The 576,716-nt window shown below is 42.6% G+C and overlaps 5 protein-coding genes and 1 non-coding gene across 31 annotated transcripts; 3 read left to right on the top strand and 3 right to left on the bottom strand.

The window, feature by feature from the left end:
- Nucleotides 1-27,036: 27,036 nt before the first annotated feature.
- Nucleotides 27,037-175,637, top strand: LOC140469666 (netrin-G2-like). 19 transcript variants are annotated; one of them, XM_072566388.1, is made up of 15 exons: nt 27,051-27,270; nt 27,686-28,273; nt 43,685-44,328; nt 119,787-119,959; nt 146,498-146,524; nt 149,380-149,448; nt 155,289-155,327; nt 155,653-155,688; nt 157,152-157,190; nt 158,069-158,155; nt 164,076-164,141; nt 166,582-166,653; nt 168,795-168,962; nt 173,269-173,403; nt 174,786-175,637. In XM_072566388.1, the coding sequence occupies exons 2-15, from the start codon at nt 28,019-28,021 to the stop codon at nt 175,010-175,012; spliced, it is 2,037 nt and encodes a 678-aa protein (XP_072422489.1). In that variant the 5' UTR covers nt 27,051-27,270; nt 27,686-28,018; the 3' UTR covers nt 175,013-175,637. The 19 variants fall into 19 exon arrangements, with proteins under 19 accessions (XP_072422506.1, XP_072422501.1, XP_072422504.1 ...); XM_072566389.1 differs by lacking the exon at nt 27,051-27,270 and adding an exon at nt 27,289-27,342; XM_072566391.1 differs by lacking the exon at nt 166,582-166,653.
- Nucleotides 175,638-196,562: 20,925 nt separating this feature from the next.
- setx (senataxin) lies at nt 196,563-295,230 on the bottom strand. Of its 4 annotated transcripts, none has more exons than XM_072566311.1 (26): nt 295,113-295,230; nt 266,561-266,781; nt 265,636-265,820; nt 262,574-262,784; nt 261,133-261,242; nt 259,592-259,811; nt 250,751-250,870; nt 249,160-249,325; nt 242,633-242,726; nt 235,076-239,623; nt 231,502-231,610; nt 229,848-230,021; nt 228,476-228,708; nt 227,702-227,854; nt 224,572-224,728; nt 223,976-224,077; nt 223,366-223,469; nt 217,797-217,868; nt 214,454-214,603; nt 212,067-212,174; nt 210,514-210,701; nt 209,444-209,536; nt 208,285-208,461; nt 205,669-205,767; nt 202,015-202,102; nt 196,563-198,841 (listed from the first exon to the last, which is right to left on the bottom strand). In XM_072566311.1, the coding sequence occupies exons 3-26, from the start codon at nt 265,813-265,815 to the stop codon at nt 198,107-198,109; spliced, it is 8,391 nt and encodes a 2,796-aa protein (XP_072422412.1). In that variant the 5' UTR covers nt 265,816-265,820; nt 266,561-266,781; nt 295,113-295,230; the 3' UTR covers nt 196,563-198,106. The 4 variants fall into 4 exon arrangements, with proteins under 4 accessions (XP_072422412.1, XP_072422414.1, XP_072422413.1 ...); XM_072566313.1 differs by lacking the exon at nt 295,113-295,230 and adding an exon at nt 294,886-294,905; XM_072566312.1 differs by lacking the exon at nt 295,113-295,230 and adding an exon at nt 288,487-288,616.
- cfap77 (cilia and flagella associated protein 77) lies at nt 295,050-532,557 on the top strand. 2 transcript variants are annotated; one of them, XM_072566320.1, is made up of 8 exons: nt 295,050-295,338; nt 308,394-308,468; nt 337,076-337,289; nt 436,919-437,018; nt 441,064-441,283; nt 480,757-480,862; nt 498,051-498,152; nt 532,167-532,557. In XM_072566320.1, exons 3-8 carry the CDS (start codon nt 337,206-337,208, stop codon nt 532,287-532,289), a joined length of 735 nt encoding a protein of 244 aa, XP_072422421.1. In that variant the 5' UTR covers nt 295,050-295,338; nt 308,394-308,468; nt 337,076-337,205; the 3' UTR covers nt 532,290-532,557. The 2 variants fall into 2 exon arrangements, with proteins under 2 accessions (XP_072422421.1, XP_072422420.1); XM_072566319.1 differs by lacking the exons at nt 295,050-295,338; nt 308,394-308,468 and adding an exon at nt 336,033-336,141.
- Nucleotides 299,864-336,034, bottom strand: LOC140469629 (uncharacterized). 4 transcript variants are annotated; one of them, XM_072566317.1, is made up of 10 exons: nt 335,954-336,034; nt 321,672-324,405; nt 318,557-318,742; nt 318,220-318,298; nt 316,586-316,716; nt 311,949-312,177; nt 309,587-309,673; nt 308,387-308,452; nt 307,623-307,708; nt 299,864-301,440 (listed from the first exon to the last, which is right to left on the bottom strand). In XM_072566317.1, the coding sequence occupies exons 2-10, from the start codon at nt 324,169-324,171 to the stop codon at nt 301,163-301,165; spliced, it is 3,642 nt and encodes a 1,213-aa protein (XP_072422418.1). In that variant the 5' UTR covers nt 324,172-324,405; nt 335,954-336,034; the 3' UTR covers nt 299,864-301,162. The 4 variants fall into 4 exon arrangements, with proteins under 4 accessions (XP_072422418.1, XP_072422416.1, XP_072422417.1 ...); XM_072566315.1 differs by having other exon boundaries at nt 335,636-335,973; XM_072566316.1 differs by having other exon boundaries at nt 335,886-335,955.
- On the bottom strand, nt 320,535-320,663 carry LOC140469711 (small nucleolar RNA SNORA11). The gene has a single exon (XR_011956218.1). It is a non-coding gene; the product is annotated as a small nucleolar RNA SNORA11 (small nucleolar RNA).
- A 27,270-nt stretch (nt 532,558-559,827) lies between the features above and the next one.
- barhl1a (BarH-like homeobox 1a) lies at nt 559,828-571,815 on the top strand. The gene is made up of 3 exons (XM_072566451.1): nt 559,828-560,556; nt 564,463-564,685; nt 569,433-571,815. The coding sequence occupies exons 1-3, from the start codon at nt 560,097-560,099 to the stop codon at nt 569,722-569,724; spliced, it is 975 nt and encodes a 324-aa protein (XP_072422552.1). The 5' UTR covers nt 559,828-560,096; the 3' UTR covers nt 569,725-571,815.
- Nucleotides 571,816-576,716: the final 4,901 nt, after the last annotated feature.

Raw genomic sequence — 576,716 nt, 5'->3', positions numbered from 1 at the left:
GAGAGAATGGGCAGCCCTGCCTGATTCTGGATACAATCAGGGAACTTTGTAATTCTTCATGGATTGAAACTGAACTACTGATGTTGGTGTAGAGCAGTTGGATCAAATTACGGATTCCCTCCCAAAGCCCATTTTGGAGAGCACGACCCACATGTCGACAGGCAATCTCCTGTTAAAGACCTTCTCCTGGTCCAGGCTGATGAGTCAGGTATCCACCCCAATGTCCAGCACATAAGCAATCATATTCCCAAGGAACTCAAGGTCCTCTGAGATTGTCCTGCTCAGTACAGCTTTGGTCAGGGTGAATCACCAATCCCAGAGCAGACCTGACCCAGTCGGCAATGACCTTAGACATGATTTTGTAATCCACAATCAGCAATGAGATTGGTCTCCAATTTCTAATTCTCTTACTCTCCCACTTCGGCTTGTCGGTGAGGGTGAAGATACCTTTCCTCGTGGATTCGCACATATTACCTTCCAGAAGTGTACTGTTGTACACCTCCAGCGGGTCCTGGGGCAATCAAGTCCCACGGAGCCAGATACAACTCAGCCAGTAAGCCTTTGTTTCTTGGAGTCTTATTTTTTTTTAAGGACTCGAGTGCCTTACTCAACTTGTCCAGAGGTAACCAAAAGAGAAAATGCTGGAAAATCTCAGCAGGTCTGGCAGCATCTGTAAGGAGAGAAAACAGCTGACGTTTCGAGTCTAACTGACCCTTTGTCAAATCTGGAGGTAACAGCTGGTCCCAGCCTCTCCCACGTGTCGTAGTCTAAGACCTCCAAGATAGAGAACAGGAATGACTGGGAGGCCTTGCTATCTCTGAGCTTTGAATCATAGACGAAGCTGAAAATATGTTGCTGGAAAAGCGCAGCAGGTCAGGCAGCATCCAAGGAACAGGAGAAGCGACGTTTCGGGCATAAGCCCTTCTTCAGGAATTCCTGAAGAAGGGCTTATGCCCGAAACGTCGCTTCTCCTGTTCCTTGGAATTCCTGAAGAAGGGCTTATGCCCGAAACAATGATTCTCCTGCTCCTTGGATGCTGCCTGACCTGCTGCGCTTTTCCAGCAACACATTTTCAGCTCTGATCTCCAGCATCTGCAGTCCTCACTTTCTCCTCCTTTGAATCATAAAATCTGACAAAGGATTTGCTGATCCTCAGGATGTCAGACTGCTGAGCACAGAGCTCTCCTTCTGTATCTTATGGAAGACGAAATGTCAGCACGTCTCATCCTGTTCCATGGAACAGACTCTGGATCGGAAGATTATCTTGGAGGCCTCTGAGGCAATTCACTCCATGAAATATTTCCACCCTGAACAGTAATCAGGGGATTATTTGAGCTGTAAGTAAAGACATTTAGACACACAAACACTAAATTATATTTCTCTCACACTCCTGAAAGCACGGTAGGAATGCAGCATTAACCAAACTGTGTTCTCTGCATTGCTTGGACCTCATTATAAAGGCTACCTTCAACTTAATCAATAATACAAAAGAATACATTATTAACACAATACCACAAAATTCAAATCGCGACTGGACTTCAAAATTAATTTTGGCCGATTGAAGCTCAATATTTAGGTTCCCTTTGTTAGTGAAAACTGCAACATGTACAAGTATGGACCACATACATACCTAGGCAAAAGTGGGTACTGTAGATGCTGGAGATTAGAGTCAAGATTAGAGTAATGTTGGAAAAGCACTGCAGGGCAGGCAGCATCCGAGGAGCAGGAAAATCGAAATGAGGCCTTATTCTTGATGAAGGGCTTTTGCCTGAAACATCGATTTTCTTGCTCCTCAGATGCTGCCTGACCTGCGGTGCTTTTCCAGCACATTCATACCTAATTCAGATAGAGTTGAGCTACATGAGAAGACATGCAAGTCATTAACAAACCGAGCTGTTGAGCAATTTCTTACTAGTGGTCCTATGATGGCCATTGAGATCTGATGCCGTGAGTTGAATATTTTCTTTGGAGAGTTACATATATCCAGGAAATCTAAAGTTTACATTCAAATTTACCTTCCATTGTAAAATAGCTGGGCTGATTATTTTCTGTCTCCAGTTTTCCCTAGTTCAGTGCCATGATGGGCGGCACGGTGGCATAGTGGTTAGCACTGCTGCCTCACAGCGCCAGAGATCCGGGTTCAATTCCCGCCTCAGGCGACTCTCTGTGTGGAGTTTGCACATTCTCCCCGTGTCTGCGTGGGTTTCCTCCGGGTGCTCCGGTTTCCTCCCACAATCCAAAGATGTGCAGGTCAGGTGAATTGGCCATGCTAAATTGCCCGTAGTGTTAGGTAAGGGGTGATGTAGGGGTATGGGTGGGTTGCGCTTTGGCGGGTGCGGTGTGGACTTGTTGGGCCGAAGGGCCTGTTGGCACACTGTAAAGTAATCTAATGATGCAGATAATGGAAGTCTCTCCCTCAGTTTTTGTTCCCTCTTATGAGAAGCAGCCTATAACCCTGCCTCTACTGGGATGTGTAATTGCAGTTGATGGATGTTCCCTATACCCACACAAGTAAACCAAGTGTTGATGACAATTATGAATGAAATTTGCTCATTCAGCCTTACTCATATACTCCAATCTGGGAATGCAATTAGGTACATAAGGGATGGTATTTCAGTTTATTTATTTATAGGGCTATTTATTTGATATTACCCCAGATTTATAAAAGAGAGTATGTAATATATTTCCTGCACAAGTCTCCATAAACTAAACACTACCCACTTAAGACTAGAGGACAGTCTGCCCTCTGTCAAAAAAACAAAATATCCCAAGAGAAGCTATTATTATTACATCTTCAGCATTGATACATAACAGGGAAAGGGAATTTGGTATGAAACCATTTCAAGTTTGAAAAGATTATGAGTCTGACTTGTTTAATGCCAACTCAGACTGTGATTTGAACTGTGCAGAGAATCCTTGGCTTGATGTCATTCTTTCCTTCCAGCCCATAGATTCTGTCAATTATAATTTAACAGGAACGTACCAATTTCTCAACCTTTTCTAGTTGCAATAACCTTCAACAGCAGAGTCATGGAAAATATTTTGTTACAACGCTATTGCTTTCCATAATGAATGAGTGTGTTTTGCCAATTTTCCACCCATTCCAAAGACAATGATTCCTCCCAGGGTAGAGCTCCACAGACACCAGCTGTATATAGTATCCTCTCTAAGTGCATATGCTCTTTAAGTGAGTGTTGTTAAGTTATATTCCCATGTGTTAGCAACACAGGAACACAGAAGAGGGAGAATGTCATTCACCCATTCAACCTTGTTCTGTTATTCTGGATAATGACTGATGATCTACCTCAATGCTATTTCTCTGCTCTATGTCCAAATCCATCGATGCCATTAGTATCTGGAAATCCATCGATTTCTTTCTGAATTTACTCACTGACTGAGCCACCAGAGTCCTCTCAGGTAGAGAATTCTGAAAATTCATACCTTCTGAGAATGTTTTCCTCATCTCAGTCTTAAATTGCTTATATCTTATTCTGAAACCATGTTCCCTGGCACTAGACCTCAAACTATGGAGAAAATTATTTTTGCATCTACCCTGTTGAAGCTTCTAGAAACGTTGTAAGTTTGATTGAGATCTCCTCTCATTCTTTTAAACTCCAGGGAATACAGAAGAATCAGAGAAATCAGGGCAGGATGTGTACATGTAATGGTAGGGTCCTGGTGAATATTGCCAAACAAAGAGACCCAGGGGTTAAGGCTCATAGTTCCTTTAAAGTGGAGTTGCAGGTAGATGGGTAGAGAAGAAGGCATTTGGTATGCTTGTCTTCATTGGCCACTGCATTGAGTATAGGAATTGGGAGGTCATGTTGTGACTATATAGGATATTGGTTAGACCAGTTTTAGAATACTGCAATTAATTCTGGTCCCCTGTTATCAGAAAGATATTGTGAAACTTGAAAGGGTTCAGAAAAGACTTACAAGGATGTTGCCAAAGTTAGACGGTTTGAGGTATGTGGAAAGGCTGAATAGGTTGGGGCTGTTTTCCCTGCAGCCTTGGAGGCTGAGGTGTGACCTTAGAGAAATTTATAAAATCATGAGCGCCATGGATAGGATACATAGAGAAAGTCTTTTCCCTGGGGTAGGGGAGTCCAGAACTAGATGACATAGGTTTAAGGTGAAAGAGGAAGATTTAAAAGGGATCTAGGGGGCAGCTTTTTCATGCAGAGGGTGGTGCGTGTATGGAATGAGCTGCCAGAGGAAGTAGTGAAGGCTGGTACAATTACAACATTTAAAGAGCATCTGGATGGGTATATGAATACAAAGGGTTTAGAGGGATATGGGCCAAATGCTGGCAAATGGGACCAGATTAACTTAGGATATCTGGTTGGTAAGAGTTGGATCGAAGAGTCTGTTTCTGTGTTGTACATCTCCATGACTCTATGACTCTATGACAGGCCCAGTTTCTTCAATCTCTCCTCAGAGAACAGTCCGACCATCCCAGGAACTAGACTGGAGAGCCTCCACTGCAATTCTTCCATTGAAAGTACATCCTTCTTTATGCAAAGGGATTAAAATGCAGAAAGTACTCCAGATGTGGTCTCACAAAGGCTCTATATAATTGGCATAATGAATCTTTACTCAAATCCTTTGTGATAAAGGTTAACATACCATTTGTCTGCACTTGCCTGTTAGCTTTCAATACTTATGAACAACGACATTCAGTTCTTTTGACAGCCGAACATCCCAATCTCTTAACATTTATAAAATACTCTGCACCTCCTTTACTCCTACCAGAGTGCACAACCTCATACAAATCCACATATCACAGCCACACTCACGTGATTCTCATACTTACCAACAAAAATTATTTTTGCTCTGTAGTCCAAGGACACTTATGCCAAATGAAGCAACCCTACTGACACAGGCTAAAACTGATCAGCTCAGCACATAACAGCAGTTGAATCTGGGACTTTCTGGTTTATACAGCTCACTTACATGCTGCTGCTGCCAAATAAGATATCAAGAGTGCCCTGACAACACATTTTTGTGTAATTCTAACTAAAGCGTTTCCTTCAAATTTCTCTGCAGCACCAGCTCCACTTTCTTTTCATATTCAGGAAAGAGAAGAATTTTAGCATGGGAATTGAAGCTCTTTCTGTGTGAGGTATGAAGCATTCTCAGATGGAGTGTGAAATTGACAGACACAGAGGGAGCCTCTCTCTGCTTCTCCCAGCAATGCACCACAAAATTAAAACTAGGAAGAGCATTCCCTGTGATATCAATTTTGCACTGATGTCAAGCCAGTTCACAATTGTGTTAAAGTCTTTCTGCCATTAAGATATCAACATATGGGTGAGATGATACCTGCACTAATTATGTTCACTATATCAGTTTCTGCAAAGGAAGTCACACCTAGCCGCCTTACTTTTGTCTCATGAGCAAATTTTGCTATCATTTTATGACTTATGCCTAAACTATACAAATATTACAGTGATGGCCTTATGTGATAAATCAAAACTGGTTCTCTATCCTATTCAAAATTATATGCGTTCCACAGATTCCATGGAATGAGTTCTTTAAAATGCCATATACCCTTTAATTTCTTTTTCACCTGCACTCCCAACATTAAAGTCCTATATATTTACACCACCTGAACTCTCTGCTCTTTCACCTTGTATGAAGCAAATCATTTATGGTATACTTGCTTTCACTGTTTTACAGAATATGCTACTTCACAATCTCTGACTTTGAGTCACCTCTGTCCCTCATTGCCTCCTTTGCTAATCTGTTTATATCCTGCATACTTCCTCAAAGCTGTCATGTCTCTAATTAGGTATCACCAGCAAATATCAATACCACTTCACTATGGTTGACGTAACGTCTGTAAAAAGAAAACAAGTCCCACCACAGATTCGTAGCATGTATCATTATGAAACCAATATTCTGGCAATGCAAACAACTTCCCCTTACCACGTGTTCTCTGCTTTCTGTTCCCTTGCTTTATTTCAACCAATCGCGTATTCTTTATATCATGCACCTTCGTTTACATGTGTCTTTTGCACATGTTTTGGAACACTCCTGAAAATTCAGGTACATAATGCGTTCACTGTTTTCTCATCAATAGTGATTTCCTACAGAAAAAAAAATCAGTTGCATTTGTCAATCATGATGTGTCTTGACGGTGATGGATAAGTTACAGCCGGTCTTAGATCAGGAATCCATAAATGTCTAATTGGGACTAAAGGCCATTAGAATGTGATAGAGAGCTGTTCTATTAAAAATGCTTGAAATTTTTATTTGAATTCATCATGGTGAAGGATATCATTGCTGGTTAGTGAAGCATTTTTTCATACCCTGTATTAATATCACTCTCTCCCAGTTCAAATGTCAAGCACACAAAATCCCAAATAAAACTCACTCTATTCCACATAATGCTCACTACCATAATATCAACTGGGAACCACAATTTTACCAGTTTGATATTTTCACACAACCTACCTGTTTTTGATTATGATTGTCATTGTGTTACTTAATGTAAAACAGGAATACACCTCTATTGGTATATGCATTGTATGGTGTGGTACTGAGTGGCAGAGGAAAGGAAGGCCTGGGTTTGATCCATAATCTGCACTGAAAGGGCTGTAAAACCCAGCATTTTTTTTATGCTCATGCAGGTCACAATCCCATCCTTATCTGCTCAAACACGATGTAGGATGCACCATAAATATGACATAAATTCCCAGTTAAAGAAGTGATTGAAAACAAGTAGGTGCCTATGGAATTATTTATCCACGTAGTGGATAATACCCATGTGGGTGGCATGTGGCTCAGTGATTAGCACTGCTGCCTCACAGCACCAGAGTCCCAGGTTCAATTCCAGCCTTGGGCAATTGTGTGTGGAGTTTGCACATTCTATCCATGTCTGTGTGGGTTTCCTTCCATGGTCCAAAGGTGTGCAGGTCAGGTGGATTGGCCATGCTAAATTGCATTAGTCAGAGGCTAAATGGGTCTGGGTGGGTTAATCTTCGGAGGGTCGGTATGGACTAGTTGGGCCAAAGGGCCTGTTTCCACACTGTAGGGAATCTAACCTAAACCACATGGGACTATGAGGGAAAGTTTGATATAATTTAATGGAACATATTTGGTTTACTAAAAGACTAGTTTGAGAGTACCCAACTTATTCCTAGTTGTAGGTCTCTGATTTTAAAAAAATGCTGTCTCCTTGTCTTCCATCAAATTACCATTTTTTCACTGTCACTGAGGTAAAATCTTGAAATTCTCTCCTTACCAGTACTATGAGTGTATCTATATCACAAGGACTGGAGCTGTTCCAAAAAAAAACAGCTCATTATCTCCTTTTCAAGGGCAATTAGGGATGGGCATGGAATGCAGATCTTGTCGATGACACTACCATGAACTTTTCTTTTAATTGCTGATTAATAGACTATTGCACTAGAACTGCCAGTTATAGGAATCAAAACCAATTTTTCACCTTTAAGATCAAAGACCTGACTCATTGGAAATGTGTTTAAGCAATCTCTGCATTATTCCAAATAGCACATGTCTGGACCACAAGGCTACAGAATAACTGATTTTGGAGGTAGAAAATGTCACACAAATACAGTATAGGGTGCTTTTCTAGAGTTGGTGCTGGAGCATCAGTTCCATCAGGGTTGAGCTATAGTGCTATACTTGACCTTAAAGTGCATACATCAGATGTCATGCAGCCAAGACGGTAACTGTTCCACTCAAAATATCAATGCCCTTCTGGAAACTGAACACAGACTAAAAGATTTTTATTGGGCGGCACGGTGGCACAGTGATTAGCACTGCTGCCTCACAGCGCCAGAGACCCGGGTTCAATTCCCGCCTCAGGCGAGTGACTGTGTGGAGTTTGCACGTTCTCCCCGTGTCTGCGTGGGTTTCCTCCGGGTGCTCCGATTTCCTCCCACAGTCCAAAGATGTGCGGGTCAGGTGAATTGGCCATGCTAAATTGCCTGTAGTGTTAGGTAAGGGGTAAATGTAGGGATATGGGTGGGTTGCGCTTCAGCGGGTCAGTGTGGACTTGTTGGGCCGAAGGGCCTGTTTCCACACTGTAAGTAATCTAATCTAATCTAATTTCGATCTTGACCTAATGAAGCAATTGGTGGTGTAGTGCACAGCCAAGAATGTCGCCTCAGAGTAAAATGAGGCCTTGATCAGATGGGTTGATGAGCCAAGGAGTGGCCAATACCGTATAATTTAGATAGGTTTGAAGTGTTACATTTAGAAAGGCAAATCAGGGCAGGACTTATACTCTTAATGGTAAGATCCTGGGGAGTGTTGCTGAACAAAAGGACCTTGGAGTGCAGGTTCATAGTTCCTTGAAATTAGAGTCAAAGGTAGACAGGATTGTGAAGAAGTCATTTGGTATGCTTGCCTTTAGTGGTCAGTGCATTGAGTATGGGAGTGGGGAGGTCATGTTGTGGCTGTACAGGACAACGGTTAGGCCAGTTTTGGAATACTACATTCAATTCTGGTCTCCCTCCTATAGGAAGAATATTGTGAAACTGAAAGGGTTCAGAAAAGATTTATATGGCTGTTGTTAGGGTTAGAGAGTTTGAGCTATAGAGAGAGGCTGAATGAGCTGGGGATATTTTCCCTTGAGCATTGGAGGCTGCAGAGTGACCTTATAGAGGTTTATAAAATGATGAGGGTGATCTTTTCTCCAGGTTGGGGAGTCCAAAACTAGAGTTAAGATGAGAGGGTAAAGATTTAAAAGGGACCTAAGGGGCAACATTTTCAGACAGGGTGGTGCATGTATAAATTCTGTATCTTATGATTGTGCCCCACTAGTTACCTGATGAAGTAACAGTGTTTTGAAAACTAGTATTCAAATAAACCTGGTGTTGTGTGATTTTTTTCTAACAATGTATGGATTGAGTTGCCAGAAGAAGTGGTGGAGGCTGGTACAACTACAATATTTAAAAGGCATCTAGATGGTACATGAATAGGAAGAGTTAGAGGGTTATGGTCTAAGTGCTGACAAATGGGACTAGATTAATTTAGGATAACTGGTCAGCATGGACAAGTTGGACTGAAGGGTCTGTTTTCGTGCTGTACAACTCTATGACTCTATGTTTCTAATGTCCTGCAAATTTTACTGTTTCCTTGTAATGCAAGTGACCCATGTACAGAAGAGATTGAGCTAAACATGCCACCTATCTCTTGCTCTTGTTTAAATTTATACTGCATATTAATTATACCATAGACAATTTAAATCTTCTAACTTGATCAACATGAAGCACACAAGGTTAATATGTAAGGTATTTTTCCAATGAAATCCTGATTAACATCTGACTGGTATCCAGGTAACTCTTTGTGTATCCTCTTCAATTATTCATCGCTTGGCTCAATTGAATAAAACCAAAAGAAAACACACTTTGTGCAGAAGTGATCAGTCTTGTAAACCATACTTGATTCAATGTTTAATTTAGTGAGGTGAGCACTCAAATACAATGACTGAGGAGAATTTTATACTTCAAGAAAGAATTCTACATAACCAAAATAGAAATGGTTTAATGTATTGAAATTTGATATCTGAATCAAGAACTACAGCAGAGAAGATTTCTCCCTGACTTTAGGGAAGAAAATAAATGTGATTTTGAAAATCGCTTTACTGAGATGTAACTTTGCAATGTTAATAACCAAAGCACAAACCCTCCAGAACAATCAGACCATGACAATGGGAAATTCCCATTGAAGATGGATTTTTCCTGTTTGTATTTGATTGATTGAATGAGCTGGTTCAATATTTTAATACATACAGATTGACAGGCTAGATTAATCCAATTACACTGAATGTTGAATCACTCAAGCAAGTTGTTTGGAAGAAGATAATATAGCTCACAAAGTATGAGAACTGACCTGAAAAGAATGGTTGTAAATTTAAAGGATTCTTGTGATAAAAATCATATGTTTAGATATTCAGCTTTCTAGCGATCTGGGGTGGCATTTTATTAACTTTGTCCCTGTAACAACGGGCTTTACCAAGAGTGTTAGCACCCTAGTGTTAGCACCCTACCTCCAGGTAGCTGCACCAATGTAGGGGCAGATTGCCAGGATGACAGGTCCATTCTGTCAAAGACAGGACATCTAATTAAAGGAACCACATTTGTTTGTCACAAGGACTTACCAGCACTTGGACTTTGTTTGCAGCAACAAACAGCAATGGAGAAAATATCTGGGAAAGCTGATTCCCAGCTCTCCCACTCTTACCAGGAGACTTTTCTGTGGACTTTGAGGGAATACCAAGAGGTCAGCTCTCTAATACAGGTGAGGAAGAGGGAAACCCCTACAAACAGGTATGTGTGGCTGGAGGTAGCTGAGGAAGTCACCAGCAGAAATTCAGTTCCTCCAACCAGGATCTCAGGAAGGTATGACAGGTGAGTTTTCATGTTCTGACTTTCCAAGTACTCTCCTACACAGCATTCCTCAGGACAATGCCTTTTTTCTGTTCCACTCATTCCTCAATCAGAAGGCACCTAAATCACCTTCATCTCCTCCCCCACTCACCCATTGTACTCTATGCTATTCTCTCCCCACCCCCACCCTCCTCTAGCTTATCTCTCCATGCTTCAGGCTCACTGCCTTTATTCCTGATAAAGGGCTTTTGCCCGAAACGTCGATTTCGCTGCTCGTTGGATGCTGCCTGAACTGCTGTGCTCTTCCAGCACCACTAATCCAGTATTTGGTTTTCAGCATCTGCAGTCATTGTTTTTACCTAAAAGCCCCATCTGAGGCCACAGTTACATTCAGCCTTTTCCTAACTCACCCCAACAAATGGTGACCTTTCCTCCTCTTCACACAAGCCATTTCGAAGACTCCTATTTACATGTATCCGCTTTTCCTCCTTGCAGAACACAAAGGTTCACAAATTGCCCTCATCTGTCACTGATAAGGTTTTCCTTAATGACCTGCTGAGAAAACCTGAACCTCCTGAGGCATTGATACACACACACGTGAAGAAAACTGACCCTCCACCTCTAGCTTGTGGTTTGGAGATTGCCCAGGTTCCAGCAGGATTTCAGTATCCATCATCTCTATGCTATGCAGCTCAGGAGTGGGCTGGCAGCTAGTGTTGCTCTGGTTGCTGATAGGGCTGGTGTTGTTTTTGCTCTTGCTCTTCGTCAAAGATGCAAGCTGCAGAAGAGGAAGAGGCTGCCAAATTGTGATGAAGGTTGATAGCAGGGTAATGCAGCTGAAGGTAGGTAAAATTCAAAATGGGTAAAATACCTTCTGATAATATAGTAATGAAGGGCTGGAAGCTATCTCTGAGAGAAGTGTTTTGAGTAGGAGTCTTTCCACTGTCCATGGATGAAACTCTTCAGTTTCACAGACTAAGGTGGTCCCAGCTTGATCAGTTTCAGTGAAGAACCTCCTCATGTTGTGTTCTTGGTGATCTGGCAGACTGCTGAAAAATAGCTGCCCTGACTTTCTCAAACTTTATGTACTTGCCAAGGTGATTTCCTATTCACCTTCAATGCCATCTCAGTTTATCCTGGAATAAAGTAGCATGTTGTTGAAATCCTAATCTGACATCAGTATCAGAAGATTTAACTCCTTTTCTACACTACACTTTACCTCAAATTCTGAAGTTTGAACATTTGTCTCATCCAATTAAGACGCTGAAATATTGTAAAATTAATTAAAAGTGCTGTTAGTACTAACTGTGTACAAGATAAATTTTACTAACGATTTGTAAGTTCTTAAGACCATAAGAAATAGGAACAGGAAGAGGCCAAATAGCCCCTTGAGCCCACTTTGCCTTCACTATACCTTCACTACCTTGTGCATTCTACAGAGTACCATCATTAAAGGACCTATTGTTTATCATTTGCTTGTTATCTGACTTATGGCATTCATATGGACCCAGGTTTCTGTTCACATGATATTATCTGCCCATGGGATTCTCTTTTTCACTTTTGCCCACAGAGCAAAAGAATTCAGAAAACTCCAAGTTGTCAGAATGCATGATGCACAATGTAGTCTTTACAAGGATTAAAGTTACAAAGAAAAGTTGGTAATCTCCTTTTCATGAAAATTGAAGACCCTGTTTGTCCACGTCGATACAAAGAACATTGTATTTCCTGAGAAGATCACAGCTACACTGTAAAGATCTTTGCATCAGAAATAGCTGACCCCTAGACAAATATTGTAATTGGGGAGCAATCATTCATCATATTGCAAATGATCCCACAAACCCTTATGCATCTTTTGAAAGGACATTTGGTCTAGTCATTAAGTAACTTTGAAATAAGTATTTTCTTGAGAATGTGGAAAATTTCCCAGGTACACATTAAATTTGTACAACTCCACGCCAGCTAATTACTGACCATCATCTTTCATCAATAGATAAATGGACAAAAATGACATTTAGGTGACCTGCTAACAAATAATGTTTCTACAGAAGCTCACTTCAAGCTCTACCAGAATTATTCAGCTCTATATGTATGTCTTCACTGTCTCGATCCAGACATAGGCACAAGAGCTGAATACCAAAGAAGAAGTGCGAATACATTTCCTCAACATCAAAACAGCAATCACAAACTCAAGCAGAAAAAATGTCCTATTAAAAGGTAGGTGAATGTCAAGCAATTCAAGTGACTGAAGCAATACCTAACTGTCAGGTAAAATTCTGTGGCTGTTGAATGCTGCAGCAGGATCCACATATCACCCAAGATTGGTAGATGGCCAGTAACACATGTCAGCTTAATGACAAGCAATTACCACTTTGAATAAGAGAATACTTAAACTGTTCCTCATTAGTACTACTAATAAAACTAGCATTTATGTAACACCTTTAATATAGCATACGATCCCAAGGCACTACACAGGAATGTTATCAAGCAGACTTTGATCGCAAGCCATATTAGGAGATATTCAGACAAATGTCTAAAAGTTTGATCAAAGAGAAAGGTTAAAACTTTGAGCATCCTCAAGGTGAAAAATGAAGTCAAGAAGCAAAGAAGTTTAAGTTGGAATTCCTGAGTTTAGTGGTACTGATGAGCAATACTTTTAATTGGACCACCTAAATAACAGAGTCATAACAAAAGCAGGGCAGAGTCTGGGTAATCTGCAACAAGTAGCTCATTGAGCTCAGTGGTAACATTACCCAACGTAAAGCACTTTCCTTGACTGGTACCTGCAGTTTTGGACTCAATATCCATCTCCAATATGTTAACTACAGGATAGAATGCAGCAATGACCAAGTTTACCAGATATGTATTTCATAGAACATAGAACATAGAAGAATACCGGCCCTTTGGCCCTCGATGTTGTGCCGATCCAAGCCCACCTAACCTACACTAGCCCACTATCCTCCATATGCCTATCCAATGCCCCTTTAAATGCCCATAAAGAGGGAGAGTCCACCACTGCTACTGGCAGGGTATTCCATGAACTCACGACTCGCTGAGTAAAGAACCTACCCCTAACATCCGTCCTATAACTACCACCCCTTAATTTAAAGCTATGCCCCCTTATAATAGCTGACTCCATACGTGGAAAAAGGTTCTCATGGTCAACCCTATCTAAACCCCTAATCATCTTGTACACCTCTATCAAGTCACCCCTAAATCTTCTTTTCTCTAATGAAAACAACCCCAAGTGCCTCAGCCTTTCCTCATACGATCTTCCTACCATACCAGGCAACATCCTGGTAAACCACCTCTGCACCCGTTCCAGTGCCTCCACATCCTTCCTATAGTATGGCGACCAAAACTGCACACAAATCTCCAGATGCGGCCGCACCAGAGTCATATACAACTGCAGCTGACCTCAGGACTCCGGAACTCAATTCCTCTACCAATAAAAGCCAGTACGCCATATGCCTTCTTCACCGCACTATTTACCTGGGTGGCAACTTTCAAAGATCTGTGTACATGGACACCAAGATCCCTCTGCTCATCCACACTACCAAGTATCCGACCATTAGCCCAGTACCCCATCTTTTTGTTACTCTTACCAAAGTGAATCACCTCACACTTAGCTACATTGAACTCCATTTGCCACCTTTCTGCCCAGCTCTGCAGCTTATCTATATCCCGCTGTAACCTGCCACATCCTTCCTCACTGTCAACAACTCCTCCGACTTTTGTATCATCCGCAAACTTGCTCACCCAACCTTCTAACCCCTCCTCCAGGTCATTTATAAAAATGACAAACAGCAATGGTCCCAAAACAGATCCTTGCGGAACACCACTGGTAACGGCACTCCAAGATGAACCTTTACCATCAACTACTACCCTCTGTCTTCTTCCAGCCAGCCAATTCCTAACCCAAACCTCCAACTCACCCTCAATGCCATACCTCCGTATTTTTTGCAGTAGCCTACCATGGGGAACCTTATCAAACGCCTTACTAAAATCCATATACACCACATCTACCACTTTCCCCTCGTCCACCTCCTTAGTCACCTTCTCAAAAGAATTCAATAAGGTTTGTGAGGCACGACTTGCCCTTCACAAAACCATGCTGACTATCCTTGATCACATTATTCCTATCCAGATGTTCATAAATCCTATCCCTTACAATTCTCTCTAAGACTTTGCCCACAACAGAAGTGAGACTCACCGGCCTATAGTTACTAGGGTTATCCCTACTCCCCTTCTTGAACAAGGGGACCACATTTGCTAGCTTCCAGTCTTCTGGCACTATTCCTGTAGACAACGAGGACATAAAAATCAAGGCCAATGGCTCTGCAATCTCCTCCCTTGCTTCCCAGAGAATCCTAGGATAAATGCCATCAGGCCCAAGGGACTTATCTATTTTCACCCTTTCCAGAATTTCCAACACCTCTTCCCTACATACCTCAAAGCCATCCATTCTACTTAATTGTGACTCAGTATTCACATCGGCAACAATGTCCTGTTCCTGAGTGAATAATGACGAAAAGTATTCATTCAGTGTCTCCCCAATCTCTTCAGCCTCCACACGCAACTTCCCACTACTATCCTTGACTGGACCTATTCCAACCCTAGTCATTCTTTTATTCCTGACATACCTATAGAAAGCCTTAGGATTTTCCCTAATCCTACCAAGTAAGGACCTTTCATGTCCCCTCCTTGCTGCTCTTAGCTCTCTCTTCAGGTCCTTCCTGGCTACCTTATAACTCTCAATCGCCCCAATTGAACCTTCACGCCTCATCTTTACATAGGCCGCTCTTCCATTTAACAAGGGATTCCAATTCCTTATTAAACCACAGCTCCCTCACACGACCCTTTCCTCCCTGCCTGACAGGTACATACTTATCAAGGACACTCAATAGTTGCTCCTTGAACAAGCTCCACATATCAATTACGCTATTGCCTTGAAGCCTACTTTTCCAAGCCACGCATCCTAAGTCATGCCTCACCGCATCATAATTTCCCTGCTCCCAGCTATAACCCTTACCCTGCAGTGCACACTTATCCCTCTCCATCACTAAAGTAAAAGTCACCGAATTGTGGTCACTGTCCCCAAAGTGCTCACCTACCTCTAATTCTAACACCTGGCCTGGTTCGTTACCCAGAACCAAATCCAGTATGGCCTCACCTCTTGTTGGCCTATCTACATATTGTGTCACAAAACCCTCCTGCACACATTGGACAAACACCGACCCATCTAACGAACTTGAGCTATAGCTTTCCCAGTCAATATCAGGAAAGTTAAAGACCCCATAACAACCACCCTATTACTTTCACTCTTCTCCTGAATCATCCTCGCAATCCTTTCTTCTATGTTTCTACACTCCAGGTCCTGCACCCTAAAGCTACAGTCTAGGTTCCCATGCCCCTGCAGAGTTAGTTTAAACCCCCCCCCCCCCCCCCCCCACAAAAGAGCACTAGCAAACCTCCCGCCAAGGATACTGGTGCCCCTCAGGTTCAGGTGTAGACCATCCTGTTTATAGAGGTCCCACCTTCCCCAGAAAGAACCCCAGTTATCCAGAAACCGGAATCCCTCCCTCCTGCACCATCCCTGTAGCCACGCATTTAACTGTTCTCTCTCCCTATTCCTTGACTCTCTATCACGTGGCACGGGTAACAAACCAGAGACAACAACTCTGTTCGTTCTAACTCTGAGCTTCCAACCTAGCTCCCTGAAAGCCTGCCTAACATCCTCAGCCCTCCTCCTACCTATGTCATTGGTGCCAATATGGACCACGACTTCAGGATGCTCCCCCTCCCTCTTAAGGACCTGGAAAACACGATCAGAGACATCATGTACCCTTGCACCTGGGAGGCAACATACCAGACATGAGTCTCTCTTGCCCCCACAAAACCGCCTATCTGTGCCCCAAACTATCGAGTCCCCAATTACTATTGCTCTGCTCTTCTCCACCCTTCCCTTCTGAGCAATGGGGACAGGCTCCATGCCAGAGGCCTGAGCCCCATTACTTACCCCTGGTAAGTCGTCCCTCCCACAAGTATCCAAAACGGTATACTTGTTTTAGAGGGGAATGACCACAGGGGGTCCCTGCACTGGCTGCTTCCTCCCAGTCCCCCTCACTGTCACCCATCTGTCTGCAATCTTTGGAGTTACTACTTCCCTAAAGCTCCGATTTCAGAAGAGACCTTTCACTTTTCTCATATTTTTAGGGTTGCTTCTGCTCTTGCAATTTCAAAAATGTCTTAATTTGTCTGATGGTGTGTGCATGGAAGTTTTAGAGTTAGCCATAGAGTCAAAGAGATGTACAGAACGGAAACAGACCCTTCAGTCCAACTCGTTCATACCGATCAGATATCCCAATCTAATCCAGTCCTACTTGCCAACATCCGGCCCATATCCCTCCAAACCCTTCCTATTCATGTACCCATCCAGATGCCTTTTAAATGTTGCAATTGTACAACCCTTCACCACTTCCTTTGGCAGCTCATTCCATACGCACACCACCTTCTGCATGAAAATGTTGCCCCTTAGGTCTCTCTTATATCTTTCCCCTCTAACCCTAAACCTATGCCATATAGTTCTGGACTCCCCTGCCCCAGGGGAAAGACTTTGGCTATTCATCCTATCCATGCCCTCATGATTTTATAAACCTCTATAAGGTCACCCCTCAGCCTCTGATGCTCCAGGGAAACAGCCCCAGCTTATTCAACCTTGCCCTATAGCTCAAGTCTTCCAACCCTGGCAACACCCTTGTAATCTTTTCTGCACCCTTTCAAATTTCACAACATCCTTCAGATAGGAGAGAGACCAGACTTGCATACAATATTCCTAAAGTGGCCTAACCAATGTCATGTACAGCTGCAACATGACCTCCCAACTCCTATACTCAATACTCTGACCAATAAAGGAAAGCATACCAAACGCCTTCTTCACTATCCTATCTACCTGCGACTCTACTTTTAAGGAGCTATGAACCTGCACTCCAAGGTCTCTTTGTTCAGCAACATAACTACCTTCCACCCCAGTCCCACCCCCTCCCATTTATCTCACAGTCCCCCTGGCCCACAACCCTCATTTCTGATGAAGGGCTGATACCCAAAATGTTGATGCTCCTAGGATGCTCGGATTCTCCAGCACCACACTCTCAACTCTGATTCCCCAGCACCTGCAGTTCTCACTTTCTCCTAGTGTATAAGTCCTGCTAAGATTTGCTTTCCCAAAATGCAATACCTCACACTTATCTTAGTTAAACTCCATCTACCACTCCTCAGCCCATTGGCCCATCTGATCAAGATCCCGTTGTAATCTGAAATATCCTTCTTCACTGTCCACTACATGTCTAATTTTGGTGTCATGTGCAAACTTACTAACTATACCTCCTATGTTCACATCCAAATCATTTATATAAATGACAAAAAGTAGTGGACCCAGCACTGATGTTTATGGCACTCCACTAGTCACAGGCCTCCAGTCTGAAAAACAACCCTCCATCACCACCCTCTGTCTTCTACCTTCGAGCCAATTCTGTATCCAAATGGTTAGTTCTCCCTGTATTCCACGTGATTTAACCTTACCAACCAGTTTCCCATGGGGAACCTTGTCGAACACCTTACTGAAGTCTATATAGATCACGTCCACCCCTCTGCCCTCATCAGGTTTTAGAGTCCACATTTCAAAGGTCTCAAATTTCTTCAAATATCTTTACTTATTGCCTAGGCTTCTAAGATATAAACAAAAGTTGGCAGACTGCAGCATCTTACACTATTTTTTGTTACACTCTTGAGTTTTCTTGTAGGTAACAAATTCTTCATCTTCACAAAACTATTTCTGCTAACTTTATCCTTCTTGTAACTCTTGTATCACATCTGCCATTTACCGTTATCATTTGTTTTCAATGAACATACTTATTGACTTGTTTCAATGTGCCACCATTCACTTCCATCTTCATTCTAGTTTCTTCTAATAGATTCCTCCTAACTACCATTGTTTCTTTGATGTCTGTACTCAATCCATATGCTAAACTTATAGATTTCTCTTATCTACAATATTTTGTACAGACTCTTCCAATTCCTCAAATAACACTGTGTCATCAGTATACCACAGGTTTATTAAATTCTTGCCTCTGATTGTTACCACAGGCGTACTTCTAATTCTGTGGATGTTCATTGTGTATGCAGTAATTTAGGTGACAGGACACAGCGTTGTTGCACCCCTCTTTACTCTTGAAACATGTCTGGTTGTCCCTCTTCTAGCCTGATGCTTATTAATGTCACATTTCAACAAGTTGTCTATCAGGTTTTGGTGATAAACACAAACTTTTTAAAATTATCTATGTAGCATATGCAAATGTTCTTGTTTATTTCTACATATTTATGCTCTTGAGTTAAACATTCCTTCCTCTGTTCCTACACCAGGTCAAAATCCAATCTGTATTTCACTAACCTCACTCTCAGCTTTGTTATTATTTCTTTCTATTATGGTTTTCAACATCACTTCAATGAGATCACTCATTAAGTTTAGGCTTCTAAAGTGATTGCAAGTAATCTCGCAAGCAAGGTCAGCTTCTGAATCCATTGTTTTCAATGGAATGAGAGTTCATTAGAATAAGAATGTGGAATATAAAGACAGTATATCAGACAGGGAAGCTTGACAACATTGACTTACTTGAACTTATTAGGATAGTTATCATCTGATCAGCTCCCGGGCAATTGAGAAACATAGGAAAATAGCAGGAATTCTCGCAAGTATAAGATACAAGAGATCAGTCCAAGGTCACTGGCCAATATCGGATAGAACGATCATGAATAAAATTGAAAGAAAGGATTTTGAACTTGTTTGTTGTACAGGTTCACACCCAAGACAAGATCAGTGAACAGGAAATAGATGTATTTTATGTTGACAGTCTTGAACAGTTATGATCAAGTTATATCAACCAATGTGGTAACTGTAATGGGCAAGATAAACAGTAAAGTCAGTGAATGAACATCAAGGACACTTGTCAAGCAATAAGACCTTGGATCAAGAAATGAAAGAGGAGAGAGTGTTATAAGTTTGTCAAGAAAATGATCTGATGATAGCGAACACTTCCATTAAGCAATCAAAAAGATGGCTGTGCACTTGGAGAAATTTAGGTGATGTATTTAGAAATCAATAGTTAATGTAATGGTGAAACAATATTTTAGAAACAGTGTAAAGAACATGTGTCCCAGCATGGATATAACTTTAAATCGTATCTCTTTGAAGCAAAGCAAATAATTTAAATGTACAAATATAAATAAGTTGAGATGAAAGATGTGCATTTATATAGAGCATTCCAAACATTGCAAAGTGTTTTAAAGCCAAAACAGCACTTTTGAAGTTTGGTCACTTATAACGTGAAATACAGAACAGCTAAATCTGCACAGCAAAGTCTCATAAACAGTAAAATGGTCAGATTATGAGCTTTTGTGATGCTTATTGAGAAATGAATACTGATCAGGACAGCAGCGTTAACTGCCTAGCTATCCTTTGGATTGGGATTGTTAAACATCTGATTGAAATTTGGCATCTCTGAAAATGCAGCTTTTCTTCAGTACAGCACTGGAGTGTCAGTCTAGCTTGATGTGCTCAAGTCCCCGGAGTGGAACTTGAACAAACCCCCTGACTATTGTTCATGTTCCTATTATGTCATATTTGTCAGTGTTAGCATCAAACTGCGTAACACAGACACACCCCCCCCCACCCCCACCTTAAAGCCACTGTGACAAATTCTAATCCAACAATTGCAACATCTCCAGCTCTCCCTGTCTTTGGGGATTAGCAAATTCCCTTTGGTTTTCTGTGGGGCGTTGAACCCCACCAACTATAATCCAGTACCTGCCAGGTCAGATTGATATCCAACAACTCAGGCAAGGCAGTACACCACTGGCTTTGCTCTCTTTCAATTATATATTTAAAAGTATGGACTCAGAGCAAGGACAAAAACGGCTCTTCCGTGTTTCGTCCTTTTTTTGTTGTTGTTGTGCACGTCCCTAAACCTGAGAGTGAATGACTGTGACTATCTTCTGTGCTGGAAAATAAGCCGCTCCTTTCTCTCCAGGACTATAGCATGGGCCTCTCGTTTTCCCCTCCAGTTTTGCTTTCACCAATCACATTCAGCTTGCCTCCTGGGCTGTTTCCCGCTAACACCTTTCCGATGGGACAGGATAGTCACTTGTGGACCTGCGGTTTGCCGGAGATTTCGAAAAGGGCGATAAACCTGGAAGGGGTTTGACCGGCATGTGACAAAAAAATAATTACTCGTCTCTTCAAGACGGGGCCAGATGTAAAACAAAACGAAGCATCTAAACAGCTTCAGATGGATGCGAACTGAACTGAAAAGAGACACTAATCCGAAACTGGATCGAGAGAAGTAAAGTCAAGTGGGAAATGACAATGAAATAATGGATAATAATTGGAAGATGCTCGGTGAAATGGCTCATGGACATGTTTAAAATACACAAAGTAACTAGAACGACAAGAACAGCTCCAGCACATTATATCCGAGCAGTCATCACTCATACATCTTAAATCAATCGAGGTGACATTTTACTGCAGGTTTCAGTGGATCTACTGGAATTAAATGCCTTACACCCTGTGACCTTGAAGGTGTCTTGCCAGGAAACCACAAAAAATACGATTGAACAAATAGTGCAACATGCAAGCTGCAAACCACCTGAGATCCACACCCTCTGCATTGATTTATTCTCTGCTACTAGGGTGACAATTGTAAGGGACAATGTTTAACCTGTAATCATCTTTAAAATATATTATCCTTTTTAAAAAATAATAACCAGCAAAATCCCGACAAGTGTAAATTCGGAAGCTATTAAATAGTGAAGGGCATGCATTTTCTTCTCTCTATTAGGATGTATGTTCGTGACTTGTTTTCTCAAACCTGACCTACAGATGTTGGAAAGCGTTGGTGACTGAACAACATGATGATCTTTGGCTAACTGCACCTCAACAGCAGTCGGATCTCACATCCATCGCAGATGTAATCAAATGTGAACTTTACAACCCACAAATAAAACTCGAGAGACCACCCCGTCGGAGCCAGAATTAAGTCTCAGAAGTTCGGGTTAATTTGTTAGGATTAGATGAAGAGATCAGTGATGCTGCAATTACTTGAAATTCCAATCCCGAAGTGGCACAGTCATCCAGAAATCAGCCCCACGGCAGCAACAGGAACAACCATTCCAGTGGTTTCCATGATATCAGCAGTGACCATAACGACATATACAAAGCGCATGTCACTGTCATGTTATGGGGGGGGCGAAGGGTGGAATATTGAAGTGAGTTTTAGAAAGGACTTAGTTATCTTCCGAAATATTGCCTCAAAACAACATGAGAATTTCGAACGAAAGTTAAAGCCACGCCAGCGAACCCCTGCTACAAAGATTATGAGAATAATGAAAATGATCACCATAATTTTTGGAGTAAAAAATAAAACTACAACCAGATTATGACATCGCTGATACCGCTGGAAGTGTGGGTACCGCACACAGACACAGATTACATTGGAGGACTGTTTGGATAGATTAAGGGGCAGTCAAGTTAATTACTCAATTGATGGCTGGATGGCTGGATAGATAGATAGATAGATAGATAGATAGATAGATAGATAGAATCTGTGATTCGAGAGCCAAAGATAAAAGATTTACTATTGTATGATGCTAAGGAACAATAGCCTATTTCTTAATATAAGTCAAAAATATTCCACTCTACATTTTTGATAAGAACATAAAATGCAAGAAGAGTAAAGACCATTCTCCTTCTGTCCCTGCCACATCAATCCTGACCTACAATGTGCTGAAATCCCTTTGAACTTCCTTGAAGGATAATAGAGATATGGACTTAAAGAGTTTTAAAATACTTAAAGTAGTCATCCTTCTTTTGAAAGTGGAAATTTATTCTGATACAATTGTAATTATTTTTTTACTCATTCATATTTCTGACTATTGAATTTAGGCAGCTCTATGTTAAAGCAAGATTGTGGGTTTAATTTAACTAAGCTACTTGGTATTTGCATACTTCAGTGAAACAATATCCTTATTCATCTCTCCAAAATATAAAACTGTATTTTCTAAAAATAATCTCTACTAATAGCTCATTCACATTAGAATGATTCTTACTGATGTTCTTTGCCCCTTTTCCAATCCTTGCACACTTTGTTCTTTTTCCACAGTGGTGACCAGAATTGTACACATTGAATATTCAAAAACATCTTCCCACTACTCACTAGGCACAAGTCAGAAGTGCATTAATACTCTTCACTTGTTCTGGATAAGTGTAGCTGCAACAAAATTCAAAAGATCTCAAAATCATCCCAGGCAAGGCAGAATGTATCATTGGCATGCCATTCGCCACTTTAAGCATCCAGTCCCTTCACTGTGGCTAAAGTCTGCAAAATGCACTGCAGCAACTCTCAAAGGCTCCTTCAATAGTATCTTCCAAACACATTATCTGTACCACCCAGGTGGATGACAACAAGTACAGGATAGGTTCCCCTTCAACTCAACATCATCCTGAATTGGAAAAATATCTCTGTTCATCACCATTGAGTCAACATCAACTAACTCCCTTTCTTACAGCACTAAGTAACTCCACCGCAGAGACTGGAATGGTTCAAGAAGACATCACATTAGCATCTCCTCATAGGCGTTTAGGGGTGGACAATAAGTGTTAGTCTAGTAGAAAAACCCACATCCAATGAATAAATAGAAAATCATATAATTCCACTCAATGCATTGTAAGCTGCTATATGTCCTCGGTATTTGCATTCTACCTTACAGGTCATTATGCTATTTCTTGTATTGATAATATCCAGTGAACCACATTCTGGATAGTGCACCCTTGTGTAATCTCCAAGTGGGACAGAAGTGTCAAGTCTGAGCACAAGTTTGGAGCTAAAGTAAATGATATCTTGACATTATAAAATGGCTATAGAATCTGATTAACATTCCAGACTCATTGCATTAAAGGGAACATTTCCGTTGTTTCCTTCAGCTTCCATGCTTCTTCTGTGCCTCATCCATTTGCTACAGTGTCCTCCTACACTGGATAAGTGCCCACTCCAAAACAAACAACCAGTAGCCCTTTGCATGCAAGTGGTACCTGATAGTGAATACTCCATACCTGCAATGAGTCAAATACACTATATGAGCCAGTAAATTATACCAAAGCTTTGACCTCGTATATCCACAATTTAGCCCCCTTTTGGAATCTTTCTGTGTCAATCCTGCTCCAGTTGTGTGCTTTTTACTCAATTTACACATTATATATCCCAAGTGCAATATTTTACATTTGTATAATTTTAAGTAAAACTGCATTTGTTACTGCATTGCCTGTTTGAATAAATGACCCAAATCCTCCTTGCTGAAATATCCCTGTTATCCACAACCATAATTTTCTAATAGTTGACAGAATGTGGAAATGATTGTACGCGGTTTGAGAATTAGGTCTTCAAATTCAGTGCATTTAGCCTAACTCGGACGGCAAGCTTTAGGAAGATAATAATCAGTCTGCTAGGTGTTATGGGATGTGGGCGTCACTGCCTGGGCCTCCAGTTGTTGCTACTTTGAATTGTTCGAAAAAAGTGATGGAAAGCTGCCTTCTTGTATTGCTGCAGCACCACCCACAAAGAGGTCTGCCCCATGGTGCATTTTGCCCCTTTCTACCAAGCCCTCTCCTCCATCCCTGCATTTTCTGACACCTTTCTCTGAGTTGTTGGAAATATGGTATCAAAATAGAAATTATTCAAATTGGTAGCAAGTTAATGGAAAATTAGTGAAGGGTTTGGGTCAAAAATCCTTGTCAAAACTGGTAGATAAGCTACACAACTTTTCTTTCGAGCTGCAGGGTGGAAAGAGGAAGTGTTGTCACGTTAACGTTTCATTGCTCGATCTCATGGTCCCGACCAAATCGTTAACCTGCCAGGTGATCATCCACCAACTCCGCTGGACCAATGTGTTAAATTTACTTCGCAGACCTAATTTAAGCCTGAGAAACATGAACACATACCCTGTTTACCCTCGTCTGTTCATTTCCCGGATGGTAGATAGTTGTTACACTAACCCTCATTAGTGCTACCTTCCAAATAAATTGTTCTGACTATTTCATTAACTTTTCCAGTTCAAAGACTCGGCACAGAGTCCAACTGGGTTTGAGGTCAGCATTGTAGAGTTGAACTGGGTTATAAGCGAACCAAGCCCAATTGGCACTTCCTTCTTCAACACCAATAGGGTGGCTTGCGTTACTTGCTATTGTAAAAAGCATGTGAGAGGCGGGTGGGCAGATTGGTTATGGGATTCAAAGACAGAAACTCCGTAGGATTGATCGCCCTTCCACCTGCCGGGCGGGTTTGACTGCAGGAAGAGCGGTGCAAGCTGCCTTAAGCTGTGTTTTCTCCTGTCGGTTTGCATGCTTCTGATTGGACGGCACCGCGATGGGGCCCAAATTTGCAATGAAAGGGTCCCCGAGGTTACTGTGATATTCTATTGCCCCCACCTCCAGGCCTTCCTGAGGGACTGAGCTCGCAAGGGTATTGGTATTGGTGAGTCAAAAACAAAGATTGGAAGGCTGTTGTGGGGCAGTGGTAGGCGGTACGGTGGCTCAGTGGTTAGCACTACTGCCTCAGTGCTAGGGAACCGGGTTCCTGTCTGTGTGGAGTTTACACATTCTCCCCGTGTATGTCTGGATTTCGTCCACATGCTCCGGTTTCCTCCCACAGTCCAAAAATGTGCAGGTCAGGTGAATTGGCCATGGGTAATGCGGGGCTATAAGAATGGGCTAAGTCTGGGAGGGGTGCTGTTTCGAGAGTTGATGTGGACTCGATGGGAAGAATGGCCAGTCCCCAACTGTAGGCGTTCAATGGCTCTAATGTCCATATCTCTGAGCCAGGATGCTTGGGTTCAAGTCCCCTTGTCATAACATCTCTGAACAAGTTGGTTTAAATTTAAATAGATTACACATATAAATGCTGTGGGCTTGAATTTTCCAACACGGTTTCATGAAAGGCAAGTCTTGCTTAGCAAACTTGCTGGAGTTCTTTGAGAATGGAACCAGCAAGGTGGAGAGTGGGAATCCAATGGATACTGTATATCTAGACTTCCAGAAGGCATTTGACGAGGTGCCACGTAAAAGACTGATCCAGAAGGTTCATTCCCAGGGAATTAGGTGGGGAGTATTGTCTTGTTAGAGTTTTGGCTGACTGACAGCACAGCGTGTGGATAAATTGGTCCTTCTCTGAGCGGTGGGGTGCCTCAGGGTTCAGAACATTTACAATCTGTATACAGTGAATGATCTGCAAGCAGGGGCAGTGTGTAACATAACAGAACTTGTGGATGATATTAAAATAAGTGGGAAAGCAGGCTGTGATGAAGAGATAAAGAGTTTACAGATGGATATTGATAGACTAGGAGAATGGACCAGAATTTGGCAGATGTCGTTTAATGTCGATAAGAACAAGGTTATCTATTTTGGCCAGAAAAATAAAAATGCAAATTATTATTTAAATAGAAAGCAGATCCAAAGTATGTCAGTGCAGAGGGATCTGGGTGTCCTTGTGTATGAAACACAGAAAGTGGGTATGCAGGTGCAGCACAGAATATGAAAGGTAAATGGAATCCTGGCATTTATTGAAAAAGAACTGGATTATAAAAGTAGTGTTCTTACAATTATATATGGCATTGGTGAGTATTATTTCCAGGTTTGGTCTCCTTACTTCAGGAAGGATGTGGTGGCATTGAGGGAAGTTCAGAGCAGATTCACCAGATTGACTCCAGGGATGAAAGCGCTGTGGTATGAGACGCGGTTGAATAGTTTAGGCGTGTACATGCTGGAGTTCAGTAGATTGAGGGGGGATCTGAGTGAGGTATATAAAATGTTAAAAGGGATTGGATAAGGTGGATGTTGAACAGATGTTCCCCCTTGTGGGACACTCTAGAACAAGAGGGCATCGATACAGGGTGAAAGGAGGTCGGTTCAAACCCGAGGTGAGGAGAACCTACTTCTCCCAGAGGGTTGTGGGTCTGTGGGACTCACTGTCCCAAAGTGCACTGGAGGCAGAATCAATCCAACAGATTCAAGAAAGAAATCGATATGTTTCTGATGACAAGCGGGATAAAGGGCTGTGGGGAGCAGGCGGAAAGTGGAACTGAGACCAGGATAAGATCAGCCACAACCGGATTAAATGGCGGAGAGGGTTCCAAGGGATGAATTGCCTAATTCCCAAGTTCCTGTGAATGTGATCCATCCACTTAGTTACCTGTGATCTTCAGGTGGTCTATTTAAATTGTTCCTTTGTGTTGGATTTTAAATGGGGCATTTATCAGAACTCCTCGCTTCTCCCTCAAAGTTGAGTAAAAGTTTGACACCATCCCCTTCCCCTGCAGTTTGGGAGGTCCGTTCCTGGTTGGCTCTCTCTCCTCCCTCCGGAAGAGGGAGTGAAGCTAGCTGCCTGGAATGAATTGACAACGACCCTTTCGTCCCCTTCAAATCGGTAAAGAGAGAAAGAGAGAGGGTTCTCGGTGGACCCTCCAGGGCGGGTTGGCCTTCAGGAGACCTGTACCTTTAAGAGTGATGGGAGCCCTGTGCTTCCCCTTTAAGCTGATTGGGGAGAGCGGAGCCTGGGGCTGTGCAGGAGGAAGTTGCGCAGACTTGAGGCAGTTCTGACATAAAAGCACAGATAGTGATTGAAAGTGATGTTAAAAAGGATTTAGCCTCCGCATTAAGTTGGACCAGAGCATTAGCCCAAAGTCCTGGCCATCTGCCCTTGAAGGTGCGAGGGGGAGGTCAGAAACTGGGAAAGCCTTCAAGGCAACACACACACACACACACGCTGCAGCAAGCGTTAGTTTCAAAATCCGGATCGCATCTTGGCTGCAGGTTAGTCTCTCTCTGTCTCTACTGTTCATTCTGTTAGTGTCTCTGTGACCCCAAGCTGTCCTCCTTCCCACAGTAAATCTGAGCCTGGCTCTGTGTGTGTGTGTGTGTGCATAGTGTGTCTGTATATGTGTGTATGTCTATATGTGTGTATATACGTGTCTGTGTGTGTGTAAAAATGTCTGTATGTATATTTGTCTGAGTGTGTGTGTCTATGAGTGTATGTGTGAGTGTGGCGGGGGTTATTTTGTGGAGGGGTAGGGTGTTGCTGGTTAAACCTCTGGGAGATGGCAGTACCTGGAGCTGGGGTGGGGGGCGGTTGGGCTGGGGGTCGGGTTTGGAGGGGGGGGGGCGGGGGAGAGACGGGCCGGAGAGTCACTTTGTCAGTGGTTGATCTTTGCTTATTGTATGTCCTCAGGTCATATCACATCCCCTCCCTTCGTTTTGTCGGTTATGAGGAAGTCCCCCCAGTGTGGAGAGGACGGGACAGCAGGAACAGCACAGAGACCTCGTCACTGAAGCCCCTGGTTGGATTTGGGAGGATTTCGAGCGGTCGGTTTGAAGTTGAGGCGAGCAGCCAGAGGGAGTGAGTGAGTGTGAGAGAGAGAGAGAGAGGGAGCCGAGTGCCCGTAGCCGGACAGGAGCCATGGAGTTGCTGGGACGGCTGGTTGCCCTGCTCAGGTACCAGCTGTGCCCATGCTGAGTGAGGCACGGTGCCCGCTGCGCCCTCTCCAGCCGCCCCGGGGGCTGTATGTGTGTGCGCTCCGCCCGGGGCACCATGCGCTCCGGCTCGATGCTGCAACTGGCCGCCCTGGTGTACTCGCTGCTCTCGGCCCGGAGCCAGTACGACAGCTGCAAGTCGCTGGTGAACACCGATGACGCCGGCCCTTCCTGGGAGTTTTACGCCTGCCAGCCCCGAGCCATGGCCATGAAGCGGTACCTGAGGGTGAAGGTGGAGCCGCCAGGGGTGACTTGCGGAAACCCACCGGAGAGGTTCTGTGCGCTGGTAAGGAGAGCCACGGGGAGGCGCTGCTGCCCGCTCCGCCAACAAACAGACCCCCCCACCCCCACCCCCCTCAGTAACCCGACCCGGGGTAAACTTTCAGCCGGATTAACATCTCGCCGTGAAACTGTGCAGCCTTATGTTTCAGGAAAGTTCACTCAGCAACGCCTATTTAGGGACAGAGAGAACCGAGACTGAAAAGGGAAATGGGGCGGGAGAGAGAGACAAAACCGGGGAGAGGGAGGCACATGGGGTTGGGGGGAGGGGGAAGTGGGGATAGAGAGAGAGAGAGAGACAAGGGGAGAAACAGACAAAGGGAGAGAGGGAGAGAGAGGCAGAGAAGGGGGAGATAGAAAAACGAGAGAGAAAGAGAAACAGAAGGTGGGTATAGAGACGGGAGCGAAAGGGGGGAGAGACAGAAACAGACAGAGAAGGGGAGGAGGAAAGGGATAGAGAGGAAGGGGGCAGAGAGGGTGAGGCAGAGAAGGCAGAGAGGGGCAGAGGGAGATGTTGGATGGAAGCGAGAGAGGGGTGCAAACACAGAGGAACATAGAGGTACAGCGGGAGCGGGATTGAGACAGGGGCACAGAGGTAGAGAGGGGGAGCTTTGGTGGTCGCTCTGCCGCTACCTTCAGCAGGCGGGGAGCACGGGAGGTCACATTCCCGGAGAGGAACCCGGAATATTTCGGTGTTGTGCCCTGTCCGACCCACCACCACGCAGACAGCTCCCATTGCATCTATCATTTTTAAATACTTTTCTTGGAGCATGTTCACTCCGGGTTCCAGCAACTTAGGAGTTGTCGATAAAATACACTTAAAAAGGAAACTCCAGCGAGAATGTGGATGTTGCCTCCAGAGTTTCCTCCATCCGCTGGAGCTGGGGGACTAGTGCAGAGAGCAGTCTGTCTGGCCTCCCCCCCCCCCCCCTCCCCCAGCTCCTCCACGTATACACACACTCTCAGACACACACACACCCCACACACACCCAGATACACACCCACACCCAGAGACACACACTCAGACGCACACACATACACAGACACACACCCCACACCCAGACCGAGACACACACTCAGACACACACCCATCACCAGACACACATACACACATACACCCAGACACATACACACCCACACCCAGACACACAGAGAGAGGTGGTGGGGGTGTGGGGAACTAGAAAGCCCCACCGATGAGAACAAGCTCCGCTGAGCGGACTCGGCCAGAACATCATGAACGGGGCCACCGGGGGGGGCTTATCCCTGTCCAAGCTTCTCACACTCCGGACAACCGTGGGTTTACTAAAACTGGGACACAGAGTTGCCCAGCCGAAATGAATGAATGAAAGCACTTTGCAACATTAATAATTCAGTTACGGGCGAGTGCGGTTGCTTTAGTTTAATACACACTGGACTAATAGACAGGCAGTTATTCAGAATGGATTATGAGAGACTAATGCACTTCACTGTCGCTGTACACAGTGTCCCGGATTAACGACAGATCGGCTTGTTAAAATCCCCGAATGTTATTTTTGATTCAATATCCTCAGATTTTCATAATGACCGCCGCGCACTGTAATGCCAGGCGATAGGAGGGCAGTGGGAACATTTGGACTGAAAGCCGTGAGTTCGGATCCAGGGGGCCCGTCAGTCAGCGCTGCCGCTGAACTTTGCTCATTTCCCGCTTTAACAATGTTAAAGAGACGGTGGAGGCGGCAGCGGGGAAGGTGAAGTCAACCTTCTGATAAGATTCCTCCCAAATGGAATTCCGAGCCCCCCTTTTTTTTATTGTCGAGACTGTAATGCTGGAAAAGCGCAGCAGGTCAGGCAGCATCCAGGAGCAGGAGAATCGAGGTTTCGGGCATAAGCCTTTCATCAGGAACAGACAGGAATTAGTCTTATTCCTGATGAAGGGCTTTTGCTTGAAATGTCGATTTTCCAGCTCCTCGGATGCTGCCTGACCTGCTGTGCTTTTCCAGCACCACTCTAATTTAAACTCTGGTTTCCAGCATCTGCAGTCCTCACTTCCTCCCGCCTTTGTTTGATCGAAGTCCCGTTTGAACTGACGGGATAACAATATGCATTTTGATTTCATTTTAATTAAAGTCCACTGCCTCACCTCGCTGCTTGTCTAGTTTAAAATTTGCTTCGGTCGGATCTAACTGGAGGGAAATCCTCACCTTGAGATTGAATTTGAGAGGGTGTAAAATGAGGAGAGTATGCCAGCGGTCAGGTAGCATTTATCAGCCACACTCAACCCCCCCCCCCCCCCCAAATATCTGAAGACCTATCACCAAATTTGCCCCCTTTTTTTGTGTTGTTGTTTTTGTAACAAGAGCCCTGTCCAATCACAGTCCTCTGGAGAAGCGGGAATCTCACCCAAAGGGGGGTAAAAGAAACAAAACTGAAAAGCTTTAAAATATTCTCGACTCCAGTCAGAATTGGTGCCAGATTAATCCTGAATTTGGAGGATGGAAATAATGGGGCCGACACACGGTCATGGTTCAACCAATTCCAGTGCATTCAGGAACCAATCTGTCTCCCATCCTGCTGGTCTCTCGGCAAGACTAGTAGCAACTCGGCAAATCCTGTCTTTATTAAGCCTGAGGCGCTGATTGTAAGAAGTCTTTTGTTAAAACTCTAAATCGCAGAAGCTCAAGGAAGTGGACCATATAATTTACCAGGAACGAAAAAACGCGGTCTGAAGTGAGCAGGAGCCGTAGCCTTGAACCATTTGTTGTGGTCAGTCGGAGGTGGTAAGGGGTCTGCTTCCTAATATTAGCCTGTCTCAGGAGGCCCCGCAGGATATGGATTTGAAAGCATGCCTTATTTGTTCATGGCTAGCCGCATCCCCGTAGTCAGATAACTTGGAGGAGCATGGACTAGCTCTCCGAGACAGGATTAAATACAAACCCTTGTAATTCGGAGAAGTAAACCCCAGTCCCTTGAAAACAGAAAATAAGTACATAGTCCCAAATTGTAGTTTAATTTGTTTCAGAAGTCTCCTGGGCTAACTTGTTTATTTTCCTGCACAACCGACCTCCTACTAAATAGGTACAAATTACAGTAACAAACGGTGAGAGCAGGTGGTTACATTTCAATGATTTGGCAGCCGGGACCCAATGTTCCGGGGTGGGGGATCAGAAACCGTTCCCTAACTCCAGATCCGTGTTCACTGTCAATGCTCAAGGGAAGGGAAGGCGTGACCATAGCCTGTCTGTGTGGGTGAGTGTCTGTGTGTGGGTAGGTGCCTGTGTGGGTGTGGGAGTGAGTGTCTATGCCTGTGTGGGTGTGGGTTTGTGCCTGTATGGGTGGGTGAATGTGTGTGGGTGAGTGTTTCTGTGTGGATATGTGTGGTTTCTGTGTGGATATGTGTGGTATCTGTGCCTGTATGTGTGTTTGTCTGTGTGGGTATCTGTGCTTGTATGTGTGTGTATGTGTGGGCGTGTGTCTGTATGGGTGGGTGAATGTGTGTGTGTTTCTGTGCGAATATTTGTGTCTGTGTGTCTGTGTGTGTGTGTCTGTGTCTGTGTGGGTATCTATGCCTGTATGTGTGTGTGTGTGGGTATCTGTGCCTGTGTGTGTGTGTGCCTGTATGGGTGGGTGAATGTGTGTATGTGTGTGTTTCTGTGTGTGGTGTGTGTGTGAGGATGGGGGTGAGTGAATGGATTTCTTTTTGTCTCGGGTTGATTTATTTTCCGAGGGGTGAATGAGAGCTCTCGGGTAGGGCGCTGCCCGCTGACCCAGGGTATCTCTAACTTCTACCTCTCGGCCCACCCGTACCTTCAGGACTCAGACGCTAGGAGCTGAAATCCTCTCCCCCGTGAACCTCCAAGTGTTTTCCAGCTGAACTACTCTTCTCAAATTCTGAATTTCTAAAATGCCTTTTAGCAGCTGTTCAGGAGTCAGGGTCAGCAGTGGTAGGTGACCTGGGAATCTTTGTTCAGTAGTTTTAAACTAACTGTACTCTGATGAGTTAGTTTTCAACCGCTCAATATTAAAAGGGATTTGGGAAAGATCTGAGTGATGAAAGGCACTACTGCATATCCTCATGCAGATCAGCACTTACAGACTGGTGCTATAAATAAACATGGCACGGCTGCGGGCACACAGACCAATCCACGCGAACGCATCTGAACCCCAGACTGTTCGGAAAAGAAATGGGTTCAGTTTTATCAGACAGAGTGCTACGGATGCTGGAAATCTGAAACAAAAACAGAAAGTGCTGAGGAAAGCCAGCAGGTCCAGTAGCATCTGTGGAGAGAGTCAGAGAGAACCAGAGTTCAAGTTCAGTCAGACCAGCTCCAGCACTATCTGTTTTCCTTTGGGGATTCTGAACTCTCGGTTGGGTACGGGGCTCCCGAACCCAGCAATGAAACCCCAGCAGCGGTGGGTTGGCATGGTGGGGAGGTGGGGGTGGGGGGGTTGGCAGATGCTGCCGCCGCAGGGTGGGGGCGCTCTTTCAGCTTGTGCCCAGTGCCACTGACTGAGGCAGGACCTACGTTCCCATCGCCAGAGACAACCCCCCCCCCCCCCCCTCCCACTGGCACCTCGTGTACACGGGCTGTGCCAGGCTGGCCCCACCCAGTCCATGGGCAGGGGCATTCACATAGAAGGAACTCCCCATCACATTACCACTCAGTCCAGGGAGTTGGGACGGTGTCTCCTGGAGTAGGTCGCCGGTTAGGGCAGAATGGCCGCAAACTGCTCGCTCACCATTCTGCCTCCTATAGGGAGAGTTGGAGTGTGGGAGATTGGTCGTTCCGGGGAGAATTGATCAGGGTATCATACCTCAATGAAATAACCAAGGTCAGGACGGTGTTGGGTCGCTCAGAGACAGGGGGGAGAGTCAGATCAGTTCCTTTCGCCAGCGAAGCCTCCTCTGGCCTGCTTGGAGGGGTCTGCAGCGGTTGTTAGTAATAAGGTAAAAACAGGGACTGCAGATGCTGGAAACCAGGGTCTAGATGAGAGTGGTGCTGGAAAAGCACAGCAGGTCAGGCAGCATCCGAGGATGCAGTTGTTAGTAATAACCAGAGGGGTTCGGCTGGAGGGGGTTCTCTCACCGCAGGGTGGGGTGGGGTTTCTGTCTTGTTGCGGCCGGTTCCAGCCTCGCCCCTGTTACCGACTTCACCGGCAGATTGCTGTACTGTCGGTGAATGTCGGAATGTTTCGGCCACTCAGCGCCTGTGACAAACTAAATCCGTGCAGAGGTGAAACGGGTCCATTATACTCTGTGGCTGCAAGGCTGTACTCCAGTGACCAGTGTGTCAGAGTGAGCGAGGGTGAGATAGTGAGTGAGGGTGAGTTACAGTGAGTGAGGGTTGCAGAGTGAGGGTGAGTTACAGTGACTGAGGGTTGCAGAGTGAGGGTGAGTTACGGAGTGAGGGCGAGTTACAATGAGAGGGTGAGTTACAGTGAGTGAGGGTGAGTTACAGTGACTGAGGGTTGCAGAGTGAGGTTGAGTTACAGTGAGTGAGGGTGAGTTACGGAGTGAGGGCGAGTTACAGTGAGTGAGGGTTGCAGAGTGAGGGTGAGTTACAGAGTGAGGGTTGCAGAGTAAGAGTGAGTTACAGTGAGTGAGGGTGAGTTACAGTGAGTGAGGGTGAGTTACAGAGTGAGGGTTGCAGAGTGAGGGTGAGTTACGGAGTGAGGGTGAGTTACAATGAGTGAGGGTGAGTTACAGAGTGAGGGTTGCAGAGTGAGGGTGAGTTACAGTGAGTGAGGGTCACAAAGTTGGTGAGGGTGAGTTACAGAATGAGTAAGTGTGAGGGGGTGAGTTACAGAATGAATTACAGCGTGAGTGCAAGTTTCAGTGAGTGTATGAGAATTACTTTCAAGTTCCATACAGGGGTCCGTTTCAATTTATTTTTGTTTTGCAAAGTAACAAATCGAGACTCTCGCTATTGTTCAGAGGGGAAACATGCTGACCCTCGCCTCACACACTGTGGGGCTCCCGAAACCAGTCAGGCTGTTGCAATCGTCAGACAGACAGTAGAAGGGACTTGGACAGTTTATGTTCAGTATTAGACAGGATTTCAACTGTCACTGAAACTCATTGATTTGAAGTTCATTGACTGGACCGGGAGCGGGGGGGCAGCACTGCTGTGAGAGGGGAGGGGAGGGGATGTGGAGGAGAAGGGAAGGAGGGGGTGTAGGGAATATGAAGAGGAGGGATGTGGGGGAGAAGGGGAGGAGGGGTGTGGGGGAGGAGCGGTGTAGGGGAGAAGGGGAGGGGTTGTAAGGGAAGTGAGGAAGAGGGGTATGGATGTGGGAAAGGAAGGGAGAAGGGGATGGTGGGTGACCCTTTGTGAGTTTGAACTTGAAATGATCGCCATTGCGGTGAGCTGCGGAGTTGTTGATAGTGTTGGAGCACTCCCTCACATGTTCCTTCCGACAGGAAAGATTCCCTATGTTTCCCACACTCCATCCGTCTCTCAAAGAAACAGTCTGTCAGTTTATGAAGAGCTCGGAATTAGACTTGAAAGGTTCTGAAGGGACTGGGAATGGGAAATGGAGCAGGCGCCAGGGTCTATGTGCGTGTTTCCCACAACTTTTCCAGTCAGTAATGAAAGTAACGCCGAATGCTTTCTATGGAATTGCCTGGCTGCGATTAGCTTTAGGTTAAAGTCCAGAACACAAGAGAAGGAAAGAGAAATGAGTAAGTATTCCCTGTTCGGTGAGGGACTGATGTCCATTCTGGGATTATACCCGGGGATCAAATTGATCACACGCACTTTGAGATTTTGGAGAGGATTTGTAGCTCAGGTTGTGGATCGGGTTGGAGGTTTACTCGCTGAGCTGGTGGAGGTGTTAAAATACTCCCAAGCTCCCGTCCTGATGCTGCCCACCCTGTCTCTGTGCAACGTCCCGGTTCCATGGTCATCGGCGCTGTTCCTGGCCCTCTCTCCTCCTGAGACCAACCCTCTCTCTCTCTCTCTCTCCCCCTTTCAATTCGCTTCCTCCATCCCTCTGTCCCACCCGCAGGCCAGTTCAGAGCCTGATGTCAGACCCGCTTCAGGTCGGCATCTGAACCCCAGTTTGTCCCGGTCTAACTTCCCAAGGGCATGGCGATGGTTTCCCGGAGCTCCCTGTTAAAACCGGAGCTTTCTCCCCCTCTGAGGGAGGCGTGAGAAAGCACCTTCAAACTTGGGCCTGGCTCACTGAGAGGAACTTTGGTACAACTCCCTGTTGAATCGCGACCTTGGATTCAAACGACCTCCCTTAAAGAATAAAATCAAATCGATGAAAACTTGAGTGAGAGCCGTTAGCCGCGCTGGAATTAGTAACTGACTGTTCAAGTCCTGTTCAAGAGGCGTTTCCGGGATATTTAATATTTAATCAAAGTTCAGAGTCTCGGCCCTTAAAGAGACACTTACCGACGGTAGGGGGGAGGTGGGCAACGCAGATTTCCAACAGAGAAAACCCCCTTTCAGTCAGACCGTGCTCAGGAAATACCGATTCAATCGCGTTTATATTAAGTGCATTCATTTGGCGCATTTTAAAGCATAAAGTTCTGTCCATTATATTCAATCGCCTTTGTATTTAATAACGAGATCGCAGGAAGTCAAGGACACAGTGAAGTAAATGAAAACCGAAAGAACTGCTGGAATTCAGAAACAAAACAGAAATTGCTGGCAATACATTCACCCGGCCTGGCAGCATCTGCGGAGAGGAAGCAGAGTTCAGGTTTCGGGTCCAGCGACCCTTCTAGGTTGACAGTGAAGTTCCAGCGGGATTTGAGTCTGATATTTGAGCTGGAAGTGGAGAACTCGTTTACATTTGTGAAAGAGAACCCCATTCAGATGTGGAAGGGAGGACGGCAGCTCGGACAGGGTTCAGAAAGCTTCCCAGGGAATGCTGTGTGTGTGTGTGAGCAGGGTGTGGGTTCACGATGATTCGAGCCAAATCGCTCAGTCTGCAGCTGCGTTAACCTTCGATTCTCAGAACACTGTCTCCCGCCTCCACCGTCAATCTTCCCAAGAGTCCAGATCCATGGAGATTTACTCCTGGACACGGCCAGACAGCACAAGCGCTCCTTTACATCCACACATTCAGTAATAACGAGCGAACTCCAGATCTGAATATGAATATTTTTTCATAAATATTTAACCACCTTATACTCCCAATCCTTCTGCCCGTGCAAATACAAATCGTTAAAACAGACAATTGGGAAAATCCACATGAAGCAGATGATACCGTTGGTGAAATTCCCCAAATTCTCGAATAAAATTAAACTACTGCGGATCTGACATAAAACCCGAAAGTGCTGGAGAATCTCAGCAGCTCAGGCAGCAGCTAAGGAGAGAGAAACAGAGTTAACGTTTCTCCAGCTCCTGTTCTAATTGCCCCTTCCCCAGCTCACTGTCTCTGGGTGGTCTCAGCAACTTATCACAAAACAAAAACACCGTGGCTGGAAATCAGAACTTGCTGGGGAAACTCAGAAGCTCTGGCAGCATCTGAGTCTCCAAACGTTAACTCTGCTTTCTCTCTCCACAGATGCTGCCAGACCTGCTGAGTTTCTCCAGCAATTTGCTACAGTAACTCATGCCTTCATTAGAATCACGACTTTAAAGCATTGTTATTAATTTGATGCAGCGGCTCTTCATTTAAACAGGTTCCAGAACAAACGCGCTATCAATAGCGCGAAACTCCGTGCTGTATGCATTTTAAATTCAGCTGATTTGTCTGTTGTTTATTTTATCGGTACATAGAGTCACAGAGATGTACAGCACGAAACAGACCTTCGGTCCAACTAGTCCACTTCCTCGGGCAACTTATTCCATATACGTACCACCCTCTGAGTGAAAAAGTTGCCCCTTAGGTCTCTTTTATATCTTTCCCCTCTCGCCCTAAACCTATGCCCTCTAGTTTTGGATTCCCCCCCACCCCAGGAAAAGACTTTGTCTATTTATCCTATCTATGCCCCTCATGATTTCAGAAACCTCCATAAGATCACCCCTCAGCCTCTGACGCTCCAGGGAAAACAGCCCATGTCTGTAAAAACATCCATTGTGCGGTGCTTTCCAGCTTCATGCTGTCAAACTCCTCTTTGTTATTTACTCGCCTGTGTAGGAGTCACTGGCCAGGCCAGCATTTATTGCCCATCTCGAGTTGCCCGAGATAAGTAATAGTGAGCTGTCTTCCTGAACCGCTGCAGATCAATCCCCCACTCCGTTAGAGAGGGAGTTTCTCAATGTTCTATTCCAGTTAAAGAGTCATAGTTTCCCGTTATTCCAGAGACAGCTCCAACATCTTGGTTATCACTGCCTCAGGTATGAATTAAGAGTAGAATCAGGCCATTCAGCCCATCTAACTTGATCCACCATTCAGTAAGATCGTGGCTAATCCAACGCGGTGGTAACTCCCCACTTCAACACTATCCCCATAACGTTCTGATTTCCTTCTATGTCAAGAATTCGTGCCCCATCATTCATGCAAGGATCAGTTCCTCTTACATGGCAAATGCTATATTTCAACACCTGGCCCATTCTCCTCCATTTCCATCAGATTAATTTATTCCATGCCCACATCCATGACTTGCTTCCAACTCAACCTAATCACTAGGCATGTCTTTTTTTCACAGTTGCAGGTTGTCTTACATTATTCCTTCCCAACAATTGCTGATTTGATTCATTATTGTCACCTAGTTACAGTGAAAAGTTTTGTTTTGTGTGCAGTACAGGCAGATCGTACCATACAAAGTGCATAAGGGTAATAGAACAGAATGAGGAATACAATGTGATGGCTGCAGAGAAGGTGCACAAACAGCAAAATCAACATTAAATTTGAAATTTTAGTGGTCCATTCTGAAGTCTAATAACAGCGGGGAAGAAGCTGTTCTTGAATCTATTGGTATGAGTGTTTGAGCTTTGTATCTTCTGCCCGATGGAAGAGGTTGGAATGGATTTTAACTGGGGTGGGAGGGACCTTTGATTATGTTGGCTACCTTTCTGACATTATCTCCATTTCCCACCACTTGGCAAATCTCAGATTGAACTGCAAACTACGAAGTATGTATAATGGTGCAAGCAAGCTGAAGAGAGATGAGATTTTACCCATTAAATAGTTAATATGTTGCATGGTAAAAATGAGACAATGTTCCTGTACATGAATATCTTTTCATGTCTTCTTCAAATCAATAAGCATTTTTTTAGTACCTTGCATCCTTCCACATACTTTCAGATTTGGGAGTTTTTTTAATGAGCGTAAAATGTTGTTAAAAATGCATCCCATATACCATTTCTAAACTTCAAAGTTGTCAGATCTAAGAGTAACTTATGCTAATCATTGCTCTGTCAATTTCCCAAGAGAATTTCCATTTTGTTTGAAGTACATTATATAAAAAAAACACTTGCATTTTTGCTAGCATCCAGTTAAAATATCCATGAATTGCTGCAGCACATTTGTAAATTGAAATCAAGAATTTCCAATCCAAAGTGCAAATGTTGAGAGGAACTCTTAGAAATATCTGACTTGCAAATTAGAGATACTAATGGGGCAAATCGAGAATTGCAGAAATAATGAAGTTGTAGAAATCTGTTACTGATTTGACAACGTCACAAAAGCCTCAGCTTTCCTCTTTTTAATAAAAACATAATTCCTTTGACCATTGAGAGATCCCAGCATCTGTTACCCTCTGAATGTACCTGCCAAATGAACTCTTCTTAATATGCAGACATTCCATGATGGTTCAAATGCTGTATTAATCTGTGAAAACAGAACACCAGTAATGGCAACTGAGGCGAGGTAATGGCTGAAATATTTAAAGATAACAACAATTGGAAATCTTAAAAATATTCAGTGACAATTATTTCATATCTATTCTCGAACATAGAATAGTTCAATTCTTTCAAGGAAGACTGCAACAAATTGTGAACCACAGATGCACCGAATAAATGCAAATCCTACACTTTTCAGTTTATTTTGTGAATGTAAAACCCAGCCAGTCCAGTTTGAATTACCCACCATGATATTAGTAAGGATTTTCTCTAGGTTTTTAGAATTCCATTAGTCCACAATAGGATAGAAAATCTCTACAATGAAGTTTAGTTCATCTGTTAACCACCCATTAATGGAATTGCTTCTCTAACTATTCTTTACTCGCTACAGTCAAGCTGAGAGGCTTCCCTCCAGATGCAGTCCATTCATACTGAGGCCTACTTACCACAAAATCATATTCATACAAGAATAATGGCTCATGTGTTCAATACATTGTAGCTGGAGTTGTTTTATACTATTAGGTTTCCTTTTACTGCGCGACATTTAGGTAGAAAGTAATAAGCTGGTCCACTGCCAAGCCATAATAATGACTGCTGCCAAAGAGGAATAAAATGTATTCTATCCTTACAAAGCATTCACCATTGCTAGCAATGTTAGCCAGGCTCTGTTTTAAAAGTATAATCTGACTTCTAGCTACAATATGCAGCATGAGCTTTTCTTTTCATTTGACTAACAGTTCATTCAATTTAATTTTTGATCTGCTGGGATTAAAGTGAAATCCAGTTTAGCCTTATTAAAAATGAAATCATTTTTCCATTTGAATATATGCAAATGTTTCTTATCCTTTTCACTCCTTAAGTCACACTGAACTTTCACCTCATCACATTTTAATATCCACATGGTCTCCTCAACCGAAAGCATTCATGAAGTGGGAAGTGTGTATATTCAACATTATTTAAAGTATGATTGCAGTAAAGTCTGAACTTAGTTCAGCAAGTAGCAGTTTGACCTCTCTGTCAGCTCCCACCAGACTATGACTGCATAGTTTTGGTGCAGACTGGATTATAATCAGAGATGCCATATTAGGAATGAAATGTTAAACAACTGCTTAAAACTATTTTTAAAAAAAAATTGGAAATGCTTCCCTTCTCACACAGATCTTCTTTTCATTGAGATGCTGACGAGAGTGTGGTGTTGGAAAAGCACAGCAGCTCAGGCAGCATCAGAGGAGCAGGCAAATCGGCATTTTGAGCACAAGCCCTTTATCAGGAAGCCGTGAAGGGCTTATGCCCAAAATGTCGGTTCTCCTGTTCCTCAGATGCTGCTTGACCTGCTTGTACCTTTCCAGTGCCACACTCTTGACTCTGATCTCCAACATCTGCAGTCCTCACTTTCTCCTCTTTCATTGAGATGCTGCCAAATTTGAGTAGCCAGCTTACTAAGGCATAGAAGGTGGACCCTATGGAGAAAGTTGAAATTGTTTCACTAGGGCATTGAAGATTTGAAGCAGCAGAGGTACTTGCCACAACCATACACAATGAGATACATACTAAACAATGATAGAATGGAGAACAATTCCAAACATCACCCTTATGGTGAAAGTATCTTGATCAGACGGCCATGACAGGTGCCTAAGGTGTTTCCACGGGAGAACGAAGAGAAGGAAAAGGGTGTATTATAAAATTATTAGAGTTTTCCTCATCAACTTGTTCCTTTTCTTTTCCTATTGCCTGACTGTGCTAGCCCATGTTGAGCTATGGGTCACCATTGTTAGCAGCTCTGCAGTCTCTTATCCAAGTGCTTTGTATTCCTTTGAAAATCCCTATAGTGTTTGAACATCACAAGTCAAACCTGATCCCTGGGGCCACATTGTACCTACACACATGCACATCCTCTGCTTCATATCAGACAATTATGATGCAAACTGATTTCCCCTTTTTGTTCCTCTCTCTTGGTGGATATTAAAGTCCATTTTAGACTCCTCACAACTCCAAAAGGAAGTCCAAACCTTTGAACATCTTGGCTTGTATGTCTCACTGCTACAAAAAAAGGGCTATATTTAGCCATTGAGCTACTGGAAAAGGGATGAATAAGGAATTTAAACCAAAGTCTGTGTCATGATTTATAATCGACGCTGAGATCAGATTTCAGATATGAAAAAATTGTACCAATTTCCTTGCTTTGCTTTTTTGTATTCCATACATTTTGATTATATTTGTCAGATTTCATTTGTTACTTCAGAAAGCATCACTGATAGCCTAGTTTGCACATCAACACGTGGTGTGGAATTGCGCCACACAGAATTGGAAATTCTAAAGGATGAGAGGTGATCTCGTTGAAACAACTCACCTTAAAAAGATGCCCCCTAGTTTTGAATTCCCCTGCCCTAGGGAAAAGACCTTTGTCACTCACCTTATCATTGCCCCTCATGATTTTATAAACCTCAATAGTGTCACCCCTCAACCTCCAATGAGAAAAGCCCCAGCACTTTCAGTATATTTTCATATCCCAAACCCTGCGACATCCCGGAAAATCGTTTCTGAACCCACTCCAGTTTAATCATATCCTTTCTAGAACAAAGCTATGAAAGAAAGAGTGAAGGGAAAACTTCTCCCAAGCCTGTGCACTACAGGAATGAATAAGTGATGAATACAACAATATAATTGCATATTTATTTTATTTAGGAGCACTTAAACAGCACAGAAGTAAAGGGAGAAGCAACCCATGCCTCACCCTCCTCATTCTATCCTGAGTCAGAAACTCCACCCCTCTCCTACAAGTGCTCACAGACCAAAGACTCTTTGAATTAGTCATTTGAATCCAAAGTCTCTAGATTCCTTTAAAAACACCCATGCCTCCCATAGCCTACTATGGTCAAACAGCCTTGACCTCCCAGGCCACCAAAATACAGAAGGTCCCTTAGTTTTCATTGCACCTGCCCAACCCTGTCTTTGCTTCATCATTGGCAGCAATGCTATTAGCTACTTAAACACCAGGCTGGAATTCCCTCTCTCCCATGGGATCTCTAATATCCACCTGAACAAGCAGGCAGGACCTTGCTTCGAAGTTTCATATGAAAAATGGCACTTTGAACAATGCAATATTTCTTTGGTGCTCCAATGAACGTACTGAGATTCTGGGGAGTTGAACCCACAACATTCTGACCCTCTCAGATTTGCTAAAACAAAGTCAGTGAGCTAAAATAGCCAGGGAAGCAGCTGGTTTATATCTAGCTCAGTACTCCAACAGGACATTGATGGTTTAGCAGAATGAGCAGGCATGCAGCCAGTGGAAGTTAGTAAAGAAATACGAAATGATTTACTTTGATGACAGGGACAGACTCAATAAATAGCACTGTTTAAAAAATATGTATAGAAATAAAGGGTCCAGGAAATGCCCAGGTATAAATCTTTGAAGGTGTCAAGGTATCTTGAGAGTCTGGTTAACAAAGCATATGGAATCTTGGGCTTCATAAATAGGGAAGTTCTGAGGAAGGGTCACTCAACCCAAAATGTTAACTCCAATTGCTCTCCACAGATGGTGCCAGACCTGCTGACCTTTCCAGCAATTTCTGTTTTTGTTTCTGATTTACAGCATCCGCAGTTCTTTTGGAAGTTATGCTGAACTTGTATAAAGCTCTAGCTGGGCCCCAGTTAGAGTATTGCATCCAGTTCTGGCCACCATTCTTTGGGAAGGATCCTTAAGGGGATACGGAGGAGATTTAGTAGATGGCTCCAGAGATTGGAGAGGGGTAGGGGTTGGGAGGGGGGTGGTTAGGTATTGACTAGTTTAGTTTGTGGAGCTTAAATAGGGTAGGTAGGAGTAGACTGTTGCTATATGCTGGTGGCGCAAGACGAAGGGATGTAGATTTTTGGTTTTGAGTAAATGCTGCAGGCAAAAGTGGGTGATGAACAACCTTTTTATGCAGAAAGTAATATTGACCTGACAAGGGTGGAAACAGATTCTGGATTAGTGGTGCTGGAAAAGCACAGCAGTTCAGACAGCATCCGGGGAGCAATAAAATCGACGTTTCGGGCAAAAGCCCTTCATCAGGAATAGAGGCAGAGTGCCTGAAGGGTGGAGAGATAAATGAGAGGAGGTTGGGGGTGGGGAGAAAGTAGCATAGAGTACAATCCCCTCCCCCACTCACCTATTGTACTCTATGCTACTTCCTCCCCACCCCCAACCTCCTCTCATTTATCTCTCCACCCTTCAGGCACTCTGCCTGTATTCCTGATGAAGGGCTTTTGCCCGAAACGTCGATTTTATTGCTCCCCGGATGCTGTCTGAACTGCTGTGCTTTTCCAGCACCACTAATGCAGAATCTGGTTTCCAGCATCTGCAGTCATTGTTTTTACCTAAGGGTAGAAACCTGGACTATGAATGATTTCAAAATAAAACTGTCGGAGCACTTCAAGGAATTAAATGAAAAGGACTGTGAGGATCAAAGCAGACGAATGGGTCATCGTACAGAAAGAGGCTAATTGGCAATTGCAGATTTACTGTAGAAATTATAATCTGAAACAAAGGCCTTGAAAAGAGAATATCACATTCTCAGGTCACATCCAAGGAACAGCACAATGCTTTGTGTAATAAAGTTTCTGTCCTGTTTATAGAAATGTCTTTGATGCATTTGTAAGTATGCTTTTAAAACAAGACCTCCAAACTAAACAATCTTTTCTCAACATTCTCATTTCAGGGCAATCCCTACATGTGCTTTAGTGAATGCGACTCTTCAAACCCAGATCTGGCTCACCCGCCCAAATTAATGTTTGATCAAGAGAATAATGGACCTGTAACTTACTGGCAAAGTGTGACTTGGAGCAAATACCCTGAACCTCTCTTGGCCAACATTACCCTCTCCTGGAATAAGAGCATACAGCTCACTGAGAATATAGTCATTACTTTTGAGGCAGGTCGACCCACCACCATGATATTGGAGAAGTCCCTAAACTATGGAAGGACATGGCAGCCTTACCAATACTACGCGGAGGATTGCATGGAGGCTTTCAGAATGGAGGCTAAAAACGTTCGGGATCTCTCGCCTGTGACTGCCCTCCAAGTCATCTGTACAGAAGACTACTCGAAGTGGGTGGGCTTTGAAAATGAGAAGAATTTGCACTTTGAGGTCAAGGAACGCTTTGCCATTTTTGCAGGCACACTCCTCCAGAACATGGAGGCTCTGTACAAGAGAATGGACATTAACAAGGGACTGAGGGACTTTTTCACCTTAACAGACCTTCGAATCAGGCTGATAAAACCTGCAACTGGAGGGACATTCGTTCAGAGGAAATATCTAAATACATACTTCTACGCCATTTCAAATGTTGAAATCATGGGCAGGTAAGATTATTGTTGGAATAGAGTTGTTCAAAGTCTCATTCGCTTTTTATTAAAGAGTTATAGAGATGTATAGCACGGAAACACACCCTGCAATCCAGCTCGTCCATGCTGACCAGATGCCCCAATCCAATCTTGTTCCTCCTGCCAGCCCTTGGCCCATATCCCTCCAAACCCTTCCTATTCATATACCCATCCAAATGCCTCTTAAATGTTGCAATTGTACTAGCCTCCACCACTTCCTCTGGCAGCTCATTCCATACATGTACCACCCTCTGCGTGAAAAAGTTGCCTCTTTGGTCTCTTTTGTATCTCTCCCCTCTCACCTCAAACCTACATCCTCGAGTTCTGGACTCCCTCACCCCAGGGAAAATACTTTGTCTATTTATCCTATCCATGTCCCTCACAATTTTATAAACCTCTATAAGGTCACCCCTCAGCCTCCAACACTCCAGAGAAAATAGCCCTAGCCTATTCAACCTCTCCCTATAGTTCAAATCCTCCAACTCAGGCAACATCCTTGTAAATCTTTTCTGCACCCTTTCAAGTTTCACAACATTCTTCTGATAAGCAGGAGACCAGAATTGCACACAATATTCCAACAGTGGCCTAACCAATGGTCTGTACAGCCACAGCATGACCTCCTAATCCCTGTGCTCAATAGTCTGACCAATAAGGGAAAGCATACCAAACACTTTTCTCACTATCCTATCTACATGTGACTCTACTTTTAAGGAGAACTCCAAGGTCTCTTTTTTCAGCAACACTCCCTAGGACCTTACCATTAAGTGTGTAAGTCCTGCTAAGATTTGTTTTCCCAAAATGCAGCACCTTGCATTTATCTGAATTAAACTCCATCTGCCACTTCTCAGCCCATTGGCCCATCTGATCAAGATCGCCTTGTAATCTGAGGTAACCTTTTTCGCTGTCCACTACACCTCCAATTTTGGTGTCATCTGCAAACTTACTAACTGTACCTTTTATGCTTGCATCCAAATAATTTATATGGAATAGATTGTACGAAATATCGGAGAAAGTAATGTTACTAACACTGGAATGTTGTAGTCATCAAGGTCTGGGGCAAAAGCTGAAAAAAAGGACTAGTGAAGCTTTGGATATAAGCCAGGGCTAACCGGTCTACTGACATATGGACAAGTTGGGACTGGACTGTCTTCATGCAGTTCATTCCAAATCTAAATGCCCAAGTTAGCACAAAAAAGAAACAATCAACTCCTGGGTTCACAGTTAGCTTTGGGTCCTGTTTACATGAACTATGAGGAGGAGAGGCCCAAAATGAATCAAGTTTGGATTTGCAATATTTGGAATAAGTTCACTTCCCTGATGGTAATAAACCCAACAAGGTTGGACAAGTGAGGAACTGAATGTAATCTACTTCAAAGCTTATTTCTGGTTTGCAAACATTATTTTTGAAAGAGTCCTTTGCTATCTTTCAATTCTCTTCGTTCTGAGCTTTGAATGTGCCTTTTGTTTCCGTTCAAAAGGACCATTTTGGCCACAGCTAATTTCAAGGCCAGAGAGTTTTTACCGCTTAGAAAGTGACTGCACAGGTCATCAAGAATCCATTAATTCTCTTCCCATTTTCTTGCAATCGGCCCCAACGATTTATATGCTGAGGCATTTCAGGTACTTATCTAAATACTTCATAAGTGCCTTTACCACCCTTGAAGGTAGTGAGTTCCATATACTCACCGCGCTTTATATGAGACTAATCTTCCTCAAAACACTCTAACCCTCCTGTTCCTTAAAGCCGTAACCCCTGTCTATTGGCCTTCTACTGAGGGGGAGAATTTCACTCTAAGCAACCATTTTTTGCTCAGAATGTATTAGTTACCATACTGTCTTTATTGAAATAATTACTCAAAACAGTGTGCTGTTCCTTGGATGTGACCTGAGAATATGATGTTCTTGTTTTGGGGTGCAGTGTCTGTGTGTGTTAATTTATTTAGTGAATGTGAATCTCAAAGCCAAGTGATCATGCCATCATATTGCTGACTTTAAGATGACTAAAGACAGGGTGGCATGATGGCTCAGTGGTTAGCACTGCTGCCTCATACCACCAGTGACCTGGGTTCAATTCCATGCTCAGGCAAGTGTCTGTGTGGAGTTTGCACGTTGTCTCTGTGGGTTTCCTCCGGGTGCTCCAGTTTCCTCCCACAGTCCAAAGATGTGCAGGTTAGGTGGATTGGCTGTGCTAAATTGCCCATAGTGTTCAGGGATGTATGAGTCAGGGGTAAATGAAGGGGAATGAGTTTGGGTGGGGTACACTTTGGAGTTTTAGTGTGAACTTGTTGGGCCAAAGGGCCTGTTTCCACACGACAGGGATTCTAACATAAAATATGTGATTAACCTGCTACTCAGTCTGTAGAAGGGACACCCCTCAGTAATGTGCAAGATTGTCTCTGACTCTTCAGAAGTACAGAAGCAGTTTGTATTGAGATCCTAGCAGGGCTATACAGGGGCCCTGGCCTATTCTAGGCCCATTGAGCAAGGACCAATCTCAATGTGATAACCCAAACAAATGGTTCAAATTCAACAGATGGGGTTTTTCACAGGAAACGTGTTAGCAACTTCCTTTATTTCTATTCCTTGATCAAAAGGATGTGCGCTAATGGATCTGGCTCAGGACAGTTGTTCCACAATGGAAAGCAAGCAGTAGAGAGGTTGAACAGGTTTTGATCATATAATAGAATTTAGACTAGAATCTCCCACAGATTGGAAACAGGCTCTTCGGCCCAAAACGTCCACACTGACCCCACCCAGACCCATTCACTGACTCTCCCATCTGATTTTGCTAATATCTAAAGATTGTTAGAAGTTTTGCAAAAAATATTCAGATTATCATAGTCCACTATCAGATAACCGCAACCGCCAAATGGTATCCAAAACAACCTAAAAGCAGATATTGCACTACTGAACTTCATTGCTGCGCATGGATCTGCTCCTAAAGCTGTCCAAAATTCTAATCAGGCTCACCACAGTTGTCAAATTTACTTCAGGAAGGGGGGTATAATTGGAATAGACTGGGCATGGATTTCCACAGGGCTCGGTGCCAGCCTGAATTGCATTCACCTCATAAACAACTGGCCTGGCAACAGCCATGTCCCACAAGTTCAGTCTATATTGATGACATCTGTTGTGCCACCCTAGCCCCATCCTAGTGCATCTTGGACCATTGTCCAATCCTTGCAACCATAGCTCTCTTACACATCAGCTGGTTGATGTGGGTGGCATGGTGGCTCAGTGGTTAGCACTGTTGCCTCACAGCAGCAGTGACCCGGGATCGATTCCATCCTCAGATGCCTGTCTGTGTGGAGTTTGCACATTCTCCCTGTGTATGCATGGGTTTCCTCCAGGTGCTCCAGTTTCCTCCCACAATCTAAAGATATGTAGGTTAGGTGCATTATTCAGGAGTAAATGTGGGATAATAGGGGTGGGAATGGGTCTTGGTGGGGTCAGTGTGGATGTTTTGGGCCGAAGAGCCTGTTTCCAATCTGTGGGAGATTCTAGTCTAAATTCTATTATATGATCAAAACCTGTTCAACCTCCCTACTGCTTGCTTTCCATTGTGGAACAACTGTCCTGAACCAGATCCAGCAGCGCACATTTGGATTTTTGGAAGGCTTTTAATAAAATTTCACGTGGTAAGTCTCTAGAAACAAAACTGGAGTAATTGGGGCCTGTATTGTGGATTGTTTAAGAGGCAGAAAGCAGAGTGTCGAAATGAATGGGTCATTTTCTGGTTAGAGGCTGTGACCAGTGGCACATTGTAACGATCAGTGCTTAGACTCCAGCTTTTCCACAATCTATGCCAATGATTTGGATGTGGGGACTCATTTTATTATTTCCAAGTTTGCTAATGATATAATATTCGGTGGGAATGTGTGTTGTGAGGAGAATGCAAAGAGGTTCAGGGAATTTCAGACAGACTGAGTGAAAGGGCAAGAGCATAGCAGCTGAATATAACATGGAGACTGTATTTAAATGGTGAAATAATGAATATGGAATTACAATCAAGCCTAATGGAGACTGTGTAACCATTGTCAATTATTAGCAAGGTTTGAGAAGATTTGTAGCTCAGGTTGAGGTTCTGAATGTAGGTTTGCTCGCTGAGCTGGAAGGTTCATTTCCAGACATTTCGTCACCCTACTAGGTAACATCTTAAGTCGGCCTCCAGGTGAAACACTGCTGATAGTTCCTGCTTTCTATTTATATGTTTGGGTTGCTTTGTATTGGTGATGTCATTACCTGTGGTGATGTCATTTCCTATGGGGAAGCTACTTCTTGTTCTTTTTCTCAGGGGTGGTAGATGGGGTCTAACTTGATGTTTGTCCAATGTAGTGCTTGTTACACAGGCAAAAAACTAGCCACCAGGATACATGAACACCAACTAGCACAAAAAGACATGACCCCCTCTCACTAGTATACTTACATACAGATGAGGAAGGGCATTACTTCGACTGGGACAACACATCCATCCCAGGACAATCCAAACAAAGACACGCACAAGAAATCCTTGAAGCATGGCATTCCAACCCGAACTCTATCAACAAACACATCGAGGTCGACCCCATCTCCCACCCCCTGAGAAAAAAACAGGAAGTGATGTCACCACAGGAAATGACATTACCAATCCAAAGAAACCCAAACATATAAATAGGAAGCAGGAACTATCAGCAGTGCTTCACCTGCAGCTCTAGTTTCCTAGTAGGGTGACGAAACATCTGGAAATGAAACTTCCAGCTCAGCGAGCAAACCTATATCCAGATTGCCAATTATCATAAAAACCCAACTGATTCACTAATCCTTTTAAAGAAGGAAATCTGTCATTCTTACCTGGTCTCACCTACATGTGACTCTAGGCCCACAACTATGTGATCGACTCTTAATGGGGAATAGGGATTGGCAGTAAATGCTGGCCTGGCCAGCAACATCAACACCTGTGAATGAATTGAAGTATAGAGTGAGATGCCCCTGCAGTTGCTGTCTCCTTTATTCTGTAAAATGTGACTTTTGCATCTTATTGTCTCCGGTGGAATGGAGCCTTCTTTCTGGCAGAGAAAGAGACAGTTGTAAAGGTGTCGCTATAAATGGGCTTGAACGGTTTGGGGGAATTCCAGCCCTCTGTTTGCTGAGCAGTCTATGGCTTTCTCAAGCTCCAGTGATGAGATGTTGTTCACTGAATACATCAATGGCAGTAAGCAGCAGGTCAGGCTCCCACATGGATTGAGACATGTTTGACTTACACTAGTACAGCTCAAAGCAATGCCAGCCCAGTGGGAAATCAGTTTATGTCCCTGGTGACTATGTCACCCTCTGCCAAATTCAGGCATCTTTGTTGATTGTCAGACCTAGCCCTCTTGATCCCTTAATACATAGCTCATAAATTTCCATTGTCATAGGCTGAATGGATTTCTTGACAGAAGTTGATGCATTGTTTATTTTCACTGTAGCTCCTAGTCTTTTGCACAACTGTCTTAGCTACTGTCAGGTCCTGTAGTGTTTTAGCTGTTGGGTTCATGCTATGCATCACGTAGACTGTATATTTTGCATTAATGATGGATGCCACCACAGCTCAGTAGGTCTTAAGCCAATCCTTGCTGTGGTTCCACCATTACCAAGTTATTCTGCTGCTGCTTCACAGATGATTGAAGTGAGTGACTAGCAAGCGTCATCAGAACCAGCATCAGCGCTTCCTGGTAACATTTTGAGAACAGCACTCTGGAAGTAGTGCAACGTTTTGGTATTTGGCAGCAGTAATTGTGTAAGGGATATTACTGCATGGCAGGCCATCCCATTTGTAACTGTGAAGCTTTTGTGGTCTATCTGCCTGTTGCTGCTAACACGAGAGTAGTTGTTGTTGCAATGTACCACGTTATTAGATGTAGGTGTGGAGAGCACTGGGCAGATCATGCCTTTCAAGATGAGCAGGTCTAGTTGGTGCCAATGTCCAGACCTTGGGAGACACTATGATATATTATGGTGGTGTGTGTGCCCTGAAAGAAGGTATGGAGGATGCAGAGGTCACTCAGGGCATAAACCTCAAGATAAGATTGTCCATTATTGTTGATCTTGCTTTGTTGATGGCACATTGGCCATAAATCACTCTTTGACTTAATGCGTGCATTGCAGTCATTGCCCTTGATATTTGAGTCACGCAAATGCTCTTTGAACTGTTGATGTACAGAGTTGGTGCACAGACACATATGATATTGACTGCTCTTATGTCAGATGACTGCCATAGGGAGATGAAGCATTCCAAAGTTGATATTGTGTCAGCTGGTGGTTCACTACAAAGCCTGTACCATATTCATAGTGGGCTTCAGTGTTTGCTCCATACGAAAATATAATATAATTAGCCTCACACATAGAACCTGTGATAGCTAATCTAGCTTCTTGTAGACCAATAGTGTGGCCCCCAAGCTCATGTGTCTCACAGTTAGCCAAGGCCATCTTGCTTATACTTGTTGTGGAATGTCAGTTATTGTTCTTGCTCATAGTCTTCACACCACAGCATCTGATCCAAACGATGATCTTCTTTTGCTGGACTAACAATTAATAGCAACCATTGGAAGGTGGAAAGCATCACCAAACTGAAAATGTTTTGTCCAGGCAATTGCTGTCCAGATTTATTTACACTTGATTTACAGAAATAGAGGCATAAGTACAACACTACACAGCACAATCAGTAACATACCTGACATACAGTTGGGTTCACTGTTTAAATAAGTCTTTTCTTCTTCTGGCAAGCAGTTAAATAGACAGTCTCTAATTATGTACATAAGAGTTACTAATGCACATACAGCAAATTCAGTACAATCAATTGAAATTAATCAGCATTAGAATACTTTACATTACAGAGTTAAAAATCACACAACAGCAGGCTATAGCCCAACAGGTTTATTTGGAAGCACTAGCTTTTGCAGCACTACTGATGGGGGAGCAGCACTCCAAAAGCTAGTGCTTCCAAACAAACCTGTTGGACTATAACCTGGTGTTGTGTGATTTTTAACTTTGTACACCACAGTCCAACACCAGCATCTCTAAGTCATTACAATATAGAGATATTTTCTTCCTTCAAATCCAAACATTTTTAAGATAAGGAAATCCATCAAGCTTGATTACATCAAAGAAAGAAACAATGGCAGGCCAGCTAATGGCAATATCAACCTTAAACCACAATTTATAAGAACCACATACTGTTGACATAAAATTCAAAGCACATCCATTCACAGATTAACATGACAAGATTACAGTAGGATGAATTCAATCGCCAGAGGGCTCAGATGAATATTCACAACAAAATATTCTTAATCAATCCAACATTGATGAGAACTATCTGCATTGCAGGCAGTTGTGTGGATTCACTTTCCACAGAACAAAAGAGATTTCACAAAGAGCTGCAATGGACACAGTAGGCTTGTGCCATTTTTTGAAACAATGACTTATCCTAACTATTTAAAAGCAGACACAAAACACATCGTTTATTCACTTAAGAATCCTATGCAAATTGGACAGGTCAGTCTAATCAGTTCCTAGTTCATACAGGCTAACTGTAATACTGACACCAATTAAGTGGAAATAGATAATCACAGTAGCCACATGATGGTTAGTCTGGGTCATGTAAAACCATCACAGTGAGTGTGGGGTGCGGAGTTGCTATTCTGGAGTTGTTGCAGCACCGTGGGACATAGCTGTACAATAAATACAATCTATGGATCTGACCATGTCTATTACTGGGCAAGAGCAAAAGATGTTTTCACTGTATCATCTCTGAACCAACTGTCCTTGACATTGACTGATAATCCAAAATGGACCATTTTGTTCCCAATACTAATAAGCTACGCCTTGATAAGACCATACATTAAAAATTTTTTTTTTGTTTACAAGACATTGTAATAGATAATAGAATTTGTGTCAAAATGCATCACATCACTTATTCTTGACATTACCATGGTGAAGAGACACATGGTTGTTCTTCATTCCTGTAATAATGGCTATGCTTCTTTTAAAATCAGCATCAAAAGACTGCAGTGACTTTGCAATGGACCTCTATCACTGACCCTTATGTTAATACAAGTCTGAATCTTGGTATGTGTCACATTTATGAAGCATTGATTCGATATCTTCAATAATTATACCCGTCATCCTGTCATTGCTTCTGTCCTTGGGTGAGTTTTGCTCCTTTGATATTTGTTGTAAGCACTGTATGTGCCAGCAATCAGAATATTTTCAGACGTGGAACTGGTGCAGATGGAGAGATTATGTAGGCTGCGATTGGAATCACTGCCTGTGCCTACACTGAGCATGGAGGAGGGAGAAGAGACAGGAGAAGAGGTGGCTGATGATTGTTTTTGCCTTTGTTTTCACATACACCGGGGCTATGTGATTGAGAGGCAAGAGAGAACCATTGGTGGAGGTGGCAGGAGCCTTCAGGAAGGGAAAGAGTGAAGATTGAGGATTGGGCTGGTGGTATAGGCAGAGTAGTTGGGTAAGAAAGAAAGTTGGCACAGAAATAAATCACGGAGTTAAGCAAGGAAGGATGAAATTTCAGCTTTTAAATAGAAGCTTACTATATTACAATTCAGATCTACAAACTGGTCACCATGAGAAAGACAGATTCCATCCAGTTCATTATATTCTGACAGACTCTATCGTATTATTGTCTACTTAAGTAATATTACTATAATCCTGATATAGGGAGTCAGCTGTTGTCCACAAGTGACAGTAGGTATCTCTCCATATTTGAGCAAGACAGTTGCTTATTATATTTGAGGGGAACCATACCACATCAAGTATGGGGCAGGAAAAGAGGAAGGTTCCCAGTTTATGATAAAACCACTGGAAATCTGAAACAGAATCTGAAAGTGCTGGAAAAACCCAACAGGGTCTGGCAGCATCTGTGGAGAGAGAAACAGAAACAACATTTTGGGTCCAGTGACCTGTTTGTGTTGGTTTTGTGGATTTCAGGAGAAAAGCCAGCACGATCTCATGAAAATCTCCACATGTTGAGTTAAACATATAGGTCAGGTCTTGCAATAGGTGTCCAAGCAGAGTAGACAGAGCTTACAGGAACATGCATAGTGCGGGATAATGGGAATTGCCTGGGGAAGCTGAATTTCCAATGGATAATTACCCGGCATCTGGAACCCTCCAAAGAGAACCCCAACTCAAAGTTACAGCTGGAGATTTCACATCGTTCTAACCACCCTACCTGAACAGTTCTCCAGGAGAGGTTGCAGTCTTGTAACTTGCTCTAACATCTGGCTAAAACTATACAACTGAGCACTGCCCACTAAACCACCCCCCACCAACTCCCACCCCCTGTCCCACCACAGACTCTCTATCCTGACCCAATGACTACCCTACACCCCCAACCTGACCCCTGCTCCCTTCCAAATCTAACACCCTGACCCTGCCATCCATCCTGACTTCAACAGTCCTCTGAATGACCTGTGATTCACCCCCATCTCTGACAGATTCAACACCCTCCAGATACTCGGATTGGCTGAATCTGACATGCTCTGCCTGCTGTCCGCCAATGATCCAACAACCACCCGATCTGACCCTGAGACTGTTGGACCTGACACACATCAAGATCAGACCTGATCCAATTCCTCATGGATGTGAACTCCACCCAACATGGACCTGACATGATTCACATCCACCTGCAAACCAGGACACTGACTGGACCCCTGCAGCAGCCCCCAACTTCCCTCCCACCCCGACCTATCCTGAGTCCTCATCCTTTCCTGCCAACCCTGTCCACTTTCCGGCTCCACCTTCACTCATCTGGCGCCTGTAACATTCACCCAGCTGACCCTATATCCCCAAATGACCTCATTGACAGCCCCCCATCCACCTGGAACCATACTTCCCACCCACCACGCACTAGTACTTTCAACCACCACTATACTGCCAATTAACCTGACACTATGCACCCTCCTTCCCATCAGCCATCTGCACTACTTATCCACCTGGCACTATACCCTCAACTGACCTACCGAATAGGGCACCACCTGCTGGAAAAGGAGAGTGTTTGCATCACCAATTGTCTCTGCGGCTGGCAGTAAGGATTCATGGATTCAGTCAACCACACTGCTTCAGCTAGGCAGGCTGCTGGTCTGAAGGCTGGAAAAACCTGGAAAAATAGCACCAAAGGTAAGTGGGCAACCTTTAGTCTGATGTGGGTTGAAAATATAGATTCTGACCCAGATGGAAGGTTCGGGTCAATATATTTGAGTTGAGTCAGTAGAGGGAAAAACATGGCCCTGTACCTCTGACCGCTGTTGGAATAGATCCATGTGAAGGTAACCAAATCTAAAATGGTCATTTATGTTGGTGTGTTATTTTGTGGTCAGTTATGTGAGTTTGGGTGGTGCCCGGCATTGCAGACTGCTGTCTCAGCCTCGATGCTGCTCAGGGAAGTGAAGCCATGTCTTCATGGCCTCGAAGAGCCTGGGAATGTCCCTTGTGAGTTGGGGCAAACATCACAGAGACGAACACAGTCTGGTAAATATAATGAGACATCTATAGTTATAGCATAGGCTTTTATTATTCTTTCTGTTACAATGATTTCAGCTAATATTATTACTGGATAGGGCAAATCCCTGACTGAAACCTGGCTTGATGGATCAAATTTTGATTATTTTGGTTTTAAAGAAAAAAGAGGTCTCTCATTGAGACATATGCCACAGGCTTTGGCCTAGTAACCAAAGAATTGAAAAGGGTTTCAACAGATATCACATCTGGGGGTCAGTGATGGGGGTTATTGCATGGCCTTTAGGTTATGGGATGGTGGAAGTAATTTTAATAATTACCCATGAATTAGAGCAGGATTTAATTCTTCTAGCTTCTTGTGCCTAACTATTAAGTGAAGGATGCTGGATCCATCTGAACTCTCTGACTCTAACTCAGAATTGGAGATATTTGTCCAGGGTTCTAGATGCTGGGTGGTCAATTGTTTGAAAGTTTCAATTTCCAGAGTACTTCCTAGTGAGGTAGTTACATCAGGAACTCCGCACAGTCCCAACACAAACCACCTCTCAATGCTATCTTCCAATTCTATGGGCCACAACACCATTGCTCATCATTTCATATAAACAATGTTTGGGAGAAGATTTGTAGCTCAGGTCCTCGTTGTTGTGGTTCTGTTCGCCGAGCTGGGAATTTGTCTTGTAAACGTTTCGTCCCCTGTCTCGGTGACATCCTCAGTGCTTGGGAGCCTCCTGTGAAGCGCTTCTGTGCTGTTATGTGTCAGATACAGACCACCAGTCGACAATCCACAAGCCAGGGACACAGCCAGGCAGAACGGATTCAGGATGATCCAGGTAATGATTACAGACGCTCACAACAGACTACACAAATACAGACAAGAAATTGCGCGCCAAAAATCGTTAATTTCAAAAACCACCAATCAGGAATGGACCCGGACCATAGAACAGGCCGTCACCATAGGACAGAACAGGACAACACACCGCAAAAAAACGGCACGAAAAGAAAAAAATGGCCGAACTAACACACAACAGAGAGGACACCACAACACACACCTGGGTTAAAAACCTCTCCCACAGACAGCTCACAGACATGGAAAGAACAATACTGGCCAAGGGACTCAACTACAACCACAGGGACGCCAAGACAGCAGACTTCCTAGCAGCACTAGAATGCACATTCAGGAACAATGGACTGACAGAAGAGACACAACAAACAGTGAGACAAAGTATCGTACCTCTGATAACAAGGAAAAGACAAACACGTAACCTCAACACCAAGGAGAGGGAAGCACTAAACTCACTAAGAAACGATAAGATCATAATTATACTACCAGCAGACAAAGGCAGAATGACGGTCATCCTAGACAAAGCAGAGTACATCCAAAAAGCACAACAACTACTTGCAGATACCAACACCTACCAAAAGAGGGAGTTTGACCCCACCCCACAGCTCACCAATAGGATAAACAACACACTGAGGAATCTACAAAAAAACGGACAGATAACCAGGTCTGACCTACAAAGAATGAAACCTGAAAGCAACAACACCTCCAGATTCTATGGACTACCCAAAGTGCACAAACCAGACATCCCACTCAGACCCATAGTTTCACTACCAGGGACACCATCACACAAACTGGCTAAAGAACTACAGCAGAAACTGAAAAACCTGATCAGCGGATCCAGACAATCTATACAATCGACACAGGAATTCTTGGACATCATCAGAAATATACATGTAGACAAGGAAGAAACTATGGTCTCATTTGATGTAACGGCACTGTTCACCTCTATCGACAAAACACTAGCCAAAGAAACAATAGCCAACCTGCTGGACAGACATAACAGACAACAGGACGGTGAACCTATCAACAAAGACGGCATACTTAAACTACTGGACCTGTGCCTCACGACACACTTCGCATCCAACAACCAAATATACGAACAAATCAACGGAACACCCATGGGCTCACCGATCTCTGGACTCATAGCAGAAGCAGTAATGCAAAGGTTAGAACAAACAGTCTTACCGCAAATTCAACCCAAACTCTGGGTCAGATATGTGGATGACACCTTTATAATAATTAAAAATACAGAAATAGAGAACACACACCAGATCATCAACGCCACACTCACAGGAATCCGATTCACTAGAGAGGAAGAAAAGGACAACCAACTCCCATTCCTAGACGTGATGGTACAGAGAACACCGAACGGAGAATTCACCACAAAGGTTTACAGGAAAGCTACACACACAGACCAAGTCCTAAACTATGAAAGCAACCACCCCAACACACACAAACGAAGTTGCATCAAGACACTATTCAAAAGGGCCACAACACACTGCAGCACACCAGAACTGCAAAAAAAAGAGCAAGGTATTCACCAAAAACGATACCCCCGCAATTTCATCAACAGATGCCTAAGGGAAAGACAATGGAACGAGGACATGCCGTAACCCAAAGGACTAGCCACACTACCATACATTAGGAGCATTTCCAAACTGACAGCCAGACTACTGCGACCACTAGGACTCATAACAGCACACAAACCAACAGCCACTCTCAGACAACAACTCACCAGAACGAAGGACCCGATACCCAACATGAGCAAAACCAATGTAGTGTACAAAGTCCCATGCAAGGACTGCACAAAACACCACATCGGACAAACAGGAAGACAGCTAACGATCCGCATCCATGAACACCAACTAGCCACGAAACGACACGACCAGCAATCCTTAGTAGCCACACACACAGACGACAAGCAACATGAATTCGACTGGGACAACACTACCATTATAGGGCAAGCCAAACAGAGAACAGCCAGGGAATTCCTAGAGGCATGGCTCTATCAACAAACACATCGACCTGGACCCAATATACCGGCCACTACAGCGGACAGCTGGAACTGACAACCGGAAGCGGCAGAGACAGGCCACTATAAATGCAGGAGGAAACAGCACAGAAGCGCTTCACAGGAGGCTCCCAAGCACTGAGGATGTCACCTAGACAGGGGGCGAAACGTTTGCAAGACAAATTCCCAGCTCGGCAAACAGAACCACAACAACGTATAAACAATGTTTACCTACTGGAAGCTGGTTGGGATAACAAAGGTTTTAATATCATAGAGTCATAGAGATGTGCAGCAGTCCAATTCTTCCATGCCGATCAGAATTAACCTAGTCCCATTTGCCAGCACTTGGCCCATATCCCTTCCTACTCATTTACCTATTCAAATGACTTTTAAATGTTGTAATTGTACCAGCCTCCACCACTTCCTCTGGCACTTCATTCCATACAGGCACCACCCTCTGCATAAAAAAGTTGCCTCTTAGGTCTCTTTTAAATCTTTCCCCTCTTAACTTAAACCTCTGCCCTTGAGTTTTGGACTCCCCCATCCCAGGGAAAAGACCTTGGCTATTTAATCTATGATTCTGTAAACCTCTAAATGATCACCTCAGCCTCCGTGCTTGAGGATCTATTCATGATGAAGGGCTTTTGCCCGAAACGTCGATTTTACTGCTCCTTGGATACTGCCTGAACTGCTGTGCTCTTCCAGCACCACTAATCCAGAATCTGGTTTCCAGCATCTGCAGTCATTGTTTTTACCTGGAAAATAGACCTAGCCTATTCAGCTTCTCCCTATAGCTCAAACCCTCCGGCCCTGGCAATATCCTTGTAAATGTTTTCCAAACACTTTCAAGTTTCACACATCCTTCCTATTGCAGGGATACCTGAATTACATGCAGTTTTCCAATAGTGGCCTAATCAATGTCCTGTACCCTCTTCACGGCTTTTTGATCATACATTCTCCTGTATGGTAAACGCTTGAGATCAGTTGTCTGTAATGGAAACTCAATTAGGCTGAGAATTGCTGACCCAAGTGTCAAAATATAGATTCTTTCAAGCACTCACTTTGAGATCTGGGGAGCTCTCTTTTGGCTTAGGGGTCTCATTTTTTGTGCTCACAACCTCATTAATTAGGAGATACAGCCACATAGGAACAATATTTCTGTATTTGTGTTGATGAGTGGGCGTGTTTAGATTCTCACAGAAACAGATTTGGAATCATACACCAACATCCTTAATAATAAACTCCCCATTAAACTTAAAGGCATAACACACAAGGAAATCATTAATTTCCTAGTTTCCACCATATTTCAATTGGCACAAGGCAACAGCATAAGTTAGCAACCAAAAAAAATTGTTTTCAAAATAACTGACAGGCTTCAGCAGACAAAGAACCATTATCCTGAACACAACTTGCATAAACTGGTGAGGTCTCAGCGAATATTCCATTGCATTTACAAAACTCTGAAACATTTTACTACCCTTTTAACTTGATCACCGTTCTCAAACTCAGATTTAAATCTAACAATTAGCACAATGGCCATTACAGTAGGATTCAGTACATTATTTCCATGTATAATAGCTCCTGATCTTGTGCAACCTTAAAATAGAGATTCCACCTTCATTTGCAAGGAATATTTTACGTCAGTGTTCTAAAGCATTCTTAGATCCCAGTTAGCTGAGTATTCCTTTTTTGATAGGTTTAAACTTGTTCCCTTGACCCTTGCGGCTTCCTTCTCCCCTTACAGCCTTTTTCCTTCCCCAGAGCCCCCTTGGAACTGCCTCACAAGGCTCCTGCAGCCTGCTTTTCCCCGACATTTCTCTTGCAGTTTTCCCTCCCCTCCCACCAGTTCTCCCTAGCGGCCTCCCCTTAGACTGAGCTTGCAGTATAGGCAAAAGGCAACCCCTGATCCTAGCATTGGTTAAATGTGGTGACCTGGTGACCTGGTGACCCCCCCCCCCTCACTGCTATCACTTACTTTCCTAATTCTCATTGCTCCTCCATTTACTGCTGCCTTCTCTCCTGTCTTTGTAATTGATAGGTTTACTAACAAGCCTATCAGGAGTGAGCACGGGACAGAATTGGTTTGTGATTGGAGGAGCAGTTCCTCTCATTTCCTTCCATTGTGTTTCCAGAGGGCTCTACTTTGACTGGATGCCCCATGAGTGACTTTCCTGGGCGGTTTATGGACATTTAGGGATGGATGAGCCCCCTGCTACTGTACATTTTGAGCACTCCCAGCCCCATTTCATACTTCCTATTTGTTAAGTTAGGAGTTTTGCAAAGTTTCCTTTTTGCCTAGCTTCTCAATTTTAATGTGTTGAATATTGTGGTATTAGTAGCCTTCTGGTCTGACAGGTTGGTGGATTTCAGTTCCATTCCCAAAACGATTTTCGAGTCCATCTTGGCAAAGGCTGCTGTCTGCTGGAGCCCCCACACAGAGTGCTGTGGAGAGAAATGTCATTTTGCTGATTAGTGGAAAATGTTATTGGAAATATTCCCCCCAGCCCCCAACTGCTTTTTCATTCATAGGGTTCCATGATGGAGAGAATAATTCTTCCACCATCCTTATTTCACGAAACAAATCAGTAAATCTGCCAGCCTCATGTTTAAAAACTCAAAATTCTCGTGTTAGAAATATTCCCAATGCTGCAGTATGTCTGTTCAGCTTGACACACTGCAATTCAGACACAGAGAAAGAAGGGCAGCTGATCACCTGCCACACTTTGTACAATAAACCCAACACCAATAGGCAAAAGGCTATGGAAGAAAGAACAAGTTACTTGTGAAAAGCAAGGACTAATCTATCACTCACTGTGTACTCTGTAACATTGACCTACGCCAGATGCCAGACATTTGATATTTTTAGCATTCTTCAAGATGTGAACACCACAGGTAAAACTGCCATGTATAGTCTGTCCCTAGGTACCCTTGAGAAGGTGATACTGGATGGCCTTCTCATACTGGTGTAGTACCCTCAGATTGCAATTATACAGTGAGTTTCAGTATACTGATGCAGCCACAAGGAACCTTAGCAACATGCACTAATGGGTAACGTAATGATCCAGGCTTTGTTTGAACCAAAGGCACTGAAATCCACTAACAGAACAATTTGCAGAATATCTGATAGCAAGAGGGGTGTGAACAGGGGAACAAACTTTAAACCACCCCTGCCAACCTCACATGATTACTCTTACACAACAGAATAATAGAAAAGAGAACACCAAACATCACAGTGTGAAAGCTATTGAAGAGTAATGATTTGGTGGTGCCCCAGGTGTTGGACTGGGGTGGACAAAGTTAAGAATCACACAACACCAGGTTATAGTCCAACAGGTCTGTTTGGAAGTACTAGCTTTTGGAACACTGCTCCTTCATCAGGTGATTGTAGAGTATAGACTTCAGCAGCGCTCTGAAAGCTAGTGCTTCCAAATGCAGAGGAACCTCAATTATCCAAAAGAGATGGGCGGGCACTATTTCGTTGGGATAATCGATTATTCAGTTAATTGATGAAATGCCTTTCCTCTGGGACTCGGAGTTTTTTAAGTCTGCGCCCCATTCAGCAGACGAGGCAGCAGCACACAGCACGCAAGCCCCCGACCCCGTCCAACGCCACCCCCCCACCTGACACCCGCCCTGTCCAATTCTGCCCCCATCCAACTCCGCCCCCCGCCCACCCCTGTCCAACACCGCCCCCGCCCCTGTACAACACCACCTCCCTAACCGGCCCTGTCCAACACTGCCCCCACCCAACCCCCTGCGCCACGACCCCCACCCCCGCCCCCTCTCTGGGGCAGCTGGACTGGACACCAACAACAAGACTGCTGCTGCTGCTGCCTTTTGGGGGAGGGAGGGAGTTTCCAAATAACGCTTGTGCACACACACAACTTTTTACTGCAACATTTTGACAGGTTCCACCTTTACCCTGTACAGGACAATGTTGGAGAGATTATCTGAGGAAGGGGGGGTTGAGGGTGCACCCCTGTGTGGAACTCCAGGGAAAGTATGGGGGGGGAGAGAGAGAGGGGGGGCGGGCAGTCAGTCATTTGGACACAGTGACTGTAAACAAAAGATGTCATCAGTGTTGGAAACAGTCTTTGATGTAATGTTTCTATCAGGACCTCGAGATCTCCTTCGGATAATTGATATTCGGATAATCAAGGTTCCTCTGTAAACCTGTTGGACGATAACCTGGTGTTGTGTGATTTTTAACTTCATTCAAGAGTAAGTAATTGGTTGTGGAACACTTTTGGATATTCTAAAGCCCTATAAAAGTGCAAGATCTTTCCATAAAGACATATCCATAGTGTTACAAGGTTAATTTTGTGTGTTGATACTAAGACACATTTTAATAGTGCTCAGTTTATCACCTTAAATCTGTTGTGAGCTTTTGACTTGTAACTATTTGTATGTCAACCTTGTGATTATACAAACTTCATTAGAAATAAGCAAGACCTGGATAAAATGGGCCAGTGAGTGGCAGATAGTTTTCGTGCTAGACAATGGCCATCTCAAAAAAGAGAGGATCTAACCTTCAGCCCCTGACATTCACTGGCACTATCATCACTGATTCCTGCCCTATGAGCATCCTGGGAGTTACCATTAACTGAGCTGGACAAGTCATAGGAGAAAGTGAGGATTGCAGATGCTGGAGATCAGAGTCGAAGAGTGTGGTGCTGGAAAAGCACAGCCGATCAGGCAGCATCCGAGGAGCAGGAGAATTGATGTTTCAGGCATAAACACTTCATCAGGAATATTCCCGATGAAGAACTTATGCTTGAAACGTTGATTCACCTGCTCCTGGGATGCTATCTGATCGGCTGTGCTTTTCCAGCACCACACTCTTCAGCTCTGGATAAGTCATATAACTACTCTGGCTACAAGAGCAAATCAGGGACTAGGAATTCTATAATGAATAATACATCTCCTGTATCCCTGAAGCTGTCCACCATCAACAAGGCATAAGTAAGGAGCCCATCCAGGGCAAAGCAACTCGTTTGATTGGCACCTCTCTCACATTTTCACTTTCACTTCCCCCAGCATGATGCACAGCAGCAACACTGCAGACTATCTGCAGGAATACACTGCAGAAATTCACCAAAGCTTCTTAGGATAATTCCTACCACCCAGAAGGATAAGGGCAGTAGTTACATACCTGCCACCTGCAAGTTCCTCTCCAAGCCACACACCATCGGAAGTTCGAAATATATTTTTGTTTGTTCACTATTGCTGGGTCAGAATCCTGGAACTCCATCCCTAATAGCATTGTGAGAGTTGCTACACCCAAAGGACTGCAGCTATTCTGGACCAGCAGCTTTTGAAGGGCAATTAGGAATGGTTATAAAAATGCAGCATCACAATGTGGGAGGTGAAATGGGAAAATATTCATACACCATGATTCTATCGGTTCTTTTGGATGTGTTAGTGTTGGCCACTCGAAGAGCCCTTCACTAGTTCATTATTTCTTATTATGAGTCCATGTCAAAAGAACAAATTGCAATGAAGAATAACAGAAAAAAATACTGTCTTAAACCTTCCAGAATTATTCATTTATATTGTTGTCATGATGTAGCTATATGGAAACAAAATGCTTTTCTCAAAGAAACAAACAATAGATGAAAGACAATTTTACTGAAGCAAGGGCTGTGTCTTCATGTTTAAATATACTCACTGCCCCAATTGCCACACAATGAAAGATCATGTGGACAAGACACTGGGAAACCATTAGCCATGGAACCAGCATCAGTAACTCACTGCCGTCTGTAAGACAGGGGCAAGGGGAGAAAGTTGGTGTGATAAATGAACATTTGTTTTATGTTCTACATTTGAATATGGCAGTCAAGCTAGCTCATTACTTCATAGATTTACTGAGAAGAAATACTAATTGAATCAAGGAAGAGGGATTGTAATGACCAAACTAACATGTTTCATCTAGATGGTTATTACCTGCAGTGTGGATTATATGTACAAACCTACATTCATGAGGAGCTCAATGGAGACCATTTAAAACCCATACCATGAGCATGAAGACATTTTCATGCTGTCGGTCTCAGTTAGTTACAAACCCAGGTCACAGAAATGTGCAAAACTCTTTTGAAGGTGTTAACATTAATAAAACATATAGCTTTTTGGGGCTTTAGATGCAATTGTGAAGTGTACAGTACAAGAGCCAGGAAGTTATACTGAACCAATATAAACTAATAGTTCAGCCTGGTTTGGACTATTGTATCTAATTCTCGGCATTGTTGTGATCTCAATTGATAGTACTATTAGACAAGACAGATCCCAAAATTAAGACCATAAGACCATAAGACATAGGAGTGGAAGTAAGGCCATTTGGCCCATCGAGTCCACTCCGCCATTCAATCATGGCTGATGGGCATTTCAACTCCACTTACCCGCATTCTCCCCGTAGCCCTTAATTCCTTGTGACATCAAGAATCTATCAATCTCGGCCTTGAAGACATTTAGCATCCCAGCCTCCACTGCACTCTGTGGCAATGAATTCCACAGGCCCACCACTCTCTGGCTGAAGAAATGTCTCCGCATTTCTGTTCTGAACTTACCCCCTCTAATTCTAAGGCTGTGTCTACGGGTCCTAGTCTCCTCGCCTAACGGAAAAAATTTCCTAGCGTCCGGCCTTTCCAAGCCATGTATTATCTTGTAAATTCCTATTAGATCTCCCCTTAATCTTCTAAATTCCAATGAATACAATCCCAGGATCCTCAGCTGTTCCTCGTATGTTAGACCTACCATTCTAGGTATTCATCCGTGTGAATCTCCGCTGGACACTCTCCAATGCCAGTATGTCCTTCCTGAGGTGTGGGGACCAAAACTGGACACAGTACTCCAAATGGGGCCTAACCGGAGCTTTATAAAGTCTCAGTAGCACAACAGTGCTTTTATATTCCAACCCTCTTGAGATAAATGACAACATTGCATTCACTTTCTTAATCACAGACTCTACCTGCATGTTTACCTTTAGAGAATCCTCAACTAGCACTCCCAGATCCCTTTGTACTTTGGCTTTACGAATTTTCTCACCGTTTAGAAAGTAGTCCATGCTTGTATTCTTTTTTCCAAAGTGCAAGACTTCGCATTTGCTCACATTGAATTCCATCAGCCATTTCCTGGACCACTCTCCCAAACTGTCGAGATCCTTCTGCAGCAAATTAGGTTTGGTAGGTTTCTTTTAATTTTGGTTAACACTGTGCTTATTCACTGAAATATAACACAGGCTATAGAGCCTTTTTAACAGCACAACAAAGTTTATTATACAAAAGGTGAAAACAAAAATAATGCAAGCTATCTAAATTTAAAAGACATTTAGCAGTATCTTAAAACACCCAACAAAACAAAGTTTCACCAATTCACCAACACCATCACTTTCTACAATGATTTAAATCCAGAAAAAACTACCCCCTATATCAAATATTTAAGTTAAACTTAATAGATTCTCTCTGTTTTCTGTCCTGTGAACTTGCACAAAATCCTCAAAAATCTGAAGAGTTTAGACTTTACCAGCTTCTAATAACCTGCAGATTTCCAACAAAACACACTTGGTCCAGAAGTTGCATCGACTGAGGTGACTCATTCCCTTAACTGTTCTGAAAAAACTCATTTCTAGGAGATAAACTATACTTGCCACTGATTCCAGTCAGGTCTATTCCAAGCTGGTCTAAAAATGTTCTGCATTTTCTAAATAATAGATTATTCTTAACTGAAATCAACATAATGGCCTTCACTGTCATAAATTAACTTGGTATGAACAATTTCCATTAACACACCAATACGACTAATCCCCTGCTTTCTGACACATCGTGAATATGGCACTGTTCTAGAAGGACAGTGACCTAAACCGTTCACAAAAGTAACCAAAACCCATATGTCACTATTCTAAAATGCAAACTGTAACAAATATATGTAAATTACATACCTTTCATCACAGCACTGCATTTTAAGAAACTTATGAAAGCTTTAGAGACAGTAGGGAAAACATTCACTGGGATGGTTTCAGAGATCAGTTACTTGAATGGACTGGAGAAAGAGGTGATGGAATAGAAAAGACAAAAGGAATATGCAATAGAGATGTCTTAAATCCTGAAAAGTTTCGATGAAGCAGGTTTATCGGCAGCCGTACTGATTGAAGGCGATTGTCAAAAGTACCTGAGGCAGTCTGAGGAGAAACTTATTTACACAATGAGTGGTTTGGAATGCACTATCTGATGGGATGGCGAAAATAGCATTGAATCTACTTTCAAAAAGGACAGACTAATTATTTGAAGGAGAAGAAAGTGCAGGATTATGGAGAAAGGTGGGGTGTGGAATTAACTGGGTTGCTCTTCAAAAGAGCCAGTGGAGATGCAACTGCCCCTTCTGTGCCTCTGATTCAATGAAAGAACATCCTGGCACCATAGAGCATAAAAACTACAAATAATTTCTTTTGGAAGAAGGAGCAAGACAAGGGAGACTCCATGAATGGAAAGACACTAGGAAGTTCAGATGAACAGAGGGATCCTGGGGAGCTTGTTTATAATCCCCTAAAAGTGGGACAACAGGTTAACAGGGTAGAAGACATTTGGATGCTTGCCTTTATCAATCATGAAATCGACTATAAGAGCAGGGAGGTCAAATTGAAGTCATACCAAATTTTGGTTAAGCCACAGCTGGAGTACTGTGTGCAGTTCTGATCACACCATAGGAAAGATGTGATTGCAGTGGAGGAGGTATGGGGAAAACTCACCAGGATGTTGCCTTTGATAGAGCATTTCAGCTATGAAGAGAGGAGCTGGATAAGCTCAGGTTATTTCCTTTGGAGCCGATTAGGTTAGGAGGGGACTTAATAGAGGTGTCTCAGATTATGAGGGGCATGGACAAGGTGGATAGAAAACAGCTGTTCACCTTAATTGAAGAGTCAATATCAAGGAGACATACTTTGAAGGTGAAAATCAGGGGGATAATAAGGAATTTGAGGGAAACATTTTCACCCAGAGGGCGGTAGAAGTCTGGAATGCACTGCACTGCTTTGCAGGTTAATTGATGTGCAAAATCTCAAGTTAAAGGTACTTGGATAAGCACTTGAAGTGCCATAATAGTCAAAGCTATGGGTCTGGTGCAGGTGGTAGTATGTTTTGGTAGTGCAGGCTTGATGGCTTGAAAGGCCTTTTCTGTACTGTATGATTCTGTGATTTGTCCTTTGTGTACAATTAGATTATCATACAGAGTCACAGTGATTTTACATCTCAGAAAGAGGCCCTTCAGCCCATTGAGTACTAGTAGTCATCAAACATCCATCTATTGGTGATCCCATTTTCCAGTTCTTGGCCCATAGCCTTGTGAGCTTTGGCCTTTTTAATGCACATCTCAATACTTCTTAAATGTCTTGAGAGTTCCCACCTCTGTCACTCTTCTAGGCAGTGGGTTTCAGATACCCACAATCCTTTTGGTGAGAAAAGAAATTCTCAAATACCCTCGAAACCTCCTCATAATGCACCTCAGTTATTGAAGCCTCTTCTAAGGGGAAAAGTTTCTCCCTATCTACTCTGTATGTGCTCCTCAGAACTTTGTACTCCTCAATTAGGTTCCTCCTCAGCCTTCGCTGCTTAAACAAAAACAACGTCAGCCTATCTAATGTCCTTTCATATATAGTTATTACTCCAACTATAAACAAACCAATATCATTCCTCTCATACTGGCACTTAATAGACACAAATTTAATTGATGTTAAACAAAAGCAGAATCTGCCATTTGGCAGTGGAGTCAGAATGTTGCCATTCCTGTCATTGTTCACTCAACTGCTCATTTTAAACTTTTCCTCTTTAATCTTTCTGTAATTTATGTATTTCAATAGATTTGAAAGACAGCTTATCTTAAATTTATAAAGGTTTTCTGATGGTATCTGACAAGTTTCCACTTGGAAGACATCTTCTAACAGATTCTAAGGCAGAGTTGAAGTTGGCTGAAGAGTGGGAAACGGAGAGAATATCAATGAGAAGCATTATGAAGGATTAGAGAAAGGTAGTAGAATCCCACAGGGGTCAATGGTTGATACCTGTGCTTTCTTTTATACATACCTGATTGAATGCAAACCCAAGGGTGTGAACTTTATAGATAGCATTAGAATGGGCAGGGTAATAGAAAATAAAGATATATCTGAGGATTGACAGGAGGATTTGCATAAATTTTTCAAGTATATTGACAAATGGAAAGGGAAAACTACTGGCAGATGTGAAGAAGTAACCATTGAACAAAATAAGCAATTAGCAAAGGGAGACCCTCAGTGTGAGTAATAGACAATAGACAATAGGTGCAGGAGTAGGCCATTCTGCCCTTCGAGCCAGCACCACCGTTCATTATGATCATGGCTGATCATCCTCAATCAGTATCCTGTTCCTGCCTTATCCCCATAACCCTTGATTCCACTATCCTTAAGAGCTCTATCCAACTCTTCTTTGAAAGTATCCAGAGACTTGGCCTCCACAGCCTTCTGGGGCAGAGCATTCCATACCCCCACCACTCTCTGGGTGAAGAAGTTTCTCCTGAACTCTGTTCTAAGTGGCCTACCCCTTATTTTTAAACTGTGTCCTCTGGTTCAGGACTCACCCATCAGCGGAAACATGCTTCCTGCCTCCAGAATGTCCATCCTTTAATAATCTTAAACGTCTCAATCAGATCCCCTCTCAGCCTTCTAAACTCAACCGTATACAAGCCCAGTCGCTCCAATCTTTCAGCGTAAGATAGTCCCGCCATTGCGGGAGTTGACCTTGTGAACCTACACTGCACTCCCTCAATAGCCAGAATGTCTTTCCTCAAATCTGGAGACCAAAACTGCGCACAATATTCCAGGTGCGGTCTCACCAGGGCCCGGTACAGCTGCAGAAGGTCCTCTTTGCTTCTATACTCAATTCATCTTGCTATGAAGGCCAGCATGCTATTAGCTTTCTTCACTGCCTGCTGTACCTGCATGCTTTCATTGACTGATGTACAAGAACACCTAGATCTCGTTGTACTGTCCCTTTACCTAACTTGGCTCCATTTAAGTAGCAATCTGCCTTCCTGTTCTTGCCACCAAAGTGGATAACCACACATTTATCCACATTAAACTGCATCTGCCATGCATCCGTCCATTCACCTAGCCTGTCCAGGTCACCCTGTAATCTCCTAACATCCTCCTCACATTTCACCCTGCCACCCAGCTTTGTGTCATCAGTAAATTTGCTCATATTACTTTTAATACCTTCATCTATATCATTAATGTACATTGTAAAAAGCTGCGGTCCCAGCACTGATCCCTGCAGCACACCACTGATAATTCTGAAGTGCCTGCCATTCTGAAAGGGAACCGTTTATCACTACTCTTTGTTTCCTGTCAGCCAACCAATTTTCAATCCATGTCAGTATTTTGCCCCTAATACCATGTGCCCTAATTTTGCTCACTAACCTCCTATGTGGGACTTTACCAAAGGCTTTCTGAAAATCCAGGTATACTACATCCACTGGATCTCCCTTGTCCATCCTCAGAGTTACATCTTCAAAAAATTCCAGAAGATTAGTCAAGCATGATTTCCCCTTCATAAATCCATGCTGACTCTGACCTATCCTGTTACTGCTATCCAGATGTGTCGTAATTTCGTCCTTTATAATTGACTCCAGCATTTTTCCCACTACTGAGGTCAGACTAACTGGTTTATAATTCTGTTTTCTCTCTCTCTCCCTCCTTTCTTAAAACGTGGGACAACATTAGCCACCCTCCAATCCGCAGGAACGGATCCTGAATCTATAGAACATTGGAAAATGATCACCAATGCATCCACGATTTCTAGAGCCACCTCCTTCAGTGCCCTGGGATGCAGATCATCAGGTCCCGGCAACTTATCAGCCTTCAGATCTAACAGTCTCTCCAACACCATTTCCTGCCTAATATAAATTCCCTTCAGTTCAGGTCCTTCAGCCAGTATTACATCTGGGAGATTGCGTGTGTCTTCCCCAGTGAAGACAGATTTAAAGTACCAATTCAACTCTTCTGCCATTTCTTTGTTCCCCAAAATAAATTCACCCGTTTCTGTCTTCAAGGGCCCAATTTTAGTCTTAACCTGTTTTTTGCCTTTCACATACCTAAAAAAACCTTTACTATCCTCCTTTATATTTTTGGCTAGCTTACCTTCGTACCTTATTTTTTCTTTGCATATTTCTTTTTTAGTTATCTTCTGTTGTTCTTTAAAAGCTTCCCAGTCCTCCGATTTCCCACTCATCTTTGCTATGTCATACTTTTTCCCTTTTGTCTTTATATGTCCTTAACTTCCCTCGTCAGCCACGGCCACCCTGCCTCCCCTTAGGATCTTTCTTCCTTTTTGGAATGAACTGATCCTGCACTTTCTGCATTATACCCAGAAATACCTGCCATTGTTGTTCCACTGCCATCCCTGCTAGGGTATTGCACCACTGAACTTTGGCCAGCTTCTCCCTCATAGCGCCCTAGTTCCCCTTATTCAACTGAAATATTGTCACTTCCGATTCTACCCTCTCCCTTACAAACTGCAGATTAAAGCTTATTGTATTGTGGTCACTACCTCCTTATGGCTCCTTTACTTCGAGGTCCCTGATCAAATCCGGTTTGTTGCACAACACCAGATCCAGAGTTGCTTTCTCCCTGGTAGGCTCCAGCACAAACTGTTCTAAGAATCCATCTCGGAAGCACTCCACAAACTCCCTTTCTTGGGGTCCAGTAACATCCTGATTCTCCCAGTTGACCTGCATGTGGAAATCCCCCATAACAACTTACTAATATCTTTGTGACAGGCCAATTTCAGCTCCTTATTCAACTTACACATTACATCCAGGCTACTGTTTGGGGGCCTGTAGATAACTCCCATTAGGGTCTTTCAACCCTTAGAATTTCTCAGCTGTATCCATACTGACTCTACATCCCCTGATTCTAGAACATCTCTCTCGAGCTAAGTGTCTTACTAATGTGGCAACATAATTGAAGTTTTGATGTATATGACCAGTGTAGTGGAATGAAGTCTACTGAGACTTTTTAAAAATTCATTCAGGAATGTGGTGTTGACTTGATGTGCCTGCATTTATTGCCCATCCCTAATTACCCTTGATAAGGTAGTGGTGAGCTGCCATTGCAGGTGTAGGTTACCAACAATGGGTGGCATGGTGGCACAGTGGTTAGCACTGCTGCCTCACAGCGCCAGAGACCTGGGTTCAATTCCCATCTCAGGCGACTAACTGTGTGGAGTTTGCACGTCCTCCCCGTGTCAGAGTGAGTTTCCTCCGGGTGCTCCGGTTTCCTCCCACAGTCTAAAGATGTGCAGGTCAGGTGAATTGGCCATGCTAAAAATAGGTAAGGGGTAAATGTAGGGGTATGGGTGGGTTGCGCTTCGGTGGGTCGGTGTGGACTTGTTGGGCCGAAGGGCCTGTTTCCACACTGTAAGTAATCTAATCAATGCTGTTAGGGAAGGAGTTCCAGGATTTTGACACTGAAGGAACAGCAATATGTCATAATCGTGAATTGCTTGAAGGAGAACTTGCAGACGGTGGTGTTCCCACGCACTTGCTGCCCCGGTCTTTCTCGATGGTAGTGATTGTGAGTTTCAAAGATATTGTCTAGGAAGCTTTGCTGAATTTCTGCAGTGCATTATGCCAATGCAACTTAGTAAACTCAAATATAATGAGGCATGGAATTGTGGGGAATGGTATACCTTTTATAAAAACGCCCTCAGTTGTGAGACAATAGAAAGAAACTATTTCAGATGAAACCTTGTAGAATTCTGTATAATTTTAAGTGGCATTCAAATGCAGATGGTATAAGGATGAGCATGAAAATAAAAGGTCAATTATGAAGAAGTACTTCTTCACCCAGGGAAAAATAAATGTTTTGAATTGTTGACTCTGTTAAATTTCCAATGTTAGGGGCATGTCATATGCAGCAAATGCTCAGCTGGGGGTATTAGAAAGAAGACAAAGGTTATTTATTTGCCACTGTTCTGTTGTGTACTTATTTAGGAATACAGGACCTACAAACTCATTGTTCTTTCATGGGCTAATCACACTGATCCAATTACACTTGTAGTTTCAGATTTGATGCTGCAACCTCTTCTGTCAGAACCAATTAAGATATTCATTTTTTTCTATACGTTTGTGGTAACAACCATAACCTTCATTTACAAAACACCTTTAACATAAGAAAACATCCCAAGACACTTCACAGGGGTTAGCAGTTAACATTCAACACTGAGCCATCTGAAGAGCTATTGGTACAGAATACAGCTTGGTCAAAATAAAAAGGAGTAAACAGAGGTTCAGTGAGGGAATTCTGAAGCTTAGGGTCTTGGCATCTGGAGTTAAACTGGGGCCATTGATTTGAAAGGATTATTTCTGTACTCTACATTGCTTGATGAATGCAACTGTAGTTCTTGGTGGAGTTTTAAGCAAATTATAAATCCTTGCAAAAGATAATAACCAGCGCTTTTGCCCTTCTCGCATGACATTTGTGCCACGTCTGAATTTCTTGATAGCCTCTGTTCTTCAACAGGGTTGTTATCCTCTCTGTAATAAACCATTTACTGCTGCTCCATGACCAAATCCTAGGACTGGGATGCAGGAGCTCACTGCGGTGGCACTTGGTCCTGACAATTTAAATGCAACTATGACTGGGTCAGGTCTCCAGTCTGGACAGAGTATAGTACAAGAAGTCAGATTTCAGTGAGGTGAACAAAATGACCAATGGGTGCCCATTGTATGGGCTCACTGGTAGAAAAGTGGCCAGCCCACCTGAGGAATCTGACCTCAGGAGGAGACATTGCCTTTAGAAAGAGGGTGAGAGAGGAAGGTTTGAGAAAAACTGAAATGGGAAAGATTCTATTTCTTACACTGGTGCAAGTCCTAACATATCCTTGGACTTGAGTTAAACGTTGAATCTTTTATAGACTGCATTATATATGCAAAACAAACTCTGCAAGAACGATTCCCTGAAGGGTTACGGCTGTGCTGAGGCTGCAGTTTCTGAGCTGGCTGAGTTCCGGACTGTGGACAGCAGCATTTGTTTTTCAATAAACGTCCTGTTCCTATTGATCTGGTGTGTAAGGGGAGACAGATGGAACTTATTAGAAGTGGAGCCCGAGCACGAAGATGATAGAACGTGCCCTTTCCATCTAACTCCAGAGCTACATTTTCACCCAATTTTAGTAACTAAATAAATTTAAATACTGATAAAGTGGACCCAGTTGGTTTATCCCTGCTCTTTGTAACATGAGACAGAATTGAAAGCTGGAAAAGGCAAGTAGCCAGACTCTCACTCTGGTGTCATCTATACTTTCTGCTCATTGATATAATATGACAGGCCCCTAACTTCTGGGAGAAAGACAAAGGACAAATTAAGCTCAGGATGCAGCTGCTATCTGGTGTCAGCAAGCTAATAATTGAGTGGAATCAGATTGCAGGCTTAATGAATGAGTGAGCTGGCAATTCTAAAGTTGCAACGTAGTCAAGGGTATATATTTTATTTGAAAAATGGTCTTCGAAATTTATTCCTACTTCCCATTTTCTCTGCAGCATGCAGAAGTCTGCTGAGTTTCTCCAGCACTTGGTTTTTATTGCAGAATTCCAGCGTCCATGATATTTTGATTTTCTATGAAGTGGATGTGGAAGCAGAGTGTCCATCGTTTTGGAATCCTGGAGGATTGGGTGGCACTGTGGCTCAGTGGTTAGCATTGCTGCCTCACAGCACCAAAGTCCCAGGTTCAAATCCAGCCTCGGGTGACTGTCTTTGTGGAGTTTGCATATTCTCCCCGTGTTTGTGTGGGCTTCCTCTGGGTGCTCCAGTTTCCTCCCACAGTCCAAAGATGTGCAGGTTAGGTGAATTGGCCATGCTAAATTGCCCGTAGTGTTAGGTGCATTAGTCAGAGGGAAATGGGCTGGTTGGGCCGAAGGGCCTGTTTCCACACTGCAGGTAATCTAATTAATATTAATTCCACTTTGTAACTGACTGACAAAAGGTACAAGTGAGAATGAACTGTCACATTTTCTCTGATCTAATACACAAGTGTGTATTACACCAGATAGAAACGTTAGTGACCAGTCCAGATACCCAGAGATGGAATCCTTGGTGACATAAGGCATTGGCCAGCTATGACATTTTCAGCTGCTTGCACACTTAAGACATTTTGACGCGGTCAATGACAGAATATTGCTGACCTCTTCCTGTCTTGGCTCAGGAACAGTAATGATCTGTTCCTGGATTTTTCCAGAACCAGTTCTCCTTTTGTTCAGCTCAATGACAGAGATAGAAGCAATAAAGGGGAAGCACGCAGTGCTACATATTAGTTCACATTTACAATTTCAAGTGTCCCTCTAGAAATTTGATTCTGAATTGTGGCTGTGGCCGGTCTTACACTTTCAATGGCAGAGATTATAGAATGGATGAATGACTCAGAAATACGCAACGAATATGTTCACGAAAATTATTTTTACCTCTCTTGTTAATACAGCATGTAATTAAGCGGGTGCTTTAGATTAATTAATTGAGAGGGTAGATATTAAGGGAGAACCAGTTTCCTCCCACAGTCCAAAGATGTGCAGGTTAGATGAAATTGGCCATGCTAAATTGGTCGTAGTGTTCAGGGATGTGTAGGTTAGGTGCATTAGTAAGGGATAAATGTAGAGTAATAGGGTAGGGGAATGGGTCTGAGTGGGTTACTCTTTGGAGGGTCGGTGTGGACTTGTTGGGCCGAAGGGCCTGTTTCCACATTGTAGGGATTGTATTCTGTTCTATTCTATGATTGACACTGGTGTGTGGAAAGAGCTGTAAAACTGAGTAGTCAATAAACACTATCCAAAATTTAGGAGCCTTGGTTTCTGTCTTACTGATTTGGCTTAGATCAAAATTGTAGCAGAGGCTGGCTGCCTGGAGTTGAAGATTGAGAATTAAGAGTTATTTTCAGATGTAAGATTGGAGCTACTTTGGAGGAGAAAGGTTGAAACCAAGTGCCAAGTGTTAGCATATGACTTCACACCAGTGTTTTGTGAAGTTGAAACTTATAATGAACAGAAAAATGAAGTATGTACGAGGACATAAGTTATATCTTTATTAAGAAAAAAGCAAGATATGGACCTGGCACTTTCATTTCCTTTTAGAAGCAAGATCAGGTGTAATACGACGCCTGGAGGAAGAACACCTCATCTTCCGCCTCGGAACACTTCAACCCCAGGGCATCAATGTGGACATCACCAGTTTCCTCATTTCCCCTGCCCCCACCTCACCCCAGTTCCTAACTTCCAGCTCAGCACCACCCTCATGACATGTCCTACCTGCCAATCTTCCTTCCCACCTATCCACTCCACCCTCCCCTCTGACCTATCGCCTTCATCCCCACCTCCATCCACCCATTCTACTCTTTGCTACCTTCCCCCACCCTCCTTTCTGACCTATCACCTTCATCCCCAGCACACCCACCAACCCCTGCTCCACCACACACCCCCCCTCCCCCATTTATCTCTCCACCCCAGAGGCTCCCTGCCTCCATTCCTGATGAAGGACTTTTGCCCGAAACGTCGATTTTCCTGCTCCTCGGATGCTGCTTGACCTGCTGTGCTTTTCCAGCACCACTCTAATCTAGATCAGGTGCATTGTCATCTCAGAACTATGGATTCAAAACATTGGACACCTACGAAGGTTTGGAATTTCTTCTAACATTTACAGACAAAATTTATCAGAAAGATGGCCTATTAATTACATATGAGGTAGGGTTAGACTTTGATAAATTTAGAAAGCAGGATGGATATTATATAGAAGAATCTTAATGGAATTTAACATGCAATATGCAAGACTGCAGAAATTCTAATTGAAGATATCTAATTCTGTACATGCCTTTAAATTATTGGACCGTATTCAGGGATTGAACATGGATAGGTTCCTGGTATGAACTGGAATTAGATTTTGAGAAGGAAGCATGCTTTTAGAAGAGGTATCAGAAGCTTTAAAAAATTCTTGGGAAAACATTCATTCCCAGAGCCTTCATGCTTCAAACAGAACAGTCAGCAGTAAAGCAAAGAATGGAGGATTCAATGGGAGCAACTATGTGAGACTTTGCAGCTGTACATGTGTTAATACAACATCAGAGTCATGATGAAAAGGAGTGATAGGAATTGGGGAATAAAATAGGAAGAATGAACTCCAGGAATGCCCAGGGAATCATCACTCAGTATTTTAGTTGTGACTTGAAATACCATTGTTCAGTGAATTGGCCTAAATGGAATGACAAGACCTTTGAAATTATGGACAATACAGAAGGGTCAGAAAGAGAAGATGGTGGGACTGACCAGGCAGAGCCCATTGTACTTATTGCAAGAAGCTTCAGCCCAGTTAATGCACATTTTACTGAAACACTCATTCAATTGCATTGTCTTGGACTGTGGATGTACATTCAATATGTAGAGTGGATTGGTTAAATATTACCTAGATTCTTTAAATAATTTGGACCAAAATTACATAAATTAAGTTGACAGTTCTCCCTGCTTCAAGTTATGGATGATATTGTGGTGAAATCATGAATAAAAGATAGTGATTCCCCATAATATACCTGGGGTAAATTATTTTATCAACAGGGACCCTTACTGTTGAGTAGACCATCCGTGAAAAGTCTCAAGTAAAACTTGACATGCAACATGACAAGACAATTGGTTTTGGGAAGACAATGAATTTACAGTTTACACAGTCAGGGTATTATTGTATTCCATTAACAAGGCCTAACTAGACTGATCAAAATGTTAAGCAGGTGTTATTGGCATTGGGTTATGGAGTCAGAGAGATGGACAGCATGGAAACAGACCCTTCGGTCCAACTCGTCCATGCTGACCAGATATCCCAACCCAATCTAGTCCCACCTGCCAGCACCCACCCCATATCCCTCCAAACCCTTCCTATTCATATACCAGATGCCTTTTAAATGTTGTAATTGTGCTAACCTCCACCACTTCCTCTGGCAGCTCATTCCACACACGTACCACCCTCTGCATGAAAACGTTGCCCAGTAGGTCTCTTTTATACATTTCCCCTCTCACCCTAAATCTATGCCCTCTAGTTCTGGACTTACCCACCCCAGGGAAAAGACTTTGTCTATTTATCCTATCCACGTGATTTTATAAACCTGAATATGGTCAGCCCTCAGCCTCCGACGCTCCAGGGAAAACAGCCCTAGTCTATTCAACCTATAGTTCAAATCCTCTAACACTTGCAACATCCTTGTAAATCTTTTCTGAACCCTTTCAAGTTTCACAACATCTTTCTGATAGGAAGGAGACCACAATTGCACACAATATTCTAACAGGGGCCTAACCAATGTCCTGTACAGCCACAACATGACCTCCCAATTCCTGTACTCAATACTCTGACCAATAAAGGAAAGCATACCAAACACCTTCTTCCCTGTCCTATCTACCTGCGACTCCACTTTCAAGGAGCTATGAACCTGCACTCCAAGGTCTCTTTGTTCAGCAACACTCCCTAGGACCTTACCATTAAGTGTGTAAGTCCTGCTAAGATTTGCTTTCCCAAAATGCAGCACCTCACATTTATCTGAATAAAACTCCATCTGCCACTTCTCAGCCCATTGGCCCATCTGGTCCAGATCCTGTTGTAATCTGATGTAACCCTCTTCGCTGTCCACTACACCTCCAATTTTGGTGTCATCTGCAAACTTACTAACTATATCTCTTATGCTCGCATCCAAATCATTTATGTAAATGATAAAAAGTAGAGGGCCCAGCACCGATCCTTGTGGCACTCCACTGATCACAGGCCTCCAGTCTGAAAAACAGCCCTGTAGGTAAAAACAATGACTGCAGATGCTGGAAGCCAGATTCTGGATTAGAACAGTGCTGGAAAAGCACAGCAGTTCAGGCAGCATCTGAGGAGCAGGAAATTTGGCGTTTCGGGCAAAAGCCCTTCATCAGGAATAAAGGCTCTATTCCTGATGAAGGGCTTTTGCCCAAAATGTCAATTTTCCTGCTCCTTGGATACTGCCTGAAAAACAACCCTCCACCATCACTCTCTGTCTTCTACCTTTGAGCCAGTTCTGTATCCAAATGGCTAGTTCTCCCTGTATTCCGTGAGATCTAACCTTGCTAATCAGTCTCCCATGGGGAATCTTGTCGAACACCTTACTGAAGTCCATATAGATCACATCTACCACTCTGCCCTCATCAATCCTCTTTGTTACTTCTTCAAAAAGCTCAATCAAGTTTGTGAGACATGATTTCCCGCACACAAAGCCACGTTCACTATCCCGCATCAGTCCTTGCCTTTCCAAATACATGTACATCCTGTCCCTCAGGATTCCCTCCAACAACTTGCCCACCACTGACACAAGGTTCACTGGTGTATAGTTCCCTGGCTTGTCCATACCACCCTTCTTAAACAGTGGCACCATGTTAGCCAATCTCCAGTCTTCCGACACCTCACCTGTGACTATCGATGATACAAGTATTTCAGCAATAGGCCCAGCAATCACTTCTCTAGCTTCCCACAGAGTTTTAGGGTACACCTGATCAGGTCCTGGGGATTTATTCACTTTTAACCGTTTCAAGGCATCCAGCATTTCCTCCTCTGTAATCTGGACATTTTTCAAAATGTCACCATCTATTTCCCTACAGTCTATATCTTCCATATCCTTTTCCACAGTAAATACTGATGCAAAATATTCATTTAGTATCTTCCCCATTTTCTGCGGCTCCACACAAAGGCTGCCTTGCTGATCTTTGAGGGGCCCTATTCTCCCTAGTTATCCCTTTTGTCCTTAATGTATTTGTAAAAACTCTTTGGATTCTCCTTAATTCTATTTGCCAAAGCTATCTCATGTCACCTTTTTGCCCTCCTGATTTCCCTCTGAAGTATACTCCTACTGCCTTTATATTCTTCTAAGGATTCACTTGATCTATCCTGTCTGTAGCTGACATATGCTTCCTTCTTTATCTTACCAAACCCTCACTTTCTTTAGTCATCCAGCATTCCCTATACCTACAACCTTCCCTTTCACCCTGACAGGAATATACTGTCTCTGGATTCTTGTTATCTCGTTTCTGAAGGCTTCCCATTTTCCAGCCGTCCCTTTACCTGCAAACATCTGCCCCCAGTCAGCTTTCGAAAGTTCTTGCCTAATACTGTCAAAATTGGCCTTTCTCCAATTTAGAACTTCAACTTTTAGATCTGGTCTATCCTTTTCCATCATTATTTTAAATCTAATATTTTAAATCTAAATTATGGTCGCTGGTCCCACTGATACCTCAGTCACCTGCCCTGCCTTATTTCCCAAGAGTAAGTCAAGTTTTGCACCTTCTCTAGTAGGTACATCCACATACTGAATCAGAAAATTGCCTTCTACACATTTGTCTCCCGATATTCCATGAGATCTAACCTTGCTCAACAGTCTCCCATGCGGAACCTTGTCAAACGCTTTATTATGTCCATATAGGTCACATCAACCGCCATGCCCTCATCAATCCTCTTTTGGAACTTTTTGGTTTCTAGGAGTTTAAAAGAAAAGGCTAATTGCATTAAAGCAACATAAACAGTTTGCCCATCCATCTTTTTACTGGCTATGCATCCTACTAAAGAATGCAAGAGTGAGATAGGGCGAGTGCACTAAACTTTCAGAAGAGATCAATGATAAATGCGAAAAATGTAAACAAAATGCAGGAGGTTTTCACAATGACCCTTAGTGAATCTCATATTAGCAAGTCTTTCAAAAGGTTGTATAGAGTAACTTGAAGGTATGGAAAAGAGAAAATATATTTTCATCTTGCACTTCTTAAATGTGGGAGCTAGATTTAATCAGTCTGCGGTAATATATAGTTAGCGAAAAGAGTAACAGTATAAAAGGTTCTGGAGAAATGAATAGGGATCAGATTGACGGCAATGACTAAATTCCTAAATGACAATGGAGAAGGCAGTGGAATTCACTAATAGTGGATTCAGGGATATTTATAAAAATATGAACATTGAGATAATAAGCAAGGCAACAGAAATCTCCTTTAGTAACTGAGTGTATGCAAGAGATCATGTGGTAATTGACTTGCAGATGACACAAATGGCTGCTATTATGCATTGGTACTGGAGATTGTGAGTGTTTAAGGAGGTGGAGGATCTGCTGAGGGCTCTAGTGCCTGAGTTTGTGTGGCTGGATTCTCTCTTGCTGGAGATGGCCATTATCAGGTACATGTCAAAAGCACATTATTTGCCACTTATTAATACAAGCATGAACTTTGCCCATGTTGGTATTGGTTGGTTCAGTATCTGAGGAGTTCAAAATGCTACTGAACAATACAGAACCACCAGAGAACCTACATTCTTCTGACCTTATGTTGGAGCAAATGTTCTTGATCAGCCACGATCATGTTGAATAGTAGTGTAGGCTCAAAGGTCTGAATGGCCTACTTGTACTCCTTTCTATAATATATCTATGTTTCTATAATGAAGATGCTGAAGATTGTTGAGTCTAAGCCATTACCTTGAGGAATTCTTGGGTCTGAAGTGATTGACTCCTAACAACCACAACAATCTTCCATTGAGAGAGAGTGAGCTAACGTTTCAAATCTAAATGACTCTCCATTAGAGTTAGTGTGAAGTGTAGAGGGGGCAGCATTTACGCAATATTTGGGGGGAGGGGAGTACTGGGAGGGAGGGAGCAGGGTGCTGATAGAGCAGATTAAGTGATCAAATGTGAGAATGACAGAGCAATGGTGTCTAGATTAGAGTGGTGCTGGAAAAGCACAGCAGGTCTGGCAGCATCCGAGGAGCAGGAAAATCGATGTTTCAGGCAAACACCCTTCATCAGGACTGAAGGCAGGGAGCTTCCAGGGTGGAGAGAAAAATGGGAGGGGGGTGGGGGTGGGGAGAAGGTAGCAAAGAGTAAATTAGGTGGATGGGGGTGGGGGTGAAGATGATAGGTCAGAGAGGAGGGTGGGGGAAGGTAGCAAAGAGTACAGTGGGTGGATGGAGGTGGGGATGGGGCTTTAGGTCAGAGAGGAGGGCAAAGCCGATAGGTGGGAAGGAAAATTGGCAGGTAGGACACGTCATGAGAATGGTGCTGAGCTGGAAGGTTGGAACTGGGGTAAGGTGGGGGGGAGGGGAAATGAGGAAATTGGTGAAGTCCTGCCAATCTCCCTTCCCACTTAACCGCTCCACCCTCCTCTCTGATCTATCACCTTCACCCCCACCCCCATCCACCTATTGTACTCTTTGCTACCTTCTCCCATTTTTCTCTCCACCTTGGAGGCTCCATGCCCCTATTCCTGATGAAGGGCTTTTGCCCAAAACATTGATTTTCCTGCTCCTCGGATGCTGCCTGACCTGCTGTGCTTTTCCAGCACCACTCTAATCTAGACTCTGATTTCCAGCATCTGCAGTCCTCACTTTTGCCTAGAGCAATGATGTGTCTAACTGTTAGACTGGAAAGAACAGATAGTCCTACTGGGTTGGAGGGAGGGGAGAGAGGACATGGTGATCGAGAATGCAACAAGTAAAGCTAAAAGAAAGGGAAGGCTTTAGTTGTTACATTTGCCGTCGCTATGTCCTCTCTCCTCTCTCCCTATTCCAACGGGGCTGTCTGTTTTTCAAATCCAGCAGTGTGACACACCAGTGTTCTGTCACTCTCACACCCGATCACTTAATCTGCTCTATCAGCACCCATCCCCCGCAGCACTCCAATCCTCTCACTATTGTATAAATGCTGCCCCCTCCACATTTCACATTAGTTCTAATCAAGTGTCATCTAGACTCAAAACGTTAGCTTGCTCTCTCTCCACGGGATGCTCTAACTTCCAACACTTTTTGTCTTCAGTGCAGACTTCAGCATCTGCAGAAACTGTCTTCCTTTGTGCCACATTTGACTCCAACTGTTGGGGAGATTTGTCCTCCAATACTCCCCAGTTCCTACTTCAGTTTTCACACACTCATTGATGCCACACTCAATTAAATGATGCGTTAATGTCTGTTTAAAATAAAGAAATAAAAATTCTGCTGCAAAGTCCTGGCACTGTGTCCTTAATATTATCTAGGCAACCAGCTGGAGCACCTGGTACAGCAGAGTACAGTTTTGCTTTGTGATGTTTGGCATTGGATACCAGGTCTGAGCAAAATATTCTCCACAATTAATGTTTGCCTAGCCATAGAGGTATTCAATGATTTAAAAAAGTCTGGGGAAAGCAGTTGGTGTTTTTTCTATTTTCAGTATTCTCAAAAGTATCCAAACAGATGAATATTATTTTGATTTTGAGGACTGCTCTCAATCCTCTTCCAATTCGTTTTAGCTCATTTTGTCCTTTCCCTAAGCTTCTAGTGCTATTGCCGTGCTGGTTTTCTTCAGCTTTGTAACTGGCTTATTCTGTGCTCGGGGAGGATGTGAAGCAGATGCAATAAATATTTTAACAAAACTATGAAAAATGTAACTGCCAATGAGGTACATTGAAATTTATAACTAGCAGGAATCCAAGCTGTTTCACATTGTGATGGATCAGGTGCTGCTGTAGGGTAAATATTGATTGCCTTGACCCTCTGTTAGTGGGGGTCGATAAAGTGGTAACTCAGTGCCAGCTGGCTTTGGATGAATAGCTAAAATATCATGTGGGTCTAATCTTACTCTCCTGCCCAACCAGTGCATCTTTAATATTGCTCTCATCAAACAATTCCCTTTTATAACAAGTGGCAGACTCTGCTTCAATAGTTGCTTGGTACAGGATTTCAAATTCTCACCACGCACTGCATAAAGATTTTTTCTGGGATTTTTGTTTTGTTCTTTGAGCACTTATGAGTGCGAAATGACATGGTCAGCTTGCACAAATGTAGTCGATCATGGAGTTGTCTAAATGAAGTTTTTATGATGGTCAGAAGATTGATTGGTAGCTGCAGAGATGCTGTTTCCTCCCATGTGTGAGATGTTATGATTTTCAGGCAGAGGGAGCCCATAAACTTCCGTGGCTGACACCCCCACTGTCTAAACACTCATCTTGAGCTCCCAGCAGGTATTGGGTGAGGCCCTCCACCCATCTCAGCCCCGATTGAGGGCTTTAAGTGGCCATTTTTGCAATGACATTGTCTCTCCAAGGTCTGCTCTGCCTCCAGTATTCCCTTTCCCTCTCAGCAGCCTTTTCACCACAGCTTTCACCCACCCTCTCACTTACACGCAATGGGCATCTAATTCTGGACAGACTGAAAAGCATCTGGTAACCCCCTGCCTCCACTCACTGAGATTGGGAGCAGTCCCAGCAGTGGCCACTGCTCCCGATGGCACTGTTGAGATTATTTAGATAGCCAGCAATCTTAACTAATCAGATGGTTGACAACTCTTGGGAGCTCACCTTCTGCCAGATGGGGACAGAAGATGCACCCTCCATCCACCTAACACTCCTCAAAATGTTCAATGGTGGCAAGGAGACTTTTCAGTAGTGGGGTATGTAGGGTCCTGTGAGACCTTTACAGGAGTGGGGTGGGATACCCTGCGAGTTGTTCAATTCCACCCCATCATTTCTTTGAAAAGTTAATTCATTAATGTTTTAAAAGAGGATTATTAAGGGATCTGAAGACAAGCCAGCAGAGTGGGATTAATTAAACCGCACCTTTTTCAGCGTGAATAGGATTTCATCTTAAATTGGAGCCAGCCCATTCCAGAGTGATATCAAGAAGCACTTCCTCATGCAAAGATAACGGATATCTGCAACGACCCTCTCCAAAACAACTGGGACTGGAGGACCAATTGAAAATTCTAAAACTGTGTTTGATCGATTTATTTGAGCAAGTTACTGAGGGTTATGGAACCAAAGTGGGTCAATAGAGTTGGTCATGACAGGATGAAAGAGCAGGGCTCAAGTCGTTCATATCTATGTCTCTTAAAGTTACAGATTACAGATTACTTACAGTATGGAAACAGGCCCTTCGGCCCAACAAGTCCACACCGACCCGCCGAAGTGCAACCCACCCATACCCCTACATTTACCCCTTCACCTAACACTATGGGCAATTTAGCATGGCCAATTCACCTGACCTGCACATCTTTGGACTGTGGGAGGAAACCGGAGCACCCAGAGGAAACCCACGCAGACACGGGGAGAATGTGCAAACTCCACAAAGTTGAGCTCTTTCATTATCATTTCGCTGGCTACTCGGGACACTGCCATTATTTACCATCTCACATTCTCAGAGAATCTTGAACAACTCCATATTAGGTCAGCATTTAACCTTCTTCACTTTAGAGACATGGAGCACGCCTTCTCAAATCTCATTGCAATTGGGAACATCATATTGTACTGAAAATTATAACTCTCTTCCTTTTAAATCCTTCCTATCCCAGGAAGCCAACACTGTACACAATACTCGAAATGCCATTCAACTATGGTCTTGTACAAGGTCAGTTTTGATGCCTTTATGTACAAAACCATGGATTCCAAATACATTTTTATGGCCTTATGCACTTGCATGTCACCTTCAGTCACCACTATATCTGCATGACAATATCTCTACTTAAAACCATTCTGATTTGTAAAATGCATTTTTTTCAACAGTTTGCTGAAACACAATGATAGCTCTGTTCATTTGAAGGGGAGATGGTGATGCAGTGGCAATGAAGTGAAGACAGTGAGCAACCTAAATGTAGGGGAACACTTGGAATGTAGCTGGGGATTTACTTAAAGTTTGGTGGGGGGTGGGGGGGTGGTAGCAGGAAGGACGTGGTGGGGTGAGAATGTTACAAACCATGCACCTTACAGCAAAGCAAACAAAGTAAATGTTCCTGCAGCTTGAGGTTCTGTGACTGAACATACATTTCACACCAAATTGAAGTTAAAAAAGAGAAACATTTGGTCCTAATGAGACAGGCATATAATGATGTATTTCAGGAACAAAACATAGGGAACAATACAGACCACAGACTATGAGTCTTCATAGACTCATTAGTAGAAAGAGCAAAATCAAAGTAGTGCTGGAGGCATGAAGTAATGAAAAAGATAAGTTTGGAATGGAATCTAGAGAAACATTTGAATAACACACCGGGGATTAAAAATGTAAAAGTATAGAAACCTTTAGGTTGTAAGATAGGGAGGTGGCAACATAGTGTTATGTTTGTGCATGAGTAATCCCGAGGCCTGGGTTAATACTCTGGGGACCCAGGGTGATCCCACCACAGCAGCTCATGGAATTTAAATTCAATTAATGAACCTGGACTTGAAAACTAGCTTGAAAAGAGGAGTTACTTTGCCTCCTCTCTCCACTTCATAATCCTGTGAAATCATCTAAGAAACATTAGTTTTAAGCCCATTCATCCTTTCTCCCTTCTCCAGCCAGGTTTATACACAGGTTTATGTGTTTGCCAATCGTATCGATGTTGCAGTAATACTTATTACATCTTGACTTCTGTTATACTCAATGACCCCAATAAACAAGCAAGCAATGATGTACTTCTAATGCAAATATTTTGAATATTGTCAATGCTTCAACATAAGAGTCAATAGTGGCCTAATCAGTGCTTGCCATCCTTCTATGCATTTCACCTCAGTATTTTAGTGAACAATATTAAGTCATAAATTGCCTTCATCAGTTGACTTGAAGAGAAGGCCATACTGGTGCTAAATGCATGACAGTGTCAACATTTAAGAAGATGAAACTTTGTCAGCTTCACACCTCTCATTGTAGAAATTCTTATCTCACTTCAGTTTCAATGTTTTATAAAAATGGTAACACTCAAAACGTTTTGACTAGTTGTCTCCTGCTGTTTTCAAATGATGACAAATTTAACTGCCGTGCTCCCTCATGCAGAGGTAATGACCCTTTGATTTTGGCTCCAGCCTCTCTTTAGCTGTTTAGTGGGTTATGAAGTTTGTTAGTGCGGCCAGTGTTTTGTTCACAGCTATCAGTTACCCAGTCTGGGCCATTGTCATCGAGCTCTCTGGATATAAATAGCACTTTATCAATACAGTCTGTGTTAGATGCAAATATTCAACCATTACTCAAAAAAGTTAATGTTGTTCAGTCAATAAAATGGAAAATGATATCTCTGGGTATGTTGAGTGCATGAAAGCTTCTTGGTAATGGTATTTTACCATTGATTAAAAAAAATTAACCTTGTTATATATTTAGCAACTCAACAGAGAAATGTTTTTCCTGTGCTCAGGGGAATGGTAATATTCTGTCAATAAATTGAATTTCTGCTGCTTATGTCGCAATCGAATACCACAGAACCATTCTGAGCTAGCTTGGGTGCTAGCATTAGCTTCAGTGCCCCAAACTGGTGGCTAGAGGGGTGAACAAACATTTCTTAGGGCTCTTACCCAGAATCTGAGCTACTGCATTCAAATAGTTGCTGGATGAGGTGAAGGAGCTGGTTTTACTGTTAGTGCCCTCTTCTGCTCAAATGGTTTGCCAACATTAAGTGTTTGATTTCAAAAAAATCGGGAAGAGGAAGGGACGAGAGGTGACCATATCAAGGGCATTAAAATTACGAATGGGTTTGATAGCGTAAGGTTAGAGAGGAGGGGAAGTCCAAAGCTAACACACCTTCTATCTGTAAATACTGTGTAAATAAAGAAAACTATTTATCAGTCTGCAAGATCAATACTTCACTTACCCTTTCTTTTTCCTCTTCAGTATTTTCCTCACTAATTTTCTTTGCTCCTGAGAGTATTGATGCTGTGCCAGGCTGCAGTTCCACAGGCATCCATTCTACTCTGAAATCTTGATCAATCAGCATTAATCAGATCCATGCCTGGGCAGAATGTCCTCAGAGCTGCACCCAATCCACCAACACACATTCCCCAGATACATGTGACAGAAATCCTGGTAACATCATAAATGGGCTTTCTGTTGCTCTTCTCATGATGCTCTGCAAACCACCTCTGGCCAATTTCCCATTGTCAAGGCTCCTGCGAATCTTGCTGCCTGTCGATGAATTACTTGGTGGGAGTTAGCTCACTAATGTAAGGGAAGAGTCGAGGTGGGGTGCAAGTCAACACCTCAGATGCTTGCCCTCAGACTTCAACATAAAAAAAGGGAAAAAAATAGTCTCAGAATTCTTTTCAGACAGGAGAATATGATGGAAGGTACTCTGAAGAAAAGCCAAATGTAAAACATCGGGCTATGACCTATCAAGATGTTTTGTGAAGCTAACTCCTATGATCAATGGAAAAGTGAGGTGAATGTCTGGGTGGGTATGGGTTGCATCCACACCAGAAAAAGAAAATGACCTTGTTATTATTGCTTCCTCCTAGAAGTAAGATCAGGTGTGAAGTATTTTCCAAACTAAAGGCTCAATAAATTGGACACTGAGGAAGGTTTGGAAATTCTTTTAAAATTTATGTGCAAAGTTTATAAGGAAGGTGACCTGATAAAACATCTGAGGCCTGGTGCTGCTTTATAAATTTAGAAAGCGGGATGGACATTTTATAGAAGAATGTTTAATAGAATTTAATAGAATGCAAGATTGCAAAATTTTCTGCTTTGAGATTCCTAATTCAGTGCATGCCTTTGAATTGTTGGTTTGTACTAATGTATTAAATATAGATAGGCTCCCAGTATTAATGTGTTCAATGTGGGTAGACTCTCAGTATTAATGTATTAAATGTAGACAAACTCCCAGTATTAATGTGCTGAATGTAGAGAGACTCCCGATATTAGCTGGAACTAGATTTTCAGAAAAAAACAGAAATAAATCATTTTTGGAGCCCATGTCTGAAACTTTCAAACTAATCCTGGGAAAACATTCATTCCCAACAAACTTCATGGTTGGAATGGGACATGGAGCAGTAACACGAAGAATGGAGGATTCAATAGTAGCAGTATAGTGAGACTGCCCAGATACCATTATGGTGACATGGAATGAGGATAGAGCTGCCTCTGCCAATTGTAATAGATGATAGGGATTGGCAAATAAAATAGAAGAATGAACTTCAGGAATGCCTGGGGAATGTTCACGATAAAAAGATCACAAACTTGTGAAAGGAATGCTGATCATATATGGGGCAGGTCTTGCAGCAGTAGTCCCAGTATTGGTGGAAGAGAGAGTTGAAGGCATAATCTGACAAAGAGAAAGGACTGCAGCACATTCTGGGAATATCACAGGAAGTGGAAGTCATTATGATTAGGATGTTTTAGTTACAATGCACAGTAAGAAAGTAAGTTGATAAAGGATTAAAAAAATGACTAAGTTTCAAAAGGGAATGTTTTGAAACCATCTAAGGAAGAAAGGCTGCCTTGGAAATTAAACAGGTGTTTCATGGGTAGACTGATATAGTGAGAGTGTGATATTTCTCAGTTTGGTCCTTCTTGCTGAAAGTAGATGGAATTGAGCTTAAAGCAGACCCAGCAATGTCCTACTGAGAGAGAAACTGGTGGGCATCTTTATGGTGCATGTTTTCGTGATTTTCTGTGGAGAGCTTCCATTGAACTTGTGAGCTTGGTGATGGATAACGTGGAAAAAAATGTAAGATTAGAAGTCTGGACCTTCAAATTTATAGGACCAGGCATTAAGCAAAATAAGTCAAGAGTATCTATGGATTAATAGTCTTACTTGGAAAGTGTTCATTGCATCCTGATAAATTGGGCCATGTCCTCACAGAATGATGATTTTGCAACCAAGGAATAAAGAGACCAATTAAGTAGTTTGATTGGACATTGACTTTGGTTGTGCATACAGACTAGTGTTACACCTCATTGAGGTGCAAGACCTTCCCCTCATATGATCAGAATTCCTTTCACAAGTTTGTGATCTTTTCCCAGGACCATGTCCACTTCCAGGTCCACTTTCAGAACTTGTACTGTGTCCTCTGGTTTTCTACTTTAGATTAGATTAGATTAGATTACTTACAGTGTGGAAACAGGCCCTTCGGCCCAACAAGTCCACACCGCACTCGCCGAAGCGCAACCCACCCATACCCCTACATCTACACCTTACCTAACACTACGGGCAATTTAGCATGGCCAATTCACCTGACCTGCACATCTTTGGAGTGTGGGAGGAAACCGGAGCACCCGGAGGAAACCCACGCAGACACGGGGAGAATGTGCAAACTCCACACAGAGAGTCGCCTGAGGCGGGAATTGAACCCGGATCTCTGGCGCTGTGAGGCAGCAGTGCTAACCACTGTGCCACCGTGCCGCCATACTTCTTGAACTCATTTTGCCAATCCATTGATCTTACTTCCTGTCCCACATTTTGCCAAAGTTTCTATTTGCTGGTGGTTTCCCCAGTCCCCTACAATGATGGCATTCTTCATTTACTGGCTCCTTCTGACATACATGTCACTTTGGTGGCAACTTTCAGATACTTTTCCTTTGAGGCAAGTAGCTTTGTCTCAGGATTGCTTTGTCCATTTTCTGACACTCTGTCATCTGCCAGAAACAGGTCTTCGTAAATATCCAATGTATGTGTATGCAAAATGGATGGTGCCTCGTCACTTTCTATGACTTAAATTGTGAAAGTGTGTAATCTAGTACCAATGGTGGAAATGGAGTACCCAGAAAAGTGAAAGATTTTAAAATGCACATAAAATTCCTCAACTTACCTGTCTTTTAGGTTGACCAAAGCATGTTTCCCTACTTAACAAGAATTATTACATATTACAGACTTTAGTTACATGAACCTTCAAACTATAACTCTACCAGTTAAAACTCGAACCACCTTATAAACTCCCCCCAACACGCACATACAGATAGGCAAACACAGGGAACAGAATGTGTCATGGTGGAGGAAAAGACTGGGAAGTCAGTTCAATATTCCCAAGGTTTGAGAAATGATCCTCTTGGCTTGTCAGAACTTGCTGTTCCTTGATCCTCCTTCCCAGGATACTTTTCACTTAACTTGCAGGTGGTACAGAGTGGCTGGTAAAGTCTCTCACTTGTTAAAAAGGCACATCTTACAGCAACTGATGAGGGAAAAATAAAATGGCTTTCTCAAACTTCAAGTTTGAGAACTTGCAGAGAAAAACACAGTTCCTTCCTCTTGTGGAGATCTGATGGCTTCTGCTTATCATTCACAACCTCAAGCTGTTCAGCTACCTGAGAGCCAATCACACTGTTGTTGTCAGGCAGAAGACCGTTGTCATTGCCAAGCGGTCTCTATGCCATAGACCAATCAGCTTCTCATTGCACGCTGAAGCTCCATCCAGGCTCACCTCCTGGTTCCAGCTTTTCTGGAGTAACCTTGCTGACTGGATGAAGAAATACTGTGGAAGCAACATTCGCGATGTCTCTCAGATCATTTTTTTTAAAAGTGCAGTAATCCTTCCACTGGCAGTGGTTCATAGATGGAAAACTACCATGGGTGAATTGTGATGGAATAAAAACTACTCAGTCACGTTTAAGAGTACTTCTGGATATGAGAAACACTCTGTCAGCGAGCACCCTTTCTCTCGGTGTGCCCTGGAGGTGGCTGGGACCATTCTACAAGAATTCAGTCCTGTGGAATGGGGGTTTTTAATTTTTCACCAAATGGGCTCCTGATTTGTCTGCAAGGCGCAAGTACCATAGAATAATTAAAGATAATTTTAACTTGAATACAGACAGTGTTGTGCAAAGGATGATCCCTCACCATGGAATCCATTTATTCTCTTGCTACTCAGAAATGCTGTTTTAAGATCCAATATTCATGACTAAATAATGCATCCCCATTGATTTGCTTAGCATTCTGCAGAGTATCTGTGTAATTGGGCCCAGACATTCGGCTAATATTTTTGCTGCAGATTGATGAGCCTCAAAGGCTGAAATCAAAAAGTAATTCCCCGAAAAATTGATCTCCTTGTCCCAACTTCAAAATGTGGACAGCCAGTAGAGATGTGCTCTGTAATTGGAAGTACAGTTCTAGTAATTGGGAATGTTAAGAGTACATTTCAAAAACAGAATAATTAATAAGGCTCAGGAAAACCAATCTCAAGTTACTGAGATTTTGTGTTGACTCTTATTCAATTTCAAATAATGACCAGTCTTTAGGAAAAGTTTGGACTAATTGTGGAACTTTCTGAAAATAATTTTTCCCCTAACTTGTTCCCCTTCTTTTCCCTGGAGTATGACTCCACACATGCTCGCAGCTCTGGGTGCAAAACCCCAGTTTTGTTATGTGCATTCATTTGCAGGATGTGGCAGTCGATAGCTAGACCAGCATTAACTGCCCATTGTTAATTGTCCACAGGGTGGCTAAGAGTCAACCACTTTGCTGTGAGTCTGGTTGCCTTAAAAGCAAAATATTGTAGATGCTGGAAATCTGAAACACTGAAAATGCTGGAGAAACTCCTTAGCCCTGGCCACATCTATAGAGAGAAAATTAGAGTTAGTATTTTGTGTTGGTAGGATTCTTTTTCATAGTTCTGAAGAGGACATATCAAACTAGAAATGTTAACTCTGTTTAAGTCTGCTGCCAGACCTGCTGAGTTTCTCCAGCATTCTCTGTGTTTATTACCCCAGTTGCTTATCCTGTGTAAAAAAAGTTGAGACAGCACAGTGGCTCAGTAGCTAGCACTGCCTTGCAGTACCAGGGACCTGGGTTTAATACCACCTATGAGCAATTGCCTGCATGGAGTTTGCATGTTTTTCTCGCGTGCTCTGGTTTCCTCGCATAGGACAAGCATGTGCAGGTTAGATGGATTGACCGTGATAAATTGTCCGTAATGTCCAGGGTTGTGTAGGCCTGGTTGACTAGCCATGGGAACTGCAGGGTTACAGGGATGGTGTGAGGGTGGCTCTGGACTTGTGTGGACTTGATGGGCCAAATGGCCTGCTTCTGCACTGTAAGGATCCTTAAGTGAAATTCTGAACAGCTGTTAGTTTCTTGTTACCTGGCTGCAGAAGGGGCTGATTCAACACAGAAACTGCAATCCTGTTCTTCAACCAATTTTCACACACATCTGAAGGCCCTGGCTCATTTAACTTCTCATTTTGAAGTTGAGCAATTCAGCTCAGAACTGCAGGGTTTCCTTGCTCAGTTCCACTTAGCCACTGAGTTCTTAGAAAGGTTAGGGCCCTACTTGCTCACTTTCTTGCTTTTCCTACTTTGTAGCAGTCTCCTGGTTGGAACAACTCAGCAAGTCAGGCAGCAACTGTGCAGAGAGAGAAACAGGGTTAATGCCTCGGGTCTGTGACCTTTCATTAGCACTGGGAACAGAAAGACAATAGGTGGTTTTGAGTGAGTAGAAGGTGGAGGTGCAGGTGGGGATAAAGAACAAAAGGAAATTCTATGATTTGGTTGAGGACTGAAGAGATTAAATAACGAAAATCTTGGACAGAGCAGGAAAAAAGGAATGGTAATTGGAAACGTAGAAAAACAAATAGTGTTCAAAGAGATGGTGTGAATGGCAGGATCCGAAAGAAAAAGGCAGAGGAGAGAAAGAAGACAAGGAATAAAAATCAAGCTAGCAAAGAAAAAGGAAACAAAACAGTGCAGAGGTTATGATCCTAAATTGTTGAACTTGACGTGGAGTCTAGAAAATTATAGATTTTTTTAGACTTTATTGTCTTGTGTATTCAAGTACAGAAGTACAGTGAAAAATGTCTAATGTACCACACCTAGGTACAATGAGAGTTTAGGTACAAGGTAGGAAGAGAAGCAAGAGTTAAAAAGTTAAGCATTGTTTCATAGAATAGTAGAAAAAGAAAAAAATAGGTTATAGTTTATATGAAAGTCTCTTGTCGTTCAAAGAAGGGAAATAAGGGAATAAGTTAAAAGATCGACAGTCTTTGATCTGTACTGCATTCATCTCGCTCAGCTGTCTGTCCTTGCTGCCACTGCCTCAAATACCATCACTGCTTCTGAAAGTGCTGCCTCTCTGATCTCCCCAGGTGTCTCGGGAACATACCTGGGCAGATTCCACTCCCATACTGAGCAAAGACACCGTCATGAGCTACCGAGAGACCATCCAACATACCACTGAGAGACTGGGCTGGGAGACAGTGAGAGACCGGGCTGGGAGACACCAAGAGACCAAGCTGGGAGATACCGAGAGACCAAGCTGGGAGACAGTGAGAGACCGGGCTGGGAGACACTGAGAGACCGGGCTGGGAGACACTGAGAGACCGGGCTGGGAGACACTGAGAGACCGGGCTGGGAAACACCGAGAGACCAGGCTTGGAGATACCGAGAGACTGGGTTGGGAGACAGTGAGAGACCAGGATGGGAGACAGAGAGAGACCAGGCTGGGAGACAGTGAGAGACTGGGCTGGGAGGCATTGAGAGATCAGGCTGGGAGACACTGAGAGACCAGTCTGGGAGACACTGAGAGACCAGGCTGGGAGACACAGAGAGACCGGGCTGGGAGACACTGGATGAGGTAAAAACAATGACTGCAGATGCTGGAAACCAGATTCTGGATTAGTGGTGCTGGAAGAGCATAGCAGTTTAGGCAGCATCCAAGGAGCAGCGAAATCGATGTTTCAGGCAAAAGCCCTTCATCAGGAATAAAGGCAGAGAGCCTGAAGCGTGGAGAGATAAGCTAGAGGAGGGTGGGGGTGGGGAGAAAGTAGCATAGAGTACAATAGGTGAGTGGGGGAGGGGATGAAGGTGATAGGTCAGGGAGAAGAGAGTAGAGTGGATAGATGGAAAAGGAGATAGGCAGGTAGGACAAGTCCGGGCAAGTCATGGGGACAGTGCTGAGCTGGAAGCTTGGAACTAGGGTGAGGTGGGGGAAGGGGAAATGAGGCAACTGTTGAAGTCCACATTGATGCCCTGGGGTTGAAGTGTTCCGAGGCGGAAGATGAGGCGTTCTTCCTCCAGGCGTCTGGTGGTGAGGGAGTGGCGGTGAAGGAGGCCCAGGGCCTCCATGTCCTCGGCAGAGTGGGAGGGGGAGTTGAAATGTTGGGCCATGGGGCGGTGTGGTTGATTGGTGCAGGTGTCCCGGAGATGTTCCCTATAGCGCTCTGCTAGGAGGTGCCCAGTCTCCCCAATGTAGAGGAGACCACATCGGGAGCAACGGATACAATAAATGATATTAGTGGATGTGCAGGTAAAACTTTGATGGATGTGGAAGGCTCCTTTAGGGCCTTGGATAGAGGTGAGGGAGGAGGTGTGGACGCAGGTTTTACAGTTCCTGCAGTGGCAGGGGAAGGTGCCAGGATGGGAGGGTGGGTTGTAGGGGGACATGGACCTGACCAGGTAGTCATGGAGGGAACAGTCTTTGAGGGAGGCGGAAAGGGGTGGGGAGGGAAATATATCCCTGGTGGTGGGGTCTTTTTGGAGGTGGCAGAAATGTCGGCGGATGATTTGGTTTATGCGAAGGTTGGTAAGGTGGAAGGTGAGCACCAGGGGCGTTCTGTCCTTGTTACGGTTGGAGGGGTGGGGACTGAGGGCGGAGGTGCGGGATGTGGACGAGATGCGTTGGAGGGCATCTTTAACCACGTGGGAAGGGAAATTGTGGTCTCTAAAGAAGGAGGCCATCTGGTGTGTTCTATGGTGGAACTGGTCCTCCTGGGAGCAGATACGGCAGAGGCGGAGGAATTGGGAATACGCGATGGGATTTTTGCAAAAGGTAGGGTGGGAAGAGGTGTAATCCAGGTAGCTGTGGGCGTTGGTGGGTTTGTAAAAAATGTAAGTGTCAAGTCGGTCGTCATTAATGGAGATGGAGAGGTCCAGGAAGGGGAGGGAGGTGTCAGAGATGGTCCAGGTAAATTTAAGGTCAGGGTGGAATGTTTTGGTGAAGTTGATCAACCTCCTCGTGGGAGCACGAGGTGACGCCAATGCACTCATCAATGTAGCGGAGGAAGAAGTGGGGAGTGGTGCCGGTGTAATTATGGAAGATCAACTATTCTATGTAGCCAACAAAGAGACAGGCATAGCTGGGGTCCATACGTGTGCCTATGGCTACCCCTTTGGCCTAGAGGAAGTGGGAGGATTCGAAGGAGAAATTGTTAAGGGTGAGGACCAGTTCGGCCAAACAAATGAGAGTGTCGGTGGAAGGGTACTGTTGGGATGTCTGGAGAGGAAAAAACCACAACTTCCCTTCCCATGTGGTTAAAGATGCCCTCCAACGCATCTCGTCCACATCCCACACCTCCGCCCTCAGACCCCACCCCTCCAACATAACAAGGACAGAACGCCCCTGGTGCTCACCTTCAACCCTTTTTTTAATAGATATTTTTATTAGAAATTTAACATTTTTACAAATTTACAAAAATAGACAAGACTCTCAAGTCCAAACATTGATATACAATTAAATCTTAAATAAATAATAACCAAAATTTAACAAAAGAAAAATACCGAGAAAGAAAACAAACAAAACTCAACTAACTACTAATCTAACCTACAACTAACCAGAGTGTATAATTAAGTCTCTTACCTTATTCAAATAAGAGAAAGAAAAAAAAACAGCGGATAATACAGAAATTGGGTAGTGAGATACATGCTCAGAATGTGTTAACTTCAAATGTAACAAAACCCGTATTTGTGCGGAATTCCTCTCCCAAGGGGCCCCGGACCAGCCAGGTTCGTAATCTCAATTAAATAAAAGCCCTTGTTAGGATAGCCAAAATATCTGTATTTATATAATTCAAGAAGGGCTGCCATATTTTATGAAATAATTCGGTCTTTCGGTGCACTATATTTGTAAGGAAGTCAAGGGGAATACATTCCATAATTAATCTGTGCCAACTTGAAAGTCCAGGGGGGCCCTCAGCCACCCAGCTTACCAAAGTATTTTTCCTTGCACAGAAAGAGAGAATAGAAAATAATCTCTTCCCATGCATGTCCAGGGACGGTAAGTTCGAAAAGCCCAAAAGGAGAGATACGGGGTCCACTTTAATTTCCGTTCCTAAAATTTCTGTCAGGGTACTTGCTACTTTAGTCCAGTATCTACAGATCTAATGACAGGTCCATAGACAATGTACAAGAGTATCCACCTCTATTTTACATTTGGGACACATTGGAGATGCTCCTGCCTTAAATTTTGCCAATCGATCCGGTGTTATATGGGCCCTATGAAGTATCTTCAGCTGGATAGCCTGAGTTCTGTTACAGATGGTGATTCTTCTGGCATTTTCCCAAATCTCATTCCACGTTTCTATAGAGATTTCTAGTCCCAAATCCTGATCCCATGTTTTAAGCAGATTGTCCATATCTCCCGATACTTTATGATGTAGTAAATGATAAATAGTACTGACGGAAGATACCCCCATTAGTCGTAGCACTCTACATTCTCTATCTGATTTATAAAGACTATCTAATAATGTAGTCTTCTTCTGTATATAGTCTCGAATTTGTAAGTATTGAAAGAGGTCTCCATTAGGTAATCCGAATTTCTGACGCTGCTGTTGAAAAGACATCAAGACCCCATCTTTAAATAGGTCCCCTAGACATGAGATACCCCTGGATCTCCAGAGTTTAAAAGTGGCATCTGTAAACCCTGGTTGGAATCCCCATGCTCCCACTATCGGCGCATAGGGAGACGTTTTATGTGAATTGCCCTCATTTTGCTGCATTATATTCCAAGCTTTAATTGTGTTTAGTATTATAGAGTTTTTACAGTGATCTGTAATGATTTTCCTCTTGTCTGAAAATAAAAGGTTAATAAGTGGGCATTTTACTTGAGAAGCCTCGATGTCCAGCCAGGTTGATTGCGGGTCAGACAAGACCCAATCAGCTATGTAACTTAATAAGGAACTTAACTGATATTTCCTAAAATCTGGGAAGTCCAATCCTCCCCTTGCTTGTGGAAGCTGTAGATTCTTCAGCTTAATAAAGGAACCCAACCAGCCATATAATTTACGTAGTGCCAGCCTCGGCAGCATCACCGGAAGCATTCTCATAGGGTATAGGAGACAGGACATTCATTTTAATCAGTGCTATTCTACCCAGCCAGGAAATTGGAAGGTCTCCCCATCGCTGGAGGTCCTGCCTTATCCTTTCCAGTAAATGCACAAAGTTAGCCTTGTACTACTGACCAAATACTGGGGTAATAAAAATGTCTAAATATAAGAAACCCTCCAGGATCCACCGAAAGGGAAAGTGGGATCTGTCCACTAAGTGGGGTATCATAGCAAGGCCACCCATTGGCATAGCCTCCGATTTTGAGAAATTAATTTTATAGCCTGAGAATGCGCTAAATGTATTAATAACTTGGATTAAGCGAGGTACAGATCTCAGAGGATTACTGAGGAATAGAAGAACATCATCTGCATAGAGGGTGATTTTATGTTTACCTGTAGCAATCCTCGGGGCCGTTATATTAGGATCAGCCCGTATAGCTTCTGCTAGTGGTTCAATTATTAGCGTAAATAACAATGGCGAGAGAGGACATCCCTGATGGCAGCCCCTACCCACACTGAAGCTATCCGAACCTAATCCATTGGTAACCACAACTGCTTTGGGATCACTATACAATGTTAAGACCCATTTGGTAAACACTTGTCCAACGCCAAACTTTTCCAACGTGTAAAACAAATATGACCATTCAACCCTATCAAATGCCTTTTCCGCGTCTAATGAAACTACTACTCCTGGTATCTTTCCCTGATGATAGGATTGAATCATATTCAAAACCCTTCTAATATTATTGGATGGTCTACGGCCCTTAATAAACCCCGTCTGATCCTCCTTTATGATATGTAGCAATACTCTTTCTCATCTCAATGCTAATGTTTTAGAAAGGATTTTAAAATCTACATTTAGCAAGGATATTGGTCTGTATGACGCACAATCTTCTGGGTCCTTACCTTTTTTAAGGATAAGAGAGATATTCGCCTCTTTCAGCGAAGGTGGGAGACAGCCCTGACTATATGCATAGTTATACATGTCCATAAGTGGACCAGCCAATATTTCTGTAAATTCTTTATCGAATTCAGTTTGAAAACCATCTGGGCCCGGTGCCTTACCGCTCTGAAGTTGCCTGATTGCGTCAAGTATTTCTTGGACTGTTAGGGGAGCATTTAGGACCGATACCTGTTCCGGAGTTAGGCCCGGAAAGGTCAAATTTTTAAAAAATGATTGCATCCTCCTAGTCCTGTCTTCACAATCCTGCGATTTATATAAATCAGAATAAAATTTTCTAAAGATTCCATTAATCCTTTTATGATCATGAGTCAAAATACCCGTACTTTCCTTAATAGACGTGATAGTTTGAGGGGCCTTTTCTTTCTTTGCAAGAAATGCTAAGTATCTACCCGATTTGTCGCCAAATTCATATAACCTTTGTTTTGCAAATAATATTTCCCTCTTAGCCGTTTGAGTAAGCGTAGTGTTTAGAGCTGTCCTAAGGGCCGTAATCCTTGGCAATTTGATAATAGAAGGTCTATCAATGTATGCTGTTTCAGCTGCTTTTAAGCGAGCTTCGAGCAGAAGCTGTTGTTCTCCCTTTAATTTTTTCTGGGTCACTGAGTAGGAGATGATCAAACCTCACACGTAAGCTTTGATGGTCTCCCACATCATTGATGGGTTGCTAGCCGTACCTAAATTAATTTCTAAAAAAGTTTTAAATTCTTGAGAGAAGTACTTTACAAGTTTACTATCTTTCATTAGGAAGGGGTCCATATGCCAATGCCGAGGGGATGTCCCATTGTTCCTCGCCTTGATTTCCATATATATAGCAGCGTGATCGGAAATTGCTATATTACCTATTTTACAGGATGATATGGAATTTTAAAAAATCGAGGGGGCAAAAAACATATCGATTCTGGTATGACATTTATGTGGATTGGAGTAAAAAGAAAAATCTCTGCCCTGTGGATGGAGACATCTCCATACATCGACTAGTCCTAATTCTTTATTCAGATCCACCAATTGTCTAGATCTGGGAGATACTCCTGCAGTACTCTTGGGAATCCTATCTCTTTCCGGATCCTTAGTACAATTAAAGTCTCCCCCTATAATTGTATGACAGGCACCAAGAGCCATCAATTTTGAGAAGGCTTCCGTTATAAATTTAAAGGGGTGTGCCGGGGGGCAGTACAAATTTAAAATCCCATATTCCTCTCCATTTATAAAGGCTTTAATCAGAATATATCATCCAGATTCATCTTTTATCTGATTTAGGATTTTGAAAGGGAAATTCTTCCGAATAAGAATAACAACTCCCCTACTTTTTGAGCTAAAAGAAGAAAAAAAGGCCTGATCAAATCCACCCTGTCGTAATTTCAAGTGTTCTTTATCCGACAGGTGTGTCTCCTGTAGGAGAGCTATATCAACTCTTTTTTTCTTAAGATTTGATAATATTTTCTTCCTTTAGACTGGCGAATTACTCCACTTGACATTCCAGGTGCACCACTTAACCGACTGATCAACCATAATCATCCGGGCAGATCCAAGACCCCTCGGGAGGGGAAACCCTATCCAAAACATCCCGAGCATAGAGCATATAAAATTCACAAAAATGAAGGCTCTCTAATACACTCACAACAGTATAATAAAAAACTATTTCTAAATAATAAAAAAACGTATTTAAATGGAGATTTTCCCCCTTGTTCCCAGGGGGTATCACTTCCTTTCCAAAGGTCCATTGTATCCTCTCCCAACCAGTGCCCCACCCTTGACCCAGGTGCTCCTCAATAGGATGAGGAGAATTCAAATATACTACAGAGCTAGAGTTAACAGTGAGCATCCTACAACACCCCCCCCACCCACACCAAGACCTGGATATATTTGGTAATGTTAATACCATGTATAAACATATATAACTATAAAATTACAATCTCAACAAGTAATAATTAAATATAATAGTACAAAATAACAAGGGAAAACAACCCAGCTCCTAGAGACAGAGGTAAAATCGAATAAGGTAACCACCTCCCCCCACCAACATTAACTAGACCCCCCCCCCGGCTTTTATATATGTATATAGAATAATAAAAAAAACCAAGGGGGGGAGAAAATCATTAAGTAGAGAACAAATAAATAAATTCCTCTCCCCACCCCCCAAGATAATATTAAACAGTAAGATAAAAAAAAGAAAAGGGGGGGTGTAAACCGGAGTGGGGGGGAAGGCAAACCAACATCCATTATCTCTTACAATTTATCTAAGAGAGTCCAAAAATTCCTTAGCCTTTTCCGGCGATCCGAAGTTATACACGATCCTTCATGATTAAAGCGTAGCTTCGCTGGGTAGCGTAAGGAGTATTGAATATTTAAGTCCCTTAAACACTTCTTCGCCTCATCGAATGCCTTCCTCTTTCGGACCAGAGCTGGGGAAAAGTCCTGGAATAACATAATCTTGGATCCTTTATAGATCATGGCTTGGGAATCTTTTCCAAGATTTCTAGAGGCTTCTAGGAGTATCTGCCTCTCCTTATAGCTCTGCAGCCGGAACAGGACCGGGCGGGGGCGCTGGTTCGAGCCGGGCCCACGTATTGCGACCCAGTAGGCCCATTCCACCCTTATGTGGCCTGATCCAGCCTCCAGATTTAAAAGCTGTGGAAGCAACCGTTTGAGGAACGCTGTAAGCTGGCCTTCCTCTTCCCGTTCGGGGAGGCCCAGCAAACGGATATTTTTTCGACGACCTCGATTATCGAGGTCATCAATGTGGTTCTCTAAGGTCTGGACTCACTGTTCGAGAGTCCGGACCCGATCCATGGCCGATTGTGCTGTAGTTTCGGAGGTCGCAGCCTTTAGCTCCGCCCCTCCGACTCGGCGCTCGATTTCCTTAATGTCTCGGTCGTGCTTTTGCAGCGCAGCCGAGAGTGAGTCCCATCGGCTTCGGGATTCTTCAATAAAAGCGTCGATCTTCGCATCGAGTTTAGAGATCATTTCCACGAGGCTCGCCACCGTAGGTTAGTCCCCCAGCGGCGGCTGTGGACGCCTCTGCTGCAGCTGGAGAGGGTGGGGGAGGGGGTCCTGCTTGCTGAGAGCTGCGGGCTCCCTTCCCTTTAGTCATTTTTACTGAAGATTAGATTGTTTAAATTTAATACTAAGCAACTAATTAAATTAAACAGCTATTTTAAATGATTTGGTGAGTGCGGTGGGGGTGGGTGACCCACTTTGCCCAAGTCTTGGGAGGAGCACTGTAGACTCAGATATGTTGGGTCGCCACCATCTTGGATTCCCACCTTCCACCCTACAAACCTTCGCATAAACCAAATCATCAGCCGACATTTTCGCCACCTCCAAAAAGACCATACCACCAGGGATATATTTCCCTCCCCACCCCTTTACGCCTTCCGCAAAGACTGTTCCCTCCGTGACTACCTGGTCAGGTCCATGCCCCCCTACTAATATCATTTATTGTATCCGTTGCTCCCGATGCGGTCTCCTCTACATTGGGGAGACTGGGCGCCTCCTAGCAGAGCGCTTTAGGGAACATCTCCGAAACACCCGCACCAATCAACCACACTGCCCTGTGGCCCAACATTTCAACTCCCCCTCCCACTCTGCCGAGGACATGGAGGTCCTGGGCCTCCTTCACCACCGCTCCCTCACCACCAGACGCCTGGAGAAAGAACGCCTCATCTTCCGCCTCGGAACACTTCAACCCCAGGGCATCAATGTGGACTTCAACAGTTTCCTTATTTCCCCTTCCCCCCCACCTCACCCTAGTTCTAAACTTCCAGCTCAGCACTGTCCCCATGACTTGTCCGGACTTGTCCTACCTGCCTATCTCCTTTTCCACCTATCCACTCCACCCTCTCCTCCCTGACCTATCACCTTTATCCCCTCCCCCACTCACCCATTGTACTCTATGCTACTTTCTCCCCACCCCCACCCTCCTCTAGCTTATCTCTCCATGCTTCAGGCTCACTGCCTTTATTCCTGATGAAGGGCTTTTGCCCGAAACGTCGATTTCGCTGCTTGTTGGATGCTGCCTAAACTGCTGTGCTCTTCCAGCACCACTAATCCAGAATCTGGGAGACACTGGATGGTCACTCAGCGTGAGTGTACAGTATTCAGAACAAGTTTCAGTGTGAGTGCCCTCCAGTCATACCCAGCATCAATGCCAAATTGGAAGATGAGATACTGTTCCTTCGGCTTGTGTTGAGCTTTATTGGAACACTGCGAGAGCTGAAAGGTCAGAGCAGGATCCAGGTAGAGAATGAAGATTATACAGGAATGATCACCCTTTCAGATTGTACAGGAATGTTCTGCACGGCATTTGGGCAGAATGCATTTGGCCCCAATAATGTAGAGGAGGCCACATTGTGAGCAGCGAATACATGTCAAGAAATTGAAAGAATTACAAAGTAAATGACTGTTTCACACCTGAAGAGTGGGCTGGGGAACTGGACAGATTGAAATGAGGACTCTGCCCCTCCTGTGCTTGCATGGAATGATACTGTAGGCAGGGAGGGGTATTGAGGGTGTGACTGAGGACTGGGGCAGGATGTCGTGTAGGTTTTCTGTTCTGTCAGACCACTGAAAGGGGGAGGGAGGGTGTGTTTGGTTGTGGAATCAGAAGTAGGAGGTTCCTTTGAATATAATATGAAGAAGAGTGGAAAATGGGGTCAAAGAGAAATTTCACGGGACAGAGGGAAGAGGTGGAAGCTGAAATACTTTGCAGCATTAGATTTATGGTTTTCTGCAGGTGAGGTATAACTTACGGTGTTTCTGCCGAAATTCCAGTCAAGTTGGAAAGGTTTCAATGGTTAAACAATTGCACGAATTTAAACAGACTAATTTGACTGGAAAACAAGCTCATTGGATAAATAAATCCACAAACAATGTGGAGGGACTAAGAGTTCAGCAATGATGCATACACCTGGACACAAAGGGGACCTTATGGCACAGTGGTAGTGTCCCCACTTCTAGGCCAGAAGGTCTGTCTTCACGCCCCACCTGCCCTGGGGGTGTGACATAGTGTGGTTGAACAGGTTCATTAAAATAATGAAAAGAAACCAAACCCTGGAATGTCTCACGGGGAGCCTGATGCGTAAGGGTTTTTGTGGTGCAGTGATAGCATCCCTACCAAAGGACCAGAAGCTCTGGGTTCAACTCCCAGCCTCCCCAGACAAGAGTTGTAATAGGCTATACAGATTGATTTTAAAAAAAAGTATACCTGCAAATAATTATCAGTTGGGCTGAAGGGCCTGTTTTCACACTGTAGGGGAGTTAACAAATAGGGGCAAGGCCAATTATCCTGGCCAATATCCTAGGGTCAGCCGCAGACAGTGGATTACCAGGGTAATTGAACTCCCAGTGAACACAATTTATTCCAGCCTTGATTCAGAATGGCCAATTTCAGAATCTCAACGCTGTCCACATTGAGTCTGCATAACCAGCAGGGATATACAACCTCATTTGATGGAAATACAAGCAATGCTAGGAAAACAGAGCAGAGAACCAGCTAACTGGCCAGTTCAGCAGAGAGGAATGAGATGTGTTAGTCACATCCTCAGCACCTTCTTTCCTGTATCTCACATTTGTCAGCTGCCTCTTTTTTTAAAAAAAAAATGTAATTTAATCCCCTGCTAAAAAAGAATATTTCTTTCTGGTCCCCTGCAGCTCCCCCTCTCAGGTTGTGCGCCGTTCCTGGGAAAAGAGGCTGAATAGGCAATTTGTTGTCAGTTTTCCTGCATTCTACAGTTAAGGAACTATCCTCTGATCTCCCCTTGATCTTTCCTGCTGGAGTGACTGGCTTCTGATCAGTGCTGTCCAGCTGAGATGGTGATGTACAAACTGTGCACATCACAGTCTCAAACATGTTCTGTGAGCCACATGTGTCTGTGCACCATTTTCTTTCAAATTCCTGTCTTCGTTTTAATGGTATTCTAATCTGCTCAGAGAAGGGTTGTGGCTATCATCCTGCAGGATAGTCTGATTGAATCAAAACGCATGATCATCACTGTTTCCATGAAAAGTATCATTATTCAAGTTATCGCTGTCGGTGATGTTGGAACAGAATGATCACAGTATGTCAGTCTGCATATCAGCAGTGGCTGTTTTCAAAGTAATTATTGTGTTAATGCATTGACAAATGTAACCATTTTAGGATGTTTGGCTTATTAAAGCGCTCCGATGATTCCTGAACAAGCACCACTCTAGAAATATGGGCGGCACGGTGGCACAGTGGATAGCACTGCTGCCTCACAGTGCCAGAGACCTGGGTTCAATTCCTACCTCAGGCAACTGTCTGTGTGGAGTTTGCATGTTCTCCTTGTGTCTGCATGGGTTTTCTCTGGGTGCTCCGGTTTCCTTCCACATTCCAAAAATGTGCAGGTTAGGTGAATCGGACATGCTAAATTGCCCGTAGTGTTAGGTGAAGGGGTGGATGTAGGGGAATGGGTCTGGGCGGGTTGCTCTTTGGAGGGTCGGTGGGACTTTTTGGGCTGAAAGGCCTGTTTCCACACTGTAAGTAATCTAATCTAATCTAAAATGTGGGTGCATAGTCTAGATCGATGCCCCAGCACTTGAGGGAATGCAGGAGTCTGTCTTTTGAGTGCAATGTAAAAGTGATCCTCCTGATAGGTGGACATAAAAGATTGTATTTCGGCAAGAGTTGGGGAGGTCGCCTAGATTTCTAGTCGATTCTTCTCCCAAACCAACATCAATGAGGGAGTAGATCCAGCTACTGATCTCCTTGCTGTATGCGGGACCATGCTTCAGCCAATCAGCTGCTGCTGTGTTTTCATGCATGACAATGTTGAGGACACTTGAGCAGTAGTTCACTGGTGGTGACATTCTCAGGGAAGTCCTGAGGTTATGAATGGTGCTAACTAAATGCATGATCATTCTTTCTGCTCCATGTGACTTAAAGGGGAATTGAAAGACAGAAGAAAGTAAACGTCAATGATGAGTAATTGCAGGAAAGGTGCATGAAGTTCTCCAGTCACTTCGCAGCCACTGCTGATGTCCTTGGTGCATTTCTTTCAGGCTCGTTTAAGTTAATTCCACATAGTTACTGGTTAACTAAGCAAATGGCACTGATAGCACGTGATCCAGTTTGATGTAAATGGGGTTTCCGTTCTCTAGTGCAGCTGATAACAGCCCTCTGAGGTCTCCCTCCAGAAAGTGAAGGTAACCTGCAGGAATCCACAATGCCTCATGTAGGGTAAGAACTTCTGTTCTTTCAAATATTCCACATATTGGTTCTTTAGGGGGAGCTATGTAGGAAGACAGTCCCTTTGAGGCAGGCTGTGATCATTGTGCCTCATCACAACACTGGGAATTGGCACAATTGGAGCAACATCATGTATGTGAGGTGGTTTGTTTCGAACTTGGCTGCATGGTGAACATTATCAGCATTATCACTGAGGATGGAACAGCTATAGTTAGAACTCTGAAGCATTCACAATATGTGGCAAGGTATAATTATTGAGAAAATGCAACCAAGCCCCTAGTGTTCTGAGAAAAGACCACACTTTGTGCGTTCTGATTACCATCCTGATTTGGACGTATATCGCCATCCCTTCATTGTAACTCAGTCAGAATCCATAATCCTCTAATTCGAGGCAGTTAGGAAGTAGCCTTACCACACAGTTCACAAAGGCAATCGAAACATGGGCAAAAGTGACTTTGGGGTTTGGGTCAGCTACATGATAACCCCTTTGTCACCACGAAAGGGAACAAATTAAAGGAAACCTACAACATCATCAACAACATCTTTACTGGCATAAATTTCACAAAAGAGGAGGAGAACAACAACAGACTCCCCTTCCTCGATGTCACAGTGGAACAAACAGTTAATGGAGAACTGCAGACCAGAATCTACAGGAAAGCCATACACACAGACCAGATACTCAACTACAGGAGCAATCATCCCAACACTCACAAATGGAGCTGCATCAGGACATTATTTAAACAGGCCTCAACACACTGCAGCACCCAGGAACTACGAGCAGCAGAAGAAAAATATCTATACAGCGTATTCACAACAAGCCCAGAAACTACGAGCCACATTACCATATAGCAAAGACATCTCGGAGATTACTACCAGATAACTCCAACCCTTTGGCATCATTGTAGCCCACAAACCCACCAACACACTGAAACAGTTACTGATGAACCTAAAGGAGCTTATACCAACAACTGGTAAAATGAATGTCATTTACAAAATACCATGAAAGGACTGTAACAAACACTCCGATATACGGACAGACAGGCAGAAAACTAGCCACCAGGATACATGAATACCAACTAGTCACCAAAAGGCATGACCCACTATCACTAGTATCCTTACATACAGACAAAGAAGGACATCACTTCAACTGGGACAACACATCCATCCTAGGACAGGCTAAACAGAGAAATGCACAGGAATTCCGAGAGGCATGGTATTCAAACTAGAACCCCATCAATAAACACATTGATTTGGACCCCATTTACCAACCTCTGAGAAAAAGAACTGGAAATGATATCACCCACTTTAACAGACCAAGACACATAAATAGAAAGTGGGATGTAACACCAGTGCTCCACTGGAGCTAACTGATGATCTCACTTAGCATGGTGATGAAACATCTGAGAACAAACCTGCCAGCTCAATGAGCAAACTTACAACCACAACAACCTAGTGACGAACTTTGTCAATGATGTCTGTGTTCTCAGAATGAGTAGTAAAAAAAATCAAAAACACACATTCAGACACACACACACGTGCATGCATGTGTACGCAACACACACACACAATCAGACACACTGAAACACAGAAGAAAGCACACACACACATATACATATACAGACACAGGTGCACACAGACAAGCACAAATGCGCACACACACACGCACACTTGTGCGCGCACACACACTCATAGACACACACACAGTTTTTAGAGCACTATCAGTACAAGCATGTTTTTCCTGGATGCAGTTCACTTTGTAACTTGTTGTGGGGGGGGGGGGTACTACACCAGGGCCTGTGAATGGAGATTGAGCACAGCAGCGATCATCCTGCCTCTAAAGCAAACTTCAAACGCTGTCAATAAGAATGAGACACATTTGCTGCACGAGACGTTCAGTTATTCTGCTACAGTGTGGTGGCTAAGAGTGAATGGCTTTTCCAAAAACATATTTTGAAGCAGCATTGTCCATTATGGGAGACAGCAGCTTCGATCTGTGTCTGATCAATGCATGGACTCAATCCGTGATTAAACAGGAAAAATAACATGAGCTCAATTGTTTTTCTGCTGCAGTGCGTCTCTGCAGATTGGAGACCTCACACCCTTTGCCCTGTTTCAAGCCCCTATTATCAATTAATAAGCTATATTCATGTAACAAAAGCCTCAGAGTGCATTAATAGACTCAGTGTAAAAGGAGAAAATGCACAGATAAGACACATCAACTGCAAATAGGCTCTTCCTAATGGACTATCTATGGACTATCAGCTGCCAAGGTTGCTTTAAATAAAAGATTAAGAGAAAAGTCAAGGATAAATAAGGGCCTTTTCCAGTAACTCATCCAGACAATCATTAGTCGCATGTTGAGAGCCTCTAGCATGTTTCCTTTACATTACCTGGAAACACAATCCGATCACTTATCACCCTTTGAGTAAAAACAATTGATCAAAAGTCTGTTTTGAGTTAACTTTTGACTAGTGTTGCTTCAAAGGAAGACTTTTCTTTGAAAGCTGCCATTTTCTCCTCTGTTTTATTTATTCATGGAATGTGTGTGTTGCTGTCTAGATCAGCACTTACTTTTATTCACTCGTGGGATGTGGGCATTGCTGGCTGGCTAGCATTTCTTGCCTGATAATAATTGCCTTGAAGGAGGTGATGATGGACTGGCTTTTGGAGACATTTGTGAAGTTCATGTGTGTAGGAACACCCACAATGCCATCGGGGTGGGAGTCCCAGGTTTTAAGCCAGCAGTAACGAGAAACAGCGATGTGGATCCAAGTCAGGCTGCTGTGTGGTTTTGGAGGGGAGGTTGCAGTTGCTGGAGTTCCTATTCTCCTGCTGCCCTTGTCTTTCCAGCTGGTAGAGGGTTTACAAGGTGCTGAGGAACCTTGTTGAGTTGTTGCGCATCTTCTGGACAGCATCCACTGTTGCCACAATGTGTTGGTGGTGGAGTGGGTGAATATTTATGGATATCCTGATAATCAAATGGGCTGCTTTATCCTGGATGGGCCTAACTTCTTGAATGTTGATAGAGCAGCATCCATTCAGGCAAGTGGACAATATTCCATCACCCTCCTGTCGATGGTGGACAGAATTTGGGGACACATGAAATGAATTATTTACCACAGAATTCTCACCCTCTGACCTGCTGTACAGTCACTGTACTTTTCTGGCCATCCAGTTCAGTTTTTGGTGAACGGTAACTTCCAGGATGTTGCTAATGGGGAATTCAGTAATAATTCAGTGATAATGCCGTTGAATGTCATTGAATGGTGGATTTTTTTTTGTTAGAGATGGGCCTGGCAATTGTGTGGCACAGATGGCACTTGGATAGCAGTGCTTTTTAGGAAATAATCTTAAAACTATTTTAAGCATGGTTTGACATATCCAAATTTACATCCAGTTTGATCTGGCATTTCGACTCAGATAAGGTTGGACTGGAATCTAAACTTCAGGTGAGCTACATTGGCCAAAATGGATCTGTTTTAACATGAGTGACCAGTTACAGAAGCTAAATGCACAAATAATGAACCTTGTAGGTTTGGAGGCATAACTCGTCATTACTGAGTGTCAGTCCAATTATATTCTTGTCTCAGGGTCAGACGTTGTGTGCCTGGCCCCACTGTAGGATTTAAGTAAATATTCAGGCAGTCAAGTTAGTGCTGTCTTTGGTCTAAGGTGTGAGCGCAAGGTACAGTCTGGTGTTGCAGTGGCTCAAGTGAACAGTATGCACCCTGTAACTATGAAGTAGCTCTGTCTACAAGTATCTCATTCCAAGCTAATTGCTGGGGATGGATTCAAGTTCATTCACTACTTCATATGATGATGATAACTGGTGGGTCTGGCACTTCAAAGGTGGGCTTGATAATAGATTGAGCTGAAGACAACTTGGTGTGGTGCTCTACACAACCACAAGCTTTGAAGGAGAAAAAGAGCAGACAGACGTCAGCAATCAATCACACATATCCTGTTCCAAGGCGAGTTGTGAAGTTTAAATTGCACTTGTACAAGGCCATCCCCACTTCCACAAAGAAAACACCACCTTTGCTGGTGACCATGGGAGACACAGGAGGTAGGTTTCATGAAGGCAGAGGGTGTCACGAGGAATGGCAGATCCTTTGCTTACCCTTTGACTTTAGGTGGCACACCCACTTACACCAACCTCACCAACTCGGTACAATTCAGCCTCCCCCACATAACACTGGGCACAAAACCACGATCAGTCTCTGGGCACAGACTTGTCAAAAGTGAACAGTCACCACAGCAACACACCGGCTGCAAAGATTGATCACAAAGATAACAGATGGCCTCTCGATTTATAAGATCCAACCTTCCCCAGAGATGCCAAATGGTGCCACTGTAATTGTACAGATGGAGAAATGCTTGGCTGGTATAGATAGGCAGCAAGTGGGGCTCAGGTGCAGAATTTGAATATCTTGTGAGGTATGTTTCCATAAAAAGAACTTGAAAAGAACAATCTGTTTACACTTTGCACAAACTAATTTGGTGTCTGTGCGGCAGTTCTGTATAATTGGGAATACTAGTGCACCAGATGTGCGCAAAACAACTTTGAAAACTTTGCGAGTATTTCTTGGCATCAGAATGTGCTGGGATTAGAGTTGTCACTTTTTTATGTTTTCATTTTCCTTCATGGTGAAACCTTCCTGACTTGGGTTGGGTTACACTTCCCGAGATGTGCAGACTTCCCTTCAGAAGCTCAGTCAACTGGTCATTTTACACGGTTCTCACTGGAGAAGGGTTTGGGGCAGGCTACTTAGTTAAGAAAGGCACTGATCTTGTTTTGAACTAGTTTCTACACTCTGCAGTATGAGATTACTGAGCAAAGCAGGGATCTGGGGATTCACCATAGCATTCCAGTTGCAATCCAGCTTGGTTTAACACCGACCGGAGTTCAAACAGAGAGCTGGGGAAGAGCTGGCTGGAGTACACAACTCAGTGCCCTGGAAACAGGAATAATCAACTTGATATTGATCATGGTGTCTACATTTAATAACCTTGTTCAAAAATTAAGATGCATTGTAATAGGGTAAAGAAGGGAAACGTAATTCTGCTGAATATCGATGGCCTGGGACCGAGTACTCTAAGATCATCACCAAAGGAAGGAGAGCAGAGGTGAGAAGAAACTATGAAGGGCCATAAGGATGTGGGTGTAAAGCAAGGAATGGGACTAAGTGAGACTTCCAGTGAGTGCACCAAAGCACACAGTGGCTTCTTTCGATCCTGTAAATGTCGGGTCGGGTTCTCAATGTAGAATGACGTGCAGCAATACCACAGAATAGTCAAAGAATAAAGAAGAACAAAGAACAAAGACAATTCACAGCCCAGGAACAGGCCCTTCGGCCCTCCAAGCCTGAGCCGATCCAAATCTACTGTCTAAACCTGTCGGTCAATTCCTAACCATCTGTATCCCTCTGCTCCCCACCTACTCATGTATCTGTCCAGACGCATCTTAAATGAACCTACCGTGCCTGCCTTTACCACCTCTGCTGGCAACGCGTTCCAGACACCCACCACCCTCTGTGTGAAGTACTTGCCACGTGTATCCCCCTTAAACTTTTCACCTCTCACCTTGAAAGTGTGACCTCTCATTATTGAATCCTTCACCCTGGGAAAAAGCTTGTCTCTATCCACCCTGTCTACACCCTTCATGATTTTGTAAACCTCAATCAGGTTCCCCCTCAATCTCCTTTTTTCTAATGAAAACAAATCTAACCTACTCAACCTCTCTTCATAGCTAGCACCTTCCATACCAGGCAACATCCTCGTAAACCTTCTCTGCACCATCTCCAAAGCGTCCACATCCTTTTGGTAACGTGGTGACCAGAACTGTATACAATATTCTAAATGCGGCCGAACAAATGTCTTGTACAATTACAACATGACTTGTCAGCTCTTATACTCAATATCCCATCCAATGAAGGCAAGCATACTATATGCCTTCTTGACCACTCTATCCACCTGTGCAGCAACCTTCACTCCCAGATCTCTCTGCCCATTAACTTTTCCCAAGTCTCTTCTGTTCACTGTATAACTCGCTCGAGGATTAGACAAAGAAATTGAAGCAACACACACACAGTTACACAGACACAGAATCACAGACACACACACACATAGATACACAGACACAGACACACACAGAGAATCACACAGACACACACACAGATACACAGACAGACACACACAGAGAATCACTCACACACATACACAGACACAGAATCACACACACACACACACATACACACAGAAACACAGACACAGACACACACAGAGAATCACACACACACGTACACAAACAGATAGACACACACACAGACACAAAGAATCACACACACACAGATACACAGACACAGGCACACACAGAGAATCACTCACACACACACACCTACACAGACACAGAATCTCACACACACAGATACACAGACAAAGACACACACAGAGAATCACTCACACACACACATACACAGACACAGAATCTCACACACACAGATACACAGACACAGACACACACACACACACAAAGATACACAGACACAGACACACAGAGAAAATCACACACACAGAAAATCACACACACACACAGATACACAGACACACACACACAGATAATCACACACACACAGATACACAGACACACACACAGAATCACACACACACATACATAGACACAGACACACACACACAGATACACAGACACAGACACACACAGAGAATCACTCTCACACACACACAGATACACAGATAGACACACACAGAGAATCACTCACACACATACACAGACACAGACACACACAGAGAATCACACACACACGTACACAAACAGACAGACACAGACACAGAATCACACACACACAGATACACAGACACAGACACACACAGATAATCACACACACAGATAATCACACACACATAGATACACAGACACACACAGAGAATCACACACACATACATAGACACAGACACACACACAGATACACAGACACAGACACACACAGAGAATCACTCACACGCACACAGATACACAGACACAGAATCACACACACACAGACACAGACACACACAGAGAATCACACACACACGTACACAAACAGACACACACACAGACACAGAATCACACACACACAGATACACAGACACAGACACACACAGAGAATCACTCTCACACACACACAGATACACAGATAGACACACACAGAGAATCACTCACACACATACACAGACACAGACACACACAGAGAATCACACACACACGTACACAAACAGACAGACACAGACACAGAATCACACACACACAGATACACAGACACAGACACACACAGATAATCACACACACAGATAATCACACACACATAGATACACAGACACACACAGAGAATCACACACACATATATAGACACAGACACACACACAGATACACAGACACAGACACACACAGAGAATCACTCACACACACACAGATACACAGACACAGAATCACACACACACAGACACAGACACACACAGAGAATCACACACACACGTACACAAACAGACACACACACAGACACAGATACACAGACACAGACACACACAGAGAATCACTCACACACACACATACACAGACACAGAATCACACACACACAGAAACACAGACACAGACACACACACAGAATCACACACACAGACGTACACAAACAGACAGACACACACATACAGACACAGACACAGAATCACTCACACACACACAGACACAGACACACACAGAAAATCACTCACACACACACATACACAGACACAGAATCTCACACACACACAGATACACAGACACAAACACACACAGAAAATCACACACACACAGAAGCACAGACACAGACATACACAGAGAATCACACACATACATAGACACTGACGCACAGACACAGACACACACAGAGAATCACTCACACACACAGATACACAGACAGACACAGAGAATCACTCACACACACACACACACATACAAAGACACAGAATCTCACACACACACGCAGAAACACAGACACAGACACACACAGAGAATCACACACACACGTACACAAACAGATAGACACACACACAGACACAGACAAAGAATTACACACACACAGATACACAGACACAGGCACACACAGAGAATCACTCACACACACACACCTACACAGACACAGAATCTCACACACACAGATACACAGACACAGACACACACAGAGAATCACTCACACACACAGATACACAGACAGACACAGAGAATCACTCACACACACACACACACACATACACAGACACAGAATCTCACACACACACACACAGAAACACAGACACAGACACACACAGAGAATCACACACACACGTACACAAACAGATAGACACACACACAGACACAGACAAAGAATCACACACACACAGATACACAGACACAGATACACACAGAAAATCACTCACACACACACACCTACACAGACACAGAATCTCACACACACAGATACACAGACACAGACACACACAGAGAATCACTCACACACACACATACACAGACACAGAATCTCACACACACTTAGATACACAGACACAGACACACACAGAAAATCACTCACACACACACACATACACAGACACAGAATCTCACACACACATAGATACACAGACACAGACACACACAGAAAATCACTCACACACACACACCTACACAGACACAGAATCTCACACACACAGATACACAGACACAGACACACACAGAGAATCACTCACACACACACATACACAGACACAGAATCTCACACACACACACCTACACAGACACAGAATCTCACACACACAGATACACAGACACAGACACACACAGAGAATCACTCACACACACACATACACAGACACAGAATCTCACACACACATAGATACACAGACACAGACACACACAGAAAATCACTCACACACACACACCTACACAGACACAGAATCTCACACACACAGATACACAGACACAGACACACACAGAGAATCACTCACACACACACATACACAGACACAGAATCTCACACACACATAGATACACAGACACAGACACACACAGAAAATCACACACACAGAAAATCACACACACACACACACACACAGATACACAGACACACACACACAGATAATCACATACACACAGATACACAGACACACACACAGAATCACACACACACATACATAGACACAGACGCACACACAGATACACAGACACAGAATCTCACACACACACACACAGATACACAGACACAGAATCTCACACACACACACACAGATACACAGACAAAGACACACACAGAGAATCACTCACACACACACATACACAGACACAGAATCACACACACACGTACGCAGACACAGAATCACACACACACAGATACACAGACACAGACACAGAAGCACACACAAAGATACACAGACACAGACACACACAGAGAATCACTCTCACACACACATACACAGACACAGAATCTCACACACACAGATACACAGACACAGACACACACAGAAAATCACTCACACACACACATAGATACACAGACACAGACACATACAGATAATCACACACACAGAAAATCCCACACACACAGATACACAGACACACACACAGAATCACACACACACACACACATAGACACAGACACACACACAGATACACAGACAGACACACACAGAGAATCACACACACACATACACAGACACAGAATCACACACACACAGACACAGACACACACAGAGAATCACACACACATGTACACAAACAGACAGACAGACACAGACACAGAATCACACACACAGATACACAGACACAGACACACACAGATAATCACACACACAGAAAATCACACACACACAGATACACAGACACTGACACACAGATAATCACACACACAGATACACAGACACACACAGAGAATCACACACACACATACATAGACACAGACACACACACAGATACACAGACACAGACACACACAGAGAATCACACACACACTTACACAAACAGACACACAGACACAGCATCACACACACAGATACACAGACACAGACACACACAGAGAATCACTCTCACACACACATACAGACACAGAATCACATACACGCACACAGAAACACAGACAGACACACACAGAATCACACACACACGTACACAAACTGACAGACACACACACTCACACAGACAGACACACACGTACACAGACATACACACTCACGTAGACAGATACGCACACACATACACAAACACACAGACACACACACATTCACACAGACAAATAGATAGACACAAACACACACATAGGCACAAAAGCACACAGACAGGCAGACACACACACTCACACACACAAACACTCTCTCTCTCTCTCTCACACACACAGGCTCACACACCCCAGTGCCCCCCAGTGTGATCCCCCTCTGTTAGTGACCAGGGAGCAGTCTCACTGCCAACTGAAGGAGGTTAGGTAGGAGCTTGCGAAGAGGGAAGGGTTAATCCAGGACCTTTCAGCAACAGTAGATTTGTCAGGGGCATGGCAGACAGGTCATCGCTGAGAGGACACAGAAAGGAGGGTGTGGGGTATCTATGACAGTGCTGCCTACACCACTGCCCAGAGCCCTGGGGACATTCTCCCAATCTCCCCCAACCCATCACAACACCACCTCCCCCCCACTTCACAGACCCCCATCCCACACATTCCAACCCACCTTATCCCACACACCCCAATCCACCCCGATCCCACACACCCCAATCCACCCCAATCCCACACACCCCAATCCATCCCAATCCCACACACCCCAATCCATCCCAATCCCACACACCCCAATCTACCCTTACCCCACACACCCTAATCCACCCTGATCCCACACACCCCAATCCATCTCAATCCCACACACCCCAATCCATCCAAATCCCACACATCCCAATGTACCTCAATCCCACACACCCAATCCATCCCAATCCCACACACCCCGATTCATCCCTATCCCACACACCCCAATCCGTCCCAATCCCACACACCCCAATCCACCCTGATCCCACACATCCCAATCCATCCCAATCCCACACTCTCCAGTCCACCCCATCCCACACACCCCAATCCCACACACCCCAATCCCACACACCCCAATCCATCCCAATCCCACACCCCAATCCGTCCCAATCCCACACACCCCAATCCACCCCAATCCCACACACCCCAATCCACCCCAATCCCACACACCCCAATCCACCCCAATCTCACACACCCCAATCCCACACACCCCAATCCACCCCAATCCCACACAGCCAATCCATCCCAATTCCACACACCCCAATCCATCCCAATCCTACACACCCCAAACCACCCTGATCCTACACACCCCAATCCATCCCAATCCCACACATCCCAATCCATCCCAATCCCACACTCCCCAATCCACCCCAATCCCACACATCCCAATCCACCCCAATCCACCCCAATCTCACACACCCCAATCCCACACACCCCAATCCACCCCAATCCCACACACCCCAATCCATCCCAATCCCACACACCCCAATCCATCCCAATCCCACACACCCCAATCCATCCCAATTCCACACACCCCAATGCATCTCAATCCCACACACCCTAATGCACCTCAATCCCACACACCCCAATCCATCCCAATCCCACACACCCCAAACCATCCCAATCCCACACACCCCAATTCCACACACCTCAATCCATCCCAATCCCACACACCCCAATCCATCCCAATTCCACACACATCAATCCATCCCAATCCCACACACCCCAATCCATCCCAATCCCACACACCCCAATACAGCCCAATCCCACACATTCCAATCCACCCCATCCCTTCATTGCAATACATTCTGGGTTGCACTGAATAATACAGCACTGAATGGGCCATTCGGCCCATCTAGTGTGTATCAGTCCTTTTGAAGAACGATCTAGTCAGACCGCTCCCCCACATATTGGTCTCTCCCTGTTCATTTCCTTCACATATTTATTCAATTTCCTTTGGAACACTGATGTGAATCTGTATCGACTTCAATATCAGGAACAGAGTGCATTCCAAATCCTCACCACCGTTTGTGTTAAACTGTTTCATTTTGTCAGCCTCTGGTTTGTTTTGACAATCAATTTAAATTAAGTTAAATCTCGGTCTATGGATGCTGCAGCTGTTGGCAGCAGTTTCTGTTTATTCTGCCTCTTTTGTTCTCTCTGCCCTCTTATAATCTACGCTCTTCTCTCCTCCCCATCCTGACCCTCTCTCTCCCTTACTTCTCTCTTTCTCCACCCCGTCTCTCTCTCTCTCTCTCTCTCTCTCTCTCTCTCACCTCGCCTCCTCTCCATCTCTCTTCCCCCAACCCACCATCTCCCCTACCCTTCTCTATTCCCTCCCCTTCTCTAACTCTCCTCCTCCCTCCAACTCTTTACCCACTCCTATCTCTCTCTGCTTTCCCCCCTCCCCAATGCTTCTTTCTCCTCCATCTCTCTCTCTCTCTCTTTCTCCCTTCCCCCCTCCCCTCACTTTAACTCTGTACCCCCTTCCCTTCCCTCCTTTCCCCCTCCCCTGGGGAAGAGGGGGTGCACAGTGCTGTCGGAAATTGGAAACCCCCACCTCCCAGGGCATGGCCCCTCTCCTGGGCCATACTGGGCCTACTCTATCACTGCTACATATTTGGGTTTTTACACTAAATATTTCGTTGGGTTCAAGGTCATTGCTCGCTACAATCTGAAGGGTGCCTTTAATTACCAAACACCAGAGAGAGGAAGAGATAATTGCATTGGTGGATCTTATCAATCGCTTTGACAAGTTAAATAATCATTTCAACACAAATGTATAAATAAACATCAAATCAACTATGATGAAAAAACAGGGACAGAATGTATTGTTTTGAAATGGGCACTATGTTTTGTCCCTACAGTTACCCTCACTTTTAATCCTCATTAATCTGTACTTTATAATTGATCTTAACTCTCCAGGTAATGTCTCAGGAAGTCAAAAACAAAAACACCCTTTCTGCACAATATCTTCCATTCTAACTAGAATTCAGAAAATGGGGTCTACTCCTTCCATGGGGAAACTGAACTACGATACCATACCAAAACACAAGGAGGGAACATGGATTGATGATGTTCTGTCCTCAAACCTACATCATTCAATCAGATTGGGTGGTCATTTACCGCATTGCTGCTTTGTGAGAGGTTGCTGTACAAGATTTGCTGTTGCATGTACGTCCAATGATTGGCTTTCAGAGGTGTTTCATTGGTGGCAAAGTATTTTGGTACATGCTGTACAACTCGATGACTTGATGCTGGAGCCATGAAAGCCGCTACAGAAATGCCTAACCCCAGGTTTAGTAACACCATTTTTGTTTTGCATGGCCACTAGGTGGAGCAATTCAATGGCGTCTCATGGGTTATTTTGCAGATGTGTTTATTGTCATCACAACCGTAGGGGGCGCACTCACTTCCCACGCAGTCACAATGCTTGTGATGTCTCTGTTAGTGATGACACAGGGAGGGGCCTGCCATAAAGAGACTGAATTGAAGCTGTAGTGAGAAATGTCAGAATTCCACTACGTCTTCTGTATCAACCTAGAGTACAAAATGGAAACAGTCCCTTTGGTCCACCTCATCCATGCCGACCAGATATCCCAATCTGACCTCGTCCCATTTGGCAGCATACCCCTCTAATCCCTTCCTATTTATTTACCCATCCCAATGCCTTTAAATGTTGTAAATGTGCCTGTTTTGTACTTGCTGTATTTACTCATAGGTAAGTTATGAACAAAGTATTTTTTTTGTAAATAAAAGTAAAGGGACAATAAAATGAGTGTTTTTGCAAACGCGTTGAATGAATTCCAGTGCTGGGATTTCCATCTGCACATTGTCCCATTCTAAACATCCGTCTGTCCCTCTCCTGACCCCTCACTGCCTCTTTCCTGCCTCGCTGTTCCCCCATTGCTAAGGGGGAGGGATGGAAAAGGGATGCAGGTGGCAGGGGGGGCATCAAGGAGTTAGGAGTGGGACATGTAGAAAGACAGCAAGCGGGGCTCCAAATGGGGGTGGGGGCAGGGTGGGGCGGGGGGTGGTGGAGGGTGCTGTTGAAGCAGTCAGCACGGGGGGGGGGGGGGTTGAGGTGGGGGAGTCATGAGGGGGGCTGAGAGTGTCGTGTGGAGTCAAGATGGTGAGCACTCCTTATGTCTCAGTGGCACAATGGTGCATACTGATGATGTCATCATTGCTGACATCCTCTGCCACCGCAGGGGCAAGAGTCACTCTGCTATTTTATTTTTTCAGTATAATCCTGTTATCTCTCAAAGCAACACCAGCAAAACACCTTGCAGATAAACATGGCTTGAACAAAGTTAGGGTCACTACTTTTTAAAGTCTAAAAGTGAACATGTGATGAGATGGGGGCAGGAGTTGGGATTTTGGCTTGAACCCTGGAGATTGGACTTGCTCAGGTTTAAAATGATTGGCAGCAGTGACCCTTTCAAAGGCAGTTCATTGACTGTGAAAAACAATGGATTCTCCTGAGCATGTGATTTGTATGATATACACATTCTACCTCTTCCTTTTCTCGAATTTAAAAAGTTGTATAGTTGTTTTGTTTACATTACGAAACGGTGTTTACGAGAAATCAACTTTTACTCTAAACGAATCTGATTTTGTATCCTGTTTAACATTGTCAGAATGTCTGGACTGGCTACTTTATGCACAATTTAGGGAACAGACTGCCCTTATTTACCTGAAGGATTGATTGTATGTGATTGAGGAACTCACTAGTAAGAGGTTGGGAGAGAACAAAGTCTGTCCAAATTACTACTTAATTATTTAGTTTTTAAATAACTGCGTCAATTAGGGGTTGATGAATACCAGAACCAACAATGCAGCTGCTATTTTAATTCTGGGTATTTCTGGCTGTTTGCTCTGAATCATGGGGGATGGCAGATGCTGTGGTTTTAATTGAAGTGGCAGATCCCAGAGCTGGCGTTCCCAAGGTGTGCAGCACACACCAATCCCAACCATTCCAATCATTGGCAGATTCTACACATGCAGAGATCCCAATTCCAAATAGCATCAGCAAGTAGCTGCTGTTCCATTGCTTCTTTTGGCTCTTTACACCCTCTCCTTCTCATTCCAGGTGTAAGTGCAACATGCACGCAAACAGCTGCCATTTCAAAGATGGGAATCTGATGTGTGAGTGTGAGCACAACACAACAGGTCAAGACTGTGGAAAGTGCAGGAAGAACTATAAAGCCAAGTCATGGCGACCAGGCAGCTACAATCCATACCCGATGGGAACAGCCAACAGCTGTATGTATACTCTTCCTATTTTCCAGGACACATGTCACCTTTCAATAGTCAACCAAAAAAGAATCAATAGAAAGTATTGCGAATAACTCTGTTCTGTTGTTCTGTCACTGTCATTTTGTAACCGTCCATTGCTGAAGGCTTGAAGGTTTGTGAAATAACTCCACAGGGGCGAGTATCCCATCATCAAGTCACTCTTTATTTACACATGGAGAGCCCTTCACACTGATCCAGCTCCCTCAGAGCCAGCTCTCAGAGTGTACAGGATGTCTGACATTCCTGTTCTTTTTTTTTCTTTTTTTTAAGGAGGAGAGTCCTTGCACGAACACGCACACACTCACTCACACACTGATCCGACTCTCCAGATAGGCAAACACCCGGGTGGCCAGTGACAAGTAGGGCCCTGACACTCCTTTTTTTAACCCCCACACTACCGCCTAACTGAGGTAATGCTTATTTTTTCCCCAGCACCCATGGTGTGTGTGTGCAGGTGTGAGACACAATGAAAGACACAAGGTGTGTGAATCTTTATTCAATTTCCACCACCAGGAAAATAGGAAACATTCCTGTTCTTACTTTTTTTTTTCGGGCTCTAATCCCCTCTTTTTTTAAAAATTTTTTTTTTTCCTTTATTCTTTTAACCCCCACACTACCGCCTAAGTGCGGCAGTGCTTATTTTTATTCCCCAGCACCCATGGTGTGTGTGTGTGTGTGCAGGTGTGAGACACAGTGAACGACACAAAGTGCATGAATCTTTATTCAATTTCCACCACCAGGAAGATATGAAAAACACCCAAGTGGCCAGTGACAAGCACTGCCCTTCACATCAAAGGGCAATGCTGTGTGATACATTCCTGTTCTTTTTTTTTTCTTTCTTTCTTTTTTTCTTTTACCGCCTAACTGCGGTAGTGCTTATTTTTTTCCCCAGCACCCATGGTGTGTGTGTGTGTGTAGATGTGAGACACAGTGAAAGACACAAAGTGCACAAATCTTTATTCAATTTCCACCACCAGGAAGATAGGAAAAACACCCGAGTGGCCAGTGACAAGCACTGCCCTTCACATCAAAGGGCAATGCTGTGTGATACATTCCTGTTCTTTTTTTTTTTCAAATCTGCTGGTTATATTTTTTTTTTTTTTTTAATTTTTTTTTTTTTTCTTTTTTTCCTTCTATCCCCACACTACCGCCTAAGTGCGGTAGTGCTTATTCTTTCCCCAGCACCCATGGTGTGTGTGTGCAGGTGTGAGACACAGTGAAAGACACAAAGTGCACGAATCTTTATTCAGTTTCCACCACCAGGAAGATATGAAAAACACCCGAGTGGCCAGTGACAAGCACTGCCCTTCAAACCACAGGGCAATGCTGTGTGAGCAAAACAGTGAAGGGGAGGGTAGGGACTAAATCAAAATAGAGTTGGAGGGAGAAATGATGCACTCCACTCCCTGCGGCGCCCACCTCTCCCTGAACGACTCCAGGGTGTCGGTGGACACCGCGTGCTCCTTCTCCAAGGACACCCGGGCTCTAACGTAACCCCGGAAGAGGGGCAGGCAGTCGGCCCTAACGACCCCCTCCACGGCCCGCTGCCTGGACCTGTTGATGGCCAGTTTGGCCAGGCCCAGGAGCAGACCCACGAGGAGGTCCTCGGACCTGCCCTCCCTCCTCCGTACCGGGTGCCCGAAGATCAGGAGCGTGGGACTGAAGTGCAGCCAGAAACAGAGGAGAAGGTTTTTAAGAAAATCAAAAAGGGAGTGCAGACGCCCACACCCAATGTATACATGGTCCACGGACTCCACAGCGCCACAGAACAAGCAGTTGGGCTGGGAGTCCGTGAACCACCGCAATCTGCGGTTGCAGGGGACTGCTGCGTGCAGCACCCTCCACCCCAGATCCCCGAGAGAAAGGGGGAGGACTCCCGCGTAGAGAGCCCTCCACTGGGGATCCCCACCGCCCGGTGGCAAATGGGCACGCCAAGGCGTGTCCGGACGGTGGATGAGGGAGAAGAGGTGGACGGTGTGCAGCAGCAGTCGATACAGGGCCTTCCTTTTTATATCCCTGAAAGGGACAAAATTAAAATTCCGGAGGCGGCTCAGGTTGTGGGGCACAGGCTCCCGCGGGAAGTACGGGACCTTGGGGCCAATGTGAAATTCCGTCCGGGCCGGGGTGAGCGCGGACGGGATCCCACCGCACACCTGAGCGTCCTCCAACCGGTGCACTACGTCGGGTCCGAGCACCGCCATTTTAAGGCGTCGGATGGCGGTGGCCACGTACCGGACGTCTACCGCTGCCCTGCTCGCTATGTCCTGCGGCAGCGTCCAGCCCAGGCCCCCGGCACCCAGCACGTCCCCGACCCTGGTCGCCCTCGCCGCCACGGCCCTCCCCTCCGACAGCCACTCGAACCCGCGAGTACGGAGGTGCGGATTCCTGAGCAACGGCTCCCTGACGACAGCCGCTACTCCAGCCGGAGGGTAGGCGCGACGCGATTCGACCATGTTCCAGACAGTGATCAGGTCCTGGTAAAAGACAGGCAGCACCTTGAGGGCGACCTCCAAACCGTCACGGTCGACGAACAGGAGCTGCGTGTCGTAGTTGAGGTTACGCACCTGGCGGAAAAAATCCGTCGCCAGGGCGCACCACCGAGGAGGAGGCTCGACGTAAAGGTATCGCCGCAAGGTCTGAAGGCGGAACGTCGCGACCTGGGTGCGGACGCACACCAGCGACTGACCGCCCTCCTCGATAGGGAGACTCAGAACCTGCGCGGCGACCCAGTGCATCTTTTTGTCCCAGAAGAAGTCGACCAACGTTCTCTGGATGTCAGCGACAAAGCCAGGAGGAGGGACCAAAGTGACCAGCCGGTACCACAGCATGGCGGCCACCAGCTGGTTTATGACCAGCACTCGACTCCTGTAAGATAGCACTCGGAGCAGTCCTGTCCAGCGGCCTAGGCGAGCCGAGACTTTGGCCTCCAGCTCCTGCCAGTTGGCCGGCCAGGATTCCTCAGCCGGGCTGAGGTAGACCCCCAGGTAGAGGAGATGGGTGGTACTCCAGCTGAACCCCCGTAACTCCTCCGGCAGAGAGTCCACCCGCCACGGGCCGACCAGTAGTCCGGAACACTTGGCCCAGTTGATCCTGGCGGAAGACGCCGCCGAGTACACGGCCTGGCACTCGCGCATCCTCCCCAGGTCAGCCGGGTCGGTGAAAGTGAGGAGCACGTCGTCGGCATAGGCCGAGAGGACCACCCCCGTGCCCGCGCCGCGCAGAACCAGCCCCGACAACCTCCTCCGCAAGAGGCGCAGGAAAGGCTCCACGCACAGGGAATACAGCTGGCCGGACAGGGGGCAGCCTTGACGCACTCCTCTCCCGAAGCGAAGGGGCGCCGTCAGGGACCCGTTAACTTTAACCAGACACTCTGCGGCGGCGTACAAAAGTCGGATCCGGGCGACGAACCGCGTCCCGAACCCGAACGCCCGCAGAGTCCCGAGCAGGTACTCGTGATCGACCCTGTCGAACGCCTTCTCCTGGTCGAGGGACAGGAAGGCGCTCGGCAGACCAGCCCGTCGACAGAAATGGATCAGGTCCCGGACCAGGTGGACGTTGTCGTGTATCCTCCGGCCCGGGACCGTGTAGGACTGGTCCGGGTGAATCATGTGGGCCAGCACGGAAGCCAGGCGAGAAGACAACACCCTGGCGAAGATTTTGTAGTCCGTGCTGAGGAGGGAGACCGGACGCCAGTTCTTCAAAGAACGAAGGTCCCCCTTCTTCGGCAGCAGGACGATGACCGCCCTGCGCCAAGAAAGGGGCAGCTGTCCGGCATTTAGACACTCCCCCAGGACCTGTGCGTAGTCGTTCCCCAGGACGTCCCAGAACGCCCTGAAGAACTCCACAGTCAGCCCGTCCAGCCCCGGGGTTTTGCCCCTCGAGAGCCGGTCGGCTCCTCTAAGGTGACGGGAGCGTCGAGCCTTCCGGCGTCCTCCGGGCTGAGCTGCAGCAGGTCCTCCCACAGAACTCTGCGAGCGTCCTCGCTGGACGGATCCGGAGAGAACAGAGCCGTGTAATAGTTTCGGACGTGGGCCCTGACGCCCTCCGGATCCGAGACGAGGGACCCGTCGTCGGCCAGCAGCACAAGGAGCTGCTGACGGGTGCCGCGCCTTTTTTCCAGCGAGTAGAAGAAGGGGGGAGCCGCGGTCCAGGTCCTGCAGGAGCTGGATCCGCGACCTCACGTACGCGCCCCGAGCCCCGACGAGCTGCAGGTCCCGGAGCGCGGCCTTCTTCTCTTCGTACACCCCGCGCAGGGCCGGGTCCGCATCGGGCTGACCGAGGCGTGACTCCAGGTCGAGCATCTCCCTCTCCAACTCCGCGATCCTGGATTTCCGCCTCTTGGTCGACCCCCTCGCGTACTCCTGACAGAAGACGCGGACGTGAGCCTTGCCCACGTCCCACCATAGCCTCAGGGAGGGGAAGCTTCCCCGCTTCCTTCTCCAGCCGGCCCAGAAACGACGAAACGAGTCCCGGAACCGCTCGTCCTCCAGCAGCAGGTTGTTAAAGTGCCAGTACGCGGAGCCGAGCCTGGCGCCGAATGGAAGGAGTTCCGCCCACACCAGGTGATGGTCCGTGCACGACACCTGCCGCGTGGAGGCCTTCGGAAAACAGGAGGCGTACGCCCGCGAAACATACAGGCGGTCGATTCTGGACGCTCCGACCCCAGGCCTCACGAAGGTGAAGGCGATGGAGTCGGGATGGAGAGTCCGCCAGACGTCCACCAGGTCGAAGGACTTGACCAAGTCCCCCAACCTCTTCCCCGACGCGCAGCCAGTGCGGGTACCGCCGTGGTCCCTGCCCTCGAGGACGCAGTTAAAATCTCCCCCGAGGACGACGCACTGGTTCTCGTCGATGGAAGCCAGATGAGCGGACAGTTCTTCGAAGAAGCTCGCTTGCCTCGGCCCGGCCAGGGGAGCGTATACGTTCACCAAGTGAAGCACCGCGCCCCCCAGCCGAACCGTCAGGTGAAGCAAACGGCCTGGCACCGGCTCCCTGACCCCCAAGATCTCGGGCTGAAAATGCGGGGCCAACAGGATAGCCACCCCGCCAGATCTGCGGGTGAGGTGACTCATGTAGACCCCCCCTCGCCACTCCAGGAGCCAGGTGGCTTCGTCTCCCGGGGTAGTGTGGGTTTCTTGCAGGAAGCACACCGCATACCTCCCGTCCCGAAGGACCGAGAGGGTCTGGAATCTGCGCTGTGACTCCCTGCTGCCGTTGATGTTGAGGCTGGCTATAGTAGTCTCCATGTCGGAAGCATTGTGCTACCACCACCAGTACAGTTAAAAACAAATACAATTACTGGGAGGACGAGGGAGGGGCACAGGAGTCCCTCGCCCTCACCAGGAGTGCCCCCAGGAAGTTCCTGACTCGCTTTCGCTCGTTGACGTCGAGCCCAGGCGCCTGGCGAGCAGCGTGGGCCGACCAATAAACTTTTTCATAAGAGCTCCAGCGGTCGAGCGCCAGTTGGGCTCTATCCCGGCGACCTCGAGTTTCCTCGACAAATTCCCGGAGTTCCTCGAGGGGGATGAGGGGGAGATCGGCGGGGGGCACCTGGGACTCAAAAACGTCACTGCAGACGGAGTCCGCGTCGTCCCCGGTGTCCGCCACCGATCCCGAACCCTCCTCCGGGAGGTCGCCCTCGGTCGCCGACCCCTCCCCCACCGAGGGGATGGGGGCTGGTCCGGCGCCGCCAACAGGCCTCGAACCCCCGGCGACCCCACCCCCAGGGTCACCGGCGGTACCTTCCTCGGCGCACCCCGTCCCGGAACGCCCCGAGTTCGGGTCGTCGGGCGGCGGAGGCTCGGGGCCCCGCTCTCCTCCCGACACCGGGACGCCTGGCTCCTCGGGGAAAAGGTCATCCCCCAGGAAAAGATCGTCCCCCAGGGCCAAGGCTCCCGGAAAAACAGTCTGGGAGGGAGGAGCGGGGATAACACCTACCTCCCCTCCGCCGCTCGGCGACCCAGTAAAGGGTCCTTTGTCGACGCCCGCACCGCGGCCCTCGTCGTCGTTGTTGGGCAGGTCAGGCCGCGGTGCGGGATCGTTGGTGGGTCCGTCCCCCGGAGAGGGGCAGCGCCGCCGGCGCGCTGCAGGACTGTCTCTCCCCTCCAAGGGCCAGCCCCTCTTCCCCAGAGAGACAGGGGGGGATTTATGGGCCTTTCCCTCCCCGCCCGCCTTGGTGGTCATGGGGCCTGAGGCCCCTCCCCCCAGCCTTTCCCGGAATACGATTGGCTGGGGGAAGGCAGGGGGCGTGGCCAGGGTGGGGAGGGTCAGCCGTGTCACTTCCTGCCCCGCCCCTGGTTTATCAGGTGACGGCGGGCGGGGCAGGGGCCCAGTTCCCTCTCCGGGGCCCGGAGACACGGTGGCTGCAGGAGATTGGGCAGCAGTGGTCCCCCCCAGGTTAGTGCCAGGGCGGGGCTGGGCGGGGCAGGGCTCGGGCTCGGGCTCGGGGTCCCCGGGGCCTGGTGTTGCAGGGCCTGGGGCAGGCGTCGCAGCCCCAGGGGTTTCTCCATCGGGGCAGGGGGTAGACGTGGGGTCAGGGTCGGGTACGGGTCCGGGGGTTTGGGGGTCAGGGTTCCCGCGCCGGGGCGACGCTGGCACGGCCGCAGGGGCATCGTCGTGCCGGGGCGGGGCAGGTCGTGGGCTGGGTGTCGGGGATGGGGATAGGGTGGTCTCCCCGTGGGCGGGCCTGACGCGTCGCGCCTTCCTGAGCGCCTTCCGGCCGGCTGGACGCTCACCCCCCTCCCTGCCGGAGGCTGGAGGATCGGAAGCCTCCGGCTCAGGCTCCGGTGCCGGGGCCTGTGGTGTTGACTTTGGGGGAGGGGGAGTGGGCGCGGCGGCACCACCGTCAGCCGTTGGCGAGGGCTGGGCGGCCTTCTGGGTGGGGCAGTTTCTTCTAATGTGCCCCACCTCGCGGCACAGGTGGCACCGCACGCCGTCCGCCGTCCAGAAGGCGCGGTAGGCCGCGCCCTCGTGGAGGAGGGTAAAGGAGCCCTCCGTGACCTCCTCCCGGGCCAGGCAAATAAACACCTGGCGACGGAAGGAGTAGATGTGCCGGAGGGCGGGGTCCCTCAGACCGAGCAGGAGCGGCTGGATCCCTGACCGGATCTCCCCCAAGGTGGTGAGGTGGGGGAGAAGGAGCTCGCTGGCAATAAAGGGCGGGACGTTGGAGATCACGACCCTCTGGGCCGTGACCTCCAGAGGGTCGACGGGCAAATGCGTCCCGCCCACAGCGAGCCCCCTCTCCACGGCCAGGTGGACCGCCTGCTCGGTCTTTAGGAAAAATACGGCCTTCCCGTACATCCGGGCCGCAGCGACTATGGCCAGTGGGCCGACCACACTAGCCATAGCCTTGCTGCAGGCCTCGATGCTCATATTGGGGTGGGGATAGGCCTTGACCCCCAGGCGTTTGGTCAGGTGCCTGAAGGGGGTGTGGTTCGCAGCCGGGGCTGGGCCAGCCGAGCCTAAGGCAGCGGCTACCCCGGCGTAGGTGCGGCTGGGCCCCGCGACCTTCGGGCTCGCCATCCTCTGCTGCCGGTGGTGGAGTCGGTCCTCTGGCAGCGGCAGTGGTGGAGGTCGCAGGGAGGGTCCCAGGCAGCGACGGTGGAGACCTGCCTCAGGTGACAACAGCGGTGGAGGCAGGCCTCAGGCGAGTCCCAGGTAGGCCCTCGGTCGCAGCGGTGTGGGGCAGACCTGTTAGGGAGGGTCCCCAAGGCAAGTCCCAGGCAGCCCCAAAATCAAGTCCCAGGCAGCAGATGTAGAGGCAGGCCTCAGGCAACAGCAGTGGTGGAAGGCAGGCCTCCGGCAAGTCCTGGGCAGTTCCTCGGTTGCAGCTGTGGTGGGGGGCAGGCCTGTTGGGGAAGGCCCCCAAGGCAAGTCCCAGGCAGCAGCAGTGGAGGCAGGCCTCCGGCAAGTCCCAGGCAGTTCCTCCAGTCACAGCAGTGGGGGGGGCAGGCCTGTTGGGGAGGGTCCCCAAGGGAAGTCCCAGGCAGCCCCAAAACCGAGCCCAAGGCAGCAGTGGTGGAGGTAGGCCTCAGGCAACAGCAGCAGCGGTGGTGGTGGAGGTCCTGGGGAGGGGCCCCAAGGCAAGTCCCAGGCAGCAAAGGCGGAGGCAGGCCCCGGGCAGCAGCAGTAGAGGCAGGCCTCTCCTCAGGCCACAGCAGCAGCAGTGGTGGTGGTGGAGGTCCTGGGGAGGGGCCCCAAGGCGAGTCCCAGGCAGCAAAGGCAGAGGCAGGCCCCGGGCAGCAGCAGCAGTAGAGGCAGGCCTCTCCTCAGGCCACAGCAGCAGCAGTGGTGGTGGTGGAGGTCCTGGGGAGGGGCCCCAAGGCGAGTCCCAGGCAGCGAAGGCAGAGGCAGGCCTCAGGCAGCAGCAGCAGAGGCAGGCCTCTCCAAAGTCCCAGGCGGCAGCAGGGAGGCAGGCCCCAAGCAGCAACAGGAACAGTCCTTGCACGTGTGCGCACACAGAGAGTCACAGTCCCACACTGATCCGATATCTCCACACAATGGGGGGGAAAAACACCCGAGTGACCAGTGACAAGCACTGCCCTTCACATCAAAGGGCAATGCTGTGTGATACATTCCTGTTCTTTTTTTTTTTTTTTTTTTTTTCTTTATTTAACCCCCACACTACCGCCTAAGTGCGGTAGTGCTTATTTTTATTCCCCAGCACCCATGGTGTGTGTGTGCAGGTGTGAGACACAGTGGAAGGACACAAAGTGCACAAATCTTTATTCAATTTCCACCACCAGGAAGATAGGAAAAACACCCGAGTGGCCAGTGACAAGCACTGCCCTTCAAACCACAGGGCAATGCTATGTGAGCAAAACAGTGAAGGGGAGGGTAGGGACTAAATCAAAATAGAGTTGGAGGGAGAAATGATGCACTCCACTCCCTGCGGCGCCCACCTCTCCCTGAACGACTCCAGGGTGTCGGTGGACACCGCGTGCTCCTTCTCCAAGGACACCCGGGCTCTAACGTAACCCCGGAAGAGGGGCAGGCAGTCGGCCCTAACGACCCCCTCCACGGCCCGCTGCCTGGACCTGTTGATGGCCAGTTTGGCCAGGCCCAGGAGCAGACCCACGAGGAGGTCCTCGGACCTGCCCTCCCTCCTCCGTACCGGGTGCCCGAAGATCAGGAGCGTGGGACTGAAGTGCAGCCAGAAACAGAGGAGAAGGTTTTGGAGAAAATCAAAAAGGGAGTGCAAACGCCCACACCCAATATATACATGGTCCACGGACTCCACAGCGCCACAGAACAAGCAGTTGGGCTGGGAGTCCGTGAACCACCGCAATCTGCGGTTGCAGGGGACTGCTGCGTGCAGCACCCTCCACCCCAGATCCCCGAGAGAAAGGGGGAGGACTCCCGCGTAGAGAGCCCTCCACTGGGGATCTCCACCGCCCGGTGGCAAATGGGCACGCCAAGGCGTGTCCGGACGGTGGATGAGGGAGAAGAGGTGGACGGTGTGCAGCAGCAGTCGATACAGGGCCCTCCTTTTTATGTCCCTAAAAGAAACAAAATTAAAATTCCGGAGGCGGCTCAGGTTGTGGGGCACAGGCTCCCGCGGGAAGTACGGGACCTTGGGGCCAATGTGAAATTCCGTCCGGGCCGGGGTGAGCGCGGACGGGATCCCGCCGCACACCTGAGCGTCCTCCAACCGGTGCACTACGTCGGGTCCGAGCACCGCCGTTTTAAGGCGTCGGATGGCGGTGGCCACGTACCGGACGTCTACCGCTGCCCTGCTAGCTATTCCTGCGGCAGCGTCCAGCCCAGGCCCCCGGCACCCAGCACGTCCCCGACCCTGGTCGCCCTCGCCGCCACGGCCCTCCCCTCCGACAGCCACTCGAACCCGCGAGTACGGAGGTGCGGATTCCTGAGCAACGGCTCCCTGACGACAGCCGCTACTCCAGCCGGAGGGTAGGCGCGACGCGATTCGACCATGTTCCAGACAGTGATCAGGTCCTGGTAAAAGACAGGCAGCACCTTGAGGGCGACCTCCAAACCGTCACGGTCGACGAACAGGAGCTGCGTGTCGTAGTTGAGGTTACGCACCTGGCGGAAAAAATACGTCGCCAGGGCGCACCACCTAGGAGGAGGCTCGACGTAAAGGTATCGCCGCAAGGTCTGAAGGCGGAACGTCGCGACCTGGGTGCGGACGCACACCAGCGACTGACCGCCCTCCTCGATAGGGAGACTCAGAACCTGCGCGGCGACCCAGTGCATCTTTTTGTCCCAGAAGAAGTCGACCAACGTTCTCTGGATGTCAGCGACAAAGCCAGGAGGAGGGACCAAAGTGACCAGCCGGTACCACAGCATGGCGGCCACCAGCTGGTTTATGACCAGCACTCGACTCCTGTAAGATAGCACTCGGAGCAGTCCTGTCCAGCGGCCTAGGCGAGCCGAGACTTTGGCCTCCAGCTCCTGCCAGTTGGCCGGCCAGGATTCCTCAGCCGGGCCGAGGTAGACCCCCAGGTAGAGGAGATGGGTGGTACTCCAGCTGAACCCCCGTAACTCCTCCGGCAGAGAGTCCACCCGCCACGGGCCGACCAGTAGTCCGGAACACTTGGCCCAGTTGATCCTGGCGGAAGACGCCGCCGAGTACACGGCCTGGCACTCGCGCATCCTCCCCAGGTCAGCCGGGTCGGTGAAAGTGAGGAGCACGTCGTCGGCGTAGGCCGAGAGGACCACCCCCGTGCCCGCGCCGCGCAGAACCAGCCCCGACAACCTCCTCCGCAAGAGGCGCAGGAAAGGCTCCACGCACAGGGAATACAGCTGGCCGGACAGGGGGCAGCCTTGACGCACTCCTCTCCCGAAGCGAAGGGGCGCCGTCAGGGACCCGTTAACTTTAACCAGACACTCTGCGGCGGCGTACAAAAGTCGGATCCGGGCGACGAACCGCGTCCCGAACCCGAACGCCCGCAGAGTCCCGAGCAGGTACTCGTGATCGACCCTGTCGAACGCCTTCTCCTGGTCGAGGGACAGGAAGGCGCTCGGCAGACCAGCCCGTCGACAGAAATGGATCAGGTCCCGGACCAGGTGGACGTTGTCGTGTATCCTCCGGCCCGGGACCGTGTAGGACTGGTCCGGGTGAATCATGTGGGCCAGCACGGAAGCCAGGCGAGAAGACAACACCCTGGCGAAAATTTTGTAATCCGTGCTGAGGAGGGAGACCGGACGCCAGTTCTTCAAAGAACGAAGGTCCCCCTTCTTCGGCAGCAGGACGATGACCGCCCTGCGCCAAGAAAGGGGCAGCTGTCCGGCATTGAGACACTCCCCCAGGACCTGTGCGTAGTCGTTCCCCAGGACGTCCCAGAACGCCCTGAAGAACTCCACAGTCAGCCCGTCCAGCCCCGGGGTTTTGCCCCTCGAGAGCCGGTCGAGGGCGCCGGTCAGCTCCTCTAAGGTGACGGGAGCGTCGAGCCTTCCGGCGTCCTCCGGGCTGAGCTGCGGCAGGTCCTCCCACAGAACTCTGCGAGCGTCCTCGCTGGACGGATCCGGAGAGAACAGAGCCGTGTAATAGTTTCGGACGTGGGCCCTGACGCCCTCCGGATCCGAGACGAGGGACCCGTCGTCGGCCAGCAGCACAAGGAGCTGCTGACGGGTGCCGCGCCTTTTTTCCAGCGAGTAGAAGAAGGGGGAGCCGCGGTCCAGGTCCTGCAGGAGCTGGATCCGCGACCTCACGTACGCGCCCCGAGCCCCGACGAGCTGCAGGTCCCGGAGCGCGGCCTTCTTCTCTTCGTACACCCCGCGCAGGGCCGGGTCCGCGTCGGGCTGACCGAGGCGTGACTCCAGGTCGAGCATCTCCCTCTCCAACTCCACGATCCTGGATTTCCGCCTCTTGGTCGACCCCCTCGCGTACTCCTGACAGAAGACGCGGACGTGAGCCTTGCCCACGTCCCACCATAGCCTCAGGGAGGGGAAGCTTCCCCGCTTCCTTCTCCAGCCGGCCCAGAAACGACGAAACGAGTCCCGGAACCGCTCGTCCTCCAGCAGCAGGTTGTTAAAGTGCCAGTACGCGGAGCCGAGCCTGGCGCCGAACGGAAGGAGTTCCGCCCACACCAGGTGATGGTCCGTGCACGACACCTGCCGCGTGGAGGCCTTCGGAAAACAGGAGGCGTACGCCCGCGAAACGTACAGGCGATCGATTCTGGACGCTCCGACCCCAGGCCTCACGAAGGTGAAGGCGATGGAGTCGGGATGGAGAGTCCGCCAGACGTCCACCAGGTCGAAGGACTTGACCAAGTCCCCCAACCTCTTCCCCGACGCGCAGCCAGTGCGGGTACCGCCGTGGTCCCTGCCCTCGAGGACGCAGTTAAAATCTCCCCCGAGGACGACGCACTGGTTCTCGTCGATGGAAGCCAGATGAGCGGACAGTTCTTCGAAGAAGCTCGCTTGCCTCGGCCCGGCCAGGGGAGCGTATACGTTCACCAAGTGAAGCACCGCGCCCCCCAGCCGAACCGTCAGGTGAAGCAAACGGCCTGGCACCGGCTCCCTGACCCCCAAGATCTCGGGCTGAAAATGCGGGGCCAACAGGATAGCCACCCCGCCAGATCCGCGGGTGAGGTGACTCATGTAGACCCCCCCTCGCCACTCCAGGAGCCAGGTGGCTTCGTCTCCCGGGGTAGTGTGGGTTTCTTGCAGGAAGCACACCGCATACCTCCCGTCCCGGAGGACCGAGAGGGTCTGGAATCTGCGCTGTGACTCCCTGCTGCCGTTGATGTTGAGGCTGGCTATAGTAGTCTCCATGTCGGAAGCATTGTGCTACCACCACCAGTACAGTTAAAAACAAATACAATTACTGGGAGGACGAGGGAGGGGCACAGGAGTCCCTCGCCCTCACCAGGAGTGCCCCCAGGAAGTTCCTGACTCGCTTTCGCTCGTTGACGTCGAGCCCAGGCGCCTGGCGAGCAGCGTGGGCCGACCAATAAACTTTTTCATAAGAGCTCCAGCGGTCGAGCGCCAGTTGGGCTCTATCCCGGCGACCTCGAGTTTCCTCGACAAATTCCCGGAGTTCCTCGAGGGGGATGAGGGGGAGATCGGCGGGGGGCACCTGGGACTCAAAAACGTCACTGCAGACGGAGTCCGCGTCGTCCCCGGTGTCCGCCACCGATCCCGAACCCTCCTCCGGGAGGTCGCCCTCGGTCGCCGACCCCTCCCCCACCGAGAGGATGGGGGCTGGTCCGGCGCCGCCAACAGGCCTCGAACCCCCGGCGACCCCACCCCCAGGGTCACCGGCGGTACCTTCCTCGGCGCACCCCGTCCCGGAACGCCCCGAGTTCGGGCCGTCGGGCGGCGGAGGCTCGGGGCCCCGCTCTCCTCCCGACACCGGGACGCCTGGCTCCTCGGGGAAAAGGTCATCCCCCAGGAAAAGGTCGTCCCCCAGGGCCAAGGCTCCCGGAAAAACAGTCTGGGAGGGAGGAGCGGGGATAACACCTACCTCCCCTCCGCCGCTCGGCGACCCAGTAAAGGGTCCTTTGTCGACGCCCGCACCGCGGCCCTCGTCGTCGTTGTTGTTGGGCAGGCCAGGCCGCGGTGCGGGATCGTTGGGGGGTCCCGTGGGCCCGTCCCCTGGAGAGGGGCAGCGCCGCCGGCGCGCTGCAGGACTGTCTCTCCCCTCCAAGGGCCAGCCCCTCTTCCCCAGAGAGACAGGGGGGGATTTGTGGGCCTTTCCCTCCCCGCCCGCCTTGGTGGTCATGGGGCCTGAGGCCCCTCCCCCCAGCCTTTCCCGGAATACGATTGGCTGGGGGAAGGCAGGGGGCGTGGCCAGGGTGGGGAGGGTCAGCCGTGTCACTTCCTGCCCCGCCCCTGGTTTATCAGGTGACGGCGGGCGGGGCAGGGGCCCAGTTCCCTCTCCGGGGCCCGGAGACACGGTGGCTGCAGGAGATTGGGCAGCAGTGGTCCCCCCCAGGTTAGTGCCAGGGTGTGGCTGGGCGGGGCAGGGCTCGGGCTCGGGCTCGGGGTCCCCGGGGCCTGGTGTTGCAGGGCCCGGGGCAGGCGTCGCAGCCCCAGGGGTTTCTCCATCGGGGCAGGGGGTAGACGTGGGGTCAGGGTCGGGTACGGGTCCGGGGGTTTGGGGGTCAGGGTTCCCGCGCCGGGGCGACGCTGGCACGGCCGCAGGGGCATCGTCGTGCCGGGGCGGGGCAGGTCGTGGGCTGGGTGTCGGGGATGGGGATAGGGTGGTCTCCCCGTGGGCGGGCCTGACGCGTCGCGCCTTCCTGAGCGCCTTCCGGCCGGCTGGACGCTCACCCCCCTCCCTGCCGGAGGCTGGAGGATCGGAAGCCTCCGGCTCAGGCTCCGGTGCCGGGGCCTGTGGTGTTGACTTTGGGGGAGGGGGAGTGGGCGCGGCGGCACCACCGTCAGCCGTTGGCGAGGGCTGGGCGGCCTTCTGGGTGGGGCAGTTTCTTCTAATGTGCCCCACCTCGCGGCACAGGTGGCACCGCACGCCGTCCGCCGTCCAGAAGGCGCGGTAGGCCGCGCCCTCGTGGAGGAGGGTAAAGGAGCCCTCCGTGACCTCCTCCCGGGCCAGGCAAATAAACACCTGGCGACGGAAGGAGTAGATGTGCCGGAGGGCGGGGTCCCTCAGACCGAGCAGGAGCGGCTGGATCCCCGACCGGATCTCCCCCAAGGTGGTGAGGTGGGGGAGAAGGAGCTCGCTGGCAATAAAGGGCGGGACGTTGGAGATCACGACCCTCTGGGCCGTGACCTCCAGAGGGTCGACGGGCAAATGCGTCCCGCCCACAGCGAGCCCCCTCTCCACGGCCAGGTGGACCGCCTGCTCGGTCTTTAGGAAAAATACGGCCTTCCCGTACATCCGGGCCGCAGCGACTATGGCCAGTGGGCCGACCACACTAGCCATAGCCTTGCTGCAGGCCTCGATGCTCATATTGGGGTGGGGATAGGCCTTGACCCCCAGGCGTTTGGTCAGGTGCCTGAAGGGGGTGTGGTTCGCAGCCGGGGCTGGGCCAGCCGAGCCTAAGGCAGCGGCTACCCCGGCGTAGGTGCGGCTGGGCCCCGCGACCTTCGGGCTCGCCATCCTCTGCTGCCGGTGGTGGAGTCGGTCCTCTGGCAGCGGCAGTGGTGGAGGTCGCAGGGAGGGTCCCAGGCAGCGACGGTGGAGACCTGCCTCAGGTGACAACAGCGGTGGAGGCAGGCCTCAGGCGAGTCCCAGGTAGGCCCTCGGTCGCAGCGGTGTGGGGCAGACCTGTTAGGGAGGGTCCCCAAGGCAAGTCCCAGGCAGCCCCAAAATCAAGTCCCAGGCAGCAGATGTAGAGGCAGGCCTCAGGCAACAGCAGTGGTGGAAGGCAGGCCTCCGGCAAGTCCTGGGCAGTTCCTCGGTTGCAGCTGTGGTGGGGGGCAGGCCTGTTGGGGAAGGCCCCCAAGGCAAGTCCCAGGCAGCAGCAGTGGAGGCAGGCCTCCGGCAAGTCCCAGGCAGTTCCTCCAGTCACAGCAGTGGGGGGGGCAGGCCTGTTGGGGAGGGTCCCCAAGGGAAGTCCCAGGCAGCCCCAAAACCGAGCCCAAGGCAGCAGTGGTGGAGGTAGGCCTCAGGCAACAGCAGCAGCGGTGGTGGTGGAGGTCCTGGGGAGGGGCCCCAAGGCGAGTCCCAGGCAGCAAAGGCGGAGGCAGGCCCCGGGCAGCAGCAGTAGAGGCAGGCCTCTCCTCAGGCCACAGCAGCAGCAGTGGTGGTGGTGGAGGTCCTGGGGAGGGGCCCCAAGGCGAGTCCCAGGCAGCAAAGGCGGAGGCAGGCCCCGGGCAGCAGCAGCAGTAGAGGCAGGCCTCTCCTCAGGCCACAGCAGCAGCAGTGGTGGTGGTGGAGGTCCTGGGGAGGGGCCCCAAGGCGAGTCCCAGGCAGCGAAGGCAGAGGCAGGCCTCAGGCAGCAGCAGCAGAGGCAGGCCTCTCCAAAGTCCCAGGCAGCAGCAGGGAGGCAGGCCCCAAGCAGCAACAGGAACAGTCCTTGCACGTGTGCGCACACAGAGAGTCACAGTCCCACACTGATCCGATATCTCCACACAATGGGGGGGAAAAACACCCGAGTGACCAGTGACAAGCACTGCCCTTCACATCAAAGGGCAATGCTGTGTGATACATTCCTGTTCTTCTTTTTTTTTTTTTTTTTTTTTTTTTTTTTTTCTTTTTTTTTAAATTAACCCCCACACTACCGCCTAAGTGCGGTAGTGCTTATTTTTTCCCCAGCACCCATGGTGTGTGTGTGCAGGTGTGAGACACAGTGAAAGACACAAAGTGTACGAATCTTTATTCAATTTCCACCACCAGGAAGATAGGAAAAACACCCGCGTGGCCAGTGACAAGCACTGCCCTTCAAACCACAGGGCAATGCTGTGTGATCAAAACAGTGAAGGGGAGGGTAGGGACTAAATCAAAATAGAGTTGGAGGGGGAAATGATGCACTCCACTCCCTGCGGCGCCCACCTCTCCCTGAACGACTCCAGGGTGTCGGTGGACACCGCGTGCTCCTTCTCCAAGGACACCCGGGCTCTAACGTAACCCCGGAAGAGGGGCAGGCAGTCGGCCCTAACGACCCCCTCCACGGCCCGCTGCCTGGACCTGTTGATGGCCAGTTTGGCCAGGCCCAGGAGCAGACCCACGAGGAGGTCCTCGGACCTGCCCTCCCTCCTCCGTACCGGGTGCCCGAAGATCAGGAGCGTGGGACTGAAGTGCAGCCAGAAACAGAGGAGAAGGTTCTTAAGAAAATCAAAAAGGGAGTGCAAACGCCCACAACCAATATATACATGGTCCACGGACTCCACAGCGCCACAGAACAAGCAGTTGGGCTGGGAGTCCGTGAACCACCGCAACCTGCGGTTGCAGGGGACTGCTGCGTGCAGCACCCTCCACCCCAGATCCCCGAGAGAAAGGGGGAGGACTCCCGCGTAGAGAGCCCTCCACTGGGGATCCCCACCGCCCGGTGGCAAATGGGCACGCCAAGGCGTGTCCGGACGGTGGATGAGGGAGAAGAGGTGGACGGTGTGCAGCAGCAGTCTATACAGGGCCTTCCTTTTAATATCCTTAAAAGAAACAAAATTAAAATTCCGGAGGCGGCTCAGGTTGTGGGGCACAGGCTCCCGCGGGAAGTACGGGACCTTGGGGCCAATGTGAAATTCCGTCCGGGCCGGGGTGAGCGCGGACGGGATCCCACCGCACACCTGAGCGTCCTCCAACTGGTGCACTACGTCGGGTCCGAGCACCGCCGTTTTAAGGCGTCGGATGGCGGTGGCCACGTACCGGACGTCTACCGCTGCCCTGCTAGCTATGTCCTGCGGCAGCGTCCAGCCCAGGCCCCCGGCACCCAGCACGTCCCCGACCCTGGTCGCCCTCGCCGCCACGGCCCTCCCCTCCGACAGCCACTCGAACCCGCGAGTACGGAGGTGCGGATTCCTGAGCAACGGCTCCCTGACGACAGCCGCTACTCCAGCCGGAGGGTAGGCGCGACGCGATTCGACCATGTTCCAGACAGTGATCAGGTCCTGGTAAAAGACAGGCAGCACCTTGAGGGCGACCTCCAAACCGTCACGGTCGACGAACAGGAGCTGCGTGTCGTAGTTGAGGTTACGCACCTGGCGGAAAAAATACGTCGCCAGGGCGCACCACCTAGGAGGAGGCTCGACGTAAAGGTATCGCCGCAAGGTCTGAAGGCGGAACGTCGCGACCTGGGTGCGGACGCACACCAGCGACTGACCGCCCTCCTCGATAGGGAGACTCAGAACCTGCGCGGCGACCCAGTGCATCTTTTTGTCCCAGAAGAAGTCGACCAACGTTCTCTGGATGTCAGCGACAAAGCCAGGAGGAGGGACCAAAGTGACCAGCCGGTACCACAGCATGGCGGCCACCAGCTGGTTTATGACCAGCACTCGACTCCTGTAAGATAGCACTCGGAGCAGTCCTGTCCAGCGGCCTAGGCGAGCCGAGACTTTGGCCTCCAGCTCCTGCCAGTTGGCCGGCCAGGATTCCTCAGCCGGGCCGAGGTAGACCCCCAGGTAGAGGAGATGGGTGGTACTCCAGCTGAACCCCCGTAACTCCTCCGGCAGAGAGTCCACCCGCCACGGGCCGACCAGTAGTCCGGAACACTTGGCCCAGTTGATCCTGGCGGAAGACGCCGCCGAGTACACGGCCTGGCACTCGCGCATCCTCCCCAGGTCAGCCGGGTCGGTGAAAGTGAGGAGCACGTCGTCGGCGTAGGCCGAGAGGACCACCCCCGTGCCCGCGCCGCGCAGAACCAGCCCCGACAACCTCCTCCGCAAGAGGCGCAGGAAAGGCTCCACGCACAGGGAATACAGCTGGCCGGACAGGGGGCAGCCTTGACGCACTCCTCTCCCGAAGCGAAGGGGCGCCGTCAGGGACCCGTTAACTTTAACCAGACACTCTGCGGCGGCGTACAAAAGTCGGATCCGGGCGACGAACCGCGTCCCGAACCCGAACGCCCGCAGAGTCCCGAGCAGGTACTCGTGATCGACCCTGTCGAACGCCTTCTCCTGGTCGAGGGACAGGAAGGCGCTCGGCAGACCAGCCCGTCGACAGAAATGGATCAGGTCCCGGACCAGGTGGACGTTGTCGTGTATCCTCCGGCCCGGGACCGTGTAGGACTGGTCCGGGTGAATCATGTGGGCCAGCACGGAAGCCAGGCGAGAAGACAACACCCTGGCGAAGATTTTGTAGTCCGTGCTGAGGAGGGAGACCGGACGCCAGTTCTTCAAAGAACGAAGGTCCCCCTTCTTCGGCAGCAGGACGATGACCGCCCTGCGCCAAGAAAGGGGCAGCTGTCCGGCATTTAGACACTCCCCCAGGACCTGTGCGTAGTCGTTCCCCAGGACGTCCCAGAACGCCCTGAAGAACTCCACAGTCAGCCCGTCCAGCCCCGGGGTTTTGCCCCTCGAGAGCCGGTCGAGGGCGCCGGTCAGCTCCTCTAAGGTGACGGGAGCGTCGAGCCTTCCGGCGTCCTCCGGGCTGAGCTGCGGCAGGTCCTCCCACAGAACTCTGCGAGCGTCCTCGCTGGACGGATCCGGAGAGAACAGAGCCGTGTAATAGTTTCGGACGTGGGCCCTGACGCCCTCCGGATCCGAGACGAGGGACCCGTCGTCGGCCAGCAGCACAAGGAGCTGCTGACGGGTGCCGCGCCTTTTTTCCAGCGAGTAGAAGAAGGGGGAGCCGCGGTCCAGGTCCTGAAGGAGCTGGATCCGCGACCTCACGTACGCGCCCCGAGCCCCGACGAGCTGCAGGTCCCGGAGCGCGGCCTTCTTCTCTTCGTACACCCCGCGCAGGGCCGGGTCCGCGTCGGGCTGACCGAGGCGTGACTCCAGGTCGAGCATCTCCCTCTCCAACTCCGCGATCCTGGATTTCCGCCTCTTGGTCGACCCCCTCGCGTACTCCTGACAGAAGACGCGGACGTGAGCCTTGCCCACGTCCCACCATAGCCTCAGGGAGGGGAAGCTTCCCCGCTTCCTTCTCCAGCCGGCCCAGAAACGACGAAACGAGTCCCGGAACCGCTCGTCCTCCAGCAGCAGGTTGTTAAAGTGCCAGTACGCGGAGCCGAGCCTGGCGCCGAACGGAAGGAGTTCCGCCCACACCAGGTGATGGTCCGTGCACGACACCTGCCGCGTGGAGGCCTTCGGAAAACAGGAGGCGTACGCCCGCGAAACGTACAGGCGGTCGATTCTGGACGCTCCGACCCCAGGCCTCACGAAGGTGAAGGCGATGGAGTCGGGATGGAGAGTCCGCCAGACGTCCACCAGGTCGAAGGACTTGACCAAGTCCCCCAACCTCTTCCCCGACGCGCAGCCAGTGCGGGTACCGCCGTGGTCCCTGCCCTCGAGGACGCAGTTAAAATCTCCCCCGAGGACGACGCACTGGTTCTCGTCGATGGAAGCCAGATGAGCGGACAGTTCTTCGAAGAAGCTCGCTTGCCTCGGCCCGGCCAGGGGAGCGTATACGTTCACCAAGTGAAGCACCGCGCCCCCCAGCCGAACCGTCAGGTGAAGCAAACGGCCTGGCACCGGCTCCCTGACCCCCAAGATCTCGGGCTGAAAACGCGGGGCCAACAGGATAGCCACCCCGCCAGATCTGCGGGTGAGGTGACTCATGTAGACCCCCCCTCGCCACTCCAGGAGCCAGGTGGCTTCGTCTCCCGGGGTAGTGTGGGTTTCTTGCAGGAAGCACACCGCATACCTCCCGTCCCGAAGGACCGAGAGGGTCTGGAATCTGCGCTGTGACTCCCTGCTGCCGTTGATGTTGAGGCTGGCTATAGTAGTCTCCATGTCGGAAGCATTGTGCTACCACCGCCAGTACAGTTAAAAACAAATACAATTACTGGGAGGACGAGGGAGGGGCACAGGAGTCCCTCGCCCTCACCAGGAGTGCCCCCAGGAAGTTCCTGACGCGCTTTCGCTCGTTGACGTCGAGCCCAGGCGCCTGGCGAGCAGCGTGGGCCGACCAATAAACTTTCTCAAAAGAGCTCCAGCGGTCGAGCGCCAGTTGGGCTCTATCCCGGCGACCTCGAGTTTCCTCGACAAATTCCCGGAGTTCCTCGAGGGGGATGAGGGGGAGATCGGCGGGGGGCACCTGGGACTCAAAAACGTCACTGCAGACGGAGTCCGCGTCGTCCCCGGTGTCCGCCACCGATCCCGAACCCTCCTCCGGGAGGTCGCCCTCGGTCGCCGACCCCTCCCCCACCGAGAGGATGGGGGCTGGTCCGGCGCCGCCAACAGGCCTCGAACCCCCGGCGACCCCACCCCCAGGGTCACCGGCGGTACCTTCCTCGGCGCACCCCGTCCCGGAACGCCCCGAGTTCGGGTCGTCGGGCGGCGGAGGCTCGGGGCCCCGCTCTCCTCCCGACACCGGGACGCCTGGCTCCTCGGGGAAAAGGTCATCCCCCAGGAAAAGATCGTCCCCCAGGGCCAAGGCTCCCGGAAAAACAGTCTGGGAGGGAGGAGCAGGGATAACACCTACCTCCCCTCCGCCGCTCGGCGACCCAGTAAAGGGTCCTTTGTCGACGCCCGCACCGCGGCCCTCGTCGTCGTTGTTGGGCAGGTCAGGCCGCGGTGCGGGATCGTTGGGGGGTCCCGTGGGCCCGTCCCCTGGAGAGGGGCAGCGCCGCCGGCGCGCTGCAGGACTGTCTCTCCCCTCCAAGGGCCAGCCCCTCTTCCCCAGAGAGACAGGGGGGGATTTATGGGCCTTCCCCTCCCCGCCCGCCTTGGTGGTCATGGGGCCTGAAGCCCCTCCCCCCAGCCTTTCCCGGAATACGATTGGCTGGGGGAAGGCAGGGGGCGTGGCCAGGGTGGGGAGGGTCAGCTGTGTCACTTCCTGCCCCGCCCCTGGTTTATCAGGTGACGGCGGGCGGGGCAGGGGCCCAGTTTCCTCTCCGGGGCCCGGAGACACGGTGGCTGCGGGAGGTCGGGCAATGGTGGTCCCCCCCAGGTTAGTGCCAGGGTGTGGCTGGGCGGGGCAGGGCTCGGGCTCGGGCTCGGGCTCAGGGTCCCCCGGGCCAGGTGTTGCAGCGCCCGGGGCGGGCGTCGCAGCCCCAGGGGTTTCTCCATCGGGGCGGGGGGTAGACGTGGGGTCAGGGTCGGGTACGGGTCCGGGGGTTTGGGGGTCAGGGTTCCCGCGCCGGGGCGACGCTGGCACGGCCGCAGGGGCATCGTCGTGCCGGGGCGGGGCAGGTCGTGGGCTGGGTGTCGGGGATGGGGATAGGGTGGTCTCCCCGTGGGCGGGCCTGACGCGTCGCGCCTTCCTGAGCGCCTTCCGGCCGGCTGGACGCTCACCCCCCTCCCTGCCGGAGGCTGGAGGATCGGAAGCCTCCGGCTCAGGCTCCGGTGCCGGGGCCTGTGGTGTTGACTTTGGGGGAGGGGGAGTGGGCGCGGCGGCACCACCGTCAGCCGTTGGCGAGGGCTGGGCGGCCTTCTGGGTGGGGCAGTTTCTTCTAATGTGCCCCACCTCGCGGCACAGGTGGCACCGCACGCCGTCCGCCGTCCAGAAGGCGCGGTAGGCCGCGCCCTCGTGGAGGAGGGTAAAGGAGCCCTCCGTGACCTCCTCCCGGGCCAGGCAAATAAACACCTGGCGACGGAAGGAGTAGATGTGCCGGAGGGCGGGGTCCCTCAGACCGAGCAGGAGCGGCTGGATCCCTGACCGGATCTCCCCCAAGGTGGTGAGGTGGGGGAGAAGGAGCTCGCTGGCAATAAAGGGCGGGACGTTGGAGATCACGACCCTCTGGGCCGTGACCTCCAGAGGGTCGACGGGCAAATGCGTCCCGCCCACAGCGAGCCCCCTCTCCACGGCCAGGTGGACCGCCTGCTCGGTCTTTAGGAAAAATACGGCCTTCCCGTACATCCGGGCCGCAGCGACTATGGCCAGTGGGCCGACCACACTAGCCATAGCCTTGCTGCAGGCCTCGATGCTCATATTGGGGTGGGGATAGGCCTTGACCCCCAGGCGTTTGGTCAGGTGCCTGAAGGGGGTGTGGTTCGCAGCCGGGGCTGGGCCAGCCGAGCCTAAGGCAGCGGCTACCCCGGCGTAGGTGCGGCTGGGCCCCGCGACCTTCGGGCTCGCCATCCTCTGCTGCCGGTGGTGGAGTCGGTCCTCTGGCAGCGGCAGTGGTGGAGGTCGCAGGGAGGGCCCCAGGCAGCGACGGTGGAGACCTGCCTCAGGTGACAACAGCGGTGGAGGCAGGCCTCAGGCGAGTCCCAGGTAGGCCCTCGGTCGCAGCGGTGTGGGGCAGACCTGTTAGGGAGGGTCCCCAAGGCAAGTCCCAGGCAGCCCCAAAATCAAGTCCCAGGCAGCAGATGTAGAGGCAGGCCTCAGGCAACAGCAGTGGTGGAAGGCAGGCCTCCGGCAAGTCCTGGGCAGTTCCTCGGTTGCAGCTGTGGTGGGGGGCAGGCCTGTTGGGGAGGGTCCCCAAGGAAAGTCCCAGCCAGCCCCAAACCCGAGCCCAAGGCAGCAGTGGTGGAGGTAGGCCTCAGGCAACAGCAGCAGCGGTGGTGGTGGAGGTCCTGGGGAGGGGCCCCAAGGCGAGTCCCAGGCAGCAAAGGCAGAGGCAGGCCCCGGGCAGCAGCAGCAGTAGAGGCAGGCCTCTCCTCAGGCCACAGCAGCAGCAGTGGTGGTGGTGGTGGAGGTCCTGGGGAGGGGCCCCAAGGCGAGTCCCAGGCAGCAAAGGCAGAGGCAGGCCCCGGGCAGCAGCAGCAGTAGAGGCAGGCCTTTCCTCAGGCCACAGCAGCAGCAGTGGTGGTGGTGGAGGTCCTGGGGAGGGGCCCCAAGGCGAGTCCCAGGCAGCAAAGGCGGAGGCAGGCCCCGGGCAGCAGCAGCAGTAGAGGCAGGCCTCTCCTCAGGCCACAGCAGCAGCAGTGGTGGTGGTGGAGGTCCTGGGGAGGGGCCCCAAGGCGAGTCCCAGGCAGCAAAGGCAGAGGCAGGCCTCAGGCAGCAGCAGCAGAGGCAGGCCTCTCCAAAGTCCCAGGCAGCAGCAGGGAGGCAGGCCCCAAGCAGCAACAGGAACAGTCCTTGCACGTGTGCGCACACAGAGAGTCACAGTCCCACACTGATCCGATATCTCCACACAATGGGGGGGAAAAACACCCGAGTGACCAGTGACAAGCACTGCCCTTCACATCAAAGGGCAATGCTGTGTGATACATTCCTGTTCTTATCTGTCAGCCAGGGCTCCCTGATTGGATCAGATTAACAACCCCAATCAGGGAATTTATATTCTATGAGGTCCACCTGGCTGATCTTGTTAAAGTCATTACAGATTGTTGAGCTTTCAAAAGTTCCACAGGTCCCAAACAGCCTCAGGTCTGGTCAAAGCCCAATATTTGGGACACACCAAGAAGGGAACCGTTAGTAATAAAGAGCTGGTCATCATTCAGCTTCTGTTGTAAAATTACAGAGTTCACATCATACCTAACATTATTAATGCAGTTTGGCAAATTTCTTGCCGAGTAATGAGGAGAGTTTGACATGAAAACAAAAAGATGTCTCCATCTGTGGTACACCAGTTGAAAACCAGATATAAATCTTATTATTTCATTGAAGTGAGGCATAAAGATGCAACTGATAGATTGCTTACTGTTACTTACTGTGGATGTGTAATATAAATATTATATATAGTGTACAATATAATACAAATATATGAATGTAAACATCAAATTTATACTCAATGTGTGAACAGTATGTGGTATCTAATGCAAAAAATGACCCAATAATCCAATAGAGAAGCAGGTCAGAGCAGGGCACTTACTGGGAGTATGGTTAATAACTGCCCGTTCCTCACCAAAAGTTAAAAATTAATAAGTTAGAACTATCTCAGTGTTCAGCCCAATTTCCAGTAGGGGCTGGAGGTTGCCCATGCCTTGCCCATTTTCCATTGACAAACAGATAAAAATCTGTCAGGTTTCAGCCAAGAGGCTGCATCACATCCTGGTCAGTTTGTTCTGTGCACAGTAGAACTGCAACACATTGATTTTGTCATTTCATTCCTGGGGAGCCCAGTCAATGGAGCTCAAACTGCTCCCTTTGGGAATATAGGAGCCCCCATACTCAATGGGTGGTTTCTCCAAAGGGCTCATAGTTGATTAAGTGGCCTCCAGGTTGAGGGGACACATTGAATGAGTTTGGTGTCTTTGTAGCATTGAGCACTAAGCCTCACTAGAAAATCTCTCACACCTAAAGTTTCCAGACTGTGTTTTCTCTCCCTGACCAACTCTAGATCAGGGAGAACTCTGGGTTGGTTACTGTTCCACAGTTACAGCTGGTGCTGATATCCCCATGCTCAGTCCAATCACAAAGATTCACTGGTCTCAAGCAAGCACGTTTTTAGAGATACTGGAGGAGCAAATGTTCTGGGGCAATGTTTAATTAAAAGCTAATAGGGCAGCTCAGGATTGTTAACCCTCTGACTGCTTCTTTTATATAATTAAAACACAGATGGCTGAAATTACCTAATATTTGTGAGACTGATACATCATATCTCATACAAAATGCAAAACAACTTCTACACTGGCTATTTGCTGTAGATGGAGAAGGTGTAAGAATGGAACAGACACTAGCAGATGGAATTCCCAAGCTTTGGGAGACGTTATTGAATGGAATTGGATTTTTGATTTGCTTTGATACATTTCCAGTATGATCCTGACATTGGCTTCTCAACCAGGAAGAGCATTATCAACCCAATGTTGGTCATTGATTTGTACTTCATGGCAGAATTTGCAAAAGAGTGTGGCGAGTATTCCTGCTTCATCCCCCTCATTCCCCCTTGCTCCAGCCTCAGGCCCCTACCCCTGCCTCATCACCCCCAGCCCTGCCTCATTCTCCCTCACTCCTGCCTCATTCTCCCTCGCTCCTGCCTCATCTCCCCCTATTCCTGTCTCATCTTCCCCACTCCTGCCTCATCTCCCCCCATTCCTGTCTCATCCCCCCCCATTCCTGTCTCATCCCCCCCCACTCCTGTCTCATTCCCTCCAACTCCTGCTTCATCTTCCCCACTCCTGTCTCATTCTCCCCCACTCCTGCCTCATCCCCCCCACTCCTGCCTCATTCTCCCCCCACTCCTGTCTCATTACCCCCCCCCACACCTGCCTCACCCCTCCCCCACTCCTGCCTCATTCCCCCTCACCTTCACTTTGGTCCCCCCACTGCTACTTTGTCCCCCTTACTCCTGCCTTATCCCTCCCAGTCCTGCCTCCTCCTCTCATTCCCAGCTCTTCCCCCTGACTCCTGCCTTGTCCCTTCACTCCTGCCTCATTGCCCTCACTCCTGCCTTGTCCCCATCACTCCTCCCCCCACAGGGACCATCCTTTAAAAATTTGCTAAAATTGAAAATTGCTTGTTGTTGCTGGCAACAATAGTTACTGAAACAGTCGTTGGGAACCCATCACTCAACAACCGAATCAAACACCTCATGGCACTTGACTACAAAGTAACAGAGACATAGAGGAAGAAATTAGGGCAAATGTTCCAAAGTTTATTCCGAGAGAGATTTTAAGGAGCAGCTGAATGGAGAAAAGCAGAGTAGATGAGAGCAGAGATTTACAGAGGGAATGCCAGAGTTAGAATAGGACGTAATTCAGAATGGAAGGGGCTAAGAGAGGAATCAGGCCCCTCATTTACTGTGCCTGGTGTAGGAGTTGCCTGCCACACCATCGTTGCCGGGACAACAGTACCTATAAAACAGGTAGGGACTGAGTGTGAGGCATGCTCCAGAAATGGCCTTCCCTGCTCTGGGAAGGCAAACACAAAGAGAATCTGTGTCACTGTCCTCCCCGAAGTCATATCAAAAGGCATCAACAGTTTTTAGCAAGTCCAAGAGTCTGCATCTATTAATAACAGCCATAAGACTGGACTCTGCTGTGTGAAATGTAACATTGTGAAGCCAGTGAGGGGTGGCCATGTTTTTCTCAGTCTGTAGGAACACGCAATACCCAGGCCACACTGGGTGAGAGGGAATTACAAAGTCTGTGTGAAGAGCAGCTCGATCACTGTCTGTGCTCCTCTAACACCATCCTCTGTTTCCCTTTCAGGTGTGGCTGCCAGCTCTGCTTATGGCAGTAAGTATAATCAGGCCATCTTCCCCCCAAACCCCACTTCCCTCTTTCTCATTCCCATTTACATCTCTTTGTTTTCCTACCAAAGGTCATTTTCAATGTTTTGTTTAGACTCTGCCTGTTCTGGTCTGCATGTTGTTTTTTTGTTTGCCGCACTTCTGGAAAAGTTTTTCCACAGTTTTTAGCCTAAATTGATGTTTGAAAAAAGGGGGCTTGGGGGAGGGACAAGTATCATTTAAAATGACACATCCGTATACTAGGGTTCCAGAAGATTCTTGATTTTTTTTTCTCTAATGTATTTTAATCTATTTTTGCTTACTGCTGTTCCCTGTGGTTTGCCAGGAGGGGTCTGGGTTCTGCCATAGATTCAGTTCCAGTTACACTGGAAGCAAAATTCAGCCTCGACCCCATGACTCCATTCAACATCAACAACTGCATCCAGATTTGATTCCTGAGTTACACAATGTAGACGTCACATGATGCTGACAAGACCAGTATTTGTTGCCTGTCCCTGCCTGCCCTTGAACTGAAGTGGCTTGCTAAAGACAGGGGGCAGTAACGAGTCAATCACACAGCTATGTATCTGGAGCCCCATGTAGACCAGACAGGTAAAGGACGGCAGGTTTCCTTCCCTAAAGGGCATTGGTGAACCACTGGAGTGACCACCATTTGGTAAAACATCCCAAGGCATTTTACTGCAAGAAATGGAATGCCTTTCAGGAAACAGGGGCATAGCATGGGGAGGGGACATGAAGGAACAGCCGAAGAAGGCAAGTTTTGAAGAGGTCTTCAAGGGTCGAGAGAACTTACTGGTAGCATCCCAGGGTACAAGAATCAACGAGGGTAAAGGATTTGTCACAGGTAATGGAGCAGAGACATGAGGACTACGAGCTTATAACGGAGCCTGGGTAAGAGAGGGAGTTCCCTTTGTTTTGTTTTGTCATTGTTTCAGACATCCATTCTCACCGCTGCCAAGGTGTGATCTGAAGAAACACGGAACCTTCCCACTGTTTATTGGGTGTTGATCTTAGTGGGAAATGCTCAAATAACCTTAGGCCACTTAGTGGGAGTAAGTTAAAGACTCCCAGCTCCATCCCTGAACACTACCTGGAGACCCTCAGGCAGGGAATTGTCCAGCTTGGGTAATGAATAGGATGGGATCAGCGCAGGCTCTTTTGATAATCTCTACTTTACCAACCCTCACAGCCCATAGGATCCCATAGATAGTGGCCTCATGGAGACACAGCCCATTTGATGGTTGAACATGGTGTGGGGATGGTGGTGGTGGAATGGACGGAAATTCTTTTGAAGTTAGAAAAGCAGTGCATTTTTTCCCAGGGTGAATAATAAAAGGATTCACCTTCCTCAATGTGCAAGCTTCAGACACTTCCTCCTCAACCCATCAGAAATGGGATTTCTTTACTAACCTCCAGAAGTTAAAAACAGGAAATTCTGCAAAGGCCAAGTTGAGTTCGGGAAGTACAGATGACCATAGCTATTAATTAGGGACAGGAGTAGGCCGTTCAACTCCTCAATCCTGTTCTACCATTCAATAATCTCCTGACTGTTCTCCTCTTTTAAAGTCCTTGTTGCCTACATTGAATTTTTACATTTGTAACACACACAGTTTTAGGTTTGCATGAGGTGAGCTTACATAGCAGGGGGGCAGAAGGAAAGGTTTTGAGGATTTATCACCAATACTCCTCGATTGACAAGACGTTCAATAGTTGCAACGATCCAAGATGCTCATATTTTCTTGGACCAATTCGCTGATTCTAAATCTGTGATTTGCTGAGAACCTGTCACTTGCTGTTGTTGGGGTCCGTCCTAAGCCAACAACCTCAGAACAGTACACAAAGTCTTTACTGCTTTCAGTATAGGACCTTAAAGAGTGACACTCTCCCCAGTGTGCATCAAGGAGACAAAAGCAGATGCCAAAGGTAGAATCGATCACTCTAAAAGAAGTGGATGGTTCAAATCGCTTAGGTCCCTTAACAGACGCATCAGCGAGCTTGTAGGGGCTTAGATTTAATGTAATTCGTAAAAGTATTAGAAGGCGGCTGAGGAGATTATTTTTCATCCAGAGGGCAGCGGAGATTTGGAACTCATTACCTGAATGTCAGGGCGGAAATATATATCACATTTAGAACATTTTTGCATGTACCCTTTAAGTGCAGTAACTTACAGGGATTTAGAAAAAGCAGTCTGAGACCCTTTACAAATGGCCATGCTTTGTGCTGTAAACTTTCAATGCTTCTTGCATGCAATGGTGGGAACAGGGTGTAAAGGAATACGACTAGAATGGAAAGTCAAGAAAGAATGCTTGAATCAGGATGGGGGAGAGGTTCCATCAATTATGTTGGGTTAAGGAATACATTGCAGAGTCTGGACCAATAGATAGACATATGCACAGAGACAGATACATACACACACAGATACATACACACACAGATACAGACACACAGACATGTACAGATACACGCACATACAGAGACAAATACAGATACACACAAACATATGCAGAAACACACACAGACAGACACAGGCACAGACATACAGATCCACGCACACACACAGACAAATACAGCTACATACACAGAGACAGACATATGCAGATACAGACACACACATACACAGAAATACACACACATACAGATACAGACACACACACACATGCACGTACACAAACACACACACTTGGACACATACAAACACAGGCAGATATAGACACACATACATACACATGTTCACACATTCTCGATGGAAGCAATGTCTAATGCTTTCAAACTGACCACAGGCTGTATAACCTAGGTGATTCTGTGCAGCTAAATGTTTCCTTTGTTTTTGTACATACACAGTTGTCCAGAAATCACGGGCAGTGATTCCATCCTTGGCAGCTGCCTCCCAGAAGCCACAGAAAGTGTCAGGTACTGTCACCATCTCCGAGTTTCCCACTAGAGAGTAGCTCAGTTAGAGAATAAAAACAAGAATGAGATCTAGAACAAGAATGGGCTGCTGTTTGAATGGTCACAAAAATGTGGAGGTAAAACCAATGAAATGATGTCTGAACTGTGATTTCCAATTTATTTTTAAATAAAATATGACATTGGTGACAATATCTGAAGATAGAGTCAACCATCACTTCAAGGATAGCATCCACAGAAGCAGAGAAAGATCTCACCGCGGCAAAGATCATTCGGGCCTTTCTTACACAACGATACTCAACAATGGAGCAAATTCTCCCAGTTGTAAGGATTTCATTTATTCGGGGGATACCTCAGGTGTTAAGGTCAAGGAACATGCTCAGCTCAGAGTTTCTGGGTGGAGGAGGAGCTCGTCATGAGTTTACTAAAACAAGAGAGACCCCGAGCTCATTTCTTAACTCAACCTTCACATATTTAAGACATCAAGAATGTGAGAATCTTAACACTGGATTACCTGGCTCACCATTTAATCAAGTTGGGTTCATATGAATGATCACAATGAGAGTACCTGTATTTAGGCAATGAGCCTTCAGGTGGAGGTCTCACTGTGCACAACAGTTTAGAACTGATTGTATCCATGGTTAAAGCATAAAACTGTTATAAATTGAACAGAAGGTGCCATTGCCTCCAGGGACTGTACAGCCTGTACTAAGTGAAGTTTTAGTATATCAGAACCAAAGAACTAGGAGCTGGAATGGACTCCCACCCCCTCAATATGGTCATGGCTGGCCTTCAGCCTCAGCCCTACCTCTCCCAATATCCTCACAGGCCAAGCATTTTCCTGTTATAGCCTTAAACCTTCTCAATGATGGAGCATCTTTATCCTTCAGGAGAAAATTCTGAAGATTCACAACCTTTTCATTGAAGAATCTGCGGCCTATCTCCATCATAAATGATCAAGTCTTTATCTCAAGATTATGCTCCCGTGTTTTATATTCCCCGGCCTCTCCCTTTTTAAAAAAAAATTCACTCACAGATCCTGGGCGTTGCTGGCTAGGCAAGTATTTATAGCTTTCCCTGGAGAAGATATTGGTGATTACCTTCTTGAGAACTCCTGTGCCTGAGGTACAGGAAATATCCTGGCGCCATTACTTTGTGAACCACCAACCTGTTGCTATCAGTTTAAAAGGAAAGTTTGGGAGATTTGTAGCTCGGGTGCTCGTTGTTGTGGTTCTGTTCACCGAGCTGGGAATTTGTCTTGCAAATGTTTCGTCCCCTGTCTAGGTGACATCCTCAGTGCTTGGGAACCTCCTGTGAAGCGCTTCTGTGCTGTTTCCTCCGGCATTCCACCTCCATCGACAAAACCCTAGCCAAAGAAACAATAGCCAACCTGCTGGACAGACATAACAGACAACAGGACGTTGAACCTATCAACAAAGATGGCATACTTAAACTACTGGACTTGTGCCTCACAACACACTTCACATTCAACAACCAAATATACGAACAAATCAACGGAACACCCATGGGCTCACCGATCTCTGGACTCATAGCAGAAGCAGTAATGCAAAGAGTAGAACAAACAGTCTTACCACAAATTCAACCCAAACTCTGGGTCAGATACGTGGATGACACCTTTGTAATAATTAAAAACACAGAAATAGATAACACACACCAGATCATCAACACCACACTCACAGGAATCCGATTCACTAGAGAGGAAGAAAAGGACAACCAACTCCCATTCCTAGACGTGATGGTACAGAGAACACCGAACGGAGAATTCACCACAAAGGTTTACAGGAAAGCCACACACACAGACCAAGTCCTAAACTATGAAAGCAACCACCCCAACACACACAAACGAAGTTGCATCAAGACACTATTCAAAAGGGCCACAACACACTGCAGCACACCAGAACTACAAAAAGAGGAAGAGGAACACCTATACAAGGTATTCGCCAAAAACGGATACCCTCGCAATTTCATCAACAGATGCCTAAGGGAGAGACAACGGAACGAGGACATGCTGCAACCCAAAGGACTAGCCACACTACCATACATCAGGAGCATTTCCGAACTGACAGCCAGACTACTGCGACCACTAGGACTCATAACAGCACACAAACCAACAGCCACTCTCAGACAACAACTCACCAGAACGAAGGACCCGATACCCAACATGAACAAAACCAATGTAGTGTACAAAGTCCCATGCAAGGACTGCACAAAACACTACACCAGACAAACAGGAAGACAGCTAACGATCCGTATCTATGAACACCAACTAGCCACGAAACGACACAACCAGCTATCCTTAGTAGCCACACACACAGACGACAAGCAACATGAATTTGACTGGGACAACACTACCATTATAGGGCAAGCCAAACAGAGAACAGCCAGGGAATTCCTAGAGGCATGGCACTCATCCACAGACTCTATCAACAAACACATCGACCTGGACCCAATATACCGGCCACTACAGCGGACAGCTCGAACTGACAACTGGAAGCGGCAGAGACAGGCCACTATAAATGCCGGAGGAAACAGCACAGAAGTGCTTCACAGGAGGCTCCCAAACACTGAGGATGTCACCTAGACAGGGGACGAAACGTTTGCAAGACAAATTCCCAGCTCGGCGAACAGAACCACAACAGTTTAAAAGGAAATATGCTTTCGGGAATAAAACCTTTTAAGCCCCTTCAGAATCCTCTGGGTTTCAATGAGATCATCTCTTATTCTTCTCAACTATAGTCAAAACAGTGCCAATATACTCCCTATCTCATCCTACTCATCCCAGGAACCATCTAAAGATCTTTCGCTGTATTGCTTCCAATTCAAGTACGGAGACTGAAACTGCACACAGTATTCCCATCTGGTATCACCAAAGCCCTGTACAATTGTAGCAGCATGTCCTAATTTTAGATATACAATCCCTCACAATAAAGACCACTGACACCAGAAGGGGCTTCAAATACAACCAGAATCCACGAGTAACCCACAAAACTGTCAGATCATCTCTTGTCACAATGATATGACAGTGCAGGAAGCTAACCAACCCATTTTGCCATGCCAACTCTTTGAAAGTGGTGTAATGTTTTGAGTGCAGTGACTCTTGTGGACTTGAAACTTTAAGTCTGCTTTCCTCTCCACAAATGCTGCCTGACCTGCTGAGTTTCTCCAGCAGTTTCTGTTTTTGTCCCAGCATCCTCTGTTCATTGTTTTATCTTTGAACGAGGTGCCCACTTAAACCTACTCTCTTGTTATAGAACTGTGTGATAGAGTTCATTTGAAACTGATGGTAACATATTGGCTGTTCACAAACATTTCCAACATTTCGTTCAAACTACGACATTGAAAGCATTTTAAAATCTCAAAAATCTGGTTTCGGCTTTGCAGTGGAATTTGTAGCAAAAGAAGTGAGTGCTTCCAGACTCAAGAGAAACCAGAAATGTCAGGTATGAAATAAATCAAGAGGAGTCAGGTCTGAAAACAAAAAAGATTTACAGATACTGTACCTACTCCTAATAATTGGTGTTAAATCAACTCATAGGGTACTAAGTCCCACAGTATGATGTGCATTACCAGTATAGAAGTTACTAACAAAAAAAAATCAAGAAAATAATAGCAGTGAGATTTATGAAGCAAGATGGATTGCAAGTAATATTTTTAAAGCAGAAATGAACATGGCTTGGACATATTACATCCCATTGGAAAACATTGAGTACCCGTGAATCAAAATCAGGTGTATGTAGGAATTAGCTATGGTATTGGAAAGGATCACATTCTAAGGCAGATTACTTATCAGACCCAGAATGAATGTCAGCTTCCATTATTCTAATGAGAATCATGAAAAGCACCACATTAAGAGATGGAAATGTCATCAGTTGGAATCCAGCTCAGCTGTCCAACTCACATCTCTTGTCGGTTTGCCTGAGAAAGATGTCTAGCAGCCCTTTTCTGTTAATAAAGCATGTTACCATTCTGTTACAGACCTTATTATTTCAAGAAGTTACTGAAATGCTTGTCCTCTTTGTTCTCCAATAAATTTACAAATCGTTCGCAAAGATCCATGTCACGGTGATGCAACTGTGAATGGAATAGTGAAGCAATTGTAATCTTGAATGTAAAGTGACAGTCTTGGTGACATTAGGGAAAGAGCCCATCAATAGCATTGATTTTTTTAAAAAGAAAGACTTAAGTAATTTTCCTTAATGCAGATTGATTCACAAAGCCAGAGGAAAGAAAGTTCTAATGGTGGTGTACAGTTCCTTTCACTTAGAACTGGGACTGAGCATTCCTTTAACGTGTGCTGTATTTTCTGGTACGATTGTTCAGAAAAGGCAGATTGTGCTAAACAATGGAAGACTGGTAATAGTGGTTAATGTGTGTTATCCACATTTGAATTAAGACTTAGTCAGTGTTGGTGCCATTGTTACTCTCTCTCTCTCTCTCTCTATAGCAAACATAATATGAATTTTCAAATGAGATATTAATTAGAGAAGTGTAGTCAATTATGAAGAGCACAAAGTGACTTCAGAAATATTTGGATTAATAAATATTTTGGGCAGACAGCTGTCAGATGAAACTTATTCCAAAGAACTGTGAGGTGGCGCATTTTAAAAGGAAAAATAAGCTCAAGGTAATGACAGTGAATATTTTTAAAAAGGCCCTAGATAGACTGATTTGGATTTTTCCAGCTCTTAAAAGTGAGGGAATAAATCGATAACTCTTTAATAATACATCGCATTAAGTTTTACAACATAGGGGAATTGAGTTAGAAATTAAGGGGACAATGTTAAACCAATGAAATTCATTGTTAAGGCGGTCAATGGAATAGTGCGTTATGCTTTGTACAAAGTTATGTTATGGAGAAAATGCAGACAGAAGTGACTAAGATGGTGCCAGGGCTGAGGAGTTTCAGTTTATGAAGGAGAATAGGGAAGCCGAGTTCTTCAGAATAGAACATGTGAAGGTGTGGGTGAAAAGGAAATCTGATCGGTCCAAATGATGTACAAAGGTAAAAATCATACAATGCCAGGTTATGGTTCAACAGGTTTATTTGGAAGCGCTAGCTTTCAGAGCACTGCTCCTTCATCAGCTGGTTGTGAAGTACTGATGAAGGAGCAGCGCTCCGAAAGCTAGTGTTTCCAAACAAACCTGTTGGATTATAAGCTGGTGTTGTGTGATTTTTAACTTTGTTCACCCCAGTCCAACACCGGCTCCTCCAGTGTCATGACTCCAAATGATGAGTGGTTTTGATGAAATAAACTCGCATTGATTGGTGAGTGGATGACACAAGCAGAAATTTAAATTATACAGCAAAAGATCAAAAAGGGCAGGTCAAGACTATCTTGTTGGTAAGTGGACATGGAAACAATGGTAGAAAGACAATTCACAACATCACTTTGCAAAGCGAAATGGGTAACTAGTTCAGAAAGGATAAACATTGAGGGAAAAGAGGGAATTGAGGGAAACACTTTGAGATGCTTCTTTTACTTATTCCTGCTGTAGACTAGGGATAGAAACATGAATAAAGGCCATTGATTTTCCTGCCACTTGAGTCAATCACTGGTGATACTCTGATCAGTTTTCTAAGAATAGTGTCACCAATGTGTGCACCAACCCACAACTGATCCACTTACTGTCGTGTTTGATGTGTGTGGTGTAATTTCTATAGTGAATAGTTAAACATTGAGTCATACTGAATAGTACAATTCTTCCAATGAAACCAGAAACCCTCAGAAATAAACATGTAAGTTAACAGTTAGGTTCTTTAATCAATTTTTTTCTCAGGTCGTTCTGCTCACTAATCTGTTGTTTTCCTGCTTTCGTAAAAGGAGAAACTAATCTACATCTTGATAAAGGAGTTAAGAGCAGTAAGTCTTTAAAACTTAACAGAAGTTTTAGCTTAGACCAACAGCTAGAATGGCAATCACTGGCAGACTGGGAGTATGGGTTACAGTTGTCTCTAGTACCAACATGAATTGGTTTTAAAACAAAACCATTAGACTACACATCTTCCTTCAAGACTAGTTACATTCCTCTCTCTGTTGATATCAGTATTCTCTCCCTTTTAACATTACTCATTATTTAAGAATACAGTCTATTTATCTGTAGCTCTAATGATTGAAACAAATTAGTTTGTAATGTGGATTCTGTAATCTGAAACAACCTCTCATTGTGCTTGTGTTCCTGTTGAAGGCCCTATACCAACTCCTCAGCGAGAAATTAAGAAGGGTGAGTTTATAATTGTAATTAGTTACTATTAGAATTTGAAGCCCCATAGCAGTAGTTATTAGTTATGAACAAACTCCTGGTGATACCTGTGCCCATTTATTGAATGTAAAGCGCTAGTTGAGATCCCTTCCTGTAGAATTGGTTCCCTGTGTAGATCATAACCACTTGTCACAGTTTATTTTCTGACCATTTCTCCCCTCCTTCCTGAGGTGGTGATCAGTCCTACACATACTGTCAGTCTTGGTCATTGTATGGAAGTCAGATAGGGAGGGTCATCAGACAATTCCATCACGGACGCTATCACCGTCAAGCCCAATTCTCTCCTAGCCGGAAGCTCTCTCTTAGTGGAGCTTGCCCAGCTCTAAGGCACTGGCTGCAGTTAGTCAGCTGCATTGTGCAGGCCACATTCCACACGCCTGACACAAGGTGTGTAAGATAAACTCTATACTCTGAGCTTCATCACAGCCAGCAGTTACGAGGAGGGCACAGGATGTCCTCAAAGTCTCCCTTAAAAAAATGTAACACCCCCACCAACTTGTGGGAGTCCCTTGCCCAAGAGTATGGAAGCTGGGAAGAAGCATCAGCGAAAATGCCAACCATCTTGGGCATGTCAGGCAGGGCCAGGTGGAGACTAAGCACAGGCGGGGAAGGACCGAGCAAAGATCTGAACATCCTACCCATCGGCCTCTTCAAACACCACCTTCCCCGTCCCTGGCAGCTGGGATGTGGAACTCTGTGCTTCCTGTTAGAAGGCCAGAGCAATAAATGTGGCTGAGATACAATTCTGCAAGTGAAGCAACCTCACAAAATGGCAGGTAGTTCAGCGCCCTGAACTCTTTGCTAGCTTTGTGCCGGTAAGTTATACATCCAAGATTAAGTTCAGTGTGTAATGCTCAAATAGCCCTTGTATACTCTGCAAACCATTAACATTGTAGTCTAAAGGCCAAAGCCTTCTGATCCCTGCTACACCATGGTGGCGGATTGTTTTGGTATCATCTAGTGTTAATAACATGATCATGTAATGAAGTGTGTGCTATAAGACTTGTCATCAGTTAAATTGACAACATGGACAGTACTAATTACTGACAGCACTGGTGATCTGTAGCTAGTGCTGATTTGTGTAAGGTACACTTCCTGAGACACTTACACTTTGCAAAATATTGATCTGAAAATAACTGAAGGATTAAAAAGAAGTATCCCATTCACTCCAAATTATTTTATTGGGATTCTTTACTATAAATATCTTATGGTAATATAGTAACTTGCGACGAGAAAGACTGCTGTTATGAGTGGGACAATATTACCAGAATGGAAATGCTTTTCTCTTGTTGGTTCACCTTTGCAAGTCTGAAAAAAAAAGCATTTGTCAGATGTCAAAGTTAAATAATCTACCGATAGAGTCTTCAATCTGACAGCTGTCTGTCCCATTGTACCTGTAACATGGTTCACTGTTTGCTCACAAGGAGGACCCATCTCAGTGCAAGGACAAGGAGTCAACAAAGGTAAGTTTATAACTTGAGTTACTAGCAATGACCTGTGATAATTGCATTGATTGCTATTTCAGAAATACAAGTTTTTAATAGCCTAGAGTGCTCTTGAAAGTATTGAGGCCTAACAGACTTGGAACTAGTGGTACATCCACTCAAATATAAACCTGATAACAGATGTTTCAGTTAAGTGAATGAGAATGGGAGATTTACTTGCTATAACTGTTAATGGATTCATTTCCTTTTGAAATCCCTCCAAGTGAGTAGTTTTATTGGCAAATTGCAACGTTCAGCAGGTTTCCTACCATGCGGTACTCCTCCTCTGGGTATATATCTCATGACTTCCTATTACTTCCAGTCACTTTGTATTCAGCTGGTAAGATGTGTGCACACATTTAACATGCCGAGTCTCACTCTCCCAGAGGAATGTTTATCTTCTACACAATATCCCACCTAATGATCTGATTCTGAGCAGTCACTGCCACAGGGAATCTCAACAGACTCACAGCCCGTCTAGTCATGAAGACCTCTGACATTATATATGAGAAAACGTCGCTGGACACCCTTCCCTACCAAACCCCGAGGCCGACAATACCATACCCCCCTCGACCTGCCAACAGTAAACAAGTTTACCATTCATGCTCATTCCTTGTGTTCAGTCATTTTGCTTGTCTGTAAGTGAAGAAAGAAACTCCTCCCCAGCCTTGCTCTCATTGCTGCACTGGATTGTCTCCACAGAGACTATTGTTCTGGCTTGTTGAATGATCAACATTGATATACGACATGAGAAGGTCAGGGCTTACACTATGAGTAATGAAGGGAGGGGATGCAGGACATTGCTGTACGTTGTCCCCGGAGACACACTCATTGACAAATTAATCCATCGTTCTCAGATTCTGCCCTGCCTCAAGCCCTCGCTGACAATATGAATGTTTTGCACGAGCTCTGGTACTCGCATAATGAGCAGCAATTTTCCTCAGGTATGCAGACTGACTATTCCTGTGTTTTACAAACCTAACACAGTGAGTTATTGATACCGGGCAGGCTGAGAGCATTTTCCAAGACAGCCTTGGTTGACTTCATAGATAGGTTCATGAAACATTATAAATTAAACATGTAAACTACTCTAATAGGGAGACTAGATCTGGAATATTTATTATTATTATTATTATTATTATTATTATTAATAATAATCCGTGTTTTTAAAAATTGATTAGAATGAGAAAAATCATAATGATGGCAATTGGGTCAACAACATTAAAATTATGACTGCACTTTTTATGAAGGTTACAACTAAAGCTCTTCCTAGGAATAAATACCAAAGGTATTAATCCAGCACCATCCTTTCTAGTCGCTGAACTGTCTTCTTTGTGAAGTTGTTGTAGCCTTAGTGTGAACTCGTGGAGTTCCTACTTGAACCAGCCCAGCTCCTTCAGATACACCTTTCTCTGTCCACATTTAAGAGCCATTACACTGGCCGATTTTATGAAGGGAGCAACGCATTCTGAAGAATAATAACAATAGCTTTCATTTATAAACCACCGACAACACAAACATCCCATGGGGTGTCACAAGACAGTTATCAACACAATCTAACCCAGATTCATATGAAGAGATGTTAGATCAGATGTCTGAAATGCTTAACCCAAAAGGTAGGCATGTGAACACTGCAGAGGGAGAGAGGTGCAGGATTTAGGGTCTAAATCTCAGTTCAATGATGGGAAGTGTGGAAGAGAAGGCAGAGAAATCAAGAAGGGTCTAAGTGATGCCGTGCTTAGCTTTTTTGCAAAGCCAGTGGATTGTCCGAGCAAGATTTTAGTCTTGCTGCTTGAGGACCTGAAAAATATAAAATATTTCATCAGAAATGGACCTTTCTGCATCCGCTGAGTTGTCTGATTAAGAACATTCATCTTGAGTGTACAAACTGGAGATATTCATTTGACTTCAGGGACAATTGTGCTTTTTAGTAAGTCATGAAGTACAATGACATACGTTTTAGTAAGTCATGAAGTATAATAGTATATTTTTCATCAGTGTTTGAGAATCCCATGAAGGATGACAGGGTGGACAGTACGTTCATGTAAAGTTCAAGTACAGAAATGAAATTGCCCAATGCCATGTCAAAGCCCAGAAGCTGATTGTGTAATTGCGAATACTTTGTGTCTTATTCTACAAGATTCTCAAGCTTTCCAAGTAGATGCATGGGAGCAGTACTACCTGTAGGTTCCCCTCCAAGCCAGCAACACTGGGACTTGGAAATGTATTGCCATTCTTTCACTGTCGCTGGGTCAAAATCCTGGAACTTCCTTTCAACAGCATCGTGGGTCTACCTGTAACACTTGGGCAGCAATGGTTCAAAAATGCAGCTCACCATCGTCTTCCAAAGGGCATTGGGGAGCAGCCACAGAGGCACACATCCCATGGAAAAATTACAAAAACCTACTGCCTTTCGAGCCTAGCTACCCATTACAGACAGACACGAGCCAAGGTGGTGACTGGGCTCAGCGCTAGTACCCTCCACAGGGACCATCTTTGACCATCACTATCAGGGGGTCCCACTGTCAGCTCACTTTCACTTTTGGCGATTGGTTTAAAAAAAAGCAGGTCATTGAAGTCCACTGAAAACTGGAAGCAATGAATCGGCAGCTGGTTCAACATTGCTCACTTTGCTCCAATACAAGTCAGGTTTATCCACAAAGAACAGCAGGAGAAAACGTCAGGCTCACATTCACAGTAATGTGTGACTGTTAGGGCAGCTTAAGCATTCCTGACATTTACTGCAGCTCATATTGCGTGGATCCCTGAATAATAAGGTATTAAGTGGATGTAACTTGATAAACAAATCAATAGATTAACATTTGGAAAGGTGAAAACAAAGGATATTTAATCTCCTTCTTCAGGTTATTTTCTGCCGAGATATATTTAAAGGATAATTCTACTCATTAATTAATTAAAAAGATCAAACCTTCATTGAAATAAATGGGAACATCCAGACTTCTTAAAAAGCTGCATCTCAAATATTAAATGGAACATTATTTGCAGGGTAAATAAAGGCACTAACCTCTGCTAAATGTTAATGAACCCCAAACCAATTTATGATCTGGAGTACAGGATATTTTTGTGCGGAGATTTGTTCCACAATAACCTAAGCCACCATTTTGGTCTGTGTTCATTAGGATTTAAAGCCAAAGATACAGTACAAACGCTGTGAAATCTGAAACAGAAAACACAGAATGTAGATATAATCTCATTGGCAACTTTTAAAATCAAAACACATTGGGAGCAGATCTTTTTGTTTGGAATTAGCTTTGTTGTACGTTCCCCATCAGTGCTGATGGATGGTCCCAGCACAAACACTATCCTGATGACCTGATTGCCCTCTTGTTTGTATATCAGATTTTCTTCTTTTTGTTAAAACTCCCTTGCAAGTGCAGAATGAACTTCGCTGCACAATCATCTGGGCACTGAATTTAGCAAGAGCCACATAATAATGATCTGTTGTAAATAGATTCATTCTGATGCATGTAAAAAAGTACTCAGCTTCATATTTCCAGTGAGACAAGTACCCAGATTTATCCCTATTAACTGGAGGAACTCCAGAACTTGTAACTGTACTTTTTACAATGCATGCACAGAGTATACAGAAATAATTTAATAATTCATGATATATTGAAAATTAAGAAGAACATTGGAATCTGATTAAATTTGGGTCTGAATTTTGAAATGTACATTCGATACTACCGTTTTCTTTTTGAAAAAGAAACAATTCATCTTAATTTTTAAATTCATGTCTTATTTGCTGACCCCAGCCTTAGTCCAGGAGATCTCTCTGTCCCTGCCTTTGATCCATTACATTCTTTCCTGTTGACTTGGGCGTTGCTGGCAAGGACATCATGTAAATATTTGTTTTAAAATATTTATTAAACCTATTTTTCCGAATCAACCTGTTCAGACATGCTATTGCACATCTCTGGAGCAGGTAGGACTTCAACCCAGACCTCCTAGATCAGGGGTAGGGACATTACCACTGCATCACAAGCAGGCCCCTCAAGGTCAGCATTTATTGCCTGTTCCTAATTGCCCTTGAGCTAAATGGCATCACCGGGCCATTAGGGAGTGAAGTTATGTGTTGCCGTGGGTGTGGAATCACATTACCCCAGGCTTCTGGATTCCTAACCGAATGACATTACCACTACATTCTTTTCATATGCATCTAGCTTTGTCTCTGAAATACATAGATCTCTCATTTTTCCAACAAAGCACACATTGCTGAAGTTCTCAAAATTTCTAACACTCCTCACATTTACAAAGAGATATTTTAAAGGTCCTTAAGAAGGAATGGAATGCAGGGCTGATTGAAACATATTACAGCTTCCATCCCAAATAATGGAGGCTACAATTTCTTTCATCCATACATGAGATGTGGGTGTCATTGGCTTGGTCAGTGTTTATTACCCAGAAGGTTGTTAAGAGTCCCTAGTGAATTTCCTCTGGAGTGCCTCCAAAAAGCTGCTCACAGTTCTCCAGCTGTGGCCTCACCAGCACCTTATATAACTGCAGTAAGACGTCCCTACTCATATTCAACTCCCCCCCTTGAAATCATGGCCAATCTTCCATTAGCCTTCCTGATTACGTACTGTAACTGTGGGCTAGCTTTCTGTGTTTTGTGCACAGGTATCCTCAAGTCCCTTTGTGTTGCAGTTTTCTGCAGCTTTTCTAATTTAAATAATATTGTATTCTATTGTTCTCCCTTCCACATTTTCCCACATTATACTCCATTTGCCATTTTTTGCCCACTTACTAAACCTATTAGCCCCTTTTATTTCTGTAAACATTTTGTGTCCCTCACTCAACCTACTTTTCCACCTTTTTTTGTGTTGTCTGCAAATTTGGCTACAGGACAGTTGCTTTCTTCCTCCAAGGCGTTAATGGATATGGTGAACAGTTGTGGTCCCAGCACTGATCCCGTGGAATCCCACTGGTCACGGGTTGCCAACCTACTAAGGAACCCTATTCATTGTTTTTGGTCCATGAGCCAATTTTCGATCCATGTCAGTATGCTATTTCCAACACCATGGGCTTCTGTCTTCTGACTTAACTTGTCATGAGGTACCTTTTCAAATTCTGGAAGTCCAAATCCAACACATTTACTGGCTTAGCTCTATCCACTCTGGTTGAGACTTGCTTGAAAATCTCTTAATAAATTAGTCACGGATATGATTATGATTTTCCAAATGTTCTGCTATTACTTCTTTAATAATCAATTCCAGTTCTTTTCAATAATAAATATGAAGCTAAATCGCCAATATTTACCAGCTTTTTTGCCCTTTGAACAGGGGGGGTCATATTAGCAGGTTTCCAGTCTTCTGGCTCTTCTCCAGAATCCAAGTATTTTTGGAAAAATTACAACCAATGCATCCACTATCTGTGTAGCAACCTCTGTTAGGGTCCTAGGATGAAAACTATCCAGGCCAATGAATTTATCTGCCTTAGTTTATCTAAATACAGAGGAAACTTGATTATCTGGTATTCAATTATCGGAATATCGGATTATCCGGCAAGATCACAAGGTTCTGATGCTCGGCTAAACTATGTTATCCAGCATTCAATTATCCGGAATTTGATTACCAAACGAAATACTCCCTGCCCGTGACCTTCAGATAACTGAGGTTCCCATGTTCTACTTCTTCGGTGATGGTGATGGTTATTAATTCCTCCCCTGTATTCTTTAGTATTAATGGAATGTTCGAAGGAGCTTTCACAGTAACTACACATGTAAGATATCCGGTTTATTTTATTTCCTCTTGGGATGTGGGTGTCTCTGGCCAGGGCAGCATTGATTGCCCAGAGGGCACTTAAGACTCAACCACATTGCTGTAGGTCTGGAGTCACATGTAGGCCAGACCAGATAAGAACAACAGATTTCCTTTCCTAAAGGACATGAGGAACCAGATGGGGCTTTCCCCCCAATAATTGGCCGTGGTTTTATGGTCAGCATTAGGGTCTTAATTACAGGTTCTTTTATTGAATTTAAATTCCACCATTTGCCATGGTGGAATTTGAAGCCAGGTCCCCAGAACGTTAGCTGAGTTTCTGGATTAATAGGGGAAAGTGAGGACTGCAGATGCTGGAGATCAGAGCTAAAAATGTGTTGCTGGAAAAGTGCAGCAGGTCAGGCAGCATCCAAGGAGCAGAAGAATCGACGTTTCGGGCATAAGCCCTGAAGAAGCGCTTATGCCCGAAACGTCAATTCTCCTGTTCCTTGGGTGCTGCCTGACCTGCTGCGCTTTTCCAGCAACACATTTTCAGCTCTGATCTCCAGCATCTGCAGTCCTCACTTTCTCCTCCTTAATAAGATCTGAGCCTAGATTATCTCTCACAACTGTCCTCACTTCATTTCTTATTAACAGTAGTATCCCGCCACCTTCCCATTCTTCCTGCCTCTCCAAAAGGTCTTTGAATGTTCAGTCCCCAGTTTTGATCTCCTTGTAACCATACTTCCATAATGGTTATGAGATCATATTAATTTACTTCAGTTTACACCGTCAATTTGTCTCCCTCATTTCAAAAGCTTTATGCTTTATGATACAAAGCCTGGAGGTTTGTTTGATTATCGAATTTCCTCACACGTTTATGGTTCCTTGGTACAATATAACTAGTCCAGTGGCATTACCATTATGACACCACGTCCCCTTGTGGGTGTTGTAAGTATCTAAAAATACCTGACATATTCAAATTGGGTACAGGTAAGAATGCAGAGACATTGATGAGTTTGATGTGCAGCAGAATATTCTGAATGTTTCTCAGCTGTGCACTTGAGGTGGAGCACACTTCTAGGAAGGCAAAACATGGCCAAGTTTGGAAAGTTCTTGTTACTAACCTGGTTTCTGATGTGTGCAGTTATTCCAAACAGAAAATCTGGGTATGGAATGCCCTCTAGTGGAGGACAATTGAAGAGACCACAAGGTATTAATCCGAGATAAATGGTGCAGCCAATTCTCAAACTGTTCAGATTTGTGGTGAAGATAAATGACTTAACAGCTGACAAATACATCAACATTTTCAGCAACTTCAGATAAAATTATATATTTGCAGTTTAAAAAAAGAAACAATTTAGTATAAGTTTTCAAATCTAAACAGTTTGTTTATTGTAGATTGTGCTGCATACATTTCATAGAATCGTACAGAGCATGAAGCTTAAAGAAAGAAATACTTGCATTTATGTAGTACCTATTTTGTCCTCAGGATGTTGCAAAGTGCTTTATAGAAACTCTTATCCATACTGCCATCTAGTTTAACTTTCCCATAGTCACTGTGCCTGCCGCCCAGGGTTCACTTTATCTGTCTTGCCCATATTCCTGACAGCATGGCATTCTGTTAACTGTTACCTGCCCACTCCCAGGGCTCTCCCATCTCAATCCAAAATCTTCACAAGTCATTTTCAGGCTTTGATGCATAATTGTCATAGCCTGCACTTTCAGCCTTGTGTAGATTTTCCATCCACCCCGTTCACTTCTGGCTTAAGCCAATTCTATCAATATTTGGATTTGTGTAATCACAGCATTGATTACCATAAGACCATAAGAATGGAAGTAAGACCATTCAGGCCACTGAGTCTACTCCGCCATTTAATCATGGCTGATGGGCACTTCAACTCCACTTATCCACACTCTCTCCGTTTCCCTTAATTCCTTGCGAGATCAAGAATTTATCAATCTCTGCCTTGAAGATGTTTAACATTCTGGCCTCCACTGCACTCCCTGGCAATGAATTTCACAGGCCCACCACTCTCTGACTGAAGAAATGTCTCCTCATTTCCATTCTAAATTGACCCCCTCTAATTCTAAGGCTGTGCCCTCCAATCCTAGTCTCCCCGCCTAACGGAAACAAGATTATGAGGCAGTGTTGAAGCATATAGAAAATAGGGGTAGGAGTTGGCCCTTGAACCTGCTTTTCCATTCAATATGACCAAGGCTGATTTGATTGTGGCTTAATTTCACATTCTTACCTTCGCCCAATAACTTTTGACTATGGACCATATCTGCTTTTACCTTTCCAACTTTGAGAGCAGCCTTATTGCTCCCAGAGGCGATATCACTTAATTCAGCACTGAGCAAACATTTCCGATCCAAATGTTCAATCTCCCATTATGCTGTATATTTACCCATCTGCAGAAAGGTACAATCCTGTTAAAGGACACACGAGTTTTAACATAACAGTCAAACAAAGTGATTGGACCAGATAAAAAAGGGTGAATCTGTTTCCCTCTTGTTAACCTCATCTGTTGGCCACAATAATGATTTTAAAATTCTTTTCCGCAGACAGCTATATCAGACTTCAATTAAAGCATCGTACTAGTAAAAATAAAGGAGCCAAGAACAAGGTTTACTTTAGTGAAAGGAAGAGGAATATTACTAAGCCTGAGAAAAAAATAATAAAACGCAACTTCAAAACAGACACAAACATCAGAGAATTTGCAAAAACAAAATCCCTCACATTCTTGAGGTGTTAGATTTTGAACTGAGACCATGGTTGTTCAATGGATATCTTGTACCTTCAGCGTGGCAAAATCTCTAAATATCCTGGAGACGTGAGTGAAAAGATGTTTCTCCGATTTGCATGATTACTGTTTTGAGAGGTTGATACAGACAGGGAAAGAGAGAACCACTTCAGTTCTGTGTTACAAATCTATTTTCCATCTCAGTCCTGCCCAAAAGCCGTTTGCTGAAATACACTTGTGTATTCCAAGTCGCTTTTCATTTTTTCAAACTGGATAATCTGCAAGTGCCTTTTCTCCCAATCTGTGAAACTTCCAGCAATGTCTAAAGCAAAAAATCTGAGATGAGGGCTACTCTATACCTGATTGAGTTTTACTGTCTTTTGATAAAAAGTTAAGTTCGACTCAGACTGTCTTTGTTTATCTCACATAGATTTCATGAGTTTGACTCAACCTGGCCAGGTAATCACTTCAGCTGTCTTAACTCAGTGATTTTGCTCCTTTTTTAAAAAGAACATTTTATTCCAGATATTTAACTGATCAACCTGTTCAGAAATGTTACTGTACACCTATGTAGCAGGTGGGACTTGAAGCTTGGCCTCCTGGCTCAGAAATAGAGACACTACCACTGTGTCACAGGGTCCTACACCTATTTTATTTCATCAAAGTTACAGGTATTATAATCAGATGATGGATGTTGAAAATTGATTGCCCATTCTCTACCTTTATCACAACAATAGTCTTCTCATGATTGCCACTAATTTCACTTGTTACCAGCTCCCTCACTATCACTCATGCTCAAATGTAGCATTGGTTAATTGCGTTTCTATCTCAGTACATTTAGATCCCTGATTATTCTAAAACCTTATGCATAGCAATAAAAGAAGTTTTTTTTTGAACTTTTTCAAGCACCAGAGAAAATATCAAAACCACCTCAAACACAGCCCAGGTTAAAACCAAGAGACCAGGGAAACATTAAAGGTACGGGCATAATTAGAATAGATGTTGCACGTCTAGTTTATGCATTTAGATTTTTCAGAGCTATTCTGTATTTAGATTTTGTTTATTTTCTATCCTTTTCCATATTTCCCTGCTTTGCACCCCTCAGAAAGTTATCACATTGAAATAAAATGTCCCATTCTGAAACTCCAGTTTCATTCCACGATTAAGACACTGGGGACCTCTCAACAAGTCAGGAGGTGGGTATTATCTTTGTGCTCAGTTTGTGCCATCATTCCTCAACCAGCAGCTTCTCATTTTCAGTCTGGCTAGATTTAAACTTGAAAGGATAAGCCTTGCAGACTGCTCATCGAGAGGACTCTTCACACTTGGCCATTCATGAACTGCACCACAGGATTGCTCCCCATCCAACAGCACTATTCCACAGTGAATATCAGGAACTTTGACTAATAAACGCCTGGACCACAGCTGGGGAATATTAAATGACAGTGACTTAACACATTGACAGTGACATAGGATATGAAATCTAACATCAGCTTTTTCTGTTTCTTTAAAAATCACCAGATAAAATCAAACTTACTTTAACCATTGGTTTTGTGAAGATAGTCCATCTCTAAACCAAAACTTTATGAAATAGCCGATAACAGTGTGCCATTATGGCTGATGATTGACTGTCAGCAGAGTAACTGAATTCCACTGTGAGCTTGTTGCCTGCAGTGTTACTCCTTGGAATTTGGAATGTTACAAAATTATTTGTAAATATTGCATCCTGAAGAACTTGACTCTTGAAGGGATCCATTGGGACTTTTATAGTCTCATCCCCCCAGTTAGTTCCAATATTTTGCTATTTTTAAGAAAGAAAGAAATAGTTTCAGGCTTCCCATTTAAATCCAAACCAGCAGGGAACATGGCCTCAGGCGAGATAGTGTCTTATGTTATTGAACAGGATATGGAGCTATGAGGAATCATGCTCTAGTTCTCTGTACCAATAGTATCCAGAGTACAGGTAAGACTTTGGATCTTACAAGTATTCTATAGATATAAATAGATACTGTTTATTTATTTAGGGTTTAAAGTTTCCCATCTATATATATATATATATATATATATATGTATAAAACAATAGCCAAAATAAACCACAATGGGCTACATTATGTTTCAGAAGTCTTTGATCATTACAAAGCCTTTCATTTATTCTGGTTGATGCAAAATAGACCAATAAATGAAGAAATAAGATAAATGCCTGCAGTTAATAAATGGAGCTAACTGTTTTTAAAAAGGATGAGTAGGAATGCATGGAGTGGGATAGTTATTTAGGTAAAAATAACTACTTAATCACCCATCCAATTGCCTAAACCTGATTCTGAATTATTTTCCTCAAAGATTATAATAAAAAGATGGCGGGGGGAGGTGGGGTGGGTTGGCAAAATGATCCAATGTTACAGAAATCATCTTTTAATTGAGTCAGCCAGATTTGATGGATGCTGATGAACTATCCTTAGCTGCTGATGAGAGGATTATTGTCTGTTATCTTCTGTTACCTTCCCATCTGCTTTCTCCTCCCAGAGAACTGAAGGCAATGCCTAATTGTTTTAGCTTTCCATAGAAACCACCAATGGCCCTGAAAACCATTCCAGGTATTAATCACAACATGAAGCGGTATTGGCTCTGATTTTGCTTAAAATCAGGATTTGAGTTAAGTTTATACTGTTGTTGTGAAAAAAAATTATTCTTTCACCGTGTTGGAGTCTACACTCTTAATTTTACTGATTCCAAAGGGAATTAAAACAGTGCACTGTGGAAAAATTTAGAGTCTGTTTTTCTACATTTTTCTGTTTAGCCCTTCAAACCCGTGAAAAATCTCTCTCATCTTTCTGTCACTTCTATTTCAAACTTATCATCAAATGTCTTCATGAATTCCTTCAACCAATTCTGTCAAATATGGAAACAATATCAATTTGCTAAATGAGAACTTAATATTGTTTCTGAAATTATACAGAGTAAATAAACTTTTAGCTTGAAATTGTTTCCTCTTGTTCGCGAACTTTCATCTTGACGTTTGCACTGATGTTTCTGTGGTTTGAATTTTCCTCACTCCCCACCCCCACCCCCACCCCCACCCCCCACCTCCATCCCCACCCCCGCCCCCACTTCCCCTCCAGACTGTGAGTGCTACGGGCACTCCAATCGTTGCAGTTACATCGAGTATCTCAAGATTGTGACTTGTGTCAGCTGCAAGCACAACACTCGAGGCCAGCACTGCCAGCACTGCAGACTGGGCTACTACCGCAACGCCTCAGCAGAACTCGATGATGAGAACGTCTGTATTGGTCAGTAAGCGCAGCCTTAACTCCAATCAGGTTGTACAGTTTTATTTTAACATTCACTCGGACAGAAGGCCTGCCTCCATCTTAAATTGCCAGCCCTACAACCTTTGATTGAGATCTCCAGTTTATTTTGAACTTTACAGCAAGTGCACGGTGGCTCAGTGGTTGACACTGCTGCCTCACAGCACGAGGGTCCCAGGTTCAATTCCAGCCTTGGGCAACTGTCCGTGTGGAGTTTGCACATTTTCCCCGTGTCTGCGTGGGTTTCCTCCGGGTGCTCCGGTTTCCTCCCACACTCCAAAGACGTGCAGGTCAGGTGAATTGACCATGTTAAATTGCCTGTAGTGTTAGGTGCATCAGTCATTGGGAAATGGGTCTGGGTGGGTTACTCTTCGGAGGGTCGGTGTAGACTTGTTGGGCTGAAGGGCCTGTTTCCACACTGTAGGGAATCTAATTTAATCTAATCTAAAGTGACTTTCAAGTAGATTCTTCCAGTAGTAGATAAGATTGTGAAACCAGAACAGAAATTTGCTGCAGAAATTCAGCAGGTCTGGCAGTATCCAAGGAGAGAGAAAGCGGAGTTAATGTTTCGAATCCAGTGACATTCAGGCTGTGAATTGGCTGATGCGATTTGATATGAAATGCCAGGGAATCTCACTTCTGGAAGGATTTGTCTTGAATTGGACAGAGTATTTGATGCAATAAAATAAGCTCAGTCAGTAACTGTGGAGAGTGCAGGTGGTTAAAATTCCTGATGCAGATCCGTTAAAGTTGGAAATGCAACAGAATACTGAACAAAAGAAAGGGGAGATAAAAGAAAAAAACCTAACACAACATCCAATAAAGAATCCACACCTGAAAGGTCCATGCCACTCTGCGGGAGTCTAGATTAGAGTGGTGCTGGAAGAGCACAGCAGGTCAGGCAGCATCCGAGGAGCAGAAAAATCGAGCAGGAATTCCTGAAGAAAGGCTTTTGCCCTAAATGTCAATTTTCCTGCTCCTCGGATGCTGTCTGACCTGCTGTGCTTTTCCAGCACCACTCTAATCCAGACTCTGGTTTCCAGCATCTGCAGTCCTCACGTTTGCCATACCACTCTGCTCCCAGTATTCTCTGTTTTTGTTTCAGACATCCCCCTCCCACCCGCACCCCCTCCCAGTCTTTTCCATTTTTGTTTTGCTTTTGAAAGATCAAACATTCTGTTCACTCTGTTGCAGCTCTCATCCTGCTGCTAATAGATGGTGTATGGAGGAGGAGCAAGGGAAGCACTTTGCAAACATTAAGCACTTACTGCTCTTCCTGAGCAAAGGCAGGTTGGAAGGTGGTGTTTCTGCCCTCAGTGCCCTAGCACTACCTCAACAAGGGGCTAAGTGGGACAGTGCCACGCTTTAATTACTTTTTTTTAGCAGGATCTCCACAATTTGTAAATCCTCATTTACAACATCCTAGTCTGTGAGCTTCTCAGGAAGACTATCAATGCAACTCCAAATATCAGGGCATGTGGTTGGTGTAGCAACATTAGGAGTTCTTCATAGAATGGTTGCAGCACAGAAGGAGGTTATTCAGTGTATTGTGTTTGCTGGCTCTCTGCAGAGTAATTCATCACTTCTCCCCATGAGATGGCACCTTCAGATAACCATCCAATTCCTTTTTGAGTGGTTTGATTGACTTTGCCACCATAACAGCCTTAGGCAGTGCATTCCAGACCCTAACCACTCAATACATGAGAGTAATGTTCCCCATGCTGCCATCACTTGTCAGTCACCTTAAAGTGTGTCCTCTCCTTCTTGAGCCTTCCACCACTGGGAATAGTTTCCCACTATCCACTTTCACCAAATCTCCTCTCAACCTTCCTCTCTCCATGGAGTACAGTCTCAACTTTTTCAATCCAGCAACATAACTCAAATAAGTGTCAAGGCAGATTGATAATGTGGGCAAACTGTAAGGAGGGAAATTTGACTTTTGTTTACAGCCTTGCTCAATTTTAATTTGGCTCATTTAATGGAAAAACAAGCTCCTCTCGAAATAAAAAAAATCCCTGCCCCTTGGTTTCGGAAACTCTTGCTCCATCTCCACCTTCCATTTTCTCGCTGAAGTTCCTGAACCTATTGTCAACACCCAATTTGTGTTCACCTCTCCCATTACTGTCCCACCCAGATCGCCACCCTTCTTATAAAACCTAGGCAGTCTTGCCCAAAGTCATGAATTACTTTCATTATGAGGTTCAGCAGCCTAGTTGTCCGTTCAACCTTGAACATACTGGATTACACCATCTGCACTGTCTGGTCCAGTGCACTTCCCTTACTTGGCTCCATGGAGAAATGGTCTCAACCAATGGTTTATCTTCCCACTCCTTCATTGACCTCCAAGTGTCCTCTTGGCAATATCATAGAAGAATTGGATCAGTTTCCATTATGTATGTAAATGAAACTCAGCTCTATAGTTTGCCCACATTTCGACTGGCCCAGCTATCGTTTCTGTATTACCAGGCTTCCTTGTTTGATATCCAGAGCTTAAAAGGCTAGAATTCCCTCTGGTAAGCACTGAGTAGGTTGAAACCATACTCTTCAGACTTTGCACAAAATGTTCACCTTATACATCAGCCCTACCCCACATCCCCCTTCCTCAACCCCCTGAACAGAACCCGAGAATGTCCACATCCTTGGTGGAGCATACGTTGAATTTCAGACCCTAAATCCTGTTCAGCTTCAGCAATTCTCCCTCCATGACATCACTTAGCTTCCTGTTTCCTAAGCATATGCTTCTAAATCCCTTGTCCTTAGCTTTGTGAATTCTAGGCTCGATGCCCAATTGATCACATGATCTCTCCCCATCCTCCACCTTCAATGCATATCAGTCGTTCTAAAACCCTGTTGCCTATATCCCAAGATCTTCTTACATCATTTCTGTTTACTTTTAATTCACAAACACCCAGAGGTTCAAACACTACTCCTGTATTTAAGGCCTTCCATGAGCTTCCCCCTTCCCCTTTCTGTTACTTCCTCCAGTATAACAAACCCCGGAAATTGGCTCTTGGCTTGCTTGAGACAGTCTAGAATGAGAGGTCATAGTTTTAGGATAAAGGGGCGGCAGATTTAAAAGAGCGATGAGGAGGAATTACTTATCTCAAAGGGTCATGAATCTATGGAATTCACTCCCCCAGAATGGGTGAATACTGGAAAACTGAATAAATTTGAGGAGGAGATAGACAGGTTTAGTAATGGGTTAATTAGTAATGGGCCAGCAAATTGGAGGTCAGCTGTGACCATATTAAATAGTGGAGCAGGCTGGAGCAGCTGAATTAACTCCTTCTGTTCTGAGTGCTTGTGTTCTTATAAAATGTGCTTTAAAACTCACTTATTTCGTCAATGTTTTCTTGATACAGCAACATTCAACATCATTAGTTGGGAAAATTTTTTTGACAATGATGGGGGGGAATGAGGCAGAGAGAGGGAAGCTGCTAAACACATGTGCACTTTAACAGGCGAACCATACAGCAAAGTAACTCCTGAGCATTCTTGCTGAGACCCTGCCATCAGGGACTCAGTGCGCTCTTCATTATTTTTGGATACTGCAGAATCTAAACTGGCACTGCCCGTTTAATCTTCATAAGCTTTACTCTTACATTTGCTTCTCCTCCATATGTCTCTAACCTGCAGCCCAGACAGCAAAGGCACCTGGCCACAAGATCCTGTATTCCTCAGAAGGTGCTTAGTCTTTGGTCATGTTGCTTTATGCCTGGATCTAAAAGTTCAAATTCAAGACAAACCGGTTCAGGAGAAGACAAAAACAGGGACTGTCTTCAGCCTTAGGCTTCTTTAGAACTCTGTTTATTGCAGATTAATACTAATTATTACTACTCATGGTAATCTGAGATGGACTGTTTTTACTGTTATGTACTTTAAAAAACTATTCTTGACATGTGCTCCTCTCTTCAAAGCTAATTAACTCCACCCACACTGTGCTATTTATACCCAGATGGAAGTACGTAAAATTTGGTGGGCGGCACAGTGGTTAGCACTGCTGCCTCACAGCGCCAGAGACCTGGGTTCAATTCCCAACTCAGGCGACTAACTGTGTGGAGTTTGCACATTCTCCTCATGTCTGTGTGGGTTTCCTCCGGGTGCTCCGGTTTCCTCCCACAGTCCAAAGATGTGCAGGTCAGGTGAATTGGCCATGCTAAATTGCCTGTACTGTTAGGTAAAAGGGGTAAATGTAGGGGAAAGGGTGGGTTGCGGGTCGGTGTGGACTTGTTGGGCCGAAGGGCCTGTTTCCACACTGTAAGTAATCTAATCTAATCTAATTTCACAGAATGTAACTGCAACCAGCTTGGATCAAGACATGACCGCTGCAATGAGACAGGGCATTGTGAGTGTAAAGCAGGAGCCACGGGCCTCAAATGTGAGGATTGTAAACCAGGATACTATTGGAGACTGGGTTGCTTCCGTAAGTATATATAGGACATTAACGGTGAGTTGGGAGAGCTACAGCAGACCATTAGCGCTAACCTCAGCTCCAGCTACTCTTCTGCAGAAGTGCCCATGGTGAAACTCAGTGAGATTGGTGGGCTTCCTCAATAAATAAGTTTAAAAACACCAGAGAATGGCTGATAGCACAGAGCGTTCCAAGAAAAGAGTAGAAATCACTCAGCCAAACTTGCATCAGATGCTGATGAAGCTGACTACAGTGTGGAGTGGTCTTTAGTCATCTGGATTTCACACTGTCTGCTATTGTAGCCAGCAACATCATGAAGTCAGACACTATATAACTGCTGAAGAGAGGTTTCAGAAAGAAGAAGTAAGAATCTCATCCATATAGTGCCTTTCATAGGGGGGGGGGGTTATTGAAGATGCTTCATAATTAGTGACGTGTAAAGTCATTGTTACAGAAGCAGCAAGTACCAACCAATAAATCACCAGTTCCCAGATCTTCTTCCAGTAATGTAACCTTTTAGGATCCATGACTTCCTGAGAGACAGCATTACCCTGCAGTGCCAGGCTGGATTTGTGTTCAACTTGGAGTGGGAGCTGAAGCACCTGATTTGAGCAAAGGTTGGAATGTAAACCAGAGAGTAGAAACCCTCTTACGGTGCAGTGGTAGTGTCCCTACCCCTGACCTGAGAGACCCAGGTTCAAGTCCCCCCTACTCCAGAGGTGTATCATACCATCTCTGAACAGGTTGATGAGAAAAGTAGGTTGAATGAGAAAAATGACAAAGTGAAATTGTGAGGGGTATAGGTAGAGTTAATGGTAGGTGCCCTTTCCCTAGGACGGGGAATTTCAAGACTAGATGGCACATTTTTGAGGAGAGAGATTTTTAAAAAGACACGAGGGGCAATTTTTTTACATAGAGGATGGTGCGTGTATGGAATGAACTTTCTGAGGAAGTGTGGGATGTGAGTACAATTATAACGTGTAAAAAACATTTGGATAAATACATGAATAGGAAAGATTTGGACGGATATGGGCCAGGAGCAGGCAAATGGAGCTAGTTTAGTTCGGGATTATGTTCAGTTGGACTAAAGGATCTGTTCCCGTGCAATATGTCTGTATGATAAAGTGACCTTATCCTGATAAGGGGTACTGCCAATTTTTCAATGGAAGAGACATTAGTACATCATGGATGGGGATCCCATTGATTTTAGGTAAGTCAAAATGTTCTGGACAACCATTGGATGTCTTAAACATTTCTTTAAAAAAAGTGTTGTTAACACACAGTGAGCCCGTCAGCAATGCTGTGAACTCCCAGCATGTACTGTGAAAGTGTCAGATCTCCCCTTTTCGTTATGACTTTCCTCTTTATTCTTTCTGAAAATGTACTCCCTGCAGCAAACGTTTGTGACAACGAGCTTCTGTTGTGTCAGAACGGTGGGACCTGTCACCAGAACCAGCGCTGTGTCTGCCCCAAAGGTTATACCGGCGTCCTGTGTGAAGCAGGGAGCTGTGACCCTGAAGGTGGGAACTGCAACGCGGCGTGCACCTCACTCCTGAGCCCATGGGTGGCCCTGTTCTCCGCATTGACAATGCTGCTACTGCTGGCCTCTCCCTATGAATAATCTCCAGGCAATTGGGCAAATCTACACCCAGGAGCTGGAACGGTGTCCGAGGCGCTCTCAGGAACAGGAGGCTCTTGGCGATGACATGGTGTCACCAGCGTGGCGTGACCCAATGGAAGTGTCACTTTGTAGGTTCCATGTATCTAACAAAAAAGGTGATGATGACAGACTGTATAAGTTGACACGTGTTGTACCGTATCCCACAGTGAACGTTGCTCATAATCAGTTTAGGGAGGGGTGGGGGGGAAAAGAGACATTGTAGGGAGTAATTCCATCAGTAAAGCCAATGGAGCATTTAGGAACTATCGTGGTGAGTAACTGCAAATCGAACTGTTCACATTTTGCTACATAATCCAATGTCATCTGTTGCCTAGATGTACTGATGCCTCAAACACTAGTGGCTGCTTTTTTTTGCGAAATACCAGTTTGACGGGAAAGAAAATGGTTCAGTCTGTGGTCAGATGGTTTCTCGAGGGTGGTATATAACATGACAAGCAGTATTATTCTACCAGATTGAATACCCTTTTTTTGTAGAAATGGTTATTTTTGCTCTACTTACATGTGAACATATTATGAACATTTTATTATACAGTGACAACATACAGTAAAAAGACTTGTTACATCATTACTCTGGCATTCCTCATATTATTTTTGATTTTCTTTTCTTTTCCTGACAGGACTGACATTTGACAGAATTGTGACATCAGGAGCTATTACAGGGTTTAGAAAGATTTTAAAAATTAATTTAATCTTTCATGGAATGTCAGCATCACCTGGAAAGGCCAGTATTTGTTGGCCATTACATAGTGCCCTGTGATGGAGTGGTTTGTGAGGCTATTTCAGAGCCAAGCGCATTGCTGTGGGTCTGCAGTCACATGTAGGTCAGATCAGGTAAAGACAGCAGACTATCTTCCCTAAAGTACAGGGTGGGGTTAACCACAATTGACTGTAATAGACTAGCTGCCAATGTGGATTTTGTTAGTGAAGCGTAAATATCACCTGCTGGCCTGGTAGAATTTGAGCCCACATTTGTATTATTAGCCCAGTGATATCACCAATACCCCACCAGCTTCACCTGACACAATAATATTGACATTGCTGCTGGTGGCTGTGTATAAATAAGATATTGAAAGTATTTAAGCTTGACCTCTTCACAAACATTGGATTCAGGCAGGGAGAGAGTCCCTTCTTTGTGCCTGAGGGGTTGGACCATCCTGTACAGATACTTTTAAATCCAATTGTTCAGACACAGCTCTGGATCAGGTGAGATTTGAACCTTATAGCCATCTAGCCCAAAGGTGGAGACACTATCATTGTACCATAAGACCCAGTATATCCAATCCATTCTTCTTAGCTGCTTGCATAGGTCAATTAGCAGGAAAAAGCAATTGTAGCCTTGATTGACTCAGTGACTGAAATCAGATTAATACAGGCCAGTGATCTGTCACACAGCATATTCCTGAGCTGCTTTGCATCACCTTTCTGTAGAATGTTTTCTCTACAGCTGGCCTGAGCCATTCTACAACAGGAGAATATCCTTTATCTTTTATAATAATGTTTCAACAATAATTAGCCATTTTACCAAATGGACTGTAACAGTTCAAGAGGGCAACTCAACACCTTCTCAAGGGGATCTAGGGATGGACAGTAAATGCTGGCCCAGCCAGTGACAGCCACATCCCATGGGTGGCCTTGTCTCCAATATATGGAACTGCATGTAAGCAAATAGGCACAGATCTGACACGCAACCACCCAATTTAAATCCATAACCTGGAAAAGGAGAAGCTGACAGAGAGTCCTATATCTGGCATATTAGAAAAGACTGGAATAATGTGAGTGAATGGCAGTAACTTCAATGCAGGTTCCTGTGTTAGAGATACTAGACTCACAGCTGAATCAGGATTTTTAAAAAACACACTTTCAACTTCTGCCAGATTATTGACAACCAGGACCTCTGCACTGAACAGCGTTCAAATAAACTGTGATCTAAGAACCATATGTCTTTGCGCAATCACTTGTTACTCCCTTGTTTATACATTTAGAAGCCACTAAGACCTCACTTCCCTATCAGAGCCACCATCTGATCTGATCCCCAATGAAAGTTAAACAGAGTTTGCAATATAAGACACGCAGTTTCTTCAAGAACTGGGGCTATAGAATGATAATTACGCTGGTATCTTTAAATATATATGAATGCACCTATGTTTGCTAAACATTGCAAACAGAACCACCTAGCCCCTATTGCTCAGGGGAGCATGGTATAGTAGTGGCACTGGTTTATGCTGTAAGCATGTCCTTGTGTAATAGATTCTACAGTTCCCACACTGTTTGACAGTAACATTCCTTTCTAATCACTAAAACACACAAGCATAGGAATATCCAGAACAACGCACTGAGAGAGATTAACTGCAAAAATAATCCCTACTCTATAAATACATCTTCAATTTCAGCTTTAAACCTTTTTAATCTCCTTAATCCACCTAAAAGGTTAAAGTGAGATCTTGTCGAAAAAATGGCAGTAATTGCTTGCTGGGAAACGAAGGGACTATTTTGATTAATTTCTGCTGTGTGGAGGATAGTAAGAAAAACAACCAGGACTATTCCAGCCTCCTGCTACATATTGTATTGCTGCAGCTGGGGCCTCTATCATTATCAGCCCCTAGTTAGTCTCGCAAAAATACAACATCTCACATTTATCTGAATTAAACGCTATGTGCCATTTCTCAATCCACTGGTCCAGTTGATTAAAGCCACCCTGCTATAGGAAGGATGTTATTAAACAGGAAAGGGTGCAAAGAAGGATGTTATGAAGACTAGTCAGTTCAAGTTATAAGGAGAGGCTGAATCGGCTGGAACTTTTGTCTTTAGAATATAGGAGGCTGAGGGGTAACCTTATAGAAGTTTCAAAATCATGAGTGGCATAGATAAGGTGGACAAAGTCAGAAATCACACAACACCAGGTGAGTGTCCATTAGGTTTATTTGAAATCACAAGTTTTCAGAGCACTGCTCCTTCAGGTGAAGTAGAGGGAAGCACACAGGCACAAAATTTATAGGTGGAGAGACTATTGCAAGATAATCCTAGATAATTAAGAGTGTCAGAAGGTGGTACAAATGGTGTGAGGGAAGTACCGATAGGTTGAATAACAAGTCTTTGTAGGTGACCAAAATTGCCAAATGGTATAAGTGAAATGTTTACAGCTGAATAGCAAGTGAATTGAGGCACTCATCACCAATCAATTGAGGCAGAGAGATAATTGCAAAAAATCAATCCTACATGTTGTATGACTCTATTACCTGGTGTCATGTGACTTCTGACTTTGTCCACCCCAGTCCAACACCAGCATCTCCACGACATAGATAAGATGAATAGCAAAGATTGTTTCCCCACAGTAGGGGAGTCAAAAATTAGGGGGCATAAGTTTGAAGTGAGAAGGAAAAGATTTAGAAGGGAGCTGAGGGGCAATCTTTTCACACAGAGGGTGGTGCGGATATCGAATGAGCCGTCAGAGGAAGTGGTAGAGGCTAGTGCAGTTACAACATTTATAAGACACTTGGACAGGTAAATGGATTGGAAAGGTTTAGAGAAATATGGGCCAAATGCAGACAGATGGGAGTGGTTCAATTTAGGAAATCTCGTCAGCATGGACGAGTTGTGTCAAAGGACCTGTTCCTGTGTTATACGACGATGGCTCCTTAATCAACCTCTTGCAATATGACACTGCATTTCTTGCACAAACTCACTCGTCCCTTTTAATAGTTGCAACTCTCATAATCCTACATCAACACACAAGGATCCAGTGCCCTTCAAATTGTGTACAGTCTAAGGACAGTGAAGGCGGTCATGGTGGAGTGGCCAAATTTGAAGAGGAAAGATGGATTGGAACACTGTTATAATGTATGTGGTGTCAGCCATGCCTCGGTTAGAAGCACTCCCACTGCAGTCAGAGAACATGAAAGTGTCTCCCCAGAGGCTTCTACACATTGTCTGTACTCCCCCTTTAGTGCAGTACTGAGCAAGTAAGACGTTAAACAAAAGCCCTTTCTGCCCTTTTGGGGACTGTAAAGATCCCAGGGTATTACTCAAGGAGTAGGGTCGTTCTCCAGGTGCCCTGGCCAATATTGAATAGAGTTTCAGTGAAAGGGTGAATGAACCTGGCAAAAGCTATTCACAAAGTGCCACTCTCTACAGCTCTACTTACTACTGCTGGTTGGATATTAATCCCAGTCCATTTAAAAACCATGACTGAATCTACTGCGTCCATTTTCAGGCAATGCCTACCAGAGTCTAACCATTTTCCTCAGGCCACCTTTGTTTGTTTTATCAATTATCTTAAATATATGCTGCCTAGTTCTTGGATCTTTTTCCCAATGGGAACAGCGTCTCTCTACTCTCACTGCAGGATTTCGAAAACCATCAAGTATCTCTTCAAACATTCCTGAGCTGATAACAGTCCCAGCTACTCCAATTTTACAGCAGTAGTATTTTGAGTCAGTGACCAATGCCAGCGCTGAGTTAAGATTGGGTTGGCACTCAGCAGCTGCCAGAGATAGGCTTAGCTGATAAGAATTACCACAACAATAAAACTGAAGATGCTGGAGATTGAAACAAACAAAAATAAAGTGCTGGGAAAATCTCAGCAGGCCTTGCCGCATCTCTGGAGAGAAAAAAAATTAACATTTTGTGGCCTTTTGAAAGCAGCAAGGAAATGGTAGTATTTCCGTGGACGTTGGTGAGTGGGAGTAGGGGAGATCACTGTGAGTAATAAACACAGTATGGGCGAAAGACGCACTGAGTAACTGCTTTGCTGAACACCTCCACTCTATCTATAAAAATAGCCCTGAGCTTCCAGGTAACACACTGCCATGTTGCCATGCCAACATTTCTATCTCTGTCCTACTGCAGAGCTCCAGCAAGGCTCAACCCAAACTAAAGGAACACCACCTTCATCATCCACCCAGGACTTCAGGACTCAACATTGAGTTTAATAATTTCAGAACATGAACACCCTCCTCCATGTTTATTACCCACTCCCATATCCCCAGGTCCTGTTCTACAAGGGCTCTCCCAGCACAGCCAACCCATTTTCAACAACACTCCGTCCTGCTTATCACTGATTCAGCATTAATTTCTTAACTGACATACTGTCAACAATTCCTTTCTGTTTCTTTTTTATTCTGTCTCTCTCTCTCTCTGTGCACCATCTACACATATTCGTCTCAATCATTTCCCCTCAACGACCTAACCCCACAGCCCCATCATCAGCATAAATAGCCCCTTTTCCCAACTGCATTCAGTTCTGACAAAAGGTAACTGGACTGGAAATATTAACTCTATACTTCTCTCCACAGATGCTGCCAGATTTGCTGAATTTCTCCAGTATTTAGTGATGGAACAAAAGAAATCCTGAAGCCAAAATTTCACATACAAATACTTCATATACTTCAAATGGAAATACTATCAACTGGTTGTGTATTGTTCACAATTAGTACTAAGGTGCTCAAACAAGACACTTGTGTCTAATGTGCAGATATAGGGCCAGGATTTAGAACAGACAGTCCACTGTTCTCTCTCGGTGTCCCAGCTTTTTTTCACCTCATGCCCTGCTCTTGATTGCCAAATTGTTCAAACACCTCAATTTCCACAGGACAGTTGAGTCTGCAAAACTACAGTACCTCACACGCAGCAACATTTATACCACATATTACAGCTGAGATAAGATAAAGATGTCTGAAACAAAAGCTATTATAAACAGCCATTAATGCTAAACTTTGATTTGAATGTCTCTGTTATTGTTGTCACATTTTCAAGCATCTTAGTTTTACAAGCATCTCTGAAAACTATTTACTTCAGCGTAGTGATTGAGTTGCTCACAGGACTGAAAAGTTAAAGTTTTAATGTAGTTAATTATCAATTTAAAAACTGCATTTACACAATCAGGAGCCAAAAGTAAAAGAAATATCAAATAATTAGTCTGACTAACTGAACTCAGGCGTGCAAAGTTGAAATCATTATAATTTTAATCAGTAAATACAGGAGCTTGAAAGCAGAGATTTTCAAAGAAGCCAGACTGGCAATTTTTTTTTTAAAAAAGTGCTTGGTTAGTAGCTGCTTGTCATGTTACAGTTCTGTTTAAACGTATAATCAGTACAGTAAATAAGAGAGCTCAGCGGATGCTGTGGTTTTCTGGTCAGCCTACACCTTGGCTCTTGTGTCCAGCTCTGGTCATTGGGCCAGCAGGAACATTAAATATCTGGTAGTAATATAGAGCAGAGGCACATAATTAATCCCCTGTGTCTAAGTACAGAGCCATGAGGGAAAAATTGAAACAAAAAACTACATTGACTGCCTTGTAAGATTAATGCACTCCAAAATGTGGAAACTTCAGAGTACATATTATTAAACAATAAATTAAATTCTCAGCTCTATTTCAAGTTAAGGCAGAAGCAGAAGGATACAGTAGAAGGTAACATTAAGACATTTTTTAGGAAGTGGTGTTCAATATTTGAAATACACTGACAATAAGAACCATAAAGATAAAGTGTTAAGTCACAGAGTTATGGAATTCCTAGACTGTAGAAGCATGCTATTCGACCCACCGAATCTACACTGACCCACCGAAGAACATCTCACCTAGACCCACCCACCCCACCTTATTGCTGTAACCCTGTATTTCCCATGGCTACTCCACCTAGCCTGCACACTATGGACAATTTAGCATGGCCAATCCACCTAACTTGCACATGTTTGGGCTATGGGAGGAAACCAGAGCACCTGGAGAAAACCTGCATAGACATGGGAAGAATAGGCAAACTTTACACAGACAGTCACCTGAGGCTGGAATCAAACCTGGTTCTCTGGCGTTGTGAGGCAGCAGTGCTAACCACTGAGTTGTTTAAGAGCTAAGTAATAGGGTGGGAAAGAAGCACTAAACTTTTTTTGCTTTCCTTTCTTTCCATTGATAAGTAACCATCACTGGTGGACTCAGAAATGTTCCTCGTTTGGTCACTCCACATCGAATTCTCGACCCACATCCCTAGCCTTCTCGTGGGTCAGTGACTGCAGAGGAGACAAAGAGCACCAAAGAAGACAACAGTTGACTTAACTTCAGTGTTAGATATAGGGAAGGCAATTCACTAGCAAGGCCCTTTGAAGCAAAGCAGTAACAGGAGAGATGCTGTACTTGGCAGAAAATATTCTTCATCTTTCATATTATACACTGACGACAGTGGGCAGCCCAGTCACTTTAACACAATAAGACCAAATCAAAATAATGCACTGGGTCAGAAAACAAATATTAAAAAGATGAGAATTGGAACACAAATATCTCTGGCAGTGATCATTACTAACGAACACATTCCATCATGATAAAAATGCTTTTGCAAAGTCAGAAGTATACTATACTAAATATGAAGGAAAATTTTTTAAAAATGTAGAGAAGAACTTTATCAAAGAAACCTGAAAAGGTAGAATGGAGGCTGGAAATATTATATTTGGAGAAATTTCCATAGAGGGTGCAAGTACATCCCAGGTCTGGAAATTTGATCCACAGTCTTCAAGCAAGACAGCAGGTGGTGAATGAGCTGAATCTGGTTCTCCATGGGAGATGTTAAATGTAACCTAATTGGCATTATCAATAGCAAATGTGCATTAATCATCAAGCCGCAGAGCTCCAGAGTTGGCTGAGCAACAGGAAGCACAGGATGATGATCAAAGGGTGTTTTTGTATCTGGATACTTGTGTCCAGAGTGGGGTTCCATAGGAATCATCGTTGAATTCCGTCACTGTTTGTGATATCGATAAATGATCAAGACTAGAATTTAGCAGGGTCAGCAAGTGGGTGAAAATTAGTGGACTGGCAAATAGTGAGGTGGATAGCCTTAGATTACAAGAGAATATAGATGGGCTGATCAGTGGCAAAGGGAATTTAACCTTGATCAGTGTGAAGTGATGCACTTGGACAAGACAAACATGGCAAGGGAATACGTGAAATGTAGCTTCCTGTGCAGCACTGAGAATCAGAGGGACCTTGGCGTACACGTCCACCAGCATCTTATGGTGTCAGGATTGGTAAATGAAGTGATTAAGGCAACTTTATTAGCTATGGCAATAGAGTTTCAGATCAAGGAGGGGATGCTGGAATAGTATAAAAATTTGGTTGGATCATAGTTAATGCATTGTGTGCAGTTCTGGAATCAACATTATAGGAGTGATGTGATAGTACTGCAGAAGGTGTAAAGGAGATTTACCAGGATATTGCCTAGGCTGGAGAGTTTCAATTATGAAGAGAGATTGGATATATGGGGTCGTTTTCCCTAGAGCAGAGGAGGACAAAGTGAGGACTGCAGATACCGGAGAGACAGAGTTGAAAAATGTGCTAGAAAAGCACAGCAAGTAGGCAGCATCAGAGAGAAGGAGAGTTGACGTTTCAGGCTTAAGCCCTTTTATCAGGAATGTGGAGGGGGAAGAGGGTGGAGGATGGAGGTGCCTTATCCCTCCAACTCAGTTCTGCCTCCTTTACCTGTCCATCTTCCTTCCCTCCTCTCCATTCCAGCCTCCCCACTGACCTATCATTGTCCAGTCTGCTGCTCCTCGGATGCTGCCTGACCTGCTGTGTTTTTCCAGCACCACACTTTTCGAGAGCAGAGGAGACTGCAGGTCGGAGGGGGCATAGATAATGCAGACAGGAAGTGATTTTGCCCTTCAGCAGAGAGATCAACACCCCGGGGGCATATATTTAAAGTAAGTGGCTAAAGTTTTAACAGAGTTGCAAGAAAAATCCTTTCTCCCATTGGGTGGTGGGAATATGGCACTCACTGCCTGAAAGGGTGGTTGAAGCAAAAACCCTCATAACATTTAAGAAGCATTATGATTCAAATGCATACAAGGTTATGGGGCAAGTGCTGGAAAATGGGATTAGAATAGGTAGGTGCTTGCTTTTGACTGGTGCAGGTCCAATGGACTTTTGTCTGTGCTGTTGACCTCTGACTCCAAATGGTTTAACCTTTCCAAATCACTGACGACTACCAAACTAGGGGAAGTTCAACAATTATTAAAGTTGTTAATTTATATCACCATCTTCAAATGATTCAAAAAATGAAATTGTACCCAAAAGAGTCAAATACAAAAGGAACAGGTTTCATGGAAATGTTAAATCTGCTCTAATCGTGGTTCTAATTTCCTGATGTAAAGTTGAATACTAATTTCTCCCTGATTGTTCCAGGGTAAAATAAACAAGCTCCAGACTATTAACTGGCTTTGCATTATTTATTTAAGTGGTTGTTGTCATTGAAATTTAATTTCCTGGTCAACACAATCCTGGTATAGTTTGCACCACCAGCCTGAAGAAAGAAAAGCGTGTAGAAGACACTCAGTATCGCACATACCTCTACCAAATGCATTGACGCAACATTATTACAATGATGTAGCTCTTCCCAGAGTCTTTTTCCTGCTTGGTTGATGTTCCAGAATTACAAAGCTGAAGACAAAAACCTTATCACCAGGTTCCATTCCAGAGGAGGCTTCAGGCCAATACACATCAAATAACTCACTCTGAAAACTCTTCTCACCTGTGCCAAATTCCCTGCGACAGAATCTGAAAATCTACAACTTGTTAAGGAACAAAATCAGTTTGCTCAATCTCCCAAAGTTAACTGATCCTGTAAAATATATCCACGATCCAAACCTGTACCCCTGCCAAAACTAACCAGCCTTTCTTTGGGTCATACACAGTGTACCAAGTTTAACTGAAACATGATGTGGAGGTGCCAGTGTTAGACTGGGGTGGACAAAATTAAAAATCACAATACCAGGTTATAGTCCAACAGGTTTATTTAAAAGTACTAGCTACCCGATGAAGGAGCTTCCAAATACACCTAGTGCTTCCAAATACATCCAGTACTTCCAAATATACCTGTTGGACTGTAACCTGGTGTTGTGCGATTTCTAACTGAAACATCACATTGGCAGGAATGACAAATAGACATATTTTATTTGATCTTTTATTGTCATATGTATCGAGATACTGTGAAAAGCATTTTGTGTGTTATGCAGACAAATCATGCCTCGTAACTACATCTGGGTAATCAAACAGAATCCAAAATATAGTGCAATAGCTACATAGAAAAAGCAGAGGAAGATCAACTTTGATAAATGAGAGGTTCATTCAAGAGTCTGATAACAGCAGGGAAGAAGCTGTTATGAATCTTTTGGTACAGGCTTTCAAACCTTTGAATCTTCTGCCTGATGGAAGAGGGTGGAAGAGTGTATATTGGGATGGGGGAGGGATCTTTCATTATGTTGGCTTCTTTCCCGAGGCAGTGGGAAGTATAGGCGAAGTCAACAGAAGGAAGGCAGATTTTCGTGATGGATAGGGCTATGTTCACAACTCTCCGTATATCAGATACCCTACCGAATTTTTAAATAAATACGTTAAAGATTAAGTTGATGCTGCTATATTGAAAAGTGCTGCAGTACTATACCACACACCTACATCTCACATAACAATCGGTAACCTTTTGTCGAGCAGTTGGCTGAGAGAAAAGCCAATTGCTCTTCAGATTGTTCCAAAAAGAAAACTTCTTTATTCACCTGAACAAATAAATGGGATGGTAATATAACAATATGCAGCACTCCCTTAGCAGTCAAAAGGTGTTAAGTCCCAGCTGAGATCAAGATTGCAGCTTATCCTCCAATAAAAGCCATGCAAATAGATAGGGCTGAATGGCCTGTTATCATCTTATATTTTCCATGCAATTCTTTGCACTGCATGGTACTGTCAGCCTGAGTTCTTTACCCAAATCCTGATGAGGCTTGATGGACAATCTAACTCAGTTGAATCTATTGTCACCTAATAACTATAAACATATAAACGCAAGCAACAGTGAGAGCTGCGTAACTTGGCCTCAGTCTGATCAGTAATTAATTCTTCTATTCCTGAATAAATTCTATAGCTAGCAGAACTTTGAATAACTTGAACAATGACAACCCTGACTTAAGATGATAGACATGGACATGGGCAAAGCGAAGGGAGGAGTGTCCAAAGACTGGTGGGAATATTTATATCGTTGAGAAATTGAAGGTGACAAGAATGCAGTTGACAGCATGTGGTAGAAAGGTTTGAGGCAACTCAGAGACATGGCTATGTCTTGGAGTGGATGTGGCAGATAATGTCCAGGTCAGAGCAGACAATGGACATGGGACTGTCCAGCAGACATGGAAGTAGAATGATAAGGAAGGTAACCCAATGAATGAAAGAGCAACAGGATGATGGTTAAATTAATTAGGAGTGCTGAGTCCAGGGTGGGAGATGAGGTAAGTAAGGAGACAATTTTGCAATGGTTTTATAAACATAGAGGCAATAGAAAACTGGAATCTTTACCACATATCTAACGTCCTTGTTCTCTCTTTGGCTTCATGAATTACTGACGGCTTGATATTCTTTGGTTAATATCATTACCTCCATGTTTTCTGGTGAAATTAAATGTCTTAGTTTCATCAATATTAATTTTCTTTTGGTTCAAGCAGTTTAGCTTGAATTGTTAGGACAAGCTGTAATGAAGGAAATCTCCCAGTAGAATTAGATTGAAGTTCTGGGCGTTGGCAAGGAATTAAAAACTCTATTAATAGATTTTGATTATGATGTGTTACCTTGCTATTGTAGCCAAATAGAAGAGAAAAAAGGGTGAGAAGGTGAAAAGGAGAGTGGTCAGAGAAAGGTTGAGAGAGAAAGGCAGACAGAGTAGGGGGCAGAAAAAGAGAAAGATGGGTAGAGAAAGTTGGGAGGAGTGGGAACAGAGACACAAGGATGAGGAGAAGGCTTAAAAAATACAGAAAGGAGACACAAGTGGATGAAAGAGACATACAAATATGGAATGTGTTTTAGAAATAAAATTCCAAACCATTAAAATCAGAAGACCCCTGATCCAAGATAAGGATGTCAGAGACACTGATGTTGGATGGCAAGTTTGGAGCCTTACATTTGGAGGATATTTGAAAGGACAACCTTGTCAAAAGTAAACTGAAAGTATAAAAATCCTCAACCCTTAAAAATCATTCTGGCACTCGACCCAGACAAAGCAGTTAATCTTCTAAGTTTTAATAAGTATCTGACTTAAGGGCTTTGCGGTACAGATTTAATGCTAAGAAATGGAGTTACAATATTTAATTTGGAGTATAAGTCATTGTGTTTATTGTATTTTATTATCCTTAATGTAACTACTATTGAATGCTATCATAGTTCATGTTCTTTTATTCTGATAAAATTCTTTTGTTTCAAATGTCAATGTTGTGGCTTCTTTTAGTAAATCCCTGGTTTTAGAAAAAATGTTGTTAGATCCCTTACCCACATTTAACAGCAAAACTGAAATGTGGATTAAAGTGGTGGTTGCAATGAAGATACAATGTCAGCTAAGAGACAGAAAGTAGCGAATAGTGGTGAAGTGTCTAACAGTCTAGAAAGAAGTTTATCATAGTGCTCCAGAGGGGTGAGTATTAGGGCCACTGAGCCTTTTGATGTATATTAGTGACCTGAACATCGGAATAGCAGCATTAATTCCATGTTTGCTGATGACACCAAGTGTGGAAATGGAATGAAAGATGAACAGAAAAATAGCAGACATCCGGAGAATATGTAAAATCCCATCAGATGTCGGGATGAAATGTTAAAGAGAAAGGTGGAGTGGTCTACTTTGCATGGTTGAAATCTATTTTAATCTTTGTCATTTCCAGATTTGATTGATCCAGTAGTTTCCTTGCTAACCTCAAATCCTTCAAACATTATGGCATCGAAACTCTGCTGCCTTCTTTCTATCCCAAAGTAATGCTTCACAATTATTGCCGTCTTTTGCTGACCAATATTGGCTTCCTATTGTTCACAGCTGGACCTCAAATTTAGCATTCTTCCCTTCTATGCCTAATTTTTCCTTATGTCTTTAATTTCCCAATCAGTCCTCAAAACATTTGAAATTCTCCACTGTTGCTGACCTTGTGTCCCCATTTCCGCTCCAGCGCCATTAGTTACTGTGCCTCCAATACTTAGGTCTCACTCACTAGGACTTCCTGAATAATTTCTTAGTTTCCACATTCCTGAATGCACTACTTTGACCAGTTTTTGATCATCTCCCTCTTAGGTTTCTCTTCCTTTGGCTCAACATCTATTTTCATTACAGATATGGGAAGCATCCTGGAATATTTTCCTACAATCAAAAAAGATATATAAATACAAGTTGTGCCTGTTGAAACCCCTCAGTCATCCCATAGCTCATTTGTTGAATTTTCCCTATTTTTAATTCAAGAAATTCTTGATGCAAGTGAATTATTGACGGTGTAATTCATACCTGAGTAATTATGGAATTTACCTCTCCCATAATTACCATCAACCAATAACTGGCATATTGGCTTGCACATATTTCACGACTATCAAAGCAAGATACTAAATAGCTACCCTGCCCACTAGTCACTTAAGGGATGATCATACTCCTGAACATGACATTTCACCTTGGCTAAACATACAAGCTATACATCACATAATAAACATAATCTCATTCCTTTCTTCAGTCTTTTATAGATTTTCTTTTTTAAAAAAAAAACTAATTACAGGACCTGGAAACTTAACCCAACACATCATGTCCCAGAATTATTGCTGGACATCTCTTATGATTTTAGTTGCACTCTCAAAGACAATTCATCAATCGCCTGTGTACATAGAATTCTTGTTCAATTCATTGGAATCTTTTAATTCAGAACACTCTTGAATGTGAAGGGCATTGCTACTTCTTGCATCATTGGTATACAGTCCCGTGCAGATTCAAGACTCCGCATGCTGTAAGAGATGCCAATCAAAAGCCAAGTATTGCCACAAGGTGAGTAAAAGTGGGAAGCAGTTTCAGAATGCCACTGGTGTTTGATCTAAACCATGATCACTTCACGTTTAGGGAAAAGGCAAAGACCCAAAAGCAGAGCAATCACCCACCCCCAGTGCTGCAGAAATCCAGCTGAGAGAAGCTGGAAAAGGTTTAAAAAATGTTTTTTAGGAAACAGGGGTGAAGACTGGAGAATAAACAGAAATAAATGAAAAATTGCACAGATTCCCTTAAATCAAAAATCTTCTGGTACTAAAAGGTACTTTTCTCTCTAGATTACTTCAAATCCAGGTCATTGCTCTTGGTACTCTCTTGCTTTGATATTCATTTTAAGAAGAAACAAATGTTAAAAAAAATCTATAATGCACAAAACGGATCATTTGTAAACATTATCAAACCCTAAAAAATATTGAAATGACCTGAGGAAATATGGAAGGAATTTTTTTTCCCCCCTCAGTAAACAATTGGAACATAGCTTTTGCAAGAATTTATGCACCAGATTCATTTCAGTTGAACAGATTTTAAGTTATCAGCCACAGTCCTTGGATGCCATCTACTGTCTTAACTAGGAAGTTGAAGACATTTTTTTCTCCAAGACTAGTGAAATATGAATGAGATTCTCCACAAGGATTACAGGAATGCAGCTATTGTAGCAAGTGTTTAATGCTGGAAACATATACTGCCATAGAATTGAGGTGTTAGATGAAAATCATGAATGTTTTGACCAATCAGATTCTGTTCAGATTGAAGTTTTTTCAGATTGAAATTTTTCCAGATTCCTGTGGTGTAGAAAACTTTTTTTCCTATCCATTTTATGCATAAATTTACATTTAGAGTCATAGAGATGTACAGCACGGAAACAGAACCTTCGGTCCAACTCATCCATGCCAACCGATACCCCAACCCAATCTAGTCCCACCTGCAAGCACCTGGCCTATATATCCCTCCAAACCCTTCCTATTCATATACCCATCCAAATGCTGTTTAAATGTTGCTATTGTACTTGCCTCCACCACTTCCTCTGGCAGCTCATTCCATACACGTACCACACTCAGTGAAAAAGTTGCCCCTTAGGTGTCTTTTATATCTTTCCCCTCTCACCCTTAAACTATGCCCTCTAGTTCTGGACTCCCTCACTCCAGGGAAAAGCCTTTGTCTATTTATCCTATCCATGACCCTCGTGATTTTATAAACATCTATATGGTCACCCCTCAGCCTCCGACGCTCCAGGGAAAACAGCCCTAGCTTATTCAACCTCTCCCTATAGCTCAAATCCTCCAATCCTGGCAACATCCTTGTAAATCTTTTCTGAACCATTTCAATTTTCATAATACCTTTCCGATAGGAAGACCAGAATTGCATGCAATATCCCAACAGTGGCCTAACCAATGTCCTGTACAGCCGCAACATGACCTCCCAACTCCTATACTCAATACTCAGACTAATAAAGGAAAGCATACCAAATGCCTACTTCACTACCTTACCTACGTGCGACTCTACTTTCAAGGAGCTATGAACCTGCACTTCAAGGTCTCTTTGTTCAGCAACACTCCCTAGGACCCTACCATTAAGTGTATAAGCCCTGCTAAGATTTGTTTTCCCAAAATGCAGCACCTCACATTTACCTAAATTTAACTCTATCTGCCACTTCTCAGCCCATCGGCCCATCTGGTCAAGATCCTGTTGTAATTTGAGGTAACCCTCTTCGCTGTCCACTACACCTCCAATTTTGGTGTCATCTGCAAACTTACTGAACCTCTTACCCTCATATCCAAATCATTTATATAAATGATGAAAAGTAGAGGACCCAGCACCAATCCTTGTGGCACTCCACTGGTCACAGGCCTCCAGTCTGAAAAACAACCCTCCACCACCACCCTCTGTCTTCTACCTTTAAGCCAGTTCTGTATCCAAATGGCTAGTTCTCCCTGTATTCCGTGAGATCTAACCTTGCTAATCAGTCTCCCATGGGGAACCTTGTCGAACACCTTACTGAAGTCCATATAGATCACATCTACCATTCTGCCCTCATCAATCCTCTTTGTTATTTCTTCAAAAAAACTCAATCAAGTTTGTGAGACATTATTTCCCACGCACAAAGCCATATTGATTATCCCGAATCAGTCCTTGTCTTTCCAAATACATGTACATCCTGTCCCTCAGGATTCCCTCCAACAACTTGCCCACCACCGACGTCAGGCTCACTGGTTTATAGTTCCATGGCTTGTCCTTACCACCTTTCTTAAACAGTGGCACCACGTTAGCCAACCTCCAGTCTTCCGGCACCTCACCTGTGACTATCGATGATACAAATATCTGAGTAAAAGGCCGATCAATCACTCTCTAGCTTTGCACAGAGTTCTACGGTACACCTGATCAGGTCCTGGAGATTTATCCACTTTTATCCGTTTCAAGACATCCAGCACTTCCTCCTCTGTAATATGGACATTTTTCAAGATGTCACCATCTATTTTCCTGCAGCCTATATCTTCCATATCCTTTTCCACAGTAAATACTGATGCAAAATACTCAGTTCTTGTTCAGTATCTCCCCCATCTTCTGCAGCTCCACACAAAGGCCACCTTGCTGATTTTTGAGGGGCCCTATTCTCTCCCTAGTTACCCTTTTGTCCCTCTTTGTAAAAACCCTTTGGAGTCACCTAACTCTACTTGCCAAAGCTATCTCATGAGCCCTTTTTGCCCTCCTGATTTCTCTAAGTATACTCTTACTGCCTTTATAGTCTAAGAATTCACTCAATCCATCCTGTCTATACCTGACATATGCTTCCTTCTTTTTCTTAACCAAACCCTCAATTTCTTTAGTTGTCGAGCATTCCCTATATCTACCAGTTGTGCCTTTCACCCTAACAGAAATATACTTTCTCTGGACTCTTGCTATCTAATTTCTGAAAGCTTCCTATTTTCCATCCGTCCCCTTACCTGCAAACATCTGCGCCCAATCAACTTTTGAAAGGTCTTGCCTAATACTGTCAAAATTGGCATTTCTCCAATTTAGAACTTCAACTTTTAGATCTGGTCTATCCTTTTCCATCATTATTTTAAAACTAATAGAATTATGGTTGCTTGCCCCAAAGTGCTCCTCCACTGATACGTCAGGCACCCACCCTATCTTAGTTCCCAAGGATGTAGTAGGTACATCCACATACTGAATCAGAAAATTTTCTTGTACACACTTAAATTCCTCTCCAGCTCAATCCTTAACACTATGGCAGTTCCAGTCTATGTTTGGAAAGTTAAAATCCCCTACCACCCTATTATTCTTACAGATAACTGACATCTCCTTACAAATATGTTTCTCAATTTCTGGAATTTAAGTTTATTAAGCTGTTTTAAGCAAAAATTAAAGGTATGTATTATTTAAAAAAGACAGACCTGGAAAAACTCACCAGGTCTGGTAGCATCCATAAAGAGAGATACAGAGGGTCCATTATTAGCCTCCTTCATAAATGGACAGAGGTGGAAAAGTCCTTTGGACACATCTTCACAAGACATGAATTCGTGCAAAGATGGGCTAAAATTAGAAAGTTGTATCACCTGAAAAGGAACAGTTAGTATATACATGTTTTGAAACATTGAAAAGTGGCAACTACGGCTGGGGAGTTGTATCGGAAGTCTGAATCACAACCTTTTGAGCACCAAGCCTCTATTATATGGACACCTTCTTGAGAGAGGTAGAGATGGCAGACAAGCATTGACAAGTAAGCAGCAATTGCCGAAAGCTGTAATGTCTGGCAGCTGGCTGTTTGAAAGTTATGGGCTGTTGAGATTTTCAATTTTTGTGTTGATTAAATGATAGGGACCATGTGAATTACCAGAAAGGACACATTATGGCAGCAACTACATGAAAAAAGCTCTTCATTGTTTGTAATGTGCCTTGGAACGTCATGACAGGTTCTAAATAAATGCAACTCATATTTGAAGTTAAGTTTGAATCTTCTCTTCCCCTAGTTCCCTCTTCTTCAATTGGGGCTATGCAGTGTTGGAATTTCTGAGAATCCTCTAGTACTTATTTAAGAATGAAAATCTAATCAAATAACAGTCATATAGTACAGAAGAGGCTCTTGGGCCTGTCAAGTCCATATGAACCTACCTGCACTAATCTCACTTTGTAGCATTTCGCCCATAAACCTGAATGTTATGACATCACAAGTGCTCATTCACATACTTTTTAAAGATTGAGGTTTTCCCACCTTTACAACCGCCCCCACACCTCTACAACCGCCAACCCCACCACCAAAACAATGCACATATGTGCTGGAGCATAGTTTCCTAAACATTTTCCCACTGCAATCAGGTTTTGAGGCTTGAAATTTTTTACAACACCTCAGCGGGTGCTGTTTGTGTTGGAGGAAGGTCAAGTGGGGAGGATCTTTGGGAACCTCTTACACTGTTGTTATAATTGAAGGCTTGAGAGAGCGAGAATCATAATATAATGCAGGTTGACAGGGGTATGAGAGGTATGACAATTATAAATCACACCATGCCAGCAATCCCTCTAATTTTCTTCCCAGCTGCGCAGGCTGAGGTCCATGCATGGCAGTAACTTCCAGGAGTGCAAGTCAACGTTGTAGTTAGCTAGCCAATGCCAATTCGTGTGCTTGAAATCTTGGAGTGGTTGTGTATAGCTTAGAATGAAACCTTGCACCTGGCCCAGTCAATATAAATGATGTATAAGAGCAATACCTGAACAAACATGGATATATTAGTCTTTAAAAAAATGCCACATACATGAAGTCAAGATGCTGACTGAATTGCCAATAAAATAAATAGTATTAATTTGGAAAAAGTTATAAAGAATGGGTCTGAATTAAAATAAGCAAATAATTTGAGGATTCAAGAGATTTTCAAAAGGTTGTGCCAGAAGGTGCAGCATTTATCAACTGTTAAGTGAGTAACTTAGTTTCAACATACCTTGAACAACAGTATTAATATTGGTAATATCAAATAATGTATTTCTTCAAATCCTGGTATTAAAAACATAACTGCTCATGCCCAGTTGTACTTAGATTACTTACTGTGGAAACAGACCCTTCGGCCCAACAAGTCCACACCGACCCTGCAAAGAGCAACCCATCCTGACCCATTCCCCTATATTTACCCCTTCACCTAACACTATGGGCAATTTAGCATGGCCAATTCACCTAACCTGCACATCTTTGGACTGTGGGAGGAAACGGGAGAACCCGGAGGAAACCCACACAGACACGGGGAGAATGTGCAAACTCCACACAGACAGTTGCCCGAGGCTGGAATTGAACCCGGGTCTCTGGCGCTGTGAGGCAGCAATGCTAGCCACTGTGCCACCGTGCCGCCCACAAATTCAAAATACATGGGGGTTGAAGGCAAGTTCACCCCTGAAATGCCCTGGATAATTCAATAATGGTGGTAACCAGAGAAGAGTAGAACTGAATTGGAGGAGCTTTTCCTCCAATCATTGCCTGTTTTTTTCTGTCTTCCAGTTGCTGCTGCTAAGCCTGAAGGGCTGCAAAGGGGGTGAGGGAAACTGCAAAAGAGAGTTAGAAATTTTAAACCTCTCAACAAAAGAATACTCAGCTTATACAGTAGTTCAGGAATCAATCTAGTAACAACCTGCTATAAATGAATGAGGAGTCTTGAGTTTAAGGCTGCAGAACTTCAGCAGCTACTATATAGGGGGAAGTATAGTGCATGTTGTTGAAATAAACACTTAATTGGATAACTTAATCGTGACCAGTTTCACTAGTGTAACAATTGAAAATAGTGATTCCTCTAATTCTGTTTCTGTGCAAATTCAAATGTCCGTCAACAAATACAGGAGGTAATATTACCTCATGACTGCATCATCTAATAGAGCAGTGAGAGCGAATGAAAAAGAGCACCCAAAAATCAAAAATAGCCTTAAAAAAATTCAATATGATTTTTAGGCACAATTATTTAGAGCGCAGAGGTATGTCTGATCACGGAGATAAAGTGGATACCAAATTTAGTCACAAGAATGTTGATTTGAGAACAGTAGATTGATGCTGTTCTATTAGATCTCTCTACTCTGGCTTCTTTTGTTACTTAGCCTCAACAACTTTCAGTATAGTTTCCCTAATTTCTGGATTATAGGCAAACTATTCCCCCCAAACATTTAATTTGACTTAATAGTTACAAATTCATTTATAAATGATGATAAGCATAAAGGCCAGGCTGACCCTTTATGAATTGAGGAATACAACCAAAAACATTAAATAGATCACTATTCAGACTCTCAAACATACTTCTTACAACCACAAAATCTGCCTAACCTATTTAATCTTGGGGGGGGGGGGGGGGGGGGAAGTCTCTGAAAAGATATTCATTAACACCTAAAGTAATGAAACTAATCTTGTGTTAAGCATGCCTTGAATTTTAACAGACTTGAATCCCAATCCAAAATATAAAGACAGCTTATATAACCATAATAATGAAGAAAGACAAGTCTGTTTCATTCAAAAGAGGAATATTTGTTCATTAAGTGTGAGAAGGTAATTAATTTTAGCAGAGTTTAAAAGTGTGGTCTCACCACTAAGCAGGAGCTGTGTTTTTACTGGGTTTTAAAGTGAATCAAGTCCAGATGTTCAAGTAGACGGACACTTCAGCGCAATGTCGAGGGGTAATTTGTTGGATAAGACAGTCATCTGAGGTTCTTGTCTGCCTTCACAGTAGATGTAGGATTTCCCATGGCACCATTTCAAAGAAGAACAGGGGAATAATGCCTGGTGTCATGGTCATGAAGTAGTATAATTATCAATATGCATAAAACATTTCTAGAGCTTTTTAACAAATCATTTGTTAGTCACAAATAGGAAGTTTAAAAGAATCCAACAAACTTTTGTAAAGTGCAAATGAGTATCAAATTTCACTTATTTCAGACATTAGAATTGTTGCGTGCACATTACAGAAACAAAAAAATTATTCAATTATACAAATAAGTTATGGATGGATCTCATTATACTTTACAATGCACAATTACTTAAAAATGAGAGAATAATTTGTTCCATTTTGAAATACATGTAAATCTTGTAAACTGATCATCAAACTACAGCCACAGCAGTTGAGGGGTCAGGGTTCTGCCTCTCATGTGACATCAACCCCTGTACTACCATTCTCACTGGGGAAGAAAGTGCAGTTTAATTTGACTTCTTGACAAGAGTTGCCAGTTTTAACTTCAATTAATTAATAGAGGCAAGATTCAAATGAGGTAAGTTGGGCGACATTAGATTCATCTTCTTTCCATCTTTCATCATGGTATAGATATAAATTCACAATCATGACAATTTTGTTCAAGCAATAGATTTCAAAATTAGTTGTTTCCCATGTGTTGAGTAGCTACCGAAATAAATTACTTGAGCCACTGCCTGGTATGTTGATGCTAACTTTATGTGAAATACAGAATAAGAGCCTTGCTCTAGACATTCCTGACAAGTAAGCGTATCACTGCTTTGCACAAGCCTCTAAATGGATTAATTTAAATAAATATTTCATAGGACACCTGGCTAAAAAAGTCTAACCTGTTAAAAATGTTAAGTACAGATTCATATTTTTATTCAGTTAGGGCGAGTGGAACTAGTAGACGAGAGACTAGAACTTATGTGTCATTTGTTCTAAACGTTCAGAATGCAGTTTCCCCAAAAGATGTCTCACACAAGCACAAGCTAATAAAACTTTTGTAAAAAAATCAAATTTTATTACGTACTAAAGAAAATAGTCAACTTATTTTACTGTTTGCATTACTCTAGTGACAGACTAGAGTACCAAGCATTGGGTAGTGGGGGATTACAACTATCTTAACTGCAAATTCAAACACAGATCTTCTTTATACAATGTCCAAGAATTCAAATTCTGACTTGTTCATTGTCTAAAACTAGAAAGCCTGGCAACCTATAATAGTGACTCAGCAGCATGAACATTCAGAAGGGATGCTGCAGATGACAAGCCTGTTCAGGGAGCACAGGAGACTATAGCAAATCGATACAACATGCAATGTATACATAAGCAGCCACTGTACAGTAATTACATTTCCATAAAATCCACTGGGCAAATCCATGAGGCATTATGATTTTTCTTTAACTTTACCTACAGACCCTGGCATCTTACTATTCTGCTGTAATTAAGACACAGAATTTTGTGATAATTATATACATATAATTCTAAAGGAAATTACCCAGTGCTATGAACTTATGAACTAAAGATGATATTAACCAGGTAACTGGTACAAACTGTTTGTAGTTATTAAGGAGTCTTCCAGATAGTATATGTCCACCATCCTCATTTATGCTTATATTTTTTTCCATATGTCACTGTAAATAAAATGCAAAAATGGAAAGGCAATGTCAAACAAAATTTAGTACAAGACACACACACAATGGCCAGAAATAATTTCTGTACAAAAAATTTATTAAGTGTCACAGCTGCTGAATTGTTTTAAGGGCTAAACTACAGTGATTGCAGCTTCTTCACAACTGTTAAAATCTATTTTTGTCAAAGCATGTATGCGAAATGGTCAAAACATAAATTCCTGTCTTACTATTCCTTTTCAAACTCCTGGTAAATGCTGCAGAATTCAGGGAAAATGTACTACTTTAGACTTTGTAAAATAAAGGTGGTTGTTAAATGTGGTTTAGGCATTGATTTTAGATACCATGATCCATACTAAGAAGGGCTGACATTTCAAACTTTTTGATTAAGTGAGATAGTGTATTTTCTACATTTGTCAAAAGTATTTAAACACTAGTGATGAATAGCACAACATGGTGGTACTGTACTTCAGTGCAAGTGGTAGAAAAATTCCTAAACAGGTAGATTCTTGACTATGTCACCCAGAGAAGGCACAAGGAAAGCAGCCAGGGAATTGCATCAAATAAATTTGTTTTTCTGTACAGGCAGCGTTTCTCACTTGCTGTTTCCTTTTGCACATATTCATGTGGCATACAGTCAAATGGAGTGGAAGCAGGTAACCTGCCTGCCCCCCAGTCAGGTAAATTGGGAAAATGGAAGAACATTTGCCAATAGAAAATAAAAGTAGTGCAACTTATTTTCAATATAACAACAAAAACAAACCATTCACCAATCAAACAATAAAAGCCTACAAAACCATTTTACCATTTATATATTATCCCCTGCTTCTGTAAGTTGGAAACACTCCATCAGCTCTGTCTGACAACAAAAAAATCAAACATATTGAGAGAAAACTTCTTAACTCAATCTTTTCATTTGTATCTCGGTTTCTGTTCTCCAGACCTATCTCCTTTTGCCTTTTCATCCTGTTGTTGCTTCCAGGAACCTGCACAATTGCTGACATTGTAGACTGTATTCTGATCATTTCTACATCCAGAAGACCCAGAAGGAAAGGTCAAACTTCTGTTCAGAGGAGAAGGATAAGGTTTATCAACATCAATCCTGGAAAGAGAATTTCTAGGAGGCTGACTAACATTTGAAGAATGAATAGCCCCATGCCCACCACCAGATGCAGAGGAATCTGGTGAACTTACTACACATGACTCTGAAAAAGTACGAGTGACTTTTAATTGTGGCTGAGTTTCTTTGAGCAAAGCTCTTCGGGCCAGTCTTGGATCCCTCGGTTTATCCTGAGCAGACAGCTCTGACCTAACTGATGTCTCAGGTTGTGCAGTAACAGATGATTGAGCATTATGTAAATGATGTTTTGAAACTGATTGAGAAGGAATCAGTGTTTTTGGAAATTGCCCAGTGCTGACATCAGCTGCTGAATGCATACTAGTTTCATTCCACGAGCTCTTCCATGCAAGATCAGGAACTTGTTTCTGTTCACCCGTTAATGCATCTGGATCAGAAATACTTCTCTGGACCGCAGACCTGGGTTTCAATATTTTTTGGCAGTCTTTCTTATAATCACTTTCACTTGTTTTCACTATAGCTCCTCTTTTCTGTGCATCCTGAATCAAAGCTTTCCAATCTTTATTTTCCTAAATATGCAACAGAAAATGACAGATTTCACAACCAGAAATTCCACCTTCACATGTTTTAATACAGCAGCTCATTAAAGAAAATACTTACTATTTAAAAAGTTGACAGATACAAAGTAAACATTGTAAAATGACTTATTCTGTGCTAATGGTTCTTACAATGAAACCATTGCAACAAAGAATTAGAGCAACTTAATGTGCAAAAATTACACATTTTATCTTGCATGCATCATCCTTTTGTAGTGCTTTGCTGCGAGCTTAAGGTTACTGCTTATCTCTCAGCGCAGTTCCAATTAATCCCTCAATTTCTCTTCCTTTTACTTTGACACACATTTTGAAATGCAAGACAGTCACTTCATGGTGGTGCATACACTGGATACATCACATACTTGCCTTTTAGTCTGGAAACAACTTAGAACTGGGGATGGGTCTGATGCGAGGTAAAGACACTGGGAAGAAAGTACTTGCTAAATGCTGGCATTACATTTGAAGGGCTCATTTAGATAGGGATCCTGTTCACAGGCAGCCTGAGTCTATGAGTGTAAGTAATTGCACTGGGAGGAAGTACCGGGTGGCACAGTGGTTAGCACTGCTGTTCTTCAGTGCCAGGGACCCAGGTTAGAGTCCAGCGTTGAATGACTGTCTGTGTACATTATGCCTGCTTCTGCATGGGTTTCCTCCAGTTTCCTCCCACAGTCCAAAGATATATAGGTTATGTAGACTGGCCATGCTAAATTGCCACACAGTGTCTGACATAGAGGCGAGGTGATTAGCCCATAGTAAATGTGGGATTATGGGGTAGAGTGGGGATGTGGGTCTGTGTGGGATTCAATGGGCCGAATGGCCTCTATCTACACTGTAGGGAATCCATGATTCTAATTTTAGATCTTAGGGTTTTATATCAGAGAGCCCTAAAATGGTGGGGAGAGATGGGGAGGTGATGGTCTGGAGGAAACCAGCATCAGGAATAAGGAAAGAGTCCAAGAAGGTTTACTGGATAAACGCAGAGGCTGAAGAAAGCCTTTCTGCTCCACCTGGCCCACAAGCTATGCTCTGAAGTAAACCATCTCCTGAATTTAACCCCTCTTACTTCATTTAAGCTGCTGAATTTCCCTGACGTCCGGAAATCCACCGCCTGAAGTTAAAATCAAATAACTGAAAGTGAAAAGAGACAGCCTCATATCTAACTTTCCAAGGAGCAGGATGGGGGTCACCTCTTACTCCTTCGCCAAAACAAACTGGTCTGATTCAAAGCAGGTGGAGCTCATGTTTCAATTTGTTGGGAGCTAAGATTCAGCCCTAACAATTCACAAGGAGGATCCACAAATATCACCACCCTCATTGATGGAGCAGCCCAGCACATTAATGCAAAAGGTTCGCAACAATCTTTATTGGATTGGATTGAATTGGACGATGCATCTTGACCTCCATCATTGGCCCCCAGTATCACAGATACCAGTCCTCCTTCAGCCAGTACAATTCATTCGACATGAAATCAAGAAACAGCACAGACATTGGATACTGCAAAGGCTATGGGCCGTAACAACATTCCAGCAGGAGTATGGAAGACTTCTGTCCAGAGATTAACACTCCCTTAGCCAAGCTTTTCTAGTACAGTTATACACTGGCAGCTACCTGACAATGTACAGAATTGCCCAGGCACGTCCTGTATGCAAAACACAAGACAATCCAACCCAGCCAATTATTGTCCCAGCAATCTAATCGCAATCATCAATAAAGTGATGGAAGGTGTCATAGTGCTTTTATGCTGAAACTACTGAGCAACAATCTGCTCACTAATGTCCAGTCTGGGTTCTGCCAGAGACACTTAGCTCCTGACCACGTAGAGGTCAAACATGGACATAACAGTTAAATTTTGGAGCTGAGATAAGTGTGACAGCCTTTGGCATCAAGGGCACATATGGAGGAGTGTGGCTTCCAAGAGCTCTAGCAAAACTGAAATCAATAAGAATCAGGACAAATGCTCCACTGGTTGGAGTCATACTTTTCTCATTGTTGAAGGTCACCCATCTCAGCTCCAGGACATCTCTGCAGGAGTTCCTTAAAGTAGAGTCCTGGGCCCAACCATCTTCAGCTACTTCAATGATAACTGCCCTCCATCGGAAGGTCAAAAGTGGGGACGTTCACCGATAACTGCACAATATTTAGCACCACTTGTAACTCCTCAGAAACTGAAGCACTCCATGTTCAAATGCAACAAAACCTGGACAATATCCAGACTTGGCCTGATAAGTGGCAAATATCATGCGCACTTCATAATTGCCAGGTAATAACCATCTCCAATGAGAAACAATCTGATCACCACCATTTAACATTCAATGGCATCACATTAATTGAAATCCCCACTATCAACATTTTATTGGGGGGGGGGGGGAGAAACTAAAAACTCACTTGGACTCTTCATATAATTACTGTGGCTTCAACAGCAGGTCATAGGCTAAGAATACTGCAGCATGTAACTCACTTCCTGACTCTCTGTAGCCTGTCCAGGTTAGGAATGTGGTGATGTACACTCCACTTTCCTGGATGAATACAACTCCAAAAACACTCAAGAAGCTTGAGACCATCCAGGACAAAGCAGCTCGCTTGATTACCACCACACCCACATGCCCTCAACCAACATTCAGTAGCAGCAATGTGTATTATCTACAAGATACACTGCAGAAATTCACCCAAGATCAGCACCTTCCAATCCCAGAACTATTTCCATTAGAAGGTCACCAGCACAGAAACGTAAAAACATCAGCAACTGCAAGTTCCCCTCCAAGCCACTCATTGTTCTGAATTGGAAATATACGGTTGGGTCAAAATCCAGGAATTCTCTCCCTAACAGCAGTGTGGGTTTATCTACAGCACATGGACTGCAAAGTTTCAAAAAGGTAGCTAACTATCACCATCTCAAGGACAACTAGGTACAGTCAATAAATGTTGGCCAGTTTGCGATGCTTACATTCCACAAAATAATTTTTAATATTCTCATTAGTAAATATAGTGAGCTGTATTAATTTGTGTAGAGTAGCATCACAAGACAGCTAAAATTAATTCCAGAACAGTTCAGAGAAAAAAATATTCCAACTATTGGTATTGCTCTACCAACTCAATTGATCAGCATTTTACCTACAAAATCATATGATCAACATTTTATTACAAACCAGGAGTGTTTTCAGATTTCCCAGAATGAAGAGACTCAGACGAGCTCGAGTAATTGTAACATTCAGTCTCTGCCGGTCTGCTAAGAATCTGAAAAAGAATCAAACAGAATGTTGAAAATAAAATCAATAATATCACTTCTTTTGACTCAATACATACCACACAGCTAAGTAGTAGTGCAATCTAGTGGGTCCATAAAATCTTCAGATTTCTGCATTTGTTAATTTAACACGTCAAATGCCAATAAAACATTTGTTGTATTAACAGATTTCCTTTGAAATAATGTAAATTTTCCAAAGACAGAGGAAGCCACTTCAGAGGCCTCACAGCACTAGGGACCCGGGTTTGATTCCAGCCTGGAGCAACTGGCTGTGTGGAGTTTGCACATTCTCCCCGTGTCTGCGAGTGTTTCCTCTGGGTACTCCAATTTCCTCCCACAATCCAAAGATGTGCAGGTTTGGTGAAATGGCTGTGCGAAATTGCCCCCAGTGTTCAGAGTGTGGGGTTTAGGTGCATTAGTCAGGCATAAATACTGAGTAATAGGGTAAGGTAATGGGTCGGGGTGGGTTACTTTTTGGAGAGGTGTGGACTTGTTAGGTCTAATGGCCTGTACCCACACTGTTAGAATACTACCAACTTGGGTCTCCATTCAGAAGGATGCTGATGGTTAGTACGTGTTCCGGAGAAGAAAGTGATTGTTGATATCTAAGTGGAGCTGTCACATTTGCAACAGACCTTAAACAAAAGGGTAAAAACTATGGCGAGGAGAAAGTGAGGACTGCAGATGCTGGAGATCAGAGCTGAAAATGTGTTGCTGGAAAAGCGCAGCAGGTCAGGCAGCATTCAAGGAGAATCGACGTTTTGGGCATGCCCGAAAATTCGATTCCCCTGCGCCTTGGATGCTGTCTGACCTGCTGCGCTTTTCCAGCAACACATTATCAGCTGTGAAAACTATGGCACCAATTTAAAAGTGAAGCAATGGCACTTAGCTTTTCTTATCATCATCCCTACAAGTGGGAACAAAATTAGATTCTTTGAATAAACTTGAATTTACTTTTCTCATGTTTGGGAGATGCACATGTATTTCCATATTATGAAAGCACCATGCATCATTCCATTTCCCCCTGATATCCAGCCCTTAAATTTGTAAAGTAGAAAAATGAAACAACTCCTCAAGCTAAAGACGTTCACAAGACTGAATCTGGGAATTGTTAAATAACGCTCCCGGTTCAAATTCATTTAGTTCGCCGCTCACTATCAACTGTCTGGGTTGACAGTGTGTTGCTGGAAAAGCACAGCAGGGCAGGCAGCATCCAAGGAGTAGGAAAATTGACACTTCGGGCAGGAACCCTTCATCAGGAATGAGGCTGGGAGCCTCGGGGGTGGAAAGATAAAGGGTGGGGCGGGGGCAGGAAATGAAGGCAGGAGTAAAGGCGATCGGTCGGAAAGGAAGGTGGAGAAGATAGGTGGGAAGGAAGATTGACAGGTGGGACAGGTCATGAGAACAATGCTGAGCTGCAGGGTTCGAACTGGGATAAGGTTGGGGGGAGGGAAAATGAGGAAACTGGTGAAGTCCATATTGATGCTGTGTGGTTGGAGGGTCTCAAGGTGGAAGATGAGGCGTTCTTCCTCCAGACATCGGGTGATGAGGGACCGGCGGTGGAGGAGACCCAGGACCTGCATGTCCTTGACAGAGTGGGAGGGGGAGTTGAAATGTTCAGCCCACCGGGCGGTGGGATTGGTTGGTGCGGGTGTCCCGGAGTTGTTGTCTAAAGCACTCTGCGAGAAGGCATCCAATCTCCTCAATGTAGAGGGGACCGCATCGGGAGCAACGGATATTACAAATGGCATGTGTGGAAGTACAGGCGAAACTTTGATGGATATGGAAGGAGGCAGCCCAGGACCTGGATATGCAGGTTCTGGGCCTCCTCCATCGCCACTCCTTCACCACCCAACACCTGGAGGAAGAATGCCTTATCTTCCGCCTCGGAACCCTTCAACCCAAGGGCATCAATGCAGACTTCACCGTTTTGTCATTTTCCCTCCCCCAACTTATCCCCAGTTCTAACCTTGCAGCTCAGCACCGCCCTCATGACCTGTCCCACCTGTCAATCTTCCTTCCCACCTATCCGCTCTGCCCTCCTCTTCAACCTCTCTCTCACCTCCATCCACCTATTGCACTCTTAGCTACCTTCTCCCCAGGCCCACCCCTTCCCTTTTATCTCTCCACTCCAGAGGCTCCCAGCCTCATTCCTGATGAAGGGCTCCGGCCCAAAACATCGATTTTCCTGCTCCTCGGATGCTGCCTGTCCTGCTGTGCTTTCCAGCAACACACTCTTAACTCTGACCCTCAGCATCTGCAGACTCACTGTCTCCTATCAACTGCCTAGTGCAACCTCTTATTCTACCTTACTTCTGGATATCACATGTGAGTGCGTTATGCTGGAAATCAAACCCCAATGTCCCTGGAGGCACCACAAAAGTTAGTTTTAAAATTATGAGAGGTTTTCCCAATCCCGTGTTAGACCCAGTTTGATCGAAAGGACAGATCAGGTTCCTGCACTTAATATGAATTACTACATATAATAAATAAATACTCCAACTACAGGCAAATAATGAGATGCTTGCATTTAACTCTACTGGTTAAAACCCAAACCCTCTTACAACCCCAGCCATTCCCCCCCACCAATAAAAAACACACAAACATAGACAAAGGGTAAAGGATGGTTGATATGGCTGGAGGAGAAGGTTGGGAAGGGATTTCAGTGCTTCCTGTTCACATGGCTTGCTGATCTTGTGCTGATCAGGACACTGCTTCTTAATCTTTATTCCCTGGATGCTTTTACTTGCTTGCAGGAGGCACAGGGTGACAATAATTGGTCACGAGTCCACTAATGAATCAGCTACTTGCGACGGTTTAAAGTGTCATATCTACACAGCCCTTGGTTCCAGATTGTCTGCAAACCACTTATTACTGTATGAACCAGCAGCAAGTAAACAGTACCCACAATGAGCGTCAAGTCACTTGTTTTCAAAAAATGCACTAATCCTCAAGTAATACTTGGTTTTAAAATAGTTTTTTTTCCCATTTCAGTTTACAATCAAAAATATTGATAAATAAAAAGAGACAGTCGATTGCAGCCTTGGGTGACTGTAGAGTTTGCACGTTCTCCCTGTGTCTTCGTGGTTTCCTTTGTGTTCCAGTTTCCTCCCAAAGCCCAAAGATGTGCAGGTTAGATGAACTGACCATGGGAAAGATAGGGTTACAGGGCTAGAGTAGAGGATATGGATCTGGGTGGGATGCTTTTCAGAGGGTCAGTGTGGACTTGATGGGGCAAATGGCTTGTTTTCACACAGTAGGGATTCTACAATTCTACCAAAAAGAGTACCAGAGGTCTGCAGCATAGAGCAAATTGGGTCAGCAATCGGGTCTGCGTCAGTTAAAGTAACCATCTAGAGGGTTAGGTTATGAAAGTGAGGTGCAAACTTCAGATGATTTCAAAGACCTGTTTCTCTTTGACTCGTCAAAATATCCTACCATCCTCAAATAAAGGAGAATCCATAAAAGAGGAATGACAAAACCAAAATAAAAACAACAGTAAAGCAGAGGGCCAAGAGGGGCCAAGTGGTAACAAGCCAGTGTAAAATCACTTCACCCAATAGACCCTTGAAAATTGCTTGCTCTGACGCAGGTAACAATGATGCAGTCCTTCTCGCAGCCTTGAAATCCATCCACTGTGCCCACCTGCACTGTCCTGAAAGAGGAAAACCTGTGCATTAAATATAATAACATGTATTTATCCCACTTCTAAGCTGAAATGTTGATCACAGATACCCATAAAAATTAAGAAATGTGCATCCTGAAGGTGGGAACATTATAAACAGATTCATATTTCAGTCTAAAAAAGCAGATCTGTGGAAAATAAACTCTGCTCCTCTCTGACTTTCATTCCCCTCACTTATGAAAGTACTGACCCTTTGCTAGTATAAGGTTGGACAGATAGCAGGTACTCTCCAGTACTTTACTGGACTTAAGCACCAACTATTAACATTGAAAAACTATTTTGAAAGTGAGGGGGAACACATGGCTGATTATGGCCTCATTCAACACTAAATAACCTCCAGACGGAGCCACAGGAAAGGGGCCAGAAGCAGAAATCCTCATCTGTTTCGACTTAACAAGAGATGCTGTGATCAATTATAACATCACTATAATTACCCACAACCTGTATTCTATTTCTCAGCTTTCAAAAGGATAAAGGGTCGACAACCAAGAGACACTGATGCAAGAGTCGAAAATGTGGCATTGACATTACAATCAGAGCAGCCACGATCTCAGTGAATGGTAGAGTTTGCAGGTAGGCTCAAAAAGGCGCCATGTGAGCAATTCCTAATCTTAACTTGCATGTTTGATCAACTGAATGGGGATTCATGAAAATTGTTCCTGAGCCACGGTCGATCATTTCATGCTTCATTTGGATTTGGATTTGCATTTGAAGTGAGCTTTTAACATTGAGGAAGTTCAATCCAATCAGGGTGTGCACAGGCTAGCATCTGACAGTCATCACAGGGTAAACCTGTAAAACAGAATCTATCATGCAAGTGCACCACCTACTGGCAAAAATGAGCTACAACTTGCTTTCTCATCATTTATGAGAAACGTCACACAGCACTTTAAATGCCAAATTAATTAAGTTACAGCAACCTTTTATAACACATTTTCTGAATTGTTCCTCCAGAAAACTGGTTTCCAGTTGCGTTGTAGCTGATCTCATGACTTTCACAAATGCTAATGGCCAGGACAAAGCAAACACTGCAAAATCAAAAAGGAGCTGAAAATGTGTTGCTGGAAAAGCGCAGCAGGTCAGGCAGCATCCAAGGAACAGGAGAATCGACGTTTCGGGCATCAGCCCTTCTTCAGGAATGAAGAGGGTGTGTCCAGCAGGCGAAGATAAAAAGGTAGGGAGGAGGGACTTGGGGGAGGGGCGTTGGGAATGTGATAGGTGGAGGGAGGTCAAGGTGAGGGTGATAGGCCGGAGTGGGGTGGGGGCGGAGAGGTCAGGAAGAAGATTGCAGGTTCAGAAGGCGGTGCTGAGTTCGAGGGATTTGACTGAGACAAGGTGGGGGGAGGGGAAATGAGGAAACTGGAGAAAATTTCCTCATTTCCCCTTCCCCCCACCTTGTCTCAGTCAAATCCCTCGAACTCAGCACCACCTTCCTAACCTGCAATCTTCTTCCTGACCTCTCCGCCCCCACCCCACTCCAGCCTATCACCCTCACCTTGACCTCCCTCCACCTATCACATTACCAACGCCCCTCCCCCAAGTCCCTCCTCCCTACTGTTTATCTTCGCCTGCTGGACACACCTTCCTCGTTCCTGAAGAAGGGCTCATGCCCGAAACGTCGATTCTCCTTGGATGCTGCCTGACCTGCTGCGCTTTTCCAGCAACACATTTTCAGCTCTGATCTCCAGCATCTGCAGTCCTCACTTTCTCCTCGAAAAACAAAAAGGAGGTAACTATGCAAATACCAGAAAACTGACTGGGAAAATGGGGACATATACAGAATTTTAAATATTAGTGTACATAGTCTTACTATTTTTATTACACGCTTAAAAGCCTAAAATGTCAGCCAAAACATCAGGTCAATCCAACAGCAACAAATTTGTAAACATTACTTTTTGTAACATTATGAATGAGACTCCCATCCATAAACCAGAACATTACACGATGTCTGCCTTAAAACGTCAGCAACCAAGTCAGTAGTATAGAGACTCAGTGATTAGCACTGCTGTCGCTCAATGCTAGGGACTGGGATTGATCAGTTTTGGGTCACTGTCTGTTGAATTTGGACTTTCTGTCAGGTGCACTGGTTTCCTCCCAAAGTCCAACGATGTTTAGGTTAAGTGTATTGACCGTGCTAAATTGCCTTGTAGTGTCAGAGATATGCAGATTATGTGGATTAGCCAGGGTAAGTGCTGGGTTACAGGATAGAGTGGGGAGTAGGTCTGGGTGGGATGCTCTTCGGAGAGTCAGCGCAGATTTGATGGGCCAAATGGCCTCTTCTGCACTGTAGGGATTCAATGATCCACATGTAACGTCCAAAACTATACTCCATTAAAATATGTGCATCTCAAGTTGCTGATACCAGAAGTGAAAAAATAAGTCACAAAATAAGTAATCAAATGTATTTTTTTTCCCAGAAAACATAAATGACATGAATATGTAATTAAAAGTCAGTATTCAAGTTTCAGATATCTTCCCTTCACATACCTGCCTTGTTCAAGGCCAGCAGTTCTCAACTCTTGATCAATCTGATTCATGATTTTCTGTTTCTGTGCATTATAGGGGGTAATTACTCCAATATTACGACAAACGCCTTTTTGTTTCTCTGCAATCATACTGATCAAAGCTATTACCAGTTTCACTTCCTGTGCATTGGTGTAAGAACTGTAAAGAAAAGGTACAATGGAGGTGAGATGCAAAGTCTAGGGTGAAGGATTTTGTGCCTTGCCTGACAATGCAGTTTCCAATAATACCAGAATGCTTCAGCTTAAATGATATGCAGTAGAATCATGACCAAATAATTGATTCTACTTTCTGCAGTTTGAAATGTCCAGAGATCACTTTTAAAATTAGAACTAGTTAGTGGTAACTAACACATTGAGGACAATCGATCCATCCTCAGTTCAATAGCTAGCACCATATTTAAAATGTAAAATGCCATCTAATTTCATCTGGATTAACAAAGACTACACAAGTCTCATGTTTTGTCCCAAGTATATGCTGAATTAGTAGAGATGGCACAAGGTCTGCTAACTTGGCCTCAGTTTGTCTGGGCTGGGATGGAGCAGCTGAGACAGCTGAGAAGTCTTCTCTACGCTTGCCAAAAATGTTGTTTTAGGATTGAATTGTAGAAAGCATCACTGTTGGCTTCTGCAACTCACATTAATCCCACAGCACGGATATCTTGGATCTATTTGGCACTTTGATACAATCTTCACACAAGGGAGTATTATTGAAAACCAAGAAATGTAAATGATAAACAGTCCTGAAAATGAAGCCAAAGAGAAAATGCTGGAAAATCTCAGCAGGTCTGGCAGCATCTGTAAGGAGAGAAAAGAGCTGACGTTTCGAGTCTAACTGACCCTTTGTCAAAGCTTTGACAAAGGGTCAGTTAGACTCGAAACGTCAGCTCTTTTCTCTCCTTACAGATGCTGCCAGACCTGCTGAGATTTTCCAGCATTTTCTCTTTTGGTTTCAGATTCCAGCATCCGCAGTAATCTGCTTTTATCCTGGAAACGAAGACTGCTCTGGTGAGAACTGTGCTGGTCCACATCTGCTTCACACAAGCATCAAATCTCCTGTCTTGTGCACAACAAATACGAGATAGAAATTACTTTGAAAAGAGATGATCAGGTTTAAAACATACTCATTCTCCCGGCATTCATATCCATCCGTCACATCAAACAACATGTATGACTGGAAAGGCCAGGTCAGAGAACAACGTTGCATCTCTGTCTTCCTGGAAAAACACAAGGGATTGGTGGGAGTAGAGGTGGAAAGAAATCAGAAATAATATCATGTTGACTAAAGCCATTAAGTGAAATTTGATATTATTTGAAAAATGCTAAATAAAACCAGGATAGATTTTGATGATTATATTTTAAAATAATATAGCATTGCAAAGTCACAAAAATATTTTATTGGATATCTACTATATCTCAACAGATTAATAGACTAAATCAATTTGAATCGGAGGCCAAAGGTTACTCCCATAATGTAAGGCTATAATTTGGTCACTTAAAAGAAAGCGAATAGCCCACAAGAGATTTATATATAGAAATAGCAAAATATAGAAGTAATCTTACCACACGATATCTCATTCAAGTTATTTCCTATATGTTGTTTATGTAAAGTTATGCAATTTTAAAAATGAAATAAGATGTGTTTTAAATGGAGGGGTGTATATAATAATTTACAACCTTCCAGTAATATCAGCGAAATAGTAATAAAAGGTTAAAATGAGAAACAACCTACTAAACTAAACATGCCATATCTACATGGGACACTGGTGTAACAACACTGCATACCCATTTACAAGAGCAACAGGGAATAAAAAATGAAAGTGCGAGAGAAACCCAGCAGGTCTGGCAGCATGTGTGGAGAAAGAGTTAATTTGTCAGTTGCAATATGACTCTTATTGGACTTGAGACATTAACTCTGTTTCTACACATGCTGCTAGATCTATGGAGTTTCTCCAGTGTTTTCAGTGTATTTCATGCCTCCAGCACCTGCAATTTTTTCTTATTTATTTTAGCAACAGGGAATCATTGTTTCACAATTGAACAAATAATAGTCAAATTTATCAAATGTGGACCAGGCTGTATACACAAGTAAATTGGTTGGGAATGTAGGGTGGAAGAGGATCACTAGAGATGGACAGAAATTAATTCTTGTGAAAGTAGCAATGCGCAAGTTTAATAATCTTTGTCTTCTTACTCATCTGTCTTCAACAAACTTCTATAGATGTACTTGGAGGGAAAATGGCAGATGTCAGGATGCATCCTGTACTGAGTTAATAGCATGATTACTGGGCTCCATCCAGAATTATTCTGCTTCACTTCATTCTGCAGGGACTTTTGCAACCGACACATCATTGAGCGACCATAGCGCAACTCCTTTGCTTTCTATAAGATGGGAAATGTGTTAATCGTTTTCCAATTATATTCAGTTTGAGAGATACATTTTAGCATGTTAATAACATAAATACATTTTAGTATTATTTTATACAGGATAAAACATTTAACAATGGTTTTATTTCAGCAGAACAATCTTGTTGCACTGACATCATATGGTTGGGGTTTAAATGAACACAATGCAAAGCAGGTAGGACAAACACCTCATGAATGTGATCCTGGCATTTATTAGGAGAACAGAAGACCAGGGCAAATAGGACCAGCTGTAAGTCATCCAATCCCTCAAGCCTATCTGCAAAGTAGTAAGACCCATGGATAACCCTCAATCTTGATAAATTACTGCCTCTCTCTTGTTCCAAGAGTCAAAACAAAATCTTTGATTTCAGCTCAAGCAAAAGATGGACCAGAACAGACTGAAAGGCACAGGGAACAGTTCCCTAACACTCTGACTAGAAAGCAGGATGCTGCCTTCACAACTATAATGAGATCGTAATTAGGTGCCAATAGCCTGTTGGTCCTCTGGTCTCAATGAACAAGCCTCAATTATTGCAGGCTGTACACTCTTGTTTAATTTATTAACGCATCATATGTAAACTACTGCTTCTTAAACTTATTAAAAGTACCTAAAAATTCCTTATGAATGGCTGACTGGCCTAACTCGGTAACTGGGATCACAAAGGCCCAAAACTTTTCATTGTTGCACTTTCTAATAATGATGGTTTAGGGTACTGTGGTTAATCTTCCAATCAAGCTCAGGATTTTGAAATGCCGGTATTGGACTGGGGTGTATAAAGTTAAAAATCAGACAACACCAGGTTATAGTCCAACAGGTTTAACTGGAAGCACACTAGCTTTCGGAGCAACGCTCCTTCATCAGGTGACTGTCAATCACACTGGCTCTGAAAGCTACTGTGCTTCCAATTAAACCTGTTGGACTATAACCTGGTGTTGTGAGATTTTTAATCAAGCTCAGAGTAGCAATATTGGTTGTGTGTCAAATAGGAACCATGTATATAGTTTCATTTGTTCTGCAGGCATAGGAACGCTCCCACTGTCGGTGGACAAAGAGGAAAATGACTTTCACCATTTGCACCAGGTTAGAGAAGGTCAACTGACTTAACTAGCAAGTTGCCTGCAGGGGTGAAAATAGATATAAAAAGTCTTACAGGAAAGGGAGCAACAGTAACCTGGTGTGTATGGTGGTGGCAGGAAGAATAAGGGATAGGTGGATATGGAGCAAAAATTGGAATTTAATATTTTTAAATCCAGTTACTGGAGTGCAGCAAACCATCGCAAAAAGCTGGTTAAAATTTCTTACATACAGGAGGAACTTAATATTTCTAAAGGCATTCTTACCATGGAGATAATGGTTGGTGGCAATTGTTCATGGTCTCCAACAAGAACAAGTTTAGGACAACGATATATCAAAGGAATCAGTATTTCTGTTTCGCATGCCTGCCCAGCCTGAAAAGAACAGGTGAAATAATTCAGGCCCCCAACTGTGCAGTGATAGCTAAGTATATGATTACCTCCCTGCTCGATCTCTTGAGAACGATCAACAAACAGGAACATTATGTGCTGTTTTTTCTGTTCTGAAACAACAGTTGCCACAGTGGGAGTGTTGTCACAGTGGGAGGTTATCTTCCATTAACACCTTCATTATCAGGTCGCTACCAAACCAAATTATCAGAGGAATAGCTCATTAATTGGTGGTTGCTAAGACCAAAACCAAAAGCAATAATTTGCTTGAGGGTCATCTGCTGATCTTAATAGAAGCACAAATATGGACGTTGCACTTCACTGCTTAATAGTTGATTACAAAAAAGCCGACACAATTAAGCATTTTGCAGTTCTTTTGTAAAACAATCTGAGTCACCTTTGATAACTAAAAGCAGCAATGCCTTAAGCCAATTGCTTTTCAGAAATCACCTGGAAGATTAGGTTTTACAGCAGGAATACTGGATTAGTGGTGCTGGAAGAGCATAGCAGTTCAGGCAGCATCCAATGAGCAGCGAAATCGACGTTTCGGGCAAAAGCCCTTCATCAGGAATAAAGGCAGTGAGCCTGAAGCACGGAGAGATAAGCTAGAGGAGGGTGGGGGTGGGGAGAGAGTAGCATAGAGTACAATGGGTGAGTGGGGGAGGAGATGAAGGTGATAGGTCAAGGAGGAGAGGGTGGAGTGGATAGGTGGAAAAGAAGATAGGCAGGTCGGACAAGTCAAGGAGACAGTAACTGAGCTGGAAGTTTGAAACTAGGATGAGGTGGGGGAAGGGGAAATGAGGAAGCTGTTGAAGTCCACATTGATGCCCTGGGGTTGAAGTGTTCCAAGGCGGAAGATGAGGCGTTCTTCCTCCAGGCGTCTGGTGGTGAGGGAGCGGCGGTGAAGGAGGCCCAGGACCTCCATGTCCTCGGCAGAGTGGGAGGGGGAGTTGAAATGTTGGGCCACGGGGCGGTTTGGTTGATTGGTGCAGGTGTCTCGGAGATGTTCCCTAAAGCACTCTGCTAGGAGGCGCCCAGTCTCCCCAATGTAGAGGAGACCACATCGGGAGCAACGGATACAATAAGTGATATTGGTGGATGTGCAGGTGAAACTTTGATGGATGTGGAAGGCTCCTTTAGGGCCTTGGATAGAGGTGAGGGAGGAGGTGTGGGCACAGGTTTTACAGTTCCTGCGGTGGCAGGGGAAAGTGCCAGAATGGGAGGGTGGGTCGTAGGGGGGTGTGGACCTGACCAGGTAGTCACGGAGGGAACGGTCTTTGCGGGAGGCGGAAAGAGGTGGGGAGGGAAATATATCCCTGGTGGTGGGGTCTTTTTCGAGGTGGCGGAAATGTCAATGAATGATTTGGTTGATGCGAAGGTTTGTAGGGTGGAAGGTGAGCACCAGGGGCGTTCTGTCCTTGTTACGGTTGGAGGGGTGGGGTCTGAGGGCGGAGGTGCGGGATGTGGACAAGATGCGTTGGAGGGCATCTTTAACCACGTGGGAAGGGAAATTGCGGTCTCTAAAGGAGGAGGCCATCTGGTGTGTCCTATGGTGGAACTGGTCCTCCTGGGAGCAGATACGGCGGAGGCGGAGAAATTGGGAATACGGGATGGCATTTTTGCAAGAGATAGGGTGGGAAGAGGTGTAATCCAGGTAGCTATGGGAGTTGGTGAGCTTGTAAAAAATGTCAGTGTCAAGTCGGTCGTCACTAATGGAGATGGAGGGGTCCAGGAAGGGGAGCGAGGTGTCAGAGATAGTCCAGGTAAATTTAAGGTCAGGGTGGAATGTGTTGGTGAAGTTGATGAATTGCTCAACCTCCTCGCGGGAGCACGAGGTGGCGCCAATGCAGTCATCAATGTAGCGGAGGAAGAGGTGGGGAGTGGTGCCGGTAGGAAGCCTAGGTACTGACTGTTTAAAGGAGTTCCTTACACTGAATATTCAATTTCTATTACTTCCCCTCAAAATATCTCCACACTATTCAATTGCAAAGTCATTAGATCTGATGTGAACTTTGACGAAGATTCAATGAGACTGGAAATGTTAGCTTGCTCTCTCTCCATTGATGCTGTCCGACCCACTGTGATCTGCAGCATTTGTTGTTTTCAGATCTGATGTGAGAATCACTTCCAAAATACTAACCTTTCTTGCCCTTTCAAATGTTGAATTACATACTCCATCCAATTTTATTGCAGACTGCTGACCTTTCTCTTTATCTTTGGTGCTTGACTCATTGGCTATCACTGTGAAATTTGTTTCCACTCACCTCATCCACAACAATACAACTAAATGGTTCATGTCCCAGTTTTCGGAATGACATCTCCAAAAGCATAATCCCACAGGTACTCAAAGTGCAGCAGATGATGTGTGCTTCCAGAATAATGTTTAGTTGCATGTCCTGGGTTTGTCCTCGAAGCTAGAAAAAAAGTGAGGAATTCATTCCAAAATTGCCTGGGTTTGAAAATGTGGGAGAAAGTCCACTTCCCTGCCCACCCACAGCATGGCCACAAAAGAGCATAAGGAACCATGTCTGCCTAAACCACAACAGAAACTACCAAGAGTGCCTCCGCCTTGACCAAACAGGCCAAGTAAGACACAATGCAGCAAACAGATGACTCAAGCCACTTCCAAACTAGGGTATACACTTCCCAAGACAGCCTGACAATAGACTTCCTAGCCCTCAGTAAGCACAACTGTTCCCGAAGCCTTAAGGACAGCCTTGCTGCTCACATGCTGGAACTCCACAAAGGATGCTCAGACTGAAAGGCACCAAAGTACCTCGCTTATGGACTAACCACAATGGAAACCCATTGATGCCAGGATGAGAAACGTTCGCATCTACCTCTCTCAGAAGATAGGAATCTCCTGACTCAATCACAGACTGAATGCTATGACCGGACGGCTGATTGTCCTCCCATTGATTGTGCCATAATTCACACCACATTACTGTCCCCCGATAAAACTGCCTGTGCCCACCGCTCCGGGTAGAGAACCCTTGATCTACCTGTATAGATTGTCAGTTTTGTGTCAGCCTAAGCAATTTCTCTTCTAGCCATATCGCTTGTAATGAACAGTTTGTCAATTTCACTAATGATCCTCATTTGTGGTCTCTGATCAATTGGGAGAAAGTGAGGACTGCAGATACTGGAGATCAGAGCTGAAAAATGTGTTGCTGCAAAAGTGCAGCAGGTCAGGCAGCAGGAAAATCGACGTTTCGGGCATAAGCCCTTCTTCAGGAATGAGGAGGGTGTGCCAAGCAGGCTAAGATAAAAGGTAGGGAGGAGGGACTTGGGGGAGGGGCATTGGGAATGTGTTAGGTGAAAGGAGGTTAAGGTGAGGGTGATAGGCCAGAGAGGGGGTGGGGGCGGAGAGGTCGGGAAGAAGATTGCAGGTCAACAAGGCAGTGCTGAGTCTGAAGGTTGGGACTGAGATAATTTCATTTCGTCATTTCCGCCACCTCCAAACAGACCCCACCACCAAGGATATATTTCCCTCCCCTCCCCTATCAGTGTTCCGGAAAGACCACTCCCTCCACGACTCCCTCGTCACGTCCACACCCCCCACCAACCCAACCTCCACTCCCGGCACCTTCCCCTGCAACTGCAAGAAATGCAAAACATGCGCCCACACCTCCCCCCCAAGGTCCCAAGGGATCCTTCCATATCCGTCACAAATTCACCTGCGCCTCCACATACATCATTTACTGCATCCGCTGCACCCGATGTGGCCTCCTATACATTGGGGAGACAGGCCGCCTACTTGCGGAACGTTTCAGAGAACACCTCTGGGACACCTGCACCAACCAACCCAACCACCCCGTGGCTGATTACTTTAACTCCCCGTCCCACTCCGCCAAGGACATGCAGGTCCTTGGCCGCCTCCATTGCCAGACCATGGCAACACGACGCCTGGAGGAAGAGCGCTTCATCTTCTGCTAGGAACCCTCCAACCACACGGGATGAATGCAGATTTCTCCAGCTCCCTCATTTCCCCTCCCCCTACTTTATCTCAGTCCCAACCCTCGGACTCAGCACCGCCTTCTTGACCTGCAATCTTCTTCCCGACCTCTCCACCCCCACCCCCTCTCCGGCCTATCACCCTCACCTTAACCTCCTTCCACTAATCGCATTTCCAACGCCCCTCCCCCAAGTCCCTCCTCCTTACCTTTTATCTTAGCCTGCTTGGCACACCCTCCTCATTCCTGGAGTAGGGCTTATGCCCGAAACATCGATTCTCCTGCTCCTTGGATGCTGCCTGACCTGCTGTGCTTTTCCAGCAACACATTTCTGATCAATTGGGCTCAATTCTCTGACAGAAAGTAAAACATTAGGCCACAGAAGTAGTTAAGAAAGAAGAGGATAATGATATTGTGGTGGATAGACGTTACTACATCGAAACCCAGAGGCTGCTATAACATGCCATCTCTACTAATGAGGTCTGGAACTGGTCTCAACTACTGCATAAGGACCTCAAACTTAGATGGAGGAAACGGAGAAAGAAAAGTTTCACTAATGGCACAATAATTAACAGTTTATCAAAAAAGTTATAAAACACCAAACATAAAACCAGAAGTCAAAAGACTAAAATTTGTATCCAAGCATATTCTGGTTACTTTGTTTGTCAATGTTTAAGTTCAAGATCAGACTAACATTTAACAAGTGAAATACCTATTGACCACATTGTCAATTAGCCCCTTAATGTTGTGAGCCAAACGTCAATGCTTCAGCAACCTGGAAAAATATCACTTGTGTTGCGTCCAAGTTCTTGTTCTTGCCTGAGCAACTTATTCTCTAGCATGTATTAACATTTAATAAAATGATACATACATTTAAAATGGCTTATTACACTAAATTCTTTTAAAAATTTCTTCATCCAGAGAGTGGTAAGCCTGTGGAATTCACTACCACAGAAAGCAATTGACGCCAAAACATTTCGAGGAGAAGTTAAGTACCTCATGACATGATTCAATTTCAGGATGCAGTGACTCTTATAGAGTTAGATTCATTCAGCACAGAAACAGACTCTTCAGTCCAACTTATCCATGCCTACCAAGTTTCCCAAACTAAACTAAACTTGTGCCCATACCCCAATAAACCTTTCCTATTCATGTGTCTATCCAAATGCTTTTTAAATGTTGAAACTGTACCTGCATCTACCACTTCCTCCGACAGTCCATTTCACACACTAACCACTATGTGTGCGTTAATAAAAAGCTCTTCAGTTTCCTTTTAAATCATTTTCCTCTCACCTTAAAAAGACCTCCCCTAGTTTTGAACTCACCCACCCTCAGGAAGAGACATTTGCTGTTCATTTTATTGAAGTCCCTCATGATTTTATAAATCTCTACAAACCTCAACCGCCTATGCTCAGTGAAGTCCCAGCCTATCTTTACAACTCAAACCCTCCAGTCCCAGCAACATCCTGGTAATTTCCAGAATATCAAAAGATAGATATTATCAAAAATCTGGACAATAATCAATATTTATTTAAATCAATAAAAAAGGACTGTTCAGTAAACTGCCAGGCAGCTGCTACTGTAAATTTCTGCAAATTGACAGGTTACAGATGTAATAGATGTTTGAAAAACAGCAAAATCTTTCATTTCTTACCTCCTTCAGTTTGCGTCCAAGTTCCTCCCTCTCTTTCTCCAATTGTCTCTTTTCTCGTGTTGCCACTTCAATCTGGAGAACAGATGGCAAGATAGAAAATCTTTGGTTTCCAAATGATCTCTGAAACTGCCACTCTAATGCTAATATCTTCACAGTAATCAAATAATTAATTTGTGAATAAGATGTATCCTTCTTTTAAAGCAGGAGTACAGCAACTTCAATATTCTGGAATTACAATACAAATTATTAAATATCCATTATTAAATTCACTACTTCTGCTGTTACAGGCATCCTAACAGACCCTACTGTGATTTCTCTTCCTGTACATGAACTCTACTAGATAGATTCATGTTTAGATGGAGGTCAAACTCGACTGTTCTCAGATCAATTCTTCAACAATTATGCCACTATATCCACAGTGACAAAAGCTTTCAATAAAAATAATTAAAACAAGGATAGCAATTTAAACATAGAATTAATATATTTCAGATGATAAATTCTCCAACTAAAATATGTTTTAAGGTGCAAATGATGCAACAGTACATTTAATCCTTTTGTGCAAGGTATTTTGGAAGAGAATCATTTTATCATATTGCTTGGGACTGACTATTTATTCATAGCACATAGGTCAAGGCAAGAATGGATACAGACAGAATCTAAAAGCAAATTATTAGATCAAACAGGTTTGCACTCATATCACTAAACTTGGGCCAGAATGTATGGTGACAAAATGACAACAGAACAAGAAGCAGGAGGCTAACTGGGAGAAAGTTATGATTCATGTAGAGTTGAAGAATGATCAAGGCAGGAATTATCTGCTTTTCATATTCACCTCTATGTTATCTAATATGATTGTATTTTGCTCATCAATAAAATTATTGCAGATCCATCACTCCTAGAATGCTTGCATCTTTCAAGAGGATTATACTGATCTTTGCACAGAAATGGACCATTTGGCCCAACAAGTCTGAACCAGAATGTAAATATCACACAAGCCTCCTCTTGCCCAACTTCAGCTTCAACTTTGTAGCGAATATGTCAACTGATAGACAAAGAAACGAGATTCCTTCTTCATATTAAATCAAAATAATTACTAGATAGTAAACAGGACTCCCTAGTTAATAATGTCACTTCTTGAATGCTTCTTTGACATTCTAATAATTCTCATTTATGATGACTCAATGGTATTATCGCTAGGCTATTAATTCAGAAACTCGAATGTCCTGGGGTCCAGGTTCGAATCCCGCCATGGCAGATAGTGGAATTTGAATTCCATAAAATAAAAAATAAAATCAGAATTAACAGTCTATTGATGATCATGAAACCATTGCTGATTGTGGGGGAAAAAAATCTGGTTCACTGCTGTCCTTCAAGGAAGGAAATCTGCCATCTTTTGGTCTAGCTTCGATGTTGTTGCTCGAGCCACAATAATGTGGCTGACTCCCACTCGCCCTCTGAAATGTCAGTTGTATCATTCACTACAAAGTCTCAATAAAGAAGTGAAACCAGAAGGACCACGTGGCATTGACGTAAGAACTGGAAACAACAACAACAGTAAAAACAGTCCTGACAACCCTGAAAATCTTACTGGGGCCGCGTGTCAAAATTGGGAGAACAGTCTCACAGACAGGTCAATCAGTTCTTCTCTATGTTGAGCAAGATTTGGAAGAAGCAATGAGGGTGGCAAGAGCACAAAATATACAGCTGCTAGACTGGGTCTGCAGCAGGTTGTAAAGGAAGCATCAAATAGGAAAACCATACATGACATCATCAATCTGCCTACTGTAGATGCATCTGCAAGTGACACAATCAGTAAGATTGACCAGCGCACATTCGTGCAAAGTTTAAATCCTTCTTTCATACTGAGAATGGCCACCATTGTGTTGTGTGGCACTAACACCAGGCTTAAATGGTATAGACTCTGAACAGATCTACCAACTCAAGTTTGGGCAAATACAAGACGCTTTCGAGCATCAACAGCAGAATTGCACTCTAACACAATCTTCACAACGACAGGGTGTTTAAAAAGGTGTTTAGCATGCTTGCCTTCTTTGCTCTTTGCTCAGTCCTTTGACAGAATAGCAGTTGGGAAGTTATGTTGGGGTTGCAGAGGACCTTGGTGAGGCATCTTCTGGAATACTGTGTTCAGTTAACTATACCAGCAACCATCCCAACACACACAAACGAAACAGAACACTATTCCAACCAGCCACCACACACCGCAGCACAGACGAACTTCGGAAAACAGAGGAGAACCACCTATACAACGTATTCAAGAAGAACGGATACTCCAATAATAGTGCGCAGATTCCTCAAGAACAAACCACGACAAGCAGACCAAACACAGCCAGAAACCCTAACCACCCTACCGTACATCAAAGAAGTTTCAGAAATGACAGCCAGACTACTAAGACCCCTAGGAATCCTAGTAGCACACAAACCTACCAACACACAAACAAAAACTAACAAACTTAAAAGACCCAGTACAATCCATGGACAAAACCAATGTCATCTACAAAATTCCATGCAAGGACTGCCACAAACACTACGTAGGACAAACAGGAAGAAAGTTAGCCACCAGAATACACGAACACCAGTTAACCACAAAAAGACACAACCCTCTCTCCCTCGTAGCCCTACACATGGATGAAAAAAACCCACCATTTCAACTGGGACAACACATCTATCCTGGGACAGGCTAAGCAAAGACATGCCAGAGAATTCCTAGAGGCCTGGCACTCCAACCACAACGCCATAAACAAACGCATAGATCAAGATGCCACCTATCAACCCCTCAGAAAACGAACAGAAAATGATATCACCACAAACCCCAGGAACCCCATCCAGGAGAAAGATATAAATAGAAAGCAGGAGACAATAGCTTTGCTTCACTTGGAGGTTGCCACTGATGATGTTACCTAGCCAAGTAATGAAACGTCTGGATATCAAACCTACAGCTCAGCGAGCAAACCTACACCCTAGTCCTGTACATCTTTCACTACAGCATAGGAGGTGAAGAGTTGACGTTTTATAAGTTTATAAAATCATGAGGGATACAGATAGGGTTAATGATAGGTCCTAGGATAGAGGATTTCAAGACTAGGGGGCATTGTTTTAAGTTGAGAGGAGGGAGATTTAAAAAAGATCATGAGGGGCAAATTATTTTTTTTTAAACAGAGTGGCTCATGCGTGGAATGAAGTTCCTGATGTTTAAAAGACATTTGGATAGGTACATGAATAGGAAAGGTTTGCAGGGATATGGGCCAACAGCAGGCAGGTGGGACTAGTTTAGTTTGGCATAGACTGGTTGGACCAAAGACTCTGTTTCCATGCTGTATGATCCTATGACTCAGGCCCAGCATATCACTCATTCAACCATTATCAAGGCAGGGAATTAACTCTGATTCAATGGAGAGTGCAAGAGTGCATGCCAGGAGCAGCATCAGACAGACCTAAAAAAATGTCAACCTGATGAAGCCACCAAACTGGACCACTTTCATTCCAAACAGCATAAAGCAGCAAGTGATAGATGGAGCCAAGTCATCCCACAAGCCAACAGATCAGATCTAATCTCTTGCAGTCTTTCCACATTCAGTCATGAATGATAAAGGACAATTAAATAACTTCCTAGAGGTGAAAGCACCACAAATATCCCCATCCTCAATGATGGAAAAGCCCAGAACATCAGCAGAAAAGGTAAGGTTGAAGCATTTGTAGCAATCTTCAGCCAGAAGTGCCAAATGGATGACCCATCGTGGCCTCTTCCTATGGTCCCCAGCATCACAAAAGCCGGTCTTCAGCGAACACGATTCACTCCACATGATATCAGTGGTTGGAGACACTGGATACTACAAAGGCTACAGGACCTGACAGCATTCTGGCAATACTACTGAAGACTTGTGCTCCAGAACTTCCTGTCTCCCTAGTCAAGCTTTTCCAGTACGGCTACAACACTGGCACCTAGCCAACAGTGTGCAAAATTGCCTAGGTTTGTCCTGTATACAAAAAGTAGGTCAAATCCAATCTTGCCAGTTACCATCCCATCAGTCTACTCTCGATCATCAGTGAAGTGATGGAAGAAGCATCTGCTCAGTGATAGCCAGTTTGGGTTCACTCAGTTCCTGACCTCATTATGACCTTAGTTAAAACATGGACAATACAGGTGAATTCCAGAGGTGAATGGAGAGTGGCAGTTCTTGACATCAAGACTGCATCCAAACAGAGTATGGCATCAAGGAGTCCTAATAAAGCTGAAATCAAATGGATATCGGGGACAAATTATTCACTGATTGGAGTCTTACCTGGCATATAGGAAGATGGCTGTGGTTGTTGGAGGTCAGTCATCTCAGCTCCAAGACATCAAATGCAACAAGACCTGGAAAATATCCAGGCTTGGACTGACAAGTGTCAAGCAACATTCACACAACACAAATGCCAGGCAATTATCATCGTCCACAAGGGACAGAGACAATATAATCACCTTTTGATATTCAATGCTGTTACTATACAGAATCCCCCACCATCAACATCCAGGCAATACCATTGACTAAAATATCAACTGGACTCACCATATAAATACTGTGCCTACAAGAGCAGGACAGAAGTAAGGAATACTGCAGCAAGTAACTCACCTCCTGACTCCTAAAAGTCTGTCCATCATCTAGAAGGACACAAGTCAGGAGTGTGGTGGAATACTCTCTACTTACCCTCTCATCCCTGATGACCAGTAACAGCAATGTGCACAATCTACAAGATGCACTGCAGACATTCACACTTGATTCTTAAACAGCACCTTCCAAGCCCATGACCACTTACATTTAGAAAGACAGGGCAGCATAAACATGGGAATACTACCACCTGCAATTTCCCTTCCAAATAACTCACCCGACAGATTTGGAAATATATCGCTGACCCTTTGCTGTCACTGGGTCAAAATCCTGGAATCCCCTCCTTTTTGGGTCTACCTACAGCACGTGAACTGTACCAACACTTCAAGGGTAACTAGTGACAGGCAATAAATGCTGGCCAGCCAGCAACACCGAAGTCACACGAGAGAATAAAAAATATTTGGATTTAATCACAGGCACACAAAAGTCTTCTACTAGATGAGCCCCGTATCCTTTAGATGTTAGGAGTTGCAGATTTAAAAGATACTTTGCTGTGTTGCTTATACTTTACAACATGCAAATTATAAAGACTGCTACCATTACACGTCAGTGGTGCAAATGGTGGGGGCTGAGGTGCCAATCAAGCTAGCTTCTTTATGTTGTTGAAGCTGCACTCATCTAAGCGAGTGGATTAGTAAACGTAGCTTAGTTATTCCTGTTATTTTTAGATTTGGTTACTTTATCCTTTATACATAACAAACAATGTAATAAAATTAAACTATAGTTTCACTTCAGGTTTGCTCCCAGACACATTATCTCCTACCACAGAGTATTGAAAGTCCAAACGATTTTGTGTATTCTTCAAAATAACTAAATATATGAAAAATTAAGTTCTTCAACCAGCTAGGTAATATATCAATTCTGAATGCTTTTAATCACAACAGAAAGAAATCAGAAATTACCTGTTCCTTGTCTTTTTTGATGATGGCGCATCTCTTCCCCAGTTCATCTAGCTTCCGGTCCAACCAATCCTTTCGCCTCTGATCAGCATCATATTGACCTCTCTCTGCACAGCCACAATTGACCATTTTGGAATTGATAGCAAGATAAATAACTTAGAGACATTTAAACTCCTAGAAAATATTTTATTCAAATGAAACAAAATCTACTCAACGATTATCCTCTCAGATCACTTGCAGCTTTAGTTCTATGTTTCCATGAATTAAAACGTCCTTCAAGTATTGGGAGGCAGCAAAATATCACATACTATCCAGACTCCTCTGCTATTTTAATACCAACTGATTTAACACTTGAAGAAATTGTAGGTGAATGAACTCTTCGTAAATAAAAACTCTTTCCTCCTCAACCCAAAGCGTGTTCTTACAACATTTTCAATCAACAATTTGCCTTTTAAAATTCTATGCTGGTTGTCCCCGATTAACTGACACATCTGCAACAGTTTGGTCACGTTATCTAATTCTCATCCCCAGCACAACCATTACACAATATAAATTTCAAAATGAAGAGCCGAACCTTAAAGTCTTGTTTACCTCTCAAACAGAAGACACTTACTGATCCTATGATTCACTTGGTAATCCAAACTGAACTTCATTACATCTGAGTGGATAGCTTTCTCACAGCCTAGTCTTACCAGGTTCACATCCCCACAGTTGCCTGAAGAAAAAAAGCACAGAATAATTAAAACTTTCCAGTGGTCAAATAAGCATTACACACTCAAAACCTGTCAACAACAATCAAATGGCACAACCACTATTCTCTTTAAAAAGTATACAGTCTGTGTATTAAGTAAATACTTTAAAATGAATAATTACACAATTCTAAATGCAGTAGTGCATTGATCACAAATGTCACTATTTCCTGGAAAATTTCTATTGCATACTTAATTTTTTTTATAATCTATTACCCGAGGGAAAGAAGGAATAGACAGCAAGCATAAATAGTATAGCAAGGAGAAAGATCTTCAATGACAATAATCATGACAAGTAACAGGACTCCATCCACTCTAGCCAACGGACATATATACACCACCCAGCAGATAACATAAGAATCATTAATCTGCAGTGAATGAATCAGTTAACTTTCAACAGTTAGCCCAACAGCTTTTGGATTTTTAAAAAATTATGATATGGACAATGAATTGCACATACCTAATGCGTTATTCTTATCTTTGCACTTTGACTTAAAATCAACAATGATTTTTTTCATGAGATCATCAATAGCTGCATTTGACGGTGCACATACAAGAATCCTGGTTCGTTTAGATCTTAAGTTCCTGCTGTCAGATGGTTTCACATTCTCTTGTTCCTGGATTTGGAAGGTACAAACAAGCAAAACAAGATAGTGGAAAGCATCTCTGGCAAATACTTTCTAGCTTAATGCCTTTTAAATAAAATTAGTTAAAAAGGATATTCGGGTTGGCATAATGGTCACCTCACTGTCATCTGACAGCGCCAGGGACCTGGGCTCAATTCCAGCCTCTTGTGACTGTCTGTATGGAGTTTGCACATTTTCCCTGTGTCAGCCTAGACTTCCGCCAGGTGCTCTGGCTTTCCCCCCCACACTCCAAAGATGTGCATGCTAAACATATTAGCCCTAGTTAATGCCGGGTTATGGTAGGGGTCTGGATGGGTTGCTCTTCAAAGGGTTGGTGTAGACTTGATGGACCGAATGGCCTCTTTCCACACTGTATGGTGTTTATGGTGAATATATGGTAAATCAAACAGTAGAGACAAGGCAAAGAAGAATGGTTATTAATAGATTACAAAAATATAAATAAACGATGCCAGAAATCGATTGTACACAACTGTCAACCACAGTGACGGCGAATCCTCCATTGACGAAAAAGATGGAATTTTTTTGAGGCCCCAGAAGGTGGCATCATGAGAACAGGTGCAACGGACACGAAGAAATTGAGAGAATGAAGTAGGGTGAAAACAAGTATAGTCAAGGTAACTATGGGAGTTGGTGGAGGTTTGTTGTGAATATCAATGGCCAGCTTATCCCCAGAAATTGAAACAGAGATGTCAAGGAAAGGAAGGGAAGGTAGATAGATCAGGTGAAGGTGAGTGCAGGATGGTAATTGGAAACAAAGTTGATAAACGTTTCCAATTCTGGATGAGAAGGACAAGCAACATTGATTATGGTCACTGACGTACCAAAGAAAGAGTTTTTTGGGGGGTGGGCAGGGGTGTGGAGACTTGAGTAGGTCTAAAAGAAGGAATGTTCCACTTAATCCATAAAGTGACAGGGTTAACAGGGTCAAGCAGGCACCCATGGCCCAAACTTCACCTTAAAGTGAGAAAGGAAAAGAATTGATAAAAGCATTGGGGAATCAACAGTTAAAAATCTCCATTTTGTAAGTCTCTATTTTGCAATAATAATTTGCCTTACAAGTTCAAAATGGGAGCTGCAGTCACAGTGTCCATGAGAACATGAATTGCATGAAGGCAGGGGTCTCTACATAACCTTGGAGATGCTCCTGTATACGCTTCTTCCCAGTACTATGATTAAGCTGCACAATAGAACATTGTTAAGCAGCTTGCTTTATCTACTTTTGACTAATGAGAACTCTGCTAGACGTAGTAACATTAAGTCATGTGGGAATGAGAAAAAGTAAATTAGTAACGCACATGAAGACTACAAAATGTACTGCTTTTAAGCTGGAGATCAGATATCTGTTTACGGTCCTCTAAAAGATAGCTTTGTTGCTAATCTGGGGATTGACCTCCGATTTCTCGGCGGCTTAACAGAAATAAAGTGTGTGCTGAAATTGAAACTTTTGTGCGGTCGGAGACTTTTTTTTGAGTCAACAGATTGGCCATGTTGAGGAGTATGGTGATGAATGGGAACAATTCGGGCCTTAAGGAAAATGTGGACAGCCCTCTGAGGTTTTTAAGAAGGCATTTTATAAAAAGTCAAACCAGAAATTGTCAAAAACAAAAGCTCATTGTGTTGGGAGGTAGCATATGAACTTGGATGTAGAAACTGGGCACAAATGAGTCATTTCAGATTGACAGAAAGTAATAAGTGGTACAGGGATCGATGCTGGGACCTTATATAAATGTTTTGGATGGAGGACAGAACGTATGTTTTAAAGAAGGGTCACTGGAGTTGAAATGTTAACTCTACTTTCTCTTCCCAGATGCTGACAGATTTTCAGCAATTTCTGCTTTTGATTTTGGACAGAAAGTATGGTTGCCTACTTTGTTGATGACATAAATACAATAGTGAAGTTATGAAGACCACATAAGAAAAAGATATATAACAGTCAAGTATTGCAGATGGTGGATCTCTGAAACCAAGTACTAAGTAGGAGAAACTCAGCAAGTCACACAGCATCTGGAGAAAGAAACAGAGTTAATGTTTCATGTCTCGTGCAACTCTTCCTTGGAACATTAACTCTGTTCTTCTCTCCACAGATACTGCCAGATCCACGAAGTTCTCCAGCACTTTTTAAAATGACAAATAAATAGATAGTTAAGTGAATGGGCAAAGAATTGTTAAATTGAACATGTGGAAAAATGTGAAACTGTCCACTCTGACAAGAATAATAAAAAACAGCACATTATCTAAGTGATTGCAGACTACATAGATGAGATAGAGGGAATCGGGTCCCCTAGTGCATGCATTGGGCCAGTTGCAACAAGAAATTGGAAAGCTTACAGAAGGTTTTCATTTATTGGAAGTGGATTTGAACAGAAAAGTACAGAGGTTATGCTTCAGCTTTAAAAGGTGTTGGTGTGAACACATCTGCAGCACTGTTTACAATGTCTCCTTGTTTGAGGAAAGATGTAAATGCATTGGAAGCAGTTCACATAAGGTTTATCAGACTAATAGCTGGAATGTCATAGGAGGAAAGAAATTAGACAGACAAGGCTTACATCTGCTGGACTTCAGAAGATTAAGGGTCAACCTGATTGCAACACAAGATCCCAGAAAGTTTTAACAGGGCAGAGGTTTGTGGAAGAATCCAGAACTATAATGTAAAGTCCATTTTAAACAGATTTAGAGATTGTGGAATTCTCTTCTTGAAAACAAAGCAGAGGCAGAATCATTGAACATCTTTAAGTTAGAGGTGGATAGATTTGTGGTAACCAAGGGATTAAAAGGTTATAGTGTTAGGGTGGGAAAGTGGATGAGGGTGTAATCAAATCAGCTATGATTATACTAAATAATGGAGTGAGGTTGAGAGACCAAAACACCCACACCTGTTGTGTGTGCCTATGTTTAGAAAACTCACTTTTCTCAGAATTATATTGTTACACTTCATCGTAGTACCTCATTGAGCAAACGATGCAGGAAACCAACGATTGTTTTTGATTTTCCTGTTCCAGGAGGTCCCTGTATGAGACAGATATTGGGAATTCTTGATTGTTTCACCATCGCATAAGCCGTGTGAATAGCTTTCTGCTGATGTTCATTGTAATCATCCTGCATTAAATGAAGAAAAATGTAAAAGCACTGCTGTCTAAATCAGAAACAACTGCAATTCTACAGAAATTGCCTTACCATAGAATCATTCTAATAAAATTATTATATATGCATTTATTGTATTTTAACTTCAAATGTCATGAATTTTATAAGATCACCTCAATGCATTTCATTACTACCATATTTCTGTAGGAGTGACTGAGCTGAACAGAAAACACAAGTTTACTGATCTGCAGTGGTTCGAGGTGGTGCCTTAAGGGCAATTAGGAATAGGTGATAAATGCCTAGCCAGCTGTGCCCACATCCCATGCATGAATAAAAAAATCTGTTAAGTTCCATTGACACAAATAGAAAAAATGGTTTAAAGTATTCTAATTTACATTCAACAGTTGCAACAGACAAATGTCATTATATATTAAAATTTGAGGCTCAGCTGCCAGGTTGCGTTTCAGAAAAGCAAACAACTTTTATCACAAATATTGATTAAAATAGAGTATACCATGCAATAACGAAAAATTTAGAGCATTAGTGGAATAAATGCACAAAAGGTTAGATTACAATATATTTACATTAATACAATAATTCCATTCCTATTTGTACTCATTTCTAGAATTTACTCACAGTATTGTCCAATTTTGGAAGTTCCACAAAACCTTTTTGAATAAAATATATAGAATTCGCTGAAAGAATTGGCCTGATCAGAGGCGTCTTGGCTAGAAAAAGCAATCCTTTGAACTGCCTCAAGGTGGTCACAAGGGAACCAATTACATCACACCTCACTGGCTGGTTTTTCACTGCACTAACATTTCCTCTCGTTTGGATTGAAAGGTGAAGAGTTGTCAATGAATCACGTCCTGTTCAAAAAGAAAACTGAGTGAAAAACAGTTGCAAAGGCATGAAAGGGAAAAAAAAACCATTGTGGGAAGAAGTTCAAGCTCAACCTGTTTTCAGCCCTGGAAACAAAAGAATTTTTGTTGGAAAACAAAAACAAGCTGCTAAAATGATTCAGTATGGAGAATGATCAGTTGTGAACAGAACAGATTTCATACTCAAAGACAATGATGGTTGCATGTCAAACATTTTAGACTAAACAGAGCTCCGGAAGACAAGATGATTCAACACAAAACAGTCCAAATAACTATGCTTATGGAAGCCTTCCTCAATATAATATAACCAATCCGATGCTTTTGCATGTTTACACTGCAGGTCCATGAAAATGTTCCTCTATGATCTGGTTGCCAATTAAGAATATCAGAAAGTGAAGGTGGATGCAAATTTAAGTAGAGTTGGTTATATCTCAATTGAGGACAAAGCAGGAAATGATACATGTATGATCATCACTGCATTGGAGAAAGAGGTAAGGGACCCAAATTAAACTATAATGAACTATGTTCCATTTATTAAGCTCAGTGAGAGCCTGAGAATTCATCTTTTAATTACACATTTTACAACCTGCAGTAATTACCTTCCCCAAGAGGTCACACAAACAAACCCGATCCAATATGCCAACCAATTTCCTTCCAAGGTGGGTTTCAGAATACTATTCTCTCAAACTAATGTAATGGCAGAGAAACAATATCTTGAATGGATACTTCAACCAAGCATTCCATAATTTTTCATTGCAATTATTGAGTTGGTTATCTAAAACATGAATTTAGATCAGTGGAATGTTTTATTTTGATTTTGTAAGCATCAGAAACTACTGAGAGACTTTAAGAGTCTTTCTCAATCACATTCTAGCTTTCATGGACATTGTAAAAATCTACTAATGTTGATTCAGGAAGGAAATTGGCCACCCATTCCCAGGCTGGGGCACATGTGACTCCAGACCCACATCAACATGGTAATCTCTTAACTGCCCTTTGAAAGTAACTGCCCTTTCAGTTCAAGGCATTAGGGACAGGCAACAAATACCAAACTGGCCATTGACACCCACATTGGTTATAATCTCCTACTTAAAACAACTATTTCTCTGCATTCCTATTAAACCCACCAGTTGAAAAACGCGATGTCTTTGAGATATGGCTTATATGTGGGACTGGATTATTATTCATTATTTCGCCCTCTTCTGGCATGTAGTAATTCTGATTTTGGGGCAACCACAGGAACACAACATCATCCTCTTTAGGGTGTAGTTGTTTTTCAATCTGGTGATCACGTAGAGAAACTGGTTGATCAAAAAAAATGCAGTCAGCAGATATCAAATGCAAAACTATTCTCCATATTCACAGTTCAAAACCATTTCTCCCACAATTAGATTGAAGTTTCAACCATTTTTATGGATTGAATGGATTCTTTCAGTCGATGCTAGTGTCACAAAGCTAGCCCCTTTTTTCTAAAAGCTGTTCCTTTTTTCAAGGAGACTGTGTCCTTGGTTTTTCTCACAGGGGTCGTAAAACATCTCCTGATTCCGATTAAACTAGTTTGGTACAGAGAATGAAGCATATTGAGAGGCCTTTTCATTTATATTTAAACAGATGAGACTTCAGTCCGAAGTGGTCATGTTTTAGAAGTGACCTGTATAATGGAAGGGAAATGATCAGCTCTCTAGCCGAGCAGTTCAGTCCAGAACAAGTTTGGAGTTCAGCTGTGAGAAAACAGGCTCTCTCTCTTTCTGCCCTTCTAACTTCAACCTGTAAGCATCTGTTCCTTTTTTTTGACTGTGTTTTTAAGAGGGTTCGCTTAGTGGGACTGTTATGTATATTCAAAACAGCATGATTAAGTCTAGTTTGGACAGACTGAGTTCTGTAGGGGTTCTCTATTCTGTTCTTTGTGTTTAATTGTGTAATTTTGTGAATAAATTTTTGTCTGTTTTAAAACCTGGTAGTCAACTTAGCTAACTTACTCCAGGTAATTTTCATTGGACACTTACCGAAACAAATTGCAAAGTTATGGTCTGCGCTGCCTGCTTAGGAATGTTTTGAGTGGTCTGGCCTAGCCCATAACACTACACTCAAATTAACTTGGATTATCAGCAACATAATACATCTTCAATAGGAATTCACATGCTAATCCACTGCATTTTTAATCAGTACTATTCAGCTGAAATGCAAAGCTATTGTCACAACCTCAGGATTTGCGATTAGACACAAATAAATTGTGCTTCTGTTGTAATAAAAAATAATCTCAATGTTCACCTCATTTAGGAAAACCTGGCTTCGCAGGAAATACTTTAAAGAGCACGTGTGAATAAGTAGTTCAATGGGATGCAATGAAACGATGAGTACCTTACAACATCGAAAACTAATTAGTTGCAGACTGAACACAATTGTCACAAACACATGCATTTAGTCATAGATTCATACAACATTTTCCCCAACTGAACTAGTCTCACTTGCCTGTGTTTGGCCTATATACTTCTAAACCTTTCCTATTCATTTATCTATCCAAATATGGTGTAATAACAAATTCTCAACTACATACAAACCAATTATTTACTACCTAGCTTTGTTTTCAACTGATACTAAATTTGTAATATAAATTTAATGCCCAACTTGGTTTTAGAAAAATTTCAAAGATGAAAGTGGGTTTGATCCACTCTGGAATTAGATTTTAATTCTGGGCATAACACATTAACATTATAACTCAGGAGACAGAAGGCAATCATGTGACTTGATTTAGAGTATATGCTCCATTTCTGTTCTCACCTTGAAATTCTGCACAGTATATTTTTCCTGCCACACGATAGTTCTTCAAAGTCAAAGAATTATGAATCATTCTATTTGTCTGCTTGGATTCCTTCAGTTTCTGAGCTAACTGTATAAACGAAATGCTGCAATTTAGTGTTATAATTAAGAATACTTCATTAAAATAGTCATTATAACTATTTAGTTCTTTGATGCAATCAGGACTATGCATACCAAACTGATTTCAGCTGATTTCTATCCTCCATGCAGTGCTGAGACATCACCATCTCTCTGCACTGTTGCCAAGTTAATTACTTTTAGGTTTCCTCAGCTCACCAAGCATAAAGATTGCTAGACAATATTAGGAAAGTGTGGTTATACAAAGAGATCTTGTACACCAATTAATTAAAGAGGCAGGTATAGCAATCAATTAGGAATGTGGAATTTACAGGGGCTTTCATTGCAAGAGGATGAGAGCTCAGAAGAAGATATGCCTACTGCAATTATAGAGTGTCTTGGTGAGACCAGACCTGAAGTGTTGTGTGCAGTTTTTGTCTCCCTAAGAGAGGATGATATTTGTTATAGAGTGAGTGTCATGAAGGTTCATTAGGCTGATACCAGAGATGTTGTATGAGGAGACATTGATCCGACTGAGCCTGTACATTCACAAGAGTTTAGAAGATTGAGAGGGGATATGATTGAAATGTATATAATTTTTAAAAGATTAAAACATACACAATTCAGGTAGGATGTTTTCCTTGAATGAGGAATCTAGAACTTGGGGTCAGTCTTAGGATATGACATCAGCAAGCTACACCAGAGATAAGGCAACATTTCTTTACCCAGAGAGAGTGGTCAATTTGTGGAATTCACAAGACTGTGGAGCCTGGGTCACTGAGTATATTCAAAAGATAGATATATATTTAGCTATTAAAAGGTATGAAGGGGTGCAGAGAGAGAAAGTGGGCATTTGACATTAAAAACAGAGTATCAGTTGTGATCATACTGAATGATGAAGCAGGCTCAAACAGCCTACTCCTGGGTTTCCATAATCTATCGCACATTGCGCCCTGAGAGATATTTGGATTTCTGTTAAACAACCTCAATGACTGAAATACACAGAATTCTGGAGAAACATGAGGATTTACTGTGTTTGTTTCAGATTTCCAGCATCAGTAATATTTTGGTTTTAACCACAATGACTGGTTTTGTTCTGGATATACTAACAAGGTACTGTTTTCACAAAACCTTTTTACCTGAAGGATTATCACAAAATACATTTCTGCTTCAGCTGAGGTAGCATTACAGACTTACATTCATATCCCAAACACCTTTTTAAAAATCAATATGGTAACGATCGTACTAACGCAATACCTCCAAATTTAAAAATGACACAGGTGGAAGGGCAAGTAAACTGTAGTGAGTATGCAGAGATGTTGCAGTGTGATTTGGGCAGGCTGAGTAAATGGGCCAATGCATGCCAGATTATTTTTTGAATGGCTGTAAATTGAGCGAGGGGATGGTTCAACAAGACCTGGGTGTCCGAGTGCACTAGAGTCAATAAAAGTAATCAAGCACGTGCAGCAGGAATAAGGAAAGCAAACTGTATGTTGGCCTTCATAATGAGAGGATTCAAATACTGGAACAAGGATGTCTACCTGCACTTGTACAGGACATTGGTGAGGCTACACCTGGAATATTGTGCGCAGTTTTGGTCTCCTTATCTGAAGTATGTTCTTGCCAAAGCAGGAGTGCAGTGAAGAATTTACCAAATTGATCCTTGGCATGACAGGACTGACATACAAAGAGCAATTGAGTTGGTTAGGATTTTATTCATTGGAGTTTAGAAGAAAGAAGAAACCTATTAACATTCTAACAGGACTAGATAGGTTAGGTGCAGGAAGGATGTTCCCAACGACCAGCGAGTCCATAACTAGGGGGCTCATAGTTTAAAAGGTAAGAGGCAAGCCTTTTAGCACAGGAATGGGGAGAGATTTCTTCACCTAGTGACTGGTGAGCCTGTGGAATTCGCTACCAAAGAACACGGTTGAGGCCAAAACATTGCGTGTTTCAACAAGGAGTTATAGCTCCTGTGGCTAAAGGAATATAATGAAGGACAGGATTAGGACATTGAGTTGGACGATCAGCAATCATATTGAATGGAGGAACAGGCTTGAGGTCAAATGGTCAAATACTCCTCCTCCTCTCTGTTTCTGTGCTTTTGTGCTATTGACCAAGGTACAGATATTGATCAGGACACAGGCAATACTTCTTCAAAATAGTACTTGGGATATTTGCAATCACCCGAAGAGACAGATCAGTCCTTGGTTAGGACAGCACTCCAATGGTGCGGTGCTCATTCAGGAATCTCAGCCTTGTGGAACTTCAACTTTTCAGTGGGACGTAAACCAAAGACTTTGGTTTAGAACAGAGCATGCTATCAACTGAGCCATAGCTGACACTTGCACATTTTGCAAATAAATCAATGGACACTAAACATTAACTGTTTATCCCTCTGCAGACGCTGCCCCTTTGCTCTCTGAATGTATTTATCCGTCAAAAACAAATAGATTTTGCTTTCATACAGCTTTCAAATTCGCTTAGAAAACTAACAGCACTTAATCAAATGTAAAGACTAGGTAAGGCAAGGTCTTTGATCTGGGAATGTTATGTGCTTGCTGACATTAAAAAGGTCAAGAGTATCATTGAGGGAGAAGGAGAAGTGTAATTAACTAGAATTCCTGATTCTGAACCCTACTCTGTCAAATTGGCTACTGAATGTGAAAAACAAGTAACGATATCTGAAAACATCAGTAAGGTGTAATGCAGACCAAACGCCATCGACTGAACTATTTCCGAGTAAGGATCTACATGCAGAAAGGAGTGAAATACTGACACAGCAGTTGTCTGAATGGGATGTAGCCACTTTGAATACTCTTAAGACTTTTGCACAATCTTCAGGACTTCAATCTCTCCGAGTGTAGTCAGCATATCATCAGTAAAGGTTCAACATTGTGCCTCATGCAGTGGACACTCAAGAATCTAGCTTTGGCTTTCTCCTTTCCCATGTCAACATATTTGCATTTGGTGGGGTCATTCGCAGGCAAAGGGTAAATTTTTGGTTATGTTGACATTATCAAGCACCCAATGGATTGAGTTCACATTGAATGAACTTTGTTGTATAATTCATGCACTTCATGGGCAATTTCCATTCTAATTACAGACTTAAGAAAAAGCTGACAAGTTAGCAGATCTTAATCATAGGGGCCTTTCTACCATGGAGCCTGTACCAGTTATTTATCAAAATAATCCAAAACTTTTCCTTCTTTCCTGCTCTTTCCATATAAACGTAGCTCCCACTTACACCTAAGTTAGTCACCCCTGTAATGATCAAGTGGAAACATAAAATTTTAGCACATTTGAACAATAAGCAGCTTCAATTACATTTAGCGATTACAGACTGTGCTGTGAACTCAGTCCATATGCTTCTCAAAATGCTCTCCCCATCATCATGCAATCAGAATATAGTCCAAACATTTAGTACGGGTCTCAATTGCTAATAAAACTTCTGATGCATTTAACTGCCTGTACTTACCTGCTCAAAAAGATTCAACATCAGTAAAGGGTAAAAAGTTTGAAAATATTCTTCATATGAGCGAAACTTTTCAGGCACCTCGCGTGGTGGAATTTCACAGAGAGAATCAGGTACTCCAAATTGATTTAATGAGTCAAACATCTGATAATCCCACTTAAGGACTGCATTGATAAGATAAGATTGGTCACGGTTTCGATGTTCTGTCAGATCCAAGTTGACGTTAGGTGAAGCCTGCCTGGATTTCCAAGGCGGCAGAGGTGCATTCGTCGGCAATGCTGTAACTGACGTTTGAAAACTTGGCTGTGGTCTGAAATTCATATCTTTATTTAGAGTTCGAAGAACATTAGGAGTTTCCACAGTCTTCATAACAGGAGTCTGTTTCGATACAAGTGACACAAGGTTTGCTACTGAAGGTCTTTGAACTTGCTGAACTTTGGAAGTTGCTCCTCCTGGACGTTTTGGGGGACACTGCATCTCGGTAGCAAGCTGAGCATTGCGTGAAGTAGAGCTGGAAGCAAACAGTTTGGTAGTTGCAGGTTTTGGGCTTTTCCAAATAGATGGAGGTAATTCTGGCTTAGGAAAGATATCTTTGGGTTCATTTAGAGAATGTTGCTTACAAAATTTCTCTGAAGATATAATTATATCAGAGCATCCTGTGTATTGACATCTGGTCTCATTTGCACTTAAAGGTGCTCTTCTGGAATCCTCCTCTTCAGAGTTGCCATCATCTATATCCATGTCTATGGGATCCCTCTGCGTCAACATTAATTCATTATCATCCAAGCTTTCATCCGTACTAACATCCATATCTAAAGGATCATGCTGTGTTAAATTCAAGTCATCAACTGCATTAATACTGGACAGTTTTTGCTGAGTTGAGGCCATGTCTATAGTTTTACTATGCTTCTTTTCTAACAAAATAGGAGCTGCAACATAAATATTGTCTGTTTCCACTGAAGCGGATTTGGGTTTCTGACTCCTTTGTACAGAAGCAGAAATAAAGCTGGAATTTCCTTCAGTTGAGACAGCTTTTTTTGGGAAAGCACTTTCATCATGAGTAGATGTACATTTCCTTTTCTTCTCATTATTGCTTAACTGAAGCTTAGACTGCCTTAGGTACTGGCGATCCTGAGAAATCAGTAATCGTTGATTTGTACGTACTGTTAATTTCTGTGGTGAAATGAGCTTTGCCTTCTTATTGTGTTTATGCTCAATAGTCCCCTTTTTTTGACCATAAGTACGCAATTTGTTCAAGGTGTCAAGGCTGCCCTGAGAAAGATCAAATGCTTTACGAACCTTCTTTTTGAGGCCAAGTTTTTCAACAGTTGAAGTAGGTTCAGGACGCTTTCGCACCTTCTTTGGAAGTGAGCTAGAATGGTGTTTCACTGAAGTTGAAGGAACTTCCATTTGTACATCCCTGGCAAGTGATTTGCAAATATTAGTTAATGACACCAGGGATGCTTTTTCCTTTGAATTTTTACTTGTTTTATTTTTAAACCTAGTTTTCTGGTCTGGGCCATTGCACTGAGATTGTTTTTTAAGGGTGGACTTGTTTGAATCTTTACTAGAAGTGGCTTTGGGTAATTGTTTTTCTCCTGCTCTAGCTTTTGATGAAACAAGATTATTTTTAAATCCATCTCTTTCTGCTCTATTTTTCACAGTTAACTTGCTTCCTTGCTGATACTCTGGCAATTCTTTTGTAGATTTGGACGTCCACTTGTATTTGTCAGATCTAATTAGAGATCGGAGGCTATTTATACCACTAATTATGGTTTTACTGCAGATTTCTTTCTCATTTTGAAGATTAGAGACAGTATCATCAGTAAACCCAGAATGTCGAACGTTGCTTTTGTCAATCGGTGTATCTTTAGCTGTAGAGCTGCTCAGAGAAGAAACTCTGAGCGATAATTGCTTTTCGGTATCCAGGCTACTCCGTTTTCGTTTCTGCTCTCCCATCAAACTTGCTTCTGCCTCCTCAGCAACCTTTTCAATTAATTCATCAGATACATAATCTGTATCATACCCCCATTCATTAAGCATACCATTAATTTCTTCTTCGTCAGATTGCCTGTGAAACTCATTGACAAGCCGAGTCTTTTTTTTGTTATCTGCTTTCTCTTGCTGTGGCTGAGAATCTTCCCAAACAGAATATACCTGTTCTTCACTTTCAAATTCAAAGAACTGGGAATCATTCTCAAAGACAGGGGGGGACTTGTTACACACTGACTTTTCTTGCAAACATGACTGATTTTCCTCAATTACGCCAAAGACACGCTGAATAGAGGTGGCATTGCCTTTTTTCTCTGCTTCTGAGGTAGAAACAATTAATGAGCTGGTAGATTCTTTTGATGTTTCGGAATCAGAGATAATTATCAATTCTGCATTATTGGCTTTGGTGGGCTTATTCATTGTTGAGTCAGATTCAAAATTTTCTTTATTCTGAATGGAATTGCACAACTGTCCCTGACAAAAAGCTTTTACTTTCCTATCAACCTTGTTCAGTGATTGGATTGTGTGTAACTCTGTGGGAAGCTCACTGGATAAATTAGCACTTACGGTAGAGACAGCTAGTGAGGGCTTAAAGTCTTCATCCTCCTTGGAATCATTTCTATTCACCTTGGAAGTTGAAGAAATCCTTCTCTTAAGTTTAAGCCTTAATAAACTGAATGGAATATCATCATCACTATCACTGCTATTGCTATGACAATAGTGAAGTGGGTTTGACAGACCAGGAGATTTGGATGCACTGCTAGATTCCGGCAGAGGAGATAATAATAAATCATCAGAACTTTGTGACTTGGCTCTTTTGTCAGAAATTGGAGACAATTGAGCTGTACACACTTGAGAGGAGAGCAAATTTTCAGTGGTCTTGTCATCTGTGATTTGATTTTTGCTGACATTAGGAACCTGACTTGAGTTTCTATTATTCATCTTATCGGATTGCCTATTGTCAGCTCCTGCATCAGCTATTTTCTCAAATGTCCTTTCTTTACTCGAAGAATTATTAATTTCTTTCATCTTGAGATTAATTGCTTGCATCTTTACCTTCAGATTGAGGAGTTTGCTTGGATCAATCTTAAACTTACTTGGTCCAGCACTGACTGATTCCAATGTTTGAGGCAAACCACAATCAGTTTCTGCATGATCAGAAGTTGAAGGGACATGAGAAATAACATGCTGATCTTTTTCAGAAGAGACAGCTTCAGGTTCTGTGGAATTCTTGTTCATAGATTCCTGAAACTCCAGTAGCATAGACCGTTTCCATTTTTCTTTACGTGGAACACGAGTGACTTCAAGAGGTTCAGCCTGCAAATTATTTTTATCCATGGAACTTGCGCTAAAATCCACATTGGAAGTGGATGTGAGTGCGAGTCCACCAGCTTGTTCTCGAATCTGTCTTTGTTTACTCTGTGGGTCATCCACTGTAACATCGCCCAAAGAATGGGAACGAGGGGCAGGAGAGGTTTCCATTTTGGTCACATGTGTAAGTAATTCTTCTTCATGAGTATTAGAAGAATCAGTATTGATCTTATTAAGGAAAGTAATATCATCATACAAGGTGAATTCAGTCTTAAATGGGAGAACTGCTACTTCAGATGATTCTTCAGGTTTGTTTTCTAGAGACTTGTGATCAGCCATTTCTTCTTGATTTGGAATAGCTTGGGGAATAGCTGAACCTTTGCAGTCTAATTTTAACATTGAAGGAGATGGTGGACCAGGACCACTATTGTAACATGCAGGCATTTTCCCCCACTCCTTTGAGTCTTTTTCACATTTAATCAGCGGGCCCTTCAGTCCACTTCCTCTTCCAACCGTGTCCATTTGTTTCATTTCAGCTGTTTTATTTTTTGAATTTTTAATAAATTGTGTCAAACAGGACTGTAATTCCTGTTGCTCCTTGGGACTTAGCTGCCAGCCTAGAATAAAGCTGCTTCGCAATTGTCGATTTAGTTTGTCAAGAAATTGCTGGAACATATTTCTTTGCTGTGACTGACATCCCTCTTTCAGAAAACTACGAATTAGTTGAACACATGCTTGTTGGACTGAGCTCGTGATACAGGAACATGCCGCAGAAGACATTCCTGCAAACGTGGTTGATGTGACCTTGACATTACTTGTTCCTGCAGCTTTCTCACTGTTTTGGTTAAACACTCTGGCAGGAAGCATGGCACATTTCACCAGTGCTTCCACCCACTTCTGCGAGCTGTACCATAGCAAATGAAGATTGTTTTTATTTCTGTGGAGTTCTACAACAGATACCAAGATGAGGATGAAAAACTCAGTTACTTTGTCACAAAATGCCACCTTCCGATTCAAAACATCCTTTATTTCTGAGTAAATATGGTGAATAACTTCTCCTATGTAGGCTATGCCAAGATCCTTTAGGTCCATGACAGAGTTAACAAATGGGATGAACCACAGAAAGGTACTGTTGTGTACACGCATATCTTGCCCAACATCACACTGTAGCACATTCACCAGAGTTTGCATTTCATCATACATGTTCGGGTAGTAATCTGGGCAGATAGCATTCTTCCAACCAGGACCCTGTAAGGACCAACAATAAAACAAAGTTACTTTCCATTTAGTTGTATAATAGTTATAAATGGATGTAAGTTTGTTTACTGAGCCGGATGGTTTGTTTTCAGATGTTTCGATGCCATACTAGGTAACGTCATCAGTGAGCCTCCAGTGAAGCACTGGTGTTATGTCTCGCTTTTATTTAGGTCTTGGTTTCTTAGAGTTGGTGAAATCATTTCCGTTTGTTTCCACATAAATAGAAAGTGGGATATAACACCAGCACTTCAACAGAGGCTCATTGCTGATATTACCTCTTATGGTGATGAAATGTCTGAAAATGAACCTTCCAGGTCAGCAAGCAAACTTCTATCCAGAACCTCAACCTGAGCTACAAATCTTCTCAAAAATCACAAAGTTATAAATTTATAATTGCTACACCGAAGAATGTGGATGAGTAGGCCCTTTGAGTCTTCTGTTTTTATGTAAAATATCTTCAACACTACTCCACCTTCCAGTATTTTGTATATCCATTAATTCCTTCAATATCCAAAAAACTACCACCAGTCTCTGTCTTGAACACAATGACTTGAGTATTCTTTGGAATACCCCATACAGGAAGCCTAAGATTGGTAATCATTTCCAGAACAATATTTCAAGTTTGAACATTACTTTTCAGATTTGTGAGAAGCATACTTCAATTTTAATAGAGCAACTGCAGAACAATCTAAAATGTTCTTATTTATTGCATCAATTATCCTTCTAGATTTCAAGTGGAAATGTCTGTTTAGTGCATATTTTGGCTAATTTACACCAAACTGCTGTTTCAGTTTTGCCACACAATTCCTCATGACCCAGAAGTGAAAGGCGGTTTCCACAGGGTAAACAAGGAAAATCAAAATGAGTTATGCCTCTGAATTTTGACACAATTTCCACAGGTGGGTTGAAAACAGCACTGACTGAGGACTGAAATTTACAATATCCAAAGAAAAATTACAACAAAAAACAGAAATTGCTAGTTAACTCTTTATCAGAATTCTGAGTCACTGGACTTAAAATGTTAACTCTGTTTTCTCTCCACTGCTGCTGACAGACCTGCTGAGTTTCTCCAATAACTTATGTTTTTGTTTCCTATTTCCATTATCTTGTTTTATTAAAGAAAAATAGCATTTCTACATAGTGAAGAGAGTCGTATTCTTCATCACAATTCTCAGAGTCTTACAGATAAACACAATAGTCAAAATTTCAAATAAACTGAAGGCATGGGGAGCCAGAAAAATAGCCTTTGGGCAAACAGGGATATGCAGATCAACTGTATGCTGTTCAAAGGTGGCTAGTAAACCTACATACATAAGACAGCGATTAGGGACCACTAGCGTGCTCACCAGCATTCTGCCAGCAGTATAGCCCCAAGCTGTTAGCTAAATAGAAGTGCTGGTTCAGGATACCATCAAAACTGGAGGCTTCAACGACCAAACAAAAAAGAAAGGAGTTAGAACATAGAACATTACAGTGCAGTACAGACCTTTCGGTCCTCGATGTTGCGCCAACCTGTGAAATCAATCTGATGCCCATCTAACCTACACTATTCCATTGTCATCCATATATTTATCCAATGACCATTTAAATGGCTGTAAAGTTGGCGAGCTTACTAGTGTTGCAGGCAGGACATTACTCGGAGAGTAGTAAGGGTGTGTAAAGAGCCCACCTCTATCACCTCTCAATTTAAAACTCTGTCCCCTCGTGCTAGACATCACCATCTGAGGAGTAGCTGGCAGTAAAGGCTGCACTGCAGACCAAAATGAGCACCAAAGGACTTTTCCTCTGAAAGGAAGGGCCTGTCTGTTGACCCATTTGAAAAAGAAACAGTATTGCCACTCAAGGGCCTCTACCTTGTTGACTCCCTCTCTCTCTCAGGGGTGACTGATGCTCTCAATTGCCAGCCCAGCGCTCTCCACAGCGGTCATTTGGCACCGGAGTCGCTTGTGAAATTTAAAGACAGGACTGTCTCCAATGTGCCCCAAGTGTAAAACAGATGTTGGTACTCTGACTCATTCCTTTTGGTCATGCCACTAGCTTCGTAGGTATTGGGGTGCTATAGTGAGTGTTTTGGAAAGGGTCTTGGGAATTGAGGTTAAGTTGGGTTCAGTGCCCCCACCCTTGGGCTTGCTGAACCTCCCTTCTTTAGATGCGCATGGGAAGAAACGGTTTAATATTCTTTCATTGTGTGCGAGGAAGAACATTCTAACGAGCTGGGCATTGGAGAATCCCCTGGGACTCTTGGGGTGGCGTAGATTAGTTATGGAGCACATCCCTCAGACATCCTTATGAGTATGGTGCACTAGAAAACGGAACTGTCTGATAGAACGTGGCAGCCCTTTCTGTACTATATAGACACAGACTTATCAGCTATATTGGTTAGGGTCTTTGTGTAGTCATGAGGGCTATGTCTGGCGGTCTGGGGGCCCCTGGGAGGAAGAATTCTGAACAAATGGGGTTTTGTCTGCTGATGTTCCCTGTAGTGGGGAGCTTTGGTGGGATTGCATGAAGTGTGGTAACTGAATGTAATTTAATTTGCCTTGGTTCAACTCTATTTAATTTAATGTTTTTTAAAATTATAAACTGAATTGTAGTTTGTGTAGTTTCTTTTCCTCCCTCCTCAGTGACGTGTGGAGTAGGGTAGTAGTTTGTTTACTGTTATTGTTGTTGTATTATAAGATTGTTAGACTGTTTTGTAGTGATTTTATAATTTTGTAAAAAATTTTAAATACTTTTCTCAATAAAAATATTTACAACAAAAAAATTGCCAGCCCTCTGACTGAACAGTAACATTAGAAGCTAACACCCGCAACTCCAACAACTGCCTTAATTGGAGAGTAAGCGTGGAGACAACCATTTAGAAGATGCCTCCTAAAAAACAAAGTTTTGGCAATCTGGGCGACCAAAAAGTGAGAGCAAAGAATCTCTATTTGGTCCCAATGCCCGCAGGGAAAATCCTGTCTGATCTGGGTGATTTTAGTTTACAGGTCAGTGGGTTACCTTGCTTTCCCTTTTCGAGTTGTAGTCATAGACAATCTGGCTGCATGAAACCATGTTGTCATCATCAGTATCGTAATTTACCTTTGTGTTGTTTCTAAAAAAAAAATTAGCACAAATTAGTTAAGATGTTAAACTAGACAAACTGTTTTTGGGTGAGAGATCAGAGGTTACTTATAGTTAGCAGCAAAATTTCAGAAAAACACCTAAATATAAACTTTTAACCATTATGTAATGCAAACTAAAGAAGTCTTCAAGCCAGTGAGAGAAAATATACATCCAGTCAATGTAGATTACATTCAAACAAATTCCATACAATTAAAGTCAATTTACTTGCATTTGTCACCAAGCTAGTAATTGGAGAAAAGGTGCATTTTTTTTCCATCCATTTGTTCAGGAGACTTGGACAAGGCAAGATTTATTGTCACTCAGTTATGCTAAAAAAAAATTGGGCTGCCTTCTTGAAACAATGCATTCGCATGCATTATTATCTAATCATGCATCAGTTTTAGGCAGTTTGTTAGTTTTCTGGATAGTAGAAAGAAACATGATGATGACAGCTCCCAACCTGAAAGTCTAAGTGAGATTTTTCTTCTTCTCTAATTTTCCTCCTGCGTACACCTCTGAGGCCCATGTACGACAGAAACTTCCAGAACTGGACATTAATGCCAGCACCAATTATTGCATGCAGAACCTTACAGCGAATGCACACAGCTTAGAGGGATGGATTGTCTAGCAGTTCCTGCTTGTCCTTTACTTCTTCAGTCATCTATTTTGGCAGTATCTGTCTGTACATTTTGCCCATGGAGACGGGTATCAAATATCCTTCGGTCTCACATTATTCTGGTGCATCTCAGACTCATTTGCAATGTGATTCATCAATGCTATACTCACCACTTTGCAACACATGAACACCTTTCACTGTAATACCGCGACCAGGCAATTTGGCACACACTGGGTTAGGTGCCCATCTCATGCATTGGAGCAAGGTCCATCTCAGGGCTCTTAGTTTTCTCTCTTAGCACCTACTTGGATAACCAGTGCATCCCTGCCATGTACTTTTGAACAGTGCCATCTCGTTCTGAACTTACATTTGCATTGTCTGAACTTTTAATGCACACACTATGCCTAGCAGCTTGCAATGCTGCTGACAGCAGTGATCAATCAAGGGAGGTGGACCCACTGTTGCACAGCTAGGTCAATATCACACCTACAGCAATTGCCAGCTGCTTGCACAGAAAACACACAATGTGATTCAGTCAAACAGCCAAGTACTTATTCCTAAACAGATTCAACTCTCAGTCCAGGATGACTGTCATCATTTTAAGGGTCATGCCACAGTCAACCACTGGTCTGATTTTAATCCAGGAGCTTGGATATATATTGAGCCACTATGGGTGGTTACAGTTCGTAATATTACAGTTCAGAAAGTGGATCACAATCATTCCTGACGGCCCAGCGCAACCAGTTAATTGGGGATCTGCCAGTCAGGGGTCTGGTCACTCATCAGTTGCAGCTATCACTCCAAGTCAGTCAAGCAGGGTGGGCCACAGTCAGTGGGGTTTCTTCACTGCACGTCAAGGCAGGCAATTAAGTGCTACTACTGTGGACAATTGTGGAAGACAATCATGAAGATTGGATGTGCAGGTGCCAGTGTTGGATTGGGGTGGATAAGGTCAGATGTGACACGACATCAGGATATAGCCCAGCAGGTGTATTTGTAATCAAAAGTTTTTGGAGCGCTGTCCCTTTGTCAGGAGCCACGTCGGGGGAATGGTCCATTGGCTTGGATGGGAAAGGGAGATTGAAGGAGAAAGTTGGTAATGTGCAGCCTCACTAAACTACAGGCCCAGGGCTCAGGAAGTGATATTGGGAGGTGAATGTAGGTGTTGGGTGGGAAACATGTAGTAGCTCAGAATTGATGAGGTCAACAGGGATAGCAAGGATGAAAAGAATATGGCAGTGAAAGCATGGGGTGCTGGAAAAGCACAGCTGGTCAGGCAGTATCTGAGGAGCAGGAGAATCAACGTTTTGAGCATTAGCTCTTCATCAGGGACGGAGAGACCCCTTCCTGATGAAGAGCTTATGCTTGAAACATCAGTTCTCCTGCTCCTCGGATCCTAGCATACTTTTCCAGTACCACATTCTTCGACACTGATCTCCAACATCTGCAGTCCTCACTTCTTCCCACTTCACTGGCAGTGGACAGACTTGATTTTCTTTTCTGTCCAAGGACACAGGCTCTACTTTTGGGCAATGCGAGGCCACACTTACACAGTACAGTACAGTTTTAAGATATTGGACATCATAAACTTCTGCATGTGAAACAGATGCAGTGGTCTATTATGTTAAAGACAAATCTTGGCCATAAGCAATCTCCAGCATATCACTGGTCATTATAAATAGATCATATTCATCTCTGTGAAGCAGAAGTAATCATGGGTGACCTCAGAAGTGTCACCTGTGGGCCACAATTCATAATGTCAAATCACGATTTCATCGGCTGCATTAGGGCACAAAGCTGATTTCCTGCTACTGTGAACTATAAACATTTGACAACATTTTATCTGCAATGCTGCTTTTCTTGGCTGATGGGGGAATAGATTTGGAGGGGCAAAAGATTTCAGTAATCCTTCACGTATGCTATGGCCCTCCTTATCAGAGTCCTCCATGTCCGACTTTACAAGTGTAATGCTAACTGCTTATATTGCTTAGGTCATGCTCGGTTTCTGATATTCCCCACATTGGTTCAATGGACTCAGCCACAGCATGGGGTTACCAACACGGTGGAGCAACAAAGGCATAGAAAAATTGAGCAAGAACAAATTTGCTAGTCAGACAGACAGGACCAGCAGCTGCTGTGGAGCCTCCACTCGAAGAAATTGCAGTTGAAGGTACCTGAGGATGTCCTAGGACACCACCTCAGAACTGTGTCATTAGCTGGAAGACTTACGTCCTGAACGAGTTGGGGGGGGGGAAGAAATGTCATCCTATCCCAGCGGCCAAAAGAATGGCAGCGACACTAAATATTTTTGCAACTGGCTGATTTCAAGGAGCAATGGGGGATCTTTTTGGGATCTCTCAAGTCTTGACCCAATGTTTCAAGGCTGTTATCATTGCAATTTGTGCCAAATCACAGCAATTCAGCTCACTGTTCCAAAGTTGGTGTTACAACCAGGGCAGTAGGCTGGTCAACATAGCTGGCTTGCCCCATGTGTGCCAACAATCACTCACGAACGAGCATGATTGTTTATCTCGGAAATACCGTGACACTCATCATAGACTCTATGGGGTCTTGCATGGCTGAGTCCAATCCTATAGCCACAACTTCTTCAACATATTTGACAGGTGTTTCTGGGAGGTGGAATTGAACCTTGGCCTGGAGATCATTGGCATTCCTTTCTCCGGTTCTGTACTTCTTCTGCTGGTGGGTGTTCTCAAAGAATTATGCCCCTTTTTACCGGAGCTTCCTTCAAGTGGGTTTCTTCTGAATGGGAGTCTCCCACACTCTGATATTCATGTTGCATTCAGGGAATCTTTGAAACACTTCTTTTGTCCTCCTCTCTTTAAAGTGCCTTCCTTGAGTTAAAGATTTACTTTAGCAGTCAAAACTCAAGTTTCTATGTATATTGCCAGCAGAGTTGGTTTCAGCTAATCATAGCACCAGCATCGAGGCCATCAGCTACTTCAAGAATGACATCAGTTTGCCTGTCCTCCCAGCTGAGGGCACAAAATCCAACACAAACAACATTGATAGTATTTCAAGGGCCTTAGGGTGGTGTCTATACACAGCCCAAGTTTTAAAGCCATATAGAAAGTGGGAAGGATGACTGTCTTACAAATAAGAACCTTGGTATCAGCATGGACATCATGGTCAAAGCTTCCAAATGTGCATTCATAGATCGATTGTGTTATCTCCATATCCATGTGAGCCTTAGCTGAGAGATGGCTTCCCAAGTAGGGGAATGGCCCACCTTTGGGAAGGTTTCTTCATTAATCATAATTGAAGGATAGACTGAAACTAGCTCTGGAATGTAAAGGATTCCCGTCTTCTTGAGATTGAGCCTAAGATAAATTCATCAATATGCTTCCGTGAAGGCATTAAGTGAGGCTTGAAATTGCTCCGAGAGGACCGATGACATTGTCATCTGCCTACTGAAGCTCCACAAGCAAGATTGTTGGTAGTTTTGAAAAAGTTTCTACCCATCTCACAGACCATGTCTGCACCACCGAGAAACTGGTTCTTGACAAGAAGAAGATGGAGGAAGAGTGGGGGTGATGATACATTCTGCTTGACCTCAAAGAACTGCCATACTATCAGCAAGGATCAGTGTTAACATCTTGCTGTGGAGAACATTCTTTAACAGGGTCTTCGGTAGCACTTCCTAAAAGACTGAGCCAATAGTTTCAGTCAGATCGATGAAGGTCATGTAGAGTGTTGACATTGTACCTAGCATTTCTGTTGGAGTTGCCGAGCTGTGAAAATCATTATCCATAGTTCCACAGTTTGTTCAGAAGACATACTGCCTTTCAGAAAGGATTCCCTCAGAGTCTGGGAGAAAGCACGTAGTGAAGATTCAGCTGATGATCTTCCCAGTGATAGAGACTGTATCCCATGTAGGGTGCTATTTAAATTACACACATTGCGTTGAGGGGGTCATGTCATAAAGCAGCTGACTTCATCCAAGAAAAGGTCGTCATTCAATAAATGCACAAATCACCTGGGATCATCAGTATCGCATCTTAGTGATCAGCACCAAATCTCTTGGGAACTTCATAATAATCAAGTTCCTGCTGTATTTTAAGTGCCAGGAATCTTGCAAGGAAGACTGCTGGGAGATGGCCTCCAGGGCTGGACTGAAGGACATATCTTAATGAAGAATGGTTGAGGGAGCTAGGGCTTAGCTCATTGGAGCAAAGAAGAGCGAGCAGCGACATGATAGAGATATACAAGATGATGAGAGGCATAGATAGAGTGGATAGCTAGAGTTTTTTTCCCCAGGGCAGAACTGGCTATCACAAGAGGGCATAATTTTTAAGGTGATTGGAGGAAGGTTCGGAGGAATGTCAGAGATAGGTTCTTCACACAGAGTGGTGGGTGCATGGAATGCACTGCCAGCAGTAGTAGTAGAGTCAGATACACTAAGGATCTTTAAGAGACCCTTGAATAAGCACAAGGGTGATAGTAAAATGAATGGTATGTAGATTAGTTTGATCTGAAGAGTAGGGTGCAAGGTCTGCACACATCGAGGGCGGAAGGGCCTATACTGTTCTATGACTATGCTACAACCATAACTGTTGACGCATACAATCCCAACTGAGGCCGATCGTAAATACAATGCATCCCATTGTACAATTCCAGGGATACTGTGGAGCAGACAATACTTCCTGAAGAGGTGCTTCCACTGCTTGGATCGAACTGTGACAGCCATGCAGTACAGTCCAGACAATGTGCCACATAACCCTTGCATTTTAGTCTCTGTACAACTGGAGTAGGCAAAGAGATGCCATGATGGACACTGAAGAGTTAAGAGAGCAGCAACAATTTTCCGAGGTGGAAGATGAGGACATCAAGTAGAAGAAACATTATCCTCAGCACACGAATAGAAATACAGCATCATGCACAACATGCTAGGCTGAACTTAACTAACACCTGGTTTCAATAATAGAAGTTGGGCAAGGTCATGATTCATTGACTGTAAATTTGTCATTGTTTGAAAGATAGACAGCCTCTGTTTACTTCTAAAAGCAAATGCAGCTTTATTGTTTTTCACGATTGGTCTTGTTATTCAATGAAAATTAATGTGATCAACTCATTGAAGACTTTGTGATGTACCCAAATTCAACACAGTTAAGATGTTATGCTATGCTGTGCAATTTGGACAAGAACAGTACTCCTTAACCAGGGTTCTAACATGGTACAGCTCTTAAGGGACAGTCGCTGTAGCTTCATTCTTGTCCTTGCAGTTACTATTACAGTCGATCAGACAGGTGATGTAAAGAGGCAACACATTTACAATTGAGAGATTCTAATCCCCATAAAGTGACACTTATATGCCCTCAGGTTTTCTTTTTCATTACCATGCCATTCTGTACACCAAGCTGGGTTATTCCTGGCTGGCAACATTTGACCTGATGCACATATAGGTTTTAAATATGGCTTTAGTGCTACAAATTCTATAACGTCCCAGTGGCAGGAGTATATCTGTTGCTAGTGAGCACACGATAGTGCACATGCCACTGGAACACAGTGCAAACATAATGGAGTGCGCAGCAGAGAACTGCAAGTGATAATGTGCTCAAGCTCACACAGAGAAACCCTCCATGAAATGCTCAAAATTCATACTTGGCCAATTTTTGGAAAAGTTTAGTCCAGTATCTCAACCTATTTTATATTCACCATGACTAAATTGGCACCACAGTAAGTCCAAGTGAAAGTATCGATATTACTCCAGGAAACAACATTATTAAATAGGTCTACGCCCTTCCTTCCTTCACTCTCCCTTCCCATCAGGATCCAACTTACCAACCTGGTATTACGAATTTTTTCTATCTCGTTGTTGTAACTCTGGCTACCAATAATAGCCTGGAATGCCTCTGTGGGGTCAATGAGTTGGCCCCAAACCTTTGATCCTAGTCGATCGAGAATTACCATGAAGCACTGCAGAGCTGGCCAAAATGGATCAGAAACATCATCTACAATACAAAGCATTGCAGAGAAATCAGTGTATAATTCCAACACTCCAAACTTTGACACATTATAAGAAAGAGCTTATGAGTCATTTTTTCAGTGGCAATATACACAGAGACATAAGCAAATTCTCAGCGGTCAGTTATTTCAACAGATATGCAAATGACAGAAAATCTAGGCCATCCTTCCCAATTAATTTTTGTGAATCGGTTTGAAAAAACCCTCAGTGACTTGGTCAAGAAATTAGACAAGTGCGTATAATTAAAAGCCTAGGACCTGGACAGTGAGCAAGGCTTATAATAGAAAATCTTTTTGACAATAGGTTTGCCAGGTCAAGTTTAGTTAAATTATTTATTTGTTATTCATTGCTGAGGAGAGAGGTACTGAAGTTATTCGTGCATTATAGTTTGAAATGAATAACTAAAATTTAAAAGTGATGGGCCATAAAGCTCAAGGTATTATTTTAAGCAAGGGGTATTAAATATTAAAAAAATGAAAAATGTGCAAGCCTTTATTTTAAAAAAAGTTTACTCGTGCCTCTGAAACATTCTCAGTACACACACCAAAATGTGCAGCGCTGGTACCAGTATTACAGTGACATTATTATGTCCAAATCACTCAGTTATTGTGCTTATTTAGGCACTATTTTTTTAAACTAGCCGAGCGTATCACCAAAATGCACATGCACAAAGAGAATCTTCCAGGAGTAATTGAAAAAAGCAACAACCCTAAATCTGGTCTAAAAAAAGATATTCAGAAACAGTCCTTTCAAGCATTTGTGTTTCCCCATCACTAACAGAAATGTTGCTAATGACTGGAAATGTCCATCAATGTCCACCAAGCTTCATCCTCAAAATTGAAAATCATGCCAAGGCTTGAAATTGAAAAGCATTTATTTTAATGTTTTTTTTGTAATGAAGTTGTTTAGTTTTGTTTTTGTTAAGATAGTGTGACATTTGACTAAACTACCCTGTGTTTATAAGATATTGTGCACACAGATAACCCAGAGGCACCATACTACTGGACACATATAGAAACCAACATCAAAAGCTTATTTTATATTCACTGTGACCAAATTTGCATAATGTGAAGTCAAAGTGAAAGTGTCACCATTCTGACTACAAGAAACATTATTAATTAGATCTACTTCCTCTTTCCTTCAAAGCAGGTCATTTGGTTCAGTAGTTTTTCCACTTGAAGCTACCCTTTCAAAAATATAACTAATATTGTTACCATAAAACACTGCAAATATGAAGTATTAAGTTCAGTTGGATGATTTAAAAGTATAAAACCTTACACAAACTAACTCTGCCTCATTGCCCCAAAATACAATACAGATTAACTCAATTAGTATCTACATTTCATGCAAACATACTTGCAGTCATTAACGTTTTATTCAACATCACATTTACAAATATATTCAGCTATACCTGGTTTACTTTTCATCATGGTGTTTAGAATTGACTTCACGAAGTCATTCTGTTTATCTTGGGCAAGTAGTAACGAGTCCATAGCTTGTTCATCCAATACCATCAACAGCATGCAGATACCTATGTATGAAAGCACCCGTGTGTCAGCAATAAAATAGGTTCTAATATTTAACTTAATTAACTAACTCCATTCTTTTCCCAAAAAGACGACAAGCATAACTTTATTTGAAAATAAGGGTATTCTTGTTCCTTTCAATGCATACAAACAGAATGCTTTGGTTTGGTATGCTCATACAGAATGGCAATGCTAAGTCAGATCAACATAGAAGATATAGCTCCCCTAAATATAAACCGATGGATCGGACACTTCTGCAAAATAAGGAGTTTATTTCAATCAGGGGAATTAGGGAAGGTCAGTTTTCAATTAAGGGTTAGTTTGAATTGCAAATAAAAACAGACAACAATCCTGAACAAGCACTCTTAACAACCCTATTGGAAATACATTTTACATAGTTGGCAAGAGTTTAGGAACAACAGTCCTTGAATAAGTTTGCAACAATATAGATGTGAGATGTGCGGAGATATCTCCACCTTAATGGAAGAGACTTTACTTTCTATTTCAACCTACACAAGTGCCACAGCGAATTGACACATCGGTCTGTTTGGACAGAATATTGGCTGCAAAATTGGAATATAACTATCTCAGATCATGCGCCAATGTGTTTAGATGTTAAAGTCAAGGGTGGGAGAATAGACACATGGCACTGGCACATGGACCCATTCCTGTTAAGGGATAGCAAATTTGCTGAGTACGTTACAAGAGAGTTCAGGTCCTTCTGGGATATCAATTCAGGTACAGCAAGTAATCTGTCGGTACTTTGGGAGACCACTAAGGCATATTTATGAGGCCTGACCATTTCATATTCAATGACTAGAAAGAGGCAGAGGGGGGAGCAGCAACAGATGCTGGAGGTAGGTGAAGAAGCATATTATAATAGGCCTGCAGTGGTTAAGCTGTAGCGGGGTCACGGCTCTCCGGGCTGCTCTTGACTCAGTGCACGCAAATGGCAAAAAAGTGGTCTCCTTTGCTAAACAAAGGTTGTTCGAATCTGGGGATAAGCCAGGTAGATATCTGACTTATCTGGCTAGAAAGAAAAGTGCTTCGCGGTCCATTATATCCATCAGAGAGAAGGCTGGCGCAGTTACCCGTGAGTTGAAGAAGATCAATACTAGATTTCGGGAATACTTTGCATACTAATACCGGTTGAAGGGTGGCGAAGATGGTGCAGTGAAAATGCAATCCTTTCTCAAGGACCTGGACCTCGCTGCTATAAACACGGAACAGGGCTCCCTATTAAATGCATCTATGATGATACAGGTACACAATCCTTTATCCAAAAAGCTCCAAAATCTGAAGCATTTATTGTGAAGATTCTTTCTCCATTACAAGGTTGTTTTGTATGCAAACAATTAACCCAACTCCACACCCACTCGACCCACATCACTCAGATGTGCTGTAGGGGCGTGTTCCAGCACTGGCAGGCATCAATTCTGTCTCAGGGCTCGTAGTATTCACAGGCGCACCTGTTGTTCCGTAAGATTTTTAAACATTTCACAGTTAAACTGTCATTTATTCCAAAATCTGAAAGATTCTGAATTCCAAAAACCATCCGGCCCAGAGGCTTTCGGATAAGGGATTGTGTACCTGTACAAGATGCACAGGAAGCAAGTGAGTTTTAAGGAATTCACAAATGTGTTGGCAGGGCCATTTTTGGGGATTTACAGGCCTTCATATACTGAGGGTTGTCTCCCATACTCTCGTAGAGAGGCTAATATCTCCCTCATTTTAAAGAAGGAGAAAGACCCCAAAGAATGTGCTTCATACAGACCAATTTTGTTGTTGTGTGGACTTTAAAATTCTGTCAAAGGTACTGGCTCTGAGGTTGGAAAATGTATTGCTCAATATTATAAAAGATCAGACGGCTTTCATCAAGGGCCATAGCTCTTCCAACAATATCAGGAGGGTACTGAACATAGTGCAAGTGTACCAACAAAGATTGATCGCTGGTTTGGTGATCTACCTAGATGTGGAAAAGGTGTTTGACCGGGTAGAATGGCTGTACTTGTTTGGGGTCCAAGAGCACTTTGGGCTGGGGGGGGCGGGGGTGGGGGGAGCCTTTGGTAGGTGGGTGGTGGCGTTGTACAATGATCCTAAGGTGGCAGTCATTACAAATGGTAATGAGTCAGATAACTTTTATATTGGGAGAGGAGGCCGACAGGGATGTCCTCTCACACCACTGTTATTTACCTTGGTAATTGAGTCGTTTGCTGAGGTTATCAGGAAGGACCCCGAAATAGTGGCGCCAAGGGTGGGAATGGGGAAACATGAGATCAACCTAGATGTTAATGACATCCTTTGGTTTTTGGCCAAAGCAGAGAAATCCAAATCCGGATTGATACAAAAAGAATTAATTTATTTGGCAGCTTTTCAGGATACAGGATCCTTCCGGACTTGAGGAGATATCAAATAAACGCGCTGTTAGCATACGTGAGTGATCGGGAACAAGGGGACTCGGGGTCAACTTGGCTTGACGTTGAAGCCTCGCAGTCAAAATGGCTCCAGGTTAATCTATTATTTATGGATAAGATGAAATCCGTGACCAAGCAGTGTAAGAGCCTAATCATTCTGAATACAGTGAAAGCTTGGAGGATAATGAGGCAAGACGAGGGCAATTGACTTAAGACCTCGCCATTTACCCTGTTGGCGGGAGCCCCAGGATTTAAACCTGGGACAATGGACTCCAGCTTTAAGTCATGGGAGAATAAGGGAATCTCTTATTTGAGAGATTTATTTGAGGGGGAGATCTTGATGTCGTTTCGTCAACTAAGTCAGAAATATGGATTGCCTAACAAGGACCTTGCCCAGTACTTTCAGATACGGGATTATATACAGAGGAGGACCAGGCTCCTGGCTCAGCCTTACAAGTCAGACATGAAGAAAAGAGCGTTCTCTTTTTGGGTGCCTTTTGATTAGTACCTTGTATCAATTACAGAAAGGGTGTGCCTGAGGAGATATGGAGAGACTCTGTGGTAATTGGAATGGGAAACCAGGAGAGGATGTGTCATTGGAAACATGGGAAGATATATGGGAAAATGTAAAGAAAATCTCAATATGTAACATAGCGCAGGCCATGCAATTGAAGATTTTACATAGGACTCACATGGCACCAGAGACGCTAGCTAAGTTCAAGAGAGGAGCATCTCCACGATGTTCCAAATGCAAAGTAAGTATAGGCACTCTTACACACTGCTACTGGTCATGTTACAAGATGCAGAGCCACGGAGTGCCATAGTAAGGGAGCTGAAGGAAATCCGGGGAATTGAAGTCAAGGTGGATTTTCTCCTGGGGTTGCCAAACTTGCCCTCTTTGGGGAAGATCGGGAGGAGGTTGTATACCATTCTTATGCACTGTGAGAGGAAGAACATTCTAATGAATTGGACGCTGGAAAAGTCCCTAGGTCTTATGGGATGGCATAGGCTGGTGATGGAGCATCTCCCCCAAGACTACCTTACAAATATGGTGCACCACAAAACTGAGCAGATCTATAAGACATAGCATCCTTTTCTAAATTATATACATTCAGACTTATCGGCAATATTAACTAGGTCCATAGTATAGCTGTGGGACAGCCAGTGGGGCCCTGGGAGGGAAAGCAGGGAAAATACTGGTACAATGACTGGTGCTCCCAGGGATAGGAGCTTCAGTGGACGTGCGGCAAGTGAAACAGAATAAAGTAATGTGATGTAATTTAAGTTAATTCAACTTAATTGAACTTTTAGTTAATTTGACTGTAGTTTAGTTTAAGTTATGTTTGTTCTGGTAGAATAATGGGAAGGTTATTATTGATAATATTGTGATATGACACTGTTGTACTACTTCTATTCTCTTGTTTTTTTTTAATAGGTTTTGCAAAAGATTTGACAAGTTTTTAATAACAATAATGAAAAAAGGACTGAAATGTCCAGGAAATGGCAAAAAAAAAGTGTTGATAAATCAATTGGTATTTAGAAGAGTGAGCATTTAGCTAATTCAAATATATAAGTTCCTTAGTGGTCTTGACAAGGTGAATATGGAAATGGGGTGTCCCTCTCCTGAAGAGAAACCCACACACTTTCAACCCAGAGTCATATGAACTTCAAGATATTAAAATGCATCGGAGAATTGTTGGGAAGTACTGTTTTAAACTGTCCCTCCAGTAGGGAATCAGTTTCCAAGAGGCAATTCAAAGTGATTCATAGGTTTGGAAGGTTCTGTTCCATTGCTCATCGTTTCTAGCCCTGTATCTTTTAAAACGAAAACTGTTTTTCACCATAAGGCTTTTTCATTGAGATTCTTCCTCCAGCACAAGCTAGGCAAAACTCCCTAGGTGCATTTCAATTGTCACAATCCAGATTCTTACATGCGTTCCTCAGTTCCAACTTCTATTCATGCATGATGTACCATGCCTCTACTGACCCCTCTCTCAGAACTGAGCAGATAAATATGTCGGTGAATTTCAGGAATATCATTAGGAAACCCTGTGATCTGATGTTGTAATGGTTTCCCAAGAATTCTCCTCCCTTCAAAAGTTTGAGATTCGCATGGATGCTGTTTTCAGGTAAAAATTCTGATGAGCTTTCTTTAGGCCTCAAACTTTTTTTGCCTTGGAATTAAACAAATAGTTTAAAATATAACTGCTTGTAACTTGACATACTTTATACTTTGCTGAACTTTTAAGACTTGTAAACATAGATGCCGCTGCTTTTGCCACCAAGTGTGAAAACATTACACCTCATTTCCAGCAAAACAAAACAAAACCCGAAATTCCCTTTAGGTTTTAACAGCTACACCCAGGTGTGGGGTCAGGCAGATTTCAGACAAGGTCACAAGGCTCCTTAACTTTATTTTAAAATTAAAGAGACAGTCCCAAAACACATGCCCTCAAATCTCAAAGTGGTAATTATCTCAATCCAAACAGAATATGCAACGTCAGCTAGATTTTAAGAAAAGATAAGGTAACTGGATAGATGCATGGAAAAAAGAAAGATCAACAGGGTGACCTTATAGAGGCATGAGGGGCATGGATAGGATAAAGAGACAAAGTCTTTTCCCTGGGGTGGGGGGAGTCCAGAACTAGAGGGCATAGGTTTAGGGTAAGAGGGGTAAGATATAAAAGAGACCTAAGGGGCAACTTTTTTCACTCAAGAGGGTGGTACATATATGGAATGGGCTGCCTGAGGAAGTGATGGAGGCTAGTACAATTGCAGCATTTAAAAGGCATCTGGATGAGTAGGAAGGGTTTGGAGGGATATGGGCCAGGTGCTGGCAGGTGGGATTGGGTTGGGTTGGGTTGGGATATCTGGTCAGCGTGGATGAGTTGGTCCGAAGGGTCTGTTTCCGTGCTGTACATCTTTATGACTCTATGAACAACAGATTTTAAACAAAAATACAAAACAGAAATTGCTGGAGAAACTCAGCAGGTCTGGCAGCATCTGTGGAGGGAAAACAGTTAACTCAGAAGGCACAAGCACAAGAAAGCTATGTTGTCAGCTATGGCCTAATTACTTGGTACAGCTAATCTCCCTCATGTTTTCCCCTTGGAAATTCAGTGTTCTGAAATTCAGTCTCCCTCAGTGGAAAAGATATTTGTTGATGTAGGATATCTCACAAACCATCTATGATAGTCTATATACGACCATAAACATGAACAAAATTAACATACTGAATGGTTATTTGAAATAACCAGTTCTTAATTTAATACAATTTCCCAACTGAATATATTTATACTTGCATGTTGATTTTGCTAAAGCACCTATCTTAAACTGGATGACTCCTAGTGCTAGAGGGCACTGCTTTTCCTTTGCACTTTACTTTGAAGTACACCTATTTCTAGACAAAATGCAGAAAGTGAGGACTGCAGATGATGGAGATCAGAGCTGAATGTGTTGCTGGAAAAGCACAGCAGGTCAGGCAGCATCAAAGGGGCAGAAGAATCGACGTTTCGGGCATAAGCCCTTCTTCAGGAATGAGGAGGGTGTGCCAAGCAGGCTAAGATAAAATGTAGGGAGGAGGGACTTGGGGGAGGGGCGCTGGGAATACGATAGGTGGATTGGAAGTTAAGGTGAGGGTGATAGGCCAGAGAGGGGGTGGGGGCAGAGAGGTCAGGAAGAAGATTGCAGGTCAAGAAGGCAGTGCTGAGTCCAAGGGTTGGGACTGAGATAAGGTGTGGGGGGGTGGGGGAGGCAGGGAATGAGAAAGCTGGTAATCTGCATTCATCCCTTGTGGTTGGAGGGTTCCTAGGCAGAAGATGAGTCGCTCTTCCTCCAGGCGTCATGTTGCCATGGTCTGGCGATGGAGGAGGCCAATGACCTGCATGTCCTTGGCGGAGTGGGACGGGGAGTTAAAGTGTTGAGCCACGGGGCAGTTGGGTTGGTTTGTGCGGGTGTCCCAGGTGTTCTCTGAAACATTCCGCAAGGAGGCGGCCTGTCTCCCCAATGTATAGGAGGCCACATCGGGTGCAGCGGATGCAGTAAATGATGTATGTGGAGGTGCAGGTGAACTGGTGATGGTTATAGAAGGATCCCTTGGGGCCTTGGAGGGAAGTGAGGGAGGAGGTGTGGGCGCAAGTTTTGCATTTCTTGCGGTTGCAGGGGAAGGTGCCGGGAGTGGAGGTTGGGTTGTTGGGGGGTGTGGACCTGACGAGGGAGTCGTGGAGGGAGTGGTCTTTCCGGAACACTGATAGGGGAGGGGAGGGAAATATATCCCTGGTGTTGGGGTCTGTTTGGAGGTGGCGGAAATGATGAAGGATGATACGATGTATCTGGAGGTTAGTGGGATGGTAGGTGAAGACCAGTGGGATTCCTCCTGGTGGTGATTGGAGGGGCGAGGTTCAAGGGCGGAGGAGCAGGAAGTGGAGGAGATGCAGTGGAAAGCATCGTCAACCACGTTGGAAGAGAAATTGCAGTTTTTGAAGAAAGAGGCCACCTGGGTTGTACGGTCCTCCTGGGAGCAGATGCAGTGGAGGCAAAGGAATTGGGAATATGGGATGGCATTTTTACAGAAGGCAGGGTGGGAGGAGGTGTAATCTAGGTAGCTGTGGGAGTCAGTCGGTTTATAGTAAACGTCCGTGCTGAGTTGGTCATCCGAGATAGAAATGGAGAGGTCTAGGAAGGGGAGGGAGGAATCTGAGACAGTCCAGTTAAATTTGAGGTCAGGGTGGAAGGTGTTAGTAGAGTGGATGAACTGTTCAACCTCCTCATGGGAGCACGAGGCAGCGCTGATACAGTCATTGATGTAGCAGAGGAAAAGATGGGGGTGGTGCCAATGTAGCTGTGGAAGATGGACTGTTCCACATATCCGACGAAGAGGCAGGCATAGCAGGGGCCCATGCGGGTGCCCATGGCTACTCCTTTGGTTTGGAGGAAGTAGGAAGATTGGAAAGAGAAGTTGTTCAGAGTGAGGACCAGTTCAGTCAATCGAAGGAGGGTGTCAGTGGAAGGGTACTGGTTGGTTTGGCAGGAAAGGAAGAAGTGGAGGGCTTTGAGTCCTTCGTGATGGGAGATGGAGGTGTATGGGGACTGGATGTCCATAGTGAAGATAAGGCATTGGGGGCCGTGGAAGCGAAAATCATGGAGGACATGGGGGCGTGGGTGGTGTCCCGAACATAGGTGGAGAGTTCTTGGACCAAGGGGGGCAGGACCGTGTCAAGGTATGCAGAGATGAATTTGGTGGGGCATGAGCAGGCTGAGACAATGGGTCGGCTGGGACAGTCAGGTTTGTGGATTTTGGGCAGGAGGTAGAAATGGGCGGTGCAGGATTGTGGGACTATGAGGTTGGAGGCGGTGGATGGGAGATCCCCGGAGGTGATGAGGTTATGGATAGTCTGAGAGATTTACTGTATCCGCTGCACCCAATGTGGCCTCCTATACATTGGGGAGACAGGCCGCCTACTTGCGGAACGTTTCAGAGAACACCTCTGGGACACCCGCACAAACCAACCCAACCGCCCTGTGGCTCAACACTTTAACTCTCCCTCCCACTCCGCCAAGGACATGCAGGTCTTTGGCCTCCTCCATCGCCAGACCATGGTAACACGACGCCTGGAGGAAGAGCGCATCATCTTCTGCCTAGAAACCCTCCAACCAAAAGGGATGAATGCAGATTTCTCCAGCTTTCTCATTTCCCCTCCCTCCACCTTATCTTAGTCCCAACCCTCGGACTCAGCACCGCCTTCTTGACCTGCAATCTTCTTCCCGACCTCTCCACCCCCACCCCCTCTCCGGCCTATCACCCTCACCTTAACCTCCTTCCACCTATCGCATTCCCAACCCCCCTCCCCCAAGTCCCTCCTCCCTACCTTTTATCTTAGCCTGCTTGGCACACCCTCCTCATTCCTGAAGGGCTTATGCCTGAAACGTCAATTCTCCTGCTCCTTGGATGCTGCCTGACCTGCTGCGCTTTTTTCACATTTTTCAGCTATTTCTAGACAGTCAAGTTAACAAAGTGAATTTGTCCTTAATTTCTAATGCAGCATCAGTATTTGTCAGCAATTAGCAAAGACAATGGCATCTTATTTATCTAAAATATACACAAAGCAATCAAATAATATTCTTTACCAACTTTTGAAATTTAATGAGAAAGAAACAACCATTTAGGGGCAAAATCTGTTTCAGGTACAAGCTTGCCCAACATTTTAAACAACAGTACACTCTCCACCAACGACCTGTCATTCAGACACTTCAGATTTTCTAGGTCAAACCTACAACAGATCTTCAAATCAATATGATCATCGCTATACTCACCAAGCCAGTAGTTCTTGTGGTTGGAAACATCATAAAGATGGGGTGGTAAAAGAATTAATTTTCCCTCTTCTATTCCATAACTGTTATAGAAATCTGTATTTTCAAAAAGATCCAGTTCAATGACCTTTAGTAGACAAGCTATCACTTCCTGCAAGTCATAGAAATCATCTCGCTCCACCTTCCCAAGAGATTTAGCAGCAAGGATTGCCCATCTCCTGATCTAAAAACAAACAAACATTAACAGAGTTAAAGGGTTAAAAAAAATAAACTGGCACATAGCCTTTGGTGTTCTTCACTGGCTATATAGGAATTGCTATTAAGAGGAGGTGACTTGATTTTTATAATGCCAAAGCTACTTTCAACCAATTGCTAGAAATTGCACTAGCTCAGGCTCTAATGCAAGCAATGACCCCCAAACATTCAAACACCAGTGTAGCAATGTAGTTAAGATGAAACGTGCAGATATCAAATGACACAATCATTTCTGAGAACCCAGACAGTGGAATGGACAAAACAATATAAATTTATCAATAACAATCATCTTCTTCATGAAATTTAAAAAGAATTACATGATGAAAAGTTCACATATCATTATACAAAATATAAGATGGGATGGATGAGTTACAGAGATCAAATGAAACCATTTTAAGAGAAAAGATCAACAGCCTAACTTTGGATTAAACAAATGGTGTCTGAATCGTGAGGCTATGTTTACTTTAGCATTTACTTACAAGAACATAATACCATTTGGTCCTCTGAGGTGCCACGATTCAAAGAAATCATGATTAATCTGAACGTGGCACTTCACTGCTTCCATAACCCTTGACTCACTTACCATATTAGACACTGTATAGAAAATTTAAATCAATAACCTTGAAATTTGTGTTTTACTCGTTGGCATTTTCAAACAATTTCAGAGTCTGTGCCAAAGAGCAGTTAACTATTGTGATTTCACTACCGCCAATTTACCCAAATAATTAGGTCAGGAGTTATGTGCACTTTACCAGTTTTGTGTTTGTAAGGCTGTTTTCAAGAGAAGAGGGTGGATGTACATTGCAAAGCATAAAAGTTTTAACACACACTCAAGACTTTTAGATAGGACACTTGTTCAATTTTAGTATTACTACACTGCTACTACACACTGTAGATCTCAAATCAAGTAACAAATTAGAGTCTTAAAAATATTGCCAAATTATTAACCTACTTGGATATTCCAAATCAAAATGCTAATAATAACAACATTCAGATTTTGTTAGGGTTTGGCATATGTAACAATTTTTTGAAGGCCATCCTAACGTTCTGTGGATTAGACAACAAAAATGTTCTATAAATCTGAATCAAAAGTTACAATTCTTGGAAATGGAAAATAGTTCATTACCAACTTCTTCATGTGCCATAGTTGGAGCGCAATGCATTTCATGCTTTTAACAAATTCTTTATTTACAGGTTACACTGTGTGTTTTTCATGTAAGTAACAGAAACAAACTTGTACAGAAAACTAATTGATAAGGTCAAACATGCTGTAGTCAGATTAGCCTTACTGTTTCATTTGGATGTACTAGAAGCAGATAGATGCCAGGATACATTTCAAACGCCTGAAAGGAGAAATTCACTTGCTCCATTTTACTGAGGGCCTCAACAAACAACTCACCTGAAACACAAAGCAAGTGTTAATTTCATGCTTGTGGAGGTTATTCGAAAATAGACTTTCACTGTTTCAGGCATAATGAAAACAGGAACCAAAATTTTAAAATAGTATGAGAACTCAATTACCACCTCAATGCACAAATGATCAAAGCTCCAAAAATTTTTAACAATTCTTATAACTTCCTTCTCTTCAATTTTTCAAATTATATGCCAATGCTTGCTGCACATCATTCAGATAGAAGACAGAAATGGTTTGAGATACAGCCTATTGCTATGAAATTCACATTCACAAATGAGCAAGTAGATTATCTGCCTCCATATATCTTGTTCTCTAATTGATAAGTAGCAAAACCTTCGCAAGAAATTGCACGTTAAAAGCATCTTTAACAGATTAAAACATGCCCTAGTGTTATCAAACAAACTTGGGCACTTGGAATGTTAGGCCATAAGATTAAAACCTGGTCAAAGCAGCAAATTTGATGGAGCACCTTAAACAGATACAAAGGGAAAGGGACTTAGGAAGGAATTCCAGAGCACTGAAAGCACTGCAGTCAATGGATGGGGCATGGATGTCAGGGACACCGTGGGAGGGCAGAACTTGACGAATGTAGAGTTCATAAAATCGTCCAGCACAGGAGCCATTTGGGCCATCGTGTGTGCCAGCTGTTTGAAAAGAGCTATCCAAATCTGCCTTGTTATCGATTACAATATTAGTGTCAAAAAGTCTATGAGAATCTCTCACCATTTGCTGAAGTTGAAGGCACAGGGAGATAGGATTAGGAAAACAGGTGGCAGTTGAGCATAGCTTGGAGTTCTATTTTCATGCCAATTTGCCCCGATTGCCCCTCTTACAGTCAGCATTTAAAGTACTACTAATAATATGGGCCAGCCAGGTACAGAAACGAAAGACCAAATAAAGTTTTGTATTATTTATGTTAAATACATAGTCTTCAGAGCAACATGGGGAGGTAGGATTGGGTGGGGTGGATGGGGTTCCTGGGAGAGCAGTCAGGGTAAGAGGTAGTAAATACATTGAAACAAGGACAAAAATGGAAGTGAAGAACATGTTTAGAATGGAATTCAATAGACATTTCCTATTTCATTACATTCAGAGAAACAAAGACAAGCTTGACTTCACTGACTTCAAAAAGTAATGAAAATATTTTGACCATTCAAATTCAAAGCAGGCCAAGATGTTTCTAAAAAGAAAATTTTAAGAAAAAAATTAATGTTAAGCCAGTTCTCTTAGAAAAAACAAGATGTAACACTTCACATTCACAGGGAGGAGGCTATTCCAATCTGTGAAATACTTGAAGCAATACTGTAATTACATACTTAGCCGTTCATGAAGCAGCAGATAAGGGTATTTCAGAATCTCCAGAGTGGGTACCCTTAGGTTGTTCTCAAAGTCTGGTCCCGTGTACCCATGGAGTTGAATTTCCTGCTCATCCTCAATTAGAAACAACTCATCATCTTCCTCCTGTTCTTCTTTCAGGGCACTTTCAAAATGCTCGATCAGACGTTTAGTCTCTAGTTTCCACAAATACTGCATAACACAACATTAATCTGATTCAACAATCAAAAATAAATTGAATTCTACTCCAAAAGCAAATTTTATATTTTGAGATTATTAAACAATTACAACAAAACTAGCCCAACACATTGGCACCCAAAGGGTACAGATACGTGTTTCATGATTTGTGAACTGCTGATTACCAATAGATTTTAGGAATTCCAAAACAGAGGATAGGTACTTTGCTATAGAGAGGATAAAGGCAGATGCAGCAGATAATAAACTGCAGAAGGTTTATTTGTCCATGTTTGACCTGATGCCATGAGATTTCATGGGCTCAAGTCAATACTGTCTGATCCCAAAATGAAATCTAGCTTGATAGATCTTTTCTAATTTTAGTTAACGTGATGGTCAGTCAGTGAAACAGTCACACAAGGCTTTTGACTTTCTTTAGAAAAAGAACAAATATTTATTACATAGAAGACAAAACAGAAACAAAAATCCATCTAGATATAGAGGCAGTTTAGAAACCTCTTTAAAAATACACAACAAAACAAAAGTTTGCCAGTTTTCCAACACCATCAATGGATAGAGTTTCAAGTCCAGACCAATTAACACTATATATCACACCCTTTTGTTTTGCTTAACTGGAATCCTCAGTATCTTTCCTATGATCTGTGGAGTCTTCTTACATGAAATCTCAAAAATGAGAGGTTCAACCTTCTTAGCTTCTAAAAACTTTCAGCTTTCTGACCAAAAACGCTTGGCTTGGAAGATTCAGGCTACTCATTTATTCCTTGAACTGCTCTGAAAAACATCTTCAAGGGAAACCGTGCTTCTGATTCCTGTCAGATTTCCTCCAAACTGGCCCAAGGCTTTTCAATCTGGGTTTTCTAAACTGAAATCAATCTACAATTGTTTTCAATTGAAAATAAGATCATGGTCTTCAATGTTTACCCATCTATCATAAACCACTACAATACAAACAATTTTCCATTTAGACACCAGCAGTTTATAGCCACTTACTGAGAAATACAGGGTTAAGTAGCTAATTGTGACCTTTCTTAAAACAATATTCTTCATAAAAGTAAACAAAGTAATCATATACTGTTATTCTGAAAACTGCACACCTTTCATTACAAGCCATGAAGTGATAAAAAATTACTGATTTTAGGCTAACATAAATATTCACATGACTGAGCGTCACTGGCTAGAGCAATGTTCATTACCTACCCCCTAATGATGAACGAGACATTTAAGAGACAAACCCATTGCTGTGGGTCTGGAGTCACATGTACATCAGACCAGGTAAGGATGGCAGATTTCCTTCCTTAAAGTACAAGTGAACCAGATGGAGTTTGAACATCAATAGTTGCCATCAAACTACCTTTTAATTCGAGATTTTTAGTTGAATTTAAATACCACCATCTGCCATGGTGTGGTTCAAACACATGCCCAAATCATTAATTTAGTGTTTTATATTACTAGCCCAGTGACTTTTCCACCGGCCATTGCCTCTCCAATATTATGAGAGATATCTGGTTTCGTTTAATTCTTACCCACCAACCAATTCTATTGCAATAAGTAAACACAAAGAAAGTACACAATATTTGAGAAAGGAAATGTAATAATACAGTTCTGCACATGCCACCAGACAGACTAAAATGATTCATTATTCACTATCACTTTAGACAAGTTCTGTTAAGAACTGAGTCATGGATTGTACAATGATAGTAAGGAAACTAACAGCTTTAAGACTGTGTGATCTTCTCTCATGGAATTTAGATCATTAAAGCAAAATCACATGTAGACAAGACCACTCAGAGTCATACAGCACAGAAACAGACTCTTTGGTCCAGCTCTTCCGCACTAACTAGGCATCCCAATTTCTAGTCCCCATTGCCAGCATTTGGCCCATATCCTTCTAAACCCTTTGTATTCATATAACCCTCTAGATACCCTTTAAATACTGTAATTGTATCAGCTTCCATCACTTTCTCTGGCAGCTCATCCCATGCGCATGCAAAAAGTTACCCCTCAGATCATTTTTAAATTTTTCTCCTCTCACCTTAAACCTATGGACTTTAGATGTGGATTCTCCCACTCGAGGAGAAAGACCTTGGCTTTTCACCCTATCCATGCCCCTCATGATTTCATAAACCTCTAAGGTCACCCCTCAGTCTCCAATGCTCCAGGTTAAAAAAAAATGTCCCAGCCTATTCAGCCTCACCCTTTAAATCAAACCCTCCAGCTCTTGCAATATCTTTGCAAATCTTCTCAAGTTTAATAACATCCTTCCTACAGGAAGGGACCAGAATTGTACACATTATTCTAACAGTGGTCTCACTAATTCCTGTATAGCTGCGACATGAATGTTCCAACTCCTATACTCAACGTTCTGACCAATGAAGGCAAGCATGCCAAATGCCTTCTTCACCACCTTATCTACCTGCAACTCCACATTGCACCTGCAGCCCTAGGTCTCTTGTTCAGCAATATTCCCTATTGTGTACCATTAATTGCCTTACCAACATGCAACATCTCACACTTATTGAACTCCATCTGCCACTCTTTCACGCATTGGCCCATCTGATCAAGGTCCTGTTGTACTGAGATAACCTTCTTCATTGTCCACTATACTACTTATTTTGGTTTTATTTATAAACTTACGAACCGTGTTTAACATACCCCACATTTCTTATGTACAAAATGTATGGCGCTACATTTTTCAAAATCTTTATATTCAAAACCACATAAGTAATTACATAATTTTAAAAGAAGTGCAGCAAAAGTCATCTTTTCGGCTACTAGCCCAGATCTGAAGGAAATTATATAGACCACATTCAAGTCCTACTACCACCTTCAGATTAACTCTTTATATTACCGTGTGTATTAACGGGAGTTGATCGCGTGCTTGGTGATAGTCCACCACGCATTCCAGGCAAAAACAAAGATCTTCATTAGCAGCTTGAAATTCCTGTGGAGGGAGCTCCTCAGAACTGTAGAGATGTAGAAACTGAAGTGTTGTCTTGCCTTGTGGTGTGCACCAACGACAAGTACTCATCTTGCCTTTTTGAACATGAAAAGCAAAATTAAAATTAGTGTAGAAAGTAAAATGTTATTGGGGCATAGGAGTAAATATACAATACAGAATGGTATTATAAGAATACAGTAACAATTTAATCCAGCAACAGCATAGCTAATTACAAAACTGTTTGCATCAGCTGTAGAAGAAAACAGCATCGTTTAATTGAGACAATTCCCTACCTGTCTCAAGTAACAGATGTGCTTAATTGTTTCTAATGAACACAATACTTGCAGTAATAATTACTGGGTGTTTAAAATCCCAAGGGCTTTTTGCAAAATAACCAGCACTTATTGTCGAAAGAATTGTACACTTTCGTTTATTCAATACAGGTGTTCTTAACCATAAACAAAATTAACTAAAATGATTTCTGAAGTCATAACTTTGCAACTAAAGTTATAAAATTAAATTCCATTTATTCATTAACTTTTCACTGTTGAGCTGTTCTGAATTAGCTCCTTGGCCTTTTCCTTTCTTTCAGTTAATCCTGCTCTTTAACCAAGATTTATAGGATTGAGTCAATCTCCCATAACCACATCTATTAATTTTCTCTTTTGTTTCTTTCAACACAGGAATTGTAAATAGCTTTTCATTGAGAAAGAGCAGGGAGAAGATTAATAAAAGAACAATATTCTGCACAAGTGATCGAATAATTTCAAGAGAAACATGGAATTCCTGGATAAAAAGTTGTTAGAATCTTAAACAACATTCCAACAGGGCCTACCTCCAGTAAAGCTTTTGCCTCAATTGCGTTTTTCTTTATTTTGGTCCTATTCTGTTGTAAGCAGATGTATTTTTTCTTCTCCTTTTCAAAGTTAGCCACAATATGTTCCATCAAAACCCTTTGTTTGTGAAGTCCAATTTTTAAACGACCCACAATTTCTCTTCTTTTGGTTATAACAGGTTCTTCAGGTTATCAAATCCACAAGACATAAAGAGAGGTCCCTGAAAGGAAGAAAGAGGTTAGAATTCAGAATAACTTAAAAACTCAATTTTACAATCATTAATTCATATGATTTTTGACCGGGTCAAGAAAGCCTGCGAGTGAAGTTTCTTTTCTTTGCTTGATCTCACAGAGTTCTTTCTCCTAATGGTTGGATGCCTAGCAATGTGGTCAGTCTATTTATCAGCAAGATCTACGTATCGCCTGGAAACCAAGTTTCAGAGTACTTGAGACTGAGAACAGGCTCAATTTGAGCATAGAGTCTGCTCTTCTGTAGACAGAATCTTGCAAACAATGTGTGATCAGTAGCGCAACTTTTTCTGGAACAAAGCAGGGTAGTCTAGAATTTACAGCTAAACTGTTCAGAGGGTCGGTGTTTATAGTCATTTGACAGATTTTTGAATGGATCACATTAGTTAATTACGGTCAAAATTCATATGACACCAGGTTACAATCCACGAGGCTTATTTGAAATCACAAGCTTTTAGAGCTCTGCTCCATCGTCAGGTGAAGAGAAGACAAGACACATGGGCACAGAACGAGAGATGGACGGGGGAGGGGGGGGGAGGGAGGGAACAAGAGATGGGGGGTGGGGGGGGGGTGGGAAAGAATGAGAGATGGAAAAACACTGTGCATACAATTTAACGTACGCTAGTAAATATAAATGTTAAAACTGCAAAGTCTCTTTACATATAGTCCCCTTGATTTAAAGCAGTCCATCCCCTTTTTCATCCACAATCCAAACATAAAGGGGAAAAAAATGTCAACTTTACATAAATGTGTTGGGAGTCTATTCAGAGGAGGTTTAATGGATTGATTTCTGGAATAAACAAGTTATCTTATGAAGAAAGACAATCTGTTTTCACTGGAGTTGAAAAGAGGGGTGACTGGAGTGAAGTTATCAGACCCTAAATGTCATCAACAAGGTGGTTATGAAAAGGATATTCACTTATGGGTGAGTCCTGATCTGCCCCCCCACCTTCCCCTTTTAAAGTTAGGAATCATCCATTTTGGATGAGAGGCAGGAAGTGGCAGATGCACGTACAGTTAAAAGACATTTGGACTGATACATGAATAGGAAAGATTTAGAGATATGAGTCAAATGCAGGCAAATGGGACTAGTTTAGTTTGAGAAAGCTGGCCAGCATGGACAAGTTGAACCAAAGGGCCCGTTTCCTTGTTGTAGGACTATGATTCACAGAGGGGTGTGTACTCCTGGAACTCTGTTCAGAAGGTGGTGAAGGCAGGGTCTTTGAATACTTTGAGACGAAGCTTGACAGATTTTTCTTAGATAAGAGAATCAAAGGTTATCAGGGATGATGGGAACGTAGAATTCAGAACACAAACAGATTAACCAGGACCTTAATAAAAGCTGACCAAGCTTGGAAAGTCGAATGCCAGGTTCTGTCCCTAAATGATAAGCTCATATGTAGGGCAGGAAGCACAGACATGGTGGATAAGCAGGACTTGGTCCCTTATGAAATCAATACCAGAGAAGGGCCCCATTCTCATGAGCCTCTCCAGCAAAAGAGAGACAGAAATTATGTCTCAAATTGAATTCACTCTGGTGACCTGTAATTCTTAACTCCCAAGAAAAGTCAATATAAAAAGATGAATTATTCAAGGGGAAATTCACTGATAATTTGGGACATGCAATTTGGGGCTCAGCAACAAATAGAGTGATGGGGAACTTAACTCTGCATCTTTTGTTCTAAGTGTATAGATATCTGAAATGGGGAAAAAAAACCTGTTCTCTGGCAAAATAATCCTCTCTCTAATGAGTACAAAATTCACAAGAATAATTATGATGATGTACAGGAAACCAAATAACTTAATCCTGTGGTCAAACTAAACACATATTTTTGAGTAACTATGGAACAATTAATAACTAGTTCTCTGATTTGAGATTGCTTGTGAATTGTCTTAAAAAGATAACTAAATAAACCAACCATCAAAAGTCTAAAACAAACATGACCTACTCTAAACTTGAGCTTGCATCACAAAATCATTTTCTTGGGAAGTTCTCTCTCCATATTACAAACCAGATAAAGTCAGATAGCATGAGAGTATCCAATTAGCGCAGGGAAGTGAAATCACAAGATCAAATAAGATAAGTTAGTTACTGGATTTACTGAAGCATTTTAATTTGACCTGTCGTCCACACTAGCCCCCTCAGTTTTAACAACACACTGGTTAAAATGAACAGTGCTCAAACAAAATAAATTACTAAAAACTGTTGAATTTAAGTTAAATATTTTGTTTATAAAAGGAAGCCAGTTGAGAAACTTTAATTTAGTTTAGTAAATTCAATCTAGTTCAGCATAGATGGGTGTGATTTTGCAAAGGCAGGTCATTTAATTTGTGGTTTTCCATTAAAAAAAAAGAAATACAATTCTGAAGGAGATATTCTTAAACCTTTAATGAGGTTTTGAGTGAGTCTTCAAATCAAATACTTGTTTCTGTATTACTGAGCAAAGATTTCTTACATAAAACACATAGAACCTGCTTGAATGTCAAGACTGAATCTTTATGTGGTCTGAAGAAAATAGTTAACACAACACAAAAACAACCAATTTCACAGAACTTAAAAACGTGAAACGCTCATGCCATAGATCTCTGGAGTTTACATTTAACTGCTGGTCGAGAGATACTTGTTGTACAGGTACCACCCTTACTTAACAGAAAACAACACTTTTACTTGGCCCCTCCTAACAGCTGTTTTCAACAGTGTGAAAATCTAGAAGAAACTGGACGTCAGCTAATTAGACAAAAATCAAAACAATTCGTCGCAACAAAAGTAGCATTTTTCAGTAAGCAATTTCTCCCCAATTTAGAGAAGCTCTTGTATATAAAATACATTTTGGCATATTTAGATTCAACAGAAAAATGTTAACACATATAGATACACAGTGTTATGAATTTTGTTACAAATATGAGGCGTACTATGGTACTTCTTAATTTAAGGTAAAATGAAGGTATTATGTGTTGTGTCTGGATAGTTTAAATGTTAAGAAAGTAAAGAGGTGTCAAGTTTTTTTTTTACTTGTAAAAAGGTGCATAATTTTTATATGTGGAGACAATGGCAGTATCTTGCTTGCTAACAGTAGATAGATATAGAGTCCCCAAGTCCAAGTTGCATTGTCAGGCTTAAGCTATGATCTGTCTATTTACTTCTGAGAGAGAGAATGTTGGAGCTTTAAGGATAGTTAATCAACATCTAGATACAAAAACCATTGAGATCAGGCTTTGAAACGGCAAAGATTTCCAAGGTATCCCTTAAAACAAGGCAAGTCTGCTAGGTGTCCTTCCGCATCTGTATATAGGAATACTAGTGAGAGTGGGTCATGTCTTTTTGTGGCTAGTTGATGTTGATGTATCCTGATGGCTAGTTTTCTGCCTGTTTGTCCAACGTAGTGCTTGTTACATTTCTTGCAATTTATTTTGCAAATGACATTGGTTTTGCTTGTCTGTACAGGGTCTTTCAAGTTCATTAGCTGTTGTTTTAGTGTGTTGGTGAGTTTGTGGGCTAGCTTACATTACATACAGATGAGGAAGGACACCACTTCAACTGGGACAACACATCCACCCTAGGACAAGCCAAACAGAGACATGCACGAGAATTCCGAGAACAATGGCATTCCAACCAGAACTCTATCAACAAACACACTGACTTGGATTCCATCAAACCACCCCCCGAGAAAAAGAACGAGAAATGACCTCACAAACACAAGGAAACCTAAACACATAAATGGAAAGCAGGTCATGCCACCAGTGCTTCATCTAGAGACTCACCAATGATATTACCTAGTATGATGACGAAACGTCTGAAAACAACCTTTCAGCTCGACAGGCAAACCTCCATCCAGCTACAAACCTTTTCAAAACTCACTAATTTTGTCACCATGCTAGGTAACATCTCCAATAAGCCTCCAGTGAAGCATTGGTGTTCTGTCCTGCTTGCTACTTATCAGCACCAGGATCCCGGGTTCAATTCCAGCTTGAGGCGACTGTCTGTGTGGAGTTTGCACATTCTCCCCGTGTCTGCGTGGGTTTCCTCCAGGTGCTAGTTTCCTCCCACAGTCCAAAGATGTGCAAGTTAGGTGAAGTGACCATGCTAAATTGCCCATTGTGCTAGTGCATTAGTCAGTCAGAGGGAAATGGGTCTGGGTAGGTTACTCTTCAGAGGGTCAATGTGGGCTGGTTGGGCCGAAGGGCCTGTTTCCACACTGTAGGGAATCTAATCTGTTAGATGGTGTGACCTACATGAGATTAATTCTTTATGCCCTTTGAACTGATTTAAAGAACTAATATTAGTTCAGGGGCAATTAAGGATGAACAATAAATGCTGGCCATTGCCAGCAATGCTCATACAAGAGTCATAGATGTACAGAATGGAAACAGACCCTTCGGTCCAACTCAGAATAAAGAGGGAAAAAATATCAAATTTATTTTTGATCAAAATGCTGCTATTTTGCGTCTTGTAATAACAGATTTTAGAAAAACAAAATATTAACACACAAAATTAAATTAAATTCGTAATTAAAATGTAACATATGTGCAGAAATAAAACAACTTTCTGAAAAAAATAAAACAACTTTTGACATGATAGCTAACTTACCAAACTCAAATTTAATGAGAAGATTGGGCTATTTAGGACCATGCCCTTTAAATACAGAAACATAGAAGATAGGTGCAGGAGGCAGCGATTCAGTCCTTCAAGCCTGCTCTACTATTCATCATAATCATGGCTGATTTTCCAACTCAATAGCCTAATCCTGCTTTCTCCCCATAATCTTTGGTTCCATTTGCCCCATCTAGCCATCCCTTGAACACATTCAATGTTCTGGTATCAACTACTTCCTGTGGCAATGAATTCCACAGGCCCATCACTGCGGGTGAAGAAGTGTCTCTTCATCTCTGTCCTAAATGGTACACCCCGAATCCTTAGACTGTGACCCGAGGTTCTGGACACCAACCACTGGGAACATCCTCCCTGCATCTACCCTTGAATTTTATAATCTTACATGAAATTCCTCCCCCACCCTTCCCTTGTCTGAACTTCAGCAAAAACAATCCTAACCTAGTCAGTCAATCTCTCTTCATGTCAACCCGAGCATCCCCTGAATCAGCCTAGTAAACCTTCACTGCACTCCCTCGAGAGCAACAACATCTTCCTCCGAAAAAGAGATCAAAACTTCACAGAATATTCTAGATGTGGCATCACCAAGGCTATTACTGCAGTAACATATCTCTGCTCCTGAACTCAAAACCTCTCGCAATGAAGGCTAACATACCAGTGACCTTCTTTATCACCTGCTGCACCTACATGCTTACCTTCAGCAACTGGTGCACAAGGACACCCAGTTTCTGCTGCATACTGCCCTCTCCTAATTTACAGCCATGTGGATAGTAATCAGCCTTCTTGTTTTTGCTTTTAAAAAGAATAACCTCGCATTATTCCAAATTATACTGCATATGCCATTGATTTGCCACTCACCCAACCTGTCCAGATCATGCTGAAGCATCTCTGCATTCTTGTCACAGTTCACCCTCCCACCCAACTTGGTGTCATCTGCAAACTTTGAGATGTTACATTTTGTTCCCTCATCCAAATCATCAATATATAGATATTGTGAATAGCTGGGGTCCTAGCACTAATCCCTGTAGCATTCCACTAGTTATTGCTTGCCAATTTGAAAAAGACCCATTAATTGTTCCAAGGATCTCTGTTTCCTCTCTGCCAACCAGTTTTCTATCTATCTCCATACACATCCGCCAATCCCATGCACTTTGATCTTGCACAATAATTTATTACGTGGGACTTTGTCAAACACAGTCCAAATATCCCACATTGAGTGGCTCCCCCTTGTTAACTCTAAAGTTTCCATCACGGATTTTTTTCTCCAATGGGTAATTATGTTAAATGTGCTGACAATATAAATATGTAGATGCTGGGGGCAAGAGTAAATATTTGCAGAAATAAATCATATACATTTATAAAGAGGAATAGTGTATTGCACTTCCCTAAGCAAAGAAGGCACTTTTACTAATTGAGATTGCACAAACAATACAAGGAGCCTAGGAAAAGATTAGAATTAACTATTGATCTATGTCACCACAAAGATTAAAAAGTCAGATCTTTAGACAAGATTAAACAACTCCAAACTTATGCTAGACAACAACACTTGTTAGCGAGTTTTGAGAAGATTTGTAGCTCAGGTTGAGGTGCTGGATATAAGTTTGCTCGCTGAACTGAAAGGCTCATTTCCAGACATTTCGTGACCATACTAGGTAATATCATCAGTGAGCCTCCAGTAAAGCACTGATGTTTTGTCCCACTTTCTATTTGTGTCTTGGCTTCCTTGGGTTGGTGATGTCATTTTGGTTGTTTTTCTCAGCGAGTGGTAGATGGTGTCCAAATCGATGTGTTTGTTGATAAGAGTTCCAGTTGGTATGCCATGCTTCTAGAAATTCTCGATCGTGTCCTATTCGGCTTGTCCGAGGATGGATGTGTTGTCCCAGACAAAAAGCACCCAGAATCCCTAGCCACTCTTCCCTACATCAAAGACATCTCAGAAATGATGGCCAGACCATTCAGACCTCTTGACATCGTGGTAGCCCACAAACCCACCAACACACTAAAACAGCAGCTAATGAACTTAAAAGACCCTATATCTACAACAAGCAAAACGAATGTCACTTACAAAATACCTTGCAAGAACTGTAACAAACACTTCATTGAACAAACAGGTAGAAAACTAGCCATTAGGTATATGAACATCAACAAGCCACAAAAAAGACATGATCCACTATCACTAGTATCCTTACATACAGGTGAGGAAGGACACCACTTTGACTGGGACAACACCAATTTGGATACTGTCCACCACCCACTGAGAAAAATAACCAGAAATGACACCAAAGGAAATGGCATTACCAACCCAAGGAAACCTAAACACAAACAGAAACCGGGACATAACACCAGCGCTTCACTGGATGCTCACTGATGACACTATCTATTATGGTGACAAAATGTCTGAAAACGTACCTTCCAGCTCAGCAAGCAAACTTACATCCAAAACAACACTTGTGGTTACTGGGGTTTCTACTCTTCATATATTGTGGAAGGAAAGATAAAATTAGGTTAATAGACAAAACATTTACTTGACTACGTCAAAGAGTCAGGACATGGAAGCAGACTCTTCAGTCCAACTCATCCACGTTGACCAGATATCCTAAACTGATCTAATCCCATTTGCCAGCAAATGGCCTATATCCCACTAAACTCTTTCCCTTCATGTACCCATCCAAATGCCTTTTAAATGTTGTAATTGTAACAGCTTCCACAACTGCCTCTGGCAGCTCATTCCATACATGCACCATCCTGAAAGTGACAAAGTTGCCCCTCAGTTCCCTTTTAAATCTTTTCCCTCTCACTTTAAACCTATGCCCTCCATTTTTGCACACCCCCTACCCTGGGTAAAAGACCTTGGCTGTTCACCTATCCATACCCTTTATGATTTTATCAAAGTCTACAAGGTCATCCCTCAGCCCCAAAGTGCCTGTGAAAAAGCCCCATACGATTCAGCCTCTCCCAAAGCTTAAACCCAGCAACATCCTTTTAAATCTTTTCTGAATCCTTTCAAGTTTCATAGCAGGGCAATCAGTAGTGAATGCAGTATTCCAAAAGTGGCCTCACTAATGTCCTCCCAACTCCTGTACTCAATACACTGACTAATGAAGCCAAGCATGTCTAGTTATGATTCCACTTTCAAGGAACTATGTATCTGCACCCCCAGGTGTCTTTGCTTTGACTAGTTTAGCTGGTTTTGACTAATCATAGCATTGACATTTTTCCAGCCAACAGTGGTTTTCACTTTGAATTCAAGGAAATGTTAACAAGTCTTCTGTATGTGGTGTCAGAGTGGCTCATTTCACCACTTAGACACAAAACTCTTCTTTCGTTCTAACCTTCCATACAGCCTCACTTCGAGTTGGTTGCAAAACACATTCAGATTTTTTTGTCAGTTTATAAACATTTTCTTTCAGATTTGAATGCTTAAAAAAGGGAAGTCTAGGAGTGAATTCATGACCATCTTCAAAAATCACAAAAATAAAAAGGGCTTTTTTAAAAAAAAAACTTGTGCGATATTACAATTCTCAATTGTTACCAGAATTCAAGGACACTACATTGAAGGGATCAAACAGCAGCTGTTTTAGAAAAAATATTTTTAAAAATTTGTTTGAGAGAAAAAATGAGTAAAAATGAAGAATGAATTAATCATTTTATTACTTGTTACTGTCACTAGACTAGTGAAACATTCAAAATTATCAGACATTTTATACAAAGATACAGTCACAATCATGCTTTCAGTGCTGTACTCTGAGTGGGTACTGTGTAAGCTGCATGACAACCCTAGTCCTCATTACAGGCACTGCATTGCTAGCTGGAGTACTCGATAGTGTAAACATAATCCTCAAAAACTGAAAACAGAATAAAATGCATTCAGCATTAATTTCAAAAGGAAGAGTCATATTTGGCCAACCTTATTTAATTAAGTAACAGGAAGGGAACCCAACCAATCCTCACAGTAAAGGAATTGCTTTTTGAAATACTTAGATGTATCATTTGGGATGACAGTTAATTACCAGGCATTGGTACTACATACTCTAAACAGATGCATTAATTGTTCATTAGTATCACTGTTATTAAAAGGAGATATCATATAAATTTATTCACATGTGACAATGAATTCAGAGACAGTAGGAAGTGATGTTGCTAAGATGATCGTTACGTTTTTCTTCCTTTATCCACTATCTGACTGCATGGTTACTGTTGGGGCATCTGCATATCACTCTCACAAGTGACTTATTTTAGCATTTAGGTTACCACTCCCCATTGTGCTAATAGCGTGATTAATTAACAGAGGAATCACTCCAACCTTTCCTGGTTTCATGTCATCCAAAATATCCTGTATGCTTCAGTATTTAGGTCTCAATATAATTCATTCTGCAGCCATATTTCTATAGCAGCTATCAGATTATATTTATTTACTTTTATTTGTGTAATAAGTTCAACATTTTTGTTCTGCACACAGCACGCATTTGGTTACAGAGTTTTAGTTTTGTCCATGTATTATTTTTAATAACCTCTAGCTTTGTATGTTACTTGCTTTCAATTTGTACTTCCCTGTCACAGTTTACATATCATTTCCATGTTAAGAACTTGCTCTTTTGCCTGGTTACCACATTTTCCTTATTTTAAACCTTTGCTATTGTTTAAAGACATTTCTACTTCCCGAGCTAAACAGTTTGCTAGATCACTGGCCTCTGCATGATTTAGGTGTAAACCCTCTCAAGAGTACAGATCCTGGTGCAGTGGCCCATGATTTGGACCCCATTTCTCCCACATTAATCTTCAAGCCACTCATTAGCTGACCTATGCTACATTCTTCCATGCTGGAGGCTCTACCACTTAGCACTGCTGCCTCACAGCACCAAAGACCTAGGCTCAAATTCCCACTTCAGGCAACTGACTGTATGGAGTTTGCACATTCTCCCCGTACCTACATGGGTTTCCTCCGGGTGCTCCGGTTTCCTCCCACAGTCCAAAAATGTGCAGGTCAGGTGAATTGGCCATGCTAAACTGCCCGTAGTGTTAGGTGAAGGGGTAAATGTAGGGGTATAGGTGGGTTGCGCTTCGGCGGGTCAGTGAGGACTTGTTGGGCCAAAGGGCCTGTTTCCACACTGTAAGTAATCTAATCTAAATAAGGACAGCACATCTTTGGAACAACATCACCTACAAACTTTCTACTAAGTTGTTTACCATGTAAAATCATCAAGAATAAATGGAAATATTTAGTCACTCGTTTTCATTGCTGAGCCAACATCCTGGTGCCGTCCCATTTCCATATCCCCGTATCAGTCGGAGCAAACACTCAGATACACAGTATGGCTTTACCTCCTTCATCTTTATTGGGGGGGGGGGGGGGGGGAAGAGAGGGGGGGGGAAGAGAGGGGGGGGAAGAGAGGGGGGGGGAAGAGAGGGGGGGGGGAAGAGAGGGGGGGGGGAAGAGAGGGGGGGGGGGAAGAGAGGGGGGGGGGAAGAGAGGGGGGGGGGAAGAGAGGGGGGGGGGGAAGAGAGGGGGGGGGAAGAGAGGGGGGGGGGAAGAGAGGGGGGGGGAAAGAGAGGGGGGGGGAAGAGAGGGGGGGGGGAAGAGAGGGGGGGGGGAAGAGAGGGGGGGGGGAAGAGAGGGGGGGGGGAAGAGAGGGGGGGGGGAAGAGAGGGGGGGGGAAGAGAGGGGGGGGGAAGAGAGGGGGGGGGGAAGAGGGGGGGGAAGAGAGGGGGGGGGAAGAGAGGGGGGGGGGGAAGAGAGGGGGGGGGGAAGAGAGGGGGGGGGAAGAGAGGGGGGGGGAAGAGAGGGGGGGGGAAGAGAGGGGGGGGGAAGAGAGGGGGGGGGAAGAGAGGGGGGGGGGAAGAGAGGGGGGGGGAAGAGAGGGGGGGGGAAGAGAGGGGGGGGGAAGAGAGGGGGGGGGGAAGAGAGGGGGGGGGAAGAGAGGGGGGGGGGAAGAGAGGGGGGGGGGAAGAGAGGGGGGGGGGGAAGAGAGGGGGGGGGGAAGAGAGGGGGGGGGGAAGAGAGGGGGGGGGGAAGAGAGGGGGGGGGGAAGAGAGGGGGGGGGGAAGAGAGGGGGGGGGGAAGAGAGGGGGGGGGAAGAGAGGGGGGGGAAGAGAGAGGGGGGGAAGAGAGGGGGGGAAGAGAGGGGGGGGAAGAGAGGGGGGGGGGAAGAGAGGGGGGGGGAAGAGAGGGGGGGGGAAGAGAGGGGGGGGGAAGAGAGGGGGGGGGAAGAGAGGGGGGGGGAAGAGAGGGGGGGGGAAGAGAGGGGGGGGGAAGAGAGGGGGGGGGGAAGAGAGGGGGGGGGAAGAGAGGGGGGGGAAGAGAGGGGGGGGAAGAGAGGGGGGGAAGAGAGGGGGGGGGAAGAGAGGGGGGGGGAAGAGAGGGGGGGGGAAGAGAGGGGGGGGAAGAGAGGGGGGGGGAAGAGAGGGGGGGGGAAGAGAGGGGGGGGGAAGAGAGGGGGGGGGAAGAGAGGGGGGGGGTAGAGAGGGGGGGGGAAGAGAGGGGGGGGGAAGAGAGGGGGGGGGAAGAGAGGGGGGGGAAGAGAGGGGGGGGGAGAGAGGGGGGGGGAAGAGAGGGGGGGGGAAGAGAGGGGGGGGGAAGAGAGGGGGGGGGAAGAGAGGGGGGGGAAGAGAGGGGGGGAAGAGAGGGGGGGGAAGAGAGGGGGGGGAAGAGAGGGGGGGGAAGAGAGAGATGAGAGAGAGAGAGAGAGAGAGAGAGAGAGAGAGAGAGAGAGAGAGGGAGGGTGAGAGAGAGAGGTGAGAGAGAGAGAGAGAGAGAGAGAGAGAGAGAGAGAGAGATGAGAGAGAGATGAGAGAGAGAGAGAGAGAGAGAGAGAGAGAGAGAGAGAGAGAGAGATGAGAGAGAGAGAGAGGTGAGAGGTGAGAGAGAGAGAGAGAGAGAGAGAGAGGTGAGAGGTGAGAGAGAGAGAGAGAGAGAGAGAGAGGTGAGAGAGAGAGAGAGATGAGAGAGATGAGAGATGAGAGAGAGGTGAGAGGTGAGAGAGAGGTGAGAGGTGAGAGAGAGGTGAGAGAGAGAGAGAGAGAGAGAGGTGAGAGAGAGGTGAGAGAGAGAGAGAGAGAGAGAGAGAGAGAGAGAGAGAGAAAGAGAGAACGATTGCCCATGTGCACAGAGACACAAGTTCTCAGTCTTCTCTCAAACCGCAGATTCTTAATGAATTATATAGTTATTTACAGGAAGCAGCCTCCAAATAAGGCAACATCTATATTGATTGGGTGTCTGTTACAATCAGCAAGCATCAACAGTAAAGATTAAACCATCTGACATTATAGAATGAATGTTCTTAACCTTGGTAACTGGCTTCACATAATGAATGTTTTTTGCCTTGTTAACTGACTTTACGTAATGAATGCTTTCTCATATTGTTAAATGGCTTTACATAAGGAATGCTTTTTCACCTCGTCAACCCACTATCCTTGCCTCCAGCACCTCAATGTTTACTGTACGTTCTTACTTGATCCAAGTCATGCTAGCTGAGCCTCTCTCTCTCTCACACAACCCAAAAACTTAACTCTTTCCCTAACTGCTCATACCTTACACACTTCCTTACTGGAACTCAATCCTCAACAGCAAGTGCATTCACCTCCAACACTTCAAGGGTGCAGCTCACTACCACCCTCACAACGGCAATTTGAGATGGCTAATAAATACTGGCCTTGACAGTTAAGTCCACATTCCACTTATGAATAAAGATAGAATAGAGTTTACATTTGGCTTACAATCAGCTGCGCAGGTCTTATGCTTCAGGAACCCAGTAGCACTAACATAATGTAAAAGCACCTGATATTTAAGTAGTGCAAGAATGGCTGCTTTGTTGCCCACTGTCATCTTTGACATCATAAACACTGTACCGTGTAAAATATTTTGTTGAATTTCCACACACTGAACACTAAATCAACAGTTCCTTTATAACTCCTTGTCAGAATACAGATTGCTCACTTTGTTTTAGCAAAAGATTGCAAGTAGTTCAAAAGGAAGTTGATTAAAACAATTCAGCTGGCCATGTAGCAGGTGATTTCATTTAATAGTCAAATAAGCTTAATTTATTTTCATAGTTCTCAAACTTCCCATTGGAATAGTTAGAATAATGAAGCAAGCTTATTTTAAAAAAACTACCTAAATTTAAATTTAAGCCTTATTGAAACCTGTAAGCAAGACGTCCTAATCAACTTTTTTCAGGCTCAAGTCAGCAGACTTTGTTTAGATTACTCTTCCTTTTCTAAAAAAAATTACATACAAGCAGAGGAATGGTTACTTTTTTTTTACTCGCACTTGCTGCCACCTCCCCTAGATTGATCTCAACTTTCATACCAATTAGAAATTACAGCAGTGCAATGGTGTCCTTTGAAGGCCACCAAAACACCCATTCAGGGTTCTGTTTAATTGGTCTTAGACTGTGGTAAATTGGAATATATTTGCCAATTTCAGGCTGCAGTTTGAAGCCACTCTGTTTTAAGACCGTTTTGTATATAGGTCTGTCATAGGTAGGAGTATTTGGAGGTAACCTAACACAACCTAACAAGTTCTGATGTCTTGTTTTCCTGATCCCGAATCCTCAGTAAGCTTTTGATATTGACATACAAAATTAATCAAGTGAGGTCACCGTATTATGATTCTTCTCCTGACTTCCAAATATTCTGTTAAAATCTCAGATAAGCAAAGACCGCCTTGCAGCGCTTGATCAGATACTGTACAGGGATCAGATTGACTTCATCTGCTGCCACCAGTGATCAATGATCAGTCAGAGAAAGTAAAAGTATATTGATTTGGTTGGCAACAGATATGTTTCAAAATAAATGCATATATGGCAAAAGACACACTCACTTAGTGCCTTTTGCAGCTAGGTAGGTCCCAATTACTACATAGCCAATACTTCTTAAAGGGTAGCCACTTTTGGAATGATAAAGCAGAGCAGCCCATTATACACAAGCAATAATGTGACAATGACCACATTTGTTTCCTCTTCACGTTGGTATTATTTCCTTTCCACTTGCTACACCTGCTAATTAGGCACTGGTATGAAAGTTGATATCGATCCACGGGAAGTGGCACACGAGTAGAAAAATAATGATTTCCTGTGCTTGTGTGTTTTTTTTGAAAAGGCAGAGCAATTTAAATGTCTGCTTCAGTTGAATCTGAAATTAGTTGATTAGGATTTCTTGTTTACAGGTCTAGATTAGAACTCAATTTTAAAATTAGGTAGTTCCCCAAATAAATTTGTTCAAAGTCATTTTAACCACTCCAATGGGAAATTTAAGAAATATGAAAATAAATTAAAGTTATTTGACTATTGAATAAGATCACCTGTTACTTGGCGTGCTGTTTTATTTTAATCCAATTTCCTTTCAAATTATTTGCAACTTTTTACAAACAAAAAACTGAACAATCTGTATTCAGACAAGGATTTAAAAAAGGAACCGTTTAGATTTAGTGTTATGTTGTGCAGAAATTTAATAAAATACTTCTTACAGTAATGACTATATTGTCAAAGATTACACTGGGCAAATAAAGAAGCAACCATTCCTGCAAAGGCACATATACTTAAATGCCGATCAGGTACTTAAGTATATGTATGCTAGCACTATTGGGGTCCTGAAGCACAAGACTTGCGCAGCTGACTCTGAGTCAAGTGTAAAACTGAATACTTTAAAGGTTCTATTATATCTTCATTCATGCATGGGATGTGAGCATACCTGGCAAGGCCATTATTTATTAACCATCTCAAGTTTGCCCTCGAGAAGTTGATAGTGAGCTGCCTCCTTGAACTGCAGTCTGTGTTGGAGGCAAATTCACGTGCTGTTGGGGATTAAGCTCCAGGATGTTGGCTCAGCAACAAAAGATGAATGGCTATATCTTTCCATTTATTCTCAACAGTTTTGCATGGTAAACAACTTGGAAGACAGTTTGCAGGTGATATTGTTCTTAAGATGTGCTGTCCTTATTTTTCTAGGTGGTGGACACCGCAACTTCGAAGGATTACAAGAGGATCTTGACCAGATGGGCCAATGGGCTGAGAAGTGGCAGATGGAGTTTAATTCAGATAAATGCCAGGTGCTGCATTTTGGGAAAGCAAATCTTAGCAGGACTTGTAGACTTAATGGTAAGGTCCTAGGGAGTGTTGCTGAACAAAGAGACCTTGGAGTGCAGGTTGATAGCTCTTTGAAAGTGGAGTCGCAGGTAGATAGGATAGTGAAGGCGGCATTTGGTATGCTTTCCTTTATTAGTCAGAGTATTGAGTATACGAGTTGGGAGGTCATGTTGCGGCTGTACAGGATATTGGTTAGGCCATTGTTAGAATGTTGCGTGCAATTCTGGTCTCCTTCCTATCGGAAAGATGTTGTGAAACTTGAAAGGGTTCAGAAAAGATTTACAAGGATGTAGCCAGGGTTGGAGGATTTGAGTCATAGGGAGAGGCTTAACAGGCTGAGGCTGTTTTCCCTGGAGCGTCGGAGGCTGAGGGGTGACCTTCTAGAGGTTTACAAAATTATGAGGGGTATGGATATGGTAAACAAAGTCTTTTCCCTGGGGTCAGGGAGTCCAGAACTAGAGGGCATAGGGTTAGGGTGAGAGAGGAAAGCTATAAAGAGACCTCAGGGTCAACGTTTTCCACACAGAGAGTGGTACATGTATGGAATGAGCTGCCAGAGGAAGTGGTGGAGGCTGGTACAATTGCAACATTTAAGAGGCATTTGGATGGGTATATGAATAGAAAGGGTTTGGAGGGATATGGGCCAGGCGCTTGCAGGTGGGATTAGATTGGGTTGGAATATCTGGTCGGAATGGACGGGTTGGACCGAAGGGTCTGTTTCCATGCTGTACATCTCGATGACCCTATGATTCTAATGCATGGCTTGAAGATTAATGGGAGAGTAATGGGTTCCAGCTCATGGGCCACTGCTTCAGGATCTGTACTGTTGGAAGGGTTTACACCTAATCAATGTAGAGGCCAATGATCTAGCAAGCTGTCTAGCTAGGGAAGTAGAAATTTCTCGAAACAATATAGCAAGGGCTCAAAGGAAGGAAAATGTAGTAAATCAGAGAGTAATGACCAGGCAAAAGAGCAAGTTCTTAATATGGAAATGATATATCAATTATGACAGCAAGTACATATTGAAAGCAAATGATATACAAAGCTAGAGGTTATTAAAATAATACACAGACAAAACTAAAGGCTCTGTAACTAAATGCATGTTGTGCGTGTGTAACAAAACCAATTGACTGATTGCAAAAATAGAAATAAATAAATAAATACAATCTGATAGCTACTAGAGAGACATGGCTGCAGGATGATGTAGATGGAGACCTAAATACTGAAGAGTACTGAACATTTATGGAGTACGTGAAAATCAGGAAAAGTTGGAGAGATGGCTCTAATAATTAATCATGCTATTAGCACAATGTGACCTAAATGCTAAAGACACCCTTGTCAGACATCCAAATAGGAACCATGCAGTAAAATAAAGTATACAGAAAGAAAACAAACATGATCACCATCATAACATCAAGTCCTATTGTCTCTGAATTCATTCTGTCACATATCAGTAATTTCATATCACTGTCTCTTTTATAACAGCTTCCCAATTCTATAGATCTTTACCAAGGTGAGGTGGCAGCAGTGAAGAATTAATGCATCTGTTCAAAACGTCTAGTCCCAATTCCTGGCGATTGTCATCCCAAATGGTTTATGTAAGTTCTGGATGTAGTTTTGCTCACTGAGCTGGAAGGTTTGTTTTCAGACGTTTCGTCACCATTTTAGGTAACATCTTCAGTGAGCCTCCAAATGAAGCAATGGTGATATAGCCCACTTTCGATTTAAATACCAACGGAACACCCATGGGACCTCCCATATCAGGGTTCTTAGCAGAGGCAGTAATGCGGAAACTCGAACAAACAGCTCTGCCAACCATCCAACCCAAACTCGGAGTCTGCTAAATGGATGACTCCTTTGTCATTACTAAATGAAACAAATTAGAGGAAACCTTCAAGACCATCAATAATACTCTTATTGGCATAAGATTCACTGAAGAGGAGGAAAACAACAAACCTCCATTCCTAGATGTCACAGTAGAGCAAACAATGGGGAACTTCAAACTAGCGTCTACAGGAAAACAACACATGGACCAAATATTGAACTACAGAAGCAATCATCTCAACATCCACAAACAAAGCTGCTTTAGAACATTATTTCAATGAGCCAACACAAACTGCAGCACATTGGAACTACACAGAGCAGAGGAAAATCACCAATGCAGTGCATTCAAAAGAACGGTTACCCAATGAACACAGTCCACCAATTTCTGAGCAACAAACCCAAACAAGCAGACAAAACACATCCAGAAACCCTAGCCACTCTCCCCTACATCAAAGACATCTCAGAAATGACTGCCAGACTACTCAGACCCCTTGGCGTCATGGTAGCCCACAAACCTACTAACTTTTGAGGTATTTTAGGTGTTAGAGGTGAGTTCCTCAAATTCCAGGACCAGCAATTACTGTTTTATATGCTGTTGCATTGTTTTGGAACTTTGGGGTAAAAAAAAAGTCAAAACAACAGCAGTTTAAAAGGGAGAAGAGCAGACAAAGGAAGCACATGGTGAGGACAGTGCAAGAGAGAGAGAGAGAGAGAGGGAGAGAGAACCTGCACAGTTACTGCCTTTGCTGTTTGAATTCATGTATCACTGGACACCAGAGTGCATCTTGGAAAATTAACAAACAGTGAATTTTCAAACTAAGCTTGGAGGAACCGTTGGGCGAAATTCACATCACAGAATCAGATAAGTTAATTGTTGTTTTAAGTCTGTCCAAGAGAAGGGTTGCAGTAGTGAGTATAGTGGATTCTCTCGATTATGTTTTTGTAGATAAGTCTCTTTTTTAAACTTAAAATATGAGACATAGCTAATAATTTAACCTGGGGCAGTGTTTGTAGAGGAATAAGACAGCGTTATTTTCTGGGTCTGTAGATTGTGAAGGAGCAAAAAATGGCCTTTGCAGCGATATGTACTTCTTGTCAGATGTGGGAGTTTAAAGGTTACTGCAGATTATATCTGCTATAAATGCTGTTTGATGCGAATCTTATCAGATCGAGTGGATCGTTTGGAGAGACAGACAGGAGTGAACAGGAATATGCAACAGCAACAGTTTGTGATGGATGGCAGTTATAGGAAGGGGGGAAAAGTCTCAGATACATAGATGGGTTAACTCCAGGAAGGGTGAGAGAGGTAGGCACCTAGGCCAGGAGTCTTTTGTGGATATACCCATTTCAAACAGGTATGCTGTTTTGGAAAATGTAGGGGATGATGGATTCTCAGGGGAATGTAACATGAACAGCCAAGTTTCTGGTATTGTGACTGGCTTTAATGCAACGAGGGGTATGTCGGCTTCCAAGAGGTCAATTATGTTAGGAGACTCTGTAGTCAGAGGTACAGGCAGACGTTTCTGTGGCCAGCAGAGAAAAAGATGAATGGTGTGTTGTTTCCCTGGTGCCAGGATCAAGGATGTCTCCGAGAGGGTGCAGAATGTTCTCACGGGGAAGAGGGGTCAGCAGGAGGTCATTGTCCACATTGGAACCAACGACATTGGAAGGGAAACGGTTAAGACTCTGAAGGGAGATTAGAGAGAGTTAGGCAGAAATTGAAAAAGGAGTTCCTCAAGGATAGTAATATTTGGCTTACTCCCAGTGCTACGAGCTAGTGAGGGCAGGAATAGGAGGATAGAGCAGATGAATGCATGGCTGAGGAGCTGGTGTATGGAAGAAGGATTCACATTTTTGGATCATTGGAATCTCTTCTGGGGTAGAAGTGACCTGTACAAGAAGGACAGACTGCACCTAAATTGGAAGGGGACTATTATACTGGCAGGGAAATTTGCTAGAACTGCTTGGGAGGATTTAAACTAGTAAGGTGGGGGGTGGGACCCAAGGAGATAGTGAGGAAAGAGATCGATCTGAGACGGGTACAGCTGAGAACAGACGTGAGTCAAGCAGTCAAGGCAGGCAGGGACAAGGTAGGACTAATAATTTAAACTGCAATTATTTCAATGCAAGGGGCCTAATAGGAAAGGCAGATAAACTCAGGGCATGGTTAGGAACATGGGACTGGGATATCATAGCAATTACGGAAACATGGCTCAGAGATGGGCAGGACTGGCAGCTTAATGTTCCAGGTTACAAACGCTACAGAAAGATAGAAAGGGAGGCAAGAGAGGAGAGGGAGTGGCATTTTTGATAAGGGATAGTATTACAACTGTGCTGAGGGAGGATATTCCCAGAAATACATCCAGGGAAGTTATTTGGGTGGAATTGAGAAATAAGAAAGAGGTGATCACCTTATTGGGATTGTATTATAGACCCTCCCAATAGTCAGAGGGAAATTGAGAAACAAACTTGTAAGGAGACCTCAGCTATCTGTAAGAATAATAGAGTAGTTATGGTAGGGGATTTTAACTTTCCAAACATCAACTGGGACTGCCATAGTGTCAAAGGTTTAGATGGAGAGGAATTTCACAAGTGTGTACAAGACAATTTTCTGATTCAGTATGTGGATGTACCTACTAGAGAAGGTGCAAAACTTGACCTACTCTTCGGAAATAAGGCAGGGCAGGTGACTGAGGTTTCAGTGGGGGAGCACTTTGGGGCCAGCGACCATAATTCTATTTGTTTTAAAATAGTGATGGAAAAGGATAGACCAGATCTAAAAGTTGAAGTTCTAAACTGGAGAAAGGCCAATTTTGACGGTATTAGGCAAGAACTTTCAAAAGCTGATTGGAGGCACATGTTTGCAGGTAAAGGGACAGCTGGAAAATGGGAAGCCTTCAGAAATTAGATAACAAGAATCCAGACAAAGAATATTCCTAGGTAAAAACAATGACTGCAGATGCTGGAAACCAGATTCTGGATTAGTGGTGCTGGAAGAGCACAGCAGTTCAGGCAGCATCCGAGGAGCAGTAAAATAGATGATTCGGACAAAAGCCCTTCATCAGGAATAAAGGCAGAGAGCCTGAAGCGTGGAGAGATAAGCTAGAGGAGGGTGGGGGTGGGGAGAAAGTAGCATAGAGTACAATGGGTGAGTGGGGGAGGAGATGAAGGTGATAGGTCAGGGAGGAGGGTGGAGTGGATAGGTGGAAAAGATGATAGGCAGGTAGGACAAGTCATGGGGACAGTGCTGAGCTGGAAGTTTGGAACTAGGGTGAGGTGGGGGAAGGGGAAATGAGGAAACTGTTGAAGTCCACATTGATGAGAAAGTGAGGACTGTAGATGCTGGAGATCAGAGCTGAAAATGTGTTGCTGGAAAAGCGCAGCAGGTCAGGCAGCATCCAAAGAACAGGAGAATCAACGTTTCGGCTGATGTCCGAAACGTCGATTCCGAAGTCCACATTGATGCCGTGGGGTTGAAGTGTTCCAAGGCAGAAGATGAGGCGTTCTTCCTCCAGGCTTCTGGTGGTGAGGGAGCGGCGGTGAAGGAGGCCCAGGATCTCCCTTGGGGAGGGGGGGGGGGGGGGGGGGGGTGTGGTGAACGTTGGGCCACAGGGCGGTGTGGTTGATTGGTGCGGGTGTCTCGGAGATGTTCCCTAAAGCGCTCTGCTAGGAGGTGTCCAGTCTCTCCAATGTAAAGGAGACCATGTCAGGAGCAACGGATACAATAAATGATATTAGTGGATGTGCAGGTAAAACTTTGATGGATGTGGAAGGCTCCTTTAGGGCCTTGGATAGAGGCGAGGGAGGAGGTGTGGGCGCAGGTTTTGCAGTTCCTGCGGTGGCAGGGGAAGGTGCCAGGATGGGTGGGTGGGTTGTGGGGGGGGCGTGGACCTGACCAGGTAGTCACGGAGGGAACGGTCTTTGTGGAAGGCGGAAAGGGGTGGGGAGGGAAATATATCCCTGGTGGTGGGGTCTTTTTGGAGGTGGCGGAAATGTCAGCAGATGATTTGGTTTATGCGAAGGTTGGTAGGGTGGAAGGTGAGCACCAGGGGCGTTCTGTCCTTGTTATGGTTGGAGGGGTGGGGTCTGAGGGTGGAGGTGTGGGATGTGGACGAGATGCGTTGGAGGGCATCTTTAACCACGTGGGAAGGGAAATTACGGTCTCTGAAGGAGGCCATCTGGTGTGTTCTGTGGTGGAACTAGTCCTCCTGGGATCAGATACGACGGAGGCGGAGGAATTGGGAATACGGGATGGCACTTTTGCAAGACGTAGGGTGTCCTGAAACAAACTTGCTACCACAGCCACATTTGGTTCCTCAATGCCTACTTCCGTAACCATCTCATCCCACACGGACTCCGGACCACCTTTAAAGCAGCAGAGTTTGGACCCGAACAGGACAAACAGTACAGACTACAGATTCAAAAACACCGGCAACAGTTCTCATTCAAGATCCTCCGCTTCATGCTTGCAGCAATGCGCTGGCACCTAACCTCTCTCCATTCAGCCCTGCCTCAGCTGAGAGCCACACTCTCTCAGAATTGCAAAGGACCCACTCTGTACTACATCCTCATGAGAATTCATACTCTCAACAAACAGTATTTCAACTCCATCTCAAACATCAAAACTCTAAGTACAACAAAATTTTACCTACCCACCTCCATTACCAGTGCTCCTCAAACATTCCAGAAGATTCCCCGGCCTCTGGAACTAATTAGACGCCATTTGCCATGCGGCTGGTGCAGTTGCCACCCCCACGCTGATTGATGATGTCACTTCCGCCCCCACAACCACTTCCGACCCTCAATTCCTCATGCATCACACATGACATCACTTTTGCCCCTCACATCATCGCTGATGTCACATGCTCAGTGACTTCCACCACCCCTACTGCTGTATCTGGCACCACTTCCGCCCCCACCAATGCCACCCACATATCCCACTGTCACTATTCCCGACCCCCAGAACCCTGAGGGGAACACCACTCCTGCTCATGACTCCACCCCCATTCCCCCCACCATCACACCTATTACTGGCTCCGCCCCCATTCCCAGCTCCACAACCACACCAGATCCCAACTCCCAGCCCTGCCAAGTTTTCACCACCCCCCCCCAGACCTTCCCCTCACTGAGGTCAAATGATCAGTCCTCAGCAAAGGACTCACCTTCATCCCCCTCCGTCCACACATCAATGAATTTAATACATGCCGTGACGTCGAACACTTCTTCTGCTGCCTCTGCCTCCGAGCTTACTTTTACAATCAGGACTCCAACCCACCTTCCGAGGACCCCTTTGCCCACCTCCAACACACTGCATCCACATGGACACCCCGCACTGGCCTATTACCTGCCCTCGACCTCTTCACTTCCAACTACCGCTGGGACATTAACCGCCTCAACCTGTCTACCCCCCTTCCCCCACTCCAACCCCTCACCCTCACAACGCGCAGCCCTCCAATTCCTCTGCTCCAATCCCAACCTCACCATCAAGCTAACAGATAAAGGGGTCGCAGTGGTAGTCTGGCGCAGGGTTGCTTTTCAGACAGGAGGCCTGTGACCAGTGGAGTGCCACAAGGATCGGTGCTGGGTCCACTACTTTTTGTCATTTATATAAATGATTTGGATGTGAACATAAAAGGTACACTTAGTAAGTTTGCAGATGACATCAAAATTGGAGGTGCAGTGGACAGCGAAGAAGGTTACCTCAGATTACAAGAGGATCTCGATCACTTTGGCCAATGGGCTGAGAAGTGGCAGACGGAGTTTAATTCAAATAAATGCGAGGTGCTGCATTTTGGGAAAGCAAATCTTAGCAGACTTGTACACTTAACGATAAGGTCCTGGGAAGTGTTGCTGAACAAAGTGACCAAGGAGTGCAGGTTCAGAGCTCCTTGAAAGTAAGGTCATAAGTACATAGGATAGTGAAGGTGATGTTTGGTATGCTTTCCTTTATTGGTCAGAGTACTGAGTACAAGAGTTGGGAGATCATGTTGTGGCTGTGCAGGATGTTGGTTTGCCCACTGTTGGAATATTGCATGCAATTCTGGTCTCCTTCCTATCGGAAAGATGTTGTGAAACTTGAAAGGGTTCAGAAAAGATTTACAAGGATGGTTAGATTAGATTAGATTAGATTCCCAACAGTGTGGAAACAGGCCCTTTGGCCTAGCAAGTCCATACCGATCCACCAAAGAGGAAACTGGAGCACCCAGAGGAAACCCACGCAGACACAGTGAGAATGTGCAAACACCAAACACAGTTGCCCAAGGCAGGATCGAACCTGGGTCCCTGGTGCTGTGAGGTAGCAGTGGTAACCACAGAGCCACCAGGTTGCCCTACGTGGCCAGGGTTGGAGGATTTGAGCTATGGGAGAGGCTGAATACGAAGGGGCTGTTTTCCCTGGAGCGTCAGAGGCTGACGTTATAGAGGTTTATAAAACCATGAGGGGCATGGATAGGGTAAATAGACAAGGTCTTTTCCCTGGGGTGGGGGGGGTAAGAAGGGAGTCCAGCACTAAAAGGCGCTGAGGTTTATGGTGATAGGGGATAGATATAAAACAGACCTAAAGAGCAACTTTTTCACGCAGAGAATGGTGCGTGTGTGGCATGGGCTGCCAGAGGAAGTGGTGGAGGCTAGTACAATTACAACATTTAAAAGGCATCTGGATGGGGTATGAATAGGAAGGCTTGGGAGGGATATGGGCCGGGTGCTGGCAGGTGGGACTAGATAGGGTTGGGATATCTGGTCAGCATGGACAAGTTGGACCGAAGGGTCTGTATCCGTGCTGTATATTTCTGTGATTGTAAAATACACGATGATAAATAAATCAAATACAGTCAAGCAAGGGGAGGGAAAGAGGAAAACCAGTCTCTGGTCCCAACGACTCTCAGAGACATACTGCACAGTAAGAGAGAGATTTATTCTTGATGACAGAAACAAACACCATGGTTTTATTTTGTTATGGACTCTACGTTTTCTGCAGTCAGCCTAGAAAACATGAAAGACTGTGATTAAATAACAGGAAGCCGGAGGCTTAACCTGATGAATTTAGCACTTTTTTTCAATAACCATTGCAATGGTTTTCTAGATCTTATCAATAGTCTGAAACAAAATGCCAGCAACAATGTACAATCTAAGATATACTTTCAAAGAATCATAACAAATTTGAAACTTTAACTATTTCTATCTCTGCAGATGCTGCCAGACCTACACAGTTCTCTCAATTCTTTTAATTTCAGACTTCCAGCATCCACAATAAAAGATTAGTGCAGCAACTTTACTAGAAAATATAATCAGGGCATTGACGAGCTGCAGGCTTGATACTTATAACTGCTAAAAATGCTACATGGTTGGGTGTGCAAGGGTGTGCAAGGGTGTTAAGCCAGAGAAATGAATCTATGTACCAGCATCCAGCAGGACCATCCAAATTAAAATGAGTTTTAAAAGTTCCAAGAACATTTTCCGTGATTGGTAATCTATTACATCAAAATGCTTAAGAGCTAAGCATGGCACATTAATGGCATAATGGAAACAGTCTGTATTCTACTCTACACTTATAATTTTACTCCTGAGGGAGGAATCGTTTGGGAAATGGCAAATAGGATATATTTGTCATGAAAGAGTCTGAGCAGCAAGATTGAAAAGGGCTTGATATGTACAAAGGAGAAAGTAAATGTGAGAAAGGGGTATGGGCATGTGGACGCTTCCGCAACTTGGATTCAATGGTGGAGTCAGTTGTGCCTGTAGGGATAAAACGTTACTACAGCATTTTCATTGCAGGAGTGAGATTGTCTGCAACTCAATGGGTATAGGTATAAGCAGGCAGGGAAACTGTTAAGTTCTGAGTTTTGTGAAATTAGAGGTTCAGCTGAGCATGACTCAGATCAGATAAGAACATACAGTTAACAATGGGATGCTGGAGCAAGGGTAATGGTTTAACAAGGTGGAAAAGCAGTCATTATGTCGAGCCATTTAACAAGACAAGGCAGCATTCAGTATGCGAGGTCAGTTTAACAAGGTGAAAAGTATTAGTCATGTAAAGCCAGTTATTCATTGTCTAAGAGCAGATGGCTTAATCTTTACTGTTGATGGTCGCTGATTGTAACGGTCAGCGATTAATATGTATGTTGCCTTATCAGGATGCTCCCCCCTGTAAAATGACGATATAGTTCATTGAGAAACTTGTTCCAGAGAAGACAGTGAACCCATGTCTCTGTGCACATGGACGAATCATTCCCTCTTCCTCCAGGGCCAGGAATAAAGATGAAGGAGATAAAACTACTCTTGTGTCTCTGAGCATTTTGCTTTGACTGAGAGGGAAGAACGGGACGACACCAGAAAATTTTGCAAGATAGGCATGAATTTTGCGCATACATATTAGAGATGCTATATATTTGAAAATTATCAAAGTAATTCTAAAATAATATTATTCCATAAAGGACATCTGCATAATTTACAAATTGCTTTCCTTAAGAGCTGTCAAAACCAATCATGCAAGGGTAGGAGAATCAGTTGAAGAATCTAGTTATTTTTCATTTCAATTGTTCAGAAATGTTATTGCACATCTGGAGATACATGCCAACATCTCAACTTCTCCAGAATTCCTTCCATTCCCACCTCTATATTGCTTTGCACCTCTATTCCCTTCACCTCTTCCCTCACCCACAACTCGCTAACTATCTGCATGTTGCTCTGCCGTCCTTTCCGTTTCAGACTCAGTCCTTTCACTGCTGCAAGCACTCAGTGTACCTGTCTCTATTAAAAAGCAAAATACTGAGGATGCTGAAAATCTGACATAAAAGTGAAGTACTGGAGAAACTCAACATGTCTGGCAGTATCCTCAAAGACAGAAACCAAGCTAAAAAGAGTCACAGTGGACTCAGAACATTTACACTTTCTCCACAGATTTGGAGGTGCCGATGTTGGACTGGGGTGGACAAAGTTAAAAAATCTAACTAGATTGTACTATGACCTGGTGTTGTGTGATTTTTAACTCTCGCCACAGATGCTGCCAGATCTAATGAATTTCTCCAACATTTTATTTTTGTTCTTCAACTCCACACCTTGATAGTCACAGGTGAGGTGCCAGAAGACTGGAGATTGGCTAACGTGATGCCACTGTATAAGAAAGGTGATAAGGACAAGCCAGGGAACTACAGATCAGTGAGCCTGACGTCAGTGGTGGGCAAGTTGTTGGAGGGAATCCTGAGAGACAGGATGTACATGTATTTGAAAAGGCAAGGACTGATTAGAGATAGTCAACATGGCTTTGTGCATGAGAAATCGTCTCACAAACTTGATTGAGTTTTCTGAAGTAACAAAGAGGATTGATGAGGGCAGAGTGGTAGACGCGATCTATATGGACTTCAGTAAGGCATTTGACAAGGTTCCCCATGACAGACTGGATAGCAAAGTTATATTTCATGGAATACAGGGAGAACTAGCCATTTGGATACAGAACCGGTTCAAAGGTAGAAGATGGAGGGTAGTGGTGGAGGGCTGTTTTTCAGACTGGAGGCCTGTGACCAGTGGAGTGCCACAAGGATTGGTGCTGGGTCCACTACTTTTCATCATTTTTATAAATGATTTGGATATGAGCATAACAGGTATAGTTAGTAAATTTGCTGATGACAGCAAAACTGGAGGTCATAGAGTCATACATACAGATGTATTGCACCGAAACAGACCCTTTGGTCCAAGAGGTGTAGTGGACAGCGAAGAAGGTTACCTCAGATTACAACGGGATATTGATCAGATGGGCCAAGGGGCTGAGAAGTGGCAGATGGAGTTTAATTTAGATAAATGTGAGGTGCTGCATTTTGGGAAAGCAAATCTTAGGAGGACTTATACACAATGGTAAGGATCCTCGGAGGCTGAGGGGGCGACCTTAGAGATTTATAAAATTATATGGGGCATGGATAGGATAAATAGACAAAGTCATTTCCCTGGGGTGCGCAAGTCCAGAACTAGAGAGCATAGGTTTAGAGTAAAAGGGGAAAGATATAAAATAGACCTAAGTGCAACTTTTCCATGCAAAAGGTGGTACGTGTATGGAATGAGCTGCCAGAGGAAGCGGTGGAGGCTAGTACAATAGCAACATTTAAAAGGCATCTAGATGGGTACATGAATAGGAAGGGTTTGGACGAATACGGGTCAGGTGCTGGCAGGAGGCACTACATTAGGTTGGGATATCTGGTTGGCATGGACAAATTGGACCAAAGGGTCTATTTCTGTACTGGGTAAAAACAATGACTGCAGATGCTGGAAACCAGATTCTGGATTAGTGGTGCTGGAAGAGCACAGCAGTTCAGGCAGCATCCAAGGAGCAGCGAAATCGACGTTTCGGGCAAAAGCCTTTCATCAGGAATAAAGGCAGAGAGCCTGAAACGTGGAGAGATATGCTAGAGGAGGGTAGGTGTGGGGAGAAAGTAGCATAGAGTACAATAGGTGAGTGGGGGAGGGGATGAAGGTGATAGGTCAGGGAGGAGAGGGTGGAGTGGATAGGTGGAAAAGGAGATAGGCAGGTAGGACAAGTCATGGGGACAGTGCTGAGCTGGAAGTTTGGAACTAGGGTGAGGTGGGGGAAAGGGAAATGAGGAAACTGTTGAAGTCCACATTGATGTCCTGGGGTTGAAGTGTTTCGAGGCGGAAGATGAGGCATTCTTCCTCCAGGCGTCTGGTGGTGAGGGAGCGGCGGTGAAGGAGGCCCAGGATCTCCATGTCCTCGGCAGAGTGGGAGGGGGAGTTGAAATGTTAGGCCACGGGGCGGTGTGGTTGACTGGTGCGGGTGTCCCGGAGATGTTCCCTAAAGCGCTCTGCTAGGAGGCGCCCAGTCTCCCCAATGTAGAGGAGACTGCATCGGGAGCAACAGATACAATAAGTGATATTAGTGGATGTGCAGATAAAACTTTGATGGATGTGGAAGGCTCCTTTAGGGCCTTGGATGGAGGTGAGGGAGGTGGTGTGGGCGCAGGTTTTGCAGTTCCTGCGGTGGCAGGGGAAGGTGCCAGGATGGGAGGGTGGGTTATAGGGGGACGTGGACCTGACCAGGTAGTCACAAAGGGAACGGTCTTTGCGGAAGGTGGAAAGGGGTGGGGAGGGAAATATATTCCTGGTGGTGGGGGCTGTTTGGAGGTGGCGGAAATGTCGGCGGATGATTTGGTTTGTGTGAAAGTTGGTAGGGTGGAAGGTGAACATCAGGGGCGTTCTGTCCTTGTTACGGTTGGAGGGGTGGGGTCTGAGGACAGAGGTGGGGGATGTGGACGAGATGTGTTGGAGGGCATCTTTAACCACATGGGAAGGGAAATTGCGGTCTCTAAAGAAGGAGGCCATCTGGTGGACTTCTCCATGACTGTATTACTCCTTCCTTACCCTGGCTTGCGCGTCTTTCACACGCCCCCTCACACCTCCCCCTTTTGTTTTCCATCCCACTGCCTCCGTGTCTCTCCCTTTTCTTTCTGTATCCTGACACCTTCCCCATCTTCGTGGCCGACTCCATCCATCCCTCCCTCCCTCCCTCTCTCCCTTCCCCACGTCCGTTGGGGTCTCCCATCCCTCGCTGCCTTCACCTCTCCTTCGAGCTCACCGGTCCCCCCGCCTCGCGTCCCCTGCTCCTTCCCACCGGAGCTCTGGGCCTCCTGTGTCAGCCCGTCACCCCCGACCTCTGCCCGCCCCCATGCCCTCCGGGAGGGGGGAGGGGCAAAAACCGACCGTCGCCGTCGCCGTCGCCGTCGCCTTCACCTGCCCGCGGCCCAACAGCCGCTCCTCGCCGACTCGGCCGGCCACACTGACTCACCATGTTGAGCTCCGACGCCGGCGACCCCCTTCACTCCGCTCCGGTGGAAACTTTAGCCTCCAACTTTGCTATTTGCGTCCGACGCCGGAAGTGACACCGAAAAGTGGAGGGGGTGGGGCACGCCGCGCAATCTGGACGGCGGCCGTCGAGTGACAGTACGCACCGGATCGCCTTCAAAACCGCCCTCCTCCCCCCCGCCAACACCCTCCTGTAGCTGCAAGGACAGGTAAGAGGTAGAAATACTGCACCAAATAATTCACCTCCTGACTGCCCAAAGCCTGTGCACTATCTACAACGCACAGGTCTAAGTTGAAACAGTCCCAACCTGCCCGCGTGAGTCCATCTCGAACAATATTCAAGAAACTTAATACCATCACATCCACAAACATTCATTCCCTTCACCCCGACTCTCGGCAGCAAAGTATATAATCTACAATTTGCACTGAAAAAAATCTCCAAGATGCCTACAGCACCACCTTCCAAACCCATGACCACTACCAGCTCAAGGACAGGGACAGCAGAGACATAAGAACAGCACATTCTTCAAGTTTCCCTACCAAGCCACTCACCATGCTGATGTGGGAATACATCACCATTCCTTCAGTATCACCAGTTCAAAATCCTGAAACTCTCTCCCTAATGGCATTGTGTGGTTACTAATAGCAATTGGTCTATGGGATCTAGCTCACCACCTTCTCAAAGACAACTAAAGTTGGATAATATGACAGCAGTGCCCACAACCCACAAATGATCGAAAACAAAGATAATCAGTTTTGGTAATGGTGGCTGATACATGCATATCAGACTGGGGTAACCTCCCTACTTCTCTAAAGTAATGACATGAAATCTTTTTTATAGAAACCAAACAGCCATTTGGTTATTGTTACTTCTGAAAGAGAACTGCTTTGGACCCCTAACGTTCCATCCAACTCAATTATTATTAGCTATTTTCTCCAAGTTGCTAGCTGAGAACTGCACTATTCATTCATGTTGTAGTAACCTCTACACTGGCGACATCAAATAAATATTGGGTGATTGCCAAGCATTGAGATTTGGTCCAGAACTATATTCTTGACTTGCATATGACTAGTCATAGAAATGTACAGCACAGAAACAGACCCTTCAGTCCAACTCCCGTTTTCCCAGTCCCCAAGGCCTCATCTTCACCATGGACATCCAATCCCTCTACACCTCCGTTTGACATGACCAGGGCCTCCAAGCCCTCCGTTTCTTCCTGTCCTGACGTCCCCAACAGTACCCTTCCACTGACACTCTCATTCGTTTGGCTGAACTTGTCCTCACACTTAACAATTTCTCCTTCGAATCCTCCCACTTCCTCCAGACCAAAGGGGTAGCCATGGGCCCCAGCTGTGCCTGTCTCTTTGTCGGCTACATAGAACAGTCGATCTTCCGTAGTTACACCGGCACCACTCACCATCTCTTCCTCCGCTATATTGATGACTGTATCGGCACCACCTCGTGCTCCCACGAGGAGGTTGAGCAGTTCATCAACTTCACCAACACATTCCACCCCGACCTTAAATTCACTTGGATCATCTCTGACACCTTCCTCCCCTTCTTGGACCTCTCCCTCTCCATTAATGACGACTGACTTAACGTTGACATTTTTACAAACCCACCGACTCCCATAGCTACCTGGACTACACCTCTTCCCACCCTACCTCCTGCAAAAATACCATCTCGTATTTCCAATTCCTCTGTCTTTGCCGAATCTGCTCCCTGGAAGACCAGTTCTACCACAGAACACACCAGATGGCCTCCTTCTTTAGGGATCGCAATTTCTCTTCTCATGTGGTTGAAGATGCCCTCTCATTCACATCCCGCACCTCCACCCTCAAAACCACCCCTCCAACCGTAACAAGGACAGAACACCCCCACCCCGGGCCTCACTTTCCACCCCACCAACCTTCACATAAACTGCATCATCCGCCGACATTTCCACCACCTCCAAATGGACCCCGCCACCAGAGATATATTTCCCTCCCACCCCTTTCCACAAAGACCATTCCCTCCATGACTACCTGGTCAGGTCTATGCCCCCCCCCAACACACCACCCTCCCATCCTAGCACCCTGCCTTGCCACCACAGGAATTGCAAAACCTGCACCCACACCTCCTTCCTCACCACCAAGGCCCCAAAGAAGTCTTCCACATCCATCAAAGTTTCATCTGCACATCCAGCAATGTAATTTATTGTATCCGCTGCTCCCGATGCGGTCTCCTCTACGTTGGGGAGACTGGACACCTCCTCGCAAACCACTTCAGGGAACATCTCTGGGCCATCCGCACCAATCAACCCCACTGCCCCGTGGCCCAACATTTCAACTCCAACTCCCACTCTGCTGAGGACATGCAGGTCTTGGGCCTCCTCCACCATCGCTCCCTCACCACCCGACGCCTGGAGGAAGAATGCTTCATCTTCCGCCTCGGAACACTTCAACCCCAGGGCATCAATGTAGACTTAACCAGTTTCCTCATTTCCCCTCCCCCCACCTTACCTCAGTTCCAAACTTCCAGCTCAGCACTTTGCTCATGGCCTGTCCTGCCAATCTCCCTTTCCACCTATCCGTTATACCCTACCCTCTGATCTATCACCTCCATCTCCACCCCCATTCACCCAACGTACTCTTTGCTACCTTCTCCCCAGCATCCCCCTCCCCACCCCTCCATTTATCTCTCCACCCTGGAGGCTTCCTGCCTCTATTCCTGATGAAGGACTTTTGCGCGACACATCGATTTTCCTGCTTCTTGGATGCTGCCTGACCTGCTGTGCTTTTCCAGCACCACTCTGATCTAAACTCTGGTTTCCAGCATCTGCAGTCCTTACGTTTGTCTATGCTGACCAGATATCCTTACCTAATCCAGTCCCATTTACCAGCACCTGGCCCAGATCCCTCTAAACTCTTCCAATTCATATAACCATCAAAATGCCCTTTAAATGTTGTAATTGTACCAACCTCCACCACTTCTTCTGGCAGCTCATTCCATACATACACCACCCTCTACATTAAAAAATGGCCCCTTTTAAATGTTTCCCATCAAACCATAAACCTATGCTCTCTAGTTCTGGATTTACCTCCTAGAACAATCCAGTCCATTTGGAATGGTGGTGAGATATTGGGTGAGCACTAAAGTAAGGATAATACTCTTATTAAATTACCATTCCACAGCTGAAAATTGGACAGAGAAGAGGGAAATAGTTGAATTGAATTAGCTTTGTTGTCTTTACTGTGGTTCTATAACAACCTGTAGATCATGTGCCTAACTACCAGCAGTGCCAATGTGTGAAATCTGAGATTTGAGCTCTTCATTAATTGTGGTCTCAATCTACAAAGATTCTTCTGCAAATTTATGCAGTTTTTCTCATGAAAAGAATTATTAGTATTCCAAACAGGCTTATTCTCGCAGAAAGTGCTGCTTTTTCCAACCTATCTTTGAGAACTGCATATCTCTTCCAGGCTAATCCATCTTACTTCAGGTATGGTGCCGAAAACTAAATACAGTTTGCAATTTTTGAGAAGATTTGTAGCTCAGGTTGAGATTCAGGTTGTAAGTTTGCTTGCTGAGCTGGCAGGTTTATTTTCAGACATTGTCACCATGCTAGGTAACATCATCAGTGAGCCTCCGGTGAAGTGCTGGTGTACTGTCTGCTTTCTATTTGTGTCTCTTGGTCTCCCCATAAGGTGGGTGATATCATTTCTGGTTCTTTTTCTCAGTTACAGTCCTTGCATCATATTTTGCAAATGACATTCGGAGATGACTACCAGACTACTCTGACCCCTTGACATCACGGTAGCCCATAAACCTACCAACATACTGAAACAGCTACTGATGCACCTAAAGGACCCCATACCAACAACACGAACATCATTTACAAAATACCATGCAAGGACTGTAACAAACACTACATTGGACAGAAGATTAGCCACCAGGATACATGAATACTAACTAGCCACCAAAAGACATGACCCACCCACATTAGTATCCTTAACATACAACACACCCCTCCTAGAACAGGCTAAACAGAGACATGCATGGGAAATCCTAGAGGCCTGGCATTCAAACTGGAACTCCATCAAATAAGCACATCGATTTGACCCCATTTACCAACTTCTGAGAAAAAGAACCGAAAATGATATAACCCACTTTATTTGGAGACCAAGACACAGAAACAGAAATCAGTGCAAAATACCAGTGCTTCACCGGAGACTCATTGATGATGTCACCTAACATGGTGATGAAATGTCTGAAAACAAACCTGCCAGCCGAGCGAGCAAACTTACAACCCAAACAAACTAAATACAGTTGTCACGATGGGCAGTGACAGGGAAGTACAGCTTTTCCATTTTTGTATTCCAACTCCCCTTTTGGAGAGATCAGTATTCCACTAGATGTTTTGATTGTCCATGAACACAAATCATTAGAAGCACTAGGTTTTAATGATTTGTATTAATGCCCTTCACTACTTCCTATCTCAAACTCTCAATATTTGCTCTTTTTGATTGGTACTTGTTAAGTCACTCGATTCAAGTAGGTTCCCCACAACTGTTGTTAAACTGACAGGTGTATGTCATTTGACCTCTTCTCTCCACCCCACCGACTTCAGTTCCTTCTAAATAATGGAGTGGTATCATGTTTAATCCATAGGAAGAACTTCCAGAACTTCATGCAAAAGGTGAAATAAGATTGGAACTCTCTTTTGCAAATGACAAGTGATGCTAGATCAACTGTTAATTTTAAAATTGATAGACATAAGTTTATTCACAAAGTATTAGGAACATGGACAACAACAGGTGTATAAATAAAAACCAATTTATACGAGTGTATAAATTTCAACAGTCTCATTAAATAGCTGCAGAACAGGCTGAAAAGGGCACAATAGCTTTTCTATTCCTATATTGCCCAGGTAAATGCATTAGCTCTCTCATGTCAGCATCTTTGTCTGTATAAATAGGTTGTAGGTTCATATGCCACTCTTTGAATGCATAATATATAATGAAAGAGTAGCAAAGCTGTACAACACTCTGGGTGTTGCGTCTCAACTGTGCTGAACTAATGTGCTGGTGGCTTTTAATACGTGAAAATGTAGGAAATTCCATCCTAGTGCTCAAACACGAACAGAAGGTTAACTGGTCATTCATCAAAGCTATTATATGTGGGACTGAGGACTGTATATGTAAGACAACTGCTCTATTTAGTCACTACATTCCAGTGTAATTCATTTTACAAAGCTCTTTTATACATTTGTAATGATTGCGTCTTTTTTTGTTTTCAGATTTATACAAATCCTTGAGATTTCCCAAGTGAAATAAGAACCAGGACACAGTAGACCTTAATTGTACAATTATTATCATAATTATACAGAAATTAAACTAAGTAGTTGAATAGAAACCTATAAGTTTTATCTTAACATTCCAAGCAAATCTTCTTTCTTCTTTCTTCTCACATAGCTTTAAAAGGAATCAAGGTGAACAACCTGAACACTATATAAAATATATTGTAAACACTCAACAGGTCTGGCAGCATCTGTACCAGGAAACAAAGATAACATGAAAGATCTTTTGTCAGATCTACACATTAACGTATTCTGTCTCCACAGATGTTGTCTGACCAACCAAGTATCTCCAGCTTTTGTTTTTATTTATATTTTGCTTTTCTATTATAAAAGACTTGAGCTAAACTAAATTCAATTTTAAAAGTATTTACATAAACCAAACATTAACATTATAGGTAATAGAGACAAAGTGTGTTTGTATCACATTTCTCAGTATCATTTACGTTGTTCATGAACAGAGATTGATGATTTTTATTTTCATACAATTTCTGCAAATGTTCTGAAGTTTAACCTTCTCACCAATGAGCATTTGATACAAATTAGAGATAGGCTACAAATGCTGCCCTTACCAGAAATGCCAACAATCGAAATTTTAAAAATCTACCGGTCATAGATTGTTGAATAATAAAAACATGAAAGTCTCAAGACACCACATAATGTGAGTGTCAACATTTTTGCATTGTCAGTGTGTCATTCAAAGCTGTTGCTTTATGTGGGGTCGATTTTCAACTGGTTTCTCTGACTGACTCTGAGATGAGGTTCCAATCATTTCTTCCAATTCATCTATTTTCTCAATTTCATCTTTCTCATCGTCGTCATCATCATCATCATCAAATATATCACTTAATTTGAACTCATGCTGTAGTGACTGATAAGGATCACTTGAAACATTAAAATTGCATTGGTCTTCCTTTTTCTTTATTATTTCTTCCAATTTTGGAACTATTTGATCATGCAGAAAGTCCACAATTCCTATAAAATGTTCAAAAAGTTAAAATCAACTTTTACTACTTGGCATTACTATAGCTTTCTAAAATTATAAATAAGCCTCAATTTAATATTCCTGAACAAAATCTCAGTTGCAATCTTTCACAAAATAAATATTAGATTAACAATATTAAGGATTCAAATTCATGGCAAATCAATGATCTATTTTGTACACTAAATGAACATAATGACTCGAAATATCGAGACATTTAAAAGCACATTAGAACCTGGATGCGGATTCCGCTTGAGACCATATGGTCGAGTAAGTTTCTAACTACTTTGCATTTCCAAGCATAATTTATTTGTTGATACAGTATCAGTGAACATGTCCATGAATTAAATGTGAAGTGAAAGTGACAGCCCTTGATATCAAGGTCACGTTTGACTGATTGTAGCATCAATGACACCTATAAAAACCAAAATCAAGGGAATTAGGACAAACTCTGCTGGTTACAGCGATATCTGGCACAGATAAAGATGGTGGTTGTGGGTCTGGAGGTCAATCACCTCAGCTCCAGGGTTTTTCTGCAGGGAATCATTGGAGTAATGTCCATGGCCCAAACATCTTCAGCTGCTTAAGCTTCCCTTCAACAAAAAGTGGAGATGTTCGCCAAAAATTGCACAATGTTCGGTGCCATTCACGAACTGCTTCAGTATCTGAGGAATCATGTTGAAATGCAACAAGACCTGAACAATATCCAGACTTCGGCTGACAAGTGGCAATAACACCTGCACCACATAAATGCCAGGCAATAACCATTTCCAATAAACAGACAATCTAACCACTGCCCTATGGCATTCAATGGCATTACCATTACTGAAGCCCCCACGATCAACATTCTGGACAAAGTTAAAAATTACATGACACCAGGTTACAGTCCGTTCAGGTTTATTTGGAAGTACAAACTTTCAGAGCACTGCTCCTTTGTCAGGTAGCTAGTGGGGCAGGATCATAGGACACAGTTTATAGTAAAAGATCAAAACATCGTACAACTAATGCAATGTATTGAACAAACCTAGATTGCTGTTAAGTCTTTAATGGATTACAGGCTTCGGTTCATTAATATGTAAACCCTAGAACTTCTTTCAAGTCACATTCCTGCGAGAACTTAAGGTTTTATACAAGAAATGCGACATCTCAGCTCAGACAATGCATTAAAGGTGTGAGGTTAGACTCTATCTGTATTCCGACCTTGAGTCAGACCGGTTCTATTTCCAAAGTAGGAATTTATAAATATGCAAACGTAAAGTCACCTCATAGGTTTGTGTGTATGTTCATGAGTGTGAGGGAGTGAGAGCGCACGTGCGCGTGTGTATGGTGGACAGAGGGAGCAGTTCTATGCATCTGTGTGAGCGCGCGAGTGTGACAGAGTATATGCCTGAGAGGGGGTGTGCGCATCAGTGAGAGTGTGTGTTTAAGAGAGAGGATCTGTGTGAATGTGATCGTGTGTAAAAGCGTGTGCAGTGTAGTGGGTCCTAATTGAGGCCATTCTCATGGGTATCTCTACTCAGCGACTCTGTTGTTGCATATCCCAAAGTTCATCTTGGAGGATGGTCACCTGAAGATCAGATGCCAAATGTCTTTGACTGCTGAAGTGTTCCCCAACTGGGAGGGAATACTTTTTTTTTGTGCGGTGTCTGTTCATCCACTGTCATAGCATCTGCTTGGTCTTGCCAACGTACCATGCCTTGGGGCATCCTTGCCTGCAGCATATGAGGTAGACAACATTGGCAGAGTCACATGGGTACCTGCCACGCACGTGGTGGGTGGTGTCCCCACGTATCATGGTAGTTTTCATTTCGACAATATGACAAAATGCAGTGGTTGGCATGACAAGATGGTATGGGGTTATGGTTGATGTTGTCCTGAAGGCTGGGCAGTTTGCTGCAAACAATGGTCTGTTCAAGGTTTGGCGTTGGTTTAAATGCAAGAAGTAGAGACATAGGGGAAATCTTGACGAGGTGCTCATCCTCATCGATCATGTGTTGCAGGCTGCAAAGAGGTAGTTTCTCTGCTCTCAGGAAGCATTGGACAACAAAGGTACCCTATCAGTCATATCCCACCTCCGTCCCCTGAGGAGGTCATTGTGGTTTCTCGATTAGTGAGTTGACCATCGTGTTCTGTTCTTCCGAGGGCATCCTTCAGCACTTTCAGGCGCCCTTTGCGTTCTTCCTTATCTGAACAGATCCTGTGTAAGCATAGGGCTTGTCCGTAGGGGATGTCTGTTTTAATATGTTTAGAGTATAACCTTGTGAAGTGCAGCATTCTGAGGTTATCCTTGGGCTTGCAATAGAGTGAGGTACTTAGGTACCTATCCTTCATGGAGATGTATGTATCTAAGAATGAAACTGATTCTGAAGAGCAGTGCATGGTAAGTCTGATAGTGGGATGAAACTTGTTGATATCATTATGTAGTTGTTTCAGTGACTCCTCGCCATGGATCCAGAGGAAGAAAATGTCGTAAATATATCTGGTGTATAGTGTTGGCTGGAGGTCCTGTGCAGCTAAGTATTCTTGTTTGGACTTGTGCATGAAAAATTTGGCATATTTGGGCACACAATCTGTAGGCAGTCAGTCCATGTGATATTTTATAATTTCCTACTTTGGAAACAGAACTGGTCTAACTCAAGGTTGGGATGCAGACAGACTAACCGTACACCTTTAATGTATTGCCTGAGCTGAGATGTCACTTTTTTAAAACATAAAACCTTAAGTTATCTCAGGAACGAGAGTTGAAAGAAGTTCTGGGATTTACATATTCATAAATCAAAACCTGCAACCCATTCCAAGTGATTAAAGACTTAACAGCAATCTAGGTTTGTTCAAAACATAGCATCAAGTTGTATGACACTTTGATCTTTTACTATAAATTCTGCGTCCTATGATCGTGCTCCACTAGCTACGTGATGAAGGAGCAGCGCTCCAAAAGCTTGTACTTCCAAACAAACCTGTTGGATTATAACCTAGTGTTGTGTGATTTTTAACTTTGTTCACCCCATTCTAACACTGCCAGCCCCACATCATAATATTCTGGGAGTTATTTTTGAACAGAAACTAAACCGGACACACCATATCAAGACTATGGCCGCAACAGCAGGTCAGAGTTAGGAATACTGCAGAAAGTAATTTACTCCTGACTCCCTAACACCGCTCCACCCTCCTCTCTGACCTATCACCTTCATCCCCACCTCCATCCACCCATTGTACTGTTGGTTAGCTTCTCCCCACCTCCAACCCTCTTCCATTTATCTCTCCACCCCGGAGGCTCCCTGCCTTCATTCCTGTTGTACGGGCTTTTGCCCGAAACGTCGATTTTCCTGCTCCTCGGATGCTGCCTCACCTGCTGTGCTTTTAAATCACTACTCTAATCTAGCCCCTTTTGCCTCCCTAACACCTGTCCATCATCTACAAGGCACAAGTCAGTTGTGTGATGGAATACTCTCCACTTGACTGGATGGGTGCAGCTCCAAAAACACTCAAAAAAAGCTCGTTATCATTCAGGGTAAAGCAGCCCATTTGATTAGCAGTGCATCCATTCCCTTTATGACTGATACTCAGTATCAGCAATATATACTATCTACAGGATGCACTACAAAGATTTGCCAAAGTTCTTTAGGCAGCACCTACCAAGGCCACAACCACTTCTATCTGGAAGGACAGGGGTAGTAGATACATGGGAACACCACCACCTATACCACCTCCAAACCCTTCCACTCACTATCCTGACTTGGAAAAGTATTGCTGTCCCTTCACTATCACTGGGTCAAAATTCTAGAATGCCCTTCCTAATGGCATTGTAGGTCTATATGCAATGGTTCAAAAATGTGGCTCATCACCATCTTCTCAAGGGCGACTAGAGTTGTGCAATAACTGCTGGCACAGCCAGCAACATCCATGTTCCATGAGAATTAAAAAAAAAGCCAAAGCTTACTGTTCTCCTGTAAGAGTCAGGATAATGACTCCCAGTTTACCAGTTATATATATTAAAAATTTTGAATCCAACAATACAAAGAGCAGTTTCAAACTACAAGTCTTAGATTTCAGTGTAGTTTCAGAGAAGCCAGACGTGTTTTATTTACTGAACAGAATAAAATGCAGGGTTCCAAAATTCAGAAACTAATATAAAACTTTCCGGGGTTGCTTCTGTTGATTTGCCGTCCAATCATGCATCTTCGTGCACAAAGATTCTAAGCATTGAAGCCTTTGCTAAAGGAGTCAGTTTTCCTCTCCAGTATACATACATATACTATGATCAAATTTTTGTCATCAATGGCAATTTGATGACGCTTGCTGTTCACACTTAAATATTTGATCCGTTCTTATTTATACGCAACTTGCAGTAATTACAGCATTTTTGTGCAGTGATTCACAAGAACCTTGTAACTGAGAGATCGGGCAAGCAATAGCATCTCTTCAGATTGTAAAATTTTATTGAGACATTCAGAACCTAAACCAAGAAGTTCAAATTGGGATACTTAATTTAATAGAAAATCAATTTAGAAAGAAGAATGAAAGAAAGATTGTGTTTTTTTAACATGTCCCAATAATTAAAATCTAAAGGAATGAGAAATTTTGTACAAGTAATTCTCCAGTAACAGACATTGTTTGGTGGCAATTAAGTCTTATCATATTGTCAATGAATTGAATGAACAAAGCCCAAGTTTTTCTGCTGTTTAGTGGCTACCAAGCAGTTAAGTACCAAAACGTCACATCTTTCGGTGCATTAGTCAGGGGTAAATGTAGCGAAATGAGTCTGGGTAGGTTACTCTTTGGAGAGTCAATGTGGACTCGTTCTGCTGAAGGGCCTGTTTCCACACCATAGGGAATCTAATTTAATAAGAGTGAAACACTAGCATAGTGAAGTTTTCAGCAAAGTAGTAAAACCTGGCTAACAACTTCCTGATTTATTAAGTACTGTTAGTGGAATTTGCTGTTTCATTAACAACGATAAGCAGAGGCAGCTTCACCTACCATTAATGCTGTAAAAAGCCACTGCAATTTTATGTTAATTTTCCTAAAAGCCATCTGCTTGGATTCTAACTCAGAACAAGCTTTGGTTAACTGTCACTAAAGATCCATTAGTATTTAATATAAAAACTAATTACAGAGCTTATGCCAGTTGGCTTTCTAGGATGAGTGTCAACATCACAAATGTCAGGTCATGCATTGAGATAGTGGCACAATAGCTTTGTCTGAAAGTCAAATGATGTCAACAACTATGGAGTCAAAGACTAAAGTACTGTTTTGCCTTCTGATGGTATTAGAATTGCCAACTCAAATGCTGCAATTTGAGTGAGTTTATTTCATGGTACATTATTCTTGTATACAGTACTTCATACAGAGCAAATAAATACCAAAATGGCACATTATCTTGCACTATGAATTTAGAGGCTTAATTAAACTTTTTAGTTATCTTGATTAAAATATCACACTAGATACAAAAACTTAAAGGCTACAAGGAAGCACTACAACTTAAAAGCAAATACCAGTGTAAAACTAGGATTACAGAAATATTAGAGACTACTACAGGATATTGTTCACAAACGTTCAGCATGAAAAGCCACACAGGTAATAGCTGTTACAGTTTTTTTCCTGCTCAAATGTAATGAAGTTCCTGAGGATACTATGTCTATGGTACCCACTTCATAATGATACATGATCATTTTAATTACAGACTGAAGTGAACTAGCCAATATAACTCTTGGTAAAATTTCAGAACCAACTGGAAAAAAAAATTAAGATTGAAAATTCTGTTTTCCCACAGGATCTCCAATTCCACATTATGAAATTACGGAGACATTTTTCTGATAAATTAAAGCCAATGGATCAAAAATAAATTTGTATCTTAAACCGTAAAGCAAATTCTTAAAGTCAAAAGGTTATGCATTGGAGATACAATATATGATCTAACAAGTGAATCAACACCAGCAATAATAGAAATACAGCAACAGCCATTTCCAATTCTAGAAGCAATTATGCCAAGGTCAGTTGTGCCATCCACCTGGCTGCCTTATTTCAGAGAGCGAATAACAAGGATGACTGGAAAATAAAGTTGATGCTTTCAACCTGCTCTTTTCATCAACAAGGTGAACATTTTCTGTTGTCATCAATATAAAATCAATATAATCATCAGTAAACTATTCAGTCACTGAATTTAGATACTAACCTCCAAAGGATTTTTTGGGCCAATCAGGTACATAACGAACTTTCAATTTATAAAACATCTTTTGAACGAATAAAGGAGGAACGTCTCTAGAAAAAAATAAGCAACATAATTGTACAATTAAATCTACATTATGGTAATCATCCTGTAAAAAGTAAATAAAATCACATTAACCTTGTTGAAAAATTGTTTTTTATTTCAAATTCCATTGTGAAATTCAAGCTAGAAAATCGAGAATAGAAATAATTGCAACAGACAGTAAATTCATACTTTCAATGCTACACAAAATTCTTCAGTCAGTAATGAAATGCTGTATTACATATCTGACCCATAGATTAAGTTTACCGGTATCAATCAAACAATAGGATGACAACTGAATGAGAATTAAGCATTACAATAATTAGCTCATCACTGAGGGCTACAACAGCTGCATTCCACCACGTAAATAGGTATCCAGAAATAATAACAGAGTAATCCAACGTTACAAATAACAATACCAGCATCAAAATCTTAGTGGTATCAACAAGAGTCTCAAGTGAGATGATATAAAACTACAGCACTGCATAAACTGTAGATTAAAATGATACGCATACACCTATTCCCCTAATCTCCCGGCCAAAGATTATTTTCGAACAGACCAAATATCATCCCACATACACCCTGCAATTATTGCCGTTAGCTTGTAGGCTGCAAAGCCAATTGTGTCCACTAGACCAATTGTCTTTATGTTACTGCATTATAAATATGAAAATTATAGTGTTATTTACCCAACAGCATTACAAAGATCGTCCCAGTCGACATCACCAACATCATCAATATTCAACAGGTACAACCTGGAAAATAAAGCGGGTAAGGTTCTTGCTACAGTTTTCATTAACAAACCTTTTGACAAATCTCTAAAGAAAGGTTGAACTGGATCCAATTTCATCAATGATTATGAATTTACATTGTTAAAAACCCAATTACACCTCATTCAACAGGTGCAAAACTTTTCTAAGGTTTTACTGTTTGGCTAATAACGTAAAGAGGAAGCTCTTGCCAGTTTAGTCATTTTTCTTTATTGCTATCTGTATGGTGAATTCAACAATACACCTGTAAGGAAGCGTATAATCTCGACACCAACTTTGCAATTTCCACATTTAATTGGGATTATGTACACTTTAAAAATTACTAAACAAAATCGCTAGAATTCAAAATTAAAATATAAACCCACTGAACACATAGCAGGTATGGCAGCATCTGTGACAAGAAAAAAAACTGATTTCAATTTTCAAGTTTAATCAGAACTGGAAAATGTTGAAATGTAACAGGTTTTAAATACATTTTCATTTACCAAACTTCCGCTCTCACCTCCTTCCATATCTCTAAGAACCATAAAAGAGTTCCGCAAGTTCTCAGCCATGATTTCATTGAAAGCCTGAGTCAGACAGTCACATGTTCAAGTCCCACGCCAGGACTTCAGCAAAATAATCAAGGTAAACACTTCAGTCAGTACTGAGGAAATGCAGCTAGGTGAAGTATTAAACCAAAATATATCCTCTTACTTGGGTACACTGGGGGCATGTTAACTCTACATCTCTCATCACAGATCCTATGTGACCTGCGAAGTAACTTTAGTTTTAAGTCCAGCAACTGCTGACAATTTCTGAGGAGTAACAAGAGCAAAAAAAAACTGAGAGTTTAGACATCATTAATGCTGCAAAATCAGGTCTATTATAATATGAGAATACCTTAATTTATACTACTAGTTGGCCTGCACTGTATACTATAAACCAGCCCCATGCTGCTGTTTTTAGTAAAGAGAGTACCTTTAAATTAATTACCCTGCAATTTATTTTTAACCAGCTGTTTAACTCAGCAATTAAATGTCCCATCTTATCATATGGCTGCTTTCATCAGACGCTTCTAAGTCAACAGTTACTTTACATTATTTTGTTGCCTCATATTAGTCTCTGCATACATTTTACCTTTTGATGAGATTAATTCTTGACTGGTGATGGTGAAATCGAATAGGTCTCACTCCTCCAGACATTTTTGTAGTCAGAATGTTCATCCTTTCAGAGAATAAAAATGAAATTAAAAATTTTGCATTCATGTTGATATTTTAAAAGGCACAGTGGCCAGCAGTGCCAGGGACTAGTTTCGATTCCATCTGTGGGTGAGTGTGGAGTTAGCGTGTTCTCCACGTGTATGCATGAGTTTCTGCAATGTAACCATATTGCATCAAGGAATTTAATTCCAGCTATAAATAGCTGTTTTTAGTTGGGTACCTTGGTGAACCAATGTATCAAATTATAATGCACCGATCTGTTACAGAATTGTGTGCAGAATCTAGGCACCCTCTCATATTCTAGATTTTCTTTGAAATGCTGACATAGCTTTCTTCCTTTCTTTCAATCACTCCTTCTTAGTACTTCATTATGAGTGTTGGATTACCGTATCTGTACTAGTCTTAACTCCATATATTTGTTTAGTGATTTAAACAGTTTATAAATGATTTCCAAAACATTTGGAATAGAGATGAGAAAAAATCTTGTTCAGTAATTTCTATAACAGTGACCCAAAGATTTCAGGCATTTGACAGTTTTAAGGTCTACACAATGCAGGGTTACATTGAAATTGTTTAATATTGGTAATTATTCTGAATAGTAAATCATCTTGTTACTGTTCAATGTCAATCACAAAGTAGAGAAAACAACTGCAGATGCTGGAATCCAAAGGAGACAGGCAGAAGACTGGAAGAACACAGCAAGCCAGGCATTATCAGGAGGCGCAGAAGTCAACGTTTTGGGTGTAACCCTTCTCCAAGACTGGGAGTGGGAGTGGGGAGAGCTGCAGATAAAGGGGGAGGCGGGTGCAGGGTGGTGAAGTGGGGACAGGTGAAGACAGGCAGAAGATGCAATCTGGTTAGTCAGTCAATGGGAGAAATGAATCCAGTTGGTGGAAGGGAGGGGGAAAGACTGAAGGGAGTTGGAAGGTGGGGAAGGAGGTTATTTGAAACTGGAGAACGCAATGTAGAGTCCTCCAGGCTGAAGGGTGCCCAGTCAAAAGATCTTGTTCAGTAATTTCTATAAGTGACCCAAAGATTTCAGGTATTTGACAGTTTTAAGGTCTACACAATGCAGGGTTGCATTGAAATTGTTTAATATTGGTAATTATTCTGAACAGTAAATCATCTTGTTACTGTTCAATGTCAATCACAAAGTAGAGAAAACAACAGCAGAACAACTCTGCTTTTCCTCCAAAAGGCGTTGTGGTTTGTTTTGGCAATGGAGAAGGCCAAGGATGGTCATGTCAGAAAGGGAGTGGTTGGGGGAATTGAAATGAACGATGACTGGGAGGTCTGGTCGGCCCTGCCAATCACTGAAAGTAAGCATGCAAGTGCAACAGGCAGCAAAGGGGGCAAATGGTACGTTGGTCTTCATAGGGAGAGGATTCAAACACAGGAGCAGGGATGTCTTGCAGCAATTGTACAGGGCCTTGAGGAGGCCAACCTAGAGTATGATGTGCAGTTTTGGATTCCTTATTTGAGGAAGGATACTTTACCTACAGAAGGACAGCAACAAAGTTTTACCAGATGGATTTCTGGAATGGTAGGACTGACGTATGGAGAGAGACTAGATTATTTTGGACTATATTTACTAGAGTTTAGAAGAACGGGGGAAACTGTCATAAAACCAATAAAATTTTAACAGGACAAGACAGAGTAAACGCCAGAAGTATGACACTGATGACCCAGGAGACCAGAACCAGCAGTTAGTCCAAGTATACAGGGTAGGCCATTTAGGATTTATTTGAGAAGAAATTTCTTCATCCAGAGTGGTGAGCTTGTTCAATTGACTGTCACAAAAAGCAGTTGAGGCCAAGTTATCGCATGTTTTCAAGAATGAGTTAGATACAGATTTTAGAGCCAAAAGGGAGAAAGAGGCAACAGGATACTGAATTGGTTGATCAGCCATGGTCCTACTGAATGGCAAAACAAACTCAAAGGTCTGAATGGCCTACTCATGCTCTTTAATATGTTTCAAAATTACAAAAGTTCAACCAGTAAAAATTGGTCAGAATAGCTAACCATGTGCGATTATGTGAAAATATGGTAATGAAATAAGTTTTAAGTATGTCAACTCTGTTGTGACCAAAACACAATGTAATTAACTAAAACAGCAAATTAAGGCAAAGCGTACCTGATAACAATTATGGTCATAGACCAAGATCTACAGAAATACAGACTATTTTCAAATTTACCTCGTATTTTATGCTCATTGCTTAATTGGAAAGAAACTTCTTGTAACTTCAAACCTTCACTAACAATCAGAAATATTAGCTCACCATTTCTGCCTACACTGCGTCCAGTTTCTGTGCTCCATTTTGTCTGCAACTGCAAACCAAGGAATTTCCCTGTATAGCTTTTCACGCAGAATTGAAATAAGTGCACTGGAATTTGGAACTGTACTCATTGGACTATAGGGTGCCTCTTGTATTTTTTTTCTCATTAGCTGCTCCATTATGTTCATTAACGCCCTCTCCTCCTCCTTGCTCCAAGGTCCAATTTTCAAAGCTGTTTAAAAAAGAAAACCTATTTAAGAAATTTATATTTCTGACCAAAACAGGTTGATCCAATAAGAAACTAAATGATTAGAGTTTCAATTTATAAAATACAATGTTGCTCAGTAGTTACTTTGCTGAATTTGTTGATATAACTACTACATTTACATAAAAGTTAAATAAACAATTTGGTTTTAAAATAATATTTTTAAACAAAGAAATCTTGTTTTTATGTAGTACCTTTAACACAGTAAGACTTTGTAAGTCACTCTAAAGGGGAGGAGAGAATAAGTGCCCTTTACAGCAAGGCAGTATTTGACCAACTGTGATATCAAGGAGCCCTATTGGAACTGGAATCAATGAGAATTGGAGCAAATTTCTCCACTGGTTGGGGTCATGCCTAGCACAAAAGTAGATGGTTGTGGTTGTTGGAGGTCAATCATCTCAGCCCCAGGACATCTCTGCCGACGTTTCTCTTTTTCATCAATTTCATTAAATCCTCCATCGTAAAGTCAGAAGTGGGGATGCTCACTGATGTTTGCACAATGTTTAACACCATTTGCGACTTTTCAGATACTGAAGCAATTTACATCTGCATAAAGCAAGACCTGCACAGCATCAATGATTATTCTGGATTAGTGGTGCTGGAAGAGCACAGCAGTTCAGACAGCATCCAAGGAGCTTCGAAATCGACGTTTCGGGCAAAAGCCCTTCATGCTTTTGCCCGAAACGTCGATTTCGAAGCTCCTTGGATGCTGCCTGACCTGCTGTGCTCTTCCAGCACCACTAATCCAGAATCTGGTTTCCAGCATCTGCAGTCATTGTTTTTACCTAGCATCAATGCTTAGACCATTAATTGGCAAATAATACTTGTGCCACACAAATACCAGGCAATGACCATCTCTAACAAGAGTGAATCTAACCATCGCTATGAGCATTCAATGGCAATACCATCACTGAATTTCCCACTATCACAATCTTGGGTGCTACCATTAACTAGAAATTTAAATGAACTAGCCATGTACATACCATGGCTACAAGATCAGGTCAGCAACTAAATTATTCTTTGGCAAGCAATTCACCTGCCTATCAATGCAAATCTGGAGTATAATGGAATTGTCTCCAATTGTCTGGATGGATATAACTCCAACAACACTGAAGAAACTTGACAAAATGCAGAACATAGCACACTGCTTGATTGGCACCCCACCTCCTATGAACATTCATTCCCTTCACACCTAATGCAGAGCGGCAGCAATACAGTCACTCACCAAGACTTCTTTGATAGTATCTTCAATTATGCAATCTCTGTCATCTAGAAGGGTCACATATGCATGGGAACACCACCAGCTACAAGTTCCTTGCCATGCTGAATATCATCCTGACTTGGAACTCTATCAATTCCTTTCCAACAACTGGTTAAAATTCTGCCTTCCTAAACATGGATGTTCCTATACCTCAAGGACTGAATCAGTTGTATAGGTCAGTTCACAACCACCTTCTTAAGGGCTATTAGCAATAGAAAATAAATGTAGGTCCAAACAGGAATGTTTAACATCACAAAAAGGAAGAAAAATTAAAACAAAAGTTCATATTGAGCCACATTAGGACCTATTAGGTAGATCAAAAACTTGGATCAATGAGTTTTTAAGTAGTACTTTATAGAGAGGTACACAGACAAATTAGTTTCAGCTGGAAATTCGAGAGCCTAAGGCCTTTGCAGGTGTAGACATGAATGGGATTAAAATTCAGATGCTTAAGAGGACAGAGTTAAAGCAGCACAGATATCTCAAGTGGATTGTAGGGCTGGAACAGATTATACATACAGGCGAGGGGAGACATTTGAGTGACTTTTACACCAGAATGAAAATTTTAAAAGTTTGAGGTAATGCTTTAAGGTCAACACAATGTAGTTTGGCAGAAACTGGGGATAGAGAGATCTTTTCAGGATGGCAGCCAGTGACTAGTGGAGTTCTGCAGGGGTCAGTGCTGGGTTCCACAACTATGCATGTTATACATTAATGATCCGGAAGAATGAACTAAGCACATTGTTGCTAAATTTGCAAATGACACAAAGATAGGTGGACAGGCAGGTAGCATTGAGGAAGCAGAGAGGCTGCATAAAAACATGGACAGATTAGGACATGGGTGAAGAAGCAGATGAAATACAATCTGGGAAAGTGTGAGGTTATGCACAGATTAGTTAAAGCATAGTCTATTTACTAACTGGGGAAAGGCTTTGGAAATCAGAAGTACAAAGGGCTTTGACGGTCTGGTTGAGGGATAAATATTGGTCAGGACACTACATGAAATCACTCTTGTGGTGAGGTATCAACAATGCAGACTGTGGTGGAGTTATGAATGGCAGACAGCAACTTCAGGATTTCTCCATTAATCTGTGCTTGTGCTAAAGTTCTAATTAGATTTGCAGGGGAATTGACAGTGAATTCTTGCCCTTCTATGAATAATGCCATGGTGTTCTTTTGTGTCCTCTTGTGCTTAGTTTAATGTTTCATGTTTAAAAAGAACCAGACAATAAAACATTATGACAGACATACAGTGAAATGTCAACTGAGATTATTTGTCTGTATCCATGACCTTTTGATTCATAGATCAGAGTGGTACCATGAGAAAAGATTAATATGCATTTAATTATTTCAACCTACTAGTCTTTGAAACACTTACATTTGGAAAACATGATGGGCTAGAATTTGCTGAAGATTTTGAATACAAACTGTTAGTAAATTGTTCACTGTCAATTCCCCTCCAAATCTAATTGGAACTTCAGGATTTAGTGCAAGCACAGATTAACGGAGAAATCCTGAAATTGTTATTAGTTGTTCATGAATCCACCACAGTCTGTGTTGTTGGTACCTCACCACATTAAGAGCCAGTGTCACTGAAATTAGTTGATGTGGTGACAAGGTTTCATTTTATCTTTTAACTTTTTAATTTTTTAGTGAAGAAGAGATTTTAATGGTGACCTCAGCAATAATGACTGTTGAACCATGGAGCTGACTGTGAAATATTTTAATAAATGTAATTAACCTTAATAGTGATATATAACAGACTCTACAATATAAAATAATAATTTAAAAGCAATTATTCAATAGTTTCACAATATTTCAGCTTCCATCTTCACTCTAGGTGTAATTACCAATACTTATTTTGCTATTTTTTTAATAAAGTGGTTTCACTTTAGTGCTCATCATTTCCCTGTTGGCTTTTTGAAGGAATTCTTTAATGTGAATGGCTGCCTTAAAAACCTTTGGTGACATCACTGCAGCTTCTTGCTGGGAATCATAGATACAGAAAATAGGAGCAGGAAATCGCCACACAGCCTTTTGAGCATGCTGCACCATTCAATATGATTAAGGCTAATCATCCAACTAAATACCCTATTCTCTTTCCAGACCGTTTGATCTCTTTAGCCCTCAAAACAATATCTAACTCCTTGAAAATGTTCAACAATTTGCCCTCAACTGATATCTGTAACAGAAACTTCCACAGGCTCACCAGTTTCTGGGTGAAGAAATTTCCCCTCATCTCAGTAAATGGTCTACTCACCTATTTAAACTGTGACTCCTGGTTCTGGACTCCCCAACCATTGGGAACATATTACCTCCATTTACCCTGCCTAGCCCTGTAGAATTTTACAGTTTTCTATGAGATCCCTTCTCATTCTTCCAAACTCCAGTGATTATAGTCCTAACCAATCCAGTCTGCCTTCATATGTCAGTCCTGTTATGCCAGGAACCAGTCTGATAAATTGTTGTACTCCCTCCAAAGCCAGAATATTCTTCCTCAGGTAAGGAGACTGAAACTCCAGATACAGTCTCACCAAGGCCCTGTACAATTGTAGCAAACTATCCCTGCTCAAATATGCAAGCGTTTTTGTTATGAAGACCAACATGCCATTTGCCTTCTTCAGTACCTGCTGAACATACATACTTACTTTCACTGATGGGTGTACAAGGACAGCCAGATCTCATTGCACCTTCCCCTTTCCCAATGCATCAGACAGTAATATCCTTCCTGTTTTGCTACCAAAGTGGATAATCTCATACTAATCTACATAATACTTCATCTACAATACATTTTCCCACTCAACTTCTTCAAATCACGCTGAAGCACCTTTGAATCCTCACTACAGTTTAATGCAGGGGAAGAGTTTCCTGCCATAGGGTTTGTTAGATCTCTGAGCAAGGCTATTTTAAGGAGGCAGTTTAAGTCATCTGGATTTTTTGTCATCTTTTAGATTAACCAGAATTACCTAACTACCCTGAACAATAAAATATTTCTACATATATTGTATTCCTATTAATTACTAGGCTATTGTAAATATCCAACAGAGATAGTGACTACACTTCCACAGAACTTCACAATAGGAAGGAGATGCATGTTTTATTAATCCAACTTACAATTTTTCATTGTTTTTGCTCGGCATATAACAGATCCATCAGAACGTTCCATGAATTGTGCAATTTTCTTCCAGTGATTTCCATACTGCATTTGCAAACGTTGCAATTTGTTCAGTTCTTCTTTGGAGTACCTAATAACAACACATCTATAGTTAATCTCAGAAGACCAAGTACAAAAATAAGAACAAATAAAATTAAGTAGTGCCAGGAACTATAGTGTCAGCTATGACTATAACTATAACCCAGCAAGATTGTAATCTGATGTTATATAAATCCTGGCCGGAACCAGCATATATTTAGGGAATGCTGCAAAAAGTGCTTTTCCTATGGGAAGGATTTAAAACAAAAAATACTCTCAGATCAAGGAACAGTCTGCACTAATAAACCAATGCAATTATATCAGTTTCATCTACATTTAAAAAGAAAGGCTTGAATTTTGACATCTACCAACAGAAGGGGCAATGAGATCTCATGAGTCAAAGAGATAAGTCAAAAGAAAAATCAAAAAGTAGAGAAATGGTGAGGTTTAGGGATAAATTGCAGTGTCTAGGGCCATGGCAGCAGAATGCCACCTATGGTGGAGGGATTGAAATCAGGAATGTTCAAAAGACCAGAATTGGAGAAGTGTGGATATCTAGGAAGGTTGTGGAGCAGTTCAGTGCAGCTTGCTGGTCAGTGGTAATGTATCACTAATTATGAATTATATCTGCTAGAAAATGCAGAAGCATAACCTGGAGCATCCTTCAACTCATATTCCCTGTGAAAAAGCATCTGATCTTGACACAAAATTTTCCAGAAGGAACTCGCTTTTTTGTAGCACAATTTGAGGTGCGGCAGTGGCTCAGCTGATGAATGCAACACATAATTGAGGTAAACAAACAAGGGTTTATTTCCAGTTTGTGCCACATTGTTAGTCTCGAATTTGGAGGGCATTAGGTGCACCGTCAGTGGTATTACCACACTGAGCTAGTGGGAAACAGGATGGTAAAGGGTGAAACTGATGGAATGGTATAGAATTTTCAACATTAAAATGGGTTATTAGGTTCAACCAGTTCATGCCTTTTTAAAACTCTATGTGAGCCACTTCTGTCACTATATCATCTAACTGTGTCAGCATATCCTTCCAATTTTCCTGCATTTTCTCCTATTTGATAATACTTGGTTACTTCTGGTGCAAAGTGAAGAAAACATGAAACTTCTCAACAAGAAGCTGTTGAAAACACTCCACCTATAAGCTCACACAACAAGAATGACAACTAAAAGTAAGGGAAAGGCAGAAAACTGACCAAAAAACACCTCAGATTTTTAAATTTCAGAGGAAGCATAAACAATCTCAGAGAGAGCAGAACTTAATTGAATGGAAACACACCAGTAATGTGACACTTAATTAAGAGGGCATTACATTCGCATCAATGACCAGCCACATAAAAAGCAAAGCACCAAATGCTAAAAAGTTACTGCCACCCCAACAAAATAATTTCAAATACAACTGGGCCAGAGTTGAATTTTATAATTTTGATTTATTTGATTTATTATTACAGAAGCTGAACACTGGCAAAGAAAACCTAACATGCAAATAATTAAATTGCTACACAAAGTAAATAACTGATGTGAGTTATTCCAGGTTAGCCCACCTGCCTTTACATCGATGAGGGTGATACATTCTCTTAGCTCGCTGATAAACACACTTCCATGGTCTTGGAATATTTTCAGCTATAAAAAGGAAATTTTCAAATATATAAAATTAATTTTGAATGCAAGTAAGGGAAGTGAAATTGAGTAAGATATTACTGGCAGCAACAAGAAGATTTGTAAATAACTATTGCTCAACAGGCATAAAAGGAGTGCAATCAGTATAAATACCTGGACGAGATGGTTGTCAGATGCTGCAAACCTAAAAAATGAGACATATCCACTGCTAATATATACAATAATATAGGCATAAAAATGAAATTAGAACTATAGAAATACCTAGTTTGCAACAGAATAAGTTATTCTGTTTCAGCCGTCTAATTCTTAACATCTCCTCAACAGATTCAGGAACATGTAACAGGTCCCATTCATTTTGAATTCCAGTTAGCTCCATTAATTCTTTCAGGTTTTTCTGCAATTGTTGATTCTCTTGCTCAGTAAACTTGCCTTGGCGGATGGAAATTCCTACATAGAGGACAAATTATACAATAATTCCAGTTTATGAAAAGTCTTTTAAAAACAAGTACAAGTTATATTTAGCACTAAATTCACTTCTTAGCTTTGTATTGTTATGGAGATGTGGGTGTACTGTATCTTTAAGAGAGTCAAAAGCTTGCAGCACTACCTGACAGCACCAAGTGTTCTGAATAAGGAACAATATAACATATTCAGTGTAGCTGGTTTCCTGGAGGCAAAAACAAGTTTGAATTAAGCCAATCAGTTTAAATTATACCCAACAAAAAACAAATTCCAATCAATTTTGAATTTAGTATATTAACAATATTAAAAGCCAATGACACAATCCAATGCTTTGGATGTATAAAACATGAAAAAAAATGAACAGTTGGGATAGAACTACCAAAAGACCAACAGATGTAGGCTGCTAGTCAGAACTCTCTAAGAGGTACCTGTCTAGGGAAGGAGTTTGCACAGAGAAAAGACATCAACACCGACCTGGAGAACAAACCTACAGAGGAAGACATAACGAGAATATTCTACCGTTGGCTGGTTTTCAAATTTGAATTTTTCAGTAAATCTTAATTGGGGGTTTTATTGGACTAGTATTACAGAAGGGAAATTAAAAGACAAGGTTAGAGGAAGGAATTATAAATAGTTGTCAGTTAATTATCCTCTGTTATACTTCGAGAAATAAAGTTGTTAATGTTTAAGTTGTTCTTGGCCTCTTGAATTTTCACAGATTACTGCATGGAATAAGTCTCTTCTGTGCTGCTGGTTTAAATTAAGCAGGAGGGTTTACCCCGTGTCATAATAGTATAAATGGGAGAAGGTTCAGTAGGAAAGTAATGAAAACCTGCTATGACATAGCACTTTTCACGACCCCCAAGTATTTTACCACCAATTAAGTAATTTATTTTTGAAAGGTTGGTCACTATAATGCAGACAATAAACTGCCACAAAAAGCTAAGGTGATAATAGAGGATGTTTTTAGGGAAGCTTTGCAAGGGATGAATATTGACTAGGAAATCTGTATTTCTTAGCATGGGATTTGTTATGTGAACCTAAGTGAGCAGAAAGAGTCTCAATTTAACTTATGAAAGCAGGCATGTCTGACAATGCAACACTCCCTCAGTACTGGATTTTGCAGTCAAGTCTCTAAAGTTGAAGGATGCTACCAATAAGCCATGAGCATAAATACCTGACCACCTAATTTGAACTGTCACAGCAGAGTATTCTTGATCGACTTTAATAGATAAATAGAATATTACCTCAGTGCAGGATGGTAGCATAGTGAAGAAATTAATGGAGTCTAATTTAAAGCAGGTTGGGAATAATCACAAGTCTGTTTATTTAAGCTGGTACATCTCACCATAGCGTTGAACATTCCAAGTTTGTGATCAACTGTGGGCTAGGAAATCTAGAGACACTTCATTACAGTGCATAACGATGGAATACAGTATGGTCAAATGCATTTTATCCACTTGTTTCGGAAGGAAGGATGTCTCAAAGTAATACATAATGTTCCTTCTAATTCAGAGGTAATAATTGATGGGCAATTATAGATTATTTACCAAATATCTTTAGTAATATACAAAGAAATCCTACAAATGGTAAAAATTATTTCTGCAGTCACAATCCTCAAGGTGTAATTCTTTAAAATAACTCATCCCCTTCAAACTCCACTTTTCACAACTTTCTAAATGATGGCACTAGATATGCTGGTGAGCAAAACATTAACAATTAAACAATACCAAGCGAACAATTGAGATATTTAAAAATGTCATTAAAAATACAAATATTGTTTGTTATCATTTAAAGCAGAATGGAATTTGACTCATCCATCCTCCTATTTGACAACATGTTTCTATATGGTGCGGTATAAACAGCTCACCCAGGATCTCCAAGGCAGCTGCTCTGTGCACACCAAACACACTGTTAACGTTGTTCCACCTTCACAAAGAGAGGTACAAACTTACGCACTCATACAGTGGTTTCTAAAAATATCCAGGGAACTACACATAGTCCACCCATCCTTACAGTTAAATAGTGGAAAACTGCTGTTTAAGCACAGCATTCCAATCAGGCAGGCCATAAACAGCCGAGAAAGGTGGAATTCATATTGCAAGATTCATTAACATTGATTATTGCTTTATGAACACTAAGCTCCTGAACACAAAGTATTATTGAGAACAAATAAATATCTTGAGTACAAACATTGATTGGCACATTCCATTGGTCTCTCAGCCTCTGCCATAAATGTAATACTGAATCTTCAATTCCTTCATAACAATGACAGCTTCCACTTTTTAAATCTGACAAAATTTCCATTTAAGGCACTCATTCCCATCGGAGGACTCTTTTCCCAACTCCAACTCCCCCTGCCCCCCTCTCCTATCCATTTCACCACTGTTCCTCACATTCAAATCGCAGGATTCTTTAGATTTTTCACAAACTGTTGGATTGTTCTCTTGGAATTTCCAAATTTTATCAGACCCCAAAACCTCCTTCTTTAATGTCACCTTATTCCAGAATCCCCTTCTCCAAATAATCCCATCCAACTGTCTCTAAAGAGTTAGAAACACAATTGAAGAACACTGCTTATACCTATCCTAGTGTGTTTCTGAGGAGAATAATTAATTTCCCTTGGAATGATGCTTGCCATAACACCCATTCTTATAAAAAGTCTCCAGCAGGCAATGACAACACCAGAGGAAATCTGCCCTATGAAGATGTTGAATAACTTTGATTGCGAACTCTTTAAGCATTTGTTTCAGAACATCAATACCTCCCCATATAATGTTAAATAATCTCAGTTTCCACAATATATTGAACCAGAACTTTATAACTGAAAGACTAAGATTATCCAACAAATTGTTCAGCAATAAATCTCGGTGTTGCTAAGTGAATAAAGCAATAGTTCTGTGATTAGTCTTACCTTCAGCTTTAAACTTTTGAAACCTTGGAAGGTCATATTTATATATGCTATACAGCGTATCATTTGTCAGCTTTTCCACATTAGGGATATACTCCTTGAGCAGCTCAGTCAATTTTGATTTGTCCATCTGACTACATTTAGTTTTATCTTGACAAACAGGCACTTCCTCCCACTTAAAGTTCTCAACAGTTGTGATGTTAGCACTATTATTACGTTCTGTCATACGCTGCTGTGGCTGTTTATTTTTCTGTCTTCTTAAAGTTGCAGGAGACTGTGTAGGTCCATCCTGCGTCAATTTTTTGGGTCTGCCAGAATTCTTACATCCGAGTGGACGGCCTCTCTTTTGTATGTAGTTCTTGGAGGTTTTAACAGTTTCCTCACAAGTGGTGCTAGAATCATGCACTATTTGCTCAATCTGCTCTCCAGTGATTGCTGCAATGCCACTAATATTCACAGCCTTGGAAGGTACTTTTGCTTCTTTCTCTACATTTTCACTTTCATTGCAACTTAATTTAGGTTTCTGGAAAGATTTGTTATTTATTCCCAGTAAGTCTGCACTACAATTTTCAAATGACAAAATGTTGCTTATTTTACGTTGCTTGATACGCTTTTGAGGAATTTCAGATCCACTGGGGGGAACATCTTGGTTTATGTTCTCAAACTGCATTTTCTTTTTTCTCCTTTTGCATTTTTGGGTTGATGTTTCTGTATCAACACCCACATATGCTGATATTGCACTTTCTAGATGTGCCTCTGCACAAGTCTCCAAATCGTCACTACCTTCTGCTGATTTACAATAGTTTTTCCCAACTCTCTCTTCTGTTGGATGGGAATGACACTTGCTTTTAGTCAGTAACTCAGGATTCCGTATTGTGTGCGGGGTCTCTTTTGTTGTAATCTCTATAGCAGTTTTTACTGCCGTGACATGGTCTCTTTCATTATTACCATTTTCCACTAATCCGGCATTTTGCAGTATTTGTTTAGTCTTTACCGCAGAGACTGAAACACCAGTCTCATCTGAGTAGGAATGATGTCTTAGTTTATTCATTTGGTTTCCTTGATTACCCATCAACTCAGAATGTTGACCCTCTTTCTTCATCTCTGTAGAGCTCACGTGCGTTGTAGCCTCCGTTATCAGTGACCCACAAAGATGAATTTTTTTTCTTTTCTCACCATCACCTCCTAACTGAAGATTTTGCATATCTGAACTGTCGCATTCTTCACTGAATATTGAACTGTTTCTGTCTTTTTTCCTTTTCTTCAGTTTGTTTTTATTACTCTGTGGAAGCTGGAAAGTTTGTAAGTCTTGATCATCAACCAAAACTGTCTCTGAATCACCACATGGTTCTAATGCTACGGCATATTTTTTCTTCTTCCCCTGTAGTTTATTTTCACCAAGATCAGATTTGCAGGGGTTTTGCATATCTGAGTCATCATCTTTATTTCCCAATTTAGAACTGTGCCCCTTATTTTTCTGATGCTTCCATTCCTTTCCGCAATTATCTACAAGCAGGAGATTGTTTATGTCTCGATCACTGTCCACTGTGTGTGTCTCTGAACTATCACATCCCCCCAATGACGCAGAAGCATCTTTCTTTTTCTTCCGTTTCTTTCCGCTATTACCTATGGACATGAAATGGTTTAAGTTCTGTTCAGTGTCTGCTGGAACAGTCTCAAGATTATCATAGCCCAATAACAAAGCAGAACAATCTTTTTTCTTCTTATGTTTCTGTTCACTATTATCTACAAACAGGAGATTGTTTAAGCCTTGTTCACTGTCCACTGCATGCATCTCTGAACTGTCACTGCCCCCTAATGATGCAGAACGGTCTCTCTTTTCCTTCCGTTTTTTTCCGCTATTACTTATAGATGTGAAATGGTTTAAGTCTTGTTCAATCTCTGCTGTAACAGTCTCTACATTATCATATCCTGATGATAAATCAGAAAAATGCTTTATCTGATGTTTCTTTTCACTTTTACCTCCAAACAGAAGATTGTTTATGTCTCGATCACTGTCCACTGTAGGTATCTCTGAACTGTCATAGCCCATTAATGATGCAGAACAGTCTTTCTTTTTCTTCCATTTTTTTCCGCTATTACCTACAGATGTGAAATGGTTTAAGTCTTGTTCAATCTCTGCTGGAACAGTCTTGAGATGCTCATACCCCAATAACAAAGCAGAACAATCCTTTTTCTTCTTATGTTTCTTTTCACTGTTATCTACAAACAGGAGATTTTTTATGTCTTGTTCACTGTCCACTGTATGTATCTCTGAACTATCACAGCCCTCTAATGATGCAGAATGGTTTTTCTTTCTTTTCTGTTTCTTTTTGCTATTACCTACGGACAGAAAATCGCTTACGTCGTGTTTTGTGTCTACTGTAACAGTCTCCAAATTATCATACTCCGACAACAAAGCAGAATATCCTTTCTTTTTCTTACGTTTCTTTTCACTATTACCTACATACAATTGAGTGTTTAAATTTTGTTCAGTGTCCATTGTAACAGTCTTGGAAGATTTTTTCAACCTTTTTCTTCTGCTTCTTTATACCTGGCTCTGCTAAACTGGGATAAGCACCTCTTGGTCAGTTTCTATGGTAGCAGTCTCTGGAAGACAGCTTTCAATGACATCAGAGAATGTTTCTTTCTTTGTGTTTTCGCTGTGCTTCCGCTTTTTGTTATGTAGTAAATATCACATCATGCTGCTGCCTCTTTGATTGTTCTCTTCTTATTGCTAAAAACGGGGAAAAAAAAATTGTCTGAACCAAACAAGAATTTGCATGATACAAAAGTTCAATTACTTTTTTCCTCCCTAGAAAGGCAGATGATGTATGGGAACACCACAATCTACAAGTTCCTTTTCAAGCCACACACCCCCTGACTTAGATCAATTTCACTGTTCCTTCACTATGGCGCATTGAGTCAAAATCCTGGAACTCCCTTCCTAACAGCACAGTGGGTGTAACTATGAACTTCAGCATTTCAGGAAGGCAGCTCACTATCACCTACCTACTCCAGGGTAATTAGGGATGGCCTCGCCAGCAATGCCCAAGCTCCAATGAGTAAATTAATATAAAAAATCCAGAGTTCACAACACAGGAAGTAGAAGTCTTAATTGTTGAAAACAGTACTTATTGCGCATCTGTAATGTCCCTGAAAAGGTGTTAGTGGAAGGTATTAGTCATGTATCTTCTAAGGTTTGATAAGCAATTTGTAAAGCCTTTTGAGAGCACAATTAAGAATCAACTATGTTAATGTGGAGGTAAGTTCACATCAAGACCAAACCACATAAGGAGAGCAATTTTCCTCTCCTAAAAAGTAGAAAAATAAAGCTTGTCCTCCACTAATATGAAACCAACTTCTGCCTGTACTATTCCATTGTGCCTCCTAATTATTGTCTATCTTTGTTATTTGTCTCACCAACTTTGACTCTAACATCACACAGTGAATCAACTCCATTGCGTTGCAGTCTCTTGTCTTTGTTATATTTATCACAATAAATGCATAACATTTTTGATGGTTTCATCTCCCCTGCCTCCAAAATGGAGAGAAAAAAAAGCTTCTTGGTCCTTTTTTTGTTCTGCTTTAAATGACCTTCATGAAAGATATACAGAAGTACAGGTTCAGTTTCAACACAGGAACTGATGGATCCTAGCTCTACATCCCTATCTTTTCCATTACAAAACATTTTAAAATATTCAACTGGACACTTGCTTGACATTAAGGGCAGAACTTCTGCAGCTTTAATTATAGGATCAAACAATGTAGGAAGCATTTTAGTCCACTGCATCTGTGACAGCTCTTTCAAAGAACTATTCAGTAAGTCCCATTTACTATTTCCACTCTAACATAATTTTCATTTTACAGTTTATTCAATTCTTTTTTAAACACTATTATGTTTATTTCACTTTTTTGGGGTGGTGCATTTCAGATCATAACTTTTAAACAAAAAAAAAACAATTTTGGCTACCTATGCTAAATCTTCCCCCTCTAGTTAGTGACCCTCTTGCCAGTAGAATCAGCTAGTTTTCTCAACATCTACTCCACCAAAAGCCCTTATGATTTTTAACACTGGTATCAACTCTCCCAATCACCTTCTCTGCTCTAATGAGACGATTGCAGCTTCCTACATCTCTCCATGAAACTGAACTGATTGTACAGTTAAATCTTCTCTGTACACTTTCAAAATAATTCTTTTCTAAAGCCTGCCCAATTCTAGACAACACAGCTCTCCAGTTGAGGCTTAACTTGTGACTTATTAAGATTTACCAAAATTCCCTTTTTTTTGTATAATGGTGGCAAAATTCTGAACATGTGCAATGATCACCTTAGTTCTCAACTCAGGTCAAAAGACACAATCTTCAGCACACTGTATTGCCAAGGTCCCTTCCCCATTATTTGTTCAAAGTTTTAAAATCTGCTCACCATTTTATCTTTAAATTTAATTTCTCAAATTATTCTGTACTTTTAAGAACATAGAACAGTCCAACACAGTATAGGCCCTTCATCCCTCAAAGTTGTGCCAACCTTTTATCCTACTCTAAAATCAAACTGACCTACACACCCTTCATGTTATTATCATCCACGTGCCTATCCAAGAGTCACTTGAATGTCCCTAATGCATCTGACTCTACTACCACTGATGGTAGTGCATTCTGCGCACCCACCACTTTCTGTGCAAAGAACCTACCTCTGACATCTCCCCAAACCTTCCATCAATCACCTTAAAATTATGCTCCCTTGGGATAGCCATATCCACCCTGGGAAAAAGTCTCTGGCTATCCACTCTATCTATGCATCCCATCATCTTTTACACCTCTATCAAGTTTACTGCTCATCCTTCTTCGCTCCAATTAGAAAAGCCCTAGCTCCCTGAACCTTTCTTCATAAAGATATGCCCTTCAGTCCAGGCAGCATCCTCTGCACCCTCTCTAAAACTTCCATATAAGCTTCGTATAATGAGGTCACGAGAACTGAACATAATTTTCCAAGTATGGTCTAACCAGGGCTTTATAGAGCTGCAGCATAACATCGTGGCATTTAAACTCAATCCCCTTGCTAATGAAAGCCAACACACCATATGTCTTCTTAACAACTCTATCAACTTGGGTGGCAACTTTGAGGGATCTATGGATGTGGACCCTAAGGTCTCTCTGTTCCTCCACACTGCTAAGAATCCTGCCTTTAACCCTGTATTCTTCATTCAAATTCAATCTTTCAAAATTAATCACTCCATACTTTTCCAGGTTGAACTCTATCTGCTACTTCTCAGTCCAGCTCTGCATCCTGTCAATGTCCCAATAGACAATAGACAATAGATGCAGGAGTAGGCCATTCTGCCCTTCGAGCCTGCACCGCCATTCAATATGATCATGGCTGATCAGTCCTAATCAGTATCCTGTTCCAGCCTTATCTCCATACCCCTTGACTCCACTATCTTTAAGAGCTCTATCCAATTCTTTCTTAAATGAATCCAGAGACTGGGCCTCCACTGTCCTCTGGGGCAGAGCATTCCACACAGCCACCACTCTCTGGGTGAAGTAGTTTCTCCTCATCTCTGTCCTAAATGATCTACCCCGTATTTTTAAGTTGTGTCCTCTGGTTCGGCATTCCCCCATCAACGGAAATATGTTCCCTCCTGCCAGAGTGTCCAGTCCTTTCATAATCCTATACGTTTCAATCAGATCCCCTCTCAGTCTTCTAAACTCAAGGGTATACAAGCCCAGTCGCTTCAGTCTTTCCGTGTAAGGCAATCCTGCCATTCCAGGAATTGACCTCGTGAACCTACGCTGCACTCCCTCAATAGCCAGAATGTCTTTCCTCAAATTTGGAGACCAGAACTGTACACAGTACTCCAGGTGTGGTCTCACCAGGGCCCTGTACAGCTGCAGAAGCACCTCTTTGCTTCTATACTCAATCCCTCTTGTTATGAAGGCCAGCATGCTATTAGCCTTCTTCACGACCTGCTGTACCTGCATGCTTGCCTTCATTGACTGGTGGACAAGAACACCCAGATCTCTCTGAACAGCCCCTTTACCTAATTTGATACCATTGAGGTAGTAATCTGCCTTCCTGTTCTTGCCACCAAAGTGGATAACCAGACATTTATCCACATTAAACTGCATCTGCCATGCATCTGCCCACTCACCTAACTTGTCCAGGTCACCCTGTAATCCCCTAACATCCTCATCACATTTCACCCTACCACCTAGCTTTGTGTCATCAGCAAATTTGCTGTATACCCTTGAGTCCTGTTGCATCCTAGAACAGCCCTCCACACTAGGGACCCTTCCACTTCCTCTTCCAAGTCATTTATAAAAGTCACAAAGTGAGGTCCCAGAACAGTTCCCTGTGGAACACAACTGGTCACCAAGTCCCAAGCTGAATACTTTCCATCTACTACCACTTTCTGTCTTCAATGGGACAGCCAATTCTGTATCCATAGCCAAGCTTCCCTGTGTCCCAAGCCTCCTTACTTTCTGAATAAGCCTAACATGGGTAACCTTATCAAACACCTTGCTAAAATCCATATACACCACATCCACTGCCTTACCTTGCTAAAATCCATATACACCACATCCTCAAAGAACTCAATAAGGTTTGTGATGCATACCCAGTCTGTCACAAAACTATGTCGACTATCTCTAGTCAAACAATACTTTTGCAAATCATAAATCCTGTCTCTCAGAATCCTCTCCAATATTTGCCCACCACCAATGTAAGGATGACTGGTCTGTAATTCTTAGGGTTAGCCCTAATCCTTTTCTTGAACAAGGCAAGAACATTTGCCACTCTCCAATCATCTGGTACTACTCCAGTGGACAGTGAGGACACAAAGATCATTGCTAAAAGTGCAGCAATCTCTTCCCTTGCTTCCCATAGTAACCTTGGGTATATCCCATCTGGCCCAGGGAACTTATCTATCCTTATGTTTTTCAAAATCTCCAGTACTTCCTTGTTTTTAACATCAGCCTGTTTGAGCATATCAGCCTGTTTCACACTGTCCACACAAACAACAAGGTCCCTCTCAGTAGTGAATACTGAAGCAAAGTATTATTAAGGACCTCTCCTACCTCCTTCGACTCCAGGCATAGGTTCCCTCCATTATTCCTAACCGGCCTTACCCCTACTCTTGCCATCTTCTTGTTCCTCACATAAGCGTAAATGCCTTGGGGTTTTCCTTAATACTATCCTCCAAGGCTTTTTCATGCCCCCTTCTAGCTCTATGTTGGGTTTAGGGTGAGAGGAGAAACATTTAAAAAGGGACTTAAGGGACAACTTTTTCACACAAAGGGTGGTGCGTGTATGAAATGAGCTGCCAGAGGAAGTGATGGAAGCCAGTACAATTACAACATTTAAAAGGCATCTGGATGGGTTTATGAATAGGAAAGATTTAGAGGGATATAGGTCAAGTGCTGGTAAATGGGAATAGATTAGGTTAGGATATCTGGTTGGCATGGATGAATAGGACCGAAGGGTCTGTATCCATGCTGTACATCTCTATGACTCTAAGTCCACTCTTCAGATCCTTCCTGGCTACCTTGTAACCTTCTAGAGACCTGTATTCCTTGCTTCATCAATCTTAAGTAAGCTTCGTTCTTCCTCTTGACTAGATGTTCCACATCTCGTCATCCAAGATTCTTTCACCCTACCACCCCTTCCTTGTCTCAGTGTGACAAAGGTATCAAGCACTCGCAGAAATAGCTCCCTAAACAACCTCCACATTCCTGTTATGCATTTTCCTGACAACAGCTGTTCCCAATTTATGCTCCACAGTTCCTGCCTAATAACATTGTAATTCCCTGTCCTCCAATTAAATACTTTTCCATACTGTCTGTTCCTATCCTTCTCCATGACTATAGGAAACGTCAGAGAATTGTGATCACTATCATCGAAAATGCTCTCCCGAGAGATCTGTCACCTGGTCTGGTTCATTACCAAGCGCCAAATCCAATACGGCCTCCTCGCTAGTTGACCTATCTACATACTGAGTCAGGAATCCTTCCTGGACACACCTGACAAAATCTGCTCCATCTAAACTATTTGCACTAAGGAGGTTCCAATCAATATTCGAGAAGTTGAAGTCACCCATGACAACAACCCTGACAGCAACAATTTTGACAATCTGAAATGCATTCGTACTGTATGTTGGACATACAAGGTATGTAAGTATTCTGTATGAATAAGGGCTGAGATGAAATTTTACAATCTAAACATTACATCTGCTTATCTTGAGCAAATAATCCTCCAAAATGTGAAGTCTAGATCTTGAATTATTTATGTCACCACAGGACATCAATTAAGAACAGCAAATTTATTCTATACGTCACACAATCTTCATTTGGGCATCAATACGATGACAATGCCAGGATACATTGTTTAAAACTAAGTAGGTTCGCATAATTGCTAAATGCTGCAAGTTCTCTTTCATACAGCCATAGCATTCACTGCTCCGTCAGACAAATCAGTTTAAAGAAACATAAACTGCCTATTTTGTAACATTAGAGGTTTTCCTCATTTGTTCATGTCTTTCAATGATAAAAATCAATGATTCATCAAACTTCAGCATTTTTCTATCTTATCCTTAAAAACTATTCCCATCATCCTTCCAATCCGCAGGATTCATCTTTCATCTTCTCTGGAGCTTCGCTGCTATCGGTGCCTATTTTCAAACTTTCCTGATGACTTTGTGGTTAATTCCTGGTATATCAATATCACTAACATTCATTGCTATTTCTTAACTGCTCAAGAAGATGGTAAGCTGCCTCCCTAAATCATAGCAGTCTATGTGGTACAGATGCGCAGTGATCTTATGAAGAGAGTTCCAGACTTTTAACCAAGTTTTAAATGGAAATGCGGTTCCAAGTCAGGAGTCTGGCTTGGAGAGGAAACTGCAGGTGCATATCCTTCCAGACCGGTGTAAGGAGGACAGATTGCACCTGAATTGGAAGGGGATTAATATACTGTCAGGAAGATTTACTAGAGCTGTTTGGGATGAGTTAAACAAGTAAGGTGAGGGGTGGGATCCAGAGAGATAGTGAGGAAAGAGATCAGTCTGAAACTGGTACAGTTGGGAAAGGGAACAAGTTAAACAGTCAAGGAAGGCAGGAACAAAGCAGAGAACAAGGTAAATTAAACTGCATTTATTTCAATGCAAGAGGCCTAACAGGGAATGCAGATGAACTCAGGGCATGGTTAGGAACATGGGACTGGGATATCATAACATTTACAGAAATGTGGCTCAGGGATGGACAGGACTGGCAGTTTGATGTTCAAGGATACAAATGCTGTAAATCAGATAGAAAAGGGTTAGAGAGAGGAAAGGAAGTGGCATTTTTGATAAGGGATAACTTTATGGCTGCACTTAGAGAGGATATTCTCGGGAATACATCCAGGTAAGTTATTTGGGTGGAATTGAGAAATAAGAAAGGGATTATCACCTTATTGGGATTGTACTATCGACCCACCCCAATAGTCAGCAGGAAATTGAGAAACAAAGTTGTAAGGAGATCTCAGTTATCTGTAAGGAAAGAAGGGTGTTATGGTAAGGGATTTTAACCTTTCAAACATAGACTGGGACTGTCATAGTGAGAAGGATTTAGATGGAGAGGAATTTGCTAAGTGTGTAAAGAAAATTTTCTGATTCAGTATATGGATGTACCTACAAGAGAAGGTGCTAAACTTGACCTACTCTTGGGAAATAAGGCAGGGCAAATGACTGAGGTGTCAGTGGGGGAACACTCTGGGTACGGTGACCATAATTCTATTAGATTTAAAATAGTGAGGGAAGAGGATAGACCAGATTTAAAAGTTGAAGTTCTAAATTGGAGGAAGGCCAATTTTGATGGTAATAGGCAAAAACTTTCGAAAGGTGACTGGGTGCAGATGTTCGCAGGTAAAGGATTCCCATTTCCAGCCGTCCCTTCAAAAATGAGATGAGAGTCCACAAACAAGATGTTCCTATTAGAGTGAAAGGCAGGGCTGGTAGGTGTAGGGAATGCTGGATAACATAGGGAAATTAGGCTGGCAAAAAGGGTTAAGGAGAATCCAAAGGGATTTCATAAATACAGTAAGAATAACAAGATAACTAGGGAAAGAATACAGCCCATCAAAGATCAGCAAGGCAGTCTATGCATGGAACCCCACAAGATGGGGGAAATATGAGTATTTTGCATCAGTATTTACTGTGGAGAAGGACATGGAAGATACAAAATATGGGGAAATAGATGGTGACATCTTGAAAAATGTCCATATTACTAAGGAGGTGGTGCTGGATGTCAAGTCATAGAGATGTACAACACGGAAACAGACCCTTCGGTCCAACTCGTCCATGCTGACCAGATATCCCAACCCAATCTTGACCCACCTATCAGCACCTGGCCCATATTCCTCCAAACACTTCCTATTCATATACCCATCCAGATGCCTTTTAAATGTTGCTATTGTACTAACCTCCACCACTTCCTCTGGCAGCTCATTCCATACCACCCTCTGCGTGAAAAAGTTGCCCCGTAGATCTCTTTTATATCTTTCCCCTCTCGCCCTAAACCTATGCCCTCTAGTTCTGGAATCCCCACCTCAGGGAAAAGACTTTGTCTATTTATCTATCCATGCCCCTGTTGATTTTATAAACCTCTATAAGGTCACCCCTCAGCCTCTGACACTCCACAGAAAACAGCGCCAGCCTATTCAACCTCACCCTGTAGCTCAAATCCTCCAACCCTGGTAACATCCTTGTAAATCTTTTCTGAACCCTTTCAAGTTCACAACATCTTTCCGATAGGCAGGAGACCAGAATTGCACGCAATATTCAAGAAGCACCCTAACCAATAGTACAGCCGCAACATGACCTCCCAATTCCTGTACTCAATACAGTGACCAATAAAGGAAAGCATACCAAATGCCTTCTTCATTATCCTATCTAACTACCAGCTTTTCCTTTCACCCTAACAGAAATATACTGTCTCTAGACTCTTGTTGTCTAATTTCTGAAAGCTTCCCATTTTTCAGCCATCCCTTTACCTGCGAACATCTGTCCCCAGTCAGCTTTTGAAAGCTCTTACCTAATATAAGGTCAAAATTGGCCTTTCTCCAATTTAGAAATTCAATTTTTAAATCTAGTCTATCTTTTTCCATCACTATTTTAAAACTAATAGAATTATGGTCTTGAAACACATAAGGGTGGATAAATCCCCAGGATCTGATCAGGTGTACCCTAGGACTCTGTGGAAAGCCAGGGAAATGATTGCTGGGCCCCTTGCTGAGATACGTGTATCATCGAAAGTGACAGGTGAGATGCCGGAAGACTGGAGGTTGGCTAGCGTGTTGCCACTATTTAAGAAAGATGGTAAGGAAAAGCCCAGGGAACCATAGACCGGTGAGCCTGACATTGCTGGTGGGTAAGTTGTTGGAGGGAATCCTGAGGGACAGGATTTACACGCATTTGGATAGGCAAGGACCGATTTGGGATAGACAACATGGGAAATCATGTCGCACTAACATGATTTGAGTTGTTTTGAAGTAGTAATGAAAAAGATTGATGAAGGCAGAGAGGTGGATGCGATCTATATGGACTTCAGTAAAGCATTTGATAATGTTGCCCATGGTAGTCTGGAAAGTAAGTTTAAATCACATGGAATACAGGGAGAACTAGCTATTTGTATACAGAACTGGCATGAAGTAGAAAACAGACAGTGATGGTTGAGGGTTGTTTCTCAGACTGGAGGTCTGTGACCAGTGGTGTGCCACAGGGATCAGTGCTGAGTCCACTGCGTTTCGTCATTTATTTAAATGAATTGGATGTGAACATGGGAAGTATAATTAGTACGTTTTCAGATGACACTAAAATTGGACGTGTAGTGAAAAGTGAAGGTTACCTCAGAGTACAACGCCATCTTGACCAGATGGGCCAATGGGTCAGGAGTGGAGATGGTATTTAATTTAGATAAATATGAGGTGTTGCATTTTGCAAAGGCAAATCATGACAGGACTTATGCACTTAATGGTAACGTCCTGGGGAGTGTTGTGACAAATAGACCTTGGAGTGTAGATTCATAGTTCCTTGAAAGTGGAGTCTCAGGTAGCTAAACTCGTGAGGAAGGCATTTAGTATGCTTTCCTTTATCGGTCAGAGCATTGAGTACATGAGTTGGGAGGTCATGTTGCATCTGTACAGAACATTGGTTAGGCCACTTTTGGAATATTTTGTGCAATTCTGGTCTTACTCCTACCCCCCAACCAGTACCCTTCCATTGACACTCTCATCTGCCTGGCTGAGCTGGTCCTAACCCTTAACAATTTCTCCTTCCAATCCTCCCACTTCCTCCAAACCAAAGGGTTGCCATGGGCACCCGGATGGTCCCAGCTATGCCTATCTCTTTGTCAGGTACATGGAACAGTCCATCTTCCGCAGCTTCACCGGCACTATCCCCCACCTTTTCCTCCGCTACGTTGATGGCTGTTTTGACGCTACCTCGTGCTCCCACAAGGAGGTTGAACAGTTAATCAACTTCACTAATACCTTTCACCCCGACCTCAAATTCACTTGGACCAACTCTGACACCTCCCCTCCCATTCCTGCACCTCTGTATCTCCATCACCAGTGACCGACGAACCACAGATCTACTAAAAGCCCATCGACTCTCACAGCTACCTGGATTACACCTCCTACCACCCTGCCTCCTGTAAAAATGCCATCCCTTATTCCAAACTCCTCCGCCGCTACTGTTCCCAGAATGACCAATTCCATCACAGAAAATCCCAAACGACCTCCTTTTTCAAAGACCGCAATTTCCCCTCCCACGTGGTTGACAATGTCCTCCAGCGCATCTTCCCCACTGCGCGCATCTCCATCCTTGAACCCCATCCCTCCAAATGCAACAAGAACAGAACCCTCCTATCCTTATCTTCCACCCCTCTAAGCTCCATACACATCACATCATCCTCCGCCACTTCCGCTACCTAAAAACAGACCCCACCATTGGGGATGTATTTCTCTCCCCAACCCTATCAGTGTTCCGGAGAGATCATTCCATTCGCAAATCCCTCGTCAGATCCATGCTCCTGACCAGCCCTCACCCCTGCTCCCAGCACCTTCCCCTGCCACCGCAGGAAGTGCAAAACCTGCGCTCACACCTCCCCCCCAGTTCCATCCAAGGCCCCAAAGGATCCTTCCACATCAGTCAGAAATTTACCTGTACCTCCACAAATGTCATCTACTGTATCCATTGCACCCGATGTGGTCTCCTCTACATCAGTGAATCAGGATGCCAACTTGCTGACTGTTTCAGAGAACACCACTGGGACACCCGCACCAACTAACCCCACCACTCTATGACTGAACACTTTATCATCCCCTCCCACTCCACCAAGGACATACAGGTCCTGGGCCTCCTCCATTGCCAAACCCTAACTATCCAATGCCTGGAGGAAGAATGCCTCATCTTCTGCCTTGGGACCCTGCAACTATATGGGATCAACGTGGATTTCACCAGTTTCTTCATTTCCCCTCCCACCTCCTTATCCCAGTCACTCAGCACCACCCTCTTTCCTTGTATTGCTAAGGAAATGAAATCCAATGCAAGTGAGATCAGATAAGAGCAGCAGATTTTTTTTCCGAATGGGTATTAATGAAACTAATAGTGTAAATAGCAATTGATGATAACTATATTATTACCATCAATGAGACTAGCCTTACATTCTAGATTTTCATAATCTATGTCTCCGCAGCATTAGGGCCTGTGGACTAACCGTTAGGAAACATTAACATTATGCTACCGTCTACACGAAAGTATCCAACCTAAAAGATTCACTCTGTTTCTCACTCCACAAATGCTGCCTGACCTGCTGAATATTTGCAGCAATCGATGGTAGTTTTTAAAAAAACATTTTTTGCTCACTCGCTCTCATCCATGAAGAAAGATTAAAACTCGTACAATATATTTTTCATTCCTCCATGATACTTACTGATGCGTCCAGGATTTTCTGCTGCTGCTTGAACAACTAAAAAGCATGAGAGTCAATTGATCACTCTCCTTAAAAACATAAAATTAGGGGGTTTTTTGATAAAAAGAAAGCTTGATGCTGAATGTGCAGCATGTTCAACAGGATATTGGCGCCTGCATTCAACTTGCAGGCCAACGAAAACTTTAAACTCCGACAATTTGCCAGGAAACATATAACCACCCTCTTGTAATTATTAAAAACTGGCAAACACCTTTATCAAGGAAAATCTAGGACCATTCAGAATTTTAAACAACGACTTGTCCCTTTTTCAAGACGTACCCACGTTTCTTGCCGGAAGCGGAAATGTCTCTCAGGTTAGAGGTCATCGAGCCTTAGCAACGGCATGGACGTTGGATACCGTCACCACGACAACAGGTTCCTAACAGCAGGAACCATCTGCTGAACGGAGCCTCTGTATCTGACATAGTGCGATATGTTTAAATGCCTGCCTTTCCTGCTAAATTAAGGTAAATAGTTAAGGAAAAATAGACATGTAAGAGTTCATGGACTTTTCAATTTTTATACGAGAAATCAACCCAAGGAAACAGGGATTTAAAATTTGTAGTGTTTTGTTGTGGTTAATTGTGGCTCTGGGGACATGGGTTCAACCCACCCCGATAACTGGTGAAATTTAAATCGAAGTAAATCTGGAATTGAAAACTGATCTCGAAACCAATGATATCAGTAATGGTGACCGTGAAGATGCTATCAATTCTAAATAAAACAGTCTAAGTCATGAATCTACCTACCCGGACTGGCTTGCATTAGACTCCAGGCACAGAGTAATGTGGATCACTCTTAATTGCCTTCTGAAATGACCTAGCAAGCCACTCATTTCAAGGATGATTTAGAAGATGAATAACAAATACTGCTGCCGATGAAAGAATAAAGAAAAAAGGATAGTGTTCCAGTGGGCGGCACGGTGGCACAGTGGTTAGCACTGCTGCCTCGCAGCGCCGGAGACCCGGGTTCAATTCCCGCCTCAGGCGACTGACTGTGTGGAGTTTGCACGTTCTCCCCGTGTCTGCGTGGGTTTCCTCCGGGTGCTCCGGTTTCCTCCCACAGTCCAAAGATGTGCAGGTCAGGTGAATTGGCCATGCTAAATTGCCCGTAGTGTTAGGTAAGGGGAAGATGTAGATGTAGGGGTATGGGTGGGTTACGCTTCGGCGGGGCGGTGTGGACTTGTTGGGCCGAAGGGCCTGTTTCCACATTGTAAGTAATCTAATCTAATCTAATCTAAGTTCAAATTGGATGGTTTCTGCTAACAACAGTGAAACAAGCTTCAGAAATCTGTCAAGTTCACTAAATCTGCTTAAAGTCACCTATTTAATTTCAATTAGAATGTTGGTGTATTATATAACATCACTTCAATTGTTCATAAATCTTTTTTTCTTCCCACAGTGAACTTGTCTAATTTTTGTCAAACAGCAAAGTTAATCTCTGCAGTCATTCAACAGTCATCAGCTAGCCTTCGGAAGCATTTGAATCTAAAATTCATCATCATTACTGATTAATCAGGTAGAAATAGAGAATGCAACTTGCTCCACTGTGGTCAGAGAATGATCGTGTTGGGGAGATCAGGGATTCTATGCTGACCAATCCTCTTCTAATAAAGGTAAGGATCTGAAGTGTCACGAAGCTGATAGAAAAGTAAAAAAAAAAGTGATATGAGTAATTACAAAGCAAAATACTGTCGATGCTGGATATCTGAAATAGAAACAGAAGATGCTAGAAATACTCTACCAGTCAGGTGGCATTTGAAGGCAAAGAGCCATAGAGATGTACAGCACGGAAACAGACCCTTTGGTCCAACTCATCCACGCCAACTAGATATCCTAACCTAATCTAGTCCCCTTTGCCAGCACTTGGCCCATATCCCTCCTATTCATGTACCCATCCAGATGCCTTTTAAATGCTGTAATTGTCCCAGCTTCTACACTTCCTCTGGCAGCTTATTCCATACACAACCACCCTCTGCGTGAAAAAGTTGGCCCTTATGTCCTTTATAAATTTTTCCGCTCTCACCCTAAATCTATGCCCTCTAGTTCTGGACTTCCTCACCATAGGGAAAAGACTTTGTCTATTTATCCCATCCTTGCCCCTCATGATTTTATAAATCTCTATAAGGTCACCTCTCAGCCTCCAAAACTCCAGGGAAAATAGCTCCAACCTATTCAACCTCTCCATATAGCTCAAACCCTCCAAACCTGGCAACCTTCTTGTAAATCTTTTCTGAAACCTTTCAAGTTTCACAACATCCTTCCGATAGGAAGAAGACCAGAATTGCACGCAATATTCCAAAAGTGACTTAACCAATGTCCTGTACAGCTGCAACCATGACCTCCCAACTCCTATACTCAATGGTCTGACCAGTAAAGGAAAGCATACCAAACACCGACTTCACTATCCTATCTACCTGTGACTCTACTTTCAAGGAACAATGAACCTGCATTCCAAGATCTCTTTGTTCAGCAATACTCTTCAAGAGCTTACAATTTGTGAGAGAAACAGAGGTAATATTCCTTCTATATAACCTGAAGCATTTATTCTGACCTAAACTTTTCCAGAAATTGGCCAAGTGCAAATTTTGGTGAGGGAGCCTAATGAGATTTTCATTTTATCTTCCCAAGCTCGCATCATTACCTATACACCATGTTGTGTTGGGCCCTGCATGCGAAGTGTTCTGAAAGCAGCATTATAACGAAAGGCACCTGTGCACTCCTTTGTGCAACATTGAAATGCAGATACATTGTACTTGGATTGGAGATCTGTCATAAAGGTGTGATGAAGCTAATGTATGCACAATGCCATTTCATGTTCGGAGTTGTGCAAATCTAATTTCTATCCATTGAGTTGAAGAATAGAAAACTGCATATAAGTGAGGCAAGACAAACTAATAAAAGGATCTGAATGCATGCTAAGACATGCAAATTGGCCTTTCACTACTCAGTTCCACGGTTGCTTGGAATATCGGACAATTTGACCTCGATATCAGGACTCTCCTTCCTGCTGGTCGCATACAATTTTCCAAATTTCTTACGTATGGCCACAGTGTTCTGCTCTTTGTCTCCACAGATGCTGCCTGACCTACTGACTATTTCCAGCATTTTATGTTTTGATTCGTAATATCAGCTCTGATTAATTGAAATGCACCAAGGAATACCAATGTACAAACAATACAGCTTCAAAGTTTGTAGTCTGTGCATGTATACTCTTGGAAAAGATGTAATTCTTAATGGAGCGATTCAACGCTAATGGATTATGGAGAATTTAAACATAGACAGGCACACTATCCTGTTTAATCCATAATTTACTGTTAACAATGATAAAACTTTGTATGTGTGGGTAAAAGTGAGACATATCACTGTTCCTCATCATTTATTTTGTTTAACAAAAAATTGAATTATTATTCTGTAATTGATTTTTTAGTTTAATTTGTTTGCATTTTATAATAATGACTATTTTGTGGAAGATATCACAAAGTGCTTCAATATGATTTTGATTTAGCCCTGGCTAAGTCTTTATCCCTGGATAAAACATTGCGTCGCTAATGATTAAGTACTTCATCCACTGAATACATTTTGGCCGAGATTATTTACTATTTCACCAACAAATAGAACTCTGTGAAAAACAGATTTGAATTTGGCTGCTGCACAGAAAGAGTCACTATTTTTCAGTTTCATGCAACAGGAAATAGAAACACTGCTGCTCTAAAATGTAAGAACATCTGATAGGTATTTAACAATAAAGTAAAGGAAAGCATTTGCATTTATATAATGCTTTTCAGGATACCCCAATATTTTTTCAGCCAAAAATGTACTTTTGAATTATAGCCACTGTTACAATGTAAAACAATGCTAGAGCCAATTTTCACGGAGCAAGAGTCCAGAACACCAGTGAGACACACGAGTAGATGATTGAATTTCTTGATATGGGTTTTATTGAAATAAATGGAAGTTTAAAGAAGGAAAATTAAACAGTGAAGTGTTGTGGAGAAAATACAGAGAATCACCAGGAGATGCAGAGAGTTCCTCAAGAAGTGGGTCTTTTATTTGCAAACAAAAATCGTGACACTGCGAAAGCAGATTCTCGAATGCCCACAAACCTCAGGGTCCATGGATTTTTATTTTTTTTTATCATGTTTCTGATAGCTTAACAGCATGTCCAATTATATAAATCAAAGTACCTCACTCTAGCTACACAATAAACCTGTGATGTTAGTTCCCATTATCTCTTTAGTTGTACATTCTACTTAATGTTATTCTAATATCACGGTTAGATATTTATTGCTAACTCTGCTACAGTGATCCTCCATTCCAGACTAACCTGTCATGATAGATATTTAGCTATTCCATCTATTACAATAATCTCCTGTCTCAAGCTGACTCTACTTACTATTAATTAGATATTATAATGTCGTGTACCAAATATTTATTGTCCCAATCCTGTCATAATAATACTTAACAGAGAAACTTGCTTTATTACTTGTGTTATCTCACCTCGCCATAGCAACCTTTCAGCCTTAACCGTACTCTGCTCATTGGTGTAAGAGCATTCCACTATTCTTATCCCATCCCGCCTTCCACAGACCACAAATTGCCAGTGGTCTTCATGCTTTAACCCTTCCCATGCTTTCATGTCCTTTATTTTCCATAGAAGCCAGTCAAAAAAAAAGTGGCTTCCATGATGGATCATCCAGTAAAGAAAATGATAGATATGAAGCCCAGAAAGATGCAAAGTCTGCTCCTAACATGTCCACAATCATAACCAGTTTGAAAGCAACAATTAGCCCCTTTGATTAAAGAGTGGCATATTGACAATAGATTCCACATCTAATTGCTACCAGTAATTTTTGGTAACAAATGTGTATATATGTTGAACAAGAACAGGATAGAACTTATGTGGTGTCCTCCACATTGGGGAGATGAAACGCAGACTGGGCATCCACTTTGCCAAACCCAGCATCCACTTTGCTGCAAAAATGACCCCGTGTTTCCAGTCTCCTACTTCAACACAGCATTGTGTTCCCTCACCAACATTTCTGTCTTTGGCCTGCCCTGGTGTAAGTTGGAAGAACAGCATCTCATTTTCTGCTTGGGAATCATGTGGCCTTCAAAACTTAATAATAAAGTTCAATAATTTTAGGACATGAAAGCTTTCACACAACACCATACCCTATGCCCTCATCATATGGGCTGCTTTCACCACAGCCAACCCGTTTTTCACGTACTTATGGTCCCCATTAACATTTCTTCTTTCTCTCTGGCTTACCATTATTAATCCCTCTGTCTACCTGATTTTTTTTTCTGTCCCTCTGGGGTCTATACCAGCTTTTCCTATCAGTTCTAAAGTTTACCAGCTACTATCCGTTCTCAAGAAGGGTCACCAGACCTGAAATGTTAATTGTTTTTTCTCCACAGACACTGCCAGACCTGCTGACTTTCTCCAGCAATTTTTGTTTTTGTGTTGGACTTCCAGCATCCACAGTTCTTTGTTTTATTTTAGAACTTGGTTACAATGCTGTAGGAATTAGAGTAGTAGGGAGCAGATTCTTTATTTTTTCACTGGGTGGCACTGGTGCTACAGCTAAGATCAGGGATTGCCTTACCCTATAATAAAATTCATTCTCTCCACAATAAGACTGAAAAACAAGTGGTGTATATTACAAAACATTCAAATGGTTGTTGAAATGTTAAGGTCTCTATGTTTTTCATTGCCTACACAAATTACAATCTAATAAAATGGTTGGTATGCAATAGGATTTGCAGAGGTTATGCAGCTTGAAAGGTAGACTTGATTATCAAATGGTAATCAACTCTGACAGGTACTGTGTCTTTCTCACTAGTGTATTCTAATTATATCTCAATTTCCTGCTGAGTAAGTTTCTTTTTAAGTTACTTAAAAGAATGTATGTAAAATTTACATTACCATGTCTCTACCTATAATGAATAATGAAAGGGTGAAATAAAAAGGACACTCATGTAGTGCATAAGTAGCTCAGTTGGGCCAAGTGATTTCTTTCAATGCTATAAGTAATTTTTGGAAAATTACATGGACTCACCTGATCTCAATATTGAAAGAAGGTAGCTGCAATCATGATTCCATTCAAAATGCCAGTCTGTAGCCAAATCAATTCACTCTGCATGACATCAAGAAATGGCTGAAGGCACTGGATACTGTAAAGGCAATGGGCCCTAACAATAATATTGAAGGTTTATACTCCAAAATTAGTGCGTCCCAGCCAAGCTCTACCAGTACAGTTACTGCACTGACATCTCCCCATGCAAAAAATTTTAAAAGTTATGACCTCTCCACAAAAAGCAGAATGAACCTAACCCAACCAATTCTTGCCCCATTCTCGATCATCAGTGAAATGATGCAAGAGTTGGTTAACAATGCTATTCAGCAGCACTTGCTTAGCAATAATCTGCTAACTGACACTCATTTAGGGGCACCCATGGCCATGCAGATCCTGACCTCATTATTGCCTCAGCCCAAATAAGAACAAAAATGCTGAATGGAGAAAGGGAAATTAGGGCATCAGGTAGCATTTAACCAAGTATGGCATCAAGGAGCCGAAGCAAAACTGGAATTACTTGGAATCTGAGGAAAGCTCTCCACTGGATGGCGTCATGCCTAGTACAGAGGAAAATGATTCTGATTGTTGGAGGCCAGTCATCTCAGGCACAGGACATCACTACATGATTTCCTCAGAATAGTTCCCTAGGCCCAACCATCTTCAGCTGCTTCGTTAATGATCTTCCCTTTATCATAATGTCAGAAGTGGGGAAGTTCTCTAATAATTGCACAATGTTCATCACAATTCACAACTCTTCAGATACTGAAGTAGTCCCTGTCCAGATTTAACAAAACCTGGATGATATTTAGATTTGGAGTGATAAGCAGCTTTTCAGGCCCTTTCATACAAATACCAAACAATGATCATCTCCAAAAATGGAGAATCCAACCATTGGCCCTTGACATTCAATCAATTGCCATCTCTGAATTATATAAAGATACGAATCCTCCACTATTAATATCCTTACCATTGACCAGAAACGGAACTAGACCAGCCATATAGCTATTATTGTTACAAAGGCTAGATAGACACTAGGAATTCAGTGGTGAATAATTCACTTCCTATTTCCTCAAAATTTGTTCAGATTCTACAAGATATAAGTTAGTGTGTAATGGAATACTCCTTGCACGACTGTTCAGAGAAAACAGTATCTCCAGGATGCACTGCAACATTTCACCAAGGATCCATAGAAAGCACCTTTAAAACCTCTAATCTCTACCACCGAGAAGGACAAGGGCAGCAAATATATAGGAAAATTACCACCTCCAAGTTTCCTCCAAGCCATACACCATTGTGACTTAGAACAATTTCACTGTTCCTTGAACTCCTGCTTGATAACACTAAGGCTATACCTATACCAAATGAACTGAGGCTATCCCAGGAGTGATTCATCAGCACTTTCTCAAGGACACTTAGAATGGGCAATGAATGCTGGCCTTGCCAGCAACAAACACGTCCATGAATGAATAAAAAAGAAAACCATCGGGTCCAGACGATTTATCCACTTTACGTCTCAATAATTTCTCTAGTACCACCTGTCTACCAATATCAATATCTAACAAGTCCTCATTTCCACTCAATCTCTAAATTCTACATTATTCCTAGGAGTTTTTAAAATCATATCTTCCTGTATAAGAACTAACACAAAGTATTAGCTGCTGTTTCCTTATTCCCTATTATAAGGTCTCCTGATCCATGTTTGTTTTGCTAATCTGTACCTTTTCATCATAACTATAGAAACTTATATACATCGTTTTTATGTTTCTAGCTGGTTTACTCTTATTCTCTCTTCCTTTTGATATTTTTAATTTGATCTTTCTTTTCAGAATTCTAAAAACATCCCGATCTTACGTTTTTGAGCAACTTTATTTGAACTTTTCCATTGATCTGATACAATCCTTGATTTCTTTTGTTAGCCACAATTGGAACACTTTTCTTGCTGAATTTTCTTTGCATTAAATGAATGTACTTTCGTTACATACTAAGTATTAGTTCTTTAAATGTTAGCCATTGGTTGTCTCCTTCATACCCTTTAACATAGTTTCCCAATCCACCATAGCCAATTTTCCCCTTTCAGCATACTGTAAAAATATAAATACCATAATAAAATAAGGATTTGATCTGACATCAAGTCAACATAAGCGCAAGCAACCTCAACAAAAATTGAACAGTTTATTAGTTAATTATGTAGTACACAAAAAAAAGACTCAAAAGGTTTCAGCAAAGTCCTGGTAACCTTTCATTCTTGTAATAAAATAAATTCCTCTAGATTGGAACTGACATCAACTCACGTGTAAGCAACCCCAACAATAATTGAATAGTTAATTTGTTAATTATGTAGTACACAAGAAAATAAGACTCAAAACGTTTCAGCAAAGTCTCAGTAACCATTAATTCTTCAAATCCTAAGTAGGGAATACTTTTGCACTATCCTTGGTTTTGTAACTGAATGCAGATCACAGAAGGATAGGCTCAATGTTATCATCATGACTTCAGGATTTTGAATATTCTCCATTTTGTCATCCTCTCCATATTTTAGATTTGCTATTTCTTAAACAATAAGATTTTGGCATCTTTAGAGACAGAATTTCTCAATAATAAATAAATTCACTCTTATACAAATGAACAAGTAAATTTTGATTTTAAGCAAAGTCATAAATTCCTAATTTGTTCACAAAGCCTTTAGTGATCTTTTTAACACTAGTCACAAAAAATGGTGAAAGTGGCCACATGATCTGTTACATTAGAAATCCTAATTTCCCAATCCCTTGTAATAACCAGTCTTTTTTTGAGAATATTTGTAGCTCAGGTTGAGATTCAGGTTTTAAGTTTTCTCACTGAACTGTCAGGTTTGTTTTCAAACATTTTGTAACCATGCTAGATAACATCATCAGTGAGGTAAAAACAATGACTGCAGATGCTGAAAACCAAATACTGGATTAGTGGTGCTGGAAGAGCACAGCAGTTCAGGCAGCATCCAACGAGCAGCGAAATCGACGTTTCGGGCAAAAGCCCTTCATCAGGAATAAAGGCAGTGAGCTGCCTTTATTCCTGATGAAGGGCTTTTGCCCGAAACGTCGATTTCGCTGCTCGTTGGATGCTGCCTGAACTGCTGTGCTCTTCCAGCACCACTAATCCAGCATCATCAGTGAGCCAACCGTGAAGCGCTGGTGTTCAGTCCTGCTTTCTATTTATGTGTCTTGGTCTCTTAAGGTGGATGATATAGTTTCCGGTTCTTTTTCTCAGAGGTTGGTTATTGGGGTCCAGATTAGTGTGTTTATTGGTGAAGTTCCAGTTGAATGCCAGGCCTCTAGGAATTCCCATGCGTGTCTCTGTTTAGCCTGTCCGAGGATGGATGTGTTGTCCCAGCCGAAGTGGTGTCCTTCTTTGTCTGTAAGTAAGATTTGATGGCTAGTTGGTATTCGTGTATCCTGGTGTCTAGTTTTCTGCCTGTCTGTCCGATGTAGTGTTTGTTACAGTCCTTGCATGACATCCGTTTTACTGGTTGTTGGTATAGGGTCCTTTAGGTTCATCAATAACTGTTTCAGTGTGTTTGATAGGTTTGTGGGCTACCATGATGCCAAGGAGTCGGGGTTGTCTGATAGTCAACTCCGAGATGTCTTTGACGTATGGTAGTGTGGCTAGAGTTTCTGGGCGTATTGTGTCAAGTTGTTTGGGTTTGTTTTTTAAGAATCAGCGGGCTGTGTTTCTTGGCTACCCGTTTTTCTTGAATACGCCGTATAGGTATTTTTCTTCTGCTGCTCGTAGTTCCTGCAGTGTGTTGTGGCCTGTTTAAATAATGTCCTGATGCAGCTTCATTTGTGGGTGTTGGGATGATTGCTTCTATAGTTAAGTAACTGGTCTGTGTGTGTTGCTTACCTGGAGATTCTAGTCTGCAGTTCCCCATTCGTTCCACTGTGACATCGAGGAAGGGGAGTCTGTTGTTGTTCTCCTCCACTTTTGTGAAATTTATGCCAGTAAGGATGTTGTTGATGATGTTGTAGGTTTCCTTTAATTTGTTCCCTTTCGTGGTGACAAAGGTGTCACCCACATAGCGGATCGAAAATTTGTGTTGGTTCAAGGGGAGGGCAGTTCATTCAAGTCTGCATCACTGCTTCTGCCAAAAAGCCTGATATTGGTGATCCCATGGGTGTTCCATTGATTTGTTTGTAGATCTTGTCATTGAAGGTGAAGTGGTTCATGAGGCACAGATCTACTAGCTTGACGATGTTGTCCTTGCTGATGAAGTTGGTTCTGTTGGTGTTTGTCTAGCGTTTCTTTGGTGAGGTTGACGTTAATTGATGGGAATAAGGCTGTTACATCAAAGGAGACCATTATTTCGTCCTCTTTTTCTTGGTGTCTTTGATAATGTTCAGGAATTCTTGGGTGGAGTGGCTGGAGTGGCATGAATCTTCTACTAGATATTTCAGTTTTCGGTGGAGTTCCTTTGCTAGTCTGTATGTTGGTGTGCAAGGGAGTGAGACTATGGGTCTCAGGGGGATTCCTGGTTTGTGTACCTTAGGTAATCTGTAGAAGTGGGGTGTGTTGCATTCATCAGGTTTCATTTTTTTGGAATGAAAACTTCTCCAAAGCTTTGGGTGTTGGTTGAAAAGATTTCTTTATAACTCAGGACCATGTACTTGAATACAAATATACAGATCTTATTTGCAGTCTGGAATTCTTTGTCTAAAGAGGGCATGTTCTAGATGTGGTCAATACTTTGAGGAAGTGGTCATTTTGAATACATACAGTTTTCCTCAATTTCAAGTCTGCTGGTCTCATTTTATACTTTCTACCTCTTTAACTACCCTCTAGATGCAGTATTGTTTTCTACTGTTATGCTTGAAGGATAGGCTCAATGTTATCATCATGACTTCAGGATTTTGAATATTCTCCATTTTGTCCTCCTCTCCATATTTTATGCTTGAATTTTAGCTGCCACATCTTTCTCTGGGTTTCTTGTTGTCATTCTGATCTCTCAGTTAGCATATTTCATTCCAGTGAGCCCTTCCACCCTTCAGGATTTATACAGCCCATCTTCTTGGTTTATCTCACTTTTCACTTATTAATTAATGCTCTCCATTGCATCTTCAAAGATAATTAACCCAACTTCTACAGAAGTGTAATAAAGCACCTTCCCCAGTTGATTTAACTGAATTGATTCTTACTTCATCAGATTTATTCCTTTTAAAAATGATCTGCATTTGTCATTGCCAGATGGTAGGCGGAGAGTTTTCATCCTACTGCAGTGTGAGTAAAGGTGAGAAAGGTGGGATAATATGGCAGGAATGAAAATTTCAGAGTCTCACATTGAGACAATCGTTACAATCTCTGTCTCATGGCATAACTGGTGACTTCAGAATCTCATTATTGAGCAGAGACCACTTTATTTCTATGAATTTGCACCACATTAAAGCTTTAACTTTCCTTCTTTATGTCCCATTTCTAATTCTTCTCTTCTTCCTCAAGAAATTAGACAGTGCAAATTCACAACCTGCAAATCAGAGCAGGCACCTGACAGCTGCAGCTTGCCAAATGCTTTGACCTGGCCTTCCACAACCATGTTCCTGTGAGTTCTAAAACCATCGTCTTGCTCAATTTTTCATCTGTAAGGGTTGTCAATGGCAAATGACAAGTCTCACCACATCATTGTACTTACTTTTGTACAAACTGACACACCCATTTCAGCCTTTCAACATTTTACTTTGGAGCTGAGAGAAATCTGTGGCTTGCATCGCTTCTTAGTACAGAGAGTAAAGCAGGGATCTTACCATGGTAAGGAATACTGAATGTTAAGAGGTGCACTTGTCTTTGTACATCACAGTGCGATGTCAACGTCCATCCACAGCATGGTTGCCTATAGTAAGCAAATAGCCATGAAAGTCAAAAGTCTTAATGACCGAAGTGGAACTATTGTCAGTAAAGGGACTTGTCCTTTTCAATTTAGGAGGTTGGCCATGATCAGCCAGGCATTTTCTTTGATATCAGTCAGGAGATGCATATAACTGCAGTTTGGATACTGAACTATGGTCAGTCCTGGAAGTTGTGCAAACAGTCCAGGGCTACAGGTAGGTAAGTTGACGTTCTGTAGAAACATTAATCCAATTGTGCGTGCCAATCTTCCATGCAATGGAAAAAAGAAGGGAATGAGTAAGATGGGAGAGTAGTTAGTGGTGGTGCATGAGCAGGAGAGATGGCAAGGTGTCTGCAATGAGAGTAAGAAGCCCAGAGTTCAGGAAATGTTAGTAGTTTGAGAGGATTTGATATTATAGTGAGTTCTGTAGTCCTAGAGACAGGCATGCTTCAAACCTGGCACCAGTGGCATGAATGAAAGAAAGTTGCAGCAGTGGCAAACATTTCTGTCTCTCCAGCCATGAAATTCCTCAAAACACGCACCCAATAACCCAGTTGCATAAGTAGTGAGGTGAAGAGTGGAAGATTATGTGAAAAAGGCCATTCTAAGTCATAGTGGAACAGCAGTCATAAATCTCACTTGGCAAAACATTAACGGAAAATGGAAAATTCTACCCATGTTGCATTTTGTCATTGTTTGGACATTACCAGGGATGCTACAACTTTCATATTTAGCATAAGTCTGGGTCATTAATGACTACTGGAATGAAATGAGCATTGTCTCTCTTGACTTTCATGACACATTGGATCAAGAAACTGTCTTGGACCCAATTTATCAATTGTATCTGCAGCCCATTTATTGGAGGTTTTTGCCTGTTTACAGTAGATTGACAAAACATATTCCTGTGGAAATTTTAGCCATTGACCTTTTCAGAATTTTTAAAGTTTTTAGATTTTCCTCTTAACTGCATTAAAAATTTGGCTACAACAATATGTTTGAATTAGGTTAGCAAGTAAGATGTTGGTGCTAGTTATGGTACTACTTAAGATGTGAAGCAATGGAGTTCTAACCTACAGGCCAATATTTCGTATCACAGCTTGGCTATTTTAATTGATTAGTAGAAACTGAATTACTTAAATATTTGAGAACAATCTAATGGTCTTAGGGTAAGTCTGAAAGGACATGAGGTTAGCAAAAATACTTTCCACTTGTATCAGCCTGAGCACCAATTCAGGCAGTCTAGTCTATGAATAATTTTTTAGTTTGTTTCAATGCATGCAACAAACAATGGAGAAAGAATACCTTGCTTTGTTTCCGCATGGCTTACTAATATTCTCCAATCATTTTAAAACTTAATAATCATTGTATAGAACATCATGCAGTTAAGCTGAACAATTTATTCGTACTGATCCCACAATACTTTGCAGGAATTATAGATCTACATACAAAGTAATGTATCATTATGTTAACTGTTTAGAAGTGCAGATTTGCCCCATTACATGGCTGCTTAGAATTCAGGTGTGTAGTGGATTTCCTGAAATCACTCGACTTACAGCTTTAATAGTATGCTTATACAATGTGTCTGCTACAGAAAGCAATTAAATTTGATTCAATCTACTGCAATATACATGCTGTCTTGTTGTTTATAATGTAAGAACAAGTTTTGTTAAGAAGACCAATGCTGGCATATTTTACTGGCATGCTCAAAATAAAGATGTTTAGACTTTAGAAAGACTTCCTTTTTTTCAGTCATTTACACAATGCATGTTTAACTGGTTAGGCCCATTTATTGTTCATCCATACTTGTCCTTGAGAAGGTTGTGGTGAGCTGACATCTTGAAATGCTGCAGTCTACGTGATGTAACTGCAAGCATAACCCACAATGCTGTTTGAAAGGCTGTCCCAGGATTTTGACCCAGTGTTAGAGGAGAATGATGTTGAGCTTCTTGGTTGATGTTGGCGCTGCACTCATTCAAGCAAATAGACATCATACTCCTGACTTTTGCCTTGTTGACAGGCAATAAGGCTTAGGAGGTCAGTTGTTCACCACAGAATTCCTAGCCTCCGACCTGCTATTTATAGTCATGCTGCCATATCAATGTTGCTGATCCAGTTTAGTTTGTGGTCAATGGTTCCCCTCCCAGGATGCTGATGGTGAGGAATTCAGCCATGGTAATGACATTGAATGTCATGGGGAGATAGATTCTGTCTTATTAGCTAGTCAATACCTGGGATTCGTGTGGTGCAAATGTTACTTGCCACTTAGCAGCCCAGTATTTGGCATTTGAAGGATTGGCATGAAAGTGCCTATCATTAGCTCCTTAAAACAATGAACTGAATTTTCAAGAAATCAGCAAAGTATCAATTTTGATAAGTTTCACAGAAGATTTTTCTCTGTGACCCCTATTGAGTTTTCTTACAATATTCTCTGCAACTCACACCATTGCCTTTACAACTTACCTCTATGCACCCCACTCATGCAATTCTCACTCTGTCAATAGACAATAGACAATAGGTGCAGGAGTAGGCCATTCTGCCCTTCGAGCATGCACCACCATTCATTATTATTATGGCTGATCACCCTCAATCAGTATCCTCTTCCTGCCTTATCTCTATAACCCTTGATTCCACTATCCTTGAGCGCTCTATCCAACTCTTTCTTAAATGAATCCAGAGACTTGGCCTCCACCGCCTTCTGGGGCAGAGCATTCCACACACCCACCACTCTCTGGGTGAAGAAGTTTCTCCTCATCTCTGTCCTAAATGGCCTACCCCTTATTTTTAAGCTATGTCCTCTGGTTTGGGACTCACCCATCAGCGGAAACATGTTTCCGGCCTCCAGAGTGTCCAATCCTTTAATAATCTTATATGTCTCAATCAGGTCCCCTCTCAGTCTTCTAAACTCAAAAGTATACAAGCCCAGTCGCTCCAATCTTTTAACATAAGATAATCTCGCCATTCCAGGAATTGACCTCGTGAACCTACGCTGCACTCCCTCAATAGCCAGAATGTCTTTCCTCAAATTCGGAGACCAGAATTGCACACAATATTCCAGGGTGCGGTCTCACCAGGGCCCTGTACAGCTGCAGAAGAACCTCTTTGCTTCTATACTCAATCCCTCTTGTTATGAAGGCCAGCATGCTATTAGCTTTCTTCACTACCTGCTGTACCTGCATGCTTGCCTTCATTGACTGGTGTACAAGAACACCCAGATCTCTTTGTACTGCCCCTTTACCTAACTTGACTCCATTTAGGTAGTAATCTGCCTTCCTGTTCTTGCCACCAAAGTGGATAACCATACATTTATCCACATTAAACTGCATCTGCCATGCATCTGTCCACTCACCTAACCTGTCCAGGTCACCCTGTAATCTCCTAACATCCTCCTCACATTTCACCCTGCCACCCAGCTTTGTATCATCAGCAAATTTGCTAATGTTACTATTAATACCATCTTCTATATCATTAATATATATTGTAAAAAGCTGCGGTCCCAGCACTGATCCCTGTGGTACCCCACTGGTCACCGCCTGCCATTCCGAAAGGGAGCCGTTTATCACTACTCTTTGTTTCCTGTCAGCCAACCAATTTTCAATCCAAGTCAGTACTTTGCCCCCAATACCATGTGCCCTAATTTTGCTCACTAACCTCCTAATGGGACTTTATATAAGGCTTTCTGAAAGTCCAGGTATACTACATCCACTGGATCTCCCTTGTCCATCTTCAGAGTTACATCCTCAAAAAATTCCAGAAGATTAGTCAAGCATGATTTCCCCTTCGTAAATCCATGTCCTGAGAAGGAAGTACTTGCTTCTGCTGGGACGTCCTAGGATTCCTGGCACCAGTGCCTTTTTTAAAGCACAGATACATACCAGGTCAAGCACTGCCAGTCAGGATTTGCCCTCACTTTGCATGTGCTAGGAGAGGAACCAAAAAGAAGTGCTTCTCTGCATATAATGCATGGTTGATACTTCATTGCAAATGCAGGCAGACATTAATCAATTACTGTTTTTTTAAAAAATATATTTATTAGCAAAAATAACTTCTCTTGACTTTACAAAGATATAAAATTATTGAAAATATAACAAATACCAGTATAGTAAAAAAACACAAATTGCAATACAACTACCGTGTACTAACCTACCCTATAATACAAAACAAAACCAAACACTGTGCAAAATAATGCCAATAAGTAAGTAAGTGACTAAGAAAACAAAAAAAAACAAAAGAACGCACAAGAACACAAAATAACAATGCTCAGCACAAAGGTCCCAAACAAAAAACTGCAACGTTGTACATATACCCGTATTAACTCAGGGCCCCTCCAGGGCCCAGAGCTCAGCAAACCTAACCATCCTAGTTAAACAAACACCCTAGTTAAGATAGCAGACAGATCTGTGTCTAAATAACTCAAAAAAGGCTGCCATATCTTATAAAAAAGGGATGTTGTGTGGTGCATCATATTTGTGAAAAATCCAAGGGAATGTGCTCCATAATTAATTACTGCCATCCCAACAAGCCCGATGGGTCCTCAGGCACCCAATTCGTCAGAATATTCTTCCGTGCACAGCAATGATTTTCAGTCAGAAGTGCCACGTGGATATCAATCGTCCGGTGGTCACCTGCATCACAGATACCAGTCTTCAGACAATTCAATTCGCTCCTCATGATACCAATAAACAGATGGAAGTACTGGATACTGCAATGACTATGGGCTTTAACAACATTCTGGTATTAGTACAGGGGATTTAGTACTAGGAATACTTGCTGCAGTCTCAGTCAGTTATAATACTGGCATTGACCCAAACATGTGGAAAATTGTCCAGCTATGTCCTGCGCCCAGAATGCAGGGCAATCCAGCCCAGCCAATTACCATCCTATTGGTCTACTCTCGATTATCAGTAAAGTGATAGAAGTTGTCAACAACAGTGCTATCAAGCAGCACCTGCTCATCGATGTCTCGTTTGGGTTCTGCCTAGCCCACTCAGCTCCTAACCTCATTGGAGACTTGGTTCAAACATTTTGTTTGAAAACTCTTTTGTTCGAGCTAAGTTCCAGAGGTGAGGTGAAAGTGACAGCCCCGAACATCAAAGTCACATTCAAACAAGTGTGACATCAAGGACCCTACAAAACTAAAATCAGTAGCTAACAGGGAGCAAATTCTCCACTGGTTGGAGTCATACCTGGCACGTGGGAAGATGGTTGTGGTTTTTGGAAGTCAGTCATCTCAGCTCCAGAATATCTTTGCAAGTGTTCCTCAGAGTAGTGTCCTGGGTCAAACAGTCTTTGGCTGCTTCATTAATGACCTCCCCTCCATCATAAAGAATGGGGATTGTTCGCCAATGATTGCAAAATGTTAGCACCATTCACGACTTAGAGTCATAGAGCCATAGAGATGTACAGCATGGAAACAGACCCTTTAGTCCAATTCATCCATGCCGATCAGATATCCCAACCTAACCTAGTCCCATTTGCCAGCACTTGGTCCATATCCCATTACACCTTTTCTATTCATATACCCATCATATGCCTTTTAAAGGTTGCAATTATATCAGCCTACATCACTTCCTCTGGCAGCTCATTTCATACACGCATGGTCCATATCCCTGTACACCTTTCCTATTCATATACCCATCATATGTCTTTTAAATGATGCAATTATACCAGCCTACACCACTTCCTCTGGCAGCTCATTCCATACTCTGCGTGGAAAGGTTTCCCCTGAGGTCCCTCTTTCCCCTCTCACCCTAAACCTATGCCCTCTAGTTCTGGACTCCCTCACCCCAGAAAAAAGACTTTGTCTATTTATCCTATCCATACCCCTCATGGTTTTATAAACCTCTATAAGGTCATCCCTCAGCCTCTGAAGCTCCAGGGAAAACAGCCCTAGCTTATTCAACCTCTCCCTATAGCTCAAATCCTCCAACCCTTGCAACATCCTTGTAAATCTTTTCTGAACCCTTTCAGGTTTCACAATATCCTTCCGATAGGAAGGAGACCAGAATTGCACACAACATTCCAACAGTGGCTGAACCAACAGCCTGTACAGCCGCAACATGACCTCCCAACTCCTATACTCAATACTCTAACCAATAAAGAAAAGCATATCCTATCTACCTGTGACTCTACTTTCAAGGAGCTATGAACCTGCGCTCCAAAGTCTCTTTGTTCAGCAACACTCCCGAGGACCTTACCACTAAATGTATAAGACCAGCTAAGATTTGCTTTCTCAAAATCCAGCACCTAGTATTTAACAAACTAAACTCCATCTGCCAGTCCTCAGTCCATTGGCACATCTGATCAAGATCCCATTGTAATCTGAGGTAATCTTCTTCACTGTCCACCACACCCCCAATTTTGGTGTCATCTGCAAATGTACGAACTATACCTCCTATGTTCACATCCAAATCATTTATATAAATGACAAGAAAATAGTAGACACAGCACCGATCCTTGTGGCACTCCACTGGTCACAGGTCTCCAGTCTGAAAAGCAACCCTCCACCACCTTGGAGCCAGTTCTGTATCCAAATGACTAGTTCTCCCTGTATTCCATGAGATCTAACCTTGCTAAACCAGTCTCCCATGGGGAACCTTATGGCAGTCCATATAGATCACGACCACTGCTCTGCCCTCATCAATCCTCTTTGCTACTTCTTCAAAAAACTCAATCAAGTTCATGAGACATGATTTCCCACACACAAAGCCATGTTGACTATCCATAATCAGTACTTTCCTTTCCAAATTCAAATCTTTAGCAGCACGGTGGCTCAGTGGTTAACACTGCTGCCTCACAATACCAAGGACCCAGGTTCAATTCCAACCTCTACATGGAGTTTGCACATTCTTCCCATGTCTTGTGGCTTTCCTCCAGGTGCTCCGGTTTCCTCCCATAATCCAAAGATGTGTAGGTTAGGTGAATTGGCCATGCTAAATTCCCATCGTGTTCAGGGATGTGTAAGTTAGGTACATTAGTCAGGGGTAAATATAAGGTAGGGGAATGGGTCTGGGTGGGTTACTCTTCAGACGGTCAGTGTGGATTTATTTGGACGAAGGGCCTGTTTCCACACTGCAGGGATTCAAATACGTATAAATCCTGTCCCTACGGATTCCCTCCAACAACGTGCCCACCACTGATGTCAGGCTCACCAGTCTATAGTTCCTTGGCTTGTCCTTACCACCTTTCTTAAATAGTGGTACCACATTAGTCAACCTCCAGTCTTTCACCACCTCACCCGTGACTATTGACAATACAAATAACTCAACAAGGGGCCCAGCAATCACTTCCCTAGTTTCCCACATAGTTCTGGGGTATACCTGATTAGGTCCAGGTGATTTATCTGCCTTTATGCATTTCAAGGCATCCAGCACCTCCTCCTCTGTAATACAGACATTTTTTCAAGATGTGACCATCTACTTCCCTACACTCTATATCTTCCATAACCTCCTCCACTGTAAACACTAATGCAAAATACTCATTTAGTACCTCTCCCATCTTCTGTGACTCCATACAAAGGCTGCCTTGCTGATCTTTGAGAGGCCCTATTTTCTCCCCAGTTACCCTTTTATCCTTAATGTATTTATTAAATCCCTTTGGATTCTCCTTAACCCTCTTTGCAAAACTATCTCATGTCCCCTTTTTGCCTTCCTGATTTCCCTCTTAAGTATACTCCTACTGCCTTTATATTCTCCTAAGGGTTCACTCAATCTCTCCTGTCTATAGCTGACATATACTTCCTTCCTTATCTTAGCCAAACCCTCAATTTATCTAGTCATCCAGCATTGCCTACAGCATTTCCTCTCACCGTAACAGGAATATTCTGTCTCTGGACTCTTATCGCATTTCTGAAGGCTTCCCATTTCCAGCCATCCCTTTATCTAAGAACATCTACCCCCAATCAGCTTTTGAGAGTTATTGCCTAATACCATCAAAATTAGCCTTCCTCAAATTTAGAACTTCAACTTTTAGATCTGGTCTATCCTTTTCCATCACTATTTTCAAACTAATAGAATTATGGTCACTGGCCCCAAAGTACTCCCCCACTGACACCTCAGTCACCTGCCCTGCCTTATTTCCCAAGAGCAGGTCAAGTTTTACACCTTCTCTAGTAGGTACATACTGACTCAGAAAATTTTCTTGTACATACTTAATAAATTCTGCTCTATCTAAATGCTTAACACTATGGCAGTCCCAGTCTATGTTTGGAAAGTTAAAATCCCCTACCATAACCAGTCTATTATTCTTACAGATAACTGAAATCTCCTTACAACTTTGTTTCTCAATTTTCAGCTGACTATTAGGGCATCCATAATACAATCCCAATAAGATGATCATCCCTTTCTTATTTCTCAGTTCCACCCAAATAACCTTCCTGACTTCTCCAAAACTGAAGCAGTCCATGTTCAAATGCAACAAGATCTGGACCATGTCCAGGCCTGGGCTGGCAAGTAGCAAGTAACATTTGCACCATAGAAATACCAGGCAATGGCCATCTCCAATAAAAGACAATTTCACCACCATCTCTTGACATGCAATGGCGTTGCCATCACTGAATCCCCCATTATCAACATCCTTGGGGTTACCGTTGACCAGAAACTCAATTGGACTTGCCATATATATACAGGGGCCACAGGAGCAGGTCAGAGGCTAGGAATGCTACAATGAGTAACTCACCTTCTGACTCCCCATAGCCTGTCCACCATTTACAAGGCACATGTCAGGGCAAGGCAAAAGTCAGGTTGGAATATTCCCCACTTACTTGTATGATGTACCTAAAACAACACTCAAGATGCTTGACACCTTCCAGGACACAACAGTCTGCTTGATTGGCACCAAATCTACTCCCTCCACCACTGAAGCTCAGTTGCAGCAGTGTGTACGATCTACAAGATGCACTGCAGAAATTCACTGAATTCCCTTAGAAAATACCATCCATACCCACGACCATTCCCATCTAGAAGAACAAGGGCAGCAGATACATGTGAACACATCAGCAAGTTCCCCATCAAGCCACACACCACCCTGACTTGGAAATACATCGCCATTCCTTCACTGTCGCTTGGTCACAATCCTGGAATTCCCTCCCTAAGGGTCAACCTACAGCATGTGGACTGCAACTGACTGGTTCATTCAGCAGTTCATCACCACCTTCTCAAGGGCAATTAGGAATGGACAATAACAGCTGGCCAGATGGAAATGCCCATGCCCCTCAAGTGAATAAAAGAAAATCCTATCTGGCTTGCTGCTCTTATACTGCAGCAATGCATGATAAGAAAATGATGTTCCTCCTGCTCATTACCTCATCTTCCTTCTTGGAAGACTGCTGCCGAACTCTCAACTCTTTCAGAGTCCTTCACACCTCTTCTTTGTCTGCTTTGCAGAGTTTTGCAGAGCACAGCATGCTAAGATGGCTGTCCTGAAAGGCTCCATCACATTGCTTCAAGGATCAGAACCTTATCTTCAGGCCTACTGTCTGCTCCCCAATGGCCCTTAAAAATGGGCTGCGTTGTATCTACTTGGCCTCAGTCCGGAGGGTTGACTAACAGTGTCATCAACCATGATTGCAAAGAGTAATACTAGTCTTCCATATACCACCCTTGTGAGTCATCTGGTCCTTGAACCGAAGTAGTGACATGAAAGTTTTCAAGATTAGAGGCATCATGGCATCTCTTAGGATACCTGTTGAAAACATCCAAGACGTAGTACCAATGTTCACAGAGGACTTATACATTGATGAAATGAAATCATTATCTATTCATGAAGTAGGCTGGAGTATGATATGGTGCTCTCAACACAACATGTTTACGGCCTATTGTGTCCTGCACCTGTAGAAAGCCAAACCTACTACTCCAACTGCAGCATTAACCTTGTCATGGTGAAATGAAATGAAGTAATGTGATTGGGCAGAACACCCTTGATATATATTTGAGTTGACTATTTGAGATTCCACACAGGTCCCAGTTTTTCCTTGGAAACAGCTGACTGCATAAAAGACTAGTACAGCTGTGACTTTCACAGTGATTAGGATAGAATGGACACCTGTCCAGGGATCAGAAAGGAAAGTTGGATGGTCATTGCTTCACAGAAAAGAGATCAAGGGAGCATGAGGTGGATTCATGGAGAATGAGTCCATAGACTCCTGAAATGAGTGAATTGCCTTATGAGGAAAAGCTAGACAGATTAGGCTGCATCTTCTAGGTTTAGAAGAATCAGATGTGACATAATTGAAATATACAAGACCCTGAGGGGATCTGACTGGGTGGATGTTAAAAGAATATTTTCTGTTCTGGGAGAATATAGAATTAGGGGTCAGAACTAAAAATAGGGGGGTGTGACCATTTAAAACAGAGATGAGGAAACGTTTTCTCTCAGAGTCATAGAGTAATAGAGATGTACAGCACAGAAATAGACCCTTCGGTCCAACTCGTCCATGCCAACCAGATATCCCAACCCAATCTAGGCCCATCTGCCAGCACCCGGTCCATATCCCTTCAAACCCTTCCTATTCATATACCCATCCAGGTGCCTTTTAAATGTTGCAATTGTACTAGCCTCCACCACTTCCTCTGGCAGCTCATTCCATACACATACCACCCTCTGCGGAAAAAGTTGCCCCTTAGGTCTCTTTTATATCTTGCCCCTCTCACCCTAAACCTATGCCCTCTAGTTCTAGACTCCCCCACCCCAGGGAAAAGCCTCATGATTTTTTTTGGAACTCTATAAGGTCACCCCTCAGTCTCCGATGCTCCAGGGAAAACAGTCCTAGCCTATTCAACCTCTCCCTATAGTTCAAATCCTCCAACCCTGGCAACATCCTTGTAAATCTTTTCTGAACCCTTTCAAGTTACACAACATCTTTCTGATAGGAAGGAGACCAGAATTGCCTGCAATATTCCAACAATGGCCTAACCAATGTCCTGTACAGCTGCAACATGACCTCCCAAATCCTGTGCTCAATACTCTGAGCAATAAGGGAGAGCATACCAAATGCCTTCTTCACTATCTATCTATCTGTGGCTCCACTTTCAGGGAACAATGAAATGTACTCCAAGGTCTCTTTGTTCAGCAACACTCCCTTGGACCTTACCATTAAGTGTATAAGTCCTGCTAAGATTTGCTTTCCCAAAATGCAGCACTTCACATTTATCTGAATTAAACTCCATCTGCCACTTCTCAGCCCATTGGCTCATCTGATCAAGATCCCTTAGTAATCTGAGATAACCTTCTTCGCTGTCCACAACATCTCCAATTTTGGTGTCATCTGCAAACTTACTAACTATACTTCTTATGCGCACATCCAAATCATTTATATAAATGATGAAAAGTAGTGGACCCAGCACCAACCCTTATGGCACTCCACTGGTCACAGGCCTCCAGTCTGAAAAGCAACCCTCCACCACCAAACTCTGTCTTCTATTTTTGAGCCAATTCTGTATCCAAATGGCTAGTTCTCCCTGTATTCCACGAGATCTAACCTTGCTAATCAGTCTCCCATGAGGAACCTTGTCAAATGCCTTACTGAAGTTCTTATAGATCAGGTCCACCAATCAAGTTTGTGAGACATGATTTCCCACACACAAAGCTGTGTTGACTATCCCTAATCAGTCCTTGACTTTCCAAAACATTCCAAAGACTTTCCAAGGCAGTGGATGCAGAATCTTTAAATGTTTTACCTCGGGTATGATTATTAAGGAATTGGAAGACTATCAGAATATGCAACAATTTAGATTTGAGGTTAGAATCAAGTCAGCCATGCTGAATGGCAGAGCAGATGCAAAGGACTGAGTGGCATATTTCTGTTCCTTGTTCATATGTTTGTATAAGGTCACAGAATTAGAGAAAAGAGAGAAACTAGAAAATAATGTGTGATCAGACCAAGAGAGAAATACCACAGGTTCAGTTTAGTTTGCTAGACAAAAAGAAGCATAAGGAAGAAGCAGGGATGGTGGAATGGATGGTTTCAAACGTAATGGCAAAGAATGAGCTCCTTGTACCTGTTGGCGTTGAGAATGGGGAAGAGAAAGTATGGGTACATTTGGTAGAACAGAGAAATCATAGAATCCCTACAGTGTAGAAACAGGCCTTTGGCCCAACATCCACACCAACCCTCCAGAGAGTATCCCACCCAAACCCATTCCATTCCCCTGTTACTTTACCTTTACTCCTGACTAATGCACCTAGCCTACACATCTCTGCACACTATGGGCAATTTAGCATGGCCAGTTCACCTAACCTGCACATCCTTGGATTGTAGGAGGAAACCGGACCATCTGGAGGAAACCTATGCAGACACGGGGAGAATGTGCAAACTCCACACAGTGACCGAGGCTGGAATTGAATGCTGGTCCCTGGCGCAGTGAGGCAGCAGTGCTAACCACTGAGCCAACGTGCCACCCCACTGTGTTCTGGGGAAGGATCAGCCCACCTGAAATGTTAATTTTGATTTCTCTCCACAGATGCTGACAGACCTGCTGAGCTTTTCTGGCAGTTTATGCTTTTATTTCTAATGTTCTACTAGGCTTGATATAAAACAGACACATTTGATGAACTAGTTGTTCAATAGATTTGCTAAAGGCTATGTTGGTGAGCTACACTGGAAGAACGGTACAGGATGGAAGAACGTAATGGTTTTACTGCGTAAATGAGGAGACAAAGTGATTGAGGTGTAAAAATTCATTACTTCATTGAGACAATATAGAATTAAAATAAAAAGTGCTGAAGAAACTCCGCAAGGCTAGCAGCATTTGTGTAGAGAGACACAGTTAACTTTTTAAGTCCAATGACTCTTTTTTGGAATTCTGTTGCAAAAATAATAAATATCTCTTGACTTAGATAATTCTCAACTTTTACTGCATTTTTTTGAAAAAAGCTTTTAGGTGAACTTATTTATTGGGTGTTCTCTCTAGTCCCTGTTCATTTCGTTGCCAACAAAGAAACCAAGACACAGTACTTCATAATACACCTTCTTTGCTTTGAGTAGAGGTCAGGGACAAAGCTACCTCACAATCTAATTTAGCTGTCAATTACAATCAAGTTGAAAACCACCAAAACTGCTCATCAAGTTTTCCAGATGGAATGTTTGTATTTATAAAACAATGTTCAGCAATATGAAATGATTAGCTGTCTCCTTACCAAAATGCAATAATTAGTATTAATTGTTTCTAACAGCCAAGTGTTACGAACAACACCGATTAATCTGCCCACCAAGACAGAGGTCGCTGAACTGACAGTCTGTGAATCTCATAGCATGATAAGATTTTTGTATATACAGATGTATTATTTCCAGCAAGCAGTAAGCAATATAAAATGTATACTGGCTAGCTAGCTATCAAAAATAGTGTTATGGTTTGAAATAAGACAGGTCTACAATTTGCTGTACAAAAGTTATCTAACAGTCTTTTGATTAACAATATGTTCTGAGGGGTTGACAATTTCTATACCTCAGAAAAGTTGCTGCAAATACTTTCAAAACAATGATGCATGGGCTTTGTTTGGTCTTCTGTACACCTATTTATGCTCCAAATAGATATTCAGTGTAAATTTGCTGCAAATAATTAAAATGCAAATGTAGCTTTGGTCCCTGCACATCACAGCACCAATACCATAATCAAAGGTCTTAAGTACTAAGTGGTACCAAAGCAAAAAAATGACATTATTTTAGACAAGTAGACATGTAGTGAAATAAATAATTCAAAATCTCTGGTAAGAGAATTTTCATTGTTCTTTTTTCCAGGCATTAAATATATGCTTTAGAAATCATACACGTTTTAATAGTTATCATTCCCCAAAGGGTTTAAAGGAGCTCTTTGGATAGCTAGGTCAATAATTAATGGAGATGAGCAACCAGTTGATAATCAAATTTATACCTCCATATTCTGATTAATGTTCTACCAAAAATAGAAGATATATTCCTATGAAATTAGGCTGCAGCTTTTCTTAAATAGTATAACTTTTCATCATATCAAAGGTTTGGAATTTCGCAAGCTTTCTACGGAAACACTGAGGCACAACAATAAGATTTCAAAGCCTGAATAGCTTTGGGGGCCGAAGAATAAATTGTGCTCATTTGTATGCATACTTCTAACCTTCTATAGGGATGCTAACGGGGCACATAATAGCACGACTCCCACAGTGCTACCAGGGTTCTGCTGCAAGCAACATCACCTCTGATTGGGAGTCAGCTGAATATCAGAACTTGCTGCTATCTGTACTGCAAAGGGAACATTATGGATGATTATGTTGCTGCTTTAGAATGTGGAGACTTTGCAGTTTTGCAGTAGAACTGTCCTTGTAACAAGTATATATGTGGCTCCACTTCTCCTACATTGTTACTAAACCCCTATTTCCATGGTTTTGTGCATTGAAGCAAATGGTGTTCTCTGACAGATATTCATTAGTGGAAAGTGTTATGAGGGAAGTGAAAATGACCTACAAACCTATCCAAACATAATAGGTATTTGTAACCCTTTCCCAGATCCCATATTAATCATCTGGCCTCTGCAAGCCACCTCTCCTTGATAACACAATGGGTGTCATTAATTTATAATACAATCACCAGCAGAAATATACATTGCTTCTTAAGTTGGGATAGGTCATGGAAGCTCCAGCAGAGTGCACTAATGCATCACCCTAATTTTGACCAATGCCTCAGTCAGTAATCATATCACTGCTCCAGTTTTATGCATTTCTAGATATAAATAACTTTAATGTATCCTAACACATTTCACAGAATTCCATTTTTAAAAACTACAGGTTGTTCTTTTGATCCTTTAGGAACATCCAAACTGGAGTAGCAGTAGGCTATTCAGCCCTTCAGGCCTGCTCTACTATTCAACTTTTGTTTTTCATTTATATAAACAATTTAACTTGAATAAAGACAGCATGGTTAGTAAGTTTGAGAATGACATCAAAATTGGTGGTATAGTGGACAGTGAAGAAGGATATCTGAGATTACAAAGAGATCTTGATCAATCAGGTCAATGGACTGAGGAATGGCAGATGGAGTTTAATTTGGATAAATGTGAGGTACTGTATTTTGGTAAAACAAACAAGGGCTGGACTTATTCAACTAAAGGTAAGGCCTTGATTACTGTTGTAGAACAGAGAGTCCTAGGGGTACTTGTACATAATTCTTTGAATATTGCAACATATGTAGACAGGGTAGTTAAGGAGGCATTTAGCACACTTGTCTTCATCACTCAGACCTTTGAGTAGAGGAGTAGGGACATCATGTTGAGGTTGTACAGGACGTTGGTGAGGCCTCTTCTGAAGTACTGTGTCCAGTTCTGGTCGCCCGATTATCGGAAGGATATTGATCAGCCAGAGAGGGTTCATAAAAGATTTACCAGGAATTGCCAGGAGTGAAGCATTGAGTTATAAGGAAGAGCTGAGATTTTTTTCACTGGAATGTAAATGGTTGAAGGGTGACCTTATAGAGGCTTGTAAAATCATGAGGGATATAGATAAGGTGAATGGCCGGTTTCTTTTACCTACAGTTGGGGATTTCAAGACAAGGGGGCATACTTTTATGGTGAGAGGAGAAAGATTTAAGAAAGACAGGAAGGCCAAAGTTTTTACACAGAAAATGGTTCATATATGGAATGAACCTCCAGACAAGGTGGTGGATGCAGGTACAGTTACAATGTTTAAAAGATATTTAGATAAGTATGTAAATAAGAAATGTTTGGAGGGATATGGGCCAAGTGCTGGTAGGTTGAACTAGTTTAGTTTGGGATTTTGGTCGGCATGAACTGGTTGGACAAAAGGGTCTGTTTCCATGCTCTATGACCTTTGATTCTATGACAATAATATCATGGTAAATCTGATTGTGATGTTAATTATCTTTCCTACCTGCCCCCATGTCTCTTGACTCCCTTGCACATCAAAAATCTGTCTAGCTCAGCCTTGATTATCTTCAATGATTCAGCCTCCTCTTGGAAGGGAATTCCAAAGGCCATTGACTCTCTGACAGAATAAATTCCTCCTCATCTTGGTCTTAAATTGGAAAACACTTATTTTGAAACTGCACTGCTAGATTCTAGATTCCATCACCAGACAAAATGTTTTCTAAGCTTCTATCCTGTCAAACAACCCTATATATTTCAATAAGATCACTTCTTATTCTGTGCGACTCCAATGAACATTAGCCAAATATTTCTTTCATAAGACAAATCCCTAATCGTAGGAATCAGCCTAATACACCTTCTCCAGGCTGTTTTCAAAGCAAGGATGTCCTTCCTTAAGTAAGGGGACCAAAACTGTAATCGGTACTCCAGGTGTGATATCATCGTTGCACCATCCAGTTGTAACAATACTTTCTTCCTTTTATACTCTATTCTCTTTGCAATAAAGACCAACATTTTGTTTATCTTCCTAGTCACTCACTGCACCTCCATGCTGACTTTATGACATTCATGTACAAGGATATTCAGATTCCTCTGCATCTTCCCTTTTCTCCTTAAATATTTCCTTCCAGTATCTGGTGCATTGTGAAATTCAAACTAAATTTTACTCTTTCAATAATGAACCACCATGTTTTTTTCACAAAGTTTGGCTAATAAGTTCTTAAATCTTAATATGTAATTTACAAACTTGATAGTAAAGCAAACACTCAAACATGGAGATTCAGTATACCATTCAGCCCCATGAAACTGCTTGCCTTTCAATAAGATTCTGGTCTCCATTCCACCTACTCAATACAAAACACTAAATATTAGCTGAGGCGGAGTCAGATTTATACAACACATTCACTATTCTCCACTTCAATGATTGATTTTAGCAGACTGTGGTCAGAGACTGTTAGCCACTGTTAAGATAAGTCAAATGAAATTGCTACACAAGCATGGAGTTTCAAATGTCTGCCTTCTTTTAAATCTTGTTCCAATGATTCTGAAAGAAGGGTGGTACACTACTTTTTAAAAACTATATCATTATATTCAGGACAAAGACAAATATTGATGAATATTTTCAAGCTATAAGGCAAGCCATTTCGCTTTCAATTTCAAATAAATGAAGTGATTTTGGTTAATATAACAAACTAAGCTCTAATGCAACCTTAGATCAATACTCCTCTATAATCAATACTCTGCTATAATTTAAAATCAGTATTCACAATCTGCTTGTTATAATCTTTTGGTTAGGAAGCAACAATGTTACAAAGAATATACAGAAATAATAATTCGTACTTCTGACTATAAAAATGCACCTTTTCTCCTTCTTTTCCTGATAGATTTGGCACCACACATTCTGGCAACACTTTGCTGCCTTAGTGGGCAATATTCAAGTGTAGGCCTAGACAGAGTGTTGGCAGACCATTCCATTTCAATATGTAACTGCACCCAAAGTCCAGCAAGTTAATTTTTCATGCATCACAGAATAGTAATTAAGAGTGGGAACTACGCCCACAGAAGTCAACTGTCATTCTGGTCCAGATCAATAAACTCAGCACAGGCTTGTGAATTAACCTGGAATGTTCTTGATTTCTGTGGCTCAATATCATGCTGCATTGTACCCCTAAATCCTCTGAGAGTTGTTTTAAAATATTTATCTTTTGATTTTTCTATCCATATCTTTTCAGAATTGCTGGATTTAAATTAACATGTCAAAATACATTGCATGTATGTGCCACATAGGTCATTCCTGAGTTTACTAGATGAAGGGGGATTGGCCTTCCGGATTAGACATATAAGAAATTGCTTGACTTGGAAAATTTCAGAAAAGATTTTGCATGTAATCCTATCACCCTGTGTTGTTACAGCTCAATTGAGGTAAAAATCAACTAGGTACTTTCCTGATCTTTCCTGATGAAGGCTTTTGCCCAAAACGTCGATTTTCCTGCTCCTCAGATGCTGCCTGACCTGCTGTGCTTTTCCAGCACCACTCTAATCTAGACTCACAGCTCGATTGAGGTTTAGCCATTAGCCATTCTGCAAGTCATGCAGTAACCCATTGGGGGAGCTCTATCCACAATATTTTGCAGCTATTGGCATCTTGGATTTTCTGATTGTGAAAATGGACCAAAAACTTGAGTTTTGACAAAAAATAAATAAAGGATGATTATGCAATTCTAAATGACTTTTTTTGTGGGTTCCAGTAGTATTCACGGAAGTGATGATGTGTTTAGGAGGACATAAATTCGGAATTGTTTTTATTTCAATGCAATGTTCTACTTCTGTTTTATAGCATTTATCTTTTAAAATCTACCAAAGAAAACACTTGTGTTTCTTGTGCTTGTATTCTGTCTCTGGTGCATGCTTTTCAAAGGTTCTTGTCACATTTTAAGACTATACTGTAGCAAAAAGATGGAAATTGTACTCTGCTTCCACATCAGGGACCTGGGTTTGATGGCAGTCTTGGGCAACTGGGTTTCCTCCGGTTTCCTCCCACAGTCCAAAGATGTGCAGGGCAGGTGAATTGGCCATGCTAAATTGCCCATAGTGTTAGGTGCATTAGTCAGAGGGAAATGGGTTGGTGGGTTACTCTTCAGAAGGTCTGTGTGGATTTGTTGGGCTGAAGGGCCTGTTTCCACACCGTAGGGAATCTAATCTAGTCTAATCTAATCAATTTTCTAACTCAAGGAAGACAGATCACAAGCTCACAAATGAGCAATGAGGAAAAACATTTCACAAATCTACAGCTTTACAATATGAAAATAATTCTATTTGGTTTGCGGTAAGAATGATTGTCTCTTGGTTGCGCATTTAGGATGGAATCTTAATGAGGTGTCGTATCTTGTCAACACTGGGAAACCAGTGAGAGAAGAGCACTACCAATTCCAGGGAAGGGCTGCAGAACCTTCTGTCAATCAGGCTTTGGTGACGCCACTAGTGGGACTTTGCTTGGAATAAGACGTTGGGGGTAGACGTCTTGCCTAATGAGAGCTACCAACAGAGATTGGAGTTCTTGCACTCAGCAGCGGCAAGGACGAGGCTGGTGATGGAAGGGAAGCCCAAGAATTGCAAGATTATTGAGGATCCAGGACAAAGGTGAGTCCATGAGTAGCATTTGGAGTGGGTGGTTCTCAGGTCGGGAATACGGGGAGAGGGATGGTGGGACGTTCAAAGTGGGCACCCCTCCCTGCACCCCCACTGGATGTTCGATCCCATGTTCAAGCACTGATTTCCTTTAATAATGCCTACACTGTGATTCTGAGGCGACAAGATGTCTATAGGGTAGTAGCAGTTGGGAACAGTGCATAGTGATAGGTCCACCTGCATCTGACTTAATCCCGGTGGAGGCCAGCTGATGCCCAAATGGACCGTAATGAGCTCTTTCTAGCCTGAATTAGTAGGAGGTAGAATGACAGCAGAGTTTGGTTACACCATCACCATCACCCATCGCCCCAACCACCCCTCAACACCTAATACCTCACCCCTCATCTAATTAACTGCCCTGCAGCTTCCACATTTGCTACCTCCAGGACTAGGAGATTCCATCCATTGAGTGAGCAACAAACCCACATAAGTAAACAAGTCAAATTTAGTTCATTGTTTTAGACCACTAAAATAAAGTATCTGATCAATCATGCTGTTACTTTAATACTACACGTGCAAAAATGCATTAAAGCTATAGTAAAATTAAATAAGGGTCCAAGTCTAAAAAAAATGAAAAAGTAAACTGGAGGACTGAAGTATTTATTTTTATTTTCTTTGTTAAACACATACCTATGGATTTTGTTACTAGCTGTTCTCTCTTTTGTACTCCTGTGCTATATTCAAGTAGTAGAACCCTAATATTTGTCCTCTGTAAAAGTTACATCTTTACATTTCCATTTATTTAAAATTGCAGCTAATTCTCAATGCAATCCCCAAGATCGGGAGCATACAATTATAATTAATTAAGAATATAAGCTGCCACCTTTAGGATGCACCTTTAAACTGCAAAGCAGAACATTTACATTAGACTGATATAAATGCAAATATTTTGAGAAACTACTGTTTCTGAGCAAATAAAAACTCAACATTTACACCAACCAATCTGTTAGGTTGTTACCAATTGATTCATGCTTCCATTTGTAGACCCTAGTGATCTGGATAATAAACATGACATCTATCTTAAATACCAAACTATAAATATATTCTATGGTAGATTTTTGGTGATAACAGTATCAGACCCCTTTTGTGACATTTTTAAAATGAATTTATTCTTCATTATGAGACATTTTATTCTAGAATTCAGGAAGTTATTGTTCTAAAAGAATTGCAGATGCTGAGATAAAAATTGAACATGCTGGAAACACAGCAGATCAATCAGCATGGTTGAAGAAGGCAGCCAAATTTATATTTTGGGCGTGAAACCTTCTTTTAAACTGAAAAAAACCCAGCATCCTTATATAACATCAGAGAAAGGAGAGTTGAAATGTTCATCATTCAGTCAAACTGAGAGGTTGTGTTATGTAATTTGGTTGGAAATTTCTTTTTGTGTTTGTGATTCCAATCTCCTTAGAATTATAGAATTTTACAATACAGAAGCAGGCCATTTGACCCATCGTGTCTGTACTGGCTCCAGAAAGAGCTACCCATCTAGTTCCTTTCTCCAGTCCTATCTCTGTGATCCTCTAAATTCATCACTTTCAAATATATGTAACTCTTTTAAAATCTCCAGTGGAATCCACCTCCACCATTCTCCCAGACAGCACATTCCAAATTCTAACAACTCTGAGTAAAGTAGTTTCTCCTCATGTCATTCCGAGCTCTCTTGCTGACAATTTTGAAATTGTGACCCTAGTTACTGACATAACTAGCTAGTGGAAACAGAATATCCTTCTTTACCCTGTGAAAATTATTCATAATTTGAATACCTGAATAAGGTCACCTCTTAATCTTCTCTGTTCCAAGATCATACCTGGTCTCTAAAAACCCTCATTCTTGGTATCATTGTAGTAAATGTCCTTTGACCTCTCCCTAGGATTTTAACATAATTCCTTAGTGTGCTTCCAATTAAACCTGTTGGACTATAACCTGATGTTGTGTGATTTTTAACTTTGTACACTCCAGTCCAACACTGGCATCTCCAAGTCATTCCTTAAATAAGATTGCCAGAACTGCACACAGTACTCCAAATATGGTCTGACTAATGATTTGTAGAGGTGTAGCAACACCTCCTTGCTTTTATACTCTATGTCTCTACTTATAACCACAATGATCCTGTAAGCCTCCTTAACAACTGTTTTAACTTGTGTGGCCACCTTCAGAGAATCATGCACATGAACCATAAGGTCCCTTTGCTTTTTGTTCTCCCCTCAAGGTTGTACAATTGAGGATGTATTGTCTCTCCATGTTTCCTCTATCAAAATGCATTACCTCACATTTCTCTGCATTAAAATTCATCTGTCAATTGTCTGCCCATTTAACCAACTTGTCAATGTCCCTCTAAAATTGCTCAGGCATCATCCTCACAATTCACTGTTGTCTCTAGTTTAGCATCATCCTTTAGAATCCCTAGCATTCTTCTTTACAATATTAATATACCTGTCTATTCTTCTCATTCATGCACACTGCCCTGACATTTTTTTTACAATTTTATGATCTTGATCCAAAATTAGTAATTGTTTTCAAAAATTTCATGCCAGTTAAGAAGTTTCCAAAATCTAACCACTATGACTAACTATTTCATCAATTAAGACAGAGTGAAAGCAAGTCCAAACAACAACCAAAGAGCAGCACAATCTACAAAGGACTATTGTATCTGGCCAAGTTGGTTTTCCCTTCACTGTGGCTAAGGGTCTATTTATTTGACTACAATAGCATCAGTAGAAAACATTTGTAGAGCCTGGTGGAACAGGTATCCCTCCTGCAGGCAGTCTAATTTTCTTTGCTCTGGAATCAGGTGATCCTGGATCAGTACTTACTTTATGACATTTTATCACTGATACCAAACACAACCACCTTCCAGCAATATTACCAGCTCCTAGGTATTTTGCAGTATGTATTTGGTAGCAAAGAATTGCTGTGGGAACTCGGTGGTATGGCTCAGAAAAGGATAGAGAAGAGGATAACCTTAATTGGTGTATCTGGTTCCAGAGGATGAAAATGGGCTCTTTTGCAGAGGGGTTAGGGTTAGAGTAAAGGAATAGTGGCCCAGCTTAAGCAAGTTGCTCAAGCCATGTATGGATTTTTTCTATTACTATATTATAGTGAGTGAAGGTAGTACAATATGAAGTCTTGAAAGGGTTAGAAATCTATCAAAATCAACAGAGACTAGATGCTTGAATTTTGGCAGCATGTGACAGGTGAGTCAGAGAATTTGCAGTGATGTGGTCATCTATCAATCCAACACAAATGAGTTGCCTTCTTAGTAGTGATCCTGAAAACATCAGTAAGGCCATCACCTGTCAGAATTGCAGTATATTTAATTTTGGGGACTATAGTTCAGTCAATGAACTATTTTTGCTGTATTGATTATCCTATTACTATTGAGTTTTAAATAATGTTAAAACTAACATTCCAAAACAGTACTTTTACTTTTTTTTAAATTAACAAGTTCAGGTTTTTGTTTACTTTCCTTTGGGTGATGGATATGAAATAATTATGATCTATGTCCAGGGTTGTTAAAGTTTGTATTTTGAAAGTCATGACACAAAACCTGACTATTGTCAAACTTCCCATGTTCTAGCCTCACCCAGTTCATCTGATAAAATGGTTATCAGATTAGGCACCAATGAAAAGTGCAATCCCTCTCGTAGTTAGCATTTAGATTGACAGGGCTGAGCTATAATGTGCTTCAAAGCTGAAGCCTGTCTGAATAAAGAGGATTAATTCTTGAGCCAGCATGCTTCGTTGGAGCTCTCATTACCAAACTTTGTCGGTGTCGATGTTAGATTTGATTGAAGATTATAGCATTTAGGCTCCCCCCATTTTCTACAGATATTGGACCCATTGAATTTTCATACAGCAGGGACACGGTCAATACTCTAGCCTTTATCCTCTAATTCTGCTTCATTGAAACTTCATCAACTTCCCCAATGAACTGGAAGAGGGAAATAGGCTTCACAAGAAACATCTTTCTTTTGTCAGATAATTTATTCGCTTCCCGCTCCCTGACGCTGAAAATTAGATTACAGTATTTACATGAAAATGATAATCGAATGGGAACCTTAATCAACCAGTGAGGTTAATATTTTTGAACAGAACAAAGACAAAAAGCGCAGGAGCATGACACACCCCAGGGAATTTCAACTTCAGATCTGCATTTCTCTTGTGTCTTACTTTTTTAGTTTTTCAACTTCAAAGCTTGGACTGCTGTTGTTTTTTATGTAATGATCTGATGATTAGTTGTAAGCTGGCAGAGCTGATCTTTCTGCTAGTGAGGGTGGTTTGAGTTTAAGTGATGTTTTACATTGCTAATAATTAAAGCGGTGGTTGGCTTCTCCTCTGTTAGTTAATGAAGTGGAAAACAAGGGAGAGGTTGCAGGAAACCTTTAGTTTAAAATTGTCTAATGCCTATTCTTGGAATTTTTACTATATACATCTCCTCTAACCAGGTGAATGATGTTTACTCTCCCTTTTGACTTTACCAAGTTTTACTATGCATTCAGCTGTAGGACACTATCGCAAAGATTTGTATTTTCCCCATAGCCATAATGCATTGCAAGGTAAACACAAATGTTCTCCTTTAATTGAGTAATTATAATTGATATTTTATATTCTTTGACAATTTTATTGAAGGTATGATTATTGACCCTTGTGATGTGGCTCATCTGTCCCTGTCAACCAGTATTGTCTTCTCCAAGCAGAATCAGACTCTGATAATTATTATATTCTTATTGCTAATGTAAAAATAATTGATTGAAAAATTGTTACAAAACCTCGCTCACAGTAAACCACTATCCCATCATCATATAGGATAACTTGTAATTTTCTGTCTCATTAACAAAAAATGAGCTATTTTCTTGATACCAGCAGGAAATTTGAGAAATTTATATTTCTAAATACTTTTCAATTGGGTATGACATTTCTGCTGTTTGAAAATCTGGCTTACAAAGATATTTCTCATGATTTGCTGTAATGTGAAGGGAAAGAAAAAGAAAAAACAACATGGATTTATCAGTTCTGAGGAAGGGTCACTAGACCCGAAACGTTAATTCTGATTTCTCTCCGCAGATGCTGCCACCACCTGCTGAGTTTTTTCAGCAGTTTCTGTTTTTGTTTTGGATTTATATGACACCTTTCACTACTGCAAGAGACACACAAAGATTGAGTAATAATAATATCCTTTTTCAGCACATATGTAGTGAAGTGTGAGGTAACAATGTTGTATGTAGCTCAGACCACAGGATGTAGGAACAGAAATAGGCCATTTGGCCCATAGAGTCTGCTCTGCCATTCAGTGAGATCATGTCTGATCAGATAATTCTTAACAATATTTTCCTGCATTTTTCTTATACTTCTTGACTCCATTACTGATTAAAAATATGCATATCTCGGCCTTGAACACTCTAAACAATCCAGCCTTGACAGCACTCTGTGGTAAAGAATTCCGTAGACTCACCACCCTCTGAGAAAAGAAATTCCTACTAAGCTCTGCATTAAATGGGTGGCTCTTTCATCTGTGGAAATAATAATGGACAAGCCATCAGGTCCAGTGAATTTAATCAACCTGCCGCCCCATTAGTTACCCCTGGTGCTTTTTCTCTAGTGGTAGTTAGTGTAATTATTTCCTCCCCACCTTTTGACTCTTGATTTAGTATTTATGTAATACTATTAAAGACTTCTACTGTAAAGATATGCAACATATTTATCCAATTCCTCTGTCATTTATTTCCTGTTTCCCTATTCTATTTCTCCAGCCTCATTCTCTAAGGAGCTTATGTTCACTTTGGCTTCTCTCTTCCTTTTTATATATTTAAAGAAGCTCTTAATGTCTATTTTATATAACTTATTAATTTATCTTCAGTTTTTTTCCTTCTTTATACTGGATACTAAGGGAAACAGTTGCAGAGATAGTGAATATACTAGTAGTAATCTTCCAAGAATCCTTATATTATGGAGAAGTCAGAGATTTGAAAAATTGCCAATGTACCATCCTTATTCATAAAGGCAAGGAAACAAAAAAAACTATAGGCCATTCGCTTAACATCTGTCATCAGACAACTGTTAGAGTCTTTACTAAAGTATATTATAGCACAGCATTTCAAAATACAAAAAATAATCCAAGCAGAATCAGCATGGCTTCATGAAGGGGAAATCATGCCTGGAAAAAAATTTGAAGTCTTTTAGATGATAACAAACAGCATAGATAAAGGGGAACCAAATAGATGTAATATAATTAGTTTTCCAAAAGGTATTTGATTAGGTCCTGAATGTAAGGCTACTTAATAATGGGGAATTAGTAATAGTTTAACCATTATTATTATATTAAAATGGATAGAGGAATTCCCATCTAACAGAAGGTAGAAACAAAAACAGAAGTTGCTGGAAAAGCTGAACAGGCCTGTCAGCATCTGTGAACAGAAATCAATGTTAACATTTCGGGTCCCGTGACTTTCCTCAGAAAGTTCTGAGAAAGGGCCACCAGACCCGAAATGTTAACTTTGATTTCTCTTATTGTGTCCAGTTCTGGTCGCCCTACTATTGGAAAGATACAGAGGCTTTGGAGAGGGTGCAAAGAAGGTTTACCAGGATGCTGCCTGGACTGGAGGGCTTGCCTTATGAAGAAGGGTTGAATAAGCTCGGACTTTTCTCTCTGGAGAGAAAGAGGAAGAGAGGAGACCTTATCGAGGTGTACAAAATAATGAGAGGAATAGATAGAGTCAATAGCCAGAGACTTTTCCCCAGGGCATGATTGACTGGTATGAGAAGTCATAGTTTGAAGATATTAGGAGGAAGGTATAAAGGAGACGACAGAGCTAGGTTCTTTACGCAGACAGTTGTGAATGCATGGAATGCGTCGCCAGCTGTGGTGGTGGAAGCAGAGTCATTGGGGATATTTAAGTGACTGCTGGAAATGCACATGGATAGCAGTGAGTTGAGGGGTGTGTAGGTTAAATCGCTATATTTTATATTAAGATTAAATCTCGACACAACATCGTGGACCAAAGGGCCTGTTCTGTGCTGTACTTTTCTATGTTCTATGTTCTGTGCTGCCAGACCTGATGAGTTTTTTCAGCAACTTCTGTTTTTGTTTCTGATTTACAGTATTTGCAGTTATTTCAGTTTTTAAAATAGGGTAGAGGTTTGGATAAAGGAGGCATTTTCAGGATGCTGGACGCACAATTATTTACAGTTTACTTTAATGACATGGATAAGGAAAGTGAATGTACAATCTTAAGTTTGCAGTCAATCCAAAAATCAGTGGGAAGGCAAGTAGTGATGAGGCTGACACAAAGAATCCACAGAAAAGTACCGATTATCTGGCATCCAATTATCCGAATTTTGGATTATCCAGCAAGATTGGAAGGTCGGTCCCAATGCTTGGCTAAACTATGTTATCCAGCATTTGATTCTCCGGAATTCGATTAACTGAACGAAATACTCCCCATCCATGTCCTTCGGATAATTGAGGTTCCTCTGAAGACAGGTTAAGTGAGTGGACAAAATCTCGGCATATGAAATACAACGTGGGTAAAAGTTAAGTTAGCAGGAAGAATAGAGCAGCTGAATATCATTTAAATAGAGAAATTTGCAAATAGTTGCAGCACAGTAGGTCCTCATGTGTAAATCACAAAAAGCTAGCGCCCAAGTTTAGCAGGTAATAGAGAAGGCAAATAGAATGTTGGCCTTTATTTCAAAAGTGAATGGAATATAAAAATAGAGAAGACTTGCTAAAACTATACATACACCAAGTCAAGTGCTACCAGCCAGGAGTTGCCTTCACAGTGCATGTAATGGGAGCTGGGGGGAGCAAAAGGAAATGCTTTCCAGGGCACCAAGATAGCACCATTGACAATTCATTGAAAATGCAAGTGGACATTTGTAAATATATTGCTGTTTAAATACCAGGCTACATGGGTTACCCTTTTCGGTTCATTCAAACTTACAACCCAGTCTGTGAGAGTGACCAGTGGAGCTTACATCATAGTTATGCTAACTATCATACTGCAAAGTCCCCATGTTGAAGCCAGGGTATTGTGATCATTGAAGACTGTGCCACCCCTGCAAAAATCCAAGTTCTCCAATGCACTATCGTCTCCCATCCTTGTATGTTGAGTTGCCCCTCTTCACAATTATTGTTCTCTCTACAATCTGCCTCCAATCCTCACAACTGACTTCCCAACTTCCTTGACCATCACCCCTCCCCCCCAAAAACTCTCCATGAGCTGACCTTCAGAACTGATCACACCCCTGCCCTGACTGACTTGTATTACTCCGACCTTGACCCTGCATACAGCTGCCTGGCTAACTTGCCACAAATCCTCCAGACTGGACTGACTGTGGTCCACTCCATGAACTGTAGATCTTGACCATGACTACCCAAGCAGCCAACCAACTGTGACATGCCCCTGGACATGTAACAGACAATGCCCAAGACTTACTGTGCTGGCACACCCTGACTGAAATCTGTCCCCCTGTGCCTGACTTACTGAAGCATAAGGTAAGTTTTTGTTTCTGTTTCAAGAGCACAAAGGCTTCAGAAGTGCTCAAACAATTTGTTTAATCCAAAAGCACCAGCAATCTAGATTAATATATTGTTTTCCTACCTCAAGAATGCCCCCAGAATACCTTGATCTGAAACTTTGTCACTTTGTTTCAGAAATGCAGAGTTCATCATTGCTTGTAGAATTACTAGAGAATGCATTAGGCAATTGAAGATCCATGATTTTCCTGCTGGTGCTCCTGTGCATAATTTTTGTACGTTTTGTTTATCTTTAATATACCTAAAATAGTTGATTCCATACAACTTCTGTTGCTTTTGACTACAATCTTTCACATCACATAAAATACTGTAAAATACCACCAAAGAGAAACAGTTTCAAGATCCTTATATGTAGTCATTTTCTTCCCTAATAACTTCAGAATTTGTTTTACAAATATTTTATTACATTAACAGTGCTATTTAAATGCAAGCAGTTCCGTGGGCAAAGTTTGCTTTTTCTGCCAATGCACAATGTTTTCTATTAAAGTAGTTGGATTGAGTGGTGCCTTAACATTTTAACCATTTAATTTTCACCCACAGGGAGCTAAGATGTTGTCGTAAGTGACCCTAAGTAGATTAGCAAGATAATCCAAAGTGAAACAAAGAAGAAAAATTAACTCCTTAAGGCTTTCAGAGGAAAGAGTAAAGCTATTCATGGGAAGACATCAGTAGCCTACCAAAAGGTTGACAAAGGAGCTGAAAGAGAATTAAATAAGTTTAAAAGCAGAAATTTATCGATGACCAAAGAGAGAAGAGAATAGTAAAGAAAGGAAAAATGAAAATTTACTTGAAACTGAAGATAAACAAAAAGAATATATATTTTTAAATAGTCAAACAAAACGACTATTCTAAAATGAACCAATAGCTGATGTCACAGACAGACATAGAGGGCTCAAATTTATCAAATCCCTTGAGATAGATAATATTGATCTCAGGATTCTAAGTCAGACTGGGCAAATAAAAGCTATGAAGTGCTGACCAGTCTGACTGTCCAAAATATCTCTGATCCATCCTCACTGTCCCTGATGCTTCCTGAAATCTGTGAGTCATACAATGTGAAAATTATTAAACTGCAAACAAACTATTAATATTTAAGAAAGGACATATTTAATCCATGCAACAACAGTTCTTAAAGTTTCATATTGATGTCCACTAAAAAAAAATTGGATTCTGTATGTCTTATATTACAAAATTGACCACACTTCAAAATTAAAGTAATTAATTGCCTGTAAAGCATTTTGGAATGTTATGAGGCCACAGAATATTTTATAAATGCAAATCATCTTTCTTTAAAGTAATGGAATTGAAGGTTTTCATTTGATAATAATATCAAAAATAGCAAACTATAGAAAAATTGTAGACAATCTGAGGGAGAAATGTTCTGTCTGAATAACCACCTGGTCTTTTTTTAATGAGAAGGTGACGCTCCAGGGAACAGGAAAAACCATGATGTAGTTTGCTGAGATTTTCAAATCATCATGTAAAGTTTTTTTGTGAAAGGCTTCCAATGAAACTAAATTCAAATAAAATCTTTTAAGGCAAATCTAAATGTGGAGTTCTTAGAAAAAAGCTGGGAACATTAAGAAAAGAGTGCAAAGGGAACTTAAATAGAAGATGAACGCAACTATTTGAATGATTATTTCCTCCAAGTGTTGACAAGAGAAGATGTGAACAACTCGCCCACCTGACTAGAGTCAACCAAAAAAAAATTAGCAACTTTAATACAAATGAGTTGAATGCCTTAGACAAGCTGACATGACTTCAAACAAACAATTCATGGGGTATAGACACTATACATCGTAGTGTGCAAAAGAAGACAAGGAAGATTTTGAGGCACTGACAGCTAATATGAAGGAGTCAGTGCTCACTAGTAATGTTAAAGCAAAGGGATAAAGCAGACACAGGCAACTATATACACGGGGTTCCATTTCCCATAAAATATGTGAATAAAACAAAAGGAGTAACTAGTAATGTTCCTATATATTAATAACCTAGTAAATACTAGTTAACTTAATTAATACTAGTTAAACAATGTCGAACCAGAATTTTAATTTATGTGAGCCATTGGCATACCAGATAAAATGTGGGAAATCCTACAAAGTAGGGTACAGAGATATAAGAGGATATTTATCAAAATCTCTTGCCACCCATCTAATTCCAAGTGGTGGATTCAGATCATACACAACAAACTAGTCCAAGACTAACAGACAGCAAATTCATTTGAAATGACAACAAAAAATGCTAGAGATTACAACAGGTTCAGGCAGCATCCATGTAGAGAAAGCAAACTAAAGGTCATATAGACTGGAAATGTTAGCTTGCTTTCTCTCCATGGATGCTGCCTGACCAGCTGTGATCTCAAGCATTTTTGTATTTCGTTAAGATCCCAGCATCTGCAGTAATTTGCTCCTTCCTTTAAAATGAGCTAATTTGGGATAAGAAGTACTAAATAGTGTGCCCTGGTGTACAGTTTTAATTGGTTGGGGCAGAGAAATTGGGGTAGCAGCTCAACAATTACACATCATGTTAGACAAAAGTATATAGAGAGATAAATGGCGGAATAAATTAAGTAAGTAAATATTCCTACACAAGGAATAAAAAGGTAAGTATCAAACAAGCTTTATGAATGATTTTAAAGAGCTAAGGAAGAAGTAGAAAGCAACACATAATTCATATTAGACTCATAAAAACGAGGAGCAAGGGAGGCTATTCATCCCTTCGAATTGCTTTGCCATTCAACGTGATCATGGGTGATCATCTTTCTTAATACTTTAGTTCAACTTTCTCCCTACACTCATTCATGCCTTTAAAATCCAAAACAAACTCTTTTTTGAATGTATTCAGTGACTTGGCCTGAACAGTTTCTGTGATAGAAACTTTCACAGATTCACTACCCTTTGAGTAAAGAAATCTTTCCTCATAGAGTCATACAGCATAGAAACAGACCCTTCAATCCAACTAGTGCACACCAACCATGCTCCCATTTCTCTCCAAACCTTTCCTATTCATGCATTTATCCAAATGTCTTTTAAATGTACCTACATCCACCACTTCCTCTGGCAGTTCGTTCCACATACAAACCAGACTCTCTGTAAAAAAAAGTTTACCCCTCATATCCTTTTCAAATTTTTCTCCTCTCACCTTAAAAATATGCCCCCTACTTTTGAACTCCCCACCCTAGGGAAAAGGCTTGCTATTTACCGTATCCATACCCCTTGTGATTTTATAAACCTCTTTAAGGTCAGTCCTCAATCTCCTACACTCCATTGAAAAAAGTCCCAGCCTTCCATTCCCGGCACATTCTGGTGAATCTTTTCTGAATCCTCTCCAATTTAATAATGTCCTTCCTATAGCAGGGCAACAGAACTATACACAGTACTCCAGAAGAGACCTCACTGACATCCGTACAACCTCAACTTGATGTCCAACTCCTATGCTCAAAGGTCTAAACAATGAAAGCAACCATGCTAAACACCTTCTTAACCTCCTGTCTACATGTGATGCAAATTTCAAAGAATTATGTACCTGAACCCCCTGTTGTACAGAATTACTCAGGGCTCTACCATGAATTATATAAGGTCCGCCCTTGTTTATTTTACCAAAATGCAAAATCTCACATTTATAGAAATTAAACTTCATCTGCCACTCCTCTACTCAATTCATCAAGATCTGTTTGTAATCTTAGATAACCTTCTTCACTGTCCATTATACCATAATTTTAGTGTCATCCACAAACTTACTAACCATGTAAATCTCATCCAAATTGTTTATATAAGTGACAAGCAAAAGTAGACCCAGTACCAATTCCTCTGGAACACTGCAGATCACAGCCCTCCAGTCCAAAAAACAACCCTTCACTTTCACTGTCTGTCTCCTAGCATCAAGCCAATTTTGTATTCAAATGAAAGCTCTCCTTCAATCCCACATGATCTAACTTTACAAATTAGTCTACGATGCAAAACCTTATCGAAGGCTTCACTAAAGCCTATGTAAAGAATGTCCACGGCTCTCCCCTCACCAATCTTTTTGGGGTTACTACCTCAAAAAACTCAATCAAGTTTCTGAGACATGATTTCCCTTGGACAAAGCCATACTGCCTATCCTTAATCAGTCCTTGCCTCTCTGAATGCATATTAATCCTATCTTTCAGCATCATCTCCAACAACTTACCCACTACTGATGTCAGACTCCCTAACTTCCCACAATGTTCTGGGAATACATTTGATCAAGTTCTGAAGACATATGCACCTTTATGTTTTCTAAGACCTCCAGCACTTGCTCTTCTGTAATGTGAATTGTATTTTAAAAAATTATTATTTATTTCTCTGAGTTTTCTAGCCTCCATTTCTTTCTCTACAGTAAAAACTGACACAACATATTCAGTTAGTATCTTTCCTATCTCTTGAGGTTGAACACATAAATGGCCTCATTGATCTTTAAGGGGCCCTATTCTCTCCCTAATTGCTCTTTTGTTCTTAAAGCATTTGTAGAGTCTCTTTGGATTATCCTAAATCTTATCTGCCAAGGCTATCTCGTATCCCTTTTTGCCCTCCTGAGTTCACTCTTAAGAATGCCCCTATACCCTTTATGTTCTTCAAGACATTCATTTGATCCCAGTTGTCTATATCTAATATATGACTTTATATTCTTGACTAGAACCTCAACATCTTTATTGATCTATTGTTCCCTACTCTTACTAGCGTTACCTTTCATCCTAACAGGAACATAATGCCTCTGAACTCTTGTTACCATATTTTTGAAAGCCTCCAACATGTCCCTTTACCTGCAAACATTCTACTCTCATCAACTTTTGAAAATCCTAGTCTCACTTCATTAAAATTTGCATTACTGCAATTAAGAACTTTAACCTTTATAGAAGATCTATCCTTTTGCATAACTATGTTAAAACTAATAGAATTATGATCACTAGTCCCAAATACTACTTCAGTCACTCGCCCTGCATTAATTCACAAGAGGTCAAGTTTTCTCCTTCTCTAGCAGGAACATTTACATATGGACAAAGAAAATTATCTTAAAAATATTTAACAAATTCCACACCCTCCAAACTCTTAATGCTATACCAGTTCCAGTCAATGTTTGGAAAATTAAAATCCTCTACTATCACAACCCTATTATTCCTACATATATATATCTGAGATGTCTCTACACATTTGCTCCTCAATTTCCCTCTGACTATTGGGGGTGGGTGGGTGGTGGGAGTGTGGGGTGCGGCAGCTATAGTACATTCCAGCCAAGGTGATCATCCTTTTCTTATTTCTAAGTTCTACCCATATAGCTTACTGGATGATCCCTCAGAAATATCCTAAGTTCAGTAGTAATGCTTTCCTTAACCAAAAATGCCACTCCCCCTCCTCTCTTGCCTCCCTTTGTATCCTTCCTATAGCATCTAGAAACCGGAACATTGAACTGCCAGTCCTGTCCTTCTCTAAGCCAAGTAATAGCTGTGACATCCCAGTCTCATTTTCCCATATATACCCTGAATACATCAGCCTTATCTGTAAGACTCTTTGCATTGAAATAAGTGTAGTTAATTCTTCAGAGTTACCTCATTCTTTGATTTGCCCTTGTCTGTCTTTTCTAATTAACTTGCACTTTTTTGACTTAGAACCATCGTCATCTGTCTTTCTATTTTCACTGCTACTCAGGAACATCCTACCAATTCCCCCTTCCTACTAGTTTAAAGGTATTTTTGCCTTGAAGAGATCACAGTGGTCCAAAAATCTGAATCCTTCCACAGTACGCAATCTCTTCAGCAGTTGATTTATCTGCTCTATCTTTAAGTAAACCAGAAATTACTACCTTTGAGGTTCTACTTTTCAACCTTCTACCTAACCTTGCATATTCACTCTGCAAAGTCATAACATTTTCCACAACTATGCAGTTCTTACCAATGTTACAACAACTTCCACTTCTTACTCTCCCCTTTGACAATATTCTTCAACTGTTTTGAGATGTCCTTACCCTGGCACCAGGAAGGCAACATACTGGATTCACAGTCACGGCCACAACTCACTTCAATCCTAAATGCTCCAGTTGATATCCTGAGACTGTGTCACTTAGATCTAGACTCCCCAGCTAAAAATAAAACACAGTCAGTCTGCATCCAGTTTTAGAATCACTACAGCATCATTTAGCCCATCATGTCTGCATCGACTCCCCATAACTTTACATTTACCATGGCTGGTCCATCTAACCTATACATCCCTGCATACTATCAGGCAATTTAACATTGCCAAAATATATAAGCTGCACATCTTTCGTGTGGGAAGAAAATAGAGCACTCAGTGGGAATCCATGCACACACAGGGAGAATGTGCAAACTTCATACCGACAGACATTCAAGGCTAGAATTGTACCCGGGTCCCTGGTGTTGAGAGACAGCTAACCACTAAGCCATCATGCTGCCCATAGTCTGTCCAGTTCTGTTAGAATTTTATACGTTTTATTCAGATCCCCTTTCATCCATGTAAGCTGTAGTAAATACAGGCCCAGTCAACCAATCTCTCCTCATAGTCCGACCATCCCTGGTATCAGCCTAACAAACCTCCACTGCACTCCGTCTTTGGCAAGTATGTTCTTTCTTAGGAAGGGAGACAAAAACTGCGCACAATTCTCCAGATCTGGTTTCATTAAAGACCTGTATAGCTGCAGTAAGGCAGCCCTAACGTTTGCAATGAAGGACTGCTTACAGTCTGCCTTTTTAATTGCTTGATGCACTTGCCTGTTTACTCCCATTGACTGTTATACAAGGATACCCAGTTCCCTTGTTCATCTCAATATATCATCTCTTATATAGCACCCTTCCTTTTGGTTTTTCATAAAGAAGAGTATAACTTCACATTTAGACACATTGTGCTACATCTGCCAGATGTTTACCCACTCACTCATTTATCTAAAATCACCTCAAAGCCTCCTTGTGTCCTCCTCACAACCCTGCCCAGTTTTGTGTTATCAGCAAACTTGAAAATTTTGCATTTAGTTTCCTAATCAAGGTTTTATATGACATATCTCTTGAATTGCAGGAATGCAATCCTTGTGGTACCCCACGAGTCATAGAAATTGTCTGTGTAGTGGACAGCGAAGAAGGTTACCTCAGAGTACAATGGGATCTTGATCAGATGGGCCAATGGGCTGAATAGTGGCAGATGGAGTTTAATTAAGATAAATGTGAGGAGCTGCATTTTGGAAAGACAAATCAGGGCACAACTTAATACAGGTAAAAGTAAGGTCCTGGGGAAAGTTGCTGAACAAAGAGACTTTGGAGTGCAAGTTCATAGTTTTTTGAAAGTGGAGTCTGCAGTAGATAGGATAGTGAAGAAGGTGTTTGGTATGCTTTCCTTTATTGGTCAGAGCATTGAGTAAAGGAGTTGGGAGGTCGTGTTGCTGCTGTGCTGGACATTGGTTAGGCACTTTTGGACTATTGTGTGCAATTCTGGTCTTCCTCCTATCAGGAGGATGTTGTGAAAGATTTACAAGGATGTTACCAGGGTTGGAGGATTTGAGCTTTCGGGAGAGGCTGAGTAGGCTAGGGCTGTTTTCCCTGTGGCATTGGAGGCTGATGGATGACCTTATAGAGGTTTATAAAATCATGAGGGGCATGGATAGGATAAATAGACAAGGTTTATTCCCTAGGATGGGGGAGTCCAGAACTCAAGGGTGAGAGAGGAAAAATTTAAAAGGGACATAAGGGGCAAATTTTTCATGCATAGAATGGTGCATGTGTGGAATGAGCTGCCAGAGGAAGTGGTGGAGGCTGTACAATAACAACATTTAAAAGGCATCTGGATGGGTATAAAGGTTAAGATATCTGGTCGGCATGGATGAGTTACACCAAAGAGTCTGTTTCCATGCTGTACATCTCTGTGACTCTACGGCTCTATGCAGCCATGACTCCGTAAACCCAAATATATGATTTATATCTTTTTGTGCTGTTAATTCAACAACCTTATTGCACAAATCCCATGCATTATGCCATAAAACCTTTAGACTTGTCTTTTTCACCCTGTTAATCATCTTTGCACAACAGCCTCATTTTTTTGCTGTTGTTTTTCCTTCTACTTTTGCTTCTGACCTTTCTGTCTTTTGTTTTTATCCTTGTTTCCCCCTCCTCTGCCTCCCGGCTCTGGTTCCTATCTCTGTGCCATTCTATCTTAAACCCTCCCCAATTCTGTGCTGCATTTAGCCAAACATTAGAAAGCAGTAATCAATAGGGTCAATAGAAAGATGTACTACTTAATTGCAACAGAAAAATAGAAGTCAGAGGAAATCATGAATGTTCTTAGTATTGCATCTAGTTCTGATATTCAAAACACAAGGAAAATATTTAGATTCTGGAGATAGTGCGAAGACGAGTCAAGAGGCTAATCATTGTTTGAGCAGGAAATACCTGATAGATGATGTTATGGAATGGTGATAACTGACAGTTCGAGTGGATAAAGAGTGGAGCTGGTAAAAGCACAGCAGGTCAAAGGGCATCAAAGGAGAAGGGGAGTCGATGTTTCAGGTCGGACTCAGGCTTAGCTCAAATTTAAACAAGGCAGATTGATTGTGATTGGTCAGCACAATATCCTCAGGAATTAACCAGAGAATGGCTGTTGCCTATTTTGTGCATTTGAAATGGGCACAGTGTGTACATTTCCTTTCTGTCTATAAAGAACTGGGTCCTGTATGTTATGTAGCTTTCACGCCACGTATGTGCATCACGTTGCAAAACTGACTAACAATCTTAATGAGTTGTAAGCATAATCATACAATTAGGATTATTTAGCAAATGTTGTCAAATCACTGAATCACAGCTAAGGATGGACACTGTTTAGAGTTTAACTAGGAGAAAGTGAGGACTGCAGATGCTGGATTACCAGAAAAATGTGGTGCTGCAAAAACACAGTAGGCCAAGCAGCATCCAAGGAGCAGGAGAATCGACGTTTTGGGCATAAACCCTTCTTCAGGAATGAGGCTGGTGTGCCAAGCAGGCTGAGATAAAAGGTAGGGGGGAGGGAATTTGGGGGAGGGGTGCTGGGAATACGATAGGTGGAAGGAGGTGAGGGTGAGGGTGATAGGACGGAGAGGGGGTGGTGGCACAGAGATCGGGAAGAAGATTGCAGGTCAAGAGGGCGGTGCTAAATCCGAGGGTTGGGACTGAGATAAAGTGGGGGGAGGGGAAATGAGGAAGCTGGAGAAATCTGCATTCATCCCATGTGGTTGGAGGGTTCCTAGGCGGAAGATGAGGCACTCTTCCTCCAGGCATCGTGTGGCCAGGGTCTGGCGATGGAGGAGGCCAAGGACCTGCATGTCATTGGCGGAGTGGGAGGGGGATCTAAAGTGTTCAGCCACGGGACGGTTGGGTTGGTTGTTGCGGGTGTCCCAGAGGTGTTCCCTGAAACATTCCACAAGTAGGCGGCCTGTCTCCCCAATGTGGAGGAGACCACATCGGGTGCAGCGAATACAGTAAATGATGTGTGTGGAGGTGCAGGTGAATTTGCGATGGATATGTAAGGATCCATTGGGGCCTTGGAGGGAGGTGAGGGGGGAGGTGTGGGCGCAAGTTTTGCACTTCTTGCAGTTGCAGGGGAAGGTGCCGGGAGTGGAGGTTGTGTTGGTGGGGAGTGTGGACCTGATGAGGGAGTCGCGGAGGGATTGGTCTCTCCAGAATGCTGATAGGGGTGGGGAGGGAAATATATCCCTGGTGGTGGGGTCTGTCTGGAGGTGGCGGAAATGATGGAGGATGATACGATGTATCCGGAGGTTGGTGGGGTGGAAGGTGAGGACCAGTGAGGTTCAGTCCTGGTGGCAATTGGAGGGGCGGGGTTCAAGGCCGGAGGTGCGGGAAGTGGAGGAGATGCGGTGGAGGGCATCGTTGATCATGTCTGGGGGAAATTGCGGTCTTTGAAGAAGGAGGCCGTTTGAGTTGTTCGGTAGTGGAATTGGTCCTCCTGGGACCATTTGCGGCGGAGGCGGAAGAATTGGGAATATAGGATGGCCTTATCTTCATGGACATCCAGTCCCTATACACTTCCATCCCCCATCACAAAGGCCTCCAAGCCCTCTGCTTCTTCCTCTCCCGCCGACCCAACCAGTACCCTTCCACTGACACCCTCCTTCGACTGACTGAACTGGTCCTCACTCTTAACAACAACTCTTTCCAATCCTCCCACTTCCTCCAAACCAAAGGAGTAGCCATGGGCACCCTCATGGGCCCCAGCTTTGCCTGCCTCTTCGTTGGATATGTGGAACAGTCAGGGGCAGGGTGGGAGGAGGTGTAATCTAGGTAGCTGTGGGAGTCAGTCGGTTTGTAGTAAATGTTTGTGTTGAGTCGGTCGCCCGAGATAGAAATGGAGAGGTCTAGGAAAGGGAGGGAGGAGTCTGAGATGGTCCAGGTAAACTTGAGGTCTGGGTGGAAGGTGTTAGTAAAGTGGATGAACTGTTCAACCTCCTCGTGGGAGCACGGGATCGCGCCAATACAATCATCACTGGAGCGGAGGAAAAGGTGGGAGGTGGTGCCAGTGTAGCTGCAGAAGATGGACTGTTCCACATATCCGACGACGAGGTGGAGGGCGTGGGTGGTGTCCCGAACGTAGGTGGGGAGTTCTTGGACTAAGGGGGACAGGACAGTGTCGAGGTATGCAGAGACGAGTTCAGTGGGGCAGGAGCAGGCTGAGACAATGGGTCAGCCGGGGCAGTCGGGTTTGTGGATTTTGGGTAGGAGGTAGAAACGGGCGGTGCGGGGTTGTGGGACTATGAGGTTAGAGGCGGTGGATAGGAGATCCTCTAAGGTGATGAGGTTATGGATGGTCTGGGAGATGATGGTTTGGTGGTGGGAGGTGGGGTCATGGTCAAGGGGGCAGTAGGAAGAGGTGTCTGCGAGTTGGCATCTAGCTTCAGCGGTGTAAAGATCGGTGCACCAAACCACTACCGCGCTTCCCTTCTCTGCCAGTTTGATGGTGAGATTGGGGTTGGAGTAGAGGGAGTGGAGGGCTGCGTGTTGTGAGGGTGAGAGGTTGGAGTTGGTGAGAGGGGTGGACAGATTGAGGTGGTCAATGTCATGGCGGCAGTTGGATATGAAGAGATCGAGGGCGGGTAAGAGGCCAGCACAGGATGTCCAGGTGAATGGGGTGTGTTGGAGGCGGGAGAAGGGGTCGTCAGAGGATGGGCGAGAGTCCTGATTGAAGAAGTAGGTGCGGAGGCGAAGGCGGCAGAAGAAATGCTCGATATCTAGCCGCATGTCGAACTCATTGATCCGGGAGCGTAGGGGGATGAAGGTGAGGCCTATGCTGAGGACTGATCGTTCATCCTCAGAGAGGGGGAGGTCTGGAGGGATAGAGTTTAGAGTTTTACAAGCAAGGACTAGTTGGTTACAGCCTGTAATAAACCTGTTGCAAATAGCCATAGCCATGTTGTTTAAAATGATCAGCCAATCTTTGGGACATATAGTTCACATTTCTAGCATCAGACCAACATGAAAAATCATGTGCCACATTACTCATTTTTGCGATCGGCAGAGCATCTTTTAGGCTTAAAGACAGTACTGTGTTAGTGGCAAATTCCATATTTGTTGTTACTGTGTAATAGCAGGGTAGAACAACTAGCTTCATCAGTTGTTTATATTGTTAATATATCTTATTGTCTGGCAGTTAACTGTGGGTTATCAGTCAACTGGTACATTCTCCACAATAATGCTCTACCAATCAGAGTCCACAGTTGCCAATCCACTTGTCAGCCTCCTTCGACTGACTGAACTGTTCCTCACTCTTAACAACTTCTCCTTCCAATCCTCCCATTTCCTCGAAACCAAAGGAGTAGCCATGGAGTAGCATCCTCATACAGGATAAATATATTATTCTCCTTTACATTAGCATTTCTTCCAAACAGCCTGATAAGCACAAGGTGAAAAGCTTTGTAAAAGTGTCTGCTTCACGTCAAACTATTAAAAGACATTGTTAAATCTAACATCAGGAAATTCATGTAAATTATAATCAACATTTGACATGAACAAATAGATTAGCACTGTTGAAAACACTGGATACATTTAAAGAATGACTGCTGGACTGTCCTGCCAGTCACTCAAAACATCTTCCTTTGATATTCAATGACATTGCAATTGCCCTTTTCTCCACCATCAACATCTTGGCAATGACTTGTGTAGAAACTCAATTAGGAGAAAGTGAGGACTACAGATGCTGGAGATCAGAGCTGAAAATGTGTTGCCTGCCTCTTCGTAGGAGCCAGCTATGCCTGCCTCTTCACGGGAGCCAGCTATGCCTGCCTCTTCGTAGGAGCCAGCTATGCCTGCCTCTTCGTAGGAAGCCATGGGCACCCGCATGGGCCCCAGCTATGCCTGCCTCTTCGTAGGACCTCCCACTTCCTCCAAACCAAAGGAGTAGCCATGGGCACCAGCATGGGCCCCAGCTATGCCTGCCTCTTCGTAGGATATGTGGAACAGTTCATCTTCCGCAGCTACACTGGCACCACCCCACACCTTTTCCTCCACTACATCGATGACTGTATCAGCGCTGCCTCGTGCTCCCACGAGGAGGTTGAACAGTTCATCCACTTTATCTACACCTTCCACCCCCCGACCTCAAATTCACCTGGACCGTCTCAGACTCCTCCCTCCCCTTCCTAGACCTTTCCATTTCTATCTCTGGCGACCGAATCAACACGGACATTTACTACAAGCCGACCGACTCCCACAGCTACCTACACTACATCTCCTCCCACCCTGGCCCCTGTAAAAACGCCATCCCATATTCCCAATTCCTTCGTCTCCGCCGCATCTGCTCCCAGGAGGATCAGTTCCAAAACCGTACAACCCAGATGATCTCCTTCTTCAAAGACCGCAATCTCCACCCAGACGTGATCGACGATGCCCTCCACTGCATCTCCTCCACTTCCCGCTCCTCCGCCATTGAGCCCCGCCCCTCCAACTGCCACCAGGACAGAACCCCACTGGTCCTCACCTACCACCCCACCAACCTCCATGTACAGCGTATCATCCGCCGTCATTTCCGCCGCCTCCAAATGGACCCCACCACCAGGGATATATTTCCCTTCCCTCCCCTATCAATGTTCCGAAAAGACCACTCCCTCCGTGACTCCCTCGTCAGGTCCACATCCTACCAACCCAACCTCCACTCCCGGCACCTTCCCCTGCAACCGCAAGAAATGCAAAACTTGCGCCCACACCTCCCCCCTTACTTCCCTCCAAGGCCCCAAGGGATACTTCCATATCCGCCACAAATTCACCGGCACCTCCACACACATCATCTATTGCGTCCGCTGCACCTGATGTGGCCTACCCTATTTTGGGGAGACAGGCCGCCTACTTGCGGAACGTTTCAGAGAACACCTCTGGGACACCCGGACCAACCAACCCAACCGCTCCGTGGCTGAACACTTCAACTCCCCCTCCCACTCCACCAAGGACATGCAGGTCCTTGGACTCCTCCATCGCCAGACCATAGCAACACGACGGTTGGAGGAAGAGCGCCTCATCTTCCGCCTAGGAACCCTCCAACCACAAGGGATGAACTCAGATTTCTCCAGTTTCCTCATTTCCCCTCCCCCCACCTTGTCTCATCAAATCCGTCGAACTCAGCACCGCCTTCCTAACATGCAATCTTCTTCCTGACCTCTCCGCCCCCACCCCACTCCGGCCTATCACCCTCACCTTGACCTCCTTCCACCTATTGCATTTCCAACACCCCTCCCCCAAGTCCCTCCTCCCTACCTTTTATCTTAGCCTGCTGGACACACTTTCATCATTCCTGAAGAAGGGCTTATGCCCGAAACGTTGATTCTCCTGTTCCTTGGATGCTGCCTGACCTGCTGCACTTTTCCAGCAACACATTTTCAGCTAGAAACTCAATTAGGCCAATATATAAATGCAAGACTGAATACTCTGCAATAAATGGATCACCCCATAACTCCCCAAGGTAACCTGCAACACACAAGCCGGGACTGTGAGAAAATGCTATTCATTTGACTGGATAGATGCAGCAGTAACAACATTCATGGTGCTCAGCTTTCTCCTGAAGAAAGTAATTTATACCACCAAGACCTTATTCAGATCCCTGCACAACCATCCTCCATTACCAAACTATAGTGGGTGGATACAGGAACATCTTCAAATTCTCCACCAAATCACATGGACATATATCACCATTACTTCATTGTCACTAGGTATAAATCCTGGAAGTCCTTCTCCATACAGCTGTTAGAGTTCAAGAAGAGGGCCTACCACCATCTTCTCTGGGCAACCAAGGCTACACAATAAATATCAGTTTCGCAGACTATAACCGCATTTTTAAAAAATTCGCTCCTTGGATCTGGGCATCGCTGGCTGGCCAGCATTTATTGCCCATTCTTAGTTGTCCTTGAGATGATGTTGGTGAACTGCCTTGTTGAACTGCTGCAGTCCAAATGCTATGTGCCATGTCCATATGCTAACATAGAGTTAGTAATTCTTTAAAACTACAAAGTAATTCTCATTTTCAAAAAAAATCTAGACTAGATGCTGTTGAGCTAAAAGTAGGGAAGGAAGGGTTCTGAAATTAGGGTAGATTTGATTCTCAACTTGAATTATCACGGAACAACAGTAAACAAGTCAAGTAGAATTGCTAAATGTAAAATTTGAAAAATATTATGAACTAGTGTCTTTTCTAAAATTTTTATTGCAAATTAATGCTGCACAACTAGAAAAGAAAATTTCATACCAAGTAGGTTTAAAAAGGAAGGAGCAGGCCAAATAAGATCCTAACCATGCTGATATACTGTTCCATTTCTGCAAAACAACCTGTGAACCTGGCTGCAAACTGTCAGGGTTTGCTCATTGATACGTGTGTCCTGTGTTTTTCCTCACAATTCACTAACATTTTTGTGTACATGCTCAAGTGGGATGCTAAACTTAGCAAAACTGATTTGAAAATGTAATGATTACTCCTTCACATAGGACAGTGATAATGTATGAATAATCGTTACACAATGAGCACTTATTGAAATCCCTGGGATGGAAAAAGAGAATTATATTTTACATATTTTTTTCTAGCTTAAAAATTGTTTGAATGTGCCATAAAGTGGTCTATCACTTGTTATTTTTTATTTTATATTTCAATAAATATCCCAGCTGCTACTGTCTTCTCCTCTACACTGTTGATCTATTAGTTTTCCACACAGAATGGGGTTTATAAATCATCATAATATAGCTTCAGAAATGACTGTGCTAAGGGCTGGAAAAGTAGATTCTAACTAACGGCCCCGGCAGGGAGAAAAAAACTCGCCTGTGCGCCATCTCCGACAGGTTACTGATGGTGTTTGTTTTCTGTGTCTGTGTGAGTGCCATCAGGGCAGGACTACTGGGATCCCTCAGCATGCTTCTCAGCCATATTTTACACTCTCCCTGCCATTTAGCAAGAAACAGCTTATTTCAAATCAGGGAAGAAGGGGGATGGGAGCGAGCGAATGCAGTAAAATAGGAAAGGAGGTATTGGGAAGAAACTATTAGAAACAGGGAAAGGAGGAACTGTATCAAGTAACTTAGAAAAGTCCTTGATTACAAGCTGGTATTAGTCTGGTTTGGATGGAAATTTCGATTTTAAGTAGTATGAAATGATCCTGTGCGACAAATAAATGATAAAGGTAGGGCTGCAGAAAACAAAGAAGCATATTTAGCATGGCAAAGTAATTTGAAAACAATAATGTATTTCCTGGTGGAATACGTGGTTCATCTCTCCCTGTAATTCAACATACTGAGCAGCCTTGCAAACAGAGAGTAATGGATCATCAACTATCTGGCAGTCTCTAATCTTTGACCAGAATCCATGTTTAATTAGTAGGCAGAAACACAGAACATATCATGTAGGCCAAGATCCTGACCTCTCATAATTCTTATATGTGAATTCTAGTTTTCAAATGAATTTTTGAACAATCTAAAGTTTACATTAAAAATGTTGATTTATATCTTTAAAATCATCTCCATAGTTTAAACAAAGGATTTTTTTTTCTCCCTGAAAAGAACATATTTTGAAAACTGTTGTTACCAACCTTGTGAAGAAATTATAACATGTAGTGGGACTTCTCAAGTATAATCATTTGGTCATAGATCCTCATATGAGGTCAACATTTATCAACAGAAAGTATTGTAACTATTCTGATGATTTTACCATATGTGATGTATAGTACATTCTCCTTTATTCTGCATGGAAAAAAAAATCCATTGACATCTACATTCAGTTCCATACATTTGTTTTATTATTTTTGACCAATGTAGTTTCAAACATGTTAGACTAGTGATGCATTACATAGAAAAAGTATTAAAAATAAGTAAGTTAAATATTAAATGGAAACCTTACATTTCATTATATGGAATCCCAAATAGCTGTATTAACTGAGAAACAAAAAGCAAAGAGAAAGAACAAACCGGTGCTTATATTGCGTTACTTGCAACCTCGGGATGCCTCAAAGCTCTTTACAACCAATTAGATTGAGGCAGCCAATTTGTGCTTTGCAAATCAGATAAACAACAATGAATAAATTACCGGATCATCTGTTTTATGTTTATTTGAGGGATATACACTGGCCAGAATTCCTCTGTTTTTCTTGAAATAATGTTGGGAGATCTTTAATATCCAGTGGAGAGGACAAATAAGGCCTCAATTTAAAGTTTATCTGAAACATGGCATGCCCAAGAGTGTTCTCTGTTCTGCACTGCATTGTCAGCCTATATTATGATCTCAAGTCTCTGCAATGGGACTTGAACCCAAAACCTTTAGATTCAAAGGCAAAACTCTGCCAGTGAGCCAAGCCTGACACTTCAATGAAGCTTAGTTCAATATTTTACTCGGCTTCATGTGCTGTTCAATTCTTGCCTTCACAGTTTGTGAGGTCATGTGAATCTGTTGACTGAATTTCTGTAGTTTTATTTCATCTTAGCTAACTAATTTATAATACACAATATATTTAACAATAATAGTTTGGAATTTACAATATAAATGATGAAAATGCCAGTGTTTATTGTCATTTTTACTGTGAAAGTGACAGGAACTTCTGGACTTCACGCATGTAGAAATCCAGTTGTTATTGTCAGTAATTTTATACTTCTCCAGGTTCCTACTATTTGCAATTAATTAAAAATTGCTAAACCGGTAGGAACTTGCTTTTTTTATGCTGTAAAACTCTCGAAAATACTTTATGGAATTAATCTTGAGTGTGTTTTAACAGCATGCTAAATTGATAATTGCTGCTTAGCAAGCTCTCTCCATATTCATGGAATGTCAAACTTTCTATTTCAATAATAAAAATCCAGACTTCTAAGATTTTTTAAACAAATTGAATTTTTCAACTTCTACTTTACTCTGAAATGTATGACCCATTTGTTATTTCAGTCTCTGTATCATGAAATAAAACGTGAAAATAAAATTAGCACATTTTACTTAGTAATTTGTTTCTATGATATTACTTCAATGTGATTGGCTGCTTATGCTACTTGATGACATTACTGTTGCTGGACTGTTGGCGCCAGAATCAAACGCTATCAAGAAAGAAGAGATACTTGCCACAGAAGTCACTAATTCCTGTGGGCAGCTTTCAGTGAAGTTACTAGCAAGCTGTATCACTATCGCACTGCTACACAATCCAGACTAATGTATTTATATGGGGTAGGGAACTGAGTTAACAACAGTACTTGATGTGTCCAAATGAAGGTGTAGATTGCAGATGATGTGACTGCATGCTTGGTGGCTCTGTTCTTCTGTGAGGTTAGCACCGCTGCCTCACAGCACCAGGATCCCAGGTTCAATTCTCAGCCTCGGATGACTGTCTGTGTGGAGTTTGCACATTCTCCCCGTGTCTGCGTGGGTTTCCTCCCACAGTCCAAAGGTGTGCAGGTCAGGTGAATTGGCCATGCTAAATTGCCTGTAGTGTTAGGTACATTAGTCAGAGGGAAATGGGTTGGGTGGGGTTACTTTTCGGAGGGTCAGTGTGAACTTGTTGGGCTAAAAGGGCCTGTTTCCACAGTGTAGGGAATCTAATCTAAAAATATAACCAAGGATCAAATTGAGACATCTGTTTCTTTGTTTTGAATGATTTGTATGTTCATGTCACAAAGTTTGGACTAAATTTTTCAATTTTTATAATTGTGTTGTGTAGATTTTTGCTCAGCCAATATTTGTAATCTTTTATGCAGAAACACCATTGCAATTCATACATTTGGCTGAGTTCCTCTTGTAAGGAAATTAAAATTCATTAGTGTTGTGGACTGATATACAATATTCAACTTAAACTTGCAGGGCCAGTATCATTGGGCCTAGAATTAAGAATAAATCACGATAAACAAATATGTCATTTTCTTGTAGATTTTCAAATTTCTGCCCTTTTTTGTAATAACTGTACCAATTAGAAGCTGCTTTAAATATGTGAATACAGAACACTTCCCTCTCTAATTGAAACACTTTTACAAAAATATAAACTATATGGGTCCAATGCACCAATGATACTTCTTTTTGTATCTCAAGGAAAAAGTAAAACAGTAGTAATTGTACTTCTGTGAGAAAAATCAAACTTGTATATGGTGCCTACACTAATTAAAGCTCCCTATAGTACGTTATTACAGAGATCCCTTCTTTGATTAAAATCTAAACTGAAATCTCTAAAACAGTTGCTGTCACCATAGTTTTCCTGCATCCAACCTCACTATTGATTGGGAACTAGCTTTAAGAAAGTAAGTTCTGGGATTTAAAACACTTTGAAAAATACTCAGTGTATAACTATATTTTCTTCTGCCATTTGTGATTTTGTATGCTTTACTAAAATACTTTTGTTTCTTACCTTCTTTCATGAATATTCTGTGTCAGGGTGAATTGACCATATTGATGAAGAGGTTACAGGCATGGAAGATATCTGACATTGCAAGCACAACAGTACAAATAGCATCAAATTATGAGATGAGAAATAAGAGAAATGATCCAGTTTACCAATAAGAATACAATTTTATATCAGTAAATACTTAAAAACAGAGGAATAAAGAAAATGAATTGTGGTGCTATCATGATATTTCTACTTCAACATGAATGAAGTGGTACCCCAATGTTCACCTGTCTGCTCTTTCTCAGACTGACACCATCAACTGGATGCTGAATGCTGATGTAGCAAGAAGCAGTTAATGGAATGCCACTTTCAAAACACAACAAGATCATCAATAATATTTTAATTATTCTCATCAATGTCAGAGAGTTGGCTATCCCCTGATAGCTGTCAGCAGCAGTTGGACTGGCTAAAAGAGGTTTGTCCCCCTGCTGCTTGGCTTTGATGGTGTTCAAAATAAATCCTTGCTCCTTTTCATTCCCAGAGCAAGTGTAAAGATGTGATTAGTACCAAGATGTACCTCTTGCTTCACTTTGTGGAACAAGACAGCTAAAAGAATATGTTCTATAGTATTACGTATCTTTCAAATTCTAGAATAGATTATGGAGTTAGTGATTATGTTTTCATTGGTGATCAATCAGCTCTGTGAAATGAACATTTCAAAGCTGTGAAATGAACATTTCAAAGCTGTGGTACCCTTTTCAGTCTGTTTACTTTGATTACTGTTAAGACAATCAAAGAAATGGTACTACAGCTAATTCTAAGTAAATCAATACTAATATAGCTGAGTTAACAAAACATCAATTTAAAAACTAGGAACCTCTAGTCTCAATTCCTGTTGTAATAATTCTTGTTAATTGTGTTCTAGCAATATCGTCTTCATTGCTTATAGTTTAATTCACACATATAATAGAAAAGCCTTAAAGAATGCACTAAATAATTGACAAGCGCCTCAAATGTATACTTCTTCAATTTTATCTGCATGGACACTAGCGTGTCTCTTAAAGTCAGAGGATATGTTGTTGAATAAGAACGTCAACGTTACACTACAAGTACTACATGTTATTCCCTGAAGGGAATAAGGAGAAGGAAATAAGATATCATTCTTAGAGCTAAAGGGATCATAGGTAAAGGGTGAAAGTAAGAACAAAGCATGAAATAGGATGATCAGCCATGATCATGTTGAACGGCGGAGCAGGCTGTTAAGGCTGAAAGGCCAACTCCTGTTCCTGTTTTTTTAATGTTCCCATGTTTCTATCAACTATTTTGTGTAAGTCAGCCAGTCTTTTTAGGTTCTTCCTCAGGTAAATCTTTAGATAAACTGCAGACTATTTGGTCTTAGAAAGATTCTGAGATCAATTAAAGGGAATTTTCTGTGATTACTGAAGTATTTTGATACCACAGAATATTATTAGTTTCAGTCTGCAACAGAAATTAACAAGTGTTATGCAAAGTATGACAAGTGTGTTACAAAGATTTTCCACATATATATCCATGGTTCATGGTTGAATATTAAATTATATCATAAAGTTGTTAGTAGCTGTCATTATTAATTAAATGATTGTTTATAATTGTTGCTTTAGGTGTTAATTGATATTATAAAGTTTATCTTTGCCTGATTTTTAGATTCCCATGTATTCATATATATTTTTCACTGTTGTGTAGGACTCCTTTGAATTATGTTTACACCTTGATATCATCTCTCAATTACTTTAAAACTGATACCTTTACACTGCACAGAAAGGACTGCTTCAAAAACTACAAAGTTAACTGACAGAATTAGACCTCCCAAATATGTAAATATGCACAAATGTATATAGTATACATAATATTATTAAAGAGCTGTACTTAGATGCATTTCAGGCATTGTGAATTTTTTTTTCTCATTGATGTCAACTGAGTAGGGTGGCGGCACGGTGGCTCAGTGGATAGTACTGCTGCCTCACAGAGCCAGAGACCTAGGTTCAATTCCAGCCTTGGGCAACTGTCTGTGTCGAGTTTGCACACTCTGCCCATGTCTGCGTTGTTTTCCTTCCGGTGCTCCGGTTTCCTCTCACAGTCCAAAGGTGTGCAGGTTAGGTGCTCAATTGCTGATATTGTTCAGGGACGTGTAGGTTGGGTGCATTAGTCAAGGGAAATACAGAGTAATATGGGTCTGGGTGGGATACTCTTTGGAGGGTCGCTATGGATTTGTTTGGCCAAATGATCTGTTTCTGCACTGTAGGGATTCTATGATTCTAGTATAAGAAAATCTCAAAGGTAAAATGAAAATCAGCAAATGCTATTACATAATAATACATCAGTAGAGAAACAGGAGAGGCCAAATGCAGTATCCTTTGGAAGTGAAGAGATTCTGACCTACATAAGTAGATGTTTTATAATTACCTTTACAAGTAAAGCAACACAAAGGTATCTGTGAAAATGTAATGTATAAATATAAACATAGAAATGTGTCCCAAGTTGTTCAGTTCTTTCAAACACTGACAAGATGACTTTGCCAAAATATGTTGGGCATAATTTTCATATTCTCAATTTGAATTCATAAAATAGAATCCAAGAAATGTGTAAAACCAGAAAACATTTCAGAACAAATATTCTTTTCTTGGGCTATAAACACTGGGACATTGTTCCTATATGTCTCAGACAGGTTACAAATAATTTCCATTTTAATCCCTTTCTACCCATAATTGCTGAAAAAAGTCATCAATTGCGAAAAGTGGTTTTGGAATTTTAATTAAAATATTTTCAATGCAGTAATAGTAATATTTTTATGCAATGTGATTTTATCATGAAACTACATTTGATGTTCTTCTCTTTTAAACTCCACCCTCAACCTTACATTATCCTCTTGCATTATCCTTTAATTAAAAGGGCCTGCTCCTATGTCTCTTGTTTGGGGAATTGAGAATATAGACCCCTAGGAAGTTGTTTGCTTTGTTTTCTCTCTGTCTGTCTGTCTGTCTTTATATTGAAAGAGCTACAGAGCCTCCACTAGATGGTACCTTCTTCCCCAGTAACATGGCTTGTACAAGAAATTCACTGTATGTATAATTAGGTATTGTTGCACTGCACGAGATTGTATGTTGAAACACAAATATAAAATCTAGTAAAGCTAGAAATAAAAAAATGTTGTGATATTGAGCTTAGACTGAGTTCAGTATTTTATAAGAACCAGTAAGTGTCTTTCTTCATGCCTCACTTGATAAACCCATTGTAAAATGTAGACAAGAGAAGTTCAGGTTGCAACAGTACAAATAAGATATTGCAGCAACTGAAATTATATGTATTAGATCAACCAAAATGTTGGATGGCATTAGTGTTAAGGAGCTGTATGTAAATTGGGCAAAGTCTTACAGAAAATAAAAGATTGAAATGTGATATGATTGCTGTTCTTAAAATTCTAAAGGAAATTGATGAGGACATACTATTTTACTTGCTCCAGAACAGTAGAATCAGAGCATATAGCATAACTTTGAAGGGGCGTAAGTTCAAATTTAATCTGCAGAAGCAATGAGCTGGATTTTGTGATCAGTGGAAAAGAGATGGCACTCACTGATGATCTCAAAGAAAGTTGCTCACTAAGACCTAATGATCTTGGTAGTGCGTATTTCCCTTTCTATATAGTAGCTTGAATCTAATGTTATGTCAAGGCAATTTCCAGACATAACAACAGTGATGTCATCAATGAGGACGAGCAGCCAATCCCTTTAAAGTATTCTCACTGACAGCAAATTAGGAAGTAATATGTCCAGTTAATCTTTCACTTTTCAAGATCACCTTACAGAGGCCAAAATAATTAATTATTGGGGTAAAGTAGAAGCTGAAATACAATAAACAAACTTTTAAGAAATCTTGAAAATGGAAATTTTTTAACATAATAGAAAAATTTGATACTCTATAAATATAAAATTAGTCTTCCAGGGACAGAGGTTCTTCACCAGTATATATGAACATAGTATATGTTAACAGATGGTTACATGTAATTCAACAGGACTTTTTCAAAGAGTTTTACATCAGGGCCCATAGCATAAAAGGGCAAAGTCTAACTTCAGTGATTTCTCACTGATTGCATTCTGTGGAGACTTCAACAGCATAGTTAAAGACGTTGGAAGTAATTTATAGCAATAAATACTAAATAAGAAATGGGTCAGTGGTATCCAAACTAATTTGACACATGCACCTTGGAACTGAGAGGAACCTCTCATACATTTTAAATGATCATTAAAAGAGTGTGACAACACACTTCCCATCCATTCTCCAGAAAGTACGCATATTAAGTACTTTATTAAGGATTCATAAATATAAGACATTCCATACACAGTAATATTATACTACAATGAAGATTGTAGCCAAATGAATTATTTTTTTTATTATTTAATAAATAAAAGTGCATGGAGAAGTGCAGTTCAAATCCAGACATGTCAAGTATACATGTAGCACTTAAAAGGAAAAGAGATTTAGAAATCTGGCTGTGTACATTGAAATGATTGTATTTGGCATGAAAAATATTTTGACATGCAATTGAAATACAACGTGTCTACTTTTTGAGTATTCAGAATTTCTCACTTATTCATAATGAGCAAGGAAACATTTGATCCTGGATGTCTTTGCAGCTTTCAAAGTTTGTGTTTCCTGTCACTTAATTGCAGCACCACAAATATTTTCCTGACAATTCCTAATGCTTAATATCATCCAATTAGACAACTGTACAAAGTCACAATGCATATGTATATTCATTGTTTACAGTTATTTCCCCAAGTTAAAAGAAGGAAATCTAGTTGTTGCACGTTTATTATTTTGGTTCAGGTGTTAGTGCCATTATGTCGAGGATAAATATGAGATAGGCATCTCTAACACTGTAAAAGCTTCCTAATGTAGATCAGCATGCTGTACATATTCCACTAACCTTGTTTTGTCAGGTATTTTCTCCCCCATCCCATTTTCGTCTGAATAATAACAAGTTGTTAAATAGGTGATTGGGGTTAATTGACTGATTAACTGTGTGTAGGTACAAAAGGAGCAGCAGTAGTGTAGGTAAAAACAATGACTGCAGATGCTGGAAACCAGATTCTGGATTAGTGGTGTTGGAAGAGCACAGCAGTTCGGGCAGCATCCGAGGAGCAGTAAAATTGACGTTTTGGACAAAAGCCCTTCATCAGGAATAAAGGCAGGGAGCCTGAAGCGTGGAGAGATAAGCTAGAGGAGGGTGGGGGTGCGTGGAAAGTAGCATAGAGTACAATAGGTGAGTGGGGGAGGGAATGAAGGTGATAGGTCAGGGAGGAGGGTGGAGTGGATAGGTGGAAAAGAAGATAGGCAGGTAGGACAAGTCATGGGAACAGTGCTGAGCTGGAAGTTTGGAACTAGGGTGAGGTGGGGGAAGGGGAAATGAGGAAGCTGTTGAAGTCCACATTGATGCCCTGGGGTTGAAGTGTTCCGAGGCAGAAGATGAGGCGTTCTTCCTCCAGGCGTCTGGTGGTGAGGGAGTGGCGGTGAAGGAGGCCCAGGACCCCCATGTCCTCAGCAGAGTGGGAGAGGGAGTTGAAATTTTGGGTGGTGTGGTTGATTGGTGCAGATGTCCCGGAGATGTTCCCTAAAGCGCTCTGCTAGGAGGCGTCCAGTCTCCCCAATGTAGAGGAGACCGCATCAGGAGCAACGGATACAATAAATGATATTAGTGGATGTGGAGGTAAAACTTTGATGGATATGCAAGGTTCCTTTAGGGCCTTGGCTGGAGGTGAGAGAAGAGGTGTGGGTGTAGGTTTTGCAGTTCCTGCGGTGGCAGGGGAAGGTGCGAGGATGGGAGGGTGGGTTGTAGGGGGGCGTGGACCTGACCAGGTAGTCACAGAGGGAACAGTCTTTGCGGAAGGCGGAAAGGGGTGGGGAGGGAAATATATCCCTAGTGGTGGGGTCTTTCTGGAGGTGGCGGAAATGTCAGCAGATGATTTGGTTTATGCGAAGGTTGGTAGGGTGGAAGATGAGCACCAGGAGCGTTCTGTCCTTGTTACAGTTGGAGGGGTGGGGTCTGAGGGTGGAGGTGCAGGATGTGGACGAGATGCGTTGGAGGGCATCTTTAACCACATGGGAAGGGAAATTGCGGTCTCTAAAGAAGGAGGCCATCTGGTGTGTTCTGTGGTGGAACTGGTCCTCCTGGGAGCAGATATGGCGGAGGCGGAGGAATTGGGAATACGGGATGGCATTTTTGCAAGAGGTAGGGTGGGAAGAGGTGTAATCCAGGTAGCTGTGGGTGTCGGTGGGTTTGTAAAAAATGTCAGTGTCAAGTCGGTCGTCATTAATGGAGATGGAGAGGTCCAGGAAGGGGAGGGAGGTGTCAGAGATGGTCCAGGTAAATTTAAGGTCAGGGTGGAATGTGTTGGTGAAGTTGATGAATTGCTCAACCTCCTTGCGGGAGCATGAGGTGGTGCCAATGCAGTCATCAATGTAGCGGAGGAAGAGGTGGGGAGTGGTGCCAGTATGATTACGGAAGAGCGACTGTTCTACGTAGCTAACAAAGAGACAGGCATAGCTGGGGCCCATACGTGTGCCCATGGCTACCCCTTTGGTCTGGAGGAAGTGGGAGGATTTGAAGGAGAAATTGTTAAAGGTGAGGACTAGTTCGGCCAAATGAATGAGAGTGTCGGTGGAAGGGTACTGTTGGGGACGTCGGGAGAGGAAAAAAATGGAGGGCTTGGAGGCCCTGGTCATGGCGGATGGAGGTGTAGAGGGATTGGATATCCATGGTGAAGCTGAGGCATTGGGGGCCGGGGAAACAGAAGTCTTGGAGGAGGTGGAGGGCATGGGTAGTGTCCCGAATGTATGTGGGGAGTTCCTGGACTCGGCGGGGATAGGACAGTATTGAGGTAGGTATAGATGAGTTCAGTGGGGCAGGAGCATGCTGAGACAATGGGTCGGCCAGGGTGGTCAGGCTGTGGATCTTGTGAAGGAGGTAGGACCGGGCAGTGCGGGGTTCCCGGACTATGAGGTTGGAAGCTGTGGGTGGGAGATCTGCTGAGGTGATGAGGTTCTGTATGGTCTGGGAGATGATGGTTTGGTGATGGGGGATGGGGTCATGGTCGAGGGGGCTGTAGGAAAAGGTGTCCTCGAGTTGGCATTTGGCTTCAGCGGTGTAGAGGTCTGTGCGCCAGACTACCACTGTGCCCCCTTGAGCTAAGAGGCCTGCATTCAAGTACCACTTGCTCCAGAGACATGTAATAACATCCCTGAACAGGTTTAATCAACTTTTATTTATTAAAATATATATTAAGAGGATTCGGCAAGAAGGTTCAATAGTTATTATGGTATGTGACTAGTTGAAATAAAATTCAAAAAGGAGAATAGAATGGGGCTCTCATGGCGCAATGGCAGTGTTCCTACCTCTGTATTCAAATCCCTCCCCATTTCAGAGGTGTGTCATGCTATCTCTGAACAGGTTGATTATAAAATATCTAAAAGGAGAACAGGCATGACTCATGTGTGGAAGGAAGTATGAATGGTCAATAAACTCTAGAAGAAAGGGATGCTGCACTTTCGAGAGTGTGGTGCTGGAAAAGCACAGCAGGTCAGGCAGCATCTGAGGAGCAGGAGAATCGATGTTTCAGGCATAAACCCTTCATCAGGAATGAGGCTTGAGGGCTGGGGGACTAAGAGATAAATGGGAGAGGGTGGGACTTGGGGGAAGGTAGCTGAGCATGCAATAGGTGGGGGAGAAGGTGATCGGTTGGAAAGAAGGGTGGAGTTGATAGATGGGAAGGACGATAGACAGGTCAAGAGGGACATGCCGAATTGGAGGCTTGGCACTGGGATAAGATGTGGGATGGGGAAATGATGAAACTGGTGAAATCCACATTAATCCTGTGTGGTTGCAGGGTCCCAAGGCGGAAGATGAGACGTACTTCCTCCAGGCATCGGGTGGTTAGGGTTTGGTGGTGGGGGAGGCCCAGGATCTCAATGTCCTTGGTGGAGTGGGAAGGGAGTTAGTGTTCAGCCACAGGGTGGTGGGCTTAGTTGGTGTGGTTGTCCTAGAGATGTTCTCTGAACAATCTGCAAGTTGGCGACCTGTCTACCCAATGTAGAGGAGACCACATTGGGTGCAACGGATACAGTAGATTACATTAGTGGTGGTACAGGGAAATTTCTGTCAGATGTAGAAGGATCCCTTGGGGCCCCCCTCACCTCTATCCAAGGCCCCAAAGGATCCTTCCACATCCAACAGAAATTTACCTGTGCCTCCATTAATGTCATCTACTGTGTCCATTGTACTGGATTTCACCAGTTTCCTCATTTCCCCTCCCCTCACCTTATCTCAGTCCCAAGCCTCCAGCTCGGCACCACCCTCTTGACCTGTCCGTCATCTTTCTCATCTATCCATCCACCCTCCTCTCCAACCTATCACTTCTCCCCCACCTTCATCTACATATTGCATTCTCAGATACCTTCTTCCCAGCCCCACCCCCTCCCATTTATCTCTCAGCCCCCTGGCCCACAAGCCTCATTCCTGATTAAGGGCTTATGTCTGAAACTTATCAGCTTATGTCGATTCTCCTGCTCCTTGGATGCAACCTGACCTGCTGTGCTTTTCCAGCACCACACTCTCGTCAAGAAACTCTAACCACAAAGAAAGGTAACTTGGTTTCTGTTTCACCAGCTGGCTTGCTTTGAAATTCATATTTGTAGCAAAGGATGGTTGCCTGAAGGTGAAGTTGAGAAACTAAGATTTTTTTTCTAACAGAAGATTGTAATTGGAGCTCTCCTGAAGAAGAACAGCTGAAACCAAATGTAAAGTGTCAGGGTATGAAATATCACCAAAGTTTTGTGAAGCTCGAAGCAAGATTAAATTACAGTATTCTCAGAGATAGAGGCTTAATGATTGCATACTAAGGAAGGTTTGGAAATTCTTTCAAAATTTCTATTAAATTTGTAAAAAAAACATGACTTATTAAATGAACACAAGACACAGTCAGACTTTGATCAATTTGGTAAATTCAGGATAGATGATCTCTAGAAGGAATGTATAAAAGAATTTAAGGTAAAGTCACCATAGCCTTATCTGACCATGTAGAGAGAGCTAACTGGTGGTAGTTTAACCTGAGGGTCATCACACCTCAAATAAGGAAAGAGGTTTAGAAGGAGAGTACTTTATGGTAAACCTCAGTTGGTGTAGGAATTGAACCCATGCTGTTGGCATCACTCTGCATCACAAACTAGCTGACCAGCCAACTGAGCTGATCAACCCCTAAATAGAATATAACAGATTAGATAAAAGATTGCAAAAATTCTACTTGGAGATTGAAATTCAGTAAGCTGTTGGACTGTGGTATGGTGTAGAACATGGATAGATGTACTAGGGTGGAATTTTCTCCTCCTTGGCATGGCAGGGACAGTGACAAGAAAGTTGGGAAAATACGGCAGGAATGAAAAAAACATAAGAATCTTGACATGAAGAAAGTGTTTTATGATTTCCCCTTAAACTATAAATAATACCTTCATGATCTAGCTGTTGAGCAGTGATTAGCTTATTGCCACCTCATTTCAAAAATTCATTCATGGGATTGGGTGTCATTGTTTGGGCAAACATTTATCGCCCAACTGGCTTGTTGGGACCATTTCAGAGGACAGTTAAGAGTCAACCACTTTGCTGGGGGCCTGAGTCTTTCTTATGCCAAATCAGGTAAGACCAATTGATTTTCTTCCTAAAGGACATCGTGAACTCAATGAGTTTTTTTGTTATGCTGTTCGGCACTGGTTATAATTAGGCTGTTTTTCTTAAATTCCAGTTTTTTTAGAAAACATTTAATTCGCATTTCAACATCTGCATGGTGGGATACAAATCCATTAGCCTGGGTGTCTGGTTTACCAGTCTAGTGACATTACCACTACGCCTCTGCCTAAATTTCAATGCTGATTCCAATTCTCCCTGTTTCCCCAAGAAACTAGATGTTATTATTTTGCAACATGGAAGTCAGGGCAGCTACTTGGCTGCGGAGCTCACTAATTGCTTGTACTAGACATCATCCAACAATATATGCAGTGCAAGGTTCCTTCTCCTCAACACTTCATCCACACAAATCAGCATCAACAAAGCACCAGCCTCACCATGTCATTATGAATGCTCTCGGAAAACCCTTGCACCACTTCAGCTTTTCAACATTTGACTTTGGAGTTCAGGGACATCTATGACTCACATGTTTCTGCAATGTTGTTTTGCATGAAGGGATTTCATGTATTTCATGCGTCTGCTAAGAATGCTTCTTAGGTCTGTTAGCTTACTCATTTTGTACTTACTCACATGTTACTCTGTGACATGCATTGCTTTTCTCATGCACAGTCTCCTCAGTTCTAAGTTATGGACTGCCAGCCTCTGAATTGCATTTGCTTTTTATTTAAAAAGAGCGCAGAAGCTTGTCACTACGGGGAGCACTGAGCAGTCAAGGGGATGGACATGTTGCTATACAGCATGAGCAGCTTACACGGCACACTGCATGTGCTTAAGCAAATGGCCATGTGTGAAAGTTAAATGGGAGTCCTTAGTGGAATCAAGTAGGTCTACAGCCATCCAGGGTGTATGATCATACTCAATCAAGAAGCTAGTCTGATTTCAGCCCAGGAATTGGACCACAGACTATGCTGTTGGTCACGTGTAATCAGTCCAGAGTTGAGAGGTAGGTCAGTCAGGTGCTGTAAAAATGTCAGTCCAGGAGATGGGCCGTACTTAATCAATGCTGACCTCCCAAGTCACTCCAGCCATGGTCTGTCCTGGGTGTTTTGGCAATAGTAGTCAGAGGACTCATCAGAAGCAAGTGCATGGAAACATGGGGAAATAGAAAAAATGGATGGGGGACATTGGACTCTAAGTCTCTCCTGAAACATTTAGGATTATTATGCCAAACATTCAACATGCTTTTGCTGAAGAGAGCATCATTAGTATTGTACCTAATATCTGGAATTCCAAAACATCAGTCTTGCCATAGCATTGAATTCTCAAACTAGTTTGTCCTCTTGGAATGAGCACAGTTCTGTCTCAGCCTTAACTTTACCTTTTGAGAGTTTCACTTTTTGGATTGTCATCTGGTATAACTTTACACAGGTCTGTGTAGCTCAGAATGTTACAGGAATCACCAATATCTATCTGGCACTTCATGTTCATTTGATGCTCTTGTTCTGCTTTCTTTATCACAATAGTTGCAAACCATGTACTCCTTCAGATTTGATGTTGCCAGCCTGATCTAAAGGTATAGTCTGAATTTTCACCAATGCATGTCAGATTTGTCATGCAATATCTTTGTAGTTTTTGTTTCAATGGTCTTTACAGGTTTGTTTGTCTTCTTTCTAACTAAATACTTGGTCCAAGATGGTTAAGCTTCTTGCAGTTAAAACACTACTTTCCTCAAATGGGGGAACATGCTTTCTTTTGTTTTTTTTAATGACTTCTGCAATATTTGCAACTTGTCCTTCAGCCTTCATCTTTCTTTTTGCCTTACTATGGATACGTATTGCATTTATCCGCAGTGAAAAGTTTGAAAAGCCCTTCTTTTCGACATAGTGCAGCAGGCTCAGTTGCTTATCAAAATAGTGTACAAGTTTAGGCTGCTTCTCCAACTGGCCTGTTCTTCCATGTATATATTTAGATGTTGACTTACAAGCTCAGAGCTTCTGCACATATTTATAATTTCAACACAAGTCAGATTCTATTCTCTTAGCAATGTTACTATAATGGCAGGGCGATATCTTTCAGATGCTTGAATTCACAGAATTCTGTGGACTGTATTAATATAGTCATATACAGAGGAACCTCAACTATCCAAACAAGATAGGTGGGCACTATTTCTTTCCGATAATTGATTATTCGGTTAATTGATTCAATGCCTCTTCTCTGGGGCTTTAGTTTTCTGAAGTTTCCTTTTTCCTCGCTCTGCCTGTCTTGCTCCCTTTCTCTATCTCAAGGTTTATTTCTGAGCAGACACACACTTGTGTGCAAGGGACCTGCAGCATTGCTGAAGCCTCCCACCCCCACCGCCACCCCCAACAATGCAATGAGATTGATACAGCGAGCACTTGCTATGTCCACTCCATTCAGGAGACTACATAGCAGCACATGAACAAGCCCCCTCCCGTTGTCCACCCCCTGCCCCGTCCAACACCACCCCCACCAAATCCATCCACCCCCAACCCCATCCACCCGTGGCCCCCCCACAGCTGATCCCCGTCTGCCCACACCTGACCCTGTCTGCCCCAACCCCCTGCCTCCCATCCATCCCCCCCCAACACCGCGCCCCTCCGTGCCCTCAACCTCGTCCAACTCCACCCCCCATCCACCCCCCCAACCCTGTCCAACACCTCCCACGTCCACCCCACCCACCGTCCACTCCCCTGACTGACCCAGCCACCCTGCCCTCACCCATCATCCTCTCCCCACCCCCTCCAGGCCATGGACTGGACACCAACAGTAAGACTGCTGCTGCGTTTGGTGGGGGGGGGGGGGGTGAGTCCCCCCACTAAATACACACACACACCTTTTTGACAGGTTCCTCCTTTGCCCTGTACAGGACAATGTTGGAGAGATTATCTGGGGAGCGGGGTTTAGGGTACACCCCTGTGTAGAACTCCAGGGGGAGAGAGAGATAGAGAGAGGGTGAGCAGTTAGTCATTTGGACATGGTGCATGCACTCCCATCGATGTCCAGGACTGTTCTCAGCAGCATTTCAGTAAGCTGAGTTCATTTTAAATCATTGTAAACAAAAGACGTGATCAGTCTTGAAATACCTCTTTGGTGTAATGTTTCTATCCGGGCCTTGAGATCTTCTTTGGATAATCTGAAATTCAGATAATTGATATTTGGATAATTGAGGTTCCTCTGTATCTATTAGGCTCTTTTTCACCTTGAGCTTCAATGTTGAACACATACTGCTCATTTCTTTCTTTCAATTTACGCTCAAATGCAAATTCATCTTAAAGTTGTTAAAATTTCGTAGTGTATTTTTCCTGTTCTTCGGGGAGTTTGAGGCTGGAATACGACCTATAACAAGTCTCTCCTAATCAGTGTTAAAAGTGCTACTCAGATTTCTCCAACTTGTCAATTAAATCTTCACAATCTTGTAGTTTGCCATTGCAAGTGGGAAAATGGCCATTTCTGTTTCATACCGCATTTTGTTTCAACTAGAGGTGAACATCTGCAACCATTGTGTCTTACACAGTACTTTCATATAACATAGAACATAGAACAGTACTGCACAGAACAGGCCCTTCAGCCCATGATGTTGTGCCGACCATTAATCCTCATGTGAGGTAAACCTAATGTACGAACTCTAAAATATGCATGTCCAGCAGTCTCTTAAATATCCCCAATGACCTCGCTTCCACAACTGCTGCTGGCAACGCATTCCATGCTCTCACAACTCTCTGTGTAAAGAACCCACCTCTGACATCCCCTCTATACTTTCCACCAAACAGCTTAAAACTATGATCCCTCATGTTAACAATTTCTGCCCTGGGAAAAAGTTTCTGGCTAACAACTCTATCTATGCCTCTCATTATCTTGTATACCTCAATTAGGTCCCCTCTCTTCCTTCTTTTTTCCAATGAAAAAAGTCCGAGCTCAGTCAACCTCTCTTCATAAGATAAGCCCTCCATTCCAGGCAGCATCCTGGTAAACTTCCTCTGAAATGTCTCCAAAGCATCCACATCTTTCCTATAATAGGGCGACCGGAATGGGACACAGTATTCCAAGTGCGGTCTAACCAAATTTTTATAGAGCTGCAACAAGATCTCATGGCTCTTAAACTCAATCCCCCTGTTAATGAAGGCCAAAACACCATATGCTTTCTTAACAAACTTGTCCACCTGTGTGGCAATTTTAAGGGACCTATGTACCTGCACACCAAGATTCCGCTGTTCCTCCACACTGCCAAGAATCCTGTCTTTAATCCTGTATTCAACTTTCAAGTTCGACCTTCCAAAATGCATCACCTCCCATTTATCCAGGTTGAACTCCATCGGCCACCTCTCAGCCCATCTCTGCATCCTGTCAATGTCATGCTGCAACCTACAGCAGTCCTCTATACTGTCAACGACACCTCTAACCTTTGTTTCATCTGCAAACTTGCTAACCCATCCTTCAATCTCCTCATCCAAGTCATTAATAAAAATTACAAAGAGTAGAGGCCCAAGCACAGAGCCCTGTGGAACACCACTCACCACTGACTTCAGGCAGAGTATTTTCCTTCCACTACCACTCGCTGTCTTCTGTCGACCAGCCAATTCTGTATCCAGACAGCTAAATTTCCTCCTGACCTTCTGAACGAGCCTACCATGGGGAACCTTATCAAATGCCTTACTGAAGTCCATATACACAACATCCATCGCTCGACCCTCATCAACTTGTCTAGTAACATCCTCAAAGAACTCAATAAGATTTGTGTGGCATGACCTGTCCCTCACAAAGCCATGCTGACTGCCTTTAATCAAGCCATGCTCTTCCAGATGGTCATAAATCCTATCCCTCAGAATCCTTTCTAACACCTTACAGACAACAGACGTGAGACTGACTGGTCTGTAATTGCTGGGGATTTCCCCATTTCCTTTCTTGAAGAGAGGAATTACATTTGCCTCCCTCCAGTCCTCTGGTACGACTCCGGTAGAGAGCGAGGATGCAAAGATCTTCGCAAGTGGCGAAGCAATCACATTTCTCGCTTCCCAAAGCAGCCGTAGACAAATCTGGTCTGGCCCTGGCGACTTGTCAATCTTAATGTTTGTCAAAATTTTCAACACATCTGCTTCCTCAATCTCTGTGTTCCAGCATGCTTACCTGCTCCTCAATGGTTTCATTCACTACAAGGTCCTTTTCTTTAGTAAAGACAGATGCAAAAAACTCACTAGGGCTTCCCCTACCTCCTCAGACTCTATACACAAGTTCTGGCAATTTTCTTTGTTCTTTTACTGTGGCTTTTAGCAGCTTTTTGCAGCTCTGATTATTTCCACTTTCCTCTTTTAGTAGTTGTGCTTCTATAAACTCAATTTCAGCTCCCCTCTGACACTATCTTACATGCTCATTGAACAAAAGACTTGTTTGCATTGTGTTTTCATTGAACTGGTTTTAAGATAGCTGCCTCCTTTGCCCCATGGTCACCTGACTATGGCAGACCAGGAAAGACAGTAAAGATGATTAAATTTCAATGCAAACATGGTTGCCCTCCTTTCTGTACTCGCCACAGAGAGACTCCTTGGTGATAATAGTTAATCCTTTGGCACTGACACGACTGCTGGATGACATTACTACTGACCACCACTACCCTTCCAATTACCAAGGCCTACCAGTCTGCATGTCCTGACACAGAGAAAGCATCCTTATTTGATCTGCAAGTATGTCTTAACAGAGGCTCCTTCTCCTTCCCATTGTAACCTCAGGAGTAGTTACCACTGACTGGGCCTACAGCCCTGAAAGTTGGGCCTTAACTTAGATGGCAGTCCGGAATAAAGTTTTATTGGGTCACCACTGATGACATTAGTGGGGAAGGACCCTAATTACTGGAGTCCTACCATTCACCTGCACAGGATCTGGTTCTGCTTTTGGCACCAGCAGTGAAACTACAGGTGTTTTGTAGACTCCAGTCACAGATGTTTCTGTCAAAAAATAATTCAGTGCTTGATTTCTTTTGAACAAGCTAATTCTGACTGATGTCATGATTTAGTGGGATTTATTTTGACATACTGAGTTCAAGATGTATTAAAACATATTAAAATTAACTGAAATCATTAAACAATTTCTTGAAATAGGTTTTTGTATACACAAAAATGTGCATTGGTGTTTCATTCAGATTATTTCAGTTGTTACAAATCAGTTTCACCACAACAGAGCTATTTGAGAAAACTGAAGTTTTAATAACAGTTTGACACTGGAACTCCTACTTCATTGCTGATTGAAGGGCTTTTGCCCGAAACGTCGATATTCCTGCTCCTCAGATGCTGCCTGACCTGCAGTGCTTTTCCAGCACCACTCTAATCTTGACTCTGATCTCCAGCATCTGCAGTCCTCACTTTTGCCTTCTCCTACTTCTAATACTCTCCCTGAATTATCTTCAGAAGAAGAAATTGAAAATCAATGTACATTCATAGGTTTTGTGTCATTCGTGGGATGTGTATAGTGATTATAATAATAGTATTTCTTCTGCAAGACATTTTCACATCCTTGTAATCTGCTTCAATTATACTGAATAGAATCATAGAGTCATAGAATTATACAGCATGAAACAGACCTTTAGTCTAACTCATCGATACCAACCAGGTGTCCTAATTAATCTAGTCCCGTTTGTCAGCATTTGGTCCATCTCTCTCTCAACCCTTCCTTTTCATATACCCATTCAGATGCCTTTTAAATGTTGTTATTGTAGCAGCCTCCACCATTTCCTTTGGCAGCTCACTCCATACACGAACCATCCTCCACATGAAAAAATTCCCTCTTAGGTCCCTTTTAAATCTTTCTCCTCTCACATTAAACTTATGCCCTCTAGTTCTGGACTTGTCCAATGCAGAGAAAAGACCTTGTTTATTCACCGTAGCCATGCCCCTCATGATTTTATAAACCTCTATAACATTACTCCTCAGCCTCTAAAAATAGCCTCAGCCTATTCAGCCTCTCCTTTTAGCTCAAACCCTTCAACCCTAGCAACACTCTTGTAAATCTTTTCTGAACCCTTTCAAGTTTCGCAACATCCTTTCTATAGCAGGAAGGCCGGAATTGCATACAATATTCCAAAAATGTCCAAACCAATGTCCTGTACAGTCACAACATGACCTCCTAACTCCTATACTCAATGCACTGACCATTAAAGGGAAACATACCAAATGCCTTCTTCTCTATCCTATCTACCTGGGACTTCACTTTCAAGGAATTATGAACCTGCACTCCAAGATCTCTTTGTTCAGTAACACTACCCAGGACCTTACCATTAAATGTATAAGTCCTGCCCTGATTTGCCTTTCCAAAATTAAACTCCATCTACCACTCCTTGGCCCATTGGCCCATCTGATGAAGATCCTGTTGTACTTTCAGGCAACCTCTTCATGTCCACGATATCTCCAATTTTGATGTAACCTGCAAACTTAATAATCATACCCCGTTTGTTCACATCCAAATCATTTATATACATGACGAAAAGCAGTGGACCCACCGGTCCTTGTGCACACCGCTGGTCACAACCCTCCATCACCACTTTGATGTATGGTATCAAAGACATATCAGAGATAACTACCTGACTACTCAGACACTCTGATATCTTAGTGGTCCACCAACCAGTAAACACCTTCCACCAAAGGTGGAAGCTCCTCACAAAGGTTAAAGACCTGATACCCACATCCAACAGGACAAACGTTATCAACATAAAGCCCTGCAAAGACCTTGAAAAACACTACATAGAACAAATTGGAAAAAAACTAACCATACGAGTGCAGAAACATCAGTTTACCACTGCCAGACAGGAGCAGCACTCTCTCATTTTCAACCACACAGACAACACAGTATACAAGTTCAAATGGGTTGATGTAACCATCCCAGCACAGGCAAAACAGAGACATGCCAGAGAATTCCTTGAAGCCTGGCACTCCAACTGGAATTCAATCAATAGACACATTGAACTGGACCCCATTTAGAAACACTCAGATACAGAACCTGAAATATCAATAAACAGCCACTTTTCTTCTGGTGTCTTTTACAAGATCTATCCTGCCCCTACTTTCCTTCCCAAAATTCTACTCATTGGCAGTACTATATATACATGAAGTCAACTTCCAGATGTGCACTGTTTGCAATGACTCCTAACCTTACTGTCTTCTTTACCCTTCTATGTCAGGCAATTAAAACACATGAACTGCACAATGACATAAAAAAGGGATTCTTCATGCCATTGGCGATGAATTGTTGTAGATAAAAGGATTGGTTAGCTCACTTGGCTGGATGGTTGGTTTGCCGAGAAATACCAACAGCTTGAGTTCAATTCCTGCACTGGCAGAGGTTACCATGAAGGACTCTCCTTCTTAACCTCTGTACTTGCCTGAGGTATCACTAAACCACCACCCGTTATCTCTTTCTGATGAGAAAGCAACTTTATGATCTGGTAGGACTAAGGTGACTTTACCTGAGGGGACCTTAACGGAAACATGTAACATAGATGAATGTACTAATTACAATGGATGCAGATCCATCAGAATATTATTGTGGAACTGGACTTCTGATTGCTAATCAGCTGGGTAACTAGTTCGCTTGGAGGAGTTCAGCTACTACTCATGACCACGTAACATCAATTACTTTGTCAGACACAAAGGGAATTTTTCTCCTTCCATGATCTTTCAAACTCAGGGATTTTGTCCAGGTTATTCATCTAGGTCTCCTGCAGCTGTTGGCTCACTCCACTACCATTTTCTAGTTTCTGGCCATCATCAGTATTATCCATGACCCTAACTCTTCAATACTGACCCACCTTGAAATCTACTTCAAGGCTGCTGCCTTGCACTCTCTAATGCATGCACACACACTTTCCATGAGGCTTTTCAACTAAGGGATGCTGTCAGACAGTCTGGCTAAGAATCCATCAGTTGCATGCCAGACCATCTGTTCCTTCTTCTTTGTCCCTACTATGGCCCCAACTCCTAGCGTGCAAAATATATTACTTCCTTGCAGAAAGGAGCCTAGAATAAATGATGAGCTCTCCCAACTATTGCCACTCATTTTTGGAGGCCCTGCTACACTTTCATAGATTTTGTGTTGTCAAAATGCTGGAGAAATATTATGTGTTTGATAAAATGCAATTTCCTTCTCACCCCACTTTCTCTTCATTATAAACTTACAATAAACATCTTAAAATTTAAATTCCATCATGACCTTGATTCTCCCAATATCTGTAATCACCTGCAGTCCTACAATAAAATTCCTCTATCCTCATAAACTCTCCATACTCTGATTCTTGCCTCCTCTGCATTCCCTTATTTCTTCCATCCCCCCTTACCACATTGTTGATAACCAGGCCTTTAGCTACATAAAACACATTCTGCAATTACCTTTAAAACTCCTCCAGCTCTTCCTTGTACCTTAAGATCCTCCCATAACCCACCTCTGACCAATGTGTTGGTCTAATTCTTTGGCCCATAATTTTCTTTGACAACTAAGTAGCCTTTTTATTTTGGAATATTTTTTCTCCATGATATCAATGCACATGATTTTATTTGTTGGCATGGTGAACTGATTATTCGATGGATGATATTGCACATTGTGAAGGAGAGCAAGTGGCATGAGTCAATGATAATGATACTCTCACCCAGGCAACGAATCATTGAATAAATGCAGACCTTGTAAGACAATAATAAGTTAAATTTGGGCAAGCTGGGGGAAATGGTATTTATTTTTTAAAAATCCAATTCTAAAAGAGTGAAAAAGTTTATTAAAAACAAGAGGAACTTTTTGCCCCAAATAGTTAATATGATTGCTTCACATTATACCATGCAGTACTAATGGTACCAAACAATTATCCTAGAATGCAATTATTCGCTTTCCATAAATTAAACGCTCCATAAATTATTTCAGGCTCTGTGGATTATTGATTCATAATGCAGGTTAGTGCTTAAGTAAACAGCTGAACTGTCAAAATAACTGAGGTGTGCTTTCCCAACCCTGGAGAGAACTGGAGACATTTGGGTAACAAATGAACTATAACTGCTTCAAAGACCAATTATTTACAAGGAAAGGTGTAAAATCGACATCATATTTCAGTAATCGTGATATTTTATTAATTATTATTCTTAAAAAAAATGTTTTGATTCCTAAGTTGGCAATTTCTAATTATAATTTTATAAAGTCTAGTTATAATGTAAATCCTGTAAATATTTTTATGCCATTCTATCTAAAATAACATTTTATTTTCATTTTCCGATCCATCTATCCTATCTATTATTTACAGTTAAAAGGTCGGGCAGGAAATATATTCCCCAACTGCTATTGCGGAGCACTAAGCCAGCTTAATATGGTATACAAAAATGGGTCAGGAGGCCAGGTTTTAATTTATTTCCACTTTTCATGTGCAGGCGCTGCCGCACCTTTGCTTGAATATCCAACAAAGCTCAGGACCTCATGATATGTGCTGCCATTCATGAAAACATTCCATACACTCCTCCATCTTGTACAGCTGAATATTGGCAGGCCGGGTTAGGTAACAGGAAGGCTGAGATGAGTTAATTTAAATTGGGACAGTTCCACAGGTATCAGCGTTAATTCACAAACTGAACCATGTGACTGTTCTTTGTGTGAATATCGACAACAGTCTGCAGACTGTTTTTTTTCATTGAAAAATATCCCATCAAACCTTTTCTATGTGCTTTTCCAGAAGCAAACACTAAACTGTGACCAAAGTTTACTCCTTTTGAGAAAAGTTCTAAAACCAGTTCAAAAGCGAAATGTGCTTCAGATATTAGAAATCTGACAACTACAGAAAATGATAGAAATACTGATGTAAAGTCTTAGACTTGAAACATTGAGAAAAATCTTCTGCTCTCCCCGCTTACATGTCTCACCAGTTCTACTCCTCCTTTGGCTATTTGTTTTCCTATAGATGACTTGAGTATTGCCTTTTATGTTGGCTATAAGATTATTCTCATAATTCTTCTTTGGTCTCATTTGTTTTTTCACCTTCCTTCTGAACCTTCTGTATTCAATCTGGTTCTCAGTTTTTAACCTGACGCCAGTCATAAGCACCCCTTTTTCTTCTTTATCTTAACTTATAGCTAATTTTTAATTCTGGGAATTCTGCATTTGTTTTCCCTACTCTTCTCTTTCAGTGAATATATCTGTACTGAGCCTGAACCATCCCTGCTTTGAAGGTAACCCATTTTTCAACTACATTTTTTTCCCACCAAGTTTTGGCTCCAGTTCAATTGGCCCAGTTCCTTTCTGGTTTCACTGAAGTTGGCTTTCCAGCAACTAGTTATTCTTGGTCTGGATTCTTGTTCTTTTCCTCTATCATCCTAAGCTTTATCATACAACGATCACCGTCCCCTAAATATTCTCCCACTGACACTTCATCTACTTGGGCCACCTCATTTCCAAAAGCCAGTGTGCTTTTTCTGAATGTACTGGATGCTGCCAACATCCTCCTTTTCTTCCTTTCCAATTTTCCTGGACACCTTATATCCAGGAATATTTAACACCTGACCCTGCTCTTCCTTGAGCCAGTTCTCATATTATAGCTACAACATCATAACTCCACATCTTCATCCATAATTCACCAGTCTTGTTTACTGTACTCTGTGATATTCACATCATGAACTGTAATATTTTAACTCATTCAGTCCAAATCCACCTATTAACTTACAGCTCTTTACTCTACTGCTAATTGTTTCTCCAAGTATTTTATGCACTCTGATATTCCTCTCTGATATTCTCTCCTAATTCCCATACCTCTGCCAATTCAATTTAAACATTCCATAATAGCATTAGCACAGTAGCCCACAGGGAACTCAGATGTAAGCCATCCAGCTAATATAGGTGCCATTTCCCCCAGAACCAGTTATATGATTCAGTGAGTCAGAAATGCAAAGCACATGCTCTTGCACTATATTTCCAGCTATACATTCATCTGTGTTTTCCTCCTATTTCTGTAATCACTTGCATGGGGCATTGGATGATTACAACTATTGAGGATCTGCTTGATAATGTTCGATTTAGCTCTGAAAATTCTGACTGCAGGAGCACATCCTTTTCCTACCTATGTCATTGGTACCAATATGAACCTCGACCTCTGACCTTGCCCAGAAGAATGCCTCTGACATACTTAACACCTGGCAAAAAGGAGGCCAAATAACATCAGAAATCATGTCTAAAGCTGCAGAAATGCCTGTCTTGTCTCCTGTTGAATCCCTTATTGTTCCTGTTCTCCCACACTTCTTCCATGCAATTTGTACAATGGAGCCATCTGAACTTTCATAGGCGTGTCTATTGCTGCACTACTCTGAGGAACAGTATCCAAAACAGAAATCCAATTAACTAGCAAAATTGTCTCAGGTGATTTCATTTGCTATATGCCTACATTGTAGCCACCTCCCTAAACATGAATGTAATCCTCTGCCTCTGGACGCAGTAAAGTGTCTCCAACTGCTGCTCAAGCTCCAAATCTGGAGCTCAAGTTCCTGCACTGGTTAACACTTGCAGCACATGCACTCAAGTAAGTTATATGAAGTATCCATGACTCACTACGAGCTACAGGAAGACAATTCCATGTGGCCGAAATACTCTGCCATACATAAACTTTCCTTTGAACTATTTACTTTAAATTAAAGATTAATCCGTAGAAAGTAGAATTACTTATTGTCACCTATCATTCAGCTCCTTTCCTCTCCCTTTAAATATAGACTCCTCAAGGTAAGAGAAAATTTAATTCTAAAAGAGTGAAAAGTTTATTTAAAAAATGGCAAATGGACAACCCTTTCTCATCCTTCCCTAACCCCAGAGCTTTGTTCAAACTTGATAATTACCCTGGAAATAATCCAGCTGCAGGTAGGCCTACCACCATGTGGCATTTCTGACTATTGCAACCCTGCTTGTCATTTCAAATTGTGGCCTGTGCATGGAGGGAGCCCAATCAAAGGCATTTTGATTAATGAAGGGACTGAATATCAGCCAGATGGGTGTCTACTGGAAGCCACACTTGCCCTAGCTTCCAACACCTGCAACCCCTTTCAACTCCCAACCTGACCCACATCACTTTCTTTGTCCTGGGGGTACTCTGTAAGTCTGAAACTCCAGAGGTGTTATTCAGCTAGAAGCCACAGCCTCTTTTGTGGTACTGCTGTACACAAGAGCTGCCAGTCTCAGATTCTGACTGGGTAGGAATTCTGCTCCTAGGATCTTGATTTGAAGGTAAAGTTCACAGTGGTATTGCTACTGCCTGTTTGGCATGTGATTAAGTGGACCTTCCCTGGTAGAGGTGGAATGGATACTTCATCAGCTACCCAACCAGCTGACATGACTGCTGATGCCTCAACAAAGTTCCGCTCATTATCTTTCTTTCTCTCTCCACACAGACTGACAGACCTGCTGAGTATTTCCATCGTTTTTTTATTTTTAGGTACATGTATGGAATGAGCTGCCAGAGGAAGTGGTGGAGGCTGGTACAATTGCAACATTTAAAAGGCATTTGGATGGGTATATGAATAGGAAGGGTTTGGAGGCATATGGGCTGGGTGCTGGCAGGTGGGACTAGATTGGGTTGGGATAGCTGATCGGCATGTACGGGTTGGACCGAAGGGTCTGTTTCCATGCTATACATTTCTATGACTCTATGACTCTAAGTCACAGACACAAGCTAAATATGATACCTCTGCTTTGTGAGGCTTAGTAGTACTGTAGGCATTGTACTTACTTATAGCACAATCATGAAAGATATTTTCCTAAGTAATTCTATCAACAACCCAAATTAATGCACACATTTCCACAACAAAATTGAGAGCATAATCTTTTCATAATGTATTCAGCATGGAACTGGGAGTGGTATCAGACGATTGGGAGATAACCAAGTTTGTTTCAATGTTTAAAAAAGGTCACAAAGAATGATTTTTATACAGATGTTAGCTGGAGATCCATAGGGATGAAAATACTTAGGTCTCATAATGGAAGCAATTTGAAGAAACATAGATTTAATGACAGGTATTTCATGTTCAAAATGTTGAATTCAAGAGGATGTAAGAGTCTGTGGATAATGTCAATGTCATAATCATAACTTGTAATAAAACTTTAATAAGATCCTTTCAAGAGGCTGACAATACTATGGAATAAAATAATACATTGTAAATTTAATAACAAAGTGCTTGAATAATAGAAATAAAAGCAACCATTCTAATTGGATAGCTGTGACCAGCAGCATACATGCATGTTTTAGTTTGTAGACCCCTGCTGTTTACAATATTTATAAGTAATCTTAATTGGAATATTTTATATATAATGACTTTATGCTAAAACCAACTGGTATAGCAAATCAAGATATTATAGAGAAATACAATCAAAAGAAACCAATAAAAAACTTATAACTGAACAGATAAACAGACCAAGTTATTGAAAACTGAGGATGTATAGTGGAAAAAAGAAATAAGATCATAAAAGGTAGAGTTGGTTTTTAAAGAAGGTAGATCATAAAGAAAACAAAATATAATAAATATAAATATGATCAGACACCAGAACATTACATTGCATGACAGCAATTTCCAAAGTAAACAGAATATGGAGTTACTTATCTGAATTAACTGTATTTCATAATGCTGTTTTTGATCTGTAGATTAGTCACTTTTGTACTTTCCGGACTCAATGTCAAGTTTAAAAATTTCAAACCATAATTTCAGTCCTCAATTTGTTTCCAATTTCTTGGAGAATTTTTTTAAAAATTGTTTTGTTATTTTGGTTGTTTGTGTCTGCTGTTGTGTACCTAAGATGGTGCAGGAAATGATGACTTTGTATACTTTTCGCTGTGCTCATGTATCCCTGTACTTGAGTACGTGTGACAACGTGTATAATTCTAATACTATTCATAGTTCTGCCATTCACATCTCTTCTGGACACTTCTTTTGTTCCTTTATTTCTTCCATTACAACTCTCCTTTGCACTGTTCAGCTATGTTGTCATTTAACCTGACTCACTTTCCATCCTTTATAGGCCTTTTCCTTTAATCAGAATCAGGAAAGATTAGCAATTATAACTGCACAGATATACATATCAATTGTAATTAAGCAAACAGTGTCCATGAAAGTAGGGAGATAGTTAAAGGATCAAGTCTGACTCTTTCCTTTTTCAAAGATGCTTCCAAGACTGCTGAGTATTTCCAACATTTTCGGAGTTGAGCCGATAGTCCAGCAGCTGTTTTAAAAGGAAAATCTTGAAAATACCCCTGAGACATCAACCATTTCACGGGTGATTTTATTTTGTTTTGGGTATCGCTTTTGGAAGATGTGGGTGTCATGATGGATTCTAATGTCCAGTGTTGAGATAATAATATGTTCAATCGCAAAAATGTTATCAGAAGATAACTGCAGGTTTATTGAGTAATTAAGGGTATTTGATGACAAGGAATGAAATGGTCTCTTTAGATTTTCTTTTGTAACAGTAAAGCTATATAGATGTTAAGATGCTTTCTATTAATACGATTTGGCATGAAAGGTGATTAAGAAATATTTGGAAAGATATCATCTTACCAGTGTTTGAAGATTTGATTGCCTTGGTTCTAGATGTTATGGAATGCAAGTTTTTTTTACTTGTTCATGGAATGTGGATGCATTTACTGCTATCCCTGACTGCCCTGGAGAAGGTGGTCATGAGCTGACTTCTTGAACAGCTGTGGTCCTTGGGATATGGGAGCACTCAGTGCCATTGGAAAGTGAATTCTGAGATTTTAACATGATGGCAGTGAAGGAATTACAATATAGTTCCAAGTCATGGTGTGTGACTAGGAGGATAACTTGCAAGTGCAACTGATGCAACTGATGCTCTGATGCAACTGCTGCCCTAGTCCTTCTACATGGTAGAGATCGTGAATTTAAAAGGTGCTAAGGAGCTTTGATGAGTTACAGCAGTGCATCTTGTAAATGGTGCAGAATGCTGTCATTGTGTGTCAATGGCATAGAGGATGAATTTTACAGGTGAATATGCTGCCTTCTTGAATCGCTGTTGTCCTTGGGATGTAGGAATGTTAGGAAACAAACGCCAGGTTTTGACCCAGCAACAGTGAAGGAATTGCAATATAGTTTCAAGTCAGGATGTGTGTGGATTGGAGGGGGAAATAGAACATAGAACATTACAGTACAGTACAGGCACTTCAGCCCTCAATGTTGTGCCAACCTGTGAAACCAATCTGAAGCCCATCTAACCTATACTATTACATTATCATACATATGTTTATCCAATGACCATTTAAATGCCCTTAAAGTTGGCGAGTCTACTCCCGTTAGGCAGGACATTCCATGCCCTTAATACTCTCTGAGTAAAGAAACTACCTCTGACATCTGTCCCCTCAGTTTAGCGCAATATCCCCTCATGCGAGCATCACCATTCAAGGAAGAAGGGTCTCACTGTACACCCTATCTAATCCTCTGATCATCTTATATGTCTCTTTTAAGTCACCTCTCAACCTTCTTCGCTGTAACGAAAATAGCCTCATGTCCCTCAGCCTTTCCTCATAAGACCTTCCCTCCATACCAGGCAACATCCTGGTAAATCTCCCCTGCACCATTTCCAATGCTTCCACATCCTTCCTGTAATCCGGCAACCAGAATTTATGCAATATTTCAAGTGCGGCCACACCAGAGTTTTGTACAGCTGTGACATGACCTCATGGCTCCGAAACTCAATCTCTCGACAAATAAAAGCTAACACACCATATGCCATCTTAACAACCCTATCAACCTGGATGGCAACTTTCAGGGATCTATGTACATGGACACCGAGATCTCTCTGCTCATCCACACTACCAAGAATCTTACCATTAGCCCAGTACTTTGTAATCCTGTTACTCTTTCCAAAGTGAATCATCAGACATTTTCCTACATTAAACTCTATTTTCCACCTCTCAGCCCAGCTTTGCAGCTTATCTATGTCACTCTGTATCCTGCAAAATCCTTCGGCACTGTCCACAACATCACTGACTTTAGTGTCATCCACAAATTTACTAACTCATCTTTCTACGCCCTCATCCAGATCATTTATAAAAATGGCAGACAGCAGTGGCCCCAAAACAGACCCTTGTGGTACACCACTAGTAACTAAACTCCAGGATGAACATTTCCCATCAACCACCACCCTCTGTCTTCTTTCAGCTAGCTAATTTCTAATCCAAACCACTAAATCACCTCAATCCCATGCCTCTAAATTAAGTACCTATTTTCTCCCTCTTCACTAATTTTCTGCAATGCTCTCTCCCACTTTGGGTGTATTCATTGAGACATAATTTGATAAGTAATGGCTGCACCATATGACTATTTTGTTTGGATCTGTTCAATTGTATAGAATATTATAGAAAAGCCTGATAGTGTTTTCTTCTGATATCCACAATTACATTCTTCTTGCAGACAAAAGTGACCATGAGTAGGAAACTCAGTTGTTTTTCCCTCCTGTATTCAGAAGCACTTAAATCACCTGAGAAGATTACCCATTAGCAGGTTGCAATCAGCCTGCTCAGCACTGGGGATAGAAGCAAGGATCTCTCTGATACAGACAATATATGTACTCATCAGTTTAACCTGCAAAAACATCAGAAAGATGATATTGCTGTTTAACTCGCTGTTAGGAAGATAGCTCAAGACAGGCTAGCTGAGATTTAAAACTGCAAGGGGAATATTCAAATTTACTATGCTATAGCATAATTTTCCTTATACTCTTTTATTCTTTTCTGAAGAAAATACTTGCTGCTGGAACACAGTCTCAATGACACTACAAGTTTGTCATATTTAATCTAATGGATCAGTATGAGCCCGGATAGTTTGCAATTAGTCCAATCTTCAAGAAAATTACAGCCGAACTTCATGTGGCATCCATATGCATACATTTTCCGGCAAGGCTCTTGGAATCCCAGCTGATTTTCCCCTTATTGCCCAACTATTGAAGCCAAATTTTTTTCAAATCCTAATATGGCTTTGCCCTCCATGTCTGTGCAATCTTGTTCGTCCCCCACAAACCTCCAAGATATCTCTGCTCCTCAAATTCTTCAGCATTCGGATTTTGATTGTCAATCCAGTGATTGCCTTACTTTCAGCTGTCAAGGCCATTGTCTGGAATTCTCTCCCTAAACTCTCTACCTCACTTCCTTTTAGATGTTCTTTAAATCTTAACTCATCAAGTATTTTGTGATCTGCTTTAACATTTCCTTATATGGATCAGCATCAAATTTTGCTTTATAATGGTCTTGTGAAACAATTTGGGATCTTTAATCACTTAAAAGAACTGTAATGTTGTTATATCCATCAATCTAACATGTCCAGTCTGAATCCAAAATCAAAACTAGGGTATTACTGGTTTATACTGCTTAATCTTACATGGCATATTTACTAAGCAAACCAATGGGTGAGTCTAGGGTTCCACTTCCAATGCCATAGTTTAAAGATCTGGTATAGATAGCTCATAACATTTTTGTAACTACTGGATTACAGCTACAGACATATTGATGTTTCGCAAAATGTCAGGAAAATTCAGTATGCAAACTGTTTTTAAAAATTGTGGTTGAACAATATAAAATGTTGATTTAAGAACACATTTCATTTCCATGAAGCTTTTGTTTTCAGCATCCTGAATATGACGGAGTGCTTGAGTCCCAGTGTAGCTCAGCCCTTTCGACAAGATGCATCCCGGCAGTTTGTAGCGCAGTGCATTATTGAAGTGTAATCAAACATCAGCTAAGTGGAAAATAAATATCCAGATCTCATAAGCAGCACAGCAAGATCATGTAAATGCAAATGAGGGGTTGGTTTAAAGCCATCATCAGGGGAAATCAGGCCTTGTCACTGCAATCACTTCATCGGGCAGCACAGTAAATCAATAGAAATAATAACCGCATGATGGCCGGCTTAACTGTACAAGAGGGTGTAATGAAAACTGGCAGTGGATGTTAGTGCAGAGAACAGAAAACTAGTGGTGAAAGAAGAAAGAACTGGAAGGAGAGAAAGCAAGAGCAAGGAAATTGAAATAATAATGAAGTATGAAGAAACAATGAGAATAAAAGAGTCCAGGAAGCAAACATGTCATCAGGAATTTAGAATTATGGAGAAGAATTCCAGAAATATAAGGGAATTAGCATTTTTGCTGTCATTGGATTGAATTGGTTAATCATTTTGGTCATAATTTTGGTGATCTGATAATATCAGATTGTTGTATCGCAGTTTAGAGAACATAAAGACACACATTACAGGTGTACAATGCAAAAAAAAGATTTAGGAACTTGCTTTGAGGAAAGCTAATTCTTTATATTTGGTGTTCGAAGAGAGAGGAATGCTGACGACTTCAAAACAGGTCAAAATTTATGACTCAGCAGAGGTGAAAATAAACACTTGTAGAGAATATATAAAATAAGGTACTTTTATACTTCTTTGATAAATAAGGTACATTTACAGCATTTTTGATTGAATGTAGTTTATGCCATTGTTTCCTGTGACCCTAGATTATTGATTGGATACCATCAAGTTTTTAGCTAGATAATTGTGATTCTGCTTTCCCTTGAGAAAAGATAAATTTAATCATATTGGTTCACCAAATATAAGCAGTTATATGCTATAATTGCATCTTGAAAGACTGAGTGAAACATCTGTAAAATTCTAAACAAATGTGTATCTGTAGTAATTTTACAGATGTGACTGGAAAGAGAAATGCTGATGGAAGAGTCAGACCAAACGTGTTCACCTAAATATCAATTTTGAGATATTTTTGACTAATCATTTGATATGCTTTAATAATAGGCAAGTAGAAGAGCTTTTAAAACTGTTGCTCAGACAGACTCAGAAAACAAACCAAGTTTTTATGACAGTTCCACAGAGACAATATTCATTTTACATCAAGATAATCTGAACCGAATACAATCTCCTATGGTTCACACTTAAATCTACACAGATTAAGTTAGTGTGGTTGGATACAGTATTACATTTTCATTCAAACACAAGTGATGAGTTCTTGCTCCCCCCAGCATTGTCAGTGTATGTAGAAACATGAATAGGCCACTCACCTTCTCAAGTCTGTTCCAGTATTCTATTAGATCATATCTGATCTCTGCCTCAATTACATAATCCACCTTTCTTCACAATCCCATTATATCCTGATGCAACAAAGATCTATGAGTTTTAGTCTTGAAAATTTATATTATCCAGCATCCAGATCTTCTGAAGAGAGATTCCAGATTTCCACTTTCACTTAGAAAATGCACATAATTACAAAGCAAATTTTCTAAAACTTGTTTTGTTGTAAATGAAAATTTTCAAGCTCAGATTAATGATTTTTAGTTGAGTGGTAAGTATACTCCACAAGGAACAACTTGCCAATGTGACATTAGTTACCTTGAGGTCATCAAGTTTATATAGCCAAATAAGATGGTCTGTCTTTCTTTTGCAGCTGTGCATTCTGCGTTCTCTCTAGTTGTTCCCTTCAGAACGATCACTGATTTATCATGAGCTTTGTGTGTCTCTAAAGCAAAACAACTACTGTAGCTTAGCTATCCTGAAGACCAGGCATAAATTCAGATCATCAACACATTGTTCTAGATGAGATGTTTGCAAAGTGCACAAGGATCATTAATTTGTTTCGGCTTTCTTATTGCCATCCAGTTTTTATTACCTTCCCCACTGAAAGTGAGCTGAGGGAATGTTCACCCCTGTCAGTATTTTAGTCTGTTTGTCTGTAGAAAATATATCTCAAATACTAAAAGATGGATTTCAACAAAACCTGACACACATATAGGGCATCGCCGTATTATGAAATGATTAGGTTTTGGCAAATATCTAGATATAGAGCCTGAAACTTTAAAAATAATCCATCTATTAATATTGGGATATAGAACAAATTTATTTTTTCTTCTATATGTTGATTAATTGATTTTGAATGCTGTTAATAGTTCTGGATTATCTCAGATGCTGGAATTTATTAAGTCTTTCAAAACGTAAACAGAGTTTTCAGAGCAGATTGCAGAATGTAGATTGACCCAAGGCCCCTTCAGTAAGATGGAAGCTCTTAAGGAAAATATTAATTTTTTCAGCTTTCTTCCGACAATCAACCAGACAGGGAAACACCTCAAGGAAGAGTTTCACACTTATAATAACTTTGAGTTGGCAAAACATGATAGAGGTATGAATTCTGCTGAGTGGCCCACTTGTAGACAGCTCATAACTGATCCTGTTGGAAGCAATAAATAAAGCTCCCATAATGTAAAGTCTGTAACATATGCAGAAAAGCATTGCTTACCCATCACAATGTTTAAATCCTAAAATCATGGATTTTTTGCCTATAACTCATAACTAAATAATTCATTAAGGATATGCAGCAAAGCACTTATATTTTCTCTGGTACTCTTGAACTTCACATGCTTTATGATTTATCTAATTGCAGATACAAACTAATCAAAGTTCAGTGGAACTTCTGAATTCTAAACCTGGAAATGCCACTAAAATCATAGAATGCTTACAACTCAGAAAGACATCATTCAGCTCATTATTCCAGTGCTGCCTCTCTGCAAAAGCAGCTCTGCTAGTTCCTACTCTTCCACATTTCATTGTGGCTCTGCAAGTGTGTTTTTTTCTAATTATCAAGTTCCCTTCTGAAAGCTACTTGAAAGCCATTCATGAAGAATCTGTCCATATCATACTCTCCAGAAATGCATTTCAGAGGTAAAGCACACATTATTAAATGAAGGTGTTTTATCATGTTGTCTGTTTTTACTTGCTGAGACCTTAAATCAGTGTCTTCATATTCATAATCTTTCCTCTAACGGGAGAGTTTTCCCTTATCGATTCTGTCCAGACCATTCATTGATTTTTGAACACTTCCATCAAATTTCCTCTCAAAATCTTTCCAGCTTTTCCAATCATCCACATAACTAAAGTGTCTCATCCTAAAACATTTCTGTATCCTTTCTAATGTCTTCACAACCCTTTCCAAAAGTGTTCTGACCATTACTGAATGCAACATTCTACTTAAAGTCAAACCAATGTTTTAAAGTTTAACCATAACTTTGTCACTTTTGTACTGTGCTTCAACTTATAAAACCCAAGACATCATGTGATTTGTTAAAAATTTTCTCAAAGTGTTGCCTTGCTACCTTCAGCAATCTGTGCAGATCCCTCTATTAGCGAGTTTTGAGAAGATTTGTAGCTCAGGTCGAGGTTTTGGATTTAAGTTTGCTCATTGAGCTGGAAGGGTAATTTTCAGATGTTTCGTCACCATATTAGATAACATCATCAGTGAGCCTCCGGTGAAGCACTAGTGTTAGTGATCTGCTTTCTAGACACATAAATAGAATGCGGGTCTCTAACACCAGTATTTCACCGGAGGCTCACTGATGGTGTTACCTCGTATGGTGATGAAATGTCTGAAAATGAATCTTCCAGCTCAGTGAGCAAACTTACATCCAGATCCCTCTACTTCTCCACTTCTTTAGAAACTTTGCATTTATATTGCTACTCCTTGTTCTTCCTCCCAACATGTATCACTTCACATATTTTTATATTAAATTCCACCCATTCCAGCAGTTTCACTATATCTTTTTGAAATGTATATCCTTCTCACTGTTCACAATGCTTCCAACCTTTGTGTCATTATGCAAACTTTGAAATTGGGCCTTGTGCACCAAGGTTTTGGAAGTCTATGTACACCACACCAACTCATTCTTTCATCACTAAAAATCTCAATTAAGTTAAACATGTTTTCTATTTAACAAATCCATACTATCTTTCCGTTGCCTCAGCTGTTATTTTGAAAATATAAAAAATGAAAACCATCTTTAAGATTCTTTATATTGTGATTTAAGGCAAATTTCTATCTATTTTAGAGCTGTATCTTATAAAGGGAACAAATATTCATTACTTTAATAACATAATTTAAAATTTATGAAGGTATTTTTCTCAATTTAAAATAGAATTTCTTCTCTCCTTTCTCCCTTGACACACAGCACTCTGCAGTAGAGAGGATAAGTAGAAGCTAGTATTAGGACTTTACCAGTGCTGCTAAAGGTTATTAACAAGATTATGGGCAGACAATGAATCTGCATTTAGATTCATGTTAACTTCTTAATGAGAGTCAATTGACCTATTCTCAATATTGTCTCCTGAAGATAGAACTGAGAGTACAAGTACACTTTATGGTCAACTGGTTATGGAAGCCCATGTTTTACCATGCCATTCAACACTAAACTGCATAGCAAATAATTTTACCCATGGACATAATTTGTAAAATTCTGCAATTTTGTATTGCGAAGTTAAGAACATTCTAAAATGAAATTTATATCTCTTTCCTTCATTGTGTTTGTGGTAAAATGGCAGAATTATACCTAGTATTGTGTTCCATGTTGTGCAATATGCCTCTTCATCATTATGTTTGACTACATACATTTAGCCAAAATTCTCTCCTATTCACACTAAATAGGAAAGTTATGTATTTGTAATATGGTCGAAACTTCTTAGAATTTGTTAAATAAAGGAAACTAAGTCCAAAATGATGAAAAAAGTAGTTTATTAAGCTACTCGTGCCAAAACGTAGGAGAATTTGATTTAAACATACACCAGTTTCTCAGGTCTTCCACACAATAATAGTCTACAATTGTGTGGTAAATATATAACCATTGGTGGACTCCAGCCACTAGAAGTATATTAGAAGAATTGAAATGACTTTTTTTTGCATTCTTTGCTTGCTCCCAGTGGGAAAGTATGGACCTTTATGTCAGTGTCTGCCTTGTTAGCTTGGTGAAATTGAGACAGGAATGATTTAAATATTTGCAAAGTACTTGCAGAAAAGTTTCAAAAATCCAGGAAATGAAGAATAAAAAAAACTAATGCATTCTAATTGAGTGTGTCCTCTTCCTCAATCAAAAAATCAAGTTACATTCAAGATCACAAGATACATTCCCCAGCTGTTTTAATAACAGCTTCCTCTGACCCACCTGCCTCTGCACAGCATTTATAACAGTGATCAGGGACTGACACCCTTAATTGGCTAGGTAAGGGCCTCAAAGAGCATGAGTATGATGCCTACTGGTGTCTTACCTAGGAACAGTTCATGGGTGGGCAGGAAGGAGATAGATTGACCTCTCAACCTATCCTCTTGTTGAAAGCCTGCATGGGGCCATAAAATCCAGTCTTGTGAGCCAGGACTATTCAACTGGTTGATCAAATATTTCAACATTTACAATTTTTAAAGAAATATGTTCTATTTGAGATAGATAAAGAAGGTAAAAAAGAGAAACAATGTGAAAAAAAGCTACAGTTCCCCAATTTCACTTCCCATGTAAAGCAAACTCATTCCCTTTTCCCATAATTATGGAAAACATGCTATACTGTCCCATTTTCCACTTACTCAGCACCAACTAAGAATTTTTTCTAAAACCTTTAAATGAGTCAGTTTGTGGATACAGCACTTTCTATTCAGGCAGGCAGACTGACAAAGCCACATAATTAAAGGAATTGTATACCAGGATGTTTGCAATATGTATTTAAAGAATAGTTGAAATACATTATTCACCACATTTTTCTCTAATTTCCAAAGATTATAAATATAAACATGCCTCCATATTCTAGTTTCTCTCAGTTACCCATGTTATGGGGTTTATAGCATACAGCAAATGAGTGAATGTTGCATGACAGCAAGCATTACGTAAAGATCACGAGGCTCCGTTCAGCTGCTCATTACCAAACAGAGTCAATTTATAACTGCATTTAATATTGCAAATAAACATGCAAAAGCTAGGTATGAATTACATGATTCTGGTTCTTATATACTCTAGATTTAATATTTTTCCAAAAAATATTTTACTTCAAACAGATCAGATGCAAATTGTGCATTTCTTTCTAAGATAATTTCAACTCAAATTTAAAATTATAAAAAAAATCATAATCTTAAAACTTCCTTCACAAATTTGTAGGAAACATACTTTGGTGCATAAGGTTAGTATTTAAATGTTTTACAATTTGAAAAGGAAAATAAACGTATCAAAGACAAGCAAAGAAACAGAACTCAAAGAAAAATGTACACCAAGAAGAAATAGCTGATTTAAATTGGAGGCAAAATTAAGAGCTCAGAGGTGGGAAGTAGGGCAGAAAGATGATGACTTAATGAGGCTTAATTAAGCTATCTACTAAAGGGACAGCTGTCAGCAAGATCTCTACACTCGAGCCAAACAGCTCAATCACAGCTTCAAACTATCGAGTGGGGAGTCACAAATTCCTTACTAGGAAGCACTGTGTTCAGGAACAAGCAATACTCACTAGGAGAGTACAGAGTACATTTCATTGAAATCTGACAACACATTCACTTAGAATGGAGCTGTCTATTTGTTGGACTTCATTTCTATACCAGAGAGTTGGCAGTGGTGGACTGTTGCAAATCTGCATCAGGTATTGAAAAGATATTGTTTGCTCACATAGCTCAACAATTGTAACACTAATACCTCAAAAGTTCTGTAAGGAAACGTAAATTTTATGATGTAGATCAGTGCCATACCAAAACCATTTCAGACAATTTGAACTTGTAATATATATGAGACCAATCCTTAATTTGTATCATTTAGATTTTTTGTACAATTGGGACAAGTTTACTGATATTACTCAATGGAAAAGTAATGGAGATAGTTAGAATTATATAGTTTATAATGAAGTGAGATTATAACAAAAATGAAAAGCATTTTAATATGTCTCAGTTGTGCTCTTTGACATAACTCTTGTTGCACTGACTCTTGAAAATCCACCTGGTTAACAAAAAAATTAAATTCAGAGGCTCGTTTCAACTCTGGTAGCAATGAATGCATAACCAATAAGTATTTATTGTTATCCAGCATACATAAAGAACAGCTACCTCACATCATAAGTATGATACTATGTAAGGAGCTTTAGAACATCACAGAATTAGGTGCAGTGTGGAGCTATTACATAACTCTTGCATTGTAGCTTGGCCCACCAATATGACTTCTTCATTCCGATGTCTATTCATGTGGTCTCTTTGAATGATAAATCAATCTGGGAATTGGATTAAAATAACCCAAACTAATTTCACACACATACAGCTAAAGTTAAATAGCAACAATTCCCTAATGATTTTTCCAGTAATTCTGAACTTGCATAGCATTTTCTATTGTCACTTTAAAAACTTGGACCATATATTCACTGCACACAGCTTGCTTTGTAAAGTCCTGTAGCACCAGATTAGTCATTCTCATTAATATTGTTTTAAATATGTAGCCAATTTTAACACACTCTGAAATTAATGAGGTGAGTTCGGCTGTCATCAAGCCATTTAACAAGCAATATTCTGCCTTAATTGACAACTCACCTCTGCCTAGGGAAAATGCACCATATCTCTTGTGAAAAGCATGAAGGGTAGTGCCCCAGAGTTGAGATGGGCTTTGCCAGACTTTTCTGAATCTGCTACATATCATACTGTAGCCCATGCTGTACAATCCCTTAAGGTTCTGCATTTTTGACCCCTTGGTTAGATGCTTAGAACCATGGGCGGGAGATGAGGCACAATTTAAAAGTAAGACAGATGCCATTTAGGACTGAGATGAGGAGAATTGTTTTTCATTCAGAGTTTTGTAAATCAGAGGGCTCTGGCAGGTCCATCTTTGAACATGTTTTGGCATGGACGAGCTGGACCAAAGGGTCTATTTCTGTGTTGTACAATTCTATAAATCTATGACTCTATGTTTAAAAGCAGAGATTGATAGATTTCTGATTACCAATGATATAAACTATTGTGGGGATAGCAAGGGTAAAGACATTGAATTGTTCAATTAGCTATGATTGTGTTAAGTGGCAAGCAGTTCAACAAGCTACATGGCCTATTCTTGTTCCTATATTCCTGACCTTCTTTCAGTTTTTCATTTGCCCTGCAAAGGCTGGTTGATGAGAATTAGAATTTTACCCTTTACTGTTAACAATCCTACTGCTCAGATCCAAGACCACAAGGAGGAAAAAATCAGTGCTAGTCCTGAAGACTGGGATAAATTCAGAATCCAGCAAAGGAGGACTGTAAAGATAATAAAGGGGGAGAAAATTTTAAAAATGAGGGTAAACTAGTGTGGAATGTAAAAATTGCCAATAAGATTTGATTTGATTTATTGTAGTCACATGTACCTAAGTAAAGTGAAAAGTTTTGTTTTGTGAGCAGTGCAGGTAGATCATAGCAAACAAGGACATACAGATCATAGATCTGCTTAGACAAAGTGAGGCATACAAAGTTACAGCTGCATGGAAGGCATTCAAAACAAAATCAATATTACTTGAAGTTAGAGAGGTCCATTCAGCAATCTAATAACAGCAGGGAAGCTGTTCTGTTTGTATGTGTCTTCAAACTTCTGTACCTTCTACCTGAAGAAGAGGTTAAAAGAGAGCATTACTGGTGTGGGAGTGGTTTTTGATGATGCTGGCAGCCTTTCTGCAGCGACAAGAAGTGTAAATGGAATCCATGGATGGGAGGTTGACTTCTCTGATGGTCTGGGCTGTGCACACAACTTTTTGTAGTTTCTTACAGTCCTGGGCCGGGCAATTGCCATACCAAGCCATTCTTTGCCCGGATAGATTTCTACTTGTAAAAGTTGATGGAAGTCCTTATGGACATGCTGAATTTTCTAGGCCACCTGTGAAAGAAGAGGTGTTGTGCCTTCGCATCTATGTGGGAGGTCTAGAACAGACTATTGGTTGTCATTACTCCTTGGAACTTGATGCTTTCAACCCTCTCCATCTCAGTTCCGTTGATATAGATAAAGAGCTTACTTAAATATATAAAAAGGAAGAGCGAGGTCAAAGTGAACATAGGCCCCTTATAAAATGAATCTGGGGAGATAATTATGGGGAACAAGGAAATGGCAGAGGAGTTAAACAGATGCTTTGCATCAGTCATCACCATGGAAGATACTTCAAACATCCTATTAATACTAAAGAATATGTGGGGAGGAATTTAGTACCATCACCATCACTAAAGAAGTATTGTTAGACAAATTAATGGGACTAAAGGCAGATAAACCTCCTGGATCTGATGGCTTGCATCTAAAAGAGGTAGCTACAAAGAGAATGAATACATTGGTTGTAATATTCCAAAAATCCTTGGATTTTGGACAAGTACCACAGGATTCGAAAAATGCCAATGTGAGATTCCTAAACAAAATGGAGGCAAAGCTGTAGGGTAACTATAGGCTGATTAGCTAACACCTATTGTTGGGAAAGTGTTAGAATTAATTAAGGAAGTAATAGCAGAACATTTGGAAAATCATAATGTAATCAAGGAGAGTCAACATAGCTTTATGAAAGGGAACATGAGTCTAACTAATTTATTAGAGTTTTTTGGAGGAAGTCTCAACTAAAGTGGAAAGAGGGGAATCAGTAGATATGTTGTATTTGGACTTCCAGAAGGCATTCATAAGGTACAATACAAAAGACTAAGTCATAATGTAAGAGCCCATGGTGTGGAGATAGTATATTAGCATGGACAGAGAATTGGCTGATGTGAAGTTATCAGGCAGAAAACAGCAAATGGGGATTAGGGGTTCTTTTTCAGGTTGGCAACTTGTACCCAATAGGAATCAAAGCTGGAACATGATTGTTTACAATACATACTAACGACTTGGAAAAATGAAGCAAATGTAATGTAGTCAAATTTGCAGACAATATAAAAATAGATGGAAAAGCAATTTGCATGAGGGATGCAAACAGTTTAGAGAGATATTAATAAGCAAGTGGGCAGAAAGCCAACAAATGGGGTATAATGAGGGAAAATTCAAGGGAGAACAAAACAGCAGTGTATTATTTAAATGGAGAAAAACTGCAGAAGGCTGCAAAAAAAGGGATTTGGGGGGACTTATGCACTAAACATAAAAAACTGGTGTATTTATCTTTGTAGCAGCTAATCAGGAAAGCTAATTGAATGTTGGTCCTTATTTCAAAGGACGTTGAAGTATGAGAGTAGGGAAGTCTTACTGCAATTGTATCAGGTTCTGGTGAGACATTACCTAGAGTACTGTGAGCAGTTTTAATCCCTGAGAATGTAGGACCAAAGGGCATAATCTCAGAACAAAGGGGCAACAATTTAAGACTAAGATGAAGAGGAATTTCTTCTCTCAGAGGATTGTGAATCTTTGGAACTTCTTCCCACAGACGGCTGTGGGGCACAGACATTGTATATATTTAAGGCTGAGATAGATTCTTGCTGAGGAGGGGAGTCAGGGTTATGGGGAAAGGGCAGGAAAATCAAATCATGAACATGAGGAATATCAAATCATGATCCTTTTGAATGGCAGACTGATTTGTGGGACTGAATAACCTACTCCATTTCCTATTTGTTATGGTTTTTACATGGGACCTGGAGTAAAAAGGATATCAGTCTTATGGGAACCAGAGACTATTGTACAGTACTTGCTGCATTGATGCTGTGACTGCTTCTGTGGCTTTCCATGCGTTGAATCTTCCCTTGTTTTTATATAGTTTGCAATCAGTCTCACTCTACGTTCTTACATCTTAAGTTTTTCACCTAGTGTCTGTCTATCTCTTACACCCCACCCCACCCTGAGATTGTAGCATGTAGTCTTTGGACTGTGAAGCAATCCCTCATGTGCAGTTGTATTCAGAGGAGATTCGATCAGCTTTAAGCAGCAGTAGAAACTTGTGCATGGAGAGTTATTGTATGAGATTAAATTTGGACAATTATTGAGTGGACTGAAGGTTAATTCAGGCAAATCATATTCGATCTCAACACTTCTTGAGAAGAGATTTACATTCCATTTGTCAGAATTGGGCTGAAATCAATTTTCAAAAAATAAAAGAATAAAGAGTACCATTTTCAATTTCTAAATTTTATTCTGTGAAATTTTTCAAGTGTGGAAATTTTAACAAAGTACAGGATATGGCATTTAAAAAAAGAAAATTCTGATCCTTGCTTATTTGTGGATATACAGGTACTACCAAAAGTGGTATCAAGGCTTTCAAGGGTTAAGTACAGGTTTGCCACACAGCGGTTAAAGTATTTTATCAGATTTCTTCACCAAAGAAGTTAACTGATGAGATTTTCACAGGAAAAGAACAATCTTCGCTTTTAGGCGTTCCTGAGCTCTTCTGAGCACCCAGAATAGATGACATGTAAATAAATGCAACTGCATTGGCTGTGAGAACATCCTATCAGACCTTTCAGTTCTGGTGACTGGAATCCTAGAATGGCTTCACCATGGAGACAGGTTAAAGAAATATAGATGCAGTCAGGGGGTCAGTTAATCCCTCAAATGCCGCAAAGCCAAAATGTTCACAGAGGGAATTCATTTTAAAACAAAATAACATGGATAATCTTTGTATCTGTTTCTTTCTTGTTTCAGCAGTTCTGACAAAACAGCAGTAACTTGCTTCACAATACAAATGTTACAATCTCTGCATTGGCACTGATTCAAGTGAATCAGTCTGTTAATACCATAAGTAAACATGAATGCAAATAAGTACTACATTTGATGAAATGGAAACTGTGTATCTGAAGAGCATTGAAGCTGTTCACAATACCATGAAATACCTTTTGATATCAGTTTCAGTTACGGCATTATAAGAGAAAGATATGTAATCTAATGGTGAATTAGTAAGTCTGAAGTTAGCAGCACTTAAAGCTAATACCAAAGAAAAAAACTGAAGATGGTAGAAATTGTAAATATGAACTGAAAGTGCTGGAGATACTCAGCAGGTCAGGCAGCATCCATGCAAGCCCAGCTTAGTGCTAAGGAGGCTCAGATGTCTGCCATCATAATTGTGAATGCTTGCGGTTAAAGGAGCTTTTTGAGGTCAAACAGCAGGCCAACCATCTGTTTCACAATAGTTTACTCAGATGGCCGAGGCACTCTGCTGGGATATTGGCAGTAGTACTATTTAGCACAACCTACTGATCTCTCTCAGGATGACAGCATCTGCACTCCCTATCAGCATTGCCCTTTCTGTGCCCCAGTCAGTCAATCAGCCAACTCAGGTTACTCACACCAAGGCTGAGGTGGATCAATCTAAAGCTCTTCAAATCCAAAGCATCTTGTGGACATATTGCAAAGCCCCTTGCAACCTCCCCTTTGAAAATCAGTAGCCTTCAATCAGTCATGCTGCAGCTACTAGAGTACAGTTGCATGAGCACAAAACCAAGCAGAGGCACTCACAAGACCAACAATAAGGGGATGCAGAAGGATTTTTGATGGATTGTTATGTGGAGTTTTAAGTGTTTTTGTTGGATAAAATTAGGAGGGAATGTTTCCTTTGTGATGGATTTTATTCCATAATTGTGACCAAGAGAACACTGGAATAATTCATAACAGAGAAAGGGTGAAGGGTGTGGAAATGGTAAACAATGACAATCTAGGGTTTTGTTCATAAATATCAGAAGTATATGTGTGCTCACAAGCAACCTGGCTAGAATGTGGATGTGCCGACTGCCTCATCCCTTCCTTTACTTCTTCCTGAGATATTTGTTGAATCTGTGGTGGCAAGTGCTGTTTCCTCATGGTGGGTAAGTGATGGAAGATGGAACTGACCAGCATGAAGTACTGCAGTGAGTACTGAGGGACCCTTTGCAGCTGTCAAGCGCACTACACCTGGCGTAAGTGCAAATAAGACAATTGCTTCATCTTATTCTGGTACTACTGCTCTGTAGCCAGCATGAACAGGCACAAAAGTTGATCTCAGAACTTATAGTAGCAAACGACACCTTCCGAAAACTTTTGACAACTTCTGCAAACACCCAAAACCTCAGCAACGTCTGTAGAAAGTAATAGGCAACTATTCTGAAACTTTGATGATGATCCCTTTAAACAATGCTGGTGATATGTCATTTCTGCTTGTTTAGTTGTTTAGGAACATAATTGGAACAGAGAAGCTAAGAGTGGTAGGTCAAACAGCAAATCATTAAATGCTGAATAATGTCACAATTTGTCCACTTCTACATACTATTTGTGCATGCTCCCACCCCCACCAAGGTACTGAGTGAGTATGAGCCACAGCAGAAGTGAGCAGAAGTCACACAACTAACATTTTTCTATTAAACCAACACCTGCTTCATCAAAATTACCAATGCTATAGAACCCACTTTTGAGGTCTTGATGTTAAAATTGTCATAACTTACCTGTCAATACAACTACTTGTTTTGGTGACTGTGCTGTACAACACTCCTATCTATCTCTTTCCACAAATAATGTTAAGAGATCAGATTTTAAAATGACTTCCAATGCAACTTTGATGAAGGTTCTATTTGCTATCACCTCGAAAGAGAATGGTAGATAGACAAATTTACAAGAGTGTCTTTCTCTTTCAATCTATTGTGTTAAAGAAGTTAGCTTAATTATGTAAACAAAAAGAAGCCCACTCCCTATCCTGAGAGAAAAACAGGAAGGAAATCTAGAAGGAAAACTAGGATATAAAGATGAGGGCAACCCATTACGGGTGAACCAGTCATCTGGATCGAGAGGAGTAATTGGGGTTGAGGGGAAGTAAATGGAAGGCTAACAGTGAATTGAGATATATAAGTGGGGCAAAGATTGTACAATTGAATGAATCCAGGAAGGAAAAGGTAAGAGTAGTAGGAGAATTGAGATGGTAACTGGAAGTGGAGCAGGTGCGTAATATGAGTAGATGAAGCACACAATAGTAGTGTGGGAAACATGAGTTAAGGGAGAAGGTAGGAAAAGAGACCTACCGAAATTTTGTCCCAGCATGCCAACCACCACATTCAGCCTGAAGATATTTGACAATGAGAATTTGGAAATGAAGGCATTGGCTGACCAGAAGCCAAGTTGACCAGTGATCACAAAATTGATGGGTGCAAGTTATTCAAAAGGCAGCAGCAGGTTAGAACAGCTGAATTTTACAGTGGATGGAAGGTGGGAAGCCAGCCAAGAAAGCACTGGAATAATTGAGTTTTGGAAACAGAGAGACTGAGGCAGGGCTGGAGATGAGTAATGTAAAGGACATGTAAATGCATGATTTTGGTGATGATGTAAATATTGGAAGTTCCTCTTCGTGTCAATGAGATGACAGACTGTGAATGATCTGCTTCAGCCTCATTATAAAATGGAGAGTGGGGCAGTGTCAAGAGTGAGAGAACTGATTTTGGCAGGATCTAAAATGTCCTTTACTATTCAGTTTGCAATCCTATTTGTTATTTTTTTTCTTATTTTAGTCCGAACTCGGCAAGGGAAAGCGAAGTGGTAATGCCCTACCAGGACCTACTCATGTGTATGGGACAGTTGAGCGAGTCTATGATGGTGGAGTTCCTGCAGGTAATAAGACACAGTTATCTGCTTTGTATATTATATTAGAAGAGAGTACTTTTTAAAATTACACAGAAATCAGCTCGTCTAAAATGACAATTCAAATTTCTGCAAATATATGACTCTATGACTCTATGATTAGAATGTCCTTTCTATAAAGTATGGCATACAATACTATAATGTCACAAAACCAGCGTTCACTTGAATGCAATTTGACTGCACCAATGGACTACAGCATTCAAAAAGGCAACTCACCAGTATCTTCTCAAGTCGAAAAGTGTGGTGCTGGAAAAAGCACAGCCGGTCAGGCAGCATCCGAGGAGGAGGAGAGTCGACGTTTCTGCATCTCCTGTCTGCTGAAAATAAGACCTATCTTTGTTTTATTTCCCACAGAAATGCCTCCAGGGCGGCATTGCTGAATCATGGAATGACCCTTGTCTGTGTTGAAGCCATTTTTCCACTCTCTCTGTTCTATTAGCCCTTGTCATTTTTTTAAAAATCTCTGCCTGCAATTGCCTGAATGCTGCATTTGTGAATTTTAAAATGACATCTGAACAAGCTGCTGCTGCTATAACTGTGAGCCATCCTCACATTGCCAAGCACCCTGCCTGCCAGCCCTTAATTGGCACTTCCTAATAATATTGTTGGGGAAGACCTGCCACCCAATCTTGTGTGCCAAATCGTCCCCTGATGTCAGGTCATCCTCCTGTTCAGAGAAATTCAAGCCTCTAATGTTTGATCCATGTTCTGAATTTCAAATTAACTTACAGGGAAAAAGAAACCTCAGTTTCAGTTTATTACTTTGATTACAGAAAACCATTTTGCATCTTTTGTACTTACAGACTTAATGTGATTTCTTCCCATGCTGAGCATCTCAGTTTTTCAACGTCATTGTTGATCATGTAAAAGTAATTTATAATAGCTGACTGCATCTCCATGACTTAGGCATGCTACAGGTGAAATGAGACATTGAGCCAGAAATTGATGCAATTGTGGATTTGGTGACAGAAGACATTAATTGGACCTTTATACTCGCCATTGATATTGCACTACATTTGTGCTCCAAATTGTTGGATAATTGATTCGATAAGGATACAATTTCAAAATTTACAGATGAGACGATATTGAAAACTTGTACCTTAGGTGCTCACAATATACGTTAATAATTTAGATGAGGGAATATCTCAAAATTTGGAGATAACACAAAACTGGGTGGCAGGGAGAGCTGTGATGAGGAAGCATATAGAGATGTTGCAGTGTGGTTTGTACAGGCGGAGTAAGTGGGCAAATGCATGTCAGATGCAGTATAATGTGGATAAACGTGAAGTTATTCACTTTGATAACAAAAATAGGAAGACGTTATTATTTGAATGGCTGTAAATTGAGAGAGGGGAATGTTCAACAAGACCTAGGTATCCTGGTGCACCAGTTGCTGAAAGTGAGGTGACAGGTACAGCCTGGCAGTAAAGAAAGCAAACTGTATGTTGACCTTCATAGTGAGAGGATTCAAGTTCAGGAACAAGGATGTCTTACTGCATTTATACAGGGCATTGTTGAGGCCACACCTGTAATATTATGTGCAGTTCTGGTCCCCTTATCTGAAGAAGGATGTTCTTGCTACAGAGGGAGTGCAGCAAGGGTTTAAAACTTGATTCCTGGAATGGCAGGACTGACATATGAGGAGACATTGAGTCAGTTAGGATTGCGTTTACTGGAATTTAGAGGAATGAGTGGAAGTCTCATCGACACCAATAAATTGGACACTGGAAGAATGTTCCCAATGGTGAAGGAGTCTCGATCCAAGCATCATAGTTTAAGGATAAGGAACACATATTTTAGGACTTAGATGAGAAATTTCCTCACCCAGGGAGTGGTGAGTGTGTGGAATTCACTATCACAGAAGTGTTGAGGCCAAAACCTTGTATTTTCAAGAAGGAGGTAGATATAGTTTTTATGATCAGAGGGATCAAGGGATATGGGGGTGATTAGGATTACAGTATTGAGCTCAATGATCAACCATTATCATATTGAATGGCAGAGCAGGCACAACTCATCAATTGGCCTATTCCTTTCCTTATCGTTTTATGTTTCAATGAAAGTATTGTGAACTGTGAGGACACTTCAAGCAGGCTTAGGTAGACTAACGGACAGACATGCAAAGAAGTGTAAATTGGAACATTTTAGTAGAAAGAGCAAGGATAGGCAATATAAAAAGACAAAATTCTGAAGCGAATGTAGGAACTGAGAGATCTGATGAAATGTATGCACAAATCACAATTGAGAGGGTTGTTAATAATCTGTATGAGATTCTGGGTTTATAGATAGAAGCATAGATTGCTAAATCAATGAAATAAAAATAAAAATTAAAAAACTATTAGTTTGGCCTCAACTGCAGCATTTTGTGCACCACACTTTAGTAAGGATGGAAAGATTTTAGAGACAGTGCAGAAAAGAATTACAGTTGGTTCTAATATTAATTGATAGTTCCGTTCTCGTGCGATCTTGCACTATAAGAAAATTGTGCTGTAGCCCCATTTAAACTAATGGGGCTGGAACAGAATCATTTTATAACCAATACAGGTGAGGAAAGTTCATGTTCTACAAATAATGATCTAAATTCTTCAATAGCATTAAAGCCAATTCGCATTTAAGAAACACGCATTACAGCACAATCGACTGTACAAAAATGGTGGGGTCTAGATTAGAGTGGTGCTGGAAAAGCACAGCAGGTCAGGCAGCATCCGAGGAGCAGAAAAATCGACGTTTCGGTCAAAATGGTTCCTGGAGTTCAGTGTGTGAATAAATTTGGGTAGTTGGGATTGTTCTCTTTAGAGAAGAGAAGATTGAGGAAAGATATAATAGATGACTTCAAAGTCCTGAGAGGTTCAGACAGAAAGGATAGAGAGAAACTAGTCAGTTCTGTCCGAGATTGATAGGTTCTTGTTGTCTAGAGGAATTAAGGGCTACGGGGAGAATGCTGGTAAGTGGAGCTGAAATGCGCATCAGCCATGATTAAATGGCGGAGTGGACTCGATGGGCCGAATGGCCTTACTTCCACTCCTATGTCTTATGGTCTTATGGTCTTAAGGCAGTAGTTCCATTCTCGTGCAATCCCGTGTTATAAGAAAATTGCGTAATAGCAGTACCATTTAAACTAATGGGGCTGGAACCGTGTTATAACCAATACACACTTTAAAAGTTTGCGCTTTAGAAACAGTGTCCCCGGTTCATCAATCATGTTATAGCGAATTTGCATTAATGAAACGAGTGTTATAGGAGAACGATTTGTATTCTAATTGCAGAAGGCTAAAAGACCAGAGGACACCACTTTAAAGTCAGGCAAAATCCCCAGTAGTAACTGATGGAAAAGCATTTTCTGCTATAATGGTAAGGATCCAGAATGCAGAACCTGAGATCATGATAGAAGCGAATGAAATCAAGGCTGTCAAAAGGGGATTAGATGAGCACCTGAAGTGAAAAGAAAAATGCAAAGATACACAAAGAGTGGAGGAGTGGAATTAGCATGAAGAGAACTATCATGGACACGTTAGGTTCAATGGCCTGCAACCAATCTTCAATGCAATAACACTGTAGCAACATCAGTGTCACAACTGGAATTTTGTGAATGCCGTACTCAAAGGTTTATGTCCCTAATCTTAAGAGTTAAGGTAGAGAAAAAGCATAATACAATGTGGAGTGAATGTGCTGATTTAGAAGAAGAGAGAAAGCTAAAAAGAATTGATTAAGCAAGGATAAAAATTGATGGAATATTGCATCAGCAGTAAACAATTCAACACAATCCAAAGTGTTAATAACAGAATTCAAAAAGTATTAGTCCAAAGTATGCAAGTATTTTTACTCTATAACAGATGGAGCAGAAAATAATTTATTCCCTTTGAGGTAAATAAAGGAATGAAGTCTATGCACTGTAGGTAGAATACCAATATAAGGAATGAAACTAATTCTCTTTATGCATTGTCAGGAAAAAACTATGTATTCCTTTGATCCTCAACCCTAATAATCATGTTATTTACTTTATCACTGTATCTCTCAGCTATTGGTCATTGGCATACAATGAAACCCAGAAAACAGGAAACTCTGCATAAACTCAGACGTGACTTTGCAGCATTAAATAAAGCAGCCATTAAAGCTGGATTGATTACTCCACGAGAGATCTACCAGTTTAGGGCAACGCACGACATTGGAATTCTGGGGAAAAAGGTAGAAAAAAAAGAAGGCATGCTCCCTGAAATAACTTTTGGAATGCCTGTAAGGTAAGAATATGTTTCTTCTCTTACTGCCTAATTCCTGAAGATGGCAAGACCAGTTTTAATTTTGAGTGAAGATCAAGTTGATGGTAGAGTGTCTAACTGTATTTAGTGCCTAATGTCACCAATAAGAAACCCCACTGATTTTGTTGATTCTGTCTAAACAAAATCAATGACCAATACTGCTATGCAAGTCCTGACAGGCAACTCACTGGGTGCGAATAGGGACAGCAAATTTGGTACTGCTCCAAGGAGCTGAACTGATCAGAAGACTTTAAAGGAATGTGAGGGCAGTGGGGGGCAGTATGGATGAATATGGAGTAACTGGCTGTGAACTGAAATTAAATTCAGTAAACAAAAAGCTACTGATATATTTTCCATGCAACTTTGCTGATCTATTTAAGGATTCCAGGTTTGGCCACATTCTGTTTCCCCTGCCATTCAATGAGATCATGACTAACCTGATCATAAAATCCCTACAATATGGAAACAGGCCATTCCCTTTAAGTTCACTTTCCTGGCTTTTCCCCATCATCCTCGATTCCCTTATTGAGTAAAAATCTTAGCCTTGAATGTACCTAATGACCCAGCCTCTGCAGCTCTCTGCAACAAAGAATTCCACAGATTCACTACCCCTATGAGAGAAGAAATTTTTCCTCATATTGGTTTATATTGGTAACCCACTTTTCTGAGATAATGATCCTCTGGTCCTGGATAGTCCCAAAAGGGGAAGCAACCTTTCTACATCTACCCTGTCAAGTCCCCTAAAAATCTTAGATGTTTCAAACCAATCACTTCTCATTCTTCTAAATTCCACAGTGTAATTACCTGTTTTTGTTCCCTTCCCTTTTTGAATAAAGTTGTTAAATTGGCAGTTTTCTAATCCTCTGGAACTTCTCCAGAATCTAAAGATTCTTGGAAGATTACTACAAGTGCATCCACTATTTTTGTAGCTACTTTTCTTAGTATCTTAAGAGACATCCATTCAGGTACAAGAGACATAGGTCTTAAGGCCCATTATTTTACTTTCCCTTGTACCTATTTGCCAGTGGTAGTTGTATATATTTCCTTGACTCCTTTTGACTCTTGAATATTTAGATTTTTGGAATGTTATTAGGATCTTCTATCATGAAGACTGGAGCAAAATAATTATTCAACTCTTTTGCCGTTTCATGGTTGAGCATAGCTTAGTTGAGAGCTCAATGTATCAATGTGTCACATTGGTTGACACACGTAGGTTATTGGGGAATTGGAGACATTTCCTCACTGTGGTAGAAACAACATTATGTTCCTGCATTCACTTTCTGTAAGACTAGGTGTTGTATTTGCCATGCTGTGGGACATGCTGTAATGTAAAGAAAATTGTCTGAGATCACTCCCAGCAGGGATAATCAAAATGTTACAGGTGAATTCAATGCTGTGTTAGAACTGTCAGTCAACATTCTAAGGATGGATTCAAATTTGACAGTAATTACTTCACCTGTTAGGACCCTCATATAGATATAAAATGTCGGAGCAGGAATAAGCCACTTAGTCCTCAAGCCTGCTCTGACATTCAGCAAGATCTGGCTGATCTGATTGCAAACTTAACTCTACATTCCCACCCACACCCAATAAACTTATAATAATGTTTACCAAGTATTATCTACCTGCCAGCCACAACACCTACTCTTGCAGGCCCCATAGAATTCCTCGCTGTGTATTCTAGTTATAGTGCTTTCTTTCTTAGCAAGAAGCCACGTCCATTAACAAAATAGTTATTTGTCCCATGTCATGAGGATAAATCAACCTGCCCCTTCCAATTTTCATACTTTAAGTTCTGATGACTTTGCCCAGCTCCACTAGCCCAGTCTCATCCAAACAGATCTATATTTTTGTGCTTTTAGAAGTACCAGGAAGGGATCCTTGAGCCATGTGAGGCAATTGAACTATTCCAGCTCTTTTTGGTAAACATCAGGGAGTTTAAAAAAAACAAAAATAGTTGCTACAAGTTTATAGTATGTAGATCACAATATAGAAAATAATCACATAACAACATTTCCTGGCTCCCATTGTTATTTCACCAGCTTCATTCTCTAAGGAGCCTCTATTCACTTTGGCCTCTCTCTTCCTTTTCATATATCTAAAGAAGCTCTTACTATTCATCTTAATATTACTTGAAGATTTACACTCAAAGTTTTTTTTTCCTTTTTTTGTTTTTGGTCATCTTTTATTAATTTTTAAAACTTTCCAACTCTGGTTTTCCACTATTTTTTGTGACTTTATATGTTTTCTTTCAATTTGGTGCTATCTTTAATTTATCTGGTTAACCATGATTGGCTTATCCCCTTCCCACAATCCTTCTCTTTCACTGGGATATATCTTTGTTGTGAGCCATGCACTCTTTTCTTGAATGTCTGTCATTGTTCCTCAATAGTTTTTGCTGCCAAAAGCCTTTCCCAGTCCAATCAGTCAGCTCTTCCCTCATTCCTTTGTACTATCATCATTTAAGTTTAGCACAGTTGTTTCTGACCCATGATTATCCCTCTCAAACTGAATGCCAATTTCTATCGTGTTAGAGTCATTATTTTCATGGGATCTTTTACTCTGACATAATGTATTGAAGTTGCCTCAGTACACTGACACATTACACCTGTGTTTACATCTATTGCTCCTGTTGTCAAGGACCTATGTTGGGAACATAAGGGACAGACAGGTACTTTCCTCAGAGAGGTTTCAGTGCTGACATACCTTGCAGATAACAGCTACACAAACACCTCCAAACAACAAGATACATTGTACCCCAACAATGAGTGCCAGATATGGTCTTCTCATGGTTCTTTGGGATAGCCACCCATTTGGCAAATGGATTGCACTGGATTAGTGAGAAACACAGAACAGTCTGTTGCGATTGTTCTATGCTCTGAACACGTCACTTCTCAGCCCAATATCAACAGAGAAAGTTACTATCACTGCAGGGAAAGAGCAAGTGAGTAGCTCTGAGAGGCTGAGGTGTCTTTCCCTGTGTGCAAAGTATCCCTGAAGCAGTATTTGATTGCTAGTTGCTGGTGAGTCCTGCAAGTGGATGAGCAAGATGCCATGACAGTGCTGAGAGGCTGGCAGTTATTGGATGCCAGTGTTTGTGGATGTGGGGTACATGTGGCTGGTGCTCTGACTGTGTCTTGAGGCATTGTTGCTGAGTGTTCAAGATGAAATGGCCCAGCACCACATCTGACAGCTATGTTAGGAATGTCAACATCTAGTTTCCTCATGGCAAGTGGAAGATAGCAAGTTGCATATCAATGAGGCGAGATTCACTGTTAGTGAAACTGTTAATAATCCCCATTAACATGCATCTCGCTGCTCTCTAGTGAGAATCTTTTTTACAAACTTTCAACAATTTACTCTTGACATCAACAAAGGCTTCCCCAACATCTCACGTGATTCTCCCAGTTTTCTTACCATGGCCCACTTTGTTCTAGGCCTGATAAAATTCCTCTTAATATAGTTATTCAATTTCTGTCATTTCCACATTCCCCATGATAATTTCTTTTGTCTCAATTTCTAAGGGACTCTCTCAGCAGAACATCTTCTCTGGTTCTACCTATGTTATTGGTTCCTATGTGGACTACAACAACTAGATCCTCCTCCTCCCAATCCAACTTTTTTTCCACCATGAGGCAATGTGTTAATCCTGGCATAATGCAAGCAGCACAAAATTCAGAGCTCTGGTTACATTGCAGAGAACAGAGTCTAATTCCCCAACCGTGCTGTTTCCCACCACTTCTATATGTTTATTTTTGCTAACTCCACTTGAATAGCAACCTATGCCATGGTCAGTATGTTCATCTATCTTGCAGCCGTATTTTTCATCTGTGCAGATAGCAACCACCTCATACTTTTCCTGCCTGGCTCAGATCCACACCCTTCAGTTTCTGATTATTGGTAAACTCTGAAATTCTGCCTGCTTCAGGGATATAACTGCTCTCAGAATAATGTGTTCAAATAAACTTGATGCCCTGGATTGTCTACAACTCAGAATCTAGTTCAGCGACTTTGAACTGAATTTTATTAATATCCAGATAATTATTTACTGCACTGCATGCCACAGAATTCAGCCACACCGCACCTGATCCTCCTGCCATTTCAGTCTTATTTAGTTAAACATAAGGCACCTGTGTGTTTCTGAGAGGAACACTTGGTGTCTAAGTCAAAGTTAGTTGAACAGCTATGTAAATAATGGCTGAAAGTGGCTCATTATTTTTAAATGAATTGATACCTCTGCTCAGTTAAAACATGGATTAATGCTTTTTTTAAATCTTGAGCAAAGGAGTGTCAAGTAAATGTGTAAGCATTCATCTGCTATTATTGACAACATTCATTCTGAGCCAATATTACTCTTCTGACTCTGCTCAAAGCATTTTTTTCCTAATACTAGGATTAAATATTTTTGTATGCTGTAGTCAATAAAATAAACATGTTTTTTACCATAAGGCATAGAGAGCTGAATTTGGGCTCTCAGGTGGACTGACTGCCTCAAACATGAGCTATATTTTTGTTGATTACTAAGATTATTGCTCACTTCCCCGTGATTAATATCCACTGTAATTCAGGTGTAGCTTCCAAAACAGGTTGCTACATGGTAGCAAAGAGACCCAATGTGAATTATGTAAACTAACTGAAAACAGATTATAACTTACAGAACAGAACTAGTTTTACATTCATTCAAAGAAAGGCCAGTAGGCTTCCATCACATTCATAGGAGGGCTCTTAGACAATACTAAAATATGTGAATCGTTTTAATTTCTTTAAATGAAGTTAAATTCATCAAATCTTTTAGTTTACTTCAAAAATCTAAGAATTCTACAAATGTACTGATCAGTATTATTAAAAGCAGCTTTGGAGAGTCTTGAAACAAAATAATTTTAGCCCAATAATTTCACCACCTAACTCAACTCTCTCTACCTCTATGTTGTCAGGCTTTGGTTGAGGCATGGTTTCCTACAGTTAAACATGGAGAAGGTCAAAATTCTAATTTTTGGCCATTTTTACAAAATCTGTACCCTTGTCACTGAGTCCATTCTCTATCTCAGACATTGTCTCAGCCTAAACAAGACCATTTGTGGTCTTCAGTATTACCTATTTACTACTCTATCCCTATGGAATTCAAGTATAATGTATGGCAAGTACTATGGTCAAAAAAGTGTGAATGTTCCCAGAAAAGGAGGTGAATTGGATTGCTACTTGGGAACAAGACGCATGACGGCCATCAAGCAATCATTCCACCGCCTGGAATATTCTACTTCCATCTTTTCTGACGTTAAGTGCTTCATTGTGAGTAAGTGAGCCATTAGGTTTATTTTCAAAAATAGCTGACTTGACCTGTCTGTTCAAGAGGTCAAATGTTTTCTAACTGTAGTACTCAAAACTAACCTGAAAATAGAAGTTTACAGATAGCTGACTCCAATAATCTCATGCAGTTGTAACACTGTAGCTGGAAATTCAAACAAATGAGGAAGAATGGTAGGTTACTGTAGTGATTAGAATGACGTGGATCTTATTGACTATGAGATCCTTGACTGAGGTTGTTAACCTCGCCCAATCAGGGAGCCCTGGCTAACAGATATAAACAGGAGATTCAGAGAGTTTTCTGACTTCAAGGATTGACTTTGAGCTGGCTAGCCACAAAATAAAGGGTGACTTGGGGACGGGATATCAGCCTCTGTGTAGTTATTTCAATTACATAATAGGAGTAGATCTTTCCTCATTCAGAATTCCCACCTGGTCAACTTCTCTTTGCTTTAGACCTCTTGTCAGCTGTTTATATTCTGTCTTGGTTTTGGGGTTGCAATGCATCTTAAAATGTTCTTGTTTTTCGCTATTGTGGCCTTTATGTTGTATACCTTGTTTATACAATCAAGGATCACTCTCTCTTGTTTCCAAAAGCAGAGAAGTATAGATGTGTCCAAATGAGACTGAACCAGTAGAGCTGGACAAAGTCACCAGAACTTAAAGTATGAAAATTGTTCCTTATGACTTGAAATGAGTATCTATTTTGTTTAAGGACATGAAGCTTCTTGCTAAGAAAAGAAATCGCAATAAATAAAAAATATAGAAAGCAATTATACAGGGCTGAAGGGGGCCTTAGGGGCTAAGTGGTAATCATACAATTTCCTTTACACTATCATACAGCCTTGGTTACAATACAAGACAGGCAAATCAGCATGACCTAAAACATAGCAAGTACAACACTGGACATAAACAGGAAAATCCAACAAAACGTGAATGCAGAATCACAGCATTCGTTATTGGGAAGGTAGAGACATTTCTTTACTGTGGAAGAAACAATCAAGAGGTACACCAATACATTTAGCTCTCAACTAAGCAATAAATAAGGATAATGCACACATGAATAATGTAAAATCAATGTCATTTGAAACATTTACAAGTGAAATTTAAATTTGAAAAACATTTGAAAAAGCTACCTTTCAGCTGTCATTAAGTCTTAAGGATAATGGTAATGCAGTTGGACAGGAAAGTTGTGGCAATTATGAAAAGTCTTCTGGTTTGCTGTTTTCTACCTCGCCCATACTTGCTGTACTGTCAGTTAATGGCAGGATTCACCAATGAAAACCTTCCCAACCACATGATCATACATGTCTACAGTGCACACCTCCCAGCACTCTCAATTTCAATTGGAATTGCATGAAACCCGCAAGAATCAAGAGAACAGCAGTGGCACCTAATCCAGTTCTGCTGTGATGAACAGAGTGCCGCAGTTAAGTTTTCATTCATAGTTAATAGCATTTTTGTTGTAAGGCTTTAAGTAGATTAATTAAAGAAGGTTGATCATTTTAAAGTAGAAATTCTATTGGAGAACAAGAAAATCTGTGTGGTGTGATGATACAAAGCACTAGAGCTGAAATGCAATGTGTTGGAGAATGGAATGACATGGATCGGCTCCCACAATTCCCCATGAAGCTATTAGCATTGCTGTTGGGGGATATGTCGAGTATAAGCCAGGTGTTCACCACAGGAAGGCATCCAAGGCTGTTCTCATACCTCTTAGTAGGTAGTTGCAGACATCATTGGCAAAGGTTTGTGAAGTGTGCTCAACACCCCCCCACCCCAACCCAACTCTGCCATAGTTGCAAAATTAAGAGGGGAAAGAGGAGAAAAATATAACATGGAAAATTCTAATGATTCCATACCTGTTGAGGTTCAGAGCAGTGTATAAGAGCCAAGTTCACAGTATGTGGATACAGTCTAATATTCTAAGAAGGAAGATGATCAAAATTTGGCACAATATATTTCCTTTGCAAACTGAGCTAAATGCACAGAACTTGCCAGAATATAGTATTTCCAGTGTGGTTTACAATTGATAATCCTGACTAATTTGAAAAACAATCAATAAGAAAAAAAATTGCATGTATAAATTATATGGGTAATGTAATGATAAATCAGGAATATGAGTGTTTAGTCTTATTAACATATTAGCAGACATGAACCTGCTGTATAATATAAAACATTTTCCCTTAGATAGAGGAACACTTTCCTTTTATCATACAAAACTCCTGGTGAGATGAAAGTGGATAGAAGTCACCATGGTGAATGAATCTGTGAGAGGAGTATGAGCCTTAGAATACAATAACATAGCACATAGTGCAAGCCAAATGATAATTAGTTCTGACATCAAGCTCCATCATCCTCAGCCAGCAAAGGTTAACAGAGGCAGACTCTTCTGCCATGGGGCCCAAACTGAGCTTGGCTGTCTTCCTTTGAAACTTAGCCACTGGTTTCAGTAGAATAGCTGCCAGGGATTCCCAAGCCACCAAACAACACATAATACATTGCAAACAAAACCTGGAGCTAATATAAAATAATGTTTCTGCATCCTTTTACCTGGAGCTTTACCTTTATTAACCACACATCAAAGGTGGTTTATATTTGCATTATCATCAACATTTCAAAACTTTGTGACAAAATTGTAGAATACTTCAGATAACTCTTACTAATTCATCTTCAAGAAATCTATTCTTTCAGTTCTGCTTGGCATGACTAAATACCAACAGTAACCAAATAAAATATGATGGTTAAACAAAAATGCATCTACCAAAAAGTCATGTTCTTACAGCTAACATGAAACCTTGGCTATAATTAGGTCTGTATAAATTGTCAGATAATGAAATGGTGAACAATTAATTTGCAATAACAGCATCAGAGACAGAAACAAAGGTTAAACTGAACAGGAAAAATGAGGTCTGATTAAAATTAAGGTTGAAGAGACAGGTTTTCTTTTCAATGTTTGGGAGAAAGGCAACTCAGTAGAGTGATTTAAGGAGGAAGTTCTTGAATGTAGGGCTCAGACAATTGATTTTCTCATGGAAGAAAAAGAATTAACTTGCAGTGGAGACCAGCGCAAAATAATGGTGGACCCTACACACTTGTACATTCCTGGGACAGTCGAAGAAATGGTGAAATAGGACTTCTCTCTGAGCTATTTGACCCAACTGGTAGATTTCATGTGGGTGCACTACAGAAAGCTTCCAGATAATGGGCAAATTAAAGGATTTACAAGTCACCAGCAACAACATGAGGAACACCATAACAAGTGCAATAATCCAGCTGATTTTTGCAACATTAAAATGTTATGAGGAGATCCCAAGAGCATCCAGAGTGACAGCAACCATAGCTTCCATTTATGCTTTGATAATCATGTTGGTTCAAGGCTCCCAGGACTCAATTAGAATTTGTTGGCCTGAACACTCACAACCTGAGCCCAGTACGAATAGTCTGTGAGGATGGTTGCAGATGTTGCTCTCTCTCATGATAGTGACAATGTAGCTGTATAAATCCATCTGCTGGCACAGAAGAAAGTTTCAGAACTGGGCACAATAGGAATCTATGGTACATGGCACCCGTACCAAGCCCTGCCAGGAAATTAGCATCACTGAGGAAACCACCACCTCAGTCCTTGAAGCCTACATTAAGACAATGCTCTAGGTAGGCCTGCAGACTTTCTGTGAATGCCTGCCTTCCTGGGGACTACAACAGACACATGCTGTCTGTAATGGGGATCCCTTTTTCCTATCTAGCATCCTCCCCTCTCAACTACATCAGAAGTATCCACAGGAACCATTCTTAAGTAAGGTTTTTTAAACCTGGGATGCATCCATGTTGAAGTGTCCACTTCGTTACTTTCCTGCCATCATCGCATGCTGCTTTTAAACTGCAAGGCCTCTGTTTCCAGCTTCAAGAGCCTACCTGTCACCCCTAAATAGACAGGGAACATATCAACCGTGTTGGCCACTCAGCTCCTTGGGCCTGCTCCATCATTCAGTAAGTTCTTGGCTGATCAGATCACTCTACATTCTTGCATGCCATGAAAATATAAATGGGTGGAATTTTAAGGACCATCCAAGAGTGGGCTCGCAGATGGAGGGTCAAAAACTACTCATACTGCCTACCTGCCTCTACTAGTATTTTACCAGGTCTTGGTTGGTGTTATGTGGCTTGTCTGTCCTTCGGCTAAATGAGACCCTTAATGGCCTATTAATTTACCTGTAGCAGGAGGTGTGGATACAACATGTTAGACATAAGTGGTTCCTTCCTAGTTAGGAACTTATGGCCAGACCATCATCTCCTCACACTATAATCCATTCCCAGCATGCTCCCTCCTCACCATCTTTACTAAGGCCTGCCAGTGAAGCCCTGGAAATGCACCAGACTCTTGTTCCATTGATGCACAGCATTTGGACACTGCCTATACTTTCTGTTCCTTAGGGGAAAAAAAATCAGCCATATAAATCCAAGTTGCGTTTATTTTTGTTGGACAGCCTTTTGAAGGCTAGCCTGAAACAACATTTATTCACTCTTTTCCAGATCATTTGATATATTAAGATATTAAGACATAGGAGTGAAAGTAAGGTAATTCAGCCCATCGAGTCCACCTGCTATTTAATCATGGCTGATGGGCATTTCAATGCCACTTACCCGCACTCTCCCTGTATCCCTTAATTCCTTGTGAGATTAAGAATTTATCAATCTTTGCCTTGAAGACACTTAACGTCACGTACTCCACTGCACTCCATGGCAATGAATTCCAAAGGCCCACCACTCTCTGGCTGAAGAAATGTCTCCTCATTTCCATTTTAAATTGACCCCTCTAATTCTAAGGTTGTGCCCACTGCCTGATGACAATGGAATGTTATATTTCAGAAAATATGAGTAAAGCAGCAGGCACTCTCACTCATAATTCTAGTTATCGACTGTCAAATACCACTGTCAGTGGTTTACATACACACGCCATAGGCATGTTTGGCCCACAAAGGTTGAAATGAGATGATTGGGAAAAACCTTCGATGTTGTTTGCTATATGGTGCCATTCTGGCCTATGCAGATATATGTACTTTGATCTTTGAGTCGTCATTGGCTACAGGTTTACTATCAGAGGAATGGAGGATTGCAAATGTTGTGTCCTTGTTCAAGAAGGGCAGTAGAGATGACTCAGGTAATTATAAACCTGTGAATCTTATGTCTGTTGTAGGAAAAGTTTTGGAAAGGATTATAATAGGATTATAATCATCTAGCAAGCAACAATTTGATTGCAGATAGTCAGCATGGTTTCGTCAAGGGTAGGTCATGTCTCCCAAACCTCTGGGTTTTTTCAGAATATGACCAAGCATGTAGATGAGGGTAGGGCAGTTGATGTGGTGTATGTGCACTTCAGTAAAGCCTTTGATAAAGTTGCACATGGTAGGCTGTTGGAGAAAATGCAGAGGCATGGGATTAAGGGTGATTTAGTAATTTGGATTAGAAACTGGCTTTCTGTAAGAAGGCAGTGAGTGGTGGTTGATGGAAAATATTCAGCCTGGAGTCTGGTTGCTAGTGGTGTGCCACAAGGATCTGTTTTGGGACCACTGCTGTTTGTCATTTTTATAAATGACTTAGACACAGGCATAGGTGGATGGGTTAGTAAGTTTACAGATAAACACTAAAGTCAGTGGAGTGGTGGGCAGTGTGGAAGAAAATTGCAGGTTGCAGGAGATTTGGAAAAACTGCAGAATTGGGCTGAGAGGTGGCAAATGGAGTTCAATGCAGCTAAATGTGAGGTGATGAACTTTAAGAAGAATAACAGGAAGGCAGAATACTGGAAAGATTCTTGGTAGTATGGATGTGCAGAGGAATCTTGGAGTCCACGTACGTAGATCCCTGAAAGTTGCCACCTTGGTTGATAGTGTTGTTAAGAAGACATATGGTATGTTAGGTTTTATTCATAGAAGGATTGAGTTCCAGAGCTGTAATGTCATGCTGCAACTATACAAAACGCTAGTGCGGCCACACTTGGAATATTGTATACAGTTCTGGTCGCCCCATTATAGGAAGCATGTGGAAGCATTAGAAAAGGTGCAGAGGAGATTTACCAGGATGTTGCCTGGTTGGAGGGAAGGTCTTATGAGGAAAGGCTGAGAGACTTGGGTCTGTTCTCATTGGAAAGAAGAAAGCTAAGAGGGGATTTGATAGAGACAGACAAGATTATCAGAGGATTAGATAGGGCAGACAGTGAGAGTCCGTTTCCTAGGATGATGATGTCAGCTTGTACAAGGGGTACGGAGGGGTGATAGATTTAAGACAGATGTTAGCGGCAGGTTCTTTACTCAGAGAGTGGTAAGGGTGTGAAATGCCCCACCTGCCAATGTAGTTAACTCAGCCACATTAGGGACATTTAAACAATCCTTGGATAAGCACATAGATGATGATGGGCTTACATTAGTTCACGGGTCAGTGCAACATCAAAGGCCGAAGGGCCTGTTCTGCGCTGTATTGTTCTATGTTCTATGTTCAAAATAGGCAATAATAATTTTTGCTTCTTTTCACGTATCCTTTGCTTGTCCTGCTACTAATTCCTTATTCCAATCATGAGTAGTCTTTTGGGCTCAAACTTTATTTTTCTAAATCAAAACATTGTGCTTCTCAATAATTTTCTTCATATAAGCTAGGTGATTTAGTAATTAATAATGATACTATTGAAAATGCCCACAGCAATAATTGCACATTTGTTTGGATATTTTTAATTAAAATTCATTAAGAAAATTGTAGGTTGACTGAAACTTCATTTCTAGGATGATTTATCATATTGCAAAACACTACATGTAGTTTTGAAATATTTTCCTTTCTGCTGATGCAAATGAAGTGAACTAGAACATAAAACATCGAACATAGAACATGACAGTGCAGTACAGGCCCTTCGGCCCTCAATGTTGCACCGACCTGTGAAATTAAATTGATGCCCATCTACGCTACACCATTCTATTGTTATCCATATGTATGCCCAGTGCCCATTTAAGTGCTCTTAACATTGGCAAGTCTAATTACTGTTGCAAGCAGGCTGTTCCATGCTCCTACTACTACTCTGAGTAAAGAAACCACCCCGATATCTATCTGAAATCTATCACCCCTCAATTTAAAGCTATGTACTTTCATTTTAGCCTTCACCATCAGAGGAAAAAGGCTCTCACTGTCCACCCTATCTAACCCTCTGATTATCTTATATGTCTTCATTAAGTCACCTCTTGACCTTCTTCTCTCCAATGAAAACAACCTCAATTCCCTCAGCTTTTCCTCATAAGACCTTCCTTCCATACCAAGCAACACCTTAGTAAATCTCCTCTTAACCCTTTCCAAAGCTTTCACATCCTTCCTATAATGCAGTGACCAGGACTGCAAGCAATACTCCAGGTGCGGCCTTACCAATGTCTTGTAGAGCTGAAGCATGACCTTGTGGCTCCAAACCTCAATCCCCTTACCAATAAACGCCAACACACCATATGCCTTCTTAACAACCCTACCAACCTGGGTGGCATCTTTCAGGGATTTATGCACTGATGACAAGATCTCTCTGATTATCTGCACTGCCAAGAATTTTACCATTAGCACAGTACTCTGCATTCCTGTTACTTCACACTTTTCTGTGTTAAACTCGATTTGCCACTTCTCAGCATCTTGTCTATGTCCCTCTGTAACCCACAACATCCTTCAGCACTATCCACAACTCTGCCTACCTTAGTGATATCTGCAAATTCACTACCCATCCTTCTGTGCCCACCTCCAGATAATTTATAACAATGACAAACAGCAGTGGTCCCAAAACTGATCCTTGCGGCACACCACTGGTAACTGAACTCCAGGATGAACATTTCACATCAACCACCACCCTCTCTTCTTTCAGCTAGCCAATTTCTGATCCAAACCGCTACATCATCTTCAATTCCCGAAACTCTGTATTTTGTGCAATAACCTACATGTGGAACCTTATCAAGCGCCTTACTGAAGTCCATATATACCAAATCAACTGCTTTACCTTCATCCACCTGTTTTGTCACTTTCTTGAAGTTAGTTAAGCATGACCTACTCTTCACAAAACCATGTTTACTATCTCTAATCAAATTATTCCTTTCCAGATGATTATAAATCCTATCTCTTATAACCTTTTCCAACACCTTACCCAAAACCAAAGTAAGGCTCACTGGCCTATTATTACCAGGGTTGTCCCAACTCCCCTTCTTAAAGAAGGGAACATTTGTATCCTCCAGTCTTTGGCACTACTCCTGTCAACAATGAGGACATAAAGATTGAAGTCAATCTGCTTCCTAGCTTCCCAGAGAATCCAAGGATAAATCCCATCCAGCCCAGGGGTCTTATCTATTTTCAGATCTTCCAAAATTGCTAAAACCTCCTCTTTGTCAACCTCAAACCCATCAAATCTTGTAACCTGTATCTCCATATTCTCACTAATACTGCCTTTTTCCAACATGAATACCAATTTCCTGAGAAATATTCATGCTTGTCCACTATAACTTCAGTATGGTTGCCACAGCTTTCTTTAAAGTCTTCTGGACTAGTTCAAGAACCCAAATGGAGATCCACCCAATAAATTTAAAACAAATGGTTAGATTATAAAGCAAGCTATAAAGTCTAATTTGCAAAATTTAAGCTATTGAAAAATCAGTATGGCAGTTGGGATTAGATATAGGGCCGTATGATTTAAAATGCTGTGGGGACTAACTCAAAGAAATAATTGGTCTTTTCCTATATATTATGCTTTCTGATATTCTTGTGATAAAGCTAGAAACTGCTGTATGCCTACTCTTCATTTTCTGTTCATGCTTATGCACTCTGACATGGTAGGCCTGTTTGATTTAAAGTGTTGTAGGGACTAATATATCTGGTAGTTCTGAGGAAGAGTCATTAGACCCAAAACGTAAACTGTGATTTCTATCCACAGATGCTGCCAGACCTGCTGAGTTTTTTCCAGCAATTTCAGTTTTTGTTTCTGATTTACTACAACCACAGTTCTTTTATTTCTTATTTGGTCCCTGTGTTAGGTATGACATTTCACCAATGCTTGCATGAATCAAGCTTAAAAATTTTGCACTAATGCTTGATTTTAGAAAAGATGATTACAAAAAGTCAAACCAATGAAAAGGTTTCGAAATGGGTCTTTTTCATTATCCTACCAATGTTGCCCTGTTTAAATGATACCATTTAAAAGTTAACTGGTCAATCATCAGGGATTCCAAGTCACTGCTACCCCACACCCACACTGACACCTGACACCAAAACCAAAATGTATGTTGCAGATGGTACTGAGATTAAAGTTATCAAGTTAATTGGAAAAGGACAGGAACAATGATTCATATTTTGTATGGGAACTGATAAGAATTGTTATCATAGAGCATTCAGAGATCAATCTAAAGTGCAAAAAAAGTGAAAATACAAACATCCCTAAGTTGCATAGGAATTGTTAATGACTAGTTGTCTATTAGAAGATGTCATGCTTCTCACAAATTAAACTACATATGCAGAAGAATATTTTATCTACAAGTGTGTGCAGCAGATCTCAGGAGAAGAAAAACAACAGTATGATATATCTGTACTGTTTCCTGATAACCAGGATAGTTCGCTTACATAATTCCATGGTAGCAGGAGCTGCCAGTGTGTTTTTGTGCATAAACAAAAACAAATTATCAGTTAACACTTGTATTTGGGATAGAACAGATTTTGAATGCAGTAACACAATGACCCAACCTATCTTATGACCCATAGCATTTAGAGTCATAGAGATGTACAGCACGGAAACAGACTCTTCAGTCCAACTTATCCAAGACAATCTGATATCCCAACCCAATCTAGTTCCACCAGCCAGCACCTGGCCCATATCCCTCCAAAACCTTCCTATTCGTATACCCATCCAGATGCCTTGTAAATGTTGCAATTGTACTAGCCTCCACCACTTTCTCTGGCAGCTCATTCCATACACTTACCACCACCTTCTATATGAAAAAGTTGCCCCTTAGGTCTCTTTTATATCTTTCCCCTCTCACCCTAAACCTATGCTGTCTAGTTCTGGACTCCCCCACCCCAAGGAAAATACTTTGTCTGTTTATCCTATCCATGCCCCTCATGATTTTATAAACCTCCATAAGGTCACCCCTCAGCCTCTGACACTCCAGGGAAAACAGCCCCAGCCTATTCAACCTCTCCCTATAGTTCAAATCCTCTAACCTTGGCAACATCCTTGTAGATCCTTTCTGAACCCTTTCAGGTTTCACAACATCTTTCTGATAGGAAGGAGACCAGAATTGCACGCAATATTCCAACAGTGGCCTAACCAATGTACTGTACAGCCGCAAATGACCTCCCAACTCCTGTACTCAATACACTGACCAATAAAGGAAAGCATACCAAACGCCTTCTTCACTATCCTATTTACCTGCGATTCCATTTTCAAGGAGCTATGTGTCTGCACTTCAAGGTCTCTTTGTTCAGCAACACTCCCTCGGACCTTACCATTAAGTGTATAAGTCCTGCTAAGATTTGCTTTCCTGAAATGCAGCACCTCATATTTATCTAAATTAAACTCCATCTGCCACTTCACAGCCCATTGGCCCATCTGATCAAGTTGTCTTTTATTGATTTTATAATCCATCCTGTTACAGATTGAAAAAAATTACTGCATTGATAGGGAACTGAAATTACAAGAGTCAGGTTTCTAGCAGTATAGACAAAGGAAGACTTATGGTTAACCTAATTTGCTCCATTGATGACTCACATTAAGAATTTTGCTTATTGAAAACGCTGTAAGAGTGCATATACAGATTGGGATTTTTAAAATCTTTTCCCTCTTCTCTCTTATTCTGTCAGTAAGAAATTTGTAGGTTCTTTTATAAGTAAATTGTTCTACACAAATTTCTTACAATCCTAGTTTCTCCTTATCAATGTTCTCCATCAAATCAATCCGTTGGCTATCTCGTATTGTTGACTCCATGGTGGACAGTAGTTCTAAGGTTGAGCATAGGTGTTATGTTGTTCCACCCAAGGTGGGCAAATTGCATTTTAGTGAATGTTAGCAGTTACTCAAGTGTGAAAGTGAGGACTGCAGATGCTGGAGATCAGAGCTGAAAATGTGTTGCTGGAAAAGCGCAGCAGGTCAGGCACCATCCAAAGAACAGGAGAATCGACGTTTCGGGCATAAGAAGAAGGGCTTATGCCCGAAACGTCGATTCTCCTGTTCCTTGGATGCTGCCTGACCTGCTGCGCTTTTCCAGCAACACATTTTCAGCAGTTACTCAAGTGTGCAGATTATCACAATTGCGTTAAATTGGGGGACCTACGACTTGTAAAACTTTATGGTTCACTTTTGCTTTAATTGTAATAACTAAATCAATAATAATTATAGACTGAATTTGAGGCAGCCAATCTAAAAGACAAGTTCTGATAAGTTACAAGACCCATTCCAGGTACAAGTATGTTTTCACAAGATTCACAGACTTTATTACATGCAAAAAAAATTATACTCTATAAGAATAAGTGTTTTTTTTTAGTTGATCTACTTTTGATACCAGTAGTATTTCTGGTGGGCTGATGTTATCACAGGCATACAGCTACCTCTGCGTTCACAGCACAGTAAAAATAGAGTCTTCAAAGGCCTTAAAAAATTACCCCACTGGTTTTTGAATAATCAATACTAGATTGATTATAACCAGTGAATAATCAATACTAGACACCTAGTTTAGATTAAACAAAAAAGTTCATTAACAATCCAGTAACTTTAGCAAAATTAAACAAAGTCATTTAAAGTCCATGATTTAAACCTAGTAACCTTTGTTTTCAGCCCCACTCACACAAAAGACAAATAAAGTTAAAGGAGTAAACATTTCTTTAAAAAAGAAGTAACAAAACTGGTCAGATTATTTAAGCAGTTTCCACAATGCATTGTTTCATTTCTCATTTGTTTGATTTTCTGAAGATGTCAATCAATGCCACCTTTTCCAGTTCACTGAGGAAGATTCAGTAACACTTTATAATTTAGTTTCTGTTATCTGAACTTCCAATAGCTGATAATGAGAAATTAGACAGGGAGCTTTCAAACCTTTATACTGTAGCATCAACAACCAAACTCCTCCTCTCTGAAATTCCTAGTTCAGGACAGCTTTAAAAATGCCAGCCCCCTCCCTCTGTTTGAGCATCAGATCTCTCTGACTTGCTGGTACCAATTCTTAGCTACTGATCTCATTAATGACCAAATATCTGCTATCTGATCAAGTATAAGGCCTCTCCTGAATCAACGGGTGTAGTGAGAAATTTATAAGAAGAAACTGTGCAATTAACTTTTAGGCCAGGCCACATGAACAAGTAACAGTTTGTTTTTTTTAAACAAAGCTGCTGCTCACAATGCATAGGTCACCTTTTATCTTACAGCTCACAGCTTCAAACCAAAAATGATTTAATAAACCCAATAGAATAATTAAAAAATCAGCAAGGGTTCTAACACTAGACACGTGTTCTCTTTTGTTGTCTGAAGTTGACCTTCTATATTCCATTTTCTTTAACGCCAAACCATTAAGAAACACCACATATTAATCCTTGCTCACCATTCCATCATGTGCATGATTAGAAATGTCCTGAACTCTGATTGGTTTGTCAACACATGTATAGCACAAGATCAATCTTAGATTGGCTAAACACTGTATACCCAGATCCTGACTGGTTAGTTTAGAAATAATGGTCATCATAGTGAAATCACTTCCTACTATTTCCTGCTTCAAAGTCTTTGACATCTTAAACATTTTATAAGATCACTATGTTGTAACAGCTTGCCTAAGTTGACCTGCCGATTTCTTAGATCTTTACAAAATAATGTGGCATTTGTAGAATAACTTATAATGAAGGGCTTGTGCCTGAAATGTCGATTCTCTTGCTCCTTGGATGCTGCCTGACATGCTGTGTTTTTCCAGCACCACATTCTCAACTCTGATATGCCAGCATCTGCAGTCCTCACTTTCTCCTAGAATAATTTATATGTCTATTTAGAATATATAGAATAGAATCATAGAATCCCTACAGTGTGAAAACAGGCCCATCAGCCCAACAAGTCCACACTGACCCTCTGAAGAGTAATCCACCCAGACCCATTGCTCTACCCTATGACTCTACATTTACTCCAGACTAATGCACCTAACCTACATATCCCTGAACACTACGGACAATTTAGCATGGTAACCTCACCTAACCTTTGGATTGTGGGAGGAAACCAGAACACCCGGAGGAAACCCATGCAGACACAGAGAAAATGTGCAAACTCCACACAGACAGTTGCCCGAGACTAGAATGGAACCCGGGTTCCTGGTGCTGTGAGGCAGCAGTGCTAACCACCAGTAATGATTTAATATCATTCCAAATGTTCTAATTGATGCATCTAAATATTCTCCAAACCCATCAAAATCTTAACTGAACCCATTAGTAAATTCACAGTAATTGTTTATGTCTAAAACTTGAAATATTCACACAAACTATATGCAAAACCAGTTCATATTTTAAATTACAGAACTAAACTATTTTGAAACTGCTGCTTTCTTCCTGAAAAGCCTTGTACATCAAATTATTTTCACATTTGCTAGACTGCGTTTATGTTAGCTTGAGCCATAGAAACAGCCATAAAATCATAAATCCATGGCCTTAGTTTTGAATTCGGTCTTATGACTATTCTTCCTTATGGAAAGTTTTTTACAGCTAACCACAACCAAACAGAATATAATTTAATCCCTCACTTGCTTAATCAAGGCAAAATTATTCATTGTTAAAACATAAGTCAATTCTAAACACTAACAGTCTTAGTCACAATTATAGCCTTATCGCCTGCAGCTCCACATCATTCTCCATCCAACTTGAAGCCAGGCCTGTCAAATCAGGCATGCTTCAAGTTGGGACCCTTCAAAAAAAAAGTTACATGCTGTCTGAAGTTAAAACTCCTCAGCATACAAATAATTCCAGATTTCTAACCTTCATGCCCAATTCCCCCTTCATCAACTTCACAACCCTGTCCTTGTCAATATGTAGGGCCAGGTGTTCAACCTGAGCTTCCTATATACATAGCTCAGAATAGATACTGTGATAGCTTCATGCGTCATTTGGATAGTAATTCATTTCTTTTCCAAATATTGACTTTGAAACAATTTGGGAAGCTTTAAATGTATACATGCAAACACAGTATAAATATACATTTTGATTTTGATATACAGTACATCATTGCAGGATATTCAGTATCCTGCTCAGATAATGACGCTTTGTAAAATGTGCTGAAAACAACAAAGGCACTAACTAGTGGCACTTATAGTGCTGATTTTCTTTGAGTGGCACATCCTCATGGTACCTACACCTTGTTATAATGACAGCTAGTTGATGGGATTCCTGCTACACTCAGTATGATCTGGATGATGCCAAGCAGACATTGTCACTGTATTTAGAGCCTATACTATTCTGAATGGTTACAAACAGTGTATGGGCTTCTCAGATATCTCACAATAGATCTTTAAATCCAAAAACAAAATATTAGGTTGAATAAGCAGTAAAATTATGGTATTCAAAGATAGATATAGGCTACAAGTTACTTATTATTAAAATTTCATAGATAATATCCTATTTGATACATATTGCCTTTGACCCTCATAAAAAAAGGACATTTTTATTCTGTCCTTTTTTTCAGGATCAGACACAGATTTATTCTCTCCCTGATGCCTGCAGTGTTCAGATCTGCGAGGGTCAGAGAGGTGGGAAGAGTACAATAATAGATAAGATAGGGGTTCCCATGGGACTTGTCCACCGCATACTCTATCCATCAGCTGCCTCTTTCTCTTACCAAGGTCAGCACTAATGAGGATGAGCCAGGGTCTCAGCCCCACGGGATCCTCCAATCAGCTCCCAGCAACGCTCATGTGCTAGCACTTATAAGGAACTGCTTGCATATGACAGAGATTGCGACAGAAAACATCAGCCAAATTACAGACATTTAAGAAATGACACTGTTTCTCCATTCAGCAGCACAAGTTCACATTAGCTGAGTTTAAAACAAAAGGAACAAGAAGATTAAGATCGTTAGAAACTTAACGCTGCCAGATCCTTGCTTTTAACTTGCCGTTGATAGACTCCTTCGTAATGCACCACAATCAATTTCACTTCAGTGCGTACTTGTGTGAACTTATTTTTGAGAGGTGAAATGGCACACAAATTGCAACTTCATATTGACCATTCTTTGTTTTACTAACAATAAATGCAAATGGCTAGCAGTAAAATTGCTCAGATATGGAATTATTGTTATTATAACTGAACTACCACAGATTGGCAACTAAGGTGTATAAATAGCTGTTTGTTGAAGACGTTCGCTAGAAGAAAGGTTGACCTGTTCTGGCCCATTATCGAGTGTTCAAGAAGTCCAGCAGATAGTATTTTAATTTGTTAGTCAGCGAGGTCTTAGTGCATTTTAAGACAGATTTCTTGAAGAAATGTTTCTGGTTTTTAAAAATTATATTTAAAACAAATTGAAAGAGCTTAACAGCATAGCAGTCAGAATAATAATGAGTAATAGTAACACATCCGTCTTCTGATTTGAACCACAGTAACCACTTGGATAACAAGAGTAAGTGGTGATACAAGGGATAGAAATAATGACTGCATCAAAAACTGATGCAAACACTCTAACATGCATCAAACCCACACCGTCCCTTTATGCCAAACCACAAAATGTGTCTTTCTTATTGGACATCATTGGAAAATTATATAGATAAACCTCAAGGATGTGATTAGTCTTTTAGTGGCATTATCTGAAAGTACAATATTAACTTCCCACGGGTATGCAGATGACACCTAAGTTAACCACTGCCTCTTTCATTGGCAAACAGATTAAAAAGTGCCTGTCTGTTTCAAGGGATTTATCAACAAATGGTGCCACATGTGTATATATATGTAAATATATTGCTAAAAGCACAGCTGATGGACCAATGTACTAAACTGCCCCTGCACCTAATGAAAAGTGACTACTTTGCATTATTCAGACACACTTGGTTACAGAAATCAGGGTTAAATTGGGGCATAGTTAATAGGCTAATAGACTCAACAACTATTTGCAAGATATTTTGGACAGGTATAAAGATGTTTTCAAGGGAATCCTGGGAGAAGTGAAAGGAACAGAAATTAAACTTTGGTTGAAGTGGGAGGCATGTTCAAGGAGACTGAAAGCACATCCAATACTGTACACCATCCGGCCTAAAGTGTAGGCAGAACTGGAACGGCTAGTGAACCTGGGAGTAGTGGAACCAGTAACCATGAATGAATGGGCCACTCCAGTCATTCCTGTCTTAAAAGTAGAAGGCATGGTAAGGATTTGTGATGACTTTAAGGCATGCTAGCAGAGAGCATATGAAAGAAATAGCCCGGAACTACTTTTGGTGTCCGAAGTGGACTCCCAGATTGAGAAGAAAGCAGAATCATGCAAATCCTATGCATGGTATGGGATGCGACCTATGCAAGGTGTCCCATTATCACCCCTTTACCCATGGGAATGGCCTCAATCACCATGGCAGCGGATTCACATTGAAATTGTGGTATCAGTAAAGGGACAGATGCTACTAGTGGTCATGGATGCTACTTCTAGTGGCATGAGGTGGTGGTCATGAAGTCTGTATCAGCGGAAGCAATGAAAGACCAACTGTATGAAATATTGGCCAGGTTTGGAAACCTTGTGAGTGACAGTGGTCCATAGTTTGTGATTGAAGAGTATAAAGAATGCCTGGAAAATCACAGTCAGAAAATGTGAGATTGGCTCAATATCACCCTGCGACAAATAGCCAGGCAGGGAGATTTCTACAAATCCTGAAGCGTGCCTTAAAGACTTCACAAGGGGAGCATTCATTAGGATGACAACTCAACAAGTTCCTCAGAATGTACAGGAACACATCACCAATGACAACTCAGTGCTCACTAACGTCCTTAATGTTCAACCACCAGCTGAGAATCATGTTTGACTTATTGCAGCGAGAAGAGTCCAGAGTGCTGGGAAAGTGAAACCAAGAGGGACAGATGGTCAGAAGGATGGGAGCCTCACAGTCAGAGATATTTCAAAGAGGAGAGACTTGGGGGTCTGGGGGTTGCTCAAACAGCACCGTTAACATGTTCACTGTGGGCTGGGGATGAACTAGTCTGGAAGAGACATGGTGACCAGTTGGTCACTGCCCCTCAGTAACAGAGGATTTCCCCCAGAACACCTAGCCAGTCCAAATGGGACCAGAGTGTCAACAAAGTCATGTGTCTCTGAGCCAGAGTTGGTCATACCCAGGAAGGGGACGATAGCATTGTCGCAGGGCAACAAAAGCCAATCAGAGAGGGACATATCGATGAAACAACAGTTTCTGGAAGCCCAGGAGACTGCACTAGAAAAGCTCCTGAGACAAAGACACTGTCTTCATGGAATTGCCCTCCCCTGAGAGACTGATCATGTCCACATAAACTATGGAAGGGTCATTTTCTTTGTCCATGTCTTTTTTTTGTAAATATTTCTGATGATGTATATCCGTTAGCTACAATGCCTGTATAATAGTTGTAATTGTTAGATGTACATATCTGGTTAAGGAGTGTAATTAAATAAAGGGGAGGAGTGTGATATGTGTGGGGAGGAGTGTTATATATGTGGGGAGGAGTGTTATATATGTAGGTGGGTGTGAGCTGCCCCTTTAAGAGAGTAGGTCAGGTGGCCTGGAAATGGGAGAGGCAGTTTAAATCTGACTGTGGAGCTGATGGATTCACCATAAAGTGTTCCCTCTTCAAATTTACTCGTTGTCTACCTTGTGTTCTATTTGTGGTTCTAGTGAACCAAAAACATAATGCTTTGCTTAACAAAAGACTGTTAATCTCAGATTTTGTTTAATCTATTTGCAACCTTGGTATCATATTTGATCCTGAGATAAGTTCTGACTTCAAATTTGTGCCATAGAAACATTTTTTTGTCCTTTGTAACATTGCTTAACTTTGCCATTTCAACTCATCTGTGATAGTCTATTTATGTGAGGCTCTTTGGTATGAGTGACTATAATATGATAAATGTCCTCATCCAAATGGAAAGCAATCTTTAACTAGGGTTCTGAATCTAAGTAGAAGAAACTACAATGGTATGGGGTTTGAGTTGGCTGGGTCAGATTGGAGAATGTTACTTAAAGGGACACTGGTGGAAAAGTAATGGCAAACATTCAAAGATCACATACGTGAACTGCAATAATTGTTCATTCCTGAATGGTGCAAAAGTAAAAATGGAAAAGTGTAAAAAGCGTGGTGCATTTATGGAATGAGCTGCCAGAGGAAGTAGTAGAGTTTGGTACAATTACAACATCTAAAAGGCATTTGGACAGGTACATGAATAGGAAGGTTTTAGTGAGATATGCACCAAATGTAGGCACATGGGTCTAGTTCAGTTTAGGAAACCCAGTTGGCATGGACAAATTGGGCCGAAGAGCCTGTTTCTGTGTTGTATGACTCTCCATATCTACAACTTTACTATTCCAATACCGACTGGTCTCTCACATTCTCAACTTTCATAAACCTGAGATCATACAAAACATTGCTGCCAAATGTCTTAGCTTGGAGCAAGTCTTATTCACTTACCTCACTGTACTTGTTGACCAACATTGGTTCCCAGTCAAGCAACATCTTGATTTTAATATTCTCATTCTTATTATGAATCTCTTTATGATCCTGCCCATTCCTACCTCACAAGCTTCTAACATATCTTTCCTCCTCTAATTCTGGCCACTTGTACATTCCCAAGCATATTTACTTCATTCATGACTATATTTGCCTAGATTCCAGGCTCTGCAATTTTTATGTTTCTCTGCCTCTCTACCTGAAGACATTTCTTAAGGCCTGCTTCTTTGTCCAAATTCTTGATCATTTGACCTCATATTTATTTTGTGGCTCAGTATCATACTTTGTTTAATAACACATCTTTGAAGCATCTAGGACATTTCATGATGTTAAAAGCCCTGTATCGATATGAGTTGGTGTTATTTTAATTCAAATTTAACAATTGATCACCATTAACTATTATTTGTGGAAGAGTATTCCAAAACTCTCTCACCAATATACAGTGGAACCTCAATTATCTGAACGTGATGGGCAGGCACTATTTCGTTCGGATAATCGATTATTCGATTAATCAATTAAATGCTTTTCCTCTGGGGCTCGGAGTTTTTAAAGTCTGCTCACCATTCAGGAGGTAAGGCAGCAAGACAGCGCGTGAGGCCCCGCCCAACACCATCCACTGCCCCCATGCAAACCCCTGCCCCCAACCCTGCCCAACACTGCCCCCCTTCCCCAGTGCAACACCACAACCCCACCCAACACCGTCCGCTGCCCCCGTGCAACATCCCCCCCGCTCCAAAACTATCTGACACCGCCCCCCACCTGCCCCCTCTCTGAGGCAGCTGGACTGGACATCAACAACAAGACTGCTGCTGCTGCTGCCTTAGTGGGGTAAGTCTCCAAACAGCACACACACATACACAGACACACGCAGCCACAGCCACACACACAACTTTTTGCTGCAACTTTTTGACAGGTTCCACCTTTGCCCTGTACAGGTCAATGTTGGAGGGATTATTTGGGGAAGGGGGGTTTAGGATACACCCCTCAGTAGAACTCCAAGGAAGGTGTTGAGGGGGGGGAGAGAGGGCGGGAGGTTAGTCATTTGGAGACGGTGCCTGTTTTATCACTGTAAACAAAAGATGTCTTTGATGTAATGTTTCCATCGGGACCTCGAGATCTCCTTCGGATAATCTGATTTTCGGATAATTGGTATTCGGATAACCAAGGTTCCTCTGTATCTAGAGGTGCTTCCTAATTTCATCACTGAAATGAACTTTTAGACTATGGCACTAGCAAAAGTAGTTTGTCTGCTGATAATCTAACTGTCCTCTCAATATCTTAACAAGTTTGTTTAAATCATCAATTAGACTCTAAAATTCCAGTGAATAAGACCCTAGGTTGTATACGGTCTCCTTTAAATTTAAACCTTTCAGTCAGGATATCATTGCAGTAAATCTATTCTGCATTTTGTCCTTTTGAAAGCCTGGTGCCCAGAATGAACACAGCATTCCTGACCTAATCAGGTCTCTGTACAGATAGAGACCTCTATCTTCTTGCGTTCTATTTCTCATGATATACAGGTCAGCATTTCATTAGCCTTTTTGCTTCTTTTTGTACCTGTCCCTGACATTTAATGATCTAAGTGTATGGATCCTTAAGTTTCTTTGTATCTCTATTGCTCCTTTCCTTCCATCATTTGGAAAGTACTTTTCAAGTACGATGCAGATGACCTCAAACTTGGCTTCATCAGAATCCATTTTCCACAATTTTCCCATTTGTTTAATCTATTAATACCTCTGTAATCTTATGCTTGCATCTACATTTCTACCTATCTTTGTGCCATCAGCAAACTTGTACATGTGGCTGTCATTCCATCATTTAAGTCATAGTAAGTGCAGGAAGTGGTTAGTTTAGTTGGCTGGACAACCGGTTTTAGATACAGAAGGACACCAACAATGTGGGTTCAATTCCTCGCTGAGGTCACCATGACTGCAGCTTGGCAATTCTTAGGTTAAACTCGCTATCAGTCATCTCTCTCCAATGAGATGGTGGGACTTTGGTGACTTTACCTTTACCTAATGGGTGAATAATTAAGATGGCAAGATGAATCTCTATGGGGTATCACAGTAATCAGAATACATGCCAATTATCCCCACTCTGTTTGTTGTGCTATTTGGACAATCTCCTAGCCAGGTAATAATTTGCTTTGAATTCCATGAGCTCCAACTTTAGCTACAGCATGAGGGTCTTAATTGAATACCTTCTGGCAGCCCAAATAAATAACATCTATCAACATTCCCCTGTCCATTACTTTAATTATCTCTTCAAAGATTGAAAACATTTTTTTGTCCAGTATGGCCTACATTTTCCAAATCAAGTATGCTCTTCTAATCATAACACCATAAGATATAGGAGCAGAATTAGGCCATTTGGCCATTGAGTCTGCTCCACCATTCAAAACTGGTTGATATGTTTCTCAAAACACATTCACCTACCTTGTCTCTGTATCCCATTACCAGTTCTAAAGAGGCATCCCTTCACTCTGAGCCCGTGGGCCCAAGTGTCTCCTATTAGTGGAAACATCATCTCCATGTCCACTAGTTCCAGTATCCTGTAAGTTTCAATCAGATTCCTCCCTTCATTCTTCTAAACTCCATCGAGTACAGATCCAGAGTCCTCAACCGCTCCTCATATAGCAAGCCCTTCAACCCTAAAATCATTCTTGAAAACCTTCTCTGCAACCACTCCAAAACCGGAACATTCTATGAGGCTGAAAACTGCTCACAATATTCCAGATGTAGAGCCCTGCAGAACTTCACCAGTTACCTGCTGCCATCTCAAAAAGACTCCACATTATGCCCACTCTCACCCTTTTGCCAGTCATAGAGCTGTACAGATGGGAACAGACCCTTCGGTCCCACTCATCCATGCTGACCAGATATCCTAAATTAATCTAGTCTCATTTGTCAGCACTTGGCCCATATCCCTCTAAATCCTTCTGTTTATGTACTCATCCAGATGCCTTTTAAATGTTGCAATTGTACCAGCCTCCACCACTTCCTCCGGAAGCTCATTCCATATGCACACCATCCTCTGCATGAAAAAGTTGCCCCTTGGGTTCCTTTTAAATCTTTCCTCTCTCACCATAAACCTATGCCCTGGACTCTCCCAGTCCATGCCCCTCATGATTTTACAAACCTCTATAAGGTCACCCCTCAGACTCTGAAGCTCCAGGGAAAACAGCCCCAACCTACTCTGCCTCTCTCTATAGCTCAAACCCTCCAACGCTGGCAACATCTTTGTAAATCTTTTCTTAACCCTTTCAAGTTTCACAATTTACTTCCTGTAGGAGGGAGACCAGAATGGCACACAATATTCCAAAGTGGAGAGTGCGGTGCTGGAAAAGCACAGCAGGTCAGTTAGCATCCAAGGAGCAGGAGAATCGATGTTTCAGGCAAAAGCCCACTTTCTCCATATTCCAAAGTGGCCTAACCAATGTCCTGTATAGCAGCAACATGACCTCCTAACTCCTATACTCAATGCTCTGACCAATCAAGGAAACATACCCAGTCAGCCAATCTTCTGTCCATGCTAGTGCCTTGCTCCTAAGACCATGGCCTCTTCTTTTATTTAGCAGCCTTCAGTGTGGCATCTTGTCAGTGGCCTTCTGGAAATCCAAATAGTTGAACGTTTAAGCTGCTCAGTCAAGTTTTTAACTATGAACTCTAATAATTTCCCTACAAGACATTAGACTAACTGGAGTATAATTCCTTGCTTTCCCTCTCTCACCTTGTTTGAATAGCAAGGTGACAAGCAATTTTCCAATCCAAAGGGATGATTCTTGAATTGTGACACATCAACCATGCTCTTACCTTTCGTTGAAAAACCTGAGATAAATATAAATTTTCCTTTTCTTCAACTGCAAATATCGTTGCAAAATAGTTATTCATCATCACTGTCACTTTCTTATTTTCATTTAGAATATCTCTGTTGTCAGCTCTTAAGGGCGCATTTTGCTTTGAACTACCCTGTTTCTCCCAAAATAATTGATACTGATATCTCTTAAAGGTTTTTTTGCATGTTCCCATTTTAGAATTATGTAGTTTTACAGCACAGAATAAGGCCCATGTATCTGTGTTATTCATTGAGTACCTGTCTACTCTAATCCCACTTAGCAGCACTTGATTCGTAGCCTTCTATGCTATGGCATTTCAAAGGTTCATCTAAATATTTCCTAAAATTTATGATGGTTCACACGTCAATCACCCTTTCAGTCAGGGTATCCGAGCCCCAAATACCAACCACACTCTGGGTAAAATTCAATTCCTTAATCCTCCTCTAAATCTCTCCCCCAAATTTAATTCTATGCCTCCTGATTATTGACCGCTCTGTTCTCCCTCATTAGTTTGTACACTTCATCACCTTAGCTTTCTCTGCTCTAAGGAAAACAACCCCAGCCTACGCGGTCTCTCTTCATAGCTGAAACACTCCAGCCAGGCAATATCCTGATGAATCTCCTCTGCAACCTCTCTAATGAAGTCACATCCTTCCTATCATGTGGTGACCAAAACTGCACACAGTACTCCAGCTGTGGCCTAACTAATGTCTTATTCAACTGCATCATAACCTTTTTGCTCTTGTATTCAATGGTTCAACTAATAAAGGCAAGTACACCTTATGCATTCTTAACCATCTTATCTACCTATTCTGTTGCCTTCAACGTTGGATAGACAGGTTCCTCTGACCTTCTGTACTTCCTAGGGTATAACAATTCATCATGTACCATTTGCCTTGTTAGTCTCACAGGTTGACTCTCTGCAATGATTCTTGTTTGAAGAGCTGGTGCAGGCACGATGGGCCAAATGGTCCCCTTCTGTTGTGCAACAATTCTGTGATCTCCTTTTGATCTTCTGTCATTATATCTCTGAATAGACTTGTCCAGTTTATTGCAGTCACTATCTCATCCTGAAGTCAGCTTTGACTTAAGTCAAGAAGCTTAGTAGCAACTTTTTGTTTCTATCTTCCAAACATAACATTGTACTGTCATACTATAGTCAATATCAGTTAAGTGTTTATGCACCATTAGTGGGCTAAACCAAATCATTAGTACGTTCTGTCTTTGTTGGGTTTGGAGCATATTGTTATAGAAAACTTTCCTGAAGAAATCTGCTGCCTTTGTGTCTTGAGTGTAAACCTTGTAGAAGCTTCAATTTATTCAAAACACTGCAGTCCAAACTTTTAGGAGAAAGTGAGAACTGCAGATGCTGGAGATCAGAGTCGAGAGTGTGGTGCAGGAATTCTGATGAAGGGGTCATGTCCGAAACGTCAATTCTTGTGCTTCTCGAATGCTGCCTGACCTGCTGCGTTATACCAGCACCACAGTCTGGAGGTCAAACTTTCAGCCAGGTTAACTCCTACATTTTCATCCTGTTCAACTCCTCTGCTTCTCATTTCTTTACATGTGTGATGAAGCTGCTCCTTTAACAAGGTTGAGAAAGTTGAAGTGGAATTAGCAGAGACCCTGTTTGACCAGATGATTGAGACAAGCGAGGAGCAGATAGATGACAATTCAGACATCTTTAGCTCAGATAAATTAACTGAGTTACAGCAGAAAGATAGAGTCATAGGGATGTACAGCATGGAAACAGACCCTTCGGTCCAACCCGTCCATGCTGACCACATATCCCAACCCAATCTAGTCAGCACCCGGCCCATATCCCTCCAAACCCTTCCTATTCATATACCCATCCAAATGCCTCTTAAATGTTGCAATTGTACCAGCCTCCACCACATCCTCCGGCAGCTCATTCCATACATGTACCACCCTCTGCATGAAAAATTTGCCCCTTAGGTCTCTTTTAGATCTTTCCCCTCCCACTCTAAACCTATGCCGTCTAGTTCTGGACTCCCCGACCCCAGGGAAAAGACTTTGTCTATTTATCCTATCCATGCCCCTCATAATTTTGTAAACCTCTATAAGGTCACCCCTCAGCCTCCGACGCTCCAGCATCTGACACTCCAGGGAAAACAGCCCCAGCCTGTTCAGCATCTCCCTGTAGCTCAGATCCTTCAACCCTGGCAACATGCTTGTAAATCTTTTCTGAACCCTTTCAAGTTTCACAACTTCTTTCCGATAGGAAGGAGACCAGAATTGCATGCAATATTCCAATAACTGGCCTAACCAATGACCTGTACAGCCGCAATATGACCTCCCAACTCCTGTACTCAATACTCTGACCAATAAAAGAAAGCATACCAAACGCCTTCTTCACTATCCTATCTACCTGCGACTCCACTTTCAAGGAACTATGAACCTGCACTCCAAGGTCTCTTTGTTCAGCAACACTCCTTAGGACCTTACCATTAAGTGTATAAGTCCTGCTAAGATTTGCTTTCCCAAAATGAAGCACTTCGCATTTATCTGAATTAAACTCCATCTGCCACTTCTCAGCCCATTGGCCCATCTGGTCCAGATCCTGTTCTAATCTGAGGTAACCCTCTCCGCTGTCCACTACACCTCCAATTTTGGTGTCATCTGCAAACTTGCTAACTGTACCTCTTATGCTCGCATCCAAATAATGTATGAAAATTTAAAGCAATTGTATCAAAAGGCATACACAGAAAAGGAATCCAAATGTATTCCTAAATGTTATTTTCTTAAAAACGGTGTCTTAATGAGGAAATGGTGACCATCACATATTCAGGCAGATGAGAAATAGAGAGAGGTTCATCAAATCGTATTGCCAGTGGATTATAGAAAGGATGTGTTGCGTGTGGCGCAAGAGCTACCACTTCGGGGTCATTTAGGAGTGAGAAAAACACAAGCTAAAATACAAAAACATTTTTACTGACCTGGACTGCACAAGGATGGAGTTGAATTTTGCCAGCTATGTCATGCATTTCAGGTAATTGGAAAACCACAGACAGTAATAAAACCTGCAATTTTTATACCTATTCCTGCATTTGAGGAACCTTCTACAAAAGTCTTAATTGATTGCATAAGTCCCCTACCTCAAATAAAAAGTGGGAATCAATCTTTCTTAACAATAACAGATGCATCCACTAGATTTCCAGAGGCTGTCCCATTATGCGATATCACAGCTAAAAAGATTGAGGAATTACTCAAATTTTTCACTAGATATCGACTACCGAGATACAAACAGATCAAAAGTCAAACTTCACATCAAAATTATTCAAGGAAGTTATGAACAGTTTAGGAATAAAACAATTCAAATCTACTGTGTACTATCCAGAGTTGCAGGGAGTGCTAGAAAGATAGCAGACATTAAAGACCATGTTGAGGGCTTATAGTCAGGACTATCCAGATGATTAGTATAAGGGAATACCATTTGTGATTTTTGCGATCAAATGCACCAAATAAATTGACCGAATTCAGTCCATTTGAATTAGTCTTGGGGCATGAAGTGAAAGGACCATTAAAATGGATTAAGAAGAAATTCGTAAGTCAGAATTCAGAGACCACATATTTGGACTATGTGTCAAATTTTAAGGAATGATTAAATAGAGCTGGGGAATTGGCTAGGCAGCATGTAAAAGTATCATAGCATACAATGAAAGAGGAAGCAGATAAGAAATCAAAAATTCACAATTTTGCCATCAGGGATAACGTATTAGTGTCACTTCCAGTGATAGGTGAACCTTTAAAAGCAAGGTTTAGTGAAGCTTATCAAGTCGAAAAGAAATTGAGTGGGGTGAAGTACTTGATAGGGACTCCAGACAGAAAGATATCTCACAGAGTGTGTCATGTCAATATGCTGAAAAGGTATTTTGATAGGGAAGGAAAGCAAGAGGAGAATGTGTTATTTATTACAACACAGAGGGAGAAACCAAGTTCAAAGGATTCTGAATTGGACATTCCTCAAACTAAATTAGTCAATAAGGAAGTTGTCAAAAATTGGGATAAATTATTGAGTTACCTTGCAGAGGAAAATCAAAATGACCTGAAAAAGCTATTACTATCACATGGGGAGACAAGTGGAAATAAGCTGGGAAGTACCATGGACAAATGGCCCCACGAATGCAAAAACAAAAGTAATTAGAGAATTTTCCATACCATCGACAAAAAAGAGCAGTACTATGGTTCCTGGGATTGAGTGGATTTCATCAAAAATTTGTACCAAATTTTCGCATGATGTAGACATAGGAGATGTTGTTCCAATTAAGCAAAATCCTTACAGGCATAATTGGCACAGATTCAGAAGGAGATTGAATGTATGCTTCAAGAAGACGTAATCAAAGTGACTTACAGTGACTGGAGCTCACCCATAGTAATGGTCCAAAAACCAAATGGTACCCAACGGTTATGTGTGGACTATCATAAAGTCAATGCAGTTACAAAGACTGATGCATATCCGATTCCATATTTGGAAGACTGTGTTGAGAAGGTGGGACAAGCAACTTGTATTTCTAAGTTGGACTTGCTCACAGGATACTGGCAGGTACCTTTATCAGAAAGAGCAAAGATAATTTTGGCTTTTGTAACGCCAAATGGACTGTTTCACTTTAAAGTCATGCCATTTGTGCCAGCTGCATTTCAGAGACTAACCAATAAGGTCATTGCCAGATTACCCAACTGTGTCATATATGATGATGACTTTGTGATTTTTAGTCACACAGGGACTAAACATTTCCAATATTTATCAGACTTATTTAATCGACTTCAAAAGGCAGGCTTGGTGATTAACCTGACTAAAAGTGAATTTGCCAAAGCCCAAGTCACCATCCTGGGTCATGTTATTGGACATGGACAAATGACCCCACAGGATGCAAAAACAAAGGTAATTGGGGAATTTCCCATACCAATGTCAAAAAGAATAGTACTACGGTTCCTGGGATTGAGTGGATTTCATCGAAAATTTGTACTAAATTTTAGCAGTGTGGCTGCTCCGCTCACTCAATTGCTTAAAGAAAGGCAAGAGGTTTCAGTGGACAGTGGACTGTCAGAAGGCACTTGACAGCCTGAAAGCTGTGTTAACCCACTGTCCCAGTATTAGCCACACCTAATTACACAAAGCCTTTCAAGGTGGCTATCGATGCAAGTGATGTGGGTGTCAGTGCTCTCCAGGAAGTTGAACATTCATCAGCAGAAATATTCAACATTTAAGAATGAGACTTTGAGCTTGGTGTTGGCATTACAACATTTCATTACCAGTTTACGTTACCAGTAACGTGTCTGAAACAATCATATACACTGATCATAACCCATTGAAGTTCGTAGAGACATTTAAGGACAAAAATATCAGGCTGTTTAGATGGAGCTTGTTGTTACAGCCATTCAGTTTGAAAATTATGCATGTGGCAGGACTAAAAAATGTGATTACCGAAACATTGTCGAAACTCAAATGAGAAATGGAGGCGTTTGGTGACAGGAGTACAACAGACTGAAACAGAATGTAGTTGTGCATGTTTGCATGTTTATAGTCAATGTAACGTATGTGGGTGTTTTCACGTACTATCAATTTAGGTTTAAGAGGTTTTAAAATGAAGCCATCTTTAGATATTGATGGTTCTTTCTTTTTAAGGGGGAAAGTGTGACAAAGCTGTTTCTTTAACAAGCTTATGCAGTCCTTGGCATTTTTTCAGACAGGACGTAAATAACACAGACTACGAAAAGTCTGGGGGTTAAAGGGTTTTAGGGCCAATTTGATAATAGCTAACAGATTAGAAAAAAACGCTTGGACAATGAAAGGGGTGTGGCCAGTTTTGTTTTAGCAGTAGTGTGAAGAAAGGCTGCTGGACCCAAAGAAGCAGGTCCAGACTGATACTCTCTCTCTGCCTTCAATCCTGTAAGAACTTGTGTTTGATTTTACCTTTTGTGCCAAGGGGTGTTTATGGGGATTGTTACAAGTATTTAGAACAGCATCATTAAGTTGGGATGATCAATTGGGTTTTCAGAGTGGTTAAGTTATTCGGTATTCTGTTTTCTGTTTGTGTTTCATTCAGCAATCTTGTAAATAAATTCTGTTTTGTTGAAAATTAAGTGGCTTGACCAGCTGATTCTCTCCTGGAATACCCACTTTACACCAATTAGTAAAGTTAAGGTATGGGCTAGCTTCTTGAAATGTTTTGGGGGGGTTTGGCCTGGCCCAAAACACATGGAAATTCCAAAATTCCTCTCCTTGCTTTGAAACCATTTCAAAGCCACACTGGATCAGTGATTTCTTCCTAGCATATTCCTTATATGCCACTCTCCTCTCTTCAATTCTCTTCCTTTTATTCTATCATTAGTGGCTGCATTTTTGCATTTTAGAGCCCCGATATCTGGAATTCCCTATACAGTTCCTTATCCCATGGCATCTCCATTCCTGCTTTCACAAACATCTTGAAAAGCTTCTTCGTTGATTGTGGTTACAGATTTCTACCCTAGAGTCTGTATTTCTTACCCTTTTCTCTTCAAGTTGCAGCTTTTCCTCCTTCTGGATATGCACATGGATAGTAGTGAGTTGAGGGGTGTGTAGGTTGTTACTATATTTTACCTTAGGATTAAATCTCGGCACAACATCATGGGCCAAAGGCCCTGTTCTGTTCTATGTTCTAACTTGTTTTCATGTATGTGGAGAATTCTCAGTGTTTATTATTGTTAAATGCTCCATAAGCGCTCAACCTCCATGATGTAAGTGTTCTTGTGATATTTCATGGTATTTTCTGATTAAGATAAAAGCGGTTTTTAATCCATTCACAGGATAACAGTTTCCTTCCCTAAAGAACATAGCGAACCAGAGACAAAAATAGCTTAGTGGATAGGTGCATAGGAAGGTGGACAGATTAGAATGGGTTGGCCTCATTCTGACAGTGGAGGAGGCCAAGTACGGACATGTTGTTGAGGGAGTGGAAATTAAAGTTACCATCCATTTTAATTGCCCCAGTTTTCAAATGGAAACTGGAGGATCAACACCTTATATTTTGCCTGGGACGCTTACAGCCCAACGGCCTCAACATCGACTTCACCAGCTTCAAAGTCCCTCCTTCTCCAGCCTTATCCCATGTCTAGCCCCACACCACCTCCTCACCTCCTGGAGCTGTTCTTATCGATCCATTTTCCTATGCACCTATTCACTCCACCCTTCCCACTGACCAATTACAGTAGCCCCCGACTTGCATCCACCTATCACCATCATCGTCAGCACACTGGGAGAACCCCTCCTTGAATAGTGCTGTAAAACCTTTTACATTCATCTGAGAAGGCCTTGGATAAGAGTCTCATCAAAGGACAGCACCCTATACAACACAGCAAACTCTCAATACTGCACCACAAAACTATGTAGAAACACGTATGCCTAAACACATTGGATAGGGACATTTATTAACGTCACTGCTAACTTTATCTATCTTTCAGCACCCATCTTTAGTATTATTCCTGCTGCTAATATAACAAGAATAATCTCTTGTACCGGACATCTGAAGATCAAAAATATCTTAGGACTGAAAGGATTGACACAAGTGTTTGATAGCAACCGATCCACAGCACTTGTGCCACATCATAACTACTTCAATATTGTGCAAGATCTTTTTCAAAATACAACTGAGGATATATTATTGCACAACCAAAATGAATATTTTAACTTTCTCCATTTTAAGGTTTTCCCATAAACCACAAATAATTAAATAGCCAAAGGCCCTCCCACACCTCCGTAATTAGTCACAGTATCCTGTTCATGTGTGTATTGCTAAGTACTTCAATTACCATCCTGCTACTGTCCTTGTTAGTACAGACAGACTGGGCCAGAAGGGAACAATTAGCTGAATAGAAGCATGCAGGTGGAAACCTGCATTGTGTACCTGGCCCCAAAGGAACAGCGTTATAGCATTGCACACTTCCTGCTGTGAATCAGTTCGAATGGACCATAGACAGATTTTAAGTTTTTCCATGCAAGGTACAAAAGGTGAGCACTGCTAATGTTTTGAATGTGAACACTGCTACTGCAGTAACAGTAACTTTTCACATCTCAGATAAGAACAGCACATTAATTCTTCAAGCCCCCTGCATTTTTCAAAATATGCGCATATGTTTTTCTAATATACATCTATAAAAAAGGTTTTCTGAAAATCTTTTCCAGTGAATAGAATTGTGGAATTGAAGAATTATACAGAACCAAAAAACATTTTCAATCCACAAACCATCAATTAGCTTAAATGTTTAGTCAGATACATTAACCAATTTTCTGTTTGGTCTGATTCTGTCTGTCATTTATAAAAAAAGGTTTTAATTCAGAATTTACATTTTTTTGAGAAATACAGAGAAATATCTGGAATTTTTGACCATCAATAAACAAAGTGTTTCAATGTTGGAAGTGAAGCTTGATTTTCAAGCATCAACATGATATATACTTGGATGTTTCTGCTAATTGAGTGCAGATTACCATTCAATCCATGTGTGATGATTATGCTACAATTGTTCCTCCTCCTGTGAGCAAGCTACATTTAGAATAGGGTGCTTCAACACTGTATCATACATCCAGACCCATGCACACATAACCATGCTCAGCACATATCATCTTGTTGGCAATTCCAAGTAACATCAGTTTGCATTATTTTAGAGGAATAACATAGAACATAGAAAAGTACAGGCCCTTTGGCCCTCGATGTTGCGCCGATCCAAGCCCACCTAACCTACACTAGCCCACTATCCTCCATATGCCTATCCAATGCCCCTTTAAATGCCCATAAAGAGGGAGAGTCCACCACTGCTACTGTCAGGGTATTCCATGAATTCACGACTCACTGAGTAAAGAACCTACCCCTAACATCTGTCCTATACCTACCACCCCTTAATTTAAAGCTATGCCCCCTCATAATAGCTGACTCCATACGTGGAAAAAAGGTTCTCACGGTCAAACCTATCTAAACCCCTAATCATCTTGTACACCTCTATCAAGTCACCCCTAAACCTTCTTTTCTCCAATGAAAACAGCCCCAAGTGCGTCAGCCTTTCCTCATACGATCTTCCTACCATACCAGGCAACATCCTGGTAAATCTCTTCTGCACCCGTTCCAGTGCCTCCACATCCTTCATATAGTATGGTGACCAAAACTGCACACAATACTCCAGAAACAGCCACACCAGAGTCTTATACAACTGCAACATGACCTCAGGACTCCGGAACTCAATTCCTCTACCAATAAAAGCCAGTATGCCATATGCCTTCTTCACCGCACTATTTACCTGGGTGGCAACTTTCAGAGATCTGTGTACATGGACACCAAGATCCCTCTGCTCATCCACACTACCAAGTATTCGACCATTAGCCCAGTACCCTATCTTTTTGTTACTCATACCAAAGTGAATGACCTCACACTTACCCACATTGAACTCCATTTGCCACCTTTCTGCCCAGCTCTGCAGCTTATCTATATCCCGCTGTAACCTGCCACATCCTTCCTCACTGTCAACAATTCCACCGACTTTCGTATCATCCGCAAACTTGCTCACCCAACCTTCTAGCCCCTCCCCCAGGTCATTTATAAAAATGACAAACAGCAATGGTTCCAAAACATATCCTTGCAGAATACCGCTAGTAACTGCACTCCAAGATGAACCTCTCCCATCAACTACTACCCTCTGTCTTCTTCCAGCCAGCCAATTCCTAATCCAAACCTCCAACTCACCCTCAATGCCATACCTCCGTATTTTTTGCAGTAGCCTACCATGGGAAACCTTATCAAACGCCTTACTAAAATCCATATACACCACATCTACTGCTTTACCCTCGTCCACCTCCTTAGTCACCTTCTCAAAGAATTCAATAAGGTTTGTGAGGCATGATCTGCCCTTCACAAAACCATGCTGACTATCCTTGATCACATTATTCCTATCCAGATGTTCATAAATCCTATCCCTTACAATTCTCTCTAAGACTTTGCCCACAACAGAAGTGAGGCTCACCGGCCTATAGTTTCTAGGGTTATCCCTACTCCCCTTCTTGAACAAGGGAATTATCCTGGAGTAGTTTCACCGTATAATCTTACTCCTGAGTTCAGTTGGTAGTTATACATCTTTCATGTTATACAAAAGTAGTTTTTTCATCATCCAGGCCTCTTGATGAGATTCAACATCAAAATACCATTAATCCTGAACATCTGAAATACAAACTAGAAATGCTGGAAAATACTCAGTATGTCAGGCAGCAGCTGTGGATAAAGACAGAATTAATATTAATGATGACCATTCACTCTTATGTTATAATCCCACTCATCTTTTCATGTATATCAACATTCATCAGAACTGTCATCATTTACCTGAAACATTAACTGTTTCTCACCACAGAATTCTTGATGAAAATAATGACTCCTAATTGCTAATATATTATTCTCGACAAAATACATAGCACAGTATATTTCCCAGTAATGAATTTGATTTTATTCCTCAATAAATATGCATTGTACAGCTTAATTTTCTTGCATGACTGACAAAATGCAAAACAAATTGGGTGGAGAAAACAAATTATTTATCACAAAAGTAGTTACTTCCACAAAATATCTGAGATCAAAGGTAAAATTATTTTCCACCACCAGCTTCCAGACACCCTGCCATCCAATATAAATGTATACAAAAAGAAAATTAAAATGCTGTGTAACTTTTGTGGTAGGTTACAGGAGATGATTCAAAGGCCAATCTCAGAAATTTAGGGGCCAATGGCATTGAAAGACTCTTTCTTGTCAATCATATTATCCAAGACCCTTGCCTGGTCTCATTTTTCAATATTTATCCTAAAATAATTTCAAATCAGCAATAGTTTTCATTTAATTTGGGTAAAGAGTAATCCAAAGACTATTACCTGAGAAAAGAAATTTAAACTTGGAATAATGGTCACATTTTTCTGCACATCTTAAGCATTAAAGCACAGCTTTCTGATAAGCACAACTGGAAGAGCTGAGGAGATAAATAAACATTTGCATTTTAACATTGGGAACACATCATGCAATAATTATTTTGAAGTGTAATGACTGTACTTATGAGGCTAAAATATAACTACCTTATGTAAAATCGCAAAAACCATGAGGTTACAAAATATTTACAGCACCAAAAGAGGTCAACAAGTCTATGCCAATGTTTATGCTCCACAGGAGCCGCTGTTCAATCCTCTTCATCTAATCTCATCAATATATCCTTGTACTTTTCTCTCTTATGTGCTTATCCAGCTTCCTCTTGAATTCATAAATGATATTCACCCCAGCTGCTCCCTGTAATTGTAAATTCCACATTCTACAGTAAATAAATTATTCTTGCATACTTATGAAATTTATTAGTGACTATCTTATATTTATGGCCTCTTGTTCTGTTCTTCTCACATGTGGAGATGTCTTCTCTATTAACTGACCTATGAAAATTGCTCATAGATTTTTGCAAGATTTTCCCATTCTTAGATAATGGTTACAAAATCTAACCTATTATTTTTTTCATATAAGAAGCAAGTTTCTGTTTTATTTTGCTCATCATCAGGGAATACACATTTGAACATCCTAATAGTCAAAGAAACTCAAGGTGATTATTGACTTGTAATGCTTTCCCCCAGGCCCTCAACCCCCATGTTTGACCTACTGGAGAATAAATTCCAGAAGGAATGGATGGACGAGCAAAAAGCAAGAGACCGGATCAGGCAGAAGAAAAAGACCCACCAGGTTTGTTTACAGCCTAACGTGTGTTTTATAAATGAAACATCTGCAGGGCATCTCATAACAAAAACTGGAATGGGACCCAGTTTAAACTGGAGTGGAAGAGGTTCACTTACTTTCAGAATAAATTGTAATACAGAATGACTCTAATTGAAGTTTATACTATTAATAAGAACATAAAAATTATATTTGCTTTTTTGTTACTTAAATTAATTTTATTAAGCATTATTAACACTACCCTTTACTTTCTACACTGTTTCATCAGCCTTATATGCTTATACTTAATGGATATTAATAAGACTTATACATGTTTTATATGTACAGATGAATATTGTAAGTTTGAACAAATATAATAATAACTTCTGTACAGATTTATTTGATGCTGAAAGCTGTTTTTGATAGTTTTAAGTTCAATTCAGGGCAAAATGTTGGGCTTCAGAACTGAAAGATTTGTGTACCTGCAAGCCAAGTGGAACATAGTTCATCAAGGACGCACACACACACAGACACACGAAGGGTACAACTTAGTTCCAGTCTGTTATGAGAAGCAGCTGGTTCAGTTACCACTGATTGTAGTAAAAGGCTCGGTCCCATGCTTGATGGGGCAAAATTGGTTGAGAAAGATTCAACTTGATTGACTCAAATTATTTCGATTAGAAAATGGCTGCCTGAATGAAGTCCTAATTAAATACTCAGAGGATTTTCAGGGAAGTTTTGGGACTATCAAAGGAGCCAAGGTCACCTCTTACATATTGACCAAGAAGTAATTCCACAATTCTGCTAGGCCCACCCAAAGCCATTTGCCTTACGGGCAAAGGTACAGGTTTAAATCAGGAGGCTGGAAAGCGAAGGTATCATTAAACCAGTACAGTTTGAGAATGGGCAGCACCAGTTGTACCGATTGTAAAGTCCAACAGGTTGGTTCACCTTTGTGGGGATTTCAAACAAGCAGTAAACCGCTTCTTGCTGCTGGATAAATGCCTAATTCCTTGCATAAAGGATTAATATGCAAAGGGAGTGGGGGAGTCTGTCCTTCACGAAGCTGGACATGAGCCATGCTTGCCCTCGGTTGGAATTAGATGAGGATCACCAGAGATATGCTACAATTTATACCCATGAGGGTTTGTACCAACATCTGCAATGCCTTTTGGGGTATTATCAGCTGTGCTATTTTCCAATAGATGATGGAGAACATTTTATAAGGTCTACCTCAGTTCGTCATTTATCTGGATGATGTGCTAATAACCAGGAAAACCAATAAAGAGCATTCAGAAAACTTGGATTAAATGCTTAAACATTGCTCCAAGGTGGGGGTACACCTTAGGAGGGAAAAATGTGTGTTCCAAGCATCCTAAGTGACCTACTTGGGCTACAGAGTCAAAAAGACTGGGTAATACCCACTGGAAGATAAAGTGAGGCAATCGAAGGTTCCAGAGTACCCTTGTCCATAACGAAACTTGTGTCTTTCCTTGGCTTGGTGAATTATTACAGAAAATGCATTCATAACATAGCCTCCATCCTGGCACCCTTACATTTGCTATTGAAAAAGGGTCAGCCTTGGGAATTGTCTTATAGCCATGATGTAGCCTTTAGGGAAGTAAAGAAACAGCTATCATTGTTTGGGGTAATTAATGATCCATCTTGGCCTCTTCCTGTTGTCCCAGCATTACAGAAACCAGTCTTCAGCTGATTTGATTCACTCCACAGGATATCAAAAAATGGTTGGAGACACTGGATACTACAAAGGCTAGGAATACTGCATTCAGTAACTCACCTCCTGATTCCCCAAAGCCTGTTCACCATCTACAAGGCACAAGTCAGGAGTGTGATAGAATACTCCCCACTTGCCTGGAATGCATAAAGCTCCAACAACACTCAAGAAGCTTGACACCATCCAGAGCAAAGCAACATGCTTGATTGGCACTACATCCACTTCATCCTTCATTGACACTCGGTAGCATCAGTATATACTACAAGATACACTGCAGAAATTCACCATTATGGGTCAAACACATTGCATTGGTTCAAGAAGGCAGCTCACCACCACCTTGTCAATTGCAACTGTTGACAGGCAACAAATGTTGGCCAGCCAATGACGCCCACGTTCCACAAGAATGAATTAAAAAAAAACAAAAGAAATAGAAACGCCAATAGCATGTGCTTCCTGGACTTTGGCTGATGATGTTCAAAGATATGCCCAGATAAAGAAGGATAGTTTGCCCATCATCTTTGGTGTGTGTAATAGTAATGGTCTACAAAGCCCTGATAAGGCTACTTAAAGAGGACAGGGCCATGCCACCCCATAGCTTCAGGTCAAGTTCTGCGGTGGGCTCTTATTCTAATGTGTATAATTACAAGCTGGAACACTATCTAGGAGTCTAGATTGGAGTGGTGCTGGAAAAGCACAGCAGGTCAGGCAGCATCCGAGGAGCAGGAAAATCAATGTTTCAGGCAAAAGCCCTTCATCAGGAATAGAGGCAGGGTGCCTCTACCCTGTCTAGGAGGCCAAGTAGCAAATGCTAATGCCTCGAGCTGCCTCCTTCTGGTGGATACACCACCAGTGGTGCTGCCACTACAAGATTTCATTCTGGTTTTAAACTTTCCAGACGCCCTTCCAGTCACCACTGACAATATTAGACTGTGGACTCAAAAAGATGCTATCCTGGCAAAACTGAAACAGCCAGTGGTGATGGGAGTAACAAAAGGGCCATTACAACCAGAATTGAAACCTTTCTGGATCTGGCAAGACCAGATCATAGAAAAGTCAGCATATTATTATGGGGAGCAAGAGTCATTGTCCGAGCAAAGGTTGCCACCGGCTACTAGCTAAACTCCCATCAGGTCATTCAGGGATTTCCAAAATGAAGATGTTGGTGAGAAGTTTTGTCTGGCGGTTGGGATTGGATGCCAACATAGCCACATTGGTGGGACAGTGTCTAGAGTGTCTGTAAGGATGAAAATGACCACTAGCAGCTCTCCCACATTCCTGGGAACAGCCTGGACTCAGTTACACATCAACTATGTAGGCCCTTTCATGGACTCAACGTTCTTAGTCATTGTGGACACCCACTCAAAGTAGTTGAATGTCCATACAGTTAATTTTTCAAACACAGGGATGACAATTAAAAGGTTGCGAGCATTTTTGCAATACAAGGACTCCTGCAGGTGTTAATCACTGTCTTGTCACCAGAAGAGGAGATTTTATTGCCCATTGTGTCTGTGCTGGCTCCATGAAGGAGTAATTCACCAAGTACCACGTCCCTACCATTGCCCTGTTGTCTGCAATTCTTTTCTTTTCAGATAATGATCAAACAGTCTTTGGAAAGCCTTAATTGACCCTTCATCTACCATGGAAAAGCGCAGCAGGTCAGGCAGCATCCAAGGAGCAGGAGAATCAACGTTTTGGGCATGGGCCCTTCTTCAGGAATGAGGAAAGTGTGTCCAGAAGGCTAAGATAAAAGGTAGGGAGGAGGGACTTGGGGGAGGGGCATTGAAAATGCGATAGGTGGAAGGAGGTTAAGGTGAGGGTGATAGGCTGGAGTAGGGGTGGGGGCAGAGAGGTCAGGAAGAAGATTGCAGGTTAGGAAGGCAGTGCTAAGTTCGAGGGATTTGACTGAGACAAGGTGGGGGGAGGGGAAATGAGGAAACTGGAGAAATCTGAGTACATCCCTTGTGGTTGGAGGGTTCCTAGGCAGAAGATGAGGCGCTCTTCCTCCAACTGTCGTGTTGCTATGGTCTGGCGATGGAGGAGTCCAAGGACCTGCATGTCCTTGGTGGAGTGGGAAGGGGAGTTGAAGTATTGAGCCACAGGGTGGTTGGATTGTTTGGTCCCGGTGTCCCAGAGGTATTCTCTGAAATGTTCTGTAAGTAGGCAGCCTGTCTCCCCAATATAGAGGAGGCCACATCGGGTGCAGCGGATGCAATAAATGATGTGTGTGGAGGTGCAGGTGAATTTGTGGCGGATATGGAAGGATCCCTTGGGGCCTTGGAGGGAAGTAGGTGGGAGGTGTGGGCGCAAGTTTTGCATTTTTTGCGGTTGCAGGGGAAGGTGCCGGGAGTGGAGGTTGGGTTGGTGGGGGGTGTGGACCTGACGAGGGAGTCACAGAGGGAGGTCTTTTCGGAATGCTGATAGGGGAGGGGAGGGAAATATATCCCTGGTGGTGGGGTCCGTTTGGAGGTGGCGGAAATAACGACAGATGATACGATGTATATGGAGGTTGGTGGGGTGGAAGGTGAGGACCAGTGGGGTTCTGTCCTGGTGGCGATTGGAGGGGCAGGGCTCAAGGGCGGAAGAGCGGGAAGTGGAGGAGATGCGGTGGAGGGCCTCGTTGATCACGTCTGGGGAGAAATTGCAGTCTTTGAAGAAGGGGGTCATCTGGGTTGTACGGTGTTGGAACTGGTCCTCCTGGGAGCAGATGCGGCGGAGACGAAGGAATTGGGAATATGGGATGGCGTTTTTACAGGGGACAGGGTGGAAGGAGGTGTAGTCTATGTAGGTGTGGGAGTCGGTCGGTTTATAGTAAATGTCCGTGTTGATTCGGTCGCCCGAGATAGAAATGGAAAGGTCTAGGAAGGGGAGGGAGGAGTCTGAGACGGTCCAGGTGAATTTGAGGTCGGGGTGGAAGGTGTGGTAAAGTGGATGAACTGTTCAATGTCCTCATGGGAGCACGAGGCAGCGCCGATACAGTCATCGATGTAGCGGAGGAAAAGGTGGGGGGTGGTGCCAGTGTAGCTGCGGAAGATGGACTGTTCCACATATCCTATGAACAAGCAGGCATAGCTGGGGCCCATGCGGGTGCCCATCGCTACTCCTTTGGTTTGGAGGATGTGGGAGGATTGGAAAGAGAAATTGTTCAGGGTGAGGACCAGTTCAGTCAATCGAAGGAGGGTGACAGTGGAAGGGTACTGATTGGTACGGCGGGAAAGGAAGAAGCGGAGGGCTTTGAGTCATTCGTGATGGGGGATGGAGGTGTACAGGGACTGGATGTCCATGGTGAAGATAAGGCGTTGGGGACCAGGGAAGCGAAAATCATGGAGGAGGTGGAGGGCGTGGGTGGTATCCCGAACGTAGGTGGGGAGATCTTGGACTAAGGGGGACAGGACTGTGTTGAGGTATGCAGAGATGAGTTCGGTGGGGCAGGAGCAGGCTGAGACAATGGGTCGGCCGGGACAGTCAGGTTTGTGGATTTTGGGCAGGAGGTCAAAACGGGCGGTGCGGGGTTGTGGGACTATGAGGTTGGAGGCGGTGGATGGGAGATCCCCTCAGGTGATGAGGTTATGGATGGTCTGGGAGATGATGGTTTGGTGATGGGAGGTGGGGTCATGGTCAAGGGGGCAGTAGGAGGAGGTGTCCGTGAGCTGCCGTTTAGCCTCAGCGGTGTTTAGCTTCAGGCTGCCTACTTGCGGAACGTTTCAGAGAACACCTTTGGGACACCCGGACCAACCAACCCAACCACCCCGTGGCTCAACACTTCAACTCCCCCTCCCACTCCACCAAGGACATGCAGGTCCTTGGACTCCTCCATCGCCAGACCATAGCAACACGATAGTTGGGGGGAAGAGTGCCTCATCTTCCGCCTAGGAACCTTCCAACCACATGGGATGAACTCAGATTTTTCCAGTTTCCTCATTTCCCCTCCCCCCACCTTGTCTCAGTCAAATCCCTCGATCTCAGCACTGCCTTCCTAACCTGCAGTCTTCTTCCTGACCTCTCCGCCCCCACCCCACTCCGGCCTATCACCCTCACCTTGACCTCCTTCCACCTATCGCATAACCAATGCCCCTCCCCCAAGTCCCTCCTCCCTACCTTTTATCTTAGCCTGCTGGACACACTTTCCTCATTCCTGAAGAAGGGCTCATGCCCGAAACGTCGACTCTCCTGCTCCTTGGATGCTGCCTGACCTGCTGTGCTTTTCCAGCAACACATTTTCAGTTCTGATCTCCAGCATCTGCAGTCCTCACTTTTTCCCTTCATCTACCATACTTTGTGGCAGTGCATTCAGATCCTAGCTACTCACTGCGTGACAAAATTTTTCTGCAAGTCGCTATTGCTTCTGTTGCCAATTAGTTTAATTTTGTGTTCTCTATTTCTCAATCTTTCCACCAATGGGGACAATTTCTCTTACTTACAATATCCAAGCCCTCATGATTTTGAATGCCTCTTTGAAATCTCCACTCAACTTTTTCTTTGCCAAGGAAAATTGTCCGAACTTCATTGATTTTCCTACATAACTGAAGTTCTTCAACCCTGGTGAATCTTTTCTGCATTGTGTTTTAAAGTATGATGCCTAGAACTGGACACAATAATCCAGTTGAAACCAAACCTGTATTTTTGGAGCTCCTTTGGTCAGAAATACAGCCACTGTGTCACATGGCAAGGACCGAGTTGGAAATCATGCTCAGCGGATTTACCACATGGGATATTTCTTTGTTAACCATCCCAGAAAGCTGATCACTTTGCTGGAACCCTGCCAAGTTATGAGCAAGACTCCAGCTGTTTCAGTCGAAGGGCAGTGTTTTCTTTTTAAAAATTAGCTTTGTAGTTTATTTAGAAAGCAAAGAGATGAGCTTTAAAACAAATCAACCCCAAATCAATTATGTTGCTGTTTGCCAGAATCAGTGACTACACCAGGAAAAAATATTTTTGCTCCAGAAACCTGTTACCAGGTAAATTCATGATGTGGAGGTGCTGGTATTAGAGTGGGATGGACAAGGCCAAAGGTCACATGACACCATGTTATAGTCCAGCAGGTCTATTTGAGATCACAAGCTTTCAGAGCACCGCTCCTTTGTCAGGTGGCTTGACCAGATAAATTCAGAGTACTTCCGCCAGATCAAACTTGGAGTCATGTTTAACTGTACATGGTTAAAAGTCGTGTTAGAGCCATAATTTGTGTTTGGTTGGAGGAATCAATTGATGATCCTAAATGACTGATGAAGTTTATGCTTATTGTTATGATCCCAGGTGATGTTATTACTGGACAAGTCAGATTCAAGTGTGAAATCAGGCTTGATTAGTCATAATTTATTTGTTTTTTTAGTTTTAATAAGATGTTATTTCACTGAAATACAGATTTGGATTTAACAATAAAATAGAAATTTATTTTGCAAAATGAATGAATAATAAAATAGAATAAACCAAACTAGTAACATATGGTAGAAGTTTGAAGATTTTGACCGGACTAAACATTTGTGCTTTTGGTTACACCTCTAAATCCCAATAGTATTTTTTTACAGTACACACTCTAGAGAGAATTTCCTTCTTTATCGCACCCACAAGGCTTTATTTAAATGTGCTTCAATAGTGTGGTCTTGAGAATCTAACCACCTCTTCCTTGTGTTCTTTATGCAATTGAACTTAGACTTTCTCAGCTAAAGATAACCCCTTTAGGGTTTTAACCAAATATTTATACTCTGGAACCTTCAAACTAAACTCCTTACAACAAGGCACCCTGTTTCTTTATAGTTCTAAATTATCTCCCTGGGATAACTGTTTTACACATCCAACTTCAGCCAAGTAAACCAAAACTGTCCAAGCTTTAGGTGCTTCACCTAAGACAAAAATAACCTGCAATTTTTGGACCCTTCTAATTGTAACCTAATGCACAAATGTTTAGTCTGGTCATAAAATTCATACAATTAAAATAAAACCAGAAAGTCTTTTATGTTGTCTTTTAAAAGAAATCAGTATGGCTACAGAAATATTCATAACTTAAACATTCCATTCCTTCATAGACACAGACCCAAACCACAAGCCACTAGTTCAAAATACAAACTTTAAAATAAATAATATTAAATCAAATATAAATCATGCACATTATTATCCCAGTAAAGAAAAATTATTCCATCTTGATGGAATTACTTTTAAAGTCCACAGTAATTGTCACTGTCAAATATCTGAATCACCCTTCGGAGTCAGAACCTTAGGAAACTCTTGGGGAACATAATAATTCACATTCAAAAATGAAGTCATGTGACACAAGCCAAGAAATAGCATTCAAAAGCAGTGATCTCACACTTCAGGAGCAGACTAAAAATCAAGAGCAAGTTAGAAGTATAAAAATTCAAACATCAATCTATTTAACAGCAATTAGATTTTGTAGCTCTAAACAGCAGGATGATGAATTCTGCAATATGTATCACAACCTTGGGTTAAATATTAAATTAAAATAGTGCCTGTTTACCCAATACAATGGCAAAGCAGCCTACTGAAGTTCCAAAATGGCATGCAGGAAAAATACTTCGCCTATTTTCAGCCAAAAAGCAAACTTGCTGTGATGCTGGGTGAAGAACAACAAAAACTAACTGTACCTTAGCCATGCCTGAAGGTGGTTTAGGACATTTGCAAATGCAAACATTGAGCCTGGGGCTTATTTGAGGTCCAACAACCAACTTCTTTTTTTCCCTGAAGCATACAATGCAATCAAGGCCAACACTTAGGAAAACTAGTTCTAAACAACACCTGCAAATAAAAACTAAGCAATTTGTATAAAAAAATAGAAAGTTCTCTCCCCTCCCATGTAGATGGATAAGTAATTAGCTATAGCTCACAAGGAACTATAGGGTATCTTTGATAAAGAGACACAGTTAGTTCAATAAATGTGGGACACCACACCACATTAAGTAAGAAACATGTCCTAAGTTGACTTCAGCCAAGATGGGAATTGAAACCACACTGTTGGCATTGTTCTGAATGACACATTAGCATCTAACCAGCTCCCACCTCTCCTCCCATATATTATTAACTAAGCACCAAACAGCTTACTGGATTTTACGAATGATACCTTGTTATTAATCCACAGGTACGAGTGAAAGAGCCTAAGACATTACTTTTTGTTAGTTGGCACCCCTAAAGCACGACTCAAATTGGAATTCTGTTGGATAGGAAACTGAGAGCTGTTATATTGCTACACCGTGAACATATATGCTATACCGTATGGATCAGCATTTTAATGTACCAATGCAAATGCTATTGGAGTAACTGTACATTATCCACCCTTGTACTAGTCTTGTTGTAAATCATAATTGGAAGATTTCATCTTTGCATTATTAAGTTAATCCCCATATGCTTTCCTACATCTGCATTTGACTATGTACTGTATCAGTAAAAAGATTCTATTGATTAGTCCATGTTAACATATGGGACAAAATTTTTCCAGGCCTTGAATGATGAATCATAAGACAGTTGGGAAACTTGGGAAAGAATGAAAAAATGAGATTCTGGACATCAACAAAAAAAAGGTCTTATTTTCCACATAAGGTTTCATAGCCTAAGTGAAAATCTCACTAATAAGTGGCAAGGGTCTCATTTCCAATTAATTAATTCTTTGCCTCAGTTTTAAACAGTTAGCTACTTTTCCCAGGCAGTGAACAGAAACTAGACAGCACCAATTTCTGACATAAAAGTCAAAATGATTACTTGGTAGTGTTGCGACACAGGGTAAACCCTCCTGCTTAATTTAAAACCAGCAACACAGCAAAGATTTTATCCCGTGCAGTAATCTGTAAAAATTCAAGTGGCCAACAACTACTTAAAGTAAAATTTAACAACTTTATTTCTTAAAGTATAACAGAGAATAATTAACGAACAACTATTTACCATCCCTTACTCTAACCTATCTATTACCTTCCCTTCTATAATACTAGTCCAATAAAACTTCCAATCAAGATTTAGAAAACCACCCCTCTTCTCTCAAAACCAGAGAGTTTTCATTCTTCTATTCAGATCTTCCTGTGTCTTCTTTTTCTTAGGAATTTCTGTGTCACAGGTTACTGATCAAAAAGATACTTTTAAGAGAGTTATTTTTCAATCAGTCTGTTTACATGCTGGGCTTGGCAGTTCTCCTCTCAACCATTAAAGTTTCCCCGGTCTTGTACCCACAAAGCATTGGATTGTGTCATTGGCTCTTAAGATTGTCAATATACTCGATTCAAATTGGATTGGAGTTTCATATTTTTCAAGGTATAATTTAAACTGATGGCTGAATTCAAATTAGTGTTTTCGTCTCACAGAAACTCAGCAAGTGCTGTTTGTTCTGAATCAAGTGTTACTTTGTAAATTCTCCAGCACTCGGTGTACTTGCCAAGTCCTTCACTCTCTTAAAGGTACAACCACATCTTCATAATAGTAGTTGCAGGTCACTGGCATCTTCTCCGGGTATCCGTCTAGGACAGCATCCTCCAACATCCCAGGGTACACTGCATGGGCAGCGACTGCCTGCACTCTCCATCCCGGGAGGTAGTTTTGGAAAAGCCAACCTCACCACATCATCATGGCGTATCTTGGACTCACTTATAATACATTTCAGTAGTTCATTACTACAATTTGGAGCTCACTGACAGCTTTCAGTGTAATTCTGCTGCTAGGCTGCTTTATATTCTGTGACATACCCATCTCAAACATTAGAACAGGTTGCATCTCAGAGCTTTTAGTTTGTTTTCTTAGAACTCATTTGCTTTGCGTTGACTTGGATGCTCACAACATCTCTGCCTTACTTTTTCTGCATTGGTGCTATTGAAAATCTGCATGCTCAGAACAGTTCTGTCTTTCCTTGCGTTTTAGTACAGATGGAAAGCCAAGCAGTTGGTCATGTTGGCCAACCACGATTAGTCAAGGGGACGGTCATGCTGCTGTACAGCACTGTGTTAAGTCAATATCATACCTGCAGCAGGTGTCAACAGCTTATTGCAGCAAACACTCTAAACATACTTCAACAAAATGAGCATGTCACACTACCTAAGGGGACTAGTCATACAAGAATATAATTGATACGATGCAGAAGGAGACTGTTTGGCTCATTGTCCCTGTACTGGTTCTTCAAAGAACATCATTATCTTGGACCAATCTCCTGCTTTTCCTCATACCTATGCACACTATTTCTATTCAAATAATCATCCAGTGCCTTCTTGAATGGCTCAATTGAACCTGCCTTCACTACATTTCCAAGCAGTGCATTCCATAGCCTAACTACTTGCTGCATGAAAAGGATTTATCTCACATCATCCTAGCCTCTTTTATATGTCACTTCAGTGTTGTTGGGCCAGAATCCTGGAGTTCCCTCCCCAGTGGCATTGTTGATCTACCTACAGAACATGGACTACAATGGTTCAAGAAGGCAGCTCACTTCCATCTTCTAAGGGCAATTAGGACAAACAATAAATGCTGGTCAAGTCAGTGACACCCACATCCCACAAGACAATAAAAGAAAGAGATACTGTCTTAAGTGTGTGACCCCTTATTCTGAGATTCTCCCAGAAAGGGAAACTATAAGACAATAAGAAATAGGAACAGGAGTAGGCCATTTGGCCTCTCAAACCTGCTCCATCATTCAATACGATTATAGCTGATCTAACATTCTTAATGTCCACTTTCCTGTCCTTTCCCCGTAATCCTTGATTCCTTTACTGCTTAAGGATCTATCTATCTATCTCAACCTTAAATATACACAACGACTCTCAGGATTTCTAAAGGCTCACAACTTTCTAAGAGAAGAAATTCTTCCTCATGCCAGTCTTAATTTGGCACCCTTTTATTTCTGAGACTATGCCCTCTGGTCCTAAATTCTCCCATGAGAGGAAGCATCATCTCAGCATTTACTCTTGTCTAGTTCCTTAAGAATCCTATATGTTTCAATTAGATCACCTCTCATTCTTCTAACTCCAGTGAACTTCCTACATCATTGGACCCAACGTGCCTCTTAACAATGGAGGTCCATGCTTGTAGTTCATACACCAAACTTTGGTCCCCAAGCAAACTGACTCTCTCACTTAGTGGAGTCTTATGTCAGACATTGGCATTTCTGATGTTTCATCCATTTCCCCTGGGTCCAGGAAGCTCAGATTTAACTTAGTGCTGAGTCTTCTCCCTATTAGCACCTATTAGCAATTTTGTTGGAATGATCCTTGTAGTTGCATGAGAGGTGGTCTTATAATCAAATAGGAAATGGGACATTTTGGTAACTAGTGAAGCTGTGGGCTGTTTCTTTGAGCCAGCCTTCAAATTTCAAATTTACATCCGTAAAGGTATTGGTGGAACTTGCTTATTCCAAATATGACCACCAAACCTTTCTTCTCTACCTGGCCATACTTACACTCTGCATGAGCCAAAGTCCTGAATGAGTACGATATTGGGCATTCCTCTCCTTTGGGCTACCTAGGAGCTAATACTACCTGATGCCATACAGAGAGGCATTGCACGTCAATACCAGATCTTATTTGGGATCATAGTGTGCTAACACCTTAGAAGATGGTAACTGTTTCCTCACTTCCCTAAAAGCTATGGCTTGGCCATGTGACCATTTCCAAGGCTGACTCTTTCTTAAGAGATGATGCAAAGGTGCCAGGATGGAGGCCAGGTCATGTATGAACTTTTTTGTAATAATTTTACCAACCTAAGGAAAGACCTAAGCTCTGGTACTGATGTGAGAGCAAAGCATCTTTGATCGCTCTCACTTTATCTTCCAATGGGTGTAACCCAGTTTTTGTCGATTCATTAGCCATAGTAGATCATTTAGGATGTCTGAAGCACACATTTTTCCCTTCTTAGGCTGAGAGAAACATCCAAACATGTTTTAAGTGCTCCTTATTGGTTTTCCCTGTTATTAGCATGTCATCAAGATAAATGGGGACCTGGAGCAGATCTTGTAAAACTTTCTTTATCGTCTGCTAAAAATTGCACAGGCTGGCGATACCCAAATCGCAGTGTCATATATTGATATAAATGATTATTAATTGGAGCATTCTTCTGGGAATCCTCACCTAGTCACAAAGTACGCATGGCTCATGTCCAGCTTCATGAAGGACAGCACACCCTACCTCCCTCCCCCTCCACCCCGTCCCACCACCCCACACCAGCTTTGCATATAAATCCTCCAAGTAAGGGATTGGGTATTTATCCAACTGCGAAACACGGATTATCATTTCAAAATGCACACAAAGGCAAACCAACTGTCGAGTTTCACAATCAGTACTACTAGTGCTGTCCTGTTTTAAACTGGACTGATTTAATGATTCCATCACTTCCCAGCCTTTTTTTGCCTGTATTTTTGCCCATAAGGCAAATGGCACTGGGTAGGCCTTGCAGAATCGTGGAATTGCTTCCTAGTCAACATGCAAGGTGGCCTTGACTCCCTTGATAGTCCTTTTGTGAAAAACATCCAGGTATTTGATTAGAATTTCACTCAGGCAGCCATTTTCTAATTGAAACATGTTCAGCCAATCGAGGTGAATCTTTCCAATTTTGCCCCATAATGTTTGGGCCTGAGCCTTTTATTACAATCTGTGGTAACTGAACCAGCTGCTTCTCATAATAGACTGAAACTGAGGTTGTACCATTAATGTGTAAAGGTTCCCTGGTATATGTTCTGAGGTCTTGCACAAATTTAAGGGTTGAAATCCGCAGTGAATTTTGTTAAAGACTAGTTCTGCAATCATTGAAACAGCCGCGCCAATATCAAACTCCAGTAGAACTGGGTGACCATTTAACCAGATATTTATTTTGATTGGTTCTGATTTGGATGTTGCTAAGCAATTTAACTATTCTAAAACAGATGCAGATGGACTTTCTAGGGTGTGCACACTCCTGGATACTGGCCTAGGAGTTCTCTTACTCCATTTCGGTCGAGTGAGACTCTTCTGCTGCCTCGAGTCTGCATATCAGCAGCAACTACAATGGCTTGCTGGCCTGGATCTTGAAGAAAATTTTAACTGTTTGGCCTGGGATTGGCTTTGTTTTGGAGTTTTACTGTGGGCTGACCTAGAGTCCCTTTGTTCAGGATATGTCCTGAGTCAGGCTATGCAATTGCCTTCACGCAATTGGTTTTCCCCAAACCCAATCAAACTGCTGAGGGTGTCCACTTCCATTGAATAATCTGCAACTCATATGCTCCACTCACCGCATTTTCCAATGATACAGCAAGTTGTAGTGGCTACTTAAGTCCAATTGGGCTTCAGCTTGTAAGCTGTTTTGCATGGTTACATCATTAATCCCATATACCAAACAGTCTCTCAGTATCTCATTAAGGGTTAAGCCAATTCACGTGCCTCTGTAAGTCATCTTAACCCAGTCAAAAATCTCAACATGAAATTCTTGAATTGCCAAATAAAACTAATAGTATCTCAGAATTAGAGGAGGTTTGAAGTTGTATTATTTCTTAACTAAATCTGAGAACTCTGTAAAGGTTTTATGGTATCTGGTGCTTCAGGGAAAGTTAAGCTCCTAAAAACTGAAAAAGCTGCAGATCCACAAGCTGGTAGGAGAATTACTCATTGCTTTTCATCTGCCCACTGTCATTTGCCTGGAAAAAATAACGTATTCTTTCCACATACTGGGCTCAATCTTTGAAGGTAAGATTGAAGAGTCAAGCTTCCCAAATAATGGCATGATGCCGAAAGGCCTACCCCAATTCAAAGATGACATTCCTCCAGACAGTGGACATTTCACCTGATTCCGGCTAGAGCCTCAGACCAAGCTGGCAGCATTTGTCATGATGTACAACTGATTTTTATACATAGAGTTCTCGGCATGAACATAGAAGGTTCCAGCACTGGCAATCATTTTGCTGTTGCTATTTACAGGATCGGGTGAGAGTGGCACCATGAAGTTGTGGTGCATACTTAATGAGGTGAAGCAGCAGAGAATTGTGTGAAGTAACTTGCTAGAGCTTACAAAGAAAACCCTTCATGAAATTTCCCAAAATAGAGTAAGATTAGGACTAATCAAAGATAGTAGTGGAAGGTTGTGTGTCGAATCTGAGGATATAGGGGAAGCATTTAATTAATATTTTTCATCAGTATTCACATTGGAAAAGGGCAATGTTAGTGATAACGTGGAGATATAGGCTATTAGATTAGATGGGATTGCAGTTGACAACAAGGAGGTTTTAGCAATTTTGAAAGATCTGAAAATAGATAAGAACCCTGGGCCAGATGGGATTTATCCTCGGGTTCTCTGGGAAGCCAGGGAGGAGATTGCAGAGCCTTTGGCTTTGATCTTTATGTCATCATTGTTGACAGCAGTAGTGCCGGAAGACTGGAGGACAGCAAATGTTCCCTTGTTTAAGAAGGGGAGTCAAGACATCCCTGGTAATCATAGGCCAGTGAGCCTTACTTGGGTTGTGGATAAGGTATTGGAAAAGGTTATAAGAAATAGGATTTATAATCATCTGGAAAGGAATAATTTGATTAGAGATAGCAAACATGGTTTTATGAAGGGTAGGTCGTGCCTAATTAACCTTATTGAGTTCTTCGAAAAGGTGACAAAACAGGTGGTTGCTGGGGTGTATGTGGACTCATAAGGTGATTGATAAGGTTCCACATGGTACACTATTGAACAAAATACAGAGTTTCGGGATTGAAGGTGATTTACCAAATTGGATCAGAAATTGGCTAGCCGAAAGAAAACAGAGGATGGTGGTTGATGGAAAATGTTCATCCTGGAGCTCAGTTACCAGTGGTGTGCCACAAGGATCTGATTTGGAGCCACTGCTGTTTGTCATTGTTATAAATGACCTGGAGGTGGGTGTAGAAGGATGGGTTTGTAAATTTGCGGATGAAACTAAGGTAGGCAGAGTTCGATAGTGCCGAAGGATGTTGTGGGTTACAGAGGGACGTAGATAAGGTGCAAAGATGGACTGAGAAGTGGTAAATGGAGTTTAATGCAGAAAAGTGTGAGCTAGTTCACTTCAGAAGAAACAACTGGAATGCAGAGTACTGGGCTGATGGTAAAATTCTTGTTAGTGAGATCTCGGTGTCCAGGTGTATAAATCCCTGAAAGTTGCCACCCAGTTTGATGGGGTTGTTAAGAAGGCATATGGTGTATTGATGTTTATTGGTAGGGGAATTGTGTTTTAGAGCCACGAGGTCATACTTCAGCTGTACAAGACACTGGGAAGGCCATACCTGGAGTATTGCATACAGTTCTGGTCACTGCATTATAGAAAGGATGTGGAAGCTTTGGAAAGGGTTCAGAGGAGATTTACTAGGACGTTGCCTGGTATAGAAGGAAGGTGTTACAAGGAAAGGCTGAGGGAACTGAGGCTGTTTTCGTTGGAGAGGAGGAGGTTGAGAGGTGACTTAATCGAAACGTATAAGATAATCACAGGGTTAGATAAAGTGAACAGTGAGAGCCTTTTTCCTCGGATGGTGAAGGCTAACATGAGGGTGGCACAGTGGCACAGCAGTTAGCACTGCTGCCTCATAGTGCCAGAGACCCGGGTTCAATTCCTGCTTCAGGCGACTGTGTGGAGTTTGTACATTCTCCCTGTGTCTGCGTGGATTTCTTCCGGGTGCTCTGGTTTGTTCCCACAATCCAAAAATGTGCAGGTCAGGTGAATTGGCCATGTTAAATTGCCTGTAGTGTTAGGTGTAGGGGAATGGGTCTGGGTGTGTTGCGCTTCGGCGGGTTGGTGTGGCTGAAGGGCCTGTTTCCACAGTGTAAGTAATCTAATCTAATCTAAATTGAGGGGTGATAGATTTAAAACAGATATCGGGGTAGTTTCTTTACTCAGCGACTAGTAGGGGCATGGAACATCCTGCCTGCAACAATAGTAGATTTGTCAAAGTTAAGAGCATTTAACTGGGCATTGGACGAACATATGGATAATAATGGAATGGTGTAGTTTAGATGGGCATCAGGTTAATTTCACAGATCGGCCCAACATCGAGGGTCGAAGGGCCTGTACTATCTTCTATGTTCCTCAGTTGATGCTTGTCATGATTCAACACTATGAAGATCTTGCATTATTTGAACTGGGGCACAGCTGAGATTTAAATACAGTATCGCAGGAGGTAATATGATGACAATATAATATAATACCGAAGGATCCCAGCACCAACAAGCACTCCCATCACTGGTCAGTGAAAGATAGTGCAAGAGCCGTGTGATGCATCCTTACTGAAGTGAACATTGTAAGATTGCACAAGGAAACTTGCTCGAACATTCAAAGAGAAACCATCCAAGAAACACCTCAAAATTGACATTTAACCAAATTTTGAAGAAATTCAGCCCATGTGTCTACCCATTATATTATGAAAGAACATTTTAAGCTAGGTTCCATATCTATAGAAATGTTTAATAAGAAGGTACTTAGCTGCTGGATCAGATTGAATTGACTTAACATTGGCTGCACCCTGATCTACTTGATGGTGTTGATTCTAATTCTACTGGTTTTCGTATTTCCACATTTTGCAATTGTAGGTCACTCTTGTAAAGAATTATCAAACCCGTGCAGCAGTGCTGAGTAAAGCTGTACCGAAAGTGGACCCTGCACCAATAGTACATCCAAAACGCTACCAAAAGGTGAGATTGTTGTTTTTCTGTACAATATTTATAAAGCTTCTATGCTTATTACTCATTGCTTCTTTCTTTAGTAATGCAGTGAACTATAAATGTGTGATCCCTGTTTCCACTATAATCTACAGAGATGCAATAAAAGTTTCTGTTAAAGAGATATATATGTAAAATTCAGTAACAACCCAGTATGGATACATGAATTTGCAGCATACTTTGGTTCCTCCGCAGCCTTTCCGACAATTATGACAGCCTTTCACTCATCATTGTAATATACGATATTTACTGAAGCACTTGAATCCATGAATTACACAAATTAAATATATTACATGCCTTACCAGTACTGGGGGGAATGATATAATGTGGATGATACAAAGGTTGGCCAGGTTGTTGACAGTGAGGAGAAGGTCTTATGTTAGAAGAGCATACAGTATAAACAAATTGATCATGTGGACAGATGGAATTTAAATGGAATTTAGGGTGGCATGGTGGCTCAGTGGTTAGCACTGCTACATCACAGCACCAGGGACCCGGGTTCAATTCCAGCCTCTGGCAACTGCCTATGTGGAGTTTACACATTCTCCGAGTGTCTGCATGGATTTCCTCCAGGTGCTCCAGTTTCGTCCTCCAATCCAAAGATGTGCAGGTCAGGTGAATTGGCCATGCTAAATTGCCCATAGTGTTCAGGGATGTGTAGGTTGGGTGCATTAGTCAGGGATAAATACAGGGTAGGGGAATGGGTCTGGGTGGGTTACTCTTTGGAGGATCAGTGTGGACTTGTAGAGCGGAAGGGCCTGTTTCCACACTACCAGAATTCTAATTCTGTAAGGATTCTAATTCTAATTCTAACCCAAGACAAAGAAATACTGTGAATGGGAGGACACTAAGAAGCTCTGAGAAAATCAGAAATAGTATGTTGAAAAGACAGGTCAGGCTGGAACACAACAGGGTGCAAGGAATATTTATTGGGTTAAACTGCATTTATTTCAATGCAAAGGGCTAACAGGTCAGGGCATACATAGGTACAGTATATGGGACTGGGATATTATAGCCATTACAGAAACATTGCTAATGGAGGGACCTTACTGGCATCTTAATGTGCCAGATTACAGGTGCTTTATGCAGGATAGAGGTGATGGAAGGAGAGGAGGAGGAGTTTTTGATTCAGGCGAGTATCACAGCAGTAGTCAGAGATTAACTAACTGAAGGATCATTAGTGAGGCTTTGTAGGTGGAGCTAAGAAATAAAGAGGGGATGGTGACATTATTTGGGTTGTACTATAGGCCCGAATAGTCAATGGGAATTAGAAGAACAAATATGCAGGGAGACTGGGGAGACTTGCAACAGCAATAAGGTTGTCACAGTAGGGGATTTTAATTTTCCTAACATAGGCTGGGACTGCCAGAGCTTTAAGGGCTTAGATGGTGTGGATTTTGTTAAGTGTGTTCAAGCAAGTTTCCTCAAGCAGTATATAGAGGGTCCTACTTGGGAAGGGGCAAAACACAACTCATTCTTGGAAAATAGGGCAGGATAGGTGATGGAGATGACAGTGGGAGAGCATTTTGGGACTAGTGACCATTTAAAATAGTTATGGAAGGGGACAAAATTCATCCACAGGTTCAAGTTCTAAATTGGGACAAGGCTAGAGAAGAAATTGCGGAGGCCCTGGCTGATATTTTTGCATCATTGTTAGCCACTGGTGAGGTCCCAAAAGACTGGAGGGTGGCAAATGTTGTGCCATTATTCAAAAAGGGCTGCAAAGTAAAGCCTGGAAACTATAGACCAGTAAGTTTAATGTCTGTGGTGGGTAAGTTACTTAAGAATTTTCTGAGAGACAAGATATACACGCATTTGGAAGGACAGGATTTGATTCAGAATAATCAGCAAGGCTTTGTGAGTGGGAGATTATACCTCACGAATTTGTTAGAATTCTTTGATAAAGTGACCAGGAAGGTTGATGAGGGCAGGGCAATAGACGTAGTCTATATGGATTTCAGTGAGGCCTTTGATAAGGTTCCACATGGTAGGCTGCTCTGGAAGATTAGATCACTTGGAATCCAGGGCAAGCTGGCAAATTGGATACAAAATTGGTTTGATGGTCGGAAGCAGAGGGTAATAGTGAAGGATGCTTGTCAGACTGGAGGCCTGTGACTAGTGGAGTGCCTCAGAGTCAGTGCTGGGCCCATTACTATTTGTTATCTACATCAACAATTTGATGAGAATGTATGAAGCATGATTAGTAAGTTTGCTGATGACACTAAATTAGGAGGTATTGTGGATAGTGATGGGCCGGGTGCTGGCAGGTGGGACTAGATTGGGTTGGGATATTTGGTCGGCATGGAGATTCCAAGAGGGATCTTGGAATTCACATTCACAGTTCTCTGAAAGTGGAGTCACATGTAGACAGGGCAGTGAAAAAGGCTTTTGGCACACTGGCCTTCATCAGTCAGGGCACTGAATATAGAATGTTGTAGTTGTACAAGACATTGGTGAGGCCGCACTTGGAGTATTATGTTCAGTTTAGTCACCTTGCTATAGGAAGGATGTTATTAAACTGGAAAAAGTGGACAAGAAATTTACAGAGATGTTGCCTGGATTCAATGGTCTGGGTTATAGGGAGAGATTGGACAATCTAGGGCCTTATCCTTGAGAGCATAGGAGACTGAGGGAGGACCTTATAGAAGTGTATAAGATCATGAGAGGCATGGTTAGAGTGAATGCACTCAGTCTTTTTCGCAGGGTTGGGGGAATCAAGAATCGGAGGCATGAGTTTAAGGATAGAGGGGAAAGAATAAAAGGGAACCAGAGGGGCAACATTTTTACACAGAGGGTGGTACGCATATGGAATGAACTGCCAGTGGAAATGGTTGAGGTGGACATTTAAAATTATTTGGACAAATACATGGATAGGAGAGGATGAGAAGGATATGGGCCAAGTGCAGGGAAATGAGCAGACATTTTGGTTGGCATGGACCAGTTTGGGCCAAAGGGCCTGTCTCCATGCTGTAGGACTTTATGACTCTATGAGGAACAAAAGGATCTTGGGGTCCTTGTCCACAAACCCCTGAAGGTGCAGGGTAGGTTAATAAAGTAGTTAAGAAGGCATATGGGTTATTTGCCTTTATCAGTTGAGGCATAGATTATCAGAGCAGAGAGATTATGTTGGAGCTGTACAGGTTGGTTAGGTCACAGCTGGAGTACTGTATGCAGTTCTGATTACTGCCCTACAGAAAAATATCTGATTACACTGGAATGTTGCAGAGGAGATTCACCAGGATGTTGCCTGGGATGGAGCGCTTTAGCTATGGAGAGGGGCTGGATAAGCACAGGTTGTTTTCTTTGGAGCTGAAAAGGTTAACGGGGCTCCTGATAGAGGTGTATAAGATGGTGAAGGGCATGGACACAGTGGGTAGAAAGCAGCTGTTCTTCTTAGGGTCATTAACAAGAGGGCATACTTTTAAGATGAAAGTCAGGATGTTTAGAGGGGAGTTGAGGAAAATTGTTTTCACCCAGACAGTGGTGAGGATCTGGAATGCATTGCCTGGGAGGGTAGCAGAGGGTAGCAGAGAACCTTTAAAAAGTATTTGGATGAGTACGTAAATGTTGCAAATTTAAAAGCTCTTGGACCAAGTGCTAGAAAGTAGGACTAGTGTAAATTTAGCATAGTTTTGGCAGTACAGAATCTATGGGCTCGAGTGTCTTTTCTATACTGTATGATTCTATAATTCTGTACAGATTTCACAGAATATTGAGACCTTACCTACCTCCTGACTCTCTCTCCCCATTATTCCAATTGTTGCATTCTATCCTCCCCTCCCATTCCCACAGAATCCAATCCTGTATCTAGGTTTCAATTCTTGAGGGCTGTTGTATTACCAGCCATGATTTAATCAAGGTTTCCTCTGGATTGTGCTGTTTGTGCAGTGATAACTCCATTGAAATGAAGCTTGAGGCCCTATTTGGTGACATCTCAAGCCTCAGCATTCAGATGGCAGGTACATATCAAAGTTTCCACCCTGTGAATTTGTAGCTCTTGCTGATATTGTAAAGTGTGTAATGACCAGACTTGGACAGCTATTAGTCACACTTCAGGCCTGACTGATGCCAACTTCCATGTCTGAACTCAGCACAGTAGAGCATCTGTATCCAGATGCAATTGTTAGGCCTTTCCAGCAAGATAAATTACTCTAATTTCAACAAAATATAGTTATTGTACAATATTCTTTTTAAGAGTCTAAAATTCATAAAAGACTGTATAAATTGAAATCATTTCATTCTTGGTGTTCTCTCCCTTCCTCACCAAATTTTATTTCACGGATCATGAGTGTTAAAACAAGTGAATATTCAGCCCAACACATTAATGCCATCACATTTGATTATTCACATGTTCCTTTCTCCTGTTCTTTCATAAACCATTTCAAATTTTAATTTTCCATTTATTTATCCTTCACTATTAACCACAGCTCACACCTTTAATGCCCTTGTCTTCACACTACTCTCTATCTCTCACTGTAACAATTCCCTGGTATAATTCAACCCTTCTGAAAAGACTGTATTTCTTATTATTTTTCTGTACTTTTGATTGTGGACTGAATGGGAAAAGATCTGTTATAAAAACCGAGAACTGTAGAAGGGACTGCTGTGCTTTTTTAAAAAAGCAAGTTATCAGTAGGCAGCACAGTGACCTAGTGGCTACCACTACTGCCTCACAGCACCAGGGACTCAGGTTTAATTCCAGGCTCAAGTGATTGTGTGGAGTTTACACATTCTTCCCGTGTCTCCATGGGTTTCCTCCAGGTACTCTGGTTTACTGTTGTAGTTCTGTTTGCCGAGCTGGGAATTTGTCTTGCAAACGTTTCATCCCCTGTCTAGGTGACATCCTCAGTGCTTGGGAGCCTCCTGTGAAGCGCTTCTGTGCTGTTTCCTCCGGTATTTATAGTGGCCTGTCTCTGCCGCTTCCGGTTGTCAGTTCGAGCTGTCCGCTGTAGTGGCCGGTATATTGGGTCCAGGTCGATGTGTTTGTTGATAGAGTTTGTGGAAGAGTGCCATGCCTCTAGGAATTTCCTGGCTGTTCTCTGTTTGGCTTGCCCTATAATGGTAGTGTTGTCCCAGTCGAATTCATGTTGCTTGTCGTCTGTGTGTGTGGCTACTAAGGATAGCTGGTCGTGTCGTTTCGTGGCTAGTTGGTGTTCGTGTATACGGATCGTTAGCTGTCTTCCTGTTTGTCTGGTGTAGTGTTTTGTGCAGTCCTTGCATGGGATTTTGTACACTACATTGGTTTTGTTCATGTTGGGTATCGGGTCCTTTGTTCTGGTGAATTGTTGTCTGAGCGTGGCTGTTGGTTTGTGTGCTGTTATGAGTCCTAGTGGTCGCAGTAGTCTGGCTATCAGTTCGGAAATGCTCCTAATATATGGTAGTGTGGCTAGTCCTTTGGGTTGCAGCATGTCCTCGTTCCGTTGTCTCTCCCTTAGGCATCTGTTGATGAAATTGCGAGGGTATCCGTTTTTGGCGAATACTTTGTATAGGTGTTCCTCTTCCTCTTTTTGTAGTTCTGGTGTGCTGCAGTGTGTTGTGGCCCTTTTGAATAGTGTCCTGATGCAACTTCGTTTGTGTGTGTTGGGGTGGTTGCTTTCATAGTTTAGGACTTGGTCTGTGTGTGTGGCTTTCCTGTAAACCTTTGTGGTGAATTCTCTGTTCGGTGTTCTCTGTACCATCACGTCTAGGAATGGGAGTTGGTTGTCCTTTTCTTCCTCTCTAGTGAATCGGATTCCTGTGAGTGTGGCGTTGATGATCTGGTGTGTGTTCTCTATTTCTGTGTTTTTAATTATTACAAAGGTGTCATCCACGTATCTGACCCAGAGTTTGGGTTGAATTTATGGTAAGACTGTTTGTTCTAACCTTTGCATTACTGCTTCTGCTATGAGTCCAGAGATCGGTGAGCCCATGGGTGTTCCGTTGATTTGTTCGTATATTTAGTTGTTGAATGTGAAGTGTGTTGTGAGGCACAAGTCCATCAACAAAACACTAGCCAAAGAAACAATAGCCAACATGCTGGACAGACATAACAGACAACAGGACGTTGAACCTATCAACAAAGACGGCATACTCAAACTACTGGACTTGTGCCTCACAACACTTACTTCCACAGTCCAAAGATGTGCAGGTTAGGTAAATTGGCCATGCTAAAATGCCCTACAATGTTCAGGGATGTGTAGTTAAGTGGGTTAGCCATGGGAAATGCAGGGTTAGAGGGATAGAATACAGGGGTTAGTCTGGCAGAAATGCTCTTCGGAAGATCAGTGTGGACTTGATGGGCCATATGACCTGATCCCATAGAGATTCTAAGTATTGTAAATGCTGTTTGCTCAACCAGACAAACTGGTGCCATGAGTGGATACAAATGAAATTCAGCTAGCAACAATTGGCTGATTAGTCTCTTGAGCTTTGACCAGTTTTTAATAACAAAGGCCTTCTGCTTATCAACAACTATATGATTGTTTCCTGTAGCTGATCAGCTTATTGATGTAATGGCTAGAAGCCATTAGAACTCTAGAAAGGGAGATTCTGTCTTTCTCTCAAAAAAAAAGAGTTTAAAGAAAGCCAGTTTATTTTTGCCCCACAATTGTAAGGTGTGGCTTTTAAACAATTCCTGAGAGACTTTCTAAGAACCAGCCTGTCTCTGCCAGCTGCAAGCAGGTGAAAGTAGCTGGAAAAGTTAGATCAAGGAGCAGCAAGTCCTGCTCAGCCAAAAGGATCAACTCATTAAAATCTCTGGACAGGGACCATTGAACTGCCTTCCCAGTTTTTCCATCCACTCAAAATACCAATGTTTTTCTGTGTCTGTCTTGAAATGTGTACCTCGAAGGGGTTAGTTAGTTAGAATTTTAATTAGCAGCATTTACCATTAACAGTTCATAGTTGTTTCCCTGTATTTGTAATAGCAGTCTGTTAAGTACAGAAACTTAGTCCACGCTTTATGTCAACCTGGGTGTAAAAAGACAGAAAAATTGTGAGGAGTTTTACATTCTTTTATAAAATCTTTAACTTTTGAAATGCCTCCGGGTATAGCAGGGCTTGATGTCCAGTACATTTGCCCAGTGAGTTGTTATACTTCACACTTTTAAGTTCAGAGATTAGTGTGTTTGTTTTTGTTCTGGTCTTTGCTGTTTCAAAACCTCTTCCTCAACCCCTTTAACATCATTTCTAGCTTCAAGAATAAGCATGCCATTATTTTTTCCATCTCCAAGTTTGAGACTATCTCTGTAGATTCTTAATGTTCTTCCTAACCATTGCCCTTAACCCTTCATTTACTTACGCCTGACCCTCTGATATTGTGTCCTTCCCTCTCTTTCCCTCCACCATGACAAGCTGTTCTCTTCCACAGAACACACCTCCTGTCTCCCACCATACAGTTAAGCCTGAATCCATATCCATACCAGCATGAATAAATGGCTTCCTTGGCTCAAATTGTTCAAAGTTGCAATGCTGACTTCTGCGAATGTGCCCATTATCTCACCTTGTTCTCCTGATTTCATACACATTTCATCAAGGAAGAATCCAGGCCTTTGTCTATACATGTTGCCTGTACATGTAAAAAAATTAAATTTTGCTGTTGAATTACGTTATATTGAATTCAGGTTTACTCAGCATTCAATCTCTAGAAATGTCTGGTATGGAGTCTGAGTGAATGGAGGACAAGATGGTTTATAATCAAAATAATTAAACTTAATTAAATTAAAATATTGAAGCACAGCAACTCTGACTAGTATACTCCAAGATGCCATGCATTCATATCATATTTCATTATCATTTGCAAAAACATGTAAAATACTGTCACTGCAACACACATTTCTGCATTTGCTAAAGTCACCATAGTCCCAGAGGACAGGAGGGCTGCTTTCTCATTAGAGAGCATGATGAGTTTAACTTGAGAATCATCATGCTTTGGGCAAGGGGTGAGGGTGAGAAGGCAGAACCTTCATAGTTTTGTGTTAGAGGGGTCATCAACTCCTTAAAAGCCACCAAACTGTATTACAAAATTTAAAGTGTTTGATGAGATTAGATTCCCTACAGTGTGGGAACAAGCCCTTCAGCCCAACAAGTCCACGTGAACCCTCCGAAGAACAACCCACCCAGACACATTCCCCTAACACTACAGGCAATTTAGCATGGCCAATTCACCTAACTTGCACATCTTTGGACTGTGGGAGGAAACCGGAGCACCCGGAGGAAGCCCACGCATACACAGGGAGAATGTGTAAACTCCACACAGACAGTTGCCTGAGGTAGGAATTGAACCCAGGTCCCTGTTGCTGTGAGGCAGCAGTGCTAACCACTGTACCACCTCTGACTTGTGGAGTTTTATGGGAACAAGGAAGTTATGTTTCCTTAATCTTCAAAATTTTAACCAACAATGCAGGTCAGCCAAGGTAATATGAAGAAGTTTCATCATGGTAGCTGGTGTTCTTTACACAATCAATGAAAAGCAATTTCAAAGATTTTTGGAAGTCACAGGAATTTCACTACATTTTAAAAAAATTCTTAGAAAAATAACAAACAAGTCTTAACATTTCAAAAGTACTAACAACACACTACAGCAGAACAAACAATGGTACCTGGTGACATAAGTAGATTCTAAAACATTATACATTTTCTAAATTTGGAAAGTAGTTTCCAAATTGTAATGCTTGTATTTTATCTCTACAACACTCAGTCTTGGCTATCGATTGTAATGTGTTTTTATATTATATAGCATCAATTAGAACAAAGACCTTTTATTTAAAGATATATAATACAATGCATATTCCCAATACTATTGCTATGAGTTTGACTGTAAGCAAAACAGCGATTTTTATTTGGAAGACTAGAAGTGCTGCTCATGTTGGAGAGGGGATGTCATTTGGGAATATTTGTTATTACTTCAGATACTGTTTTATTTCTCAATATTTTAATGAAATGGAAATTCAGGCAGTGAGTACTATGGCTTCTCAGCACTGTCTATTGAATATGATAGTCACTCAAAAAAAATGTTTTAAAGACTACTTTGCAAATCCTTTTCCCCAAACTGGCTTCATTGCCAAAAGGATGTTTTTCTATGAATATTAAAGACTTACCACTGGATGGCTCCCAATTTTTTTTTATGTTTTAATCAAGGTTAGGTGGTAAAACGGCTAAAAAAAAGTCCCCAGTTGGTCTGAGAATACATTGGCATCAGTGGTAGCAAAGGGACCCCCATGGCAGGTATCATTGGAATGTAGCTTGTCACTGGTTGAACACATAGAGGACAAGCAGCTCAATGGAGCAGTTCTTAGGATGCATGGCTACTTTTTAAAATAAGTATTAATGTTTTCTTTTTAAAAAAACTACAGGCAAGGGATGCATCTTGGATCCACAGAAACAATAAGAATTTCCTTCAGCTTTAATTCTGGCTCAATGAAATAAAGGGAACACATTTTTCTCAGTTTTTCAGTTTATTCTTGGAGGGGAAGATGATATTGCATTTATTTATATAGAGTGTGATGGATACAGAACAGTGTCATTATGCATGGGATAATCCACCTTGTATTACAAAGCATTTATTCATACATGAGAAAATGCAAGTCTATTAGTTTTAAATAATGTTGAGTGGCATAAGGATTCCTTGCTTTATCATGTGCTTGGTTTAGTATTTTTGCTTATTCCTGATGGCATGTCACTGAAGGGAGAAATAAAGGCTTTGAATTTGGTTCATACTGTCAGACTAGAGATGTAATATATTATCAGATTGTGCCTCATAATTTCATTGCAGTAAAGTAATACTGATACCCTTCTTGGTCTAATGATGTAAGGTGAGAGGTGAATCTCTGCTGTTGTCTGTCATATAAATATGCATCTCAAATCTATCAAATAATACCATAAACTGCAAAGACAGTATTTGAATGCTTTTGAGCAATGATTTAAAACTCAAAATTAGATTAACATGGTAATTTTCTTATTAACACATATCATTCTTTATTTAAACATTTCTTTTGTTTTCTATGTAGAAAAAACTGTTAGAATATTCTGCATTTATATTAGAAAATAATGCTCATACAAGAAGATTAATGATTCCAATGCAATCACACTAGGATTATCAAATAAAATGTGCAATCCATTGCTGTAAACTCCATGCCTGACACACATATTCTGTGTGTGTATATATATATATGTATGTATGTATGTAGGAACTACAACAGCATATACTTAAAAAGTGAAGTAAATAATCTCCATGATTGTTGAACCCAGTGGGACATACTGAGGTTACGAATTGGGTCTCTGAACATATTAAGATTTCCCAAGGTCTTAGTGCCTGCTGCTTAAAAAATATTGGGATTATTAATTCAAGTGACATTTACCTTCAACTAAGGTATTTAACAGAGTGAGTTGATGTGAATTGGGGTGGAGACAAAGAGCAAGGAACAAACAAGACCAACATCCTAATTAACCAAGTTAAGATCCATACCTGGTTATAATTAGATTAGATTACTTACAGTGTGGAAACAGGCCCTTCGGCCCAACAAGTCCACACCGACCCGCCGAAGTGCAACCCACCCAGACCCATTCCCCTCTTCACCTAACACTACGGGCAATTTAGCATTGCCAATTCACCTAACCTGCATATTTTTGGATTGTGGGAGGAAACCAGAGCACCCGGAGGAAACACACACAGACACGGGGAGCATGTGCAAACTCCACACAAAGAGTCGCCAGAGGCGGGAATTGAACCCAGATCTCTGGCGGTGTGAGGCAGCAGTGCTAACCACTGTGCCACTGTGCCACCGTGCCGCCCACATTCTGAATAAGAAAATAGTTTCACACTATACATAATATACATTAATACAAATTTCACTAGGCTAATTATTTTAAACTACAAGCCTCAATTTATTTAAGTGTATTGCTTCAAATTGCAGAGCAGAAAGAGTTTGGAATGTAGTACAGCATAAATGAAATATTACAGGCTGATTTTATTAAAATCTGCTACTTGCATTCATTACACAGATTTAAACGCATTGAGTGGGAACAAAATAGATGAGGGAAACGTAAAAATAAAATAGAATCTTCAAAATTGATGTCATTGGAATATTCTTTGAAGGAAACAGGCTGCGTCCAAGCCCCATTCAAAATATCTCAGCGTGTTACATTTTTCAATTCCTAGGACACCTAGTATGTGCGTGCCCCATTAGCATATGTCAGTAATCATTTTACAAGTTGCCTGTCAGCCCAAGGCTGTTCTACCAGGTAAAGTCAAGGAAAGAACACGACCCTTCAATGTTCAGCAGATTGTGTGAATCACTGGAGATCTGAAGGGGCATCTTACACACTGTACTCAATCCCTCACCCTCTCTATCTTTACCTCTACTTTTTTGAGAATCATAGAACTGCTGGAATGCAACCATCTGCATTTCCTGTTGCTGGTGTTTAAGTCTATCCTGAATAAAGTAGATGACAACATTGCCAGTGATCAACAGATAGAAAATGCATTTGGCTTCTTTAAAGATCAGGCCTGGATGCACACTGTATCATAGTGCCAGTATTAAATTGTGTAATTCAGAATTAATAAGTATACAATGGAAACTCACAGCTATATCATCAACATAGCTACATTGAAATTCAGTACCTTTGGAATACTGGGATACTGCATTATTGTAGTGTTAAACTGGTCCATTCATTCTCCAGCAATGCTGAGTTTTCAGTCTCAGCTGCAGTGTTGCCTTGTGGAGTCCAATTAGGAAAGGAAAGGAAAATCAAAAGGCAAACTCTATCCAGGACAGACATCATTGGGAAGGTCTTAGTCCAGATCATGAAAAATGCTGTCAGACAGTATAGAAGAGGCAAATCCATTCATGGTCTTCGAAACAGTAATAGATAATTATTTGAAGAGAAAACATTTACAGGGCTAATGGGAAAGGAGGTTGAGACAAGCTAAATTGCTGTTGCAAAAAACTAGCACATACACAATAGACCAAATGACTTCCTTCTGTCATATAACCATTCTTCAACATCCTATTTACTGAAGGTACGTGAGCTGATTAGAGTGAGAGTAAGGAATAAAGCAATGCAGAAAAGATTAAGCAACAGAATAATTAACAGAAGAAAAATAAATATATAGTTAAAAATTAAATAACCAAAATCAAAATAGATTTCCAAATTTCTGGCTGACTGTCATTAAATTGCTACAGGTTTTGCATCATTTAAAACTAAAAAGTGAATTCAGAATGTTATATCAGCCTATCAAGAAAGGTCATTATAAATGTCATTTAAACCTCAAAGGGAAACTACAGTTGGCTAACTCCAAGAATCTTTTAAAGCTTGCCTGTCATCCTCTATCACCATGATACAAAAATATCACCATTACAAATTGGATCTTTTTCTATCCCTGCAAGCAGTGTCAACCTGCATGTTAGATGTCTTCATTATATGAGCAGTTAACCTGCAATTTAATTAATGAGTAACATAGTCAAACAACATTTTCAGTCTCTTCCTTTGTGCAATAACATTTCACAAGACTAGTCCTTCTGATCCATGTTTACACACACAATTCACCAGCTATTACCAGTCACATCTATCTATTTAATATGAGAACTATTTATTTGCAATACATTCTCTGTCCAATTCAGTTTTATGTTTTCAAGAATTACTTTAATGTTCAGATCCTGGAAATCAAATCAAATATTTTAATGAAATAACACGACACATTAAGAACAGGCAGGCATCACGTCTGTTGGAATAGAAGCAGAATAGTTGCGGCATTATTTAAAATCAATATTTACATCACAACTCAAGTCATTAAAAACTGCCAGTCAGGTTTTATGATTTTCTACTGACTTAATTAATTGCCCAACAGCTAAGGAGATATAATATGAAATGCATTTGTTAGGACTTATCTTGCACCTCTGAAGAATAGACCAATTTGAATTGACCATGATCACCATGTGACTATCTATGTGAGACAAATGTAATTTAGAAAGTGTTAATTGATGTAGGATGTGACAAATGGAGTCCCCAGGAGACTATGCTGTGGACTCAACATTTTAGAATTTAAATCAATGCCTTAGATGGGGGAATATGATGGCAAAGTCGCTAAATTTGCAGGCAATACCAAGATAGATAGGAAATTATTTTATGAAGAAAACGTAAGGAAGTTTTAGAGGATGTAGATAGGGTGAGTTAGTGGACAAACATCTGGCTGATGCAGCACAATGTGGGGAAATTTGAAGTTGTTCACTTTGATAAGAAGAATAAAGTAGAGTATTACTCAAATGAAGAATGACTCCAAAATACTGAGATGCAAAAGTTCATGCATGAGTCACAAAGTGGAGATGCACAGCTACAGCATGAAATCAAGATGGCTTACGGGGTGTTATCCTTTATTATGAGAAGAGTTGAACACACAGGTAAGGATCTCAAATACTTTGAGCAGTTTTGGTCTCCTTATTTAAGAAAGAATGTAAATACATTAGAGGCATTTCAGAGGAGATTTACTCAAACTGAGTGAGGAGTATCTTCATTAAATAAACATAAAGAACTACGCATACTGAAAATTTGAAACAGAGTGCTGGAGAAACACAGCAGGTCTAGCTGCATCTGTACAGAAACATGTCACTGGGCGTAGCACATCAACCCTGTTTTCTCTCTACAGACAGTACCTAGACGTGCTGTATTTCTCTGGCAGTCTCTGTTTATGTTTTTCCCTCTTTTTGTTTGGGTCTTCACCATCTGCTGCAGACCCAGTCTAGTGTGAGGGCAGGGATACTGGATGGTGATCAGTAGGAGACTTTTTTGCCATGTTTAATCTGAGACTTCATGGGCTTCTGAATGAATGTTGAGGATTCTTAGAACAGCTCCATCCCACCTGGAATGGTGATGATGATATCTGGGACTATCTATAAGGTTTGATATCATGAGTATAACAATGCCAGACTGCCACTTGATAAGTCTGTGAGATAACTCTCCTGATTTTAGCATTTGTGCCCAGATGTTAGTAAAGAAGACTTTGCACGGTCAACAGGACATAGTTTGCCATTGCTGTTTCTGATGCGAAGAAATTTATTCAGTTTTATTCCTTTAAGGTAGTTTACTGATTTGATGCAACTGAATGACATGCTCAGCTATTTTAGAGGTTGCTTCTTTCGCCAGTCTTCAGTGTATGTGTAATTGAGCTATACAACACGATCAATGCAGATTGCTACTTGTTGCTGTTGAGAAAATGTTTTGGGCTTTGAGAAGTAGTTATTAGAGAAAGGTGTCCAAACGTTGGCCAAAGTTTTGATTTTTAAAGAGTGGAATTGCTTAATATCCCATAAATATTATTAGATTCTAATAAATTGTGCTGGTAAGACCAGACATTTTGGCAATCTCCAACCTTTCTGGCTTTAGTTAAGTGGTGACCACGTGGACACAATTACATCAAGCAAACAGAAACTTTGCCATTGCTGATATTGCAGTAACTTATTTTCTGGGAGTTAAGTAAGGTGATAGGTTGAATTACATGTTGCACATCTGATTTAAAAAAGGCAGAGGGAAAATGTTCAGGCAGTGCTTGATTAAATTGAAAATTAGTTGAAGGACCATAAACTGTAGACTAAAGAGAATGATTCGATAAATAACTGATTAAGTATGAACATAGACTTCGAAAAAACGATAACCTGATAACTTTTTCTACTACCTTTACTTGATAGGCACTTTATTGTCTTCTGACGCAATTGTTTCAGATCATAACCACCATGCCCATTATTTTTCAGACAATTGGTGCCGGTAAAGATGCTGCTTTCTGGATCCAGCTTTTCTTTCTCTACTTGTCCCATTGTTATCTCCTTTGGCTTTATCCCACCATGTCTTCTGTTATTTAAATTTCTCCTGACTTTTACCCTGTCACAGATCTTCCCTTTGTTCATGTCTCCTTCCATCTCCTCTCATTTCTCTGCACTTAAAACCTGTTACATCTGTACCATTTTCCAGACCTCCGAAGGGCCACAGACCTGAAATATTAACTTTTCTCTCTTCGCAGATACTGCCTGACCCAAGTATTTTCAGTATTTTGTCTTTATATTTCAAGTGTCCAGTATCCACTATGGTGCATTTTGTAATTGCAACTTGTTTGGAAGTGTACCAGATCAGATTCGATGAACACATTTATAAATGTCCAGGAAAATGACACATGATTCATCACAGTGTTCAAGTTTAGAATTCTGAGATGTGTTCTTTCAGCTGCATGATTACAGGTGATCAATGGTTTTAGCAGTCGTGGTTTCGGCCAAAGCTTTGTAGGAACATAAAAACAGGAGTAGGCCATTTAGCCTATCAAGCTTGTTCTGTCCTTTATGAGTTTATGGCTGAACTGTTGTTAAATTCTATATAAGTGCCTTTTCCCATTGCTTTTGAAATATTTTTATAAGAATCCATCAATTTTCATTTTAAAAGTAATAATTTATCTAACATCAATTGCCATTTGCAGAAAATAATTCCAACCTTCTCCTGCCTTTTGCATAAGAATATAAGAGTAGGAGGTGTAGATCATGTGGCCCTTGAGCCTGCTTTGCCATTCAGTAAGACCATGGCTGAGGCAAAAGCGAGGATTGCATATGCTGGAGATCAGAGTCAAGATTAGAGTGGTGCTAGAAAAGCACCGCAGGTCAGGCAGCATCTGAGGAGCAGGAAAATCAATGTTTTGGGCAAAAGCCCTTCAAGACCATGGCTGATCTGATCACGGCCTCAACTCAACCCCCCCTCTTCGGGGGGGGGTTAACTAATTTGGCAGGGGGGTGGGATCCGGACTTGTAGTCCAGCAAGTAGGCTAGCTGTTTGTCAGGATGTGCAAGAATGTAGGGAGGCTGTGGAGAAGGTAGCACTGACAGGGAATACTTGCGGACACAGAGATGGGTTCAAGTGTGTATACTTCAGCGCAAGGAGTATCAGAAATAAGGTGGGTGAACTTAAGGCGTGGATCGGTACCTGGGATTACGATGTTGTGGCCATCACGGAAACGTGGATAGAAGAGGGACAGGAATGGTTGTTGGAGGTTCCTGGTTACAGATGTTTTAGTAAGATTAGGGAGGGTGGTAAAAAAGGAGGGGGGGGGGTGGCGTTGCTAATTAGAAATGGTATAACAGCTGCAGAAAGGCAGTTCGAGGGGGATCTGCCTTTGGAGGTAGTATGGGCTGAAGTCAGAAATAGGAAAGGAGCAGTCACCTTGTTGGGTGTTTACTATAGGCCCCCCAATAGCAGCAGAGATGTGGAGAAACAGATTGGGAAACAGATTTTGGAAAGGTGCAGAAGCCGCAGGGTAGTAGTCATGGACGATTTCTACTTCCCAAATATTGATTGGAAGCTCTTTAGCTCAAGTAGATTGGATGGGGCAGTGTTTGTGCAGTGTGTCCAGGAAGCGTTTCTAACTCAGTATGTAGATTGTCCTGCCAGAGGGGAGGCCATATTAGATTTGGTACTTGGTAACGAACCGGGACAAGTGATGGGCTTGTTAGTGGGTGAACATTTTGGTGATGGTGACCACAATTCTGTGACTTTCACCTTGGTTATGGAGAGAGATAGGTGCATGCAACAGGGTAGGTTTTACAATTGGGGGAAGGGTAAACACGATGCTGTAAGACAGGATCTGAGGAGCATAAGCTGGGAGCATAGGCTGTCAGGGAAGGATGTCGTGGAAATGTGGAACTTTTTCAAGGAACAGATACGACGTGTCCTTGATATGTATGTACCTGTCAGGCAGGAAAGAGATGGTCGTGTGAGGGAACTTTGCTTGACGAGGGAGGTTAAATGTCTTGTAAAGAGGAAGAAGGAGGCTTACATAAGGTTGAGGAAACAAGGTTCACACAGAGTGTTGCAGGGATACAGGATAGCCAGAAGGCAGCTGAAGAAAGGGATTAGGAGGGCATGAAAAATCTTTGGAGGGTAGGATCAAGGATAACCCCAAGGCATTTTATGCGTATGTGAGAAACATGAGAATGACGAGAACGAGGGTAGGTCCAATCAAGGACAATAGTGGGAGACTGTGTATTGAGTTGGAAGAGATAGGAGAGGTCTTGAATGAGTACTTTTCTTCAGTATTTACAAATGAGAGGGACCATATTGTTGAAGAGGAGAGTGTGGAACGAACTGGTAAGCTAGAAGAGATACTTGTTAGGAAGGAAGATGTGTGGGCATTTTGAAAAACTTGAGGATAGGCAAGTCCCCCGGGCCTGACAGGATATATCCTAGGATTATGTGGGAAGCAAGAGAGGAAATTGCAGAACTGTTGGCAATGATCTTTTCGTCTTCACTGTCAACGGGGGTGGTACCAGGGGACTGGAGAGTGGCGAATGTTGTGCCCCTGTTCAAAAAAGGGAATAGGGATAACTCTGGGAATTACAGACCAGTTAGTCTTACTTCGGTGGTAGGCAAAGTAATGGAAAGGGTACTGAGGGATAGGATTTATGAGTATCTGGAAAGACACTGCTTGATTAGGGACAGGCAGCACGGATTTGTGAGGGGTAGGTCTTGCCTTACAAGTCTCATTGAATTCTTTGAGGAGGTGACCAAGCATGTGGATGAGGGTAGAGCAATGGATGTAATGTACATGGATTTTAGTAAGGCATTTGATAAGGTTCCCCATGGTAGGCTCATGCGGAAAGTCAGGAGGCATGGGATAGAGGGAAATTTGGCCAGTTGGACAGAAAACTGGCTAACCGGTCGAAGTCAGAGAGTGGTGGTAGATGGTAAATATTCAGCCTGGAGCCCAGTTACAAGTGGAGTTCCGCAGGGATCAGTTCTGGGTCCTCTGCTGTTTGTAATTTTTATTAATGACTTGGAAGAGGGAGTCGAAAGGTGGGTCTGTAAATTTGCAGATGATACGAAGATTGGTGGAGTTGTGGATAGTGAGGAGGGCTGTTGTCGGCTGCAAAGGGACTTAGATATGATGCAGAGCTGGGCTGAGGAGTGGCAGATGGAGTTCAACCCTGCCAAGTGTGAGGTTGTCCATTTTGGAAGGACAAATAAGAATGTGGAATACAGGGTTAATGGTAGGGTTCTTAGTAAGGTGGAGGAGCAGAGGGATCTTGGCATCTATGATCATTGATCGTTGAAAGTTGCCACTCAGGTGGATAGAGCTTGTAAGAAGACCTACGGTGTATTAGCGTTCATTAGCAGAGGGATTGAATTCAAGAGTTGTGAGGTGATGTTGCAGCTGTACAGGACCTTGGTTAGGCCACATTTGGAGTACTGTGTGCAGTTCTGGTCGCCTCACTTTAGGAAAGATGTGGAAGCTTTGGAGAGGGTGCAGAGACGATGTTGCCTGGAATGGAGAATAGGTCATACGAGGATAGGTTGAGAGTGCTAGGCCTTTTCTCATTGGAACGGCGAAGGATGAGGGGTGACTTGATAGAGGTTTATAAGATGATCAGGGGAATAGATAGAGTAGACAGTCAGAAACTTTTCCCCCGCGTACAACAGAGTGTTACAAGGAGACATAAATTTAAGGTGAAGGGTGGAAGGTATAGGGGGGATGTCAGGGGTAGGTTCTTTACCCAGAGAGTGGTGGGGGCATGGAATGCGCTGCCTGTGGGAGTGGCAGAATCAGAATCATTGGTGACCTTTAAGCGGCAATTGGATATGAACATGGATGGGTGCTTAAGCTAGGATAAATGTTCGGCACAACATTGTGGGCTGAAAGGCCTGTTCTGTGCTGTATTGTTCTATGTTCTATGTTCATTTGTTTGCCTGAATTAATTCTTAATTTGACTGCTGAAAAGTCTGGCTCTAATTTTTTGACCATGCAGCCTAGCTCGACTCCCCAGTTTGGTGGAATAGAATCCCTGTGGAAGCAGGCCATTTGGCCCACCAAGTCCACACTGACCCTCTGAACAGCATTCCAGCCAGACTCACCCCCCCGATGCAGTCCCTCTAACTCTGCATTTCCCATGGCTAGCCCACCCAACCTATAATCCCCGGCCATTTAGCATGGTCAATCCATCTTTGGACTGTGGGAGGAAACCAGACTATCCAAAGGAAATCCACACAGATATGGGGAGGATGTACAAACTCCACACAGATAGTCACCCAAGGGTGAAATTGAACCCAGGTCCCTGGTGCTGTGCTAACCACTGAACCACCGTGTTGCCCCTAAATAGCGGTGGCAGGATTCAAACCCACCCCCACAAAAAGACGGGAGCCTTAATCCAGCATCTTAGCCTGGGAGGCCACGCTACCTGATAACTTAGTTTTGACTGCTATGTCCCTTAAAATCTTGAAGATTTTAATCGTATTGCTCATTAACCTTCCAAATTCCAGGGAATTCAATTCTAATATTTTCTCCTAATTCAACTCTTGAACTCTAGGTAAATCCAAGCTGCAATCCTCCAAGGCCAATTTTTCCTTCCTAAAAATTGCTCCCAGGTCTTTGCTGAAAAGTTACATTGACCCAGCTATATTATATTCCTCTTGAAATAAAGGCCAGCAATTTAGTAGCTAGTTTGTGTATTTTCTATAACTGTTTATGACAGTTTAATGATCATTGTAGCTAAATGTTGGATCTCCACTCATTCTAGCTATTCATTTAGAAAGTAGCATATTCTATCCCTTTTAGGTCAAGTGGATGACCTCATTGCCTACATTGGAATCCATTTGCCACACTTTTGCCCAATCACTTAATCAATAAATATTTCTTGCGGTGTTAAACATCAATTTACTTTGCCTATAAGCCAGGTATTTGTACTGCTGGCCAATCTGAACAAATGACTTTCTATCCTATTATCTAATTCTCTAATGACTGTCATGAATAGTTGAGGTCCCAATACCGATCCTTACAGAACACTACATTCTATCAATTAGAGTACTTGCCCCTCTCTATGTCTCTTTCTGCTCAACCAGTTTCCTAAACAGGTCAATCTTTTGCCTTCAATTCAACTTGAGCCAATAGTACGTTCCAGGGCTCATGATATATGTGATGGATAATTTGAAAGTTAACAAGAGCTTCTAGAACTTTAGAATAACCAATATGAAAATAATTAGCTGCTAGGTAGAAAGGTAAGTGGGATATTTCTTAGAGATTTGATGAATTTTTAGAAATACTGTAGAATTAACTTGAATAAATTCCAAATGAGAGCTAGATCCGGAGCAAAGATATTTAATAGGCAGTAGTTAACAGAGCTAAGTTTCAGGCACACATCTGAAGGATGACAAAAATGAAACCATTGGAACTAGAGGTTTTTTAATTTCAAAGAGCCCAGAATCTGTAGACTTGGCAGCAAGAAGGCATGATATTGCTAGTAATAGTTCAATAGAATGAAGCAATATAGAGGTTTGCTTCCAATCTCATCAAGATTTAGGGAAGAATAAAGAGAAAAATACTGACATTTTTTGGATATTAGAACATTCTACAAGAAAGATGATGCCATAGTCCAAACAGCCCAGCATGAGAAAATAAATCTGGTGTGGAAATTAGGGTAGATTGAATATGAGCGAATCTATTGATCTTAGCAAAAAAAAAGCATTAATACTACACTGACAAATGGGTGAATAGAAGTGAAGCTACTGTTGATGGTGATTTAGCAGAAAAGATATTAAAGTGGTTATGTTTGATTCTAATAAAAGATTGATAAGTTCTTGAGAGTATACAAGTTGCAAGATGAAAAGAAGATCATTTTGTATGGTTAGAGAAAAGGAGTTATAGTCACATGTTGTATTCAGGGATCTGAGCATATAATCTATGCTGACATCTAGTACAGTGATATGCTACTGTCCTTCACAAGAAGTGAGACACCAAAACTCTATCTTTCCAAATGACTGAGAAAAATGCCAACATTCAGAATTGAGAAGTTGTTATCAGACTCAATATTTAGCAATTTTTGAGAAGATTTGTAGCTCAGGTTGATGATAAGTATGTAAGTTAGCTTGCTGAGCTTGAGGATTTATTTTCAGATGTTGCGAGACCATACTAGGTAACATCATCAGTGAGAGTCTCCAGTGAAGTGCTCGTGGTATGTCCCGCCACTCTATTTATAGGTCTTGGTTACTTAAGGTGGGTGATGTCATTTCAGATTGCTTTTGTTTTACAAGGGAAGGTAGATAGGATCTAAATCAATATGTTTGTTGATGGAGTTCTGGTTAGAATGACATGCCTCTAAGAAATCTCATGCATGTCTTTGTTTTGCCTGTCCTAGGATGTGTGTGTTGTCCCAGTCAAAGTGGTGTCCTTCTCAACATTTCTCCCTCAAAAACATCACTATGGTCAAATTCAGTGCTGTATATAGAATTTTACCATGCACAAGCCTTTTTTTAAAAATTGATTCATGGGATGTGGGCATTCCAAACTTGTCTGTTCCTCTTTTGGATGTTTGAGCACAGTTCTTTGGGACAAAGTCAGAAGAGAGACTAGGGGCATTGGGCTGTGGGGAAGGATGGGAATATTTCACTCCCACCTAATCAGCAGTGTCATGGCATTAGTTAGCTTAGGTGGCTGGACAAACGGTTTACAATGCAAGTGGTGCTAACTGCATGAGTTCAATTCTGGGTACCAACTGAGGTCACTCTGAAGGTCACACCTTCTTGCCGGAGGCTTGGTGACCCTCAGACTAAACTCATCACTGGTTATCTCTCTTTAAAGGGAGAGCAGACTGTGGTAATTTTACACTTTTCATGCAGTGCCATGCCCTGTGCAGAAATATTAGGAATTCTGGATTAGTGGTGCTGGAAGAGCACAGCAGTTCAGGCAGCATCCAACGAGCAGCGAAATCGACGTTTCGGGCAAAAGCCCTTCATCAGGAATAAAGGCAGTGAGCCTGAAGCGTGGAGAGATAAGCTAGAGGAGGGTGGGGGTGGGGAGACAGTAGCATAGAGTACAATGGGTGAGTGGGGGAGGAGATGAAGGTGATAGGTCAAGGAGGAGAGGGTGGAGTGGATAGGTGGAAAAGGAGCTAGGCAGGTCGGACAAGTCCGGACAAGTCAAGGGGACAGTGCTGAACTGGAAGTTTGAAACTAGGATGAGGTGGGGGAAGGGGAAATGAGGAAGCTGTTGAAGTCCACATTGATGCCCTGGGGTTGAAGTGTTCTGAGGCGGAAGATGAGGCGTTCTTCCTCCAGGCATCTGGTGGTGAGGGAGCAGCGGTGAAGGAGGCCCAGGACCTCCATGTCCTCGGCAGAGTGGGAGGGGGAGTTGAAATGTTGGGCCACGGGGTGGTTTGGTTGATAGGTGCGGGTGTCTCGGAGATGTTCCCTAAAGTGCTCTGCTAGGAGGCGCCTAGTCTCCCCAATGTAGAGGAGACCGCATCGGGAGCAACGGATACAATAAATGATATTGGTGGATGTGCAGGTAAAACTTTGATGGATGTGGAAGGCTCCTTTAGGTTCTTGGATAGAGGTGAGGGAGGAGGTGTGGGCACAGGTTTATTGTATCCGTTGCTCCCGATGTGGTCTCCTCTACATAGGGGAGACTGGGCACCTCCTAGCAGAGCGCTTTAGGGACATCTCCGAGACAACCACACCAATCAACCAAACCACCCCATGGCCCAACATTTCAACTCCCCCTCCCACTCTGCTGAGGACATGGAGGTCCTGGGCCGCTCCCTAACCACCAGACGCCTGGAGGAAGAACACCTCATCTTCCACCTCGGAACACTTCAACTCCAGGGCATCAATGTGGACTTCAACAGCTTCCTCATTTCTCCTTCCTCCACCTCACCCTAGTTCCAAACTTCCAGCTCAGCACTGTCCCCATGACGTGTCCTACCTGCCTATCTTCTTTTCCACCTATCCACTCCACCCTCTCCTCCCTGACCTATCACCTTCATCCCCTCCCCCACTCACCCATTGTACTCTATGCTACTCTCTCCCCTCCCCCACCCTCCTCTAGCTTATCTCTCCACGCTTCAGGCTCACTGCCTTTATTTCTGATGAAGGGCTTTTGCCCGAAACGTCGATTTCACTGCTCGTTGGATGCTGCCTGAACTGCTGTGCTCTTCCAGCACCACTAATCCACAAATTGGTGCTTCCAGCATCTGTAGTTATTGTTTTTACCTCAGATATATTAGGAAGCCTTGGAAATCTTCAAGCAACATCGTGAGGTGGAGATTTGATGCAACCAAGTCTGGGAACTGAAAATCCTTCTAGAATAAAGAAGAGAAAAATAAACTGAAGGAATGTTTAGAGGCTGTGGTTTTACTTCTTAGGGATAGTAATGTAATGCCCTTAAAATACACTTAAAACAATGAGGTCTTTAAAGTAGCAGAGAAAGGAATGTCATGTGAATGCTTTAAATGCTCAGAAACCTGGCTTACCAGAACAGGCACAGGCAGCTGGATTTTGTGATCACAGCTGGATCTGACTATCTGGCTGTCACCAATCTGATGTTTGTACAATCTATTACATACATATTGGTTATTGTATTAACGGTTCAATGCTCACATTTCTCTGTTGACATTGGTTCTTTCAGAACTGTTAAATGTGTGCTATTTCCCTAGCTATTGCATGATTAACTTGAAAAGAGAGATCTCCATCAAGAACATGGAATTGAGCTAGAAAAGTGTTCTAAAATGAAACTAAATATTACAATCTGCTCACAATCAGGACAGTGGTGTGCATTATACAAAAAGTAATAAAACCCAAAAGAGCAGTATCATAAGTTTTTTTTAAAATATGTTCAGAAAACCCATTACCACTCAAACTAGCTTCTTTTATTTCTAAACTGGGGCATTTCCACATCAGCAGTGCTAGAAATGTTCCAGAAATAAGTAATTGATACATTCATGCCAGGAAACATCCTCTTATTCTCATAAAAACAAGAAACCTCCAGTCATAAGTCAACAGCTGCTTGGTGCCTGACAGAAACAGCAATCTGGGGTTTAACTGTGTCTGTGAGCAGGGAGGTCTCTTGGAATTGCATTTACAGCATCCCAGAGCAGTCCTGCTACTGTTCTGCCTCTTGACATGGCCTTGCACTGAGATGAGAGCAGAGATGAGGAAGAACAAGATCATAGCTGTATGTCTCCGAATTCCAGTAGCTACAATCCTAGTAACTAGCTACAGGATCTAAATAGGTAAAAACAATGACTGCAGATGCTGGAAAGCAAATACTGGATTAGTGGTGCTGGAAGAGCACAGCAGTTCAGGCAGCATCCAAAGGGCAGCGAAATCGACTTTTCGGGCAAAAGCCCTTCATCAGGAATAAAGGCAGAGAGCCTGAAGGGTGGAGAGATAAGCTGGTGGGGGTGGGGAGAAAGTAGCATAGAGTACAATAGGTGAGTGGGGGAGGGGATGAAGGTGATAGGTCAAGGAGGAGGGTGGAGTGGATAGGTGGAAAAGAAGATAGGCAGGTAGGACAAGTCATGGGGACAGTGCTGAGCTGGAAGTTTGGAACTAGGGTGAGGTGGGGGAAGGGGAAATGAGGAAACTGTTGAAGTCCACATTGATGTCCTGGGGTTGAAGTGTTCCAAGGCGGAAGATGAGGCGTTCTTCCTCCAGGCGTCTGGTGGTGAGGGAGCAGCGGCGAAGGAGGCCCAGGACCTCCATGTCCTCAGCAGAGTGGGAGGGGGAGTTGAAATGTTGGGCCACGGGGCGGTGTGGTTGATGGTGCGGGTGTCCCGGAGATGTTCCCTAAAGCGCTCTGCTAGGAGGCGTCCAGTCTCCCCAATGTAGAGGAGACCGCATCGGGAGCAACGGATGCAGTAAATGATATTGGTGGATGTGCAGGTAAAACTTTGATGGATGTGGAAGGCTCCTTTAGGGCCTTGGATGGACGTGAGGGAGGAGGTGTGGGCGCAGGTTTTGCAATTCCTGTGGTGGCAGGGAAGGTGCCAGGATGGGACGGTGGGTTGTAGGGGGGGGGCGTTGACCTGACCAGGTAGTCACGGAGGGAACGGTCTTTGCGGAAGGTGGAAAGGGGTGGGGAGGGAAATATATCCCTGGTGGTGGGATCTTTTTGGAGGTGGCAGAAATGTCGGCGGATGATTTGGTTTATGCGAAGGTTGGTAGGGTGGAAGGTGAGCACCAGGGGCGTTCTGTCCTTGTTACAGTTGGAGGGGTGGGGTCTGAGGACGGAGGTGCGGAATGTGGACGAGATGCGTTGGAGGACATCTTTAACCACGTGGGAAGGGAAATTGTGGTCTCTAAAGAAGGAGGCCATCTGGTGTGTTCTGTGGTGGAACTGGTCCTCCTGGGAGCAGATACGGCGGAGGTGGAGGAATTGGGAATACGGGATGGCATTTTTGCAAGAGGTAGGGTGGGAAGAGGTGTAATCCAGGTAGCTATGGGAGTCGGTGGGTTTGTAAAAAATGTCAGTGTCATTAATGGAGTAGAGAGCTCATGCCCTGGTGCTGGTCATTTGGGCAAAGTCAGTGCAGAATAAGTGAGATAAGAGTGCAAATAGCTGCTCTCCCCCTTATTAGCACAGTTGGTTCTGCGATAACGTGTGTTTCTTCAATGAGTATTGGCTTTAATGCTATTGAAGAACTTGGACTGTTATTTGTAAAACGCGAACATTCCTTACCTCTATTGGCTATTAATGCAATTCAGGCCTCATTAGTTTAAATGGTCAGTTATTGCACAATTTCTTATAACACAAGATTGCACAAGAACGGAACTATCACATTATATCAGAATCAACTGCACTGCCATAGTGGGCCTGTACCACACTTCCAGAGGTAGGTCCAATGCTGCCCCCCTATTTGGAAGCCTTGGAAATCATAGTTCTGATCGTGACGCTAGAGACATGATGCAATATGTCTCCGTCTCTTATTATTTTCACTAAGTCTGCAAACTGAGAACTTCTCTCAAATAAAGAAGAGGAATAGTTACTGAAAGGATGACTTTAAGCTACAGTTTTTTGAGGATAAATAATAACATTACCTACAACCAGTTAGATATCGTCTCACCTTATACCTTTTTGCCTCAGCTTCTTGTGTATATTTTCAATCAAACCGTTCAGGCATGTTGTGACACATCTCCAATGTAATTGGGCTTTGGACCTTCTAGCCCAGAGGTAGGGACACTACCACTGTGCCATTTGACCCCTATAATATGTCTATCTCATGTCAAACCTGGACATTTCACAGAAAATTGACCGTGATAATCACTACATTACAGAAGCAGAATGCTGAAGTTTTTATAAATAGACAGGATTTGTGTAATTGGTTCTGATTGCATCCAGTTATATCCTTGAATTGATGGAATCAGTTGTACTAACTTTCAGTTCTGCCCTACAAATGATCAGACTAGTTCTAGTAGATTCCAGAATAATTGATCAACTCTCACAACCTCCAATTTCATTGAAAAGCCAGATTTTTGTTGCAATATACTAACAAGCTGACACAGGGAATGAAATGCTAACTGTCAGCTTGAAGTGTGATGACTAACATGTATGCAGCACTAATGGAATTCTGCACTGATCCAGCTGCATTTTCACTGTGCTTAAAAGAGGTTATTATCATAAAATGTAAAACCAGGCATCCTAACCCCTTTTTTAAATGTTCATGCTTGTAACACCGTTTTACTGTAAATGCCTGTTGCTAGTTAGTTCTCCAATTACACAATTTACAAAGCACACGATAGGAATAGCAGACATTTAATTTTTGGTGTCAGATTTTCTTTAGAGACAACAAAGTCTATTTAACAGTGTTGTTTTGACACAATTTCCTCAAAATGAAAGCTCTTTAACTCCATCTGCACGCAGTTGTACCAAAATCATTCATATATTTATTGCGGTGGTTAGTTGAGTTACAGCCAAGCAGCCTGCAGTATTTTGATCTTGCTGGATAAACTGGCTGAAGATAATCAAGTGCCCATCATCTCTGCACTCAATATGAACCAATACCATTTAATTTTCACCCCAAATTATTTTTCCCTTATAATTAAGAACTTGACCATTTCAGTCACAGTTCTTCATTCTTTGCCATCTGATTCACTAGGAATGCAAGAGGTGTCAAAGAGCACAAACTTGATCAGCAATTTCTACTTCAATTTGAGAGGATTTGGATCCAAGTATCCTCCTGTAGGCTTGGGGTCAATTCTATAGTGGTCCATTTGGCTCCTGAAGGCAGCAAGGATTTCATTTGGAGTCAAACAGTCTTGATTTGGTTTGCTCACCTCAGTAATGCTGATCAGTTTTGAAGCCTAACAGTTCTACTTGTGGTATGAACATACAGATGGTTAATCAAGGCCTTGCAGGCTGGAGGAAAAAAATATAAATCACCTGCCAAGCTTTTTGTAGTCATATTGAAAACACTTTCCAGTGTGAGAAGAAAAACCTTTCAATTTTGTCAGACAGATTTTGAAGTAAGCCATAATCATCAATAGGCCCAAAGAAAGTGATGAGGCTTCTCACCTGGGCTCCGAGCGCAAGCCTCCAATTAAAGAAAAATTGTTTGTTTTTAATGGTCTTTTACACTGACAAGTGGGCAATCATTCCAGCACCGGTAGCTGTCAGGGATCCAGGAAAATCCTCAGTTGATAATGCCCAATGCTTCCAATTAGGAGCAGAGCCGCTCCTGGAGCGCTAATGATTCCCCAGTCTCCACAGGCCCTCGATCAGACTTTTACTGCAAATTACTGACACAAAACAACTTGTATTGATGGCGGAACATGTCGTCCGTGGCTGCTGAGTTTAATGAGGCGATGGAAGTTTGGTTTTGCTGAATTTCTTTGTTTGACAGCTGCTTGGGAAGAGGAGTGTTGACCTTATAAAAGATTTAGTGATTCTCATTATATTCTGTCAAGTAGTAGAGTGATGTGTTTCTAAGTAATTTGCATCTAAGCTCCTTGTGCATATTTTTGCAGAGCATTTCTATATCAAAAAAGTAACTGTTGCAATCTTCCTGTCAGTTTTTGTTTGGAAAATGTTTGTCCAAAAGCTGCTTTTTCATGCAGCAGGAGTTTGGGGATGGGGGGTATGCAGGACACGGATAGAGGGAAGAAAAGAAAGAGTTGTATCCATGTTGCAGTCCGTCTAAGAAATTGAACTCAGTAGTTTTAGATTTTTCCTGGATATATTATGAAACTACCAACACATTGTGGCAGATGGTGGACACAGCAGGGAATACTGGAGATAAGAGTGGCTCTATATCTGTGACGCTTTCTGACACAAACCTGGACCACTTGCTGAACAAGATTCTAACTATAATAGGTTTTGTGGGTGTGATTATTTTTAACAAGTTGTCAACAGCTCTTGAGAGTTCTTGATAATTTTTCAGTCCGACCTCCCTTTTGTTTGTTTTCCTGTATCACGGGCTGCACTAGATATCACTAACCTGTGACAACACTCATTCACTTTTCATGTGGTGAGGAAACAAAACAAAGGAGTACAATTAGTGAGATTGAACAAGGTGTAATGTTCTTCTCTTGACTATTTAAATGACCAGCACTGTTTCTACAATCACATGAATGATTGTTTCGTCTGCGAACCACTTAGGTGGGTGAAAGATCTTGCAGGCCACCCCACCCTGTTCCTACGCAACTGCTTTAACTTGCTACTGCAAAAAAATCATCAAATGCTTGCTAGTAAACATAATAAAATATTGTGGATTTTTAAACATGATATATAAATTATTCATTTGTGGCAGAAACAAAAGTATAGAATTTTCTTATTGCAAACATTAATATTACACATCAAAGAACACATCAAAGGAATCCATTGTGTTAAATTATCACAATAATCTTCAAAATTAATTCATGTCTTACATCTATAATAATTAATCAAAATCAATAGTAACAGAAATCCTCCAAATAAACTATATGGTTTTGTTTATGACAACTCATGCTGTGCAAATGAGAACTGGTCTGGTCGTGTGTTTTCAAGAAGGGTTGTGAACTTGATAGTCTAGTCTGTTCTCTTGTATGGCCTTAATGTACATCAGGGAACTGCATTTTGGACCAGCTTTCTGACCACCTGGAGGACCCTCATAGACTACCAGTGATGCCTAGAGCACACTTTAAGAGCTATAGATTGTCACAGTGACATGATTTCGGTGGTGGAACATAAAGGGCTCGAAGGTTATGGGTAAGCTCAGTTTGGAGGATATCAATATTTTGCCCAAGGTTTTACAGTATAGACAGGCAAGAGACTGGAAGAACACAGCAAGCCAGGTAGAATCAGGAGATGGAGATGTTGACGTTTCAGGTGTAACCCTTCTTCAGGTCTCCACCTGCTGATATTGCCTGGCTTGCTGTGTTCTTCCAGCCTCCTGCCTGTCTGTTTTGGATTCCAGCATCTGCAGTTTTTTTTGTCTCTAAGCAAGTCTTTACAGTTAGCATTTCATTTGAGAAATGCTCCATTCCTCTAAACTTATCTCTCTATAGCTTTCAAAAATTACAGCATTGATTAAATTTCAAAAGTTCAGCACTGAAAATAAAGCTCCTTGGGGCATCCTTCTGTCATGAAAGATGCTCTTTACTGCATGTTTTTTCTTTTCTATCAAATCTGATCACCTACATCTGCAAGTGTAACTTGTAATGATATCATAGACATTGTAAATGTGATTACTTTGTCCATGCTTGGAAGGAAAAACACTAAAATTTCATAATTTGAATATTGCACCTCTTAAGATTTCTATGAGATTTTGTTTAGAACATCAGAGGTAATTTCTGAGTTTTAAATTGTCAAAAGTACACGCAAATTTATGGCCCTTTTGGAATGTAATTTCAATCATTTTTGAATTGAATTTCCAAGCAAAAAATGGGAAATAAGAGAATGACTAATCCACAGAATCAGAGATTAAGTTTATCCAGGTGTTTTAGACGTTTCTAAATTAAAACAAATTACTGAAGACTAAAGAGTTAAACTCCTTCTCTGTACATGGTTCTGCAAATATTCCAATCATTCATTGAACCAGAATCTGAGTCTCTGTTTGCCAGTTATTCATAATCAATTATTACGTGCAATTACTATAAAACTTAACTGGACAGTGGACGCACCATCACCACAAAGAATACTAAGGCTTGAAGGTGATTCACCATCACCTACTCGAGGGTTACTTTGGGATAGGTGATAAACACTGGTCTTGTCAGGGACACTCATATTATGTAAGTGCATATAATAATCAGTATGAATATCAGAACACAATGTGCAGGTGAGACCCTTTGCTCTGAGAAAAGAACTAGTTTAAATGTGACTTAGTGGAAGTCTTAAATTATGAAGGAGTTTGGTAGTTTTAACTCATAGGGATGTCCATAAGTTAGGATCATAAATGTAATATGGTTGCTAATATATCTAATAAAGAAATCAAGTTTTTGTTTTACACAGAATTGTTACAATGTGAAACTATAGATATGACTCTAAGGGGAAGCTAGGTATGTACTTGATGTTGACAGTATGTGCAGATGGGATGAGATGAAATAAATTAGAATGATATGGCAAAGTGTGAAGGGGAAAATCACTTCTCTTTTTAACTCTCTCTTGGTTAGTCACAACAAATATTCTTGGTTCTTTTTAGTATGTGGTTATCGTACTTCAATTAAAACAGAGTTTGCTGGAAATGAAGGAGCCAATAATAAAAGTTTTCTTGAGTGAAAGAAAGAGGAATTTTAATACGTAACCCCAAAGATCACAAAAATGCAGCATCAAACACACAGACAAACAAGGATAATAACTATCAATAGAATGTCTGGTATAGACAGACAGGGAGAATAAGGATTACAGAGTTTAAGAGTCCTTCCAGTCCTTGAAGTGTTTTAACATAAGACCACTGTTGTTTGATTGTTGACTGGTATCCTCAGCAACAGCGAGGTTTGTAAATACCTTTGCATTCTCGTTGAATGGTTATTTCTCCACTTGGTTTTTCACTGGGTGTTATTTTCAAGATGAAGAAGGAGAGAAGGAGTGAGAGACAATCTTCCAGTGTTTGCTTACAAATCCATTTTCTTTTTCTCTCTGCTACTCAAAACTAGCTATTGAAATATTGTTCAGTTTGTATTCCTGAGTCTAATTCAATCTGCTTCTAAGATGACTACCTAGTTGCTAAGCTCTTCATCTCCCAATATGTGAAATATCATACTAGTACAGATTAAAATAAAAGATGTGAATTTCTTGATAGTAACTCAGTTGCCTGGTTTTGTGTCTTTAAATAAAAGTTCCAGTGCCAATGGTTTTGTTTCACAAAACTTGCCTCAATATGTGATTGGGTAAATATTGCAGCCATTTTAGGTTGGTGTTTCTTTTTTTAAAAAAAAATAAGTGTGTGGTCTCAGGTAAGGCAATCAGGTCATGGAAGTTAAAACTCAATAATCTGTAATTGCCACTATCGTAGTTTGGAGGAGGCTGAATTGAAACATGTTCACCAGAATGGAGTGTTTGTGTTGAATGGCCTGTTTCTGTGCTATACAGTCTTGGAAATTTGATGTTCTTATATAATTAACAACGTGGAAGGAGGAGAGGGGAGCATCATAAGGTATTCCCTTCTTGACTCCAGCCTATAAATTTGGGAAACAGGGTTGACGGTTTTGCAAGCAGCCAATATTATCATATAGATATTCCTACCTGGCTACTAAAGTAGCCACATGCTCACGTAGTTCAATATCCAGCTAATTCACTTCACTCCTTATAATATTCAGAAACTGCTGAAGACATTGACTATAATGACACTGTGGATTATGGCAATAATCTGTGTAACAGGATTGGTCACCTCCCAGTCAAAACTGTGCAGCACATTTATGATTTTGACACATGCGTAGGTAGAAAATATCTAAGTACATCCTATCCACACACAAAAAAGATTAATCTAATCTTGCTGTCTGTTGATCCATCAACATCAATGTGGATGGTGCCTTTAATAGTACCATCAACTGCCATTAGTGTAGCACTGTCCAGGACCACCCGAACCACTTGCTTCACACCTCATTAGTGTAAATTCAATTATGGTTCCATGAGGATAACTACAGACAAGAGCTGAGAGTAGATGCTTTTTGGGTCGAGGCAGCATTAGAAGTATGACATCAAGGAATCCTCAGAGAATAGAGATCAATAAGGTTCAAGTGGAAACATTTCCAATACCTGAAGTCATACTTGATATGAAAAAAAAGCTTGCACTTTCAGAGATCAGCCATTACAGCCCCAAGACATCACTGCAGTGATCTGCCAGTGTAACATCCTGGACCCAGTCATTTTCACTCATCTATTATGTTCAAATGAGCCATTCTCCTCCACTCTACCTCTAGCCTGTCTGTTTGATCTTGTCCTACTTAGACATTCACTACTATGTATCTGTCTAATGCTCCCTCCAACTTATACAGGGCCTTGGTGATGCCACACCTAGAATACTGTGTGCAGTTTTGGTCTCCTTTTCTGAGGAAGGATGCTCTTGCTTTCTAGGGAGTTCAGCAAAGGTTTACCAGGTTGTTTCCGGGGATAGCAGGACTGACGTATTGGAAAGATTGACTTGGTTAGGATTTTTGTCACTGGAGTTCAGATGAATGAGGAGGCATCTCACAGGGGTTGGTATGTTTTAGCGCAGCCGTTTGGGCGCCGGCGTTTTGGCACAGCCATTTGGGCGCCAGCCCATTTGGTGACGGACATTTTGGCACTAAGAACATTTCTTTATTACAGTTACAGTTACAGTTTTTAGTGATTAACAGATTTAATGTTTTTATTTTTCAATAAAGTTACAGTTTTAAAACTTTTAAAAGTTCTTCCTTTTCAAAGTTTGGGAGAAGATTTGTAGCTCGGGTGCTTGTTGTTGTGGTTCTGTTCGCCGAGCTGGGAATTTGTCTTGCAAACATTTCGTCCCCTGTCTAGGTGACATCCTCAGTGCTTGGGAGCCTCCTGTGAAGCGCTTCTGTGATGTTTCCTCCGGCATTTATAGAGGCCTGTCTCTGCCACTTCCGGTTGTCAGTTCCAGCTGTCCGCTGTAGTGGCCAGTATATTGGGTCCAGTTCTTCCTTTGAATGATGAAGAATCAATCAACATTTTCTTCCTAGCACCAAAACATCCAAATGGGCTGGCGCCAAATCAGCTGGTGCCCAAACGGCCGTGCCAGAACGCCAGTGCCCAAATGGCTGCGCCCAATCGTCCCATTCCGATCTCATAGAGACTTATAAAAATTCTAATAGGACTAGACAAGGGAGATGGCGGGAGGATGTTGGGTATGCCCAGAACCAGGAGTCACAGTCTGAAGATTTGGGTATTTAGGACAGAGATGAGGAGACATTTCTTCACCCAAAGAGTGGTAAGACTGTGGAATCATTACCACAGGAAGTAGTTGAAGCCAAAACATCGAATATATTCAAGAGGCGGCTAGATATAGCACTTGGGGCAAATTTGGATCAACGGTTATGGGGAGAAAGCAGGATTAGGTATTGAGTTGGACAATTAGCTATGATCATGGTGAATGATGAAGCAGACTCAAAGGGCAGAATGGCCTCCTCCTGCTCCTATCTTCTATGTTTCTATGTTTCTATTCCTACTTTCTATCTGGAAATATTGTTTTTTTGTTCTGTGTAATCTGGTTCTTTTAAAGATATATAGATAAATCATTTCATCCAAATTGAAACTTCTGACAGACTTTATTTTCATTTTCATGATTCATTATTTTTGACAAAAAACTACCATTCCATGGAACTAGTATTTTGTTTCCAATTCTTATGAAGATATGTATCAAAATGAAAAAAAATGATGAAATCCCTCCATTTATGATTTTAAAATATGGTGTAAAGGAAAACAAAGTTCAAAAGAAATGCCATCAAAACCTTTCCTCTTAAGAAGGAAGGGTCAAATCTGGATTGACTCATTCTTTGTTAAAGGGCATTGTTGATCAAGAGCAAACACTAACATTCCACAAGCATTAGTTGAATTAAAGCTGCTTGTCATTTATTTTAACTCAGAAGTTTTTTTTTGTAAATTTAAAATAGCTAAACATCAATAGTTTAACTTGCAGTTCATGCTGTCTACACAACATTGCTCTAATAGTTAGATTAGCCACAGATTCTGGACAATGTTCTTCAGGTTTGAGGTTGGAGATTATGCTTCAGGCACTATAGTTTTTGAAATATTGTCCAAATGGATTATTGCCTCTGACATTTCCTTTGGTTTGTTTTGTGCAGATAGGACCTCACCTAGATACCTTCCGGAGCTTGAAAGCTCGCCGTGCAGCTCTTGAAGCTAACTGGTTGGATTCTGCTGCAAGGAGTGGCCCCCATGGACATGGTGTCTATGCCTTTGAATAAATCACAACCTAAATTGATAGTTTTCTTTAACTTGCAAATTAAGTAGAGGGATTGTAATTGTGCATATTTTCAAATGCTTGAAGTATGTAGCAATTTTAGTACATAACTGGAATTAAATTAATCTTTTAGCTGTCTAGATTGCATCTGTTGTGTGTCAAGATCCAACACTAGATTCAGGAAGAAACTCAGTTTAATATTCTGTATGTAGGAAATCGTCATTTTCATCCCTCTGTTTAGAGAAAATAAATGATCATCTACTGTACATTAACATCCAAGACAATTCGATGGAAACTACCAGAAAAGGACTCCTAAGTTAATCAATTAAAAAAAATTATTCTGTAGCATGCTATTACTCAGAGCTTATGTAAACTCAGTTCCCACATGACAGGCCAAAGGAAACGGTGAGGAGGACATTGGGTGCTTAAATAATCATAAAGACAAAACTGAACTGAAGGTACTTTGGCTTGCCATTATAAGGAATGAGGTAATTCTGTTTACTTGTTAACTAGAAGTGAAGAAGCACACACTTATTCCACATTCATACATTGTGTCCACGTTTACAGAAAGATTACAACTGTATGCTGAAATCAATGAAATGTAACAGTTAGTAGTCAAATATGGTCCCCCAAATAGTTTGCTGAATAACCCAATGCAATTGTGACATGAGACAGTTATTAGAGCTCAGATTTCTGTGCTGCTGTTTGTACATTAGAACACTGATTACATTTCAAAGAAACCCCAAAGGGTGTAAAGCACTTTGAGACATTCAGTGAATAGAATGCTATCAGGTCTAGGACAGCTTAGGCTATGGAAAGAATTCTGGGAGAATTGAGAGAGATGTTGGGTGAGACGTTTCTCAACATGTCGTTGCATTTTGTAATATTTGAGTTTATCATTAGGGATCTACAAGATGCCTACTAATGGGGATTATTGCTCATTCCCATTCAAACACCGAATCTCACCTCATTAATAAACAGGCTCTGATCCTACTGCCCACCACTTGTAAACTAAACAAAGAGAATTCCTGACATGAAGATCAGGGCAGCTACCTGCCCACTGCAGCTCCCCCCTTGTTTCTCCAAACTGCCAATTTGGATACCCAGTACCAACATCTCAGGGCATGCTTCATGACAGCTTCATCTGACACTGGCCAGCTTCTCCAAACCATAATGGCACAACTCCTTTCCACTTACAGCATGTTCCTGCACTGTAAGGCTTCCCCTTGGACATATCATTGGAATGCTAGAGCAAGGATTCATAGCTTGTATGGACAATGCATTGTTCTGTGAGAAACGAATCTGCACGTTAAAGCTGTATAGGTCCCTGATGATCTTTAGACATTAGCCTACTGTGTATAGTCCAGTGACCTAAGCACTCTTACACAATGACTGAAATTCTGGAAAAGGATTGCAATAATACCTTGCATTATCTATTGCCAAAAGTTAAAGTGGTGTGTTTCAATTTGTTTAATTATTCAAGTACAATGTTTAACAAAACTAGCAAATTAGTATGCTAAAAATATAAAATCACAGTTCCAGTACTATATCCCTTTTAGTTTTGTATTACACTTAGCTCTTAGTCACTCTTCAGTAGGCTATCCATCAGCTTAAAATTTAGGAACAAGCGTTCCTTAGAATGCAAAATCTTTCCTCACTTTAGTATCTTTTGTTTATGCATTGTGGAGAAACATTTCCCGATGCTAGGAGGTAACTTGAAATAACTGCACAGAGGCTGGTTGCCACATCACCCTTTGTTAGTGAACAATAACAGTGCCTGTGGCGGGACAACTCAGATCTGTCCTCAACTGAGGAGATTCTAATCTCCTCATTTTTGTTTTAAATTCTGGTCAACTCCTGGGTTTTTTTTAAAATACAGGCCCAGGCATCAGCAACAATATTCAAGTGTAGGCAAGGCCCCAGGCTGCAGCAGTAGCTGCTTGTGCAGCTGAGTACAGCTCAAATTAAAGAAAAAGAAAAAGAAACACAGAAAAACAATTTAAAAAACCAAAAGTTAAATGTCTACCATAGACAGAAGGAAAGAAAAAGAAACTCTCCTCCTTAGCAGAGGCCAACAGCAGCAGTAATACACTGACTGTGAACCAGCCAACACAGAGTCTAAACTGAGGAGATTCTTAAATCTCTGGATTTTTAAAAAAATGTTCCACCATCAGGAACAAAACACCCAAGTGGCCAGTGACAAGCAGTGCAATGCTGAGTGATCAAACAAAAAGTTGTTGTTTTTTCACAACCAGGGGAGATTCCAATCTCCTGGTTATACATCTGTGTATGTGTGCAGACACAGTGAAAGACCGTAGGTGTCTTAAAGTCTTTATTCATTTTCCACCACCAGGAAGAAAGGAAACACAGGAGTGGCCCATGACAAGCAACGCCCTTCTCAGAGGGCAATGCTGAGTGATCAAAAGGTGAAAGGGGAGGCCAGGGACTTAAATCAAAATAAAAACACTCCATGCCCTGCAGTGCCCACCTCTCCCTGAAAATCCTCTGCTCATGTAGTATTGTATAACCACCACCGATACATTTAAAAATCAGTTATTGGGAGGATGAGGGAGGGGCACAAAAATCCCTTACACTCACCAGGCCTGCACTAAGGAAGTTTGTACGCATTTTCACTATTTTATGTCCAGCCCAGGTGCTTGGTGAGAAGCCTGGGCGGATCAGTATAATAGCTTGAAGGAGATCCAACGGTCGTGTACCAATTGGGCTCTATCTCAGTGACTGTAAGTTTCCTCTACAAGGTCCTGGAGTTCCTTGATGGGATTGAGGGGGAGCTCAGTGGGGGGCACGTGGGACTCAAAAGCCTCGCTGGAGATGGACTCTGTGTCATCCCCAACGCCCACCACCAAGCCCAAATCCTCCTCCGAGAAGTCACCCTCAGTCACTGGCCCCTCCCTCACAGAGTCGGGGCTGGTCTGGCACCACCAGCTGGCCTCAAACCCCCAGCAACCACACCCCCAGGGTCACCGGCAATAACTTCCTCAGTGCACCCCTTCCCAGAATGCCCAGAGGTCAGGTCAAGTGGTAGAGGCTTGGGGCCCCACTTAGTGTAGATTAGATGGGCTTCAGATTGGTATGACAGATCGGCGCAACATCGAGGGCCGAAGGGCCTGTACTGCACTGTAATGTTCTATGTACTATGTTCTATTTCCCCTTCCGACACTGGGACACCCGATTCCTTGGGGAGAAAGGTCCTCTCCCAGACCCAGGGTGCCTGGAAAAACACAGTCTGGGAGGGAGGAGTATGCATAACACCTTCCTCTCCTCCACCGCTCAATGACCTAGCGATATTAAAACGATTGCAGTCCACATGGTGGCCTATGTGGGGCACAGGCTCATCCCCAGGGCTGGTGGAATGGCAGTACCAGGGGAACCCACTGCAACCCCGGTAGGACAGGCCGCGGTGCAGGAAAAGCAGAAGATGTCACTGTCACATCCCCTCAGGAGGGGTAGCACTGGTGTACTGTAGGAAAATCCTCCTTCTCTTGGGGGCAGCACCTCTTCCCAGAGGAAGTGACCATTATAAATGCTGTCCCCTCCCCGCCTGCCCTAGTGGTGATGGAGGCTGAGGCTCCTTCTACCCAGTTTTTCACAGAATGTGATTGGCTGGGGGAAGGCAGGGGGCTTAGCAACAGCAGGGTGAGCCAGCTGTGTCACTTCCTGTCCCACCCCTGGGCTATCAGGTGATGGTGGGCAGGGCAGGAGCCAAAGACACAGCTACTGCACGATGGAGGGCAACAGCAAGTTCCCCAAGATCAGAGCTGGGGCTCTGTGGAGTGGGGCAAGGTTCAGGCTCAGGGATTCTGGGGTCAGGTACTACAGGGAGAGGGTCAGGTATCAGTGCCCCAAGGGTCACCACATCAGGGCAGGGTTCAGGTCTAGAATCGGGGGATGAAGGGTCAAGAGTTCCCATGCTGGGGCGATGCTGGTGTGGCCACAAGGGTATTGTTGCACCAGGGTGGGTCAGGGTGAGGGTCCAGGCCCAGCGGGAGAATGGGGTTACTTCCATGCAGCATGCTCAATGTACTTAGTCTTCTTCCGTACCTTCTGTCCGGCCAGATGCTCACACCCCCTCCCTGGGGAGTGGTGGCACTAGTATCCCCTGGCTTAGACCCTGCTGACAAGGCCTTTGGTGTCGTCTTGGGGGAGGGGTGAGTGGGTACAGTGGTGCTACCTGTGGCTGCCATTGTGGGCTGGGCTAGTCTTCTGGGTGGGGCAGTTCCTTCTTATATACCCCAGCTCACAGCACCAGTGGCAACGCACGAGTCTGCTATCCAGGAGACGTGGGAGGCCACGCCCTCTTGGAGGAGGGTAAAAGGAGCCCTCCGTTGCATCCTCCCAGGCCAGGCAAATGAACTTGTTGCCAGAAGGAGTAAACATGCTTGAGGGCAGGGTCCTTCAGACCGAGCAAGAGCGGTTGCACACCAGACTGGATTTCCCCCAATGTTTGAAGATGGGGTAGAAGGAGCTCACTGGCAATGAAAGGCAGAACAATGGAGATCATGACCCTCTGAGCTGTGATCTCTGAAGGTCAACGGGAAGGAACATCTGCTCAGTTCGAAAGAAAAATATGACCTTCCCATACATCTGGGCTGCAGCGATGTGGGCCAGTGGGCTGACCACACTAGCCATGGCCTTACTGCAGGCCTTGATGGTCATGGTGGAATGGGGATAAGCCTTAGCCCCCAGGCATTTAGTCAGGTACCTGAAGGGGGTTGGGGGTTGTAACCGGGGCTGGAGCAGCTGAGTCTAAGGCAGCAGCTATTCCGGCATAGATGTGGCTGGAGCCTGTTGTCTTAGAGCTCACTGTGTTGAGCTGCTTTATTAGTGTTCTTCTTCTTTAAGGGCCTCAGGTGACGAACACAAAATGGATGACCCGGGCAGCAGCAGCAACAGTCCTTAAGCCTGAGTGGGGCCCCAGGCAGCAACAGTATTCAGGTGTAGTCAAGGCCCAGGCTGCAGCAGTGGGAGCAAGCCCAGGCTCCAGCAACAGCAGAATTGGTGGTGGTGGTAGCTGCTAGTGCATCTGAATACAGCTCAAATTAAAAGGAAAAAAAAACCAAGAAAACCAAAAGTTAAAGAAAAAGAAATTCTTCTCCTTGGCGGAGACCAACAGCAGCAATAACACACTGACTGTGGCCCACCAGCACAGAGTCAGTCACCTAGACTGAGGAGATTCTAAATCTCTTGGTAACTTTTTTATTTTATTAAACAATAGTTTAGAACAAAGTTAACATTAACAACTGTATACAGAGAAACAGCAATTTTACAAGGGAGAGGAGCAGCAAAGCCAGGCACCAAACCCCCACGTTCAACCAGTTTTCAGGGAAATGAGGACAAACCTCAAATCCCACTAACAATCACCACAAAACATTAACAGAAGCAAATAATTAAGACAGTCCAGTTAGATAAAACAGTGCATAGAATACAGACCCCCCCCCCCCCCCAGCCCCCAAGCAACCTACCCACCCCTCACTACCAAGGCAGGCCGCCCCAATGCCTCTTCCAGCTCTCCGTCCACCCTGACACACCTTCTGTCCACCTATAGGACAGCCCATCCCGATCGCCCCTTCGAGATGACAGTGCCCAGAACAACCTACCCACCTTATGGTGCACAGAACGGCCCACGCACCCTCTGGCTCTCAGGATGACAGCTTCCAGGCTGACCTATGAGCCTCCCAGCTCACAGTAAGACCTGCCAGACCCAGAGACACACAAGACAGTGCAGGAGATAAACCCAACAACCAAGAAGACCGAGTCAGAGTCAATTACCGACAAACAGAGTCCTTTCTCTTACAGAGTCCATTACCACGAACAGTTCTCTTCAAAATGCAGAGTCCATTCCCAGGAATGGAGTCTGCTCCAGTAAGCAGACTGTATTGTCAGAGATAAAGTCCACAACCAAAGGCAGAGTCCACTCCTGAAGGCAGCAAATGCACAACCTGTGTGCACGCACACGCACATGCACAGTCCCCATAGAGGCTTGATTTACCCACAGACAACCAGGCCCACTCACAGGAACACAGATACCTCAGGCAGAGTCCACTCCCGAAGGCAGAGTCCACTCCAAATGCTCACCTCCCAGCACATACACAGGTTTTCAGCCCGCCCCTACCACTCTGTCCACACCATGCTCCTTCCGGGTCTCGGTCCACCCTGACACCTTCTGGCCACCTCTAGGACAGCCTGTCTTCTTTCCCCAACACCCCCAGGACGACAGTGGTCAGGACAGCCTACCCACCTTCTGGACACCTCTAGGACAGCCCGCCCCGGTACCTGCCCAGGGTGACAGTACTGAGGACGGCTTACCCGCCTTCCGGCTGTCTGTCTGCACCTATGTACCATCTGGTTCTCGCCCACCCCAACACCATCCGGCCTGTGGACTGCCCTGACACTTTCCAACCACCTCTAGGGCAGCCCATCCCCTTCCCTGGGACAATGCGCATAGGGCAGCCCACACGCCTTCCAAATCTCGGCCTGCCCCTACGGACCTTCTGGCTCTCGGCCACTCTGACACCTTCTGACCACCACTAGGACAGCCCATCCTGATTACTCCTTCTAGGGACAACAGCACTCGGAACGGTCTACCCACCTTCAGGCTTTTAGGCCAGCCTACCCATCTTCAGGTTCACAGGATGGCCTACCACCCTCCGACTCTCAGGGTGACAGCTTTCGGGATGACCTCTGAGCCTCCCAGCTCACAGTAAGACCTGTCAGACCCAGGGACACAAGACAGTGCAGGTGATAAACCCAACAAGCAACAAGATGAGTTAATTATCAACAGAGTCCCTTCTGGGACAGAGTTAATTATCATAAACAGTTCTCTTCAAATGTAGAGTTGATTCCCAGGAACAGGCTCCACTCTGGTATACAGTGCATTGTCAGAAATAGAGACCACTCCAAACTGCAAAGTCCATTGCTAAAAACCGAGTCCACAGCTAAGGGCAGAGTCCACTCCTGAAGGCAGCAAATGCACACTCCCTTACAGGGAGAACCAGGTCCACTCACAGGAACACAGTACATTGTGAAGCTGCAGTTCACTCACAGGAGTTTGGTCAGGTCCCAAAGGCAGAGTCCACACAACACACACACAGGTGTTCAGTCTTCAGAGGCCTGATCCATACAAAGGGACAGACCTACCCAGGATGCAGCAATTGCTCATATTCCAGCATACAGACAGGTGTTCAGTCTTTACAGAGGCCTAGTCACCCACAAAGGGCCAGGCCTACCCATACAGGGCCAGCTCAACTAGAAAGATGTATTTACTCACAAGGGCTCAATCCAATTCAGTCCAAACACCAAAAAAGTGAAAACACATTAAAAGAAACCCAGAGTGCAAGGGTTAAGCCTTGCCACAAAATCAACATAGTCCCTTTCTCAAAGTAAAAGAGAAGAAGAGTAACACACAGGCTATAAAGCCAGTGAAACAACAATTCCTTAATGAGAACTGAATTACACCCATAACACATTGACTATGTGAATCAAGCAGTTTAGAAATCAGTCCTCAATAAAGAAGGTATACCAGTTAACAAACCGGCTAAACAATTCAGGAATCAGGTTTCCCCCTAAAAAGCAGGAACATACTGACTATGTCCCGGCCAGTACAGAGTCAGTCCACTAGACTGAGGGGATTCCAAATCTCCTGGTAATATTGGTCAGCCAGGGCTTTCCTAATTGGCCAGGTAAACAACCCAAATAAGTATCTCGTAGTCGACATGGTCCAACTGCTCCCAGTCACTATATAGCTCCAAATGCTCAATGCACCTGAATCCTGCAATGTGCTTCCAGTCTGCAATGCTCTCTGCCGAGACTGCTGAAGATGAACATTTACTCCTTTGTGACTAACTCACTGCAAATTTCCTTGGGGCCCTATTAACAAAACATTACATTCATAACAGTCTTTGTACTTCCTATCAACATATGATAAACAGCACTTTTGTGTAAGTACATTCATAGTGCAAACAATTACTTTGAATAAATATACCATCTTGAGCAGGTTTAAAATGTGGCATGAAGAAATAAGTGGATGATTTGATATCCACAATTCTTCATCAAGATAGATAGAGTTTAAACCAGTTTCCACACGGCTTTTAGCAAAAAAGCACAAGAGCAATTGTGGGAATAGGCTATCTGCCAGCCTCCCTCCGTAAATAAATTCACATCAAATCTAAACAGGGGAACAAAACCCAAATGTTAAAGACAACATCAAAGAAAATAGATGACTTGTAAGAGTAGGCTTTCAGTGTTGGAGATCTGACTTGGGTGTCTTGGAGGGGATTGGGACAGTCAGCTAAATAAGGCTGCTAGCTAAGGATATTGGCAATGTTTAAAGGCGTGCAGTTGCTTTTGAGTAAATGGCACATGGAGCCTGTGTTGGCCTTTAAAGAGGCTGAAGGTATTTTCAAAATATAGGTTGTGCATCATTTCTCATGACTTTGGGTTTGGGGAAAAGGGAAAAATGATGATTCCTACTCAGTAGCTGGCATTATATCAGGAAAGAGAGTGTTCAGGTCAGTGATGGAGCTTTGATGTTTTAAGGTGAGATTACATGAAATCGGTGCAAGTGTGTCACTTGGGTCAAAATGGTAGCCAGGGTGAATATTGCACACTGCACTTAACTAAACGCAGGAATGGATGTGGAGAAAGATCACATAGGTCAAATAAATTGTTAATGGTAAGCCTGTCATCTGTTTCTGTCTCCCACATATGCAGTCCACAAAGAATTGTTATGGGATCTGGTGCACATTTACTGTTGCTCTATGCCAAATATTCACCCAGTCATATACCCCTTTCATTGCTCCCATCCAAAATCTTATAGCACATATTACAGCTGTAATTTGCAATAACAACCCTGACACCAATTTCACAATTTTCAAGTCTGAAACCTACAATGTTGTCATCCAATTACACCCAGGACAAAGTGCACCTTCAAGCACATTCTGATGATACTTCTACAACTATCCAACATGTCAGGATTAGTACTCTGCTCGTAGTAATGTCACTAGGCATCTGGGATTTGCTAAGACTGCCTCAGTTTTTCCATTGAACACCCTGATGTCCCAACAATTTGTTCCAAATAATTCAAATATCCTGGCATGTAGTTTAACCCTCTTTATTGAAACCGTATCAGAGATTTCTGTCAGCACTGCATTTGTGTCTCTTCTTCTCCCTTCCCTTCAACTTGCACTTCATTTACTGTTGGCAAAACCTCAAAACAGAAACCTTGTTGGCTGTACTCTACAAACTCGAATGCTGCCCACTCACTGAATAATCTTGCATGCACAGAAATCCTTTTCACTGGCATCCAGAGACAAACGCTGGGGAGATATCTCACCCCAACACCCTTCCAAAATGGACACATTCTCAATAGAACAACTCTTCACGGCCTTCGATGGATTGCCTTTCAGGGCCCCCAATGATCCAATGGAGGATTCCACGGAGGAGAGGACTAGGGCTTGAAGGGAGGAGGAATCCAGGGGAGAGTGAGAAGTCAGCAGCAAAGGCAGTGGAGGTAATGTGTAGAGGCTACTGGGAGTAATTTATAAGAGATCACAGAGGTAGTTAAACCTATGGCAGGAATCGGCACCTTATTGACAAAAGAGGATTAACAGTGGTGCCCATCAACAGCAAGTCACACATGAAGGGGTGGACAATGCCCACCAGTAAACTGCCAATCAATACTGAAGAGGATGGTGACAATTTGGTTCAGCCAGAACAAGTTCAACCAAACTTCTCATTGAACATTTGCACGTTTTCTTTCCTGCAACTATAGGTGCAAACAAAATCACCTACATTTGCGGTTTAAAACCCACCTTCTGGCTCAACATTTCCATTGTTACACCCGGTGTGCAAAAACTTTTAAATAGATATTGGTCTTACCACTGTACTTAACACAGTAAATTAGAGTGGAATAGAACATCGTGAGACCTTGAAACAACCAGACACTAGGTTTGTTTTGAGTTTAAAGAAAATGAGCCAAAAATGTCATTAAAACACAAGTCTGTGGTTTGCAACTGCTGTCCTCATTAATTGACTATGTTAACAAGGTTCTCAACTCAGGCTAGACACATGAGTTTTTTGACACAGTGGCATTGTCCCTAGCTCTGGCCAGAAACTCTGGATTTGGGTCCACCAACTCAGGGTGTGATGGTCACGGAGGTGTGTCATAACATACTGAAACAGGGTGATTTAAAAAAATATTCTGGCTGGACCTATTCAATTCTCCTCCAATTGTTCTTCACTGAGACACCTATCATTGGTCACCCAACAAGTGAATTGCCATGGACCCTTGCCTTTCCAAGGCTTTTCGATGTGTTGCACGTTTGACTTTTGTCTGGTCTCCTTAAAGACCCAAGGAATTAGAATTAGAATTTCTACAGTGTGGAAACAGGCCTTTCAGCCCAACAAATCCACACCAACCCTCTGAAGAGTACCCAAACACATTCCTCTACATTTCCCCTGACAAATGTAACTAAACTACATATCTCTAAACACTGTGGACAATTGAGCATGGCCAATTCACTTGACCTGCATATCTTTGGATTGTGGGAGGAAACCCACGCAGACACAGGGAGAACGTGCAAACTCCACACAGACAGTCACTCGAGATCACAATCAAACCTGGGTCCCTGGTGCAGTGAGGCAGAAGTAACCACTGAGCCACCATGTCGCCCCAAAGCAGAGGAGAGTTCAGAAATTACCACTGAACTTCCCTGAAGGAAATCGTTCTGATAAACAATGCATAAGATCATTGAGACATCAAGAGATGATGAAGCTGGGAAATGTTGTCAAATTGAGGAGTTAGATTATCTGCAATTCACAAACTTTTATGAAAATGCAAAATATGCTGATTTTTTTCAGGTCATTTTCCTCCTTTTTTTATTGGCCAGGTCTTTGAATCCACTGGGTCTTTAAGCTCCTCCAGTGGGAAACAGGCTCATCAGTACAGACCTATTTTAGTCCTGTTACTAACAGTGAAAATGAATGGTGACCTGAATTTAACATCTGCTTTCTGTTGTTCTAAAAGAACATAACACAACACATTTAAGACATACTTTAATGATAAAGTGACTGTTAAAACTAATGCAATTTAATTGTGCTATAATGCACGGTTGTTTGACATGTTTTCATATACCATAGCAGACCTTCAATAAATGTTGTTGTAAGATGGAAATCTTCTATCCTGGATTCAATTTGTAACAGTCCCTTTCCCAAACTTTGTAGTTTCCCCATCCTTGCTGGAAAAATTCAGCAATTAATTTGTGCACAGGACTAGTGTCACTCTCAATCCAGTAACTTATATTTGAAATATCACTTCTCAATTAATTTAAGCCTTTAAACTAAATCAGTTGTAACTCTTCTGTAATCTGTTACTGTTGACCAAATCTTGTGTCACGTAGGCAAAGCAAGATTCCTTCCCTAAAGGGCATCAGTGAATCATAGACACAACCATTTTATGCTTACTTTCTCTGGAACTAGATTTGAATTGCTTGTTTCTTTTAAATCGGGACAAATTGTTTTAATTAAATTAGTATCCTTAAGTGATCATAGTGAGATTTGAATATACATTCTCTGGAGTGGCCCTTGGAATATTAATCCAGAATTTAGTTACATGCTTGAGATAATTCCAAGTGCTTTGTAAAAATGTTCTAACTTTGCCTTATCAGTAGAACCATGAAGATATCACACATTTTAAAACTATATTTTCTTTTTTAAATGGAGACTGATGAACTGTTAAGATAGCTGCCAAATGTTCAGATGATCTGTGCAACTTCAACACCAAAGTGTGAAGAAACAGCATTTACTTACTATGAGATTTTAATTGCCTTTGACCATGAGACTGAAACTAGTCTTCAGATACTGAAATATCCTCATCTACCTTGATGGGGAGGTGCTGATGTTGGACAAGGTCAAAATCCACACAACACCAGGTTATAGTCCTTCAGGTTTATTTGAAAACATTAACTTTTGGAGCGTTGCTCCTTCATCAGGTGTAATTCTCTGAGACCAAAGTATTTTATCCCAGTCCTGGGCCATCACAGAATAATATCAAGAATACCACAGCTAGAGAGAAGGGCTGTACCATCTTTGCCTTTCAAGAACTGAGAGACTTAAAAATATTTTGAAAAACCTTCAGTCAGATTTTAAAATTGCAAGTTCATCTGCGAAGTATTTGGACATCCTGATACAGTAGCTATGAGTGCCTGTCTCCATGCTCCATTATAGGATTCTTATCATGCCAAACAGTGGAAGCAGCAGAACCCTGAAGTAGACTGGACTAATGGATCCCAGAACCATTCAATCAGATTGAAGCTCTGCAGTCTTGCCATGTCCTGTTGTGAGCGGTGGTGGACAATGAAAGAACTAGCAACAGGTGGAAGCTCCACAAATATCCCCATCCACAATGATGTAGGACACCAACAAAGGTAAACAAGACTGAAATATTTGCATCCAACTATAGCCAGAAATGCCTTGGCCTCCTCCTGAGTCATAGAGTTATACAGCAATGGAACAGACTCATTGGTCCAGCTCATCAAGGCAACCATATATCCGAAACTGATCTAAGCCCATTTGCCAGCACTTGGCCCATATCCCTCTCAACCCTTCCTCTTCACATACCCATCCAGATGCCCTTTAAATGTTGTCAAGTTTCTACAATTGCAGATGCCAGTCTTCAATTAATTCAACTCACTCCACTCCATGTGACATCAAGAAACAGCTAAAGGTATTGGATATTACAATGACCATGGGCCCTGACAACATTTCTATAATACTTTGAATTTCTGAAGATCTGTGTTCCTGAATGAGCTATGCCTTTAGCCAAGCTATTTTAGTATAGCTACAACACTAGCATTTACCTGACAATGTGGAAAGTTGTTCGGGTTGTGGACAAAAAGCAGGACAAATCCAGTTTGACCGATTACTGTCCAACTAATCTACTTTCAATCAACAGCAGAGCAATGGAAGTGTTGTTGACGGTTCTATTAAGTAGCACTTGCAAAGAAACAATCTGCTGACATCCAGGGCCACTCAACTCCTGAGCTTATTACAGTCCAAGTGCAAACATGGACAAAAGAGCTGAACTCCAGAGGTGATGGGGAGAGTGTCTGCTTGAAGGCTGCACTTCGTTGACTGTGGCATAAAGACGCCCTGGCAAAACTGTAGTCCATGGGAATCAGGGTTTCTTTTAAATTACGTTTTAAGTTAAATCACTTCGAAAACACACTGCAGTCAATCCAGATATCCAACCTCCAACTATTGGAACTAATCTGAAATATAAGTCAAGAGTGAGAAAGGTGCTGCAGTAGATACTCAAAAATATTTGAACAATTAATTGGTTTTAATACTTGTAGAAGTATACCACTTGTGTTAATTGGGATTTGGAGGTGCACAATCATCTGATAAAGGAGTAGCACTCCAAAAGCTAGTGCTTCCAAATAAACCTGTTGGACTATAACCTGATTTTTAACCTTCTTTAACTGTATCATTCTAAAAGAGTCATGTAACTGACGAAGTTTTCAATTCGTCCGGGATGGGAATTTGAATAAATAATCTTCTTTATTTAAACCCACGAAAGTCTATTATTTCCCACATACTAATGCGAATTAGAAATGTACACATCCATCTTTCCAAAAATAAATCACATGTACTACAACCAGAAGGGTGAGGAATTGGATTTGCAGTTTCTCTTCTCTCCACTATGTGTAACATTTTGTAAAAGTAAAGAATATAAAGTAAATGATTATAAAAATAAAGAAGTGTTGTTACAATTATATCAGGTCTTGGTGAGACCACATCTGGAGTAATGTGTCCAGTTTTGGTCTCCTTGCTTAAAGAAGGATGTGGTGGCACAGGAAGACGTTCAGAGGAGGTTCACCCGGTTGATTCCAGGATTGAAGGGGCGATCATATGAGCAGCATTTGAATAGCTGAAGCTTGTAGTTGCTGGAGTTTAGAAGAATGAGGGGGTGATCTGACTGAGGTAAATGCTAAAGGGGATTGATAAGGTGGATGTTAAACAGATGACCCCCCTTTTGGGAAAGTCTTGAACAAGTTGGCATAGATGGAAAGTGAGAGGAGGTCAAATCAAAACTGAGATGAGGAGCAACTACTTCTCCCAAAGGGTTGTGAATCTGTGGAACTCACTGCCAGAGGCAGAATCAATCAAGAGGTTCAAGAGAGAAATAGATAAGTTTCTGATGAAATGTGGGATAAAGAGCTATGGAAAGCATGTAGGGAAGTGAAGTTGAGACCAGGATAAGATCATGTTATGTAACAGAGTAAGCTCACAAGGTTGAATTGCCTACTCCTGCTTCTAATTCTTATGAGGAATTCTTATAAAGTCACATTTATAGAATCCCTACAGTATGGAAACAGGCCATTTGGCCCTACAGGTCCACACTGACCCTCTGAAGAGTAACCCACCCAGACCCATTCCCTTACTACTCTCCATTTGCTCCTAACTAATGCACCAAACTTACACATCCCTGAATACTATGGGCAATTTTTACCATGGCCAATTCACCTGACCTGCACATCTTTGGACTGTGGGAGGAAACTGGAGCACCCGGAGGAAACCCACACAGACACGGGGAGAATGTGCAAACTCCACATAGAGAGTTGCCCAAGGCTGAAATCAAAGCCGGGTCCCTGGTGCTGTGAGGCAGCAGTGCTAACAACTGAGCCACTGTGCTGCCCAAAAACCTATCAGTTTATAAATTGAATTATTTCCAAATTTATACATTCAGATATAGTTGAAGGGAAATTGATGGTCAATCAACTTGATCTATTTATTAATCTATTGTTAATATTAAATCTGAGTTTCATAAAGTCTTTTTAGCCAAAGATATTAAGAGCTACTGGGCAAAGATGGGTATATGGAGTTAATTCATGGATCATCCCTGATTTTATTCAATACCAAACAGGCTAAAGGGGTTAAACAAATCCTGGTGAACCCACTATCACAACTAGAAAAGTTGAAAAGTCAAGTCGTGAAGCAATTGTTAGAGATCATTTTAAAAGAGAATGCAATGCTCTTGGCTGGAAAGTATTTACCTCTTGGCATGTTCTGTTTTATTTACAAAATGATTTCCACCAAATTATGTGACAAAGGACCTGTTTCCTTCATGTAAAAGTTAAACCTGTATAAACTGACATCAACCACATTAAATGTTTCTGCTATTCAGCATTAACCCTTCTTGTGTTTAATACATTTCATGTCAAGTGGGAATTGGCTTTCCTTCATTTATAAAACTTGTAACCTGCAAATTATTGCTATGCAAAATATAAAGATAAAGATATCAACTATTGTGCAGTAAAGTGTTTTTCAAAGCTATCAGTGCCAACCTTACTCAGAGCATCTGCTTGACATTTTATTGAACTTAAAATGTAACATCTGCTGGAGTTTATGTCAGCAGCATGTTTTAAATAAACAAAAAAGAACCACTGGAATCACGTGAAGTAGGTAATTAACTACCTTTGACAAATGCCTACATGCATTTAATAGTGTTAAAATATTTAGTTTCTGATTTAATCAATCATTAATAATTATGACTGTAAACTAGATAATGAAGTTATGATAACCTAAAAGATGACTGACATGATTTGCATGATATATTACAAATCATAGCATCATAAAATTGTTATAGCATAAGAGAAGACATACATCATTATACTATTGCCTACAGACTTAATTGTAAAATATTACAGGCATGCCATTGAATTCTCATAAGCAGATATGAATTGTTAAGCCATATGAATCTTGATAACTATTCTAATACCACTCCAACTAAACTAATATAGCAACATTATCATTTCAGTGTACATTATCTTCATTACTGTTCCTGAGGTGCTCATTCCTAATGAGGCCCTTAGGGTTTATGATGACTTTAATGCTCAAATAAAGTATGACTGATCAGCAGTCCAAGCAATATGTATAATTTCTAATTCTGTGTCTGCTTTCATATATTCAGAGATCTAGTTGAAATAATTTTTGATGTTCTGCCTTAACTGACTCCAGAAGTTGTGCATCCATTTATCATCTCCAGGACATAATTTCAGGTATTAATCACTCTCCCCAAAGAAATTATTCCTAAAATCAGTTCTGAGTTTGCTTTTCACCAGGTTAACCCTCTGCCTTGCCATTCCCCACCTGCGGTGTTCCACCCATGATATAACTATAAACTCTTCTTTTTTGGTTAGAATCTCATTCGTGTTTAGGAAGTCCCGTCTCAATTTAGTTTCAGAGATAAAATGTGCAAGATTTTCTAACATTTTCCAAACTCACTCTGTCGGTTCCAGAGAATCCGACTCAAGGCCCTGTTCCGCACTGACAGCTATTTATGCCTCACCTGGAAATTGGGGCAATCAACAATTGAAAATTGGGTGGTAGAGGGGGCATCCTCAGTCATCCCATGTTTACTAAAAGCCTGCCAAATGTGATCATCAGATAAATCCGTAAATGTGTATCAGCTTGCTTTCTGAAACAGACAGGACAGAAGTTAAATATGAAAGACCAGGATTATTTTATTAAAAGTACATGGACTTGACCGTACATTACCCACTGCATTCACGTGTGCCTGGCATGGGTGATCTAACCAGTGGTCCTTTGCTGGACTGATGGAGACCACACATGAATGTGCAATGATTATTTAATTATTTCTCATGACAGTGATCTGTCTGGGCCCGTGGTAAAATGTCCAGCTCACATCTTATCAGTATTTCAATTGTGGCTTGTAAGGATCAAACATTGGAATTAGTACATTGGAATTAAGAACATTGATGGCTACATTGGACTTTTTCAGAGCAAAGCTCTATTACAAGAGATACCTTGTAACTTCTGCAATCACAAGTGATGTTTAAATGTTTTTTAAAAGCAGTAACCAATCAGTTGAATGGCTAAGTATTCCTCCAATGATTGTCACTTATCTTTGCACAACAAAGATGGGTCTTGTTTAATGCTTTACAATCCAACATTCATTTCTGAACTAGCTTGCTTGGGATCAACACAAAGGGCAGGAAACAATTTTACAAAAGATACCTACTGCAGTGCAGGTGAATGCACGTAGTTTGACTTTATCTTTCCATTTGTATCAGCCCTTGTGTTCAATAATTGGTTCTCAGTTTTCCATGTTTCTTAAGCATCTTCTTCATGCAACACATAAGGTTGGCGTTAACTTCTTTCAGCAAGATTTATCATTAGGTGAAAATCCCCACCATCCTGCACCAATGAACTCAGTAATCTTTGAGACGCCTAACATTGTAATTACAAATCAAAGTGCTACCTATAGATATTACAGAAAATAATATTAATGATGTTATAATTGAAAAATATATGGCAAAGACTGCATTCCAAACTAAAATATTGTGATTCATCTTTGATTTTGGCACTAAGGTATAAGTGGTTGAGAATAACCCAATACAATTTCAAATTCTGCATAATATGGCAAATATATCAATCCCCTTAACTGATAATTGAAGGCATTCAACTCAAACGTCATTGTCATTCTTACGTGCCCTATCTCTGAGTTTTCACAGAACCCCTGCCTGTTGTAGATGTGCCTCCAGTTCCTTTGCCTTAATTCTCCTTTTCTCCTCCTCTGTTTAGAAGTTGTTGCCTGTTTTTTCGGTTTACATTCTGGATCTATGTCTTGGAGGCCTTGTAGATTTTTGAAAAAAATAATGATTGCTGTCTGCTCCACTTGCTTTAAACCTGATTGGCCTGCTGATCTTTATATAACCACACAAGGCATGTTCTTGGAGTAGTTCATTAATGTACATTTGCATACAGTAATTGATTTATAGTGCCCTTCTAGTTTGTGAGAGTTTCAGTTTTAAATTAGCCAGCAATTTTAAACAAGATAAAAGGTTAGTTTATTGCACAATCATTGCTGAAAATTATTTAGATTTTTAAAAAGGTGTTAGCTAAAGTATGGATACAAACATTTAAAGATAAAAGATCCAGTATTTATAAAAATGAATGCAAAATCAGAATGTATAATTGTTGCAGGTCTGTTCCTTGTTTGAGGATTCTATTTCCAAGCAAAGGAGTTGAAAACTTGAAGTCAGATTCAGAACCTATGAGATAAAACAAAAATCTCAAAATGTTAACTCTATTTCTCTCTCAACAGATGCTGCCAGACCTGTCGCGATTCTCCAGCAGTTTTGTTTTTGTTTCAGAAGCTATGATGCTTTTGTAGTCAAATAGAGATTGCTCCCACAAGCACACTGAGCAGAACAGGTCCTAGGAGGGGGTGAATGCCCCTTTAGAGTTTGTTTACGGTACTGCAACTTGGTAATCTGGTTCAATACAGCTTGTTTGCCTTCCTCCCTCTCTCTGTTCAGAACCGTCTGTTCAATAGCACCTCTCAGTGTTGTTCCTCTGGTTGCTCACAACTTGTTTTAAACAGACAAAAGCTTAAAATGACTGTTATCCCAAATGGTTGCATCCTGCTTCAATATCAGGGATCAGATAGGCCTAGAACCCAGATACAGACCCATCTATTATCTTTTGGTTGACATAGTTAACATTTCTCACTGCAACAGCCAATAGTTTGGATTGTAAGTCAAACACTATATATGCTGGAAATCTGAAAAAAATACACAGAAGGTTGGAGAAACTCAGCAGGTCTGGCAGCATCGTGAAGAGACAAACAGAGTTAAAGTTTTGAGTCCAGCATGACTCTTCTTCAAAATCATACCAAATTAAAATATTATCTCTGTTTCTATCTCCATAGATGCTGCCAGACCTGCTGGGTTTCTCCAGTGTTCTCTATATTTAGTTATAATTGTTTGGATTGCTGTCATTGTCAGGTGGTAATGAATTAGGAAGAACTATTTACACCTCCAAAGGAATCTCTGTCAAAGAGTTTCAGTTTAGCCTCATTCATTCAGTTTCAAAAGGTGTCTTGCGATTTCATCCTTGAGATAAGTACAGGCCAGTCCAATACTAACTGAATCCACAACATAGTTATGTGACATCTAGACTCATTTTGTGTTTGTCCATTCAAAAAACAGGTTCAATTTTCTTACAAAATTGATATTATAACTATGCAGTTGTATGTCTGTGGAAAGAACCTCTGAAATAATGGATAATTACTGCATGAGAAAATAAGTTATTTGACCCAGTGATGCCTATGCTGATTCTCTGAAAGGACAATTATGCTTAATCTCATATTCCTAATTTTTGTCCGTAACCCATCTCACAAACCCCAGATACCTTTCCAATTCCATTTAAAATTGCTGATGGAATCAGCATCCATCATCTCTTCTGATAGAGCAATCCATACCTGACAGCAATGAAAACATTCTCCACATTTCTGTTCCAAATATTTTTCCAACCAGTTTGTGATTGACATTAGATCGAGCAACACTGATGCTTTTTTTTACAACTGCAAAATCCCATCTGCACCGAACTTCCAAAGAGCATCCCATTCAGATCTAGCCCCTGGCCCTATCCCTGTAACCCCATATTTCCCATGGCTAATCCACCTTGCCTGCACATCCCTGGACACTACAGGCAATTTAGCATGGCTAACCTGCCTAATCTGCATATCTTCGAATGTGGGAAGAAACCAGAACATCCAACAGAAATCTACATAGTTGCAAGGAGAATATGAAAACTCAGTGCAGTCACCCAAGGCTGGAATTGAACCCGGGTCCCTGGCACTGCAAAGCAGCAGAATGTGTCTTTCAATACTTCTTGCTCAGATTCATCATCTCAAAACTAAATACATATATGTTACAGGCGTTTGTGACTCATAGCACTTGCATGAGTTCCAAACTCCCACCACAATCAGAGTAAAATACTTTCTCCTCAACTCTCCTCCTTTCCTGAAATCCATGTGCCCTGGTAATTGACACCTCTATACATGGGAAAAGTGCCTTTCTACCCATCTAATGTATGTCCTTCATAATTTTCTACTTCTGTATCAGGTCCCCAATCATCCTTTGCTGCTTCAGGGAAAACAACACCAACCAATCCAATATTCTCTCATATCTCAGCCCAGTCGGCCAAGGCAATACCCTGGTAAATTTCCTTTGCACTCTCTTGAATGGAATCATATCATTCCTATAATGTGGTGACCAGAGTGGCACTGACACCTCAGTAAGATTCTCAATCCTCATCCTTGGCTAAACTGAAGCTCCAAACTGCAAACTTGGTCCTGGTCATGGAAACTGGAAGATTACACTCAATATTGGTTCATTATTCATATGGAACCATTGGTTGGAGCCTCAGTAATTGGATCAGAAAGATCCATTTACAATCAGGGTATCTGCTTTGGAAGTATGGCTTGGATTCGTGATTAGAAAACAAAATTGTTCCGTTTTCAAAATTCACTGAGCTGCCAACCAGTGAGATCCTGAAGACCCTGCAACCCATTGTGTCTGTGTTGGCCTTTACCTCAGCAATGAAACCAAAGGTTGACTCCAGGCTGAGAGCTGCCACATTTCGGCCGGTTTGGGTTTGAGGTTGTCCACTTTCCTGAGGATTGGGAAGAAGGGTCACTAGACCTGAAATGTTAACTCTGCTTTCTCGCCCCAGAGCTGCTGGGCTTCTGCAGCACTTTCAGTTTCATTAAGGATATGAGCTGCGACCAGTTCCTGTTTCATACAGGACGACAACGTCAGTGTGGAAATATACAAACCTCAGTCAGGAAAGGATCCTCCTGGAATGGTGACAAATCAAATACATACCTGTCCCCAGCCTCTCTTCCTTTTTAATGAAGGTTCAGCCCAGCAGCAAATGGCATCTGCGGAATAAGGAATATCCCAATTAGAAGGAATTTTAGTTCCAAGCCGATTCTCACGTTAGAAGCAAGTGGAGGAAGCTCAAAATTGACAGAGTTGGCTGGTACTTATGGGAACCTGCATAACTAGTGAAATATTTCATTTCTGGTAACAGTTTGCTAACATTTACTCTACTTTTCCAGGTAGTTCATCTAGTTTTCAGCTGTGAACTGGAGAATTGCTTGAAACTTTCCCCATCCCTCTGACAGAGCTGGCTCCTCTGATCGGACCCTCTCACTGCTGCCTGCCCTAGGGAGAAAGTGAGGACTGCAGATGCTGGAGATCAGAGTCGACGAGAGTGTAGTGCTGGAAAAGCACAGCAGGTCAGGCAGCATCCGAGGAGCAGGAGAATGGACACTTCAAGCATACGCCCTTCATCAGGAATGCTTGATGCCCAGGTTGCCTGCCCCAATCCCAGTCCCAGTCCCAGTCCCAACCTCAGCCCCAGCCCAGTCCCAATCCCAACCCCAGTCTCAGCCCCATTCCCAGACTCAGTCCTAGTTCCAGCCCCATTCCCAGCACCAGTCCCAGCCACAATCCCAGCCCCAATCCCAATCTCAGACCCATTCCCAACCCCAGCCCCAACCTCAATCCCAACCCCAGACTATTTCCTATTCCCAACCCCAGCCCCAACCTCAATCCCAATCCCAGACCATTTCCTGGTCCCAGCCCCAGTCCCAGCTCCATTCCCACTCCCAGTCCTTGTCACATTTCCAGTCCCAACCAGTCTCAGCCCCATTCCCAGTCCCAGTCCCAGTCCCAATCCCAGTCCCTGTGCTAGCCCCAGCCCCAGCCTCATTCCCAGCCCCAGTCCAGTCCCAGCCATAGTCACATTCCAAGTCCCAGTCCCAATCCCAGTCCCTGTGCTAGCCCCAGCCCCAGCCTCATTCCCAGCCCCAATCTCAGTCCCAGCCACAGTCACATTCCCAGTCCTAGTCCCATCCAAAGTCTGAGCTCCATTCCCAGTCCCAGGCCCAATCCCAATCCCAGCCCCTGAGCCAGCCCCAGCCTCATTCCCAGTCTCAGCCACAGTCACATTCCCAGTCCTAGTCCCGTTCAAAGTCCCAGCCTCATTCCCAGTCCCAGGCCCAATCCCAGCTCCAGATGCTGTCCCATTCCCATTCCCAGTCCCAGCCCCAGTACTAGCCACAATCCCAGCCCCAGTCCTATTCCAGCCCCATTCCCACTCCCAGTCCTAGTCACATTCCTAGTACTAGTCACATTCACAGTTCTAGCCCCATTCCCAGTCCCAGCCTCAGATGCTGTCCTCGTCCCACTTCCACTCCCAGTCCCAGCCCCAATCCCAGTTTCAGTCCCAGTCCCAATCCCTGTCCCAGCTCCAATCCCAATCCCAGGCCCAGCCCCAATCCCAGTCCCAGTCCCAGCTCCAATCCAAATCCCAGGCCCAGGCCCAGTCCCAATCCCAGGCCCAGCTCCAATCCCAATCCCAGGCCCAGTCCCAATCCCAGCCCCAGCTCCAATCCCAATCCCAGTCCCAGTCCCAATCCCAGTCCCTGTGCTAGCCCCAGCCCCAGCCCCAGCCTCATTCCCAGCCCCAATCTCAGTCCCAGCCACAGTCACATTCCCAGTCACAGTCCCAATCCCAGTCCCTGTGCTAGCCCCAGCCCCAGCCTCATTCCCAGCCCCAATCTCAGTCCCAGCCACAGTCACATTCCCAGTCCTAGTCCCATCCAAAGTCTGAGCTCCATTCCCAGTCCCAGGCCCAATCCCAATCCCAGCCCCTGAGCCAGCCCCAGCCTCATTCCCAGTCTCAGCCGCAGTCACATTCCCAGTCCTAGTCCCGTTCAAAGTCCCAGCCTCATTCCCAGTCCCAGGCCCAATCCCAGCTCCAGACGCTGTCCCATTCCCATTCCCAGTCCCAGCCCCAGTACTAGCCACAATCCCAGCCCCAGTCCTATTCCAGCCCCATTCCCACTCCCAGTCCTAGTCACATTCCTAGTACTAGTCACATTCACAGTTCTAGCCCCATTCCCAGTCCCAGCCTCAGATGCTGTCCTCGTCCCACTTCCACTCCCAGTCCCAGCCCCAATCCCAGTTTCAGTCCCAGTCCCAATCCCTGTCCCAGCTCCAATCCCAATCCCAGGCCCAGGCCCAGCCCCAATCCCAGTCCCAGTCCCAGCTCCAATCCCAATCCCAGGCCCAGGCCCAGTCCCAATCCCAGCCCCAGCTCCAATCCCAATCCCAGTCCCAGTCCCAATCCCAGTCCCTGTGCTAGCCCCAGCCCCAGCCCCAGCCTCATTCCCAGCCCCAATCTCAGTCCCAGCCACAGTCACATTCCCAGTCCTCGTCCCATTCAAAGTCCCAGCCTCATTCCCAGTCCCAGGCCCAATCCCAGCTCCAGACGCTGTCCCATTCCCAGTCCCAGCCCCAGTACTAGCCACAATCCCAGCCCCTGTCCTATTCCAGCCCCATTCCCACTCCCAGTCCTAGTCACATTCCTAGTACTAGTCACATTCACAGTTCTAGCCCCATTCCCAGTCCCAGCCTCAGATGCTGTCCTCGTCCCACTTCCACTCCCAGTCCCAGCCCCAATCCCAGTCCCAACCCCAGGCCCAATCCCAGTTTCAGTCCCAGTCCCAATCCCAGTCCCAGCTCCAATCCTAATCCCAGGCCCAGCCCCAATCCCAGTCCCAGTCCCAGTCCCAGCTCCAATCCCAATCCCAGGCCCAATTCCAGGCCCAGTCCCAATCCCAGCCCCAGCTCCAATCCCAATTCCAGGCCCAGGCCCAATCCCAGGCCCAGTCCCAATCCCAGCCCCAATCCCAATCCCAGTCCCAGTCCCAGTCACAATCACAATCCCAGGCCCAGTCCCAGCTGAGACTTAGAAAAGTGCAGTGATGAGGTGACAGTAATTATTCTGAACCCCTCTTTACAACAAGAGCAGGCCTCAGACTGTTGCTATAGACAAAGGAACGAGACAGATGTTTTGTTGTAATTTGCAGATAAAAGTACACCTCTTGTCAAAGCAAAAATATCAAATACAGGTATAACTGGTCAGATATGTGTCTATATGTGCAGACCAATACAAATGCACAGAACCTTGAAGTTATGTAAAATAGGAGAAATGAACAAAATGTCAGCTAATGACATACATTCCAGCCCCATTCCCACTCCCAGTCCTAGTCAAATTCCTAGTACTGGTCACATTCCCAGTCCCAGCCTCATTCCCAGTCCCAGCCCCAATCCCAGCCCCAGATGCTGTCCCAGTCCCACTTCCACTCCCAGTCCCAGACACACACTGTCCCACACACACCCACCCTCCCCCACACACACGCCCTCCCACAGACACACCCACCCTCCCCCACACACCCACCCTCCCACACACACCCTCCCACACACACCCACCCTCCCCCACACACACGCCCTCCCACAGACACACCCACCCTCCCCCACACACCCACCCTCCCACACACACCCTCCCACACACACCCACCCTCCCCCACACACACACCCTCCCATACACACCCACCATCCCCCACACAGCCACCATCCACCCCACACACACCCTCCTATACACACCCACCCTCCCACACACACCCTCCCACACACACCCACCCTCCCCACACACCCACTGTCCCACATACACCCACCCTCCCCCATACACCCACTGTCCCACATATACCCACCAACCCCACACACCCACCATCCCCCACATACCCACCCTCCCCACACTCCCACTGTCCCACACATACTCACCATCCCCCACATACACACCATCCCACACACACCCACCATCCCCACACACCCACTGTCCCACACATTCCCACCCTCCCCCACACACCCACCTTCCCACACACACCCTCCCATACACACCCACTGTCCTACACAGACACACACCCACCCCCATACACCCACCCTCCCACACACACCCACCCTTCCCCACACACTCACCCTCCCCCACATACCCACTGTCCCACACACACCCACCCTCCCCCACACACCCACTGTCCCACACACCCACCCTTCCCCCCACACCCACTGTCCTACACACACTCACCCTCCCCCACACACCCACCATCCCACACACACCCACCCTCCCCCACACACCCATTGTCCCACACATACCCACCCTTCCCCACACACTCACCCTTCCCCACCCACCCACTGTCCCACACATGCTTACCCTCCCCCACACACCCACTGTCCCACACACCCACCCTTCCCCACACACCCACTGTCCCACACACGCTTACCCTTCCCCACACACTCACTGTCCCACACACCTACCCTTCCCCACACACCCACTGTCCCACACACACTCACCCTCCCCCACACACTCACCCTCTCCCACACACCCACTGTCCCACACACACACACACCCTCCTCCACACACCCATTGTCCCACACACACCCACCCTTCCCCACACACTCACCCTCCTCCACACACCTACCCTCCCCCACACACCCACTGTCCCACACACACCACCATCCCCACCCACCCACTGTCCCACACATACACACCCTCCCCCACACACCCTCCCCCACATACCTACCTCCCCCACACTCACACTCACACACCCACCCTCCCATACACACACACTCTCCCACACACACACACACCCTCCCACACACACCCTCCCACACCCACTATCCCACACACACCCACCCTCCCACACACACACCCTCCCACACATACCCACCTCCCACACACACCCTCCCATATACACCCACTGTCCCACACACACCTTTCCCCGCACACCCACCCTCCCACACATAACCTCCCTTACATACCCACTGTCCCACACACACCCACCCTTCCCCACTCACCCACCCTCCCACACACACGCACCCTACCTTCCATACACTCACTTCCCACACACATACCCATCCTCCCACACACCCACCCTCCCACACACAGCCTTTCACCCAAACACACCCTCCCCCACATACCCACCCTCCCCCACACACACCCTCCCACATATACCCACCTCCCCGACACACCCACCCACTCACCCACCCGACCTCCCTCACACACACCCACTGTCCCACACACAAATAAACCCAGAGCCTCCCAATCACACACACACCCCGACAGAAGCTCATTCTCCCGGGGGAGGGACATGTACCAAATCCCCGCTGACAATGAAGGTGGGCACTGGGGACACTGGGGAAGAGACAGAGCCACAACCTGTCCTGGGCGAGGAGACTCAGGGGAGGAGGTGGAATTGAGCAGAATGAGAGTGAGCGCGGGGTGGGGTGGGGGGGTTGTTGGGAGCTGGGGAAGGAGAGGGAGAGAACAAGGAGACGCACGCGAGTAGATGTGCACCAAGGAAAGAAACATTTGCGTTCAGACAGGAACCAACATTTCAAAATGCAGACACAAAACAAAAGGGAGATCCGAGTAGATACATAAGAAGAAACGTTAAGGGGAGGGAGTAAGAGAACGAACAGATCAAATAAGTTGGACAGGTTTGGTGTGAACATGGATTTTGAAACTTGCAGCGGCCTCTAATGTGATTCCATTTCTGTGGCGCCTGATTTTTCAGGCCAAGTGACAAGGAGTTTAAAATGAAATAAATGAATGTCTGTCAAGAGTGAAAATTAAAGGCAAGGAAACCAGCCGCTGCAAACAGCACCGAGAGAAGACCGTAAACCTTTCAGAGTTTCTGTACCTGAACCATGCCCCCAGTGTATGTGGAACTTGGTGTCGCCTTATAGCGTCCCCCATCCCGGGCAGCCGGGCTCCCACACCCAGGTAGCTCCCGCTTCTCTCTCTCTCTCTGTCTGTCTCGCTTTTCAAACCGGGGATCAGATGCGCTCTAACAGATTTTAATTGGCCACAGTCCAGCCCTCACTACCTCGCCTTCGCAAACTGCAAACACTTTGTACATTGCACATGATATTTACTGTCGTGAATAATTTAACAGCATAAAACAGTTGTATCTGTCATTAATTCATTTTGAAATGTGCTAAATTTAGCAAACTCGCCATGCTGTCATTGCAACCTCTCGCATTTTACCTCCCCGTTTAATTTGTTTTTGTTTTGTTCACTTTTTTTGATTGTTTAAATGTGATCCCGAAAAAGAGATCACATTCCAACGATTTCAGGTGCAGTGCAAATATTTTGCAGCTGAATATTGTTTTCCCCATCGCTCCCATGTACAGTCATATTTCGGTGTGTTAAGCTGAGGAACATCTTCGGGGCCAATGTAGCGGAAACAAGGACATTGGGGATTAGGTAGAAACTGCTTTAAACTCTTATCAAGGTCTCCAACTTTTTCGCTGTGTTGGAAACTGTCAGGACCCACCGAGAACGGTGGGAGAAGTCGATATTTAACCGACAGATTAATCGCCGCTTTCTGCCGTGAGTCCTGATAAGATCAACAAATTAGCGGGGGGGTGGGGGATTCTGTATCGGTGTGACCGCTTTCAGCCTGAGCACAGTCGGCAGCTCCTCCCTGAGATACCGGACCGTGCACTCTCTCAACTAGCGCTGCTTTTCATCTGGCAGCCTGCAACTTTACTGAGAATTCCTGACCTTCCTAAAACAAAAACCGGCCGTGGACAAGGTGTCCTCCCTCTCCTCGCTGCTCCCATTTGAAGAAACTGCAGGAGTGGCCTCGCTCCAACTCCTTTCGCTCAACTCAGTCAGCGGTGATGTCAGGGAGAAACTCCAATCAGAGCTGCTTTCCCCCGGACACGTGCTTAAGACATTTTTTTTTTAAAAAAAAAACCCCTTTGCTAAGTGACAGAAGTTCATTTTGGTCCAAAAGTCTGGGCAGGTAGGAATCCGGCCTTAGCGCTAGCGGCCCGCCCAGCCGTGGATTCGCCGTTGTCCAAGGTGCTGAAAGATCATCCATCCATCAAGGACACAGTTCCCCAGCGCCCACTGCTCCACGCCTACACCAACCTGCTTTCTGGGATATTTTCTTTTAGCCAAGGGTTTTGTTTGCTCCAGATCCTGATTTGGAAGTTGAAAGTGTTTCACCACCAAGTTCAGCCAAGTTGCTCTCCCAAGTCCAGATGACTGTGTGAAGTCTCCGCTAATGGAAGGGTCTAACGGCTCCAGTTTTGGGATTGACTCGATTCTGTCTCACAGAGCAACCAGCCCCGTCCTGGCCAAAGGGGAGCCGCTGATGGGCGACTGCAGGTCTCCCCAGGAGGTGAAGGCCGGCCTGAGCCCGGTGTCGGATGCAGGCAGCGAGCAGAGCTCGCCTTCCTCGCCCGGCCTGGAGTGCGGCGAGGCGGCCCCGCCGCTGCCGGGGGCCGCAGGCGGGATCGAGTCGCAGGCGCACCCGGGGCAACTGTGTGCCGCTCCCCAGCCCAGGACTGCTACTTCCTCCTTCCTTATCAGGGACATTCTCGGAGACTGCAAGCCATTAGCGGCCTGCGCCCCATACTCAAGCAGCGGGCAGACTCCCCAGGATGCAGCTCATAAACGCGGCGAAGAATTCCTCGAGAAACTGGAGAAAAGGGAGAACTCGTCCTCAGACACGGAATATAAAGGTAAGGAGAGCGAGAGAGACTCAAGGCCAAGCCGAGAACATAAACAAATAATAGAAGTTCTGAGGGAGCTGGTGGCTCCAATTATCATCAACATTAATATCTTTGTATTTTGTCAATCCACATTTCGGGGAAAACAATCTTTTAAAAAAAACACAGCAGACAGAACTTTTCAATGCCAGATTTGTCCCTTCCTTCACATTCTAAAATTACCAAATATTGTACTAGATTGTATTTGGATAAAGTATTTTTGTCCTCTAGTGGGAGAGGGGATGGTCTATAATTAATACAGACAATTACTGAAAACCAAGGTGCCTTTAATTCATGCGTTCAGTCTTTATTGAAACAAATGCCGTCTGCCAAATTGTCGAATTTTTCTTTGTAATGTGTGAGCAAATCCGCAAATTGGCATTTCTCTCTCGCATCAAATTCATCAACTGCCACTCCACCCAGCCGAGGTCACTTTGTACAAAAAGCGGACCGAGAAAATGCCGCTGACAGGGAGAATGTTTAATACCTACAGTAACTGGAAAAAAGATCGCAAGTGGATTTAAAAATGTATTTTTTTTTTGAAAGACGTGAAAATCATTCACTTTGTCTCTTTCAAAACTACCAGATGCATCGATCCCTGAAGATGGGCAGTGACTGAGAACTATTCCTCTGTCAATGTACTGCTCACTTTCAGAGTGAAGGAAGGCGGAATATTTCTGAAAGTTTTCTTTTATTGAAAAGTCAATTGCCAGATCGTCCTCATAAAATATAAATTGTCAAACAGTTACCAATCGGTATTTAAATATAATCCGGGCAGTTCAGGCCGTGAATTTTACAAACGAGACAATGCGCTGTTTATTTGGATTGAGTAAAATGTGTTGCCAAGTGAAAGCTTTCACGAGACAGTTGCCAGGGCCTGGAACTCACCTTAAAAAGCACAGGCAGTATTGTTGTGGCGTCCAAGTTCAGAGTGCATTTGGATTGCGTCAAATAACAGAGAAACTTTGTCAAAGTGGAAACTGAATTCCGCTGAACGTGTTATTATTGATTCGGGATAGCGACCCGTGAGTTCCATAACAAACATTATTTGACACACACGTTGAACCTAAAGGTATTTTTAAAAATACTGTTGTTCGTTATAATCGCGCCAAGATCAACTTATTAAAATGGAAATAAATGTATCCCAAATTAGAAGGTTTGTTTTTGGGAAGGTGAACAGTGAAAGGAAATGTTTTGAGTAATTGGGGAGGAGGGAAGACTATTTACAGACTGGGTTCAGTGAATGGTGTAAGATTACAGGGGAGGAGTAGGTTTTAGATTTATACATGATCTAGGAATGCGATCATTGCAAAGAATAATTGACAATTTAGTACAGACCTAAAGCTATTGAGTTAAAAAAAATGTGTGCCTGTGTGTGAGTGATGGAGAGGAAGTTATAAAAGTTTAGATTGTAAACTTCATTAAACTTAAATCAAAAGACGCATCTGCTCGCCCAGCATCAGAGACTTGAACTAGCACCAAGCTCATTCAATCAGCGAAAAGGGACATGAATAAACAAACGTCGTTTAAACGGATAAGCTGCCAAGATTGCTGCAACTGATCATAAATCAAGGAAACACAACAGAGAGGTTCCGGGAGAGCGGGTTCATTTCAATCCACTACAACAGAGCTCAGAGGGGCCTCCGCTTTCTCGGGGAAGTCAACCTCCCTCAAGTAAACTTTTTAATGTCCACCTCAACAACGGAATACCAGTCAGAGATTCCCAGCCAAACCCGGCCTTTCCTGGGCCTGAAAAATTCAGCAATGGATTTCAAACACAAACTGGCTTCATCATGGTCCTGTCAGACTGTTATAATCTGAAACTCATCCCTTGGAGTTCAGAACCGTGAATATTCCAAACACAATAGCCCCGGGTTTCACAAAGTTAGCTTTCTCTGTTGGTGTGTTTTCACTCTCTGTGTTTTAAAACATAAAAAATCTTGCAATGTCACTGAACGATCTAAATATTTTGGAATTCCTGGAAGGGTTTCTTTAAAATGAAAGAAAGTCTTTTTTGGCGACTTTAACACCCGGTGGAGCCGGGTAAAGGGTGAGGGGAAATGTTTGTTGTTGAACGGTTTTCGGTGAGTCCTCTTGGCAATTCCTCAATTCGCCTGCACTCCGCACTCAGAGTGTTTGACATTACCTCCAATAATTATCTCCAGTCCCTGTCCGTCCGGGCTGGAACAGACAGATCACATTCAATTATTTTTGTTTCCGTTTCAAATTAATATATTTTTAAAAAGGCCACAACTTTTCGGCAGTGATTTTCAGCAAAATAATTCCACCAATATCTGGATATTGTGAACGTGTTCCGCTGTTATTTCCGAACGAATAGCCCAACTGTTCACCCACAGAATCCTCCTGAACAAAATCTGATATCGATTGATGAACATATTTCTGACTGAATTCTTACTTGTTTAAAGAGCGGCTCAGCTGCCGAGGTCGAACCGGGATTTATTTGAATGTTGGGGGCTCCTTAAAGCTGTAATTGAGGTCGAGGTGGTCGTGGGTATGTGTAGTGAGAAGGAGGCGGAATGGGTTCAGTCAGTACTCCAACTACAGAGAGAGAGAGAGAGATACCTCTCCCCGTCCTTCGGCTACCTCGGCGCAGACAGAGCAGTGGGCTTCGTTTTGTGAGTAAGTTTGGGAAAGGCTGTTTGGAATTTGGAGCCGCCGAATTGAGTACAACATAATCCATGTTTGAGAGTGCGGCGGTGTGGGCAACTAATGGGTTATTTGATGCACAGGGATGGGGTGTCAAAGAACAGGCAGAGGATAAAGGAGGCAGACAGAATAGCTGCAAACTCCTGTGGCCGGACGGTAGAACTGGGTTTGAAGGAGAACAGTTCCCAAGGTGGAGCTGAGTTGAGTCCCTCGCTGGTCCCCAGCCTCCTCCTTGTCGAGGTCTCCCTTTCGTTCGCCTGTCTCACCCCGCGATCAGTTTTATTTGCCCCCGCCTGAAGGTGAGGGTGGGATCGGGTTAATTTGTCGAAGATTAGTTAAATCGATGCCGTTTGGTGGAGGCGATGGCAGTTTCCTGCGGCGAATTGCTGAGGTGACAGTGTCATTTGCAAAATAATCCCGTGATCAGATTTAGTTTTTATGGGAAAGGATATTTTCAATGATTGGGTCTCTAATCGGCTGGGGTTGCTGTTTCAGACAGTTCTGAGCAGGCTCCCCAGTGGCTTAATTAAACGGATTATTTTCTTCCCGGTCAGCGAAGTAAAGTCTACCTTTCCTGTTTGCTATCCCCTCTGTATCACACCAAACCCGCCTGGTCACTATAAACAAAGGTAAATATAAAATCGGCGACTCTGCGCTGGGACACAGCATGAAGTCAGGTTAGATTATCGGCGGGGGGAACCATTGCACTGACGCGTTTGTAAACTCTCAGATCGCCACTCAGCCAGATCTGAAATTGGGACTCCAGAAATTCAGTTCCAACACTGGGCTCAAAAGATCAGCGCTATTTCTCCGGTTTTGGGTGGGAGGTCTAATAATAAAAGAGAGGCCTGTTGTGTAAATGGTCCTGCTGCCGCAGCAACACCAAAACCCCACAGCCCGCTCTCCACATTGAACACAGAACTGTCCCGTGTAACCCGAGGGAGACCGGATGAAATGCTTGGGCCGTTTAAAAGCGACATTGACTAGCATTCCCGGATTTTTGAGAAGCACCTGAGCAAACTCCCAGAGACCAGTCAGTCACAGACTGACCAAGGCTCTAGATGACAGCACAAGGAGTTGCTAACGTAGAGAAAGAGAGATTGTATCCTGTTTGATCGAGGGAGTTTGGCCAGGATTTTATTTTTGTAACTGTCCTTGTGTTTCTGTTTTTTTTTCTCTCGCTGTCTCCCTCTCCTCTCCCGGCATGGACAGTTAAGGAAGAAGCAGAGAGGGAGATCTCGAGTAGTCGGGAGAGTCCGCCTGTGCGGTTGAAGAAGCCACGGAAAGCCCGCACGGCCTTTACTGATCACCAGCTCGCTCAGCTGGAGAGGAGCTTCGAAAGGCAGAAATACCTCAGCGTGCAGGACAGGATGGAACTGGCGGCTTCGCTCAATCTCACAGACACTCAGGTCAAAACCTGGTACCAGAACAGGAGGTGAGACTAACTGACCCACAGCTGGTTAACAACGCCCCGAAACGGAGTCAAATCAGACACAATCAAGGGTTCCATTGTCATGGGCACAAACTCTGATTTACAGCTCCAGGAGGTAGCTCACTCAAATATTTAACAGGTCACAAGCAATGGGGGCGAATTGAAATCTCACAGATGATTCAGCTCCATGTGAGGATTGTAAGATCACAAACTCCTAACTGTGTTAGACAGGCGGGAAGGATGAGGGCGGCTTGTTTGGCGCTGTGTCTAACACAGTTGGTCTGTAAAACTTGCACAAGCGGCTGAGAATCACAGAGAGACTGCATCCTGCAGTGTCTTAGGGAAGAGGGTTCACTTTATTACAGTGTAGTCTGTCTCCACACAGGGGTATGTTACCGACACAATGAGCTGAGGAGTTAGGGGAAGGGCAGAACGGGTTAAGAACCTGTCACATCTTTAGTTATGATCTGCTTCTTGTTCGGTTCTCGCCCGCGGTCCCAGAATTTGTTTATTTGACAGGAGCCTAAATCCCAGGGATCAAATTGAATCAAAACACTTCCGAAAAGCTGAGTGTATCCCAGATAAGGAACTGAGACGGTTCACGTTAAATATTAGAAGCGTTAACTCAAACGCTTGTTAACGGAATCCGTTCCACAATCAAACCCTCGATGGGGCAGTTGTTGATAAAGGAGAGAGTGAGGACTGCAGATGCTGGAGATCAGAGCTGAAAATGTGTTGCTGGAAAAACGCAGCAGGTCAGGCAGCATCCAAGGAGCAGGAGAATCGACGTTTCGGGCATGAGCCCTTCTTCAGGAAAAAGCCCTGCCGTGCTTTTCCAGCAACACATTTTCAGCAATTGTTGATAAACAAACTCCCAGGCAGTAATCAGAAAGTGCGATTAACCAAGTCCAAAATCTACCCTTCAGCTCCGAGCAAAGTGAGGAGCCGGCCAGTAATCCCTTCCTTAACACAAAACCAGAAATTGTTGGAGCGACTCAGCAGGTCCGGCAGCATCTGTGGAGAGAAACAATAGTTAACGTTTCGAGTCCAGTAACCTTGCTTCAGAACAGAACATATTTTCCTCTCCGTTCATAACTAGGGAGCTTTTTAAATATTAACACCGAACAAATGTCTAGCTGGTATATTAAATGAGCTTTAAAGATGACTTCCAGGATTCAGGGAGGGCGAGGTGCAGGAACCGACAATTGAGACAGCGAGAAACTAGACAGCAGACAGCAATCGTGGTTGGAAGCGAATGTTAGGCGGGGAGCAGAGGGAGAGAGGGCAAATAAAATAAACACTGGGAGAAAGATGCCAAAATAAATGTAACAGAGTCACCTGCATCGAACTATCATAGAGCATTGAAACTTAAATAATTAACACCCTCAACCCATCACAATCCCTGAATTATTTCTAAAAACCGTCCTTGATAGAGGGGGCAAAAAAAACCTCTTGCCATTACTTCCACACCAATCACTGCCAATAAATCATTTAAACGGGTGAGACATTGGCATCAATCAACATCAGCCGGGAATCGCCTCTCCGAGCGGTTATACATTTGTTTACAACTAATCCAGAAATACAGTTCGTTAGGTTTCGGGTAAAGCCCAACGTTGGTGTGTGTGTGTGTGTATGTATCTGTGAGTGTGTATGTGTGTATTTGTGTGCCTGTGTTTACAAGTATGTGTCTGTGGGTGTATGTGTTGTGTGCCTGTTTGTATGTGTCTGTGTGTGTGTAAATGTGTGTGTATGTGTCTGTGTGTCTCTGTGTGTTGTGTGTGTAAATGTGTGTCTGTGTGTGTCTGTTGTGTGTGTGTCTGTGTTGTGTGTTGTGTTGTGTGTGTGTCTGTGTGTATTTGTGTTGTGTGTGTATGTGTGTGTCTGTGTGTGTGCCCTTCATCACAAACAGGTCCGTTTCTGTACCGTGTCCCTTCACTGATCCCACCTGAATTTCGCCTGGTGCTGCCCATCTTTCTTGCGGGGAGCTGACTGGTCAGTGAGTGGACCTGCGGCTCCAGAACCCAACAATAGCCAGTTTCCTGTCGGCCTTGTCATATACAGGGTTTAACCAATAATTAAAACTAGCGGGTTTTTTATCCACACTAGTTTGTTTTTGGATTAAACAGCCACCTGTCATGGTGACACCCCCCACCCTGATCCACATTCACTGTGTGATGTTAGTAACACAAGGCGCACACACACGGACTGAGAGCCTATCTTTAAGCATCAGTTTTCAGATCGAATCTGTCGCCGAGGTTGAGTAGAAAGCATTTACTAACCACCTCCTTTAAGAAATCAGTTTGTTTCAGTCCCAAAGGAGACCGTACAATACAGACTCCGCTAGAGGAAGTGTACTCACACCACAAACTGCAATTACCCTTAAATATCACTCCAACTACTCTCCAAACTGGGCCCAATAGAGGCGATGATGAAAACTGTCTTCTCATGAGGTACAGCAACAGCACCACAAAGGGAAGCAATCATTTTCAGGCATCCTGGGGCGAGCGGTTACATAAAGCTGTCAAACTAACCAGCATTGAGAAATCTGTTAGGGGGAAGGGATAAGGGCTACACTTGAAACATGGTGTATGAAGTTTCTCCTTTATTAATGATAGGACAGAACAGTGTTGCTCTGGTGGATACACACAAGGTGCATACCACACAGATACACACAGACAGACACACAGATATGCACAGATTCGCACGTATACACACACACAGAGACATGCAGAGACGCAAACAAAGAGACAAAGACACAAACACATACACACAGATTCACACACAGATACAAACATAGATACAGAGACATAGACATAGATACACACAGACACAAACACTATGCATAGACATACACGCAGATGCACGCAGACACACGCACAGACATACACACAGACACAGATACAGACACTGACAAAGATCTGACGATTTATGGGTCTTGTATAAATGGGAAAGGCTCTACTTCCATCATTGCGAGTTGATGTCACGATCTCACTCACCTCCCCTACATACATAGATACACACTCGTACATACAACCAGACATTCTCTCTCTCTCTCTCTCTCACACACACACTCACAAACTGACAAAGCTCTGTGTGAATTAGAATAGCTCTGCTTCTATCACAGCTGCTTGATGTTCTTGTCACACGCAGGGTGTTCTCCATAGGCCGGTGGCTATTGGTTCCGATTGGTAACTAGTCTCAAACGCCCCTCAGGACTGGATGCAATGTTGATCCCAACCCTTCAGTATTACTCCAGTGTCCTCTCTCCCAACCTTTTTAGAAGGACTCAGTCAGAAATTGTGACTATTTACATTCAAGTCTCGGTGAATCATGGAGAAGGATTGGTCTAAACTCCTGGGTCGCCAGCGGGAAAGGGGCCGGAGACAGAGGGGTCTGTTCACAGAAGGTGCGCTTCACACTGAGATCCAGAACCCTCCCCCCTCCCCCCACCTCCCGAGGCTAGGGCCTGGCTTTGCCACTCTGAGGGTCTTGACACCTTCGATCTCAATCCATGAAGACATTCCTGAGCTGAGGAATGGAACATAGTTCGAAAAGAAACAATCGATCGATTGATTAGTGACAGATCTGGGACCCTGCGGAGACACAGGCCGCCTGTCCCAAATGAAACTGGTTTGAGAGCTCTCTGTTCATGGGGATTCTGACAGCTCGGACCCACAGTGAGTGGGACTCACAGTTATCATTTTAAACACAACCCAGACTCCCTCCTGCCTCCGGCCGCCCTTATCCCTTGCCCCTCTAAACCAGCAAGTCTTCACCCTGTGTAGACCGATAGTTGGTTAGGGTGAACACTGGGCAGGAAGTTGGGGGAAAATGGGGGTGAAGATTGTTACTTGGGGGGGGGTTGGGGAAGCGGGCAGGGGACAGCTAAATGAAGCAGCACTGTGGGACAACAGTGACATTCACTGATGGCTGGAGAGAGGGAGGAACTTGTTAGAAAATACTGCGGCATTACCGTGATGTGTGAGGTGAATAGGTCCCGAATTAAGGTCAACATTCGACCCTCAGCGTAAAACACTCAGCTCCGAGTGAGGGGACCATCCGCAACTCCAGACCCTTCTCTCACTGGCTTCACTTAGAAACCACCCACGACCCTTAACATTATTCCACCTCAATAAACCAAAGGCCAAGGTAAACTGACTGGGCGCGATGCTAAACACAATAAAATAAGAGGGAAAGTAGCAAAAAAAGACCCCTCCCCCCCCCCTCCCCCCCCCCCCGCCCCCAAGCTTTGCTGTTAGGAAATGGTTTGCCAGGCCCTGGGGCTATCCCAAGCCGGCAGCAATGGGCTGAGGTCTCGGGGAAATGCTGTTAAAGTTTATGTTGAACACGCGAAAGAATTTGCAGTTCCCCTTTCCAAACCCCAGGCTGCTGACCAAACGGTGACGCTGGTCCCAGTGCAGTGAACACGGGTCATTGCAGCTTCCCAATGAGCCCGGAGAGTGAAGGGGCACAGCCAGAGAGGCACATGGTTAAACAGCCCGCTCCTTAATCCCTCGCCTGTGCACCGAGCACCGAGCACCGTGCACCGAGCACCGAGCACCGAGCACTGCAGGAACCCGGGCCCAGTCATTCCTACAGATTTAAGGGCGAGTTGGAAAACACACTGTCAAAGTACATCATGAATAATGAGAATTGTGTGTGGCGTGCGATGGAATTTGAAGTGTTAAAACCAATTTTCATCCCGGTTGAAGTTTACCTGAGGATTTCACTCTTTATCCTTCCCCAACAGGACGAAGTGGAAAAGGCAGACGGCGGTGGGACTGGAACTCCTGGCAGAGGCGGGTAATTACTCGGCACTGCAGCGCATGTTCCCATCTCCGTACTTCTACCACCCCAGTGTCGTCTCCAACCTGGAACCGACCGCCATGTACATGTACCGGGGTCCTGCCGCTCCTCACCCCGTCATCCAGCGACCCCTCGTCCCGCGGGTGCTCATCCACGGACTGGCAGCGGGGGGCGAGCAGCCGCCGCCTCTGCCCGGCCTCGCAGGTGTCCTTCCTCGGCCGCCGCAGCCACGGTGAGCCGCCCTTACCAACAGCCCCTTTACACCCCTACTCCCCACCGCCTGGACTTCAGTGAGAATCACACACACAGACAGACAGACACACACACACACAGACAGACACACACACACACAGACACACAGACAGACACACACACAGACAGAGACACACACACACACGGACACACACACCGACACACACACAAATGCTCCAAATGTTTAACACACAAAAAATGTGAAACCATTTGTAAAGAAGATTGTATTCAACTCTATTTATGCTTTTTAATTTTCAAACTTTTATTGTGTAAAAAGTGAGAGGTTTTAACTGTGATACAAACATAGTTTTAATTTAAACTTGTTCCAATTCATCTTTTGGCGCCTACAGTTTATTATTTACACTTAAAAATATTTATAGTTTTTTTAAAAGCAGAAATGAATTTCGTGTTAAGGAAACAGTCTTTGGTCTAAGGTAATGTTGCACTATTTAAAAATACTTTTTGTTGTCGCTGAACATTTAAATTGTACAATTTATTTATTTTGAAATAAGTTACAATGATCGACAGCCTTTCCCCCTGTAATATACTGTAAATACTTTGTGAACGCCTACAGCTTGATTTTTAACCGTGCACATGTTATTGGTCCAGTTTTCATGTTGTCTTTTGACTTTTAGTTGGGTATAGATTGAAGACGGGAAAGTTCACTATCTAGGCTTCACCCCCATGTTCGCCCACCTCCTCCCCCACTGCTCCCCCCCCGCCCCTGCACACACACACATACACATTCCCACCCCCACTTAACCTCCCTCTTTAACACAAGTCTGATTATTTATTGAAAGCTGGAGCAGCAGCGGAGCTGGAACCGGCAGCTGTTAGCGCGTCAGCCTGGGAGCGGCACCCCAACTCCGGGAGCCTGACAGATGGGGAGCGGGGTGGCTTGGCATTCTCCGGCGTCCTCGCCTTCTAACAGATAGAAACAAAGCAACAGCAACAGAGAGAGAGAGAAAAAAGAAAAAAATAAAGACAATACAGACACGGACACAAACACACACACAGACACACATATATATACACACACATGCACACACAGACACACGCACACAGACACACGCACACAGACACACGCACACACACAAGCACACACAGACACATACAGACACAAGTACACACACAGACACACAGGCGCATACAGACACACACAGACACAAGCACACACACAGACACACACAGGCGCATACAGACACACACAGACACAAGCACACACAGACACATACAGGCACATACAGACACACGCACACACACAGAAGCACACACAGGCACACACATACACACACACAGGCGCATACAGACACACACAGACACACGCACACACAGAGAGACACACACAGACACACGCACACACAGACACACATACACACAGAATACACAGAATCCTGCAATCCTTTGGTTCCATTTCCCAAAATTCAACAAGTCAGTACCCGCAGGTTGAAAACAATTTGACAAAATTCTAAAGCAAATCCGAACCAAGTTCCATCTACTCTCCTCGGTCGGTATGTAGCCGAGTCCTTTTGCTTGGAAATTGCTGTTATTTGACTACGTCCCCACTCCCCTTTCAATTACAGATCTTAAAATATTTACAGCAATGATTACATTGCCCGTTTCCACCGCACGCCCTCCAACCTGACTATTCAAGGCTAATCTTTAACCAGCAAAATAAGCGGATTGTTGCTTAAATTGAATGGCTGTCCTTTAGAACAGCGCGTTTCCATGTGAATCCCTGTAGCTGCCAGCAACGCGTCAGTCACACATCAGTATTCCGCTTAACGCAGGGGAAGAGCTAGGGGCTGAGGTTCACATTCCGTTTCCAAACATCGAGTCGCTTTCTATCAATAGTTTGTCGGGACCTTTTGTATCTGTTTTGCAGGCTTTCCCAAAATAAGTGGCTTTCCTTCCCTCGTTGAATTCTCTGTTTTTGTTTACACCTTCATTTGTAAAATTCTGAAATACAAATCATGGCAGAACGTCCAATACAATTCCATTCAGTTTTTTTTTAGAAAATTATATATGGGTCAATAAAGGATTTGCTCTTATTTATTAAAAAATAACTGGAAAAAAACTCAGGTGTGTATATTCAATCCTAGGAGCCTTTGAACGGGTAACGACTGTTGGGATTTGAATAAAATTAAAACATGTAAGACATACGTTACTGGTTTCGATGGGGACTGAGCACGAACATTATTTCACAGATCAGCTTGGATCCCTTTTGTTTATTCCTCCCCACCTCCCCCCCCCCCCCCCCTTCGTTCCTTACTTTTTGATCATTATTTGTTGACAGAGTGTGCAGGTGAAAAGTTTAAGCTCTGTGGTATTTCAGTTGTCTTCTCCCTGTGCAGGGAGCTATGTCCCATCCTGGGCATGGGGAACCGAGCTGAATTCAGTAATCGTTGTTGGGAAGGAGAGAGAGGTGGAATCGAGATAACTTTGGAAGTCACCATCACATTTAGAGTTACCATAAGACTCTTGCCCAGTTGCAGTTTTGTGGGTGTGCGTGGTCGGGGTGCGTTGGGTCGGAGTCTATTATCATTTCAACCAGATTGAACCAATGAAAATATCAAGTCACAACGATTAACCAATGCCACTGGGGAGCCCCTACAATCTGAAAATTGTCGCCCTGATTTTATTTAAATGTTAACGAAAAATGTGCATAAATAATTTAACGAGTTTGGAGAAAGTGTTCAGTGTTGACCCTAAAATCTTGGGCTTTAAGTCCTAATGCAATTTGCAAGTATTTATAATTAACCGGTTCGGATAGGTTAGGTACACCTCCAGACTTGAATCCAGACCTGCTGACCCAGAGCTAGGGGGTACACTATACAAGAGTGCGGGGACAGAGGTCTATGGGCTTGTACATGTTTGAGTATTTTACGTAACAATTTGAGAAACAGAATGATCTTTTCTCAAGGTGTTGCATTTCCTAGTTTCTGCCTTTTAGGGGTCATGCTTTTTGGACATTTGTGAGGTCTGGCGGAAATGTTTGTTGTAAGGAAAGTTTGGAATTACGAATTTTGAATGCCTTTAGTGAGACGGTCTTACTGGGAACAGGAATTGACAGCTCCCTGAAACGCAATCACTGATACAGAACAGTATCACGAGCGATAAAACTCCATCAAATTGCTTGTTGCTGGCGACAGTAAGTCATCCTCCTGTACATGTCCATCTATCGTCGTTTTACTTGACCGAGGATTCTTACAGTCAGATGCACGTGAACGCAAGTTGAGTTGTGTTGACAGGGTCCGAGCAATATTTAGTTTTCTTTGCCCATTGCGTTTGATACATTTTGCATCATAAAAAAACTGTTCGAACTTTAGCACTGAGTGTGTTAAAATCATGTTATCACAATAATTAGGGGATTACCATTTCAGTACAGAGCGAAAACGTTTCAAAATGCGTCATTATATGATTGAGCGTTTTACAATTGTTACTGTCACAAATGACTAAAACACTATTGATTAAGCATATTTCCCTTTTCTGGGCAACTTATCCCTCAAACGACAGAGGACCTTAACCTCCTTTTTACACACCAGTCATGGCACTCTCTAAAGAATTACACCGCCTAGTTGTTCCCAACTTCCAATAGGTTCCCATACGCCCATTTTGTTGCGTTGTAAATTTAATGCACTCTTTTTTTTTGCAGAGTTCTTAAATCCAAAAATAATAAGTAAAGCCTGTTCTGAGGATCCCCCACCCCGCTCTCCCATGACTGGACAAATCTCCAGTAATCCTTAGATGGCTGCAGGATGTGTCTCTGTAACTGTAGACTTTCCTCTTCCTGCATCAGGCGGCAGTTTCCCTCTGCTGCCGATCACGCGAAACATCTAGTCTCTATGAAGAGCATTGATTTGTACGGAAGCCTATAACCTGATCTCAAACAAAAAGGTCTTCCTTCTACTATGGCAACGTAAAACACACCAATGCAGTAATGTTATTTTTGAGGTTAACTCTTTTTCATTTTAGATATAAATTGACAGTTAACAGCGCAACAATTTATACCCGGCTGTCTTCAGCACCTTTCTGGGTCTTGAGAAACTCCATCAAATCATTGTAAAGTCGGGGATTGTTGCCAAGAATAAATACCTTACATCTTCTTCCGAGCAAAACAACTTAAGCGATTTCCTTTTGTTACTCAAACATCCAAACTGCTCAGTTTTGCTGTTCGTGAAACTGCAGAACAGATCACGCCAGCCTCTTCTTCTGTCCTGTTTAAAACTGTAGTCCCAAAGTATAACAATTTTATAAACTTCACAAATAAAAAAAAGCATGTCATCTCTTATTGAATTTAGACACGAAATTATTTATTAAAATGTAACAAATCGACTAGTTACGATAATTGCCAGAATGAATTAATCGCAAAACCAAAACGAGAAATGAAATTTGATTTAATGTTTAACTAAGAATTCAGGTCACTTGTCACACTCTCCAATAAATGTGTGATATAAAATAAATTCTCCGTTTGAAAAGCTCAATTCCTTGATGTGTTTGGAAATTCATGGTTTTAATAAAGGTAAGTTTTATTTCTTGTAATAGTTGCAATCCAGTCGTTAGTAAGTAGGAAAACGAGAGACACCACTCCGGAACAAGCTTGTGAAAACCTTGTTGCTACATTGGATGTGCCGCTTGTCAATGGAAAGCTTGGAAACATAAACTATAATTACTACCCCCCATCGCCAATGGGCTTTTCGCTGTCAGGTTAGGAGTTTCAGAGTATACCCAACGCATAAAGTGTAATATTTCTGGAGAATTTGAAGGCTAAAGTATGCCTAATGAGGGCGTCATAAGGAAGCTTAGAAAAATCAAACCGGATAGTATTTGTTCATTTCTACTATCGAATGTTACATAGCTCTCATTGAATTGATGAAACATAGCACACAGCTTGTCAACGGTGTTGTATTTCATGGCATGTACATAGTATAAATATTCATTGGTGTTTTATTCTGCAGCTGATTAGATGGCAGTTGTATTCAGTTTATTAAAGGGTGATTCGTACAATTATATCTGTTGTATTTTCCACCTTTAATTCCGACCACAGTGAGTTGGGATGTATATGGAGAACAACGTGATGGCAACACATTCGTTTCCCTCCCAAATTTGCCAGCTGTCATCAGAACCACTGTGGTATAAATTCAGAATGGGTTGAGTTAGAACCTTTCAGGCTTTTAAACAATAGTTTACGTGCAATAATATCCATTTGCAATAATGTCATGCTGGAGCTGAAAGCCCACATCGTGATTGACCAATTTAATGTGGTCAGTGAGGTGCACCTTTTACAACAGATGTACCTACTGTAACCTGAGAGTGTGTGTGGCCTAGCCCAGCCTCAAAGTAAAGACAACTCGGATCAATGTGAGTTAATACCAGAATTATCATTTGAATTGTATTCTACGCCCTGAATTGTAAGTGTTGGACACTGTCCTGGCTGGTTTGAAAGCTCTTTCTCCTCGATCTTTCTAATAAATTGGTCGTCACTCCCGTTAAAACGAGTCAGAATAAGAGAGAAAGAAAGGGAGTTAACACATTGTCCACAAACAACGCATTGCCCTGATTTCAAGCTGGGGGTGGGGGGTTTGGGAGGGGGTTTAAGTTAGCAATTTACTCTCAGTTTGGAAATGGAGTTGATTGAAAGGAATGAGTCATCTTATTAAGATAGAAAATGAAGGAAAAAAATGCTCTAGACTGGAAACAGGGTGATGGCGAGCATAATTTCTGATCAATTTCTTTAATGAGAATTACAGTAAAATCACAAAACATTAAAATTAACCAAGGTATTCCAAATCCACAATGTTTTCTTTAAAGAAACGGCTTCTGTGATAATTAGCATTTTCTAGTGATCATCTTATCATGAGAAATGAAATTATGTCAGCATCATTAATAGGTAAAGTCCATAATCCGAACGTGCCAGCATCAAAAACAGCTGAGACTAGCAACGTACCGTTCAGAAGTTGTTGGGTCACTGCTCACGAAAATAAAGCATTCGAAGTTAGGGGAGAGAGTCCTGTTTAAATATCAGTGCTGGAAGAATACAGCGGGTAACAAGGCACTGTGTCCCTGCCAGCAACGTGATATTTAAACAGTGACCTTCCCTTTTAATCTCCACTGCTCGTTTTAAGTGTGATTTTTAACCGTTGAACGACATTTCGTTGCCACCAGTTACATCCCTAGTAACAATGATATTCCGGATCCACAATGAAATGTACCGTTAATTTCGGGGCGCTAAAGGCACGGGTTGATGTACAAAGTTACTCGATCGGATAAAAGGCGACAGCAACAAGGAAGATTTTTCATAAATAGGAAGTGCCATCCCTGGCGGTGTTTGGATTAGTGCTGTCAGAGTGTGCGGCACTGAGCCCTGCAAAGCAACATTACTTCCCCAGTAAATCACCAACCGCATGTTTTGCCAGTCAGTGAATTGTAACAACTTTATAAAATTTGCACATCCGTTCGCCCCCCTCCGCTTAGTCAAAGGCCACGCATCGGATCGAGTCAGTGCAAGTTATTGAAGCAATTCCCGCGGAGGGGATAGTGGAAACAGCGCATTAACTCAAACAGAAAACAAACGTTCATTAATATTAAATAAAACACAAAACACAGACACACGAATAAATGTGTTCAGGTGATGGCCGGTGCGCTCAAGCCCTGGCGAGTGGTCACATTGGTCTGGACCATACTCCTGGCTGCTGTATGGCTGTAACCTCACTCAGGTCTTTATGTTGGAGTCTCCCGTCAGTGCTCTTTACAGACGGGGGTAGCTGCTGAGCTTGGATTGAAGTTATGCAATTGTACCCATCCCATACTGGCCATCGGTAACAGAGCCATCTTACACCCCTACATGTACTGCCTCTGTACATTACAGGGAATAACTCAGCCTTGATGATGATTCAAGGACGTAGCCTTGTCTCTGGTTTGAAATGACACTGAGAACCTGTTCTCGGCGTTTCCTCGGTTCTTTGTAAGGAATCTT

The sequence above is a fragment of the Chiloscyllium punctatum genome, chromosome 49 (assembly GCF_047496795.1).
Source record: "Chiloscyllium punctatum isolate Juve2018m chromosome 49, sChiPun1.3, whole genome shotgun sequence".
NCBI lineage: Eukaryota > Metazoa > Chordata > Chondrichthyes > Orectolobiformes > Hemiscylliidae > Chiloscyllium > Chiloscyllium punctatum.
This window is presented reverse-complemented; position numbering and strand designations above follow the sequence as displayed.

Coding starts and splice junctions, on each gene's coding strand:
- LOC140469666 (XM_072566388.1), top strand. CDS start 28,019: ATGTGTGTGCGCTCCGCCCGGGGCACCATGCGCTCCGGCTCGATGCTG. Junction 44,329..119,786: donor AATGTTGAAATCATGGGCAG/GTAAGATTATTG, acceptor TTCTCATTCCAG/GTGTAAGTGCAACATGCACG. Junction 158,156..164,075: donor TGAGCAGCAATTTTCCTCAG/GTATGCAGACTG, acceptor TGATGTGTGCAG/TTATTCCAAACAGAAAATCT.
- setx (XM_072566311.1), bottom strand. CDS start 265,815: ATGAGTACTTGTCGTTGGTGCACACCACAAGGCAAGACAACACTTCAG. Junction 242,727..249,159: donor GAAAAAATTCGTAATACCAG/GTTGGTAAGTTG, acceptor TTTTTTTTTTAG/AAACAACACAAAGGTAAATT. Junction 202,103..205,668: donor AATTTTCAAGGGTCTATTGG/GTGAAGTGATTT, acceptor ATTCTTTTTCAG/ATTCTTAGCAGACCGGCAGA.
- LOC140469629 (XM_072566317.1), bottom strand. CDS start 324,171: ATGGACACTGAACAAAATTTAAACACTCAATTGTATGTAGGTAATAGT. Junction 318,743..321,671: donor TCAAAAGTTTAAAGCTGAAG/GTAAGACTAATC, acceptor TCCTCTATGTAG/GAATTTCCATCCGCCAAGGC. Junction 309,674..311,948: donor ACGCAGTGTAGGCAGAAATG/GTGAGCTAATAT, acceptor ATTCTCTGAAAG/GATGAACATTCTGACTACAA.
- cfap77 (XM_072566320.1), top strand. CDS start 337,206: ATGCAACTTGCTCCACTGTGGTCAGAGAATGATCGTGTTGGGGAGATC. Junction 441,284..480,756: donor ACTTTTGGAATGCCTGTAAG/GTAAGAATATGT, acceptor GCTTTCCCCCAG/GCCCTCAACCCCCATGTTTG. Junction 498,153..532,166: donor ATCCAAAACGCTACCAAAAG/GTGAGATTGTTG, acceptor TGTTTTGTGCAG/ATAGGACCTCACCTAGATAC.
- barhl1a (XM_072566451.1), top strand. CDS start 560,097: ATGGAAGGGTCTAACGGCTCCAGTTTTGGGATTGACTCGATTCTGTCT. Junction 560,557..564,462: donor CTCAGACACGGAATATAAAG/GTAAGGAGAGCG, acceptor CGGCATGGACAG/TTAAGGAAGAAGCAGAGAGG. Junction 564,686..569,432: donor ACCTGGTACCAGAACAGGAG/GTGAGACTAACT, acceptor CTTCCCCAACAG/GACGAAGTGGAAAAGGCAGA.